The 576,716-nt window shown below is 46.3% G+C and overlaps 3 protein-coding genes across 7 annotated transcripts; all 3 read right to left on the minus strand.

The window, feature by feature from the left end:
* Positions 1-20,542: 20,542 nt before the first annotated feature.
* LOC141192939 (uncharacterized) lies at positions 20,543-34,155 on the minus strand. Its single transcript, XM_073662070.1, has 2 exons — positions 30,720-34,155; positions 20,543-25,780 (listed from the first exon to the last, which is right to left on the minus strand). Exons 1-2 carry the CDS (start codon positions 31,866-31,868, stop codon positions 25,700-25,702), a joined length of 1,230 nt encoding a protein of 409 aa, XP_073518171.1. The 5' UTR covers positions 31,869-34,155; the 3' UTR covers positions 20,543-25,699.
* A 1,143-nt stretch (positions 34,156-35,298) lies between these two features.
* On the minus strand, positions 35,299-81,932 carry LOC141249482 (zinc finger BED domain-containing protein 5-like). Of its 2 annotated transcripts, none has more exons than XM_073669638.1 (4): positions 81,431-81,932; positions 81,225-81,349; positions 77,232-79,139; positions 35,299-37,365 (listed from the first exon to the last, which is right to left on the minus strand). In XM_073669638.1, exon 3 carries the CDS (start codon positions 79,107-79,109, stop codon positions 77,232-77,234), a length of 1,878 nt encoding a protein of 625 aa, XP_073525739.1. In that variant the 5' UTR covers positions 79,110-79,139; positions 81,225-81,349; positions 81,431-81,932; the 3' UTR covers positions 35,299-37,365. The 2 variants fall into 2 exon arrangements, with proteins under 2 accessions (XP_073525739.1, XP_073525733.1); XM_073669632.1 differs by having other exon boundaries at positions 81,225-81,352.
* A 55-nt stretch (positions 81,933-81,987) lies between these two features.
* Positions 81,988-352,987, minus strand: LOC141192955 (neutral amino acid uniporter 4-like). 4 transcript variants are annotated; one of them, XM_073662071.1, is made up of 12 exons: positions 352,856-352,987; positions 322,750-322,861; positions 319,216-319,306; positions 317,387-317,475; positions 316,530-316,625; positions 311,424-311,508; positions 307,158-307,367; positions 304,990-305,088; positions 264,376-264,545; positions 258,707-258,876; positions 98,370-98,541; positions 81,988-82,190 (listed from the first exon to the last, which is right to left on the minus strand). In XM_073662071.1, exons 1-12 carry the CDS (start codon positions 352,896-352,898, stop codon positions 81,995-81,997), a joined length of 1,533 nt encoding a protein of 510 aa, XP_073518172.1. In that variant the 5' UTR covers positions 352,899-352,987; the 3' UTR covers positions 81,988-81,994. The 4 variants fall into 4 exon arrangements, 3 of the variants coding, with proteins under 3 accessions (XP_073518172.1, XP_073518173.1, XP_073518174.1); XM_073662072.1 differs by lacking the exon at positions 352,856-352,987 and adding an exon at positions 327,003-327,106; XR_012266281.1 differs by lacking the exon at positions 81,988-82,190 and adding an exon at positions 115,380-116,552 and having other exon boundaries at positions 98,471-98,541.
* Positions 352,988-576,716: the final 223,729 nt, after the last annotated feature.

Below are 576,716 nucleotides of genomic sequence, written 5' to 3' on the forward strand. Positions count from 1 at the left end.
TATATATATATCACGGTGGCTGGCCCAGGGCGGACAGTGCACAAAAGGGGTAGCGATTACTAATAGAAGTTCTGAGAATTTTGTGACGCCACCTGTGGTGTCTGGTGAAGGTCACCAGCGCTGCAGCAGTCCACTGAGGCAGGTGACAAGGCAGCTAAAGATGGTACAGCTCCCCACAGGTGGAGCAGGCCTCAGGACAGTGTAGACAGATAGATGGTGGGTGCGCTGGGCGTTGTGGTGCAGGTAGAAATACAATGGCACTGCCAGAGTAACGGACAGAGACAGGGGGTTTTGCTTCGTTACCTTTACTGGTACAGCTGTTAGGTACCGTCCAGGGCGCTCCAGGTGAAGGGCGCACTTTTGGACTTCTCCCCAGGGAGCGGGTATAAGGCCCCCTGATCCGTGTCTGCCTCTGTGTAAGCTCCTGACCTGCCTGGAGCTAGGCCTGGCTTCTATGCTAGATCTCTCCTTCACCTGCTGACTTGGTAGTAGGACTTTCTTTTGGCAATCACTCTCCCTGGATGCTGGGACCTTCGTGATTCCTAGTTCTGCATACGAGTTCAGCTTGGTCAACCTGGGACCTGTAGTTCTCCAGGGATTCTGGTTGTTCCTACTGGGTAAAGGGTCCCTGTAGGCTCGGACCCGGTGTCCGGTATATGTAGCGGAGTGAGCTTTCTATGCTCCTCTGCCCCCCTTTATCACTCCTTCCTTACTCTCGCCTTCGGCCACGCTCGGGGCCCTAACTAGGCTTCAGGGCTGCTGGAGCCCTAGCTTGCCTCACACAGCAGCCTGCGTGCTGCTACATCCTGAGCACACTCTAAACTGAAACTATTCTGAGCTTCCTGGCTCCACCTTCCCTTTATATATCCCTAACAGGGCTCCCTCTGCTGGTATGAGGTGGAAGGTGGAGGTGTTTGCATGTAGTGAGGGCCTCATGTGGAGAAATCCGTCCGTACACCCTTCTGGGTTCTGTGGCACCATGCGCAGCAGGGCGCCACATATACGCCGTACACACAACACACACCGTATACGCCGTACGCACCACACACACACACTGCATGTGCCGTATGCACTACACACACACTGTATACACCGTACACACCACACACACTGTATACGCCGTACGCATCACACAGACTGTATTAGCCGTACGCACCACCACACACACACACTCTGTATATGCCGTATGCCTCATACACACACTGTATACGCCGTACACACCATCACACACACGCACACTGTAAACGCCATATGCACTACACACACATTGTATACGCCGTACGCACCACACACACGCACACTGTATATGCCGTACGCACCACACACACAGTGTATACGCCGTACGCACCACACACACACTCTGTATACACCGTACATACCACACACACTGTATACGCCGTACGCACCATCACACACTCCGTATACGTCGTACGCACCAAACACACACTGTATATGCCGTACACACCACACACACACACTGTATACGCCGTACGCACCACACACACTGTATACGCCATACGCACCACAAACACACACTGTATATGCCGTATGCACCACCACACACACACACTGTATATGCCGTACGCACCACCACACACACTGTATACGCCGTACGCACCACCACACACACACACTCTGTATATGCCGTATACACCACACACACACTGTATATGCAGTACTCCCCACACACACACTGTATACGCCGTACGCACCACACACACACTGTATACGCCGTACGCACCACACACACACTGTATACGCCATACTCACCACACACACACTCTATCCGCCGTACGCACCACACACACACACTGTATACGCCATACACACCACCGCACACACACACTCTGTATATGCCGTATACACCACACACACTATATACGCAGTACTCACCACACACACACACTCTGTATACGCCGTACACACCACACACACACACACCGTATACGCCGTACGCACCCCCCTCACACACACTGTATGTGCCGTATGCACCACACACACACTGTATACGCCGTACGCACCACACACACACTGTATACGCCGTACGCACCACACACACTGTATGCGCCATACGCACCACCACGCACACACACACACTCGGTATACGCCATACACACCATCACACACACACACACTGTATACGCTATATGCACTACACACACACACTGTATACGCCGTACATACCACACACACACTGTATACGCCGTACGCACCACACACACACACTGTATACGCTGTACGCAACACACACTGTATACATCGTATGCACCACACGCACACACTCTTTATACGCCGTATGCACCACACACACACAGTGTATACGCCGTACGCACCACACACACACACACTGTACACGCCATACTCACCACCACACACACACACACTCTTTATATGCCGTGAGCACCACACACGGTATATGCCATGCGCTCCAACACACACACACGCACCCTCTGTATACGCCGTACGAACCACACACACTGTATATGCCATACGCACCACCACACACATACACACACACTCTGTATATGCCGTACACACCACACACACACTGTATACACCGTACGCACTACTCACACACACTCTGTATGTGCCATACGCACCACACATACACATTGTGTACGCCATACGCACCACATACACACACTGTATACGCCGTACGGACCACACACTGTATACGCCGTACGCACCACACACACACACATACTGTATATGCCGTATGCACCACACACATACACTGTATACGCCGTACGCACCACACACATACACTGTATACGCCGTACGCACCACACACACACACACACACACTGTATATGCCGTACACAACACACACACACTCTGTATACGCCGTACGCACCACACTCACACTGTATACGCCATTCGCACGACCACACACACACTGTATACGCCGTACGCACCACACACACACACACACACTGTATACGCTGAACGCACCACACACACAAACTCTGTATACGCCGTACGCACCACACACACACGTATACACCACACACATACATACTGTATACGCCGTACGCACCACCTCACACACACTGTATACGCCGTACATACCACACACACACTGTATACTCCGTACGCACCCCACTCACACTGTATATACCGTGTGCACCTAACACACTGTATATGCCGTACGCACCACACACACACACTGTATACGGCATACGCACCACACACACACACACGGTATACTCCGTATACATCACACACATACACACTGTATACGCCATACGCACCACATACACACAAACACTGTATACGCTGTACGCACCACCACACACACACTGTATACCCCGTATGCACCACACACACTCTATACGCCGTACGTACCACCACACACACACTGTGTACCGCCGCTATCTGCCTGTGACTCGCCCTCCCTGAGCGGTGGGGTACTCGGAGCCGGGCCTTGCAGATGTCGCGGGGATGCAGTGGTGGCTTGACCCGTTCCGTGCCCAGGGCTGTCACCTGAAAATTGGGCTTTTTGGGGATGAGTGGTTGTTCGACTATGCCACCTGTGGTTTCTGGTGAAGGCCACCAGCGCTGCAACAGTCCTCTGAGGCTGGTGTTCAGCCAGCTTGGTTGGTACTACTCCCCACAGGTGGAGTAGGCCTCAGGGCAGTGTTCGATGACCTGTATGAAGGTATGGTGGGTGCAGTGCCGCGCAGGAATAAATAAGCGGAGGCGGTGAATGAAGTCATCCGGGTCTTTACTCACTTTAGATGCACTTTCAGCCGCAAAGCTTCTCTCTGCTACACACGGCGTACTGCGGTCACCGGGTAGGGGGTTCAACACTTCCCAGGTAGATCAGGAGCACCTGTCAAGACCCCGCTGGTGTGTTCCTCTCCTTCTTATCTCCTCCCGCTTGTGTTCCTCCCTGGGATCCACTAAGCAGCCAGGCTTTTCCAACAGTGACATGAAGTACACAGTTAGATATCGGGGGCCGGTCACCCCTCTTGCAGCAGGAATCCCTCTGGCTAAGCCAGAGTGAAGAATACAGGTGGCGACTCCGCTCCATCCGTGTCCCCCTGGGATCCTTTTGCCTGTGGAGCCTATCTCCTCAGCTCCCCTCCAAGGCCTTCTTAGAACAGGACCCTGACCTGGCAGAGACACTTTTTAACTCTGTCCCGCTCCTCGTCTCAAGGCCAGAGAACGAGGACCGCGAATCTTCAGCCAGCTGCAGACTCTTGCTGGACCCTGTCAGAAGACCCACAATCAAAGACCTTGAACTAAAGGTGGCCATGAATTTTATATGATTCTATAAGTGTTTCCTGTAAGTGTTCCCTCCACCCTCACCCACTACTTGGTTCCCCCTATCTTTGGTTCCCCCCCATCTCCTCTATCCCGGGCCGGGGCAGCACCCTGGTGCATTTGTGGCGCCCTGCTGCGCATTGGTGCCACAGATCATAGAGGGGTGCATGGACGGATTCCTCCACAAGAGGCCCTCACAGCATAACAACAAGGCCCGGGCGCCGAGTCGTCCCCATCCCCTGGGCGCGTCATCTCTTCTTGGCGTCACGAACAGGATCCCATGCCCGCTGCAATGATGGAGTGCTGTGGCCGTTGCCACCGGGTACTGTGCGCCTTTAATCTGAACTGTGTATTTAACTGTGGCGAAGATTACCGCCATTGTTGGGCCGCCGAGCGGGAAGGAGGGCATAACCGCGGGAAACTGAGAGGTGTGCCTGCTAAAGCGCGCGAAGCCCTGGACACGCCCCAAGCCTCGACTTCAAACCAGGAAGCGCCAGGTCCTGGAAGGAGCGCCACTGAACGCTCTGACATAGGACGCAAGCGACGCAAGGTCCTGAAGAAGACCGTCACCTGCGGAGCTGCGGCCTACCGGAAGAAAAGAAGAGAAGGTAGGCCACGGTTCGCTAGGGGGGCGCCAGAATGTCCGAAGAACAGCACAACGCCGGAGTACCGGTTACCGGCTCTGATAATCAACCCGCAATCGGCGCCGAGCAGGCCGAAGCAGCCGCTCCACCAACAGGACTTGTAACCCCTGTCATACCCATGGCCCTACCATACATCCCTGGAGCGAAGTGGCTCCCCCAGTACAGCGGCAAACCAAATACCCTGTCTGGATTTAAACGGAAAATATGGGGTATACTGGACATATACTCTATGACAGGCAAGCAAAGAGCCGCTGTTGTATTAGGACAATTGACTGGTGCTGCGGAGCGAGAAGTAGAAACCTGGTCGGCCGCAGACCAAGAGTCAGTGTCCGCAATCTTTAAAAAGTTACAGACTGTCTTTGAAAATCGTACTGAGACAGACCTCCGGATGAGGTTCTACAACTGCTCTCAGCAACTGGAAGACAGTGTTCCGGACTATGCCTGGCGTTTACAAGGGAACCTCACCAGAAGAGACTTGAATTCTGAGGTTGCTTACTGTATATATGTATATATTTGTTATTTATAATGTTTTATTATGTAAGGTTCAAGCAAGTGCCTCCCATAAAGGGAAGAGTTATTGTTATTGTTGTTATAAAAAGTACTTCAGTCCGGGAGTACTGAGCTTTGCTAGGGGGGAATGTGGCGCCCTGCTGCACATTGGTGCCACAGATCCTAGAGGGGTGCATGGACGGATTTCTCCACAAGAGGCCCTCACAGCATACACACACCTCCACCTTCCACCTCAGACCACCAGAGGGAGCCCGTTAGGGATATAAAAAGGGAAGGTGGAGCTAGGCCGTTCAGTCTAAGTCTGGAGTCCACAGAAAGTCAGTCCAGTACAGACTCCGGGAGCTCAGGTTAGTGAGCCTAAGGCGTGCCGACGCCATAAGAGCGGTGAAGAGTAGCAAGGCCTACTGCCAGTGTGAAGCCTACTAGGGCCCCGAGCGCAGTCAAAGGCAAGTGGAGTAAGCGAGTTACATAGGGGGTAGAGGAGCTTTACCAGCTCACCTCACAAGCATTTACCGGACACCGGGTCCGCGTCTGCAAGGATCTCTAAGACCAGCAGAAACAACCAGAATCCCTGGCGAACTACATGTCCCAGGAACACCAAAAGCTGACTGATATACAAGGGTCAGGAATCACTGAGGCCCAAGAGACCAGGGAGTGTGATCTCCAACAGAAGGCCCTACCACCAGGTCAGCCGGTGCAAGACAGAGACCAAGTTAGGCCTAGCTCCAGGCAGGTCATAAACTTAACAGGAAAAGGCAAGAAACAGGAGGCCCCACACCCGCTCACTGGGGAGAGTCCTGAAACGCACCCTTCACCCTACAGTGCCCTGGATCGTGCCTGAAACACCACCAGTAAAGGTACTGAAGTGAACTGTCGTGTGTGTGCCTATTCTTCCTCCGACCCGGCTGGGTCCCCTCTGTCCTGCATCCCTTCTCCTACGCTGCGCTGAGGCCCCGCTCCACTTGTGGGGAGCAGAACCAACTAAGCTGCCCGACCAATGGCCTCAGAGGACTGTAGCAGCGCTGGTGATCCTCACCAAACACCACGGGTGGCGTCACGAACTTTCCTTATCCCATATAACTTTCCCCATTCCTTGTTTTTTAAGAGTGACCCCAGGGTACGGGCCCGGGAGCCGACCACCGCGACATCCCCCAAGGTCAGGCAACAACAAGGCCCGGGCACTGAGTCGTGCCCATCCCCTGGGCGCGTCACATTTAGGCCGCCTACAGGACAGGGGTGGTGTAGTGTTGAGTGTGAAGTGGGGTCCTGAGTGATGCTCCATCCTTACCTGGAAGAGGAGATACCACACCTCTATCTGAGGTGCAGTACCCCTGTGGCGACTGAACCCTCAGGGGCGCCACACCTGCACAAAGTTGGCGGGGCTCTGATTTACTGCGCGGGGAGACAGCTCAAACGAGAGAACACATGAGGGAAGAAGACAGCACAGGGGTGGAGAGAGAGAGCAGACAAGGGGGAGAGCACATGGGGTAGACAGGTCAAAGAAGAGATCACATGAGAGGAGAAGACAGCAGATGGGGAGAGAGAAAGCGCACAGGGGGGAGAGAGAAAGAGCACGGGGGGGAGGCAGCTCAAACGGGACAGCACATGAGGGGAGAACACAGCACAGGAAGGAGAGAGACAGCAGACAAGGGGGAGAGCACATGGGGTAAACAGGTCAAAGAAGAGAGCACAGACGGGAGAAGTCAGCACATGGGGAAAGAGAGAGTGCATAGGTGGGTGAGCACATGGGGGGAGAGATTCTCAATGCTGCAAAGTCTGCCCCCATCGTGACATTACCGCCCTCCTGATGCGATAGCATCGGGCCTCCATCTAGTGTTGAGATAAATGACTAAAGGCCAGAATGGAAAAAAATATGATTTGGGGATATTCTGAAAGATGTTTCTACTATATGTGTCTACAGGGTGGGCCATTTATATTGATACTCCTAAATTAAATGGGAATGGTTGGTGATATCAACTTCCTGTTTGTGGCACATTAGTATATGGGAGGGAGTAAACTTTTCCAGATGGGTGGTGACCATGGCAGCCATTTTTAAGTCTGCCATTTTGGATCCAACTTTATTTTTTTCAATGGGAAGAGGGTCATGTGACACATCAAACTCATTGAGAATTTCACAAGAAAAGCAATGGTGTGCTTGGTTTTAACGTAACTTTATTCTTTCATGAGTTTTTTACAAGTTTATGACCACTTATAAAATGTGTTCAAAGTGCTGCCCATTGTGTTGGATTGTCAATGCAACCCTCTTCTCCCACTCTTGACACACTGATAACAACACCGCAGAAGAAATGCTAGCACAGGCTTCCAGTATCCGTTGTTTCAGATGCTGCACATCTCGTATCTTGATGGTATGGTGTGGTAAATGGAGTACAAAGACAGTGGGGCCATTCTTCATCAATGGAAACCTCAATGCCACTGGATATCTGAAATTGCTACATGATGATGTGTTGCCCTTTTTATGCACTGAAGATGGCACATTCCCTGAGTTTTTCCAACAAGATGGTGCACCACCACATTATGGGTGTTAGGTCCGAGCATTCCTACATGAACACTTTCCTGGAAAGTGGATTGGGCCAGTTGACTTTTTTCTTTGGGGTCATCTGAAGGCAATTGTCTATGCTGTGTAGATACCAGATGTGCAGCATATGAAACAATGGATACTGGAAGCCTGTGCTAGCATTTCTGATGTATTTTGGAAAAAAGTCCTGTGGACTGATAGGATAAAAAATATAACACTTTGGTCACAATGATCAAAGATTTGTGTGGAGAAAAAAGGGCACAGAATTTCAGGAAAAGAACATCACGCCAACCATTAAGCATGGGGGTGGATCAATCATGCTTTTGGGTTGTGTTGCAGCCAATGGCACGGGGAATATTTCACGGGTAGAGGGAAGAATGTATTCAATGAAATTTTAACAAATTCTTGATGCAAACTGAACACCATCTATAAAAAAGCTGAAGTTGAAAAAAGGATGGCTTCTACAAATGGATAATGATCCTAAACACACGTCAAAATCCACAATAGACGACAGCTGAAGGTTTTACAATGGCCCTGACAGTCCCCTGATCATTCAAAATTTGTGGCTAGACCTAAAAATAGCAGTGCATGCAAAACAATCCAGGAATCTCAGAGAACTGGAAACATTTGCCAAGGAAGAATGGAAGAAAATCCCACAAACAAGAATTGAAAGACTTGTCTGGGTACAAAAAACGGTTTTAAGCTGTGATACTCTCAAAAGCAGGTGCTACTAGGTACTAACCATGCAGGATGCCCAAACTTTTGTATCGGCCCATTTTCCTTTTTGTAATTTTTAAAATATAAAAAATGAAAATATATATCATTTTTTTTGCTTAAAACACAAAGGAAACGTGCCATCTTTAACTTAAGGTCTTTTAGAGATCATTTCATCTTCAACTTGCTTAACTGTTCACAATAACAGTAATTTTGACCAGGGGTGTTCAAACTTTTACATGCCACTGTATATTCTATGATGGGATGTTTATGCTATGTGTTTCTATATATTCTGTCTGGAGATGTTTATGCTATATGTGTCCATTTTTTTTTTCAGAGGGATGTTTGTGCTATATGTGTCTAGATATATTCAGTTGGGCGGTGTTTATGCTATATGTGTCTATCTCTGGCCCATAGATCTCAACAATCCATTTGCATAAAAGAAATGCATGGATTTCTCTGGAATAAGACATCGTATCACAGATATCAAGGTATCATTTTATTCAACTTCCTATGACCTGCATGCCCATATACATTGGGGAAAATAAGTATTTGATACACTGACGATTTTGCAAGTTTTCCCACCTACAAAGAATGGAGAGGTTTGCAAATTTTTATCATAGGTACACTTCAACTGTGAGAGACAGATATGATGATTTTTAAATAATTAAATTGCATTTGATTGCATGAAATAAGTATTTGATCACCTACCAACCAGCAAGAATTCTGGTTCTCATTGACCTGTAAGATTTCCTTTAAGAAGCCCTCCTACTCTGCACTCATTACCTGTATTAATTGCACCTGTTTGAACTCATTACCTGTATAAAAGACACCTGTCCACACACCCAATCAATCACACTCCAAGCTCTCCACCATGGCCAAGACCAAAGAGCTGTCTAAGGACACCAGGAAAAAAAATGTAGACCTGCACAAGGCTGGGATGAGCTACAGGACAATAGGCAAGCAGCTTAGCTTTCTAATTATTAGAAAATGGAAGAAACACAAGATGACTGACAATCTTCCTCAGTTTGGGGCTCCATGCAAGATTTTGCCTCTTGGATTAAGGATGATTCCGATAAAAGTCATCAATCAGCCCAGAACTACACAGGAGGACCTGGCCAATGACCTGAAGAGAGCTGGGATCACAGTCTCAAACATTACTATTAGTAATACACTATGCCGTCATGGATTAAAATCCTGCAGGGCATGCAAGGTCCCCCTGCTCACGCCAGCATGTGTCAAGGCTCGTTTGAAGTTTGCCAATGACTATCTGAGGCATGAGAGAAGGTCATGTGGTCTGTTGAGACCAAAATAGAACGTATTGGTATCAACTCCACTTGCCTGATATGCACTTTGTAGAGGGATCCAGCAAGACTGGCACCAAACCAGCAAAGGCACAGTCACAGATGCACTTGGCACAAGCTGCCCAGCAAGGTGAGCCCTTGAGGGCTGGGAATACTCTTCATCCAGCTCCCATTAAATAGAAAGGGGACTTTGGCAGAGCCCTTCCCAAGCCCACTGTTGCCGGACAGCTAGTGTCTGGTGACGTAGTTGGTGTCTAGTCAAGAACCATGTGAGTATCTCTGCAAGAACATCATGAAGTGAAACCAGAAGAGAAAAGGAGAAAACCCCTGAAAAGATAGCAACACTAATGCCAGCCCCACTCACCAACACAACACATAGGAACTGCAATAAAAAGCAAAGCACTGAGCAGGGAGCAGGATTAAATAGCCTGCCTAACAATTAGATGTTGAATACCTCCCAATCATCCCCAGACAGCCACTCCCTGCTAGCTTGCACACCAGAATGAACATAACTTCACCACTGCTTAGTGCCAGACAAAACAGTGTCCTGCGTTGCCTGGCAACCGGGGATTATCAGTGAGAGACACGGTGTCCCGCATCCTCACACATCCTACAACACAAGAACGCGATGATCCATAAGATTGAGACAGTCTCCGTGCACGTGTAGTAGTTCCGCCTCTGAGGTCAGGACAATGGCTGCGCCTGTGACCGGAGTAGCTTAGCACCAAACCTGCTCCATTCCCAGGTGGGAGAACTAAATCATGATTCCTAACAGTACCCCCCTCCCTATGAGAGACCTCCGGGCTCTCATTTACCACCTTGTCCGGAAACCTCTTATGGAACTCAGCGATGAGACGATTGGCATGTATATTACCTCTCAAGACCCAGGACCTCTCCTCAGGACCGTACGCCTTTCAATTAATCAAATACTGAATGGAGTTCCGAACTCTACGAGAGTCCACAATACTTTCTATCTCAAATTCCTCACTATTATCTACCAGAATAGGAGGAGGAGGATCCTGGGTCACAAGTGGGGCAACCACCTTCTTTAATAATGTCTTGTGAAAAACATTGAACCCGCATAGAGGAAGGCCGGCCTACTTGAAAAGCCTCCTTATTGACAACCTCGATAATGGGAAATGGCCCTATAAATCTGGGTGCGAGCTTAGGAGATGGTACCTTAATCTTAAGATTCTTAGTAGACACCCAAACTCTGTCGCCCACTCTGAGTTTGCAACCTTGCTGACGGAGTTTAACAGCCTGCCTCTTCATGCTCTCCCCTGCTTTCTTGAGATGGATGCAGGCTTCCCCCCCAAACCTTCCGGAGGCGGTTGATGGTAGCAGAGACTGCCAGAAGTACATTATCCTCTCCATCAAAACAAGGAGACCTAGGATACAATCTTAGATTACAGAAGAAGGGAGACATTCCCAAGTGGTGTCTATTGTTTAGAGCTAACTCTGCCAAGGCTAAATATGATCCCCGATCATGCGGAGTATGGGAGCAAAAACATCTTAGATAGGACTCAAGACACTGGTTGGTTGGCTCCGTTTGCCCATTAGTTTGAGGATGGTATGTAGATGAAAATGAGAGTTCCGACCCGATACGTTTACAGAAAGCCCTCCAAAATCTGGAGACAAACTGGGACCCACGATCGGAGACAATATTCATAGGAACCCCATGTAATCTTACCACCAAACAAGGAACAAATCTAACAAGTCCCGTGCTCTAGGCAATTGAGCTAAAGGAGTCAAAAGGCATTGTTTAGAAAATTGGACCACAACAACCCACACCGTAGTCATACCCTTGGAGTCAGGGAGATCCGTAATGATGTCCATGGATATGTGGGACCAAGGACTTACAGTTTTGGCAAAGGGAGTAGTTTCCCTGCTGGGGCGACGAGAGTCACCTTGTTCATGGCACAGATCTCATATGCCTTAACATAAGCTTCAACATCCTTACCTAAGGACAGCCACCAATACTTTTTTCTCAACAGGTGACAAGTCCCCTTAATACCCAGTTGTCCCACTGTAACTGAGTCATGACACATCCTACACCAGAATTCGATGCTCCATAAGATTGGAACAGTCTCTGTGCACGCATAGTAGTCCGCCTCCAGGGTCAGGACAATGGCGGCACCTGCGACTGAAGTAGCATAGCACCAGACCTGCTCCATTCCCAGGTAGGAGCACAGAGTCACAATTTCTAACATCGCCGTGTTTGGAGGAAGAAGAAGGATGAGTACAACCCAAAAAACACCATCCCAACCATGAAGCATGGTGGGGGAAACACCATACTTTGGGGGTGCTTTTCTGAAAAGGGGACATGACGACAGCACAGTATTGAAGGGAGGATGGATGGGGTCATGTATAATGAGATTTTGGCCAACAACAATCTTCCCTCAGTAAGAGCATTGAAGATGGGTCATGGCTGGGTCTTTCAGCATGACAATGACCCAAAACATGCAGCTAGAGCAACTAAGGAGTGGCTCCGTAAGAAGCATTTCAAGGTCTTTGAGTGGCCTAGCCAGTCTCCAGACCTGAACCCAATAGAAAATGCTTGGAGGGAGACGAAACTCAATGTTGCCCAGCGACAGCCCCAAAACCTGATAGATCTGGAGAAGATCTGTATGGAGGAGTGGGCCAAAATCCCTGCTGCAGGAAACTTCTGACTTCTGTAATTGCAAACAAAGGTTTCTGTACCAAATATTAAGCTCTGTTTTTCTATTGTATCAAATACTTAATAAAATGAAACTTAACTATGTAAAAATTATAAAATCATACAAATTGTTTTTTTAAGATTCTGTCTCTCACAGGTGAAGTGTGCCTACGATAAAAATGACTGACCTTTCCATTCTTTGCAGGTAGGAAAACTTGCAAAATTGGCAGTGTATGACTTATTTTCTCCACTGTAGATGGCTTAAAAGGGTTGACCCTACTGACAGATGCCCTTTAACTTAGAAACAGTATGAAATCCATGAAGTGAGCCATGAAGACCAAACTTATGCATTTTGCCAGCATGGCGTGAAGATAATGTATTAAATGTTACAGTAAAAAATTGTAGTCTGTAAAAAGGAATAAGGGGCTTCACGTGTGTTACCGCAATAACAAGTGAAAAGGCAACTGGAGATTACTGCTTACCTTAGTGGATTGTGCCTCTGAAAAAAGGATCAGTTGGATCCCGACACCACCAAGAAGGGTCGGAGACTAAACGCGTAACAAGGTAAAAGACTTATTCATACAACGCATTTCAGAGTTGGTTCAACTCCTTCCTCAGGTACCTGTCTTGATGCACGTTCAGTCTCCGAACCTCCTGGGCAGCACCCAAATCCAACCACTCATTTTTCCAGTTCTTCCAGTAAATAAATTAAAGGAAAGGTAACGATGGACTCATTTGTACAGGAGAGGAGGCTACACATGCATGTCACTAAGTAGGTAACAACTGAGAAAGTGACCTCCTAAGACTTCAATGGAAAGAGTCTTATCCATGCATCTCCATTTCTTCATCATTAGAGAGGATTGTCAAATGGGCATCTGTGGAAATCATTATCCTCAACTTCATCGTCTGATCATGTTCTCAGACTACTTCTGGACTGGCACCGGACCACTAGGAAGATTCCACTTTTGAGGTCGTTTTCTTTCTTGGCTGAGAGATATTTGCCTATTTTTCCCAGGGTGCATTTTGTCTTCTTACGGACTCTCCCTAATTAGGATCATTATTCCAGTAAAGACATATTTTATAGGATAGTCATCATCAAGTTTGATATTTTACTTTGTGACAAAAAAACATAAAGTTCTTTAAAACGTAGCAATGCTGTTCTTCGCCACCTACAGCAGAAAGTTTTCTGAGCTAGAACCTTTCTTTGAGTTTTACAAAACTTCTTTTTGACTCATTGTCATTAGGTAACACTCTTTAAGTGGTGCCTTAAGAGCTTTCTTGTGAAATAAGCAATTACCTAGACAGGGTGTGCTTTTTTATACATTAAACTGCTGATGTTACTTTTCCCCAGGCTGTGCTGAACACAAACATATGAACATATAGTGCTGAAGATGGTGAAACAGGAGCTCAAACCGAATAGGAAATAGATGTATATGTGAAAGGACAAAGGAAAAAAAATCTTAATAAGAAGGTCCCTTCTTCATCTTATACAGAGCAGAGCAATAATCAGTCTTCCCTCCGGTGATACATTGAGTAAGTAACACGTTTTTTCTTTCTACTGTAATCAGTAACAAGCCAGATCTCACAACACTATAGGACGGATTTATGGCGCAGCATTTCCATTGTCCTACTTTTCCAAGGTGCTAATGACAAGGAGAAGGACAATCAGATGTCTGAATGAAAGGATATCAGCGAATTACACTCCTCAACATTGAAATTGGAAGAGCAAAAAGGAAAAGTGGAATGGTGGAAATCAGAGAATGGATAGACATGTTACTGATCTGAAAATGGAGGAAAAATGGAAACAAAATCTTCAGTCTTGAGTATGAGAGTCAAGTGCAGAAATCCCCCAAATCAATGAGGTTATTAATGGTCATCTGAGGGATGTTCTGCTGAATGCATTTGGACAAATCATCAAGATACGCTGCTGGCAGCTCCTGTGTAATCACCAACCAATGACATCCTAGATGTGCTTGATGGTAGACAAGTATGGAGACACTGCAGGCCATGGTAGCAGGTTTAGGCCACCAGGCTGCTTACAGTAGCACAAGCAACATGCGGCCTGGTGTTGTCACGTAGAAAAAACGCTCATGGAACAATCTAAAGAAATGACATTTTGATCACTTCTTATTCAATTTTTGCAAAGTTGTCGCAACCGAAAAAACCTTATTCTGGCATTTAGATTTTTTTTCTGTTTACAGTGTATATCAATCGGGTTCATTAATTTCATGTGTTGATAAACTGGACTTTTACGGACATAGCGATACCACATATGTGTATTTTTAAATTTTTCAATTTCTTTACTTTTAATGGGGGAAAAGGGGACAATTCAAATTTTTATATTTCTTCACTTCTTTATATTTTTAAAAAGCATTTTTATTTTACTGTATTTTATTGCCATTCCACAGTATTGCAGGATATAGAAAAATCACAGTCTCCTATGAAACAAGCCCAGCAACAGGATGGTCTCCACAGAAGCATCACCATGGCAAACCCATTGGCACCTCACTATCGCATTGTAGATGGGAAGAGGGTGATGGACACATAGAATGGCGTGACCCCATTTATATGCCAATGTCAGAGATTGAATAACAGCAGCGGTCAGAGATCAGCAGATGCTGGCATCATCTGCCTAGGAATGATGCAGGCTCAGCTCCTGAGCCCACATCAAAAACAGGGACCCAACAGATGACATTCTGTATAGATTAATATTTTAATATATCTTTATAGCAATGAGAGATTCATTTTTCCAATACTATTCCTCCTAATATCCAAATTAGGAAAATCATAAAATTTAAGATACCTGCTGCCACCAGAAGTTTGCAGTAAACTCCTAAGCTCTCCCTAGTGGTGGCACGAGTCAGCTAGAGTTGTAACATTTAAAGGGGTTGTCCACTACTAGGACAACCCCTTCTTGATCTAAATGTTTGGCGTCGATAAAATAAAAAATCTTATACTCACCTCCCGTGTCGGCGTCGTTCCAGCGGTGTCGGCACTCGCGGTCCCGGGGCTCATGTGAGGTTGTTGTGACACGTGAGCCTGGCACCCAATCAGCGCTGGTGTCACTGTCTCCGCCTTCGGACAAATTGAAATCAAGAGGAAGTGACAGAGCAGCACCAGTCCTGACTTCCTCTTGACGTTTGATTTGTCCAAATCACGGGGCCAGTGATGCCAATGCTGATTTGGTGCTGGGCTAGCATGTGATAACAACCACGTGACCGCTGACACCGCTGGAACGACGTCAGCACAGGAGGTAAGTATAAGCTTTTTTATTTTATCAGGGCCAAGCTTGGGGTATGACTGAGAAGGGGTTGTCCAAGTAGTGGACAACTTCATTAACTATGTTTCTATGTAGTGCTTTTGGATCTAGGTTTGGATGTGTCTATGTAGGGATTTTGGACATCCATAACCAATGAATTAAGAAATTTAGGATGATTAAAATCACTTTAAATTTGCATAATAGCGAGAATGAAAAATGTCTAATGGAAGAAAAAAACATTAAAACAAACAATGAACGGTTACCTGATCCAATTTTAACATCCGATTAGTTCTACATAAGGTTGTGAAAGGTTAGCGCCATCAGTGGAGAAACGTAGGTTGATCAATAGATCATTAGTTTAGGTCTGGACTTCTGGCAGATCCCTATGTTGGAGAAGATCCTAGAGAAGGGTAATGAAGCACATTATTGTTCTTCTGGTGACAGCTGGTGGAGAATCAGCCGGAAAGGTACGCTCGTTCAGAATATATTCTGGTAAGAAATGACTTTTTTTTATTTATTTGAGCTTCAGATTTTTCCTTTAAAAGGTGTCCCAAAAATATCAAGTCACGTCTCCAAGTCTTATTTTGCATGACTTGTTGTTTCACATCCCGTATAGCACATGTTCTGTTGAATTGTATTATATGAGTTTATGGGCCCAAGTTATTAGTGCACTTGTGTGCTTTTTTTCTAGTTTTTCTAGTTTTTATCCGTTTTTCATTTGCACCGTATAATTTTTTAAAATTTTTAATTTGAGCCTTTTTTTTTTAAGTGTATTTTATACGTGCTTGTTTGTTCTTTTTTTATGGGCATCATTGTGGACGGGGTTTGGATTTTCCAGATTTTTTTTGGCAGGCTCATCAATTGCGACTTTTTAAAAGGCAAAAATATAGAATATTTTGATTTTGCGTAAAATTTATAAACCACATACAGCATTTTGAAGAATTTGGAGAAAAAACATCAATGAAGACCACAAGCCAAAAATGAAGAAAAATAACTGAAAATAAGACAAGAGAATGATTCCCTAGTGTTTATATCACTAGTGGTCAACTAGAGTTTGTATCACTCTTTGTGCAGCCCTCATATAACAAAGGAACCAACAACTACCTGCAGTGAGATTATAAGGGCTCAGTAAGTATTTTAATGAAAACTCAGCTAAAATGTTCAAACTCTTCTGTGGACACACGCTAAAATCTAGTTCCTCCAATCATGTAGGCACAATACATGAGGTTGTGGTTGCTTGTGCGACCTGAAGCCTGAGTGTGGGAATGCTGGTAGACCTATATTACAAATAACATGTCCTATCAGGCCCTGTTTCATATTTTGTATTGAGACTCAAAAGATTCATAATACTCCTCTGATTCTGAATTTTCTTTCTGTCCTCTAGTTTCCTCAAGTTTCCGGTGTTCATCGGCTTTGACCAGTATTGGGATTATTCACTGTATGGTATATTCGATAATGTGACTTCTGGTGACATTTCTTGGCTCGTTGCTGTCACTTTCTCCAGCAGTTATTTCTCTATGGAGATCTCCCTGTACTCACTGCTTTTATCCTTTCTTCCATCCTGTAGATATTGGCCTTTGAGTCATCAGAGTCCCTCAGGATGTACAGCTTCTTCGGGGTTGTCATCCACTCCAGGGACATGTGGCTCACACGCAATTGATAAGGGTTACTTTTTGCTACAGGAGGATAATTATTCACCTAAATCTCCAATACTAAGCTATATATTAAAGGGATTGTTCAGTGAATACAAGTTACCCCCTATCTATAGCATAGGTGATAATTTGCTAATCGGTGGATATTCCACCTCCGGGACTTTCACTGATCACTGGAATGAGGAATGTTAATCCCAGAAGGAGAACTTTCATCCTCGTTACAAAATATTGTGGCAGGTCGAATGTCCAACTTGAGCTCCATTCTTTCCCTATAGGCCTGCTGAAAAATGTGAGTGCAGCGCTCAGCGGCCCCATAGCGAATGAATTGAGCGGAGATTGGGTATGCCATTCTTACAGGGATAAAAGTTCCCAGTTCTGCTGATCAGTTTTTGTCCCAATGGTCAGATCACCTGTGGATAGGTAATATCTTGCTTTCACTGGCCAACCTTTTCATTATTTGTGGTCATGTAGACTAGTGCAATATCAAACAGGAGATCTGTTTAACCTAGGACTTGGTGATCACAGTAGACCATGCTAAATGGCACAAGACAACTTTTTCTAACGTAGAGCAAGAAAAAATTTCCAATTTTTTAACAAAGCCAAGAATTTACATTTTTGCCACTTTCTTAGTGTGATTTTTGTACAAAAAAAACTGGGGCTATTCCCGTTAACCCATTGGCAATGGCCGGGATTGGAGAGCATTTTGATCCTAGTCGTTGACTTTTGTGATACCAATATCGGAATCGGAGTTCTCTGCCTCCCTAATCATCATTCCTAGGAGCAACGGCTCCTAGGGGTGTCCTTTTCTGTGATGTCAGAAGTCTATGCTCTGAGTTAACCAGATGTCTTATCCTAATGCTGCTCCCTTCTCCCTCTCACAGCATTAGTCTCAAAGAGATACAGTAGCTGCATTGCCTTCTTCTTAGAAAATGCTCATTCTTTGAGGATTTTTTGAGGAATTTTTCATCTCCTGATGCGCTCCTAGATCAGTTATTAAGTGTTTTTTGGCGCTACACACATGGAGTCTTTTTGCTGAGTTTTCGGAGCAGAAACTGAGCAAAAACTCAAAGCTTTTGAAGAGTTTTGAGATTTGGTGAATGATTTGGAGAGTTTTCACCTAGTTTTTGCTTCCTAAAACGACTCAAAAAACTCAGTGTGTACATAGCCTTGCAGAATTTTTTGTTCCTGAAGGGCATTTTTTTAGCAGTTTGATTGGGCAGAGCCTAGTTTGGTTAGCTCCCTTTGGGACGGTTTCCGGGGTACATAGAAATTGTGTACTATGACAGTTTGTCAACCCCGAGTTGGAGTAGTGCCACTGAGAAGCGCTGTAGTTTGTACTGCCTAGTGTTTGGTGGGCCATGCAGTCCGATTATTTTGATCAGACTTTGATCAAAGTTTTTCTCATACATAGAGAGGAAAAAAAACCTCCACCTTGTCCTTTATGTCAGTCCGTGAAAATCACACTTGTATTTTTTTTCACAGATCTTTGCACAGCCAAATTTGATCCGATCTCTAGGATCAAAATCAGACATGTCTCCGACTTTTTCCGTTGACCACTCGGTCCAAGGAAGATATCGGACATGAGCACGGCCCCATAGAATATCATAGCTCCGAGTGCTATCCGGTAACCATGGATAGCACTCATCCGAGAAAATCGGTAGTGTGCACTAGCCCTAATTGTAAGATTTAGCAGGCCTGAAGACATTAACCCCTTTCTTACATTTCCGTGTCCTGGGCAGCTTGAATGTCATATTGCTGGAGACCAGCGAGACACAACCTTTGATGCACCTAGTCTTCCCAGCCAATACAACCACAGTACTATCATATACCATTTCTAAGGCACATGGAAGGTGTTTTCTTTAGCATCCTGTAAGAGTATATACAAGCTATCAGAAAGTCTCTGCCCGTGAATCAGTGTTTCGATCTACTGATATACCGTCCCCTATAATCAGATTAGATATTAATAAAACTGTCATCCTCGTGGAACAAATGTAAGACATAGAGTGAGCAATGTTCCTGTATCTTAATGTGAGTGGACTGTCCATTAGCAGGACACGGGCTCGGTGTAATCAGATGAAAGTATTTGTAATTTGCATCATTATGGGGTGCTGCACTTAGAGGGTGTCTTTGTCATCGAATGGTGCCTAAATACACCAAGCTGTTAATTACATTTTCTATATTATAACATATGAGTTTTTCCAAGAAGCAATTTATCACATCGTGTACCATAGATCACTTTAGACCCGAGATTCACTGAATAAAATAGGAAGCCGGACGACAGATGACATGCTTCAATTAAATGTCCCTTTTATCTCGCCTACATGTAATAGTTACATGGTGTGATTCTTCATTAAAATACAGAATGGGAGAGAGGGCGCTCCGCGTGAGTCTCCGAAAAGACGGATGAACTTAGACCATCCAGATTGTTTCAAAAACAATGAGATGAGGCTCATTTCTATCTCATTGTACAGACATATAAAAAAAACAAAGCAATACCAGCTAAGCATTACCTGCTAGGATATCCTTTACTAGAATTAAAAACAAAGTTGTTAAAGGGAAACATGAGGCCCTCAAGATATTTGTCTTTCCATGATAGAGAGAGAAAAGCCACTACATAGATTTATTAAAATAGTTGATGTCAAAATGTATAAAACACAAGATGAAAAAGCAAAATTTGTATATACCCTGTAGTAAGTAAAAAGTAAAAGTACATATAAATAACATAGGGTACTTAGTTAACATTGTTTTGATCAAAAAAGAGTGAAAGCAATCACACCGGTGTACCCAATCGGTAGGTGTGCCCAATCGGTAGCTGTGCCCAATCAGGATGGTCCTATCTCTAGTATTAAAACCTCACCTTGTGTCAGCCTACCTCAATAAAGATAAGGGCACAGCGGAACCTGGAGACAATTGTTTTTAAATCAAATTTTTTTTTATTGATTTTTAAAAAGATTTACACAAAGGAAAAAAAAAAAAAGGAAAAAGCAACAACAACCAGACAAACATTGGACAAACACAGTTCTCCACCCCCCAACCTTAAGTAGCATTAAATGAGCTATTTATACATCAAAAACCAGCATAATTAGATGAACAAATATTTGAACATAGTAACAATAGTCAATCCAATTACATATAACTTGTGGATGTACTAATAACATTTTAATTAATTTTCAAAGAAGTTTAATTTGAGGAATCATATAAACGTAACTCAAAGCAAGCCGTGTTCGCCTAGATGTCAAACCAGAGCCATCAATCCATAGACCCCATATCTTGTCAAATTTAGAGATAGCATCTTTTTTTAGGTATATGCCTTTTTCCAAATTTACTAGCCAGTTAACTTTATCAATAAATTCTGATATCATAGGCTCCTGATCTGCTATCTATTTTTGGGCTATCAATTTTCTTGCCATATATAACATACGTGCTGCCGCAATTTTGCCGTACTCATCAATAGTCAGATCTTCAACATATTCCAGTATACATACTAATGGTGAAAGCTCTACATCAATTGAATTAAACCTGTTAATCATTGCTACAACACTCTTCAAAAAGGACACCAAGTTAAGACAGTTCCACATCATATGAATCATATCTGCTATGTTAGTTTTGCATCTAGGACAGTGGGGACTTGAACGAAATCCTCTGTTAATTAAGAATTGAGGTGTCCTGTATACCTGGTGTATCACATATATATGGGACAGTCTATGGGATTCACTTAAAGACAGCTGTGGAACTCTTTCCAGTATATCTGACCAGTGATTTTCCTCTATGGGTCCCATTACATTCTCCCATTTCTCTTTTGATCTCATCGGCTGGTTTGTCAATATAATGTCTAAGAGAATGTTATAAAGTAATGAGATCAGTCCACGAGAACTGTGCAGATTAGCTATTCTCTGTATTATTGAGTTTCGGGGTACCCCTCCTTCCAGAACAATGCCTTCCGCCCGATATGCGTGCCTAAATTGTAAATATTTGTAGAATTCAGAGTGAGGTAACCCATATTTGTTTTGCAGCTGTGAGAATTCCTTAATCACATCACCGATCAGCACTTGATTAAGTCTGTTTAAACCCTTGGCACTTCAGGAGCCAAATCCCACCAGTTGGTATAGATTTGGAAGCCATGGAGTGTTCCATAATGAAGTAAATTGTGAAACACCTTCTATTGCTTGTAATTTTTTCACCGTCCCCCAAAGTTTGTGACATAACAGCATAGTCGTTATTTTGCCTCCAAGTGTCCCAAACTTATGCGCCTCCAATGCCTCAAAGAGTTTATCTGATTAGAAATAATGCTGTAGCAACATAGGTTGAGCTCCCCCTCCCCCAGGGTCGTCCCATCCCCGAATATGTTGAAGCTGAGATGCCACATAATATACCCATGGGAGGGCTTGCGGTTCCTAACCCATGGGTATATTATGTGGCATCTCAGCTTCAACATATTCGGTTTTTTCTATCGTTTCCATTGCTATAGGAAGGGACTCAGAAGTTTTAGCCAGAAATAATAAAGTGTCATCAGCGTATAACGCGACCTTCTCTTCACTATTCCCTCTACGAAACCCAACTATTCCTGGATGCTCCCTGATAACCGATGCCAGGGGTTCAATGGCCAGTGCAAAGAGCAGGGGGGACAACGGGCACCCCTGCCTCATACCTCTACTCAGTCCAAAACTGGGGAGAGGTGTCCATTTAACCGTATTCTACCATACAGCAATTTAACCCATGAAATAAAATTAGGTCCTATACCAAACTTTTCCAACACCGCCCATAAATATTCCCACTCAACAGAATCGAACGCCTTAGCAGCGTCCAGAGAACACCCAGCTCTATCCCCATTACCATCCACCGGCAATTGAAGATTAAGAAACACTCTCCGGATATTAACAGCTATGGATCTAGCAGGCATGAAGCCTGACTGGTCAGTATGGATAACTGTAGAAATTACTGTATTCAATCTAGACGCCAGAACCTTCACTATAATTTTAACATCAGTTGACAATAAAGATATGGGCCTGTTTGAGTCAGAGATTGAAGGGTCTTTACCTGGCTGCTATCACTGCCTCTTGCATTGAATGAGCTGGGGTTCCCCCCTCACCACCTCCTCGAAGGTAGCCAGTAAGTGGGGAAGTAGAATATTTCCAAATTTCTTCGGTGCCAACTGTTCAACCATCTGTCCATGGGGAGCTATATAGATAAAGTACTTAGCTCAAATAGGGGGACCATGCCCTGTTACAAGAAACTACAGCAAAAACAAACAAATGAGCCGGAAAACAAAAATTGGTATACAAGTAATGTGTAGTAGCTAGAGATGAGCGAATCTGAACTTAAACTTCTCCCAGAAGTCTGTTTTAATTTTCGGAGTTCCGGGGGAAGGCCGGGAGGAAAGAGAGAGACTTACACTGTAGTAAGTGAATGGTAACAGTACATGTAAATAACATAGGGTACATAGTTAACACTATTTTGATCAAAAAAACGTAAAAGCCATCCCACCACAACAAGGTGTACCCTAATCGGGACGAGCCAATCTCTTAGTATTAAAACCTCAACTTGTATCAGCCGACCTCAATATAAATAAGGGCAAAGCAGGACAGGGGCCCGACTGTTCAGATATCTGCCCATGGGAACTTATGTAGATAAATGCCTAGCTCAAGGCAGGTGTCACACATTGTCTAGTGCTGTGTATCTGCGGTCTATTTTAGATGCCGCTGTAACTTAAACTGTGAAATTCAGTCTTGTATTGCATGTGTTAATGCCAGTTCTATTGCCGTGTCCTGGTGGAGTTTCTGTGTGAGTCTCCTCCCCCTAGCTTTAAGTAGCCTCTCCTTCCACCAGGTGGTGCTGCTAATAGAGTTTCATACCTGGAAGCCCTGCTGTGCAGTCCTGTTCGTTTGTGCCACTGAAGTCCTTTCCTTTGAGATTGCTGTACCTTTGTTCTGTGGAGGAATGTGAGGGGGATTAGCGCAGGGCTTGTGTAGGGGTTAGGGCTTAGGGTGGAGACCCGAACCTTCTCACCATCAGAGATACTTTTGGGGTCAGGGCTATTCAGGGTTTCCAGTCTAGGGAAAGACTAGTTTTCCCTGCTCACCCTGCCCGTATCTGCAATTTCCTCACCAGCATTCCCACTACACTGTGAGTCTATGTCTCAGACTGCCTCAGCTGATGCATTTTCTCGCCTGATGTAGACCATCTCTGAAGAGGTAGCTGGTCTGCGAACTCAGGTAGTGCAACAGCTGCAGCAAGTTGTGGGTTACCTGGCCTCGGCTCATGCTCAGGCCATGGCAGAACCCAAGGTCTCTCTTCCAGATAGGTTTTCTGGGGGACGTGACAAAAATTTTTTTACGTGAAGTCTGCAAGCTTTATTTCAGGCTCTGGCCCCGTTCATCTGGAAGTGAGGAACAGCGGGTGGGGATTATTGTCTCTCTTTTTAACGGGGACCCCCAGGCCTGGGCCTTCTCTCTCCCGAGCGACTCACCATTGCTGCGGTCGGTGGACAGGTTTTTTGTTGCTCTGGCTTAGGTGTATGTTGAACCTGATAGGGTGACCTTTGCCGAGTCTAATCTCCGTAAACTCAAGCAGTGAACATGGGCAGTGGAGGAGTACTGCTCGGAGTTTCGGAGATGGGCGACTGACACCCAGTGGAACGACCCAGCCCTCTGGAGTCTGTTCAGCTTGGGTTTGTCTGCTAGACTGCAAGACACCGTGGTTCAGTACACTGCACCTGAGTCATTAGAGGCTGCTGTGTCTCTAGCCATACGGGTTGACAGACGCCTGAGGGAGAGACCGAGACCTACTTTGTCTCCTGTTCCTATCCCTGCTGAGAAGACTATACCCGATGAACCCATGCAGTTGGGGGTAGTAGGTTCTCGTGTTAAACCTCCTGTGGCTACTGTTCCTCAAGTGAGTGGAGCTTTTTTTTTTCTGTGGAAAATCTGACCATTTTATTAAGGTTTGTCCACTTCGCTCCAAGACAACCATGCAGTCTCAGAAGCAGCCAACCTCGGGTCGTTCGGAAGGCGACGACCGGAAGGTTTATATTTCCTGCCTCCCTAGGTCTCCATTCACACTGTCTGCCAAGGTTGTCGTAGATGGTAAAATCGAGACTGTACCTGTACTGGTCGATAGTGGAGTGGGTGTCAATTTGATGGATTCTCGCTTTGCTCGGGCTCATGGTCTCGCCAGCAGTGCTTTAGTGAGACCCATTCCTATCGCCTCGATTGACTCAGTTCCACTCAGCCAGAAGGTCCGTTCCCAAGTGGTGCGTAATGTGAATCTGAGCATAGGAACTCTCCACCAGGAGGTCCTGTCCTGTCACCTCTTGGAGAACCTGCCCACTCCCATTGTATTTGGCTTCCCAGGCTGGAGAAACATAACCCAGTGGTTGACTGGCGGGCCAGAAAAGTTGTAAGTTGGGGGGCTTTCTGTGTGAGTAATTGCCCAGGTACAACTATTTCTACCATGCTGGTTGCACCAACTCCTACCCCAGTACCAGAAGTGATTGGGAGTGAGCTTGGAAAAGGGGGTGGAGTCCGGACTGCGCCTAAGATTAAAGGTGGGTCTAGGCGTCGTTCCAGGAGGAGGGGCCGGGGAAGGATGGAGCTTCCTACTGCACTCTCCAGGGGAGGGAGCACTGGGCCCCGGGGGGACACTGCTGCCGTTTGCCATTCTGAGTGTGTGCCCTCTGACTGTGACTGCAGATGTAGAAATAAACGTGCAGGTCCAGACCTGATAGTGAATGAGTATGTGTGGGTGTTGTCCAAGCACATCAGGTGGAGGCGTGCTGCTGGGGGTCCTAGTTCCGGGGTTATTGGTCCATTTAGGATATCGACCATTTACAACCCTGTGTTATACCAACTCGAACTGCCCCCAGTGTTGGAAACTCGTAACGTTTTTCATATCTCATCACTCAGGAAATGTGGACCTTTTCCAGTTTAGAGTCCGGAGGCCTCTCTTAAAAGAGGGGGTATTATCACGCGCTGTCTATCGCTGTGTATCTGCAGTCTATTCTAGATGCCGCTGTAACTTAAACTGTGAAATTCCCTCTTGTATTGCATGGGTTAATGCCAGTTCTATTGCCGTGTCCTGGTGGAGTTTCTGTGTGAGTCTCCTCCCCCTAGCCTTTAAGTAGTCTCTCCTTCCACCAGGTGGTGCTGCTGATAGTTTCACTCTATACCTGGAAGCCGTGCTGTGCAGTCTTGCTTGTTTGTGCCGCTGAAGTCCTTTCCTTTGAGATTGCTGTACCTTTGTTCTGTGGAGAGAGGTGAGGGGGGTTAGCACAGGGCTTATGGAGGAGTTAGGGCTTAAGGTGGAGACCCGAACCATCTCACCATCAGAGATACCTTCGGGGTCAGGGCTATTCAGGGTTCCCAGTCTAGGGACAGACTAGTTTTCCCTGCTTACCCTGCCCGTATTTGCAATTTCCTCACCAGCATTCCCACTCACCGTGACAGCAGGTTTTGTCAAAATGTATATGGAGAGGATCAAGTCAATGTTTACCGAGAGCGGGTATTTAGGGGGTAGTCTGAGGAGTCAAGGATACTGTCCACAGTCTACTGTTGGGATATCGTGGATTTCTATCTAAAGTGGCTTGCAAAAGTATTCACCCCCCTTGGCTTTTTACCTATTTTGTTACATTACAACCTGTGTGTAAATATTTTTGTAATCCGATTTGTGTGTGATGCATCAGTATTAAATAGTCTAAGTTGGTGAAGTGAAGTGAGAACGTGAGAAAAATATAGGCATAAATAAAATTTATGGGATCAAATAACTAAAAATTGGCATGTGCATATGTATTCACCCCTTTTGCAATGAAGCCCCTAAAAATTTCTTGTGCAAGCAATTACCTTCAAAAGTCACACGCTTAGTGACAGGACGTCCACCTGTGTGCAATGGAAGTGTCACATGGTCTGTCAGTATATACGAACACTTTACCTTTTCTAAAAGGCCACAGAGGCTGCAACACCATTAAGCAAGAGGCTCCACTAAGCAAACACCATGGAGACCAAGGAGATCTCCAAACAAGTCAGGGACAAAGTTGTTGAGAAGTACAAGTCAGGGTTGGGTTATAAGAATGTCCCTATCTCTGATGATCCCCGGAGCACCATCAAATTCATTATCATCAAATGGAAAGAACATAGGAACACAACAAGCCTGCCAAGAGAGGACCGCCCACCAAAACTCTCAGCCCGGGCAAGGAGGGCATTAATCAGAGAGGCAGCCCAGAGACCAAAGGTAACCCTGAAGGAGCTGCAGAGTTCCCGAGCCGAGACTGGAGTATCTGTCCATACAGCCACAATAAGCCATACACTCCATAGAGGTGGCCTTTATGGAAGAGTTTGAAGTAAAAAGTCTTTACTTACACACAAAAATTGTAAGGCTCGTTTTGAGTTTGCCAAAAGAAACTTGGGAGACTCCCCAAATATATAGAGAAGGTGCTGTGGTCAGATGAGCTAAAATTGAACTTTTTAGCCACCAAAGTAAACACTATGTCTTGCGACAAACCAACACAGCTAATCAACCAAAGAACACCATCCCCACAGCATGATGCTGCCACCAGCATGTTTCACTGTGGGGATATTTTTCAGTACCAGGGACAGATAAAATGGTCCGAAATACAGGCATATTCTTGAGCAAAACCTGTTTTAGTCTGGTAGTGATTTGAGACTGGGACGGAGCATCACCTTCCAACAAGACAATGACCCAAAGCATACTGCTGAAGCAACACTCAGGTGGTTTAAGGGGAAAAGTGTAAATGTTTTGGAGTGGCCTAGTCAAAGCCCAGAACTTAATCCAATTGAGAATCTGTGGTCAGACTTGAAGATTGCTGTTTACCAGAGGAAACCATCTAACTTGAAGGAGCTGGAGCAGCTTTGAGGAATGGGCAAAATCCAAGTGGCAAGATGTGGAAAGCTCATAGAGACTTACCCAAAGTGTCTTGCAGCTGTAACTGCCGCAAAAGGAGGCCTTCAAAGTACTAAATTTAATGGGGGTGAATGCACACTGAAGTTTTCAGGTATTTTGTCGTATTTGTTGTTTGCTTTACAATAAAATGAAAACCAAATGTTCACAGTTGTAGGCATGTTTTTTACATGAACTGATGGAAACCCTAAAAAAAGTGAAATTCCAGGTTAAAAAACTGCTTTAAAGGGGTTGTCCACATTTGGAAGGATTTTTTTTTACCTACAAGCATGTATTTGGGGCTAAAAATTATTTTAGCATTAGGGTTTCATTAAAAATTTTGTAACATTTGGCTGTTACAGGGTCTTAGTTTCCTTGCACATTCAACGTGCAATGTGACACAGACATGTGTTCTGTGGCCATAAATCAGCGTAGAGGAGCTCAGAAAAAGACAAAAGAGGTAGAAACTCTCATCTCAGACAGTCAGAATGAGATAGATTCTCAGCTAACTCATTCTGTAGCAGGCGATAGACCGTGCCACACAGAGGCTATAAAAGGCAAACAGTGTAAATTCAAAAAAAAAAAAAACAATTGAAAACATATATATATTTTTAGCCCCACTTACATGCATTTACTTAGAAAAAAATAAAATTGTCCCCAGAAGGTAAAATGTAGATTTATTGTCAACGCGTTTCAGAGTCCACCGACTCTTTCTTCAGGACAATCATACATGGTACATTGATTATTTATTTATGGTTGTACTGAAGAAGGAGTCGATGGACTCTGAAACGCGTTAACAATAAACCTACATTTTCATTTTACCTTACTACTGGATTGTCGTGACTCCAGAGAACGCAGAAATACTTCCATTCCTAATACTTTATTCTGACATTTTATGGAAGCTGCTGCATCTGGATTCTAGGCTTTTTAGGTGTTTTATCTCACACAATCAAACAAGGTGGGTGGTTCTACTCATTTTTTATAAATTTGTTACCTGGATAAGACCTTATTGCGCTCTTGCATTATTCTGATCATTCGATCGGCAGCTAACTTGCCAGATTCTCCCATATACAGGAGCACTCAGTCTGCCAAGCACTCCTCTGTTCTCTATTAAATAAACACTATCAGACATCTGTGGTGGTGACTTATCACTTAAAAAACAAAAGGATCTTAAGTCCAAAATCAAACCTGCTAGATCCTTATCTCCATGATAATCATCAGTTGGAGGCACCCATACTGTCACAGGAATAACAGACAGAGAGGGGCCAGAAGACCACTGGGTCTGGTTTCACAAACTCCTGCACTGGTTAGAAGTATGTCACCCTCTTATTAAACAGTGCAGGTTTATTCCTTGCTAGCAGCGCAAGGGATAATCTGTTCAGTTGAAGCTCCTGGATCTTTCCTACCTGGATTAACTCAGCTGTTCAGTGTTGGCCACTCCCCTCTGCTATATATTCTCGCCTCTGGCACTTAGGGATTGCCAGTGTTAGTTCTTACTGCCTGGTGGGGAGTGGGTGTAGTTCTTAGTTGGAGTTGGCATTCTGGAGATTTGTCAGGAGATTGTTGCTTGGAGTTTTGTTTGTCTGCACATCCTCATCCTATCCTATTTGGTTTCTCCTTCCTTTAACTCCCCTGTGTCCCACTCTGTTGTTTGGTGAGTGAATTTTGTATGGTTGATATTTTAATTTATCCCTGTCCATCTTACCTTGTTTGCCTGGTGTGACAGAGTCACTGGTCTGATATATGATGGGATGTATGTGTCACTCAGGATGCTCTCCTGTGTGAATTGAAACCTACTGAATTTCTGCCAGCATGTTATATGCTGGGGGGTTAACTCTCTTAAAAGTGTGTGGTTTTATGGGAATGGCAAAGAGGGTGGAAGGCCATTCCCCTACCTCCTCTCAGGGTGTGGCTGAGCAGGGTTAAATGCTCAGTCAGCTTAATCATAGAATAGAATCATAGAATGGTAGAGTTGGAAGGGACCTCCTGGGTCATCTGGTCCAACCCCCTGCTCAAAGCAGGATTCACTAAATCATCTCAGACAGATGTCTGTCCAGCCTCTGTTTGAAGACGTCCATTGAAGGGGAACTCACCACCTCTCGTGGCAGCCTGTTCCACTCATTAATCACCCTAACTGTCAAAAAGTTTTTTCTAATATCTAATCTGTGTCTCCTCCCATTTAGTTTCATCCCATTGCTTCTAGTCTTTCCTTGTGCAAATGAGAATAAAGATGATCCTTCTACAATGTGACAGCCCTTGACATATTTGTAGACAGCTATTAAGTCTCCTCTCAGTCTTCTTTTTTGCAAGCTAAACATTCCCAAATCCTGCAACCGTTCCTCATAGGACATAGTTTGCAGACCAGTCACCATTCTGGTCGCTCTTCTCTGAACTTGCTCCAGTTTGTCTATGTCTTTTTTAAAATGTGGTGCCCAAAACTGTACACAGTATTCCAGATGAGGTCTGACCAAAGAGCAGTAAAGACCGATAATGACTTCACGTGATCTAGACTGTATGCTTCTGTTAATACATCCCAGAATTGTATTTGCCTTTTTTGCTGCTGCATCACACTGTTGACTCATGTTCAGTCTATGATCTATTAGTATACCTAAGTCTTTTTCACATGTACTGTTGCTTAGCTCTATTCCTCCCATTCTGTATATGCTTTTTTCATTTTTATTGCCCAGATGTAGTACTTTGCATTTTTCCCTGTTAAAAACCATTCTGTTGTTTGCTGCCCACTGCTCCAGTTTATTTAGGTCTTTTTGAATCCTCTCTCTCTCTTCTCTAGTATTAGCTATCCCTCCTAGCTTTGTGTCATCAGCAAATTTAATCAGTTTACCCTCAATTCCTTCATCTAAATCATTGATAAAGATGTTGAACAATACAGGTCCCAGGACGGAGCCCTGTGGTACCCCACTTGAGACATTCATCCAGCTGGATGTGAAGCCATTTACAACCACCCTTTGAGTCCGATCACTAAGCCAGTTATGAATCCACCTAACAGTTGCCTGGTCCATTGCATACTTGGTCATTTTTTCAATAAGGATGGTGTGAGATACTTTGTCAAATGCTTTGCTGAAGTCAAGATATACTATATCTACAGCATTTCCCTGATCCACCCAGTCAGTGATTCTGTCATAGAAGGAAATTAAGTTAGTCTGACATGACTTGTTAGTTACAAACCCATGCTGACTCTGGTTAATCACTTCATTCTTATCCATGTACTTACATACATGTTGTTTAATAATTTGTTCAAAGATCTTTCCTGGTATAGAAGTCAGACTCACCGGCCTATAGTTCCCTGGGTCCACCTTCTTCCCCTTTTTGAAGATAGGAACAACATTTGCTCTTCTCCAGTCTTCTGGGACTTCTCCTGTTCTCCAAGAATTTTCAAAGATTATGGAGAGTGGTTCTAAAATTTCTTCTACGATCTCCTTCAGTACTCTGGGGTGTAATTCATCTGGACCTGGAGACTTGAACTCATTTATGTTAGCTAAATATTCCCTCACAATCTTTCTGTTTACAGATAACTTGGATTCTTCTATTCCTTTGAAAGGACAGTGAAGATCAGTTGATGTTACATTTTCTTTCTGAGAGAAAACAGATGCAAAATAGGAATTAAAAAGTTCGGCCTTCTCAACATCCTCTCTTACCATTTCTCCATTTTCATCCTGTAAAAATCCTATAGCATCTTTGACTTTTCTTTTACTTTTGACATACCCCCAAAATTCTTTTTTATTGCTTTTGACATATCTTGCAAGCCTTAATTCATTGTCAGCTTTAGCTAACCTGATACGTGCCCTGCAGGATCTGCAGACTGCATTATAATCTTCTTTAGATATGCCTCCCTCTTTCCATTTAATAAACATATCTTTCTTTCTTTTTAGCATGTATTTAAGTTCTGTGTTCATCCATCCTGGTTTCCTTAAATGCTTCCCATTCTTCCTACTTTTCGGGATTGTTAACGATTGTGCTTTGAGAATCTCATTTTTAAAAATTTCCCATCCTTCCTGGACATTTTTGTCCTTAAGGACATCCAGCCATTGGATCCCTCCTATTCTCTTTCTGAGTCTCTTAAAATCTGCCTTTCTAAAATCTAACCTTGAAGTTTGAGTCTTCACATGTCTTCCTCCTCTAGTTATCCAAAATTCTATAATAGCATGATCGCTGCCTCCTAGGGTCCCAGCCACCTTTACCTCCTCAACCATTTCCTCCCTGTTTATAAGGATTAGATCCAAAGTAGCAGATCCCCTTGTTTTCTCCCCTACCTTTTGGAAGATAAAGTTGTCAGCAAGAGAGGATAAGAATTTGCTTGACCTGTTAGTTTTACTTGAGAGAGATTCCCAACAAATGTCTGGATAGTTGAAATCTCCCATGACCACTACGTCATATTTTTTGGAGAACTTGGTCATCTGATACATAAAGAGTTCATCCATATCTTCAGCTTGCCCAGGTGGCCTGTAGTAAATGCCTACAATGGTGTCCTTTCCGTTGTTCTCTCCTTTTATTCTTACCCAAACAGTTTCCACAGAACTCCCAGTCTCTGAAGCTTCAATCTCTGTGCAGATATACGCTTTTCTAACATACAATGCGACACCTTAGCTTAGCTTCTCTGGAGTGTGTGGACTGGAGAGTGAAGTCTCCAGGCTGTGTTGGGTAAAACCAGAGAGCAACACCGGAGGACTGGTGTTGCTGTAGACTTAACTGTGTTACCTGCAGCGGGCAGAGCCTTGCTTACTATTGGACTCTGTCATACCTTATCTTTTTTTGTTTTTCCCGTTAACCCCGAGAGGTTCTATTTATTTTTATGGGACACTGCTGGAGTTTATGCCACAGAATAAACCAGCAAGAAGTTAACCCAAATCGTGTGTCCTGTGTCTGCCTCTGGAGAGCTGAGCAAGTCGCTTTACCACACTGGTTAATGTGCTCCTATACACTCAAGTTTCCTACTACCCTGGGTGGGGGAGGGAACAGATGGGGGTTGATATAGGAACATAGCAAGGCACATGAATCCAGTGTCTCCACCTTCAGGAGTAATCCGGGGGCAGGGATAGACTAGGGCGCCCTTAGTTCTAGGGACCTGGTTAACGTCCATAATTCCAACACCATCGTCACACATGCATATTAGACTGTTGGCCGAACATGTTGAAAGTTGATTTGGCCAACTTTAGTCTAATGTGTATGAAGGTCTTAATTACTATTTAAAGGGCATGAACGGTATGAATGGTAGGACACAGCAACATCAAATGCAATATGCTACAATCGGAGGCTATAGTAGGGACCTATAAAAGTGTATGGCTCATGGGCGTACCCAGGATCAAAACTAGGTGGGGGCAAGCCATGGTCACAGATACCGAAGAGAAATATATATATAGTACAATGCAAAGATTTCACTTCTTACATTACATGAGTGATATCTATTGTAAATTCCACAATAGCTCAGAAACCAGCGAATCACTCCACACAGTATACTGGCCCCCATAAAATGCTCCATACAGGATACTGGTCCCCGTATAACGCTCCATACAGGATACTGGCCCCCATATAAAGCTCCATACAGAATACTGGCCCCCATATAACGCTCCATACAGAATACTGGCTCCCATATAACGCTCCATACAGGATACTGGCCCCCATATAATGCTCCATACAGAATACTGGCCCCCATATAACGCTCCATACAGAATACTGGCCCCCATAAAATGCTCCATACAGAATACTGGCCCCCATATAACGCTCCATACGGAATACGGGCCCCCATATAATGCTCCATACAGGATACTGGCCTCCATATAACACTCCATACAGAATACTGGCCCCCATGTAACGCTCCATGCAGGATACTGGCCCCCATATAATGCTCCATGCAGGATACTGGCCCCCATATAACGCTCCATACAGAATACTGGCCCCCATATAACGCTCCATTTAGGCTGTTCTCCACACACAATGCCTCATGCAGGCTGTTCTCTCCACATAATGCCCCATGCAGGCTGTTCCCCCCCATATAATGCCCCATGTAGGATGTCACCTCCCCTTATAATGCCCCATGCAGGATGACACCCCCCCTCTCTTATAATGCCCCATGCAGGATGTCACACACACCCCCTCCCTTATAATGCCCCATGCAGGATGTCACACATCCTCCCTCCCTTATAATGCCCCATGCAGGATGTCACATACACCCCCCTCCCTTATAATGACCCATGCAGGATGTCACATACACCCCCTCCCTTATAATGCCCCATGCAGGATGTCACACAACCACCCCATATAATGCCCCATGCAGGATGTCACACACCCCCACTTCACCCCCCTTCCTTATACTGCCACAGGCCTCCATACAATAAAAAAAAATCAAATACTCACCTCACGTCTCACCTGCTGCCGCTGCTCCGGACTCCAGCGTCGCCGGCCTCATCCCGCTCTGCGCTGTGACTGCTCAGGAGAGAGCGCGGTGTAAAGACGTCACCGTGCTCTCTGACCTGAGACGTCACAGTGCAGCAGCCGCGGAGGATGCAGGAGCTGCTGTGGAGGCACGAGGAGGGGTAAGTATTGTGCCGGGGCCCTGAGCAAGCGGGGGGGTGCGGGCGCTGACACCGCTCTCCTCCGCTCACGGATCCCATAGCGCGTGGGGCGCCCGACGGTGAGGGGCCCCCCGCCTGCTCAGGGCTCCGGCATTTGCCCGGGTGCTGACGCCGGCCCTGGGGTGCGGCGTGTGTCCCTGCTTCTGGGGGGGGGGGGGGCAGCTGCCCCCCCCTGCCCCACGGTGGGTACGCCCATGGTATGGCTGCCCAATTATAGTCATGGATAGTGAATCAACTAAGACCATTCAAGCAGCATTACAGCCCTTTATCAGTAGCTTAGTAATGGGGGAGCAAAAGTGGCAATCTAAGCCCTGGTGCTAGGGAAAACCCAATGATTGTTTTATCATAGGTGGCACATAAAAAGTATGTGGGGGGGGTATTGGTACAAACTTTTGCATTTGGTTATGGACATACAAGCGAATGCTGTGTACATAAATGCCTATTATAATAATTTGCACTAAGGACATAATTTATTAATATCTGTCGATAAGCAGAGAATAGGACTTAAGGCTAAAACTTACACCAGGCAGAGAGTAGCAGAGAACAGGAGCTGATCAGATAAAATGATGAATCGTACATTTGCTGCCGACTTAATAAGGCCATTAAATTCTTTTGAATCATTTTGGGCAGGGGGCCGGTAAAAACTAACAGGCAAAAAGCAAAATCCGATACAAGTGATATAATCAGAGATTCCATTATCCCCAAGCGCAGAAATCCTTAATGCCCTACATCCAAAAATATGCTAATATTCAATAAAGGAGTAATGGGAGAATTATCAGGAAGCGGTACATGAAGCTGTGATGTTAATTATTGAGGAACGCAATGTACAAAATTACAATAACAAGCTGCCAAACTACAAAAAGACGTAATGTTATGTAAAATAGAGAAGTAGGAAAAGATGATATAAACCATGTAAATGTGTACATGGAACCAGTCTTACACATAACATTTGACTATTTTTTACAGAGGCAGCAGAACTGGGTGTCATTTGGGCCCAGATCACAACATTTTTTTTTCCTCCTTCAACATATAGGTCAGGACATGAACATATACAGTGGCATCTGTCACTCATAGACAAACTGCTAGTTCACTGAGGGATCAGATTACAGTTGCCTATAGAAGTCTATGGATATGGAAGAAGGAAGGAGGGACCAGCAGAATGAGAATCAGGGAGGTACAAACAGAAATGTGTGACAGCTTTCTGGTAAGTGTTTAATGTCACCACAGAGCTAGTTTCACAAGTACACTGCTTAGTACTGCTGTATAATGTCCTCTGTAATGCTAATGCTAGCGCCTCTGCATGGTTCCCTTTCTCCTCCATGCAGGAAGGCCGACACACTCATTGTCGCGACTGTGTGACCACTTCTTTGTCTCCGACACATTTTCCCGCGCGTTGACTTCTGGTGGTGCTCCTACTGCTAGCGCGCACTCCACTACTCTTAAAGGAGCAGCACACACACATTGTAAATGCCCCCAGCCAATAGCTGGGAGGTAGCTAAGTATAAAAAGCACACTTCCCATTAGGAAGGTGCATGAGCAACCACTATAGTTCCTGAGTAGTGTATGTGTGCAATGTTATGTTGCCAGGTGCCTCTTCCTGAAAGTTGAGAGTTAGTCCTGAATCCCTGGTCCTTGTGTGACCAGGGCCTGAACCCAAAACCACACCTGGGACCCTGAAGTCACACCAGCAGTACCTGAACCCTGAGAAGATGCACCAGCGGTACCCGGACCCTTAGAAGACACACTGGCGGTACCTGAACCCTGAAGCCGCATGGGTGGTACCTAAATGCTGAAACTGCTCTGACAGTACTAGGACCTGCTCCTGAGTTAATCCTGGTTAGTGTTCTTGTGTCCATACTGGAAGAGCCTGTTCCAGTATCTGAGTTCAGCCCTGTCTGTAGCTCCATGTCAGTATCCGTACTGCTTGAGGAACCAAAACCTGTTCAGTCTGAACAGAGTCCTTATCCTGTCGTGCTAGGTTACTCCGAATCCAGTCCGTGTCAGCATATCTGACTCTTGGGGTCAGCAGCTGCAGTACCGGGGACTGCCTAGGAGTGGTACCTGGTGGCTACCTGCAGCTCAAGCTTAACTGCCCCATCAGGGGCTCCAGTGAACACCAGGTAGCTGCTTAGCTATGCCCTTCCTAGGCTAGCCCAGCCTCGTAGCATAGAGAGTCCACGAACCACGTGCGTCACCTGGGTACATGACGTCCTCCATGTTGCTGTTGCAGCTTCTGGACATGTGCTATATAGAGCGGAGAGCAGGAGTCCCTCATGTCCTTGTGTGTTGTGTGTAAGAGATATCATAGCAGATTTTCTACACCTACTGGCTACTACTTTTCTCAGACACAACTGACAATTAGAGGTAAAGACTGCAGGGAAAACTGGTGAAAAAATGTTATGTGACTTCCAATATGCAAAAAAAAATGTCAGGGATGACAATGAACATGAGAGAAAGCTGGTCTGAAGGTAAAAAAAATAAACTGTATGGAAGAAAAGTATTTCCAATGTATCCCATTCTATATCCAAAGATATTAATATGGAGTCAGCCCATCTACAGATATAACAGCTCCCGCTCTTCTGGGAAGGTTTTCTACAAGATTTTGGAGGCGTCTGAGGGAATTTAGACTTTAATCCAGAAGAGCATTTGTGAGGTCAGACGCTGATGATGGCAGTGGCTCACAATCTCTGTTCTAGATGTTGGATGGGGTTGGGGTCCGGGATCTGGGCATCCGGTCATGTTCTTGCCACCTATCTCCTCCAACCATGCCTTTACAGAACTTGTGCACTGAGCACAGTCATGGGGAACAGAAAAGGGCCTTCTCCAAACTGTTCCCACAGAGCCGGAATCTACCAGGTGCATGTTGAAGCATTAAGATTTTCATTCACTGGATCTAAGTGATCGAGGCCAACCCCTGGATTACAAGCCCATCAATATCCCTCCTCCACCAAAATGTACAGCGGGCACAATGCAGTCAGGGGGTAACGTTCTCCTGAAATCACCAAACCCAGACTCGTCCATCAGATGCAGATAGAGAAGTGTGATCCGTCACTGCACAGAACACGTCTCCTCCAGAGCCCAGTGGTGACAGCCTTACACAACTTCATCCGACGCTCATCATTGTGCTTGGTGATATAAGGCAGCATGCAGCTGATTGGCCATAAAAACTCATTCCATTAGGCTCCCAGCACATCGTTTTGTTGCTGATGTTAATACCAGAAGAGGTTTGGAACTCTGCAGGTATGGAATTCAAAGAGCATTGGTGACCCTGCTTCTGACACTGGTGCAGGTCCTTATAATGGGATCAGTGTCAGACCGTTGTAACACACTTCTGGATATCTTGTGTCTGAAATAGAAAAAAAAAACATTTACTCTGCATGTCTTAACTATTCATGTATTTCTAGTCTAAGGTAGGTAAAGGAGTATTCTTACTTCCTCCTTACACATTTTAGCACGGCTTGCCAGGGAAGACGAGGTTAACCAGGTAGGCATTTTACATCTATTGAATTGAGATGGAAATGTAAAATACAGAATAACAAGTCAATTCAAGAAATGAACATAAAAGCAAATGACAAACAGAAATCTGAGTATCTGGGACACAATGTAACAATGCAGACTTTATAAAGTTTGCAAAGAAACAATTAAAGTTTGCAAAGAAACAATTAGCTCCAGGAGATAAACAAGAGAGAATCACGTGTCAGACGTTTCGCCAATAATAAACTGCGCTGATTTTATATTATTTGGGTACAGGCATGTCATTGTGAGGCTTTCCTAGTGGGATTTTCACTAAACTCCAATGATGATTCTGTCCCGGGAACACATTAAGATTCATATTCCATAAATCAACCTGCAACAGCCTGGAAGGTTGAAATGATGAGGCATTAAGCAAGCAGCATTCATCTACCAGCTATTATTAAGCCATAAATTAAAGATTATTTTATTTGTGATGTTGGGGAATGTAGCGTGAAAATGTTATTCTTGTACCAAGGAGGATTTGCATTTATGATAAGAAATTTTTAATTCATACGTTGAGTTAATGTGACATAGACTAATGGAATGTCGTCGATGTAACGAAACGAAGTGTATGTTCATCAGAACTCTACCGATTGCATCTAGAAATTAATAATGTTACCTAAGGACCGTCTCGTGCTAGTACGGCTCTGATGGCTCATAAAACATAAGGGACGGTAAACAAATTTGAAGTTGTAATGAAAAAGCTTTATACAAATTAGGAACTTTTAGAACTACACTTACTAATGTCTTGCATGCCTCAGGCTATATTCTTACTTTACTTGCAGTATAAGCAGTGGTGTAAAGTCTGATGGGCCTTGATGAAAAATTTAGACCTGGGCCCCCACCTGCATGTTGGTCAGATGTATGCCCCATTGTAGAGTTCTAGACCCTATAAAGACATGCCGTTTGCCCCCTTTGTAAGAATGTCTCCCGACCTAGCCCCTTCCTGTAATAATCTAACCTATTATGGATCTCTTCCAGGAATAATGTCCCTCATCCTGGGCCACTTCCAGTAATAATGTCCCCCATCCTACGTCCCTTCCTGGTATAATGTCCCCCCATCCTAGGTCCCTTCCTGGTATAATATTCCCCCATCTTTGGCCCCTTCCGTTAGTCTCCAGCACATTTTAAAAAGAAACAAATGATTATTCTCACTTTGCCCTACTCCTATGACGTGCATCCTCCTCCTCTATAACTGAAGCAGAGGCCGGCAGCTGACTTCGGAGTTCCGGAACAAGCAGTTCATGACGTCAATGCCATACTCTGCCCATCACAGGAAAATACAACATCGTACTCACAAGGATTTCCAGAATGTCATATTAAACTCCACATATTAGACTAAATCAAAAAAGAGAGAGAGCCCCACAGATAAGAGAGCTCAAGTGACCAGAGTTTTTTAAACAAAAAATGATTACTTTATTTAGATATTTATTACATAATTAAACATCATAGTGCTACACAGGGAGGACACTGCTAACTCCAATGTTCTTTTAGTCACAGTCGGACATGATTAGGGTACATGCAAAGAGTCGAGGGTACATAATTAGGGTACATTTAATATATATACTGTTTTTTGTAAATAATTGCCTCAAACTACTGCTGCTCAGTCCTATTTAAATTAAAGTGACAAGTGCATGGTGCAAGACGTTTTTTTTTGTCAATTCCTTGTTGGATCCATAGAATATCCGTCCATCTATAAGGAATATTTGTATATTTATATGGCTAATATAAAGCCTAACTAACCAATAGAATGGCCCTAAAAAGGTAAGTCCCCTCTTGATATCTGTCCCTATGCAGCCCATACACATAGATTCTTTTAATAAATAATTGTCCGTACTTACTTATAGGAGTATAGGAGTAATGCCCGTGTCCTCGCGCCCCTACGCGCGTTTCGCCATCGCTTCGTCGGGGGGGCGTGTTTTAGGGTGAGCAGACATTACCTTATATAAGGAAATGTTGTCCGGTCTCATATCCGGCCCGGTATGTGGGATTACTTCCGGGTTGTGATGGCAGCGCAAGCCCTTGTCGGCGCATGCGTCCCACACGTCACATCCTGTGGGACACTTCCGCCCGCCGACAGTGGAACACAAGCGTGCCACCGATGCAGACGCTGGCGTGCCCTGCGTCAGCGGGCGAAAGGTCCGGAGTGACAGTGGCACGCATGCGCACTAGGGAGCGAAGGAGAGGAATTATAGAAATGGATGGTGAGTATAATGAAAAAAGTTCTACAATATTCAGATACAGAATAATTATGATAGCGGGTCCAACTAAAGGGAATCAAGTAGGGTTACTACTATTTCTGTTTTCCTTCATCAATTGTCCCTAATACCAAGTAATGTCAAACAGGTACACAATAGGGAAGGAAGGGACATACATTCCACCCCTTATGGGGTGGCTATACATATTATAGAGGATTTTAACTATAATCCAGCGGCAGCATGCATCCACATGCCGGGTGGACATATGTATGCATGATGCCGTCAAGGACTCGAAACAGCCCAGATTTAATATACATATCTCCCAGGCACATAGTACGTAGGAGGCAACCTACATGACTAAAAATCTTGCATAAAAATCTAATGGATATCCCAAGCCCAAAATTTAGCACCCATCCCACCCAAATCAAGCTGCCACATAATAGTTTCTCTTTTCCTTCACATTATAGACAGGAGTCAGTGCCAGTCGTTGATCCACCCGTTGCTAGAAAACTGTATGGCATCAAATCATGCAATTGGGGGGATCCGTCCTAAGTAGGTCGAATAGGAGTTTCCAAAGTGTCATGCGTGCCACAAATCCACCCGCATACCGGACCATATCAAGATTTGGACCTCACAGTAGAAAGACAATTAAAATCAAATTAAACATTAAAATTGCACCCAAAGCAAAAAGAAGAAAAGGGGAACCATAAAAGAAAATAGGGAGGGACCTCCCCTGGGGTCACAAAAAGGAGCTGAACCCAAAATTCTCGCTTAGCCCAAACGGAGTTACAGTTTTGAGCCTGTAAATCCAGCGGATCTCCACCTGTGACAAGATTTTAAATAAGTCCCCTCCTCTAGGGCCTAGTAGTACCTGGTCAATTGCTATAATCCTTAAGAGCCTTGCATCACTATTGTGAAAAACGTTGAAGTGTCTCGGTAGGGTTTTCAGTTCGCTCACATCTTCTGTGCACTTCGATTTTTCAATGTCCCTTATGTGCTCACGTATAGTGTTGAGCCACCCCCGTAGTGTTCGAGTTCGGTTCGGTTCGTCGTACACCCGTGTGTTCGTCGAACTGTTCGTCGAACACCTTCGAACACCGTTAAAACCAATGGCAGGCAAACAAAAACACATAGAAACACATAGAAAACACCTTCAAATGTGTCCAAAAGCTGACAAACTGCTCAGAAGACACAACTAACACATGGAAAAGTGACAAGTACATATAGTCATGCGAAAAGAAAAGAGGTGGAGGAGTAAAAGGAGGGGGAGACACAGATATAGGCATGTCATGCCCTTCTAAAATCCAAAAAGTGAGAAGCCGACACGTTCAGTCCGCTTCTGCCCGTGCCACCTCCGTGTCGCCGGGTTTGTGCCAGAGCCGCGGTGAACCCTGACGGCCAGCCCCCCTCTCCCAATACTGGTGCCTGTCCGCTGGTGGGTCGAGCGAGCCCCCCTGTGGTGGAGGCAGCTCTAAGCTTTTTAATTTAAATTGTCTCTCTAATTTGAATGAATACACTTTAAATCCATTTACAAGGATCTATTGGAGGGCAAGTCTCATGAGAGCAGCCGCGTAATTCCAGCTCCAGTAGCGTCCACTAAAGCTGCTGCAGTTAAAAAGCTTTTATAAGGATCGAGCTCGGCTGTCCACCGCAAGGCATCCTACTGCCAGTCCCAGCCCCTATGCCTTGGGGTGCCTCCTGATGCTCTTCACTGAGTATCCCGTGGTCCCGAAGCATTTCCTTTGAAAAAATTAAGTGTCCAAACTACAGGTGGTGTAGCTTGCTTAACAGCCGGGATAATCCGCTGACTAGCAGACACTGCTACTAGGCACAAAGTATTTCCTGGGCTAGATGCAGTTAAAAATTTGTAATTAGATACTCTCGTTGGATGCTGAAAAAGCATTCCATAGAGTCTCCTGGCACGCCATATATGATTCTCTTAAAAAGCTTGGGGTAGGGGTCTAGGGGACCCTTTTATAGCCAAAATCACGGCCCTGTATCACAATACGTCACCTAGGCTGAAGATAAATGGAACTGTAGCACCCTGAGGGCTCGGTTGCTACAGAGGTATTGCACCTCACCCAGAGGTGTGATATCTCACTCTCAGGTAAGGATGGAGTGTGGATCAGGACCCGACACCTGCATGCATTACACCACATTGCCGTGGGGCAGGGCGACCAATATGCCTCTGAGATGGGCACGACAGTCCCTGTCCCTGGCTGGAGTGGGGGGAGGGAACACTGAGGAAGGGGAACCCTGTAGTGCAGGAGCAGGGAGGAAGCAGTTCCTGGGTGCATTGAGAAGGGAGTATAAAAGGTGGGCACCATCTTAGTTCAGTGCAGAGAAGTCTGAGCAGAAGTGGCAGGGAGCAGGGGCTCTGCATGAGCTCTGCTCCGGAGGCGGGTCTAGTAACAGAGGCCCAGGCCTGGAAGAGGGAGAAGGAAGGAAGAGGAGCGGAGAAGGCTCCAGGAACGAGGAATGAAGGGATCCCAGGGGTGCGGACGGGCGAGTCGCCACCGCACGCCCGAATCCACCTGCGTGGAGGAGTCAGGCCAAAGGGGGAGAACGGTCCCCGAAACTAGTGGAGGCAGGAAACGACCCTCAGCTAGAAACCGGAGGCTGTGACATTTTATGTGGCGCAGCCCCTCGCTACACCCGCTAGGAAGGCACCACATAGGGTCAGGGAAACTGGCGCCAAGTTTACCAAGAGGAGGCCCGAGGCAGCCGGACAGAAGGGTTGGTAAGAAAGGCCAGACAAAGGACACACAAAGGGGGTCCTGTGAAGCGCTCCAAAGTTATCTGGGAGTTGTCTGAGCCCCTCACCTGGTGAGCACAGTACGACGTGGGCAGCCGTTACCTGCAGACGTGGTCTGGATAATAAGAACTGTGAGTAAAGGCCCCGGACTGCATCACTGACTCCGTGTCGTTACTGCTGCTGCCCTGCACCATCACCCCCATCCTCCGCATACACTGCCCTGAGGCTATACTCCTCCCGTGGGGAGTTATGCTACGCTCTGCTGCACCCACAACACCAGACTCAGCGGTCTGCCCTGCAGCGGCGGTTCACTCTGACCGCAATCCACAGGTGGCGTAGTCGGACATTTAAACATCAAAACCACATAAATAGTTCCGCCACTGGTTTGACCACCCTGAGCCACGGAACCGGGTCGCCGCCACGAAGACTACAACCACCAGCATCCACCAAAAAGGGTCCGGCTCCGGGTGTCCCAAGGCCCAGGGGGTGCATCAGAACATTTTCATCACCTTTCACAATCACCAATGGGACAAGGCAGGGATGTCCTCTGTCCCCTCTCTTATACATCCTAGTGACGGAGCACCTGCTCTCATCAATTCGCCATAACCGCAATATTAGGTGGATTGAGGTGGGAGGCACCAAGTACAAGTGCTCTCTATTTGCTGATGATGTCCTAGTATATATCACTCAATCACATATATCCATCCATGCTGTTATGGCTGAAATAGATCACTTTGTTACATGGTCAAATTTTAAAATCAATGCAGCGAAGTCTGAGGCCCTCGATGTCTCCCTCCCCAAATCCATATAGGAGTCCATCCAGTCCAACTTTCCCTTTGCCTGGCCCTCACAGGGTATTAAATACTTAGGAATTCCTATTCATAGAGACCTCTCCCATCTATGTTATCTTAATTTTGGGCCCTTTATTGAACAACTCCATACAGACCACGGTTGGCAAGTTAGAACTGTAAGATTCACTACGTGAACCACTGGTGTTTTGTGGAAAAGCACATGTACACTGTGTTCCAAATTATTATGCAAAAAGTGTTTAGGAGTGATAAGGGAAGAATTTGTTTGTCAGTTAAACTCATTGATGGTGATGTGTGTCAGGGATCTTTATATCACTGTAAGCAATTGCAGACACCTGTGCTAATTAGTTTGGCAGGTGTGTCCAATGAAAGGCAAGACTACTTAAGAAGGCTGTCTCACATTATTAAGCAGCCTACATTTTCTGCCAAAATGGGAAAGAAAAAGGATGTATCAGCTGCTGAGAAGCAACAAATTGTGGAGTGTTTAGGTCAAGGCATGACTACAATCAACATTGTGCGATGATCAGGATGAAGTGTCTTGGCAATCAAGAAGTATGTAGCTGATTCACAGTACACACGTGTGCGTGCTGATAAGGGCAAATTGAGGACTCTTTCCTACAGGCAATTACGTCAGGTTGAAAGAGCAGCGGCAAAAAAGCCTTGTCATAGCAGCAGACAAGTTTTTGAAGCTGCTGGTGCCTCCAACGTCCCCCGAACAACAAGATGCAGGGTCCTTCAGAGGTCTGCAGCTGTGCATACGCCATCCTGTCGACCTCCTCTATCCACTTCACACAAGCAGAAACGGCTCCAGTGGGCCAAACATTACATGAAGTCTGATTTCAAAACTGTTTTGTTCACGGATGAGTGCCGTGCAGCGCTCGATGGTCCAGATGGATGGAGTGGAGGATGGCTGGTTGATGGACACCCCACGCAAACACGGCTACAGCGCCAACAAGGAGGAGGTGGAGTAATGTTTTGGGCTGGAATCATGGGGAGAGAGATTGTCGGCCCCTTTAGGATCCCTGAAGGCGCTAAAGATGAACTCCATAATGTATGTGGATTTTCTCAAACAGCACTTCCTGCCATGGTTCAAGAAGAAGAACCGTGTATTTCACAGCAAGATCATTTTTTTGCATGATAATGCACCATCTCATGCTGCACATAAAACATCTGCATCTCTGGCTGATATGGGCATAAAAGGGGACAAACTTATGGTGTGACCCCCATGCTCCCCTGACCTCTACCCCATTCAGAACCTCTGGAGCATCATCAAAAGGAGTGTCTATTATGGCGGGAGGCAGTTCACATCTAAGCAAGAGCTCTGGGAGGGTATTCTGTCCTCATGCAAAACAATTGAAGCAGAAACCATCCAAAACCTGACAAATTCAATGGACGAGAGAGTTCAGAAGCTCCTTTCGAACAAGGGGTCCTATGTGAAAATGTAACATCACCTAGAATAAAGTTTTGAGTTGAAAACTGTTTGATTTCAGTTTCTAATAACCTGCTAATGCTTATAATTTCAAAAATGACCATTTTTTTGGTCTTTATTAAAATGAAAAGGTTGATCGAAAAGTTTGGGGGATCTAAGAGTGTGGCAACCCAGTAGTCATGATTACTTCGAATTCTGACAATATGAGGGTCATGTTGCAGGTAGTGCAGCAAGAAGGCACTTATGTGTCTTGCGCATCTCGGAGCCCCAAAATTATTTTCCGGGCTAGATGCAGCTAAAAATTATTATTAATTTTAAATCTGGTGGAGCTTAGTATAGATGGCCTAATAGGATCAGTGCTGCACACTGCTACAAAGCCCAAATTATTTTCCAGTCAAGATACAGATAAACATGATTAGTAATTTTAAATCTGGTGGAGCTTATTATAGATGGCCTAATAGAATCAGTGCTGCACACTGCTACAAAGCCCAAATTATTTTCCAGCCAAGATACAGATAAACATGATTAGTAATTTGAAAGCTTAAAACGGTTGGTAGGGTGATTTTAACCAATCATCAAGCTTTTACTCTCCCCAGGATGACACAGGGGTAGAAAAGTCGTTTCGGATCCATGATTTGTTCATCTTTATGAACGTGAGTCTGTCTACATTATCAGTGGAGAGCCGCGTGCGCTTATCTGTCAGCACACCACCAGCAGCGCTGAACACACGTTCAGACAGAACGCTGGCTGCGGGGCATGACAAGATCTCCAAGGCGTAAATGGCTAGCTCCGGCCATTTATCCAGATTGGAAGCCCAAAAAGAGCAAGGGTCCAGTGACACAGTCATGGCTTCAATGTTTACTTGGAGATACTCCTGTACCATCGTCTCTAGGCGTTGACTATGTGTCAGACTTCTTGTCTCTTGTGGCCTTGCAAAGGATGGGCTAAAAAAGTGGTGAAATGATTCCGCAAAATTGATGTTACCAGCAGATACTGTGGTGCTGTTACGGTTTGAGTGCTGAACACTTGACGGTCCCACGGTTGGCAAGTTGGAACTGTGAGATTCACTACGTGCACCACTGGTGTTTTGTGGAAAAGCACATGTAAGATTCTGCAACAGTCTCTGCTGATACTCCTGCATGCATGCATCCCTTTCTATGGCAGGAATAATTTCTGCAAATTTACTTTTGTACCGGGGATCTAACAGTGTGGCAACCCAGTAGTCAGGATTATTTCTAATTCTCACAATTCGAGGGTCATGTTGCAGGTAGTGCAGCAAGAAGGCACTCGTGTGTTGCGCATCCAGGAGCACCAAGTCCCTGTTGTGTTGGTGGCGAGGTAACAATCATGCTTCCTTCCTCTGTCCTCTCCCCCCAACCTCGCACAAGAGAAATGTGATCAAGGTCTCCCTCATCTGATGAGTCTTCCATCAGTTCGTCCTCCACTTCTTCCTGGGCTCCTGCACCTTCCTCACTAGTTTGGCTGCTACCATGCGCCCTGGTAAAACCATCTCCCCCACCCTCACATGCCTGCCGCCTTGGTGCTGCCGACCGTCTGGACCTTGCAGATGTTAGCCCTTCCGCATACAACTCCTCCTCCTCTACTTCCTCCACCTCCTCTTGTGCCACCACCTGACTCCGAATTCTGTTTAACATGTGCTCCAGCATGTAAATCACCGGAATAGTCATGCTGATAATGGCATCGTCAGCACTAAACATCTTCGTCGCCATTTCAAAACTGTGCAGAAGGGTGCATAGGTCCCTGATCTGAGACCACTCCTCCAGCGTGATTTGCCCCACCTCTGGATCTCGTTGGCCCAGGCTATACGTCAGAACGTATTGCACCAGGACTTGTCGGTGCTGCCACAGTCGCTGCAACATGTGCAGAGTTGAATTCCACCGGGTAGGCACATCGCATTTTAGCCGGTGAAGTGGCAGGCCCAACGACTTCTGTAGAGATGTAAGTCGCTGAACTGCGGGATGCGAACGGCGGAAGTGAGCACACAGCGACCGTGCCCTCTGCAGAAGGCCATCTAGTCTGGGATAGTGGGCTAAAAATTGCTGGACAACCAGGTTCAACACGTGAGCCATACAAGGCACGTGTGTGACATTGCCCCGGCGAAGGGCCGCACCCAGGTTTGCAGCATTGTCGCACACGGCTTTCCCTGGTTTCAGGTCCAGTGGAGACAACCATTCATGAAATTGGTTCTCCAGAGCTGACCACAACTCCTCAGCTGTGTGACTCACATTTCCCAGACATTTCAAAGTAAAAACCGCCTGATGACGTTGAGCCCTACTGCCAGCATAGTAAGGAGGTGTGCAGGATCGCTTCTGCGCAGTTAGAAAGCTTGTGGCATGACCAGACAGGCTTTGGGTGCAGGTGGAAGACCGAGAGGAGGTTGAGGAGGCAGAAGCAGTGGAGGAACTTTGACATAAAGAGGATTGACGCACAACTCGTGGGGACGGCAAGACTTGGACAGCAGCCCCTTGTCCTGCTGTCACCATAGTTACCCAGTGCCCAGTCAGCGACATGTAACGCCCCTGTCCATGCCTACTCGTCCAAGTGTCTGTGGTGAAATGCACCCTGTCACACACAGAGTTTCTCAAAGAAGCGGTGATGTTGTGTGCGACATGCTGGTGGAGCGCAGGCACACCTTTCTTTGAGAAGTAGTGCCGACTGGGCATCTGGTACTGGGGCACTGCGACGGACATAAGGTCTCGAAAATCCTCTGTGTCCACCAGGCGGAAAGGCAGCATTTCTGTAGCCAAGAGCTTGCAGATGGTGAAATTCAACCTCTTAGCTTTCTCATGGCTAGGAGGAAATGGTCTTTTACTTGTCCACATCTGAGGGACCGAGGGCTGGCTATTGTGCTTAGACGGGGTTGATAAGGGTGTCCCCGGCAAACTGCCGGTCTGTGAGGAAGATGCAGGCGGACATGTTAGGTTGCCTTGATCCAAAGGTGGTGCTATCGATGTCGGACAGCGCTCAACACCAGCTGGTGTTACCACCTCCAAAGAAAATGATGACCTGCCAATCACGCTGGCTGTTGCGGGTAAAGAGGTGGCAGGTCTGCGCCCCAAAACAGGTGTGACTGCTGTCCCCCCAGTCACAGAGGATGAAGAGGCCGCGGATGCACAAGATATGGCAGACGGTGGTTGGCCCGGCCGGCTAGGCCGCATTGTAGCACACTGAGCTTCCCACTGCAACTTATGCTTCATGTCCATGTGCCGGTTCATGCATGAAGTACTCAAACTATGTATTTTTTGGCCTCTACTTAGCTTTTGCTGACAAATGTTACAGATAACACGAGTTGGGTCATCTTTATCGATCTGAAAAAATGCCCAGGCTATGCAAGGCTTAGCACCCATGCGACCTGAAGAGCCACCACGACTTGTGGTGAGAGGCAGAGTTGTGTTTGAGGATGCAGTTGTTGACGTGCTTCCAGTACTACGTCTCTGTCCAGGAAGGCGCAACCTGACCTCGTCGTCACTAGCATCTTCCTCCACCTCCTCTGATGACCTCATCTCTTGGCTGACTGTGGGTTGACAGTAAGTGGGATCTCCAACCTCATCATCATCACCCTGTGCGTTATCACACCCGTCGTCCTCAGAGCCAACCTGTTCCTGCCCTGACAAAAAACTAAAGTTGTCGCTCCAATCAGGTATTTGAGTCTCATCATCGTCTTCCTCATTGTCTCCACCAACAGGAGTTACAGTTTGGGAATGAGGGTCTACATTATGGTCAGAACCTTCTGCGTCTGGTCCTGGATCCGACTCATAAAGATTCTGGGCATCAGTGCAGATCATTTCTTCGTCTGGATTCACAGAAGCGCTGGAGTCGACCTCTGATTCCCAGGCTATAGTATGAGTAAACAGCTCTGCAGACTCAACCATCAGTTCTACCTCATACTCAGACGGGCAGCTGGAGATTTGGGAGCTGTGAGGAAGCAAGTGCGATTGGGGTGACACCTTTGAGGACTGGAGTATTTGTGATGTTGAAGTTGATGTGGAGGAGAGCCCACTTAAAGGAGCACTTGATATCCGTTGAAGCACCTGCTGTTTTTGTGCCTCGTCTGGAATTTGTAGCAATTGGCGTGGCCGTAAGAAAGGGATCTTATCACATTGTCCGCTAAAAGAAGTAGACATTTTAGTTTGGCTGGAAGATGGTCTTTCTTCTGCAGATGTTACTGTTGCTTTAACACCTACCCCACGGACACAACCTTTTTTCCCCTTCCCAACACGCCTATTCCCCTTTCCACCAGCAGCAGGCCTTTTTCCACTCATTTTGGTGGTTAACTAATTCACAACTCTGGAGTTGTTTGCACAAAAAAACAATGGATGGGAACCGAGCAGAGCTGAGTGGCCAAACTGTGGTATTAGGCCAAAACTATTGGCTGGGTTAGATGCAGAAAAAAATTATAATCAATTTGCAACCTGATGGAGGTCAGTATAGATGGACTAATAGAGAAATTCCCACACACAGCTAGAAGCCCAAATATTTTTTCAGAGGTAGATGCAGAAAAAAATTGTATTCAGTTTGCAACCTGATGGAGGTCAGTATAGATGGACTAATAGAACAAGTCCCACACACTGCTAGAAGGCCAAATATTTTTTCAGAGCTAGATGCAGATATAAATTATTTTTAATTTGCAACCTGATGGAGGTCAGTATAGATGGACTAATAGAGAAAGTCCCACACACTGCTAGAAGGCCAAATATTTTTTCAGAGCTAGATGCAGAAAAAAATTATATTCAATTTGCAACCTGATGGAGGTCAGTATAGATGGACTAATAGAACAAGTCCCACACACAGCTAGAAGGCCAAATATTTTTTCAGAGCTAGATGCAGACAAAATATTATTTTGCATTTGCAACCTGATGGAGGTCAGTATAGATAGACTAATAGAGAAAGTCCCACACACTGCTAGAAGGCCAAATATTTTTTCAGAGCTAGATGCAGATATAAATTATTTTTAATTTGCAACCTGATGGAGGTCAGTATAGATGGACTAATAGAGAAAGTCCCACACACTGCTAGAAGGCCAACTGTTTTTTCAGAGCTAGATGCAGAAAAAAATTATATTCAGTTTGCAACCTGATGGAGGTCAGTATAGATGGACTAATAGAACAAGTCCCACACACAGCTAGAAGGCCAAATATTTTTTCAGAGCTAGATGCAGAAAAAAAATTATATTCAGTTTGCAACCTGATGGAGGTCAGCATAGATGGACTAATAGAAAAAGTCCCACACACAGCTAGAAGCCCAATATTTTTTCAGAGGTAGATGCAGAAAAAAAATATATTCAGTTTGCAACCTGATGGAGGTCAGTATAGATGGACTAATAGAGAAAGTCCCACACACTGCTAGAAGGCCAAATATTTTTTCAGAGCTAGATGCAGACAAAAAATTATTTTTAATTTGCAACCTGATGGAGGTCAGTATAGATGGACTAATAGAGAAAGTCCCACACACTGCTAGAAGGCCAAATATTTTTTCAGAGCTAGATGTAGATATAAATTATTTTTAATTTGCAACCTGATGGAGGTCAGTATAGATGGACTAATAGAGAAAGTCCCACACACTGCTAGAAGGGCAAATATTTTTTCAGAGCTAGATGCAGAAAAAAATTATATTCAGCTTGCAACCTGATGGAGGTCAGTATAGATGGACTAATAGAACAAGTCCCACACACAGCTAGAAGGCCAAATATTTTTTCAGAGGTAGATGCAGATAAAAATTATTTTTAATTTGCAGCCTGATGGAGGTCAGTATAGATGGACTAATAGAGAAAGTCCCACACACTGCTAGAAGGCCAAATAATTTTTCAGAGCTAGATGCAGACAAAAAATTATTTTGAATTTGCAACCTGATGGAGGTCAGTATAGATGGACTAATAGAGAAAGTCCCACACACTGCTAGAAGGCCAAATATTTTTTCAGAGCTAGATGCAGACAAAAAATTATTTTTAATTTGCAACCTGATGGAGGTCAGTATAGGTGGACTAATAGAACAAGTCCCACACACAGCTAGAAGCCCAAATATTTTTTCAGAGGTAGATGCAGAAAAAAATTATATTCAGTTTGCAACCTGATGGAGGTCTGTATAGATGGATTAATAGAACAAGTCCCACACACAGCTAGAAGCCCAATATTTTTTCAGAGGTAGATGCAGAAAAAAAATATATTCAGTTTGCAACCTGATGGAGGTCAGTACAGATGGACTAATAGAGAAAGTCCCACACACTGCTAGAAGGCCAAATATTTTTTGAGAGCTAGATGCAGACAAAAAATTATTTTTAATTTGCAACCTGATGGAGGTCAGTATAGATGGACTAATAGAGAAAGTCCCACACACTGCTAGAAGGCCAAATATTTTTTCAGAGCTAGATGCAGATATAAATTATTTTTAATTTGCAACCTGATGGAGGTCAGTATAGATGGACTAATAGAGAAAGTCCCACACACTGCTAGAAGGCCAAATATTTTTTCAGAGCTAGATGCAGATATAAATTATTTTTAATTTGCAACCTGATGGAGGTCAGTATAGATGGACTAATAGAGAAAGTCCCACACACTGCTAGAAGGCCAAATATTTTTTCAGAGCTAGATGCAGAAAAAAAATATATTCAGTTTGCAACCTGATGGAGGTCAGTATAGGTGGACTAATAGAACAAGTCCCACACACAGCTAGAAGGCCAAATTTTTTTTCAGAGGTAGATGCAGATAAAAATTATTTTTAATTTGCAGCCTGATGGAGGTCAGTATAGATGGACTAATAGAGAAAGTCCCACACACTGCTAGAAGGCCAAATATTTTTTCAGAGCTAGATGCAGACAAAAAATTATTTTGAATTTGCAACCTGATGGAGGTCAGTATAGATGGACTAATAGAGAAAGTCCCACACACTGCTAGAAGGCCAAATATTTTTTCTGAGCTAGATGCAGAAAAAAATTATATTCAGTTTGCAACCTGATGGAGGTCAGTATAGATGGACTAATAGAACAAGTCCCACACACAGCTAGAAGCCCAAATATTTTTTCAGAGGTAGATGCAGATAAAAATTATTTTTAATTTGCAACCTGATGGAGGTCAGTATAGATGGACTAATAGAGAAAGTCCCACACACTGCTAGAAGGCCAAATATTTTTTCAGAGCTAGATGCCGAAAAAAATTATATTCAGTTTGCAACCTGATGGAGGTCAGTATAGATGGACTAATACAACAAGTCCCACACACAGCTAGAAGGCCAAATATTTTTTCAGAGCTAGATGCAGAAAAAAATTATATTCAGTTTGCAACCTGATGGAGGTCTGTATAGATGGACTAATAGAACAAGTCCCACACACAGCTAGAAGGCCAAATATTTTTTCAGAGGTAGATGCAGATAAAAATTATTTTTAATTTGCAGCCTGATGGAGGTCAGTATAGATGGACTAATAGAGAAAGTCCCACACACTGCTAGAAGGCCAAATATTTTTTCAGAGCTAGATGCAGACAAAAAATTATTTTGAATTTGCAACCTGATGGAGGTCAGTATAGATGGACTAATAGAGAAAGTCCCACACACTGCTAGAAGGCCAAATATTTTTTCAGAGCTAGATGAAGACAAAAAATTATTTTTAATTTGCAACCTGATGGAGGTCAGTATAGATGGACTAATAGAGAAAGTCCCACACACTGCTAGAAGGCTAAATATTTTTTCAGAGCTAGATGCAGATAAAAATTATTTTTAATTTGCAACCTGATGGAGGTCAGTATAGATGGACTAATAGAGAAAGTCCCACACACTGCTAGAAGGCCAAATATTTTTTCAGAGCTAGATGCAGAAAAAAATTATATTCAGTTTGCAACCTGATGGAGGTCAGTATAGATGGACTAATAGACCAAGTCCCACACACTGCTAGAAGCCCAAATATTTTTTCAGAGCTAGATGCAGAAAAAAATTATATTCAATTTGCAACCTGATGGAGGTCAGTATAGATGGACTAATAGAATGATGCTATGCCCAAAAGATTTTACTTCACTAGGTGCAGTAAAAAAATTGGTATTCTATACACAGGTGGTATATCTTGCAACACAGATAGGCTACTCCACTGACTAACACACTCTGCAATAGGCCAAAAAGGATTAGCTTTGCTAGATTCAGCCAAATGCTGTGAAAAAAACTTGCACAGCACTGGCACAGACCTGCCTGGCAAAAACTGATAGGAACTGATGTAACCTAGTCCTGAAAAGGACTGCAATTACAATTAGTCTTTACTCCCACAATCTATCTATTTAAGAGCACAGACCTGCCTGATAAAAGTCATAGGAAATGCTGTAACCTAGTCCTTAAAAGGACTGCAATCACAACTATTCCCTACTCCCAAGCTATCTGTATATTTGTGCGAAAATTGGCTTGAAATTAACAAGGTATAGCGCACACAGCAACAGCGGTGCCGTCTAACACGCAGCTGCAGCAGTGAGAAAATGGTGGCGACGGGGAAAATGGCTTGGTCTTATAGGGCAAGGACATGTGACATACACTGCCAATGACACATGCCCTTGCTTGTGTGAAAAAAAGCACTTCGCTCCGTGTGTGCGCTGCTGATAGGCTGACAGATTGCACCTCCCCACTGTAAATGCGGGAAAGAGAAAAAAAAATGGAGATCTTCATTATTCCTGCAGAGATCCATCCCCTGCCCCTCCCCCCACCCCGCTGTACACTCAAACTGCGTATTAACATTAATTTTCATCATTACTGAGAAAAAATCCAGTTATGATTTTGGTGCACGAACAGTTATCGAACATAACCTCGAACAGCCGAATTTTTCTCAAATCGTTCGTGTTCGCCGAACGGCTCGAACACAGCCCAAAACAGCTCGAATTTGAGATTGGCGAACAGTTCGAGTCGAACAACGCTCATCTCTACTCACGTACTCTAATTCTGAGTTCTCGAGTAGTCATGCCGACATATAGTTTTTGGCAAGGGCATTCTGCCAGATAGATCACTCCTCTGGAGGAGCATGTCAAAAAGCTATTAACTGTAAATTCTCTGGTTTTCTCCGAATTAAAAAAAGGTTTTATTTTTGACCAGGTTAGAGCATGCCTTGCAATGTCCGCAAGGGCAAAAACCTTTAATATGGTTTCTGAAAGAGTCTTTCCTCATTTTTTCTTTTGAGTAATGACTCCAAACAAGCAAGTCTTTTACGTTTTTAGATCTTTTAACCGTGATGCTGGGTTTATCCCCAATTACTCGTCCCAAAATCGGGTCCATTTGAAGAACTCTCCAGTGCCCATCACAGGAAAGCTGACTTGTGCCTCTAATTGGTCAGCAACGGGTATTGCGGTGCAGGGAGTCGGAGGATCTCTGCTCCGCAATACATTTCAGATGCATATGCGTCTGAGGGCGCACATCCAGGTGAAATTGGCGGTGGCGTCATCGGGTCCCCTCCTGCATGGGTCTGGTCACAGTCACACCCTCTGCAACCAAGATCATAATGCCCCTGAGTATGAGTTGCAAGTAAACATCAGGAGAATTTTGCAATATATGTCACTGTATAAAGTCAAATGAACTTATGCAAACTCTGTGAATGCAGCTTTAAAGGGGTTGTCCATTTTATTTTAACAGATGTGTTTGGAATATGACCTTGTGGCACTTACTAATATATAAATATTGCAGGTTCTCCGTCTACTTTCTCAAGGACTGCACAGCTCTGTTGTTTTCCTGTCTACTGATGAAGGAGCATGAGACCAAACCTGCTCATCGGCCTATACCATGTAAAAAGAAGCTTTCCCATTTGCAGTGTTTTCCAGTTGGAGGAGGCCAATTGACAGATGTACACTGAGGTGACATGGTCGGATCATAGTGCAGCATGAGATTGGCGTTGGAATACCTTTCCAAGCTCGTGTAGAGTCCCGAGAGAATACAGTATAAGCCAGGACAAGCTATGCAACGCAGAAAAATGGCTCCACCATATCTAGCAAGTGAGCCTAGCACTTACTATTAGGCAGTCCTTCTCCATTGCTTAGTGGTGGCCACAGTGGAGCATGAAAAAGAGCTCCAGCCCAAGCAGCATATAGCGGTGCCATTTGTCCTATTTGGAAAGTAGTCTACTTGCATGACAGTACTACCATTAGAGTGATGAAGGATGCCACAGCATAGAAGATTATAACGGCATGTGAACAGTGCATACGCATGTGAGGAATTATCTTCCAGGAGAGTAAAGGAGTTTTCCACACCTGAGAGAGTTTGTACGCTGATGCCTTAGTCTAAGTAGGAGTGTCGTCCTAGAGAAGTCAAGGAGACTGATGCCTCTGAGTGAGAGACTGGGACGCTGAAACAGTGAAGGAGAAGCCGAAAGAGTGTCCAGAGTGCTAGATAAGCTACTGCAAGACACTGCTATCAAAAGAGGTAACCATGACTTGTCACCAGCATTATGAGTCTGTCCAGGAGAAATGTACAGCAAATTGTCAAAGGTGAAAACCATCAAGCTTGTTGACTCATGAAAGACTTTGTAACCATCAAGCTTGTTGACTCATGAAAGACTTTGTAACCATCAAGCTTGTTGACTCATTAAAAACTTTGTAACCATCAAGTTTGTTGCCTCTTTGTGAATAAAAGTTGTTGAACAGACAACTGTCAACACATGCATCCTTCTGTCATCCCTGAGTGGGGAACCAGTCTACTACCAAAGGCCACTGCATCCTATTCTCTTCAAAGAGACATACCATCCTACATTTTTTATAGAGGTGTTCACCCGATTCACAACACAATAGAGAGGCTGTCAAAGAAAGGAAAAATGCAGTCCATGACTTGCTGCACTGAATACTCTGATAGCAGAGCAGGGGAGCCTGCAGGCTGCTACTGAAGTGTCAAGGGGAGATACAGGGAGTGAAGCCTAAATGGGGTCTAAGAATGAGGTGAGCGATGTTGGTGTATCGTACTGTATACTAATCAGACATGCTGGAGATGACAAATGGAGACGTGTTTGGAACCAAAATTTGGAGGAATGCCATGATGAAGAGTAGTTATTGGAGGGAAAGGCATGCTGGGGACCAGAGGAGTCATGTGGGGGAGCAGGAACGAGAGGGAAGCCATGTTGTGACAACGAAGGGTGGAACTATCTTCAACTGTGAAAGGAAGGGTTTTTTATTATTTGCTGATGTGATGTCAACATCTGCTGACATCAAAATCCGAAAAAGATGCACTTGTTCCAATACAGGTTACAGTGTTGGAGAAACTACATTCTGTACTGCCAGAGAAATCTCTGGACTACACTGTTGGAGATCAACAATACTGTATGGTACTGATGGAGAGCTACTGCTGGGTAGGCACATTGGGGCATCGGTCAGTGTGATGCCAGACTATTTTGGAGTTTTGAATTCGTATTCGAGATTTTGATATTTTTCATCATGATTTGTGTTTATTTGAATAGGAGTTCAAAGTCGAGTACTCCCTGAAAGGATAAACATTTGCAAAAAGTGTTTATATTTTTTTTTAGTCCCTTTTAATTGCCTGTCAATTGGCGGGGATCTGGTACATGAGACCCCCTCTGACAGTTGAAAAGACTCCTGATAAGTGGGCAGCTTGGGAAGTAGGAGAAGGGCATAGACTTTCTATTGAATCCATACTCTGCTCTTTATGGCAACTCAGGTAGGAGCTGTGCACTTCTTAATGGTCTTTTGAGCAACTGGTCGGAGTCTCAGGACCCCATCCATCCCCTGATCTGCAGGCTATTCAAGGAACAAATAAATTGGAAGTTTTTTCCAAACATTTATTTACTCTTTAAATATATTTTTTTGGTTGATGACTGAATATCTTTTCTCACCTGAAACATCATGTGTGGAGTATGCTGAGATCATCAGACTTGTTTTATTTAACAGAGAAGAGTTCTAAAATATCAAAGACTTGTTTTTGAGGATGTCTGAGTTTTTCATACTAAGTTCTACTCTTCCCTCCATCTGCTTAAATTCAGGACCAACACCTTCTTATGCGTCACCACGCAAGTGGCGCACACAGTTTGTGGACCCACTGTGCCACGGGGCGGAATTACCTAGGAAGGGCATAGCTAAGCGGCTACCTGGTGTTCACTGGAGCTCCTGAAGGTGGAGTCAGGCTTGAGCTGCAGGTAGCCGCCAGGTAACACTCCTTGGTACTGCAGTTGCTGACCCTATGGCTCAGATACGCAGACACAGATAGGACTCGGGCTCAATTCAGATTACTCCTGGAGAAGGATGGATCACAGACTTGACTGGATTCAGAGACTGCTATAATAGTCTGGATACACGCAGTACACGTTCAGACACACAGGTCTCGGGAACTGATTAATGCGCTGGCCACACACAGGCCAGGGGTTTGGGTTCAGGCACTGGCCACACACAGACCAGGGGAGCAGGTTCAGGCACTGTCCGCACAAGGACTAGGGGACCAGGTTCTAACTTCGGGAGAGAAGTACACAGTACGATATGGCAACATACAGTACGATATGGCAACATACAGTTGCCCACACTACCAACTACGAGGAAACAATAGGGGTTGCTCAGGCACCTCTCTAATGGGAATCTTTCCTTTTATACTCAGATGCCTCCCAGCTATTGGATGGGGACATTTTATCATGTACGTACGCTGCCCCTTTAAGAGAAGGGGAGCGTGTGCACTTCTGGGAAGTGTGTTGTGCACAGACACAGAAAGCAGGGAGCACGCCGTGCGGCAGGGGCAGTGAGTATGCCGGCATCTCTGCATGGAGCGGGTTGGGGAACCATGCAGGGGTGCCGGCATTAGTGTCACAGTATGGAGATGGATTAGCAGGTTGTTCTTTTTTTTTTTAAATATCACATGCAGTGATAAGGCAAATGAACTAGGGAGCTACAAATTGAGGAGGAACAAGAAGAGCAGAGATCATGCATTTCTAGAAAGCCTGGTGGACTCTGTGACAAACACTCCATACCAAAATGATGGCTGGTGCAATGTCGCTTCTTCTTGAACTAAACTAAAAGAAAATTAAAAGCTCTCACAAGAGCCAAGTTTAGATTTCTTTGGTTTATTAGCTTCGAAGTTATGACACAAAATCGCGCCTGCTGTCAAACCTTATCTCCGACAGAGGTTAAAAATGTGGCTCCACTAATATATAAAGAAAATTCCTGGGAAGAAAGGGGGGGGGGGGGAAGGGAGCGCTATCGAAGCGTAATATTAAAAGTCTAACATCAAAGTATGGTATGAGCGATTAAAGTCACCTCATGGAGTTGTACAAACAGGCGCAACTCTGAAAAGTACGTGTCTCCAATATGGATCCCTGATGGTGGTTTGTTGCCAGTGAGGAGGCCGTGGACGATTCCTGAGAATTGTTCCAACGTGAGGGGTATAACAAAGAAAAAGATGACCAGGCTATAAGGCGCTTCCACTCAGATGCATCGAGGATCCAGAGGTATAGATGGATTGAGGTTTTTAATTTAAAAACCTAGCAAAAAGTTGATAGATAATGTGACAAATTTAAAAAATCGAATAAAACAAACACAACGCGTTTCAGCAGTCTAGCCTTCATTAGGTGTATATCTGTTATTATCCAAACAGCAAATTTATACCTTTTCATTAGTATTGGTGGGAGCGGTGTGGGGGCGGATGTGTGTATCTAATAGCACATTGAACTTCCACCATTACCTATCCCCCTAAAGGTGATGTCAATAAATAGAAATGAACCTTTCTAGTTACAAAAAGTGCTCTGAACTGTCTGGAGTCATCAACTAAAAGGCAACTTGAGTACTTGCATATGATGTTCTCAACAACAGAAGCACAAAGCCCCGCAAGTTCAAGTACAGTGTATCGACAAAATGTTAAAATATTAAAATGATCGGAATAAATAAACACTAATAAAGAAAATACATTTTGCTATATCTATACCATGCTTGTTTCATTGTCTCTACTATTAAGTTAGCATATCTTTATTTCATTTTTTTTTTTTTTTCTCGAGATTTTAGCTATTTTGAGTTTTTATATTTTTCTTGTTTTTATTTCTAATATATTTGAATGTATATTTTCCAGGAATATTATATTTATAAAATTCCCCGTTCTCCTCCCTATATGCTCATTTAAAACAATAAAAATAACGATTCTAGAAATTGGAAAAACGAACATCTGAAAACAAAGGACATGCCGTATTTTTCGGACTATAAGACGCACTGGACCATAAGAAGCACCTAGGTTTTAAGGAAGGAAAATTGACATTTTCTTTTTAGCAAAAAATGTGGTCATGATGCACTGTTAAGGGGGAGGGGGTCTGCTGCTCACACTGTTATAGGGGTAATGTCCCCCAATTCTGTTAATATCCCCCATCCTGGTATATATGGCCCCCTCCTTCCTGTTATACGTGGCCCCCATCCCCATCCTGGGATGCATGTCACCCCTCATCCAAGTATGCATGGCCCCCCTCATCTTGGTATACATGGCACCACTCAGCCCTCTTCCTGGTTGTGTATGGCCCCCTCATCCCTCTTCCTGGTATGTATGGCCCCCTCATCCCTCTTCCTGGTATGCTTGGCACCCCCCATGTTGGTATGCACGGCACCTTTATCCCCACCATTATGCTGCACACAAAAAATAAACAATAATACTCACCTCCTCTCTCCTCCAGCGCTGCGTCCTGCTCTGCTGCCGACACTGATCTCACTGTGTAAGCCACGCATGGCATCACTGCCATGCGCACTCACACTGTGAGATGCTGTGCCGGAATAGTCACTGCTCCCCATGCCGGGACTATGGATGTGGGGAGCAGTGACCATTCACACACTTTAATAGCGTGTACACTGTACCCGCAGCGCGGCTTCTACTGCGGCTCTGCAGTCATGTGTGCGCGCTATTAAAGACCATGAATATTCACTACTCCCCACGCCCATGGGAGTGGGTTGTAGTGAATATTCATGGTCTTTAATAGCGGGCACACATGACCGCAGAGCCGCAGTAGGAGCCGCGCTGCGGGTACAGTGTGAGCGCTATTAAGGAAAATGAATATTCACTGCTCCTCATGCCCATGGGTGTGGGGAGCAGTGAATTTTCATTTTCTTTAGCAGCTGGCACAGTGTAGGATGCAGCAGTCGGCTACTGCCTTCTGTGCCCCGCTCCTCCACCGCTGTCACTCCCCCCACATCCCTCACCACCCACAGACACAGTATATACGGTATATATATTCAGACTATAAGACGCACCCCCACTTTCCTCCAAAATTTTGGAGGAAAAAATGTGTCTTATAGTCTGAAAAATACGGTATAATGATAGCTGCACATATGGTTGAAAAAAGCTTGGATACAATCATATTGTTCTTTATAGGTTCACTTATATTCATGCTTGATTTTCTCCAAGTATGAACTGTAAATTCCTTTTTTACATATTTACTTTGTTTTAATTGATAAAATATTATGAATTTTCCATGAGTTCCTCATCACATTGAATATTACTATGACCTTCAGCTACGTTTCTCTGACCATATCGGCTTCCTGCCAGGATCAAACCTACTGGTCCCTTATGGGGAATCTCTCTGGGGATATGTGTAGGAACTCAAAGGTGGATTAGCCGTCAGGACCATGAGGTTGTGAAGTTCGTACTCAATCTCAGGGTTACTGTAGAAAGAGCTCCCAGACCTAGCTGGTTAATGAGAGGATCTGAGCTTAGGCAGCTAGGGTGATCAACAGAAGGGGCCGTCATGTATATGATCCCGTCGACCGGATGACGTTCCCTCACATGTGTGGTGAAGGGTCCACCCGGCACCCAACTGGGCAACAAAACTCAAACTTCACCACCATCTCTGAGAAGGAATGGCAGCTGGACGTGAGTTTTGGGGAGGACACAAGGTAAACCCCTGGAAACGACCATCGTCCCACGACAGGCCTGGATCAACCGCTCGGACAAGGATGTGGAGGTGTATTGGAAGGAGATGGGAAAGGAATGGAACAGGGAGAATTACACTTGCTTTAACATTTTGTTCAGTCCATCTGGGGATAGAATGTGTATATCCAAAAAGTCTCTTTTAAATTGAGGACCAACACCTTCATATGGAGATGGAGTAGCAGGTTGTTCTTTATTTAATATCACATGCATTGATAGGGCAAATTAATTAAGAAGCTACAAATTGAGGAGAAACAAGAAGAGATCATGCATTTCTAGAAAACATGGTTGACTCTGCGACAAACACTCCATACCTCTTAAAATGATGGCTGGTGCAACGTCGCTCTTTCTTGGACCAAACTAAAAGAAAATTAAGAGCTCAGCAGCATAACTAGTTGGCATAAGAAGAAAGCAGCTGAGCAAGTTCTGACAACAGCCATGTTTAGATTTCTTTGGTTTATTAGCTTCCAAGTTATGACATAAAATCACGCCTGCTGTCAAACCTTATCTCTGACAGCTCTGTTAAAAATGTGACTCCTCTAATATATAACATTCTAGATACGATCTGTGCGCTGTTTTCAGGTGTCCGACTGCCAGGAACACATCAGCATAATTTGACTTGCTATCTATCTCCTTTTTTCTTATATTAACCATATTAAACATACACATTTTTGATGGAAATGTATCCATTTATTTATTATTTTTAATCCTGAGACTAAGGACTAGTGATGAGCGAGTATGTTCTATTAACCCTTTCGCCGAGTATGCTCGGACCGAGCACCGAGTATTTACAGCTGCTCGGTGATATGGTTGAATCGCTCCCGTGTGCATGATTTGCATACTCGGACAGAACATACTCGCTCAACCCTACTAAGGACCCATTTAGATAAGCAGATAATTGTCCCCTGTGAACAAACCAGCCATCACCTGAACAAAAGAGCAAAAAGCTCAATCGTTGGGTGATCGTCGTTGGGTGATCGTGTAAATGGGGAATTTCCTGCCGACCATGCGATACTGTAAGAGGACAGATTATGGAGGTGCATTTATGAGCGTTGTGTTCCCATAAGTTTTTGTTGGCTCGTGTAAACAGGCCAGTAAGCAAACACCGATCAACTTACTTATAATGGGTCGACTAGGACCAATGGCTTGAAACACACTTTTTCAAATGTGTTTTTATTTTTATTTGTTATGGATCAGACTCTTTGAATTTCATAGTTTTATACTGTATGTAAGGAAGTAAAAAAAAATCTGGTCCTTAGAAAGTCTTAAAGGGAAGCAGTCACCAGGTTTTTCCTATATAAAGTATGGCCACCACCATTCAGGCCTCTTGTACAGCATACTAGTATGCTGTAAAAAGGTCCACGATCCCCTTGTAATTATCCAAAGAAAGACCTTTTATTATACTCACAGAAAGCGCAGCCTGGTCCAATGGGCATCTCTCGTCTTGATCCGGTGCCTCCTCTTCCTACAATCACCTTCCTCCTTCCCTACTTCTTGTAGATGAAGCGTCCTACATCATCCACACAGTGTCAACCAATCATGCCCCTGAGCAAGAGCATTCCTCTCTGCCCTGCCGAGGGCAGAAGAAAGCATTGTAGTGCACATGTGCCGGGTCATTGGGCGCTCTTTGGCCTTTCTTGAGCATACGCATTACAGTACTGCTATCGGCAGGGCAGAGGGAAGTGCGCTTGCACAGGAGCAAGATTGGGGACACTGTGTGGATGACGTAGGACGCACCTTCCACATGAAGAATGGAAGGAGGACGGTGATTCAAGGAAGAGAGGCGGCGCAGGATCAAGACCAACGACGACCATCGGACTGGACCATCTATGCGTATAATAAAAGGTTAGGATCTGCAGAGAGGATTAAGGACATTTTTACAGCCTACTAGAATGCTGTCAAAGAGGCCTTAATGGTGGTGGCCATACTTTATATAGGGAAAACCTGGTGACAGGTTCCCTTTAACATTAGGTAAATCCAACCGTCCGATAAACAACACATGGCAAACTATACCTAGTCAAAAACACAGCCAAAATAAAGAAGCATTGGGTAAAATATTAATTACACCCCATGAATCAATAGCTTTTAGAACCACCTTTAACAGCAGTAACTTACAGTAATGGTTTTCTGTATGACTTGATCAGTCTCTCATATCGTTCTGGAGGAATTTTGGCCACTCTTCTTTACAGCATTGCTTAAGTTCAGTGATGTTTGTGGACATTCATTTCAACTCTCTAAGGTCTGTCACAGCATTTTTATTGGTTTGAGGTCTGGACTGTGAATGGGGCATTGTAATACCATGATTCTTTCATTTTTCAGCCATTCGTTAGATATGCTGGGGTGCAGGAGATCACTGTCCCATTGAATGACTCAGTTTTAGCCTGTCTCTAGCTTTGGGTAGATGGTCTTACATATGACTCTAAGATAATATGGTATACAGAATAATTAACTCAATGATTGTAATGTCCTGAGGCTGCAAAACAAACCCCAAATCATCACCCCTCCACCATGCTGGACTGTTAGTATGAAGTGTTTGTTCTGATATGCTGGGTTTGGTTTTTGCCAAGAGTGGTGCAGTTTGGTCTTATCTGTCCAAGGGACATTTTTCCACAAGTCTTGAGGCATGGTCAGATGTAACTTTGCAAACTATAGTGTAATACCATGCTCTTTTTAGAAAGATGAGATTTCCTAATGCCAACTCTTCCAAACAAGCCATACTTGTTCAGTCTTTTTTTCTAATTGTATTTTCATGAGCAATAAACATGCTGAGGGCCTTTAGGGTCTGAGCTGTAGCTCTTGGGCTTTATACAGTTTTTCTGTGCATTTTATGATCTGACCTTGGAGTAAATTTGATGGGACACCAATCTTGGGAAGGTTGTTAACAACATTGAATGTTCTTCACTTGTTAATAATCTTTCTCACTGTAAAATGATGGCCTCCAAATTGTTTTAAAATGGCCTTATAACTTCTCCAATTGATAGGCAGCATCAATTTCTTCTCTAAGATAATTGCTGATGTCTTTCCTACTTGGCAATGTGTCCTGAATGCTCAAGAGCAGCAAACTGTCAAAACTTCTGCTTTTATAAAGGTGGTCACACATGCTGATAAACATTTCATCAGAGGCATTTGATTATCAGCACCTGGCTGCTACTTACCTCCGTAACTCCTATGGAAGCAGTGAGGGTGCACTTAAAATTTCATATGCTGCTTGTTAAATAAACAATGACAATAAGGTTGTCATATAACGACTATCTAAGGACCAGATTTGTTTTCTTGTGTTCTGATACGTTATAATTACAGAATTCAAAGAGGGTGTACTTAGTTTTCTTATTTTTATTGTTATTATATAGCTACAAAAGCGTCAATATACTCAGAGACTGAAGCAATTGGCCTCCATTTAATTCTTCCTGCTGGAGAGATAGACAGTGCACAATATATTACTTAGCTTTCAAGGTTAAGAAGTTTTTGCAATGTTGTTAACTATTTTTTATAGCAATAAAAATGGCTGTAAACAGATGCAAAAAGGGGCGACATACAATGGTGTGAAGAACTGTTTGCCCCCTTCCTGATTTCTTATTCTTTTACAAGTTTGTCACACTTAAATGTTTCATATTACAAAACAAATTTAAATATTAGACAAAGATAACACAAGTAACCACAAAATGCAGTTTTTAAATGAAAGTCTTTATTATTAACCCCTTAAGGACGGAGCCAATTACCATATTTTTCGGACCATAAGGCGCACTTTTTCCTCCAAAGTGTTGGAGGAAAATGGGGGGTGCGTCTTATAGTCCGAATGTTGTATATGGGTGTATATTTATGTGGGGTGTGAGGGGAGCGGTATCGGTGGAGGAGCGGGGCACAGGAGGCAGAAGCTGCCTGCTGCAGCCTACACTGTCCCCGCTGCTGAAGAAAATGAATATTCACTGCTCCCCAAGCCCATGAGGCGTCTCCCTCCTGTGACATGTATATCATGTCAGAGGAGAGAGAAATGAATGTAAACCACGGGCACACTTTTTTTTTTGTGTGATCACCGCTATTCGGTGAATAGTGGCGATCACGTGACAGGGGACTGAAAAAACCGTCCCTGATCATATTCTCCAGGGTCTCAGCTACCCCTGGTCGCAAATGCTTGAATGCAGTTATTGCTGTTAAGGGTAGTGTTGAGTAGTGTTGAGCCACCCCCGTAGTGTTCGAGTTCGGTTCGGTTCGTCGAACACCCGTATGTTCGTCGAACTGTTCGTCGAACACCTTCGAACACCGTTAAAACCAATGGCAGGCAAACAAAAACACATAGAAACACATAGAAAACACCTTCAAAGGTGTCCAAAAGCTGACAAACTGCTCAGAAGACACAACTAACACATGGAAAAGTGACAAGTACATATAGTCATGCGAAAAGAAAAGAGGTGGAGGAGTAAAAGGAGGGGGAGACACAGATATAGGCATGTCATGCCCTTCTAAAATCCAAAAAGTGAGAAGCCGACACGGCCAGTCCGCTCCTGCCCGTGCCACCTCCGTGTCGCCGGGTTTGTGCCAGAGCCGCGGTGAACCCTGATGGCCAGCCCCCCTCTCCCAATACTGGTGCCTGTCCGCTGGTGGGTCGAGAGAGCCCCCCTGTGGTGGAGGCAGCTCTAAGCTTTTTAATTTAAATTGTCTCTCTAATTTGAATGAATACACTTTGAATCCATTTACAAGGATCTATTGGAGGGCAAGTCTCATGCCAGCAGCCGCGTAATTCCAGCTCCAGTAGCGTCCACTAAAGCTGCTGCAGTTAAAAAGCTTTTATAAGGATCGAGCACGGCTGTCCACCGCAAGGCATCCTACTGCCAGTCCCAGCCCCTATGCCTTGGGGTGCCTCCTGATGCTCTTCACTGAGTATCCCGTGGTCCCGAAGCATTTCCTTTGAAAAAATTAAGTGTCCAAACTACAGGTGGTGTAGCTTGCTTAACAGCCGGGATAATCCGCTGACTAGCAGACACTGCTACTAGGCACAAAGTATTTCCTGGGCTAGATGCAGTTAAAAATTTGTAAGTAGATACTCTCGTTGGATGCTGAGAAAGCATTCCATAGAGTCTCCTGGCACGCCATATATGATTCTCTTAAAAAGCTTGGGGTAGGGGTCTAGGGGACCCTTTTATAGCCAAAATCACGGCCCTGCATCACAATACGTCACCTAGGCTGAAGATAAATGGAACTGTAGCACCCTGAGGGCTCGGTTGCTACAGAGGTATTGCACCTCACCCAGAGGTGTGATATCTCACTCTCCGGTAAGGATGGAGTGTGGATCAGGACCCGACACCTGCATGCATTACACCACATTGCCGTGGGGCAGGGCGACCAATATGCCTCTGAGATGGGCACGACAGTCCCTGTCCCTGGCTGGAGTGGGGGGAGGGAACACTGAGGAAGGGGAACCCTGTAGTGCAGGAGCAGGGAGGAAGCAGTTCCTGGGTGCATTGAGAAGGGAGTATAAAAGGTGGGCACCATCTTAGTTCAGTGCAGAGAAGTCTGAGCAGAAGTGGCAGGGAGCAGGGGCTCTGCATGAGCTCTGCTCCGGAGGCGGGCCTAGTAACAGAGGCCCAGGCCTGGAAGAGGGAGAAGGAAGGAAGAGGAGCGGAGAAGGCTCCAGGAACGAGGAATGAAGGGATCCCAGGGGTGCGGACGGGCGAGTCGCCACCGCACGCCCGAATCCACCTGCGTGGAGCGGTCAGGCCAAAGGGGGAGACCGGTCCCCGAAACTAGTGGAGGCAGGAAACGACCCTCAGCTAGAAACCGGAGGCTGTGACATTTTATGTGGTGCAGCCCCTCGCTACACCCGCTAGGAAGGCACCACATAGGGTCAGGGAAACTGGTGCCAAGTTTACCAAGAGGAGGCCCGAGGCAGCCGGACAGAAGGGTTGGTAAGAACGGCCAGACAAAGGACACACAAAGGGGGTCCTGTGAAGCGCTCCAAAGTTATCTGGGAGTTGTCTGAGCCCCTCACCTGGTGAGCACAGTACGACGTGGGCAGCCGTTACCTGCAGACGTGGTCTGGATAATAAGAACTGTGAGTAAAGGCCCTGGACTGCATCACTGACTCCGTGTCGTTACTGTTGCTGCCCTGCACCATCACCCCCATCCTCCGCATACACTGCCCTGAGGCTATACTCCTCCCGTGGGGAGTTATGCAACGCTCTGCTGCACCCACAACACCAGCCTCAGCGGTCTGCCCTGCAGCGACGGTTCACTCTGACCGCAATCCACGGGTGGCGTAGTCGGACATTTAAACATCAAAACCACATAAATAGTTCCGCCACTGGTTTGACCACCCTGAGCCACGGAACCGGGTCGCCGCCACGAAGACTACAACCACCAGCATCCACCAAAAAGGGTTCGGCTCCGGGTGTCCCAAGGCCCAGGGGGTGCATCAGAACATTTTCATCACCTTTCACAATCACCAATGGGACAAGGCAGGGATGTCCTCTGTCCCCTCTCTTATACATCCTATTGACGGAGCACCTGCTCTCATCAATTCGCCATAACCCCAATATTAGGTGGATTGAGGTGGGAGGCACCGAGTACAAGTGCTCTCTATTTGCTGATGATGTCCTAGTATATATCACTCAATCACATATATCCATCCATGCTGTTATGGCTGAAATAGATCACTTTGTTACATGGTCAAATTTTAAAATCAATGCAGCGAAGTCTGAGGCCCTCGATGTCTCCCTCCCCAAATCCATATAGGATTCCATCCAGTCCAACTTTCCCTTTGCCTGGCCCTCACAGGGTATCAAATACTTAGGAATTCCTATTCATAGAGACCTCTCCCATCTATGTTATCTTAATTTTGGGCCCTTTACTGAACAACTCCATACAGACCACGGTTGGCAAGTTAGAACTGTAAGATTCACTACGTGAACCACTGGTGTTTTGTGGAAAAGCACATGTACACTGTGTTCCAAATTATTATGCAAAAAGTGTTTAGGAGTGATAAGGGAAGAATTTGTTTGTTTGTCAGTTAAACTCATTGATGGTGATGTGTGTCAGGGCTCTTTATATCACTGTAAGCAATTGCAGACACCTGTGCTAATTAGTTTGGCAGGTGTGTCCAATGAAAGGCAAGACTACTTAAGAAGGCTGTCTCACATTATTAAGCAGCCTACATTTTCTGCCAAAATGGGAAAGAAAAAGGATGTATCGGCTGCTGAGAAGCAACAAATTGTGGAGTGTTTAGGTCAAGGCATGACTACAATCAACATTGTGCGATGATCAGGATGAAGTGTCTTGGCAATCAAGAAGTATGTAGCTGATTCACAGTACACACGTGTGCGTGCTGATAAGGGCAAATTGAGGACTCTTTCCTACAGGCAATTACGTCAGGTTAAAAGAGCAGCGGCAAAAAAGCCTTGTCATAGCAGCAGACAAGTTTTTGAAGCTGCTGGTGCCTCCAACGTCCCCCGAACAACAAGATGCAGGGTCCTTCAGAGGTTTGCAGCTGTGCATACGCCATCCTGTCGACCTCCTCTATCCACTTCACACAAGCAGAAACGGCTCCAGTGGGCCAAACATTACATGAAGACTGATTTCAAAACAGTTTTGTTCACGGATGAGTGCCGTGCAGCGCTCGATGGTCCAGATGGATGGAGTGGAGGATGGCTGGTTGATGGACACCCCACGCAAACACGGCTACAGCGCCAACAAGGAGGAGGTGGAGTAATGTTTTGGGCTGGAATCATGGGGAGAGAGATTGTCGGCCCCTTTAGGATCCCTGAAGGCGCTAAAGATGAACTCCATAATGTATGTGGATTTTCTCAAACAGCACTTCCTGCCATGGTTCAAGAAGAAGAACCGTGTATTTCACAGCAAGATCATTTTTTTGCATGATAATGCACCATCTCATGCTGCACATAAAACATCTGCATCTCTGGCTGATATGGGCATAAAAGGGGACAAACTTATGGTGTGACCCCCATGCTTCCCTGACCTCTACCCCATTCAGAACCTCTGGAGCATCATCAAAAGGAGTGTCTATGATGGCGGGAGGCAGTTCACATCAAAGCAACAGCTCTGGGAGGGTATTCTGTCCTCATGCAAAACAATTGAAGCAGAAACCATCCAAAACCTGACAAATTCAATGGACGAGAGAGTTCAGAAGCTCCTTTCGAACAAGGGGTCCTATGTGAAAATGTAACATCACCTAGAATAAAGTTTTGAGTTGAAAACTGTTTGATTTCAGTTTCTAATAACCTGCTAATGCTTATAATTTCAAAAATGACCATTTTTTTGGTCTTTATTAAAATGAAAAGGTTGATCGAAAAGTTTGGGGGATCTAAGAGTGTGGCAACCCAGTAGTCATGATTACTTCGAATTCTGACAATATGAGGGTCATGTTGCAGGTAGTGCAGCAAGAAGGCACTTATGTGTCTTGCGCATCTCGGAGCCCCAAAATTATTTTCCAGGCTAGATGCAGCTAAAAATTATTATTAATTTTAAATCTGGTGGAGCTTAGTATAGATGGCCTAATAGGATCAGTGCTGCACACTGCTACAAAGCCCAAATTATTTTCCAGTCAAGATACAGATAAACATGATTAGTAATTTTAAATCTGGTGGAGCTTATTATAGATGGCCTAATAGAATCAGTGCTGCACACTGCTACAAAGCCCAAATTATTTTCCAGCCAAGATACAGATAAACATGATTAGTAATTTGAAAGCTTAAAACGGTTGGTAGGGTGATTTTAACCACTCATCAAGCTTTTACTCTCCCCAGGATGACACAGGGGTAGAAAAGTCGTTTCGGATCCATGATTTGTTCATCTTTATGAACGTGAGTCTGTCTACATTATCAGTGGAGAGCCGCGTGCGCTTATCTGTCAGCACACCACCAGCAGCACTGAAAACACGTTCAGACAGAACGCTGGCTGCGGGGCATGACAAGATCTCCAAGGCGTAAGTGGCTAGCTCCGGCCATTTATCCAGATTGGAAGCCCAAAAAGAGCAAGGGTCCAGTGACACAGTCATGGCTTCAATGTTTACTTGGAGATACTCCTGTACCATCGTCTCTAGGCGTTGACTATGTGTCAGACTTCTTGTCTCCTGTGGCCTTGCAAAGGATGGGCTAAAAAAGTGGTGAAATGATTCCGCAAAATTGATGTTACCAGCAGATACTGTGGTTCTGTTACGGTTTGAGTGCTGAACACTTGACGGTCCCACGGTTGGCAAGTTGGAACTGTGAGATTCACTATGTGCACCACTGGTGTTTTGTGGAAAAGCACATGTAAGATTCTGCAACAGTCTCTGCTGATACTCCTGCATGCGTGCATCCCTTTCTATGGCAGGAATAATTTCTGCAAATTTACTTTTGTACCGGGGATCTAACAGTGTGGCAACCCAGTAGTCAGGATTATTTCTAATTCTCACAATTCGAGGGTCATGTTGCAGGTAGTGCAGCAAGAAGGCACTCATATGTGTTGCGCATCCAGGAGCACCAAGTCCCTGTTGTGTTGGTGGCGAGGTAACAATCATGCTTCCTTCCTCTGTCCTCTCCCCCCAACCTCGCACAAGAGAAATGTGATCAAGGTCTCCCTCATCTGATGAGTCTTCCATCAGTTCGTCCTCCACTTCTTCCTGGGCTCCTGCACCTTCCTCACTAGTTTGGCTGCTACCATGCGCCCTGGTAAAACCATCTCCCCCACCCTCACATGCCTGCCGCCTTGGTGCTGCCGACCGTCTGGACCTTGCAGATGTTAGCCCTTCCGCATACAACTCCTCCTCCTCTACTTCCTCCACCTCCTCTTGTGCCACCACCTGACTCCGAATTCTGTTTAACATGTGCTCCAGCATGTAAATCACCGGAATAGTCATGCTGATAATGGCATCGTCAGCACTAAACATCTTCGTCGCCATTTCAAAACTGTGCAGAAGGGTGCATAGGTCCCTGATCTGAGACCACTCCTCCAGCGTGATTTGCCGCACCTCTGGATCTCGTTGGCCCAGGCTACACGTCAGAACGTATTGCACCAGGGCTTGTCGGTGCTGCCACAGTCGCTGCAACATGTGCAGAGTTGAATTCCACCGGGTAGGCACATCGCATTTTAGCCGGTGAAGTGGCAGGCCCAACGACTTCTGTAGAGATGTAAGTCGCTGAGCTGCAGGATGCGAACGGCGGAAGTGAGCACACAGCGACCGTGCCCTCTGCAGAAGGCCATCTAGTCTGGGATAGTGGGCTAAAAATTGCTGGACAACCAGGTTCAACACGTGAGCCATACAAGGCACGTGTGTGACATTGCCCCGGCGAAGGGCCGCACCCAGGTTTGCAGCATTGTCGCACACGGCCTTCCCTGGTTTCAGGTCCAGTGGAGACAACCATTCATGAAATTGGTTCTCCAGAGCTGACCACAACTCCTCAGCTGTGTGACTCACATTTCCCAGACATTTCAAAGTAAAAACCGCCTGATGACGTTGAGCCCTACTGCCAGCATAGTAAGGAGGTGTGCAGGATCCCTTCTGCGCAGTTAGAAAGCTTGTGGCATGACCAGACAGGCTTTGGGTGCAGGTGGAAGACCGAGAGGAGGTTGAGGAGGCAGAAGCAGTGGAGGAACTTTGACATAAAGAGGATTGACGCACAACTCGTGGGGACGGCAAGACTTGGACAGCAGCCCCTTGTCCTGCTGTCACCATAGTTACCCAGTGCCCAGTCAGCGACATGTAATGCCCCTGTCCATGCCTACTCGTCCAAGTGTCTGTGGTGAAATGCACCCTGTCACACACAGAGTTTCTCAAAGAAGCGGTGATGTTGTGTGTGACATGCTGGTGGAGCGCAGGCACACCTTTCTTTGAGAAGTAGTGCCGACTGGGCATCTGGTACTGGGGCACTGCGACGGACATAAGGTCTCGAAAATCCTCTGTGTCCACCAGGCGGAAAGGCAGCATTTCTGTAGCCAAGAGCTTGCAGATGGTGAAATTCAACCTCTTAGCTTTCTCATGGCTAGGAGGAAATGGTCTTTTACTTGTCCACATCTGAGGGACCGAGGGCTGGCTATTGTGCTTAGACGGGGTTGATAAGGGTGTCCCCGGCAAACTGCCGGTCTGTGAGGAAGATGCAGGCGGACATGTTAGGTTGCCTTGATCCAAAGGTGGTGCTATCGATGTCGGACAGCGCTCAACACCAGCTGGTGTTACCACCTCCAAAGAAAATGATGACCTGCCAATCACGCTGGCTGTTGCGGGTAAAGAGGTGGCAGGTCTGCGCCCCAAAACAGGTGTGACTGCTGTCCCCCCAGTCACAGAGGATGAAGAGGCCGCGGATGCACAAGATATGGCAGACGGTGGTTGGCCCGGCCGGCTAGGCCGCATTGTAGCACACTGAGCTTCCCACTGCAACTTATGCTTCATGTCCATGTGCCGGTTCATGCATGAAGTACTCAAACTATGTATTTTTTGGCCTCTACTTAGCTTTTGCTGACAAATGTTACAGATAACACGAGTTGGGTCATCTTTATCGATCTGAAAAAATGCCCAGGCTATGCAAGGCTTAGCACCCATGCGACCTGAAGAGCCACCACGACTTGTGGTGAGAGGCAGAGTTGTGTTTGAGGATGCAGTTGTTGACGTGCTTCCAGTACTACGTCTCTGTCCAGGAAGGCACAACCTGACCTCGTCGTCACTAGCATCTTCCTCCACCTCCTCTGCTGACCTCATCTCTTGGCTGACTGTGGGTTGACAGTAAGTGGGATCTCCAACCTCATCATCATCACCCTGTGCGTTATCACACCCGTCGTCCTCAGAGCCAACCTGTTCCTGCCCTGACAAAAAACTAAAGTTGTCGCTCCAATCAGGTATTTGAGTCTCATCATCGTCTTCCTCATTGTCTCCTCCAACAGGAGTTACAGTTTGGGAATGAGGGTCTACATTATGGTCAGAACCTTCTGCGTCTGGTCCTGGATCCGACTCATAAAGATTCTGGGCATCAGTGCAGATCATTTCCTCGTCTGGATTCACAGAAGCGCTGGAGTCGACCTCTGATTCCCAGGCTATAGTATGAGTAAACAGCTCTGCAGACTCAACCATCTGTTCTACCTCATACTCAGACGGGCAGCTGGAGATTTGGGAGCTGTGAGGAAGCAAGTGCGATTGGGGTGACACCTTTGAGGACTGGAGTATTTGTGATGTTGAAGTTGATGTGGAGGAGAGCCCACTTAAAGGAGCACTTGATATCCGTTGAAGCACCTGCTGTTTTTGTGCCTCATCTGGAATTTGTAGCGATTGGCGTGGCCGTAAGAAAGGGATCTTATCACATTGTTCGCTAAAAGAAGTAGACATTTTAGTTTGGCTGGAAGATGGTCTTTCTTCTGCAGATGTTACTGTTGCTTTAACACCTACCCCACGGACACAACCTTTTTTCCCCTTCCCAACACGCCTATTCCCCTTTCCACCAGCAGCAGGCCTTTTTCCACTCATTTTGGTGGTTAACTAATTCACAACTCTGGAGTTGTTTGCACAAAAAAACAATGGATGGGAACCGAGCAGAGCTGAGTGGCCAAACTGTGGTATTAGGCCAAAACTATTGGCTGGGTTAGATGCAGAAAAAAATTATATTCAATTTGCAACCTGATGGAGGTCAGTATAGATGGACTAATAGAACAAGTCCCACACACAGCTAGAAGCCCAAATATTTTTTCAGAGGTAGATGCAGAAAAAAATTGTATTCAGTTTGCAACCTGATGGAGGTCAGTATAGATGGACTAATAGAACAAGTCCTACACACATCTAGAAGCCCAAATATTTTTTCAGAGGTAGATGCAGAAAAAAAATATATTCAGTTTGCAACCTGATCGAGGTCAGTATAGATGGACTAATAGAACAAGTCCCACACACAGCTAGAAGCCCAAATATTTTTTCAGAGCTAGATGCAGACAAAAAATTATTTTGAATTTGCAACCTGATGGAGGTCAGTATAGATGGACTAATTGAACAAGTCCCACACACTGCTAGAAGGCCAAATATTTTTTCAGAGCTAGATGCAGACAAAAAATTATTTTGAATTTGCAACCTGATGGAGGTCAGTATAGATGGACTAATAGAACAAGTTCCACACACTGCTAGAAGCCCAAATATTTTTTCAGAGCTAGATGCAGACAAAAAATTATTTTTAATTTGCAACTTGATGGAGGTCAGTATAGATGGACTAATAGAGAAAGTCCCACACACTGCTAGAAGGCCAAATATTTTTTCAGAGCTAGATGCAGATAAAAATTAATTTTAATTTGCAACCTGATGGAGGTCAGTATAGATGGACTAATACAACAAGTCCCACACACAGCTAGAAGCCCAAATATTTTTTAAGAGGTAGATGCAGAAAAAAATTATATTCAGTTTGCAACCTGATGGAGGTCAGTATAGATGGACTAATAGAACAAGTCCCACACACAGCTAGAAGCCCAAATATTTTTTCAGAGGTAGATGCAGAAAAAAATTATATTCAGTTTGCAACCTGATGAAGGTCAGTATAGATGGACTAATAGAGAAAGTCCCACACACTGCTAGAAGGCCAAATATTTTTTCAGAGCTAGATGCAGACAAAAAATTATTTTTAATTTGCAACCTGATGGAGGTCAGTATAGATGGACTAATAGAGAAAGTCCCACACACTGCTAGAAGGCCAAATATTTTTTCAGAGCTAGATGCAGATATAAATAATTTTTAATTTGCAACCTGATGGAGGTCAGTATAGATGGACTAATAGAGAAAGTCCCACACACTGCTAGAAGGCCAAATATTTTTTCAGAGCTAGATGCAGAAAAAAATTATATTCAGTTTGCAACCTGATGGAGGTCAGTATAGATGGACTAATAGAACAAGTCCCACACACTGCTAGAAGGCCAAATATTTTTTCAGAGCTAGATGCAGAAAAAAATTATATTCAGTTTGCAACCTGATGGAGGTCAGTATAGATGGACTAATAGAATGATGCTATGCCCAAAAGATTTTACTTCACTAGGTGCAGTAAAAAAATTGGTATTCTATACACAGGTGGTATATCTTGCAACACAGATAGGCTACTCCACTGACTAACACACTCTGCAATAGGCCAAAAAGGATTAGCTTTGCTAGATTCAGCCAAATGCTGTGAAAAAAACTTGCACAGCACTGGCACAGACCTGCCTGGCAAAAACTGATAGGAACTGATGTAACCTAGTCCTGAAAAGGACTGCAATTACAATTAGTCTTTACTCCCACAATCTATCTATTTAAGAGCACAGACCTGCCTGATAAAAGTCGTAGGAAATGCTGTAACCTAGTCCTTAAAAGGACTGCAATCACAACTATTCCCTACTCCCAAGCTATCTGTAGATTTGTGCGAAAATTGGCTTGAAATTAACAAGGTATAGCGCACACAGCAACAGCGGTGCCGTCTAACACGCAGCTGCAGCAGTGAGAAAATGGTGGCGACGGGGAAAATGGCTTGGTCTTATAGGGCAAGGACATGTGACATACACTGCCAATGACACATGCCCTTGCTTGTGTGAAAAAAAGCACTTCGCTCCGTGTGTGCACTGCTGATAGGCTGACAGATTGCACCTCCCCACTGTAAATGCGGGAAAGAGAAAAAAAAATGGAGATCTTCATTATTTTTGCAGAGATCCATCCCCTGCCCCTCCCCCCACCCCGCTGTACACTCAAACTGCGTATTAACATTAATTTTCATCATTACTGAGAAAAAATCCAGTTATGATTTTGGTGCACGAACAGTTATCGAACATAACCTCGAACAGCCGAATTTTTCTCAAATCGTTCGTGTTCGCCGAACGGCTCGAACACCGCCCAAAACAGCTCGAATTTGAGATTGGCGAACAGTTCGAGTCGAACAACGCTCATCTCTAGTTAAGGGCAGCCCAATTAGGTTTAGGGGCAATCACTTTTTCACACAGGGCCCTGTAGGTTTGGATTTCTTTTTCCCGTAATAATAAAGACCTTCATTTAAAAGCTGCATTTTGTGGTTACTTGTGTTATCTTTGTCTAATATTTAAATTTGTTTTGTGATCTGAAACATATAAGTGTGACAAACAAGCAAAAGAATAATAAATCAGGAAGGGTGAAAATACTTTTTCACACCACTGTATGTATCTGCAATTTATAATAGTAAAGGGGATGCAGTTAGTGTAAGGGTGTCGACAGTGACTTTTGTGTTCCTGCCCCTGAAGACAACAATCTCGTAAAGTGAATAGTGTCATGCGTTTATGTACATGTATTGTGATATGTGAAGTGTGAACCATGTCATGCGGTTTTAACAAGGTAATGTGTAGTAATGCATAGTGTTTTAGGTAATGCTGCCGATGTAAAAGTACTGTAAAGGTAATACCTAGTGTGAGTAATATACAGTGACGAGTAAGTATAGGTAGAACAAAGTAAAACTTAGGACATAAGATGGTAACTGCAGTTAGATGATGATGACAAGGGAGTAAGGTATAGTATAAGTATTGCTAATGTAGTGTTAATGTAGGAAAGTAATGCAAGCTGTGTGCTAGAATGTAGGTGAAAGGTTAGATCTGCCCAGCAATAGGCTGCAGGTACAGATATAGTTGAGTGTTTGGTCTAGTCCACAGTGGGAGGGGTTAGGGCCAGTATAGCTCATTTGCTAAGTGAAAAGGTGAAGTGGGCTGATAGCAGAAGCGAATACAAACTGTTCTGGGCGGTACGAGACCTTACAAGACTCCCTGCGAACATTCCTGCAACGTCCAGAGCCTAAGGCTTGAAACAGGTGCTATGGAGAGCACCTTAACCCCTTCCGTAGAGAGGAAGATGAACATGGAACCGCGTGTGGGAAACGTAGTGGATCTCGACAATACTCTCAAAAGGAAAATCTGTGGGGCTGAAGGAACCAGAAAGCGTAGGGATAGTCAAGGTGGAACTGAAAGTAAAACGGAAAATGTACTTGTGAGGAGCTGCCCACTTACTAAAGACTACGATACTTTTCCAGCAACGGACAACCATTTTTGTTAATATTATTATTGTGCATTATTAGTGATTTACTTGATATGTTTTATATAGTTCTGCTTACTTGTCAGTATGTAAGATTCACTTGTAAAATGTCCAGCATTCCACTAATCTCATCTTTATCTCATGAGTCCATTGTTTCAACAGCCAATAATCTCATTAGGTGAGTGTAGATTGAGACACATTGGAGCCATCACCACAGGGGGTCTTACAGGCAGTCTCAGATGAAGGCTTCTAGAATATTCTTCATTGTTTTAGCAAACAGAAAATGCTTAAGGGGAAGGGTGTCAGCACTTCTGACCTGGGAGGGGACTGATCCCAGCAAAAGAAAGGACAGACATGTTTTTAGTGGAGCAGTTGCGTCGAAGGATTGAAGGAAGAGGATGGAGACCGTGGACTTGGAAGGAAGGATTGATAAACATGTTACCATTATGGATTATGTCATTTGGATTTAAACTTTCTTAAAAGTTTCTTGCTACTGGATACCTGTGCTTTCATTGTTTTATCTGCCGTCTAGAGCAGTGATTTTCAACCTTTTTTGAGCCGCGGCACACTTTTTATACTTAGAAAATCCTGGGGCACAACACCAACTAAAATAGCACAAAATGACACTAAAACAGTCATATTATACATATAGTTAATAATATAGATTCTAAATTTATTTTACTCACTCAGTGTGAAACCTGGGCCTGTTTCGATAAACACAAAAGGGATATCCTGGCAGGAATGGTGGAAAGACACACACGAAGCTCTTCCTCAACAGTTCTCAGTTTCTCCCTGTTTTTAGTTTTTATCGCAGTCAAGCTTGAGAAGCCCAGCTCACATAGATATGTGGTTGAAAATGGGAGCAATGTCAAAATAGCTTTGTTGGCCAGAATGGGGAACTCCTTGGCAACAGATAACCAAAAACTGTCCAAAGGAAGATCAGCAAACTTTAGCTTTAAACCGCGATCTTGCTTCAGTTCAACGAGTTCCTCTTGCTCCTTTAAAGTCATGTCCTTTCCAGCAACGGATAATGAGCTGTATGGGTCCCTAACCCAGTCAAGGCATTCTGTGAAGGCTGAAGAGAAATAGAACGATAACTTCTCCTCAAGAGTTTTCAAATGTCTGCCAATCGCTTCGCACATTGCAGCAGTATTGTCATCATGCAGTTTCTCGGTGAGTGGGAACATCTGAAGGTTGCCACCCTGCACATGTTGTTGCCAGAGCTGCACCTTTAAACGGAATCCGTTCATTTTATCAGTGCTTGTAAGCAGGTTTTCATTTCGACCTTGCATCCGTGTGTTTAGTTCATTCAGATATTGAAATATATCAGCCAGGTATGCCGGCTTTGCACACCACTCATCACTTGCAAGCAGCTTTGAATAATCGGACCTCTCGTTTGTAAGAAATATTTTAAGTTCCTCTCGCAACTCATACACACGGGCCAGCACTTTGCCGCGTGACAGCCACCTGACCTCCGTGTGGAGCAATAAGATTTTATGTTCCGCTCCCATTTCTGTACACAAAGACGCAAATAAGCGACATCTCAAAGGTTGCGTCTTCACAAAGTTCACTATGCGCACAACATCATCCAACACAGGAGCTAGATCTGCTGGTAAGGTCTTTGCAACGAGGGCCTCACGGTGCAAGAAACAGTGGGTAGCAAGAACATCTGGGTTTCTTTCTTTAACCCTACTTACAAAGCCTTTGATGCGCCCGACCATGGCTGCGGCTCCATCAGTGCAGACACCTGTGCAGTTTTCCCATGTAAGTCCACTTTTATCAAGATATTCCGATGTGACTTGGAATATTGCCTCTCCTGTTGATTTTTCTGTCAGTGCCTTGCAAAATAGGACGTTTTCTCTAATGGCTTCACCATCCACAAAACGCACATTGGCCAACAACTGACAATGTCCACTGATATCCGTCGACTCATCAAGTTGCAAGGCAAATTTTTTACTGATGCGCACCTTTTCCAAAACAACTGTTTCAATGTCCACAGACAAGTCATCAATCCGTCTGGCAATTGTGTTATCAGAGAGAGGCACTTTAGCTATCTCTTTAGCTGCTTCAGGGCCAAGCATCTCATTTACAACAGCTTTACAAGCTGGTAGTATTAATGTTTCTGCCACAGTGTGGGACTTTTTTGATTTAGCTATGAGTTCAGCAACAAGGTAGCTAGCTTTGAGGGCTCTCTCATTTACCGTTGTGCTTTTTCTCAAAAAAGTTGCCCCTTTCTCATTGTTTGTACGTAAGCGTACAAAATACTCCATCGGTTTATTTTGAACGGAAGGGTGTTTCGTTTGGAGATGGTGTTTAAGTTTGCTTGGCACCATAGCGCTATTGGAAAGCTTCTCACCACACACCAAGCACAGTGGTGTTGGTGCTGTCGCATCCCCAGTGGAAGTAAATCCAAATGAAAGATAGCTTTCACTGTATTGCCTTGAGCTCACCGTCTTGTCTTTTTTCTTTTGTAGAACTCTCATACTAGGGCCTTCATTTGGGTTAGAATTGTGTCCAGGGTCCTGTTCGGCATTTGCCTTTTCCATTCTCAAATACTTCTCCATCACTGCTGAGATAGTGTGCGCAGCCACACACTAAAATAGAAGAGTATTACATTATCTGCCACACTTAAAGGACCTCTGCTAGGCATATTTCATTCCTGAGGGCTTAAAAAGCAGCTCTCGTGGTGACAAGAAGCTGATTTAAACCCCCCAAGAGTGAACTTCGCGAGAGCTGTATGTGTGTGATAATAACTTCTATTACTACGGTCTGCATTTCCTGCTTGAATTGACACTAGTGACGTAGCACTCAGCTTTCTCTATAAGTAGAATAGAGCCGGCTGCCAAGTGCTACGCCACTAGAGTCAATTCAAGCAGGACATGACTGCTGAAGAACGGTACTAATATCATTTATTATTCCATACATACAACTCTCACGGAGTTCACTCTTGGGGGTTTTAAATCAGCTTCTTACCACCACAAGAGCTACTTTTTTAGCCCTCAAGAGTGAAATATGCCTGGCAGAGGTCCTTTCAATAAATTATTTATTTTAAAAAAGTGAAATAAAAAAGGATAACCCCCTCATATATTCAATCCCATGTAACCTCATAAATACAGTCCCACGTATATGAGCACATGATTATCAGCATCATATACTGTGGTGATGTGCACTGTACAGCGCCACAGTATATGGTGCTGATTATTATGTGACTCATATACTGCAATATAAAGGGGTACAATGAGAAGTACTATGGCCATGAGGCCAGAGTACAAGTGCCAGCTCATATACTGCAATATAAAGGGGTACAATGAGAAGTACTATGGCCATGAGGCCAGAGTACAAGTGCCAGCTCATATACTCAGCATATGAGCTGGTACTTGTAGTACTCCAGCCTCATGACTATAGTATTTATCATTTTACATTTCTCATTGTTATATGCAGTATACTGCTGGAGTACTAAAAGTACCAGCTCATATGCTGAGTATTCTGCCAACAGTTCATATACTCAGGCAAAAGCTCATATAGTCAGCATTATTGGCGGGCATTACCTTGGCGGCGGGCAAATGCGAGAGTCTCTCCGCTCTCAGGATGACTCGTCGGCCTCGGTGACGTCATTAAGTCGCGCGAGGTTCAAAGCTTGCGCATGTGTTATTGTACACGTCTCCTACATTGTAAGAAGGCGTGACTGCGCATCGAGCGCATTGCCGGGAAACAAAACACAGGGGGCACCATAGTTTGGGGAACTTTCCCCGCGGCACACCCGACCATGTGTCGCGGCACACTAGTGTGCCGTGGAACACTGGTTGAAAATCACTGGTCTAGAGGACCTGCAACAAAACAGCCCTGCCACCCACGCATGCGCAGTAGCATCTCTGGGTTGCTGAGAGATGCTACTGCACATGCAAGGCCGCGGTGCCATATTACTGCAGGCAAATTTCTTTTTCCTCCAGCAAAATGGCGCCCCGCTAGAGGCGCTTGCACAGTAGCATCTATCGGCAATCGAAGCACGAGCATATCATTATCTCAGAAATGAAAATAAAGATTATAAAAGAACCACAGCACGGATTTCATCAAACAAGGTATAATATTGATCAGAGTAATGAAGCCCACCTGACAGTGTATGTGGTTTACTGAGCACAATCCTGCTGACAGGTGCACTTTAACCCCTTTAAAGCCCAAGACATATTAATACGTATCTGTGCCCTGGGACTTAGGAGCCTGACACGTATTAATACGTCATATCTTTAATGCACCACTGCGACCGAAGTCGCGGTGATCGCATTGAATTTCTGGCGCCATCTTACCTCTGGATCGCTGTGATTGGCTGTTCAAATCTGAACAGCCAATCACAGCATTTCTCACTGTTTCCAGCAATGTGGTTGCCGGAAACAGTGATCTGCAGCCTAGGTGACACCTCCCTGTGACCGCCCCGTCACATATATTCAGGTACTCTGATTGGAGCGATCAATGTCATCATCAATCACTCCAATCAGATTACCTGACCGGGAGGTGGCTGGGTGGTGACCTCCACCTGTCACCACCCTATCAACCCCTGTGACCGCCCTGCAGACCTTCACACTTGGTGAGGATTTCTGCAGAGTGGTCACATCTGATGTGTCTGTCGCTGGGCCTTGAAGTGCCGCAGAATATTCTGTGACACCACAAGACCATCTTCTCACCTGCTCCAGTCGCTGCTGCTGCTCCTGGATCTTCTACTCCAGTGTCCTGGGTCTCCTGCTCCTGACCTGCTGTGGTTCCTGCTCCAGATCCTGCTCCAGAGCCTGCTACTGATCCTTCGTTGATTCTGCTGAAGAACAGAGAAGACTTTGGTAAGTCTGTTCTCCCCTCATCCATCCCAATCCCCCCTCTTTTTTACCCCCTTTACCACCATTTTTTTTGTGCGTCCTGCAGCAGTCTCCAGCTCCAGTCCTGGTCTCCACCTCCGCTCCCGGTCACCAGCGTCGGGCTCCCGCTCTGGGCTCCCGGTCTAACGCTCCGGGCTCCTGGTCACCAGCGCCGTGCTCCCAGTCTCCTGCTCTGGGCTCCCGGTCACCAGTGCCGGTCTCCTGCTCTGAGCTCTGTCTCCTGTCTGGGTCTTCTGTTCTGGTCCTGCTGCTGATCCTGCTGATACTTTGGTAAGTCCATCTCTGATCTCACCTCATCCACCCCAATCCCCCACTCTCCTGTCTTTTTACCCCCCTTCCCACCCCAATTTCCCTCACCCCAGTGTCCCTGTTAATCCTCTCGGTTCTGGTCTCCTACTCCAGTACCGGTCTCCTGCTCTGGGCTCCCGGTCTCCTGCTACGGGTCTTCTGTTCCGGTCCTGCTGCTGATCCTGCTGACCCTTTGGTAAGTCCATCTCTGATCTCCCCTCATCCACCCCAATCCCCCTCTCCCCTGTTTTTTTACCCCCCTTCCCACCCCAATCCCCCTCACCCCAGTGTCCCTGTTAATTCTCTTGGTTCTGATCTCCAGCTCCAGTACCGATCTCCTGCTCCGGGCTCTCGGTCTCCTGCTCCGGGCTCCGTCTTCTGGTCTCCGTCTCCTGTTCCTGCTCCAGGGCTCCTGCTCCAGGCTCCCGCTCTGGGCTTCCGGGCTCCCTGTCTCCTGCTCCGGGCTCCTGGTCTCCTGCGCCGGTCCTGCTGCTGAAAGAAGAACATAGAAGACTTTGGTAAGTTCATCTCTGATCTCCCCTCATCCACCCCAATTCCCCTCTTCCCACTCCCCACACATCCGTGCACACATCCAGCAGCCGCCGAGTGTTGATCGGTGACATAGTTCACCAATCCACACTCATGCTCGCTGTTTGCACCACATACAGTATTTCCTTTTTCCACACATTCTAAATAAAGTACTGACACACACACACCACATACATAATAAAAAATGTCCCGCTCATCCCAAACTCGCTATTCAGCGGAGGAGGCATACGCTTTTCTTGCCTCCGACACCGACAGCGAGGGCGAGGATCCCACATTTCTTTATTTTTCCGACTCCTCGGCGTCTTCCTCCTTATCTTCCTCCCCTTCCTCCTCAGGTGCTACTGGACCGCCCGCAGTCGTCGCAGGAGAGAAGATGATCCAGCACTCCCCACTACTGATCCCATATGGACCTCGCCCCCCGAAAATTATGAGCCACTGATTCCTGATTTTGTGGTGGAATCAGGAATCAAGTTTGACACCACCAGCCTCACGGAACTAGACTTTTACAAAGTCTTTTTCTCTGACGATTTTGTAAACCTCATGCTGGGCCAAACTAATTTATACGCTCATCAATTTTTGGAACAAAACCCCTCTTCATCATTTTCTAACTGGTCTCCTTTAGAACCACTCTCCATAATCTTTGAAAATTCTTGGAGAACAGGAGAAGTCCCAGAAGATTGGAGAAGAGCAAATATTGTTCCTATGTTCAAAAAGGGGAAGAAGGTGGACCCAGGGAACTATAGGCCGGTGTGTCTGACTTCTATACCAGGAAAGATCTTTGAAAAAATTATTAAACAACATGTATGTAAGTACCTGGATAAGAATGAAGTGATTAACCAGAGTCAGCATGGGTTTGTAACTAACAAGTCATGTCAGACTAACTTAATTTCCTTCTATGACAGAATCACTGACTGGGTGGATCAGGGAAATGCTGTATAGCATATCTTGACTTCAGCAAAGCATTTGACAAAGTATCTCACACCATCCTTATTGAAAAAATGACCAAGTATGAAATGGACAAGGTAACTGTTAGGTGGATTCATAACTGGCTTAGTGATCGGACTCAAAGAGTAGTCGTAAATGGCTTCACATCCAGTTGGATGAACGTCTCAAGTGGGGTACCACAGGGCTCTGTCCTGGGACCTGTATTGTTCAACATCTTCATCAATGACTTAGATGAAGGAATTGAGGGTAAACTGATTAAATTTTCTGATGACACAAAGCTAGGAGGGTTAGCTAACACTAGAGAAGAGAGAGAGAGGATTCAAAAAGACCTAAATAAACTGGAGCAGTGGGTAGCAGCTAATAGAATGGTTTTTAACAGGGAAAAATGCAAAGTACTACATCTGGGCAATAAAAATGAAAAAAGCATATACAGAATGGGAGGAATAGAGCTAAGCAACAGTACATGTGAAAAAGACTTAAGTATACTAATAGATCATAGACTGAACATGAGTCAACAGTGTGATGCAGCAGCAAAAAAAGGCAAATACAATTCTGGGATGTATTAACAGAAGCATACAGTCTAGATCACGTGAAGTCATTATCGGACTTTACTCCTCTTTGGTCAGACCTCATCTGGAATACTGTGTCCAGTTTTGGGCACCACATTTTAAAAAAGACATTGACAAACTGGAGCAAGTTCAGAGAAGAGCGACCAGAAAGGTGACCGGTCTGCAAACCATATCCTATGAGGAATGGTTACAGGATTTGGGAATGTTTAGCTTGCAAAAAAGAAGACTGAGAGGAGACTTAATAGCTGTCTACAAATATCTCAAGGGCTGTCACATTGTAGAAGGATCATCTTTATTCTCATTTGCACAAGGAAAGACTAGAAGCAATGGGATGAAACTGAATGGGAGGAGACACAGATTAGATATTAGAAAAAACTTTTTGACAGTTAGGGTGATCAATGAGTGGAACAGGCTGCCACGAGAGGTGGTGAGTTCTCCTTCAATGGATGTCTTCAAACAGAGGCTGGACAGACATCTGTCTGAGATGATTTAGTGAATCCTGCTTTGAGCAGGGGGTTGGACCAGATGACCCAGGAGGTCCCTTCCAACTCTACCATTCTATGATTAAGTTTTGGGTCCTGGTCCTTCATATGAGGATCGTGAAGAAGCCAGAGGTTCGGCAATACTGGAGTGCTGACATTTTGTATAACACTCCAGTGTTCCGAATGGTCATGACCCGGACACGTTTTGAGGCCATCCACAAGTTCTTGCATTACCAAGATAATGCAAGGTGTCCTGCACGCGATGACCCGAACTTAGATAGTCTTTTCAAAGTTTGGCCAGTCATCGAACACTTCAACAACAAGTTTTCTGAAGTGTACGTGCCCCAAAGGGACATCTGTGTGAATGAGTCCTTAATCTCTTTTAAGGGGTGGCTTGGATTCCGGCAGTATCTGCCCAGTAAGAGGGCAAGGTATGGGATCAAGCTGTATAAACCTTGTGAGAGTACCTCAGGGTACACTCACAAGTTTAGAGTTTACAAAGGGAAGGATTCCCGGATTGAACCCCCTAAATGCCTCCCTGTTCTGGGAGTGAGTGGGAAAATTGTGTGGGACTTGGTGCACCCGCTGCTTGATAAAGGTTATCACCTGTACGTGGATAACTTTTATACAAGTATCCCGCTCTTCAAGTTCCTCTCTGTGCGAGGTACCGCAGCCTGCGGTACGATCCGCAAAAATCAGAGAGGCCTCCCAAAGACGCTAATTGGGCAGCTGCTCAGAAGGGGTGAGAGCAGAGCCCAATGTAGCGACCACCTGCTGATGGTCAAGTACAGGGACAAGAGGGATGTCCTTTTCTTGACCTCCATACATGGTGATGGCAGCACCCTCAGCACTGTACGAGGTTCCACTACACAAGTCGCCAAACCAGACTGTGTAGTGGGGTACAACAAGTACATGGGGGGAGTTGATCTCTCTGATCAAGTCCTCCAGCCGTACAGTGCTTTAACAAAGGCCAAGGTATGGTATAAGAAGCTGGCCGTGAACATTGTACAGATGGCAATGCACAACGCTTTCCTTCTGTCATAATGTGCAGGCCAGACTTCTGCGTCGTATCTTCACTTCCAGGAGACAGTTATCAAGGCCCTTTTTGGCAGCGGTGACGGAGCGGGCCCCAGTACTTCCGCAACTGAAGGACCTCGAATTGTACCAGGCCAGCATTTCCCGGGGCAGATCCCTCACAGCGGAAAAAAAGGTAAGTCACAAAAGAGGTGCCGAGTGTGTTATAAAAGGGGAATACGCAAGGACACCATTTATCAATGTGACACCTGCCCCAACAAACCTGGCCTGTGCATGAAAAACTGCTTCAAAAGATACCATACTTCCATGGACTATTAAATTAATTTCTGACGTATGACAACCTGACGAACACTAGACACCTGACGTAGTGTTCGTCAGGTTGTCATACGTCAGTTGTGTAGTGTTCGTCAGGTTGTCCTACACAATTGACATATATGACACTACATTATAATATTCAAAAATCAGCTACCACTTCCAAAAAGGGGGCACTTGTTGGGCATTTCCACTGTTTAGGCACATCAGGGGCTCTGAGAACGTGACATGACGCCCGCAGACCGTTCCATCAAAGTCTGCATTCAAAAGCGTCACTCCATCCCTTCCAAGCCCTGACATGCCCCCAAATAGTAATTTTCTCCAACACATGGGATATCAGCGTACTCAGGAGAAATTGCACAACAACTTATGGGGTGCAATTTCTCCTGGTACCCTCGTGAAAATATTTTTTTTGCATTTTTGTGGAAATAATGTTTTTTTTTTATTTTCACAAGTCAACATTATAATTTTCTGTGAAGCACCTGGGGGTTCAATGGGCTCACCACACATCTAGATAAATTCATTGGGGGTCTAGCTTCCAAAAAGGGGGCACTTATTGGGCATTTCCACTGTTTAGGCACATCAGGGGCTCTGAGAACTTGACATGACGCCAGCAGACCGTTCCATCAAAGCCTGCATTCGATAGCATCACCCCTTCCCTTCCGAGCCCTGATATGCGCCCAAACAGTAGTTTTCTTCAACACATGGGGTATCTGCGTACTCCAACAACTTTTGGAGTCCAATTTCTCCTAGTACCCTCGTGAAAATAATAATATTCCGGCTAAAAGATCGTTTTTGTGGGGAAAAAATGATTTTTTTTTTCACGGCTCTAAGTCATAAACATTTCCAAACATTTGGGGGTTCAAAGTGCTCACCACACATCTAAATAAGTTCCCTGAAGAGTCTAGTTTCCAAAATGGGGTCACTTGTGGGGGGTTTCCACTGTTTAGGCACATCAGGGGCTCTCCAAACGCGACATGGGGTCCGCTGTCAATTCCAGCGAGTTTTGCATTGAAAACGTCAAATGGCGCTCCATGCCTTCTGAGCCCTGCCGTGCACCCAAACAATGGCTTTCCCCCACATATGGGGTATCAGCATACTCTGTAGAAATTGCAGAACAACTTTTGGTGTCCAATTTCTCCTAGTACCCTCGTGAAAATAAAAATATTGCGGCTAAAAGATCGTTTTTGTGTAAAAAAAATGATTTTGGCTCTAGGTCATAAACTTTTGCAAAACATTTGGGGGTTCAAAGTGCTCACCACACATCTAAATAAGTTCCTTAAGGGGTCTAGTTTCCAAAATGGGGGCACTTGTGGGGGGTTTCCACTGTTTAGGCACATCAGGGGCTCTCCAGACACGACATGGGGTCCGCTGTCAATTCCAGCGAGTTTTCCATTGAAAACGTCAATTGGCGCTCCTTCCCTTCCGAGCCCTGCCGTGCGCCCAAACAATGGCTTACCCCCACATATGAGGTATCAGAGTACTCAGTAGAAATTGCACAACAACTTTTGGAGTCCAATTTCTCCTAGTACCCTCGTGAAAATAAAAATATTGCGGCTAAAAGATAGTTTTTGTGGGAAATTTTTTTTTTTTTTTTCACGGCTCTACTTCATAAACCTTTGCAAAACACTTGGGGGTTCAAAGTGCTCACCACATATCTAAATAAGTTCCTTAAGGGGTCTAGTTTCCAAAATGGGATCACTTGTGGGGGGTTTCCACTGTTTAGGCACATCAGGGGCTCTCCAAACGCGACATGGGGTCCGCTGTCAATTCCGAGCCCTGCTGTGCGCCCAAACAATGGCTTTCCCCCACATATGAGATATCGGCGTACTTAGTAGAAATTGCACAACAACTTTTTTGGTCCAATCTATCCTGGTACCCTTGTGAAAATAAAAAAATTGGGGACTAAAATAAAATTTTTGTGAAAAAAGGTAAATGTTCATTCTTTCCTTTCACGTTCAATTAATTGGTGTGAAGCACGTGAAGGGTTAATAAACTTCTTGAATGTGGTTTTGAGCACCTTGAAGGGTGCAGTTTTTAGAATGGTGTCACTTTTGGGTATTTTCTGTCATATAAACCCCTCAAAGTGACTTCAAATATGATGTGGTCCCTAAAAAAATGTTTTTGTAAATTATGTTGGAAAAATTAGAAATCGCTGGTCAACTTTTAACCCTTATAGCTTCCTAATAAAAAAAAAATTTTGGTTCCAAAATTGTGCTGATGTAAAGTAGACATGTGAGAAATGTTATTTATTAACTATTTTGTGTGACATATCTCTCTGATTTGACATAAAAATTCAAATTTTGAAAATTGCAACATTTTCAAAATTTTTGCCAAATTTCCGTTTTTTTCACAAATAAACGCAAGTGATATCATTTTTTTTTTACCACAATCATGAAGTACAATATGTCACGAAAAAACAGTCTCAGAATCAGGGGGATCCTTGAAGCGTTCCAGAGTAATTACTTCATAAAGTGACAGTGGTCAGAATTGTAAAAATTGGCCTGGTCATTAACGTGCAAACCACCCTCGGGGGTAAAGGGGTTAAGGAGTGAAAGAAAATGCATAAGACACAATAAATGTTGGGGAAGTTAAAAGGATTATGGAGGTGGAAGGATTACTGATTTGTTCTCGACTTTGGAATAATTTGCACTTAGCATTAATACGAGATTAATCCTCTGTTTTTCCAGAATATTTTAACAAAATCTTACAATTAGCGGAAGGGGATCATTTTGAAGTAATTTATTTTAAAGTGGAATATTATATGTCTGCTAATGTCTTATTTAGGTATTTACAACTGAGAAAGGGGTGTATTTTAAAAGTGGGGATAAAAAAAAATAATTTATTGGGGGTTACAAAAGAATGCAAAAATAAAATAAATCTAAAGGGATGATATGCAAAATAAATGGGATGTTGTTAAATGGTTCCTCGACTTTTGGAGATCTTCATCTCATTTGAAAGATATTCTGATAAATAGAGAAACTGTAAATCAGTATAGCAATAAATTATATTATCTTACACCCCCAAAATCACTCCAAAGTGTCAGCCACTGGGTGTCTCACATTTTTCTCTAGCAAGAGACCCTGAAACTGATTACACTAAGTGGGGCGGGGCTTTGTCTGCAGGAAATTGAGGTGGGGCTATTTCTCTCTGCAGGAAGTGGCAGTGTGGCTTTGGTTCTCTGCAGGAAGTGGAGGTGTGGCTTGGTCTCTATACAGGAAGTGGAGGTGTGGCTTTGTTTCTCTGCAGGAAGTGGAGGTGTGGCCTGGTCTCTATACAGGAAGTGGAGGTATGGCTTAGTCTCTATACAGGAAGTGGAGGTATGGCTTGGTCTCTATACAGGAAGTGTGGCTTGGTCTCTATACAGGAAGTGGAGGTGGTGCTTTGTTTATACAAGTGGAGGTGTGGCTTGCTCTTTATACAGGAAATGGAGGCGTGGCTTTGTCTCTACACAGGAAGTGGAGGCGTGGCTTAGTCTCTATACAGGAAGTAGAGGTGTGGCTTGGTCTCTATACAGGAAGTGGAGGCGGTGCTTTGTTTATACAGGAAGTGGAGGTGTGACTTAATCTCTATACAGGAAGTGGAGGTATTGCTTGGTCTCTATACAGGAAGTGGAGGTGAGGCTTTATCTTTATAAAGGAACTTGAGGTGGAGCAGTGTCTCTATGCAGGAAGTGGAGGTGGGGCTTTGTATATAGGATGTGGAGTCTTTGTCTCTATACAGGAAGTGTGAGCAGAGTTTTCTTTCTCTGCCTGTCAAAGTTCATACAGATGCATGAGAATGGTGAACTTTCACGTTAGGGCAAGGAAGCTATTGGATAGTGGCAAGAGAAATCCATGCTCGGAAGGGAGAGAAAGGAAGTTTGTGCACGTATAGTGTTGGCAGAATGCTAATGATTATAAATAATTTGTCGTGCAGGAACAGTTCTAGGAGATTTTTCTATAGAAGTAGTGTTACATTACAAGTAGTTTTTCATGATATTGAAAACACCAAAAAAAAGCCATAAAACATTTCAGTAAGGCAGGCCTAGATAAATGTCTACAGTGTGAATGTGGGTTCATGAAATACAATCACATCAACGTAACTCATGGCTGGTGAAGTCAATTTGCAAGCTCAAGATGAAACAATCCACCATGTTCTCAACAGATCCTCCGGTGGGAACACAGTATTTTGACATTGTGCGGGACCCAGAAGGTTAAGCAGAAGACAACAATAGGGTCTATTTCTTATGGGATGAGTCACAAATAACCTGCCAGACCTTATTGATAACGTGTGCAGTACATTGGTTTCAGTAGATTGATAAATCCTCAGAATGATCTTCTCTGCTGGACTCAAGTACCCAAGACTGATGTAGATTATGTAAGTGTCAGATACAAAATTCTTTATGTTGCTACCGATGACTATTCAGTGAGTGGATCCACAGAAAAGCAAAAATGAAAAGCAGAAATTTATTAAAAAAAAATAAAAAAAATTCTTTGTCTATTGTCGCCAAGTAACGACATGATAATTCAGTAGAACAAAAATAAAGAACATTTATTCTCTGTTTGCGAATTCTCTTTAATTTCAATAAATTGGATGTAGGATTCTGTAACGACGGCAAAGAACCTGGAAGCTTCTCTTATGTAGACAGATATTAATGTTCTCCGAGATATAATGCTTCAGATTTAAAATCTCTAACGGTGTTTTTCTCAAACATAATGGGAGAATGAATAGATTATCTGAAAAAAGTCATTTTGCCGGCACATTCTGAGTGCTCTCGAGTAGACTCTACCAGAAAAATGTCACTTTGAATATCAAATAGTTTATTGTTCTGATGTTACACAGTAAAAGATGCACTGGAAGATTTCAATAAAAAGTAGACAAAAATCTCAAAAAGGCTATTGACATGGCTGACCTGAGATGCATGGGAGCATTTGTAAAAATACTTACATATAAGTATAATCTTTTATGTGCAGAGTCCTCTCTCCTGTAGAGTGTCAGCACTTATGTGCAGTGAGCTCTCTCCTGTAGAGTGTCAGTTCTTATGTGCACGGTTCTCTCTCCTTTAGAGTATCTGCTCTTATGGGAAGGGTCCTCTCTCCTGTAGAGTGTCAGCTCTTTTATGTGCAGGGTCCTCTCTCCTGTAGAGTGTCAGCTCTTATAGGCAGGGACCTCTCTCCTGTAGAGTGTCAGCTCTTATGTGCACGGTTCTCTCTCCTTTAGAGTATCTGCTCTTATGGGAAGGGTCCTCTCTCCTGTAGAGTGTCAGCTCTTTTATGTGCAGGGTCCTCTCTCCTGTAGAGTGTCAGCTCTTATAGGCAGGGACCTCTCTCCTGTAGAGTGTCAGCTCTTATGTGCACGGTTCTCTCTCCTTTAGAGTATCTGCTCTTATGGGAAGGGTCCTCTCTCCTGTAGAGTGTCAGCTCTTTTATGTGCAGGGTCCTCTCTCCTGTAGAGTGTCAGCTCTTATAGGCAGGGACCTCTCTCCTGTAGAGTGTCAGTTCTTATGGGCAGGGTCCTCTCTCCTGTAGAGTGTCAGTTCTTATGGGCAGGGTCCTCTCTCCTGTAGTGTGTCAGTTGTTATGGGCAGGGTCCTCCATCCTGTAGAGTGTCAGTTCTTATGGGCAGGGTCCTCTCTTCTGTAGAGTGTCAGCTCTTATAGACAGGGACCTCTCCTGTAGAGTGTCAGCTCTTATGGGCAGGGTCCTCTCTTCTGTAGAGTGTCAGCTCTTATAGACAGGGACCTCTCCTGTAGAGTGTCAGCTCTTATGGGCAGGGTCCTCCATCCTGTAGAGTGTCAGTTCTTATGGGCAGGGTCCTCTCTCCTTTAGAGTATCAGCTCTTATGGACAGGGTCCTCTCTCCTTTAGAGTATCAGCTCTTATGGACAGGGTCCTCTCTCCTGTAGAGTGTCAGTTCTTATGGGCAGGGTCCTCTCTCCTGTAGAGTGTCAGTTCTTATGGGCAGGGTTCTCTCTCCTGTAGTGTGTCAGTTGTTATGGGCAGGGTCCTCTCTTCTGTAGCGTGTCAGCTCTTATGGGCAGGGTCCTCCATCCTGTAGAGTATCAGCTCTTATGAGCAGGGTCCATTCTCCTGTAGAGTGTCAGCTCTTATGCGAAGGGACCTCTCTCCCGTAGAGCGTGATCTTGCCTTTGATAATTACTCATGTATGTGCGAACAGCTTTATCCATCCCTCTGTTATTCCTCCTGGCAATGTATTTATAAAGACACTGTCAGTACTGATTGGTCAGTTCCATAGAGTGAAGGGAAACGGCACACTGACAATGGTGATGGCAACATCCGGTTGTCAATATATTCATACAAGGAACAGCACAACATAATTTTTGATTACATTTTCCCATAAGAGTAAATGTCATGTCCTCTTTGACAACCTGTAGCCTGAGGAAGGACCTGGATATGAAGATCTCAGGCAAAGGAGGAAAAACAGAAGAAATTATCTGAAACAAGAACAGACGGAGACTGGTAGAAGATGGGAAAAATTATCAATATTTTAATTCCTAATACAAGTGAAAAATTCTAATATATAAACTCCAAAATAAATACAAAATGTTCTGACAAATAGCAAAACATCTCATGTAATGGAAAAGCTGAAAGGAAATAACTTCCTACAATATCACTCGTGTGCCATGTATACACAGATACAGGACCAGGCTCATTATTGCATTTGCACTTTTTTTGGTCTAGTTTTTGAGTTTTTCATTTGTGCTTTATTTTAATTTTCACCTTTTTAAAACTGATTTCATGTGAGCTTGTCTTTTATCTTATGCCCTTTGCTGCAGGAGAGGTTTGGCGTTTCCGAAGGTTTTTCGGCTGATTCATTAACCGACTTAAAAAAAAAAAAAATGTCAATGAAGTTTTACGAAAATGTACGCCGATCCCATCATGGAGTGATTTTATGTAGACCTGAAATTTGTGGGCAAAATTTGCAACATTTAGCTGCACAGGCGCCTTTTTGTACACAAAAAAAGTTGTGAAAAAACTCATAGAATAATGCAAGACACTTAAAACTGCGACTTTCAGTTTCAGATCACAAAACAAATGTAAATAATAGATAAAGATAACACAAGTAACCACAAAATGCAGTTTTTAAATGAAGGTCTTTATTATTAATGGAAAAAGAAATCCAAACCTACAGGGCCCTGTGTAAAAAAGCGATTGCCCCCTTAACCTAATAAATAACTGGTTGGGCAGCCCTTAGCAGTAAAACTGCAATGAAGCGTTTGCTATAACTGTCAATGAGTCTTTTACAATGCTCTGGAGGAATTTTGGCCACTCACCTTTGCAAAGTTGTTGTAATTCAGCCACATTGGAGGTTTTCCGAGCATGAACCACCTTTTTATGGTCATGCCACAGCATCTCAATCGGATTAAGGTCAGGACTTTGACTAGGCCACTCCAAAGTCTTAATTTTGTTTTTCTTAAGCCATACAGAGGTGGACTTGCTGGTGTGTTTTGGATCATTGTCCTGCTGCATAACCCAAGGGCGCTTCAGCTTGAGGTCACGGACAGATGGCCGGACATTCTCCTTCAGGATTTTTTGGTAGACAGCAGAATTCATGGTTCCATTTACCACAGAAAGTCTTCCAGGTCCTGAAGCAGCAAAACAGCCCCAGACCATCACACTACCACCACATTTTACTGTTTGTATGATGTTCCTTTTCTGAAATGCTGTGTTACTTCTAGGCCAGATGTAATGGGACATACACATTCCAAAAAGTTCAACTTTTGTCTCATCAGTCCACAGAGTATTTTCCTAAATGTCTTGGCGATCATCAATATATTTTCTGGCAAAAATGAATCGAGCCTTTATGTTCTTTTTGCTCATCAGTGGTTTTCATCTTGGAACTCTGCCATGCTGCCATTTTTACCCAGTCTCTTTCTTATGGTGGAGTTATGAACACTAACCTTACGTGAGGCAAGTGAGGCTTGCAGTTCTTTGGATGTTGTTGTGGGGTCTTTTGTGACCTCTTGGATGAGTCGTCGTTGCACTCTTGGGGTAATTTTGGTCGGCTGGCCACTCCTGGGAAGGTTCACCACATGTTTTTGCCACTTGTGGATAATTGCTCACTGTGGTTCACTGGAGTCCCAAAGCTTTAGAAATGGCTTTATAACCTTTTCCATACAGATAGTTCTCAATTACTTCGATTCTCATTTGTTCTGGAAGTTCTTTGGTTTTCAGAATGATGTCTAGCTTTTGAGGATCTTTTGGTCTACTTCACTTTGTCAGGCAGGTCTTATTTAAGTGATTTCTTGATTGAGAACAGGTGTGGCAGTAATCAGGCCTGTGTATGGCTAGGGAAATTGAACTCAGCTTCCCAAAGATGTGATAAACCACAGTTAATTCATGTTTTGGGGGTGGGGCAATCACTTTTTCACACAGGGCCCTGTAGGTTTGGATTTCTTTTTCCCTTAATAATAAAGACCTTCAATTAAAAACTGCATTTTATGGTTACTTGCGTTATATTTGTCTATTTAAATTTGTTTTGTGATATGAAACATTCAAGTGCAACAAACATGAAAAGAAAAAGAAATCAGGAAGGGGGCAAACAGTTTTTCACACTACAGTATTTATCCTTATCCCAAGGATTAATGATAATTGGTGGTCCCCGCAATTCTGAGGAAGTTGGGGTCCAAAAGTCTTGTTTGAATGGAGCGTATGACCTATGAATATCCTGAAAAAAATAATTAGTCGGACAAACTTTTTAAATGGTTTCAAGGACATTGACACCTTTCGGGGCATTTTTTTTTTTACTTAATTGCAGGTATTTTGCATTAGAAATAATTTTTGCAATTGGGTTTCATTAAAAATTTTGCAGAATGAGCCAACTAAGGATATGCCAGTGAGCTTTTTTTGACAAAGTTTGTAACTATTCTCTCTTTCGAAGAGTTTCTCTCAGCTGATTTATGATCACATGAAAGTTCAGCTCTTTTTTGATGTGGTCTGTGGTCATAAGTCAGCTTATAGACTTTCAGAAAAAGAGGGATTAGGAATGACAAACTCTCACTGACGAGATTCTCATCTATCTCATTCAATGTGTAGGAGAGAAAAAAAAGAGCTGTAAAAGCGAAACGATGGCACGTTTCTAAATAAACCTAATAGCAAAAATTATTTTTAACTTCATATACCAGCATTTAAGTAAAAAAAAATAATAATGCACCTTTGAAGGATTTATTTCTGACAATACCCTTATGTTATTTAATTGCTATTTGGGGATTACTAATATATTATTCAGGTGTCTCAATAAAAAATGCAGCAAACTGATTCAACACTTCCTTTTATTTGATGGAAATTATCTCCCTGGTAACAGACTACAAACCTCTGCGTAGTCAGAGCCTGCAGTCAGTAATCGGTTTCCTACTTTTTGCATATAAACAAAATATAAGAAATAGGGGATAGATGATCACTTTTGGATCAATCTTGCAAGTAATCTGTTATTATGACACATTAGTCTGCATGTGAGCTGTATACAAGAAAAAGGCAAGGAGTTAGTAACCACGACAAATTGCAAAGTATCATCAGTTCTCGTTTAAGATGCACAGGAGCAGAAAAAACATAGGTTAGGAAGGTGAATACAGGATTTAAGTGCAAATGTAGCAGAGCTGAATTGGTCATTTAATAGTCAGGTACGGAGAAAATACAAAGAAATACTTAGAAAAAAAATCTATGTATAAAATCTTGAAAGTCAAGTATTTCAGGTTTTCAGTATTGCCGCGTTATTTGCGGAGATACAAGAGTTCAGTGGGGCTGGCTGGTCGTTGTACATTGTGTGAATAATCCACATTATTTTGGAAGCACAGAATGTACCCGGCTAATAAAGGGAAAAGCAGCAAAATTCTATTCTAAGTACCGTCCTCTAATGATTACCTGCCATATTTCAGCATCCTCCTGGCGCTATATGTGGAAGATCTGCAGCGCGACATTATTGTATAGTACCGAAAGCTAGATTGTGCATTAGCTGTGCAACTACAAGTCCCAGATCTAATTGCCATTTAAAGGGAACCTGTCACCAGGTGTCTCGGGTGTGTCAGATGTAGCAGTCAGTCCTTCTGCGGCTGGTTGCAGAAGGTCACTTCTTTTGGCATTACATACACCTTCTTAGCTGTCTCACTCTAGGACACAACGGCTACCTCCCTCCTGCTCTGATTGAAACCCTGGTCTGGGTGTTTAAATACTTTCAGTTAGCTACAGGGAGGCGCCGGTGATATTCACATGTTCCCTTGTGAAGGCTTGGAGCTATTGCAGTCTGCTTACTTCCTCTTTGGTGCTCTGGAGGTCATTTGGTGAAATCTCTATGAAGTCTGCGCAAGCTAAGTTTCTTCCCCCAGTGTTTGTCTCTCGTGTCGTCTTTAGTTTATAGCGGGGACTAATCAGTGCTCACCCCCCCTTCCCTATCCAGGGCCTAGCTCCAGGCATATACAGGGCTTAGGTTTCCTGGAGATCGGTGAGGAACCAATATAGGGAAGGTAGGAGAGACAGGGTGATATTAGATCAGCCTAGGAGGTCTCCACTCCCCCTTTCCCCAGTGTCTGGGCTCCCTTCCCCTGATCCCTTCGTGTTGTACTTTGCCTTTCCTACACTGTGCGTGACACCAGGTTTTCACAATATAAACCACCAGGGCTGTGGAGTCGAAGTCGCGGTCGGAGTCAGAGCCCATTTTGGTGGAGTCGAACTCGGTATAAAATGGACCAACTCCTAAAATATATAATAAATTGGGTACAGTAGTTCAATGCAGTTTGTGGGGAATATTTTTTCATAAGAACTTGGGAAAGTTATGAAATATCCTATAAATGTCTGTCCTATTCCTGATGTAAGGGTCTAGACTTTTAGCTGAGATGAATCTGTGCTTCAGTAAATTTATCACTTAAACATGAGCCATGTATGAGGGAGTCCGAGTCGTGGAGTCGGTGCCATGGAAATTGAGGAGTCGGAGTCGAAGGTTTGGCTTACCGACTCCACAGCCCTGTAAACCACAGCCACCAACTTTAACGCCTCTTTTACAGCAGTCCAGCAACCTGTATGCAAGTACTCAATCTCCTCTGCATATCCAAAAAATAATACCTGTTATAATCCCCCCTGAATGGCGAGGTCCGATGGGCGTCACTGGTCTTGCTTCGGCACCACCTCTCTTCTCACAATCATCGTCCTCTCGTTGCTTCATGTAGATGACGCATCCTACATCCTCCACACAGCGCAGCCAATATTGCTCCTACACAGGCGTACTTCACTCTGCTCAAAGTACTGTATTGCTCATGCGCCGGGAGAAGACACAATGAGTTGGCGCATGAGCAATATAGTACTTTAGGTAGAGCAAAGTATGCTTGGGCAGGAGCAATATTGGCTGCACTGTGTGGAGGATGCAGGATGCGTCATCTACATGAAGCAAGTGGGAGGACGTTGATTGCGAGGAAAGGGGCGGCACTGAAGCAAGACCGGTGACGCCCATCAGATCAGACAGCGCCGTATCGGGGGATTAGAAAATATATTTTTTGGATACACAGAGAGGCTTTGGACTCATATACAGGTTGCTAGACTGGAGTAAAAGAAGCATTAAAGCTGTCTTCCATAGTTTTTTTATTGGGAAAACCCAGTGACAGGTTCCCTTTAAAGGTTTGCAATGGCCTATTGTAGAATACACTCCTGTCTACATGGACTTTAAAAGTGAATTTCTATTTCTTAACACCATTCAGCGCTGATTTATTTCTTTACACATATTTGTAACAGTCAGGTCTCAGTTTTACTAGTACAGAGCTCCAAAGACGCTGCACAGACATAGAGCTGACTAATAAAATTATAGATACCTTCAACCCCCACTAGAGGGAGCTTATGTATACATTGCATTCAAGTAATAAAAACATACCCTCTAGTGGTGGCTGCAGATATCTAGAATTATATTATGCAGTTTTATGTCTTTCTAGGGATCTTTATCAGAAAATTAAGCTCTGTTATAAATAAGTCGTACATTAATTAAAAAATTACTTTTGATTACCTCCTATCTGTCCCCAGGATGCAGTTTGTTTTAAAAAAAACAACAACAAAAAAAACACATGTTCTTTACTCACCTTCCCCGGGTCCAATGCAAAGTCTCCACTACTCCTCCTGGGGTCTTGTATTGTCTGCAGCTCTGACTTCACATTAATAGCGCTGCAGCCAATCAGTGAGTTCAGCGGCTATAAGCAGCTTGTGGTGTTGAGCTGCTGAGCTCCCTTATTGGCTGCAGTGCTGTCGACATGAAATCAGCGCTGCAGACAATAACAAATACGGGGAGCAGCAGTAGAGACTCGGCACCGGACCTGGGGATGGTGAGTAAGGCAACGTTTGTTTGTTCTTATAACAAACTCCAACCGGGGGACAGGGGTTTTCCAAAACCAAAAAATCCCAATCTATATTATATCTATCTATCTATCTATATTATATATATATATATATATATATATATATATATATATATATATATATATATATATATATATATATAAATAACCTACCTTCAAGCCAAAGACCACCTAATATAAAAAAGCATAAAATCTGTAAGAAACCCCATATCAAAGTATTGCTTTTAATAAATAGAGTCTACAGTTCAGCGTCGCTCCCACCTTCTTCCCAATTTAAAAGGCACAGTAACATGAATGTTCTTCCAGACAGTTGCTCTCAAGGAAATCCCAAGGTAGTGCTGTTGGTCTCTTTCAGCGGACTCTCTGTGACATTGGCCGCTAACAATAAATGAGTGGGATAAATTATTTCTTCAACCGTTACATATGTTCCCATGACGAATCCTACAAACCCAATGGCCGCGATGGAAAGGTCCTTCATTACGGTCAGAGGGTGGAGGTCTTCTTTCCAGAAGGTGATAATTTCCACCAGTGGAGGTAGGATCAGGGCTAACGAACTGCTGCACACGGCACCCACAAAGGAGATCACCAGGTCAAGTCGAGGGATGGAAACGGCCATGGCACCTGGAGAGAGACAGGAGAGCGGGATGGATTGGTGCTTTTTATCACATCTAATGTGAGAAATGTAATATATCTGGTTCGGAAACGATGGCGGAAAACCAATATGACTCTGGTATTACACAAATCTACCTGGTCACATTACTGTGGAGGATGCAATGAAGACCACACTGGTTATGCCACCAAACATTCCCCCCAAAAAACAGACTAACCAACGATGGTAAAATGGAGGGGTTTTCTCAGGACAGATATTGATGGCTAGTTCTAGTATAAACCATCAGTCTCCAATTGGTGGGAGTCTGACCACCTTGATGATTGGGTGGTCTTCAAAAGAGTTAGGTAAGCGTAGTGGACTTGTTGACTCCACTCAGTCTTCTTCATAGGACGCCATAGAAAGCTGTGTGGAGCCAACATGGTGCAATGCTTCCTACGCTGCCGCAATGTTACAATTTGAGGGGGTCATATCGGACATTGGGGGCATATCCATAGGTCAGTTCTTAATCAACTCCTTTAACGTTACAGAAGAGGACAACTTTGCTGAATTAAGCCATTTGCCCTGTAAAAGAAATGTCATAGCTGTCGATTACAGATGTTGCATGGCTGGACTTGACAATGACCTGTTTCTTTATGTCCTACCCCCTCCCATCTACACCAACAAGACTGACAACAGAGTTTATTAGAGAGTCTTACGAGAACTGATGACATCACAATTATGACCAATGATGTCATATGTATTCACTGTCCGTTATAAAAGGGGGTCCTGTACACTGTCAGGTGCCTCCACTGTCAATTATATACGGGGTCCTAACGCTGTCAATAATAGTCGGGTTCCTGCTCCCTGTCACGTGCCTCTACAGTCAGTAATACACGAGGGTCCTGACGCTGTGACTAATAGTCGGGTGGGGGCAGGGATGGTCCTGCGCGCTGTCATGTGGCTCCATAGTCAGAAATAGTCGGGGGTCCTGACGCTGTCATGATTAGTGGAGGGGGTCCTGTACGCTGTCTCTATTAGTTGGGGTCCTGCGCTCTGTCACATGCCTCCAGTCAGAAATATTCGAGGGTCCTGACACTGACACAATTAGTTGGGGGTACTGCTCACTGACAGGTGGCTCCACAGTCAGTAATAGTCGGGGGTCCTGAGGCTGTCACTATTAGTCAGGGTCTTGTGTGCTGTCAGGTGGCTCCACAGTCCGTAATAGTCGGCGGTCTGGAATAGTCGGGGGTCCTGAACCTGTCACTATATCGGGGTCCTGCACGCTGTCAGGTGGCTCCACAGTCAGTAATAGTCGGGGGTCCTGCACGGTGTCAGGTGGCTCCACAGTCAGTAATAGTCGGGGGTCCTAAGGCTGTCACTATTAGTCGGGGTCCTGTGTGCTGTCAGGTGGCTCCACAGTCAGTAATAGTCGGGGGTCCTGCACGGTGTCAGGTGGCTCCACAGTCAGTAATAGTGGGGGGTCCTGCACGGTGTCAGGTGGCTCCACAGTCAGTAATAGTCGGGGGTCTTGACGCTGTAACTATTAGTCGGGGTGCTGTCAGGTGCCTCTACAGTCAGTAATAGTTGGGGGTCCTGAACATGTCACTATTAGTTGGGGTCCTGCTCGCTGATAGGTGGCTCCACAGTCAGTAATAGTCGGGGGTCCTGCACGGTGTCAGGTGGCTCCACAGTCAGTAATAGTTGGGGGTCCTGCACGCTGTCAGGTGGCTCCACAGTCCATAATAGTCGGGGGTCCTGCACGCTGTCAGGTGGCTCCACAGTCAGTAATAGTCGGGGGTCCTGCATGGTGTCAGGTGGCTCCACAGTCAGTAATAGTCGGGGGTCCTGCACCCTGTCAGGTGGCTGCACAGTCAGTAATAGTTGGGGGTCCTGCACGGTGTTAGGTGGCTCCACAGTCAGTAATAGTCGGGGGTCTTGAAGCTGTAACTATTAGTCGGGGTCTTGTGTGCTGTCAGGTGCCTCTACAGTCAGTAATAGTTGGGGGTCCTGAACCTGTCACTATTAGTTGGGGTCCTGCGCGCTGATAGGTGGCTCTACAGTCAGTAATAGTCAGGGGTCCTGAGGCTGTGACTATTAGTCGGGGTCCTGTGTGCTGTCAGGTGCCTCTACAGTCAGTACTAGTTGGGGGTCCTGAACCTGTCACTATTAGTTGGGGTTCTGTTCGCTGATAGGTGGCTCCACAGTCAGTAATAGTCAGGGGTCCTGAGGCTGTGACTATTAGTCGGGGTCCGGTGTGCTGTCAGATACCTCTATAGTCAGTAATAGTCAGGGGTCCTGAGGCTGTCACTATTAGTTGGGGTCCTGTGTGCTGTCAGGTGGCTCCACAGTCAGTAATAGTCGGGAGTCCTGACACTGTCTGGTGGCTCCACAGTCAGTAATAGTCGGGGGTCCTGACACTGACAGGTAGCTCCACAGTCAGTAATAGTTGGGGGTCCTGACGCTGTCAGGTGGCTCAACCATTAACTATAGGGCTGTGCTTGCTCAGGGTAACTTTCCTTGGCTCTCGTTCACCCCCAGTGTGCTCATGTGTCCTCCCGGTGGCGGATTATTGCACTTCTGGCTGCAGGTACCAGGAAGTGAACATCTGTCCTTAATGTACATGAGATTATGGCCATATTGTGCCATGACATTATGAACATGAGATTATGATTTGCTTCTACAATTAAACATCTTACAATCCCTTTAATGGCGGCGAAGACACAGCGCCAGGGAGGCACCGAGGAGTTAATAACACTGTTTGTCAGCAATCCCAATAGCTTTTTAACGTCTGACTTCTAAAAACACAGCGGTCCTGGCGTAGAAGGGAGATAGCGCGCGATGCCAGCTCTGCACAACATAAGCATTCACCGCATCATCTCTCCTCTAACGGCCACGGCAGCGGCCGGACGCCATAGAGCAGAGCGAGGAGCAGAGATAACGAGCTGTCAGCGAGCGCGCACCTCCGGAGGAAGAGCGGACGTCAGAGGGGCGGAAGGATGACAACTCTCCAGCACAGGAAAAAATATAGATATACAGAACTGGGCAAAAGTTTTAGACAAGTGTAGAAGAAAGTGAACAAGAGTTTGTTTTGTACGGGAAAAACAAATTCTGAACTTTGTAAAAAAATAAAAAATAAATAAGAAGTTGTGCCTCCATTTTCCGAGACCCATAACTTTTTTTTAATTTTTCATCAGTGGTGCGGGGTGCTGGCTTGTGTTTTTTAAGAGGTGCAGCTACAAAAACGGGAATTTTGGAATTTAGATTTTTTTTTTCTTTCCATTTACCGTATGGATTAAACAATTTTATATTTTTCACAGATTGGATTTTTATATGCCCTAATACCAAATATATACCGTATCCACTGTTTTTATTTTTTTTTACATTTCTTTATCACTGTGGACAAGGGGTGTGATTTGAATTTTTATGCTTTTGGTTTTTTTTTTTATATTTTTAAAAACTTTTATTTTTGATTTTTTTTCACATTTTACTTCTATTTTCAGTCCCCATAGGGGACTTGAACCTTTGTCTTATCGTTTCTACTACATGCAGCAATGCGGTCAATAGCTTGACATCACAGGCAAAATAATGGTGGCTCCCCGCGAATGCATGGCGGGTATCAGAACAAACTGCGTGAGCCACATTGTGGTACTTAAGTGATTGACAGCAGCATTTACCAGGTTAACAGCAGCAATTGGCAGTAGTGCTGAGTGATGACTGCTGTTAAAGTTAAAAGCAGGTGCTGAATATATTACACACAGCCCACTCCAAACACTCGGACAAGGTTTATCAGTAAAGTAGCGATAAAGGGTTAACAAAATGTAAAGCCAAAACTCTAAATCAAAATTTGCTGTAACCAACCATTTCCTTCAAAAAGTTTCCATTCTTCTAGGTACTTGTAATTACACTCAGTTTTTGAAGGAACTCAGCAGGGAGGTTGTTCCAAACATCTTGGAGAACTGACCACAGATCTTCTGCTAGTGCAAAAGCTGGCAAAGAAACCAAACCTAGACCTGAGGCTGGTTTCCCTTAATGTACTTTGCCCTGGCGTTCCACACACTGCTCTTAAAGGGATAGGCCACTATCCTTAGCATAGGTCATCAATATTGGACTGGTGGCTCCCCGATGACTGGCACTTCACTGATCGGACGTTTGCAGTGACGACGGCCGAATGTACATAGTATACAGAGCTGGACTATCACAGATCCATACACTGTGTAGTGGCTGTTCAAATCTGAGCTGTAGTACCGGAGAACGGCTGTAACATACCTGGCGGCGTCCTTGCATGGTGGTCCATCTCCCACTGTGCAAGAGGGCGCACTTGATCTCCTGTCCAGAATGTCTCTCTGGCTTCCCTCCATGCTGTCTGTTTGTGTCTGTTTCTGCTGCTTAAGGGCGGCGCCCGATCACTTCCTGCCTTTTGTACCTGCTGTGGGTCACACCCCTTGTGCGTCCTCAGCCTATTGCTGTCTGTCACTTGGTATATAGCTCTGCAGCTCCCTTCTATCCCTGCCTGTGCATAGTGTTTCCTTCAGTGTGTGCTTGCACTCTGAAGGTGCCAGGTCCCGTCTCTTGTCTCCTGCTTTTTGTATCAGTTCCCGTGTCTGAACTGAGTCCTGTATGTCTCCTGCTTTGCGGTATCAGCTCCCGTGTCTGAACTGAGTCCTGTATGTCTCCTGCTTTGCGGTATCAGCTCCCGTGTCTGAACTGAGTCCTGTATGTCTCCTGCTTTGCGGTTTCAGCTCCCGTGTCTGAACTGACTCCTTTCTGTGTTCTCTTGTCTGTCCTGTCTGAACACGCTCCTAGCCTGTTCCTCTCGCCTTCTAGTGGCCGATTTCCTAGACCCGCTCCTGTGTCTGGTCTGTCCTGTCTGAACACGCTCCTTGCCTGTTCGTTCCGCCTTCTAGTGGCCGATTTCCTAGACCCGCTCCTGCGTCTGGTCTGTCCTGTCTGAACACGCTCCTTGCCTGTTCGTTCCGCCTCTCTGGGGGCCGTATTCCCAGACCCGCTCCTGTATCCCTCTGCAGTGTCGGTCTCCTCCGTACACTCAGTTCCAGTCTGAACTCTCTCCTGTCCTTTACCTGTTTTGCCTCTATGTCCGTTCCCTTCCTTTTTCTGCAGAGTCTGAACTCGTACCTAACTCCTGCTTATTGTCTCTGCAAGTACTGTGTGAGTATCTGGCTCTGTCTTTCCCTTCCTGTCTGTTCCGTGTGAACAGAGCCCTGTCCTCCCTGCTCAGCCTTGTCGGCACTCTAGCTGTGCTTGCCTGTAACCCTCTGCCTGTATTGTTCCTGAGTCCCGGTGTGTACTGGGTCCTATCCCGCCTGTGTTCCTACCTGCTAGTGCCTCCCTGTCTGCACTCTAGCTGTGCTTGCCTTTACCCCCCTGCCTGCATACCCGCCTGCCTGCATACCAGTCTGTGTGCCAGCCTACCAGCCTGTTCCTGTATTCCCCTGTGTGGGTCAACAGCCGTGTCCGGGGTCTGTCCTGGAGTAGCACCTGGTCCCTCTGCTCGGTTCCTCCTTGGTGCACTGGCGTCGTATGCCGTCGTGCGACCCTGGTCGGATCGGGTGAATACTTAGTCACGCCCCTCCAGGCATTCACTCTCCGGCACGGTCCAGTGGAATCACTACAATCACACGCACACGCCGCTTAGCCCGGGCGTGTGCATAACAGCATGCTCAGGCCATGGTTCCCGTTGAGCCCCACGGCCTTCGCTCTTTGAGAAGTTTTTCCAGCGAATACATGCATTAAAATAAAATAAATAAATTTTTTTCCCCCTTTAGCTGAGTTCCAGGCGAATTACGCACCCGTCCAGATGGATCTATCAGCCCTCGTTCCTGCGGATCCGCCACGTTACTATGGGGATCCAAGACAGTGTCGTGCATTTGTGGAGCAATGCATGCTACACTTTAAGGCCTACCCTCTCTATTTTCCTTCCGATTGGGCTAAAGTGGCCTTTATGATTGACTACCTAGCGGGTGATGCCTTGAAATGGGTCACCCCCCTATGGGAAGCATGGGATCCTGTCATCCTTGACCTGCAGGCCTTCCTGGTGGCCTTTCGTATGGTCTTCGAGGACCCTAACTCTGAAGCCCCTGCTGAAGCTTCACTTCCCAATATCCCGGAGCAGCCCCGACGGGTAATGTGTGTGGGTAGCGCAATAGTCCTCCAGCCCAATGAGACTACTGCCCACCCAGAATCCTCACAGGGTGACTACGCTTTCCGGAATACTTCTCTCAACCTCAAGAGGCAGTCCAGACGTGCTAGACTTAGAGGCAAGCCGTCACGCCAGGGTCTGTCCTCCCTGAGACCTCCTGACCCCAACCTTGAAGTCCCTACTGAAGCTTCATCTCCCTGTATCCCGGAGAAACCCCAATGGGTAATGTGCGTGGGTAGTGCACCAGTTCTCCTGGCCGAAGAGACTTCTGCCCATCCAGACTCCACACAGGAGAACTTCCTGCACCCGGCATCAGATGCTTCTTTCTCTTTAACCGGTGTGCATGTCCAAGGATGCTCCAAAGCTGTGGTTACCTCAGAGTCTGTGCACCTCTACTACCTGGCGGAGGATCCCCTGTTGCCTCCTGAACCCTCCGGGATACCACTCGATGACAAATGGAGAGAGACTTCTCTACACCCGGTACTCAATACTTTGTCCGCTTCGTCCTGTGAGCCTGACAATGGGTACCCCAAAGTGGTAGTTACCTCCGAGTCTCTACACCCCTCCGACCAGGCGGAGGATCTCCGGTTGTCTCCTGAACCCTTCGGGGTGCTACCTGGTAGCGAAAGGACAGAGACTCTCCTATACTCTGTACCTGATACCTCGCTCGCTTCGTCCAGTGAGTCCAACTTAGTGTACTCCGAAGCAGAGGTTACTCCTGAGTCTCTACACCCCTCCGACCAGGCGGAGGACCTCCAGTTGTGTTCAGAATCCTTCGGGGTGCCACCTGGTGGTGAATGGACAGAGACTTTCCTATATCCTGGATCTGATACCTCGCTTGCTTCGTCCAGTGAGTCCGACCTAGTGTACTCTGAAGCAGAGGTTACCCGTGAGTCTCTACACCCCTCTGACCAGGCGGAGGACCGCCAGCTGTCTCCAGAACCCTTCGGGGTGCCACCTGGTGGTGAATGGACAGAGACTTTCCTATACTCGGTACCCGATACCTCGCCTGCTTCCTCCAGTGAGTCCGACCTAGTGTACTCTGAAGCAGAGGTTACCCGTGAGTCTCTACACCCCTCTGACCAGGCGGAGGACCGCCAGCTGTCTCCAGAACCCTTCGGGGTGCCACCTGGTGGTGAATGGACAGAGACTTTCCTATACTCGGTACCCGATACCTCGCCTGCTTCCTCCAGTGAGTCCGACCTAGTGTACTCTGAAGCAGTTGTTTTCTCTGAGCCTCTGCACTCTTCTGACCCGGCGGAGGACCTCCAGTTGTTTCCTGAATCCTCCGGGATACCACCAGATAACAAAGAGACAGTGACTTTTCCTCATTATGTACCTGATAACCCGTCTATTTCTTCCTGTGAGCTTGACAAGATGTACCTCGAAGCAGAGATTACCCTTAAGTCTCTGTCCCCCTCCAACCCAGTGAACGACTGGCCCTCGAATTCCCTGCGGAAGATTCTGGCAGGCCTGAAGAAGAGGGGGCGTAAGGGGGGAGGTACTGTAACATACCTGGCGGCGTCCTTGCATGGTGGTCCATCTCCCACTGTGCAAGAGGGCGCACTTGATCTCCTGTCCAGAATGTCTCTCTGGCTTCCCTCCATGCTGTCTGTTTGTGTCTGTTTCTGCTGCTTAAGGGCGGCGCCCGATCACTTCCTGCCTTTTGTACCTGCTGTGGGTCACACCCCTTGTGCGTCCTCAGCCTATTGCTGTCTGTCACTTGGTATATAGCTCTGCAGCTCCCTTCTATCCCTGCCTGTGCATAGTGTTTCCTTCAGTGTGTGCTTGCACTCTGAAGGTGCCAGGTCCCGTCTCTTGTCTCCTGCTTTTTGTATCAGTTCCCGTGTCTGAACTGAGTCCTGTATGTCTCCTGCTTTGCGGTATCAGCTCCCGTGTCTGAACTGAGTCCTGTATGTCTCCTGCTTTGCGGTATCAGCTCCCGTGTCTGAACTGAGTCCTGTATGTCTCCTGCTTTGCGGTTTCAGCTCCCGTGTCTGAACTGACTCCTTTCTGTGTTCTCTTGTCTGTCCTGTCTGAACACGCTCCTAGCCTGTTCCTCTCGCCTTCTAGTGGCCGATTTCCTAGACCCGCTCCTGTGTCTGGTCTGTCCTGTCTGAACACGCTCCTTGCCTGTTCGTTCCGCCTTCTAGTGGCCGATTTCCTAGACCCGCTCCTGCGTCTGGTCTGTCCTGTCTGAACACGCTCCTTGCCTGTTCGTTCCGCCTCTCTGGGGGCCGTATTCCCAGACCCGCTCCTGTATCCCTCTGCAGTGTCGGTCTCCTCCGTACACTCAGTTCCAGTCTGAACTCTCTCCTGTCCTTTACCTGTTTTGCCTCTATGTCCGTTCCCTTCCTTTTTCTGCAGAGTCTGAACTCGTACCTAACTCCTGCTTATTGTCTCTGCAAGTACTGTGTGAGTATCTGGCTCTGTCTTTCCCTTCCTGTCTGTTCCGTGTGAACAGAGCCCTGTCCTCCCTGCTCAGCCTTGTCGGCACTCTAGCTGTGCTTGCCTGTAACCCTCTGCCTGTATTGTTCCTGAGTCCCGGTGTGTACTGGGTCCTATCCCGCCTGTGTTCCTACCTGCTAGTGCCTCCCTGTCTGCACTCTAGCTGTGCTTGCCTTTACCCCCCTGCCTGCATACCCGCCTGCCTGCATACCAGTCTGTGTGCCAGCCTGTTCCTGTATTCCCCTGTGTGGGTCAACAGCCGTGTCCGGGGTCTGTCCTGGAGTAGCACCTGGTCCCTCTGCTCGGTTCCTCCTTGGTGCACTGGCGTCGTATGCCGTCGTGCGACCCTGGTCGGATCGGGTGAATACTTAGTCACGCCCCTCCAGGCATTCACTCTCCGGCACGGTCCAGTGGAATCACTACAATCACACGCACACGCCGCTTAGCCCGGGCGTGTGCATAACAGCGGCCACTTCATAGTATATGGCGCTGTGCTGTCCTGCTGCACATCCGGCTTCTCTGGGAGCTGTAAACAGCGGATTGGTGGGGGTGCGGGGTGAACGAGCCCCATCGATTAGTCATTGATGATCTATCCTAATGATAGGCCAGCAGTATCTAAGTTCTGGGCAACCCCTTTAATTAGACAGTAAATATACAATGCTACGATAAGATGCCGATAAGACGAGTCATTTTAAGAACTTCTCTTGAAGTAGAAGAAACCTTCCGCGGTGACGTCTTGAGAGTCCCGGAGTCGGAAGCTTACAGCCGCTATGGTTTGATAATTGGATTTCCATTTAACCTCTGAATGACATTCTCCGCGCTTGGCTGTGATAACACAGGAGCAGACGGCAGGACACCGGCCTGCCAAGGCTTCCACGGTGCAGAAAGCGAGCCACCATCACAGGGATGGGACGTGTGAATTATTGCAGCTAATCGTGTAGTGGTGGTGGAGCGGCTGAGTGATCTGACACCGCGGTGTGCAGCGTGATCCTGACAGCCAGCAGTGTCCGTGCGCACACACATCTGGCATCACTGATTGCTGCCCCGTTATATAACCAGCCTGGAGCATCCTGCTCAGAGATCACTGCGCCGCTCTACTCCTCCTGGTCATGAAAGAATACACTGTGTTCCGAATTATTAGGCAAATGAGTATTTTGATCACATGATACTTTTTATACATGTCGTCCTACTCCAAGCTGCATAGGCTTGAGAGCCAACTACCAATTAAGTAAATCTGGTGATGTGCATCTCTGTAATGAGGAGAGGTGTTGACTAATGACATCAACACCCTATATAAGGTGTGCTTAATTATTAGGCAACTTCCTTTCCTTTGGCAAAATGGGTCAGAAGAGAGATTTGACGAGCTCTGAAAAGTCCAAAATTGTGAGATGTCTTGCAGAGGGATGCAGCAGTCTTGAAATTTCCAAACTTTTGAAGCGTGATCACCGAACAATCAAGCGTTTCATGGCAAATAGCCAACAGGGTCGCAAGAAGCATGTTGGCCAAAAAAGGCGCAAAATAACTGCCCATGAATTGAGGAAAATCAAGCGTGAAGCTGCCAAGATGCCATTCGCCACCAGTTTTGTCATATTTCAGAGCTGCAACGTTACTGGAGTATCAAAAAGCACAAGGTGTGCGATACTCAGGGACATGGCCAAGGTAAGGAAGGCTGAAAAACGACCACCTTTGAACAAGAAACAAAAGATAAAACGTCAAGAATGGGCCAAGAGATATCTTAAGACTGATTTTTCAAAGGTTTTATGGATTTATGAAATGAGAGTCACTATTGATGGGCCAGATGGATGGGCCAGAGGCTGGATCAGTAAAGGACAGAGAGCTCCGCTCCGACTCAGACGCCAGTAAGGTGGAGGTGGGGTACTGGTATGGGCTGGTATCATCAAAGATGAACTTGTGGGAACTTTTCGGGTTGAGGATGGAGTGAAGTTCAACTCCCAGACCTACTGCCAGTTTCTGGAAGACAACTTCTTCAAGCAGTGGTACAGGAAGAAGTCGGTATCGTTCAAGAAAAACATGATTTTCATGCAGGACAATGCGCCATCACATGCATCCAACTACTCCACAGCGTGGCTGGCCAGTAAAGGTCTAAAAGAAGAAAAAATAATGACATGGCCCCCTTGTTCACCTGATCGGAACCCCATAGAGAACCTGTGGTCCATCATAAAATGTGAGATCTACAGGGAGGCAAAACAGTACACCTCTCGGAACAGTGTCTGGGAGGCTGTGGTGGCTGCTGCACGCAATGTTGATCGAAAACAGATCAAGCAACTGACAGAATCTATGGATGGAAGACTGTTGAGTGTCATCATAAAGAAAGGTGGCTATACTGATCACTAATTTTTTTGGTTTTTGTTTTTGCATGTCAGAAATGTTTATTTCTAAATTTTGTGCACTGATATTGGTTTACCTGGTGAAAATAAACAAGTGAGATGGGATTATATTTGGTTTTTATTAAGTTGCCTAATAATTCTGCACAGTAATAGTTACCTGCACAAACAGATATCCTCCTAAGATAGCCAAATCTAAAAAAAAAACACTCCAACTTCCAAAAATATTAAGCTTGGATATTTGAGTATTTTGGGTTGATTGAGAACATAGTTGTTGATAAATAATAAAAATAATCCTCTAAAATACAACTTGCCTAATAATTCTGCACACAGTGTAAACTCACAAGGTCAAGTATGTAAAAACCATTCAAATCAGGAGAGAGGTCAGGTCCTATAACAGGCCGCAGTTCACATTGTGGTGGTGGTCAGTACTAATAACGTACAGCCAGGATCCTGCACAGATCAGTGACAACTCCCAACCACACAGTGTAAACCCTTAGATGCTGCGGTCACTGGGAACTACAGCTCCTACAGTGGTTATACAGAGGGAGAAGGCAGAATAGTGAGTACAGCTCTGGAGTATAATACAGGATGTAACTCAGGGTCAGTACAGGATAAGGCTATGTGCCCACGGTGCAGAAATGCTCAGGATTTTTTGCTGAGCGTTTCTGCATCTCCCTGGCAGAAAAAAAACGCATGCGGATTGTACATGCGTTTTCCTGCCAGGGACATGCGGATGTGAAGCGTTCTTCACTTTCATTTCCGCATGCGGGTTGACAAGCGCTTTCCAAGCAATTTTAGCATCACTTGGTAAGTGCTTGACAACTTGGTCACACTATATAAATCCATGCAAACAGCATGGATTTATATAGTGTGACCAAAAGAATGGTAAAAAATAAAAAATAAATCTATACTTACCTTCCGATGGCCCCCGGTGTCTTGCTTCCCTCCGTTCTCCCTTGCCGGCAGCAGTACACTGAAGGACCTACCGACGTCAGCGTCGCTTGACCCGTCACATGACGTCAGCGCAGGTCCTTCATTCCATCGCGATCTGCCGGCATGTGAGGAGGAGCGCACCGTGGGCCGCCAGAAGGTAAGTATATATTTATTTTATTCTTTTTTTTTTTTTTACAGGTTCTATGGTACCCAGGTCCGGAGGAGAGTCTCCTGTCCTCCACACCCGGGTACCATCCGCATATTAGAAAGCATGGAATGCGCACCTACATATACAGTGATGCGTAATCCATGCGATCTAATGTAAGCCAATGGCGGAGAAAACGTAGCACTTCCGCAAAAAATGTGTTTTTTTCCGCAATGATAATCCGCAGCGGAAATTTCCGCAGCATGTGCACAGCACATGCGGGTTATCATTGGGGAACATGGCAGGCCTTCTACCAAGCGTTTTTTTAAGCGTTTCTGCAGTGTTTTTGCCGCTGCGGAAACGCTTAAAAAATACATCGTGGGCACACAGCCTAAGTAATGTAATGTATGTACACAGTGACTGCACCAGCAGAATAGTGAGTGCAGCTCTGGAGTATAATACAGGATGGAACTCAGGATCAGTACAGGATCAGTAATGTAATGTATGTACACAGTGACTGCACCAGCAGAATAGTGACTGCAGCTCTGGAGTATAATACAGGATGTAACTCAGGATCAGTAATGTAATGTATGTACACAGTGACTGCACCAGCAGAATAGTGAGTGCAGCTCTGGAGTATAATACAGGATGTAACTCAGGATCAGTAATGTAATGTATATACACAGTGACTGCACCAGCAGAATAGTGAGTGCAGCTCTGGAGTATAATACAGGATGTAACTCAGGATCAGTAATGTAATGTATATACACAGTGACTGCACCAGCAGAATAGTGAGTGCAGCTCTGGAGTATAATACAGGATGTAACTCAGGATCAGTAATGTAATGTATGTACACAGTGACTGCACCAGCAGAATAGTGAGTGCAGCTCTGGAGTATAATACAGGATATAACTCAGGATCAGTAATGTAATGTATGTACACAGTGACTGCACCAGCAGAATAGTGAGTGCAGCTCTGGAGTATAATACAGGATGTAACTCAGGATCAGTAATGTAATGTATATACACAGTGACTGCACCAGCAGAATAGTGAGTGCAGCTCTGGAGTATAATACAGGATGTAACTCAGGATCAGTAATGTAATGTATGTACACAGTGACTGCACCAGCAGAATAGTGAGTGCAGCTCTGGAGTATAATACAGGATGTAACTCAGGATCAGTAATGTAATGTATGTACACAGTGACTCCACCAGCAGAATAGTGAATGCAGCTCTGGAGTATAATACAGGATGTAACTCAGGATCAGTACAGGATCAGTAATGTAATGTATGTACACAGTGACTGCACCAGCAGAATAGTGAGTGCAGCTCTGGAGTATAATACAGGATGTAACTCAGGATCAGTAATGTAATATATGTACACAGTGACTGCACCAGCAGAATAGTGAGTGCAGCTCTGGAGTATAATACAGGATGTAACTCAGGATCAGTACAGGATCAGTAATGTAATGTATGTACACAGTGACTGCACCAGCAGAATAGTGAGTGCAGCTCTGGAGTATAATACAGGATATAACTCAGGATCAGTAATGTAATGTATGTACACAGTGACTGCACCAGCAGAATAGTGAGTGCAGCTCTGGAGTATAATACAGGATGTAACTCAGGATCAGTAATGTAATGTATATACACAGTGACTGCACCAGCAGAATAGTGAGTGCAGCTCTGGAGTATAATACAGGATGTAACTCAGGATCAGTAATGTAATGTATGTACACAGTGACTGCACCAGCAGAATAGTGAGTGCAGCTCTGGAGTATAATACAGGATGTAACTCAGGATCAGTAATGTATGTACACAGTGACTGCACCAGCAGAATAGTGAGTGCAGCTCTGGAGTATAATACAGGATGTAACTCAGGATCAGTAATGTAATGTATGTACACAGTGACTGCACCAGCAGAATAGTGAGTGCAGCTCTGGAGTATAATACAGGATGTAACTCAGGATCAGTAATGTAATGTATGTACACAGTGACTGCACCAGCTGAATAGTGAGTGCAGCCTGGAGTATAATACAGGATGTATCTCAGGATCAGTATAGGATCAGTAATGTAATATATGTACACAGTGACTGCACCAGCAGAATAGTGAGTGCAGCTCTGGAGTATAATACAGGATGTAACTCAGGATCAGTAATGTAAAGTATGTACACAGTGACTGCACCAGCAGAATAGTGAGTGCAGCTCTAGAGTATAATACAGGATGTAACTCAGGATCAGTACAGGATCAGTAATGTAATGTATGTACACAGTGACTCCACCAGCAGAATAGTGAGTGCAGCTCTGGAGTATAATACAGGATGTAACTCAGGATCAGTACAGGATCAGTAATGTAATGTATGTACACAGTGACTGCACCAGCAGAATAGTGAGTGCAGCTCTGGAGTATAATACAGGATGTAACTCAGGATCAGTACAGGATCAGTAGTGTAATGTATGTACAGTGACTGCACAAGCAGAATAGTGAGTGCAGCTCTGGGGTATAATACAGGATGTAACTCAGGATCAGTAATGTAATGTATGTGCACAATGACTGCACCAGCAGAATAGTGAGTGTAGCTCTGGAGTATAATACAGGATGTAACTCAGGATCAGTACAGGATCAGTAATGTAATGTATGTACACAGTGACTGCACCAGCAGACTAGTGAGTGCAGCTCTGGAGTATAATACAGGATGTAACTCAGGATCAGTACAGGATCAGTAATGTAATGTATGTACACAGTGACTGCACCAGCAGAATAGTGAGGGCAGCTCTGGAGTATAATACAGGAGGTAACTCAGGATCAGTACAGGATCAGTAATGTAATGTATGTACACAGTGACTGCACCAGCAGAATAGTGAGTGCAGCTCTGGAGTATAATACAGGATGTAACTCAGGATCAGTAATGTAATGTATGTACACAGTGACTCCACCAGCAGAATAGTGAATGCAGCTCTGGAGTATAATACAGGATGTAACTCAGGATCAGTACAGGATCAGTAATGTAATGTATGTACACAGTGACTGCACCAGCAGAATAGTGAGTGCAGCTCTGGAGTATAATACAGGATGTAACTCAGGATCAGTAATGTAATATATGTACACAGTGACTGCACCAGCAGAATAGTGAGTGCAGCTCTGGAGTATAATACAGGATGTAACTCAGGATCAGTACAGGATCAGTAATGTAATGTATGTACACAGTGACTGCACCAGCAGAATAGTGAGTGCAGCTCTGGAGTATAATACAGGATATAACTCAGGATCAGTAATGTAATGTATGTACACAGTGACTGCACCAGCAGAATAGTGAGTGCAGCTCTGGAGTATAATACAGGATGTAACTCAGGATCAGTAATGTAATGTATATACACAGTGACTGCACCAGCAGAATAGTGAGTGCAGCTCTGGAGTATAATACAGGATGTAACTCAGGATCAGTAATGTAATGTATGTACACAGTGACTGCACCAGCAGAATAGTGAGTGCAGCTCTGGAGTATAATACAGGATGTAACTCAGGATCAGTAATGTATGTACACAGTGACTGCACCAGCAGAATAGTGAGTGCAGCTCTGGAGTATAATACAGGATGTAACTCAGGATCAGTAATGTAATGTATGTACACAGTGACTGCACCAGCAGAATAGTGAGTGCAGCTCTGGAGTATAATACAGGATGTAACTCAGGATCAGTAATGTAATGTATGTACACAGTGACTGCACCAGCTGAATAGTGAGTGCAGCCTGGAGTATAATACAGGATGTATCTCAGGATCAGTATAGGATCAGTAATGTAATATATGTACACAGTGACTGCACCAGCAGAATAGTGAGTGCAGCTCTGGAGTATAATACAGGATGTAACTCAGGATCAGTAATGTAAAGTATGTACACAGTGACTGCACCAGCAGAATAGTGAGTGCAGCTCTAGAGTATAATACAGGATGTAACTCAGGATCAGTACAGGATCAGTAATGTAATGTATGTACACAGTGACTCCACCAGCAGAATAGTGAGTGCAGCTCTGGAGTATAATACAGGATGTAACTCAGGATCAGTACAGGATCAGTAATGTAATGTATGTACACAGTGACTGCACCAGCAGAATAGTGAGTGCAGCTCTGGAGTATAATACAGGATGTAACTCAGGATCAGTACAGGATCAGTAGTGTAATGTATGTACAGTGACTGCACAAGCAGAATAGTGAGTGCAGCTCTGGGGTATAATACAGGATGTAACTCAGGATCAGTAATGTAATGTATGTGCACAATGACTGCACCAGCAGAATAGTGAGTGTAGCTCTGGAGTATAATACAGGATGTAACTCAGGATCAGTACAGGATCAGTAATGTAATGTATGTACACAGTGACTGCACCAGCAGACTAGTGAGTGCAGCTCTGGAGTATAATACAGGATGTAACTCAGGATCAGTACAGGATCAGTAATGTAATGTATGTACACAGTGACTGCACCAGCAGAATAGTGAGGGCAGCTCTGGAGTATAATACAGGAGGTAACTCAGGATCAGTACAGGATCAGTAATGTAATGTATGTACACAGTGACTGCACCAGCAGAATAGTGAGTGCAGCTCTGGAGTATAATACAGGAGGTAACTCAGGATCAATATTTACAAATCATCTCACACTCACATATTTGTTAATTATTTCTATATGTAAACTGTAGAATTGTCTGTAAAGCGCTGTGGAATTAACAGCACTATATAAGTGAGTAAAATAAATAAATTGTGTTTAAGCGCAGACAAAGTATTTATCAGCTAAGACACGTATGTGAGATTTAAATTCTCGGTAACTTGTTTGTTGTCCTGAAATCACCTGTTTTTCTGCTTAGGCTCCTGCTATGGACTAAATGACTCTTCTTAGCGTCTTGCATTACTGTCCAATATGCATATTGATGGAAAATAAGGGGAAAAAAATTGAAAAATAATTGGAGGTTGCTTTTCCAAACTAATTACCACTGTGTTTTATTCCCTGACTTGTAAATGTAAAACTAAGACAATGAGCTTGGATATTTGCATTTTGCTATTAGCACTCGTGCCTGGCACTGAGCGCCGCTAATGTGTATGTGCAGACATGAAATGAGTAATGTAATTATGGTAATAGAGTATGTCGGAGAATATTGACTTCTTCATTCCCACTCTTCATTGTGGGAGGGCAGGGGGACATTTTGGCAGATAGGGACTGGAAACTTAAAGTGGCCAAAAAGTTGTAATGAAAGCTGAATCCTCTAATGTGTATTCATTAAGGAAAATATTCTCATTTCTATGTAAGTGGCTGAGAGCAGAAAACATTCCCACAAATAAACTAAGAAGCCAACAAAAAATGTATGCAGCCAAATCCCGGCATACGAAGATTGTAAAATCCAACTAACAAAGTACAAAAAAATATCCCCGAGTCACTTGGTGGTCTGGATCTCTACAACAAAAGCAGGGGTAGAGTTGTATTAATAGCCCCTAATATGGCACGTGGACATCATAAAGGGGACGACCCCTACTAGACTGAGCAGCGAGCCACTAACAAGAAGTGGCTCAGTTTTGACAGATCCAGCCCATGAATGTATTACAGGATCAGCCATTAATTTGAAAAAACTAGCATGTAATACCACTTTTCACCTGCAGAGGCAGTGATGGGAGAAACGTAGTGCCAGTCCCAGGACTTAACGTGCTGCCGTAATCTGACCAAGCATGCAAATAAGATGGACAGAAGGGAGGAGGCTTTTGATGAGAACCTTCCCAGTTAGCTGGGGGAGTAAAACTAGGAGAGTCACTTGTAGAGAAGGATCTGGGTGTGTTTGTAAATAATTCACAATGTAAATAATAGCATGAAATGTCAAGCAGCGGTTTCTAAGGCCAGCAGGATATTGTCATGTAATAAAAGAGGAATGGACTCGTGGGGAGGGACGTAACACGATCACTTTACAAAGCTTTATTGCATCCCCATCTGGAAAATGCAGTTCAGTTCTGGGCACCAGTTCACAGAAGAGATGACCTGGAGTTTGAAAAAGCACAAAGAAGAGACAAAAAACTGATCAGAGGCATGGAGGATCTTGGTTAGGATGAAAAACAAAAGATTAAAATATTTACTTTAATTCAGTCTTGAGAAGAAATGTCTAACGGGGACATGATGAACTTCTACACGTACATAAATAGCCCATACAAAAAGTATGGTGAGAAGCTCGATCATGTGAAACCCTATCAAAAGACAAGGAGAACTCCTTTCGTCTGGAGACAGAAAGGCTCAATCTGCAGAGGAGACAGAAAGGCTCAATCTGCAGAGGAGACAGAAAGGCTCAATCTGCAGAGGAGACAGAAAGGCTCAATCTGCAGAGGAGACAGAAAGGCTCAATCTGCAGAGGAGACAGAAAGGCTCAATCTGCAGAGGAGACAGAAAGGCTCAATCTGCAGAGGAGACAGAAAGGCTCAATCTGCAGAGGAGACAGAAAGGCTCAATCTGCAGAGGAGACAGAAAGGCTCAATCTGCAGAGGAGACAGAAAGGCTCAATCTGCAGAGGAGACAGAAAGGCTCAATCTGCAGAGGAGACAGAAAGGCTCAATCTGCAGAGGAGACAGAAAGGCTCAATCTGCAGAGGAGACAGAAAGGCTCAATCTGCAGAGGAGACAGAAAGGCTCAATCTCCAGAGGAGACAGAAAGGCTCAATCTCCAGAGGAGACAGAAAGGCTCAATCTCCAGAGGAGACAGAAAGGCTCAATCTCCAGAGGAGACAAGTTTTCTTCACCACTATATATTTGCGGAATAATCTACCTCAAGAGCCAGTCACAGTGGGGACAGGTGATGTTTTCCAAAAAGGCTTAGATGCTTTTTAAAGAGGTTGTCCACTACTTTTACATTGAAGGCCTATCCTTTGGATAGATCATCAATGTCTGATCGGCTGGGGTCCCACACCCGCCACCCACGCCGATCAGCTGTTACCGGTGGTGGCGGCCGCCACCAGGAAGTACTCACTTGCCAAGATGCTCCATCTACTTGTAGTGGCCGAGGCGTGTTACTTCACATCCGCCTCCTGTTCAAATCAATAGGAGGCAGATATGCAGTAACAAGCCCTGGCCACCACAAGAAGACTGCCAGCTCCGCAAGCAAGTACTTCCGGCCGCCACCACCGATAACAGCTCATTTGTGGTGTCGGACCCGGGCCGATCAGACATTGATGACCTATCCTAGGAATAGGCCATGAATGTAAAAGTAGTGGACAACCTCTTTACAAATAAATTAAGCAATTATGTAAATGTTTAAAGATCTTTTATTGGTCCAGTATACGGGGAATTGGGATCAGGAGGGAAATACTAGCTCTTTTGGGCAGCTTGGATCATACATTGTAGCTGTACATATACTCCGTTCTCTGTATCATTTCCCATCCATTGCTTGAGCTTGATGAATATTTGTCTTTTTTTTTCTACCGTTTTAACTATGTAATTAAATATGTCAATTAACTGATATTTTTGGAGAGATGCAGAATGGAAAAAGATGACAATTGGTCACTCAACATTAGGTACTGTACACAGTGCACATTATTTGGATATGTGAATACCAGCCACTGAACAAGAACAGGAATGAAAAAGTGTTGACTTGAGCTGTCTCTTCTTTTGATAGGCACCATACAACGGTGCCCTCGATACCAGCAGTTTTAAAAGTTGAATTAGGTTGACACAAACCAGGAGTCTGGAAAAAAAAAGATTTACCGACTAACGTCCATTTTTCCTTTCTCTGGGTGTAGACATGTTAGATGACATTACCAGCCTCATTTGTTGCATTTTCTGCACCAGTGGAAGAGATAAAAGCCGTAAGATTAATTCACAGCTGCTAATTTTCTACGAGAGGACAATGACTTAATAAACGAAGGTGTTATGCCACCTTCACAGCATTGCATCATAAGATTAATAATAGTGTCCTCTTCCAATACTAAACATTAAGATACAAAAAAAAATAAGAGGTGGCACTGAAAGCTAAACACTAACCCAAAGTCGAATTAACTCTTAACACTTTCTCAAGTAACATAAGCCGATCTTATATACAATGAACAAAAATAACTTAAGATCAAAGGTGGTACCAAGTTATTAAATGATTACTCACCAATGGGACCCCCCACTGATTCTAACAATGGGGCTCCACTGAATGGAGTGGCGGTCAAGCATAAGCACCAATGCTGCACTCATTCTCTATAGGGATGGTGGAGCAAGCAGGGTCCTTTCCATGCTCGACCACCGATCCACTGGTCCAACTCGACCACACTGATCAGCAAGTTATGACTTATCTTTAAGATACGGGTTGACTTACTGACTTGGTATAAGCCCTTCAAGATGTCTAAACATCATCAATCAGTATCATCCATGCATCTTGGAATAATATCATAGCATTAACTCATCACTCCAGATGTATACAGCTCAGCCTTGTTCTTTTAGCCACATTTCAAACCCACTTTCATCAATGCCCATCATGTTTGGGGAAGGTTCTCGACCAATAGCCTTGTACTATAACAGCATTTCTGCACTGCTCAGACAACGCTCTAGTCTTTACCATTGTAAACAGGGAATAAAATTGCCCTTTCTAAAAGGTTGATTTACAATGAACGAATTGTTTCTAGGAACAAAAATCCTGCAGTCTAAAACAGCTTACCGATCACCCAAGGAATGAGCAAATAGATCGATCGTTGGGTGAAATTATCTATTTGGTTTGCACAAAAGATCATCGTTTTCAGCAGTGCATCGTCCTGTGAAAATCGGACTTGCGCAACCGAGAAACAAAACTTGAAGCTTGGTCTGCCTGTGTAAACAGGCTATTTAGCGATCATCGAGCGGCAAGCATGTTGCTGGTCAGTAGTTGTTGCTTGGATGATCTCAGCTGTTCAGTATTGGCCACTCCCCTGTCCTATATACACTTGACTCTGGCAATCTGGATTGCCAGAGTTAGTCTTGTAATGCCTGGTGTGGAGTGGAGGTGTCGGTTGTTTTTGGTAGAGGCGTTTTGAGTGTTAATCTGTGACTGTTGCTTGGTGTTTCGGCTCTGTGCAAATCCTTATCCTCTCCTATTTGGTTTTCCTTCCTTTTCTCCCCGGTGTTCCTCGGTGTTGTCTGTGAGTGCATTTATCACTGTACGTCCTTCCTTGTTAGTCTAGTTTGTGCATACACAGTACAGACCAAAAGTTTGGACACACCTTCTCATTTAAAGATTTTTCTGTATTTTCATGACTATGAAAATTGTACATTCACACTGAAGGCATCAAAACTATGAAATAACACATGTGGAATTATATACTTAACAAAAAAGTGTGAAACAACTGAAAATATGTCTTATATTCTAGGTTCTTCAAAGTAGCCACCTTTTGCTTTGATGACTGCTTTGCACACTCTTGGCATTTTCTCTTGATGAGCTTCAAGAAGAAGAACCTAGTTTGAAGAACCTAGAATATAAGACATATTTTCAGTTGTTTCACACTTTTTTGTTAAGTATATAATTCCACATGTGTTAATTCATAGTTTTGATGCCTTCAGTGTGAATGTACAATTTTCATAGTCAAGAAAATACAGAAAAATCTTTAAATGAGAAGGTGTGTCCAAACTTTTGGTCTGTACTGTACATACACTATTACTCCCCACTTTCCTGGGTGGGGGAGAGGGACAGCTATAGGGTTGATTCAGGAGTTCAGCAAGATACGGGACCCCGGCATCTTCACCATCAGAAGTAATCAGGGGAGCAGGGATAGCTAGGGTGCCCCTAGCATTAGGGACGGGGAAGGAGCACCTTGCCCTGGGTAATCCGACAACAGTTGTGACATTTTCTAATGGATAAATAAGTAAATTATAACTTTTATTATATCAATTGGTGGAAGCGAGGTGTTATCTGTCCAATCTGTAAATAATGTTTGTGTTACAAACACAATTTTCCGCTACGAAGATGATGCCAAAAAAATTCTCATCGGAAAATCTATGAAAAAGGTGTTCCTTTAGATATCTGTTAATTCCTCCTGGACTAGGTTTCCTTATAATTTTCATCTACTTATCTGCTTGCACATGGGGCTTGGCAGCAATATAGTCCAATATTTCCAGCATCTGAGATGTAGCCGATAAAAGGTTTTAAGCCGATTTTCAGAAGCAGAAACCCAAAAGTGTAAAATAACTCAAATATGGAAAGCAAATCCTCAGCTGAAAGTTTGACATTGGAATATTGTCCAAAGTAGTAACAAGTAACAAGAATCTAAAAGTATGAAAGTGCTTAAAAAGGACCTACCACCAGGTCAAAAGTGGCCACATTTTGCTCTTATTTTATTCCTGCTGCTCCCTGAATATTTTCAATTTTGCTTTTCTTAAATCCGCCATACAGTTCCAGAGATATAAGCTTCTTTATTTAGTGCTAATTTTTCTGGTTGTTACAAAGTGGGCAAGGCTCATAGGAACCTCTGGGGCGTGGCTCATAGGAACCTCTGGGGCGTGGCTCATAGGAAGCTCTGGGGCGTGGCTCACAGGAAGCTCTGGGGCGTGGCTCACAGGATCCTCTAGGGCGTGGCATTAGGTTGCTCTGCATAAATACCTTTTGAACAAAGAAAGAGCAGGCAATGTGGTCAACGGTAAATCACACTATGGCAAATAATCAATGACAAGTATAATTAACTGACAGTGAAACAGTGGGGGCTATAGCACTATGCAAACAAATAACCAAAAATCAATCCAGGAACCAAAAACATGATTACAAGAAAGATAACATTATAAAAATTCTAAGGAATCTCAATTCTAAAAATGACCATTTAGGTAAACTTGCCTCAATTATGAGGAGGACCCCAACTGCACAGGCCATCATCAATGAACCAAAAAGCAGACTACACCGTCCAGTAGAGTGACACGCGTTTCGCATATAGCTTCATCAGGGCCCATATCTCTAGAACCGAATGGCAGATTAAAAAAAAAAGGCATACGTAGAGGAGCAGTGGGAATGAAATAAGCAAAAATGGACCACTTTTGACCTGATGACAAGTCCTCAAATATTAACTCACAAATTGCCACATCCATTTTAAGTTATTCCACACTTACTTCTATTCATACCAAACTGTATCCTATCAGTTTACACTGAGTCATAAATGTCACTTTATACAGCAAGAAAAATTAAAGAGGTCATCCAGGACATAGATATTTATAACCTATCCTTAGGATGGGTCATCAATGTCAGATTAATGGAGGTCCGACACCTGGTACACCGGCCAATCATCTGTTAGCATGTCTCACAGTGACCAGACGTACACCACAGCTCCATACACTGTGTGGTGGCCATTGTGTGGTACTGCAAATCAGCTTCCAAGCACTTCAATGCGAGTTGAGCTGCAGTACCTGAGAACATCCACTGCATAATGTCCAAAGCTGTGGTGTCCCGGCTCATAGAACTTTATTAAGAAACTGGAGTGCTGCCATTCTATAAGCTATAAAATGATAGATGGACAGAACAAACAAAGTTCTGTTTTTGTCTGTAGACAGAATTCATTCATTAATAAAGTCCTGTGATTACAGCAGCCTCTGCACTACATAATAGTCTCTGTTGCTTAATAGGATGTGACCGTAGAAGTATATCAACTGGGGGAAAGGAAGGAAGGTAGGACTGACATGTTTAAAGAGGTTGTCCACCAGTTTTATATTGATGGCCTATCCTTAGGATAGGTCATCAATGTCTGATCGGTGGGGGTCGGACACCCGGTACCCTCGCCGATCAGCTGTTATCGATGGTGGCGGCCCCCAGCAGGAAGTACTCACTTGCCCAGGTGCTCAGTCTACTTGTAGCGACCGGGCTTGTTACTGCACATCTGCCTCTTATTCAAATCAATAGGAGGCAGATGTGTAGTACCAAGCCCCGGCTACTACAAGTAGACGGCCTGCTCCTGAAGTAAATACTTCTGGCCAGCCGCCACCGCCAACACCAATAACAGCTGATAGGTGGGGGTGCAGGGTGTCGGACCCCGGCCGATCAGACATTGATGACCTATCCTAAGGATAGGTGTCATGGGGTTACCGCAACAGTTTAGAGCCAGACGACCTCAGCCTCGGATGGCTCCTACTCCAGCTCCGAGAAGAAGTACTTCTCCGTCTCTTGCAGCAAAACAGGGGTTAAGCGGCCATGTTGGAATTCCCTGTGCTCACAGCTGAGCTTGGTTAGGCACTCTTTTTCCCTTTATAATCTGGGCTCTGATACTAATCCTTGTCAGAGCTAGCTTTTTCTGCATGGCTAACGGAGGGAGAGTAGTTCTTATAAGAAGGAGAGTTGGAGGAATTATTTGAGACTGTTGTCTGGTTTGTACGCGTGGTAATTCCTTATCCTTCTCCATTTTTGGTTTATTCCCATACCTTTCCTCTATTATATGTGAGTGAATATTTTGTGTGCCTCGAGTTTTCTGTTTACCCCTGTCTGTGTAACCCTGTCTGTCGGGTTGGTGTACTACGGTGCACAGTAGCGCCCCCATCTCTGGGTGGGTGGGTTAACAGAAGGAGGGCTTACTCAGGAGTTAGGGTGAGGGTGGAGGCCCCGGCATCCTCATCTTCTGAGGTATCCCGGGGAATAGGGCAAGCTAAGGCGCCCCCTAGTGTTAGGGACAGGTTAGGAACCCCTGGTCACCCGACAGCTGTGTCGTGACAATAGGCCATCAATGTAAAAGTAGTGGACAACCTCTTTAATGTGATCTAGCTGGTCTTTAGAAAAAAATGACCGGTGAACATGCTGTAACTCATCTGTAACATGGCAGACAATAAGAACAACTAGCCATTCATGAATTCAGAAGAAAGAGCGGTCTGCAGGAAAAAAAACAACAACTCCTGATACTGAAATAGGAAGAAAGAACGGTCTGCAGAAAAAAAACACCTGGCGCACTAAAGAAATGTTCCTTAAAAGAGTTTAATAGTCAGAAATTCACTTTAAACATTTGAAGAGCTTTTTCCATGAACAGTGAACAGAAGAACTAGAGAACCCCTCTGACAAGTAAAGCCATAAATTAAAAATTTGAGCCCGAAAGAAAAACGTCTGCACCAAAACAGATCACCAGGAGATGCAGCATGCAGAGTTTCCGAGACTAGTTAGAATTTCATGAAATATAAACTCCTCTCACAATGCTCCACAGCAAATCCAGCACACTGTAAAGCTTCTTTGCTTCTACTATCCAATGACATTTCTTCCATGGAAGATGTGTGGAGCGCTCTCAGCATGAAAGCAAGACTTCATAGAATAACATAATAGCTGCAGAAAAGTCTTTGCTGCCCAACTCATCATCATTCTGAGTAATGTCATACATATTTAGAAAACTCCGAAAACTAGGTCAGAAGTAATTGCTTCATAAGTGAACAGAAGAGAGTACAGGTGTTTTACTACAATGCTGCTATTTGGTGAATCTCAATGAATTCTGTGCAAAAGATATCGAAATAAGCTATATTTCTTATGTACGCTGTAATTAGCCTTTTATCCAGTGTTTGTGAATATACTGGTGGTGCTTGCCGAAGCTTAGAAAACTTCAGGCAGAAGAAAGGTTCAAGAGACGAATAACTGGCGGTGACCTCATTATAGCTCAGATGTATACTGTTGTGTTTATTCTTTTTTTACTCCAATTATATGCTATTTATGGTTAAAGACAACCAGTCTCTTGCATTTTGCAGCCCTGTATCCTGGAACTACAATAGCAGCTAGTGCCAGGCAGCTGCTGCTAAGCCATCCAAAAATATTAGGATGTTTGAAAAGCACATAGATGCACATGCTGAGAACTGAGCGAACCTGTCAGCTGTATCACTCTTTCCAAACTGGGGGTAGCTTGAATCATATTCTGTCTGCATGATTGAAGCCATATATGTATTTCATGTACTTTAAGGATCTGGCTGTGGCGCTGGGAAGAGCCGGCCAAGGAAGGAGCCGGACGAGTTGTTACCAGCTCAGTCCCCGGCCGACTCTTCCCAGTGCCGCTGCAGGTTACTGACAGGTCTCTCCCTTGTGTTTACATAGGGAGAGATCTATTAATCACTTGAAGCAGTGCTGGGAAGAGCCGGCCAAGGGCAGAGCAGGACTTGTTTCCAGCCAGATCTGTAAACTACATTTTATCTGAAAAAAAATACCTGGCTGCAGTTGTTCAGCTATGATCTGATTCATGTGGCTTCGAAACAGATGAATCAGGTGACAAGTTCCCTTTAGTCTTTAATAAATCACTAGTTATACCACTGCATGGTAGTGCAATACCTTTCAGAAATGCAATCTTGCTAAAAGGGGTTGTCAGCTGAAAAGAAGTTATCACCTGTCCACAAGATTGGAGATAATTTGTAGATTGATGGGGGGGGGGGGGCTACCGCAGGGATCCCCAACAATCAAGCAGAAGGGAACACTATTGTGCATGCTTGACCATCCTGCTATTCATTCTCCAATTGTCCATAGGTCCACAGAGTGCTGCACGCAACCTTTTTTTGCAGTCTCCATAAAGAATGAATAGACTGGTGGTCGATCATGGGTACCAAAGATTCCAGTACTGAAATCATTCTACAGGAATATTGTCCAATGCGGACAGGATTTTACATTGTAAGGAAAACTTGCTGTTATGTTCCTGGAAATAATCCATGACTATAGGACTCTTGCAAATATCAAAAGACTGACCGTCACTTCCAAACAGAAAACAGGTGTGTACAGGTGCTTACTAAGAGTAGCCATCTCCATATATAACTAACAAAGTAGAACTCTGTAGCGCTATAGCATGCAAACATGAAATATATGAAATTTTAATTGCATTACGGCTCTAGAAAATAGGAAAAATTCACACTAGGTAGGTTCCCAGCAAAGAGAATCGCCTTATCGTGGCTACCGGGTACACATGAATTGGCCAATTTATGCACTAAGTAGTCTCAATTTTTCCTGTTTTCTAGAGCAGTAATGCTATTCAAATTTCCTATGTTTCATGTTTGTGTTTGCAAACTATAGTGTTACAGTGTGCTACTTTATTTGTTAGTTATAGGACTCTTGCAGCATAATCCATTGTCCTTTTTCCATGAAGGGATAAACTAGGGATAAACCAGGTTGGCCATAAAGCTCTACTGTCCAAAGCTTTATACACTGGTAGCAGATATAAATTAGTCTACAAATGTTCTGCAATCACAGGTACATTACGGTTCACATCAATCTGCTGGGGGGTTTCTGTGCATTTAAATAAATCAAAATTTCGAGAGTCGCATCACATATGGGAACTCAAAAGCCTCCCGCTGTTCAGAAGCCTGGCCGCATGCTGACATATTAACATATCTTACTATCAAGTTGGTTAAAATGTGCTTGGGATGGCAGAACGTTCATCAAACATCGGGGGTTAAATAAAGGACCTTGAGATAATTTTTCGACACATCAACAATGCAGGAAAGGAACACTGTCATCACTACTAAACCCACTGACATAATGGGACCTGTCACTCGCTATACATATGTAATTTTTCCCCCTGGTGTAAATGCTGCTGTTCTTCTAAATCCAGTGTTTTTATTTCGTTCCTGCGCCTCCTTGTTCCTGACATATAGCCTCATCTAGGGCGTGGTCTTAAAGGGGTTGTCCACTACTAGGACAACCCCTTCTTGATCTAAATGTTTGGCGCTGATGAAATAAAAAAGCTTATACTCACCTCCCATTCCGGCGCCGTTCCAGCGGTGCCAGCACTCGTGCTCCCGGGGCTCTCATGCGGTTGTTGTGACATGTGAGCCTGGCGCCCAATCAGAGCTGGAGTCACTGGCCCCGCCTTTGGATAAATTGATCATCAAGAGGAAGCGACAGATCAGCTGAAGCCCAGACTTCCTCTTGATGTTCGATTTGTGTGAAGGAGGGGACAGTGACGCCAGAGCTGATTGGGCGCCAGACTCGCATGTCATAACCGCATGGGAAGCCCGGGAATGTGAGTGCCGACACCACTGGAATGGCGCCGGCACGGGAGGGGAGTATAAGCTTTTTTTTATTTTATTGGGGCCCAGCATGGACAACTTCTTTAAACTCTTCTCTGTGGGCGGCATCTAGATGACCACGCCCAGTTGGCTAAAAATATTAGATTTATATATAAGGAAAGAGGCCAAATTTCAGGTGCAGGAACAAAAGAAAAACAAGGCCGGATTCAGGAGAACATCGGCATTCACATTGAATATAAAAAATACATATTTAAGGCAGGTGACCAGTCATCTTTAGTTGTCAAATTATTTTCCTTTTTACTTTTAAGGGTAACAGGAAAAGAATCCCCTCTATCTCAATAATTCAGATACAGGCCGATTGGCAATTGTTATTGTAAAATGTCAAAAAATGAGTAATTTTTTATTGATTTGTATGTTAATGTGCAGAGCTCACTTCAGTGCTCCTGCCTGTTCTGTTCCTGATTTTAGGAACAGATTCTCCTTCATGGAAGCAAACAGTAGTGACAGATATTGTCTTTCGTTAATCATTCGGTGGCGTCAAGTGTTTCCCCGTCGTCGCTGCCAGGGGTTTGTGGACATTTTGAATCTCGAGTATAAATTATATCTGAATTATGAAATAAAAAGGAAAACCAGGGACCTTGTCAAAATGTCATCTGACAATGTATGATTTCCATCACGCAATTTTAAATCAAAATGTAAATTAAATTGTCTGTCATTTTAGCAAACTTTACATAAATAGTACAAGCAAATATAGAAAACTTTCTAATTTATAACAGAGAAATTTGCTTCTTTCTTCACTTATGAGACACCTTTTTTCCTCCCAGACTCCTGAATAGACCATTCACTCGGAAATATAGCTAAAATATATCTAGTTTGTCAGAGCCTGTCCAATCAGTGAGGGATCAGGTTACAGATGCCTACTGAAGTCAATGGAGAGGAGAGAGGAACAGAGTGGCAGACAGAAAAAGTATGCGGCTGCCTAGAAGTGGTTGTCTCACCTCAGTGTTTGATTCACAGCTACACTGCTCAGTATTACTGTACATGCACTCCATGCTTCTGCTGGTCCTTCTGAACGTATTCTGCATAGAGACAGGAGAGCAGAAATCTCTCATGTCTGTGCTATGTATGGGAAACATTATGGTAGCTAGTCACTAAGCACCATTTCACAGACCAATGAAAATTAGAGATAAGCGGCTGAAACTGGTTAAAAATGCAGGATACAAGTCATATAATGGCCAGAAATAGTGTAATTCCTAATGTACACACACATCACTGCTTATTCTGAAAAGTCACATGAAAAATACAGGTGCTTTGAAAGAAGTATTCATGGTTTTAGGTGCAAAAAAACTTGCATAAAGTAGTAATATAAAATGAGAAAGCCATATAAAATACGCCAAAGAAGGATCCAGGAAGTAGAGATCAGCAAGGACTGATTAAGCATCTGAAAAGGAGGTGGATTAGTGAGAGCGAGTGTTACTTTTTTTTATTTTTTAACAGTCAAAATCCCTTTAAAAACCTTTTATATCCACCGGACTACCCCTTTCATACCACTATAACAACTACTGCTGCAAATAACTAAGTTATACATCAGGAGTCTACCAAAAGCTTCATCCTATTCCTGTTTCCTGTGAATAGCTTCACATAACAGACTTCCAGCTCTGCAGCTATTGGCCATAGCTTCACATTACAGACTTCCAGCTCTGCAGCTATTGGCCGTAGCTTCACATTACAGACTTCCAGCTCTGCAGCTATTGGCCGTAGCTTCACATTACAGACTTCCAGCTCTGCAGCTATTGGCCGTAGCTTCACATTACAGACTTCCAGCTCTGCAGCTATTGGCCGTAGCTTCACATAACAGACTTCCAGCTCTGCAGCTATTGGCCGTAGCTTCACATTACAGACTTCCTGCTCTGCAGCTATTGGCCGTAGCTTCACATTACAGACTTCCAGCTCTGCAGCTATTGGCCGTAGCTTCACATTACAGACTTCCAGCTCTGCAGCTATTGGCCGTAGCTTCACATAACAGACTTCCAGCTCTGCAGCTATTGGCCGTAGCTTCACATAACAGACTTCCAGCTCTGCAGCTATTGGCCGTAGCTTCACATTACAGACTTCCAGCTCTGCAGCTATTGGCCGTAGCTTCACATTACAGACTTCCTGCTCTGCAGCTATTGGCCGTAGCTTCACATTACAGACTTCCTGCTCAGCAGCTATTGGCCGTAGCTTCACATTACAGACTTCCTGCTCAGCAGCTATTGGCCGTAGCTTCACATTACAGACTTCCTGCTCTGAAGCTATTGGCCGTAGCTTCACATTACAGACTTCCTGCTCTGCAGCTATTGGCCGTAGCTTCACATTACAGACTTCCTGCTCTGAAGCTATTGCCCGTAGTTTCACATTACAGACTTCCTGCTCTGCAGCTATTGGCCGTAGCTTCACATTACAGACTTCCTGCTCTGAAGCTATTGCCCGTAGTTTCACATTACAGACTTCCTGCTCTGCAGCTATTGGCCATAGCTTCACATTACAGACTTCCTGCTCTGCAGCTATTGGCCGTAGCTTCACATTACAGACTTCCTGCTCTGCAGCTATTGGCCGTAGCTTCACATTACAGACTTCCTGCTCTGCATCTATTGGCCGTAGCTTCACATTACAGACTTCCTGCTCTGAAGCTATTGCCCGTAGTTTCACATTACAGATTTCCTGCTCTGCAGCTATTGGCCGTAGCTTCACATTACAGACTTCCTGCTCTGCAGCTATTGGCCATAGCTTCACATTACAGACTTCCTGCTCTGCAGCTATTGGCCGTAGCTTCACATTACAGACTTCCAGCTCTGCAGCTATTGGCCGTAGCTTCACATTACAGACTTCCTGCTCTGCAGCTATTGGCCGTAGCTTCACATTACAGACTTCCTGCTCTGCAGCTATTGGCCGTAGCTTCAAATTACAGACTTCCAGCTCTGCAGCTATTGGCCGTAGCTTCACATTACAGACTTCCTGCACTGCAGCTATTGGCCGTAGCTTCACATTACAGACTTCCTGCTCTGAAGCTATTGCCCGGAGTTTCACATTACAGACTTCCTGCTCTGCAGCTATTGGCCGTAGCTTCACATTACAGACTTCCTGCTCTGCAGCTATTGGCCGTAGCTTCACATTACAGACTTCCAGCTCTGGAGCTATTGGCCATAGCTCCACATTACAGACTTCCAGCTCTGCAGCTATTGGCTGTAGCTTCACATTACAGACTTTCTACTCTGCAGCTACTGGTCAGACTCTTATATCATTTACAAGCAATGCAACTCAATGCAGCCTGTGTAGCCCCCCCATGTTATCTAGGTCATGACGACTTTATTTACCCTGTCCCCATAACATGGTTTTTGCAGAAATTAGCAGAACATTGCATATGAGATAAGAAGCATAAAATTCTTGTATGCGGAGACTATGAGGCTGGATAATTCTAAACAAAGTATAAAACAGAGAACAGACAGAAATCTAGAGAATGTAGAGAAATATAGAGCAGAGAGGAAAAAAACATTAACCTTTCTATATCCGCTACATGCCACAGACTTCCCACTCTGCAGCAAATAGCTGATGCGGCACATCTCACACCTCCTGCTTTGCCTGCCCATGCATAAACTCTACTCATCATGATAGTATTATGCACAAAGTGCAATAATAGTTACATCTTTGCTTCATACAGCATTTGGACTAAAAGGCTAAGGGAAGAAGCAGAAATCTTGCCCTGTGGCTAAAGAGATTCCTAACAATGTTTGCAACCAACTAATTTCAACCAAATCCTACACCTTTAAGGCCATATACTGACCATATGCTGCATGCCTGAGTTTTGGAAAACGGTATAGCTTTTGCACCAATTTTACACCTTTGATCACACATTTTAAAGGGCTGTCCTCCCAAGTTTATTTTAAATAAACAGTCCATAATGCCTCCCCCCAATAAAAAAAAACCTGTGATGTATGTGTGGGAGTGGTGGAGGTGATGTTCCACTCTCTGACACCCCAAGTGGTTAAATGTCTTTTATATTAATGGTTGTTTCTGAAAATAAAACCTTCTAGAGCTACAGTTTAGCCTAGACAGGGTTCACAGTAACGGCCAGCCCAGATTAGGGAGGGGAAACTGAGGGTTAATGTCAAGTTCAGGCAGGAGAAGTGACAATAGTGATCATACACAGTGGGCTGCTAGGGTCAACATGAGCGTGTTACTCAGGGAAGTGGATTGCCATAGAACCCTTGAGTGCGAATCTGTCTGTCAGCCTGGGGACCTTGAGATGGACATCGGAGCCTTTGGGCGCACTAAAGGCACCGTCACACTTAGCGACGCTGCAACGATCCCGATAACGATACGACCTGTCAGGGATCGTTGCTGCGTCGCTATGTGGTTGCTGGTGAGCTGTCAAACAGGCAGGCTCACCAGCGATCAGCGACATCGTGGAAAGAATCTTTCCACGATGTCCTGCTCCTGGTTACCAGCCTGCTGAAGCAGGAGCAGGCTGGTAACCATGACAAACATCGGGTTACTAGGGGCACACGCGCACCTAGTAACCCGTTGTTTATCATGGTTACCACTCTGCTACGGTGAGCGGGAGGTTACCACTCACTTTAGCAGGCTCGTAACCATGATAAACAGCGGGTTACTAAGTGCGCGTGTGCCCCTAGTAACCCGATGTTTATCATGGTTACCAGCCTGATCGCTGCTCCCGCTGGTCACACACAGCGATGTGTGCTGACCAGCGGGAGAGCAACGACCAAAAAATGGTCCAGGACACTTTGCAGCGATCAGCGACCTCACAGCAGGGGCCTGATCGCTACAAAGTGTCACACATAGCGACATCGCTGGTGAGGTCGCTGTTGCGTCACCAAAACTGTGACACAGCAGCGATCTCGCTAGCGATCTCGCTATGTGAGACGCGGGCTTTAGCCTGCGGTGCTGCAGAAGATGGACTCACTCTGAAAGCCGCGAGGTAATGGAATCCAGGTGCACTGCTAGTGTTGGAGAATTCCTTGTGCTAGAAGAGTTAGCAAGAGGGATGCTCTACCCAGACCCAGTGCTAAGGCTGAAGTTATGTCCGGTACCTGTGGGTAAAACTGTAACCTTATCCTACATTCTCCTTCGTAATGGCCGTAAACTGCTTAGTAAAAGTTTGATTGTATTAACATATGCTGTGTCCCCTGGATTGTGTGCTGTGAAGGTTCTGGAAGATGAAAGCCTGGAGCAAGTGGAGGCCTGTGAGCCACAAGTAAGTGTGATGCACCCCACACACTGCAGCACATCGGCACACGATTTTCCTGTAAGGCGCCAGAGAGTGCAGCAGCTCGCCCACGACTACCTCACTCAGGCACCTTACATACACTGTGTGCAGAATTATTAGGCAAATGAGTATTTTGATCACATGATACTTTTTATACATGTTGTCCTACTCCAAGCTGCATAGGCTTGAGAGCCAACTACCAATTAAGTAAATCTGGTGATGTGCATCTCTGTAATGAGGAGGGGTGTTGACTAATGACATCAACACCCTATATAAGGTGCGCTTAATTATTAGGCAACTTCCTTTCCTTTGGCAAAATGGGTCAGAAGAGAGATTTGACGGGCTCTGAAAATCCAAAATTGTGAGATGTCTTGCAGAGGGATGCAGCCGTCTAGAAATTTCCAAACTTTTGAAGCGTGATCACCGAACAATCAAGCGTTTCATGGCAAATAGCCAACAGGGTCGCAAGAAGCGTGTTGGCCAAAAAAGGCGCAAAATAATTGCCCATGAATTGAGGAAAATCAAGCGTGAAGGTGCCAAGATGCTATTTGCCACCAGTTTTGCCATATTTCAGAGCTGCAACATTACTGGAGTATCAAAAAGCACAAGGTGTGCGATACTCAGGGACATGGCCAAGGTAAGGAAGGCTGAAAAATGACCACCTTTGAACAAGAAACATAAGATAAAACATCAAGAATGGGCCAAGAAATATCTTAAGACTGATTTTTCAAAGGTTTTATGGACTGATGAAATGAGAGTGACTCTTGATGGGCCAGATGGATGGGCCAGAGGCTGGATCAATAAAGGGCAGAGAGCTCCACTCCGACTCAGACGCCAGCAAGGTGGAGGTGGGGTACTGGTATGGGCTGGTATCATCAAAGATGAACTTGGGGGACCTTTTCGGGTTGAGGATGGAGTGAAGCTCAACTCCCAGACCTACTGCCAGTTTCTGGAAGACAACTTCTGCAAGCAGTGGTACAGGAAGAAGTTGGTATCGTTCAAGAAAAACATGATTTTCATGCAGGACAATGCTCCATCACATGCATCCAACTACTCCACAGCATGGCTGGCCAGTAAAGGTCTAAAAGAAGAAAAAATAATGACATGGGCCCCTTGTTCACCTGATCTGAACCCCATAGAGAACCTGTGGTCCATCACAAAATGTGAGATCTACAGGGAGGGAAAACAGTACACCTCTGGGAACAGTGTCTGGGAGGCTGTGGTGGCTGCTGCACGCAATGTTGATCGAAAATAGATCAAGCAACTGACAGACTCTATGGATGGAAGGCTGTTGAGTGTCATCGTAAAGAAAGGTGGCTATAGTCATCACTAATTTTTTTGTTTTTTGCATGTCAGAAATGTTTATTTCGAAATTTTGTGCACTGATATTGGTTTACCTGGTGAAAATAAACAAGTGAGATGGGATTATATTTGGTTTTTATTAAGTTGACTAATAATTCTGCACAGTAATAGTTACCTGCACAAACAGATATCCTCCTAAGATAGACAAAGCTAAAAAAAAAAACACTCCAACTTCCAAAAATATTAAGCTTGAATATTTATGAGTCTTTTGGGTTGATTGAGAACATAGTTGTTGATCAATAATAAAAATAATCCTCTAAAATACAACTTGCCTAATAATTCTGCGCACAGTGTATGCTCACCATATTGATCTTCCAATGCTCCTCTTCTGGGTATGCATGAGTAACCCGCTGGTCTTTGTGCTTCCCGGTCCAGCTGGATGAACATGTGACCACTGCAATGTCAACAGTGATTTGTCACGTCTTTACAACAGGAACATGATGTAGAGCTGATCTTTATATATCCTGTTCTGACTGTATGCATATGTGACCACTACAGTCAATCACTGTTCAAAGGGATTTTGAGATGGGTCACTGCTGCAGCGATCACATGTCCTTCCATCCGGAAAAGGGACTAAGCGAGTGCTTAAAGGAGAACAATGGGGAACTGATAACACAAGGATACATTTTTTTTTAAGAACTTTTTTTCTTTTTAAATCAGGAGACAATGCACTTTCTATCAACGCATTTAAAAATGTTACTAATCTAGTTGATTGAGATCACCAAAACTTTCTGCTAACGGGGAAAATAGCAATAACATAAGATAAACCAAAGTAGTGGGGATGGTTTTATCTTACATCAGTATAAGGAATATAATGTGATCTACCAGCATGGCGGTATGGAGGAAGAACAAAAGCATCTGACCCCAGGCATTTTACAGCCAATTGAAGCTGATTACCTGAGGAATAATTACTTTTTGAACACATATGAATACTAGCTACAATAACAATGCAATTGAAGTCAATATTCGGCGCACTGATCAAGGCCCGATGGTGCACGGAATAGAAGCATCATTAACTCAAGAGGATTATTTCTGGCACAACTCTCCCTGAGAATTGCCTATACTTTAAAACAAAGGACGTCTTTTTCTTTCAATTCCATTAAAGAGGGTGGAAAATAAGGCAGGAAGAAGATTATGATGTGTCACATTTTTGAACTGACGGAGACATGAAATTCTGAATGATTAAACGAAGTACGTCTCGCAGCCTCCGGAGACAAGTTGTATGCATTTCTTAAACCTAGAGGTGTGAATAATTTCAGAAATAATGCATACAACATACTCAGCAGGTGCCGATTTCACGTAGGCATTAGTAGAGCTATTCGACGAGGCGTGTGTTTCAAAGCAAAGGATACAGCTTTTACTATTGGTGCCACCAGATGGCACCACTCTGTTGGAGTTTAGAGCCATCTGGTGAGTCGTTGGCAGATTGCCGATGGAGAGAGAAGGATTACCTTCTGAGCTGAAATCTGATTTGCCATGTAAAAAAAGTTAACATGGCCATATAGATACACTTGCTTACTTGTGGTTTTGGTCACCCCTACATAAAATTAAGAATAATGTTGGGCAATCTCCATAAACAACTAGGAGTTGCAAAATGGGTCATACTAAAGAGTTGAGTAATTTTCAACTTGGAACGACCATCGAATGGCACTTTTCTAGCACATCCCGTCAAATATGAAGCAAATCAGCATCTAGATCTACATGAAACACCAGTAGGTTTTGTTTGTCAAAATATTCCACCCTTAAAATGAACAACTAGGGAGAGAGATCATGCTAAGTCTGCTCTGATCTACGGTTCACTTCAAGTCCTCGTCTAGTTTTGGTGAAGGGAATTATCTAGCCACTGCTTATATTATGAGCTGCAACAAGTACTAAGGAAAGAAAGGGGAAAGCTATCCCTACAGTAAGACTAAGCTGAATCCCTACGATGTAGCGGGCTGCCTGTTTCTAGCGAACAGACCCGCCTTAGTCCTCGGCTAGTCTGAACGAAGACCTATAGCATAAAGGAAGGGGTCCCTAAAAGAACTAAGGACTGGAACAAAAATGGGACACCTCCTGAACAGAGAAGGTTGTTGCAGAACACAAAAGATAAACTGACAAAAAGGTACTAGAGGTCCCAGAAGGACCAAGCAAACAGAGAGATAGGCACAGAAGCACCTGGCTAGCAAAACAGTCAAACAACACTGAAGTCCAACACAGCCAAAAGGGCGGAGCTGGAATATATAAGCAGATGGTCACGTGACCACAAAACACAAGATGGAAAAAACAAACAGGAGGGTTCTAACAGTACCCCCTCTTTTATGAGGATCTTCCGGATCCTCCAGGCCCAGGCCTATCCGGAAACCTCTTGTGGAAAGCTCTAACAAGCCTAGGAGCAGAGACATCATCCGTCCTTACCCAGGAGTTGTCTTCGGGACCAAAACCCTTCCAGGAGACGAGATACTGTAATCTCCCTCTATGCCATCTAGAATTCAAGATACGAGAAATTTCATATTCGCCGTCTTCCACCACAGGAGGAACTGTGACAGTGGCATCCCTATCTGATACATCAGCCTTTTTCAACAAGGAAACATGAAACACAGGATTAATCTTCCAAGACGTAGGGACATCCAACCTAACTGCAGACGGGTTAACAACCTGAAGCACTTTAAAAGGACCCACAAACTTAGGACCCAGTTTTTTAGAGGGAATCCTCAACCACAAGTTTTTTGAGGACAACCAAACCATGTCACCCACAGTAAACAAAACCTCCTTACGTTTCCTGTCAAAATACTTCTTGGACTTCTTGTTAGCCTCTTGAAGGTTGCAACGTACATTAGTCCAAACTCTCTCCAAATCACTGGAAAAACTCTCCTCATACGGCACCGCCGACCCCAATTTGGAGAACGAACCAAAAGACGGATGTCTCCCAGTACAACAAAAAAAAGGAGAACACCCAGCAGAGGAGGATGTATGATTGTTAAGAGCAAATTCTGCGAGAGGCAGAAACTCAGACCACACCTCAATTGTCCACCACAAAACAAAGCAAAAACTGTTCTACATCCTGGTTCTTTCTTTCAGTCTGTCCATTAGACTCAGGATGATACCCAGACGAAAATGACAAATGAACTCCCAACCTGTCACAAAAAGCACGCCAAAAGACAGCCACAAACTGAGGTCCTCTATCAGAAACAATATCCGTGGGAACACCATGAAGCTTGACAATCTCCTTAACAAACGCCTTAGCGAGTGTCTTGGCGCAGGGCAACTTAATGAATGGAACCAAATGACACATCTAACTAAAACGGTCCACGACCACCCAGATGACAGTAAAACCCTCGGACACAAGCAGATCAGTAATAAAATCCATTGTGAGATGCATCCAAGGAGCACTAGGAACCTCTAGAGGGCAAAGCAACCCCGCAGCAGGAGTATGTGAAGCCTTTGACCTAGCACACACAGTACACTGACGCACCCACTTGACGACTTCCTTCTGCCATCCAGGCCACCAAAGACTGCGACTGATAAGTCTCTTAGTCTCAGGAATTCCTGGATGACCTGCCAACTGAGACTCATGACACTCCACAAACAAATCTCTCCTAAAGGTTCTAGGCACGAACAACCTCCCATGGGGAGTGTTAGATGGAGCATCATCTTGAGCTTTCAGAATCCCATTCTCCAAAACGGAGTCCAATACCGCCACCACAACTCCTTTCTGTAAAATGCTCTCCTCCTCCTCGGCACCGACTGTAGTAGAGAAGCTGCAAGATAAAGCATCGGCTTTAACATTCTTAGTACCAGGGATATAGGTAACAGAAAAATGAAACCAAGAAAAAAAAAGTTGCCACCTAGCTTGACGGGCATTCAAGCGCTTGGCAGCATCCAGATAGATCAAATTCTTATTATCTGTGAAAACCTGGATAGGAAGGAAATCTAGCGCCTTCCAAAAAATGACGCCAATGTTCAAACACAAGTTTAATAGCCAGCAACTCCCGATTTCCAACATCATAATTCAGTTCGATTTCTGAAAATTTTTTCGAAAAGAAAGCACAAGGATGTACTCCATCCCTGTTCTCCTGAGACAAAACTGCTCCGACCCCCACCGATGAAGCATCGACTTCGACCAAAAAAGGCTTGGTCTCATCAGGCTGCATAAGGATAGGGGTAGAACTGAACCTCTCTTTGAGATACTTAAATGCTTCAATGGCCTCAGTAGTCCACTGGACCGTATTCGCACCTTTCCTGGTGAGATTGGTTAGAGACTTAACAATTACAGAAAAATTCTTAATGAATTTCCTGTAATAATTGGCAAAACCCCAAAATCTCTGTATAGATTTCAAACCAATAGGCCTAGGCCATTCCTGCACAGCCTGAACCTTCACCGGGTCCATCTCAAAGCCCTCGCTGGAGACAAAGTAGCCAAAAAAACGAATTTTCTGCACAGCGAACTCACATTTCTCCAGCTTAGCAAAGAGTGAATTATCACTCAATAACTGCAAAACTTCACGTACACGCCAATGGGACTCCAGATCTGGCGAATAAGTCAAAATGTCATCTAAATACACAACCACATTCTTACCAATCAAAGGTCTCAGGATGTCATTAATAAGGTTCTGAAAAAATGCAGGTGCATTGGTAAGACCGAAAGGCATCACCAGATTCTCAAAATGACCTACCGGAGTGTTAAAGGCAGTTTTCCATTCATCACCCTCCTTTACTCGTAACAAATTGTATGTCCCCCGGAGTTCAATCTTAGAGAACCACTTGGCCCCCACTAACTGGTTAAACAAGTCAGGAATTAACGGCAATGGCTAGGAATTGCATACGGTAATCTTATTAATTTCACGAAAATCAAGACATGGACGTAAACCCCCGTCCTTTTTTTTAACAAAAAAAAATCCAACTGCCACAGGTGACTTAGAAGGTCTAATGTGACCAGCAGCCAGGCTAGTCTGTATGTATTCCTCCAAGGCCTTTCTTTCAGGGATAGTCAGATTAAACAAGCCACTCTTGGGAAGAGTAGCTCCCGGAACAAACTCAATGGTGCAATCATAATCCCTATGAGGAGGTAAAACTTGCGACTCCTAATCTGAAAAAACCCTCCAAAAATCTTGAATAGGTACAGGTAATTCCCCTTTTTCCACAGCCGCAATGCGACCATTACAACATTTATCATAGCACTTCGGACTCCAAGACTTTATCATATTAGTAGATCAGTCCAACAAAGGATTGTGCAGTTTTAACCAAGGCAATCCTAGAACGACCGGAGAGGGTAAATTATTTAATACAACCAAGTCCAAATTTTCTTGGTGAACTCCATTGATAGTGAGGGGAAATGCAGCAACCTTGTGAGTAATACATTTCAAGGGAGTGTTATCAATTGCAATCACAGAAATAGGTGATGACAAAGGTTTGGATTTCAATTTAAGTTTTTCCAAAAACCCTTTATCAATCACATTAAGTGTTGAACCACAATCCACAAATACCTGAAATTCAATCAAATTTTCCTGCAAAGTAGTACTCCCTGAAAGAAATACTCCTGCAGAGCGTAAACAAGCTATACGGGCGTAACTGACCTTTTTTTTTTCTTTACTTAAACGAAGCTCACAAAACTTAATCAAATGGTCAGCTTTACCACAATAAAGACAATCCCTCGGCGAACCTCCGGTCTCTTTCCTGAGAGCGGAGCGACATCGCCCCAACCTCCATCGGTTCTCCGCCGTCTGAGCAGATTTTCTGGGAACTAGGACCTGGCATTACAGGATTCTTTACCTCATTCTGCCTAGATCTCAGCCTCCTATCCACACGAACAGCTAATTGCATGCCATCCTGCAGAGTCTCAGGTGCGGGGAATGCAATTAGCAAATCCTTAACCCTTTCACTCAGACCAGCAAGAAATAGACATTTCAGAGCAGGATCATTCCAGTTGACTTCTGAAGCCAATCTTCTAAAGTGTGCGCAATAATTTTCAACATCACCTGACCCCTGATTCAAACGCCTGAGTTCTGCCTCAGATGAGATTCGATCAGGATCGTCATATAATAGACCCATAGCAGAAAAAAATTCTTCTACCGACCTTAAGCATGGATCATTAGGTTGGAGAGAAAAGGCCCACCCTTGTGGTTCATTGCGCAAAAGTGACATAAAACCAATGCGCTGTGATTCATTCCCAGAGGACATTGGTCTCGAACGAAAATATAATAAACAAGCAGTTTTAAAGGAAAAAAAATCTTGCTGTTTACCATAAAAAAACATCAGGCAGTCCTACCTTGGGTTCCACAAAATGCGCTCCAGAACAGCTACTCATGTGTTGCTGTAGCTCGGCCACCTCCAGAGACCTGGATGGAAGCCATACTGATCCCTGAATTTCTTTCCTTTTAGTTTTTGCGCTGGACTTACTGTTATGATCTGCAACAAGTACTAAGAAAAGAAAGGGGAAAGCTATCCCTACAGTAAGACTAAGCTGAATCCCTACGATGTAGCGGGCTGCCTGTTCCTTGCAAACAGACCCGCCTTAGTCCTCGGCTAGTCTGAACGAAGACCTATAGCATAAAGGTAGGGGTCCCTAAAAGAACTAAGGACTGGAACAAAAATGGGACACATCCTAAACAGAGAAGGTTGTTGCAGAACACAAAAGATAAACTGACAAAAAGGTACTAGAGATCCCAGAAAAACCAAGCAAACAGAGATAGGCACAGAAGCACCTGGCTAGCAAAACAGTCAAACAACACTGAAGTCCAGCACAGCCAAAAGGGCGGAGCTGGAATATATAGGCAGATGTTCACGTGACCGCAAAACACAAGATGGAAAAAACAAACAGGAGGGTTTTAACAGCTTAGGCACAACAGGCTTTAATGAGTGAGTCGGAGCAGAATCTAAATGGTACAGATTTTATTTTCTAAGTAATCACTAAAGGGACAGGCTGGATCACTGGACAGACCTGGAGACGTTCATTAGTCCACTACCTCTGAAGAGCAGCAGTCAGTCACAGCCATTCTCCCATGGTTGGATACATCAACAAAGTTGTTGACAACTGCATATTTCTACAAAATGATGAATTGCTCTCTCTTGCCCCTAAGTTTCAGAAATAGGGGTTGAGACTAGGGTTATGTGACATCATCTAGGAGTCAAGGGAAAAATCAATTTCACTATTTTTCAATGGTGTGAGAAGAAAAAAAAAGTGACCATGAGTAGGTTTTAAGGTCGAGACTGATTTTGAGCTTTATTTCAGAATTGACTGATGAAGCCAAATACATATGACAATTTCTTTTTAGCTTTAAATATTTTTTTTTTTTATGTGTTAAGTTTTGGATGGAAATACACTATTAGGAGCAGAGAATAAGTTATTTTTAACAGCCTTTTTATTAGTCACCTGTTATGGTGTCGAAAACAGAAAAAAAAAAGTAAAAAAAGAAAAACCTTGTTAAAATATTTACACTGAAAATGGGAATAAATTCTGGGCTGTCTTAGAAGAATTAAGAAAAAATATATATACCGTAGCTTCGACATGTCAAGAAAATGTCACATTTATGTTTCTATTTGTGTACCTTTTGGCAAAAGTGCTGAATGGACGCATCCTACAGAAATAACCCTGAACTCGAGGTAGAAAGCAGCGCACCGGGCTACAGAGGAGATAAACACCGATTTCCATATTTCCGATGACTTTGAAATTCAATGTGCATTGCGGAATATAACTGACCCTGTCCAATGTACTCCATGTACTCAATGTACTCCAATGTACCATCGTATCAGCATCTTAACATATAGAAGGTCAGAAGAATGGAGCAGAATTGGATTAAACTCTTATGTCGTTTAACAACTAAACAAAAAGACTTGGAAACTGAATGTAATGTTTTGCTTTTTATTTTCAAAGTTTTCTTTTAATATTTTTTTTTTATAATGCATAAAAACCATTATGTGGACAAGAAAATTTTGACTCCTCAAGTTACCCTACCGTAGCTTTTTTTGACCTCCTATTCTAAATAAGTAGTTGGCCCCTTTGCAGAAATAACAGCTTCCACTCTATTGGGAAGATTATTCAACAAGATTTTGGAGGTGTCAGTAGGCATTTTTGCCCCTTCAATCAGAAGAGCATTTGTGAGGCCAGATACTAACGTTGGACCAGAGTTTCTGGCTGCCAATCTTCGTTCTAGTTCTCCCCAAAGCTGTTGAATGGAGTGCAGGTTGGGGTTCTGTGTGGGCCTGTAAAGTTTTCTATTACTTGACCCTTTCCAGTCACCTGACGGCTACAGCCAGTCATAAGCCTCACAGATCAAGTGACTAAAGAATGGGACGCCATCCCTTCCTGTTCCGGCAGAGACCACAGGGCACTTTATGTTGAGTTTACATTATTTATTATTTTTAAAACAATTCTTGACTTTTTTAAAAAATTGAGAGTCCGACAACCGCCTTTTAAAGGAATTGTGTAAGTTGAGAGATTACCGTATTTTTCGGACCATAAGACGCACTTTTTTTACCCCAAATTATGGGGGAAAATGGGGGTGCGCCTTATGGTCCGAATGTACCGTTTTGTGATGTGGGGGCGGCTGGGGCTGCGGCGATGGAACAGTGTTACCCAGTAACGAGCGGCGGCAGCAGCATGTTTGTGGTTGCAGCCATGAATTCACTATGGCCGCGCTAGACATCAGGAGGTGGGCGGTCCCTGGTCCAGATCGCGCGCTGCAGTGACGTTACTTAGGAGGCAGGGTCGGGGCAACGCAGAACAGTACAGCGCACAGTCATCACTGGCCCTGCCTCTTTGTAACATCACTGCAGCGCGCAATCTGGACCAGGGACCGCCCACCTCCTGATGTCTAGCGCGGCCATAGTGAATTCATGGCTGCAACCACAAACATGCTGCTGCCGCCGCTCGTTACTGGGTAACACAGTTCCATCGCCGCCCCAGCTGCCACAGCCCCCTCCGCTTCCGTAGCCCCCTGCAGCCACAGCCCCCTGCTGCCGCAGCCCCCTGCAGCCACAGCCCCCTCCCGCTGCCTCAGCCCCTGCCGCCTCCGCAGCCCCCAGCCAGTGTGACCCCAGAATAAGAGGCAAGCAAGTTTTCTTTTCACTATTTCCCACCTCTAAAACTTGGGTGCGTCTTATGGTCCTGTGTGTCTTATAGTCCGAAAAATACGGTACTTTTTGAAATCAAACCAGTTTAGTCCATTGGCTTTGTCTGTTATTCCATATCTGACCCATTCAAAGTGCAATAGATGCAATACCAAACACAGCCCACAGGCCAGCATGGCGTGGGTATTTTTTCTTTATAACTTCAAAGCCCGTTAAAGGGGTTGTCCACTACTAGGACAACCCCTTCTCATACCCCACGCTTGGCCCTGATAAAATAAAAAAGCTTATTCTCCCCTCCTGTGCTGGTGCCATTCCCGCGGTGTTGGCACTTGCTCTCCCCGGTACTCTTGTGTGGTGTTGTGACACAACGCCGGTGCCCAATCAGCGTCACTGTCCGCAATCTCCTGTCAAATTGAACATGAACAGGAAGTCCGGGCTGTGTCGGCTTTCTGACTTCCTCTTCATGTTCAATTCGTACCAAGGCAGTTATATATTCTATATGCTTTGTTATCCTTTGCTTACATTTGCACATCAATTGTAACTGCTTGTTGTTTTGTACTGAATTGTATAGGATAATGAAATGTGTTGCTTCCGTATAAATCATTAATAATAGTGCTAGCAAATTCAGCATTGGAAAGTGTTGAATAGTGGTGGCCCTGGCTCCATTACATCATGCCCAGCTTGCTCCGATAACAATCGTTGCATTGAAAGCTATGCCCACGGATCATACCGCACTGAAAGCTTCTATTTACTCTAAAGACTAATCAAGATACGCTCAATTTACCCCGTATTGAATAAAAATTATTATAAGATCCGAACTTTGTAGAGCTGCAGTGCTGTCATTGCCACACAATCGCTTTGCAAACTCATGTCAAATCTATTTTATCGATAAAAGGGTGAGCATGTCTAATGTACTGATGGTAATTGTTATATGAAGGTCGACAGAGCTAAACCTTTCCAAGCTACGGAATGTATGTAGCCGGAATACACAATATCAAAGCAGTCTCCCACCATTATTGAGTAACTAGATGGTGGCCCGATTCTAACGCATCGGGTATTCTAGCATATGTCTCCCGACCCTCCTTTATAATGCCCCATGCAGGATGTCACATCCCCCCCTCCCTTATAATGCCCCATGCAGGATGTCACATCCCCCGTATATAATACCCCATGCAGGATGTCACATCCCCACTATATAATGCCCCATGCAGGATGTCACATCCCCACTATATAATGCCCCATGCAGGATGTCACATCCCCACTATATAATGCCCCATGCAGGAAGTCACATCCCCCCTATATAATACCCCATGCAGGATGTCACATCTCTCCATAGTGCCCCATGCAGGCTGTCACATCTCTCCATAGTGCCCCAGGCAGGATGTCACATCTCTCCATAGTGCCCCATGCAGGATGTCACATCCCCCTATAGTGCCCCATGCAGGATGTCACATCCCCCCTATATAATACCCCATGCAGGATGTCACATCTCTCCATAGTGCCCCATGCAGGCTGTCACATCTCTCCATAGTGCCCCAGGCAGGATGTCACATCTCTCCATAGTGCCCCATGCAGGATGTCACATCTCTCCATAGTGCCCCATGCAGGATGTCACATCCCCCCTATATAATACCCCATGCAGGATGTCACATCCCCCTATAGTGCCCCATGCAGGATGTCACATCCCCCCTATATAATACCCCATGCAGGATGTCACATCTCTCCATAGTGCCCCATGCAGGCTGGCACATCCCCCCTATATAATACCCCATGCAGGATGTCACATCCCCACTATATAATGCCCCATGCAGGATGTCACATCCCCACTATATAATGCCCCATGCAGGAAGTCACATCCCCCCTATATAATACCCCATGCAGGATGTCACATCTCTCCATAGTGCCCCATGCAGGCTGTCACATCTCTCCATAGTGCCCCATGCAGGATGTCACATCTCTCCATAGTGCCCCATGCAGGATGTCACATCCCCCCTATATAATACCCCATGCAGGATGTCACACCTCTCCATAGTGCCCCATGCAGGCTGTCACATCCCCCTATATAATACCCCATGCAGGATGTCACATCCCCCCATAGTGCCCCATGCAGGTCCCCTATGGCCCCATACAAAAAAAAAAAATCCAATACTCCCTTCACTGCTTCTCTGGACTCCAGCGTAGCCGGCATCATCCTGCTGTGCGCTGTGCCCGCTCAGGACAGAGCGCGGTGTAAAGACGTCACCGCGCCCTCTGACCTGAGACGTCACAGAGCATCAGCGGAAGACACAGGAGCTGCTGCGCAGGCACAGGGAGGGGTAAGTATGACGCCGGGTGCCGGGTTCCTGATCGAGCGGGGGGAGGGACGGGAGGAGAGGAGAGGGGAGGGGAGAGGAGGGGAGGGGAGAGGAGGGGAGGGGCGTGACAATTGTCCTCGGGAGATAAGCGGCCGTAGCAGCTGATTTTCCGACGATAGCCGCATGTAGGTCAGCGGCGCCTGCGGTCGGGGGACTTATGCTGCGAACAGCTGGCTGCATCTCCCGGCTGCATCGCTGCTGACCTCCGTGCCGCACATGAGCCGCTAATGGCCGCCATGTTTTTCTGAAATGCCGGGTCGCTGACTGGCCGCGGCCTGACCAATCAGCGACCCGGGATTTCCTGGACAGACAGACAGACGGGATAAGACAATTATATAGATAGATAAGGCCTATAACAAGGGTTAATGAGGTGACAACGAAGAATAGAAAAATGGAGATGACTAATCATTGTTACCCTCTCATGTACCATCTGGATTTGACGTAAATGGAACAAAGAGGTGGCCGGTGTTGCTTTCTTTCGTTCACCTCCCTTTCGAAGAAGTCTCTGCCCACCTGCTCATCAATGACATTTGTGGCTTTCATCTGTAGTTGTGTTCCCTGAAGTGGGTTCATTTGCTTGTAATTGTACTTATTAACAGTGTGAATGAAAGTAATCTGATGGAAGACGAAAAGAACAACAGACATAACTTGAAATGTTAAGCTGCTTGGCCAACAGTTACTCCTTCTTCATACACATGAAAACTCGGTTTAACCACTCCTAAAGGTGATTGGGTAGTAAGCGGCTGCCCGTAGTGGTGTCTTATGTACCGTAAGAAGAAAGGATGAGGAAAGTTTAAATTCAAAATCCTAAATCCTTCTTTCCCCTCAACATCATATTCAATGGTTGGCCTGGGTTGATGAAATGGTCAGGTTTGGAAAACCATTTATTTGATGTACAGTACAGACCAAAAGTTTGGACACACCTTCTCATTTAAAGATTTTTCTGTATTTTCATGACTATGAAAATTGTACATTCACACTGAAGGCATCAAAACTATGAATTAACACATGTGGAATTATATACTTAACAAAAAAGTGTGAAACAACTGAAAATATGTCTTATATTCTAGGCTCTTCAAAGTAGCCACCTTTTGCTTTGATGACTGCTTTGCACACTCTTGGCATTCTCTTGATGAGCTTCAAGAGGTAGTCACCGGAAATGGTTTTCACTTCACAGGTGTGCCCTGTCAGGTTTAATAAGTGGGATTTCTTGCCTTATAAATGGGGTTGGGACCATCAGTTGTGTTGTGCAGAAGTCTGGTGGATACACAGCTAATAGTCCTACTGAATAGACTGTTAGAATTTGTATTATGGCAAGTAAAAAGCAGCTAAGTAAAGAAAAACGAGTGGCCATCATTACTTTAAGAAATGAAGGTCAGTCAGTCCGAAAAATTGGGAAACTTTGAAAGTGTCCCCAAGTGCAGTTGCAAAAACCATCAAGTGCTACAAAGAAACTGGCTCACATGAGGACCGCCCCAGGAAAGGAAGACCAAGAGTCACCTCTGCTTCTGAGGATAAGTTTATCCGAGTCACCAGCCTCAGAAATCGCAGGTTAACAGCAGCTCAGATTAGAGACCAGGTCAATGCCACACAGAGTTCTAGCGGCAGACACATGTCTACAACAACTGTTAAGAGGAGACTTTGTGCAGCAGGCCTTCATGGTAAAATAGCTGCTAGGAAACCACTGCTAAGGACAGGCAACAAGCAGAAGAGACTTGTTTGGGCTAAAGAACACAAGGAATGGACATTAGACCAGTGGAAATCTGTGCTTTGGTCTGATGAGTCCAAATTTGAGATCTTTGGTTCCAACCACCGTGTCTTTGTGCGACGCAGAAAAGGTGAACGGATGGACTCTACATGCCTGGTTCCCACCATGAAGCATGGAGGAGGAGGTGTGATGGTGTGGGGGTGCTTTGCTGGTGACTCTGTTGGGGATTTATTCAAAATTGAAGGCATACTGAACCAGCATGACTACCACAGCATCTTGCAGCGGCATGCTATTCCATCCGGTTTGCGTTTAGTTGGACCATCATTTATTTTTCAACAGGACAATGAACTCAAACACACCTCCAGGCTGTGTAAGGGGAATTTGAGCAAGGAGGAGAGTGATGGGGTGCTACGCCAGATGACCTGGCCTCCACAGTCACCAGACCTGAACCATATCGAGATGGTTTGGGGTGAGCTGGACCGCAGAGTGACGGCAAAAGGGCCAACAAGTGCTAAGCATCTCTGGGAACTCCTTCAAGATGGTGGAAGACCATTTCCTGTGACTACCTCTTGAAGCTCATCAAGAGAATGCCAAGAGTGTGCAAAGCAGTCATCAAAGCAAAAGGTGGCTACTTTGCAGAACATAGAATATAAGACATTTTCAGTTGTTTCACACTTTTTTGTTAAGTATATAATTCCACATGTGTTAATTCATAGTTTTGATACCTTCAGTGTGAATGTACAATTTTCATAGTCATGAAAATACTGAAAAATCTTTAAATGAGAAGGTGTGTCCAAACTTTTGGTCTGTACTGTATATGGCTATCTAGTGGCTCTGTTGACACCAATGTCATACTTCCAGTGATAATGAAGCCATGACTGATGGGATGTGTGCCTCTCGAGCTCATATTATTTTTTAATAGGGAAGGAGGAGTAAGCTATTGCCAGAACAAATGATCGGGTAAGTCAAAATTTAACAGGCAAGATCCTTTCTTTTTATTCCAAGATCATCTGTCAGAAGAGAGCTTGGAGGGCCCAATACACTTCGATGGTTGGCTGGTCCCACTGAAGAGCCACTTTAACGCATCATGGTTTCCAATGATAACGGAGTCATGTCTGCTGTGATGATTTTATTATTTTTTTTTTACTAGTTCTTGACCACATTGAATGACTGGATTCCAATATTTTTAACCACAATTAACACATGAAGAATACATGTTCTTGGAGTGAAAAGTACTGAAATCCCTGATGAAGAGCAAATTATCTAGATGAGAACACTTAAAGCAAACCAACAGTATTTGCAGCACTGATGGGAGTCAGTAGTGTTAACGACTATTACTATCAATTACTAGAATCAGTCAATAGGTGAGTAAGTAGTAGAAAAACAGACCATATATCAGCAATGCAGGCTCAAGTGCAGGAGAAACATTACAGAAACAGCAGGAATCAACATACAGAAGCTAAACCCTTCATAAACAGGATGGTTCCCTCAAAGGTCTGGGTGCCTGATGAACCTCAGTCAAGACCATCTCACAGGATCACTCTCTTCTCTTAAATTAGTGATTCCCAAACCTGTTACCGCAGGAAAACACCTGAGAATACATCCTCTCCTGAGGGAACCCTAATTCTACACCTGCCTCATGGAAGTTCATGGCAGAGCCACTGGCCTAGCAGAAATTCATAGGAAACACAGGAAAACAGAAGTTCTGCCCTTAAAAACTAATATACCAGCTTTATGATCAATTTTGGTAGTTTTTAGGAGGTAGTTTTACTTGGATATGTTTCCTGATCAATTACATTTGGATTTCTGCAAGTTGAACATATACAGTGGTGGCCAAAAGTATTGGCACCCCTGCAATTCTGTCAGATAATACTCAGTTTCTTCCTGAAAATGATTGCAATCACAAATTCTTTGGTATTATCTTCATTTAATTTGTCTTCAATGAAAAAACACAAAAAGAATTGTCCTAAAGCCAAATTGGATATAATTCCACACCAAACCTAAAAAAGGGGGTGGACAAAAGTATTGGCACTGTTTGAAAAATCATGTGATGCTTCTCTAATTCGTGTAATTAACAGCACCTGTAACTTACCTGTGGCACCTAACAGGTGTTGGTAATAACTAAATCACACTTGCAGCCAGTTAACATGGATTAAAGTTGACTCAACCTCTGTCCTGTGTCCTTGTGTGTACCACATTGAGCATGGAGAAAAGAAAGAAGACCAAAGAACTGTCTGAGGACTTGAGAAACCAAATTGTGAGGAAGCATGAGCAATCTCAAGGCTACAAGTCCATCTCCAAAGACCTGAATGTTCCTGTGTCTTCCGTGCGCAGTGTCATCAAGAAGTGTAAAGCCCATGGCACTGTGGCTAACCTCCCTAGATGTGGACGGAAAAGAAAAATTGACGAGAGATTTCAACGTAAGATTGTGCGGATGGTGGATAAAGAACCTCGACTAACATCCAAACAAGTTCAAGCTGCCCTGCAGTCCGAGGGTACAACAGTGTCAACCCTTACTATCCGTCGGTGTCTGAATGAAAAGGGATTGTATGGTAGGATACCCAGGAAGACCCCACTTCTTACCCCGAGACATAAAAAAGCCAGGCTGAAGTTTGCCAAAACTTACCTGAGAAAGCCTAAAACGTTTTGGAAGAATGTTCTCTGGTCAGATGAAACAAAAGTAGAGCTTTTAGGGAAAAAGCATCAACATAGAGTGTACAGGAAAAAAAAAGAGGCATTCAAAGAAAAGAACACGGTCCCTACAGTCAAACATGGCGGAGGTTCCCTGATGTTTTGGGGTTGCTTTGCTGGCTCTGGCACTGGACTGCTTGACCGTGTGCATGGCATTATGAAGTCTGAAGACTACCAACAAATTTTGCAGCATAATGTAGGGCCCAGTGTGAGAAAGCTGGGTCTCCCTCAGAGGTCATGGGTCTTCCAGCAGGACAATGACCCAAAAGACACTTCCAAAAGCACTATAAAATGGTTTGAGAGAAAGCACTGGGGACTTCTAAGGTGGCCAGCAATGAGTCCAGACCTGAATCCCATAGAACACCTGTGAAGAGATCTCAAAATGGCAGTTTGGAGAAGGCACCCTTCAAATATCAGGGACCTGGAGCAGTTTGCCAAAGAAGAATGGTCTACAATTCCAGCAGAGCATTGTAAGAAACTCATTGATGGTTACCGGAAGTGGTTGTTCGCAGTTATTTTGGCGAAAGGTTGTGCAACCAAGTATTAGGCTGCGGGTGCCAATACTTTTGTCTGGCCCATTTTTGGAGTTTAGTGTGAAATGATCAATGATTTGATTTTTGCTTCATTCTCTTTTGTGTTTTTTCCTTGCAAGCAAATTAAATGAAGATAATAATACCAAAGAATTTGTGATTGCAATCATTTTCAGGAAGAAACTGAGTATTATCTGACAGAATTGCAGGGGTGCCAATACTTTTGGCCACCACTGTATGATTGTCAATAAGATCAACTCCACCCCCATTCAATGCGACTTAAGAAGTTTCCAAGTGAACACACACCATTGACTTTGTATTGAGATCACGGAGTCATAACTAATGACTATCCCAGATAGTCTCTCCATCTATTTGACCTTTTTTTTTTTTTTTTTTAATTCAAGGTTCAGGACAAAAATTTGAAGCTCTTTTTACCCTTGGGAAAACTGTGTGTGTTCATCGCCAAGCCACATTTCCTCCAAGTTTGGAGCTAGAATTTCAAGTTAATTCTACTCTAAAAGCAGCTTTTGCACGTGTAAATTAAGGCAGTTGAGTATTACTTTTTAAGAGGCAGATACCAACTACTCTGACAAAAACTTCTGGCTCTCATTTTTTCCGTCACTGTCCGGGCAACCTACATAAGTAAAAAAAATTTTTTAAAAAGACCAGCTGTAGTAACTATGTTACTGCCCTTTATGGATCAAAATATTCATTTGAATAGGTACAAGAGCTTTCTAATGTGACAGAAATTCCAAAAACTGGAACTACTTTATTAGAAGAGAGAATGATGTGACAGTAACACTTATGAGTTAAAATGTTGGCTATACAATGAACACACATTTTGGGTGGAACTGTTCTTTACTCATTATCTAAAACATTTTCAGAGGAAAGATACTTTTCAATGTCCTATATGACAATGGTTAATGCAGAGATACTTAGAAGATGCTCAAGACTTTCTCAGCACTATTCCTATCTCCTTGGTGATGTCATTGTGAGGAGTACCACTCTACAGAGTCTCTACAGAGAGTAGAAACCCTTAGGAAAGCCAACAAAGAATGTAATCATCCCACTGTATCAGAAAACAAGCTCTTCTAAAGAACTGCTCAAAGTCCTACAATCTTTCGAGAAGGACTTCTTCTTGTGGAGTGTTTTCAGATGTCACAGTTCTTCATCAGCCATTTCTTCCGCAAGTGTGGAACTAGGATTTCAAGTTCATTTTATCCTTATGGGAGCTTCATCGTGCTCATCGTCAAGTCAGCTGAGAAGTACTTTTGAAAGGAGGCATATAGCAAGTGATCGGACAAATCTTCCGGCTGTTACTTTTTCCATCACTGTCTTGGGAACCCACAGTAAATTCAATTTCTTTGCTAGACCAGCAGTAGCAACTATATTACTGCCCTCTACGGATCAAAGCATGGATCTTAACAGGTATAACAGCTTTCCAATAAGATGGAAATTCCAAAAACAAGAACAATTTTATTAGAAGAGAGAATAACGTGACCGTTCACTTTTTTGAGCTAGCTATACAAATTGGCTACAAATGGCTATATAATTAGCACACATTTTGATTGGAATTTCACTTTAGTCCTCATCATCAAAAACAGTGGCAGAAGAAAGATACTTCCCAATGTCCCATATGAAAATGGTTAATGCAGAGATGCTTAGAAGTGTAAAATATTAGTATACTAATGAAAAGTATATACATTACTCACAAAAAGTTAGGGATATTTGGCTTTTGGTTGAAATTTCAGGATGAACCTAAAATGCACTCTTACCTTGTAAAACAGTTGTTTTATCCATGAATTGGTCAATAAATTTCAGGGTTCAATTAGAATTGGTATGAAAACAGTCCTCCTCATCATGTTGTTCACATTTTGACATCAGGAGACCAAGATGACATCTAACAATTGATCACCAGTAACTCGCCATTGCGGGGGTTCAAGCAGGATCTTCTCAGACTGAAGCGTCCACTGAGCTTAGAGTATCACAGAGTGTCATCAGTAGGTTGCAATGGAGATACAAAGAGACTGGAAGAGTCACAGAAAGGTAGAGAAGTGGCCACATCTGATCACCGCTTCATTGTGGACAATGCACTTTGGAACCAGATAATGAATGCCACACAACTCCAGGCACATTTAAGAGAGGTGAGAGGCACCTAAGTGTCAGGTCAGACCATTCAAAACCACTTACATCAGTGTGGTCTGAATGCTAGACGACCTGCCAGGGTACCTGAACACACCATTAGGCACAGGTGTCATCGTCTTGCATGGGCCAGGGAGCATCTACACTGGACGAGGGTTCAGTGGGCCTCAGTGCTGTTCACTGATGAAAGTCGATGAGCAGAAATGATGGCCGCCAATGATGTTGGAGACGTCAAAAAGAGCGTTGTGCATCAGCCACTGTTGTCACCAGAGGAGCCTTTGGTAGTGCTGGTGTTACAGTGTGGGCAGGTGTGCCTAGTCAATTCAGAACTGCCCTACACTTTGAATGGTACAGTGACAAGCTCCTACCTCTTAAATAACATCATTAATCCAGTCAGTGTGCCTCTGCACGAATAACACAGGCCTAATTTCATCTTCATGGACAACAATGCTCCCGCTCATTAAGGTCGCATCATTAGGGAATGGCTGCTGGAGACTGAGGTACCCTCAAATGCAGTGCACTTTCTCCCCACCTGAATCCCATAGAAAACCTACGGGATCAGCTGAGTAGTCGTGTAGAGGCTTGTAACTCTGCACCCCAGAACCTCAATGACCTGAGGGACGCCCTTCAAGAGGAGTGGGATAACATGCCTCAGCAAACAATAACTCAACTTGTGAACAGCATGAGACGTTCTTGTCAAGCTGTAATTGATGCTCAAGGCCACATGCCAAGTTATTGAGACAGTGACCTTGTTTTGTTGGGGTATACCCACCACTGTTGTTGGCTTTTGTTTCAATAAATTGTTTAAGATGAAGAAATCCCCATTGTATGCTTTTACTTAAATGCCCTACTTTCATGATAAAATATCACTGTGGCGTGAACTTTTTACATTTTCCATCAATTTCACCCGAAAGCCAAATATCCATAAATTTTTGTGAGTAGTGCATATATTATAAAATCTAACATGCTTAGGGTCTCAAGCAAATACTTTTGGTTTAGTTATTCTGAGTATCTTGGCAGAGACATTCGTTCTGTTTGTCAGAACTATAAAACTCAAATGTCAAAATGGCAATTTGGGGACAACAAATACAGTACTCAAATGTCATAGCTATAGGTTTTAAGTATCCCAAAATCAGGTAATATGCAAATAACTAAAATGCATATTCCACAAGTCAGTGGAGTTCTTCTAATATGGTAGAAGCTACCAGGACAAAAGCATGCCACATTATGAGGCAACGAAACAGGAAAAATAGCAACTAATGTAAGTCTATGGGAGGAAATGATATGTAAGCCAGCCTAAAAATTGCTGGAGGAGAGACCTCTTATTCTTTGGGAATCTCCACCACGGATCAGATTAAGCTTCAAGGCTTATGTAGTGCCGGCGTCCCTGCCCTCTGCTAGGCAGGGACGCTGCTCCTCTCACCGCTCTGCTCCGTGCCCGGCTTCTTCCCCCCGCTCTGCTGTCAGCGCGCGCTCCGTCCCGGCGTCCTCCTCCTGCTCTGCTCTCAGCGCGCGCTCCTTCCCGGCCCCTGTGCTTAGGGCGCGCGCGCGCTCCCCTCCTCTTAAAGGGGCCGCGCGCGCCGCCCTAAAGAGTCCCCGGCCAATGGCCGGAGGACTTCATCATATATAAGGCACCTCCTCCAAAATGGAGGTGCCCGAGCAATGTTGTTTGCACCTGTGTCTCACCTGTGCTTCAGCCCTCAGGTCCCGTTGCCAGTTTCCTGCCAGTTTCCTGCCAGTTTCCTGCTAGTTACCTGCCAGTACCTGCCAGTTACCTGCCTGATTCCTGCCTGAATACTTGTTACCTGTCTGCCAGTCTGAGGTCCGACGGTCTGCCTTACAACTCCGGTCAGTCTGTCTAAGGACCAACTTGCCCGCTCACCTGGGAGCGCACATCAGCTACCTGCCTGCTTGCCTGAGGTCCGACGGTCTGCCTTACTACTCCGGTCAGTCTGTCTATGGACCAGCTTGCCCGCTCACCTGGGAGCGCTTCTCCGTTATCTGCCTGCTTGCCAGCCCGGAGGCTCCGTTGTCACGTGCTGTGACCACCAGCTACTCCAGACTCTTGCCCGCTCACCTGGGAGCGCATCTCCGTTACCTGCCTGCTTGCCAGCCCGGAGGTCCCGTTGTCACGTGCGGTGACCATCAGCTATTCCAGAGACTCTTGCCCGCTCACCTGGGAGCGCTTCTCCGTTACCTACCTGCCTGCCAGCCCGGAGGTTCCGCCGTCACGTGCCGTGACCACCTGCTATTCCAGAGACTCTCGCTTGCTCACCTGGGAGCACACATCTACCACCTGCCTGCTAGCCTACCCGGAGGCTCTGCCATCACAGGTCGTACCTACCCCTTACCCAGAGACTGCCCTGATCACTTGCCGTAACTCCCTGTCCGTTCACCCAGAGACTGCCACCCGCTCCCTTACAAGGGCCGCCCCCTTGTATAGTAGCTCAGAGGTTCCGCCTCCCGGACCCGTTACAGTCCGCCTCCCGGACCCGTTACAGTTTGCTCGGGCCATGGAACCCGGTGGCACCCAAGCTCCCTCGCTCTCGGACCTCGCTCTTGAACTGTCCCGTCAGAGGTCCCAACAGGAGGCCATCCTGGGTCACCTGCGGAATGTTAATACTCGCCTGAACACTCTGTCTGATCCACCAACAACCTCCGCCAGTGCCATATCTTGCAATCCGGCGGCTCCGCTGCTCACTAATACTATGGTATCCTACCCCGGACCCCGGCTTTCTGCACCTCCTCGCTTCGGAGGCGACCCCGTCCAGGCTCGGGGCTTCTTGAATCAGTGCACCCTGCATTTTGAACTTTTGTCCTACCAGTTTAACTCCGACCGGGCCAAAATTGCCTTCATCATGTCCCATCTCACCGGGGAGGCCCTGGCCTGGCTGAATCCTCTATGGGAGAGAGGAGACCCCCTGGTGTCCAACTTGCCTGCTTTTCTCACGGCTTTCCGGAAAGTCTTCGACGAACCCGGACGGAAGACCTCATCTGCATCATCGTTGCTACGCCTCCGTCAGGGGAGTCTCACCGTGGGCCAATATGCCATACGGTTCCGTACCCTTGCCTCGGAGCTGGCCTGGGATAACGACGCTCTGGTTTCCGTCTTCTGGGAGGGTCTGTCCGGCCGTATTAAAGATGAACTTGCCGGTCGGGACATTCCTACCACTCTCGATGACTTAATAACTCTTGCCACCCGAATTGACCTACGGTTTCAGGAGCGTGCCAAAGAGGTCACCCGTGAGAGAAGGATTCCACGTTTAGCTCCTACTTTCCAGAAACCCGTCATTCCCTCCATCTCTCCCCAGGTACACTCTCCTGAGCCTATGCAGGTCGACCAGACCAAGATGGTCAAAACCCGTCAGGACTCACGCCGTGCCGAGGGGAGCTGCTTCTACTGTGGCAGTAAGGAGCACCGGATCCGTGCCTGCCCGGAGAGGTCGGGAAACGCCTGTGTCTAGGTTCGCTCAGAGAGGTCCACCTAGACAAGAATAAATCCTCTCCATCCCTGCTGTTGTCAGTTTCGATCATCTACGGGGAGAACCGTTATTTCGAACTAGCCCAACTTGACTCTGGAGCAGCCGGGAACCTTATTTCACAGTCCCTGGTTGAGAAATACCGCATCCCCACCAAACCTCTGGCTGTACCCTTGTCTGTCGCTGCCGTGGATGGGGGCCTCTTACCTCGCCCCATTCAACTCATCACCGAATCCATTACCCTGCAGGTGGGAATGCTGCATTCTGAAAGTATCTCCTTTCATGTTCTGCCTGGACTCTCTCACGCCCTCTTCCTAGGTCTGCCCTGGCTCCAGAGACATGCACCCGTGCTAGACTGGCAAACCGGAGAGGTCCTTCGCTGGGGACAAGACTGTCATAAAACCTGCCTGGTTCCCGTCCATCCCGTCCGTCCCTCTCCTACCCCAGCTAATCTACCTGGACTTCCGATTCCTTATTGGTCTTATGCAGATGTCTTTAATAAAAAGGAGGCAGAGACATTACCACCACATAGACCATACGACTGTCCCATCGATCTGCTACCCGGTACTACTCCTCCCCGTGGGCGTATCTATCCTTTATCCGCTGCTGAGACCCGGTCAATGTCCGAATATATTGAGGAGAATCTGGCCAGAGGATTCATCCGGAAATCTACCTCCCCGGCGGGAGCAGGCTTCTTTTTCTTCAAAAAGAAGGACGGCTCTCTCCGTCCCTGTATAGACTATAGAGGCCTAAACCTGATCACGGTGAAGAATAAGTACCCCCTTCCGCTCATTCCAGAATTATTTGATCGTCTGAGGGGGGCTAGGATCTTCACCAAACTGGACCTTCGTGGGGCGTACAACCTGGTTCGTATTCGTCAGGGGGATGAATGGAAGACGGCATTCAACACCCGGGACGGCCACTATGAATACCTGGTAATGCCCTTTGGTCTCTGTAACGCTCCTGCCGTCTTTCAAGAGTTGGTCAATGACATCTTCCGGGACCTTCTCTACTCCTGCGTAGTGGTGTACCTGGACGACATCTTGGTCTTCTCTCCGGATCTCCAGACTCACCGGAGGGACGTTCGTCAGGTCCTGCTCAGGCTAAGGCAGAACCATCTCTACGCTAAATTTGAGAAGTGCCCCTTTGAGCAGACCTCGCTTCCGTTTCTGGGCTACATTATCTCTCAGACCGGCCTTCAAATGGATCCTGAGAAACTGTCTGCCATCGAGAAATGGCCCCGACCGGAGGGGTTGAAGGCCATTCAGCGTTTCCTGGGCTTCGCCAACTACTACCGCCTCTTCATACCACACTTCTCTTCCCGGACGGCCCCAATTTCTGCGCTCACCCGTAAAGGTACTAATCCCAAAGAGTGGCCACCCGAAGCAGAGGAGGCCTTTCTTTCCCTTAAACAGGCCTTCTCTTCCGCCCCGGTGCTGCATCGCCCAGATGGCAACAAGCAGTTCTTCCTGGAAGTTGACGCCTCCTCCTCTGGAGCCGGAGCGGTACTTACTCAAAAATCATCTTCCGGGAGGATGGTAACTTGTGGCTTCTTCTCTAAACTCTTCTCCTCCTCTGAGCGCAACTATTCCATAGGAGACCGAGAGTTATTGGCCATCAAACTGGCATTGGAGGAGTGGCGTTACCTGCTCGAGGGGGCTCTTCACCCGGTAATAATTTACACTGACCACAAGAACTTGGCTTACCTCCAGCATGCCCAGAGACTTAACCCGCGCCAAGCCCGGTGGTCCTTGTTTTTTGCTCGTTTTGATTTTGTCCTTCATTTTCGCCCGGCTGACAAAAACGTCAAGGCGGATGCCTTGTCTCGATCCTTTCTGGTGTCTGATCTCGAGGAGGATCCGAAACATATCATCGATCCCGCCAGAGTAATGCAGGTGGCTCCCGTGAGTCTAAATCGTCTTCCTCCTGGTAAGACGTTCGTACCAGTACCTGATCGGGAGAAGATCCTACACTGGGGTCATTCGTCTAAACTAGCTGGCCACGCCGGTCAGAAAAAGACCCTCCAGCTTATTACCCGGCACTACTGGTGGCCTAACCTGCACAAGGATGTAATAGACTTTGTTTCTGCCTGTGTGTCCTGCGCCCGCAACAAAGTTCCGAGACACCTGCCGGCCGGCCGCCTCCTACCTCTGCCAGTACCTGCTGCCCCCTGGCAGCATATAGCGATGGACTTCATTACTGATCTGCCCGTCTCTGCCGGTTGTACGGTCATTTGGGTGGTCGCTGACCGCTTCTCCAAGATGGCTCACTTCATTCCACTGCCAGGTCTTCCGTCTGCACCCGAGCTGGCTAAAGACTTTATCCGCCACATCTTCCGTCTTCATGGCCTGCCCCGTCACATCGTGTCGGATCGTGGGGTACAGTTCACTTCCCGTTTCTGGAGAGCCACTTGTAAATTGCTGGACGTCACCCTGGACTTCTCCTCCGCTTACCACCCACAGTCTAATGGTCAAGTGGAGCGGATCAATCAGAACCTGACCAGTTACCTTCGGCACTTCGTTAATGCCCACCATTCTGACTGGGTGGATCTCCTGCCATGGGCCGAATTCTCGTACAACAATCACGAGAGCGAGTCTTCCTCCAAATCCCCGTTTTTTGTAGTCTACGGTCAGCATCCTCGGATCCCGTTTCCCGTCTCCACCTCGGCGGACAATCCGGCTGCGGAATCTCTTGTTAACAAATTTTCCTCCATATGGGAGAGTACCCGGTCCGCACTCCTTCTGTCATCCGAGCGTATGAAAAGACACGCTGACAAAAAACGTCTGGACCCTCCTCAATTCCGCCCTGGGGATAAAGTCTGGCTCTCGTCCAAATATGTCCGGCTCAAGATCCCTTCCTATAAGTTAGGGCCTCGGTTCATCGGCCCACTGGAGGTCATCAGTCAGATCAACCCGGTGGCCTATAAATTGAAACTCCCGGCCAACTTACGGATCCCTAACTCCTTCCATGTGTCTCTCCTCAAACCTGTGGTACTTAACTCTTTTTCCAAGTCTACAGGTACGCCTCCTGCTCCGGTTTATGCTGAGGACGAGTTTGAGGTAGAGAACATTCTTCCCACCAAAAGGGTAAGAGGAAAGACCTTTTTCCTGGTAGATTGGAAGGGGTTTGGTCCTGAGGAGAGAACGTGGGAGCCCCGGGAGAACATCCATGCCCCTCTCATCCTAGCTAAATTTCTGTCTGGCCTAAAAAAGGGGGGGCCTAAAGGGGGGGGTACTGTAGTGCCGGCGTCCCTGCCCTCTGCTAGGCAGGGACGTTGCTCCTCTCACCGCTCTGCTCCGTGCCCGGCTTCCTCCCCCCGCTCTGCTGTCAGCGCGCGCTCCGTCCCGGCGTCCTCCTCCTGCTCTGCTCTCAGCGCGCGCTCCTTCCCGGCCCCTGTGCTTAGGGCGCGCGCGCTCCCCTCCTCTTAAAGGGGCCGCGCGCGCCGCCCTAAAGAGTCCCCGGCCAATGGCCGGAGGACTTCATCATATATAAGGCACCTCCTCCAAAATGGAGGTGCCCGAGCAATGTTGTTTGCACCTGTGTCTCACCTGTGCTTCAGCCCTCAGGTCCCGTTGCCAGTTTCCTGCCAGTTTCCTGCCAGTTTCCTGCTAGTTACCTGCCAGTACCTGCCAGTTACCTGCCTGATTCCTGCCTGAATACTTGTTACCTGTCTGCCAGTCTGAGGTCCGACGGTCTGCCTTACAACTCCGGTCAGTCTGTCTAAGGACCAACTTGCCCGCTCACCTGGGAGCGCACATCAGCTACCTGCCTGCTTGCCTGAGGTCCGACGGTCTGCCTTACTACTCCGGTCAGTCTGTCTATGGACCAGCTTGCCCGCTCACCTGGGAGCGCTTCTCCGTTATCTGCCTGCTTGCCAGCCCGGAGGCTCCGTTGTCACGTGCTGTGACCACCAGCTACTCCAGACTCTTGCCCGCTCACCTGGGAGCGCATCTCCGTTACCTGCCTGCTTGCCAGCCCGGAGGTCCCGTTGTCACGTGCGGTGACCATCAGCTATTCCAGAGACTCTTGCCCGCTCACCTGGGAGCGCTTCTCCGTTACCTACCTGCCTGCCAGCCCGGAGGTTCCGCCGTCACGTGCCGTGACCACCTGCTATTCCAGAGACTCTCGCTTGCTCACCTGGGAGCACACATCTACCACCTGCCTGCTAGCCTACCCGGAGGCTCTGCCATCACAGGTCGTACCTACCCCTTACCCAGAGACTGCCCTGATCACTTGCCGTAACTCCCTGTCCGTTCACCCAGAGACTGCCACCCGCTCCCTTACAAGGGCCGCCCCCTTGTATAGTAGCTCAGAGGTTCCGCCTCCCGGACCCGTTACAGTCCGCCTCCCGGACCCGTTACAGCTTATAGACCAAATGTAAGAGCTAAGGTTTTCTCTTTCGTAATTTAATACTTATTTTTGTGTGCTGTGAACTTATTTTTCTTCATTTTTGTAACCACTTTTGAATGAACATTAAACCAATTTGTTTTATCCACAAAATTCTATACTGAACGTCCTTTCAATCCTCACCGTGCTCTTACTTGAAGAAAGTAAGAAAGTGTTATTTTTTCTAACAAGAAGGTACTCAAGACTCTCTTATCCCTACTTCCAAATCCTTGGTGATGCAATTGTGATGAGTAGCACACTACAGATATTAGAAACCCTTACCGAAGACAAAGATTGAACGCAATTATTCCACTGTATCAGAAAACAAGCGCTTCTAATAAGCTACTCAAAGTCCTAAACTCCTCAGAGAAGGATGTGTTCTTCTGGAGTGTTTTCATATGTAATGTCACAGTTCGTCATCAGCCGTTTTCTCCTCAAAGCTATCACAAAATGCAGGAACTGACTGCATTTTATTCATGGCTGGTACCAACGAAGAACTTCAAATACTTTCCTGGGACTGAGATTTTAGGAAATGTGACTAAATATTGGACAGCGCTGCAGGCATCTGCTGGTAATAGATTATCAATGTAGAGGCAGAAGGCGGACGGGATTATGGCTGCAGGAATTAACATGTTTTTCTTTATTATTTGCATATGACCGAGAGGAATATTTTGTCTACGTACTTGTGGGGCAGAGGTCGGTTAGCTTCTGTGTCTTCTAAGTACGCATTGGTTAAATATGCCTCTGCAATGTGCTGCATGTCCATCAAAGGACCGATGTGAAAGGTTTCAACATTATCAGTGGTGGTACAGACATTCACGCCCATTCAATCATTTATCTTACAGCGCAAAGGAGGAGAAACATTGTTCTCTTAGCACTTCATTAAACATTAAATAAAATGTCTAAAATAATAATAATAAAGCAAGAAAGTTTGTATTTCAAGGGAAGTAGATTGCATAAGTTTGAAAGTCAGGGAATGTTCTGAGACAGGGTGGAGAACCTAAGGCCCGTGGGCTATTTATGGCCTGTGATGACCTATTCTCCAGCCCCTGGACAGATTCCTGGGAAAAGCAGTGGACGGGTTGGCAGCTGTGTTTTGAAGGCTGACGGCCTTTTAATTTCTTCTTGCTCCGTGAGCGTGAGCACTCACTTCTGAACACTGCAGCACGTGCAATGAAAGATTGCATCCTGGCCAGTGCCAGCATCAGGACGTACTTCATGGGTGGAGTTAGAGCGTGATGCAAACCATAGAAGACTGCAGCAGAAGCCCCTGTCTCCCCTCCTGTGATGTAGAGTATATACTGCAGCCCCGTGTCTCCTCTTGCGATGTTCATACCGCAGCCCTGTGTCTCCTCTTGTGATGTCCATACCGGAGCCCTGGTGTCTCCTTTTGTGATGTCCATACCGGAGCCCTGGTGTCTCCTCTTGTGATATGCATACCGCAGCCCTGGTGTCTCCTCTTGTGATGTCCATACCGGAGCCCTGGTGTCTCCTCTTGTGATGTCCATACCAGAGCCCTGGTGTCTCCTCTTGCGATGTTCATACCGCAGCCCTGTGTCTCCTCTTGTGATGTTCATACCGGAGCCCTGGTGTCTCCTTTTGTGATGTCCATACCGGAGCCCTGGTGTCTCCTCTTGTGATATGCATACCGCAGCCCTGGTGTCTCCTCTTGTGATGTCCATACCGGAGCCCTGGTGTCTCCTCTTGTGATGTCCATACCGGAGCCCTGGTGTCTCCTCTTGTGATGTCCATACCAGAGCCCTGGTGTCTCCTCTTGTGATGTCCATACCGGAGCCCTGGTGTCTCCTCTTGTGATGTCCTTACCAGAGCCCTGGTGTCTCCTCTTGTGATATGCATACCAGAGCCCTGGTGTCTCCTCTTGTGATGTCCATACCGGAGCCCTGGTGTCTCCTCTTGTGATGTCCATACCAGAGCCCTGGTGTCTCCTCTTGTGATGTCCATACCGGAGCCCTGGTGTCTCCTCTTGTGATGTCCATACCAGAGCCCTGGCGTCTCCTCTTGTGATATGCATACCGCAGCCCTGGTGTCTCCTCTTATGATGCGTATAGCGCAGCCCCAGTGTCTCCTCCTGTGATGTGGATAGTGTTGCCCTCGGTGTCTCCTCCTGTGATGTATAAAAATGTTCCCCACCCCTGTTCTAAGATACTGAAAAAGAAATCTATATTTCACCTGCTCAATTTCCTGACAAAAACATGGTTTCAATAGCGCTGGAGGTGCTGACCTTCCGTTCTTCAGTTATTTGATCGTTGAGTCCTGTGAATGCTTGAAGAGGTCAGGTGACTAATCTGAATTGTATGATGCCCTATTACATTCACCTGACTGCTACAGTCAATCACAGAGGACTTGTAAAGATTTCCATTTGTTTGATGGTAGTAACTGCACTAAAGGATGCACTATTCTTGCTTTTCAATGTCAAGAAAACCTTGATGGAGCACCATATGGATAAGCCAAATGCAGATTTGAACAGAGATTACTTCCCCTAAGCCTTATTTTCTTCAAAATAAAAAGCAAATATATGGCATATTGGGTGTCCTATGCTCTGGACCCCCCCTATGAGATAAAGTGGAGTACTGCTTCCTCACATATTGGTTCTCCACAACCACCCATAAAGGACATACCGTAGGACCTCATCTCTGTTCCATATCTAACCTTATCTCTTTTTTCAACTGGTCATCGCCAACTTACATGCTCATCACTGTCCTCTTTAATTGCCTCCCAAGATAAGCAATTAGCATATCGTTACAGAAATCTCTCAAACCTAGACATCCACACACACACTCTGACTCTTGCACTGCTGCCCACCATATTTTCATTTTATGGCATGGACACAGCCTTTTTCAACATCACAATCACATCAGCTATTGGCTCAATTGCCCCTCTTGTACATGGCAGAAAGCGACAAATTAATAGATAACCCTGGCACACCAACTTTGCATAAAAGCTGCACCAAGCATACAGGAAGAAAATGCTTGGTGTTTTCACTTTCAAGTCAGCCCACACCTGTGCTAAAAAGCAATACTTCACAATTGTAAGGTCAGCTTCAGGGCTGTGGAGTCGGTAAGCCAAACCTCCGACTCCCTCATACATGGCTCATGTTTAAGTGATAAATTTACTGTAGCACAGATTCATGTCAGCTAAAAGTCTAGACCCTTAGATCAGGAATAGGACATTTAAAGGGGTTGTCCACTACTTTTACATTGATGCCCTATTAGTAGGATAGGGCATCAATGCATGATCAGCTGGGGTCCAGCACGCGGCACCTCCACCGATCAGCTGTTATCGGTGCCGCCGGCCGGAAGTGCTCACCGGCGGGGCTCCGCTGTCAAGTGGTAGTGGCCGCCGCAGTGTACTGCACATTCGCCCCCTATTCAACTGAATGGGAGACGGATGTGCAGTACACCGCGGCGGACACTACAGTACTCCGCAGGTGAGCACTTCCGGCTGCCACCGCCGGCACCGATAACAGCTGATCGGCGGGGGTGCAGTGTGCAGGACCCCGGCCGATCATACATTGATGCCCTATCCTATATATAGGGCATCAATGTAAAAGTAGTGGACAACTTCTTTAACTTTCCAAAATTCTTATGAAAAAAATATTCCCCACAAACTGCATTGAACTACTGTACCCAATTTATTATATATTTTAGGAGTTGGAGTCAGTCCATTTTATACCGACTCCACAGCCCTGGTCAGCTCTATCCCATAACCCAAGCTGTTCAAGATTTTTAACTCCTTTCCGACCTGGTCAGTAATAGTACGCACCAGGTCGGAAAGGCCGGTTCAGCGGGGGCGCTGAGCCCGCACTGAACCGGGCACGTCAGCTGATTCTTCTCATCGCCTGTATGCAGTAGAAGCAATCAGAAAACTGCTGCTTCTAGTCTCCTATGGAGACTATTGAAGCATGCAGAAAGTGTAAAAAAAATGTTTTTAAAAATATTAAAAAAATAAAAAAAAAATAACAGTTTAAATCACCCCCCTTTTGCCCCATTCAAAATCAAATAATTTAAAAAAAAAACCACACACGCATATTTGGTATCGCCGTGTTCAGAATCGCCCGATCTATCAATATAAAAAAATAATTAATAAGATCGGTAAACGACGTAACGAGAAAAAAAAATGTAAACACCAGAATTACGTTTTTTTGGTTGCCGCAACATTGCAATAAAATGCAATAACAGGCGATCAAAACATCACATCTACCCCAAAATGGTATTAGTAAAATCGTCAGCTCGGCGCACAAAAAATAAGCCTTCACCCGGCCCCAGATCATGAAAAATGGAGACGCTACGGGTCTCGGAAAATGGCGCCATTTTTTTTAATTTTTTTTTTTTTTTTTTAGCAAACTTTGGATTTTTTTTCACCACTTAAATAAAAAAGAACCTATAGATGTTTGGTGTCTACAAACTTGGAATGACCTGGAGAATAATAATAATAATGGCAGGTCAGTTTTAGCAATCAGTGAACGTGGTAAAAAAAAAGGACCCAAAAAACAACTGTGAAATTGCATTTTTTTTGCAATTTCACAGCACTTGGAATTTTTTTCCCGTTTTCCAGCTCACGATATGGTAAAACCAGTGATGTCATTCAAAAGTACAACTCGTCCCGCAAAAAATAAGCCCTCACATGGCCATATTGACAAAAAAATAAAAACGCTATGGCTCTGGGAAGAAGGGGAGCAAAAAATGAAAACTCAAAAATAGAAAAACCAAGGTCGTTAAGGGGTTAAATACACTACTCTGCCAACCACTGCCCCCTTCAACCTCACTCATTTCTGCCAAAGACTAAGCCTCACAATTCAAAAACAAGATCGACCATATCAGACAAACCTTTGATATTCAACCAACCTACCCTCACAGGCATGCTTATCCCAGCCCTAACCCATCTCTTCAACCTATCATTAACCACTGGTGTCTTCCCTTATCTTTTTAAAACATGCAATAATCACACCTACCCTGAATAAATCACTCCTTGACCCAACCTCTATATCCAGCTCTCTCACCACATCACTACTCCAGTTTGCCTCCAAATTAATCAAATACCATGTCCACAATGAACTTTCCTCTCGCCTCTCATCTACCTCACTCTTCGGCAACCTACAATCCGTCTTGTGTCTGCATCAGTCCACTGTAAATGCTCTAACCAAAATTACTAACGACTTACTAACCGCCAAACATAATAGACACTATTCAATACTTCTCCTTCCAGACGTGTCTTCTGCCTTCGACACAGTCGACCACTCCCTCCTACAACAGATCCTCTCTTCTCTTGGCGTGAAAGCCCTTTGCCCTCTCCTGGACCTCCTCATAACTCACGAACCGCACATTTAGCGTCTCTCATTCCAATACTTACGCCACACCACACCCTCTCTATGTTGGTGTCCCTCAAGGCTGTGTCCTGAGACCCCTACTCTTCTCCATCTGTATCTTTAACCTGGGCTAACACAAAGTCCCATGGCCTCCTGTACCATCTATATGCTGATGATACTCAAATCTACCTCTCCAGCACAAATGTCAACTCTCTGCAGTCCAGAATTCCAGAGAATATCAGCCATATCCTCCTTCTTCTCCACTTGCTTTATAAAGCTCAATTTGGCCAAAACTGAATCTCACTCAACCCCCAACCTGATCTATCACTATAAATAACATTTTATTTATTTTACTCACTTATATAGCGCTATTAATTCTACAGCGCTTTACAAACATTATCGGCACTGTCCCCATTGGGGCTCACAATCTAGATTCCCTATAAGTAGGATTTCACAATATCCCCTGTAGCAAAAGTCTGCTGTCATGGTGTAACCCTTAACTCTGCCCTGTCCTTCAAACCACACATCCTGCCTCCGCCAACTCAAAAATATTTCCATTAATCATCCTTTTCTCAATTTCGACTCTACTAAAATATTAGTGCAAGCCCTAATTATCTCCTGCCTTGAGTATTGTAATATCCTCCTCTCTGGCCTCCCTGCTAACACTCTCGCAACTTTCCAGTCTATCCTTAACCCTGCTGCCTGATTAATCCACCTCTCTGCTCACTACTAGCGATGGACGAACCCGTGACTGTTCGGGTTCGGCTAACTGAGCCGAACGCCGAACAGTTTATTAAAAGTTCGAGTTAGGGGCAAAAATGATGATCCCATGAACAGAGCGGGTACATTGTAAAAATAATAAACCAACCTCATCCTCGCCTGTCCGCCGCAGTCCAAATATCGAGGGTCCCACGATGATCCCATGAACAGAACGATCACATTGTAAAATGTGACCGCTCTGTACATTTGCCGGCAATACACTGACGCTCAGTGCCGGCAAATGAGGTCAGCGCATCCACGGTGAGTATTTTCCCACACTTGCGTCAATGAGATGAACTCAGTTCAACTCATTGACGTCAGCGCAAGCGTGGGAAATACTCACCGCGCATGCGCTGACCTCATTTGCCGGCACTGAGCGTCAGTGTTTGTTTAAAAAATAAATAAATAATTAAACTGGTAAGAGTAGCGTTTGCTTTGACAGTCCAAGTAATCTGACTATCACATGGATGCCTGAGCAAAATGATAAGTGCAATAAACAAAGAGGCTATATTTTCATTATTTAAAAGGGTATTTCTATTCTGTCATGTTATCACTATCCTAGTGTCTTTAAAATTATTGTTAGCAGCCTGAACCAGCATCAAACAAACTTACCAACTTCGTTCGCCCTTTGCATCTGTTTTGGTCCCCCCTCAATCCCTCTGTGCATCCTCCTTCACAGAGCTGAATAGGTGGCCTTTCTCATTATTTGGAAAAATCACTTTTCCCAGTAGTACAATTTATCTCCTGTGTTGCAGGCACCGCTCTTGTACATTAGTTAAGGCAGATTTTCAGCCGAAGCATGCTTAGCACCGAGATAGAGTTGTACTCTGCACATACTCCTCGGAAGGGGAATCTTTTTTTGGAGAGATAGAGCCAAGGACAGTTAAACCATGCATGCTCAGTTTCTAGTCATAACCAAAACAGAGGCAGTAAAAGGCATCAGTTAGTGACAGAACTATGTTCGACCACCACAGTAAGGACTACGAGAGGCGCCTCCACTGGTAACAAAACGTAAATATAGCCTCGGGGGTGAGAACTATTAGGTGCTTCGTTCCGTAGGCACCAACCCCTTCGCTCCTGTGCACTACCTAGAGCAGATCTGTGCTTAGCAAAGAGACAGAAGCATAATCTGAACATGATCCACAAACGAAGAATCTCGCAGAGACTGAATGAACCAATCTGGCAGACAAGGAGCTACTCATGCTCGGCTAAAAACAAGAATGGTAAACTTCACGTGCATGAATTTGGGACGAGCCATATAGAAGCAGTGAGGTGCAGAAGTTAGAGACAGAAGTGTGAATACTCAACAAGGACAGTAAGAACTACCAGAGGATGACTCCATTAGTAAGAAAATGTAATTAGAGCCTTGGGAGGCGAATATGGGGGGGGGGTGATTGTGGAGAAATGGTACACTTTGGATTAGGTGGATTTGCAAAGATGGATGAATCAAAGTTTGCAACACTCTGAGTCACAATTGTGATTTTGGAATATAATTTTTTTTATACATATAATTTTTTGTTTTTCAAATAAACTCATGGATGGTTTGTGTCTCATGGTCTTTGGATCACTGAAATCAAACACCTGTGATAGTTAGCTTGCCAGATGAGCCCAATTAAATGAAAACTCCTTTAGAAGAATGGCCACATTGTTAAGCAGGCCACAGGTTTCAAGCAATGTGGGAAAGAAAAAGGATCTCTCTGCTTGACGAAAAACGTCAAATCGTCCAAGGCATTGCACTAGGTATGAAAACATTAGATATTTCACAAAGACTTATGCGTGATCATCGTATTGTGAAGAGACTTGTGGCTGATTCACAGCACATACGGGTGCGTGCAGATAAAGGCATAATGAAGAAGGTTTCTGCCAGATAAATTCATCGGATTAAGAGAGCAGCTGCTAAAATACCATTACAAATCAGCAAACAGGTATTTGAAGCTGCTAGAGCCTCTGGAGTCATGTGAACCTCAAGGTATAGGGGTCTACAGAGGCTAGCAGTTGTGCATAAACCTTCTATTTGGCCACCACTAAACAGTGCTCACAAGTAGAAACAGTTGCAGTGGGCCCAGACATACATGAAGACTAATTTTAAAACAGTCTGGTTTACTGATGATGCTGTGCAACCCTGGATTGTCAAGATAGAGGGAGTGGTATGTGGTTGGTTGATGGCCATCATGCCCCATCAAGCCTGTGACATCAGCAATGAGGTGACAGTCATTTTTTGGGCCAAAATCATTGCGAGAGTGCTGGAAGGCAACTTTAGGGTGCCTGAAGGTGTAAAAACGATCTCAACAAAGTATATAGAGTATCTGACTGACCACTTTCTTCCAATGTACAAAAAGAAGAATCGTGCCATCTGCAGCAAAATCAACTTCATTCATGACAATGCGACATCTCATGATGCAACAAATTTTTGAGTTATTGGCTACTAAGGGGAAAAAAGGAGAGAAACTCATGGTGTGGCCACCATCCTACTCTGTCCTCAACCCTAATGAGAGCCTTTGAAATATCCCAAAGCAAAAATTCCATGAGGCCGGGAGGCCGTTCACATCAAAACAGCTCTGGGAGGTGATTCTCACATCCTGCAAAAAAAATCCAAGCAGAAACTATCCAAAAAAACCTCAATGGATGCGGAAATAGTAAAGGTGACATTGAAGAATGGGTCCTATGTTAACATGTAGCTTGGCCTATTAAGATGTTTTAGATTGAAAAAAGCTTTTGATTTCAGTAAATGTGACCTCTTAATGCTGCAAAGTCAACAAATGACCATATTTAGTTCTTTACAACCTATAAAATGTTTGGAAACGCTGTCGTGCATAATGATTTGGAACAGCGCATTTAAAAGTCTTTTTTTTTTTTTTTTTTTACATTTTAAAGAAAATCCTGTTATCATCGGGAGATTTATCCAATAAAATTTGAGTTATACTCAAACGGTTGATTATTTAAAAATTATACTGACTCATTTGCATTGACCATTTAGGAAAATCAGAGAAGAATAGCCCCTTGTGTAATAATTTGGAACACAATGCAAATACAGAGCTTTCCTTCAAGGAACGCTAAATGCATGGATAAGATGAGGCATAGCGGAAAGCTCCTAGTGGGTTCTGGCCGTGCTAAGAAATAGATGCTTACTGCTTCTCTGCTATGCAAATGTCTTTATAAAACTTGGCAATCTTATTCCTTGCTTCCGGTGATTACGCAGTGCCAGGACCTGATAATCCCAACCAGAAGTTTAAGCTCACGACCTACTTTATCAAAGGTTATGTCACTGACCTGGTGGAAAAAATATATATATAACGCCACTATAATATCACAGTATGTGTCTTATGTCTGCAGTCTTCAGATAGACTTATTTGTCCTAAAATGGAGCTCCGCAATTCGGACGGATTAGGCAATAAATTCTCTGACTGTACTGATATGCCTCCATCACTGCGCTAAAGCCTTGTTGCACAGTTTGCATTATTACTTATTATCGTATAAAATGTCTGTCTTTTAAGAAGGAAATTTGTGATGACTCACAGAGTGTCTGCGCGGACAAAATGATTCAGGATTGGACTTATTTCCAAAGAAACTTTACTAAGTAAAATAACCACAGCATGGCCTAAATGTAAATGGCTTTCCAAGACTTTAACACTGATTGACAATCCTTAGGAAAAGTTATTAATATTTTACTGCTCAGGGTCAGATCAAGTGACTGTGCTTTGTCTGTATAAACTATATACAAAGTACCTTTATTGGGCTGACCTATGAGAGTGTCCAAAATCAGATCATCACAGTTTATTGATGGCTTGTCCTAAGAAAAGTTTTAACCCTATAAAAACCTCTTTACCTACAGAAACAACCTAAATAGTAAATAAGCACCTTGATCATTGGACATTGACTTATATTTCATAGTGTCTAATTGTCGCAAATTCCAAATATGCATACTAGTAGTATCTCTGATCGCTTAGCTTGAAAGCCTGAACCCGGTTGGGCATGGAATAAACGAGTTCTGCTATCTTGACCTGTGGAACGTTGATCTACTCGACACAAACAATCTCAAAAGATCTCCATAAGAAGGTTTTCCTGAATGTTATCTCACAATCCCGATCAAGCATGGACCAGAATTATTTGGAATGCATGTCAGGCGATGGACTGGCCCATAGAAACTTCCAGATGCCTTTTTTTCGTCAGCCAATCTTCATTTTTTAGGAGCTAAATCTTCCATGAACAAAGTGGACGTTTTCTTCAGCAGCCCACCCAAGAATATTGGAATACTCATGGGAAGAAGGAGATCATGCAAGTGTGACACCCCAGGGGTCTGCTTGCCACAGTGATAGAGATATTACGTCTGAGAGCAGGTGGGAGGTCTCTTGGTCAGGGATCCTATGCATGCCACACCTATATACAAACGAGGACGGACGACCCATCTGCCGCCGCTGTAATCAACCCGGACATATGGCAAGGTACTGTCCTTTAAACTGGCACAACCTAGGGTAGAGGGCCAACCCCTAGGAAAAAGATCATCAGGCCCATCAAACTGGCGCGACAAATATGTGGGAGGACGTCCAGTCTTGCCTGTGGTACTGGATGGCATTCCTATGAGTGCCCTACTGGACACCGGATCACAGGTCACCACCATCCCGTACGTGCTCTTCAAGCAGTACTGGAATGACTCGGATATTACCCGCTACCCTGACGACGATTTGAGTATCATCGCCAGCAATGGTCAGCCCGTGCCACAGATCGGATTTAAAGAGGTGACCATTAAAATTGGTAGAGTTGAACTAGCAGCACAGGGACTGATCATTGTAGACATTGACAAACACGAGAGTCACCCAAAGATAACTCTAGGAACTAATGTAATTGAAAATTGTCTTGCAGAGGTGATTTTCCTTGTACAGCAGGTTGCCAAGAACGCCAGCTCCGGCGAGCAGCGAGTGCTCCAAAAAGAGATCCGGGCACTGATGCGACGGCAACAGGTGGAACTCTCCGGCGGTGAGATTGGTAGCGTGAGAATGTGTGACCCTTTCCCTATTGCCATGCCCCCAAAAAGTGAAATGATGATTTGGTGCCGGGCAGCTATTGGTCTGAGAGGTAGAGATTACCAGGCAATGGTAGAACCAGTTTACTCAGACAGTAGGCCCACCATCTTGACAGCACGGGGGGTGGTTAATGTACGCCATGGGAGGGTGCCCGTTCGCATAATCAATATCGGGAAGAGGGAAGTGTACCTGCCCCGGTACGCCACGCTAGCCAAATTATATACCATTAACCAAAATGCTATACAATCTGTGGAACCCTTGCCTCCATCTCACCCGGAGGAAGGTAACGGCTCTAAGAAAACAATGGAGGACTGGTGTCAGCAACTACATTTGGGTACTGACTCCACTCCCTCACACCAGAAACAGGGAGTCTATCGGGTGGTTCAAGAGTACGAGAGAGTGTTTAGTAAACACCCGTTAGACTTCGGGCGAGTCAAGGGGGTAGAACACCACATCCCCACGGGAGACCATCCTCCCATAAAAGAGAGGTATCGACCCGTACCCCCTGCACACTACCAACACGCCAAGGGGATGCTTAGAGACATGAAGGAGGCTGGGGTGATCAGGGATAGCTGTAGCCCCTGGGCAGCTCCACTAGTCTTAGTCAAAAAGAAAGACAACACCATGAGGATGTGTGTAGATTACCGGAAAATCAACCGTATCACACACAAGGATGCGTACCCCTTACCAAGGATAGAGGAGTCTTTGGCTGCTTTAAGATCTGCTAACTTCTTCTCTACCTTGGATCTCACTAGTGGGTACTGGCAGGTTCCTGTAGCAGAGGCGGACCGGGAGAAGACCGCATTCACCACCCCGATGGGACTTAGCGAATTTACCTGTATGCCGTTCGGACTCTGCAACGCACCAGGAACCTTCCAACGATTAATGGAGTGCTGTCTGGGCCACAGAAACTTCGAGACGGTCCTGTTGTACCTGGACGATGTCATCGTATATTCTAAGACTTATGAGGACCACCTGAAACACCTGGCGGAAGTGTTCGAAGCTCTGGCAAGTTACGGCCTAAAGGTGAAACCCTCCAAGTGTCACCTCCTGAAACCAAAGGTGCAGTACCTGGGACACGTGGTGAGCGCTGACGGAGTGGCTCCCGACCCTGATAAGATCACCGCAATTAAGGAATGGCCAAGTCCCTCCAGTGTAAAGGAAGTGCGGCAGTTCCTCGGGTTGGTAGGCTACTACCGCAGGTTCATCCCCGGTTTCACCAAAAAGGCAGCTCCTATGCAAGACCTCCTGATAGGCCAGTCCCGGAAGGCCAAGAACCAGAAGCCGCCCTTCAAATGGGAGAAGTTGGAAGAAGAGTCCTTCCGCCAGCTGAAGATGGCCCTCACGGGGGATGAAATCCTGGCGTACCCGGATTACAGCCAGCCCTTTATCCTCTACACCGACGCAAGTAACATCGGGCTAGGAGCCGTGCTGTCCCAGATCCAGCAGGGGAAAGAGCGAGTAATCGCTTACGCCAGCCGAAAACTGCGACCCACCGAAAGAAACCCTGAGAATTACAGCTCATTTAAGCTAGAGTTCCTGGCATTGGTGTGGGCAGTCACCGAACGCTTTAAGCACTACCTCGCTTCTTCCCGGTTCGTCGTGTACACGGATAACAACCCGTTGACACACCTGGACACGGCAAGACTCGGTGCCCTAGAGCAGAGATGGATGGCCCGCCTGTCCAACTACGAGTTCACCATCAAATACCGGGCAGGACGCTCCAATACCAACGCGGACGCCCTGTCCAGGATGCCAAACCTACCGGACGTAGGAGAAGATCCAGAGGGGCTGGAAGAAGTCGAACTCCCCGCGTTTCACCGTCATGGGACTATCCAGTATTCCCATCGGGTAAGGAGTAAGCAAGGCGCTACGCTTAACCCCTTACCTCACTACAACTGGGCGGAAACGCAGGACAGTGACCCTGCCGTCCGGCTGGTGAAGGAGATGCTGACTCGGCCAGAGGCTCGCCTTGACCCAGACGCTCCGGAGTAAGCCAAGCAACTGTGGGCAGAAAAGAGTAGACTGTTCCTTTACAAGGGGAAGTTGTGCCGCAGAATGGTTAACTCCCAGACGCATGAACTAATCTGGCAAGTAGTGGTGCCACGAAGAGACGCAGCCATGGTGATGGAGGCATACCACGACGGGGCTGGACACTTCGGATGGAAGAAGCTGGAGTTCCTGCTGCACGAGCGGTTCCACTGGGTAGGCATGAGGGGAACCATCGAGAGGTGGTGCAGAGACTGTGGCCCGTGCAACCTAAGAAGGAAGGACCGTGCCAGCCAGAAGACTCCCCTGCAGTCCATCGTCACCCGGCAGCCGTTGGAACTGGTAGCCTTGGATCATGTAAAACTGACCCCAAGCAGAAGTGGCTACGTCTACGCACTAACCATCGTGGATCACTACTCCCGGTTCTTGGTTGTCGTCCCTGTCAAGGACTTAACAGCTCGAACAGCAGCTAGAGTCTTCCAGCAGCATTTCTGCCGTCCACACGGGTACCCGGACCAAGTGTTGACAGACCAGGGACCTGCCTTTGAAGCGGAGGTCTTCCAAGAATTCTGCACTCTGTATGGCTGCCGGAAGATAAGGACGACACCCTATCATCCGCAAACTAATGGACTTTGTGAGAAAATGAACCAGGTGGTAATGGATCTTCTGAAAACGTTGCCCCTGGAAGAACGCGGTCTGTGGCCTGAGAAGCTGCCCGATCTGGTGGACCTATACAACCACATTCCGGTAGGTTCCACCAACTGTACCCCGGCTTACCTAATGAGGGCGAGACCTGGTAAGTTACCTGTTGACCTGGAAATGGGAGTCCTGACACCCGAGGACACTTCACCAGAAGCAGACTGGGACACAGAGAGGCAGCAGCAGTACCGGAGAGTACAGGAGAGCGTGGAGCGAAGTCTCTGTCAGGCTAGGGAAAGACAAGAGAAAACTTACAACCAGTATGCTCCCGCTGTTCCCCTGGTACCCGGAGAGCAGGTCTTGAAGAGAAAAAGACGGCTCCACAAGTTGGACGACCAGTGGGAGAAGGACCCGTACACCGTACTGCCCTCAAGCCACGACAACCCAAAGGTCTGTACCATCAGTAAAGACGGAGGTGAAACCACAACCATTGTATCCCGGGTACACCTGAAGAAGTGTCCCGAACAGCTACGGAACCCTGAAGAGGAACAAGAAGACCCTCGACCCGTAGAGGAAAGGGAAGACATGGTTAGTACTGTGCTCGGAGACTTCCCTCGGTCTTGGACTCAAGTCAATGGCGCAGTTGTGGTACCCGTACTCACCTTCCTCCAACCAGCATCCCAAGCACCTACGGAGCGACAGGTAGAGCTGGAAGAGCAGCCGGTCCAGGAGGCAGAAGACTCCACACAAGCAGAACAGGAGGATCAACCCTCTGCTTATAGTGAGCCTGCCGTACCCCTAGTGAGCCAAGGAGCCGGTAGACAGCTGCCCAGTTTACCCTTGACAGCTCCTACACCCTGTAGTTCAGGGCTAGACAGTCAGCTCCGTAGGTCCACTAGGGCCACTAGAGGCCAGTTACCCGCACGTTGGAGGATTTGAAATGTATAAATTGTTTTATTTGTGGTTACCTGTTTTTCTTGTTGCTTGTGTATAATTATGTGTTTCTAGTTGTTTATAGGAGTCTTTGGTGGATTTACCGGGAATCCTGTGTACATAGTTGGAGCGTAACCCAGGACGGACTAAAGACTGTTAAGGACTCGGGGCAGGACAGACCCCTACCTGGTTACGTCTCCCTGTTTTGGTGAAATGGACACCTTGCTTTCTTCAAAGACTGCACCCGGTTACGGACATGCCGTGACCACCTTTATGTGTTTCTTTATTGTATTGTTATACCTTGTTATGTTTTTCCAAAAATATGTTTAGTCCCGGAGTACTAAATTTCACTAGGGGGGAATGTGACACCCCAGGGGTCTGGTTGCCACAGTGATAGAGATATTACGTCTGAGAGCAGGTGGGAGGTCTCTTGGTCAGGGATCCTATGCATGCCACACCTCCTGCCCAGTCCTGGGAGGGGAAGAACTTCCCCTATATAAACCTAGGGCTGAGGCATGGTTAGTGAGTAGAGAAGAAGTAGAGACAGAGAAAAGAAGCAAATATAGGAACAGAACATCAGGAGCTCTGTGGGAGCAGTGTTACAAGGAGTCAGGGGCTGGCAGCTGCAGAGCTCGCCTGACTGAGAAGATTTCTTACCGGACCCGGAGTCCGAGGCTGTGGGGACTAATCTCTACCCAGCAGCAGAAACCGACCGGCAGGGGATTGCAGGTCCTCTGGCCCAGAAACCCGAAGGCACGGTCACACGTGTGGGACCAGCACCGCCATCGTGGAGCGGAAGCCATTAGAAGGCCCTGAGTCACCGGCCATACGGGTGAGCACCACACGGTACACTCAGGGACGTGGGCTACTTTTACCCGCCTCTAGCAAGGTAGCCAGAAGAGTACAGTTAGTTGGGAAGGCCTACAACTCCGCCTGGCCAGGGGAGATCCCATCTGCTCAAGGACTGACCAGGCCCCGATTGCTAGCAAGTACTCCGGGAGGGTCTATCTTTGTCACCAGTAAAGACCCTGAACTACACCGCATCGTCTCTGAGTGGTTCCTGCTACCCCCATCATCCACGTCGGCTGCCCTGAGGCCATACCCCTCCCGTTGGGGGTTATACCATCCACGCTGCACCATCCTTCCACCGGCCTCAGCGGTCTGCCCTGCAGCGGCAGCTCCATAGCTGCATTCAACGGGTGGCGTAGTCATCCACCATCTACTGCTAATAGACTGCCACTTAGTCTGACTCCCTGGGCACGGACCGGGTCATCGCCACGAGACTACTACCCCCATCTGATCCGGCTCCGGGTAGGCTCCCGCGTGCGCAACGCAGCGCGACTCAGGCCCAGGGGCGCGTCACAAGATGAACCTTGCCACAGACCGCTCCTCTTCTTTCCACCGCTCCATCTCCAGCACCGTGGCAACAAAAAGAAGAGGACTAGACAGTGGGCACTGAAGTCGCAGGCGAGATAACCAAAGAGGTGTGTATTGGGAAAAAAAAATAGTTCTCACATCTCCGTTCGCCGTCCGGTACTCTTCTTTCTGCCATTGCAAGCCACAAGTTTGGTCTCTTCCCTATAGGCCAGCGCTATCTTCCTTGTCTAGGCCTCAGAAATTACTTCAGATCATAAGGTCGTAGCGCACATCTTGATGTCTCTAGATCATGACCTTACAACGGGCAGTACCCTCGAAGGCCTTGACGAGGCCGGAAGTCCTAGCCTATAGTCAAGAGGCCGGAGACCAAGCGAACAATGACAGAAAAAAAAAAAAAAAAGAGGACGGGCAGCTGGAGAGGTTAGCCATGAGAAGAGTATTGGGTTTTTATTAAAGGCGATGTTCAAACTTGCATACAAATTTGGGTTATTAATAAACCTACAGAGCCTATCGTAATTTCGCAACCCAGGGACTGTCTTTACATATTCATGAGGCTAGAAAATCAAAGTTCCTCTGAGAAGTGCAATTCATAGTGGTGCCCATTGTCTGCACAACTTTGCCAGGTAAAAGTAAACCTATGTGTCATTGCAATTGATGTCCATATGTATTTATCAGAGCCTAATACAGTGAGATTGTGCCCAAACTATGCGTTTTGGGTCGTTTTGGGCTATGAAAAACATATCCTTTTGCCTTCTTCTCTAGACAGTAAATGAAGGAAACGGGAATCCCCAATGTGACCATCTCAAGGAAAAAGAACATTTAAGCCACGTACTTTAAAAACTCTCCACCTCTAAAAACAAAAAACATTTTTCAAAGTAATTTTGGGTGGTCCCTTTAAATCTCTATGTGGCAGATACACTGAACTGGTATTTTATTTGTAGGTTGGCTGTTATAACTGTTTTTTTAACTGCAGTGTGTGGTTTTTTTTCAACATTTTGTTGAATTGTTGACCTAAACGTTGAAATGCTAGACTGTGTGCAGGTTAAGCTATTTTTCCTTTTCATCCTTGGTCTCAATTTTGTACATTGCTTTATTGATTTTGCTGGCTGGTGAACAATTCTTACAGGTAAAATATGACTCATTCTTTTATGATTAATATATCCTTTTTTCAGTTTTCTTTTCACTCATCTTAGTGGTACTCAAAAAAAAATAGTAATAGGGAATCGGCCAATGTTGTTATTTTTTCTGGGATATCGGTAGGACATGATGGTCCGACGGGAAATTTCACTCCCCAACTTTAAATTAAAATTGTTGGACGGCAAATAACTTCTCGAGCAGTCCCTTCTCCTCCACGTTCCTTGTTCCTTCTCTACATAGTACAAAAGAGCAGAATGTGTCTTACAATCAGTCGATAATTATAATACTCATTGCCTTTGTTCACACACAAGACCAAAAACTTAGACCGTCTGGACAAGATGGATGGTCAACCAAAATTTGCCAGGCATCTTGTCCATGTGGAGGAGTGAGGATGAATTGCTGGAGCTGGAGTATTCAGCGGAAGAAGTAACAGTTGTGAGAACAAACACTGGCTATGATATCAAACTCTTAACCTTTTCATGACAAAGGGGTATTTTGGGACTTGAGATCCAGAGCAAAATTTCATCTTTTGGAATTCTGCATTTTAAAGGAAATCTGTCAGCATGATTTCACCTCCCAAATTATTTATATGTGCATGTAGCTCTTTCAAAGACAAGTCCAGCAATATCTTTACGTGGCCAGTCCATTCCGCCGTTATGGGGAAATCAGCATTTGAAAAGATATGCAAATGAGGGGGAAGGACTATGATAGATCTGAAGCCTCTGTCACACCAGCTCTATTCACTCCACAGTGCCACCTCCTCTTGCTTGACTGGCAGACAGCCTCTATGTTATGTTACTTCAGGCAAAGGAGCTGTCGGTCAAGCAGAGGAATAAAGCTGGAGTGACAGAAGCTTCGGATCTACCATAGCTCTTCAGCCTAATTTGCATATCCATTCAAATGCTGATTTCTCAATAACAGAGGAACGGAATGGCCATTTAAAGGTATTGCTGCACTTGTCTTTGAAAGAACTACATGCACATATAAATAGTTTAGAGGGTGAAATCCTGCTGACAGATTCCCTTTAAATTAGTTTGGTGGGGTTTTTATTTGCATTTCTTAGCTTTTTCTAAGTTTTTTTTTTTTGCTAGACACATAAGACCAATTCATTAAGACTGGCATCTTGCATACAAGTCTTAATGAAAGGTGCACTAGTATAAGGTTTGCTTTCAAGGAATTTGGCACACTTTCCAATTGGCGCCCAAAAATGTAACTCCAGCTGAGGGCTAGTGTCCATTTCTGGTGTAATTTACGCCACTTTTGTGCCACAAATTATAATGAATTTGACTGATGGGCTTTGCAACTGTCTGCTGGGACTGACGTAAAAAATGCCAAAAGTCGCAATTTTTTTTGCACAACTTCCGAGTTGCTCAAAAATTTGGCAACATTTCAAGGCGAAAACATTATGACGAATCAGGGCCATTGAGCATTTTTTTCAGTTTCCTTTTGGAGCCGAATATAATATATAACATTTTTATGGTGCCATGCACTACAATAACCCAACACACTTCCAGGCTAATTTTTATGTCGTTCAAATCTCGATTTCTCAGCCCTGGACCATCGGATTACTATAAGACAGGTACAATTTTTATTGTTGTACCAGGACCTATACAGCCAAACCACTAACTCCCGTAGCAAAATTGCTTCCAGGGCTTCCACATAGAGATCCCAAACCATAAGTTTTCGTGTAGTAGGAAGGATTTATTTCTGTATTTATATTTTTCTGAATTCCCAACAGCTCAATGTTCCCTGAGAAATGATTCCGTCTCTCCCCGTCTGACAGATGATAAATGAAATTAATATGCACAGCGAGTTAAGAACTTCTATTAGCTCTGACCTAGTTGCAAGGTGAACATCATTAAACTTTGTCTTTTAAGCGTTTGAAAGTCAAAGGGAAATTTAATTGTGTCCGCACAGAAATAAAAGGCTCTGAATCACATTAATAGAGATTTCGGCAGGAGCACATATGTTTGCTTATAATTAGTCTTTGCATTGTATCCTAATCTCCGACACACACTCCTCTCCGATCCTTCTCCATTTACCTTCTTTCCTTTTCTAGAAATAGAACTGTACTAAAATAGATCATTTCTCTCTGCGGGGAAACAGACGTTAAAGTGAAAGAAAATAACTAATGTCAATGGGTTAATGGATTGTCTACACGGGCACAAACACACGTTGTAGAGCGGAGATGAGGAAAGGGAAAAGAAAATTGAATGTTCAAATAAAAAATATGGCCTCCTTCTTCCAGAAACAGTGCAACATCTGTCCATGTGTTCTGCCTTGTATTGAAGCTCAACACTCTTTAAAAGTATTGTCCCACAGGAAGGCAGGGCCGCCATCAGGGCATTACTGCCCTCACTGGCATATGGGGCCCAGTAAACAGGGGGGCCCCCCCTCTGCTCACTGGGCCCCAGCGGTCTGAATTTGCGTCCTCGGATGCAGGTTCACTTTAAATCTATTACCGTGCGGGAAGCTCCCGCACAGCAATAGTTAACAGCACTCAGACAATCACAGCCTGTGACTGGCTGGCGTCTGCGCCTCAGATGAGGAGGAGAGTCGGCAAGGTAAGGAGAACTTTTTATTTTTTTTTATTTTGTAAAGCGGAGACACACGAGGGCAGAACGCTGAGGAGGAGACCCACGAGGGCAGAACGCTGAGGAGGAGACCCACGAGGGCAGAACGCTGAGGAGGAGACCCACGAGGGCAGAACGCTGAGGAGGAGACCCACGAGGGCAGAACGCTGAGGAGGAGACCCACGAGGGCAGAACGCTGAGGAGGAGACCCACGAGGGCAGAACGCTGAGGAGGAGACCCACGAGGGCAGAACGCTGAGGAGGAGACCCACGAGGGCAGAACGCTGAGGAGGAGACCCACGAGGGCAGAACGCTGAGGAGGAGACCCACGAGGGCAGAACGCTGAGGAGGAGACCCACGAGGGCAGAACGCTGAGGAGGAGACACACGAGGGCAGAACGCTGAGGAGGAGACACACGAGGGCAGAACGCTGAGGAGGAGACACACGAGGGCAGAACGCTGAGGAGGAGACACACGAGGGCAGAACGCTGAGGAGGAGACACACGGGGGCAGAACGCTGAGGAGGAGACACACGGGGCAGAACGCTGAGGAGGAGACACACGGGGGCAGAACGCTGAGGAGGAGACACACGGGGGCAGAACGCTGAGGAGGAGACACACGGGGGCAGAAAACTGAGGAGACACACGGGGGCAGAAAACTGAGGAGACACACGAGGGCAGAAAGCTGAGGAGGAGACACACGAGGGCAGAACACTGAGGAGGAGACACGAGGGCAGAAAGCTGAGGAGGAGACACGAGGGCAGAACACTGAGGAGGAGACACACGAGGGCAGAACGCTGAGGAGGAGACACACGAGGGCAGAACGCTGAGGAGGAGACACACGAGGGCAGAACGCTGAGGAGACACACGAGGGCAGAACGCTGAGGAGGAGACACACGAGGGCAGAACGCTGAGGAGGAGACACACGAGGGCAGAACGCTGAGGAGGAGACACACGAGGGCAGAACGCTGAGGAGGAGACACACGAGGGCAGAACGCTGAGGAGGAGACACACGGGGGCAGAACGCTGAGGAGGAGACACACGGGAGCAGAACGCTGAGGAGGAGACACACGGGGGCAGAACGCTGAGGAGGAGACACACGGGGGCAGAGCGCTGAGGAGGAGACACGGGGGCAGAACGCTGAGGAGGAGACACACGGGGGCAGAAAACTGAGGAGACACACGAGGGCAGAACGCTGAGGAGGAGACACACGGGGGCAGAACGCTGAGGAGGAGACACACGGGGCAGGATGGTGATGAGGATGAGACACACGGGGGCAGGATGGAGATGATGATGAGACACATGGGGGCCGGATGGTGATGAGGATGAGACACATGAGTGCAGGATGGGGATGAGACACATGGGGGCAGGATGGTGATGAGGATGAAACACATGGGGGCAGGATGGTGATGAGGATGAGACACATGGGGGCAGGATGGTGATGAGGATGAGACACATGGGGGCAGGATGGTGATGAGGATGAGACACATGGGGACAGGATGGTGATGAGGATGAGACACATGGGGGCAGGATGGTGATGAGGATGAGACACACGGGGGCAGGATGGAGATGATGATGAGACACATGGGGGCAGGTTGGTGATGAGGATGAGACACATGGGGACAGGATGGTGATGAGGATGAGACACATGGGGGCAGGATGTATCTTATTTTTGAGGAAAGTTTTCAGTGAGAGGAGGTCCGGTTACTGTGCAGGGCGGCACTGTGTCACTTTTTTTTTCTTCATCTGGTGCAGTGTAAAAGTTGGGGAAAAATTGGGGAATGTGCTCAGCAAACTGCTCTAGATAACTGCTATTTTCTGCAGAGACCAGTCCTGCCTGGAAGAAGTGATGGCGGTCTGTGCTGGATGAAGGAGAAAAGCGAAGATGAAGGACTTCACCTAGAGATGTCACTGGTGAGTCGCTGTGTTACCTGTACACTATACACTACACTACACACGGGGATCCAGTGTATAATGTCACTGATGATCCCTGTATTACCAGTACACTAACACTATATACAGAGCTCCTGTGTATAATGTCACTGGTGATCCCTGTATTACCTGAACACTTACACTATACATTGTATACTATGTACTGAGCTCCTGTATTAATGATCAGTATTGTAGTATTCAGTCACTATGTGGTGGTAATATTTGGTCTGGTCATGGTGTGACGGTATTGTTCCTTGTATGTGGTATTATCCGGTCACTATGTGGTGGTAATATGTGATATGGTCATAGGGGGGTGGTATTTGTCCCTTGTATGTGGTATTATTTTTAAAAAAATGTATGCGAAACATTCCCATAAAGAAAAATATATCAAAAAGAGTATTGGGTATTATAAGAAATATTTAATAGGTTGGAGTAGAGTAGGGCCTGGCCAGAAGAGTCTACCTTGTTGTGGTAGCGGTTTAAAATATCTTTTGAAACAAAAGCTGCTGGCTATGTATGTGATATGGTGTTTGATGGGAACTGTGAATGTGTGATTGGTGAGGACCTGGTGCGGAAGTGGAGTTTTTCCAAGAGTTCGGGGTGGGACTGTGGAAGGTTCAAGGGGTGGAAGCAGAGCTGGGGTGGAGCCTGGGTGGAGTCTCAAGGGGGCCCAAAAATTTTGCCAGTATGGGGTACTGAAATTCCTGGTGGCAGCCCTACAGGCAGGTACTGTTTTAAAATACTAAACTAATCATTACTTACTTGTGGAAGCCCCTGCGTCATCTCCTTGCTGCTCCCCCAGTCTTTCTGCACAGACATCCCATCAACTACACCACTGTAGCCAAAAACTGGTCTCTGCAGTCTTCTGCTATACCGTGACATGATTTCTAAGCACAGCGATATGCTGCATTGGTCATATTTTGTTGACCGGACATCAGTCTTGTAAAGAAGGCACTGGAGCAACAGGCATTCCAACACTTAAGTAATGCTTACTGTGTTAATTATAGTCCTGGAAAAGTTGGAGATGATTGCGGCAGCGCTGCTGGCGATTGAGATACTTAATGTTACGCCAGCCACTCACACACCACTCACCGCGTGTTTCGCTCGGATCCACCCAGCACCTATCCATCACTTTGAGCTGCCTTGCGCTATCTTTCAGTTCGGCCAGTTTTGAGTCATATAGTGAAGGAAATAATTATTTGATCCCTTGCTGTTTTTGTAAGTTTGCCCACTGACCAAGACATGAACATTCTATAATTTTAAGGGTAGGTTAATTATAACATTGAGAGATAGAATATCCCAAAAAAAAAAAATCAACAAAATCACATTGCATAAATTAGATACATTTATTCGCATTTTGCAGTGAGAAATAAGTATTTCATCCCCTACAAACCATTATGATTTCTGGCTCCTACAGACCAGTTAGACGCTCCTAATCAACTCATTACCTGCATTAAAGACAGCTGTCTTACATATTCACCTGTAAAAAAGACTCCTGTCCACAGACTCAATTAATCAGTCAGACTCTAACCTCTACAACATGGGCAAGACCAAAGAGCTTTTTAAGGATGTCAGGAACAAGATCATAGCCCTGCACAAAGCTGGAATGGGCTACAAAACCATAAGTAAGACGCTGGGTGAGAAGGAGACAACTGTTGGTGCAATAGTAAGAAAATGGAAGAAATACAAAATGACTGTCAATCGACATCGATATGGGGCACCATGCAAAATCTCACCTTGTGGGGTATCCTTGATTATGAGGAAGGTGAGCGATCAGCCTAAAACTACACGGGGGCAACTTGTTAATGATCTCAAGGCAGCTGGGACCACAGTCACCAAGAAAACCATTGGTAACACATTACGCCTTAAAGGTTTAAAATCCTGCAGTGCCCGCAAGGTCCCCCTTCTCAAGAAAGCACATGTGCAGGCCCATCTGGAGTCTGCCAATGAACAGCTGGATGATTCTGTGAGTTATTGGGAGAAGGTGCTGTGGTCTGATGAGACAAAAATGTAACTCTTTGGCATTAACTCAACTCGCCGTGTTTAGAGGAAGAGAAATGCTGCCTATGACCCAAAGAACACCGTCCCCACTGTCAAGCATGGAGGTGGAAACATTATGTTTTGGGGAAGTTTCTCTGCTAAGGGCACAGGACTACTTCACCGCATCAATGGGAGAATGGATGGAGCCATGTAACGTAAAATCCTGAGTGACAACCTCCTTCCCTCCGCCAGGACATTAAAAATGGGTCGTGGCTTGGTCTTCCAGCAAGACAATGACCCAAAACATACAGCCAAGGCAACAAAGGAGTGGCTCAAAAAGAAGCACAGTAAGGTCATGGAGTGGCCTAGTCAGTCTCCAGACCTTAATCCCATAGAAAACTTCTGAAGGGAGTAGAAGCTCCGAGTTGCCAAGCGACTGATTTAGAGATATGCAAAGAGGAGTGGACCAAAATTCCTCCTGACATGTGCGCAAACCTCATCATTAACAACAAACAACGTCTGACTGCTGTGCTTGCCAACAAGGGTTTTGCCACCAAGTATTAAGTGTTGTTTGCCAGAGGGATCAAATACTTATTTCTCACTGCAAAATACAAAAAAAATTATCTAATTTATACAATGTGATTTACTTGATTTTTTTTGGATATTCTATCTCTCAATGTTAAAATTAACCTACTCTTAAAATTATAGACTGTTCACGTCTTTGTCAGTGGGCAAACTTACAAAAACAGCAAGAGATCAAATAATTATTTCCTTCACTGTAGGTGGGTGCAGCTGAACTCTGCAGGAATTCGTATCCACCCTGTCCTGCAGAGATTTGCTTCCCCGGCCTATCACCTGTGTGTTCCTGTATTGGCTTATTCCTGTTTTGTCTCACCTGTTATTGACCCAGCTTGCTTTCTCGTTTATCCCGATCTCTCCGCTCCCGACTTCGGCTACGAATTCTGAACCTGTGCTGTCTGCCCCGACCTCAGACTGTCTGACCTCGCTTTTGTCTCGCCCATTTGTACCCCGTTCCTGAGTCTCTGACCCTCCGGTCAGCTGCTGCAGTCCTAGGGGCTGCCCTGGAGTGGTACCTGGTGCCTACCGGCAGCTCAGCCTATCCTGACCATCAGAGACTCTAGTGAATATCCAGTAGACACTTAATCACGCTCCTCCAGGGTAAGACTGGCCTGTGGTGCAGTGGGTCCACACCCACCAGCTTTACACTCAAAGGATGGAAATAGTTTAAAAAGTTTTATTGGACAGCGGGTTTCAAGGTCGGACAGACCCCTTTGTCAGGTCAAATACATCTCTAACCCTAACAGTATTTGACCTGACAAAGGGGTATGTCCAACCTTGAAATGCGTTGTTCAATAAAACTGATTTAACGATCTCCATCCTCTAAGTACCTCCATCACTAGCAGCTCATTTTATTTGGAATATAAATGTTCATTTCTGGTGTAGATGGTGATCTACACGAAGTTCTAAGGCTTCATGGACAAGAGATTCGAAGATTGTTACAGGACAAAGGAGAAAGTAGTGGTTGTCTCAACAAGACCATCTCTTTCTATATTGAAGCCGGTTATCAGTGGATCATCAACGGTATGTCTTAACCCTCTGACGATCAGCTGTTATTTTCAAGAAATTGGTGGTCTTTCAGAAATTTATAATAAATGTCCATCCTTTTAAAAGAGAAAAGAAAGAGACAAGACAACCCCCTTTAAAGTAGATAAATACAAGTCATGTCAGTGAGGTCTGAGAAACATTATCCCTTATGCCCCCTGTCACAGGTTTCTCACCCAGCCAGATCAGATCGCTTGCTTTGTACTGATGAAGGGCAAACCACCCAAAATAGGTCTCTGCAAATGAAGTTTCTGATTTTCCTTCTTATCCTAGTCATATGGCAAGGATCCTTAAAAGGTCAAAATTCACTTTTAGGATTGCTGCTTCCAATAGGAGGCACTAGAATTCTTGCCTCTTCTTCTTTGAAGAGGCTGTTTGCATATAGGGAGGTTTATGATGGCGATCAAATGACAGACGAGTCAAAGTTATTTTAACAGGAACCAAATCAATCATCCTAAAGCCACGGAAATGGAAAACTTGAGACAAGGAAGTGTTGTGTCTCAATTTACAATTTAGCACTGTCTTAGTACGTGTAACGACAATTGGTCTCTAGCCTCAGTCCGAGCCAAGACATTCACTTACTGTCCATTGTCAGCCACACAGTTTGCAGGACTTTGCAATTCCAATACCAATTGAACAATTATTGGGGTGAAAAGTTACTGGAGTGACATCTGCAATGATTTAAAGAGAGGTGGACAATCTTTTTTTTGGTCCAAGTGCCAAATTTTTTGATTGTGCCGTTCCCAAAGGCCACATAAAACTAGAAGGGGTGCTCTAATACGAGATATAGGTTGACCGTACTATATATGCCATGATCTAATAAGTGTTGGTTCCATTTCTGGAGCTGCCACTATTGTAGACAAAGATGGTCCTCTGCTCCCCTATTTAGTAATTTAGAAAAAAAGTCAAGAAGGCCATACAATGAGTGCAGCTATCCTCATAGTTTATGACTTACTGAAGACAGAGGAATCAGAGATGACTGAGGGCCAGACAGAATGGCTTAGCAGGCCACATGCAGTTCCCAAGCCACAGGTTGTGCACCGGGGTTAATAAGAACCTGAAAGGTGGATTTAGGAACCAAACTGCTGCAAATCTCATATCCAAGTCAATAACAGGCTTATCAATTATGTCCTTTTATATTTCAGCAAAACATAAAAAGTACTAATAAAATGTGTGCTATATTCTTATGATCTGGAAGGAGTCATGTAGGTGGAGCTGCTTCTGTACAGAGTCACACTGGTCTGTCCTCAACCTGCTTGACTGATGTCCTGAAGACCAAATATGTCATTACAAGAACCCTTCAGAGGCACCTGCTGCATGTGCAGATGACGCCAAGTCAAGGCTTCCCTGGGCATGCGCTGGGTGGTGGTTTTGAGGACATACACAGGCTATGGGATGTAAATCAAGAAAAGAGAAGGACAGACCAGTGTGACTATTTAGGAGACTTACTCCGCCCTTCTGACTCCTTAAGGCTCATTAAAATATAGCGCTGGCTGTTTTTAAAATATTTTGTTATTCTAAAGGCCAGAATATAGAAGGACATTAATGTCAACCTGTTACAACTGCGTTTCTCTGAAAATAAGAAATTTTTTTGCTCTGAAAGAAGGTTTAGGGTTTATTTTCAGGGGATGTTTTATTTTTTTTTTTTCCATGAACAACAATTCAAATTTATTCTTGTACAAAAAAAAAATCAACATTTATTCAAATATAATCATCTCATCACACACACTGCACATACACATGTATATACACACACACACTGAACATGTAGTACGTACTAGCCTGTTCTGTTCCTCTGGACTCATGTAGTTAAAGGACCTTTGGTGACATCATGGTCACATGACTGTGATGTCACCAAAGGTCCTTAAGAAGTCTGAACCTCGGAATATGCAAATTGTCTCTTTAGAGAGGAAGAAGACTAGAACTCTAGTGCCACCTACAGGAAGTAGCGATCCTAAAAGTCAATAGTGACCCTTTAACAAGCCTTATCACATGACTTAGGATAAAAAACCAAGACCAGAAACTCAATTAACCTCGGAATAGAAATGCTGGGGGCCCTAAGAAATTTCCCTGTTTGCCCTCCTTCCCCCTAACGCCATCACTGCATACTAGCCAGTCTCTTCTTTAGTTCCTCTGGACTCCTGCAGTTAAATGACTTTTGGCGACACCATGGTCATAGGACCTTATTGTCACCAAAGGTCCTTAAGGAATTTTAACCTCTGAATAAAAATGCTGGAGGCCCCTAAGAGAGTAGGGGCCCTGGACAATTCACCAGTTTGCCCCCACCCCACTCTAAAAGTTGGTCCTGTAACTAGGGATTATTTTTGGAGCAAGGCTTATATTTCAAGCATTCTCTAGAAATCCAGCAAAATTATGCTAGGGCTTATTTTTGGGGAAACATCCTGGATAAGTAGCTGGTGGCATTTTTTTGGACATGTAACCTACTGACAGGTTCTCATTGAAGAGGTAGTCCCAATGATTTCTGACCATCTCTAACACAATGGAAGCAGCAATAATGTGTATTACAATAAAGATATATACTTTCTAAAATGCATATTTTGGTAAAATACAGTGCTATAAAATAAGATATGACAGTCCATTAAACCTGAAAACAACATTGATATAGGATGTGGTGGCAATAGCTCACTAACGCAGCATGCATCCTCTTTTTCATCTTGCAGCACTTAGACAAAGTCATCTCCTTGAGACAGCCATCACATCTATAAACGAATGATGTTTATTCATAGGGTTGGTACCAGAGACCTTTAGAAAGACTCACCAGGCAGAGATGCCAGAACTAGATGTTGGGGCACATGTACAGACTTATGCAAATTCGATAGTTTGTAATCTAAGTAAACCGAGAGGTGAAACCATGTTGAAAAATTCCCAATATCACTAAGTAAATGACATTTCATAGAAACAAAACACAAAAGTAAAAAACAAAAGTACGAAACAAAACACTCATGAATATAAAATAGAGCGCGCGATTGGAAGAACTGAAACTGTAGCACAAAAACAAATTAGAGAAGAGAATGTATTTCAACTCCATCAATCTTGTGATTTTAGTCTTTACGGAACAATTGTGGGCACCAGATGGGATTGAGGAGATGGGTTTATGAGGAGCGGCGCCGGTCTAGAAATCGATCCCATTTCATCTATGTAGTAAATGTAAGGTTTGGATTTTCTTATTCAGTTTATGCCCCCGGTTTACTCAGTAGAGTGAGGGTGTAGAATTGCCTCAGAATAATGAAAAGGGGGTATTTTTATTATGGAGTGTTATGTCATATCGTTGGCATCTATCAAAAAAACCTCCAGATCTGATGGAGTTTGTCCTCCTTTACGACATCTCGCCGTGTAGAAAACTGGGATATAAATGGAGTGGTACCAATAAGGCAAATTTGCAATGCTAACATATTATCACACTCAAGAACAGATGAACATTGTTGCGTATTTGTTTCATCCAGAAGTCAGTTAGTTTTTTTTTTAACCTTACATATCCTTTTTGGGGTAATGTACTGAAACGTCCCCTTTCTCTGAAGACAATAAAAACCTTCTGCACATTCTGTAGGACGAGACAGGCTTTGTACACAAACTGCTGTGTATGCTTTTGTCTGCAATCGATTCCCGTGATGGTTTGACCAACACCAACAACGTGTCAGACCCCTTGTGTCTCCACTAAAGCTCTCCCTATTAGTGATGAGCGAGCATGCTCGTTAGTCGAGACTTACGAGCATGCTCGGGTGTTTTCTGAGTATCTTCGGCGTGTTGGAATGTTATGTTTGAGTCACTCCGTGTGCATGATTTGCGACTGTTTGACAGCTTTAATACATGTGAGGAATACCTGTTTGTTAGTCACACAGTGACTAACATAACATTCAAGCACGCCGCAAATACTCGGCGAGCACCAGAACATGCTCGCTGAAAAGGTTAACAGAACACACTCACTCATCACTACTCTCTATACTTCCACGATACCTTCAATATAACAATGAAGTGCGGTTGTCTTGCATGCATAGCATCTGTATCTGTGTGGCACACACCTTGACAGTAATGATTGAGCAGAATTAAAGGTCAGCCTATTGGTCTGGCCCTCCAAAATAGTTCCAATTTCTCATGTGGCCCCCCGAGAAATTGGATTGCCAACTCCACCATAAACCTGATTTTTATTAAAAAGATTAAAATCTCTGGATCATTTAACAACCTCAACTAAACGGCAAGCTAAGGAACGCATTTTTCTTCCGGAACACTATCAAGTTCTTCCTTGTCGGTAGGTGAGGAAACCCTACTACGATGAATCAGGCACACTTCTGAAAATGGAACCACCAAGAAGTCACAAATAGTTTTCATAGACCCTCTTAAATTACAGAATAACTAACAATATTACTATTTTTTCAGTTTGATCAGACATAATCAATGTGGGGGCAGAGGAAGCACTCCACGCTAAGTAACTTTGAATGAGCAGAAAGTCAACCCATCACACGCTGTACTAGAAGTTAAGCTTCCCACCTGGGAACCCTTTATAGGGCTTCAAGGAAACTTTTGGTTACGCAGGAACGTAGATAAAAAATATTGGTCTAGATCAGAGTTCCCCATCTCCAGTCCTCAATAGCCACCAACAGGTCGTGTTTTCGGGATTTCCTTAGTATCGCCCAGGTGATAATTGCATCACCTGGGCAATATTAAGGAAATCCTGAAAACATGACCTGGTGGTGGCTTTTGAGGACCGGAGTTGGGGAACACTGGTCTAGAGGCTTAGATTAGTTGTCTTACTAAATAAAGATCAAGCATGGTCCACCAGAAATCAGACCACATCAGTTATAACAGCTCACAAACTGCAGCACTAGAACAGTTTTGACATCCAGCTTTGGAAACCTATCCATATACCAGATAATGAAATCATGCAAATATCTATCACACATGCTTGAAAAAGTCTCTGCTACTGTTATGGGCTGTTGCTATTAGATAGGTAGCAGATATCGAACATGTATGCCATGGTCTACAAGTTTGACTCCCGAGAATGAGGTCCATTGGGTTCGACAGTCAGAACAGCTTGGGCTAAGAAATCAGTAGTCAATCCCTTTGGGAAATCTTAGAAGCCATGCTATAAAAGCCTCTACTGTACAGCTTTTCTAATAAAAGTCAAATGGTGGATCAGTTAAGCTCTGTCTGACCGGCTCCATGTACCCCGATAATCTGCTATTACTGAGGGAAAGGTTAAGCAGGCACACAAAGTATAGTATTGCATATCAACCATGTCATACGCCAGCGGTTTGGACTACGGCCTCTTATCTCCACTTTGCTTTTGACCTTGCTTCCCCTTTTAATACGTTCCCTCCGAGAAGCGGTCAACTATGAACCGTGCACTCAGTATTAAATACACTCTTTAATCTTCCAATTTGAAGTTAGATGGAAGGCTATTATTCCATTATTCTAGACGGGAAACACCTGAATATGGGACACTGTAATAATTAGCAGCAAATTTAAGATTAGGACTTGTAATCTCCAACCCCAGATAGAGAATATTAAACTCCTTACTAAATCAGCCGCTGCATCTTTTCGCTGTAATTGGTTCCTAAATTAAAAACTTAATCCATTTTTTTCTGTCTTTCATGACCACTTGTGTGTTACTGGTAGAGAACTACTTGTTTCTTTGCAAATCCGTCCTCATTAAAGTGATTTTTTTCCCCTTCATGCTGTGACCATGATACTGCAAAAGGTGACAATTCTCAAAAGCCATTTCATCCTGTTCTCGATGATCAAAACACTGCCGAGTATTTAACAGCCTTAGAGCAAAAATAGGGCGAGCTCCCATTTACTCTTCTACGCCTTTAATTGTTCTTTCTTATGGTTTAACCCTTTCCTGAAGCAGCTATTTAAGTTATTTTCAATTTTTTGCTTTTTCATCCTCGCCTTCTGAAAGCCATAGGTTTCTTATATTTTTCCATATATAGCAGTAGGAGGGCTACTGTAGTTTTTAATGGCTCTTTTAATTTACCATATAATTCGAGTTGAGCAAAAATATTTACAGGACCCAGGTCCGGAGTCCACAACGGTACCCTATGCTAGTGAGAGAACAGCAGTGCGACCATCCTCAGCCGCCACTCGAATGCCAACATCCTGGGCACTTGATGTGATTACTAGAGGAGGTTCCTATCAAGATAAAAATGGGGTTCGCTGTGCCGAGCTGCTGCCACGTACGTGTAGCTGGATGAATGGATACTACAACATCTTTTGCAGTTAGTGCCTAAAGAAAGGATTTGTTCGGTTCATCCAGAAACGCGTCAACTTGTCTTTTATACAAAAAGTATGGACCACCTCTGTGAAACGGACCATAGTGAATCCGGACAAGGGTCATTGCAGCAGCTTCTTGGCTCATCTTCTAGGCGAATGTATAGATGTTGTGTTCTTAACACAACTCAGCAAGGCGAAGTCACCAAAAAGACAGCTATTATCTTCACAAAATGGATGCTTGCCCTATGAAGCGCTTTTCTTATCTTTTGCTCATTTTGATGTGATTACCAGGCCCGTGTGAGGTCATGATGTGCTCTTCTACGTAGCCCTCAATGTATCCTTCTACGTAATCTATATTTATATAAATCTACTTTCTACATAACTATCGATATATTCTACATAACCATCAAGATATTCTTTTCTACTATGTAGCCAGCAATGTATTCTTCTACGTAGCCAGCAATGTATTCTTCTACGTAGCCAGCAATGTATTCTTCTACGTAGCCAGCAATGTATTCTTCTACAAGGCCATCAATGTATTCTTCTACAAGGCCATCAATGTATTCTTCTACAAGGCCATCAATGTATTCTTCTACAAGGCCATCAATGTATTCTTCTACAAGGCCATCAATGTATTCTTCTACAAGGCCATCAATGTATTCTTCTACAAGGCCATCAATGTATTCTACGTAGCCAGCAATGTATTCTTCTACAAGGCCAGCAATGTATTCTTCTACGTAGCCAGCAATGTATTCTTCTACAAGGCCATCAATGTATTCTTCTACAAGGCCATCAATGTATTCTTCTACAAGGCCATCAATGTATTCTTCAACGTAGCCAGCAATGTATTCTTCTACAAGGCCATCAATGTATTCTTCTACGTAGCCAGCAATGTATTCTTCTACAAGGCCATCAATGTATTCTTCTACAAGGCCATCAATATACCCTTCTACAAAACCATTGTAACGGGTCTGGGAGGTGGAACCTCAGAGCAACTACACAAAGGGCAGTCCTTGTAAGGAAGCGGGTGGCTCCCAGGGAAGGCGGGCAGGTAGTCATGGCAAGTGACAGGGACAGTCTCTGGGTAGAAGAGCAGGAGGTCACGGCAAGTGACGGGGACAGTCTCTGGGTAGAAGGGCAGGAGGTCACGGCAAGTGACGGGGACAGTCTCTTGACAAGCGGATGGTCACGGCAAGTGACAGCAGGGAAAGAGTCTCTAGATAGGCTAGCAGGCAGGTAGCAGGTGAGCGCTCCCAGGTGAGCGGGCAAGAGTCTCTGGACAGGCAGGTGGTCACGGCAAGTGACGGCAGAGCCTCCAGGTAGGCTAACAGGCAGGTAGCAGGTGAGCGCTCCCAAGTGAGCGGGCAGGAGTCTCTGGACAGGCAGGTGGTCACGGCAAGTGACGGCAGAGCCTCCAGGTAGGCTAGCAGGCAGGTAGCAGGTGAGCGCTCCCAGGTGAGCGGGCGGGCAGATCCATAGACAGACTGACAGGTGTTGGAAGGCAGACTGTCGGACCGCAGGAATGTAAGGAGATAGACAGGAATCAGGTAAGTATCAAGCAGAGATCTGGCAGGTATCTGGTAACGGGACCTGAGGGCTGAAGCAGAGTTGAAAGGCTTTGCAACAACATTGCTCGGGCACCTCCATTTTGGAGGAGGTGCCTTATACATGGTGAGGTCCTCCGGCCATTGGCCGGGGACTCCTTAGGACGGCGCGCGCGGCCCCTTTAAGAGAGGGGGAGCGCGCGCGCCCTAAGCACAGAGGCCGGGAAGCAGCGCGCGCTGCCAGCAGAGCGGGAAGAAGCTGCCGGGCACGGAGCGGAGAGGTGAGGGGAACGGCGTCCCTGCCTAGCAGGAGGCAGGGACGCCGACGCTACAACCATTTATATATTTTTCTACATAGTCATCAATATACCATTCTTCCTAACCAGCTAGTTTTTACATACAGTAACTATATATATATATATATATTCTTCTACATAGCCATCAATGTACCCTGATACGAAACCATTTGTATCAATATACCATTCTTCCTAACCATCTACCTTCAACATAACCATGTATATATTCTTCTACACAGCCATCAATGTTACCTTCGACCTAACCATCCATAAATTCTTCTACACTGCCATCAATGTACATTTCTAAATTACCATCCACATACATTCTTCTTCATAGCCATCAATGTACCCGTCTGTTTTGCGATTAATATAAACTTCTACAAAGCCATCTCTATATACCTCTGCAAAGCCATCCTGCTACCATCTATATACTCTACACTAGCTATTGAACCCGTTCTACGCCCGGGTGGCGAGCATTTTTATTGGTATATGGTCTCCCATGCTGGTACGTGCTGCCCCCCTCCTTGTATTTGTGCTGCCACCATCCTGTCCCCACCATCCAATCCTGGTATGCGTGGTACCCCTCACCCCCAATCCTGGTATGCGTGGCACCCCTCACCCCCAATCCTGGTATGCGCGGCACCCCTCACCCCCAATCCTGGTATGCGCGGCACCCCTCACCCCCAACCCTGGTATACGTGGCACCCCTCATCCCTATCCTGGTGTGTATGGTATCCCTCATCCTGGTATGCATGGACCCTATCCCTCACTCCCAATCCCGGTATGCGTGGCAGCCCTCACCCCCAATCCCGGCATGCGTGGCAGCCCTCACCCCGGCATGCGTGGCACCCCTCATCCCGGCATGCGTGGCACCCCTCATCCTGGCATGCGTGGCACCCCTCATCCCGGCATGCGTGGCACCCCTCATCCCGGCATGCGTGGCACCCCTCATCCCGGCATGCGTGGCACCCCTCATCCCCAATCCCGGCATGCGTGGCACCCCTCAATCCCGGCATGCGTGGCACCCCTCAATCCCGGCATGCGTGGCACCCCTCATCCCCAATCCCGGCATGCGTGGCACCCCTCATCCCCAATCCTGGCATGCGTGGCACCCCTCATCCCCAATCCCGGCATGCGTGGCTCCCCTCATCCCCAATCCCGGCATGCGTGGCACCCCTCATCCCCAATCCCGGCATGCGTTGCACCCCTCATCCCCAATCCCGGCATGCGTGGCACCCCTCACTCCCCAATCCTGGTATGCGTGGCACCCCTCACCCCCCAATCATGGTATGCGTGGCACCCCTCATCCCCAATCATGGTATGCGTGGCACCCCTCACCGCCCAATCCTGGTATGCGTGGCACCCCTCACCGCCCAATCCTGGTATGCGTGGCACCCCTCACCGCCCAATCCTGGTATGCGTGGCACCCCTCACCCCCCAATCATGGTATGCGTGGTACCCCTCACCGCCCAATCCTGGTATGCGTGGCACCCCTCACCCCCCAATCCTGGTATGTGTGGTACCCCTCACCCCCAATCGTGGCTACATAGCCACCAATGTACTTTTCTTCGCAGCCATCAATGTATTCTTCTATATAACCATAAATGTGTTTTTTTTATGTAGCCATCAAAATTCTAAGTAACAATGAGTACCTTATTGTCTAAGTATTTAGTATAACCTCCAGTAGATCAACGTACTCTTCTACGCAACCATAAAAGTGTTTTTCTTCATGGCCATCAATGCATTCTTCCATGTAGTCATCAATGTATTCCATTTAGTCATCAACAGTATGTATTCTTCTACATAGCTATCAATGTATTCTTTTATGTAGCCATATATGTGTTTTTCTAAACAGCCTTGTACATATTCTTCTATGTTGCCATTAATGTATTCTTGATCAGTGTCCCAGATATGGAAACCGCATCCGTCATATGTGGACATGCCATAAATGTCTGAGACAGGAATACCACTATTATACGAACATGCGCTGCTTCTCAAGTCAGTGTGAAAAAATAGGTGGATGACCTCTTGCGTTCTTCATCCTCATTTTAGGACCCAAAGGACTTTTAACCAATTTTCGGTCAGATTTCTTAACAATGAACATCACTCAATTTTACTCCAAGCACGTAAATCAGCAAAAGTAAGTGCAAAATGTAATCTTACAATCCCGAAACCAATTAACTTCAAATTAACAATGTTAAAAGGTCATTTTCTTCTGTAAACAGATTTTAAATTATAATCAAAATGGTTTCAGCCCAAGCGAAGGTTAAAAAGAAGACAGAAAATTTCAATTTGCAGAAAGATAATTTTGCTCATGCTTTTAAGGATTTTTCTGAAACTGGAATGAAGAAGCAGCTTTACCTCCATTTCACATTGATTTAGGAGGTTTACACTCCGTACAGAAATGTGTGTAAATTTAAAGTTTTTAGATTTTTCTTCACTTTTCTTTCCCATTTTGCCTCTCCTGGGTCAAATTTAATGTCATTGCTGTGAAGCTGATAAAAAGTTTGGGAACTGGTGCATAAGTTTTATCGCCTACTGCGCGCTTGCAAGACACTGAATACTTTGGAGAAAGGTAATTCGATGCGTCAAGCAAAATGTCATATTAGAGTCATTTGAGCTGTGACTCTTAGGCAAGCATTATCAGCATCAAAACTTCTAGTGTTATGGACAGTGCAGCAAATATAATGGAGCATTCTGTAGATATATTCTAAAAGCATTAAGTGTCCAGCTGTAGTATGCTCGATTGATAGCTCTCCAAACAATAAAGTGTCCGGGGCTCCCATATACATACAATATACGTTGATTTCGGCAGGTTCATCAGTTTAATGCGTATGGAGAACGTTAGAACTGATGAAGTTGGTGTCAGAAAGATCATATAATCCTAAATCTTAAACTCAGGGTCTGCCCACCTAGCCTTATGAACAACTCCTCAGTGTACCTCCTCCTCTGCTGCAGCTGAAATCCCGCGCATGTAAATTGATCGACAGTTCCTCAGTGTCCCTCCTCCCTGCTCCTGGTGAATCTCTGCCTACCTATCCTGTGCAGCTCAGTGTCTCTTCTCCCTGCCGTTGCCAAGATCTCACATTGCCCACTTCCAAACCTCGATCCAATTAGTGAAACTCAAAAATGTTAAACTGAGAAATGAATCAGAAATTTTCTTTTTGAACAAATGTGTTCTTGTTTGTCTATTTTTCTGTCCATTCATGTTTAAAGGCTGAATGTTTTATTGTCACCAGTTGGCAGAAGCCTTACGCCCGGATTGCGAGCCAATAAGAAGTAAAGATCGGCACAGAGCGAAGAGAGGTGGAGGGTTTATATTGGATATGTTGGTGATGTCATAGATATACAGCAAGCCTAGCTATCTAGGGAGGGTTGGTGATGTCATTGTCCATATGAAGAGCAAAGCCTGACTGTAAAGCATTGCTCTCCTGCTGTAAAGAGAGGATACTGCACTAGGTCTATTGAGATCACCAGGGATGGTGGCATTAACTACTCAGACAACCAGAGATAGCAATATTAACCTATCCATGGTCCAACCAGGGATACAGACTTTAATGGGGATGTGTCCGGTTTGAAAGCTATCCCCTAACTTCTTAATCATTGGGACCCCCCACCAGTCCTTAGCATGGGGTTAGGAAGAGCCCTGTCTGCATGGAGCGAAGGACAAGCATGTGTACCTCTACTCCATTCATTCTCAATGGGACTGCCGGAGATTACAGAGCCATGTACTCACTTATTTCTGGAAGTCCCATAGAGAATTAATGGAGTGGAGGTAGGCATGCTCATCCTTCGTTCCATTCAGATGGGGCTTTTCTTAGCTCCGTTCTAGGGATTGGTGGGGTCACAGTGATAAGGAAGGGATCATCAAAGCCCCATTCTCGGGATTCTAGAGCTTGGATCACCTGTGATCGGGACGTTATCCCTCATCTATTGAGGATAACTTACAAACTTGAAACAAAACACCTACAAGTCTGCAGTCAATCTTCGTGGCTGCAGACTTGTGACTCCTCACATTGCGTGCACTGTGAGGACTCTCCGGTGCCAGCAATGGCGGCCATGTGATCGTAAGTATGCGATATGCATACTCCCAGTCACATTCCGACTAGACTGTTTCCAGCCTCGCTCATTACACTTGCATGGAGTTGTCCAGGTTTGACACAAAATTCTGCAGTAGCAGTATGTGACTACAGCCTTGTGCACAGCACGCGCGATCGGGATTCTCAAGTGTCGGCACATTCCGACTAGACATGCGCGGCCTCACACAAATCATAAGACTGCTCGGTCTCACTGCCAGGACTGGAGAATCCTGACAGTGTGCACTGCGAGTGATGTGAGAATTCACATGTCTGCAGTCACAGAGTGACAGCAGACTTTCGTGCCAAACCCTGACAGCTCCTTTTAGTAAAAAATGAGAAGTCTTCCACTACCCTAGACCACAAGGAAAGTAAGAAATTAACTAATGATATTTGACTTTTATGATGTCTAAACTTGGGTTCTTTAACCAGTTATGTAATCAACGCCGGCCTTTACTCCTCTACTATGCCGGACCATTTAAGAAGCAAATGAGAAGCCCTCCACTACCGTAGACCTGAAAGGAAGTAAGAAATTAACTAATTCTACTTTACTTCTCTTCTTTTGTATAAACTTGGTTCTCTTACTTGAAAAAAAAAAAAAATATTAATAGAACTACGTATATCATTTGCATCCTGTGGCGCAAATGTCCATCTAGTTTAACACTAGTACGCTGAATGTGTTTTTCAATCTGTTTTAGACATGAACCAACAATAGGAATTTACATTTACAATTTACATACTTTGCCAAAGTGTTCACAAAAACTAATTGGATGAAGAAAAATATGCTGATGTGGGAATCCATGACCAAAATGTATTTAACGTAACGTTTTACCTGACTGTGCAATTACAACTTTCAAAGCGGAAAATGTCCTGCAGAGCGCAGCAGGGAATAAATAAAAAAACGTCAGGGTCGCACACTTCCAATTATTTTGGTACTTGGATCCTTTTGGAATAAGTCATGAGTGAAAAAAAAAAATAAAGTTTTCAGATAAACAAGTCAAATATACTGTACAAAACTTATATGCAAGGACTGACCTGAATACAGTTTAACAAAAAATTTTGATAGTTTACAACATGTGATGCCCTAATACACTATTCAAGCAGACGACCTACTAGACTTTTTGCGTTCACGACATTTTCCCTAAAGAGTAAAAACAAACATAACAGTACACAAAAATATGTTACAATACTGTATATAAATACGTGGACAAAATTGTTGGTACCCTTATGTTAACGTTAGGAAAACCCGCAATTATCAATTAAATAACTTGAAAGTGACAAAGAAATTTTCAATTCAAATTTACAGAATATCAACTTATGACAAACGGTCATTGCTTTTAAATTGTGGTTCAACGGAAAGATAAAAAAAAAAAAATAATGAAAATGGCCTGGACAAAAATGAAGGTATTACTAGAAAAGATTGACCATAGGAACATGTGTAACTAAGGTGTGTTCTGTAATTAGCATCACAGGTGTCTGCAAACTTGTAATCAGTCAGTTTGCCTATTTAAAGAGTGAAAAGTAGTCATTGTGCTGTTTGGTATCATGGTCTGTACCACACCGAGAATGGACCAAAGAAAGTTAAAGAGAGAGTTGTTTCAGGAAATTAGAAAGAAGATTATAGACCAACATGTTAAAGACTATAAGACATCTCCAAACAGCTTTATGCTCCTGTTACCACAGCTGTACCTATTATTCAGAAGTTTATGGTCTATGGCACTGTAGCCGACTTCTCTGAATGTGGCCACAAGATGAAAACTTACGGAAGAGACAGATAATACGTATGGGAACCAAAGAGCCTAAAATAACTTTCAAAGAGATTAGAACTCCAAGGTCAAAGTACATAAATGTCAAATCGCACCGACCGTAGTGGTCTTGGCCAAAGTAGACTTTATGGAAGACGATGGAGGAGGAAACGACTGTTGAAATCAAATCGTAAAAAAGAGAGACTGGAATTTTCCAAACTGCGTATTGAAAAGACACAAAGCTTCTGGGAAAACGTCCTTTGGATAGAAGAGACAAAACTAGAGATTTTTGGAGTCACATCAGCTCCATGTTCACAGATGCAAAAATGAAGCCTATAAAGAAAAGTACATTGTACCTACTGTGACACATGGAGGAGGCTGGGTTATGTTTCATCTAGCACAGGGGGTCTTGAAGCTGTGCGGTGTACAATAAATTCTGAAGGCCATCAAGGCATTCTGGAGAGAAATGTGCTGCGCAGTGTCAGAAAGCTTGGTCTGGGGTGCAGATCATGGGTCCTCCAACAGGATAATGACCCAAAACACACAGCTAAAAACATTCAAGAATGGCTAAGAATCCCTTCTATGAGCCCTGATCTAAATCCTAAAGAACATCTATGGAAGGAATTGGAACATGCATTTTGGAGAAAGCGCCTTCACACCTGAGACGCAAGGACCAGTTTAGTCACTAGCAGTGGCCAAAATACCTGTTGTCAGGTGCAGACGTGTCACTTCTTTACATTTTTGTATTGAACCAAAATAGCAAAGTCTGATTCTCATTAGTAGATATTCAGTAAATTTAAATTGAAAATTACTTTTGTCAGTTTCAAGTTATTTCAGGGACCATTAAGTGTTCTTCTGACATTAACAGAAGGGTCTTGTTCACGTCTGTATTACCGTAATTGGGTAAAGTGACAAGTCCCTCACCTTTCAGCCACCTGAAACCAGTTTCCCACCTTCAAAGTCTTTGTATATATTCAAAATCCTCCTTAGTTCTTACAGATTCCATGCCCAGTAATAGAGTAAATAGTAGACAGGAAGGAGGGGAGAGGAGGGAGATGCAGCTGCACACTTTACTCTGATGTTTCCAAAAGTCCCATAGAAGAGAACAGAGAGAGCCATGCATGCAAACTTTTCCATTCATTATCTGACTGAATACAGAGACTATTAGCAACCTCACTGGATGGGAAAGTCTGGATGTTAATGCTGGTCCCAGAGGTGCACCCTGCTTTTTATAACATACCAAAAACATATTATAAGAATAATCCTCTAAAAGTGGCAAACATTATCTCTAGTTATTCTGAAAGAGAGGTTCTCATAGACGAAGACCCATACCCAAAAAGATATGATTTGACGCAAGACCAAAAAAAATACAGCTAACATTGATATTTTAGTATTTGGACCCAATCTGCTGTCTAACTATTTAAGCATACGTCCAGAAAAATCCAATAAAATCCATACAGTGCTGGCCTCTCAAACAGTTCTTCTAAGGCAGGGATGTCAAACTCAATCACGCAGAGGGCCAAAATTAAAAAATTGGACAAAGTCGCGGGCCAACCAGTATACAGTATACTGGGCCCCACACAGTCCTCCATACAGTATAATGGCCCCCACATAGTCCTCCATACAGTATACTGGGCCCCACAGTCCTCCATACAGTATAATGGCCCCCACATAGTCCTCCATACAGTATAATGGGCCCCATATAGTCTGCCATACAGAATAATGGCCCAACATAGTCCTCCATACAGTATAATGGGCCCCACATAGTCCGCCATACAGTATAATGGGCCCCACATAGTCCACCATACAGAATAATGGGCCCCATATAGTCCTCCATACAGTATAATGGGCCCCACATTGCCCTCCATACAGTATAAAGGGCCCCACATACTGTAGTCCTCCATACAGAATAATGGGCCCCATATAGTCCTCCATACAGAATAATGGGCCCCACATAGTCCTCCTTATAGTATAGGCCCCACATTGCCTTCTATACAGTATAATGGGTCCACAGTCCTCCATACAGTATAATGGGCCCCACAAAGGGGTGGTGGTTCTGGCGTCATGAGCCAAATATAATCATCATGTGGGCCAGATTATGACATGTATGTTCTAAGAGGTTTTCCACTTAAAACCTCAGCTCTTTGTCCTGCACATTGCTATTTTTCCTAATTTGCAAACAAAGTTTTTCAGAAATCTTTCTGCCATGTTTACAGGTACAGCGGAGTTGCAGCTCGGTCACCAGTCACTGTTTCTCCATATCACATTTGCCACTCTTGCTCTTACGCCCATGCCCTTACCATGCTTCAAGCAATGCAGAGGCTGCTTTAATCACAGGACTTTATTAATGAATCGGAGCGCTGTCATTCTTTGAATAATAAACAGATAGAACCAACAACTTATAATGCTTTGTTTGATTGATAAATAAAAGATATTTTATTTAAAGGAACACTCCAGCATTTTTTTCCATTACCCCCTCTGTTAGCCATCATCAATGAGTGTACTTTTTGTGTAGTAAAATACATGACCTCGCTGTCTTGTGCCGTTTCCAGCGCTGCTCCGGTCCCCTCCTGCACCTTGTGACCGCAGCATCATCTGCGTGGACCATGAATCAATTTCTCAATGTCAGTCTATAAAACTCAAAACAAGGCTCTCCTAGGCTTACATTACGAAAGGAAGTAATGGTTCTCTGACGGACCCCAAGCGAAAAGTGTGTTATCCCCTAACCTATGGAATAGCTTCCAATCACTCTCTTGGGCGACATAGCCCATCTCGAGCAGTGAAATGCTGTCTGAAATACTCTATTCAGGGAGTTGGTGCCCTGCAACTTGTTAAAGGGGTTGTCCGGCCCTAGGCCACAAGTCTTCAGACACTCTATGAGACTGCAGACTTGTGAACCCTCACATCACTCGTACTGCACAATGTGAGGATTCTCCGATGCCGGGTGCATGACCGCTATATGTGATTTGCATACATACAGTCAAGTGCCGACTACATGGGCGCAGCCTCGCTTAATGCAAGTGTATTGAGCAAGGCCGGACATAGTTTACTAGAAATGTGGCCGAACGTACTTGCAGTCACATGGCCACCATCTCCCGGGACTGGAACAGATCTAAAAACTAACAGGCAGGTAGTTACTACCTATTCTATCTGGCGCTGGTCAATGATTGTTCCTGAAGGTGATTCAGCTGCTCAACGTCAACAGAGAAGCTCTTCTTTGGGTTTGCTCTGTCGTCAGGGTGTGACTGCTGAGGTCATGTTGATTGACAGCCAGCTCCCTACAGTTAGGCTGCAGAGAACAAGCTGTCAACCAGCATGAGGTCGGCAGTGACAGCCTGTCAGCAAAGCAGTTGAGCAGCCGCTACTGACGTGACGTCAGTGTTAGCCACTATATCGTTGGTAGGAGCAGTCTGTGACTGCTCTGTGCCGGCAGAGATCACTGCCGAGCACAACATGCAGGTAGCCAGCAACTACCTGCCTGTTAGTTTTAAGGCCCATAGTCCTGAATAACCCCTTTAAAGGGTCCTTCTTCTCCAGGAGAGCCATAACAGGAATGCTACGAGTTGCAAAACCGAACAAATGGTTCGACACACCGGTTGGTATAAGTGCAATGTGTAGGTGCACATTCACACTGTGCCCATTAACAGACAAAACCATGGATAATAACAATGGGCAAATACCCTGCAGTAAGTAAATAAATTATAGTAGTAAATGTAAATAATGTAGCTACATGGGTCACCTTGTCGTGGTGGGATGGCTTTTACGCTTTTTTTATTACAATAGTGTCCACTAAGTCCCCTATATTTTTTCCATGTACTATTACTACTTATTTACTTACTGCACGGTATTTGCTCATTGTTTTTATCCTAAGTTATAATGTGAGTTTTAGTAAAACAGCAGCCTGCAGAAACAGATTGGAGGCTGCTGCGCTGCAGTATGTGTATGCCAAGGTGAACCTGCACAAGAAAAAGTTGAAAGCATCATGGCAAACTTATCCGTCGGAAGAATCTAATTACTATTCTATATGAACAATCTATGGTTTTATCTCCATGATTCACAAGGGGGTGACATTTTTAATGTTCTACCAAAAAGAAAAAGTAAAAAAATGCACAACTGAAATGTACAGAATGATGCAGACCACAGTTTACCGGCTACGTGAGTGAATGCAAATCTATCCCTTTGTGGTTCAGCGCATTCAGCATCCTCCTTGATATTGCAGACATGCTCCACTGCAAATGGCAAATTCATTTCTGGTAGAGAGAGATATTGATGTAGTGTAATGGTAACCGCTCTGAAATATAAGGCTTGCTTTATATGTAAATGTTGACAAATTGTTTGCGGAACTGCTCACTTAGGCCCAGGCGCAGTGTCATTTGTAGCATTGTGCATTGTATTCCATTGTTATCCCCCTGCACACAAACAATGAGTTATATTCTGCGGAGGAGTCGATATAAACACAAGGAACAAGTGTTACAATAACAGGCATTGTAGTTATAGGGGTCTTCTGGGAAATTCATAATTATGGATAGAAATTCCTGTCTATTCCCATACAGACACTAACTGCTGCCAATCAAAGTGGTAATGTGCCATTTATAGTGAAAGCATCATGGCAGGTGATGATTGGATGCTGTGATCATGTGACATACGATAACGCAGAAGTGTGAACGCAATATATTTTTTCTATTTTGTGCCTATATTTGTCACGGGTGTGACAGGTGTAATAGAGTGTCACTCTGGATCTGGCTGTAGAAGGTCATTGCGCTTAGCATTGCAGACACCTTCTTAATCCTTCTCCCTTTAGGACCCAGCAGCGACCTCCCTCCTGCTGCTGATTGACACACCCTTGCCTGGGAGTTAAAAACACTCAGTTTGCTCCAGGGAATCGCCAATGATACTTCTATGTACCTTTGTGCAAGCTTGGAGCACTAGCAGTCGACTAGCTTCTTCTCTGGTGCCCTTGGAGGACAGTTGGCATTACTCCTCTCTGGTGTCTGCTCAAGCTAAGTTTATCCCCTTTATATGTCTACCTTGTGGTCTTTAGTTTGTAGTGGGGCCTGACCAGTGCTCACCTCTCCCCCTCTATCTAGGGCCAAGCTCTAGGGACATCCAGGGCGTAGGGTCCTGCTCGGCGATAGGTGTGGAACCTATTTAGGGATGGAAGGGTAGGCAGGGTGATATTAGATCTGCCTAGGGGTCATCACTCCCCCTTTCCCTAGTGTTTGGGCTTCCTTCCCCTCTTCCCTTCGTGTTCGTCTTTACAACACCTTGCGTGACAATATTGCTGCAACCGTGTTTTTAAAAGCTAGGACCATTGCTCTTATCCTCCCTTTCGTTTGCACAATCGTAACAGCTAACTTCTCCCTATGTGTAACACCTTTGAGTGATACACTACCAAATTATTAAAATACCTGTTCATTTGGCTTTTTTTTGTTAAACTGATAAATAAAATCAAATAGCAAAACAATGAGATCTGGAAAAACTACAAAATTAGACACTTATAGGGGCTGCAAGGATCAACAAACTACGGCTTGCCTACTCCGGACACATCATACGAAGAGAACAATCAGTGGAGAAGGACATCATGGTCGGAAGAATAGAAGGAACAAGGCGAAGAGGAGGACCAGCAACCCAATGGCTTGATACTATCAAGGTAACAGTGGAGAACACCCTGGTGGACCTATCTAGGCTTGTACAAGATCGATCTTCCTACACATCGTTTTTCTATCAAGTAGTCATGGCTCGGAACCAAGCCAAAGGCCGGTAAAAAGAAAAAAAAGGGGGTGGGCACTACATGTTTAAGAACACCACAAAATCAATATTAAAATTTTGATGTGTCCATGGAGAGTCAATATCATATTACTAATCCTTAGTGTTAGAACCTTGCTGTTAGGTTTTTTTTCCTTTGCTGGTCACATGACTTTGTTGGCCTATTTAATCCTGCTCCGCCCTTCTGGCTTTGCTGGACTTCATTGTATATCTACTTTCTAGCTAGCCTGTGCTCTGTATCTACCACTGTTAGTTTGCTTGGTCTACGGACCTCTATGTTCTATTTTGTTTGTTCGTCTGTCTGCTACTATTTCTGTTAGGAGGTGTCCCATATTCCTCCCAGTCCTTAGTACTTGTAGGGATTCCCTCCCCACATCTATAGGTCTTCGTACAGACTAGATTAGGACTTTAGCAGGTCTGATCGCAGGATCAGGTTCCCTGTTACATCGTAGGGATTCAGCTGAGTCTTATAGTAGGGACAGATCTCCTCTCTTTCCTTAGCTTTAGTAGCAGAACATAACAGTAAGTCCAGCCTGCAAATTCTCTAAGGAAAGATTTTTCTGTTCCATCATGGTGTCGGTTCAGGATTTGGCTCATCGCCTGCAGGGACTCTCTCTGGAGGTGGCCGAACTCCGTCAGCACGTGAGTAACTGTCCTGGAGCACATTTCTTGGAGCCTAAGGTATGTTTGCCGGATTTATTTTTTGGTGAACACCGAGAATTTTTTTCATTTAAAAATGCTTGCTTATTGTATTTTCGTTTGAGACCTAAGTCCTCTGGGGATGAATCCCAGCGCGCAGGGTTCATAATGTCACTTTTGCGCAAAGAGCCTCAGGAGTGGGCCTTTTCTTTGCAACCTAGTGATTCATGCTTCAGATCAGTGGATAGTTTTTTTTCTGCTTTGGGACTATTATATGATGATCCTGACCGTGTCGCATCAGCTGAGACTGAGTTGAGACGTCTAAAACAAGGATCGGGTAATGTGGAAAAATATTGTACACATTTTCGTCGTTGGTCCACTCAAACAGGGTGGAACGATTCTGCTCTGAAAAGTCTATTTCTTGCTGGGCTCAGTGAAAGGGTTAAAGACCTGCTAATTGCTTATCCTACACCTGAGGATTTGCAACAGGCTATGCAATTAGCTATACGGGTGGATAGAAGACTGCGTGCTAGGGTTAATGAGAGCAAATCCTCTGCTATGTCAGTTTCTGGTTATGATAATGTGTGTACTAACAGTGGTGAACCGATGGAGATTGGATCGGTGGCACCTCGCTCTCAAGAAAAAGACCGTCGTTTTTCGGAAGGCTTGTGCTTCTATTGTGGAAAATCTGGTCATTTGATTAAAGGCTGTGAGCTTCGGATGAAGAAAGAAAAAAAAATGGTCAGTCACGCCCGTATTGCCTGTTTAAATTCCAAGGGTATATTTTTAGCTGCTTCCACGATTGCTCAGAAAAAATTAATGGAATTTCGGGTGTTTGTTGATTGCGGGTCTACACTGAATGTAATTGATGGGGGATTCGTGGAAAAACTCAATTTAAAACCTGAACCTTTATCATCCCCCATTGCTGTGGTTTCTGTGGATGGCTCCCCTTTGAAGAATATTACTCTCAAGGTCAGTGAATTTCCTCTCACTATTAATGGTGTTCACCATGAGAAATTGGATTTGGTAGTGTTGAATAACTTGCCTTCTCCTGTAATATTGGGTTTGCCCTGGTTAAAATTTCACAATCCTGTACTGGATTGGTCTACCAGTGAAATTAAATCCTGGAGCCATAAATGTTATGACAAGTGTTGTAATGGGCGTATTGCAGCTTTGGATAGGGGAGAATTGCCTGTTCCTATTCAGGATTTTTGGAGAGTTTTTTCTGAGAAGGAATCGCAGGTTTTGCCTCCCCATAGAGACTATGATTGTTCTATTGAATTTGTCCCTGGAGCGACTCTTCCTAAAAGTCGTTTATTTAACCTTACTATTCCTGAGAGGAAGGCTTTGGAGGAATACATACAGACAAGTTTGGCCGCCGGTCACATTAGGCCCTCTAAGTCTCCTGTGGCGGTTGGATTTTTTTTTTGTAAAAAAAAAGGACGGCGGTTTACGTCCTTGTCTGGATTTTCGTGAGATTAACAAAATTACGGTACGCAATCCTTACCCACTGCCATTGATTCCTGATCTGTTTAACCAGTTAATGGGGGCCAAGTGGTTCTCTAAAATTGACCTTAAGGGGGCATACAATCTGTTGCGCATGAAGGAGGGTGATGAATGGAAGACTGCTTTTAACACTCCTGTGGGTCATTTTGAGAATCTGGTTATGCCTTTTGGTCTTACTAATGCTCCTGCATTTTTTCAGAATCTGATTAATGACATCCTTAGACCTTTGATCGGTAAAAATGTGGTTGTGTATTTGGATGACATTTTGATTTATTCGCCAGATCTGGAGTCTCATTGGCGGAGCGTGCGTGAGGTATTACAGTTATTAATGGACAATTCGCTTTTTGCTAAGCTGGAGAAATGTGAGTTCGCTGTACAGAGAATTAGTTTTTTGGGCTACATTATCTCCAGCAAAGGTTTTGAGATGGATCCGGTTAAGGTTCAGGCTGTGCAGGAATGGCCTAGGCCTATTGGTTTGAAATCGATACAGAGGTTTTTGGGTTTCGCCAATTACTACAGAAAATTCATAAAAAATTTTTCTAGTATTGTCAAACCTCTGACTGATCTCACCAGGAAAGGTGCTGATGCGGTTCAGTGGTCTTCTGAGGCCATTGAAGCTTTTGTGTATCTCAAGGAGAGGTTCACCTCTGCTCCCATCCTTATGCAGCCTGATGTTACTAGGCCGTTTTTGGTTGAGGTTGATGCTTCCTCTGTGGGGGTTGGCGCAGTATTGTCTCAGGATAACGGGGATGGATTACATCCCTGTGCCTTTTTTTCAAAAAAATTTTCGGAGACTGAACTGAATTACGATATTGGTAATCGGGAATTATTGGCTATTAAACTCGCATTTGAACACTGTCGCCACTTCTTGGAAGGTGCGGAATTTCCCGTTCAGGTTCTTACGGATCATAAAAATCTGATATATCTTGATGCTGCCAAGCGCCTGAATGCCCGTCAGGCTAGGTGGGCACTGTTTTTCTCGCGGTTTAATTTCTCCGTTACTTACATCCCTGGTACTAAGAATGTTAAGGCGGATGCCTTATCTCGCAGTTTTTCTCCCATAGTCGGTGCTGAGAAAGAGGAAAACATTTTACAAGAAGGTGTTGTGATAGCTGCTTTAGACTCCGTTTTGGAAGATGAGATTCTTAAAGCTCAGGAGAATGCCCCATCTAACACTCCTCATGGGAGGTTGTTTGTGCCTGGGACCTTTAGGAGAGATTTGTTTGTTGAGTGTCACGAATCTCGGTTGGCAGGTCATCCCGGAATCTCTGAGACCAAGAGACTGGTGGGTCGCAGTTTTTGGTGGCCTGGATGGCAGAAGGAAGTCATTAAGTGGGTGCGCCAATGTACTATATGTGCTAGATCTAAGTCCTCACATACTCCTGCTGCGGGGTTGCTTTGTCCTTTGGAGGTCCCCAGTGCTCCTTGGACACATTTGGCTATGGACTTTATAACTGACCTTCCCCCCTCTGAGGGTTTTACTGTCATCTGGGTGGTCGTGGACCGTTTTAGCAAGATGTGTCACTTGGTTCCCTTCGTCAAACTGCCCTGCGCTAAAACTCTCGCTAAGGCCTTTGTCAAGGAAATTGTCAGACTTCATGGCGTTCCTACTGACATTGTTTCTGATAGGGGTCCTCAGTTCGTGGCTCGTTTTTGGCGTGCCTTTTGTGACAGGTTGGGAATTCATTTGTCGTTTTCGTCCGGATATCATCCTGAGTCTAATGGCCAGACAGAAAGGAAAAACCAGGATGTTGAGCAGTTCTTGCGTTGTTTTGTGGCAGACAATCAAGAGGGGTGGTCTGAGTTTCTGCCACTTGCCGAATTTGCTCTGAACAATCATACATCTTCTTCTGCTGGTTGTTCGCCTTTTTTTTGTTGTTCTGGGAGACATCCGTCGTTTGGGTCGTTCTCCAAGTTGGGATCTGCCGTGCCTGAGGAGGAGAATTTTTCCGGTGATTTGGAAAGAGTTTGGACGGATGTGCGTGGTAATCTTCAGGAGGCCAACAGAAAATCTAAAGACTACTTTGATAGGAAACGACAGGAGGTTTTGTTCGCTGTTGGTGACATGGTTTGGTTGTCCTCTAGGAATCTGCGGTTGAGGATTCCTTCTAAGAAATTGGGTCCCAAGTTTGTAGGGCCCTTTAAGGTGCTTCAGGTTGTCAACCAATCTGCTGTTAGGTTGGAGGTTCCTACCTCCTGGAGAATTAATCCGGTCTTTCATGTCTCTCTGTTAAAAAAAGCTGTTGTGTCGGATGGTGACGCCTCTGCCTCTGTTCCTCCGGTGGTGGAGGACGGGGAATATGAAATTTCTCGCATCCTTGACTCTAGACGGTATAGAGGTAGTTTGCAGTATCTTGTGGCCTGGAAAGGTTTCGGACCCGAGGATAACTCTTGGGTGAGGTCTGATGATGTTTCCGCGTCCAGACTTATCAGAGCGTTTCACAGGAGATTTCCTGATAAGCCTGGTCCTAGGGGATCCGGAGGATCCTCTTAGAAGGGGGGGTACTGTTAGAACCTTGCTGTTAGGTTTTTTTTCCTTTGCTGGTCACATGACTTTGTTGGCCTATTTAATCCTGCTCCGCCCTTCTGGCTTTGCTGGACTTCATTGTATATCTACTTTCTAGCTAGCCTGTGCTCTGTATCTACCTCTGTTAGTTTGCTTGGTCTACGGACCTCTATGTTCTATCTATTTTGTTTGTTCGTCTGTCTGCTACTATTTCTGTTAGGAGGTGTCCCATATTCCTCCCAGTCCTTAGTACTTGTAGGGATTCCCTCCCCACATCTATAGGTCTTCGTACAGACTAGATTAGGACTTTAGCAGGTCTGATCGCAGGATCAGGTTCCCTGTTACATCGTAGGGATTCAGCTGAGTCTTATAGTAGGGACAGATCTCCTCTCTTTCCTTAGCTTTAGTAGCAGAACATAACACTTAGAAAGTAGTAGAAGGTATCAAATTAGTCAAACCAACAATCAAGGGTTTAATATCTACGATATAAAGTGCTAGGGTATAGTTGGAAATGACCTGATCCCTCAGCACCTAAGTCCTTAATTTTCCCATGCAGTGTTTACATGCTACAATGGGGTTGGGATTTCAGGCGCTAACCAGGTTCCTAGAACTAGGGACCTATCCCTGGCCCCTGGATTACTCCTGAAGGTGGAGACACTGGGTTCTCGTTCCTTGCTATGCGCCTGTATCTACCCTGATCTGTCCCCTCCCCCACCCAGGGTAGCAAGAAGCTGAAGTGTATAAGAACACAGTAACCAGACAAACAAGGAAAGATCAACAGGGATAAATGAAAATACCAACCCTACAAAATACACACACAAAACAACAGAGTGGAACGCAGAGGAGTTAAAGGAAGGAGAAACCAAATAGAGGATGAGGATGTGCACACAGACAAAACGCCAAGCAACAATCTCCCAATGCCAACTCCAACCACGAACTACACCTCCAACTCCAGAACCAGGCAGTAAAAACTAACACTGCAATCCCTAAAGTGCCAGAGGCCAGCATATATAGCAGAGGGGAGTGGCCAACACTGAACAGCTGAGACAATCCATGTAGGAAAGCTCCAGGCGCTTATACTTAACAGATTAACCCTTGCACTGCTAGCAAGGAAAAAATCTGCTCTGTTTAATATGATGATGAATTACTTCTAACCAGTGAAGGAGTGCGAGAAACCAGATACCGCAATCTTCTGGCCCCTCTCTGTCGCGGTATCCCCTTGGCATTACCCATGTTTAGGGGAAGTGCCAAGCCTGGGTGTCCGCCCCTATGGGCATTTCGCATCTAGCTTCCTCAGGGGATTAGTTCGGGACTATCTCGCTACTTCTTTAATACCACCAAAAATTCCTCCAGTGAAATATGAACTCTTCACACAGCTCTTGTACCTAGATGTACAGAAACTTTGGGAAGTCTTTTCGCTCATCATCCTAATTCACTAACAGGAAGTTATCAGTGTTTTCTATATAACAGATATAGGTGGAGCTGCAGTCAGTATACTTGGCAGTTTCCTAAAGTCTATAGGTTCGCCTGAGACTCACCATTTCTTCCCTCTCCCTTGCTAACACACAGCTACAAAATACTTGAGCCAATGCAGAGGCTGCTGTAATCACAGAACTTGCAAGTTAGACACATGTAGCTGGTAATTCCCTTTTTCGGTAAGACGTTCAAACTATTTTAGCTATATCTGACTCTCTCTATTGCTTTGTTCAGCTGACACAAGAAGGTAGAATGTAAAAAAAATGCATTTATTCAATTCTCCTCTTTTCTGATCTATATTGAAGTGAATAAAGTGAGTGTCCTTGAAGTTGGCAAAGCTAACAACACAAAGCAGTGATTTTTTTAAAAGTTTAGATTGGAAATGTATAAATCCTGATACTATAAAGTTTATGGTGTCAGCAAAAACAACCAAGTGCTTTACTCAGCTGTTTGCTAGAGCAAAGCAAAAAGATTTGCGGTACCTAGTTCTGACCTCTGGTCCAGTCCTTCGTTACCAAAGGACTTCATTTCTGTGGCTGACATCCTAAGCCTGGTATCTCTGTCATTTCCAAGGCCCAGAAATGTCATGAAGAATATCGCAGTACGTAGGAAGCCACAGTGGGTGCAGACCACAGAAGGAAAGTCCAGCTGCAAAAAAAGATCGAACCGAAGGTCAGAACTAGGCACCACGAATCTTTTTCCTCATCTATATTGTTTTCACTTGTCCCAGAGACATTTATTAGAGCGGCAGGGCATATAAATGACCCCCACTGCATTCAATCTCTTCTTCACTGAAAATAAGCAGTGAGGAAGAACATGGACCTTACAACCCCTGTTCTAAAGATCTTCAAGGGGCCCAACCGTGGGACAAACAGTAATCAGACGTTGGATATGTGAAAATCATCTTCATCTAATATAATCAACAAACTAATATACTTAAGAAAGCAGCTGTCACGACAGGTGTGGGAAATACTTAGTGCAACACAGAAAGAAGAGGGAAAGGGAGCCCAGACACTAGGGAAAGGGGGGGGAGTGGAGACCTCCTAGTTTGGTCTAGTGTCACCCTGTCTTAACTACCGTCCCTATATTGCCTCTTCTTCAATCGCCACACGTGTGCCTCGCCCTGACTTTCCCTGGCGTATGGATAAGGCTAGGGATGGGAGGAGATGAGCACTAGTCAATCTCCACTAAACTCTATAGACAATAAGGGTAGACAAACAGGGTGAAATTGCTTAGCTTTAGACGACTCCAAATGTGCACAAGGCCTCAAGCTCCATAGACGACGAAGTACTGCTCTTGCTAAGCCTCACAAGTAGAAATGAATATAGCCGGCGACTCCCTCTCAGACACACCAGGTATTTATACACCCAGGCCAGGGAGCTAATTAGCCAGAGGGAGGTAGCTGCTAGGTCGGAAAGACAGCCTTTCATCTAAGATGTCTGTAATGCCAAACGTAGAGATCTCCTGCAACCAACTGCAGAGCGACTGTCTGTCACCTCTGACATACCCGTAATAGCAGCACGGTGACTCAATGGTTAGAACTGTTGCTTTCCAGCACTGGCGACCTGAGTTAAAATCCCAGCAGGTAAAACATCTGCAAGAAGTTTCCATGTTCTCCCTTTGTGTGTGTGGGTTTCCTCCCAAAAAAACAAAGACATTAATAGGGTATTCAGATTGTGAGCCCCTATGGGGTCAGTGAGGACAATATCTATATAGCTTTGCGGAATATTTTGGCACTACATACACTCCCTAACAGAAGTTATGTCGCTTATCCATGTTATGTAAATAAAAGCTTATAACCTGATGTTAAATTCATCCATTGGTTTTATAAATTACTCTTTTGAAAGCAGAAACCCTCCCAAATTAGGTTTAGGTTAAGAAAATAAATTGGCATCAATGCTGAAATATTGATCATTTAATGAATACCGAATGGTCAGATTTTGGCAAGACAAAAGTTTTGTCGCCTGGTCATATAATGCACCCAATCCTAGTTTACATCCTCACCAGTGCTCAGTAAATGATCGGTTAATTAGTGGGTGTGTACAAAAAGAAACCCAGCACCCCAGACCTTCACTTGAACTGCAACTTGAGCTTTGACAACATGCCAAAAATCCACCCTGCGACCAAAGCCTTGATTATCAAGAGGCTGAAGACCAGATCCACTGCAGAGGTGGCTGGCACCTTTAATGTGTCTCAGTGTCAAGTACAAAGAATTAAAAAAAGATTTGAAGAGACTGGAGATGTGTTTGACAAGCCCAGGTCCGGCAGACCTCGCAAGACAACTGCTCAGGAGGAACGTTTGTTGGTTAGAAAATCCAAAGCAAGCCCCTCTTCCACTGCAGCAGAGCTCCAACAGGCTTGGTCAACTCAAGTCCCTGTGTCAACTAGAACAGTTTGTAGGATTCTGTCTCGAAACGACCTCCATGGTCGAATCAGTGCCCAGAAGCCAGCACTAAACAAAAGGCAAATAAAAAACCGTGTGGCATTTGCGAAGTCCCACAGCCTGCTGAACAGATGGATGCTGGAAAAGTGGCAGAAGGTGGATTTCTATGATGAATATTCAGTCGAATTACACCACAGCCGCCGCAAATACTGCAGGAGACCTACTGGAGCCCGTATGGATCCAAAATACACCCAGAAAACCGTTACATTTGGTGGTGGAAAGATCATGGTCTGGGGTTACATTCAGTATGGGGGTGTGCGAAACATTTGCAAGGTGAAAGGCAATATCAATAGCCTAAAATATCAATAAGTATTAGCTACCTCTTACATTCCAAATCATAAAAGGGGTCAAATTCTGCAGCAGGATGGTGCTCCATCTCATACATCCATCTCTACAACAAAGTTCCTCCAGGCAAAAAAGATGAAGGTGCTCAAGGACTGGCCAGCCCAGTCACAAGACATGAACATCATTGAGCATGTTTGGCGTAGGATGAAAGAGGAAGCTTGGAAGACAACCCCAAAGAATCTAGATGACCTCTGGGAGGCATGTAAGACTGCATTCTTTGCTATTCCTGATGACTTCATTAATAAATTGTATGAATCATTGTTGAACAGCATGGATGCAGTCCTTCAAGCTCATGGAAGTCACACAAAATATTAAATATGATTCTAATAGCACCACAACTTCATTCACCAATGTTATGCCACATATATTTGTATTTTAAGATAATTATTTGTTTGAATATCACATTACTTTCTGCGGGCGACAAAACTTTTGTCTTGCCAAAATCGGACCATTCTGTGTCCATTAAATGATCAATATTTCAGCATTGATGCCAATTTATTTTCTTAACCTAAACCAAATTTGGGAGGGTTTCAGCTTTCAAAAGAATAATTTATAAAACCAATGGATGAATTTATCGTCGGGTTATAAGCTTTCATTTATATAACATGGATAAGCGACATAACTTCTGTCAGGGAGTGTAAGCAAGACTTAAAAATGAAGCTGAGAGAAGACAACTAGGTAGAGCAAGAACAAATATTTAGAAAAGGCCAATAACGGAGATAAAAAAAAAAAAGTACTAAAATGATTGAACTTTAGAGTTGCCAAAATATTTGAGAATGCAGTGGACAACAAGGAGATCTACCACTGAATTAGCAATAATAGTACCATCAAGGAAGGTAACAAGGGAATTCTGGCTGAGGATCAGAGACTTTGTCTTAAAACACCTGACTACCTCCCTGCCCTTTAATATATTCTGGGGCTAGTTTGGCTGGGTAGATCTCAGTAAATACAGATGAAACACAAACTCTAAAAAATTTTTACATTTAGTATCAGCAGCAGCAAAAAAAAGTGATCATCCAAACTTTGATTTCCCCCCAAGGTTCCACCACACAAACTAATTCTAGAAAAATTAACCTTTCTACTTCGTATGGATTGGGTGGCAGCATCTATCTTTAAAGAAGTTGTACACTGCTATATATTACCCCCCCAATGTATCCCCCCGGGGCTCCTAAGACTTTTTGCAAATACCTTATGTTGCTGATGAAGCCTGTGAGTGGCGCTATCGGTGGCCGCTCACAGGCAGCACGTGACCCCGCTCTGACGTCACGACAAGTGAGGCGTGACTCAGCGCTGGGGTCCCCGCAGTGAATGCTGGGTTGTGGGCGGGGTTACCCCCCGCGTCACACCCAGCATCCACCACGCGTTTTCCCAATGAATGGGGAGAGGCAGAGCGCGTGGTGGATGCCTGGTGTGACGCGGGGGTGGGGGGGGGGTAACCCCGCCCACAGCCTGGCATCCAACTGGAACGCGGAAGACAAAGACCCCCGGCTGCTGCCAGCACTTGTCATGACATCAGCGGATGTCGGAGCCGGCAGCAGCCGGGGGTCATGTGATGCCTGTAAGCGGCCAGTGATAGCGCTGCTCACAGGCAGTAACTGCAACGTAAGGAAATTACAAAAATCCTTAGGGGCCCCGATGGGATACATTGGGGGGGGGTAATATAAAGTACTGGACAACCCCTTTAAAGAACTAAGAGTTGGGTGGAAGCATCTATCTTTAAAGAACCAACAGTTGGGTGGAAGAATCTATCTTTAGGCTATGTGCACACGATGCAGAAATGAAGCAGAAAATTTCTGCATCATTTCTGCATCTCCCTGGCAGAAAAAACGCATGCAGATTGTGCATGCGTTTTTCCTACAGAATACATGCGGATCCACATGCAGATTCACATGCGTTTCCGCATGCAGATTGACAAGCGCTTTCCAGGCGATTTTAGCATCACCTGGAAAGTGCTTGACAACTAGGTCACACTGTATAAATCCATGCAAACAGCATGGATTTATACAGTGTGACCCGAGAGAGTGTATATACTTACCTCCGATGGCCCGCGCTGTCCTGCTTTACAAAGTTCCCGGCTGCCGGCAACTTTGAATTGAAAGACCTGCCGACGTCAGCGTCACGTGACCCGTCACATGACTCTGACGTCAGCGCAGGTCCTACAACTCACTGCAAGTGCCGGGAACCAAGCGGGAGCGCTGTGCGGGCCGACAGAAGGTAAGAATACATTTATTTTTTATTTTATTCTTTTTTTACAGCTTTTTTTAATGGTACCTGGGTGTGGATGAGACTCTCCTCTCCTCCACACCCGGGTACCATCCGCATATTAGAACGCGCCAATAGCGCAAGTACAGATGCTGTCTTGCGGAATTGGCGCGTTCTAATGCAAGTCAATGGCGGCGAAATCGCCGCGTTTCCGCAAAATTAATTGACATGCTGCGGATTTTTGACCGCAGCGTTCACGCTGCAGAAAAATCCGCATCATGGGCACAGCACATGCGGATTTCCATTGGGGAACATTGCTTCCCTTCTACCATGCGTTTTTCATGCATTTCCGCGGTGTTTACGCAACTGCAAAAACGCCGCGGAAACGCATGAAATACGCATCGTGTGAACTCAGCCTTAAAGAACCAAGAGTTGGGTTGAAGCATCTATCTTTAAAGAACCAAGAGTTGGGTGGAACCATCTCTTTTTATAGAACCAAGAGTAAAAAAGTTCCTAGAAAAGGAGCTACTTGTAGAGCCATCCATAAAACTACCCAAAGCATCTTGAAATACTGGAGCAAGCATGGAGCCACAGACCAACCCCACCTCCTCCCTTCTTCATCCCTCCATTGGTTTTCTACTTACCATTTCTTCTTCTTAGTTGTTTTTTTTTTACTTATCTGTTTATATTTTCAAAAAAAGCCATTTACAATAGTTTTATAGTTTATAAGGCCGAAAAAAGACAAGCGTCCATCCAGTTCAGCCTATTTCTTGTGCACTGCAGCTATTCCGCAGCGTTGATCCAGGGGAACGCAAAAAAAAACAAAACAAACAAAAAAAAAAAACATGCGGTATAGGCCAATTGACATCATTGAGGAAAAAATTCACTTCCCGACACCAATCTGGATTAATTAACTATCACTAAGCATAAGATGTAATTTTATTGTTCTCAAGAAAGGCGTCCAGGCCTCTCTTGAACTCATTAAGTGAGTTGGACATCACCACTTCCTCTCCCAGAGAGTTCCAGAGTCTCATGGCTCTGACCGTAAAGAATCCCCTTCTATGCTGGTGCAGGAACCTCCTTTCCTCCAGACGCATAGTGTGCCCCCTCGTCTTAGTCACCATCCTTGGTATAAACAGGTCATGGGAGAGATCTCTGTACTGCCCCCTGATGTATTTATACATGTTTATGAGGTCTCCCCTAAGCCTTCTCTTTTCCAACGTAAATAGGCCTAATTTTGACAACCTCTCTGGGTATTCTAGTCCCTCCATTCCCTTTATTACCATAGTCGCCCTCCTTTGTACCCTCTCTAGCTCCAATATGTCTTTCCTGAGCACCGGAGCACAGAACTGTGCACAATATTCTAAGTGCGGCCTTACCAGCGCTTTATACAGAGGAAGAACAATGTTCTCATCATATGCCCCTATTCCTCTTCTGACGCATGCCATGACTCTATTTGCCTTCGCAGCTGCTGCCTGACACTGGGCACTCCAATTTAATTTGCTATTAACCAAGACGCCCAGGTCCTTCTCCATGTCAGATTTCCCCAACGTTTTCCCATTTAATATGTATGGGTGACTGCTGTTTTTCTTTCCCATGTGCATGACCTTACATTTATCGGCATTGAACCCCATTTGCCATTTTTTGGCCCAACTCCCCAATTTATCTAAATCCTCCTGTAGCTGTGCCCTATCCTCATCTGTATTAACTACTTTACAAAGTTTAGTATCATCTGCAAATATTGCTATTTTACTATGCAACCCTTCCACTAGATCATTAATAAATATATTAAATAATATAGGGCCCAAGACAGACCCTTGAGGCCCCCCGCTAGTAACCCTGACACCCCCTGAGCTTACTCCATTGATAACCACCCTCTGCTTTCTATCACTCAGCCAGCTATTTACCCACTTGCACACATTATCCCCCAGACCAAGCATTCTCATTTTATATACCAACCTTTTGTGTGGCACGGTATCAAACGCTTTGGAGAAGTCAAGGTATACAACATCCACTGACTCTCCCCGGTCCAGCTGTGAGCTCACCTCCTCGTAGAAGGCCATCAGGTTTGTTTGGCAGGAGCGATCTCTCATGAATCCATGTTAATATGGAGTTAGACAGTTATTATCATTAAGATATTCTACAATAGCATCTCTAAGAAATCCTTCAAACAATTTACCCACAACAGACGTTAAGCTGACTGGTCTATAGTTCCCAGGGTCACTTTTAGACCCCTTTTTGAATATTGGTACCACATTTGCTTCTCGCCAGTCTAGTGGGGCAGTCCCTGTCCATAAAGAGTGCTTGAATATAAGATACAGCGGCCTGTCTATCACATTACTTAATTCTTTTAGTACCCGGGGGTGTATGCCATCTGGGCCTGGTGACTTGTCTATTTTGATATTATTTAGGCGTTTCTGAACTTCCTCCTGGGTTTGGTGGGTGATATTTAGCGGAGGGTTTACTTTATCACTTTGCATTTCCTCCGATAAATTGTTTTCTTTTGTGAAAACAGTGGAGAAGAAGCTATTGAGTAGGTTTGCTTTACCCTCATCGCCCTCTATGATTTTACCCAGGTTATTTTTCAATGGGCCAACTCCATCAGTTTTAATCCTTTTACTGTTTATATAGTTAAAGAACAGTTTGGGATTCGTTTTACTTTCTTTGGCAATTAGTCTCTCTGTCTCCTCTTTTGCTATTCTTATTTGTTTCTTACAGATTTTGTTTTTTTCCCTATAAGTTATTAGCGCTTCCTCGCTGCCTTCTTGTTTAAGTTTACCGAAAGCCCTTTTTTTGTTTTTCATTGCCCTCTTGACCTCCTTATTTAGCCACATTGGCTTCCTCCTATTCCTAGCCCTTTTATTCCCATAAGGTATGTACCTTCTACAGTGACTATGTAGGACTGTTTTGAAAATTTCCCATTTTCTATCCGTGCTCCTATTACTGAAGATACTATCCCAGTCTATAAGGTGAAGGGCATCTCTTAGCTGATCAAACTTTGCCCTCCTGAAGTTCAGTGTTTTTGTGACTCCCTTGCTGGGCACCCTACTGAAGCACATGTGGAATTGTATAATGTTGTGGTCACTATTTCCCAGGTGCCCCCCAACCTGCACCTCAGTTATTCTGTCTGGCCTGTTAGTTAATATTAAGTCTAAAAGGGCCGTCCCTCTAGTTGGTTCCTGCACAAGTTGTGACAAATAATTGTCTTTGATAATTGACAGAAACCTGTTTCCTTTCTGAGATCTACAGCTTTCGGTTTCCCAGTCTATATCGGGGTAGTTGAAGTCCCCCATAATAATCACCTCGTTATTTTTTGCTACTTCGTCTATTTGTCTCATTAATAGACTTTCCGTGGCTTCTGCTATATTTGGTGGTTTATAACAGACTCCTATGATAATTTTATCATTGTTTTTTGCCCCATGTATCTCCACCCATAAGGACTCGACCTCCTCATTTCCCTCCCATACATCCTCCCGTATTGTAGGCTTTAGACACGTCTTTACATATAGACAGACTCCACCCCCTTTCCGATTTCTTCGATCCCTTCTAAACAGACTGTAACCCTGTAAGTTAACTGCCCAGTCATAGCTTTCATCCAACCATGTCTCGGTTATTCCCACTATGTCATAGTTACCTGTAGATATTTCTGCTTCCAGTTCATCCATCTTGTTTGTCAGGCTCCTGGCATTTGCTAGCACGCAGTTTACACGATTTTGTTTTGTTCCAATCTTCTCCCTGTGGATTGTATTAGAAATTTTCTTACCTCCCTTCCAAGTATCTTGTCTTGGACCTTCTTTGTCGCACTTCATATCTTTCATTAGTATGTCCTCTGGTTGCATGTTCGTGTCCGGCGTTTTTCTTCCCATCCCCTCTTCTAGTTTAACGCCCTCCTGATGAGTGTTGCGAGTCTCCTGGCGAATGTGTGTTTCCCGGGTTTGTTGAGGTGTAGTCCGTCTCTGGCAAGGAGTCCATCATAGAGGTAATTCACACCGTGGTCCAGGAATCCAAATCCTTGTTGTCTGCACCATCGTCTCAGCCAGCTGTTCACATCAAGGATCCTGTTCCATCTCCTGACGCCATGCCCGTCTACTGGAAGGATAGAAGAAAAAACTACCTGCGCATCCAGTTCTTTTACTTTCTTCCCCAATGCTTCAAAGTCCTTGCAGATTGTCGGTAGGTCCTTCTTTGCCGTGTCATTGGTGCCAACATGTATCAGAAGAAATGGGTGGACATCCTTGGGACTGATGAGCTTTGGTATCCTATCGGTAACATCCTTGATCTTCGCCCCTGGGAGGCAGCATACTTCTCTTGCGGTTATGTCCGGTCTGCAGATAGCTGCTTCTGTTCCTCTCAGTAGTGAGTCTCCCACCACCACCACTCTTCTTGGCTGTCCTTTTTCTTGTCGCTTCTGGGTGTTTCTGGGTACTCTTTTCTTTTTTGCTTGCTGGTAGTTCCTCATCCTTAGGTGTGCCATCTTCGTCCTCCACAAGTCCTTGGAATCTGTTTCTCAGTTGTGTGGTTGGTGGTGTCTCCATGGTCTTCTTGCTTCTTTTGGTCACTTGCCTCCACTTGTCTGCCTCTGGAGGTTCTCTGACGCTTCCTTCACTTTCCGTGACCAGTAGTGACGCTTCTGTTCTGTCCAGGAAGTCTTCATTTTCCTTGATGAGTTTTAATGTCGCAATTCTTTCTTCCAGTCCCCGCACCTTTTCTTCTAAAAGAGCCAGTAGTCTACACTTCTGGCAGGTGAAGTTGGTTTCAGCTTCTGGTCGATCTGTGAACATGTAGCACATGTTGCAGCTCACCATGTAGGTTGTCACATCTGCCATGCTGCTCCTTGTCCCTGCTGACTTGATGTCTGTCTTCTTTCTTGTGATACCCTAGGATAAACAAATGAAACAAATTCGCGCGCCGTTTGGCGATGCTTTCCAAGCAGATGGTCCCGGCTGTACCCAACGATCTTTTAGCTGAAGGAGACTCTTCGCTTTTCCCAGAAGGCACCTGGAATATGCAAATTGCCCTCTTCAAGCTTCAATCCCTGGTTTGGCGATGCTTTCCAAGCAGCTGGTCCCGGCTGTACCCAACGATCTTCTAGCTGAAGGAGACTCTTCGCTTTTCCCAGAAGGCACCTGGAATATGGAAATTGCCCTCTTCAAGCTTCAATCCCTGGTTTTAGAGATTGTTCACGAACATTTAGCATGTATTGCGTTAGCGTTTTATGTAATTCTCTGAACATTTCAACCTTGCCAGGTTGTTTTTCTTTTGTTGTCTACAACTTCAATAAAATCAAGTTTTGTACAAAGCAAATAGAACCACAATCGTGTCTGGAAAAAGTGGAAATAGACAAAGATGACCGGCAACTGTATGAATTGAGAGAATTTAAGGAACCATAACCATAATGTAGAATAGACAGAAACTCCCAAAAATAACGATCCCTTTTAAAATGCCTTAAAAGGGGTCCACCCTTTTTTCACTTTTTTAGCCTCCCTGAAGTCTCTGCAGTCCTTATGGTGTTTTACTGTTTAGTAAATAACATAGCAGCGTAGGTTGAATAAAGACCTAGGTCCATCAAGTTCAACCTCCAACCTGAACTTCCTTCTAGTTCTCCTTCTTTGTCTTTTGACCACATTTTCCATGATGTTGTGCTGTATCTGTCTCAAAGCTCACACACTTCTAATCTTAGTGCCGGTCCACTCCACCTACAAACACCAAACCTGAAAATCCCGTACCATCTCAAGATTGATAAACCACTGTCCATTGTTTTTCCGTACTAATAATCCTCCCTCTTCACTTAGCTATCCTGAAACTCTTCTACAGTCAAAAGGCTTCATACAGGCACTGGACACTGTAGACGAGCAAAAACTCTTCACATATTTATTTATTCTAATGTAATTATGACTTTGGAACACACATGACCATCCTTTCTGGCTAAGTTTATAAAATTACTTTGTTCTCTGTGGATTCTCCATGCTTCTATGCTCTCCCGGTTTTCTTCACTGTGCACATTTCCAGTCACGCACAACTTGCTGAGGATCACAGACCACGCCCCCCATTACATCACACATCATGGCACACCAATCTGAGACCTGCTGCCTGAAGCCCCGCCTCTTGGACTATAGCAGGTGGTTAAATTACTAAATGGCACAGCTCGGAAACAGGACAGAATCTTAACAGCAAGTAAATTATGACATTTCTCAATTTCTCATAAGCTTCACAAAACTTAAATAATCTTTTTACCCAGAAAAAACCTTCCAAGAGGTCTACTTGGAAGATGAATGTATTACTAGATGGTAGTCATTCATAAGGCCGTAGTTCTCGAAACACAATCCCTAAACAAACTTGAAAAAGTAATAAATCTAAAAAAAAAAGAAAGAAAAATATTAACAACATAAAGACTATGAGCGAGCTTTAAGCGAGCAAGAGCTAATTAAAATTACACTGGTAAATTAACTAAATGAACACGTAATATAATTTCCGACGTGCTTCCAAAGACATGAATAAAACTAGAACTCACAAAAGCAATCAAAATATTTCAAAGCCCAAATAAATCAGAGTCGATATGGAGGCTGCATTAATGACTTGTCCTACAAAATGCTTTTCTATTTAATACAAGCCAAGTTTTTTTTTCTCTTATAAATGACGACTTTCAATTTATTTTGGAGACTGCTGTTTATATGCGGCTCCTCGAATCGGGTAAAAATGAAACGGAGAAATGTTCAAACAGTTAATTAACTTACATTCACATCTTGATGTTTATCTCATTATCTTGTATAGTTCTCTGTGTATTCATTTCTTAGGTCTCACCTGTCAGCCAGGATTCAGCACTCACACACCGCTGGTCCCACCCAAACTGCAAATCTGATGAACATCACATGCACAAATGCAATGTGCAAAGTATGGAAAGTGGGGGGTCTGGCCTTTGGGATCCACACCACTGCTACAAATGTGGGGGGGGGGGGACATGGCGCACGCACGACTGGCTTACAACAGACTCTGGGACCCTCATTTTCTGCAACAGTGTGGGTCCCAGTGGTCAGACCAACACCCAGATTACCACTGCTAGATTCAAACACCGATTAGTCATTTGGGCTAACAGACATTAAACAGTATCAACTCTTCCCAATTGGTTATAGAAATTTTATCCATGGGAAAAACTCCAAAATATTAGTACCTACAGGTGAGCAGAGTCATAAAGACCACATGGGCGTGGGGAGCAGTGAATATTCATTTTCTTTAGCAGTGGGGACAGTGTAGGCTGCAGCAGGCGGCTGCTGCCTCCTGTGCCCCGCTCCTCCGCCATCGCTCCCCCCACACAGTATATACATATACCATCCTCAACATTCGGACTATAAGACGCACCCCCCATTTTCCTCCAAAATTTTGGAGGAAAAAAGTGAGTCTTATAGTCCGAAAAATACAATATATATATATATAGATAGATAGATAGATGGATAGATGGATAGATAGATAGATAGATAGATAGATAGATAGATAGATAGATAGATAGATAGATAGATATGAATAATAGTGAGAAGGACAAGTTGTAGTCTTGAACAACACCATTCACTTTACCATACAAGGTGTTGAAAAATGGAAATAAAATTCCAAATGAGGCAGAACAGTAGAAAAAGCTGTTGCACCATTGAGTTTTGGGTTATGTTATAACAGCATTGACTGCCCACTGGATTTTCTAGGTCAGTACGATTATGGCGATAACAAACCTGTATGTTGGAGCTGTGTTAGAACTTGTTTTTTTGTGTATCGAGCAGTACTTGTTATTGTTATCATCTTGGGGTACATGCAACGCTTTGTTCGTTTTGTATTGGATTTTTGGGTGAAGAGGTGCCGATCGAAAAAAAGCAATCCTGGCAGCTTGATATTCTATTTTCTTTATAGCTCTCACCGTATGGGTTAACAAATTTTATATATATTGATTGACTTGACTATACTTGAATCAGACAGACCCTGAATATGCATTTTTCTTTTTTTTTTTCTTTTGGATGGTTAAAAGGGCAGTGATAAACACAAAAGAGCAAATAATAAACAATAATTTAAAACAAAACACAATGGGAGGGAAAACAGAAAAACCTAAGGCTTGCTGTGTCACTGGTATTGGCGCCCTTTACATTAATTTAGCATGGAAACACATTTTGACGCATCTGTGGTAAATCATAAAAGAGATTCACCAGAGATTAATTGTCGGTGCTCATGTGACATGAATTAGCCAATGAATGATGACTTCAGTGTTTTAAAAAGCCAAATGGTAGGCCATGTTCCCTTGTCACAATGGTGAAGACAAAGGAGCTGTCTGTGGACATCAGATCTGCTATTATTAGCAAACACAAGACTTCCAAATGGTATAAGGTCATCTCCAAAGACCTTGGTATCCCAGTTTCAACAGTGCACAATGTTATTAAGAAGTTTGCCAAGCATGGAACTGTCAAGAACCTCCCTGGACGTGGGGGAAAAAGGAAAATTGACAAGAGAGGTCTTCGTAGGTTGGTGCAAATGGTGAAGAAAACAACACATCAAACATCCAAAGACCTGAAGGCCAACCTGGAACAGTCTGGGGTCATGGTTTCAACAAATACCATATGCCACACACTAAACCAAGTAGAGCTTTATGGGCGAAGGCCAAGGAAGAAACCACTGCTGAAGAAAATACATAAAAAGGAAAGACTTATCTTTGTCAAAGAGTACCTTGACAAACCACAATCCTTCTGGGAAAATGTTCTGTGGATAGATTAAACAAAAATAGAGCTTTTTGGCAATGCAAAGCAAGAGTTTGTTTACAGACGGCGCAATGAAGCTTATAAGGAAAAGAATACCTTACCAATAGTTAAGCATGGTGGAGGATCCATAATGCTGTGGGGTTGCTTTGCTGCTCTGGTACTGGAGGTCTTGAACGTATCACAGGAATCATGAAATCCGAGAATTATCAAGAGATTTTAGAGCGAAATATCTTACCTAGTGTAAGAAAACTTGGTTTAAGTCGAAGATCATGGGTCCTCCAGCAAGATAATGACCCAAAGCACACATCCAAAAGTTCACAGGAATGGTTGAATAAATGGACTGTTTTAAAATGGCCAGTAAAGAGTCCTGACCTCAGTATCCCATTGAAAATCTTTAGGGTGAGCTGAAAACAGCCATTAGGAAAAAGAACCCTGCAAACATTCAAGAGCTTGAACAAACTGCAAAAGAAGAGTGGGAGGAAATTCCAGCACAGAAGTGCGAAAAGCTTATAGATGGCTGCAAGAAATGATTGGAGGCTGTCAGCAATGCCAAAGGGTGTGCAACCAAGTATTATGGGTGCCTTTATTGCTGCACATACTGTTTATTCTGTTTCTTCTTTGAAATTGCAACAGGCAAGTTGAAAAACAATGTTTTATTGTTGTATTACTTTGGGCCACTAATTAAAAAATCCTGGGGACATAACTTTGGTACATTTCCATTTCTTTCTAAAGATATTATACAGTCTATGAAAAAAATGAAGGGGTTCCATAAATGGTGAGCAGCACTGTATGACTTCAAAAAGATACTTTCAATTAAATAATTTAAATGAAAATGATCTTCTTTTCTTTCTGACCTGGAATGTGAGGCAACAAAAGAACACAAAGGGCAATACAATTCTATTTATCTACCATAAAAAAAGAAACATTCTAAATTATCCAGTGGTGATAGAAAAGTTTCGACTATTTCCCAGTAATAGTTAGAGAATGTCAGCAAAGAATATCTTACTATTATATTGGCTCCTATTAAAAACGCAGCATGTCCATTCTTTCAGTGTTTTTGCTGCACTTCTTACATTGAGATCTAAATGGCTTAGCACTATAATAACGCATTAACCAAAAACACACAAAAATTGCATAAAAATTGGGGTAATTTATGCTGCCCTTGATTGGCCATAGCCTTTTTTTGTAGTATAGGAAAAAAACACACAAAAAAGTTCTATATGAACAAGCTCTAAGGGTAATGAATATATATAAAAAAGATGATATAAAAAAATTGGTCTCGATCAGTCTCTGACCGCTATCCTGTACAATGCTGAGGTCAGTAATTGGCTGCAGAAGACCAGACTACCTGATTTTTTTTTTTTTTTTTCAGTAATGACCACCGTGCGGCAGATGAGCCGCTAACGGCCGCCATCTTTTTCTGAAATCCCGCGTCGCCGATTGGCCGCGGCCAGACCAATCAGCGACGCGGGATTTCCTGGACAGAAGGACAGAGACGGGATAAGACGATTGTATATATTAGATTTTTCTCTATTTTTCTTTTAGAAGAGAAATTTGGCTTAAAGAAGCACTCCTCCTCCTACATTGCAGTCATCATGTTATATAGCACTGTGCACTTACAATTGGTCATTTTGCCTTTCTACTCAGCTAATTCTTCTCTTTACCATTAGGTCTATGACATCATGTGATTAAAAACTAACTAGCTGAATCCTTCTAAACTATGTAGAAACAGGAGGTCAATTTTCCCTGTAGGAGTCATCAGTCACTGCAAAAGTCCCTGGGGGAGGAGGAGAGAGCAGCTGGGTCAGGAGTTATACAGTGGAATGATAAACGCAGGGACAAGAGAATTCTTGTTTACATATAGAGCAGAGAAAAGAGAATAATTAACTGGGTAGAAAGGCAAAATGAGCAATTGTAAGTGCACAGTGCTAAATCATGTGATGATTGCAATATATTAAGAGGAAAAAAACTTTGCTGGGAGGAGGCCTTCTTTAAAGTGCCCTACAGTGTATAGTGATAAGGCAGCTAGCCCTTTGTGAAAAGGGTTTTCCCACCAACTACATCCATTCTAGTGGTTAAAACCCAACTAATTACTAGAATGGCAGAGCCCTATATTCCATATACAGTCATATGAAAAAGTTTGGGCACCCCTATTAATCTTAAGCTTAATGTTTTATAAAAATTGGTGTTTTTGCAACAGCTATTTCAGTTTGATCTATGTAATAACTGTTGGACACAGTAATGTTTCTGCCTTGAAATGAGGTTTATTGTACTAACAGAAAATGTGCAATCTGCATTCAAACAAAATTTGAAAGGTGCATAAGTATGGGCACCCTTTTCATTTTCTTGTTTTAAATACTCCTACCTACTTTTTACTGACTTACTTAAGCACTTTTTTTGGTTTTGTAACCTCATGGAGCTTTGAACTTTATAGCCAGGTGTATGCAATCATGAGAAAAGCTACTTAAAGTGGCCACTTGCAAGTTGTTCTCCTGTTTGAATCTCCTCTGAAGAGTGGCATCATGTGCTCCTCAAAACAACTGTCAAATGATCTGAAAACAAAGATTATTCAACATAGTTGTTCAGGGGAAGCATACAAAAAGCTGTCTCAGAGATTTAACCTGTCAGTTTCCACTGTGAGGAACATAGTAAGGAAATGGAAGAACACAGGGACAGTTCTGGTTAAGGCCAGAAGTGGCAGGCCAAGAAAAACATCAGAAAGGCAGAGAAGAAGAATGGTGAGATCAGTCAAGGACAATCCTCAGACCACCTCCAGAGAGCTGCAGCATCAACTTGCTGCAGATGGTGTCACTGTGCATCGGTCAACTATACAAGGCACTTTGCACAAGGAGAAGCTGTATGGGAGAGTGATGCGAAAGAAGACGTTTCTGCAAGCACGCCACAAACAGAGTCGGCTGAGGTATGCAAAAGCACATTTGGAGAAGCCAATTTCTTTTTGGAAGAAGGTCCTGTGGACTGATGAAATCAAGATTGAGTTATTTGGTCATACAAAAAGGCGTTCTGCATGGTGGCAAAAAAACACAGCATTCCAAGAAAAACACTTGCTACCCACAGTAAAATTTGGTGGAGGTTCCATCATGCTTTGGGGCTGTGTGGTCAATGCTGGCACTGGGAATCTTGTTAAAGTTGAGGGACGCATGGATTCCACTCAGTATCAGCAGATTCTTGACAATAGTGTTCAAGAATCAGTGATAAATATGAAGTTACAAAGTGGATGGATCTTTCAGCAAGACAATGATCCAAAACACCGCTCCAAATCTACTCAGGCATTCATGCAGAGGAACAACTACAATGTTCTGGAATGGCCATCCCAGTCCCCAGACCTGAATATCATTGAACATCTGTGGGATCATTTGAAGAGGGCTGTCCATGCTCGGCGACCATCAAACTTAACTGAACTGGAATTGTTTTGTAAAGAGGAATGGTCAAAAATACCTTCATCCAGGATCCAGGAACTCATTAAAAGCTACAGGAAGCGACTAGAGGCTGTTATTTTTGCAAAAGGAGGATCTACTAACTATTAATGTCACTTTTCTGGTGAGGTGCCCATACTTATGCACCTGTCAAATTTTGTTTGAATCCAGATTGCACATTTTCTGTTAGTACAATGAACCTCATTTCAAGGCAGAAACATTACTGTATCCAACAGTTATTACATATATCAAACTGAAATAGCTGTTGCAAAAACACCAATTTTTATAGAACATTAAGCTTAAGATTAATAGGGGTGCCCAAACTTTTTCATATGACTGTATCTGCTATAACCGTATGGAGAATCAGCAATCACACTCAGTTGGAGTGGCTACCGCTCTTGCACACAGATCTGTCTTCTCTTATCTTTGCTTGAATTTAGTTACCAAATTTCTACTATAACAAGTTCAATACATTAACACCACATCCAATCACAACTTTATTCAAGATGCAATTCACATTACATGCACTAGGTGGCCACACATGTACACATATAGCATAAACATCACCCAACAGAGTATCGCAAAATCATATTTGTCTTTTTTTTTTTCTACAAACCTGATGATCTCACTGCAAAAATTTTGAATATATCAAGATATGAAGAAATATAAAGGAAAAAATCACAACTGTACAGTGGTGGTCCTAGTGATAGAATCTCCGTTGATCTGATGAACAGGTAATACAGCAGTGTTCAAAAATAATAGCAGTGTGTTCAAAAACATGAGATAAGCACAAAATCTTAATACTAGTTTTCCTTTCCATGCATTGGGAACATTGTACACTGTTTTCTAAATCAAAACATGGAGAAATGTATAGAATTTTTAACTACTTTACAGAAAACAAAAAATTAACATTAGACTGTTCTCAAAAATAGCAGTGTCTGCATTTGTCTTTACAAACTCACAATATGTACTCTCTCTTTTTTTTGAGGATTTAGCATTCCTGTGAATCACTAACCTAATATTAAGTTGTATAACCACAGTTTTTTAGAACTGCTTCACATCTTTGTTGCATAGAGTCAACCAACTTCTGGCACCTGTCAGCTGTTATTCCAGCCCAGGATGCTTTGACTACATCCCACAATTTTTGGTGGATTTGTTGGCTTTGTCTCAGAAACGTCATTTTTGATGTCACCCCACAAGTGTTCTATCGGATTAAGGTCCGGGAATTGGGCTGGTCACTCCATAACCTCAATTTTGTTGGACTGGAACCAAGAAACCATTGGAGATCATTTTAGCTAAACAGCCTATCATTGTCTGCACTTCTTTAAAAAGTTGATTGGAGAGGGTAAAACTTATAATCAAAGTACGCTGTTCTACTGAACAATGTCTCGAACGACCCATTTTTCTCAGTCTTCCAAGGAAAAATGCATGTACAACATGTGCTGGCTTCACGCTTCGGGTATGTGCACACGATCAGTGTTCGCTGTGGATTGGACGCAGTGCAAGTGCGCTGCGTGCAATCCGCAGCCGCCAGATATTACAGCATAGTGGATGGGATTTATACAAATCTCATGCCCACTAAGTGTCTGCGGCACACCCGGGGAAACAGACATGCGGTGTGTCTTTCCAGACCGCAGCATGTCTATTTCCTCCTGCTGGTCAGCATGCGGGCTTTCCCCATAGATATAACTTCTATGGGCAAAGCCCACCTGTGAGAAAAAAAAACCCCGGCGGCCGCTCATTTGCATAATGAGCTGAAGCCGGAGGTGGCTTTTCCGCAGCCTGGGGGCCGCAACTGGCTCCGGATCGTCTGCACATACCCTTAAAGCGCACCCACGCCATATTGCAGCACCCAAATAAATTTTTCAAAAGCAAAATGGCGCCTGCGCATGTGCAGTAGCATCTCTCGGCAAACGTGAGATGCTAATGCTCATGCGCTGGCCACGGCCATTTTGGGGGGGGAATGTAAATTTCACTTTGTGACACAAATTACAGAGTCAGTATGTAAAATGGTATGCAGGTCACTGAAAGCACACTGACCTGTCACATGGCAGAGATAGGCATACATGAATACATAATGAGAGCACATGCATATCATTATGTCAGAAATTAAAGTAAAGATTATAAAAGAACCGCTGGACGGATTTCATCAACAAAGGTATCATTTTACTCAGTGTAACGGCTCCCACCTGACAGTGTATGTGGTTTACTAAGCACAATCCTGCTGACAGGTGCACTTTAAATAAGGGCCACCTGATTCACACCTGTTTCTTGACAGAATGATTGACCTCACTAATTGAACTCCTATTATTTTGAACACATCCCCTTTCAATTAATTCAAATAAACAGACTCAAAAACCTGCAGATCATGAATGCTGAGTCTGGTGGTTTTCTTAGAATCTACTGCACCAGCTGGTAAATTGTTTTGACATGTGGTAATATAATTTATACCAAAAACAGTGAATTATCAGGTTAGTCATATTGGACTGCTATTATTTTGAACACTACTGTATATGTATTGGTTGGAAACTGTCTAATTGAAATAGTTTTATCTACTTTACAAGGTCTTTCCTGCAAGCCACGTCCTTCCTAATGGCTCCATCAACAATGGGGGGGGAGACTATTGGACACCTTCATGAACGGTTTAGAATTTAGAGCCATTTTCATTACAGATGGTTATCATTGTTGGAACCTTCTAATGAACCAATCACAGGGAGTCCTGCTGAAGGGCCCTCATAGCATACGCTGTTAAAAAAGTTAAAGGGATTTTCCGGTTTCAGAAAACCCCCATTTTTTGGCTGCAGTTTTTTTTTAATAAAAAGAAACTGAAACTGTGCATTATTGACCCTCGCCGGGTCTAGCGCTGAGTCTCTGCCACTGCTTCTGGTGTCCGTTATTGTCTGCAATGCTTCTCTCACGCTGACAGCACTGCAACCAATCCATGAGATTGGCGGCTCTGAGCAGCTTGTGCCACCAACTCGGGCAGAGCCACTGAGCTCAGTTATTGACTGCAGCGCTCTCAACGTGACATCAACAGACACTGTTAGTATCACCAGAGACTCAGTGCTGGAGTTTGAGGGGTTTTTTTTACAACAAACTGTAGCTGTGTTAGAGAGGGATTTTACAAAACCGGAAATCATTCCATAACAATGAAAATTAGCGCCTGTCCAACAATAAAAAACAAGCCTTTATGAAAGGAATCATAAGGATCTACATAAGCTTGAACAATGGGTAGCGACTAAGAGAATGGTATTTAACAGGAAGAAATGCAAGATTCTACGATCTAGGCAAGAAAAACGAAAATGACATCTACAGAATGGGAGGAATAGAACTAAGCAACAGCACGTGTGAAAAAGACTTGGGTATACTAATAGATCACAGACTGCACATGAGTCAACAGTGTGATGCAGTAGCAAAAAAGGTAAACAAAAACACAGTTCTGGGATGTATTAAGAGAAGCATAGAGTCTAGATCACAGGAAGTAATTATCCCCTCCTCTACTCCTCCTGGAGTACTGTGTCCAGTTCTGGGCACCACATTTTAAAGAAGACATTGAAAAACTGGAGCAAGTTCAGAGAAGAGCTACCAGGATGGTGAGCGGACTGCAAACTATGTCCTATGAGGAACGGTTAGAGGATCTGGGAATTAGCTTGCAAAAAACAAGTCTAAGAGGAGACTTAATAGCTGTCTACAAATATCTGAAGGGCTGTCACAATGTAGAGGGATCATCCTTATTCTCATTTGTACATGGAAATATGAAAAGCAATGGGATGAAACTGAAAGGGAGAAGACACAGATTAGTTATTAGAAAAAACTTTTTGACAGTGAGGGTGATGAATGAGTGGAACAGGCGGCCACGAGAGGTGATGAGTTCACCTTCAATGGAAGTCCCAAAGACTTTTATAAAATGAACGGGGCACACAGACAAAAAGACCAATCTGAATGAAACAAAAGTTACTATAATGTACCCCAGAAAACAAGAGTATAACGTAACTGACGTCCATGCCTGTTCATAAAAGGCGTACACTACATTTTATGGACCACGGGTAGTCCAAAAATGCACCAAATTTATTAAGAGGCCTGCACACCTCACTTAGGCAGGTTTTGGGAAAATGATAAATTCCTGACTTTAAAGCTATCTTACCCCTTCCCGACTAAAAAACTCAACAATGGCTACGTCAACAGAGAAATTAAAGTGAACCAGTCAAAAGTCCCCAAATCCTCCCAAGACACCGCTACTACAATAGAGTCCCATTCTAGCTTCCCAAGCAGGTCCTCGGTTTCCAAGACAAGTGTAAAATTAACTTATGTCAATTATGGTTCATAGGCATACGCAAATGATCTAAAATAATTTTATTTTTTGGAGGAGGGTACTTCAACTCGATACAGTCTGGCCTCAGACATTGTAATCACTTCTCCTCCCAGATGATGATGCAATGAAGCAGAGTTTACCCCACCCCTTCCTGGGAATCCTCGGAGCGCTGATGATGCCAGAAAGAGTATGCCCAAGCTCAAGAAGAAAGCAAGTGGCACGCATGCGCAAGATTCCAAGCGCTCCCGTGACGTCGTTCCAAGTGGAAGGGACATCAGTCATGTCCAGGGGGATGGACTAATCTGGTGTAAGTGACGCCCCTCCTCCCGGACTTGTGCTAGGTAATCTGCACATGCCTGGAGACCACAATATGAATTGGTTTTGCAGAGATAACAGCACTTCTTTTAGCGATAAAGGTCATGCTTGGAATGTCAAGGTTCTATATTTTAATGGTGGCACTTTGGGTGACCTGAACTGTTCCGCTTAAAAAGCAGTTTTTGAACGTAGTGATGAAAAAGCCAATAAAAATTATTGGGTCTCCAAAGGGTTAAAGCTACACATGTTTAATGAAAAGACCGATAACTATATTGTGGTCTTACAGCGAGAAGGCCAATAGGACTGCAACCAATAAAGAGCAAAACTTGGGTGGAGGATTTACAAAGGAATGCCGAGATTCCACAGAGATGAATTTCCTAGAAAGTCTCTACCTAAAGAGAAGGACACACGACCAGGAATAGACATATTGGTCCTTCTGCTCACACATCCACAGTTTTTAATTGATTGTCTGCAGCGTGCAGTGTTATTTTAACAAAGAAGGTCACATTTGCATAGTGAACCCGCGCACGAGCCCTGGTAATGCGTATTCCTTGGCACAATCCATCCAAAAACAAACAAAGGCGAAATTACACAGATCTGCTTTCAAGAAATTGCAAACCCTTCAGGTTACAATAATCTCTAACGCCGCGTAAACCCTGTGCGATCTGTCATATCCTCCAGCATCGACTAGATGGAAATTCTCCCTATTCGTCCTTGTCAAACACAAAAAAGTACAAGTATGAGAAATGATAAAACTCCGATCCCTCTCCGCCTTTCACACATTCGTCCGCTTGACAACCTGATCAGGTCTTCAATTTCATCAAGCCGAGTCGCCTAGAACACAATGTACACAGACCCGAGTCATTTCCAGTAAAGTACAGCTGAAGAAAATTAATTACATTTCATATTCATCAGGAATATTAAAAATTTCGAGTAACTACAGCCTTAACGGGGTTCAACCAAAATAGGGGCAGGGGCGTACCGCTAATAGCAGTAGACCACATGACGGCACTGATGCTCGGGAGTCGAGGGTGGGGGGCTGTGCTAAACAGCCATACCGGCCTGGTGTCATAATTTCAACAGGGGTGCAGATACAGTTAAAGACAATGGTGGAACAGTGAGCCTGCAGCTCCCGACGCCACCGTTCAGCCTGCGTGTCTGAGCCTCAGAGCAGCAGGCACAATGACATCATGGCACTGCGCCTTCTAGCTGGAGTCTCAGTTTGAATGCAGAATAAACCAAAGCAGTGCATCAGGAGAACAAAGCTAGGGAAGTAGTTAATATTTTATTAAATGTTGTCAGTACTTCTAGGAGCATCATACATTCTATAGGGAGGAAGTGGATTCCATAATACTCAGTGTGGGAGGCTTTGAGGGCCATAATTCGGTGTGCAGGCATCATACTGTATGTGGGGGGCTAAGAGGGCCGTCATATGGTGAGGGGGAACCTGTTAGGGCCATTGTAATGTTTGCGGAGCTGTAGGTGATCATACTGTGTGTGGGTGTTGAGGAGGGACTCCGTGTGTGGGCGAGTCTGTGGGGGCTTCATAGTAAGAGACAAAAGACTGTGGAGACATCACACCGTGTTGGTGTAACTGTAGTGGAATCGTACTATATTGAAGGCACTATGGGGTCAACATAATGTATTGGGGGCACTCTGGTGTCATCATACTATGTTGGGGAGACACTGTGGGGTCATCATACTGTGTTGTAGGTACTGTAGGATGATCATAGGATGATCATACTGTGTTAGGGAGCTATAGGTTTATGCTGTGTGTGGGGCAAAGGGGACCGTCATACGGTGAAGCGAAGACATTTAGGGCCATTATAATGTTTGTGGGCTATAATACTTAGTATGATGCCTCTACAGCCCCCCCACAATATGTGGGCGTTGCGGATGGAATCAGTGTGTGAGTGAGGATGTGGGGGCATCAAACTAAAGGAGGGATGACTGTGGAGACATACTGTGTTGGTTGAACTGTGGTGCAATCATATTGTATTGAGGCACTGTGGGGTCATCATACTGTGTTGGGGAATTGTGGGGTCATGATACTGTGTTGTTGGCACTGTAGGATAATTATACTGTGTTGGGCCACTGTGGGACAGGGAAGGGGCATGGCTCAGCCGATCCACGGACAGGGAAGGGACCTGGCTCAGCCGATCCACGGACAGGGAAGGGGCCTGGCTCAGCCGATCCACGGACAGGGAAGGGACCTGGCTCAGCTCATCCACGGACAGGGAAGGGGCCTGGCTCAGCCGATCCACGGACAGGGAAGGGGCCTGGCTCAGCCGATCCAAGGACAGGGAAGGGACCTGGCTCAGCTGATCCATCGACAGGGAAGGGGCCTGGCTCAGCCGATCCATGGACAGGGAAGGGACCTGGCTCAGCCGATCCACGGACAGGGAAGGGGCCTGGCTTAGCTATTAAAATGAGCCAGTCAGTCCACTTCATACACAGCACTGATTACATGCTGACACACGTTTGCTACGTTGGTTGGAGTACAGAAGTGGAGCTGTCAGAACCGGCGCAGACGTTGGAAATTTGTTGAAGCTTTAATATTGAAAGTATATTAATCAATTGTAGATTTTTTTTATTTTTGTTTTAATCAAAATAATTTTCTCCTAGATAGACGACCCCTTTAAATTTTTATACTTATCACATTCAGAATTTTTTTTTTTTTTTTTTTAAATCGACTAAGAATCAAAAGCAGCCGGTACACAAAGCGGAGATTGAAGTATGCAACACGCAAAACGTATGATCACGCGTGACCCCGCGGATTGTGAAGGGACGACAGGACGCAACTAAGCGACACAAATAAATAGGCTTGTGATGTTGAAGAGCCGAGGAAAACACTTAAGAACAAAGGACTGTGGAGATCTTGGCACCTGAAGGGTAAGACGACGTACAATAAGCTCATTACTTCATCTTGTACAGCTGCCCAGATGCCAATTCACTTGTCATAGGAGGCAACAAGAGCAATACCTGCGATCCTGTGATCAAGGGAATGGCGGCCGACAGGTCTTAATGGATTGCCAGGGTTTGTGCGCATCCTTTATCCATCAGCAATTCATCTGTTGTTGTTCTGAGCTTTCAAGCTTTGTGCAACAGCTTAACTTGTTATGATGGCAGCGCGTCTTTCAACCCGAACTGTGGCACAAGATGCAAGGCGAGGGGGGAAGGGAGCGGCACACTCTCCTGATTAAAATGCACTCGGATGCTCCGCGCTTTCATCCAAAATGAAATTAGAATCTGTCTGTTCTGAGTTCAGCGGCAAAGGTTTGAGGAGAAGAAGATAGCAATGAAGAAAAAACACAAGGAGGCCCGAAGTATTCTAAATATGACAGCTGCTAGCTATACCAATACTGTACAGAAAGGAAGGGATTGGAGGGAAATGAAAGAGAGAAAGAAAGAAAAAGAAAGAGAAAAAAGAGAAAGAATGAAAGAGAAAGAGAGAAGAAAGAAAGAAAGGGAGAAAAGGAGTGAGAAAAATGAAAAAAATGAAAGAATGAAAGAAAGATAGAGGGAGAGGCGGAAAAAGAGGGAGAGGCGGAAAAAGAAGGAGAGGCGGAAAAAGAAGGAGAGACGGAAAAAGAAGGAGAGACGGAAAAAGAAGGAGAGACGGAAAAAGAAGGAGAGACGGAAAAAGAAGGAGAGACGGAAAAAGAAGGAGAGACGGAAAAAGAGGGAGAGGCGGAAAAAGAGGGAGAGGCGGAAAAAGAGGGAGAGGCGGAAAAAGAGGGAGAGGCGGAAAAAGAGGGAGAGGCGGAAAAAGAGGGAGAGGCGGAAAAAGAGGGAGAGGCGGAAAAAGAGGGAGAGACGGAAAAAGAGGGAGAGACGGAAAAAGAGGGAAAAAGAAAAAAGTGAAAGAAATAGAAAGAATAAAGGGATGAAAGAATGAGAAAGAAAAAAAAAGAGAAAGAAAGGGAGAATGAATGAAAGACAGAAAGAGGTAGAGATAAAGAAAGAAAGAGAAAGGAAGAAAGAGAAAGGAAGAAAGAGAAAGGAAGAAAGAGAAAGGAAGAAAGAGAAAGGAAGAAAGAGAAAGGAAGAAAGAGAAAGAAAGAGAAAAAAGAAAGCAAAGAAAGAAAAAAAAAGTGTGAAAGAGTAAAAGAAGAGAGGAAAAGAGAAAGGGGGTGAGATCGGGTGAAAAAAAAGAAGAGAGACAGAAAAGAGAAAGAAAGAGGTAGAGAAAATGGAGGAAAAAAAAAGAGAAAGAGTGAAAGTAGTTTCTTTAAAGTGAACTCAAGCTCGGCGGTCTGTCTTAACATCTGGGGCTAGTACTCACATCTAGTGAGTGGCCGACCTGTAGCACCAAGATCTTTTCTTATCTTCTAACTTCCCCCAACTGCCCCAAGTAGTTGGGGGAAGGGTAATCTTATATGTAAATGGCATATACAAAAAGACCAGATATTTTGCTATCACCTTAGACCCTGCTGCTCCCTCCTCTTGGAGGCGCCATTACAATACACCCTGAAGCTGCTCAGTGCCATTTCTTTGTCTGCGACAGTGCCAGGGAGTGGACAGAGGTGCAGGAATGCAAAAAGGCACAGTATGTCAGCGTCCTGGAAATTTGTCTAATTTTAAGGAAATGCCGGAGAACTGAAGTTTCCTGATTGGTCTATATGAACAACCTCGTTGTATTCCCAGATGCCCATGAGGAGTAGCCGGTTATAGGGGGCGCCCAGCAGTGGTTATCGATGAGGTTACGGGGCCCCTGCAGGTGAAGTCAAGCATTACACAAAGCCCAATAAAACAATGGTTTCCCGTGCACAGACGCGCTCCAGCGTACGGACAGCGGACGGTAGTTTCTCTTTGCTAAAGCTGATAAGTTGGGGGGGGTGTCTCAAATAAAAGACATTAAGAGTCTGGAGACGCTGTGGAGAGCGATCTGCTGCCTGCAGCATCCTTCAGCATGACCGGTTTGGCAGTGGGTCAGTAATGGTGTGGGGTGGCATTTCTTTGGAGGGCCGCACAGCCCTCCATGTGCTCACCAGAGGTAGCCTGACTGCCATTAGGTACCGAGATGAGATCCTCAGACCCCTTGTGAGACCATATGCTGGTGCGGTTGGCCCTGGGTTCATCCTAATGCAGGACAATGCCAGACCTCATGTGGCTGGAGTGTGTCAGCAGTTCCTGCAAGATGAAGGCATTGAAGCTATGGACTGGCCCGCCCGTTCCCCAGACCTGAATCCGATTGAGCACATCTGGGACATCATGTCTCGCTCCATCCACCACAGACTGTCCAGGAGTTGGCTGATGCTTTAGTCCAGGTCTGGGAGGAGATCCCATAGGAGACCATCCACAACCTCATCAGGAGCATGCCCAGGCGTTGTAGGGAGGTCATACAGGCACGTGGAGGCCACACACAATACTGAGCCTCATCAGGAGCATGCCCAGGCGTTGTAGGGAGGTCATACAGGCACGTGGAGGCCACACACAATACTGAGCCTCATCAGGAGCATGCCCAGGCGTTGTAGGGAGGTCATACAGGCACGTGGAGGCCACACACAATACTGAGCCTCATCAGGAGCATGCCCAGGCGTTGTAGGGAGGTCATACAGGCACGTGGAGGCCACACACAATACTGAGCCTCATTTTGACTTTTTTAAGGACATTACATCAAAGTTGGATCAGCCTGTAGTGTGTTTTTCCACTTTAATTTTGGGGGTGACTCCAAATCCAGGCCTCCATTGGTTAATAAATGTGATTTCCATTGATGATTTTTGTGTGATTTTGTCAGCACATTCAACTTTGTACAGAACAAAGTATTCAATGAGAATATTTCATTCATTCAGATCTAGGATGTGGTATTTGAGTGTTCCCTTCATTTTTTTGAGCAGTGGATATATACACACACATTGTTTTAAAAAAATCTGGGCACATCACACTTTATTATGAGGCCAACTAAGCTTCAAGGATTTCACTCTGTCCAGTAAATGTAACGCCAGACAGGAGAGGTATGTTAATCAACCAAAAGCGCGCCAATAACCACGCAATTGTGAAACAAAATTATGGGCATTTGGCAATTGTGGTGGGTGGACTATCAGCCACATGGGGCAAGACAGATCATCTTGACTTACTCTTTATCCATGTAACCTGATTTGGTGCAAATTTAAGTAACAAAAATGTGCTGGAGACAAACAGCAAGACAACCCCCAACCCCAATTGCAGGTTGCAATCACAGAATTTCTCTCCCCTTATCCTTTCTGATTCTTTTCTAGTTTTGCATGAGTCCTCGTCACTACTGGTAGCATGAGGTGATACCGGCAGCCCATTCCGGATGCAAAGTGTAGCATCGGCGTCTCAGCCTCCTGCCGGGCAGAGACGCCGTTCCCCTCATCGCCGCGGTCCCGATCCGGCGTCCTCCAGCTCCCCTGCTGCTGTTGCGCGCAGCTTCCTGGGCACTGTGCTTCGGGCGCGCATGCACGTGCTCCCTCCCTCTTAAAGGGGCCGCGCGCCGTCCTAATAAGTCCCCGGCCAATGGCCGGAGGACTTCTCCTATTTAAAGCACCTCCTCCAAAAAGGAGGCGCCTGTGCAAGGTTGCTGTTTGTGTGTTAACACTCTCCTCAGCCCTCAAGTTCCAGTGCCCGCCAGTCTGTCTTTCAGCCATGCCTGCCTGCCTGCCTGCCTATTATACGTGCCGGCCTGCCTGTCTATTAGACGTGACCGTCAGCCTGTCTACCAGCCGTGCAAGCCAGCTTGCCTTCCTGGATCACCTGTCAGGTTAGCTGCTGTGCCCGCCTGTTTGCCTACCCGGATCACCCGTCAGGCTACCTGCCGTGCTCATCCGCTGTACCTGTCAGCCTCAGCCATCTGACCGGTGGGAGTCGCCTGTTCTCAAACAGTTCGGTCCCAGAGTGGCATCTGGTTCACCTGCCCGCTCCCTCCTTGGTTCACGGAGTCGACTAAGCCGCCGTGTGACCAGGGTCGGTTCGAGTTGGCACTTAGTTACGCCCCTCTGGTCCCTCCTTGCATCTCAGCACAGAGGTTCCACCACCCGGATCCGTAACAGTTTGCACAGGCCATGGAACCAGGTGGCTCCCAGGCTCCTTCGCTCTCAGACCTGTACCAAGAGGTCTTTTGTGACGCCTCTTCTCGGAAGCCCTTTTCTTTACCCTGGGAGATGGGGAACTCGGAGTCGGGTCCTGTGATGGAGAGATGGGGTGCAGCCGTGGCCCGGACCCGACCCGTGCTCAGGGCTGTCACAATTTAAAAGGATGGTGTGGGCTTATCCGGTTTGAGTGGCTGATTTACGACTACGCCACCTGTGGCACCTGGTGAAGGCCACCAGCGCCGCTGCAGTCAGCTGAGGCATGGTGTTATGGCGGCCAAAGTTATTACTACTCCCCACAGGCGGAGCGAGGCCTCAGGGCAGAGGGACAGGATGGAGAGGGTAGTAGTAGAGGAGTACGGGTACCGCGTCGTGCGGTGTAGCGCAGAATAAACAGTCCGGAGGCCATAGGGGTGAACTTCCAAGGCTTTACTCACATTAGAGATGGCAGAAGGAAGGCGACTCCTTGCTCCCCGCGGAGTCCTGCGGTCACCAGGGACGGGGGTCCGACAACCTCCGAGTAAGTCCAGCATTCGATCGGGACCCTACACCAGAGTGTTCCTGAACTACAGACCGATTCCTTTCCTGTCTGTGTAGATAGGCCGGGTCTCCCTCTGAATATATCAGGTAGCGAGGACAGGTGGCGTACACCGCTCCGTCTGCATCCTCCCCGGGATCCATTTGCTGTGGAGCTACACTCTTAAGCTCCGGGCCTTCTTGGTCATGGTCTTTGTCCGGGTTGAGACATTCCTCGTCTGCAACCTGCCCCTCGTCCCAAGGCCGGGGTACGAGGGCTGTGTCCCCATCCGATGCAGGCCCACACAGGATCCACGCTCAGGGAGGGAGATCACAATACAAAGACCAAAACCAAAGATGGCTTTTTATTAAATATGAAATTTAAAGTGTCACTAAATTGTGAGTCCTCCACCCTCACCCACTAACAGGTTCCCCTAACTCTTGGTTCCCCAGTCTCCCTGTAACCAGGAGGACAGCACCTAGTGCATTCTAGCCCCCTCAGGTGGAGAAATGTGGTGTTGGATGCAAAGGTTGGGTCCCGACCATCACACTGTTCTTACCTCAGAGGAGGAACACTACACTCCATTAAAGAAGTGCAGCATCCCTGTGGCGGTCGAACCCTCAGGGGCGCCACACTATCGCCAGAGATCCCAACAGGATACTATCCTGTCTTATCTGCGGACAGTCAACTACAGACAGTACCCACTCGGCGGCACCTCAACCCAGTGGCGCTGTGGCACAAGGCTTTGGACCCCGGCTTTCTGCGCCTTCACGTTTTGGTGGTGAACTGTCCTATGTCAGGGCTTCAAAAATCAGTGCACGCTGCACTTTGAACTCCTGGCACACCAGTTCACCTCCGACAGGGCCAAGGTGGCATTCATCATGTCTCACCTCACCGGAGAGGCGGTGGCGTGGCTTAACCCTCTGTGGGAAAGAGGGGATCCACTGGTGTCCGATCTCCAGGCTTTCCTTGCGGCTTTCCGGAAGGTGTTCGATGAGCCTGGACAAAAATCTTCTACTGCCTCCTCACTTCTCCGACTCCGCCAAGGGAGTCTCTCTGTGGGCCAGTACGCCGTGCATTTCCGAACCCTCGCATCTGAACTTGCCTGGAACAATGAGGCCCTGGAGTCCACCTTTTGGGAGGGCCTTTCCGGACAGATCAAGGATGAGCTAGCCGGTCGTGACATACCTTCCTCCCTGGATGACCTGGTGTCTTTAGCTACCCGGATTGACATCCATTTTCAGGAACGCGCTAAGGAGATAACCCATGAGAGGAAACCTCATCGCCTCGCTCCCGTCCTCCAAAGTCCAGTCTCGCAACCTGCACTGCCCTGGGTGTCTTCTCCAGCGCCTATGCAAATTGATCAAGTTAAGATGGTCAAGTCTCTCCAGGAAACCCATCGTGCCGAGGGGAGCTGCTTCTATTGTGGCAATATAGAGCATCTGATCCGCTCTTGCCCGGTGAGACCGGGAAACTGCAGTATCTAGGACCGCTCGGAAAGGTCGTCCTAGGTAAGAGTTCCTCCTCTCCGCCCTGGACTCTGTCCGTTTCCGTTACCAGTGGTGAGCCCCGCTTGAAGAAAATCTTGCTAGGGAATTTATCCAGAAATCCACCTCTCCGGCTGGAGCAGGATTCTTCTTCATCAAAAAGAGACGGCTCTCTTTGTCCTTGTATTGACTATAGGGTCCTAAACCAGATTACGATCAAGAATAAGTACCCCTGCCTCTCATCTAGGAGCTGTTTGACTGCCTAAAAGTAGCAAAGATCTTCACTAAGCTCGACCTGCGTGGGGCGTACAATCTGGTCCGGATTCGCCAGGGAGACGGCATTCAACACTCGGGATGGTCACTACGAGTACCGTGTGATGCCCTTCAGCCTCTGTAATGCTCCAGCAGTCTTCCAGGAGTTAGTAAACGATATCTTTAGAGATCTCCTGTATTCCTGTGTGGTGGTGTACCTGCACGATATCTTGGTCTTCTCTCCTGATCTGCCCTCTCATCAGAGGGATGTTTGTCAGGTCCTGCTGAGGCTCCGGAAGAATCGCCTGTATGCTAAGTTCGAGAAATGCCTCTATGAGCAGACCTCCCTGCCGTTTCTGGGGTATATCATCTCTGAGACCGGACTGCGGATGGATCCCGAGAAGGTGTCTGCCGTCTTAAAGTGACCCCGACCAGAGGGATTTAAGGCTATTCAGCGGTTTCTGGGATTCACTAACTATTACCGCCTCTTCATTCCTCATTTCTCCTCGCGGACAGCTCGCATCTCTGCTCTTACCCATAAGGGAGCAAATCCCTGAGAGTGGCCTTCTGAGGCAGAGAATGCCTTTATCTCTCAAACAAGCCTTCTCCTCCGCTCCTGTGCTACACCATCCGGATTGCAATAAACAGTTCTTCCTGGAGGTTGATGCCTCTTCCTCTGGAGCCGGAGCTTAACCAGAAATCCTCGTCCGGGCGGATGGTGACCTGCGGCTTCTTTTCCAAACTCTTCTCTCAGTCTGAGCACAATTACTCCATAGGAGATCGAGAACTGCTGGCCATCAAATTAGCGCTGGAGGAGTGGCGCTACTTGTTTGAGGGAGCTCTGCACCTGGTGGTCATCTACACTGGCCATAAAAACCTCGCTTACCTGCAGACCGTCCAAAGACTAAACCCGCGTCAGGCCAGATGGTCTTTGTTCTTTGCTCGATTCTGCTTCACTCTCCATTACCGCCCGGCAGACAAGAACATTAAAGCCGCCGCTCTATCCCACTCTTTTCTGTCTTCCGACCTAGAGGAGAAGCCTCTACACATCATTGACCCCTCCAGAATTATGACTATTGCTCCATTTGACCTGTCTCATCTACCTCCTGGTAAGACCTTAGTTGCGGCTCAGGATCGGAAGAGGGTATTACTCTGGGGCCATTCGTCCAAACTGGAAAGCCATGTCGGCCAGAGGAAGATGCTTCTGCTCATTGCCTGGCATTATTGGTGGCCCACCCTGCACAAGGATGTTGTGGATTTTGTGGCGGCTTGTTCCTCTTGTGACCGTAACAAGATAGCTAGGCATCTTCCAGCCGGTCATCCCCTTCCTCTTCCCGTGCCTTCCGCTCCATGGCAACATAATGCAATGGATTTCATCATGGATCTTCCTGTATCAGCCGGTTGTACTGTCATTTGGGTGGTCGCCGACCGCTTCTCCAATATGGCTCACTTCATCCCTCTGCCTGGTCTTCTGTCTGCACCTGTGCTGGCTAAGGACTTCATCTGTCACATCTTGAGTCTTCATGGCTTACCCCTCCACATTGTCTCAGACCGAGGAGTTCAGTTCACTTCTCGCTTTTGGAGAGCCACGTGCAAGCTGCGGGATGTCTCTTTGGATTTTTCTTCGGCCGATCATCCTCATTCCAATGGTCAAGTGGAATGTATCAATCAGATCCTTACCAGTTTTCTTCGACACTTTGTCAACGCTCACCATAGCGATTGGGTTGAGCTCCTGCCCTGGGCCAAGTTTTCCTACAACAACCATGTGAGTGAGTCTTCTGCTAAGTCTCCGTTTTTTGTGGTCTACGGTTGACACCCCCGGATTCCGTTTCTCGTCTCCTCTTCAGTGGACAATCCTGCTGCAGAGTCTCTCGTCAGTGAATTTTCTGCGATTTGGGAAGACACTAGATCTGCGCTTCTTCAGTCCTCCGAGCGGATAAAGAAGCACGCTGATAAGAGATGTCTGGATCCGCCTCAATTTCGTCCGAAAGACAAGGTCTCAAGATACCATCATACAAGTTGGGTCCGCGGTTCATCGGTCCGTTCGAGATTCTGAACCAAATAAATCCAGTGGCTTACAAGCTGAAACTCCCGGCCTCCTTACGGATCCCCAACTCCTTTCACGTGTCTCTCCTCAAACCGGTTGTCCTTAATTCTTTGTCTGACAATCCAGGTACCACTCCAGCTCCAGTCTCCGCTGAGGACGTTTTTGAGGTAGAAAACATTTTGGCCATCAAGAGGGTAAGAGGAAAGATTTTCTTTCTTGTGGATTGGAAGGGGTTTGGTCCTGAGGAGAGATCTTGGGAGCCCAGGGAGAACATTCATGGCCCTCGTCTTCTAGAAAAATGTCTTGCAGGCCTAAAAAGGAGGGGGCATAAAGGGGGGGGTACTGTAGCATCGGCGTCTCTGCCTCATGCCCGGCAGAGACGCCGTTCCCCTCACCGTCGCGGTCCTGGTCCGGCGTCCTCCAGCTCCACTGCTGCTGTTGCGCGCAGCTTCCTGGGCACTGTGCTTAGGGCAGGCACGCGCTCCCTCCCTCTTAAAGGGGCCGCGCAAACAATCCTAAAGAGTCCCCGGCCAATAGCCAGACGACCAATCCTATTTAAAGCACCTCCTCCAAAATGGAGGTGCCTGTGCAAGGCTCAGGTTCCAGTGCCCGCCAGTCTGTCTATCAGCCATGCCCGCCAGCCTATCAGCCGTGCCCGCCTGCCTGTCTATCAGCCATGCCCGCTGGCTTGCCTACCCGGATCACCTGTCTGGCTACCTGCCGTGCCCACCTGTTTGCCTACTCGGATCACCCGTCAGGTTAGCTGCCGTGCTCATCTGCTGTACCTGTCAGCCTGAGCCACCTGACCCTTGGGAGTCGCCTTCTCCCACACAAGGTCGGTCCCAGAGTGGCACCTGTTCACCTGCCCGGTCACTCCTTGGTTCACGGAGTCGGCTAAGCCACGGTGTGACCAGGGTTGGTTTAAGTTGGCACTTAGTTACGCCCCTCTGGTCCCTCATTGAATCTCAGCTCAGAGGTTCCACCACACGGGTCCGTAACGCAAAGGTAGTCCAGCTCCTCTACTATGGCATATCTTTATGTCATTCAGAATGACCGACTTGGCAGCGGGTCAGTGATGGTCTAGGCAGGTGAACATTTAGAGAATCATTCAAACTTCCACATCATAGCCAATGGCTTCAGAGCCATTGTCAGGCCTTATATTAGTGCAGTGTCCACGGGATCCTCCTCGTGCAGGACAATGCCAGGTTTGATGTTGCCGCAATTCCCATATGACAAAGGCACTGACTCCACTGACTGTTTCCCAGACCAGAGCCCAACTGAGAACCTCTGGGATATTTTGTATCAGTGCATCTGCCACAGCCAAATATCGCTACAGACTGTCCAGGAGATTACTGATGCCCTCATCCAAGTCTGGGAGGTGATCTTCCAGGACAACATGCACTGTGTCATCAAGAGCATGGCCAGATGTTGCGAGGAGGCCACACAGGCACCTATGCCCTATGGACACTACTGAGCCATATTATGGGTTGCTGTGAAATTCAAGCAAATTGAATCAGTCTGTGATTTAAATTTTTACTTTGATTTCTGGAGTGATTTGGTATTGAGCTCTCAGTTAGTAGAGGAGTTTGGTTTCCCTTAACTTTTGATAACGAATTTCACAATTTTTATCACTAAAGAAAATCTATTCGAATCCTTCATTCATCTGTTACACACCTTTCCCTGGCTCTGCTCCATCTGCCCTGGTCCATTGAACTTTCTTGTGCTCCACGTCAGGCTTTGCAGGTGGTCCGGCGTGCTTCCATGTGATGACCTATTTAAGGGCTTTTAAGACACAGACTCGGGCCTTTGTATTGAATGTGTGACTGACTTGTAGTTTGTGTGTGCACAACAACCTGACTGCAGGCCGCAGGACACCTCCTGTAGACCAAGGGCTTCTAATGCCTCTTCTTACTTGTCTGCGTCTTTTAGTGACTCTGGAGTTCTGTCGGCTACCAGTCTACAGGTCTCCTGGACGTCTCCTATGTGTCCGCCAGCGTTTTTCAGAATGTCTTCCTGGCTGTGCGCGGCCTCTTTGGCTGCTTACTTTCCCGTTCCTTGAGTGTTATCTGCTACCTGCGTATGGTTTGTTGGATTCCACCTGCTTGCAGTTTCCTGACATCCTCCGCCTGCCTGCAGTTTCCAGCATTGCACCTGTCTACCTATGGTTTCCAGTCCCTCTATTCACCAACCTGCTGCACCGACACCCAAGGCCCAAGTGCCCACCTGGACCTTGAGATTAGAGGAGCCACCTCACCCAGTGAGCCCCTTGAACTTCTAGAACATCGAGCTCAGATATGTGATTTCTACGTTCCCTTCATGATCTTTGAGCACTTTTTAGCACCAAGTCAACTTACAGATCACAAGGCATATATTTTGGGAGTGGAGAGGCTGCCTTTTGGAAAGTTAGTTTTATGGCGAGAGGCTGCGGTACGGCTTAGTCAACTGTTTATGTAAATAATTTATTCTTCTCGCAACCTTTTTAACATTTTTTTTTTTTGCAATTTTGTAAAATATGCATCACAAGTCATTAACAAGCTCATTTGGCCATTAGTGCTCTGAGGGTTTTGCGTCTGACTGAAAGTTACAAAATCATCCATAATTGCAGTGTATTTTGTCGACTGCGGATCCTAAATGGCCGGGTCTAAGAGATTTACATCATTTTCCATTCAGTCTCGACATTTGACAAGATGTTCGAGAAATACATAAAGTAGGTAAAATCATTCCACAGTCGCTTATAAAGATTAGATGTCGCGGTGAGGACTCCGGCACCTGCATTGCATAAACACCTCTGTAACCCGTACACAATGATTACTTTATTGTGCCTTGATCTACATTGGACATAATAAAACAAAGTGCAGACAAAGATTTTAACTGTTGGGTTATTTAACTGTAATTCCAATGCACCTATGGACATCCACGTGGGCAGAACCATGAAGAGACCCTTCATGAGGGGACATCACACCAGTCCTACTTCCGGGATTATGGTGTGGGTGGTATGATGTAAGGTGACTGGACCAATCTAGTCTTCATTCCAGGCACACTAACAGCTTGGCATCACATTGGTGGTGGAACTAGTGGTACAGCCATTTCTCTAAAGTGTCCCAGCAACTGTCTGTCAACACAATAACACCAGGCTGCATGTTGCTGGTGCAAGTGTGAGCAATCTGTGTGACCTAGAAGTACTACCATGGCCCGCAGAGCCTGCGGACTGGTCTCCCATCCAGCACATCTGGGACGTCATTGGTCAGCAATTACACAGGAGCTGCCGGCAGCGGATCTTGATGATTTTCCCAAGTGCATTCAGTGCAGCAAGTCTGAGAGGTGTTTGATGCCTGGTGCTGAGAGACCAGTGATGTCAAACTGCAAATGCAGCGGTGTTGATGCATATGGCAGAAGATAATCCTCAGTCACTCAGATCCAATGACAACTGAAGGGTAAACTGAGCCTGTAGAGGCATCGATTGGGGAGGGTGGGGGAAATGGGGCAGATTTAACAAGGAGTTATATTGGCACAAATTAATAAATATGTGTGGTCATTATTATAACATCACATTGTGATTTTGGGAATATCCCTTTCATTTTTCCAATGATGGAGCTATCTAAGGGCTTGTTTGTTTTTTATTTTTGTGGTGATCTGTAGTTTATATTGGTCCAATTGGAGGGGACAACCAACATATTCATCATTTTTAACTATGTATTAAGCCATTTTTTTTGCTTTATTGTGTCTGCCACAGCGGTTAAATAACCTAATATCTTGACAGATTGGAATTTTACGGATGTGGTGATCCCAAAAATGTTTGTTTTTCATTCCCTTATTAAAGGGAGAGGGGGGGTATTTGAAATGTTATGATTTTCTTTGTTTATAGATTATATATCAGGATCCGGCTGTAGAAGGTCGCTGCACTTGGCCTTGCAGACACGTTCTTGATCCTTTCATCATCCCTCACTGTCTAGGACCCAGCATTGATCTGCACCTTCTGCTGTTAATTGACACACTTTTGCTGGTTCTTTAAATACACTCAGTTTCTCCCGAGACTTGCTGGTGATGGAGTAAATTCCTCTGTTCAGGTATGAAGTCTAGTAGTCGGCTAGATTCTCCTTGGAGTTGCTTTGTGGATTGTAGGTAGTCATCTCTCTGGTGTCATCTCAAAGCTAAGTGTACCCCCTTGTCTGTGTCCCTTGTTTGTCTTTAGTTGCAGTGGAGCTGACTAGTGCTCACCACTCCCCCTCCCAACTTAGGGCCTAGCTCTAGGGACAGCCAGGGCTAGGGTGTCCTGTTCGGCGATAGGTGCAGAACCTATTTAGGGACGATAGTGGAGTCAGGGAGCTGTTAAATCTGCTTAGGGGTCTTCACTCACCCTTTCCCTAGTTGCTGGACTTTCCTCCTTTTTCATCGTCGTAGCTGGGTTGTTCCCATACCTAGAATGACAACAGGCGGCTTTAACCTGCGATAATCTGATCACCTGTTCTAGATGCTGCAATAGTATATAGGGAAACTGATGAGATTTCTAGAAAACTCATCTCTCCATGTTGGGCGCCAATGAGCTTATGAAATGGTGCTCCTTAGATGTCAGAGATTAACAGTGCCATTTAAAGGGGGTTAACAGCAGCCATCGAAGCTAAACTCCAATTGCTGTTATTAACGGCGGATGCCAGCTGTATAACACAGCCGCCACCTGGCCGGTGTGGAGTATGTCTTATTTCAGGAAGAGGTTAAACTCCGCTCATGAATATGCCAGCATGAAATAAGAATAAAGAGCTATGTATGGGAAGAAGAGATAAGTATGGGAAGAGAAGTCAGAGTGCAGGGAGAAGAGTCCACTGGGCGGTTCCCACTGACTTCTCCCCGCCCTGGCTTGATTGGCAGGTCTCGCTATACGTAAATTGGTAGAGACCAGCCACTTAAGCTGAGCCAAGAGGAAACTAGAGGAAAACACTCAATGGACCAGTTTTACCATGTCCATGCCCAGCTTGTCTTTTGAAGCTAGGATTTCATTGAAAAGCCGCAGCGCCTCTTCTGTAATGTGGGCGCACTCCTTTCAGTGCAGGTGTTTCTGTTTGTTGAACTGTCAAGTATCTTACCCAAACCACAATAGTGGCCCGATAGCAATCCCATCATTTAAGTGTCAAAAAACAGCAAAAGCCGGGAATGAATTGCAGTTATGACTGTGTTTGGACAACAATTCACCTTGAACGATCAGCGTAGAGTTTTCTGCTTTGTGTATGTTTCAAAGAACAAAAATTACATAAAAACACCAGGAAAAAATCACAAAAGAACTAATAACAAAACTGTATGTTATGTATGACGGGAAGAAAGAGTGAGGGCTTTTGTTATGTAAATCAATAGGACCTTCTGACATAAGAGATCTTATAGTCTGCAATAGTGTGGATAACGACTTAAAATGGTAAAATGGTACTAAAAAGGATTTGATGGGGTGGAATAATTATATTGTTCTAAAAATCCAACGTAGAATGCAAAGCCATATCTAATCTGAACACTGCATACATGGACACATATACATACTAATATATATGCATATATAGGCACCCCCCATCCCAAATCCTGGTATGCATGGCACTCCTCATTTCAAATCTGGTACACACAGTACCCCTCATTTCAATCCTGGTATGCATGGCACCCCATCTCTCATCCTGGTATGCAAAGCCCCCTCATCCCAAATTTGATATTCATAGCACCCCTCATCCCAATCCTGGTATGTATGGTACACCTCATCCCCAATCCTGGTATGCATGGTACCCCTCATCTCTATTCTGGTATGCATGGTACCCCTCATCCTTAATCCCGGTATGAATGGCACCCCTCACCCCCCAATCCTGGCATGGTCCTCTCACCCCCCAATCCTGATATGCATGGTCCCCCTAACCCCCAATCTTGATATGTATGGCACCCCTCACCCCCCAATCCTGGTATGCATGGTACCCCTCACTCCCAATTCTGGTATGCATGGTCCCCTCAGCCCCAATCCTGGTATGCATGGTACCCCTCACCGCCCAATCCTTGTATGCATGGTACCCCTCATCCCCCAATCCTGGTATGCATGGTACCCCTCACCCCCCAATCCCGGTATGCATGGTACCCCTCACCCCCCAATCCTGGTATGCATGGTACCCCTCATCCCCCAATCCTGGTATGCAAGGTACCCCTCATCCCACAATCCTGGTATGCATGGCACCACATATTCCGATTCTGGTATGCATGGTACCCCATCCCTCATCCTGGTCTGCATGGTACCCCGCATTCCTATCCTGGTATGCATAGTACTCCTCATCCCTATTCTGGTATGCATGGTACCCCTCATCCCCCAATCCTGGTATGCATGGTCCTCCTCACCCCCAATCCTGGTATGCATGGTCCTTCTCGCCCCCAATCCTGGTATGCATGGTCCTTCTCGCCCCCAATCCTGGTATGTATGGAACCCCTCACCCCCCAATCCTGGTATGCATGGTACCCCTCATCCCCAATATCCTCGTATGCATGGTGCTCCAGTGTACATCATTTGGCCCCCCCGGTGTACAACATTCGGCCCATGCCCCCCCCCGGTGTACAACATCCGGCCCCTCGCCCCCACGGTATACAACATCCGGCCCCTCGCCCCCCCGGTGTACAACATCCGGCCCCTCGGTGTACAACATCCGGCCCCTCGCCCCCCCCGGTGTACAAGATCCTGCCCCTCGTACCCCCCCCCCCCGGTGTACAACATCCGGCCCCTCGTACCTCCCCCGGTGTACAACATCCGGCCCCTCGCCCCCCGCCAAGTGTACATCAATTGGCCCCCCGGTGTACAACATCCGGCCCCTCGCCAGGTGTACAACATCCGGCCCCTCGTATCCCCCCACCCGGTGTAAAACATCCGGCCCCTCGTATCCCCCCCCCCCCCGGTGTACAACATCCGGCCCCTCGTATCCCCCCCCCCCCGGTGTACAACATCCGGCCCCTCGTACCCACCCCGGTGTACAACATCCGGCCCCTCGTACCCCCCCCGGTGTACAACATCTGGCCCCTCGTATCCCCCCCCCCCCCCCCGTGTACAGCATCTGGCCCCTCGTATCCCCCCCCCCCCGGTGTACAACATCCGGCCCCTTGTATTCCCCCCCCCCCCGGTGTACAACATCCGGCCCCTCGTATCCCCCCCCGGTGTACAACATCCGGCCCCTCGTACCCACCCCGGTGTACAACATCCGGCCCCTCGTACCCCCCCCCCGGTGTACAACATCCGGCCCCTTGTATTCCCCCCCCCCCCCCCCCGGTGTACAACATCCGTCCCCTCGTATCCCCCCCCCGGTGTACAACATCCGGCCCCTCGTACCCACCCCGGTGTACAACATCCGGCCCCTCGTACCCCCCCCCGGTGTACAACATCCGGCCCCTCGTATCCCCCCCCCGGTGTACAACATCCGGCCCCTCGTATCCCCCCACCCGGTGTACATCAATTGGCCCCCCGGTGTACAACATCCGGCCCCTCGTACCCCCCCCCGGTGTACAACATCTGGCCCCTCGTACCCCCCGCCCCGGTGTACAACATCTGGCCCCTCGCCCGCCATCTGCCTGTACTAACGTGACAGAACGGCTGGTGGTGCAGAGCTCACTGATTCCAGCACAGTCCTGTACTAGGAGCCACCGGGGTAACTAGTCCGTTCATGACATTTCTTCCCCCCTAAATCTTCCCCATCACCTGTGAGTGATATTATTGAGAAGTGGAAGGAACTGCAGCAACTCAGCCACAAAGTGGAGACCCCCTAACATTACAGAGCGGGGGGCTGAATGCTGAGGAGGAGAGGGCAGAAAGGGCACCACCGCTCTGCTGACCCCATAACTGCAGAGTCCAGACCTCCTCCGGTATCAGCACAAACACTGCGCCCCCGCCAGGAGCTTCATGGTCAGGTAGGTGGGAAGGGGGTGAGGAGGCAGGACTCAAAAGTACTTTACTATATGTGGGCAGGGGAAACAGGACAGTAATAAAAAAAATATATTAAAAGATATTTCAAAAAGAGAATTTGAAAGAAACATTTAGTATCAATCAGTAAAATTACAATCTATGAAAACATAAAATGATTTAACCTACTAGTTAAACACCATAAAGAAAAAAAAATGCAAAAATTGTTGGTTTTAGTTACAGCACTTTCCACCAAAAAAAATGAAATTAACCAACCAAAATGTTAAAGGTGTTCCAAAATGGTATTAATAAAAACTACAGCTCAGAACGCAAAAAAATAGGCTCTAATACAGCTTCCACTGAAATAATACTACGGGTACTGGAAAACGGTGACAAAACAAAAAAGTTTTGTTTTTGTTTTTATAAGCCGAATAAATTTCAATAACAACAACAACAACAACATTGGTATTGCCATAATCCAACCTGGAGATTCTTGTTACCGGGTCATTCTTATCAAACAATGATTGCTATTAAAACAAAACACCAAGGTGGAATAGTAGGAGTTTTTATTTCACCATTTCTCCCAATTTTGGATTTTTTTCTTTCCCGTTTTCCAGTACATTACAGAAACCCCAATACAGCCATGTTGACGAAAATTATGGTTATGGATCTTAGAGGAAGGGGGAATAGTAAAACTTAACATAAAAATTAAAATGGTCTGTGTCCTTAAGGGGTTAAATGATCAATTATACTTATACAGTAATAAAGCTAATGACATTTATAGAACGGATGGTGAGGATGATATCAGTCAGTCCTATGTATAAAAAAAAAAAAGCAAAGCAGAGTGTCATTTGGCGCCCTCTAGTGTTCTACTAACAATAGGACATAAAACTTTCACATTTTGGTCTGTAATCATTGGAGCAAGAGTGAAGAAAAATTGTACAATTTTCCGTTTTTAAAAGATCTTTTCATGCTGTGAGTGAATGGAAACAATCCTGCACTGATACACTGTAACAAACTGTCAGATCAGGAGGGAGATCTGCTGCACATGTATTTACATCACAGGTTACTGCCTGGGTAGAGGATTTCATTATGGAGAGATAAATGGGAAACATGACATTTCTGATGAAACGGACAATGAGTTTTTGCATTAGCATCGGAACCAGCAAAAACATCACAGCTACTGCAGAAAGGAAGGCAAATGTGTGGAGCCCTATAGTGTCAGAACTTGTTCTAGTAACCAGCAGAATAGTGAGTGCAGCTCTGGAGTATAATGCAGGATGTAACTCAGGATCAGTAATGTAATGTATGTACACAGTGACTGCACCAGCAGAATAGTGAGTGCAGCTCTGGAGTATAATACAGGATGTAACTCAGGATCTGTACAGGATCAGTAATGTAATGTATGTACAGAGTGACTGCACCAGCAGAATAGTGAGTCCAGCTCTGGAGTATAATACAGGATGTAACTCAGGATCAGTACAGGATCAGTAATGTAATGTATGTACACAGTGACTGCACCAGCAGAATAGTGAGTGCAGCTCTGGAGTATAATACAGGAGGTAACTCAGGATCAGTAATGTAATGTATGTACACAGTGACTGCACCAGCAGAATAGTGAGTGCAGCTCTGGAGTATAATACAGGAGGTAACTCAGGATCAGTAATGTATGTACACAGTGACTGCACCAGCAGAATAGTGAGTGCAGCTCTGGAGTATAATACAGGAGGTAACTCAGGATCAGTAATGTATGTACACAGTGACTGCACCAGCAGAATAGTGAGTGCAGCTCTGGAGTATAATACAGGATGTAACTCAGGATCAGTAATGTAATGTATGTACACAGTGACTGCACCAGCAGAATAGTGAGTGCAGCTCTTGAGTATAATACAGGATGTAACTCAGGATCAGTAATGTAATGTATGTACACAGTGACTGCACCAGCAGAATAGTGAGTGCAGCTCTGGAGTATAATACAGGATGTAACTCAGGATCAGTAATGTAATGTATGTACACAGTGACTGCACCAGCAGAATAGTGAGTGCAGCTCTGGAGTATAATACAGGATGTAACTCAGGATCAGTAATGTAATGTATGTACACAGTGACTGCACCAGCAGAATAGTGAGTGCAGCTCTGGAGTATAATACAGGATGTAACTCAGGATCAGTAATGTAATGTATGTACACAGTGACTGCACCAGCAGAATAGTGAGTGCAGCTCTGGAGTATAATACAGGATGTCACTCAGGATCAGTAAAGGATCAGTAATGTATGTACACAGTGACTGCACCAGCAGAATAGTGAGTGCAGCTCTGGAGTATAATACAGGATGTAACTCAGGATCAGTACAGGATCAGTAATGTAATGTATGTACACAGTGACTGTACCAGCAGAATAGTGAGTGCAGCTCTGGAGTATAATACAGGATGTAACTCAGGATCAGTAATGTAATGTATGTACACAGTGACTGCACCAGCAGAATAGTGAGTGCAGCTCTGGAGTATAATACAGGATGTAACTCAGGATCAGTAATGTAATGTATGTACACAGTGACTGCACCAGCAGAATAGTGAGTGCAGCTCTGGAGTATAATACAGGATGTAACTCAGGATCAGTAATGTAATGTATGTACACAGTGACTGCACCAGCAGAATAGTGAGTGCAGCTCTGGAGTATAATACAGGATGTAACTCAGGATCAGTAATGTAATGTATGTACACAGTGACTGCACCAGCAGAATAGTGAGTGCAGCTCTGGAGTATAATACAGGATGTAACTCAGGATCAGTAATGTAATGTATGTACACAGTGACTGCACCAGCAGAATAGGGAGTGCAGCTCTGGAGTATAATACAGGATGTAACTCAGGATCAGTAATGTAATGTATGTACACAGTGACTGCACCAGCAGAATAGTGAGTGCAGCTCTGGAGTATAATACAGGATGTCACTCAGGATCAGTAAAGGATCAGTAATGTATGTACACAGTGACTGCACCAGCAGAATAGTGAGTGCAGCTCTGGAGTATAATACAGGATGTAACTCAGGATCAGTACAGGATCAGTAATGTAATGTATGTACACAGTGACTGTACCAGCAGAATAGTGAGTGCAGCTCTGGAGTATAATACAGGATGTAACTCAGGATCAGTAATGTATGTACACAGTGACTGCACCAGCAGAATAGTGAGTGCAGCTCTGGAGTATAATACAGGATGTAACTCAGGATCAGTAATGTATGTACACAGTGACTGCACCAGCAGAATAGTGAGTGCAGCTCTGGAGTATAATACAGGATGTAACTCAGGATCAGTAATGTATGTACACAGTGACTGCACCAGCAGAATAGTGAGTGCAGCTCTGGAGTATAATACAGGATGTAACTCAGGGTCAGTACAGGATCAGTAATGTAATGTATGTACACAGTGACTGCACCAGCAGAATAGTGAGTGCAGCTCTGGAGTATAATACAGAATGTAATTCAGGATAACTGTCACGGGTGAGTCAGAGGTGACAGACAGTCGCCCTGCAGTTGGCTGCAGGAGATCTCTACATTTGGCATTACAGACACATTCTTAGAGGCTATCTCTAGGATCCAGCGGCTACCTTCCTCTGGCTAATTAACACCCTGCCTGAATGTAGAAATACCTGCTGTGTTCCAGAGGAAGGTGCCGGTGTTATTCATTACTCCTTGTGAAGGCTTTAGCAAGAACAGTACTTCTTCCTCTCTGGCGCTGAAGACATGTGCGCATTTGTCTGGAGTCGTCTAAAGCTAAGCAATCTCCCCCAGTTTGTCCTTCCTTTTTGTCTTTAGAGTTCAGTGGAGATCGACTAGTGCTCATCTCCTCCCTTCGCTAGCCTTAGCTAAAAGCCAGGGAAAGACAGGGCAAGGAAAGCGTGTGACGATCGGTGAAGAGACAATATAGGGACGTTAGAGGAGACAGGGTGATAGTCTATCAGCCAGGAGGTCTCCACGTCCCCCTTTCCCTAGAGTCTGGGCTCCCTTTCCCTCTTCCCTTTGTGCTGGACTAAGTCTTTCCCACACCTGGAGTAACAAACTTTTTTTTTTTTTTCTTAACATACACTATAACCTTTCATGAACTGTGCAGCAATGATCAAATATTTGAATACAATAAGTACAATTTGTAAATGTATACTATAAAACGATGTTCCAAAGTAACGGCAGCCATCACATATATAAATAGTTGTAGAATAAATCACATCTAGGAATTACATCTGCATTCTGGGACCGGAATGCCAACCCTTTACAGCACCTGTCTGGCACAGAGATTCATTTCACCTTTTCAATGGATTCAAATGATAAGAATTGTACAATGTTAAACACAGCTGCTAAAATTGGTATCAGAAATCAGCCCGAGTCCCCGTGCCTGCGGCTTTTATTTTTCTGCAACGGAGAAAAGGGATATCCATGTTTTGAAATGACTTCGCGCAACACATTTTGTTAAGCCGCCTATCGGATGAATGAGACAGAATGGGGTCATTTCACAAGACCGATTTCAGAAGTAGTAAAAAATAAAAAAAAATAAAAAAGTAGCTTTCCCGTTCATGTATCTTTGCTGCAAATAATTGAATCTATATTGCACACAGTTTAAAAGCTTCGCAGGAAAAAAAAAGATGATAAAAAATCCCTGACTTTGAATGGTAGGATACAGTGAGAGCCGGTCCTATAATTCATGCTGGAGAGCAACAGAATGAAAATTGTCAAAAGCAAAAACTTCAGACGTTAATGGACTTGTTTAGTAAAATAAAATTATAAAAACATATTGTTCAACGGTAAATAAAAAAAATTAGCATAATAAAATTCCATGTGAAGATTTATTATCTTCACATCCCACATAAAATATGGAAAAAAAAAGAATTAATGGGGAATTTAAGAATGGATTTAGATTATACAGAATATACAGTTGAAACCAGAAGTTTACATACACTATATAAAAAGACACATCTGCATGTTTTTCTCAATATCTGACATGAAATCAGAATAAACCTTTCCCGTTTTAGGTCAATTAGGATTACCATCACTTTTAATATTTGCCAAATGCCAGAATAATGAGAGAGAGAGAATGGTTTAAGGCATTTTTATTACTTACTGCAAAGTCAAAAGTTTACATACACTAAGATTACTATGCCTTTAAACAATTCTGGGCTGCCCATATGATGATGTCATGTGTTTAGAAGCTTTTGGCAACATCTGAGTTAATTAGAGAAACACCTGTGGATGTATTTTAATGCACACCTGAAACACACTGCTTCTTTGTGTAGCATCATGGGAAAGTCTAAAGAAATCAGCCAAGATATCAGGAAGAGAATTGTGGACTTGACCAAGTCTAGCTCATCCTTGGGTACAATTTCAAAATACCTGAAGGTGCCGCGTTCATCTGTACAAACAATTATACTCAAGTACGAACAAGATGGGAATGTCCAGCCATCATAGCACTCAGGAAGGAGACGGGTTCTGTGTCCCAGAGATGAACGTGCTTTGGTCTGACATGTGCATAACAAGCCAAGGACAAAAGCAAAAGACCTTGTGAAGATGATGGCGGAAGCTGGTAAGATTGTGTCAATATCCACAGTGAAACGAGTACTGTATCAACATGGGCTGAAAGGCCACTCTGCGAAGAAGCCATTACTCCAAAAGAAACATAAAAAAGCCAGCTTAATGTTTGCAAATGCACACAAGAACAAAGACCTTAATTTTTGGAGACATGTCCTGTGGTCTGATTAAAGTAAAATGTAACTTTTTGGGAATCATGCCCATCGTTATGTTTGGGGGAAAAAAAGAAGAAGCTTGGAAACCTAAAAACACCATCCCAACTGTGAAACACGGGGGTGGCAGTATCATGTTGTGGGGTTGTTTTACTGCAGGAGGGACTGGTGCACTTCACAAAATAGATGGCATCATGAGAAAAGAAGGTTATGTGGCAATACTGAAGCAACATCTCAAGACATCAGCCAGAAAGTTTAAAGCTTGGGCGGAAATGGGTCTTCTAAATGGGCAATGACCCGAAGCATACTGCCAAAATGGTGACAAAGTGGCTTAAGGATAACAAAGTCATTGTTTTGGAGTGGCCATCACAAAGCCCTGATCTCAATCCTACTGAAAATTTATGGCTGCGAGCAAGACGACCTACAAACCTGGATCAGTTACACCAGTTTTGTCAGGAGGAATCGGCCCAAATTCCGACCAACTATTGTGAGAAGCTTCTGGAAGGATATCCCAAACGTTTGACCCAAGTCATTCAGTTTAAGGGCAATGGTACCAAATAGTAATGAAATGTATGGAAACTTTTGACTTTCTCTCTCTCTCATTATTCTGGCATTTGGCAAATATTAAAAATTATAGTAATCCTAATTGACCTAAAACGGGAAAGGTTTATTCTGATTTCATGTCAGATATTGAGAAAAACATGAATATGTGTCTTTTTATATACTGTATGGAAGTGTCATATTACTGAGAGAGATACGCAGACCTTACATCCAGCCTATATTACTGGGAGAGATACTCTCAAAAGAGAAAAATCTGAAACTTGGATTAGACTGCAAAATACAAATCAGGAGTTCTGAAAATAAACAAAGGGATGAAGATTACAGACTGCAATATTATCGAAAAGGCTATAACTAATATATATAAAAATCTTTTCCATGTCAAAAGGTGTCTGTAGCCTTTTAAGTCCCAGCAACATCACCCAGACCGAACAATGTCAAAGTCTTCCATCAATTATATAGAAAAATGATGGTGGTGCCGCACATTTGCACATTAATCTGGATATCAGTTTCTTCCTCTAAATAGCAGCATGGACCGGCAGCCGCTCACTTCTATGTGCTAAAAGACAAAGCGTCCCACCTGGTCTGCTCATCTCCTGTAAGCAGCATGCCGGCCAGTGCTGTAGACTTACATTACATCCAGCCCTCAGAAGCCCCATGTGGCTTGCAACCCCAAAGTGTTACGACTCTCCTTAGCGGCACTTTGGTTTGTCCATGTGCACTGGTTGGCGTACATAATCAATAATAAAAGATATGTCATACCTCCTGAACCCTGCCTGCGAGGATGGTACAATACGCTATATATGATGTCCTGGTAGGTGGAATGGTCATGAGACCATCCCTTTAAATGTAGCCCTTTCCCAAACTGTAAGATGTCATCATTAAAGGGGTGATTGTACTCACAGGTTGCACAGACCAGTAACGACCTCACGGTGAGCTCACAGGGCAGCTTCCAATTCTTGGACACCCTCGAGGTAACCAGCGGCAGGATAATCTCAGCGGGAACGTAATACTGAATGGCATAGGTCACAAAAATCCCAAAGCAGTAGAGAGCCTTTACCAGCTGATAGAGCCTGGAAGAGAGGAGAGGATAGTCAGAACTACGGCGGGTGGTTCCTAACGCATCCTGCAAAATTCTATACTTTTTGTACTCAGCCTGAAGAATTTAGGCCTCTGTAAATCCCATTAGGCCAGCTGACCCCGGCAGGGAATCTGACATCCTATGGCTGTCGCCAGGTCAACAGTGGCTAGATTTGCTCTTTTTTATACCCCCTTCTCCCCTTAGTATTACCTTTTTTTGGCTCACAGGCTCCTCTGGGGCGGGTCTTCAGGATGCTTAGCATAATTACCCTACGAGCCACACCCCCACAGAAAAAATAGCCCTAAATAAAGAAGCCATATCTCAGTAGATTTTAACAAAGTATTCAGTCAAACATCAAGAATAAAATAAAGAGCAAAAACAGGACACTTTTGACTTGGTGACAGGTCCCCTATACATTGGATAGCTTTGGCTCTTTAAGACTAAGTCTGATTTTTGCAGCAAATTTTTTTTTTTTCTGTCGCAATTCATCAAACTTTTTCAGAATGAAAAATGTCCTATCGCCTCAACGCAGATCTGTGCATCTCTATGGTAAGAGACGACAAACTATCTTTATGCTTACATATATTTAGTAGGCTGCCAAATGGAAGAAATCTAAGGGGGGAAAGTATGGCTGTAGGATCGGACCACACTGGATATGTTTTGTTGTATGGTACCATAGAGACACATAGGTCTGCAAAGGAGCTGTATACACAAATAGCAAATTTACAATCGTGGCCATTTGCAAAGTTACCTTTTTTTAAGTTTAAATGATTAGATGATTACTTTTTATTTATTATTAATCATGACTTTTATTATATAAAATTATTAATTATTGAATATAATTTTAATATTTTTGTTAATATTAATATACAATATTGTTTTATTACAATTATTAATCGTTTATTAATAATTAATATAGGAATATGTTGGTGCTATAGAAAAAAAATATTATTATTATTAATTATTAATCATTACTGGCACAGTAAAAACAAAGATCCCATAAATATCTATAATATATTGTTTTATTACAATTATTAATTGTTTATTTATTAATAATTAATATAGGAATATGTCGGTGCTATAGAACTAAAAATTATTATTATTATTATTATTATTATTATTAATCATTACTGGCACAGTAAAAACAAAGATCCCATAAATATCTATAATATACAATATATTGTTTTATTACAATTATTATTTGTTTATTATTTATTAATAATTAATATAGGAATATATCGGTGCTATAGAAATAAAAATTATTATTAATTATTATTAGTAATCATTTATTACTGGCACAGTAAAGATCCCATAAATATTTATAATATATTGTTTTATTACAATTATTGTTTACTTATTAATAATTAATTTAGGTATATTTTGGCGCTATCGAAATAAAAAATATTGTTATTCATTATTAAGCATTTATTACTGGTACAGTAAACACAAAGATCCCATGAATATCTATCACCTATCCAGATGATAAGTAATAAATAAATACTTGATGGTGATCAATAAGACCCCCATGGACTACATATCCCCTTGTGAATGGAATGGAAGTGGGCCTGTGTGATTTCCACTCCATTTACTGTCTATGGGAGTGGTGATCATACATGAGAACGACCACTTCATCCTACATACCACCTTCAATCATACATACAAGTTCACTTTTTCATACCCCCTTAGATGCCACGGTTAAAACGGTCTCCCGCAGGCAAGTCGTTACATGGCCGGGATCAGGGTCATCTCTGATCCTGTTGCAGTAGAATGACAGATGGAAGATGATACCGAATATATGGCCATTGCCGTAACTCCTTTTTAAGCCCATTTACACCTTTTATCCGACCCCTCCAAGCCTCCACCCTTGCCTCACTGAGACATCGGTGCGCAAGAAACTTTACAAAAATTGCTGGATCCCGAGGGTTTTCAGCCGCCCTCTTTTCTAGGAGCCTTTCGGAGGTTGAGGAGTGTCAGCAGAATGACTGCATGTCGTGGTGGAGCAAAGAGTTAAGGAACGTGGTGCTAAGAAGCAGCGGCCGTAACCCTTTACATTATTTATACATATTAATCCAACGGCAGCCTACTTTTTGGCTCCAGCTTGACACCGGCGGCATTTCAGGGGAACATGGTGAACAGTCTGTGGCTCCCTGGAGAGGCGAAAATGCTTTTTAAATAGTTCTTGATGAAAGGGGCGATTCATAGAATGGTTTCCTCATTTTATGGGTTTTAAAACCCACATGGAGTTCTAATCTTTTACGTTGGCATTCACTTTTATTTAAAGTCTAGTTAATCCCAGAATAAAAGAAGCAGCTGTATTAATACCAAAGAGCAAGTTACTTTTTTATTTTATTCTGGAGTTAGAATCTGCCCAGTGACAATCCACAGAAATAAGAATATTGAGTGAAATTCAGATCGTCTGTCGGGAAAATGATCAGGCTGCTGGAATTTTGGATTCACCCCCATCCGGCTAATCCAGCTATAAACTATTTCTACAGCAAATGTGACTTGCAGGAGCTTTTCTGACCTCCTGATCTACATCCATTAATATGGAGTCGGCCCTGGTACAGATGTAAAGGATCCCTGTCTTCTGAGAAGAATTTTATAAGATTTTGGAGGTCTCTGTCGGAATTTTTGCCCACTCATCCAGAAGATCATTTGCGAGGTCAGACCCTGATGTTGGGGAGAGGCCGGGATCACAATCTCTAATATAGTTCATGCCAAAGGTGTTAGATGAGGCCCGAGGTCGGGGCTCTGTGTGGTTGGTCATATTCCCCCAACCATGTCTTATGGACCCTGCACAATGGGCACAGTCATAGGGAACAGAAAAGAAGGACAATGGGGCCGGACGTTATACGCCGGGGGAGCAACGGGACAGGACGTTAGACGCCGGGGGAGCAACGGGACCGGACGTTAGACGCCGGGGGAGCAACGGGACCGGACGTTAGACGCCGGGGGAGCAACGGGACCGGACGTTAGACGCCGGGGGAGCAACGGGACCGGACGTTAGACGCCGGGGGAGCAACGGGACCGGACGTTAGACGCCGGGGGAGCAACGGGACAGGACGTTATACGCCGGGGGAGCAACGGGACAGGACGTTATACGCCGGGGGAGCAACGGGACAGGACGTTATACGCCGGGGGAGCAACGGGACCGGACGTTATACGCCGGGGGAGCAACGGGACCGGACGTTATACGCCGGGGGAGCAACGGGACCGGACGTTATACGCCGGGGGAGCAACGGGACCGGACGTTACGCGCCGGGGGAGCAACGGGACCGGACGTTATGCGCCGGGGGAGCAACGGGACCGGACGTTATGCGCCGGGGGAGCAACGGGACCGGACGTTATGCGCCGGGGGAGCAACGGGACCGGACGTTATGCGCCGGGGGAGCAACGGGACCGGACGTTATGCGCCGGGGGAGCAACGGGACCGGACGTTATGCGCCGGGGGAGCAACGGGACCGGACGTTATGCGCCGGGGGAGCAACGGGACCGGACGTTATGCGCCGGGGGAGCAACGGGACCGGACGTTATGCGCCGGGGGAGCAACGGGACCGGACGTTATGCGCCGGGGGAGCAACGGGACCGGACGTTATGCGCCGGGGGAGCAACGGGACCGGACGTTATGCGCCGGGGGAGCAACGGGACCGGACGTTATGCGCCGGGGGAGCAACGGGACCGGACGTTATGCGCCGGGGGAGCAACGGGACCGGACGTTATGCGCCGGGGGAGCAACGGGACCGGACGTTATGCGCCGGGGGAGCAACGGGACCGGACGTTATACGCCGGGGGAGCAACGGGACCGGACGTTATACGCCGGGGGAGCAACGGGACCGGACGTTATACGCCGGGGGAGCAACGGGACCGGACGTTATACGCCGGGGGAGCAACGGGACCGGACGTTATACGCCGGGGGAGCAACGGGACCGGACGTTATACGACGGGGGAGCAACGGGACCGGACGTTATACGACGGGGGAGCAACGGGACCGGATGTTATACGCCGGGGGAGCAACGGGACCGGACGTTATACGCCGGGGGAGCAACGGGACCGGACGTTATACGCCGGGGAGGCAACGGGACCGGACGTTATACGCCGGGGAGGCAACGGGACCGGACGTTATACGCCGGGGAGGCAACGGGACCGGACGTTATACGCCGGGGAGGCAACGGGACCGGACGTTATACGCCGGGGAGGCAACAAGTTGACACAAGTTGACTCCGAGCTAGTGGGTGGAGATTAGCCGCTATAACATCTCCCATACACGGCACACACAGACTTGAGGGATTCCTGCTCTCCCTTCTCTATGTAGCACGTCAGTAGAAGCACTGAAGACATTTTACAGCAGTACTAAGCAGTGTAGATGTGAATTCAATTTTGGGGTTAAATAAATATTTATGGGGTAGCAACACAGCCTGTGTCTCGCTTACTCTTCTTCTCCCCCTCCTCTCTATAGTCTTTAAGAGGCAGGTATGAAGGGCTATATCAGTGAGCTGGCAGACCCTCTTGTCTTGTACAAAACAGATTTTAGCAGTTTTTCAGAAGGAATAATGAGTTCAAGAAGAGAAGTGTCTCATAAGTGGAGAAAGAAGCAGATTTCTCATATATTTTACAGAAGTTTTTTTTATATTTGCTTGTACTAGTGTTTTTTGCAACATTTTTAACACAGGAACCAGTCGTCACAGAGCTGGTGGGTGGAGACTAGCAAAAATAATGTCTCCAATATACAGCACACCCAGACATGAAGGATTCCTGCTCTCCTTCCTCAATGTCAAAAAGCAGCAGCACCACTGAGGAGATTTTACAGCAGTACTGAGCAGTATAGATGTGTATCCAATTCTAGGGTGAAATCAACACTTACTGGTAAGCAGCAACACAATCTGTCTGTGTCTCTCTCACTCAGCTTCTCACCCTCCTCTCTGTAGTATTTAAGAGGCAGGTATAAATCGGATATATCAGTGAGCTGGCAGACCCTCTTGTCTTGTACAAGACAGATTTTAGCAGTTTTTCACTGTGAATGAGGAGTTCAGCAAGGAGAGAGGAGGAGAAGTGTCTCCTAAGTGGAGAAAGTAGCAGATTTCTCACATATTTTACAGAATTTTTTTTATATTTAATGTAGCAAATGTCAAGAAGCAGCAGCAGCAACACTGAGGACATTTTACAGCAGTACTGAGCAGTGCAGATGTGAATCCAATTCTGGGGTGAAATAAAGTAATCAGCAACACAATCTGTCTGTGTCTCTCGCTTTACATTCACTTGTACTGGTGATTTATGCAAGGGACCATTTGAGTCTAGGAAAACCCCATTGAAGGTTCTAACCCCCCCCCCCCAAAGAATGAGCCTTTTCTACTGTTTGCAGCTCCAATTTTATAACAAAAAAAATCTGAGGACATTATTATCTTAGCAACAGATACTGCTCCTCCTTGACTGTTCTCTATAGATAACTTCCACAAGGATTTATTTCTTAGAGATAAGATGCAGAGACACTCACCAGGAATCCTGAGGAAGGTTTAGCGTAATGCTGCCTTTGATTTTATCTCCGAAACTCAGGTACCCCACTGTGGCCAAGGAGATATACAAAACCGTCACTATTGCCATGCCAATGTTCAAGGCGCGGGTGAATTCTCGCTTTTCTTTCATTTGGTTTTCCAGGGGGAGAACCTGTAACAGAAAGCATCAAGAAAGTAAGAACTTGTCATGTTTAGAGTCACGGCTCATGTCAATGACAGTCTCTGCGAGCGTTACTCATTCATTTATTATTTATATACTGCTAATGTGTACAGCAACAGCATACACCAGGGTCAGACTGGCCCAACAGTCATTAAAGGGTTACTCCCATTTTCACATATACGGATACGGTCTCATAGAGCTTGTAAAAACAAACATTTTTGCAATTTGTAGCTTTTTAAAACTCGCAGCCGTTCTTGAGATATTGACACTTTTGTTTTGTTTACAGCTAGTTACCTAGGAGACCGACCACCGCTGCTGTCTAACTTATAAGCACTTGCGCTGAAGCTGGCAGGGATTGGAAGGTAAAAGTGCCCACCAATTATTGAGGCCAGCTTATAAGCACAATAAATAAAAAAGAGCTTGCAAGCATTACACATTCTGTTGTCTAGCAGTGGTGGTCGGTCTCCAAGACAACGAGCTGTAAACAAAAGAAAAAAAGTGTTAATATCTCATGAACGGCTGAAAATTTTAATAAGCAGTAAATTGCAAAATTGTTTGTATTTACAAGTTCTATCTGACAATATAATTTATGAAGATGGGAATAATAGTTTAATAGAAGGTAGTGTTGAGCCACCCCCGTAGTGTTCGAGTTCGGTTCGGTTCGTCGAATACCCGTGTGTTCGCCGAACTGTTCGTCGAACTGTTCGTCGAACACCTTCGAACACCGTTAAAACCAATGGCAGGCAAACAAAAACACATAGAAACACATAGAAAACACCTTCAAAGGTGTCCAAAAGCTGACAAACTGCTCAGAAGACACAACTAACACATGGAAAAGTGACAAGTACATATAGTCATGCGAAAATAAAAGAGGTGGAGGAGTAAAAGGAGGGGGAGACACAGATATAGGCATGTCATGCCCTTCTAAAATCCAAAAAGTGAGAAGCCGACACGGCCAGTCCGCTCCTGCCCGTGCCACCTCCGTGTCGCTGGGTTTGTGCCAGAGCCGCGGTGAACCCTGACGGCCAGCCCCCCTCTCCCAATACTGGTGCCTGTCCGCTGGTGGGTCGAGCGAGCCCCCCTGTGGTGGAGGCAGCTCTAAGCTTTTTAATTTAAATTGTCTCTCTAATTTGAATGAATACACTTTAAATCCATTTACAAGGATCTATTGGAGGGCAAGTCTCATGCCAGCAGCCGCGGTAATTCCAGCTCCAGTAGCGTCCACTAAAGCTGCTGCAGTTAAAAAGCTTTTATAAGGATCGAGCTCGACTGTCCACCGCAAGGCATCCTACTGCCAGTCCCAGCCCCTATGCCTTGGGGTGCCTCCTGATGCTCTTCACTAAGTATCCCATGGTCCCGAAGCATTTCCTTTGAAAAAATTAAGTGTCTAAACTACAGGTGGTGTAGCTTGCTTAACAGCCGGGATAATCCGCTGACTAGCAGACACTGCTACTAGGCACAAAGTATTTCCTGGGCTAGATGCAGTTAAAAATTTGTAATTAGATACTCTCGTTGGATGCTGAGAAAGCATTCCATAGAGTCTCCTGGCACGCCATATATGATTCTCTTAAAGAGCTTGGGGTAGGGGTCTAGGGGACCCTTTTATAGCCAAAATCACGGCCCTGTATCGCAATACGTCACCTAGGCTGAAGATAAATGGAACTGTAGCACCCTGAGGGCTCGGTTGCTACAGACGTATTGCACCTCACCCAGAGGTGTGATATCTCACTCTCAGGTAAGGATGGAGTGTGGATCAGGACCCGACACCTGCATGCATTACACCACATTGCCGTGGGGCAGGGCGACCAATATGCCCCTGAGATGGGCACGACAGTCCCTGTCCCTGGCTGGAGTGGGGGGAGGGAACACTGAGGAAGGGGAACCCTGTAGTGCAGGAGCAGGGAGGAAGCAGTTCCTGGGTGCATTGAGAAGGGAGTATAAAAGGTGGGCACCATCTTAGTTCAGTGCAGAGAAGTCTGAGCAGAAGTGGCAGGGAGCAGGGGCTCTGCATGAGCTCTGCTCCGGAGGCGGGCCTAGTAACAGAGGCCCAGGCCTGCAAGAGGGAGAAGGAAGGAAGAGGAGCGGAGAAGGCTCCAGGAACGAGGAATGAAGGGATCCCAGGGGTGCGGACGGGCGAGTCGCCACCGCACGCCCGAATCCACCTGCGTGGAGGGGTCAGGCCAAAGGGGGAGACCGGTCCCCGAACTAGTGGAGGCAGGAAACGACCCTCAGCTAGAAACCGGAGGCTCTGACATTTTATGTGGCGCAGCCCCTTGCTCCACCCGCTAGGAAGGCACCACATAGGGTCAGGGAAACTGGCGCCAAGTTTACCAAGAGGAGGCCCGAGGCAGCCGGACAGAAGTGTTGGTAAGAAAGGCCAGACAAAGGACACACAAAGGGGGTCCTGTGAAGCGCTCCAAAGTTATCTGGGAGTTGTCTGAGCCCCTCACCTGGTGAGCACAGTACGACGTGGGCAGCCGTTACCTGCAGACGTGGTCTGGATAATAAGAACTGTGAGTAAAAGCCCTGAACTGCATCACTGACTCCGTGTCGTTACTGCTGCTGCCCTGCACCATCACCCCCATCCTCCGCATACACTGCCCTGAGGCTATACTCCTCCCGTGGGGAGTTATGCTACGCTCTGCTGCACCCACAACACCAGCCTTAGCGGTCTGCCCTGTAGCGGCGGTTCACTCTGACCGCAATCCACGGGTGGCGTAGTCGGACATTTAAACATCAAAACCACATAAATAGTTCCGCCACTGGTTTGACCGCCCTGAGCCACGGAACTGGGTCGCCGCCACGAAGACTACAACCACCAGCATCCACCAAAAAGGGTCCGGCTCCGGGTGTCCCAAGGCCCAGGGGGTGCGTCAGAACATTTTCATCACCTTTCACAATCACCAATGGGACAAGGCAGGGATGTCCTCTGTCCTCTCTCTTATACATCCTATTGACGGAGCACCTGCTCTCATCAATTCGCCATAACCCCAATATTAGGTGGATTGAGGTGGGAGGCACCGAGTACAAGTGCTCTCTATTTGCTGATGATGTCCTAGTATATATCACTCAATCACATATATCCATCCATGCTGTTATGGCTGAAATAGATCACTTTGTTACATGGTCAAATTTTAAAATCAATGCAGCGAAGTCTGAGGCCCTCGATGTCTCCCTCCCCAAATCCATATAGGATTCCATCCAGTCCAACTTTCCCTTTGCCTGGCCCTCACAGGGTATCAAATACTTAGGAATTCCTATTCATAGAGACCTCTCCCATCTATGTTATCTTAATTTTGGGCCCTTTATTGAACAATTCCATACAGACCACGGTTGGCAAGCTAGAACTGTAAGATTCACTACGTGAACCACTGGTGTTTTGTGGAAAAGCACATGTACACCGCGTTCCAAATTATTATGCAAAAAGTGTTTAGGAGTGATAAGGGAAGAATTTGTTTGTTTGTCAGTTAAACTCATTGATGGTGATGTGTGTCAGGGCTCTTTATATCACTGTAAGCAATTGCAGACACCTGTGCTAATTAGTTTGGCAGGTGTGTCCAATGAAAGGCAAGACTACTTAAGAAGGCTCTCTCACATTATTAAGCAGCCTACATTTTCTGCCAAAATGGGAAAGAAAAAGGATGTGTCGGCTGCTGAGAAGCAACAAATTGTGGAGTGTTTAGGTCAAGGCATGACTACAATCAACATTGTGCGATGATCAGGATGAAGTGTCTTGGCAATCAAGAAGTATGTAGCTGATTCACAGTACACACGTGTGCGTGCTGATAAGGGGAAATTGAGGACTCTTTCCTACAGGCAATTACGTCAGGTTGAAAGAGCAGCGGCAAAAAAGCCTTGTCATAGCAGCAGACAAGTTTTTGAAGCTGCTTGTGCCTCCAACGTCCCCCGAACAACAAGATGCAGGGTCCTTCAGAGGTTTGCAGCTGTGCATACGCCATCCTGTCGACCTCCTCTATCCACTTCACACAAGCAGAAACGGCTCCAGTGGGCCAAACATTACATGAAGACTGATTTCAAAACTGTTTTGTTCACGGATGAGTGCCGTGCAGCGCTCGATGGTCCAGATGAATGGAGTGGAGGATGGCTGGTTGATGGACACCCCACGCAAACACGGCTACAGCGCCAACAAGGAGGAGGTGGAGTAATGTTTTGGGCTGGAATCATGGGGAGAGAGATTGTCGGCCCCTTTAGGATCCCTGAAGGCGCTAAAGATGAACTCCATAATGTATGTGGATTTTCTCAAACAGCACTTCCTGCCATGGTTCAAGAAGAAGAACCGTGTATTTCACAGCAAGATCATTTTTCTGCATGATAATGCACCATCTCATGCTGCACATAAAACATCTGCATCTCTGGCTGATATGGGCATAAAAGGGGACAAACTTATGGTGTGACCCCCATGCTCCCCTGACCTCTACCCCATTCAGAACCTTTGGAGCATCATTAAAAGGAGTGTCTATGATGGTGGGAGGCAGTTCACATCTAAGCAACAGCTCTGGGAGGGTATTCTGTCCTCATGCAAAACAATTGAAGCAGAAACCATCCAAAACCTGACAAATTCAATGGACGAGAGAGTTCAGAAGCTCCTTTCGAACAAGGGGTCCTATGTGAAAATGTAACATCACCTAGAATAAAGTTTTGAGTTGAAAACTGTTTGATTTCAGTTTCTAACAACCTGCTAATGCTTATAATTTCAAAAATGACCATTTTTTTGGTCTTTATTAAAATGAAAAGGTTGATCGAAAAGTTTGGGGGATCTAAGAGTGTGGCAACCCAGTAGTCATGATTACTTCGAATTCTGACAATATGAGGGTCATGCTGCAGGTAGTGCAGCAAGAAGGCACTTATGTGTCTTGCGCATCTCGGAGCCCCAAAATTATTTTCCGGGCTAGATGCAGCTAAAAATTATTTTTAATTTTAAATCTGGTGGAGCTTATTATAGATGGCCTAATAGGATCAGTGCTGCACACTGCTACAAAGCCCAAATTATTTTCCAGTCAAGATACAGATAAACATGATTAGTAATTTGAAAGCTTAAAACGGTTGGTAGGGTGATTTTAACCAATCATCAAGCTTTTACTCTCCCCAGGATGACACAGGGGTAGAAAAGTCGTTTCGGATCCATGATTTGTTCATCTTTATGAACGTGAGTCTGTCTACATTATCAGTGGAGAGCCGCGTGCGCTTATCTGTCAGCACACCACCAGCAGCGCTGAACACACGTTCAGACAGAACGCTGGCTGCGGGGCATGACAAGATATCCAAGGCGTAAGTGGCTAGCTCCGGCCATTTATCCAGATTGGAAGCCCAAAAAGAGCAAGGGTCCAGTGACACAGTCGTGGCTTCAATGTTTACTTGGAGATACTCCTGTACCATCGTCTCTAGGCGTTGACTATGTGTCAGACTTCTTGTCTCCTGTGGCCTTGCAAAGGATGGGCTAAAAAAGTGGTGAAATGATTCCGCAAAATTGATGTTACCAGCAGATACTGTGGTTCTGTTACGGTTTGAGTGCTGAACACTTGACGGTCCCACGGTTGGCAAGTTGGAACTGTGAGATTCACTACGTGCACCACTGGTATTTTGTGGAAAAGCACATGTAAGATTCTGCAACAGTCTCTGCTGATACTCCTGCATGCGTGCATCCCTTTCTATGGCAGGAATAATTTCTGCAAATTTACTTTTGTACCGGGGATCTAACAGTGTGGCAACCCAGTAGTCAGGATTATTTCTAATTCTCACAATTCGAGGGTCATGTTGCAGGTAGTGCAGCAAGAAGGCACTCATGTGTGTTGCGCATCCAGGAGCACCAAGTCCCTGTTGTGTTGGTGGCGAGGTAACAATCATGCTTCCTTCCTCTGTCCTCTCCCCCCAACCTCGCACAACAGAAATGTGATCAAGGTCTCCCTCATCTGATGAGTCTTCCATCAGTTCGTCCTCCACTTCTTCCTGGGCTCCTGCACCTTCCTCACTAGTTTGGCTGCTACCATGCGCCCTGGTAAAATCATCTCCCCCACCCTCACATGCCTGCCGCCCTGGTGCTGCCGACCGTCTGGACCTTGCAGATGTTAGCCCTTCCGCATACAACTCCTCCTCCTCTACTTCCTCCACCTCCTCTTGTGCCACCACCTGACTCCGAATTCTGTTTAACATGTGCTCCAGCATGTAAATCACCGGAATAGTCATGCTGATAATGGCATCGTCAGCACTAAACATCTTCGTCGCCATTTCAAAACTGTGCAGAAGGGTGCATAGGTCCCTGATCTGAGACCACTCCTCCAGCGTGATTTGCCCCACCTCTGAATCTCGTTGGCCCAGGCTATACGTCAGAACGTATTGCACCAGGGCTTGTCGGTGCTGCCACAGTCGCTGCAACATGTGCAGAGTTGAATTCCACCGGGTAGGCACATCGCATTTTAGCCGGTGAAGTGGCAGGCCCAACGACTTCTGTAGAGATGTAAGTCGCTGAGCTGCGGGATGCGAACGGCGGAAGTGAGCACACAGCGACCGTGCCCTCTGCAGAAGGCCATCTAGTCTGGGATAGTGGGCTAAAAATTGCTGGACAACCAGGTTCAACACGTGAGCCATACAAGGCACGTGTGTGACATTGCCCCGGCGAAGGGCCGCACCCAGGTTTGCAGCATTGTCGCACACGGCCTTCCCTGGTTTCAGGTCCAGTGGAGACAACCATTCATGAAATTGGTTCTCCAGAGCTGACCACAACTCCTCAGCTGTGTGACTCACATTTCCCAGACATTTCAATGTAAAAACCGCCTGATGACGTTGAGCCCTACTGCCAGCATAGTAAGGAGGTGTGCAGGATCCCTTCTGCGCAGTTAGAAAGCTTGTGGCATGACCAGACAGGCTTTGGGTGCAGGTGGAAGACCGAGAGGAGGTTGAGGAGGCAGAAGCAGTGGAGGAAAAATGACATAAAGAGGATTGACGCACAACTCGTGGGGACGGCAAGACTTGGACAGCAGCCCCTTGTCCTGCTGTCACCATAGTTACCCAGTGCCCAGTCAGCGACATGTAACGCCCCTGTCCATGCCTACTCGTCCAAGTGTCTGTGGTGAAATGCACCCTGTCACACACAGAGTTTCTCAAAGAAGCGGTGATGTTGTGTGCGACATGCTGGTGGAGCGCAGGCACACCTTTCTTTGAGAAGTAGTGCCGACTGGGCATCTGGTACTGGGGCACTGCGACGGACATAAGGTCTCGAAAATCCTCTGTGTCCACCAGGCGGAAAGGCAGCATTTCTGTAGCCAAGAGCTTGCAGATGGTGAAATTCAACCTCTTAGCTTTCTCATGGCTAGGAGGAAATGGTCTTTTACTTGTCCACATCTGAGGGACCGAGGGCTGGCTATTGTGCTTAGACGGGGTTGATAAGGGTGTCCCCGGCAAACTGCCGGTCTGTGAGGAAGATGCAGGCGGACATGTTAGGTTGCCTTGATCCAAAGGTGGTGCTATCGATGTCGGACAGCGCTCAAGACCAGCTGGTGTTACCACCTCCAAAGAAAATGATGACCTGCCAATCACGCTGGCTGTTGCGGGTAAAGAGGTGGCAGGTCTGCGCCCCAAAACAGGTGTGACTGCTGTTCCCCCAGTCACAGAGGATGAAGAGGCCGCGGATGCACAAGATATGGCAGACGGTGGTTGGCCCGGCCGGCTAGACCGCATTGTAGCACACTGAGCTTCCCACTGCAACTTATGCTTCATGTCCATGTGCCGGTTCATGCATGAAGTACTCAAACTATGTATTTTTTGGCCTCTACTTAGCTTTTGCTGACAAATGTTACAGATAACACGAGTTGGGTCATCTTTATCGATCTGAAAAAATGCCCAGGCTATGCAAGGCTTAGCACCCATGCGACCTGAAGAGCCACCACGACTTGTGGTGAGAGGCAGAGTTGTGTTTGAGGATGCAGTTGTTGACGTGCTTCCAGTACTACGTCTCTGTCCAGGAAGGCGCAACCTGACCTCGTCGTCACTAGCATCTTCCTCCACCTCCTCTGCTGACCTCATCTCTTGGCTGACTGTGGGTTGACAGTAAGTGGGATCTCCGACCTCATCATCATCACCCTGTGCGTTATCACACCCGTCGTCCTCAGAGCCAACCTGTTCCTGCCCTGACAAAAAACTAAAGTTGTCGCTCCAATCAGGTATTTGAGTCTTATCATCGTCTTCCTCATTGTCTCCACCAACAGGAGTTACAGTTTGGGAATGAGGGTCTACATTATGGTCAGAACCTTCTGCGTCTGGTCCTGGATCCGACTCATAAAGATTCTGGGCATCAGTGCAGATCATTTCCTCGTCTGGATTCACAGAAGCGCTGGAGTCGACCTCTGATTCCCAGGCTATAGTATGAGTAAACAGCTCTGCAGACTCAACCATCTGTTCTACCTCATACTCAGACGGGCAGCTGGAGATTTGGGAGCTGTGAGGAAGCAAGTGCGATTTGGGTGACACCTTTGAGGACTGGAGTATTTGTGATGTTGAAGTTGATGTGGAGGAAAGCCCACTTAAAGGAGCACTTGATATCCGTTGAAGCACCTGCTGTTTTTGTGCCTCATCTGGAATTTGTAGCGATTGGCGTGGCCGTAAGAAAGGGATCTTATCACATTGTCCGCTAAAAGAAGTAGACATTTTAGTTTGGCTGGAAGATGGTCTTTCTTCTGCACCTACCCCACGGACACAACCTTTTTTCCCCTTCCCAACACGCCTATTCCCCTTTCCACCAGCAGCAGGCCTTTTTCCACTCATTTTGGTGGTTAACTAATTCACAACTCTGGAGTTGTTTGCACAAAAAAACAATGGATGGTAACCGAGCAGAGCTGAGTGGCCAAACTGTGGTATTAGGCCAAAACTATTGGCTGGGTTAGATGCAGAAAAAAATTATTTTGAATTTGCAACCTGATGGAGGTCAGTATAGATGGACTAATAGACCAAGTCCCACACACCGCTAGAAGCCCAAATATTTTTTCAGAGCTAGATGCAGAAAATTTTTTTATTCAATTTGCAACCTGATGGAGGTCAGTATAGATGGACTAATAGACCAAGTCCCACACACTGCTAGAAGCCCAAATATTTTTTCAGAGCTAGATGCAGAAAATTTTTTTATTCAATTTGCAACCTGATGGAGGTCAGTATAGATGGACTAATAGACCAAGTCCCACACACCGCTAGAAGCCCAAATATTTTTTCAGAGCTAGATGCAGAAAAAAATTATATTCAATTTGCAACCTGCTGGAGGTCAGTATAGAAGGACTAATAGAACAAGTCCCACACACTGCTAGAAGCCCAAATATTTTTTCAGAGCTAAATGAAGAAAAAAATTATTTTTAATTTGCAACCTGATGGAGGTCAGTATAGATGGACTAATAGACCAAGTCCCACACACTGCTAGAAGCCCAAATATTTTTTCAGAGGTAGATGCAGAAAAAAATTATATTGAATTTGCAACCTGATGGAGGTCAGTATAGATGGACTAATAGACCAAGTCCCACACACTGCTAGAAGCCCAAATATTTTTTCAGAGCTAGATGCAGAAAAAAATTATTTTTAATTTGCAACCTGATGGAGGTCAGTATAGATGGACTAATAGAACAAGTCCCACACGCTGCTAGAAGCCCAAATATTTTTTCAGAGATAAATGAAGAAAAAAATTATTTTTAATTTGCAACCTGATGGAGGTCAGTATAGATGGACTAATAGACCAAGTCCCACACACTGCTAGAAGCCCAAATATTTTTTCAGAGCTAGATGCAGAAAAAAATTATTTTTAATTTGCAACCTGATGGAGGTCAGTATAGATGGACTAATAGACCAAGTCCCACACACCGCTAGAAGCCCAAATATTTTTTCAGAGCTAGATGCACAAAAAAATTATATTCAATTTGCAACCTGCTGGAGGTCAGTATAGATGGACTAATAGAACAAGTCCCACACACTGCTAGAAGCCCAAATATTTTTTCAGAGCTAAATGAAGAAAAAAATTATTTTTAATTTGCAACCTGATGGAGGTCAGTATAGATGGACTAATAGACCAAGTCCCACACACTGCTAGAAGCCCAAATATTTTTTCAGAGCTAGATGCAGAAAAAAAATATATTCAGTTTGCAACCTGATGGAGGTCAGTATAGATGGACTAATAGAATGATGCTATGCCCAAAAGATTTTACTTCACTAGGTGCAGTAAAAAAATTGGTATTCTATACACAGGTGGTATATCTTGCAACACAGATAGGCTACTCCACTGACTAACACACTCTGCAATAGGCCAAAAAGGATTAGCTTTGCTAGATTCAGCCAAATGCTGTGAAAAAAACTTGCACAGCACTGGCACAGACCTGCCTGGCAAAAACTGATAGGAACTGATGTAACCTAGTCCTGAAAAGGACTCCAATTACAATTAGTCTTTACTCCCACAATCTATCTATTTAAGAGCACAGACCTCCCTGATAAAAGTCGTAGGAAATGCTGTAACCTAGTCCTTAAAAGGACTGCAATCACAACTATTCCCTACTCCCAAGCTATCTGTAGATTTGTGCGAAAATTGGCTTGAAATTAACAAGGTATAGCGCACACAGCAACAGCGGTGCCGTCTAACACGCAGCTGCAGCAGTGAGAAAATGGTGGCGACGGGGAAAATGGCTTGGTCTTATAGGGCAAGGACATGTGACATACACTGCCAATGACACATGCCCTTGCTTGTGTGAAAAAAAGCACTTCGCTCCGTGTGTGCGCTGCTGATAGGCTGACAGATTGCACCTCCCCACTGCAAATGCGGGAAAGAGAAAAAAAAATGGAGATCTTCATTGTTCCTGCAGAGATCCATCCCCTGCCCCTCCCCCCACCCCGCTGTACACTCAAACTGCGTATTAACATTAATTTTCATCATTACTGAGAAAAAATCCAGTTATGATTTTGGTGCACGAACAGTTATCGAACATAACCTCGAACAGCCGAATTTTTCTCAAATTGTTCGTGTTCGCCGACCGGCTCGAACACCGCCCAAAACAGCTCGAATTTGAGATTGGCGAACAGTTCGAGTAGAACAACGCTCATCTCTAATAGAAGGACCTTCAGGTCGGCCCAGGCTCTGAATCAATAAAGAGCACCAAAACCGAAGTAAGAAAGAAAACCAAAATGTAAAACAGTGTTCCATGTTTTTCCCTCTATACATGTTACTAGTCAAGCTAAACTTAGAAAACCTGAGGTCCGGTATGTAAGAAAGACACAGCTGGACTAGAGCGGGTTTAGGAAAAAGCGATCAATGTTATTTAAGAGAATTAGAAAAGTGACCTATTCACATCAGGTTATTATGTTAAATAGATTTGTTTTTTTAAATTGGAGGATTTTTTTTTTTCATATCTTTATTGAAATAAATGCAATTTTTCCACTAGACCTAATATTAGACTCCTACTTGTTTCTCACATAGACAATAGCAACAACAGTTCAGCTCAGACCCTATTGGTTTGTATAGAAGTGTTATCTGGGCACGCTCTAATCTGGGAAAAGGTCATCAAGAAGGAGACGGGGAGGAGGTGAGCTGTGATATCACCTATTGTGAATGGAGGATCCTGTGCTATCTACTGTATATAGAGGTGTTATCAGTCATTGTACAGGAGGAGGAGGTGAGCTGTGACATCACCTATTGTGAATGGTGGATCCTGTGTTATCTACTGTATATAGAGGTGTTATCAGTCATTGTACAGAAGGAGGAGGTGATCTGTGACATCAGCTATTGTGAATGGTGGATCCTATGTTATCTACTGTATATAGAGGTGTTATCAGTCATTGTGCAGGAGGAGGAGGAGGTGAGCTGTGATATCACCTATTGTGAATGGAGGATCCTGTGTTATCTACTGTATATAGAGGCGTTATCAGTCATTGTACAGAAGGAGGTGATCTGTGACATCAGCTATTGTGAATGGTGGATCCTATGTTATCTACTGTATATAGAGGTGTTATCAGTCATTGTACAGGAGGAGGAGGTGAGCTGTGACATTACCTATTGTGAATGGTGGATCCTGTGTTAAAACCTATGCCCCGACATTTTAAAGTGCATCATGACTGGGACCTCAAATCTTTTAAGGTAAGGGGTATGGGCCTCATTCACACTGGTATATGGGGAGATGTAGGGAAGAGCTTGGCACAATGTGAGGCCAGGTGGATTGTCACCTTGGGGACATTACCTCTATCTGGTCTCAATGAAACACTTAGTTTTTCATCCTTTTTGTAGTTGGACAATTGCCACCACTCCCGCATGCGTCGTTAGATTCTTGTTTTTTTATATTTTTTCTTTATTTCACTTATGTCTTACGTTTTATTAATTCGTGCTTTTTGTGGATTGATCTGCAGTTTCACCTTTTGATAAATCGCTCAATTGTTGAGATCAGGATTGGTTTCCCATATGTCTGTAACGGCTACCAGATCTGGAGGATGGCTATAATATACATACATCTATCATAACTATTGGAGGATCGGTTGGGATCAAATAATGATATATGGCATATGATGTTTTATCGGAGAATAACTAAGAATTAAACAATGTATTTCATTATGACATATTGTAATTGTAATATTGTAATACCTTAAATGATTACATTGCCTATATAACCTGTATAAGATTGTCACTGTTGGCTGCATCATACTTTTCTCATTTTTTTCTTTTCTTCTCTGTCCCTTCCTCCTTTTCTTTCACCTTGCACTGATCTCCATAGTGGGACCTAATTAGGGACCTATCCTGCTGTATGTGACCTCATTTTATACTCACGGCTGTAACTGATGTGTGCGTGCCCTTTTCCCCGCGCCGAGCTCCGGCGTCTCCATGCTGACCCCTCGGCTAGCTCGGGATGGCTTGACAGCCGGGGGCGGGTGCGGCGATCTGCACACGCGCCGAGCCCTCACCCACCGTGGTGGTTTGGTGATCATGTGATGAGATCACACGTTTAAGGCTATGTGCACACTGTGCGTTTTTGATGCGTTTTCACAGAGTTTTTTCCGCGTGGAAATGCACCAAAAAAGCTAGGTAATCCATCTGGGAGCTAATGCAATGACAATCCTGATGTGCTGTGCACATGATCCGAAATTTTCTGCTCAGGATTGTCATTGCGTGTAAATGCGCAGCATATCCATTCTTTGTGAGTTTTTGCAGCTGCAGAAACGCTACAAAGAATGGTACCTGGGCCGGGGAAGAAGACTACTTCTCCCATCATCCGACCGCCGCTCCCGATGATGACAGCGACAGCGGCAAGGCTGTGGGGAGAAGTAGTCTCCTCAGCCGAGCCGGCGTCTGTGCGCGGTGAGTAAAAAAAAAAAAAAAAAAAAAAAAAAATTAAAATTTATGTTAAAATAAAAAAACCTCTTTATTCTCACCTGTCCGATGTCCTCCCGATGTCCCTCGGCGACCCGATCACCCGGCGGTACACTGACGGGAGTCCGCTCGCTCCCAGCAGTGTACAGCGCTGCTGGATGAGTTCACCGGAGTTCATCAGCTGGAAGCTCCGGAACCTCACTTTACGGCACCGGTGCTGGGTGGGAATATTCCCATGCATTACTGATGCAGTAAATGAGGTCACCAGAGCTGATCAGCTGATCTTCAGAGGATGAACTCAGGTGAACTCAGCAGCGCAGTAACTGACAGGAGTGATTACACTCCTGTCAGTGTATAGTGCTGCCTACTACAGCAGTCACATCAGTGATTGATGTGGCTGCTGTAGAAGTGACCCAGATCGCCGTGGGACACTCGGATTTCGTCACAACGATGGACAGGTGAAGGATATGGTTGTTCTTTATTTATTTATTTTTCACAGGAGACGAGGGATTCGGGGATTAGGAGAATAATAACAAAATTATTAAAACCGGGTGTCATTTTATTTCAATAAAATACTTTATTCTGTCTGTGTCTTTATTGAAAAAGCGTTGAAAACCTTTACTACGGGATTAGTAATGGGGGCATCTTATAGACGCCCTCCATTACTAACCTGGGCTTCATGTCAGCCGCCAATACAAGGCTGACATGAACCCCAACCCCACTCGCCACTGCTACACGGCAGTGGGAAGAGCGGAGGGCAAGTGCCAGATTTGGCGCATCTTATGGATGCACCATATCTGGGACTGCTGAGAGCTGATATTATTAGCCATGGAGGGGGCTAGTATCCATGGCCCCTTCTCTGGTTCTGAATATCAGACCGCAGCTGTCTGTATAGCCTTTTCTGGTTAGATTTTATAGGGGGACCCTACGTCAATTTTTTCCTTGGGTCCCCCTGTGATCTAGCCAGTCAACACTAAGCAAACAGCTGTGGGCAGTTATTAATAGCCATGGAATATGGTTGGCTAATGGCACCTTCCCTGGCTAGTAATATCAGTTCCCAGTGGTCGGCTTTCCATCTGCTGGTTATGAAATTGACGCGGGAGTCCACGCCATTTTTTTTTTATATTAGGCTATGTGCCCACGATCCAGATGTAGCAGCGATTTGGACGCAGCATATTTTTATTCTATTCTATTTTATGCAGTTAAATCCACGTGTTCACTGACCCATTCCGCATTCAATATATTCTAGTGGTAAAATTTATGTAATGAAGATTAGCAACTGAAAGAGAAACTGGCATGCTGCGGTCCTGAAAGACGCGCCGCATGTCAGTATCCACGGGTGATCCGCAGCCTCAGATGAACGCATAGTGGACATGGGATTTCTAGAAATACCATCCACTATGCTGTAACATCTGGATGCTGCGGGTTTGGCACTGCATAAATAAGCAGCTTCAAACCTGCAGAGGCTCCTGATCATGGGCATGTACCCAAACTCACACGCAGCATGTGAATTTCTATAGCAGAGACACAGATTTTGACTGACTGAAATGTCATTATATGCGGTGTGGATCCACATGTATTGACAACATGCGGCCAAGGTGTTGCTGGTTGCTGATTGTGGGGACGTAGCGGCTAAAGAAACAGCTTTGAGCTGTTATTAATAGCCAGGGAACATGTTTGACTAATGGGACCTTTCTAGGCTAAAAATAGCAGCTCTCATTTGTCCCAGAAATGACATGAATGGAAATGCTAATGAGACTGGGTTTATTGGATTAGCTGACACCTAGCCCTTTTGTTTACTGATGACAAGGTGTCAATCCGACTCTTTCATTACTACACCTAAGTAAACTAAATAGTTAAATAAGCGCACACACACACACAGAGTAAAACACTTTATTTGAAATACAACAGACACATTTTTTAATCATTTTAATTAACCAATATACTCACCACAGGTCTGATGGAAATCCAAGGGTTAATGCAATGTCCCACGTTTCTTTTTGCAAATATCTTTATTTAGCTACAAAAAGAATTCATTGATGTACAAAAACACATGAAAAAATGCATTAAAAAACAAGTAAAAAGTGTCAAAATGTGCGTTATTTTTCTGCAGCGTTTTTCATGCCAAGAGATGCAGAAACGCTGCAGAAATTTATGCAATCAAATCCTGAACATGCGCACATAGCCTAAAAGGTCCTGCAGGAAATATCACTGTACTTCCCCTTGACAAAGCGAGGAGACTGGTACGCGAAATGCACGTCAGGGATTCACGTTATCCAACTGCATGAGCACGAGGGGCTCTCCCCTGCAATATGATTAAGAGTTATATGTAGATTGGCATGCTTATTGGTGGGATTATTGGTAAGCAGTATTTACAGTCTGACTTGAAATGATTTGACAATGACTATCCGGTCCTGCTAGCTCCAAATATTGTTACATGTAAATATTCCCCATAGCATTGGATGTAACCCCTCTTTTGTGTGTTACCACTTTGATGTCCATGTTTTAACTCCGTTTGGAGTCTTTTAATTGAAAATGAAATAAAGGTGATATTTTAAGTTAAAAACACTTCTGTTTTTCTCTTTAAATTATTTGTATATAGAGGTGTTATCAGTCATTGTACAGGAGGAGGAGGTGAGCTGTGACATCACCTATTGTGAATGGTGGATCCTGTGTTATCTTCTGTATATAGAGGTGTTATCAGTCATTGTACAGGAGGAGGAGGAGGTGAGCTGTGACATCACCTATTGTGAATGGTGGATCCTGTGTTATCTATTGTATATAGAGGTGTTATCAGTCATTGTACAGGAGGGGGAGGTGAGCTGTAACATCACCTATGGTGGATCCTGTGTTATCTATTGTATATAGAGGTGTTATCAGTCATTGTACAGGAGGAGGAGGTGAGCTGTGACATCATCTATTGTGAATGGTGGATCCTGTGTTATCTACTGTACATAGAGGTGTTATCAGTCATTGTACAGGAGGAGGAGGTGAGCTGTGACATCATCTATTGTGAATGGTGGATCCTGTGTTATCTACTGTACATAGAGGTGTTATCAGTCATTGTACAGGAGGAGGAGGTGAGCTGTGACATCACCTATTGTGAATGGTGGATCCTGTGTTATCTTCTGTATATAGAGGTGTTATCAGTCATTGTACAGGAGGAGGAGGAGGTGAGCTGTGACATCACCTATTGTGAATGGTGGATCCTGTGTTATCTATTGTATATAGAGGTGTTATCAGTCATTGTACAGGAGGGGGAGGTGAGCTGTAACATCACCTATGGTGGATCCTGTGTTATCTATTGTATATAGAGGTGTTATCAGTCATTGTACAGGAGGAGGAGGTGAGCTGTGACATCATCTATTGTGAATGGTGGATCCTGTGTTATCTACTGTACATAGAGGTGTTATCAGTCATTGTACAGGAGGAGGAGGTGAGCTGTGACATCACCTATTGCGAACGGCGGATCCTGTGTTATCTATTGTATAAGTTATGGGTCATTTTCATCCTGTTTGAGATGATAAAAAGACTGGTGAAAAGTCATCTTTACAGGACAAGAAAGAGGAGTTCAAGGCCCAGTGGCCTTTTTGAAAAAGATATGTTTTCAGATTTTTTTTTTTTTTATGTAGACAGTGATATGGAAAATTGAAAAAAAAAACATTTTACATAAAAACTTGATTTTAACAATAGCTCATTTTATGTTGACGCATTTCCTTTAAAGCAGGGGTGTCCAAACTTTTTTCTAAGAGTGCCAAATTTGATGAAGTGAACATGTGCGAGGGCCGATCATTTTGCTTGACATTCTTTGGACCATTAAAATGAATGCAAATAAACTTTTTTTGCAAAGTTTATTGAAAACGGCATACTTTTTATTTTGTGACTTGGATGACAAATCTAAACAGGTGTTTAATCAATCTGCCTTAAAGGGGTTAACCCAGACATACCCCCATTCTCACCCAGGAAGCCCCTCCCCGACTTGAGCATCGAAGCAGTTTATGCTCCAATGTCCTACTTTTGCCCTGCACTAAATTGCGCAGAGGAAAGGCATTTTCTGGAGTTCTAGTGACATACCCGGCTCTCCACGGGGCTGGCAGAAAGCCCAGTGACGTCACCGGCACTGATGGGCGGGCTTTATCACCAGTAAACCAGCTAGAGCAGCGCTAAAGCCTGCACATTAGAGCCGGTGAAGCCTCCTACCGGCAGTGTGTCATTGTAAATAGCACAGGGCAAGGGAGCACATCGGAGCATGAGATGCTTTGATGCCCATGGCAGGGGGGCTGCCTGGGTGAAAAAGGGGGTATGTCTGGGTTCTGAACTTGGACAACCCCTTTAATATAATAAAAACAGGAAACTGAGATATCTCAGGAACATTTTAAAGTACATTACACAAAGTAATGTAAGGTTGTCTGTCAACTTATAAGTTCAAAAAATGTGAACAGGAACATAACAGCAAGTATACATGTGTTCAAATATATAACTGTCTATCCAACTGACATTAATTGAGATTTTACAACATATTAATCTCAATTAAAAAAAAGAAACTAGCCTGCACTAATGTGAAGGGTGAAACTGGGATCTGGACTGCAGCACATAGACTAGGTCTGGTTCAATGGCCGTGGTTTTGATGCGCAAAATGTCACGCAGGTGAGAGTCACTTAGTCTTGTCCTCACGCGGTTCTTGTTAAAGTTCATAACAGAGAATGTCTTCTCACACAAATATGTTGAGCCAAACAAGCTCAGGGTTTTCTTAGCCAATGTTCGAATCTCTTGAAACCGGCTCTTATCCAGTTGGCGGTAAAAGTTAACAAGAGAGAGCTGTTGATGACGACTGCGTAACTCGCTGTCACAATGTAGCTCAATGAGCTCGAGCTGCAACTGATCAGGAGCATTGTCGGGGTCAACAGAGAATGGAGAGGAGAAAATGCTGATCTCCTTTTCAATAGCTGCAAAATCTTGAAAGCGCCGTTGAAACTCCCCAGCCAGAGATGTGATGTCTGCTGCATACCTGCTTATTTGCGCATGGATATCATCCTGTGGAAAACTGTTAATTATTTCCTGTAGCGCTGAAAAATGGATGGTATTGGGCGGTGTTTGTGACAACTGCCTTAGGAAAAGTTGCAGCTTTGTTCCAAAGGCTTTGAGGTGTGAATAAAGTTGGTTCACCGCTGCATCTTTGCCCTGAAGATTCATGTTCAGTACATTCAGATGCTTTGTTAGGTCGACTAGAAACCCCAAATCAGCCAGCCAAATTGGATCAGATAGTTCTCGCATCGTTTGTCCCTTTGTTTCCAAGAATTCTCCTATTTCCTTTCTGAGAGAGTAGAAACGTTGCAGTGCAGACCCCCGACTGAGCCATCTTACATCGTTATGATATGAAACATCTTCATATTCAGCCTGGATATCCAGTAGAAACTGTTTAAACTGGCGGTGGCACAGGGCTTTAGAGCGGATAAAATTAATGGTCTTTAGTACCGGTTTCATAACATGATCATATTGGAGATGTTTAGCACAGAGAACTTGTTGATGAATGATGCAATGAAGTTTAATAGCTTTGCCTCCTTCTTCGCTCACCTTGTTACAGATTAGGGTTGATAATCCACTTCGTTCACCAGTCATGGCAGGTGCCCCATCAGTAATAATCCCAGTAATTTTGTTCCAAGGCAGTTTCATGTCATCTATGGCAGAACTAACAGAATCAAATAAATCTTTCCCTCTTGTTTGATCCTTGAGGCTCTGGAGGTCAAGTAGCTCTTCAGTCACATTCATTTCATCGTCCACCCCTCTTAAAAAAATCAGCAACTGAGCCGTGTCAGATAGGTCCGTGCTTTCATCACAGGCTATTGAAAAGAAGTCAAAATCAGCTCCTTTTGACATTAACTGTCTCTTAATATCCGATGAAATTTCTTCAATTCTCCGTGCTACAGTGTTACGAGCCAGGCAAATGTTGGAAAACTCTTGCTTCTTCTCGGGACAGACATTCTCTACCATTTTCATAACACATTCTTTGATAAAGTCACCCTCTGCAAAAGATTTGCAATTTTTAGCAATTAACGCTGCCACCTCATAGCTCGCCTTTGTGGCATTTTCATTTGACTCACGGGCTCTTGTAAAAAATCGCTATTGTGACAATAAAACAGCTTCAAGTTGCTTATACTTTTCACTTCGGTCGTGCCCTGTTAGCTTGTCGTATGTGCTATGTCTCGTCTGATAGTGTCGCTTGACATTAAATTCTTTATAAACAGCAACGGTCTCTTGGCATATCAGACAAACACAGTGATTCTTTATTTCAGTGAAAAAATATTCTACTTTCCACTTGTCCTGGAAGCGGCGGCCCTCACTGTCAACTTTTCGTTTCTTATTTGTAGTTGCCATTATAAAAATTGGCCAGAAGGGGAGAGATTAAAAGGCGCAGAGGGTGGAACAGCAAAAATAAGATACTGCTATATGCTTTATAACACAGGCAGAGAATAGCAAGCTGTGCAACAGTCGCACATCAGATAATGGAATTATAGCACAGTGACAGGCAGTCAGGGGTTAATGAAGGGTATGACAGCTTGCTACCACAAGCTTGTGTGAGAGCCCTGCTGGCCTAACCTTTCTGGAGGTGTAAGGTGGCGCAGGGACTTATATATAACTTAATATATATATTATTTATATAATTTTACACAACTAAGCTGAGGTCTTCAGCCTATCTGACCTCTGAACATCTTACAACCCCTGGGGGCTGGAGATCTCGCACGTCGCGAGATCTTGGCTGGCCGGTTGCCGCCGCTCAGTACTCCGGCGCAGGGAGAAGGAAAGCCGAAATCTCGCGATGTCCGAGATTTCGGCTCTTCTCCCTGCGCCGGAGTACTGAGCGGCGGTGGCGACGAGAGCGGCGGTGGCGACGAGAGCGGCAGCGGCCGCAAGGTACATGCTGCTGGATACCTGGGGGCCTTATTAGTCCGGACCGCGGGCCGCAAATGGCCCGCGGGCCGGACTTTGGACATGCCTGCTTTAAAGGAAACCTATCAGCGGGATTACACCCCCTCCCCCGCAAACTATATTCGCATGTAGCTCATTCAAAGACAAGTCCAGCAATAGCTTTACATGACCAGTTTGTTCCTCTGTTACTGAGCATCAGTGTTTGAATTGATATTCAAATGAGTCTGAAGAGCCATGGTAGATCTGAAGCCTCTGTCACTCCAGCTCTATTCACTACCCAGCGCCTCCTCCTCTTGCTTTACTGACGACTCTTTTGCCTGAAGTCACAGAGCATAGAGGCTGTCAGTTAAGCAGCTGCTTAAAGGGGTTTCCCAGCCTTAGGATACAAGTCTACAGTCACTATGTAACTGCAGACTTGTAAGTCCTAACATCGCACGTGCTGCGAAGATTCTCTGGTGCCCATACTTCCGGCCACATTCCAACTAGACTTGTTCAGCCTTGCTCAATTCACTTGCATTGAGCGAGGCCGTGCACGACTAGTCGGTATATGACCACGTGTGCAAATTGTATACCTGCAGTCCCGTTGGTTCCAGTGCAGACACAGGAGAAACCGAAACAGAGCGCAGTGCGCACTACATGAGGATTCACAAGTCTAAGTCCAGACAACGCCTTTAAGATCTGCTCATCTGGACCATGTGAGAAATAAAAGTTCTTATGAAAGGAATAAATTAAGTGATCACTGAATATTTCATAAATATATTTTCATCACGTCCAATAATGTAATTATTATTTTAGCCAAATGTTTCATACTAATAGAGGAATAGCAGCTACTTTACTGCCTCTCCAAAAAGTTAGCAGATGAATAAAACTTTCACCGTGTTCTGCAGATAGCACGGGCGCGCTGCAAAACTATCAGACGATATCGGTATTAATGGCCAAAGGCACCATTTAGCCCATTTCAAAACTCCCTCAATTAATATCCCTCCATTCTTCTCCACTATATTCGGATAGAAAGGCTAAATGTGTATTATCCCCTGAGGCTGATCATCTATCAAATGGCACAGTGCTGTAATATTAGGAGGTTAAAGAGGACTGTGTCGAGATGAGCGTGCAGGGCTAGGGGTCAGCAGGAAAAAGTGGCCCGATTTACGAATGATAAATGGAATGTCATACTACTAAGCAATACACATCAGATACAAATATTTTCTTCTTTCTTGTTGCTTTAGTAGTCTAACAAACTTTCTATAATCTGGCACCTGTACATTTTATGGATTATAGGTATCACGGATGTGTCAGGTGTAATAGACAGTCGCTCTGGATCTGGCTGTAGAAGGTCACTGTGCTTGGTATTACAGAAGCCTTCTTAATCCATCTTCCTTTAGGACCCAGCGGCGACCTCCCTCTTCCTGCTGTTTGACACACGCTTGCCTGGGAGTTAAAAACACTCAGTTTGCTCCAGGAAATCGCCGGTGATACTTCTATGTACCTTTGTGCAGGCTTGGAGAACTAGCAGTCGGCTAGCTTCTTCTCTGGTGCCCTTGAAGGACAGTTGGTGTTACTCCTTTGGTGTCTGCTCAAGCTAAGTTTATCCCCTTTGTTTGTCAACCTTGTTGTCTTTAGTTTGTAGTGCTCAGTGCTCACCCCTCCCCCTCCCTATCTAGGGCCAAGCTCTAGGGACATCCAGGGCTTAGATTCCTGCTCAGCGTTAGGCGTGGAACCTATATAGGGACGGTAGGGTAGGCAGGGTGATATTACATCTGCCTGGGGGTCTTGACACCCCCTTTCCCCAGTGTTTGGGCTTCCTCCCCCTCTTCCCTTTGTGTTGCACTTAGTCTTTTCCACACCTTACATGACAATAGGATTGAGATAAAACTCTGCATGTTTTTTTTTTTTTTTGTTTGTTTGTTTTTTTTTAACTCGGTCCATTACGTGGTACACTACTATGGTGCAATGATGGCAACAGCAAAAGTGTTTTACAGTTGGCACTCTGGCTCTAATGACCAGGATCACAGGTAACGCCGATCTTGGACGTTCAACTCCTTATATGCTGTAGTATATGCTGACTCAGGCATCTAAATGGTTAGAAAGAGTAATTCATTAACCCTGTGGTCCTAATTATCCACCTGCGATGCAGTAGTTAACAGGGGGCACTGTCTGGGTGCACGGCAAATTACTCCAGTAATAGCAAGAGCAACAGTCCAAATGATAGCCGGCACTCACATCTTCTTAAAAGAATTGCTTTATTCATACAGTAGTATAAAAAGGCACAAAAATGGTTGCTTGAACACAACAGCACAAAAATTAGAAAGGCAGAAAAATATCCGCTGCGATCACAGGCAACAGGTTTCAGACCAGTATTGTCCAAATCCTGAAGCATGTAACCTGGACCTTGAAAGTCCCCAACAGAAACAGGGCATTGGTAAACATGTGCAAGTTACTGTACTTCCTGCATCCCCTCTTGCATTCAGGTGAATGCTTTTTCCAGGTTAAATATGAGGGAGATGACATCTTTGATTCCACAGTTGTACTTACTGACAAATTTGGTCGCCTATTCGAAGGGCTTCAGTAGGAAACACATGTTCCTCATGGGTTGCCAATGACAGATCTCAAAGCAATGCTCCAGTTTGGCTGCTGCATGATATAGTCAGTAACCTTTTTACGCTGCTCATACAGATGCTCCAACATACGTAGTGTCAAACACCAGCGGGTTGCGATGTTGCAAATTAGAGGGTGCTTTGGCAAACCTTTCTGTTGTTGCAAAACCAAGAGGTCGTGCAGACGTATGGCAAGGACTGCACTACCAGCAACTTGACCAGGTGAGAGTTTAGTTGGTACACTAGCAAATGACTGGGATCATACGCGTGTTTTCTTGACACACAATTAAGGATGAATATCTGCTGATGCTATACGACAAGTATTAGTAGAAGATAACAATTGTGAGGAGCTGGTCTTGTTCTAAAACTACTGGACCAATGGACGTAGAGTGGAATCCACGCCTCTAAGGGATGCAGACTTTTTCCAGCATGGAGCACCGGTTCCATTGATTTTATTATTGTGTTTTATTAGTGATTTACTTGTTATAATTTATTAGAGATTTGCTTGCTGTGTTTTATTAGTGATTTGTTTGCTCATCAGTTCAGCCTCCGGAATCAATGCTTCCATTCAGTGACAGTAAGCATTCCTAAGGCCAGACCCAAGATTGGTGATCAAGGAAAGCAATCATTCTATTAATCTCATTATTATTTCAGGGGGCCTCAAGCTATTGTTCTAACAGCCACTAGTTCCATTGTGCGGATGGGGATAGTAGAGCCGTCACCACAAGGGGTTTCACATGCAGTCCCAGGTAAAGGGCTCCTGAAATATTCTTCATTCTTTTGGCTAAAAGCAAATGCTTAAGCGGGAGGGTGTGAATGCTTTTGACTATTCAGGGGGCCGATCCCAAGGAGGGAGAAAAGAGAGAGAAGCCACATGATTAAATCAGGGAGTTGGTGGAGTGACGTTGAGGGGTGTAGCTTTATGGCGGAGGTCCTGAAGCCCGTGGATGGACGGCCTTTGGAGTTTTGGTGATTGGTTGCCGGCTGGCCTGGATAAACGTGCTACAGTTGTGGCATCTGTCGTCAGGATGTGATGAACTTTCTTAAGTACTGCTGCTACTGGATACCTGTATAACATTGTTTTATCTGTCGTCTGGTTGAGCGTGCACTGTGGCTACAGACTATACTGGCTGGAGATACGAAATCTATGGGCCAACCAAAAGTTGGGAGACTGCGTATCGCCTGGTACAAAGGCAGTGGAACTATAGCCCCTGGGGAGGGGATTTTATGGACTGAGGGCAATGTATTTTGGCCATTTCCCTGGAGTTGTTGTAAAACCTTGGATGTAAGGAATAAAATATTGTTGCATTGTTAATCTGCCTAGGTGGTTATTAGAACCCACAACTTCAGATCTTCACAACAATGATGGTGATAATGAGACCGACCAAGTACTACTTGAAGGTATGGACTTGCAGACAGAAATAAGAGCATGAGAAGAGAGAGGAGGATAAATTGAGGCTTGCTCTGATGGGTCATCTACTTGCTTTTCCTAAATTAGCAGGTAGTGTTGATACATGCGTCGATGAAGAGCCATAGTTACTACTCTTCACGAGCCGGTATATTCACATATTGTTTTTCGCTCTGCTGAGCCAGAGAATCTGCAGCCTGCCAAAAATCTTTCCCGGGCTCTGCAAGAGAACTCCTACTCTGTTGAGTCACCTCCAACCGCAGCAGAACCTGTGGCATCACCTGCTCCAGTGTGGACTGCAGAACAGTCATATTTTGTCCAAGTGGATCCTTAAGCTGAAGTCTCTTGCACTGTGCATATATTTAGTTTCACTGATGTCACCTCCTTGGCACCCATGTCTGGTTCTCAGGTCTTCACCACAGAATCATCATCAGTGTCATCCTTGATTTGGTAGACAGTTGCCAGGGTGTAGCGAATTGCTCGAGTTCCTTCACACCCTGCCCGATTCCCATCTCAAGGTTTATCCAGGCTCAGAGTGGTACTACCACCAATAGCTCCCAAACCACAAGAGTTCACACAGCCAGTAACACAACTTGGCATTAAAATCAGGTCCTCCGTCTCCTCTGGCCCCATGTAATCTAGCACAATGGCGGATAGTTCATCTCTTCTAATAAATCAACTGGAAGAAGTTCTTTTAGTGTAGTATCCTGCTTAGCCCCCCGGTTTAGGGGACTATGGGGCGGAACAGAAACAGTTGTCTTTGACAGAATGGAAATTCCACTATGCTTAGCATTAACTATTGGAAGTGGACTGAGCAGAACACTGACATAACAAGCTGATGGTGTTGCTGTCAGAGGTTACATCATCCTGCTGTGACAGATATTCTATCACGTCCTCTGCTTCCTCATCACTGATATGCTTGCCAGGATGCAAAAGTGAAGTGAGCCTGGCGATTGTTGCAACTACTGCCGGGACGGTTGCTGTCAATGCTAGTGGTGTTGTTGCTTGCGGCTCCCACGTTTTTTTGCCTTAGTATGTTTTTTTTTTTTTTTTTTTTTTTTTCAAGCTACTACGTCCATCGCCTGTTTCACTTTTTTGCTTAACACATTTTGAACACAAGTATAACATTCACAAACATTTTTTTATCACTATAAAGGTATGGCCATAATTGCGCTATTACACTGATTAAATTGATACCTTTGTTAGAGGAATCTAAATCAGTGGCTCTTTTTTAATCATGGTTTTAAGTTTTCTTCTGATGAGGTCTTCTGGGCCTCGGGGCGGACCTGGATAATTGGGTCACCTTCTTCATTGGCCCCGCCTCCTGCCTCCTGTGATTCTACACGTAGTAACCAGCCTCAGTTTTGAAATTTTGTGCAACTATCATAGGGTGGGCATCACATGCACAGATTGGGATTCCACATCTGAGTAGGTGCACAGTTTGAGTATTTTCAGGAAACTTTATTATCTGCAAAACTCAGAATGTTTGCAGGTTCAACTTAGCACAAAAATAAACGCTTTTTTTTATTAGATTTACTTGAGTTTTTTTCCCCCATTCATTTAAATGGATGGAAAAAACACTACAAAAACGCTGAAAGTATTGACAGATTTGTAAAAACCAAAACGTTTTGATGTTTCATTTCTACGAGGAAAAAATAAGCAGCATGTTCATGAGATTATAGAAATTCCATTCACTTTGTACTGTAAAAAGCTGCATTTTTTTCCGCATCAAAAACGCAATGTGTGAACAAGCGCTTTGTCAGTGTTTGGATAAGATTTGCATCAGTGTTTTGCCCAGTGTGTCCGTTTTTACGACCAGTGATTTTCCGTGTGAAAAAAAAAAATTGCTAAGATTCTGGTACCTGTTTCAGTGATTAAGACGGATGCCATGTTTGTGATTTTCACAGACCCATAGACTTGTATGGGTAATTTTCATCCATGACTCAGATTAAAACAAAAAGATATCTCTGATTTTTTGCAAGTGTCATATGGTCTGCAAACAAAACTTGTGAAAAGTTTCATAGACTAAACAGGGTATTTATTCTATCCATAAAAAAAATGATTTAAACCGTATATGAAAGACTGATGTCTGAATGAGGACTTAGGGTGTGCCAAAGTCACAGTCTAAGGGTTAATCCACACGTCTGAGGTTCTTGTATGAATGGTAAATGTGGTTTTCATGGATAGCATTCATACCTGTGATAGTCTATGTGGCCATTCACAGGTGAAAAATCGAGACGGTGAAAAATCGCAGAGACATGAGTGATTTTGATCCGAGTGTCGGATGAAAATCTGCAATGCAAGTCTGCGGGTCCATGAAAAAGGGTCACTCGGATCAAACTCTGACAGACATTAGTTTTTCTCATACGTGGAAACCAAGGGGAAAAAAATTCTCTATTCTCTCTGTGAGGAGCTGGCCTTGTTTTAAAGACTATTGGACTAACAGACGTAGAGCGGAACTGGATCTTATGCATACGCAAGGCCAGACCCAAGATTGGTAATCAAGGAAAGCAATCATTCCATTACTTTCGTTAGTGTCCATGGTCTTCAATCCATTGTTCTCACAGTCACTAGTCACATTGTGTAGATGGGGATAGTAGACCCAGCGGAGCAGTCACCACAGGGGGCTTCACATGCAGTCCCAGGTGATGCCTGAGGAAAATACCTCCACTAATACACAGTTAGCTTTTGGGGGGGGGGTGGCGTGAACACTTCTGCCTATTCAGGTGGCTGATCCCAAGGAAGATGGACAATAAGCCATGTGTTTAGTGAGGAGTTGGTAAAGTGACGTCGTGGTGTAAGGATGTATTGCTGAGGTCCTGGTGCCCATGTATGGGTGTCCTATGGAGTTTGGAGATCTGTTGCTGGCTGGGCTGGGCACACGTGCTATGGTTGAGGGATCTATTGTCAAGATTTGAGTAACTTTCTTAAGGACTGTTGTTGCTGGATACATATGCTTCGGTCATGTTATCTGTCGTCTGGAGGAATGTGAACTGTGACTACAGACACGAAATCTGTGGGCCACCCAAAAGGTGGGAGACCGTAAGTATCGCTTGGTATGGGGGAGGTCAGACTACCGGCCTCGGGGAGGGGATCTTGTGGACTGGGGGCAATGTATATGGCCATCTACCTGGAGTTGTTGTAAAACCATGGACATAAGGAATAAAAAATAGTTGCATGGTTAACCTGCCTAGGTGATTATTACAACCCAGAACCTCAGATTTTCACACCCTCCTTTCTGATAGTCCGTAAAAATTGGACCACACTCGAATGTCAACCAAGTGCGGTCCCATTTTTACATGGACCCATACACTTGCATTGCAAAGTTTGATCCGACGCTCGGATCAAAATCAGACATGCCGCTTTGATTTTGTGCGGACTACTGGGCGAAAAATCGCGGACATGCGAATGGCTCCATAGATTATTACAAGTATGGGTGATATCCAGGAAAATCACGAATAGCACTCATACGAGAACATCGGACATGTAAACAAGGCCAAAGTCTGATCAAAATAAATCTGTCCGTTTTTCTCGCACGTGAGAAAAACTGACGTCTGAATGAGGCCTTAAAGATGGACTGCTAGAACGTAAAAAACTACAGCGGAGTTTCTATTTTCCTTTTTCCCTTCTGGGAAAGCGTCTTGTGGACAGATGAGGCCAAGACAGAACTTTTTGGTAAAGAACATCATTCTACTGTTTACAGAAAATGGAATGAGGGCTACAAAGAAAAGAACACAGTACCTACAGTCAAATATGGTGAAGGATCAAAGATGTTTTGGGGTTGTTTTGCTGCCTCAGTGTATAAAAAAAAAAAAACACGTGTAATTGCAATAATTTTCTAGGAGAAATACTTCACTTTCTGGAACAATTTCAAGGGTTCAAACACTTTCAGCCATGATTGTATGTGTACGGCAAAATGATGAAACTGAAAAAAAAAAAAACTCATCCTGAGAAAAACAAGGTCAAAATTAGAAAGTTGCTGCTGTTTGAATGTGGCAACGCAAAACCGAAAAAATTGCATTAAAATAGGTTCGGCAAAGAAAGGTGGGAAAATCCTCTGGTACAGAAGTGGTTAAATAAGCCACAAAAAACGCGGAAAAACATCAACAGCACGATGTTCAGATACGACTAAGAAATCATCGACAGCATGAAAAATAAAAATCGATGCCTGTGTTAGGAGAGGCTCTCCGCACCGGAGCGAAATCTGAGAAATGATTCACTTTAAGCTCCACGACATTCCCGTAAGGATCAATAAAGCCATACATGAGAACTTCTCCCGGTTAGAGATTATCGAAGGGAGAGCAAGAAGCGACACATATATATCTGATCCCATCTCTGCCCGTCCAGAATGACAAGTGACAGCGCAATCTGCTGACGTGCGTTACAATGTAACAGGGTGAGACATGGCCCCACTGCGGTCACTTCATAGGGACGAGGGTCGACGGAGGAAGAAGTCCGGCTGTAGAACCAGTTCATCAATTTTAAGTGACTTGTAAAATCAAAGAAAACAAAATAAATTAAATAAACAATAAAAACTTGCCGCTATTCCACATGATGCACATGTAACGTTTAACTACTTCTTGCAAACGGATGGGGAAATACATGTCCTGTTTGCACGTGGCGTGTATCCAACGAGCGCAGGAGGGCGCTGGCTGTGTTATACAGAGGTCTGTCTCCATCAGTCGCGGTAGTTTAACCCCTTAGACACCGGGCCAATAGCAACTGCAGCATATAAAAGGTATGTTTCATCAAAAAATTACTCAAAAAGCTGGCACTTGTTTTTTTTTTTTATCATATCACAATCTATTTTTTAAAAAAACAAAAGTAATCCTGCAAATTTTCACCGTGGCTACTTATTGCTGCTAATGTACATGTGTTGTTTCCTTAAACATCAGGAAGTTAGAGTCTAGAAAAGCCGCAGAGGCCGGAGTGAAAATAGCAAGATTTCTCATGTTTATTTATAGTAAAGATTGTGATATGGGTAAAAAAAAAAAAGAATAGTCAAAAAAAAAAATGGCGCCAATACAGGGCATTTATTGGAACTTCCTGATCCCAGCCCTACTCCTGTGCTGCTTTACTGGATATCTTACATCTAATTTCCTACAGATGTGATTTTTGCTATTTATACCACCTCTTATCAAGGACTAGCACTTTACCCCTGAGGAAGCCATGTGGATGTGGGTAACACGTAGGGTCTGTCACCCGCATATACTGGCGGTTTGTATGGATTTTCTTGTGTCTAACATTATTTCTATGGGGTTGTTTTCAAGGGCTTATTGAATGGATTTGCTGCATGGGTCACTGCTTTTAGTTTTGACATGTATTTAATAACAACCTTGGTATAGACATTTTTGTATGTAAATCACTTTACTTGGTAGTGATAAACACATTATCCACATATATAGAATTATCCTTTATATATGTCATATTTCTACCCTTATACCACATAGTATACATCAAATAATTGTGGGAGTTGGTCTCGGTGCTTGAATTTTGTATATTGACGTATACAAGTGCTTCTCACTAAATTAGAATATCATCAAAAAGTTAATTTATTTTAGTTCTTCAATACAAAAAGTGAAACTCATTATATAGAGTCATTACAAGCAGAGTGTTTATAAGTGTTTATTTCTGTTAATGTTGATGATTATGGCTTACAGCCAATGAAAACACAAAAGGCATCTCAGTCAATTAGAATAATTAACAAAAAAAAACGGCAAAGGCTTCCTAAGCGTTTAGAAAGGTCCCTTAGTCTGTTTCAGTAGGCTCCACAATCATGGGGAAGACTGCTGACATGACAGATGTCCAGAAGACAGTCACTGACACACTCCACAAGGAGGGTAAGCCACAAAAGGTCATTACTAAAGAAGCTGGCTGTTCACAGAGTGCTGTATCCAAGCATAGTAATGGAGAGTTCAGTGGATGGAAAAAAGTGTGGAAGAAAAAGGTGCACAAGCAACCGGGATAAAAGCAGCCTTGAAAAGGATTGATAAGAAAAGACCATTCAAAAATTTGGGGGAGATTCACAAGGAGTGGACTGCTGCTGGACTGTTGCTCAGTGATCCAATGTGTTCTTTTTGTTGGCATATGCAACAGATTAGGACTTATTATAAATGAAAGGAGGACTTTATACTAACCAGACAGCAGATGGCGATAGTGTGTAAAGTTATATGCTTGCTGTAATGTGGGGAGGGAAGCTCTCAATTGTTGGTTGTTCTTACTTCCTGTGTTTCCTTTCTTTCCTGTATGTGTTATGTCAGCAGCACACGGACTGTGTGACACTGAATTGTATCTCATGTTTATCCAGTATGAAGTAAATACTGTTTACTCAAGATATCTTGCTGATTGAAGCTCTCGTAAGTACAGTGGTGACAGTAAGAAGATGCACTCTGCGACAGGTTATGGGCCCAGACACTACAGGCCCACACTACAAGCCCAGGCAGCAGGATCCCCAGATAATGGAGCACACAGATAAGCTCTGTAAACAGAAGGAAATAAATCCAGATACAGAGTGACAAAAGAATTCATGATCCCAGGAGCTGGATATAATTACAGAGAATTCAACACAGGCAGGACATACAGGAACTATCAGCAAGAAGAAAAAACAGGAGAATATCTTCAGTACAACTCTCTAAACAAGTAAGACTATATAAAGATGATGAGTAACACAGAACTGAAATGCACAGTAGCTAAACTGAATAGTGAAAATTATCAGTTATGGAAATTCAAAGAGATGTTATCTAAGGATGATTTATGGGAAGTAATTGTTACAGAAAGACCAGATCAAGATAATCAGACATGGGATAAGAAGAATAGACAAGCGAGAGCCACCATTAGCTTATTAGTGGATGATGCTCAATTAATACATATAAGAAATGAAGAAACAGCTAAAGGAATGTGGGAAGAATTAAGAAAACTGTATGAAAGACCTAGTTTGAATCACAAGTTATTTTTATTAAGAAAGCTTTACAGTATGAGATTGAGTGCAAATGACGACATGCAGAAGCACATATTCTCAATGATGGAAGTGATATCACAGCTAAGATCTATTGGTGAAGACATTAAAGAAAGTCATGTAGCAGCTATATTATTGTGCAGTTTACCAGATTCGTATACAGCCTTGATAAATGCCCTAGAGACGAGACGAGAAACTGACATTACATTAGATTTTGTGAAAACAAGACTAATAGATGAATATCAGAGAAGAAAAGAACAAAGAAATGATTCTTCTACTGAAAAGGACAGTGAAAACGCTCTTAAAGCTACAGAATTTAAAAAACCCTATAATAAAGAGACAAGAGAATGCTTCAGATGTAAGAAAAAAGGTTATTTAAAGAAAGACTGTACCATATGGAAAGCAGAACAACAAAAATTACAACATAAAAAGCATACACAGAAAGTAAAAAACACAATTTCCGATTCATGTGAGAATAATTGGAATGGCACATTTAAAGTAACAGACAAGAAATCATCACTTGGTTGGTTTATTGATTCAGGAGCAACGAGTCATATGACAAGTGACAAGAATTTCTTTACTGATCTTGATTTAGATCAGAAAGAAGCCATTTAGCTTGCAGATGGAAGCAAAATAACCGCAGAAGGTATCGGACAAGGTATGCTAAATTGTTCAAACAAGTTCGGACAAGATTTAAAGATACTTGTACATGATGTGTTGTATGTTCCAAAATTGGAAGGCGGATTATTATCTGTGAAACGTTTAACAGCAAAAGGACTTACAGTAAAATTCAAAGACAATGAGTGTGCAATTATTGCAGGAAACAAGGTGATCACCAAAGTCCAGGCAGATGAACAATTATATCATTTTGACACACCAAAGGAACAGATAAAGGTATGTACACATCACAAAAACTGTATTCACATGTGGCATAGACGTCTAGGACATAGACACCCTGACAGTATAAGGGAACTACAGAGAAAAGAATTGACAAAAGATTTAAAGATATCAGATTGCTCAATTACCGTAAGATGTGAATGTTGTATAAAATCCAAAGCCACAAGGATATCTATTCCAAAAGAAAGTGAGATGAAAAGCAAAAGACCACTTGATTTGGAGCATACTGACGTATGTGGACCCATGAAAGTGACTACATCAGGAGGCAATAGATACATGCTGACTTTTATAGACGACTGCTCAAGATACACAGTCACATACTTAATTAAGAACAAAAGTGAAGTTTTTGATAAACTTGTAGACTATGTAACAAGATCAAGTAACAAATTTCAAAGGAAGCCAATTGTCATCAGAAGTGATAATGGAGGTGAAATTACAGGTCACAGAATAGAAGACTACTTAAGACAAAATGGAATAGAACACCAGAAAACTGTTCCATACACACCTGAACAAAATAGAGTAGCAGAAAGGAAAAACAGAACTCTAACAGAAATGATAAGATGTATGCTGATGGATTCCAAACTACCAGAGAAATATTGGTGTGAGGCAGCAATGACAGCTACATATCTACAGAACCGACTTTTTTCTAGAAAACTGACGAAAACTCCATATGAACTGTGGCAAGGTATGAAACCAAGTGTCAATCATTTAAAAGTTTTTGGATGTAAAGTTTTTATATTCATTCCAACAGAAAAACGTTCCAAACTTCAAAACAGATCCATGGAAGGAATATTCGTTGGATATAGTGAAAATTGTAAAGGATATAGAATCCTAGATCCCAAAACAGACAGAATTATGGTGAGTAACAGTGTGACATTCATTGAAGATTTAAATGAAGACATTATGATTTCAGTTGAAACAAAAAATGAGAAAAACAATAGTGACATAACTGAAGAAATATCTGATGAGAAAGAAGTAGAAATTAATGAAGAACAAAATACTGAAAGTAAAGAATCACAACTACAAACAGACACAGAACCAAGACGTTCAATGAGAGAGAACAAAGAAAAACCACCAAAACGTCTCTCATACAAGACAAGCATAAGAAAAATCTATGAGCCTACCTCTTGGGAAGACATATCTAAACTTCCTGAAGAAGAAGCTAATAAATGGATAGATGCAACAGAAACAAATTAAATCCATGCATGATTCAAATATATGGACACTAACAGAGTTGCCAGAAGGAAGAAAAGCCATAGGATGTAAATGGATTTTTAAAGTAAAATACCAAACAGATGGCACAGCTGAAAGATACCGAGCAAGACTCGTAGCTAAAGGGTATTCTCAAAAATATGGAGAAGACCATGATGAGACATTTGCTCCAGTTGTCAAACACACTACAATAAGAACTTTACTTACAGTTGCAGCAATGAAACAGATGGAACTGAGACATCTGGATGTAAAGACAGTTTTTTAGAATGGAGATTTAACAGAAGACATTTACATGGAACAACCTCCAGGATTCAAAGATGAAAGAAATCCAAGCAAAGTTTGCAAACTACAGAAAAGCATATATGGTTTAAAGGAAGCAGCTAAAGCGTGGAATGACAAAATCACGGAAGTACTTACAAATGAAAAATTTCAAAGAAGCAAAGCTGATCCATGCTTGTACACAAAAAGGCTGATTAATAGATGGATCTACCAGTGGACATAATTTTTTTCTCTCAGGTGGACCAATAAGTTGGACAAGTAAGAAACAGTCAATTGTGACACTGTCTTCAACAGAAGCAGAATATGTTGCTGCAGCACATGCGAGTCAAGAAGTACTGTGGTAAAGACAATTGTTGACAGAATTAGGACGACCACAGTTGGAACCAACAAAACTGAAAGAGGACAATCAAGGATGTCTTGTTCTTGCTCAGATGGAAAGAGTCAATCCAAGAACCAAGCATATTGATGTGAAATATCATTTCTTGAGAGATCATCAGGAACAAGGAGTCTTGAAGTTGGAGTATTGTCCTACTGAAGAAATGACAGCAGACATCTTCACGAAGGCGTTGAATGCTGATAAACACCAGAGGCTAATAAAAAAGTTGGGTTTGATTGAATAAGTCCTTACTGTTGAGAAAGGGTGTTGGCATATGCAACAGTTTAGGACTTATTATAAGTGAAAGGAGGACTTTATACTAACCAGACAGCAGATGGCGATAGTGTGTAAAGTTATATGCTTACTGTAATGTGGGGAGGGAGCTCTCAATTGTTGGTTGTTTTTACTTCCTGTGTGTTTTTTTTCCTGCATGTGTTATGTCAGCAGCACACGAACTGTGTGACACTGAATTGTATCTCATGTTTATCCAGTATGAAGTAAATACTGTTTACTCAAGATATCTTGCTGACTGAAGCTCTCGTAAGTACAGTGGTGACTGTAAGAAGATGCACTCTGCGACAGTTTTAAGATGAAAGTAAATTTTGTATTTCATTTGGAAATTAAGGTCCCAGAGTCTGGAGGAAGAGTGGAGAGGCCACAATCCAAGCTGCTTGAGGTCTAGTGTGAAGCTTCCACAATCAGTGATGGTTTGGGGAGCCATAACATCTGCTGGTGTAGGTCCACTGGGTTTTATCAAGACCAAAGTCAGCACAGTCGTCTACCAGGAAATTTTACAGCACTTCATGCTTCCCTCTGCCGACAAGCTTTTTGGAGATGGAAATGTCATTCTGCAGCAGGACTTGGCCCCTGTCCACACGGCCAAAAGTACCAATACCTGGTTTACACACAACAGTATCACTGTGCTTGATTGGCAGCAAGCTCGCCTGACCTTAACCCCATAGAGAATCTATTATAGAGAATCTATGGGGTATTGTCAAGAGGAAGATGAGAGACACCAGACCCAACAATGCAGACGAGCTGAAGGCTGCTATCAAAGCCACCTGGGCTTCCATAACACCTCAGCAGTGCCACAGGCTGATCGCCTCCATGCCACATTGCCGCATTGATGCAGGAATTGATGCAAAAGGAGCCCCGACCAAGTATTGAGGGCATTTATTGAATACTAGTGTTGAGCGAGTATGTTCTGCTAACCCTTTCGGCGAGTATGCTCTGGCTGTGCTCCGAGTATTTACAGCTGCTCGGTGTTATGTTTGAATGGCTCCCATGTACATGATTTGCGACTGTTTGACAGCTTTAATACATGTGAGGTGTCCATTTCTTACACATTCCTCACATGTATTAAAGCTGTCAAACAGTCGCAAATCATGTACATGGGAGCCATTCAAACATAACACCGAGCAGCTGTAAATACTCGGAGCACAGCCCGAGCATACTCGCCGAAAGGGTTAGCAGAACATACTCGCACAACACTACTGAATACATTTCAGTAGGACAACATTTCGATTTTAAAAATATTTTTCAAGCTGTTGTTATAAAGTATTCTAATTTACTGAGATAATGACTTTTCTGTTTTCATTGGCTGTAAGCCATAATCATCAACATTAACAGAAATAAACACTGGAAATCGATCACTCTGTGTGTAATGACTCTATATAATATATGAGTTTCACTTTTTGTATTGAAGAACTGAAATAAATTAATTTTTTAAGGATATTCTAATTTTGTGAGAAGCACCTGTATATCTATGCCTTATTATAAGGGGATAATTCTTTGTATCTTCTATCTTAATTACCGTATGTTTTAATAGATTAGTGTTTGTTTGTGGTATCAATAAAATGTGTCTGTTATATAAACATTCGCTCATATTGGTATTTATCTGGTTATCTTGGATGCTTGGTGCCTGCTATATACCTTGTTTCTTTTTACATAATTGGTTTTCCTTTGGTGTTCGGCACAACATTTTTGTGGTGCCTGTTCACTAGAGTTTATCCAGCTCTGCTACACCATCCCACTCTCCTGCACGAAGGAGCCTCATGACTTATCCAGCTCTGCTACACCAAGGTGCCTCCTGACTTATCCAGCTCTGCTGCACCGTCCCACTCTCCTGCACCAAGGTGCCTCCTGACTTATCCAGCTCTGCTACATAAAGGTGCCTCCTGACTTATCCAGCTCAGCTACACCATCCCACTCTCCTGCACCAAGGTGCCTCCTGACTTATCCAGCTCTGCTACATAAAGGTGCCTCCTGACTTATCCAGCTCAGCTACACCATCCCACTCTCCTGCACCAAGGTGCCTCCTGACTTATCCAGCTCTGCTACATAAAGGTGCCTCCTGACTTATCCAGCTCAGCTACACCATCCCACTCTCCTGCACCAAGGTGCCTCCTGACTTATCCAGCTGTGCTACACCATCCCACTCTCCTGCACGAAGGAGCCTCATGACTTATCCAGCTCTGCTACACCAAAGTGCCTCCTGACTTATCCAGCTCTGCTGCACCGTCCCACTCTCCTGCACCAAGGTGCCTCCTGACTTATCCAGCTGTGCTACACCATCCCACTCTCCTGCACCAAGGTGCCTCCTGACTTATCCAGCTCTGCTACACCATCCCACTCTGCTGCACTAAGGAGCCTCATGACTTATCCAGCTCTGCTGCACCATCCCACTCTCCTGCACCAAGGTGCCTCCTGACTTATCCAGCTCTGCTGCACCGTCCCACTCTCCTGCACGAAGGAGCCTCATGAATTATCCAGCTCTGCTACACCAAGGTGCCTCCTGACTTATCCAGCTCTGCTACACCATCCCACTCTCCTGCACCAAGGTGCCTCCTGACTTATCCAGCTGTGCTACACCATCCCACTCTCCTGCACCAAGGTGCCTCCTGACTTATCCAGCTCTGCTACACCATCCCACTCTGCTGCACTAAGGAGCCTCATGACTTATCCAGCTCTGCTGCACCATCCCACTCTCCTGCACCAAGGTGCCTCCTGACTTATCCAGCTCTGCTGCACCGTCCCACTCTCCTGCACGAAGGAGCCTCATGAATTATCCAGCTCTGCTACACCAAGGTGCCTCCTGACTTATCCAGCTCTGCTACACCATCCCACTCTCCTGCACCAAGGTGCCTCCTGACTTATCCAGCTGTGCTACACCATCCCCCTCTCCTGCACCAAGGTGCCTCCTGACTTATCCAGCTGTGCTACACCATCCCCCTCTCCTGCACCAAGGTGCCTCCTGACTTATCCAGCTCTGCTACACCATCCCACTCTGCTGCACTAAGGAGCCTCATGACTTATCCAGCTCTGCTGCACCATCCCACTCTCCTGCACCAAGGTGCCTCCTGACTTATCCAGCTCTGCTGCACCGTCCCACTCTCCTGCACGAAGGAGCCTCATGAATTATCCAGCTCTGCTACACCAAGGTGCCTCCTGACTTATCCAGCTCTGCTGCACCGTCCCACTCTCCTGCACGAAGGAGCCTCATGACTTATCCAGCTCTGCTACACCAAGGTGCCTCCTGACTTATCCAGCTCTGCTGCACCGTCCCACTCTCCTGCACGAAGGAGCCTCATGACTTATCCAGCTCTGCTACACCAAGGTGCCTCCTGACTTATCCAGCTCTGCTACATAAAGGTGCCTCCTGACTTATCCAGCTCTGCTACACCATCCCACTCTGCTGCACTAAGGAGCCTCATGACTTATCCAGCTTTGCTACATCATCCCACTCTCCTGCACCAAGGTGCCTCCTGACTTATCCAGCTCTGCTACACCATCCTGACACTCTGACACTTCCAAGGTGTCATCTGGTGTCTACAGCTTCTTTGGTTACTACTGACTTGTCCCACTGCCCCAACATCATCTGTCCGTGCTGCACTACAACGGCTCCTCCAGACCGAGAGATTAGAGACTCCACCTCACCAGGTGAGGCAGAACAGCCAGAATCTTACCTATTGTGTAAATCTGTTTTTATGTTAAACTTATTTTTTTCTTTTTTTAATATCACAATTCGTATTCTAAAATATTTATAGTCCAATTTTCAAGTTTTACACAGTTTGCCTTTTAGAGCCTCTGTAATGCTGTACCTACTGCTGGCTGCACAATGAGTTAACTGGAAATCCATCAGTGAACTCATTACAACGTGCTACTTTCAGCCAATTTCTAACCAAAAGAAGCACATTGCTCAAACATTTGTGACTTTCCAGTGTTCTAACAAAAATTTTGTTTATATGCTTATAGAATTTTTCATGTTTAAATGGTTTACGCACTTTTTGGGAAAATATTATTTTTTTTTTACTTAAATGCATTTATTTCGGGCTAAATAAAAAAAACAAAATAACAATGATGCAATTGGGTTGTATTCACAATGTTGCACCACTTGCCTTTTATAGCATTGTCTAATGCCAGCTGTAACCTGCAAGGGTGAAATTAACTGAGAAACCATCAGTGAACTTGTTCTCAAGCGTTTGTACATCTGTTTTTTATTTTTTTCTGAGCTCCTCGCGGCTGATTTATGACCACAGATCACATCAAAGTAAAAATGTACAAACAAAGTGGCTTTAAAAAATAAAAAAATAAATAAAAAAGGTGCAAACTTTTAATGAAACAAAAATTTTAAAAATAATTTTTAGACCATAATAGATGAATTTAAATACATAAAAAAATTCTAAAAATTATCCCCAAAAAGGTAAACAATAATTTTGACAGTTGTAAGAATATGCTAAATCTAAATGATTGGTGGAATAACTGTCTACCAATCTCAAGAACCATTTTAATGGGAAGGTTGTCAGAGAAACCACAATGCAGAAGACAGACGCACTGTAAAAAGAGCAAAATCTACTGACCAATAGGGGCGGGAGGAGAAAATTCAACATTTTTCTTTCCTTCTTACAAATGGCCGAGGTAGTCTGTGCTGAGATTTCACTGTTCCTTGAAGAGACTTCTGAAAATCACGAGTGCGGAGGAGCCGGAAATGTGTTTTTTTTATCAATTGAAAAGGAAAAAGCATCAATTTATCATGGTGGCGAGTGGTGCAGGAGCCCGTGGCTGTTGTTCAATTGCATTTTTTAATGGCAGATTTTTGAAAAAGGGCAAGAAAAAGAATATATTTATTTATTTTCTGGCCTCGTTTGAAGTTTGAAGCAAATATCCAAGTAATTCCAGACTCTACAGACTGTGCCCGTAGGCACAGATATTCCCAGGATCTTTCTATGTGACAGTAGGCGACCTCCGCTGTTTCATTAAAAAAACATCGCCCCCACTGGACCACAGGTTGTTTCTGGTATTGCAGCTCCTCCTGACTGTCAAAAGGCTCTGTGGACAGGAGTGGCGATAAAAATAATTTCCTTATACATTTTTGCACCATTTCCCTTCTTGCTAACTGCAGAATGAGTTAACTGAGTATCCATCAGTGAGCTTGTTTTGCTGAGTAAGATTGAAACCCTTATTTATTGATTTTACTCTCTTCTATAGCGCCATGAATTCCACAACGCTTTACAGACATTATCATTGCTGTCCCCATTGGGGCTCACAATCTAAATTCCCTATCAGTATGTGTCTGGAGTGTGGAAGGAAACCGGAAAACCCGGAGGAAACCCACAGAAACACGGGGAGAACATACATACTCCTTGCAGATGTTGTCCGTGGTGGGATTTGAATTAGGATCCCATTGGGCTCCACTCATCAGATTTCCAACCACATAAAAGTTCAGCTCTCCTTTTATGTGGTTTGGGGTCATAAATCAGCTGAAAATGTGCAGTAATTAACTGCTCAAAGAGCTGCAAGATCTGTTAGATCGAGCTCACTGGAGGACCCCCTAGTTAACTCATTTTGCAGTCAACAATGAGAAGGGAAACAGACAGCCTTAAAAACCAAACCGTGCAATTTTTTTTAAATGACACTCAATTGCAATAATTATTTTCATCCCAAAATTCATGCATTTACATTTAAAAAATAACACAAAAAGGTATCTATACCCTGTAACTCCTTAAAGATGTATTTAATCGTTTGGCTCTTTATTTCAGCAGCTATAACTTTTTAGTCTTTTTATGAAGCCTTTTTTAATGCATGACAAACTTTTAAGGTCGTTGTGAAAATTCTAGAATTCCTTTTATGCAATGAGGATACATTCAAAAAATATTTTTGAATTTTTTTTTTCATTTTTGCATTTTTTGAAATCCCCATCAAACTAGAAATGTTTTACATATTTAAAAAAAAAAAATCTATTAGCATGCTTCTGTTCTCATTATGACACAGCGCTGAAGTTTTTGGTTTTATTTTTCCTGCAGAGCTTCACTCCCGGCCACTCGTGGTGCAAGGAACTTCAACATAGATGAATTCCTGTGGGCAGGGATCTGCACGAGTGCCCCTATAATCGTTTCCTGGCTGTAGGCCAAAACATTCTAAGATGGGAAACCCCTATAATAAGGTACAAACTCACCACTCCAATTCCTTCAAAGGCAAATATGGCCGTTCCAAAAAAGAGCGGATATTTCTTCCAATTTGACGACAAAGGGAGCGTCCGAGGATCTGAAATATTCTGAGGAAAGAAATGGTTGTAAAGGTTAATCTCGATTGTAGAGATGCAGCGGCGGCACGGATTAAAACGTCCCAACTTCAAAATGACAGAGCTACATCGCTGCGTGCTGCGGTTCTGTGACGGATTTAGTAAAGAAGACGGTAAGAACCTCACTAATCAGGATGGTGGGGGAAAACTACCAATGGTGGGGGGAAAACTACCGATGGTGGGGGGAAAACTACCGATGGTGGGGGGAAAACTACCGATGGTGGGGGGAAAACTACCGATGGTGGGGGGAAAACTACCGATGGTGGGGGAAAACTACCAATGGTGGGGAAAATTATCTAGGGCCTGTGCACACGTTGCAGAATTGTTTTTCTCAGTTTTTTTTCAGTGTACATTTGTCACAAAACCTGAATGGTTACCTGATGCCAGCAAAGCAAATGAAAATCCTACAGTCTTATACAAACGCTAATTTTTATCTTGCAGAGTTAAATCTGCAGCATGTCAATTCTTTCAGCGTTTTTGCTGCAGATTTCACTTATACTAATGAGCGGGGAAAAACCTGCACCAAAAAGCATGTAAAAGACGCATCAAAAACACGTCTATTTTACACAGTTTTTTTTTCCAGCCAAGAGATGCTGAAATGGTGCAGACATTTCAGCACCAAATATTTAATGTGTGCACATACCCTAAGTCTATGGTCATCTTTGGCATTAAAATCTGCAGCATGTTAATTCTATTAATGTTTTTACTGCAGATCTCACCTATACTAATGAGTGGGGGGAAATTTCCATCAAAAACGATAAAAAAAAGCATCAAAAATCAACCAAAAACGTGTCTATTTTACGGAGCGTTTTTCTGCCAAGAGATGCAAAAATGTAATGTGTGCACATACCCCAAGGTCATGGACATGAAAATGAAACACTATGGGCCAGATTCATCAAGACCAGTGGTGAGGGGGGTCCTGAAGACAGGTACTCCTGATTCAGTAATCAGTAATGTATGTACACAGTGACTGCATCAGCAGAATAGCGAGTGCAGCTCTGGAGGATAATACAGGGTGTAACTCAGGATCAGTAATGTAATGTATATACACAGTGACTGCACCAGCAGAATAGTGAGTGCAGGTTTGGAGTATAATACAGGATGTAACTCAGGATCAGTACAGGATCAGTAATGTAATGTATGTACACAGTGACTGCACCAGCAGAATAGTGAGTGCAGCTCTGGAGTATAATACAGGGTGTAACTCAGGATCAGTAATGTAATGTATGTACACAGTGACTGCACCAGCAGAATAGTGAGTGCAGCTCTGGAGGATAATACAGGATGTAACTCAGGATCAGTAATGTAATGTATGTACACAGTGACTGCACCAGCAGAATAGTGAGTGCAGCTCTGGAGTATAATACAGGATGTAACTCAGGAACAGTATAGGATCAGTAATGTAATGTATGTACACAGAGACTGCAGCTCTGGAGTATAATACAGGATGTAACTCAGGATTAGTAACGTAATGTATGTACACAGTGACTGCACCAGCAGAATAGTGAGTGCAGCTCTGCAGTATAATACAGGATGTAACTCAGGATCAGTAATGTAATGTATGTACACAGAGACTGCACCAGCAGAATAGTGAGTGCAGCTCTGGAGTATAATGCAGGATGTAACGCAGGATCAGTAATGTAATGTATGTACACAGTGACTGCACCAGCAGAATAGTGAGTGCAGCTCTGGAGTATAATACAGGATGTAACTCAGGATCAGTAATGTAATGTATGTACACAGTGACTGCACCAGCAGAATAGTGAGTGCAGCTCTGAGGGATCTGCTCTTATGTAAGCCATAAATTGTCACTCCATAAATGTTTAATGGCAAAAAATGGCGCTGCACATATCATATTGTCCTTGTGTACACCTCAGGGGAATCATATTATACATCAACAGGGTTTACTGGGTGGCCGTGGTGTTCGCCTTTAGAGGTTTTCCGATAAATCCACTTATTTACCAGGTGTCTCTTCTGTTGCCTAGTGGATAATCTAAGGAACAGAGTCATTAATATAATAAGGCAGGAGCGGTGTCACTTACCCGCATGACGTACTGATAAATGATAACAAGACTGACTGCCATGGACACGTTGGCTGTGAAGGCGCACACCGACAGGCTCTTCAAGTCTCTTATAAATACTAATGGTATGATGAGGGGAAGGAATAACAACATGTAGAGCCGCAGATCCAGATCCCATCTCCCTGCGGATCCTGTGTACTGAGGATAGTGCTCAAAGGAAGCTTCAAACACCTGCAAGAACACGAAGAGTCGCCGAGGTCACAAGTGGTTACTGCGGCTTTTTTATGGGCTGTAACATTTTAGTCTGAAACTAATTGGAAACTCAAAATATAATGGCATCACTGATGGAAAACTTGATCCTTAGAGCCACCTACTAGATAAAAATGTAGCACATGTGCTGAATGAGGGTATGCAGCAGTGGTCTCCAAACACTGGGAGTGAGCCACATGTATATATACACACACTGCTCAAAAAATTAAGTGAACACTTAATGCAATGTAACAAGTAAATCACTTCTGTGAAATCAAAATGTCCAGTTATGAAGTAACACTGATTGTGAATCATTTCTCCTGCTGTTGTGCAGCACAACCCACAGAAGTTGCTCAGGTAGGGCGGCTCATCCCGGATGGCACTCCCTGAAGAAGCCCTTGTGAAACGCGCGTTGGAGTGGGGGACGGCACGGACACATCCTCAGCATGGCTCATGGTTAGTTACTCTTTATTTATACCTATGTGCTGTATTTATTTGTATCTCATGGGCACTCTCCTATATTTATTTATTATTCAAGCATTTTATTTAGGTATTTATTAGCACTATGCACTTTTTATAACTGGATAGAGACTATTAGGTTATACTATTCATAATTGTGTCCATTTACACATTTTTTTGTATACATTTAAATTGATTTTTACAATATTGGCACTGTGCACTTTATTTAGATTTTGGTTGTTCTCTGTGTACATGCTGCTGATGGTTCCTTGCCCTCCCTGTTTTTCATTTTAATTGCTATATGTATTTTTTAATAGTCATTGTCATCGGGTGTCTTTTCAATCAATAAAAATATTATTATATTTGAATTGTGTAATAATTTATTCCCTGATAGCAAAAAAGCACAAGATTGGAAGAAAACTATTTGGGTAATGGTATGTATAGTGTTGGCATGTTTACAATAAATTTTCTCCTGCTATAGGTCTAACACTAACATCCATGGGTCTGCTCAAACTGTCAGAAACAGACTCCATGAGGGTAGTATGAGGGCCCGAAGTCCACAAGGGCATGTTGTGCTTACAGCCCAACACCGTGCAGGGCGATTGGCATTTGCAGATTACACCAAGATTGGCAGATTTGACATTGGCGTCCTGTGCTCTTCATGGATGAGAGCAGGTTCACACTGAGCACATGTGACAGAGTCTGGAGACGCCGTTGAGAATGTTCTGCTGTCTGCAACATCCTTCAGCATGACCGGTTTGGCAGTGGGTCAGTAATGGTGTGGGGTGGCACTTCTTTGGAGGGCTGCACCGCCCTCCATGTGATCGCCAGAGGTAGCCTGACTGCCATTAGGAACCGGGATGAGATCATCAGACCCATTGTGAGACCATATACTGGTGCGGTTGGCCCTGGGTTCCTCCTAATGCAGGACAATGCCGGACCTCATGTGGCTGAAGTGTGTCAGCAGTTCCTGCAAGATGAAGGCATTGATGCTTTGGACTGACCTGAATCCAATCAAGAACATCAGGTCTCGTTCCATCCACCATAGCACCACAGACTGTCCAGGAGTTGGCGGATGCTTTAGTCCAGGTCTGGGAGGAGATCCCACAGGAGACCATCCGCAACCTCATCAGGAGCATGCCCAGGCGTTGTAGGAAGGTCATACAGGCACGTGGAGGCCACACACAATACTGAGCCTCATTTCCTTGTCTTGAGGTATTTCCACTGAAGTTGGATCAGCCTGTAATTTGATTTGCCCCTTTGATTTTGAGTATCATTCCAAATCCAGACCTCCATGGGGTATTCATTTTGATTTACATTGATCATTTATGGTTTTATTCTTCTCAACACATTCCATTATGTAATGAATAAAGATTTGCAACTGGAATATTTCATTCAGTGATATCTAGATTGTGGTATTTAAGTCTTCCCTTTATTTTTTTGAGCAGTGTATATAGCCTGTACAGAGAGGAAGAGGACAGGGACTCTCCTTACCACATGACTTAGGATAAGAAGTTAAACCAGAGACTATTTGCAGACCCATGTTTTGGGACGTTTGCCCCTCATCATTACAAAGCAGGAGATCTGATTTGGCTTCCTCTGACAGGGGATCTAATGGGGAACGTTTCTCCTTGTGATGAGTGTCAGGAGCGTAAGGAGCCTGATAGGCCATGCAATGCTTCTCTGGGGATTTAAATATGAGCATTGCATGGCTTATCAGTCTCCTTACACCATTTTGGCCCTTTCCACAAATTTCCAGAGAAGAAATGCATGGCCTAAATGTCTCCTTACGCCGGTTTAGCCTTTTCCACAAATTACCAGAAAAGCACTGCATATCCTTTAAGTCTCCTTACACCAGTTTGAGACACTCTCCACTAGGAAAAACATTTTTCCCCTAGACATCAGTCAGAGGCCTCTCATCCAGACAAATCAGTCCTCCTGCTTTGCACTGATGAGAAGTATACATACCGAACTGTGTGACTGTACGTAGAGTGTCTGGTTTGGCTTCTTATCCTAAATTAAGTTGCAAGGTTCATTAAAGTATAGATATGGACTTCTATAATTGCTACAACCAATAAGTTGGGCCAGAGTTCCAGTCCTCTACCATAACTATATCACGCTAGCCTACTTAGAATTAGGGCACTTATCAGAGGCTAAAATTTGAGGTGGGTTGTTATCTCTCAGCAGGAAGTCGGGGCAGGCCTTTATCACTGGACAGGAAGTCGGGGCATGCCTTTATCACTGGACAGGAAGTCGGGGCAGGCCTTTATCACTGAACAGGAAGTTGGGGAGGGGCTTTATCATTGGAAAGGAAGTCGGGGCAGCTTTCATCATTGACAGGAAGTTGGGGTGGACCTTCATCATTGGACAGGAAGTCGGGGAGGGTCTTTGTCACTGGACAGGAAGTTGGGGTGGGATTATAACGGTCTACAGGAAATTGGGGCGGGTTTTTATCTGTCTACAGCTGTGGTTCTTAACTTCAGTCCTCAAGACGCACCAACAGATCATGTTTTCAGGATTTCCTTAGTATTGCCCAAGTGATGGAATTATTACCTGTGTAATGCTAATGAAATGCTGAAAACATGATCTGTTGGGTCTTGAGGACTGGAGTTGAGAATCACTGGTCTACAGGAAGTCAGGGTGGGCCTTTATCTGTCTACGGGTATAGAGGGGCAGGCTATTCATTAAAAAATGAAAGGAAGATCTTGCACCTATAGTGCAGGCATAATGCTGATAATATAGAACCTACCACAAAGCATGAGAATCAGGTCAGTTCCTAGACATGTTAGACTAGTATGTTCACCAAAACCAGGTTTATATTCTTATGCTGAATGAGGGCAACAAGACCAAGCTAAGCTAACATTCACACCTAATATTTACAAACCAGAGATCGAAGCAGCGTCTTTATAGGCAAAGATGTGCAAACATCGAATATGTGAAATATAAGCTGCATTACTGTCGTATAGACTGAAGTTATAAAATTAAGGTACTTAGCGCACAAATTGGCCAATTCATGTGTGCCCACTAGCCACAACAAGGCGCCCTCTCACTGGAGGGGCCTTAATCATTTATATCAGATATGCCTCTCCTGGGCAAATAGTAAACAAGTTTAAAGGGCAGGTAGGATCCAATGCTAATGAAAAACAGCTTCGGACTGATGAGAGGACCGCTATGCCAATGGCATATCTGATAGAAATGGTTAGGGTCCTTCTAGATAGAGGTCACCTTGTTGTGGCTGGTGGGCACACACAAATTGGCCAACTTGGGCATTAAGTATCTTAATTTTTGTAAGTGTAGTCTATATGGCAGAAACACAGTATACATTTCATATATTCAATACCTGCATACATTCTAGTGCACACAGTGCCTGTTACAGACTTTGCTACATATATAATATCTAGCACCTGTTCACACTTGTGTCATTCTTTTAGGAAGTGCTGGTCAGTTTTTTGTCTCGCCTAACATTTGCACCTTAATATGGTTATACAAACAACCAGCGATGACGGATCTAAAGTCACATAAATTGAATTTCAATTATTACAAAAGTGATGAACAGCGGCCGCAGCGCTGGATACTCACTTGCTTCACGTTCTCAGCCAGGAAGACAAAGTAAACGCTGCAGAACCCCAGCTGTGTGGCCACCAGAGCAAAATCTATAATATTCCTGTGGGGATAAAAAAGAAAACAAGGGATCAAGTGAGGACAGAAATTAATAGAAGCTACAACTTCAGAAAGCAGATGATTTATTTATCCTGCAGCCTGGAGAGCCTCCGTTATCGACATACACGGCATCTCCCTGTAACAACGGCCTAGAGTGCAGCTCCGGCTTCCAGCAACATTGTGCAGTTTATACAGTCAGGTCTTCAATGGTAAACATTTGCCTTTACTCTTCTTATAGTGATCTTGTGTTACTATTATATTCTAGTCGTGTCCAAAGCTGCATTAAAAGTTTTATCCGTCTCCAACATTTCTTACTGCTGCAGCCAAAGGTGAACGGTCAGTAAAGTGTAGATCAACTGATGATCGTGTGTGAATGCTGCACAATAAATGAAATGGTCCCCATTTAAGAGCCAAAGTGGGGTGCCTTTAATTAAAAGCACTACTGAAGGCTGCCCTAGCTGCCATCTTGGTCCTGTGTCTGGCCTTCATAGGAGATTGTCAGTTTCACTATATACTGCTATACTGTAGCACAGCAGCATGTAGCACAAGTGATCAAATGATCGCAGGTTCAAGTCCCCTATGGGGACTAAAAAAAATAAAAAAAATGTAGTATAAATTAAAAAATGTTTTAAAAAAATATAAAAAAAATTATATGTTTTCATCGTAAACAAACCCTCCCCACCTAAAAAAAAAACAATACGGGATTTTGTTTTTCTCCCATTTCAACTCCGTATAAAAAAAAATTTCAGTACATTACAACTCATTTTACACAAAAAAACAAGCTGTTCTACAGGTAGATCAATGAAAAACTGTAAAAAAAAAATTAAAAAAAAAGTTAAAGGGGCATTCTTATCGCAATATGTTGTATATGTAATAATAATAGTAATATTAGCAAATACATTCAATTAGAAATGTAGTACAGTTCTTCTGATTCGCTATGTTGCTTACCCGAGGTGCAGGGCATTGCTTAGGTATCCATGGTTATGAACACGCTTATAGTGACAGTTAGTTAGTTGTTAGTGGCCATAACCATGGATACTTAAGCTACTGCAATTCCCTGCACATGGAGTAAGTGACATAGCAAAGCAGAAGAACTATACTACATTTCTAATTGGAGGTATTTGCTAATATTATTATAATTGCATTTACTACAAATTGGTTAAGGATCTTGGAGATAGGAATACCCAGCAATTTTGCATGATCATTTGAACATTTTGGACCTTACTAAGCAATATTATTATGCATCATCGTCTCCCTTTACAGCAAACGTTACAAGTACAAATGCAATAGATGGAAACAAGAAGACAAGAGTTTCTTCCAGACGTCTGCTGCTGCAGTCAGGCAATACATGGGGGGGTAAATGGTTAAAGTGTGAGCGGCGCAGCCTTCTACAATCTGTAGTATTGTCTGAAATAGCCCCCGAGTTTTATCAGTGCGGAGGCTAATCAGTGAGACACAGAGCGCCGGGCTGGAGCAAGGAGATACGGTATCTACTCCGCTCATAACAAAGGATGCGGGACAAGAAAAATAAGTAAAACATCCTAGAAAACAAAGTGATAAAGTCTGGGGAGGGCGCCGCAAGAAAAGGAGCAAGAGATAAACGACTGATCGCGAGAGGTGCAGGCGAGAAATAAATGGAAGTCAGCGGGAGCACAAGAAACACAAGTATTCCGAGCTGATAAATAAGATGCAAACATTCCGCTTTCTGTCCGCTGCGTTTTGTGCACCCGTGCCAGAGGAAATCTCCATCGTCTGTAATTTAAGTGTTTTTTCAACAATTTTTTATTGCTACGATGCATTAAAAATAAAAAAGAAAGCAAGTCATAATATCTCGTGCGGTATAAGTGATGAGATTACTTTATTCTTTGGGTCGGTGCGATTACAGAGATACCAGATTTATATCGGGTTTTTATGACTGACAGCTGTCACACACTAAGAGACGCTTTTTTTGCAAAGACTAGCTTTTGCAGCGCCATATTTTGAGAGCTATAATTTTTCCATATTTCGGCAGACAGTCATGTGACGGCTTGTTTTTTGCGGGACGAGTTGACATTTTTTGATCGCTTTCTATTCAGATTTTTGTGAGGCAGAATAAACAAAAACCAACAAGTCAGGAAATGTTTTTATGCTTTTTTTTTTTTTAATGTCATTAGGCGTGTGGTAAAATTGATAAGGCAGCTTTATTCTTCGGATCAGTACGTTTACAGCGGTACCGCATTTATATTGTTTTTTTATTAGTGAGGCTCGGAGCTCGCCGAGTACTTTCGAGATGCTCGGGCGGATGCTCGGGTCCCCGTCCTGCATGTCTGGCGCTATTTAGAGCACCAAATATGCAGGGATTGTCTGTCACTCACTGTAATGCCGCAGCCATGGTGGTTGTAGCATTACAGTGGTTGCCCAAATCGATGGGAACAGTGCCAACAGTGAAACATGAAAAGCCGGCAATTCAGCAGCGGCATACACCGGTACCCGACAACTAAGAACAGAATACAATAGATTAGATAGATAGAAACATGTCAGTCACATATATATGAAGTACAGTGACAGTGTTGGTTACTGTACTTGTCATTTAGTGTTAAAATAAAGGATTTATTAAAAAAAAAAATTGGCGTGGGGTTCCCCGTAATTTTAGTCTCTAGCGGAGGTTAAGCAGACAGCTGGGGCAGATGTTTGAAGCCTGGGAAGGGGGTAATACCCACGGAGCTTCCCAGGCTACTAATATCAGCCCCCAGCTGAATACCTAGCCTTTACCAGCTATTAAAATGGGGGACCCCCCCCAAAAAAATGACGTGGGGTCCCCCCTATTTTAATAGCTAGCTAAGGCTAGGCAGACAGCTGGGGGCTGATATTAATAGCCCAGGAAGGGAGCCATGAATATTGGCCCCCTCCCAGGCTAGAAACACCAGCCGTCAGCCGCCCCAGAAATGGCGCATCCATAGGATGCGCCAATTCTGGCACTTAGCCTCGCTCTTCCCACTGCCCTGTAGCGGTGGCAGTGGGGTAATAGGGCTGGGGTTGATGTAAGCTTATAATGCCAGCTGACATCAAGCCCAGGTTAGTAATGGAGAGGAGTCTATAAGACACCCCCATTACTAACCCCATAGTGAAAGTTAAAAAAAACACAAAACACCCAGAATAAAGTCCTTTAATTGAAATAAAGACACAATTCTTTATTGTTCTAAATTAAACCATACCTACCATCACGCCCATTCCAGAAGAAGCCAACGATCTCCTGCAATAAAAGTAAAATAATAAACCAACCTCATCCTTACCTTTCCATGGTTCCCAGGACGGCTCCAGCTCTGCTACATTCACATGACAGGCTGGATCACAGCCAAAAGCTGCCATCCAGCTTGCCATGCCGCAGACACTGAGAAGCGCAGGCATGCTTGTGCTCCTCAGTGTCTGGCTGTGACGGCATCCAGATGAGCCGAGTTCATGTCCAATGAACTCAGCTCACCTCATGCACGTCACTGACAGCGTGGGAAAATTCTCCTGCGCTTGCCGTGAGCGTAGGAGAATTCTCTCACGCTCCCCGCAAGCGCAGGAGAATTTTCCCACGCTGTCAGTGACGTGCATGAGGTGAGCTGAGTTCATTGGACATGAACTCGGCTCATCTGGATGCCGTCACAGCCAAGGGGTTAACTAGCGGGACAGTTTTATAGGTCAGGTCGTTCTGGACGCAGCAATACTAAATATTGTACTTTTATTGTTTTTTTGTTTTTTTTCATAATAAATAAATATTATGGGTGCAATTTATTTTTATTTTTTGGGGATTATTATTTTCTTTTTTAAATATGTTTACAATATTTTTTATTTTTTTTTCACTTTCCTACCCTTTTTTTTTTACTCTTACACTTTGTCCCACTATGGGACTTTCACTTTTTGCAGCCTGATCGTCTGTATAGAATAGAGAGCAGCAGCTCCCTAAGCTATGCAGCCTGTCAGCGCTGCACACAGGGAGACATTACTTTGGTCGTGCACTGCGCATGACCAAAGTAATGTCCTGCCTCCTGGAGACCCGGATGTTGTCATAACGACATCGGGTCGTCATGACTATAACCGAAAGCCGCCGAAGACATCGCTGGACGCCGGCAAGAGAGGCGAGTACAGCGATCACCTCCCCCCTTGCCCCCGCAATGCTGCGATCGACTTCGAGTTGACTCAAGCTAAGCTACTTCCCCCGTATCTGTCTCCCCTTGTTGTCTTTAGTTGTCAGTGGGGATCGACTAGCGCTCATCCACCCCCTTCCCTATCAAGGGCCAAGTACTAAGAAAATACAGGGATAGGTTCATGTGCGGCGATTGGTGAGGAACCAATATAGGAACAGTAGGGTAAGACAGGGAGATTGTAGATCAGCCAGCAGGTCTCCACTTTCCCCTTTCCCTAGTGTCTGGGCTCCCTTCCCCTCATCCCTTCGTGTCGAACTTTGTCTTTCCTACACTGTGCATGACAGGCAGCCATGCTGGAGTGTCGGGGATCAAACAGGTGAGTACTGGTCATTTTTTTTTTTTTTTTTTTTTTATCACAATTCCTGATGTTACACGATCACTCATTATCGTACAATGAAGAAAATCCTGGTTAAATCTTAAGGATCGGCCATCAGACGTTAATTATCAAAGATTCGACATCTGGGCCCCAGTTGATCAGTAGACTGAAGAAGTCACTGTGCTCAGGAGCTCAGACTCCACCTATTGTTTAGGCATAGCTCCATCATATGGCTGTACCTAGTACTGCAGTTCAGTCCCATTCAGAAAGACAATATTGACGGTTCTCTATGACTAAGCAGAGCAATTCACTCTGCCCAATCACTGAATGGAAGTGGAGGAAAACTGATGACAAAATGAAAAGATGGGTTATATGAATGGGAACCAAAGAGCCAAGAGATTAGAGGTGATCTTCAAGGTCAAGGTCCATCAGTGTCAGATCGCACCGACCGTCATAGTCTTGGCCAAAGTGGACTTCATGGAAGACGACCCAGGAGGGAACCACTGTCCTGCTATGCTTGTTGTACCACAGACTTACTTTCCAGACGTGGCATGTTGCTGGAGGAATTTCACAGGTCCCACTTCCAAGGCTAGCCCGACTGTTTCGCTGTAGCCTAAATTTGCCTTTTTGTACCTAAAATGACACGAACAAACATAAAAGTAATAACAACTATATAAAATAGTGACCGGCAAGAAAAAATAAATGTTCCTTAATTTTGTATTTAACCATTTTAGTGACTTTTTAGTGCAAAAAAATAAGTTGCATATTGCGCTAACATGTAACTAAATTTGCGCTAAAATTTTCAGACATACACAAAATTACCGCAGAGGAGAGGAGCACATTTATGGAAAAGCAAAACAATCTTTTTAAAAATAAAAATAAAAATTGCAATTGATGAATCAGCTGAAAATATCTGGAAACCCCAAACCCTCGAAACAAACAAGCAAACACATAAAATACACTTTAAAAACAAAAATTTAATGGCCGAATAAGACGCAAATGAAAGAGAGAGCGAAAAACACCAAAAACGAAGACAAAACGGGCACAAATGCAATAATGAATCAGGGCCCTATGAGTTTTATTTAGGAAAAACTGACAGAATCAGTGTGTAGGGTCTCACTCCAGTGTGACATTTTTCACGTTTCCAGGAGGAACAAGAGAGGAATATTACAACACAGAGCACAGAGTTCTCAGAAAAAAAGCTCAATGGTTATTTCATGGGAACTTCGAGTATTTCAGAGAAGGTAAATGCTTTTAAAGGTGCAGCTTAGGTCAAATGCATCATAGGAAGCGGATTTTCAACCCCTTTTGGGCTGTGATTGAGGTTCTGCCCTCATCTGTATAATGGACTAAAAAAAAAAATTAAAGCACAATAACCATCCGACGCCTCTTACCTTTGGCATAAAAAATGGCTGCAACGAACCAATATGTTCATACAATGAATGGAGACGATGCCAAAAAATAACAGGCTCAATGGTCCCAACTGGAAGGAGAAAAATGAAACACCGGTCAATGTATATATGAGCAATGTATAGCAAAATCAACATGGTTGTGTGCAAACCCTACAGACTTCCTGCTGTTTGCAATTATAAAGAAAAACAATTTTAAATAATTAGCACCATTGTCCTGTTGGAAGGTCTAAAACGGGCCGAGCTTCAGCTTCCCCACAGAAGACGCGATGTTGTCTCCTAAGAATTCCTGATACTTTATTAAATCAATCTTTTCCTCCACTGTAGACCTCACCGAGCCACCACCATGCTTCACTGTAGGTATCACCGAGCCACAGTCATGCTTCACTGTAGGCATCACCAAGTCACCACCATGTTTCACTACAGGCATTATCGAGCCACCGCCAAGCTTCACTGAAAGTATCACAGAGCCACCGCCATGCTTCACTGTAAGCATCATCGAGTCACCTCCATGTTTCATTATAGGCATCACAGAGCCACCACCATGCTTCACTGTAAGAATCACCGAGACCAAAACCAAGCCATGCTTCACTATAAGCATCACCGAGCCCATGCCATGCTTTAGTACAGGCATCACTTAGACCGAGCCATCAACTTTCTTCAGTACAGGCATCGAGGAAACGTCAAAACCACTTGTTACATGAGTTGTGTTCAAAAATTTTAATTTTTCTTTTCTCATTGTTTAATTGCAAACAAAGTCTGTAAATTTTGCTTATAAACTGCATTTGTAAAGTAGGTTGCATGGAATGATAAAGCAACCCTTTGGCTTTATCCCCACCAATCACATAGTTATCAACTATCCAGTGGGTAAGTATTAATATTGGGCTAATAAAGTGAATATCACATCGTTTTTAACTTTTTGGAACCAATAAAACAAACTATCCTATATAAGGGGACTTTTTTTTTTTTTTTTTTTTTTTTACTTAAATGCATGTAATAGCGGCTAAAAATAATTTTAGCAATTGGGATTCGGTAAAAGTTTTTGCCCCGTTTTGCTTTTACAGGATTTTTGTTTTGTCTGTGGCCATAAATCAGCTGAAAGGAGCTAAGAAAAAGACAGCCAACAATAGATAGTCCAACACACAGGCTATAGAAGGCAAATAATGCAAAATTTTAAATTGCAAAAATTATTTTTAGCCCCAATGACGTGCATTTCAGTGAAAAAAAAACATTGTCCTCCCCCAGGTGTAAAAGCCCTTTAATATATATTTATAGCATTAGCTTTATTTTTTCTGATACAGAGCCCAAACTCCCCTTCAATGACATACAACTAAAACAAAACACACTGCTTACCTGCAGCCACCACTAGGGGGAGCTCAGGAGCTCACTGCATACAGTGCTACTATTGAGTTCAATAGTAACACTGTATGCAGTAAGCTCCATCTAGTGGTAGCTGCAGGGAATTAAAATGCTATTAAATCTATGTCTATAAAAAAAAAAATGGCACTGCGGCAGCTATAAACATATATTAAGAAATAAATAATGTATAGAGATTGCCTAAATACGACACAGGGCTAAAATGTGGACTTTAAATTTATAGCAGAGAGATTTTTAGGCAGCAGCATTAGGAACGTAACACCTGGAGGAATTCTTAAATTCATTGTTAGGGTCACAATGAAAAATCAAGAGAGAAGAAGCAGATGATACACGGTATAGAAAGGGATGAATAGGAGATGACAGGCTCCGTACATGACAATGGAGCACTATCTGCTGCTGATTGTCAGCTTTATTACAGGGAGGGAAGGAGGACTTACCAAAATTCCTGCATTTTTCATGGCAAGAGGCAGCCCGAGAAGACCGGTCCCGATGTTCCCTTTTAAAACATGTATTAGTGTCTGAACGAACCTGCGAAGGAAAATCAGAAAGCTGTGACTTCACCCCATATTCTAGGTCCGATGGTGCAGGACTCATTTAAAGTCAGGGAACAATGGGGAAAGTTTTCCTTCAAGGTTCTATGTGAGTAAGGAAGAGAGGAAGCTATAATGACTTATGGCCGTCTAGCCTTCTGTGACCCCAGGAGGATACAGGACCTTTTCTTCATGTCATCACCCCTCCCATCAACCACATCCTACTACAGTCATCTTATCCCTGTACAAAATCCAATGACCTCAAAGCAACAATGGATTCACGTCATTGCCCCTTATACTAGCTACAGCCTGACACTGCCATCTCCCCCTATACAGCATCCAGAGACCCCAGAGGATACAGGAACGTTTCTTCATGTTATCCCCCTCTTCGCCAATCAGAGAAAATCTGTGTTATGGAGAGGGGTGGGGGAGGGGGAGTAGCAGACGACGCACCCATGTGCGTGGGGTAGGGGTGGAAGCAGCAAGCGACGCACCCTTGTGGGTGGGGGAGGGGGGAAGCAGCAGGCGACGCACCTTTGCATGGAGGGGGGAAAGCAGCAGGCGACGCACCTTTGGGTGGAGGGGGGAAGCAGCAGGCGACGCACCCTTATGGGGGGGGAAGCAGCAGACGCACCCTTGTGTGGAGGGGGAGCAGCAGACGACACACCCTTATGGGGGGGGGGAAGCAGCAGAAGACACACCCTTGTGGGTGAGGGGGGGGAGCAGCAGGCGACGCACCCTTATGGGGGGGGAAGCAGCAGACGCACCCTTGTGTGGAGGGGGAGCAGCAGACGACACACCCTTATGGGGGGGGGGGAAGCAGCAGAAGACACACCCTTGTGGGTGAGGGGGGGGGAGCAGCAGGCGACGCACCCTTATGGGGGGGGAAGCAGCAGACGCACCCTTGTGTGGAGGGGGAGCAGCAGACGACACACCCTTATGGGGGGGGAAGCAGCAGACGCACCCTTGTGTGGAGGGGGAGCAGCAGACGACACACCCTTATGGGGGGGGAGAAGCAGCAGAAGACACACCCTTGTGGGTGAGGGGGGGGAGCAGCAGGCGACGCACCTTTCTGGGGGATGACTGGGGGCATTAAAAAGAGCTGTGAAAATATTTTGGGGTATCTGGGACCTAACTTTTACTCCACTGAAACCTTTTGGAGAGTATAAATTACTGGAGTGTATAACACATGCCCCAAAACAAAGGTTAAATCTTTCTCCACCAGTTCAGTCTTATTCATGCACAGAACAAATGCAAAGAAAAAAATATGAAACTGAAAATACAAGTGCAGAAGCCATTACCATTAATAATGCAATACCCGGGGCAGAACACCTTCAACAGCACAAGTCATTTCCCCCACCGAATTATAAAAGGAATAATAAAATCTGCGCAGTGCAACGTTCTGGTGTAAACAGGGCGCAGCGAGACGGGATATACTGCTGCTGCGCGCGGCTGATTGAGTGGATGTAGTGCAGACAATCGGAGAAAGAAGTGAGAATCCATGTATACCGCGTGCAATTTATGAGCTTTTGCTCCATGTGAACACAACCATTAATGCTTATAGAGGGATAAACTGGGATTAAAGCTCCAGAGGACACAGATTGCAGGAATTTAACACATTCGGGTGTAATCCAAAATAATCCAAGCTACTGACCCCGGAGTATAATACACCACATCATACTCTGTACATGAAGCACTACAACCCCCAACAAGACCCAACCTCAATAGTGATCTATTGCTCTCTACTAGTGCAGTCCTGGACCAGGGTAGTCATCATTTCTGTGCCCCACATACTGGACGCCTCCGACGTTTACTAGGCCCCATGACGTTATGTCCGAATTTGAGAGTTTTTCCTTTTTACCCTTGGATATGATGTGTGGATCGCTTTGGTGGACGAGGGGTGCCTACTGTGCGGGGATACAAAGCTTTGACCATTTACGTAGTATGTGGACTGCTGTGACTACTGGGGGAGTTGGACGGCCCTGCTGTGACTGGTGACGGGCGAGAAGCAGAAAGTGCTAGTAAATAGGGGGCAAGCACTGAGGAATTGGATACGAGCCTTATTTTTCAGATTCTAGAATTCACTGTTACAATTGTCATAAAGGGGGGCTCAATACTAACTGATAGGGGGAGCAAAGCTCACAGATCACCGATGTAATGCAGCCGTGTGGTGTGGACACGACTTAACTGCGTGCCATTGTTGGCTTCTAAATGGTACTGAACACTCTTTGCAATTCTTACTTACCCCCATACACATGCACGTTCAGTTCAGCCAGGCACCCAGGTGTTTTCAATGGGGAGAGTGGAGTACTCCGCTGCCAGAAAGCTCTGACATTGGCTTATCTCCCATGAAAGCAAAAGTATCGGCCACTGAAATTCAACATCATCTATAGGGGAAGAGTCAGAAGGCAGACCCCCATAAGGATTAGGTCAAATCGTGGAAGGTTTTGCTGACGCCAATTAACTATGTATTGGGGCCTTAAAGGGGAATACCGGTCAACAAAAATGATCACCTATCCTCTGGATCAGTGCTAATTGTTAAATCTGTTTGGGGGTCTGCTACAGGGGTTCTTAATCCTCGATCATCAGAATGAAGAAATTGTATCTTCCAGTCTCCCCTGGTCACAAGACTTCTCCTACGGCCAGGACGAGCTGAATGCTGCATCTGGTTGCATATACATCCTGCAGCCCCATTTCAACAGGACCTGTCACTTGCCTTAAATATGTAACTTCTTTATCTGGTGTAATTGCCGCTGTTTTCCTGAATCCGGCGCGGTTTTTCTTTTTTTCGTGCTCCTTTCCATTCCAGAGATATGACTCTCTTTTCCCCATATATAAATCCAGTCTTTTTGGCCAACTAGGCGTGGTCCTCATGAGCACGCCCACAGAGAAGAGTTGAGGACCATGCCTAGTTGGCCAAAAAGACTGGATTTATATATGGGGAAAAAAAAAAGAGTCATATCTCAGGAATGGAAAGGAGCACGAAAAAAAGAAAAACAGCGCCGGATTCAAGCAAACAGCGGCACTTACACCAGGTTAAAAAAAAATACATATTTATAAGTGACACGTTCCCTCTAAAGACTATGGTACTGAAAAAAAACAGCCCTGCACTCCGTTATCTTTGCAGTGCACAAGCGCAACCACCCGCTCCAATCAAATCTTCCTGGTGCAGCCAAGGAATATCGCTCTGGTCACCCGCATTGATCAATTATCGCCTATGAAGTGAATTAGTGATTATTTATGTAGACTGGAATTCTTCTTTAACTTCTGTAGATGCCTACGGTCTATATTCTCAACACTGCACTCATAAACATGTCCATAATACAACCTCCCATCACAATCCGACCACTGGACGTGGCCATGATACAACCCCCAACTGGGCATAAAATTCATTATACTACTGGAAGTCTGGTATGGACACCGGTCAGTCACTATACATACGTCAGGCCGTCCTCGTTGCTCGGGCGGTAGTCTCTCCGAGCGGACCGATCTTCATCCGAGTTCTCATCACAACTTCCTTCATCTCCGATTAGAGGCTTCATTACTTCCATGTCTATGGAACGAATCACAAGTAGAAGAGCGGTTGATTGAGAATGAAGTCCCCCTCCTCACACATATGGAAATACATCTCAACTAATACCATATAGAAAATCCTCACCCTCTCCACCTATTGACTGCACGGTCGGCCATTACCGTGGCAGAACCGGAAAAACTAGAATCTGAGAATTCCATTTTATATGTATAGGAAGATTCAAATATTACTTTACATAGACATAGATTAGTAAAATTAAGATTATAAAGGAGTCAGGGGCCTTTCCTGATTACAGAAGGCTTAGATATACTTTAGTAAAAAGTTTCTAAATTTGGTTTGTATTGATCAGGCTAACCCGTTGGAGGTACTTGAGGGCCCAGTTTTTCTAAAATGGGTGAAAATTTTGTATAATCACTAATAGTCACATTTCCCCTAAATTCTCCCTGAGTAGAAGAACCTGTCAGAGGTCCCCTGTTTCTCCAGAATTGTTTGCCATTGTTATTGAGCTGCCGGCGATTTAGGTTTGCTCCTGCTGGACTCTTGCAAGATCCAGACACATCTTTAGATAATGTCCATACCGTTTTCAATGAATTTGGAAAGTAGTCAGAGTTGGGCGGATCGAGTTGCCAGATTACAGTCCATCGGCCAGATCAGTAGTCTTTGCTTGCTGGACAGGAGGCTTGTGGAGTGAATTCTCCATCTTTCGGGACTCCCTTGTGATTAGGAGGACTGACGAGACATTAGCTGTGCGTCACGTCACAATGATAACGTTGCACCATTCCGGCTATTTAAAAACCACGCCAGGGATCCCGGAAGGCAAGAGATATTGGAGATTACTGAGCTGGTCAGTGGATCAGAGTCCTGCAAACCGATCCACCCATTGGTAGTGTTCAGGCATTAATGTCAATTGGGACAAAACCCATCTGCTGGCTCTAGATGTGGCAGTAGAGACTTTGCTGGCACCTGTCCCTAGTGTCAAACTGGGGTGTCAAGAGCCCACCAGTAACAAACTCCAGGACACCACTTTTCGGCTACATGCAAATTTGACTTTAATCTCATTCACAAATTTCTATAGCAATAAAATGGGTTGAATGTTGAATAAAAAAAGATGCTGCCTTTGTCTGTACATAGTGTATCAAATGCATTGTGCCAAGTACTGCTCCTGCAGAGGAGCCCACCGGAGGATTCTCCTGTTCTCCTGTGGGCCAGTCCGAGCCTGCCTGTTCCATTACAGTAGGTTAATAAAACTATGTACTGGATCTTAAATTAAGCAGCCAGATAGACCATTTTTTTAGGGTGATGACACTAGTTAAGGCCGGTTTCACATGTCTGCATACCTCCGGTACCGGAAAAACTGGTAGCGGAGATATCCATGCCCGTGTGTGTTTTACGTGTGGCATCCGTGTGCGGGCATCAGGATCATACGGACGGGCGCCTGGGAATCAGTGCTACAGGTAGCGCTGTTCCCAGGCGCCGGTGCTGAAGGCTGCCCTCATCATAGTTCCCTACCGGCGCTGTGATCAGCACCAGCAGTGACAATGATTAGGGTAGTGGTAGTCTGCTCCCGGTATCCCCACCTGTTAAAATAAGAAAATAATAAAACCCATGTACTCACCTCTCCTAGGTGTCCCCCTCTGAATAAGTGGCTCTGGAGCTGCGCTCAATGAGTAACGGGACACCGCTGATGAGCTGCAGCTCCGAAGCCACTCATTCTCCCCGGCTCCTCTACAGCAGCAGTCGCATGGATTACAGCGGACACCTAGGAGCGGTGAGTAGATGGATTTTATTATTTTATTCTTATTTTTACAGGTGGAGACACCGGGATCAGACTACCACTACCCTCATCATGGTCCCTGCTGGTGCTGATCGCAGCGCTGGCAGGGAACCATGATGAGGGCAGTGTTCAGCACCGGCGCTTGGGAACAGCGCCATTCCACGCTGGTACGTGTCACACAGATGACACATGGATCTCATCCGTGTGGTACATTTTGCGGTCAGTGAAAACACACTGAGATGTGCGCAGACCCATAGATTTGAATGGGTCTGCGTGTGTCAGTGTCTCCGGTACGTGTGGAAACAGTCACCACTCGTACCGGAGATACTGACGTGTGAAAGAGCCCTAAAGAGTCTGCTGTGTGTTCGGCCTTGCTTCCTCTAACGCTGGTTGGATGGGTCAACTTTCTCAAAATGAAATTGCTACCTAAAATTTTTCTACATTTTCATTAATTCCCCTATAAGGGTCCCCAAGAGATTCTTCACCACCCTTCAAAGGGAACTCCTCCCAGAATAATTGTGGGGGGACGAGCTGTACTTTTGAATTACATCATTCATGTCATCATGCCATGTACTAGAAAGTGGGGGAAAAAAAACAAAGCGTGTTGAAATGGCAAAAAAAAGAGTGCAACTTCACAATTTTTTTCGGGGGAGGGGGGGGGGGTTATTTACCATGTTCACTATATGGCAAAACTTACCGGGCAATATGATTCCCCAGGTCAGTTTGATTATAGAAGTGTCAAACATGTATAATTTAATTTTTTTTATTATTATTATTTAAGTGGTGAAAAAAAAAAAAAAAAAAAAAAACATCAGAAATTCCTTTTTTTGGCCATTTTACAAAACCCATTACGTTTTCACGTTTTGGGATTTGGTGCTGTGTGACGGCTTATTTTTTGTGAACTGAGCAGATGTTTTTACTGGGGTAAAACAATGTTTTTATCGCCTCTTTTCGTATTTTATTTCAATGTTGCGACAGACAAAAAAAAAAAAAAAAAAACACGTTATTCTGGCGCATTGATTTTATCATCGTTCTGCTGTTTACCAATTGGATTCATTTGCTTTAAATTTTGAAAGCTCGGGCTTTTACGAATGCAGCGATACCAAATATGTGTATTACTTTTTTTTTTTTTTTAATTATTATTTTTTTAATTGTCTTATTTTTAACGGGGCAAAAGGGGGGGGTTCATATTTAAATTTTTTTTTTTTTTTTTTTTTTTTTTTTATTGTATTTAATAGTTCCCTTAGGGGACTTGAAGCTGCGATCGTCTGATAGCTTGCGCTAGAAATGGCATCAGCACTGCTCTGTATAGCTAAAATCTCCATCTCCTATGAAAGCCATCTACAACTGGCATTAGATCCTGGGACGATGGGTAGATGACTCTTATTACATATAGGACTGTCGGAAAGGTAATAACCCCGGAGATCGCCGGCTCCCCCTACCGAATATTTTGTTGACCCCGGTTGGGGTAGTTCGACACAAGTGTTGTAAATAGTATTCACTTTCTTATCAGTATAAGAAATTTGTGCGGTTGTGGCCATTCATAATACATGCTTATAAGTTGACCACACACACTAGTTTGCTGTCGGCCAAACGATCCTTCGGCTGGCAGCCATCTTGGCTGTCTTTCGGCAAAATGAGCGCTAGTCTGCTCGATGAGAAAGACACTGTCAGACATGTCTGGAGGTGTCTTATCTTGTGGAGACTATACAACTGCTAGTCTGCAATAGGACATGTCGGATTGATATTTCCCGATTGTCCAGAGCTCCCAAACACATTAGACTGTCGGCCGAAGCTGTCGCACGAGGAGACCGTTCTTTGGTGGAGGTCTCACAAAATCGGAAAGTGACGGTTTCAAACCATTTTTGGGCCTCATTTATCAAGGAAAACAGTCTTTGTTGCCCATAGCAACCAATTACAGTACAGCTTTCATTTCATAAACTGCTGTGGTAAAATGAAGGCTGCACTGTGATTGGTTGCTGTGGGCAATAAAGATTGTTTTTTTTTTGTTTTTGTTTTTTTTTAGACACTTTAGATAAATTTGCCACCTTTGGTTATTTTTTCACCCCTTTCTTCCTAGAGCCATAACTTTTCTATTTTTAATCTGACATAGCTTATTTTTGGAGAGATGGGTTTTGTTTTGCACTTGGGGACACTTTCAAAGTTTTCCCAATTTTTCAGACTGACTGACTTTCATTTCCTAAAGTAATGATGGCCACTCGTTTTTCTTTACTTAGCTGCTTTTTTCTTGCCATAATACAAATTCTAACAGTGTATTCAGTAGGACGATCAGCTGTGTATCCACCAGACTTCTGCACAACACAACTGATGGTCCCAACCCCATTTATAAGGCAAGAAATCCCACTTATTAAACCTGACAGGGCACACCTGTGAAGTGAAGACCATTTCTGGTGACTACCTCTTGAAGCTCATCAAGAGAATGCCAAGAGTGTGCAAAGCAGTCATCAAAGCAAAAGGTGGCTACTTTGAAGAACCTAGAATATAAGACATATTTTCAGTTGTTTCACACTTTTTTGTTAAGTATATAATTCCACATGTGTTAATTCATAGTTTTGATGCCTTCAGTGTGAATGTACAATTTTCATAGTCAAGAAAATACAGAAAAATCTTTAAATGAGAAGGCGTGTCCAAACTTTTGGTCTGTACTGTATATTGTATGAGACGATTTACCTTGGGAACACGATACCAAACTTAAATAACAATTGCAAAAACGATATAATTAGTAAAAAAAAAAATATATTTTTCTGTTGATGGAGCCGTGCGCTAGCCTGATTTTTGAGCGGACAGCTTCTATTTTTATTGATACCAATTTGGGGTACATAAGGCATTTTTATTGTTTTCTATTGCAGTTTTTTTTCTCTTTTTTTTAGGTGTCTGCCATTTGAGTTAATTTATTTTCTATTTTGATAGATTGGACTATTACAGCAAAACCAAATATGCTTATTTTTAATTGTGTCAGGCTAAGTGCCCACGATCCAGAAATGCTGCATATTTTTTCCGCTTCTCTCTGGCAGGAAAAACGCGTGCGGATTTTACATGCGTTTTTCCCGCCAGGTTGAAGCGTTTGTCAAGCGTTCTTCACATGCATTTCCGCATGCGGGTTATCAAGCGCTTTTACAAGCTTGTTCACACTACATAAATCCATGTAACCGGCATGGATTTATAGTAGTGTGACCAAGTTAGTTTTAAAAAAAAAAAAAAAAAAGAATAAGAATGGTGAAAAATAAAAAATAAAGATTATACTCGCCTTCCGATGTCCTCCCGGTGTTTACTCTGCTGCGTCCGGAGTCTTGGGCGGCTCGCGGTGTTGTGAAGGACCTGCGGTGAAGTCATTGAGTCATGTGACAGGTCACATGACTCAATGACGTCATGGCAGGTCCATCACAACACCGCGACCCATACAGCAGACAAGACGGAGGGGAGAAAACACCGGTAGGACATCGGAACTTAAGTATAATTTTTTATTTTAAATTCTTTTTTTTTACAGTTTCTATGGTACCCAGGTCTGGATAGGAGTCTCCTCTCCTCCAGACCCGGGTACCATCCGCACATTGAGCCGTGTGATATCCGCATGTGCAGATGTAGTGATGCGGATATCAAGCGTTTCAATGCAAGTCAATGGCGGCAATTACGCTGCATGTCCGCAAAATTAATGGACATGCTGCGGATTTTTCCGCAATGATAATCTGCAGCGGAAATTTCCGCAGCTTGTGCACAGCCCATGCGGATTATTATTGGGGACCATGGGGCACGTATTACCAAGCGTTTTTTAACCGTTTTCGCTGCGGAAATTCCACGGTAAAAACGCATAGTGGGCACACAGCCTTAAAGGGGAGTTGATTCAATTGTTTTGTATATTCTACATTAAAAACTTTATTTTATGTTTACTTTATTTTTTTATTTTTTTTAAGTGCCCTTAGGAATCTTGAACCGCTTATATATACACACCTCACTGCTATCAAAGGCAAGGGGACACGACCTTTGACGTACCTATTTGTCAAAGGTAGTGAAGTGGTTAAAAGGGGTTGTCCAGGTTTGGGGCTCAATTCTGCAGTCACTCTATATGAATCCTCACAGCGCGCACAGTGTACACTGTCAGGATTCTCTGGTGCCGGTTGGAGGGGCGGACATGTAACCGCAAGCATGAGATTTTAATACTCCAACGCCAGAATTACAGTTTTTTGGTCACCCCAACAACTGCAATAAAATGCAATAACAAGCGATCAAAGGATCATATCTAACCCAAAATGGTATCAATAAAATCGTCAGCTCGGTGCACAAAAAATAAGCCCTCACCCGATCCCAGATCCCGAAAAATGGAGACACCACAGGTCTCGGAAAATGGCTACTTTTTTTTTTGCAAACTTTGGCTTTTTTCTTCACCACTTAAATAAAAAAAGAACCTATACATGTTTGGCATCTAACTGTGGAATTGAACTTTTTTGCAATTTCACCACACACATTACTCTTCTATTTCAAGTAGCCAAAAGCTGTGAAATATCCAAATTGGCCCAGGATAAGTGTCTAATCATTTCAACACTAGACAATGTGCACAATACTTATTACTAATAAAAGATTTTGAGAAGTTTTGCTGAGCTATATGCGCCAGAACTTTGCCTTAACTTGTTCCAAAAACTGGAGTTCATGTCTTGCATCAGATTTATTTTGTGTTTTAGACACTTTTTGATAGTTCTGTAAAAAGTTCATAGCTTAAAAAAATAAATAAACAAAAAAGGCTGAAAAAATATTTTAGTGCAAAATAATGATATTGGACACCAAAGAGCAAGTGGCGTCTCCGGCATCAGATGGTGTCCTCCAGCTCATCCGCTGCACTCTTATGTCAGAAGCGCTCTCTGCTAATATGGCAAAAGGTCTTTATCGCTGTCAATTCAAAGACTTCAGTACTTGAAATAAAGCTCTACAGAGGAGGTAAAAAAATAATTGTACTATGATCTCTCATAAAGTCATAAGTTACTTACCGGTAACGGGATTTCTCGGAGACCATGGCAGCACCACGAGAGAGGGAATCCGCCCACCAAAGACAGGAAACCTAGACTTAAAAGGGGGCAGCCCTCCCTCTCGCCTCAGTTTGGATTACAGAGCATTGAGAGGACCGCCCGGTTAGTAGACATAGCAACATAATCATGAAAAAAACAGTATATACAGTTTCTTACAACACCAATATGTGAGAATAAATAGATGAGAAGTGCTCCCAGAAAGGTGAAGGGAGGGAATATAAGGGTGCTATCATGGTCTCCGAGAAATCCCGTTACCGGTAAGTAACTTATGACTTTATCGGTCGACCATGACAGCACCACGAGAGAATTGCAGAGATGAAGATTCTAGGGAGGGACCACCGCCTGGAGCACCCTTCTCCCAAATGTGAGGTCAGACGAAGCACCCAAATCCAATCTATAGTGCTTATAGAAGGTAGATGGAGAAGACCAGGTAGCTGCCTTACATATATCCTCCATCGAGATGCCAGACTTCTCCGCCCATGAGGTTGCCACCACCCGGGTAGAGTGAGCTTTCAAGCCCTGCGGCGCTTCCTCTCCGCTGGATACATAGGCTAGCGTAATGGCCTCCCTAATCCATCTAGCTATGGTGGATTTAGAGACCTTGATCCCTTTCCTAACCCCCTGATAGTTCCTTGTTCGTTTCCTATCTCTCCTGAAAGGCTGGGTGACTGAAAGATACCTAATCATACATCTTCTCACATCTAAAGTATGGAACTCTGCTTCTCTTTGATTACTAGGATTCGGGCAAAATGAGGGTAACGTTACTTCCTGGAGTCTGTGAAAACGGGAAGCTACTTTAGGGAGGTATGCTGGATCCGCTCTAAGAATTATTCTGTCGTCCAGGACCTGAGTGAAGGGAGGGCCCGAGGACAGAGCCTGAATATCACCAATCCTCCTAGCTGATGTTAGGGCTACTAGAAGCGCTGTTTTGAGGGAAATAGATTTAAGGGACGCTGAATCTATCGGCTCAAAGGGTGACCCAGATAATGCTTTTAGAACCAGGTTTAGGTCCAGGGAACAAAATTAGTTTTGGTAACTGGCCTGGATCTACCTACCGCTTTTATAAAGCGAGAAACCCAATAATTTCCTGCCAGGTCACAGTTATAGAGAGCGCCTAACGCCGATACTTGGACCTTAAGGGTGCTTGTTGCCAACCCCAGCTCCAAGCCCTTCTGTAAGAACTCTAAAATTTTCCCAACTGGTGCTCCCTCACCCACTGTAGACTTAGAGGAAGATAGAAATTTTTTCCAAATTCTAGCATAAATCCTGGTGGTGACAGGTTTTCTACTACGCAATCGAGTAGATACTAGACTTTGGGAGAATCCTTTTTGTTCTAAGAGGGACCTCTCAAATTCCACGTCGTCAAGTGGAGGCCAGGAGCTTGCGGATGGAGTACCGGACCCTGGCTGAGGAGATCCGAAACTTCGGGTAGGACCCAAGGATCTGAGATGGACATGTTCCTCAGGCATGAGAACCAGGGTCTTTTGGGCCAAAAAGGGGCGATCAAGAGGACCCTCGCTTTGTCCTCCCTGATCTTCCTTAGAACCATAGGAAGAAGATTTAACGGTGGGAAGGCGTAGGCCAGACTGAAGTTCCAAGGGATCTGGAGAGCGTCCACTATCAGGGGCCCTTCTCTCGGATCTAGGGAGCAAAAGACCTTTGTCTTCCGATTCCGCTTTGTGGCGAAGAGATCTACCACCGGGAGACCCCACTTTCGGACTATTAGGGAAAAAATGTCTTGTTTTAGCTCCCATTCGCCCTGTCTTAAAGAATGACGGCTTAAGAAGTCTGCCTTTATATTTTCTCTCCCTTTGATGTAGAGGGCTGTTAAGGAGAGGAGATGGCATTCCGAGATCTGAAAGAGATGGTCCGCCACTTACATTAGTGATCCAGCACGTGTGCCCCCTGATGGTTAATGTAAGCCACCGCTATGTTATTATCGGACAGTATCCTAACGTTCTTATTGTGAAGGAACGGTAAGAAATGACCAACTGCTCTATCTACTGCCAGTAGTTCCTTAGCATTGGAGGAAAGAGTCCTCTCAGCGACCGACCAGGACCCCTGGGCAACCATGTGAGCTCCCCATCCATGTATGCTCGCATCAGTTGTTATTATATTAGATATTTTGAACACCCAGGGGACTCCCCGAGACAGGTTTTCCAAGTTCACCCACCACTGTAAAGAGTCAATAGAACGAGGAGATAAGTGGGCGCCTGGAGGGACAGAGGTCCTTAACAAGACCTCATTATGCAGGACATCCCACTGAAAAACCCTGGAGTGGTATTGTGCCCACATAACCCCCGGAAGACAAGATGATAGGGTACCCAGTAAGGACACTGCAGCCCTAAGGGACATGACCGGATTCGCAAGAGCTCTTTCCACTAGCATTTTGACTCTCTGCTTTTTGGCTTCTGGAAGAAAACACATCTGGAGGTCTGAATCTAGCATAATACCTAAGAACTGCTGTATTTTCGAAGGGACTACCCTGGACTTCTCCAGATTTAGGATCCAGCCCAGACCTTCCAAAATAGAGGATACCAACTTAAGATGGCTGTCACATTGAGAGGCTGAGTCTCCAACAATCAAAAAATCGTCCAAGTAAGGGATAATCAACACATTATGCTCCCGTAAATGAGCCATCACCTCCGCTATCACCTTCGTAAATACCCTAGGGGCTATAGCTAGACCGAATGGTAAGGCCGCAAACTGAAAATGTTTGATTTCATCTCCCATGATCAAGGCCACTCTAAGGTATTTCTGGAAGTCTCTATGTATAGGTATGTGGTAATATGCGTCCTTTAGGTCTAACACTACCATGTGACAGCCTGAAAACAGCAATTTTATTGTAGACTTAATTGATTCCATTTTAAAGGTGGGAATTAACAGAAACTTATTTAGGGCCTTAAGGTTAATAATACACCTAAAGGACCCATCAGGCTTAGTGACCAGAAATAGCGGTGAGTAGAACCCCAGTCCCTTCTCTGCTGTCGGGACTTCTACTAGGACAGCCTTATGCACCAAGTTCAGGACCTCAACGTGTAGGGCCATTTGCTCCCGTGTTGAGGCCCGGTTTGGGGTCAGGATGAACCTCCCACGAGGAATTCGTTGAAAGTCAAGTCTCAGACCGGAACCTACCAGAGCAAGGATCCAATTACAAGAAGAAATATTTGTCCAGGCAGGTAAGAAGCCTAACAGCCTCCCCCCTACCTGAGCCGCGAGTCATTGACTTGGTTTCCGGGGGCCATGGCTAGCGGAAGAGGAACCGAACAGGAGCCCTTTACCTTTCGGCCTACGATCTTCCCATTTCTCTTGACCCTTCTGGCGCGCCTATTACGTAGAAACCTTCTCTTCTGAAAGGAGCGTTTGTACGTGGGAGTAGATAGGCTAGGGAAACCCCTTTTTTTGTCACTTGCTCTATCCAACAGTTCATCCAGGACTGACCCAAAAAGATGTTCCCCTTCACAAGGGATAGCGCAGAGTCTTGTTCTCGCTTGAATGTCTCCCGGCCAACACTTTAGCCACAAAGTTCACCGGGCTGAGTTAGACATGGCGGCTGACCTTGCTGCCAATCTGACAGAATCTGCCGATGCGTCTGCCAGAAAAGCCGCTGCCCCCTGAAGTAGTGACATGTCCGCTAAGATTTCCTTCCTGGGGGTATTGTTCTTAAGATGGGCTTCAAGCTGGTCCAGCCAGATCATTAGGGACCTGGCGGTACATGTAGCTGCCACCGTGGGTTTTAAGGCTCCCGCAGAAGTCTCCCAGGTCCCCCTGAGGAAAGCATCAGCCTTCCTGTCCAAGGGGTCTTTAAGAGCCCCCATATCGTCAAAAGGAAGGGAGAAACTCTTGGACGCTTTAGAAATAGCCACGTCTATCCTGGGGGCTTGTTCCCAGAAGGAAGAAGCTGATTCATCAAAGGGGTACTTCCTTTTGAAGAATGGAGGTAGAGTACCCTTTCTTTCCGGTCTCTTCCACTCACTATGGATCAAGTCCTGAATCTTTTCATTCAAGGGAAAGCTCCTTCTCTTCCTTTGTCCCAGCCCCCTGAACATAACGTCCTGGACTGACTTCTCCTGTCTGGCCTCTGTGATACCCATAGTAGACTGAACCATTTTAATTAACCCGTCGACCTCACCAACCGGAAAGCAATTCTGCCCCACACCACTATCTGAGGAGGAGGCAGAGGAAGATACTGCATCATCCGAATCCGACTCATAAGGTGAGGACAGGGGTTCATCCGGGACTAGAGGGATTTCACAGTCCGAGTCCGCTCTCCCTTTAGCTCTTTTGGAGAGGATCTTGTGAATCTCAGTCTTAACTAGGGTTTTTAAACCTGATGTTAGAGTAGGGCCCTCTTCTGCCAGTGTCTGGCTTATGCATGACTGACATAACTTTTTAGGGTATCCGTCAGGAAGAAGGGACTTGCATAACGCACACTGTATATGCCTTGCCTTGGAGGTACATTTCTTCCCCTGTTAAAATTTACAAGGGGAGAAGGGATACCCTTATTACTAAGTGAACTTTCTCGAAGATCACTTACCCAGGCGGCTCAAGAAGAAAAAACGGCTGGTACCGGTTTGGAGGAAGGACCCTTCTCAGCCGGGGGATCATCCCTGGAGGCTGCAGATTCGTCCGTTCTGCCAGAGGTGTGGTGACCGGACCTAGACACCGAACTCCGTTTTCCCAAGGATCGGCTACCAGAACCACTTGCATGATGCGTTTTTTGGGGCTCCCCAAACAGCCCCTGAGATGGTGAAGATGGCGGCTGCTCCACATGCTGCTGCTGCAACTGAACGCCTTCAGACTCCATAACTAGAGAATGAAGCTTTGGGAAGCTCTGAGCCATGTTACCTGACTGGTTAAACAGGTTTTGGCCCCTTCCCCTCAGTAGCGCACCACCTCACTTTCCAAGCCCTTTTTTTTTTCTGAATGTCGCGCGCTTTCCGGGCTCCGGTCACATGATTGCTGAGTCGCGGTGACGTCCTCGGGCCGCGACTTCCGGAAACCGGAAGTACACGCCGCGCGAGGACGCACGCTGTCAGAGCTACAGGTAAGCCGCGCTTTAGCGATACTCCGCGCTGCATTCTCCCAGGACGGGACGAGGGGACACAATCATCTTGGCCCCCGTGCCCCCCTTCCCCATACTCACGTAGGGTGATGGTGGGCTGTCACCCCTACCAGGAGCGCAGTCCCCACCGCACTTTGGGTCTCAGCCAGGGCAGACACTCCCACGGAAGGTGCACCTGGCTGAGGCAGAAAAAAAAAAAAAGGGCTGCCACCCCAGACAGGGGCGCAGTACCTCTGCAGATAAGCCCCCAGTGCATTAGGATGCTGTGCCTCTCCCATATAGGGGCGCACGAGCATAGGCCAAACGCTGGAGCTGCCGACCCCAGACAGGGGCGCAGCTTCGACAGCCGTCGCCATCCACGTACTCCACGCCTGCGATAGGCTTCCTCCATCAAGGACAGGAAACCAAACTGAGGCGAGAGGGAGGGCCGTCCCCTTTAAAGCCTGTAGGTTTCCTGTCCTTGGTGGGCGGATTCCCTCTCTCGTGGTGCTGTCGTGGTCGACCAATAAAATAAGGTCAACTCCGTATCTGAAGAGCAGAGATTCCTACAACGCTTTTGAATTGTTCCCAATGTTTACACGGCTGAGAAGGTGGTCTCAAGTCCTTGTTGTGCCACAGTCATCTCGTCGGGAGATTACGCAGCAAGAGTCATCTTAGAGCAGGGGTCTCAAACTCTTGGCCCGAGGGCTGCATGAAACCCCTGAGGTCGCTCATGTAGCATGCAGGAACCAGAGCTCCCGTGATGATCAGGGCAGAATTGAGGAAATTACTACAAGATGAGGACCAGGATGGGGACATTACTACAAGATAGGGACCAGGATGGGGACATTACTACAATATGGGGACATTGCTACAAGATGGGGATCAGGATAGGATATTACTACAAGATGGGGATCAGGATAGGACATTACTACAATATGGGGACATTGCTACAAGATGGGGATCGGGATAGGATATTACTACAAGATGGGGATCAGGATAGGACATTCCTACAAGATGGGGACATTGCTACAAGATGGGGATCAAGATAGACATTGCTACAAGATGGCGACATTACTACAAGATGGGAACCAGGATGGGGACATTACTACAAGATGGGGACACTACTATAAGATGTTGGTCAGAATTATTATATGGTGCTACTTTTAAGACAAAATTACTGTTTGTGGCCAATTAGAGGACACAAAAAAAGAAATAATTGTAAAAATGTAAAAAAAAAATAAAAAAAGTATGAAAATTTTTTGGACACTAAAAATGCTGCTTTATGTATAAACTACAGTAAATTTAAAAAATTGCACATTTGCTATCGCCACACCCATAATGACTCAAGCTATAAAACTGTACCATAACCCATAAGATGAATGCCATTTAAGAAAATAAAATAAAAAACAAGCCAAAAATGTTTTAAAAAATTATCAATAGGTGTATAGAAAAAATAATATGGCATCACTAAAAATGTCATCTTGTCCTGTAAAGAACGAGGCCCTTCACATTCACTTTTTTTTCTATGTGCGGACCATATACCCAGCTGAGTCTGAGACCTTAGCCTTAGAGTATACCTGTCGACTCAGGTGACTGTTCTTGCTAAAACGGCAGTGACCATCTAAGACATAAATTACACGCATTTTTAGAGCTTTTCCATAGTGATTGTATATATTCATATATTTAAAAAAAAAAAAAAAAAAGTGAGAAAGTTGTCTCAAGTAGCAAGCTATAGGATGCTGCAACATTTAGAAAAAGAAAGAGAGAGGGGGGAAAAAATTCAGAAGAAACCTGTTGCCATATTAGCAGCAGAAACACAGACGGATTATAGAAAGTGGGGTCTTTGCCCCGCCACAGGAAGTGGGGGGGCGGGTCTTTGCCCAGCCACAGGAAGTGGGGGGGGCAGGTCTTTGCCCCACCACAGGAAGTGGGGGGGCGGGTCTTTGCCCCGCCACAGGAAGTGGGGGGGCAGGTCTTTGCCCCACCACAGGAAGTGGGGGGGCGGGTCTTTGCCCCGCCACAGGAAGTGGGGGGGCGGGTCTTTGCCCGCCACAGGAAGTGGGGGGCGGGTCTTTGCCCCGTCACAGGAAGTTGGGGGGCGGGTCTTTGCCCCACCACAGGAAGTGGGGGGCGGGTCTTTGCTCTATTTTTTAACCATTTCATCTTACTTGGATTTTTTCCCCCACTTTTTATGATAAAGTAAATGTCGTAATTTAAAACTTCATCTTGTCCCGTGAAAAACAAGTTCTCATACTGTATGCTTGTGTTGATTTAAAAAAAAAAATTTAAAAAAAAATTACATCTCTTGGAAAAAGGGGAAGAAAAAACAAAAAGAGTAAAACTGAAAAATTACAATTATGAAGAGTTCAACAAGAAGTAGGACCAGCGGTGTGATGTTCTAGTATGGAAATACACACAAAGGAACATCTAGTAAAGCTTTGGATCTGACTAGTGCCGTCGAGCAGCTAATGTTAATGTACAGGACGGCACAATGGGCCATTATTACAGATTTTGATAACCTTTTCTATTTAGATTCTCAGGAAAATAACTTCTAATAATTTACCCTAAGTAAATTTCAACTAAACCCATAATCGGCAGATTATGATGGTCAGGACACATTCACATCACAAACCTCCACTTCCCATTTACGAATTCTCAAAAGATCCATTTGTCATCCAAGTCTCAAAATCAGTATTCTGTTGCCTTAAAGTTTTCAAGCAGAAACGTTCATCTGTCACCAACAGGTAACGATAACTATGCATTCACCTATCTATATCTCTGCCCAGATCAAATTAAAAAGAGTATGTGCACCTACAAGTGTGTCTCACTAAATTAGAATATCATCAAAAAGTTACATTTATTAAAGTTCAATACAAGAAGTGAAACTCATATTATATAGTGTCATTACACACAGAGAGATCTATTCCAAGTGTTTATTTCTGTTTATGTTGAGGATTATGGCTTACAGCCAATGAAAACACAAAAGTCATTATCTCAGTCAATTAGAATAATTAACAAAAATACCTGCAAAGGCTTCCCAAGCGTTTAAAAAGTCCCTTTGTTTCAGTAGGCTCCACAATCATGGGAAAGACAGCTGACTTGACAGATGTCCAGAAGGCAGTCATTGACACACTCCATAAGAAGGGTAATTCACAAAAGGTCGTTACTAAAGAAGCTGGCTGTTCACAGAGTGCTGTATCCAAGCATATTAATGGAAAGTTGAGTGGAAGGAAAAAGTGTGGTAGAAAAAGGTGCACAAGCAACCGGGATAACCGCAGCCTTGAAAAGGATTGATAAGAAAAGGCCATTCAAAAATTTGGGGGAGATTCACAAGGAGTGGACTGCTGCTGGAGTCATTGCTTCAAGAGCCACCACACACAGACGTATCCAGGACATGGGCTACAAGTGTCGCATTCCTTGTGTCAAGCCACTCATGACCAATAGACAAGGCCAGAAGCGTCTTACCTGGACCTAGGAGAAAAAGACCTGGACTGTTCTCAGTGTTTTCTGATGAAAGTAAATTTTGCATTTCATTTGGAAATCAAGGTCCCAGAGTCTGGAGGAAGAGTGGAGAGGCCACAATCCAAGCTGCTTGAGGTCTAGTGTGAAGTTTTCACAATCAGTGATGGTTTGGGGAGCCATGTCATCTGCTGGTGTAGGTCCACTGTGTTTTATCAAGACCAAAGTCAGTGCAGCCGTCTACCAGGACATTTTAGAGCACTTCATGCTTCCCTCTGCCGACAAGCTTTTTGGAGATGGAAATGTCCTTCTCCAGCAGGACTTGGCCCCTGTCCACACTGCCAAAAGTACCAATACCTGGTTTACACACAACAGTGTCACTGTGCTTGATTGGCAGCAAACTCGCCTGACCTTAACCCCATAGAGAATCTATTATAGAGAATCTATGGGGTATTGTCAAGAGGAAGATGAGATACACCCGACCCAACAATGCAGACGAGCTGAAGGCTGCTATCAAAGCAACCTGGGCTTCCATAACACCTCAGCAGGGCCACAGGCTGATCCCTCCATGCCACATTGCCGCATTGATGCAGTAATTGATGCAAAAGGAGCCCGGACCAAGTATTGAGGGCATTTACTGAACATACATTTCAGTAGGACAACATTTCGGATTTTACAAACATTTTTTCAAGCTGTTGCTATGAAGTATTCTAATTTACTGAGATAATGACTTTTGTGTTTTCATTGGCTGTAAGCCATAATCATCAACATTAACAGAAATAAATGTGAAATAGATCACTCTGTTTGTAATGACTCTATATAAAATGAGTTTTATCTTTTGTACTAAAGAACTGAAATAAATTAACTTTTTGATGATATTCTAATTTTGTGAGAAGCACCCGTGCGTGCGTGCGTGCGTGCGTATGTATATACATACACACACACACACACACACACACACACACACACACACAGTACAGACCAAAAGTTTGGACACACCTTCTCATTTAAAGAAATTTCTGTATTTTCATGACTATGAAAATTGTACATTGACACTGAAGGCATCAAAACTATGAATTACCACATGTGGAATTATATACTTCACAAAAAAGTGTGAAACAACTGAAAATGTCATATTCTAGGTTCTTCAAAGTAGCCACCTTTTGCTTTGATGACTGCTTTGCACACTCTTGGCATTCTCTTCATGAGCTTCAAGAGGTAGTCACCGGAAATGGTCTTCCAACAATCTTGAAGAAGTTACCAGAGATGCTTGGCACTTGTTGGCCCTTTTGCCTTCACTCTGCGGTCCAGCTCACCCCAAACCATCTCGATTGGGTTCAGGTCTGGTGACTGTGGAGGCCAGCTCATCTGGCGTAGCACCCCATCACTCTCCTTCTTGGTCAAATAGCCCTTACACAGCCTGGAGGTGTTTGGGGTCATTGTCCTGTTGAAAAATAAATGATGGTCCAACTAAATGCAAACCGGATGGAATAGCATGCCGCTGCAAGATGCTGTGGTAGCCATGCTGGTTCAGTATGCCTTCAATTTTGAATAAATCCCCAACAGTGTCACCAGCAAAGCACCCCCACACCATCACACCTCCTCCTCCATGCTTCACGGTGGGAACCAGGCATGTAGAGTCCATCCGTTCACCTTTGCTGCGTCGCACAAAGACACGGTGGTTGGAACCAAAGATCTCAAATTTGGACTCATCAAACCAAAGCTCAGATTTCCACTGGTCTAATGTCCATCCCTTGTGTTCTTTAGCCCAAACAAGTCTCTTCTGCTTGTTGCCTGTCCTTAGCAGTGGTTTCCTAGCAGCTATTTTACCATGAAAGCCTCCTGCACAAAGTCTCCTCTTAACAGTCGTTAAAGAAATGTGTCTGCTGCTAGAACTCTGTGTGGCATTGACCTGGTCTCTAATCTGAGCTGCTGTTAACCTGCAATTTCTGAGGCTGGTGACTCGGATAAACTTATCCTCAGAAGCAGAGGTGACTCTTGGTCTTCCTTTCCCAGGGCGGTCCTCATGTGAGCCACTTTCTTTGTAGCGCTTGATGGTTTTTGCAACTGCCCTTGGGGACACTTTCAAAGTTTGCCAAATTTTTCGGACTGACTGACCTTCATTTCTTAAAGTAATGATGGCCACTCGTTTTTCTTTACTTAGAATTTGTATTATGGCAAGAAAAAAGCAGCTAACAGTCTATTCAGTAGGACTATCAGCTGTGTATCCACCTGACTTCTGAACAACACAATTGATGGTCCCAACCCCATTTATAAGGCAAGAAATCCTACTTATTAAACCTGACAGGACACACCTGTGAAGTGAAAACCATTTCCGGTGACTACCTCTTGAAGCTCATCAAGAGAATGCCAAGAGTGTGCAAAGCAGTCATCAAAGCAAAAGGTGGCTACTTTGAAGAACCTAGAATATAAGACATATTTTCAGTTGTTTCACACTTTTTTGTTAAGTATATAATTCCACATGTGTTAATTCATAGTTTTGATGCCTTCAGTGTGAATGTACAATTTTAATAGTCATGAAGATACAGAAAAATCTTTAAATGAGAAGGTGTGTCCAAACTTTTGGTCTGTACTGTACATATATACATATGTGTCACCCCAGGCCTGGATGCCACAAATAATAAAGGCTGTGTCTGAGAGCAGGAGGGAGGTTCCCTGGTTAGGGACAATTAGCATGCAGCACCTCCTGTCCCAGGCCAGTAGGGGGAGCTGGCTGCCCCTATAAAAGCTGGAACTGGGGGCAGGGTTAGAGAGAACTGGACAACCTAGCTCAGGACTGCGACTGGTCCCAGAGAAGGAGGGACAGGTCAGCAGCAGCTGAGGAGTCCGTGAGGCAGAGGAGAAACTGCAAGCCAGGGACAGAGGCGACGAGAGCCAGTCCTGGCAGAGAACCAATCTAATCGGACATTGGGGTCCGAGGCTGTAAAGACTCTAAGTCCCACAGCAGAGAACCAATCCGCGAGGGATTTCATGTCCTTTGGCCTAAGAAGCCCGGAGGCTCCGCCACAACAGAAGGGACCAGCAAGGCCAAGAGAGGCCAAAGGTAAAAGGAACCCAAGTTGCAAGCCATATGGGCGAGAAGTACACGGCCAGCTCAGGGTCGTGGGCTATTACACCACGAAAAGGGGGATAGTCAGAAAGAGCATAGAGAGCACGGTAGGCCTACACACTCACCCTGACCAGTGGGGCTCGCCCGAATGCTCTCAGACACCCAGGCTCATTCCTAACCGGTACCACTGTTGGGTCATTAATAATACCTACAATAAAGACCCTGGACTGTTTGAAGTGGACTCTGAACTCTTACTATTGCGGCCTGCACTATCACCCCCAGCATCCACCTACACTGCCCTGAGGCTACACTCTTCCCGTGGGGAGTTATCCTACCCCTGTGCTGCACACCAACACCAGCCTCAGCGGTCTGCCTTGCAGCGGCGGTTATCCCTGACCCCAATCCACGGGTGGCGTAGTCGGACATTCAAAACACTGATAAATAGACTGCCACAATTTGGTCTGACCACCCTGAGCCACGGGATCGGGTTGCCACTACTACCCCCAGCATCGTACAGAAGCCCGGTTCCGGGTACCACACGGCCCAGGGGGCGAGTCACATATAGATTTCTTTACTTAAAAGGTCTTATGTTTTGTCCTACGGCCCAATGCGATAGATTTACGGCCATTAAGGACTTACATTTATTTGCGAGAAATCTCATATTTAAACGTTATTTTCATGATGTGAATACCCTTCAATTGTTTCCTACAGAGATGGAACAGGAGGCACTAACCATCCTGGAGGGACTGGAGGAACATAATTGCCCCATTGGAGGAAGATGAGAGACACCAGACCCAACAATGCAGACGAGCTGAAGGCTGCTATCAAAGCAACCTGGGCTTCCATAACCCCTCAGCAGTGCCACAGGCTGATCCCTTCATGCCACATTGCCGCATTGATGCAGTAATTGATGCAAAAGGAGCTCCGACCAAGTATTGAGTGCATTTACTGAGCATACTTTCAGATTTTAAAAATGTTTTTCAAGCTGTTATTATAAAGTATTCTAATTTACTGAGATAATGACTTTTGTGTTTTCATTGGCTGTGTAACATCGGCGTCTCTGCACCCTGACAGGCAGAAACGTCGTCCCCCTTACCGCCGCGCTCCCGGCCCGGCGTCTTCCGGCTCTCCTGCTGCTGCTGCCAGCACGCGCAGCTTCCCGGGCACTGTGCTGAGGGCGCGCGCGCGCTCTCTCCCTCCTAAAGGGGCCGCGCACACCGTCCTAAGGAGTCCCCGGGCCAATGGCCAGAGGCCTTCTCATATAAAAGGCACCTCCTCCAAAATGGAGGTGCACGTGCAAGGTTGTAGCTTTGTGTTCTAAACTCTGCTTCAGCCCTCTGGTCTCTCTGCCAGCCTGACTACCAGTCCAGTCCGCCAGCCTGACTACCAGTTCAGTCCGCCAGCCTGACTACCAGTCCAGTCCGCCAGCCAAGTGTACTCTCCAGCCCGACGGTCTGCCTACGATCCAAACAAGCCAGTCTGTCTATGGGCCAGGCTTGCCTGCCTACCAGGAGAACATACTAGTTACCTGCCATGCCTACCAGCCAGCCTACCCGGAGGCTCCTGCCAGTTACCCGTGGGAGTCACAAGCTCTCATACAAGGACAGGCCCAGAGTAGCACCTGGTCCCTCTGCTCGGTCCTTCCCTGGCTCACGGAGTAGATTGAGCCACCGTGCGACCTTGGTCAGTCCGAGTTGATACCTAGTTACGCCCCTCTGGTCCTTCCTTGCACCGCAGCACAGAGGTTCCACCACACGGATCCGTAACAGGCTGTAAGCCATAATCATCAACATTAACAGAAATAAACACATGAAATAGATCACTCTGTCTGTAATGACTCTATATAATAGACAAGTTTCACTTTTTGTATTGAAGAACTGAAATAAATTAACTTTTTGATGATATTCTAATTTAGTGAGATGTACCTGTACATAGAGTTGATCTACATGAAAAGAGAAGTTAAGTTTTACTGATCCTGAGTTACATCTTGTATTATACTCCAGAGCTGCATTCACTATTCTGCTGGTGCAGTCACTGTCATACTTTATAACAACAGCTGGAAAAATGTTTTAAAAATCCGAAATGTTGGCTACTGAAATGCTCGTCGGCATTGTTGGGTCTGGTGTCTCATCTTCCTCTTGACAATACCCCATAGATTCTCTATAATAGATTCTCTATGGGGTTAAGGTCAGAAAAAGTTTGCTGCCAATCAAGCACAGTGATACTGTTGTGTGTAAACCAGGTATTGGTACTTTTGGCAGTGTGGACAGGGGCCAAGTCCTGCTGGAGAAGGACATTTCCATCTCCAAAAAGCTTGTCGGCAGAGGGAAGCATTTAGTGCTCTAAAATTTCCTGGTATACGGCTGCGCTGACTGTGGTCTTGATAAAACACAGTGGACCTGCACCAGCAGATGACATGGCTCCCCAAACCATCACTGATTGGGGAAATTTCACACTAGACCTCAAGCAGCTTGGATTGTGGCCTCTCCACTCTTCCTCCAGACTCTGGGACCTTGATTTCCAAATGAAAATTGGAACTCTGGGACCTTGTACAGTGTGTCAATGACTGCTTTCTGGACATCTGTCAAGTCAGCAGTTTTCCCTAATTGTGGAGCCTACTGAAACAGACTAAGGGACCTTTTTAAACACTTATTCGCCACTGCTTGGTACTCGCCTGAGCATCACTGTGCTCGACGAGCTCGCCGCTCGGCGAGTATTTCCAGGTTGCTCGGGCGGGAACTCGGGTCCCCTCCCTGCATGTTTGGCGCTCTTTAGAGAGCCAATGAACATGCAGGAATTGCCTGACACGCACTGTAATGCCGTAGCCATGTTGGTTGTGGGCATTACAGTCCAGGCGCCGCCATGCTCGTCACAGCCTACCCTGGAATCAGGCAGAGTAGGGAGAGGTGCTGCTGCGTCAGGGAGAGATTTGCTTGTTTAGAGTTAGTATAGGTATTCCACAACATATATCTATTTCCATCTTAACTAACAGTCCTTCTGAGGACTAATCCAGCTGCATATAATCCGTGCTAGGCAGGCAGGCAGGCAGTGTATGATACAACACAAGAGGGTCCACTGAACGTCCTGTCTGCTGCTGCAGTAATAATTACAGATATTTCTAGACATAGGCCCAGATAACAGGGGCCAGGCCAAATTTTTTTTTTCTCTTAATCCTGGTTATTTGCTTAAAAAGAAATCCATAGTACACCATTTTTCTGCTCACTGTAGAATAAAGCCAGATCTGTTCCATATTTCAGCAATAAAAATCCAGAAATTTGAACTGAACGTGGAAAATATTGGCCTCCTTTTCCATTCTGTTGCAGTGTGTGGGTGAAGCTATTCACACTAGGTCTCCGTGTAGAATAATATTAGTAAATCACAGGCCTATAATTTAAAGCCGTGGTTCTCTATCAGACGTATCACATATAACTGCTTTCCACAATCAGCCATTTCTCGTGAACGTGAAAAATATTGTCCTCCATTTCAAATGGGCAAGGCACGTGGCAAGGGACGGGGAAGTAGACGTGATGGTGAATGCAGAGGCCGAGGACATGGCCAAGCTGAAATTGTGCCACAACAAACACCCACATCTTGTCGCTCGACCTTCCTGTACCAATTACTAAGGGACGGCAGAACATCACTATTGAATATAGAGCAGTGTGAAAATTGGCTACAAAGCAGATAATGCTTTCAGTCACTTCGCCACCACCACCTCCACCCTGTCTTCCACACGGTCAAGTCTCAGTAGCCATGAGTCTGGACTGCAAATTCCTCACCCTGATCCTCCTTCCTCCCACCATGCCGAGAGCCCAAAGACAACTGATCCCACACTTGGACACTCAGAGATGTTCACTTTTTCATTTGTAGATCCGGGCCCCTCTCCCGGCCAGCTTCAAGCAAGTCAAGAGGAGAACACATGTAGCGATGCCCAGATATTGGAGCAGCAACGGTCACACAAAAGGTGACGGTGGGAAAGTGCAATTGGAGGAGGAGGAGGAGGAGGAGGAGGAGGAGGAGGAGGAGGAGGAGGATCAATTGCCAGAAAGTCAGGAGGAGGACCAGGAGCGGAAGTGGAAGACGAGGTGGTGAATTATATAGCAACTGACCCAACCTGGCAGGGGGACACACAGAGCGAGGACAGCAGCACACAGGGGGAGGGAGGCGTAGCGCCACAACAGACAGGAAAAAGCAGTGTGGTGGCGGCAGACACAAGGCGGGAAAGCGATCCTCGTGACGCCAACATGATGGAAGTTGCCAGTACAACTGTCAGGTTTTCCAGAGTCTGGTTATTTTTTAAAGACTCTGCAGATAACCCCAAAAAGGCCATTTGTACCACCTGCCATGCCAGCATCAGCAGGGGTAGCAAAACTAGCAGCCTGACCACCACCAGCATGATCAGGCACATGGAAGCAAAGCACCCGACTAAGTGGGCCGAACCCCAGGGTCCAGCAACAGTGTCTGCGGGTGACACCACTGCTTGTTCCGCTGTTGTGCGTGCACGCCAATCTCCTGTCCATGGCGCATGCCAAGGTGCCTCCCGCCCTCGACCTGAAGTTGAACACTCAACTAGCACCATCAGCAAGCACGTCCTTGTCCCAGCGCAGCGCTCAGTTGTCCATACCCCAGTCCTTGAAACGCAATCGCAAATAAGCAGCCAACGCCCCACAGGCCACACTACTAAATTCACACATTTCGCGAATGCTTGAGCTCGAAATTTTGCATTTTAGTCTCATGGAGACGGAAGCTTTCCGCAACCTGATGGCGATGGCCGTCCCTCGGTGCTCGGTCCCCAGCCGCCACTATTTCTCCCGATGTGCTGTCCCTGCATTACACTAGCACGTGTCTCACAATATTAGACGTGCCCTAAACAAGGCAGTTACTGGGAAAGTCCACCTAACCACAGACACGGGGACAAGTGCTTGTGGGCAGGGACGGTACATCTCGCTGACGACACACTGGGTTAATATTGTGGAAGCCGGGACCCAGTTGGACCTTGGGACGGAACACGTCCTCCCGAAGCCAAGAATTGTGGGGTCCCACATTATACAGCTCCTGCACCTCCTCCTCCTTCGCCTCTTCAGCATCCATCTTCAAAATTACCTCCAAGCTGGAAGCACTGCGTCGGCTAAGCGGCAACAGGCTGTGCTGAAGCTAATATTCTTAGGTGACAAACCACACAACGCTGAAGAGTTGTGGACAGCTCTGAAAGAGCAGGCAGATCTGTCTGACACCGCTGACCCTACAGCCAGGCATGGTCGTGTGTGACAATGGCTGGAATCTGGTGGCGGCTCTGAGCTCACACACGTACCATGCCTGGCCCATGTGCTTAACCTTGTGGTTCAGCGATTTCTCAAAACCTACCCTGATCTGTCGGATCTGCTTGTCAAAGTACGCCGCCTGTGTGCCCATTTTGGAAAGTCAGCTACAGCTTCCGCCGCCCTTGCCGTGCTTCAGCAGCTTCGAACTCACTGACTGATCTGCGATGTCTCCACGCATTGGAACTCTACACTGCAGATGTTGGGAAGGATTTGTGAGCAGAAGAGGGCAGTTGTTGACTACCAGAATCAACAAGGCCGTCGGTATTAAGGTCAGACTCCACACATAAAACCTCAGGAGTGGACATGGATGTCAGACATCTGTACCATCGTCCAAAACTTTGAAGACTTCACCAAGATGGTGAGCAGCGTTGATGCCATAATAAGCATTACTATCCCGCTTCTCTGTCTTCTGAAACGTTCTCTGCTCACAATCCAAGAGGATGCATTGCAGGCAGAGCAAGATGAGATGGAGCAAGGAAGCTGTAGATCTCACATTTTATGATGCACCACAGGTTCTCTATGTGGTTCAGATCAGGTGAACAAGAGGGCCATGTCATTATTTTTTCTTCTTTTAGACCTTTACTGGCCAGCCACGCTGTGGAGTAGTTGGATGCATGTGGTGGAGCATTATCCTGCATGAAAATCATGTTTTTCTTGAACGATACCGACTTCTTCCTGTACCACTGCTTGAAGAAGTTGTCTTCCAGAAACTGGCAGGTCTGGGAGTTGAGCTTCACTCCATCCTCAACCCGAAAAGGTCCCATAAGTTCATCTTTGATGATACCAACCCATACCAGTACCCCACCTCCACCTTGCTGGCGTCTGAGTCGGAGCGGAGCTCTCTGCCCTTTACAGATCCAGCCTCTGGCCCATCCGTCTGGCCCATCAAGAGTCACTCTCATTTCATCAGTCCATAAAACCTTTGAAAAATCAGTCTTAAGATATTTCTTGGCCCATTCTTGCCGTTTTATCTTATGTTTCTTGTTCAAAGGTGGTCGTTTTTCAGCCTTCCCTACCTTGGCCATGTCCCTGAGTATCGCACACCTTGTGCTTTTTGATACTCTAGTAACGTTGCAGCTCTGAAATATGGCAAAACTGGTGGCGAATGGCATCTTGGCAGCTTCACGCTTGATTTTCCTCAATTCATGGGCAGTTATTTTGCGCCTTTTTTGGCCAACACGCTTTTTGCGACCCTGTTGGCTATTTGCCATGAAACGCTTGATTGTTCGGTGATCACGCTTAAAAAGTTTGGAAATTTCAAGACTGCTGCATCCCTCTGCAAGACATCTCACAATTTTGGACTTTTCAGAGCCCGTCAAATCTCTCTTCTGACCCATTTTGCCAAAGAAAAGGAAGTTGCCTAATAATTAAGCACACCTTATATAGGGTGTTGATGTCATTAGTCAACACCACTCCTCATTACAGAGATGCACATCACCAGATTTACTTAATTGGTAGTTGGCTCTCAAGCCTATGCAGCTTGGAGTAGGACAACATGTATAAAAAGTATCATGTGATCAAAATACGCATTTGCCTAATAATTCTGAACGCGGTGTACATGCCTGGTTCCCACCGTGAAGCATGGAGGAGGAGGTGTGATGGTGTGGGGGTGCTTTGCTGGTGACACTGTTGGAGATTTATTCAAAATTGAAGGCATACTGAACAGCATGGCTACCACAGCATCTTGCAGCGGCATGCTATTCCATCCGGTTTGCATTTAGTTGGACCATCATTTATTTTTCAACAGGACAATGACCCCAAACACACCTCCAGGCTGTGTAAGGGCTATTTGACCAAGAAGGAGAGTGATGGGGTGCTACGCCAGATGACCTGGCCTCCACAGTCACCAGACCTGAACCCAATCGAGATGGTTTGGGGTGAGCTGGACCGCAGAGTGAAGGCATAAGGGCCAACAAGTGCTAAACATCTCTGGGAACTCCTTCAAAATTGTTGGAAGACCATTTCCGGTGACTACCTCTTGAAGCTCATCAAGAGAATGCCAAGAGTGTGCAAAGCAGTCATCAAAGCAAAAGGTGGCTACTTTGAAGAACCTAGAATATAAGACATATTTTCAGTTGTTTCACACTTTTTTGTTAAGTATATAATTCCACATGTGTTAATTCATAGTTTTGATGCCTTCAGTGTGAATGTACAATTTTAATAGTCATGAAAATACAGAAAAATCTTTAAATGAGAAGGTGTGTCCAAACTTTTGGTCTGTACTGTATCTACGTCTCTTGCAAGGGGCATTGGAGGTTCCTCCAAATTTTTGGCAGCCGTTGCTTCACTGAATAGGCAAACAGTATGGGAGACACACTTCCTAATAATGGGAACAACAAAGCATAGCCAGCTGATGGCTCTCTAACAATAGAGAGGGCCGACTGCTGGCCCTTTAAGAATAGTAAGGGCCGTCTGATGGCCCTATGAAAATAGGCTTTATGACTTTCAGAGTCCCTCCATCATAAATGAAACAGGATGTGTCTGATGATGTGTCACACACCACATGGCCAGATAAGGTTGTAAAATGTTAAAATGACATTTCCCAGTGAATGCATTTGTCTTGGCTGAAAGCAATGCAAAAGTGCAAAAACGCATCAAAAACGCTAAGTGTGAACACAGCCCAAGGTGTGGAGGAGTATTTTTGTTTTTAGTTATTTATGTTGCTTTATATACAAAGTCATTACCCTGGAAAGGATGTTCCTTAACATAATTCCCAAGAAAATCCATTTTAGTTTAGTTTTTGTATGTTTTATTGTGAGTCCGTAAAAGTGGCGTAATACTCTGACAACATAGTTGACAGCAGTGATCTCGGAGTCAGAAATGCTTCCAGCGGTCTTCCCCATGCAGTCCCCATGTCATTTGAGCACTGTTCCCATTGATTTGGGCAATTGTTAGGCCCTCTGCAGACCGCCGGGGGGCGCCGCCTGAAAAATGCTCGGGTCTCCCATAGACTTACTTTGGGCTCGTTGCTCGGGTCGAGCACCCAAGTATTCCAATGTGCTTGACCTGAGCAACGAGTACCCGAGCATTTTAGTGCTCGCTCATCACTAGCGGTAAGCCATAATCATCAACATTAACAGAAATAAACACATGAAATAGATCACTCAGTTTGTAATGACTCTATAGAGATGCACCTGTAGATACTGTAACACTTCTGGGTAGGGGAGTAGAGTCATTGACGGCCCAGTTGAAGGTTCTTGGACTCAGGCATTGGGAAGGACAGGTAAATTTTCTCGGACAATGGGCCTCCAGATTGGAAAAAAAGAGATATGGGTAAAAGGCTGCAGGACTAGCTGGACTGCCTGGCACAATGCACCTAATGTGTGTAACCCCACCCCCACCACTGATTGGCAGCTTACTGTGTACACTGTCCAATCAGAGGGGTGGGCGGGGTTATACACAGCTCTGCATTTGAGCTCTGCTACATCTATAGCAGAGAAAACAGGGATTCTATCAAAACTACAGCAAGCAGCCCTGTAAGTAACACATCGCTGGATTTTTTTTAATTTAGTTCTCTAGAACAACATTTTTCCTGGCATTTTTATTATTTTGATTTTTATTATTATTATTATTATTTTTTTATTATTTACTGTAGTTGTGTAACAATTTTCCTGGTATTTTTTTTTCAGTTTTCTATAACATTTTTCCTGATATTTTTATATTTTCTTTTTTTTTTTTCCATTTAAAAGTAGTTCCGTAGAACATTTTTCCTGGTATTTTTAGATTTCTATTACTTTCACAGTTTTTTTTTTATTTCGTTCTTTACAACATTTTTTCCTGTTTTTTCTATTTTATTATTTTTTTATATTCTTTTTATTTACTTCTCTATAACATTTTCCTGGTATTTTTATATTTTCATTATTTTTGTATTTACTGCCCATTTACATTGATATTGCATTCTTTTTTTTATTCCTCCGTTTTGAACACAAGTTTTCTTGTTTTCACATTTTCTTAATTTATTCTCCATGAATACTTTACGCCATTCTCATATTTATTCCCTTTACGCCTTTGTTCTTTCTTTTCCCCTCCACCTATTTCTACAGCGAGATCCATTCATCCCTCTTCAGAAGCTGTAAACATCTGTGCGTCTATTTTCAGCCCCGGACGCCACATTGTGTTTTTTCCCATCAAAAAGAAAGTCGTGGGGGTTTTTGTTTTTTCTTACTTTCTCATTAAAACACAGAAATGCTGAATTAGAAGTAAAAATAAAACTGCAGGAAAAAAAAAGGAAGAATTTCATTAAGGAGTTTTCAGGCAAACTTTTAATTTCTTTCTTTGCAGATAAGACTACAAATACAAATTACATTGGCAGGAAAAGTCTTACCGAAAAGATACTGTGAGAATTCTGTTTACAGACCGTTAAAAAATGATAGTTCTGGATTAGCCAAAAAAAAAAACAATGGCTACTTCCCTCCCAAAACAGCGCCACCACTCTCCAAAGGTGGCATGTGGTATTGCAGCTTAGCTCTATTTATTTCTACGAAGTTGATTTCCAATACTTTCCACAATTCATGTTCACATATTACAGATTTGGGGTGGCAAAAAGTCCGTAGCATAATATAAATAAGATTTCGATGATCAAAAAACTTTGTCCAGATTCAACACAGATTTTAGGGTATGAGTTTTTGGAGCAGAAACAGTGCTAAAAAATTAAAAGGACTCAAAAATTTGGAAAATTCTGCCAGAACACTCAGTGTGAACATGCCCTAAAGGGCTTGTGCACATGTTACCTATTTATACAGTTTATTTCAGTGCGTAAAAACTTCAGCTTTTTACACTACCTGCAAAATAATGAGATTTCTGATGATACTTTTTATTCCTTGTGTATTTTAACCATTGATGTGAGGGGCAAGAGTGGGCGGGGGCGACAGGCCACGGGACGGCGGGGGCCGAGTGTGGGGGGCGGCGACAGGCCACGGGACGGCAGGGGCCGAGTGTGGGGGGCGGCGACAGGCCACGGGACGGCAGGGGCCGAGTGTGGGGGGCGGCGACAGGCCACGGGACGGCAGGGGCCGAGTGTGGGGGGCGGCGACAGGCCACGGGACGGCAGGGGCCGAGTGTGGGGGGCGGCGACAGGCCACGGGACGGCAGGGGCCGAGTGTGGGGGGCGGCGACAGGCCACGGGACGGCAGGGGCCGAGTGTGGGGGGCGGCGACAGGCCACGGGACGGCAGGGGCCGAGTGTGGGGAGCGGCGACAGGCCGGCAGGGGCCGAGTGTGGGGAGCGGCGACAGGCCGGCAGGGGCCGAGTGTGGGGAGCGGCGACAGGCCACGGGACGGCAGGGGCCGAGTGTGGGGAGCGGCGACAGGCCACGGGACGGCAGGGGCCGAGTGTGGGGAGCGGCGACAGGCCACGGGACGGCAGGGGCCGAGTGTGGGGAGCGGCGACAGGCCACGGGACGGCAGGGGCCGAGTGTGGGGAGCGGCGACAGGCCACGGGACGGCAGGGGCCGAGTGTGGGGAGCGGCGACAGGCCACGGGACGGCAGGGGCCGAGTGTGGGGAGCGGCGACAGGCCACGGGACGGCAGGGGCCGAGTGTGGGGAGCGGCGACAGGCCACGGGACGGCAGGGGCCGAGTGTGGGGAGCGGCGACAGGCCACGGGACGGCAGGGGCCGAGTGTGGGGAGCGGCGACAGGCCACGGGACGGCAGGGGCCGAGTGTGGGGAGCGGCGACAGGCCACGGGACGGCAGGGGCCGAGTGTGGGGAGCGGCGACAGGCCACGGGACGGCAGGGGCCGAGTGTGGGGAGCGGCGACAGGCCACGGGACGGCAGGGGCCGAGTGTGGGGAGCGGCGACAGGCCACGGGACGGCAGGGGCCGAGTGTGGGGAGCGGCGACAGGCCACGGGACGGCAGGGGCCGAGTGTGGGGAGCGGCGACAGGCCACGGGACGGCAGGGGCGAGTGTGGGGAGCGGCGACAGGTCACGGGACGGCAGGGGCGAGTGTGGGGAGCGGCGACAGGTCACGGGACGGCAGGGGCGAGTGTGGGGAGAGGCGACAGGTCACGGGACGGCAGGGGCCGAGTGTGGGGAGCGGCGACAGGCCACGGGACGTCAGGGGTCGAGTGTGGGGAGCGGCGACAGGTCACAGGACGGCACCGGCGAGTGTGGGGAGCGGGGACATCAGAGAATAGTGACAGCTTCAAGGAAGTAGCACAGAGAACAGTAGGGAGCAGTGACAGCAGATGACAAACAATAGTGACAGCTGACAGCAGGGGCACAGCGATCATTAAGGAGCCGTGTAGTACAGTGCAGAGACGCAGCCACTTCTCTTGTCAGTACAGTGCGGTTCTCATGCGTCTTCCTACCTATGTCCTCCCCCTGCTGCAAGTCGCCGGTTTCTGTCCTCATCTTTCCGACTCCGGAAACTCCGCCACATCCTCCGATTCCTTACTACATTCCTACCAGAGCTCAGTGCGCAGCCGCCGACTCTGTACCCCGCCCACCCCCACGTGTGTAGCGACAACAACCACGCCCACTGACACCTCGTACCTGTGATGGTAAAGAAGAAGCGGGACCGTGGCTCCACCCACTCACTGACATCATCGGCTCTCACCGGAATTCCCACGTGCTGTTGTTTCCCTGTGCGGTGACGTCATGGAGTCATGTGACTAATTCCATCAGCGAATCTTTTGCCCTCGGATAAGACGCTTAGAAACCGCTCAGTGTGGGCGGATAGTGCAGCGTTATCACTCTGAGAGGAAATTGCACATAAAATCAGTTACTGCGAGAAAAAAGTTTTTAACCCTTTAAAAAAAAATGGCAGCTTTTGCACTTTTTCAGAACTTTTTCATTTTCCATCCGGCTCGGTGCGATTACAGCGGCACTAAACTTCTCTCATTGTTTTTGTATATATATCTGTGACTTAAATGAAAAAAATTTACTTTTTAAAATAAAAAAAAAACCTCCTGTGTCGCCATTTTCCGAGCTCCATGGCGGTTTTATTCTTCCGTGGACGCGGCTTTATTGGTTTTTTTGAGTCTGGAGCTGATTTTTTTCTGACATTTATGGGGTTCTGATGGCGTTTTGGTTTTGTTAGTTTTTCATTGCACTTTTTTTCTGGGGGCGACTCGCCCCAAATTAGCAATTTTTGGCATTACACTTTCTTCACTGTATTAACCATGTGGGTAAAATCATTTTATATTTTGACCTTTACAGAAACCGCTTTGTCTTTTTTTTTTGTTTGAACTTAGAAAAGTGACTCAAACTTCTATGTTTTTTATTTATTTTATTTTTTTATTTTATTCACTTTTTTATCATTTTTTTTTCCCTTTTCTCTATTATTTTAGCCATTTCAGCGACTGCGATATACTGCAATATATAGGAGACCTGATTATCCGGACTGCTTCTATTTTACTAGATTCTTTTGAGGGCTGAGAATTGGTTAAAAAATAATAAAAGTTGATACTCATCTGCCCTCGGCCGGCGCCTCACCTGTCCTGTCCTCACAGCTACTTGCCCGGTCTTCAGATCAATTCGTATTGGACTTCTGTTCAGTTTTTCGGTCTGGATTTTCAAGCTCTATGGCCACTTGAGGCTCGACTCATCTCCGTCTGTTCCAGATGTAATGATGACTCTTCACATCCATAACTCATCCCTGCAGAATGTAACACAGAGATATCCTTGATTCACTGATTTTCCAGGACCTCATCCCATCCTACCACCTCTACACAAACCATATAGTTATATAACCAGTACCCTAGACAGTAATAACCCCCCTCTGTGCCCTAGACAGTAATAATGCCCCTCTGTGCCCCACACAGTAATAATGCTCCTCTGTGCCCCTATACAGTAATAGTGCCCCTCTGTGCCCTAGACAGTAATAACGCCCCTCTGTGCCCTACACAGTAATAATGCCCTTCTGTGCCCTACACGGTAATAATGTCCCTCTGTGCCCCACACAGTAATAATGCCCCTCTGTGCCCTATACAGTAATAATGCCCTTCTGTGCCTCACACAGTATTAATGCCCCTCTGTGCCCCTGTACAGTAATAATGTCCCTCTGTGCCCTACACAGTAATAATGTCCCTCTGTACCCTACACAGTAATAATGCCCCTCTGTGCCCCACACAGTAATAATGCCCCTCTGTGCCCTACACAGTAATAATGTCCCTCTGTGCCCTATACAGTAATAATGTCCCTCTGTGCCCCTACACAGTAACAATGCCCCTCTGTGCCCTACACAGCAATAATGCCCTTTTGTGCCCTACACAGCAATAATGTCCCTCTACACCTCTACACAGTAATAAGCCCCTCTGTGCCCTGTACAGTAATAATGCCTTTCTGTGCCCCTACACAGTAATAATGCCCCTCTGTGCCCCACACAGTAATAATGTCCCTCTGTTCCCTACACAGTAATAATGCCCCTCTTTGCCTCATATAGTAATAATGCCCCTCTGTGCCCCATACAGTAATAATGCCCCTCTGTTCCCTACACAGTAATAACGCCCCTCTGTGCCCTACACAGTAATAATGCCCCTCTGTGCCCTACACAGTAATAACACCCCTCTGTGCCCCTGCACAGTAATAATGCCCCTCTGTGCCCCTACACAGTAATAATGCCCCTCTGTGCCCCTACATAGTAATAATGCCCCCCCCATGACCTACACAGTAATAATGCCTCTCTGTGCCCCTACACATTAATAATGACCCTCTGTGCCCCTACACAGTAATAATGCCCCTCTGTGCCCCTACACAGTAATAATGCCCCTCTGTGCCCCTACACAGTAATAATGCCCCTCTGTGCCCCTACACAGTAATAATGCCCCTCTGTGCCCCTACACAGTAATAATGCCCCTCTGTGCCCCTACACAGTAATAATGTCCCGCTGTACTTCCTCCTAGTAATAATTTCCCTTTGTGCCTCCTTGTAATAATAATCCCCAATGTGCCTCGTTTATTAATACTCCCCCTTGATCCCTTATATTAAAAGTGACGCCATACCTCACTATAATAATAAAAACATTCCCTTCCTGTGTTTCCCCTATAACAGTTCCCCATTGTGTCTCCTTATAATAGTAACAATCAGTCCCCACACAGCCTCCCATAACATATGATAGTCCCCACACATCCTCCCATATAATCTGCTAGTCCCCACAAAGCCCCATATAACGAATGATGGTCTCCACACAGCCTGCCATAGAGTATGCTAGTCCACACACAACCCTCATAGCATATGCTGGTCGCTACACAGACCCCCATAACTTATTCTGGTCCTCACACAGCCACCCCATACAGAATGTTGGTCCCCTCCCAGCCCCCCTGTAGCATCGGCGTCTCTGCCCCCTTACAGGCAGAGACGCCGCCCCCCTTACCGCCGTGCTCCTGGCCCGGAGTCTTCCGGCCCTCCTGCTGCTGCTGCTTCCCGAGCACTGTGCTTAGGGCGCGCGCTCCCTCCCTCTTAAAGGGGCCGCGGGCCGTCCTAAGGAGTCCCCGGCCAATGGCCGGAGGACCTCTCATATAAAAGGCACCTCCTCCAAAATGGAGGTGCCCGTGCAAGGTTGTAGCTTTGTGTTCTAACTCTGCTTCAGCCCTCAGGTCCCGCTGCTAGTCTGACTACCAGTCCAGTCTGCCAGCCTGACTACCAGTACAGTCCGCCAGCCTGACTACCAGTCCAGTCCGCCAGCCTGACTACCAGTCCGCCAGCCTGTCTACCTGTGTCCGCCAGCCAAGTACACTCTCCAGCCCGACGGTCTGCCTACGGTCCTAACCCGCTAGTCTGTCTATGGGCCAGGCTTGCCTGCCTACCCGGAGAACGTACCAGTTACCTGCCGTGCCTACCTGCCAGCCTACCTGGAGGCTCCTGCCAGTTACCCGTGGTGTCTGCTAGTCTGTCTTACCGGATCACCCGTCAGCCTGCCTGCCTTGCTCATCTGCTGTACCAGTCAGTCCTTGCCTTCTGACCCGTGGGAGTCACCTGCTCTCATACAAGGACTAGTCCAGAGTAGCACCTGGTCCCTCTGCTCGGTCCTTCCCTGGTTCACGGAGTCGATTGAGCCGCCGTGCGACCTTGGTCAGTCCAAGTTAATACCTAGTTACGCCCCTCTGGTCCCTCCTTGCACCGCAGCACAGAGGTTCCACCACCCGGATCCGTAACACCCCCCATACCATATATTGGACCCCACACAGCCCCTTATAATGTATGATGGTCCACACACAGCCTTCCATAACGTATGCTGGTCTCCAAACAACCCCTTATAATGTATGCTGGTCCCCACATAGCCCCCCATAGAGTATCCTGGTCCCTATGTGTCACCCTGGCCTGGATGCCACAAAATGTAATAAAGCTGTGTCTGAGAGCAAGGGGGAGGTTCCCTAGTCAGGGGAATATTAGCATGCAGTACCTCCTGTCTCAGGCCAGTAGGGGGAGCAAGCTGCCCCTATAAAAGCTGGTACTGGGGGCAGGGTTAGAGAGAGCTGGACGACGTGTCTCAGGATTCAGGTCCCAGAGCAGAGCAGGGACAGAAAGTTGTATTGCACCTAAGAGGAAGTGTGGCAGTAGGAGAGCCACAAGCCAGAGACAAGAGGCGAAGTGAGCCTGTCTTGGCAGAAAGAGGACTTAATTTATCAGACTTTGGTGTCTGAGGCTGGGAGGATTCCACATTCTCCAGCAGATAACCAGTCCGCAGGGGACTGTATATTCCTTGGCCTAAGAAGCCTGAAGGCTCTGCCACAACAGAAGGGACCAGCAAAGCCGTACAAGGCTGGGAGCAGAAAGGAACCCACGTCGCAGTCCATACAGGCGAGAATACACGGAGAGCTCGGAAACGTGGGCTGTTACCCTATAACGAGGAGATAGCCAGAAGGAGCACAGAAAGCATGGTAGGCCTACACCCTCACCCTGACCAGGGCCAATTTCCCCGTTGCTCTCAGACATCCAGGTCCCCTCCTAGCTGGGACTGTTTGTGGGTCAGTTTACCTGTTTTAGTAAAGACCCTGGACTGCAACCTGTTGTCTGCGTGCTCCTTGCTCCTCCAGCACTATCAGCACTGGGTCTCTCACTACCATCACTCCCAACATCCACTACACTGCTCTGGGGCCGCACTCTTCCCGTGGGGAGTCACACCATCCCAGCTGCATACATCATCAGCCCCAGCGGTCTGCCTTGCAGCGGCGGTTCCTAATGACCGCAAATCCACGGGTGGCGTAGTCGGACATAATCAATAGCACATAACGGACTACCACCGGCCTGACCACCCTGAGCCACGGAACCGGGTTGCCACTACTACTCCCATCGTTCCCTATTGCCCGGATCCGAGTGCCCCATGGCCCAGGGGGCGAGTCACCTACACACCCTTATAATGCATGATGGCCCCCACACAGCCCTCCATAACATATGCTGGTCCTCACACAGCCAGTCAGAGTATGAGGGTCCCCACACAGCCCCCCAAAAAATAAAACTTATACTCACCCAATCCAGGCTCCCCATCCACTGCAGCCGCCATCTCCTCTTCCAAAATACAGTGGTGTAATTGCACCGCCTGATGCCCACAGAGTGGCGCCGACCTCGAGAAGGCTGCAGGCTGGAAGTAGTTTGCAACGTGCTGGAGAAAGTGACGGAGCCCGGAGCCAATGGCTCTGTGCTCCGCCACAGCTGGTAAAGATTGTCAGTATTTGCCAGATTTGCCTGATGACCAGTCCGGCCCTGCTCTACACCATCTACCTTTATGAAGCGTAAAACACCATCACCCCTTATGATCTCTAACCTCCAAACCATCCACCCTTATGAACTATGACCCCCACACAATCTGTCCTTACGAACTATAACCTCTGCATTGTACATTGTCCCCTCTTATGAAATATAGCCTGCATGTTTTATTATAACATTGCCACCCTTGTACCTCCTTATAATGATAATAATCCCCCATTATGCCTCATAATAATTATGACCCACAGCCCCATACGTAGTATGATGCCCCCATTCACAGAATGTTGACCCCACAGCCCCCCCACACAGACACAGTATGATATTGACAATAGCCATACTTTTCAGATTATGATGGCACAGAGTTTCCTTTTCCCAGTATAATGCCCCATAGACCTCTATATGCAATATGATGCCTCTCACATCTCCCCATGAACAGAATGTTGACTCCATGCACAGATTGATGCTCCATATACCCTTGTAGGGCCGGACTGGCCATCTGGCAATTCTGGCAAATGCCAGAAGGGCCTGTGTGGTCGTGGGCCGCCTTGCCTGCTACATTGTTATCTGTATCTGTATCCTCAAGACTCCCATACTGTTAACAGTTGTGATGGAGCACAAAGTCGCTGGTTCCATGATTTACCCCAGCAGGCAGCGGGTGTCCCTTCTGTCTGCGACCTGCTGTAAGCCAGCACCAAGCAGGGGACGTCGGCAGTGCAATGACGTCACTGCATCGCACCACCAGCATCCACTGCGAGAATGGATAGAAGAGGAGACAGACACTGCGGAGGATGAGGTGTCTGGATTAGGTGAGTATAGGAAATTATTTATATTTTTGGGTGACTGTGGGGGACCATCAAACTAAATTTGTTGCTGTCAGATGGACCATCATAGTATATAAAGGGCTGTGAGGTGGACCACCATACTATATATTGCACTGTTCGGGGACCATCTGTTACGGGTCCGGGTGGTGGAAACTCTGTGCTTCGGTGCAAGGAGGGACCAGAGGGGCGTAACTAAGTGCCAACTCGGCCTGACCAAAGTCGCACAGCGCCTCAATCGACTCTGTGAACCAGGGAGTGACCAAGCAGGGTGACCAGGTGCCACTCTGGGATCGACCTTTTGTGAGAGCAGGTGACTCTCATGGGTCTCATGGAACTGACCGGTTCAGTGGATGAGCATGGCTGGAAGGCTGACGGGTGGTCTGGGTAGGCAACCTAGCAGGCACGACAGGTAACAGGCAGATGCTCCAGGTAGGCAGGCAGTGTGTCCGTACGGGTTAAACGAAAACATCAGTTATGTTCCATTCCTGTGATCCACATAGTCCCTGAACCAATGTCGTGCTCATGTTTTTATTTTATTTGATTTTAATTGGTTTTAATTTTCTCCTTATATCTCTTTACAGTTTCTAGTGATGTGATCCTTGTTGTCATCGCCTGACTGGGACTTCGCGTCTTGGGGTGGACCTGAACTGAAGACTCATTCTACCATTGCGTTCCAATTATATCTTCTCTCCCTTTTCCTTTCCCCTCTCTGGCCTCCACCTTTTGTCCCCTCTTCCTCTCTTCCCCCCCTCCCCCTCCCTCCCTTTTCTTTTTCCTCTCTCTCTGTCCTTTTTCATGACATTGTTATCTTTTGGTCACTTTATATGGTTCACTTTTATATGCTCTGATTCATTGTCATAGTGTAAAAATGTGAAATATTTCTTAATCTTTTATGACCCTAACGCAATATATGCACTTATTTATTGTTACATTGATATATTATATTCATATATCTAATCCTGTGGCTTACATTTTTTCTCACGTCACATGATTCCACTCTTTTGAGTGGTCCTTTTCTTATACTCACACATTTAATTTATACGTGTACGACGCTTACTATTTATATCATTACCTGTCTTGTTATTCACATTCTCCCCTCCCCCCCCCTCTTCCCCCCTTTCCCCCTCCCCTCCCCCCCCTTTTTTTCTCCTTCCTTTCTTCTTTCTTTCCTGTCTTTTGTTTTTCCCATACGTGATTATTATTTTTGCACATATGCACATATCACTATTCATTATTTATTTTTCACTAGTATTGCACTGCCCCCCCTTTTTTCCACTTTTTCACCACTTTCCCCCCCCCCTTTTTTTCCCCTTCTTCTTTTTCCTTTTTTCTTTCTTTTTTTCCCCTTTTTTCTTCTTACACCTTGATATATTCTGACTACTCAGTCCACGACACACTTTCACTCACTTTCTCTCATCATTCCACTTTTCTCTTCACCTTTTTCGTCCATCCCCACGTCTGCTCATATTATTGTGACTATCTACTCTTCTCCATATTTGCTTGCGAGCATCTTACTCACATTGTGACATATGTGACGCGCCCCCTGGGCCAGTGCTGTTTGGGGATTACCCGGAGCCGGATCAGATGGGGGTTGTAGTCTCCGAGTGGCGGTGACCCGGTCCGTGCCCAGGGTGTCAAGCTCAGTGTGTGGCAGTCCTTATAGATGTTACTAGATGTTCTTTTATGTCGACTACGCCACCCGTTGAATTGCGGTCAATACGGCCGCCGCTGCAGCAGGGTCCACTGAGGCTGGTGATGTGTGTGCAGCTTAGGTAGTATAACCCCCAACTGGAGGGGTATAGCCTCAGGGGGTCAGGTGTAGAGGATGGTGGTTGTGGAGGTGCAGGGAGGATAGTAATGAGACTCAGAGTCGGGCTGTGCAGTTCAGGGTCTTTACTTACTGCTGTTGTTCTGGTCACTCCGGCCTTGAGTGACCGCCCGAGCCGTGCTGCGTCCACCAGGTCCTGGACTCGGCCAAGTCCCAAGTAATTCTGGAGCGTGATCCTGAGCTCCCTTTCTGACGTTCCTTCTCTCTGGCCTTCCCCACCAGGGATCCACCTAAGTCCGGCTCCCTCGGGCCTCTTGTTGGTAAACCCTTGTCTCTGGGTTCCCTGACCCTATTCCTGGTCTGCCTTCCGGGTGGATTTAGTGGGTGGTCGTGGCAGATCCTGCCCACGACCTCCGGTCTCTGGCTGAGGATTAGTGCCCTCCACCAGCTTGGGATCCGGTACCCTTGTGCCAACTCTTCACCCTCTGATCTAATCTTGGGTTCTTGGAGTTCTCTCTTCTCCCCCTCTGGGTCCTTCTTTCTCCTCTCTCTCTCTCTTGGCCTTGGAGCTGCTCTTCTGCTCTGCTCTCTTCCTCTGACTCTGCACAAAGACTTCTCTACAAAAGACCCTGATCTAAGATGGTTCCCACCTTATATACTCCCTCTATGTGTGAGCTCAGGTGACCAGCACCCAATGAGCTCCTAGCTTTACCCAGACTGCTCCCCCTATCTGCCCCTACACTACTGGGATGTTCCACCCCCCTCCCACTCCAGCCAAGGACAGACACTGTCGTACCTGCACATTTCTCTAGTGGGAGTACCATTGGTCTGTCCCCCGGAAATGGGATGTGTGTAGTGCATGCAGCCTACTGAGCTCAGTTCCACACTCCATCCTTACCCGGGAGTGGAATATCACACCTCTGGCTGAGGTGCAATACCCCTGTAGCAGCCGAATCCTCAGGGTGCTACATTCCCCCCTGGTAAATCACAGCACGTCCTCGGGCTGTAAGATACAAAAACATCCAAAACATACAATTATTTTTCATAAACATAAACATATAAACATATAAAACATCATATATATCATCAGCAGCAATAAACTCTTCATATAAAACTTTTCATATATAACATTCTTGTAAACACTCTTGCTCCTCCGGCCACGGTGCAACTTGTGACCGGGTAAAGCGCGACAGTCTCTTAAAGAAAATGGTTTCCTATAAAACCGGTAGGGGGCGCCTTAGGAAGCGCAACTATATACAAGGGGAGGTATGGCCGCTCTCAGTCCTCGGCCAGGTAATGGGAATAGGGACACACGGGTAACAGTTCACACTTTTGTCCCAACGGGGACATATTTAAATCAGCAACAGTTCTTGGTACCCCGACGGGCAACTTTATACAGTCTCTCTCTACCGTACTTCAACGACGGCGTCCTCCTGCTCTTTCTTGTTGGTTAGTTTCAGTTTCAGACCCGTCCGGGTCCTCTTGCTCCTCCTCACACCGCAGCTCCTCCTCCGTCAGGCGATGCACATGGAGGGCGTAGGGTCCTTTGGCACACTTGTGCCGGGTGAAGGTGACCTCGTCCCCTACATACAGGTCACGACCTCTGTGTCCCTCTGGCAGATGGCTTTCTACGTGTCTGCGGGTCACAAAGACGTCGCCGGGGGTATGATGGTCTCTAATGAAGCCCCACCCATGCTGCATGTTGAATTTTATCACAGTCCCGGTGGTACGGGGACCATGAGCTGCACGGGGGTTCCTCCTGGTCCGGCTCTTCTGCTCCGCACTCCTTATCTGTGCTTGCTGTTCCCGGACCCGCCTCTCTCTCCGCTCCTTCTCGAAGACCTCGAGCTGCTGGCGGCAGCACTCTGCACGCTCCGCTGCGGCCGCCCGAGTCTCCTGAGTGGACCCCATGAGGTCTCCTCCGGTGGGGTCCCACTCAAACTGTGCCTCCTCCAGCGGGGGCGAGGTCCTCTTTACAGGCTTCGGAGCCGGAATCAGGGGCTCGCACATGGGCCTTGCTCTCTGGAGTTCCAGCTGAATGTACTCCTGGGGCCATACAAAGGGCTGCCCATCCGGGCACGTATGCTGGGCGAATAGATCTTCACCCAGGTGCGGCACTCGAGATGTTGAGGGCGCGTTGATGGTAGCGGCGCCTGGGTTGACCAGGCCTTGCGACCAGGCTTGGGGCACCCTAAAGGCAAAGGGCACCGTAAGAACGGCGGCGCCCTGGGTTACTCGGCCCTGCGACCAGGCCGGTGGCTCCGCGGAGGTAGGGGGCGCTGTTGGAATGGCGGCGCCCGGGTGTACTAGGCCTTGCGACCAGGCCGATGGTATTTCCTGCTTGGCCACGCTCGAGGTCGAGGCGTGTGACGTCACAGGGGTCGCGGCCGCGGTTTCCGGTTGAGGCCTAGTCTGCGGCGGTGACGATGCAGCGACGGGCACGGCAGGGGGAATTTCGGGCTCTGCGACGGGGAGCTGGGGCAGGTACACGGTTTCCCGGCTCGGGGTAGAGACGTCTCCTTTACCTGCCTCCGTCCGTTCAGCTCCCTTCTCGGCGCCGTCTCCGGCCTTCAGTCCTCCTGCACCATCCTCAGAGGCGGTCTGTCTCCTCGTCTCGGGTGGCGTGCTCCGCTGACGGGTTTCGGTCCGCTGGGCCATCTCTCGGCTCCACTCCGCCAACGTCTCTCGCTGTACCCGGGCCATCCTCCGTGCGAGGCCCTCCAGCGCAGTCTGTGCACACTCCCAGTCTCGGGGGAGCTGTGCCAGGACCTCCACTAGGCCTAGTGGGGTTGTAGCTTGTAGCAGGCTCCTGACCACTGGGTCGGTGCTGCCTGACTCTCCCTCCATCTCCGGGTAGGCTTTCTCTGGACTCCTCTCCAGACTTCTTGTCTCCGGGTGCGCTCTCTCCAGACTGCTCCAGGCGACACCCATCTTTGCTCTCTTGTTCTGTCTCCGCCCACATTGAGGGTGGTCCCGGGGCAACTTAGTGATTGTCAGTTCCAGGGGCAGTTCTCTCACGCTGATGGACACTTCCAGCATCACAGTCTCGGTTGGTAGGCGCGGTTTCCGCTTTTGGCGCCATTCTTCGACCTGGCCCACGATGGGAGGTGGCCTTTTGCCACCCTCTGGCACGCCCATAATGGCGTCCGCTCTTCCAAGGCGGGAAAAAGCTGCAAATGGCGGACAACCGGCGGGAAACGACCTGTGATGGGGTCCGTTGGCGGGGACCCTCCGGAACCGGCGGGATACTTCTTTTTAAGGTAACGGTGAACTTTTCTTCAGGCACGCAGTACCCGGTTGTTGCGGGCACGTTATCCTGCCGACTACGCCAAAGTTGACGCGCCCCCTGGGCCAGTGCTGTTTGGGGATTACCCGGAGCCGGATCAGATGGGGGTTGTAGTCTCCGAGTGGCGGTGACCCGGTCCGTGCCCAGGGTGTCAAGCTCAGTGTGTGGCAGTCCTTATAGATGTTACTAGATGTTCTTTTATGTCGACTACGCCACCCGTTGAATTGCGGTCAATACGGCCGCCGCTGCAGCAGGGTCCACTGAGGCTGGTGATGTGTGTGCAGCTTAGGTAGTATAACCCCCAACGGGAGGGGTATAGCCTCAGGGGGTCAGGTGTAGAGGATGGTGGTTGTGGAGGTGCAGGGAGGATAGTAATGAGACTCAGAGTTGGGCTGTGCAGTTCAGGGTCTTTACTTACTGCTGTTGTTCTGGTCACTCCGGCCTTGAGTGACCGTCCGAGCCGTGCTGCGTCCACCAGGTCCTGGACTCGGCCAACTCCCAAGTAATTCTGGAGCGTGATCCTGAGCTCCCTTTCTGACGTTCCTTCTCTCTGGCCTTCCCCACCAGGGATCCACCTAAGTCCAGCTCCCTCGGGCCTCTTGTTGGTAAACCCTTGTCTCTGGGTTCCCTGACCCTATTCCTGGTCTGCCTTCCGGGTGGATTTAGTGGGTGGTCGTGGCAGATCCTGTCCACGACCTCCGGTCTCTGGCTGAGGATTAGTGCCCTCCACCAGCTTGGGATCCGGTACCCTTGTGCCAACTCTTCACCCTCTGATCTAATCTTGGGTTCTTGGAGTTCTCTCTTCTCCCCCTCTGGGTCCTTCTTTCTCCTCTCTCTCTCTCTTGGCCTTGGAGCTGCTCTTCTGCTCTGCTCTCTTCCTCTGACTCTGCACAAAGACTTCTCTACAAAAGACCCTGATCTAAGATGGTTCCCACCTTATATACTCCCTCTATGTGTGAGCTCAGGTGACCAGCACCCAATGAGCTCCTAGCTTTACCCAGACTGCTCCCCCTATCTGCCCCTACACTACTGGGATGTTCCACCCCCCTCCCACTCCAGCCAAGGACAGACACTGTCGTACCTGCACATTTCTCTAGTGGGAGTACCATTGGTCTGTCCCCCGGAAATGGGATGTGTGTAGTGCATGCAGCCTACTGAGCTCAGTTCCACACTCCATCCTTACCCGGGAGTGGAATATCACACCTCTGGCTGAGGTGCAATACCCCTGTAGCAGCCGAATCCTCAAGGTGCTACATATGCATCTCACACTTCTACTATTTTCTTCATATATTGTTTCACATATCACATCATCTTTCATTCCTTCTGCTCATTGTTCTATATATCTGTCTCGTCTTATCATTCCCTACTTACTTTCCTTTCTTCTGTTTGGTCGATTTTCTGTATTATATCCTATGTTGGTCTGGTACGTCTCCAGTTACTGTGTATACATGGCAGCTCCCTTTCGTAGCGTGTCAGTTGCCATGGGGATCTGGCTGGCGTTGCGCGCATGCCCTGTCTGTGTTCCGGGTAGCTGTGATGCGTGCTCTCTATGTGTCATGTGACTCGGGTCTTTCCTGACCCGGTGTCAGCTGATGCTTGACGCGGCGCTCGCGGCTTCCGGTTCCTCCTGACGGCGCATGCGCGCACCACTAACGCCTCCTGCCCCCATCCACCGGCATACAGCTGGGCGCACGTGTCCCCATGTGATTCCGATTACGGGTCACATTAACTAAGCTTGTCATGGCTTATAATTGGTCACATTACCCTTTATATACACGGTGGTTCATATAGACGGTACCCCCTGACGAAGGACGTGTTGTCCGAAACGCGCGTCAGGGTTTGCCGCGGAGTGCCACTCACACCAGCTGCTGTACTGACAGGTACGCTATATATTTTTCTCCAATTGACTGTATGTTGCCCCTTTGGTACTGCCTGTACATATATATCTGATTTAGATATGGCTAGTATTTTAGTACACATAGTACTCCTATATATGTTGGTTGATCATATTACCTGCTCTTTTTCCTAGATTCTTAGGGGTTTCTCAGGGGATTCACTCTATATGTTAATTAGATTCCTAGCAAATACGATCTAATACCTGTACCTGTTGTATTACCATCATGTTTTGTATTATGCAGCTTATCATGTAAATTTTACTGTGTGATCTTTTTCTGTGTTTTGGACTCTACAATGCGGCTTTCTCTTTGCATGTAGTGCCACTTGTTACCTCTACATAATAAAAGTGATTTATATAATCCTTTGCATGATTGGACCTATCATTCGGTGGTTCTCTTTTCTCCATAAGTACCTACTCGGCCTGACCAAAGTCGCACAGCGCCTCAATCGACTCTGTGAACCAGGGAGTGACCAAGCAGGGTGACCAGGTGCCACTCTGGGATCGACCTTTTGTGAGAGCAGGTGACTCCCATGGGTCAGATGGCAGGAACTGACCGGTGCAGCGGATGAGCATGGCTGGAAGGCTGACGGGTGGTCTGGGTAGGCAACCTAGCAGGCACGACAGGTAACAGGCAGATGCTCCAGGTAGGCAGGCAGGTGGGCACAAAAGGTAACAGACAGGTGCTTCCAGGTAAGCAGGGTGGCGGGCACAACAGGTAACAGGCCGGTGCTTCCAGGTAAGCAAGCTGGTGAGTACGGCACGTAACTGACAGGCAGACTGGCGAGCAAGACTGACAGGCAGACAGGCGGGCAGGACCTGAGGGCTGAAGAAAGTGTTAGCACAAGGAACAACAACCATTGCACAGGGACCTCCATATTGGAGGAGGTGCTTTAAATAGGGGAAGTCCTCCGGCCATTGGCCGGGGACTTTTTAGGACGGCGCATGCGGCCCCTTTAAGAGGGAGGGAGCGCGCGCCCTGAGCACAGTGCGTGGAAAGCTGCGCGCAATGCGCGCCACAGTAGCCTCAGGACGGAAGCCGGAAGACCAGGGCCGTGGCGGTGAGGGGAACGGTGTCTCTGCCCAGCAGGAGGCAGAAACGCTTATGCTACAGTACCCCCACTTTATGTCCCCCCTTCTTTAAGCACGAGAGAAATTTTTTAAGAAGATGAGGGGCATGAATGTTCTCCCTGGGTTCCCAAGACCTCTCCTCAGGGCCAAACCCCTTCCAATCTACAAGAAAGAAAGTCTTTCCTCTTACCCTCTTGGTGGCCAAAATGTTTTCAACCTCAAAGACATCCTCAGCGGAGACTGGAGCTGGAGAGGTACCTGGCTCGTCAGAGAAGGAATTAAGGACAACAGGTTTGAGGAGGGACACATGAAAGGAGTTGGGAATCCATAAGGTGATTGGGAGTTTCAGCTTGTAGGCCACGGGATTGATTTGGTTCAGAACCTCGAACGGACCGATGAATCGTGGACCCAACTTATAGGAAGGTATCTTGAGACGGACATATTTGGAGGAAAGCCAGACCTTATCTCCTAGACGGAATTGAGGAGGATCCAGACGTCTCTTATCAGCATGTCTCTTCATCCGCTCGGAGGACTAAAGAAGTGCAGATCTAGTGTCTTCCCATATTGCCAAAAATTTGCTGACAAGAGACTCCGTGGCAGGATTGTCCACAGAAGAGTAGACGGGAAACGGAATCCGGGGGTGTTGACCGTAGACCACAAAGAACGGGGATTTAGTAGAAGACTCGCTCTCATGGTTGTTATAGGAGAACTCGGCCCAGGGCAGGAGCTCAACCCAATCGTTATGGTGAGCATTGACGAAGTGCCTGAGAAAACTGGTAAGGACCTGGTTGACCATTGGATTGAGGGTGATAAGCAGAGGAAAAATCCAAGGAGACGTCCAGCAGCTTGCACATAGCTCTCCAGAAGCGCGAAGTGAACTGAACACAATGTGGAGGGGTAGGCCGTGAAGACGGAAGATGTGATGAATGAAGTCCTTGGCCAGCACAGATGCAGGTGGAAGACCAGGCAGAGGGATGAAGTGGGCCATTTTAGAGAAGCGGTCAGCGACCACCCAAATGACTGTACAACCAGCAGAGACAGGGAGATCCGTAATGAAGTCAATAGCTATGTGTTACCACGGAGCGGAAGGCACGGGAAGAGGAAGGGGATGGCCGGATGCAAGGTGCCGGGGAACCTTGTTACAGGCACAGGAGGAACAAGCCGCAACGAAGTCCCCAACATCCTTGCGCAGAGAAGGCCACCTGTAATGTCGGGCGATGAGCAGAAAGGTCTTCCTCTGACCAGCATGACCGGCTAGTTTGGATGAATGGCCCCAGAGTAGAACCTTCTTACGATCTGGAACCGCCACAAAAGTCTTACTGGGTGGAAGAAGAGACAGATCAAACGGAGCCACAGTCATTACTTTGGAGGGGTCGATGATATGTAGAGGCTCCTCCTCTTGGTCAGTGGACAGGAACGAGCGGGAAAAAGCATCAGCCTTAATGTTCTTGTCTTCCGGGTTGTAATGCAGAGTGAAGCAGAATTGGGCAAAGAATAGAGACTACCTGGCCTGACGCGGATTAAGTCTTTGGGCGTTTTGTAAATAGGCCAGGTTTTTGTGGTCAGTGTAGATGACCACCGGGTGCAGAGCCCCCTCCAGTAGGTAACGCCACTCCTCCAGCACCAATTTTATGGCTAGCAGCTCATGATCTCCTATGGAATAGTTGCGCTCGGATGAGGAGAAGAGCTTGGAGAAGAAGCCGCAGGTTACCATTCTCCCGGACGGGGATTTTTGGATCAGCACCTCTCCGGCTCTGGAGGAGGATGCATCAACCTCCAGGAAGAACTGCTTGTTGCAATCCAGACGGTGCAGCACTGGGGCAGAGGAGAAGGCTTGTTTTAGGGAGACGAAGGCCTTCTGCTTCGGAAGTCCATTCCCTGGGATTTGCTCCCTTATGGGTGAGCGCGGAGATGGGAGCGTTCCGGGAGGAGAAATGAGGGATGAAGAGGCGGTAATAATTGGCGAAGCCCAGGAATCGCTGAATCGCCTTCAATCCCTCCGGTCAGGGCCACTTTAAGATGGCAGAAACCTTCTCGGGATCCATCCGCAGACCAGTCTCGGAGATAATATAGCCCAGGAATGGAAGGGAGGTCTGCTCGAAGAGGCATTTCTCAAATTTTGCGTATAGGCGATTCTGCCGGAGCCTTAGCAGAACCTGATGAACATCCCTCCAGTGTGTGGGCAGGTCCGGAGAGAAGACCAAGATATCGTCCAAGTACACCATGCAAGAATACAGGAGATCATGGAAGATGTCGTTAACCAGCTCCTGGAAAACGGCTGGGGCATTACAGAGACCAATGGGCATCACACGATATTCACAGTGACCGTCCTGGGTGTTGAATGCCTTCTTCCACTCGTCTCCCTGGCAGATCCGGACCAAATTGGACGCCCTACGAAGATCGAGCTTGGTGAAGATCTTCGCGCCTTTAAGGCGGTCGAACAGCTCCGAGATGAGAGGCAGGGGGTACTTATTCTTGATGGTAATCTGGTTAAGACCCCTATAATCGATACAGGGATGTAGTGAGCCGTCTTTCTTCTTAACGAAGAAGAATCCTGCTCCAGCCGGGGAGTTAGATTTCTGGATGAATCCCCTAGCAAGATTCTCTTCCATGTACTCAGACATGGCCCGGGTCTCAGCCAGCGACAAGGGGTAGATATGCCCGCAGGGAGAAGTAACCAGGTACCAGGTAGATTGGGCAATCATATGGCCTATGAGGTGGAAGTGTCTCTGCCTCCTTTTTGTCGAAGACGTCCGCATTGGACCAGTAGGGTACCTGCAGACCAGGTAAATTAGCCGGAGTAGAAGAAGGTCGAGCTGGACAAACAGGAACCAGGCAGGACTCGTAGCATTCCTGCCCCCAACGGAGCACTTCACCAGACCTCCAATTCAGGAAAGGTTCATGTCTCTGTAACCAGGGTAGACCAAGCAAGAGGGAGTGAGAGAGACTGGACAGCACATGAAAGGAGATCTTTTCCGAGTGCAGCATTCACACCTGAAGGGTTACAGGCTCTGTGACGAGCAAGATGATCTCCAGAAGAAGTCTCCCATCAACGGAAGTGACCGCCAATGGTTTAGCCAGACATATAGTAAGAATCTGATGCCGCTCCACAAGAGCCTGAGAAATGAGATTCCCAGCGGCTCCGGAATCCAGGAGGGTGGTCTCAAAGAAGCGGATCTCACCACTGGAAATGGAAACAGATAGAGTCAAGGACGGAGAGGATTTACTCTTGCCTAGGACGACCTCTCCGAGCGGTCCTAGGCACTGGAGTTTCCTGGCTTCACCGGGCAGGAACGGATCTGATGCTCTTTACTGCCACAGTAGAAGTAACTCCCCTCGGCTCGGCGCGTCTCCTGGCGAGATTTGACCATCTTGGTTTGGTCAATTTGCATGGGTTCAGGTGAGCATGCCCAGGGAATTGCTGGTTGGGAGGCAGGCTTTTGGAATACAGGAGCGAGACGCGGAAATCTTCTCTCCCGGGTAGTCTCTGTTACGCTCACGCCCGGACTGACTGGCGTGAGCGTGGTTAGTGGTCCCACTGGGACTCGAACCGAGGAGTGCCTGGAGGGGCATGACTAGAGGCCTCGCCAGATCTGACCACGAACACACGGCGGCTTAATCGACTCTGTGGTCAGAGAAGGGGCGTGGGAGGTGGCCCAGGTGCTACTCCAGGTCAGACCCCGGTTACAGCTGTTGACCCACAGCGGGGAATGCAGGAATGGGCAGGTTAGGCTGGTATTCAGACAGGTGAGTACTGGCAGGCACGGCTGGTATGCAGACAGGTGGGTACTGGCAGGCACGGCTGGCATGCAGACAGGCGGGCACTGGCAGGTATGCAGACAGGCGGGTACTGGCAGGCATGGCAGGTAAGCAGACAGGCGGTTACTGGCAGGCACGGCAGGTATGCAAACAGGCGGGTACTGGCAGGTAGGAAAGTAGGCTGGATAGGGACCAGTACAGACAGAGCAGAACCGCAGGCGCAGAGGACAAGTGGAGCAGAGCAGAGCAGAACCACAGGTGCGGAGGACAAGCAGAGCAGAACCTCAGGCGCGGAGCGCAAGCAGAGCAGAACCGCAGGCGCGGACGACAAGCAGAACAGAGCAGAACCGCAGGCGCGGAGGACAAACAGAGAAGAGCAGAATCGCAGGTGCGGAGGACAAGCGGAGCAGAGCAGAGTGGAACCGCAGGCACGGAGGACAAGCAGAGCAGAGCAGAACCACAGGTGCGGAGGACAAGCGGAGCAAAGCAGAGCGGAACCTCAGGTGCTGAGGACAAGAGGAGCAGAGCGGATCCGCAGGTGCAGGCAGACAGGCCAGGGCTCTGTTCACATGGAACAGACTGGGAAACACAGGAAGATAGCTAGAACACAGGAGGTAGATACAGAGGCAGGGAAACGGGACAAGCAGAACCAGATACACACAAGGTACTTGCAATGAAGTAGCGAGTGGACACCAAACTCACAAACAGAAGTACAGAGACAACGAGTTGGAGTTAGGTGCAGGTTCAGACACTGCAGGAAAAGGAAAGGATCGGGCATAGAGACAAACAGGTAACGGGCTAGGACACAGTTCAGACAGGAACTGAACCTGGAACAAGATACAGGAACGAGCCTGGGTACTCAGCCCCCAGGGTGGCGGAAACAGACTAAAAGTCACAGATACAGGTAACGGATCTGGGTACTCAGCCCCCAGGGTGGTGTAAACAGACTAGAAGTCTCAGATACAGGTAACGGAGCTGGGTACTCAGCCCCCAGGGTGGTGGAAACAGACTAGAAGTCTCATATATAGGTAATGGGCCTGGATACTCAGCCCCCAGGGTGGCGGAAACAGACTAGAAGTCTCAGATACAGGTAACGGGCCTGGGTAATCAGCCCCCAGGGTGGCGGAAACAGACAAGATACAGGACAGGACCTGGCAACTCAGTTGCACAGAACACACTGAAAGAAAATGTGGCTCAGGCACCTCCTACTGGGTGGAGGGGGTTTAAGTATCCAGTGACTCACAGCTATAGGCTTGGGACGCATTAGGACTGCACACACTGTAACTTTAAGAATCAGGAAGTAACAGGGCCGCCGCAATCAGACAAGAGACATGCACACAGCAAGTAATAGAGCAAAGTGTGCAGCCTGGACTGATAGGTAAGTTGGCGGTCTTGCATGGTGGGAGATTGTAAGCCATGCCAGCACGCCACCAGGGATGTTATAGTCTCCTTAGCTCGTTTCAAAAAACGGATGTCAATCCGGGTAGCTAATGACACCAGGTCGTCCAGGGTGGAAGGGATGTTACGACCGGCTAGCTCATCCTTGATCCGTCCGGAAAGGCCCTCCCAGAAGGTGGACACCAGGGCCTCGTTGTTCCAGGCAAGCTCTGATGCGAATTTACGGACATGTATGGCATATTGACCCACAGTGAGACTGCCTTGGCGGAGATGGAGAAGTGAGGAGGCAGTAGAAGTTTTTCGTCCGGGCTCATCGAAGACCTTCCGGAAGGCAGTGAGGAAAGCCGGAAGATTGGACACCAGTGGATCCCCTCTATCCCACAGAGGGTTTAGCCATGCCAATGCCTCCCCGGTGAGGTGAGACATGATGAACACCACCTTGGTCCGGTCGGCGGGGAACTGATGTGCCAGGAGTTCAAAGTGCAGCGTGCACTGATATAGGAAGCCTCAACATAAGACTGGGTCACCACCAAAACGTGGAGGCGCAGAGAGCCGGGGTCCTGAGCAGGGTGCCATAGCGCCAGTAGGTTGAGGTGCCGCCGGAGCAGGTGCCGCTCGGCTAGAGACGGACACAGACGGGGTGGACAGCGTGTCCAGGTGAGAGTTGACTGACCGCAGATAGGACAGGATAGTCTCCTTTTGGGATCTCTGACATGAGACCTCCTGGTACAGGTCAGAGAGCGAAGGAGCCTGGGAGTCACCGGGTTCCATGGCCTGTGCAAACTGTTATGGGTTCGAGTGGTGGAAACTCTGTGCTTCGGTGCAAGGAGGGACCAGAGGGGCATGACTAAGTACCTACTCGGCCTGACCAAGGTCCCACGGTGGCTCAATCGACTCTGTGAACCAGGGAGGGACCAAGCAGGGGGTCCAGGTGCCACTCTGGGACCGACCTTGTGTGAGAGCAGGTGACTCCCACAGGTCAGATGGCAGGATCTGACCGGTTCAGTGGATGAGCACGGCTGGAAGGCTGACGGGTGGTGCTCCAGGTAGGCAGGCAGGTGGGCACAACAGGTAACAGACAGGTGCTTCCAGGTAAGCAGGCTGGAGGGCACAACAGGTAACAGGCAGGTGCTTTCAGGTAATCAAGCTGGTGAGCACGGCAGGACTGACAGGCAGACAGGCGGGCAGGACTGACAGGCAGACAGGCGGGCAGGACTGACAGGCAGACAGGCGGGCAGGACTGACAGGCAGACTGGCGGGCAGGACTGAAGCTAGTGTTAGCACATGGAACAGCAACCATTGCACAGGCACCTCCATATTGGAGGAGGTGCTTTAAATAGAGGAAGTCCTCCGGCCATTGGCTGGGGACTTTTTAGGACGGCGCGCACAGCCCCTTTAAGAGGGAGCGCACGTTCCCTAAGCACAGTGCCCAGGAAGCTGCGCGCAGTGCGCGCCACAGTAGCTGCAGGATGGGAGCCGGAAGAAGTCGGACCAGGGCCGTGGCAGTGAGGGGAACGGCGTCTCTGCCCGGCAGGAGGCACAGACGCCGATGCTACACCATCATACTACATAGGGGGCTATTGGGGGTGCCATCATACTATATAAGGGCCTGTGAGGTGGACTATCATACTATAGAGGGGGCTATGATGTGGACCATCATACTATATAGGGGCTGTGAGGTGAAACATCATAATATATAAGGAGCTGTGTGGTTTACCATCATACTATATGGAGGGAGTGTTGAGTGGACCATCATACTATATAGGGGACTGTTGGAGGGACCATCATACTATATTGGGGCCTGTGAGGTGGACCATCATACTATAGAGGGGGCTATGAGGTGGTGAAGTATCATAATATATGGGAGGCTGTTGTGGGTTCTATCATACTATATAGGGGCTGTGAGGTGTACCATCATAATATAGAAGGAGCTGTGAGGTGTACCATCATACTATATAGGGGGTGTTGAGGGACCATCATACTATATAGTAGGCTGTTGGAGGGACTATCATACTATATGGGGGACTGTGATGTGGACCAACATACTATATAGGGGCTGAGGGGAGACCATCATACAGTATTTGGGCTATGGGGATCTTCATAGTATATGGGGGAGCTATCATACTGTGTGAGGTGGATGTGGGGGGATCATCTTACTGTGTAGGGTGGTTGTAGTGGACATCATACTGTGTGGGGTGGCTGTGGTGGACATTATACTGTGTGGAAGTCTATGGAGTACATTATACTATGTTGGTGACTGTGGTGACCATCATACTGTATGGGATGGTTATGGGGGACATCAAACTGTATTGGGGCTGTGGGGTCCTCCTACTGTACAGGGGGCTTTGGTGGACATCACACTGTGTGGGAGTCTGTAGTGCCTCATATTGTATATTGTGGGCTGTGGTGGATGCCATATTGTATGGGAGGCTGTGCTGACAATCTTAACGTGCAGGATGCTGTGGGACATCATACTTTGTGTAAGGTTTGTGGTCAATCATTCTGTGTGGGGGCATAATACTCTACGGGGGTCATGAAAGGGTTATCATAGTGAGTGAGACCACTTAGGGGCTTCAGTAGGGGTAAAATAACTGTCTAAGTGCTGAAATACATTTCTTTCTCCGTTTCTTAAAATGTTGGGAGATATGTTCTTTGACTGTGACATGATAGGACTTTTTCTATGGGGCATCTGTTATTTCTATGTACGCTGCTGCTCAGAAGTCTTATTACAAAAAAAGAGGCACTTAGGATCATTATTATAAGGAGGAACAATGAGGGGATTGTTATCATTTTAGGGGAAGCTATGAGGCATTATTATTAATATAAGAAAGCACAGGGGACATTTTTTATTATTATAAGGAGGTACAGGGTCATTATTATAAGAAGTCAAGGGGGGGGCACAGGGAATTCTTATAAGGTGTTGTGGCACCCTGCTACCACAGGTACCACAGGACCCAAAAGGGTGCATGGACGGACTTCTCTACAAGAGGCCCTCATTACATAACAGACACCTCCACCCTTCCACCTCATACCACCAGAGGGAGCCATGTTAGGGATATATATACTGGAGGATGGAGTTAGGTAGGCGGAGTGTGCTGGCACTAGAGATCAGTGAAGAGGCAGCACCTGCTGTGCTGAGGGCAAGCCAGGGCCCAAAGCACGTGCTGAAACCTGAGGGCCTAGTGTGTGGCTGGAGGCAAGGAGAGGAGAGAGGAGTTAAGGGGGCAAAGGAGCACCTTAAGCTCACCCCAGGACACAAACCAGATACCGGGTCCGCGCCTACAGGGTCCTCTACACCCAGTAGGGATAACCGGCATACCAGGAGGATTACAGACCCCTAGTAATCATTTACAGAACTAGGAACCACGAAGGCCCCAGCGTCCAGGGATAGTGGTTGCCAGAGAAAAGTTCTACTACCAAGCTGACAGGTGAGAGAGTGAAACAGCACAGAAGCTAGGCCTAGTTCCAGGCTGGCCAGGAGCTTTAGAGAGAGGAAGAAACGGATCAGGAGGCCTACTACCCGCTCACGGGGGAGAGTCCAGAAGTGCACCCTTCCTACTGAGTACCCTGGACCATACCTGCCGTTACACCAGTAAAGGTACTGAAGCGAATCCACTGTGTGCGTGTCCATCATTCCCCCTGACCCGACCGGGCCACCTCTCACCTGCATCCCTTCCATCAACCCTGCACCGGGGGCCCGCTCCGCCTGTGGGGAGCCGAAGCATCCCATCTGCCATCCCAATGTGGCACCCTGCTATTACAGGTACCACAGGACCCAAAAGGGTGCATGGACGGACTTCTCCACAAGAGGCCTTCATTACATAACAGACACCTCCACCCTTCCACCTCATACCACCAGAGGGAGCCCTATTAGGGATATATATACTGGAGGGTGGAGTTAGGTAGTGAGAGTGTGCTGACGCTTTAGAGCAGTGAAGAAGCAGCACGTCTGCTGCTGTGTTGTGTGGCCGAGGCAAGGAGAGAGGAGAGAGGAGTTAAGGGGGCAGAGGAGCATCTGAAGCTCACCCCAGGACACAAGCCAGACACCAGGTCCGCGCCTATAGGGTCCTCTATACCCAGTAGGGACAACCAGCATACCAGGGGGATTCCAAACCCCTGGTTCACCTGAAGCTACCATCATTTTACAGAACTAGGAACCACAAAGGCCCCAGCGTCCAGGGATAGTGGTAGCCAAAGAAAAGTTCTACTACAAGCAGACAGGTGAGAGAGTGAAACAGCATAAAAGCTAGGCCTAGTTCAAGGCTGGCCAGAAGCTTTAGAGAAAGTAAGAAACGGATCAGGAGGCCTTATACCTGCTCACTGGGGAGAGTCCAGAAGTGCACCCTTCCTATCAAGTACCCTGGACTGTACCTGCCGTCTACACCAGTAAAGGTACTGAAGCGAACCCCCTGTGTGCGTGTCCGTCATTTCCCCTGACCCGACCGGGCCACCTCTCACCTGCATCCCTTTCATCAATCCTGCCCTGGGGGCCCGCTCCATCTGTGGGGAGCAGAAACATCCCAGCTGCCATCCCATCACCCCCGGAGATCCGCAGCAGCGCCAGTACTCATTACCGGGAACCACAGATGGTGTCACGAGACAAAACTGTTAACAAAAAAAACCTTTTTAAAGAGTCACCCCAGGGTACGGGCCTGGGAGCCGACTGCCGTGACATCCCACAGAAGGTCAAGGCCCGGGTACCGAGTCTCTCCCGTATCCCCCTGGGCGAGTCACCATTACCCCTGGAGGTCTGCAGCAGCGCTGGTACCCATTGCCAGGAACCACAGGTGGGGTCACGAGACAAAACTGTTATTCATCCCTTCAAGTAACAAGCCCCTTTTAAAGAGTGACCCCAGAGTACGGGCCCGGGAGCCGACTGCCTTGACCTCCCAAGAAGGTAAAGGCCCAGGTACCGAGTCCCCCCATATCCCCCTCGGCAAGTCAGTGTCACAAGTTGTGTTTTTTGTAGAGGTGATGGAATGTGAGGAGGATCCTGGAAAATCAGTAAAGTGAAGATGTCTGTGTGTTACATTTTGTAGGGACGAGTTATGGATGGAAGTAGAGGTCATGGTGGTCCAGACCAAATGCAAAGGAAAAGGGAAAATGAATGACAACAATCAGCGAGAGCGTCACTGGTAAGAACCTGCTCAATATACCACTGCAGAGCACTGGTGTAAAACTCATATTACCATTATATGGTCACTGTGTGGTGGTAATATCAGTCTTAGTACAGTGTTTTTGGTTAAAGTAGTTGTCCATGGTTGAAGTTGAAGTCTGCAGTGACTCTGTGACTGCGGACTTCAGAATCCTCACAGAGCCTGCACGCTGTGAGGATTCTCCAGTGCTGGCTTTGGGAGTTTTATTGCAAGTCTTTAATAGCATTGGTCTTTTCATATCGGCCAAAGGGACTTTTGGGCTCTGTAGGCTCCTGGGCCCAGGTGTGATTGCAACCCCTGCACCTACTATAGTTACGCCCCTGATCATGTGACCGCGATTTGCATACATGCGGTCACTTGCTAACTAGATGTGCACGGCCTGGCTCAATACAAGTGAAATTAGCAAAGCCGAGTACAATTAGTCGGAATGTGGCTGGAGGTGTGAAAATTGCATACATCCGGTCACACGACGGCCGCTCCTAATGAGAGAATCCTCAAAGTGTGCGCTATGAGCATTCAGAAGTCGGAAGTTACATAGAGTTTCTGTTATGTTCTGCTACCAGAGCTAAGGAAAGAGAGGAGATCTGTCCCTACGATAGAACTCAGCTGAATCCCTACGATGTAACAGGGAACCTGATCCTGCGATCAGACCTGCTAAAGTCCTAAGCTAGTCTGTACGGAGACCTATAGATATGGGGAAGGAATCCCTACAAGTACTAAGGACTGGGAGGAAAATGGGACACCTCCTAACAGAAATAGTAGCAGACAGACGAACAAACAAAATATATAGAACATAGAGGTCCGTAGACCAAGCAAACTAACAGAGTAGATACAGAGCACAGGCTAGCTAGAAAGTAGTTATACAATGAAGTCCAGCAAAGCCAGAAGGGCGGAGCAGGATAAAATAGGCCAACAAGGTCATGTGACCAGCAAAGGAAAAAACCTAAGAGCAAGGTTCTAACAGTACCCCCCCTTCTAAGAGGATCCTCCGGATCCCCTAGGACCAGGCTTATCAGGAAATCTCCTGTGAAACGCTCTGATAAGTCTGGACGCGGAAACATCATCCGACCTCACCCACGAGTTATCCTCGGGTCCGAAAACTTTCCAGGCCACAAGATACTGCAAACTACCTCTATACCGTCTAGAGTTAAGGATGCGAGAAATTTCATATTCCCCGTCCTCCACCACCGGAGGAACAGAGGCAGAGGCGTCACAATCCGATACAACAGCTTTTTTCAACAGAGAGACATGAAATACCGGATTAATTCTCCAGGAGGTAGGAACCTCCAACCTAACAGCAGATTGGTTGACAACCTGAAGCACCTTAAAGGGCCCTACAAACTTGGGACCCAATTTCTTAGAAGGAATCCTCAACCGCAGATTCCTAGAGGACAACCAAACCATGTCACCAACAGCGAACAAAACCTCCTGTCGTTTCCTATCAAAGTAGTCTTTAGATTTTCTGTTGGCCTCCTGAAGATTACCACGCACATCCGTCCAAACTCTCTCCAAATCACCGGAAAAATTCTCCTCCTCAGGCACGGCAGATCCCAACTTGGAGAACGACCCAAACGACGGATGTCTCCCAGAACAACAAAAAAAAGGCGAACAACCAGCAGAAGAAGATGTATAATTGTTCAGAGCAAATTCAGCAAGTGGCAGAAACTCAGACCACCCCTCTTGATTGTCTGCCACAAAACAACGCAAGAACTGCTCAACATCCTGGTTTTTCCTTTCTGTCTGGCCATTAGATTCAGGATGATATCCGGACGAGAACGACAAATGAACTCCCAACCTGTCACAAAAGGCACGCCAAAAACGAGCCACGAACTGAGGACCCCTATCAGAAACAATGTCAGTAGGAACGCCATGAAGTCTGACAATTTCCTTGACAAAGGCCTTAGCGAGAGTTTTAGCGCAGGGCAGTTTGATGAAGGGAACCAAGTGACACATCTTGCTAAAACGGTCCACGACCACCCAGATGACAGTAAAACCCTCAGAGGGGGGAAGGTCAGTTATAAAGTCCATAGCCAAATGTGTCCAAGGAGCACTGGGAACCTCCAAAGGACAAAGCAACCCCGCAGCAGGAGTATGTGAGGACTTAGATCTAGCACATATAGTACATTGACGCACCCACTTAATGACTTCCTTCTGCCATCCAGGCCACCAAAAACTGCGACCCACCAGTCTCTTGGTCTCAGAGATTCTGGGATGACCTGCCAACCGAGATTCGTGACACTCAACAAACAAATGTCTCCTAAAGGTCCCAGGCACAAACAACCTCCCATGAGGAGTGTTAGATGGGGCATTCTCCTGTGCTTTAAGAATCTCATCTTCCAAAACGGAGTCCAAAGCAGCTATCACAACACCTTCTTGTAAAATGTTCTCCTCTTTCTCAGCACCGACTATGGGAGAAAAACTGCGAGACAAGGCATCCGCCTTAACATTCTTAGTACCAGGGATGTAAGTAACGGAGAAATTAAACCGCGAGAAAAACAGTGCCCACCTAGCCTGACGGGCATTCAGGCGCTTGGCAGCATCAAGATATATCAGATTTTTATGATCTGTAAGAACCTGAACGGGAAATTCCGCACATTCCAAGAAGTGGCGCCAGTGTTCAAATGCGAGTTTAATAGCCAATAATTCCCGATTACCAATATCGTAATTCAGTTCAGTCTCCGAAAATTTTTTTGAAAAAAAGGCACAGGGATGTAATCCATCCCCGTTATCCTGAGACAATACTGCGCCAACCCCCACAGAGGAAGCATCAACCTCAACCAAAAACGGCCTAGTAACATCAGGCTGCATAAGGATGGGAGCAGAGGTGAACCTCTCCTTGAGATACACAAAAGCTTCAATAGCCTCAGAAGACCACTGAACCGCATCAGCACCTTTCCTGGTGAGATCGGTCAGAGGTTTGACAATACTAGAAAATTTTTTATGAATTTTCTGTAATAATTGGCGAAACCTAAAAACCTCTGTATCGATTTCAAACCAATAGGCCTAGGCCATTCCTGCACAGCTTGAACTTTAACCGGGTCCATCTCAAAACCTTCGCTGGAGATAATGTAACCCAAAAAACTAATTCTCTGTACAGCGAACTCACATTTCTCCAGCTTAGCAAAAAGCGAATTGTCCATTAATAACTGTAATACCTCACGTACGCTCCGCCAATGAGACTCCAGATCCGGCGAATAAATCAAAATGTCATCCAAATACACAACCACATTTTTGCCGATCAAAGGTCTAAGGATGTCATTAATAAGATTCTGAAAAAATGCAGGAGCATTAGTAAGACCAAAAGGCATAACCAGATTCTCAAAATGACCCACAGGAGTGTTAAAAGCAGTCTTCCATTCGTCACCCTCCTTCATGCGCAACAGATTGTATGCCCCCTTAAGGTCAATTTTAGAGAACCACTTGGCCCCCATTAACTGGTTAAACAGATCAGGAATCAATGGCAGTGGGTAAGGATTGCGTACAGTAATTTTGTTAATCTCCCGAAAATCCAGACAAGGACGTAAACCGCCGTCCTTTTTTTTTTACAAAAAAAAATCCAACCGCCACAGGAGACTTAGAGGGCCTAATGTGACCGGCGGCCAAACTTGTCTGTATGTATTCCTCCAAAGCCTTCCTCTCAGGAATAGTAAGGTTAAATAAACGACTTTTAGGAAGAGTCGCTCCAGGGACAAATTCAATAGAACAATCATAGTCTCTATGGGGAGGCAAAACCTGCGATTCCTTCTCAGAAAAAACTCTCCAAAAATCCTGAATAGGAACAGGCAATTCTCCCCTATCCAAAGCTGCAATACGCCCGTTACAACACTTGTCATAACATTTATGGCTCCAGGATTTAATTTCACTGTTAGACCAATCCAGTACAGGATTGTGAAATTTTAACCAGGGCAATCCCAATATTACTGGAGAAGGCAAGTTATTCAAAACTACCAAATCTAATTTCTCATGGTGAACACCATTAATAGTGAGAGGAAATTCACAGACCTTGAGAGTAATATTCTTCAAAGGGGAACCATCCACAGAAACCACAGCAATGGGGGATGATAAAGGTTCGGGTTTTAAATTGAGTCTTTCCAAGAATCCCCCATCAATAACATTCAGAGTAGACCCACAATCAACAAACACCCGAAATTCCATTAATTTTTCCTGAGCAATCGTGGAAGCAGCTAAAAATACACCCTTGGAATTTAAACAGGCAATACGGGCATGACTGACCATTTTTTTTTCTTTCTTCATACGAAGCTCACAGCCTTTAATCAAATGACCAGATTTTCCGCAATAGAAACACAAGCCTTCAGAAAATCTACGGTCTTTTTCTTGAGAGCGAGGTGCCACCGATCCAATCTCCATCGGTTCACCACTGTTAGTACACACATTCTCATAACCAGAAACTGACATAGCAGAGGATTTGCTCTCATTAACCCTTGCACGCAGTCTCCTATCCACCCGTATAGCTAATTGCATAGCCTGTTGCAAATCTTCAGGTGTAGGATAAGCAATTAGCAGGTCTTTAACCCTTTCATTGAGCCCAGCAAGAAATAGACTTTTCAGAGCAGAATCGTTCCACCCTGTTTGAGTAGACCAACGACGGAAATGAGTACAATATTTTTCCACATTACCTGATCCCTGTTTCAAACGTCTCAACTCAGTCTCAGCTAATGAGACACGGTCAGGATCATCATATAATAGTCCCAAAGCAGAAAAAAAACTATCCACTGATCTGAAGCATATATCACTAGGTTGCAAAGAAAAGGCCCACTCCTGAGGCTCTTTGCGCAAAAGTGACATTATGAACCCTATGCGCTGGGATTCATCCCCAGAGGACTTGGGTCTCAAACGAAAATACAATAAGCAAGCATTTTTAAATGAAAAAAATTCTCGGTGTTCACCAAAAAATAAATCCGGCAAACATACCTTAGGCTCCAAGAAATGTGCTCCAGGACAGTTACTCACGTGCTGACGGAGCTCGGCCACCTCCAGAGAGAGTCCCTGCAGGCGATGAGCCAAATCCTGAACCGACACCATGATGGAACAGAAAAATCTTTCCTTAGAGAATTTGCAGGCTGGACTTACTGTTATGTTCTGCTACCAGAGCTAAGGAAAGAGAGGAGATCTGTCCCTACGATAGAACTCAGCTAAATCCCTACGATGTAACAGGGGACCTGATCCTGCGATCAGACCTGCTAAAGTCCTAAGCTAGTCTGTACGGAGACCTATAGATATGGGGAAGGAATCCCTACAAGTACTAAGGACTGGGAGGAAAATGGGACACCTCCTAACAGAAATAGTAGCAGACAGACGAACAAACAAAATATATAGAACATAGAGGTCCATAGACCAAGCAAACTAACAGAGTAGATACAGAGCACAGGCTAGCTAGAAAGTAGTTATACAATGAAGTCCAGCAAAGCCAGAAGGGCGGAGCAGGATAAAATAGGCCAACAAGGTCATATGACCAGCAAAGGAAAAAAAACCTAAGAGCAAGGTTCTAACAGTTTCACCTCAACCCCTTTAACAATTAGTATGGTGGTATTATCAATACTGTATATGCTGGTAATATTTGTTTATGGCCTGTTGGTATTTGTCTGCAATATTGCAATATTATTTTGATATTATAATTATTTAATCTTATATAGCAAGATTATTGGTATTATTAGAAATATTGGTCTTATAGTAAAGCTTGATTTCCTCCAGGCACAGTAATATTAGTAATATTTCCCCATCTGGTGCTCGGGGGCCGGGGATAGCATGGGCCTTTGTGATTTCAAATGCCAGGGATGAATTTCAGTCTCATTCCGTCGCTGTACCCCTGTATACAGTATGATGGCCCCCACAGTTCCCTATACACAGTATGGTGCTCCATAAGCCCTATAAACCGTATGATTCCCCATAGCCTACCGTACACATTATCGTGTACCACAGCCCCCGTATACACAGTATGATGGCCCATAGCTCCACTATACACAGTATGATGGCCCATAGCCCCACTATACACAGTATGATGCCCACAACCCTCCATACACAATATGATGGCCCCACAGCCCACACACACAGTATGATGGTATGATGGACCATAGCCACACTTTACTGAGTATGATGGCCCATAGTCCCTTATACACAGTATGATGCCCCATAGACTCTTATATATAATATAATGGCCCCACAGATCTTCATAAACAGAATGATTCCCCTTACAGCTCCCATACACAGTATGATACCCCATAGCCCCCTATACAAATTATAATGGTCCCATAGACTATCACAGGTACAAGTGCTATCCATGACAACGTGTAAATGAGCCCCTGATGAAAAAACTGTGCAAGTTTGCTATTGCCGCAATTGTAAAAACAAAACCCCAAAAAACAAGGCAAAATTGCATTTTTTTTACATTCTCACAGCATTCCGAATTTTCGTTTCTCATTTTCAAGTACATTATATGGTAAAATGGATGGTGTCATTCAAAATTACAACATATCTCACAAAACAAAAAGCTATCATAAGGCTATTTTGATGGAAAAATAAATAAAAATTGATGGCACTTGGAAGAAGGGGGAGGAAAAAACGAAAGGGTAAAAAAGAAAATTGGCTGCACAGGGAAGGAGTTAAAAACATTTTTAAACTGTTCTATGGGAGCCTGAAAAGAAAAAAAAAACGCTTGTAAAATACTCAGTTGTATTTTTGCATGCAGAATTCCTGTGTTTCTGCACTAAAAAAAACATTGCTTCAAATCTGCACCAAAAAAAGGGGAAAATGCAGCAAAAATGAAGTGCAATAATGAAATAATTTAGTATAGACTTTTGCAAAAAAAAAATAACACACAGCAGAATAAAAGCAACAATGTTTTTACGACATTTGTGCACCTGAGAATATGATTCTCCAGTTGGGTATGATTACAGAGACACCAAGCTTGTATAGTTTTTTTTTTTTTTTTTATTTTAGTGGAGAAAAAAAATTGAAAATGTATAAAAAAAAATATTTAGTTTGTGTCACAGTGATCTAGGAACTGGAAGGAGCTGTGTGAGGGCTAGTTTTTTTTACCATTTTGGGGTAGATATGACATTTTGCTCACTTCTTTTTATATTTTTTGCAGTGTTATTGCAGCAACTGAAAAACTGCAATTCTCGCATTTTGATTTTTTTTTCTCTTGATGGCATTTACAGATCGAGTTAATTCATTTTATGTTTTGATAGAGCGGACTTTTATGGACTCAGCGATGCTAAATATATTTAATTTGTTTTATTTCAATATTTGAAATGAGGAAAAAGGTCAGTGATTCAATTTTTTATCTATTTTATTAATTTTTTTTTACTTTGTTATTTAGTGCTCCTAGGGGTCTTGAACCTGTGATTGTCTGATCATCACTTATCCTAAATAACACAATACCACAATATATACAGTCATGGCTGAGTGTTGACATCCTTGAAATTGTTCCAGAAAATGAAGTATTTCTCCCAGAAAATTATTGCAATTACACACGTTTTGTTATACACATATTTATTTCATTTTTGTGTATTGGAACAACACAAAAAAACTCAGGAGAAAAAGGCAAATGGACATAATTTCACACAAAACCTCCAAAATGGGTCAGACAAAATTGTTGGCATCTTTCCAAAATTGTGGGTAAACAACTTTGTTTCAAGCATGTGATGCTCGTTCAAACTCACCTGTTGCAAGTAAGAAGTGTGGGCAACATGAAAATCACACCTGAAACCAGATAAAAAGAGGAGAAGTTGACTCAATCTTTGCATTGTTTATCTGTGTGTGCCAAACTAAGCATGGAGAACAGAAAGAGGAGAAGAGAACTGTTTGAGAGACGAACAAATCCATCCCATATCAGGAAGGGGATAAAACTTCAAATATAATCTTCAGAGGGTGATTTTTTTTGTTACGGGTCCGGGTGGTGGAACCTCTGTACTTCGGTGCAAGGAGGGACCAGAGGGGCGTGACTAAGTACCTACTCGGCCCGACCAAGGTCGCACGGCGGCTCAATCGACTCCGTGAACCAGGGAGGGACCGAGCAGGGGGACCAGGTGCCACTCTGGGACCGACCTTGTATGAGAGCAGGTGACACCCACGGGTCAGATGGCAGGAACTGACCGGTACAGCGGATGAGCACGGCTGGAAGGCAGATGGGTGGTCCGGGTAGACAACCTAGCGGGCACGACAAGTAACAGACAAGTGCTTCCGGGTAAGCAGGCTGGTGGGCACGGCAGGTAACTGGCAGGTGCTTCCAGGTAAGCAGGCTGGCGGGCACGGCAGGTAACTGACAGGCAGACTGAACCTGAGGGCTGAAGCAAGTGTTAGCACACGGATCAACAACCTTGCACAGGCACCTCCATATTGGAGGAGGTGCTTTAAATAGGGGAAGCCCTCCGCCCATTGGCCGGGGACTTTTTAGGACGGCGCGCTCAGCCTCTTTAAGAGGGAGGGAGCCCGCGAGCGCGCGCCCTAAGCACAGTGCCCGGGAAGCTGCGCGCAGTGTGCGCCACAGTAGCTGCGGGACGTGAGCCGGGAGACACCGGACCAGGGCCGTGGCGGTGAGGGGAACGGCGTCTCTGCCCGGTTGGAGGCAGAGACGCCGATGCTACATTTTTCCATCCACCCTTCCCTTACATATTTACCCAGTTGCTGAGGAAAGAGGCTGAAAATTGGTCGTAGTCCAAAAACTGCGAAAATGTTCACGCCTGTTCCCCTCCTCGCTGCCAGGGGAACTGGATGGCTGAATGTACTTTGCTGTATATACAGGTTTCCATAATGATATATTCACCTGTGTATATTCTAACGTCTGCACAGCATCATAATTCAATAAATTTTGGAAATATTGAGCTTATCACCTCGCTGTATGCAAACAGTAATTCTTATGTGTCTAATGTATGCCCTTCGAGTAACCCAGGGTCATACACCGGTCTCCGCTAATTCCCACCATAACAAATGACATGACCCCTTTATGACCACATATCCGCACCCACGCCATTCTCCATAAAAGCACGTCACGTATTGACTTATTGAACAAAATATTCCCATCATTCCTACCACCACATCATTTAGACTAAGAGAAGCAGTTTGTTTTATAGTTCAAAGGTTTTTTCTTTAACCCATTAAACACAGGTCCAATTTTGGCATTCAGTAGTTATTGTTGTATGTACAGTATATGCCGATAACTGCAGTAAAGACATATATACTATATACAGCCCTGATTGTGACCATTTCACATCATCTGGGCTGCTTTTCTCTATTAGGATATGTTCACACGGCGTCTTTAAGACACTGGCGAAACTGACGAGTTTCTCATGGTGAAACCGCTCCAATCTAAGGAGCTGTTGCTATGCAAATAGCAGTACAGGCCAGAGGTCGCAAACTCCTTACCATATGAATGTAGCCCCTAGTAGAACAGGCCTGTGATGAGTAGACACCTGGCTAAAGAGGAAACTGCTCATTAAGCTCCAAAGAAATTCTATCACACTCTGTACAATCCCTCATTCTCATTTGCAAACTCCTTTTGCTCACCAGTCTTGTAGGCACCGACACAAAATATGGAATATCAGAAGTTCTATAATTTCGTTCATGATGTGACACATATTTTAAGCAGAGAGGTTATCTAAGGAACGATACGCATATTTTTCCTTATCTGAGACCCCTACGGGTGAGCTGTAACACCAGAGGGCAGAGATAACCAACGGCAGTTATGTCATGTCTAGTCTCTAGAGAAAGGTAAATTCATAATAAAAAATATGGTATTACTTGCGAACTTCTGCAATCAACCAGCGAGAAGATATCGCAGAAGTTAGAGATTTTAATAAAAACATGAAGCGTGGAGCCCAGCCCATGTGAGGTCATTACAGGGGAGTGTGTGGGCAGGGGCCCCCTTCGGCATAAAATATCCAGCTGAAGATGGGTCCATACTCATGCCGGGAGATACATATTTATGTGTAAGCAGGGGTCCTGTTCCATAATGGCCATAAGTGGAGTGTTTCCCTCCACCTAAACTGAATCGTTTCTGCGATCGATCTAGTAAGTCTTCTATTAATCCCTTTTATTTTGTGTAACTGTATATTCTGTATTGTATTGTCCCCCTTTGTAAAATCTTTGTTTATTTTTCATTTTGAATTAAATATACAATTTAATAGTTCTGCTTCTTGTGCTCTGTAATTGTTCCCCCCCCCCCCCAAGCCATACACTACCAGAAAGCAGGCGTCCGATCAGGCCTGTATTTTTTTTTAAAACTGATCGGTGGTGGCAGCGAATAATTTTAATTGGGCTATCGTGAAGCTAGCAGTGATCATACAGGGGCATATACACATATTCCATGCGTTGAAATTCAGAGGTGTGTACGCCATACGCTACCTGCTCGCTTGCCGATAGCTACGTAGTGAGTAAACGGGATCGTCTGTGTGTCGAATCCCTGACAAATTGGTGGCAGCGGTGGGATATTGTATGATCCCGCAGGTGTCGTTCCAGACAAACCTGACACAAACACATATATAAATCTCATCTCATTTAAGGATTCATTAATGTGATAAACGATAATTTTTCTGAATCTCATCATCATCTAGAATGTAAAAAAAGATCCAAAAATTCACTCAATAGCACAAAATGCAAAAAAAATAGAAAAGTTATACAATTTAAGCAGTAGAAAAAAGCCAAAAGTCATCTGGTAAGGAACAGCCAGAAGCATGTGTGGAATAAGGAGTTAAATCGCGGAAAAACTAGCTAAAAGGATAAAATAAACTTTTGGTTATTTATGAATCTACAGTCGCTTTTATACATACATTGAAGCTGTAGAATTTCACACTTTTATATTCTATGTATCTACATGTATCAGGACTATTCAATCCCTTCTTCTATTATATCATGTGTGACAAACTTATATATTGTATTCTGTTACACATCAGTGTGAAAAGGAATAAAACCTGGCATGTGATGTTACATCTCCTTAATCACAGCATGAAATGTAACTAATGTAAATCATACTGAAAAGAAACTCCAGTCCAGATACTGTATAACCCAAGGTATAATACTTCACTTTGTTTCCTACAGTCTGCTGTGAAACCTACCTAATGGTATGAAAAAAAATATCCGCATGTGCAAACAGGAGAGGTATATACTGAATTTCGAGAGAGACGATCACGCCATGATCTCAATACATTAAATTTATCATAAAAAAAAAGATATATTTAGCTGTTTTTCTTGTAAGCAAAATTTTAAATAGTTTTTATCGTAATATCATGCAAGAAATTCCTGAACTATTTTCTAGGATTTTTTGTAGCTTTGTGGTGTAGACTAGGTCAGAGTCAGCAGAGTCATCTCATTATCATTAAAGGAGCTAGCATGACATTTTAGAGTAAGAGTGGGGAACCTCAGGCCCGCGGGCCATTCACGGTCCACGATGACCTTTCCTCTAGCTCCCAGGCAGATTCCTAGGGACTACAATGCTTGGGCCGGCAGCTGTGCTTTGATAGCCACCGGCCTTTTAATTTCTTCTTGCTTTGTGAGAACACGTACACAGTGTTCAATACTGAATGCTGAGGCACAAGTCATGAAGGATTACGTCCTGATACCAGTGCCAGTGTCAAGACTTACTTTGTGGACGGAGTTTGGCCACAATTTGTACCGCCCCCGAAAGATGGTTTAAATATCCACATGGCCCTTGGCAGCAAAAAGGTTCCCCATCCCTGTTTTAGAAGGTTATTATCAAAATCATTAGTTCTCCCTTATCCATAAGTTAGAGGATAAATTACTGATCGCATGGGGTCAGAGAATCAGAATCTCCAGCTGTCCCGAGAACAGGACTTTAGATCCTGGGCTTTACAGAACCTCATATTGAATGGAGTGGAAGAGCTCATTCTCAACCTCAGCTCCATTCACTATCTATAAGACTGCCGGAGAAATCCAACGATCTGACCCCAACGATCAATAAATTATTCCATACTTTGAGGATAGGGGATAACTGACAATTATTAGTCACATCCACAGTGCCTCTCCTATAACAGACACATTCAAAGTGCCTCTCCTATCACAGTCACAGCCACAGTGCCCCTCCTATAACAGCCACAGTGCCTCTCCTATAACAGTCACAGCCACAGTGCCTCTCCTACAACAGTCACTTTCACAGTGCCCCTCCTATAACAGACACATTCAAAGTACCCCTCCTATCACAGTCACAGCCACTCCTATAACAGCCACAGCCACAGTGCCCCTCCTATAACAGTCACTTTCACAGTGCCCCTCCTATAACAGACACATTCAAAGTGCCCCTCCTATGACACCCACAGCCACAGTGCCCCTCTTATAATAGTTACAACAATAGAAACCTTCCATAACAGTCGCAGTCACAGTGCCCCTCCTATTGTAAGGGTGTGACCGGGGCTGTCATATGCCTCTCCCTCTCTAAACAGTGTTTGTACCAAGTGTGTGGTTTTATTAGTGTAACGGGTCTGGGAGGCGGAACCTCTGAGCTACTATACAAGGGGGCGGTCCTTGTAAGGGAGCGGGTGGCGACCAGGGTAGACGGGCAGGCAGTCACAGCAGGTGACCGGGACAGTCTCTGAATGAACGGACAGGAGGTCACAGCAAGTGACCGGGGCAGTCTCTGAATGAACGGACAGGAGGTCACAGCAAGTGACCGGGGCAGTCTCTGGATGAACGGGCAGGAGGTCACGGCAAGTGACCGAGGCAGTCTCTGGATGAACGGGCAGGAGGTCACGGCAAGTGACCGGGGCAGTCTCTGGATGAGCGGGCAGGAGGTCACGGCAAGTGACCGGGGCAGTCTCTGGGTAAAGGATTGGTACGACCTGTGGCGGCAGATGATAGACTTGAGCTCCCAGGTGAGCAGGCGAGAGTCTCTGGATAAACGGGTGGTCACAGCATGTGACGGCGGAGCCTCCAGGAAGACCAACAGACAGGTAGCAGATGAGCGCTCCCAGGTGAGTGGGCAGGAGACTCTGGACAGGCGGGTGGTCACAGCACGTGACGGCGGAGCCTCCAGGAAGACCAACAGACAGGTAGCAGATGAGCGCTCCCAGGTGAGCGGGCAGGAAACTCTGGACAGGCGGGTGGTCACAGCACGTGACGGCGGAGCCTCCAGGTAGGCGAGCAGGCAGGTAGCAGATGTGCGCTCCCAGGTGAGCGGGCAAGCTGGTCCTTAGACAGACTGATAGGAGTTGGAAGGCAGACCGTCGGACCTCAGGCTAGCAGGCAGGTAGCAGGATATCAGGCAGGAATTAGACAGCAGACTGGCAGGTATCTGGCAGGTAACTGGCAACGGGACCTGAGGGCTGAAGCAGAGTAGTGAACAGTGCTACAACATTGCTCGGGCACCTCCATTTTGGAGGAGGTGCCTTTTATATGGGAGGTCCTCCGGCAATTGGCCGGGGACTCCTTAGGACGGCGCGCGCGGTCCTTTTAAGAGAGGGGGAGCGCGCCCTAAGCACACTGCCGGGGAAGGAGCGCGTGCCGGAAGCAGCGGGGAGAGAAGCGCTGGAGGACGCCGCGCCAGGAGCGGGGAGGTGAGAGGGACGGCGTCTCTGCCTAGAACGGGGCAGAGATGCCGATGCTACAGTACCCCCCCCTTTAGGCCCCCTCTTTTTTTGGCCAGAAAGAAATTTCTCAAGGAGAAGCGGGGCGTTGATGTTCTCCCTGGGTTACCAAGTTCTCTCCTCAGGACCAAACCCCTTCCAATCTACCAGAAAAAAGGTTTTTCCTCTTACCCTCTTGGAGGCCAGAATACTCTCTACCTCAAAGATGTCATCAGCGGAAACCGGAGCAGGAGGGGCACCTGGATTTTGGGAAAAAAAGTTAAAGACAACGGGTTTGAGGAGAGATACGTGGAAGGAGTTGGGGATCCGTAGGGTGGCCGGGAGTTTTAATTTGTAGGCCACAGGGTTAATTTGCCTGAGGACTTCGAAGGGGCCGATGAATCGAGGACCCAACTTGTAGGAGGGTACTTTGAGCCGCACATGTTTGGATGAGAGCCAAACCTTGTCTCCCGGACGGAATTGGGGCGGATCCAGACATCTCTTATCAGCATATCTCTTCATCCGCTCAGAGGAGAGAAGAAGAGCGGACCTGGTGCTCTCCCAAATAGTAGAAAATTCGCTGACAAGAGACTCCGCAGCAGGGTTGTCCACAGAAACGGAGACAGGAAGTGGAATCCGGGGATGTTGGCCACCGACTATAAAGAACGGGGATTTGGAAGAGGACTCGCTCTCATGGTTGTTATAAGAGAACTCGGCCCATGGTAGGAGATCCACCCAGTCCGAGTGGTGAGCATCAACGAAGTGCAGGAGGTAGCTGGTCAAGATCTGATTGATCCGCTCCACTTGACCATTGGACTGAGGGTGGTAAGCGGAGGAGAAATCCAGGGTAATGTCCAGCAGCTTACATGTGGCTCTCCAGAAGCGAGAGGTGAACTGAACCCCACGATCCGACACGATGTGGAGGGGCAGACCATGGAGACGGAAGATGTGGCGGATAAAGTCTTTAGCCAGCTCGGGTGCAGACGGAAGACCAGGCAGGGGAATGAAATGGGCCATCTTAGAAAAACGGTCAGCGACAACCCAAATGACAGTACAACCGGCAGAAACTGGAAGGTCGGTGATAAAGTCCATAGCGATGTGTTGCCAAGGAGCAGCAGGTATGGGAAGGGGCAGGAGATGGCCGGCAGGTAGATGTCGGGGAACTTTGTTACGGGCACAGGATGAACAAGCCGCGACGAAGTCTACCACGTCCTTACGCAGGGTAGGCCACCAGTAATGCCGAGTAATGAGTTGGAAGGTCTTCTTTTGGCCAGCATGGCCAGCTAGTTTAGAAGAATGTCCCCAGCGAAGAACCCTCTCTCGATCTGGCACAGCTACGAACGTCTTACCTTGTGGAAGACGAGTCAGATCCAAGGGGGCCACATTCATCACCTTGGAGGAGTCGATGATGTGCGTAGGTTCCTCCTCTTGATCGGAGGACAGGAAGGACCGGGACAAGGCATCAGCTTTGACGTTCTTGTCCGCCGGACGGAAATGAAGAATGAAGTCGAAGCGGGCAAAAAACAACAACCACCGGGCCTGGCGAGGATTGAGTCTCTGGGCATTTTGGAGATATGCCAGGTTTTTGTGATCCGTGTAGATAATTACCGGGTAGAGAGCCCCTTCAAGCAGATAGCGCCACTCTCCCAGTGCCAATTTGATGGCTAGCAATTCACGGTCTCCTATGGAGTAGTTGCGCTCCGACGAGGAGAAGATTTTGGAGAAGAAGCCGCACGTTACCATTCTCCCGGTAGAAGACTTCTGGGTGAGCACCGCTCCGGCTCCGGAGGAGGAGGCATCAACCTCCAGGTAGAATTGTTTATTACAGTCCGGACGGTGCAGGACGGGAGCAGAGGCGAAGGCTTTCTTTAGGGAAAGGAAGGCCTCCTCGGCTTCAGGCGACCATGTCCTGGGGTTAGCCCCCTTACGGGTAAGTGCAGATATGGGAGCAGTCCGAGACGAGAAGTGTGGGATGAAAAGACGATAATAATTAGCGAAGCCCAGGAATCGCTGTATCGCCTTCAAACCTTCAGGACGAGGCCATTTTAGAACGGAAGAGAGCTTCTCGGGATCCATTTGCAGACCTGTTTGGGAGATGACATAGCCCAAGAACGGAAGGGAGGTCTGATCGAAGAGGCACTTCTCGTATTTGGCATAAAGGTGGTTCTGCCGAAGCCTAAGCAGGACCTGACGAACATCCCTCCGGTGTGTGGGGAGATCCGGAGAGAAGACCAAGATATCGTCCAGGTATACCACTACGCAGGAGTACAGGAGGTCACGGAAGATGTCGCTGACTAGTTCCTGAAAGACTGCGGGAGCATTACAGAGACCGAAGGGCATCACAAGGTACTCGTAGTGACCGTCCCGGGTATTGAATGCCGTCTTCCACTCGTCTCCTTGACGGATACGGACCAGATTATACGCTCCTCGTAGATCCAGCTTGGAGAAGATCCTGGCGCCCTTGAGACGGTCAAACAATTCGGAGATGAGTGGCAGGGGATATTTGTTTTTTACCGTGATGAGATTGAGTCCTCTGTAGTCAATACAGGGACGTAGCGAGCCGTCTTTCTTTTTGACAAAGAAGAATCCGGCTCCAGCCGGGGAGGTAGATTTTCGGATAAATCCCCTAGCCAGATTCTCTTCAATGTACTCAGACATGGCTCGGGTCTCGGCTGCAGACAACGGGTAGATACGCCCACGGGGAGGAGTGGTACCAGGTACCAGGTCGATCGGGCAATCGTATGGCCTATGGGGTGGCAACGTCTCAGCTTCCTTCTTACCGAAGACGTCCGCATAGGGCCAGTAGGGAGCCGGTAGACCAGGTAAGTTAGCTGGAGTAGGCTGAGGGCGAAGTGGACGGACCGGGACCAGGCAGGTCCTATGACAGTCAGGACCCCATCGGAGTACTTCACCGGACCGCCAGTTCAATACGGGTTCATGTGTCTGGAGCCAAGGTAGACCTAGCAACAGGGAGTGAGAAAGTCCGGACAGCACATGGAATGAGATCTCCTCAGAGTGCAGCATTCCCACCTGCAGGGTTATGGGTTCAGTGACGAGCAGGATGGTCTCCGAGAGAAGTCTTCCATCCACGGAGGCGACTGACAATGGTTCAGCCAGGGACTTGGTGGGAATATGGTATCTCTCTACCAGAGACTGGGAGATGAGGTTTCCAGCAGCTCCAGAATCCAGATGGGCGAGTTCAAAGAGACGGTTCTCTCCCCAAGCAATAGAGACAGGTAAGGTCAGAGACGGAGAGGGCTTACTTTTGTCTAGGACGACCTCTCCGAGTGGTCCTAGACACTGGCGTTTCCCGGCTTTTCCGGGCAGGAACGGATGAAGTGCTTCATACTGCCACAATAGAAACAGCTTCCCTCGGCTCGGCGAGATTCTCGGCGAGAACCGACCATCTTGGTCTGGTCGACCTGCATAGGCTCAGGAGGGTGTACCTGAGGAGAGACGGAGGGAGTGACGGGTTTCTGAAAAGTAGGAGCTAGACGTGGAAACCTCCTCTCACGGGTGACCTCTTTGGCACGCTCCTGGAACCGCAGGTCAATCCGGGTGGCAAGAGTTATTAGGTCATCGAGAGTGGTAGGAATGTCCCGACCGGCAAGTTCATCTTTAATACGGCCGGACAGACCTTCCCAGAAGACGGAAACCAGAGCGTCATTATCCCAGGCCAGCTCCGAGGCAAGGGTACGGAACCGTATGGCATATTGGCCCACGGTGAGACTTCCCTGACGGAGGCGTAGCAGAGATGATGCGGATGAGGTCTTCCGTCCGGGTTCGTCAAAGACTTTCCGGAAAGCCGTGAGAAAGGCAGGCAAGTCGGACACCAGGGGGTCTCCTCTCTCCCATAGAGGATTTAGCCAGGCCAGGGCCTCCCCGGTGAGATGGGACATGATGAAGGCAATTTTGGCCCGGTCGGAGTTAAACTGGTGAGACAGGAGTTCAAAGTGCAGGGTGCACTGATTTATGAAGCCCCGAGCCTGGGCGGAGTCGCCTCCGAAACGAGGAGGTGCAGAAAGCCGGGGTCCGGGGTAGGATACCATGTTATTAGTGGGCAGTGGAGCTGCCGGATTGCGAGTCATGGCACTGGCGGTGGTTGCAGGCAGAGCAGTCAGAGTGTCCAGGCGAGAATTGACATTCCGCAGGTGACCCAGGATGGACTCCTGTTGGGACCTCTGACGGGACAGTTCATGACACAGGTCCGAGAGCGAGGGAGCTTGGGTGCCACCGGGTTCCAGGGCCCGAGCAAACTGTAACGGGTCTGGGAGGCGGAACCTCTGAGCTACTATACAAGGGGGCGGTCCTTGTAAGGGAGCGGGTGGCGACCAGGGTAGACGGGCAGGCAGTCACAGCAGGTGACCGGGACAGTCTCTGAATGAACGGACAGGAGGTCACAGCAAGTGACCGGGGCAGTCTCTGAATGAACGGACAGGAGGTCACAGCAAGTGACCGGGGCAGTCTCTGGATGAACGGGCAGGAGGTCACGGCAAGTGACCGGGCAGTCTCTGGATGAACGGGCAGGAGGTCACGGCAAGTGACCGGGGCAGTCTCTGGATGAGCGGGCAGGAGGTCACGGCAAGTGACCGGGGCAGTCTCTGGGTAAAGGATTGGTACGACCTGTGGCGGCAGATGATAGACTTGAGCTCCCAGGTGAGCAGGCGAGAGTCTCTGGATAAACGGGTGGTCACAGCATGTGACGGCGGAGCCTCCAGGAAGACCAACAGACAGGTAGCAGATGAGCGCTCCCAGGTGAGCGGGCAGGAGACTCTGGACAGGCGGGTGGTCACAGCACGTGACGGCGGAGCCTCCAGGAAGACCAACAGACAGGTAGCAGATGAGCGCTCCCAGGTGAGCGGGCAGGAGACTCTGGACAGGCGGGTGGTCACAGCACGTGACGGCGGAGCCTCCAGGTAGGCTAGCAGGCAGGTAGCAGATGTGTGCTCCCAGGTGAGCGGGCAAGCTGGTCCTTAGACAGACTGACAGGAGTTGGAAGGCAGACCGTCGGACCTCAGGCTAGCAGGCAGGTAGCAGGATATCAGGCAGGAATTAGACAGCAGACTGGCAGGTATCTGGCAGGTAACTGGCAACGGGACCTGAGGGCTGAAGCAGAGTAGTGAACAGTGCTACAACATTGCTCGGGCACCTCCATTTTGGAGGAGGTGCCTTTTATATGGGAGGTCCTCCGGCAATTGGCCGGGGACTCCTTAGGACGGCGCGCGCGGTCCCTTTAAGAGAGGGGGAGCGCGCGCGCGCCCTAAGCACACTGCCGGGGAAGGAGCGCGTGCCGGAAGCAGCGGGGAGAGAAGCGCTGGAGGACGCCGCGCCAGGAGCGGGGAGGTGAGAGAGACGGCGTCTCTGCCTAGAACGGGGCAGAGACGCCGATGCTACAATTAGATTTTGGTGACTATATTAATATATGAATCTGAATTGTTTTATAGGCATTAATGTACATGGTTACAGTGTACGTTATTAGTGGGTGAATACGGCAGTTCATTGGTGAAGGGAGAAGTTTGCCCAGCGACCTGCTGAGATGGTTGCTGTTTGGTCCAGTTAAAAATGGGGAGTAGTTTGGGCCAGAGGAGATCAATGGTTATTCCCGTCAGGAATCAGTTCAGTCAGAGTTGTAGTTGCTGTTGGTAACGTTTAAGTCTGTGCTGGAGGAAGACTGAGGAGAAGATCAGGGCCCTGGGGGCTGAAGGTCAATAGAGATACAGACGGATGATGGAAAGAGAGTTAGGCAGCTTGAGGAACGATAAAGTCTACAACTCTGAGGAAAATTCCCTAAACGCCCGAGGCCTGTAGAAGGACTGATGGAGCCAGTCTTCACTACTCCCAAGGTGGGGAGAATGGACGGGGACATACCTGAGGAGGGTAGGACTATGTACTGGAAAGCTGCGGTACCGGGGAATCTAACTCTGAGGATAGGACAGGAAATGACAGAAGAAAGAATGAAAACTGTAACGGTGTTGCTTAAAGAAACTGCATCTGTGACCAAAACTGAACCAAAGAAGTCAAGTAAAGTTATTTCTTATAAAAAAGAGACTGTGTGTGACAGTGATTGCTTGCATTCAGCTACTGGACTCCTAAAGAAGACGGAGGGACAACAAGCGATTGTGAGTGTTGTGCACTACATGCAAATCACAATACAACACGGACATTATCTTTTATTTGTGGGCAGTCAGGGTGAGAATATACCACAACAGCAGTCCCTCGCCACTACTATCACCCTGCACCTCTCACAGTATAACAGTCACATTCACAGTGCCGCTCCTATAACAGTCACATTCACAGTGCTCCTTCAATTACAGTAACAGTCACAGTGCTCCTCCTATAACAGACACAACCACAGTGCCCCTCCTATAACAGACACAATCACAGTGCCTTTCCTATAATAGTCACAGCTACAGTGCCTCTTCTATAACAGTCACAGTCTCAGTACCTCTCCTATAACAGTCACAGCCAGTGCCCCTCCTATAGCAGTCACAGCCACAATGCCCCTCCTGTAACAGTCACAGCCATAGTGCCTTTCCTATAATAGTCACAGCCACAATGCCTCTCCTATAACAGTCACAGCCACAGTACCCCTCCTATAACAGTCACAGCCACAGTACCCCTCCTATAACAGTCACAGCCACAATGCCCCTCCTATAACAGTCACAGCCACAGTTCCTCTCCTATTACAGTCAAAGCCACAGTGCCTCCTCCTATAAGAGTGACATCCACAGTGCCCCTCCTATAACATCCACAGCGTCTCTCCTATAACAGTCACATCCACAGAGCCTCTCCTATAGCAGTCACGTTCACAGTGCCCCTCCTATAACAGTCACAGCCACAGTGCCCCTCCTATAAAAGTTACAGCCACAGTGCCTCTCCCATAAAGGTCATAGCCACAGTGCCGCTCCTATAACAGTCACAGACAGCGCCCCAACTTTAACAGTCACAGCCACAATGCCCCTGCTATAAAAGCCACAGCCATAGTGCCTTTCCTATAATAGTCACAGCCACAGTGCCTCTCCTATAACAGTCACAGTCACAGTACCCCTCCTATAACTGTCACAGCCACAGTGCTCATCCTATAGCAGTCACAGCTACAGTTCATCTCCTATAACAGTCACAGTCACAGTACCCCTCCTATAAGTCACATACACAGTGCCTCTCCTATAACAGTCAAAGCCACAGTGCCTCTGTGTCACCCTGGCCTGGATGCCACAAGTATAATAAAGCTGTGTCTGAGAGCAAGGGGGAGGTTCTCTAGTCAGGGGAACATTAGCATGCAGTACCTCCTGTCTCAGGCCAGTAGGGGGAGCAGGCTGCCCCTATAAAAGCTGTAACTGGGGGCAGGGTTAGAGAGAACTGGACGACCTGTCTCAGGACTGAGACTTGTCCCAGAGCAGAGCAGGGACAGAAAGTTGTATTGCACCTAAGCGGAAGTGTGGCAGGAGGAGAGCCACAAGCCAGAGACAAGAGGCGAAGTGAGCCTGTCTTGGCAGATAAAGGACTTAATTTACCAGACTTTGGTGTCTGAGGCTGGGAGGATTCCACATCCTACAGCAGATAACCAGTCCGCAGGGGACTGTATATTCCTTGGCCTAAGAAGCCTGGAGGCTCTGCCACAACAGAAGGGACCAGCAAAGCCATACCAGGCTGGGAGCAGAAAGGAACCAACGTCACAGGCCATACAGGCGAGAATACACAGAGAGCTCGGAAATGTGGGCTGTTACCCTATAAGGAGGAGATAGCCAGAAGGAGCGCAGAAAGCATGGTAGGCCTACACCCTCACCCTGACCAGGGCCAATTTCCCCATAGCTCTCAGACATCCAGGTCCCCTCCTAGCCGGGACTGTTTGTGGGTCAGTTTACCTGTTCTAGTAAAGACCCTGGACTGCAACCTGTTGTCTGCGTGCTCCTTGCTCCTCCAGCACTAACGGTACTGAGACACCCTACACCATCACTCCCACCATCCACTACACTGCCCTGGGGCTGCACTCTTCCCGTGGGGAGTCACACCACCTCAGCTGCATACACCATCAGCCCCAGCGGTCTGCCCAGCAGCGGCGGTTCCTAATGACCGCAAATCCACGGGTGGCATAGTCGGACGTTATCAACAGCACATAGCAGACTACCACTGGCCTGACCACCCTGAGCCACGGAACCGGATTGCCACTACTACCCCCATCGTTCCCCTATTGCCCGGATCCGAGTGCCCCACGGCCCAGGGGGCGAGTCACCTCCTCCTATAAGAGTGACATCCACAGTGTACCTCCTATAACAGTCACATCCACAGGGCCCCTCAGATAACAGTCACAGCCACAGTGCCCCTCCTATAGCAGTCACAGCCACACTTTCTCTCCTATATTAGTCAAAGCCACAGTGCCTCCTCCTATAAAAGTGAAATCCACAGTGCCCCTCCTATAACAGTCACAGTGTCTCTCCTATAACAGTCACAGCTACAGTGTCCCTCCTATAACAGTCACAGCCACAGTGCCCCTCATAGAACAGTCACAGCCACAATGTCCCTCCTATAACAGTCACATTCACAGTGCCCCTCCTATAACAGTCACAGCCACAGTGCCCCTCCTATAACAGTAACATCCACAGTACCCCTCCTATAACAGTCACAGCCACAATGCCTCTCCTATAATGGTCACAACTACAGTGCCCCTCCTATAACTGTCATATCCACAGAGCCCCTCCTATAACAGTCACAGCCACAATGTCCCTCCTATAACAGTCACATTCACAGTGCCCCTCCTATAACAGGCACCTTCACAGTGCTCCTCATATAACAGACACATTCTCAGTGCCCCTCCTATGTTGGCATATGCAACAGATCAGGACTTATTATAAGTGAAAGGAGGACTTTATACTAACCAGACAGCAGATGGCGATAGTGTGTAAAGTTATATGCTTGCTGTAATGAGGGGAGGCAAGCTCTCAATTGTTGGTTGTTTTTACTTCCTGTGTTTTCTTTCTCTTTCCTGAATGTGTTATGTCAGCAGCACACAGACTGTGTGACACTGAATTGTATCTCATGTTTAACCAGTATGAAGTAAATACTGTTTACTCAAGATATCTTGCTGATTGAAGCTCTCATAAGTACAGTGGTGACTGTAAGAAGATGCACTCTGCGACAGGTTATGGGCCCAGGCCGGAACCCAGACACTAAAGCCCAGACACTACAGGCCCGCACTACAAGAGGATCCTGGTTTATAACCCCAGATAACGGAGCACACAGATAAGCTCTGTAAACAGAAGGAAATAAATCCAGATACAGAGTGACAGAGGAATTCATGATCCCAGGAGCTGGATATAATTACAGAGAATTCAAGACATACAGGAAGTATCAAGAAAAAAGAGGAGAATATCTTCAGTACAACTCTCTAAACAAGTAAGACTATATAAAGATGATGAGTAACACAGAACTGAAATTCACAGTAGCTAAACTGAATAGTGAAAATTATCAGTTATGGAAATTCAAAGTAGAGATGTTGTTTTCTAAGGATGATTTATGGGAAGTAATTGTTACAGAAAGACCAGATCAAGATAATCAGACATGGGATAAGAAGAATAGACAAGCGAGAGCCACCATTAGCTTATTAGTGGATGATGCTCAATTAATACATATAAGAAATGAAGAAACAGCTAAAGGAATGTGGGAAGAATTAAGAAAACTGTATGAAAGACCTAGTTTGAATCACAAGTTATTTTTATTAAGAAAGCTTTACAGTATGAGATTGAGTGCAAATGACGACATGCAGAAGCACATATTCTCAATGATGGAAGTGATATCACAGCTAAGATCTATTGGTGAAGACATTAAAGAAAGTCATGTAGCAGCTATATTATTGTGCAGTTTACCAGATTCGTATACAGCCTTGATAAATGCCCTAGAGACGAGACGAGAAACTGACATTACATTAGATTTTGTGAAAACAAGACTAATAGATGAATATCAGAGAAGAAAAGAACAAAGAAATGATTCTTCTACTGAAAAGGACAGTGAAAACGCTCTTAAAACTACAGAATTTAAAAAACCCTATAATAAAGAGACAAGAGAATGCTTCAGATGTAAGAAAAAAGGTTATTTAAAGAAAGACTGTACCATATGGAAAGCAGAACAACAAAAATTACAACATAAAAAGCATACACAGAAAGTAAAAAACACAATTTCCGATTCATGTGAGAATAATTGGAATGGCACACTTAAAGTAACATCATCACTTGGTTGGTTTATTGATTCAGGAGCAACGAGTCATATGACAAGTGACAAGAATTTCTTTACTGATCTTGATTTAAATAAGAAAGAAGCCATTTATCTTGCAGATGGAAGCAAAATAACCGCAGAAGGTATCGGACAAGGTATGCTAAATTGTTCAAACAAGTTCGGACAAGATTCAAAGATACTTGTACAGGATGTGTTGTATGTTCCAAAATTGGAAGCCGGATTATTATCTGTGAAACGTTTAACAGCAAAAGGACTTACAGTAAAATTCAAAGACAATGAGTGTTCAATTATTGCAGGAAACAAAGTGATTACCAAAGTCAAGGCAGATGAACAATTATATCATTTTGACACACCAAAGGAACAGATGAAGGTATGTACACATGATCACAAAAACTGTATTCACATGTGGCATAGATATCTAGGACATAGACACCCTGACAGTATAAGGGAACTACAGAGAAAAGAATTGCCAAAAGATTTAAAGATATCAGATTGCTCAATTACCATAAAATGTGAATGTTGTATAAAATCCAAAGCCACAAGGATATCTATTCCAAAAGAAAGTGAGATGAAAAGCGAAAGACCACTTGATTTGGTGCATACTGACGTATGTGGACCCATGAAAGTGACTACATCAGGAGGCAATAGATACATGTTGACTTTTATAGACGACTACTCAAGATACACAGTCACATACTTAATTAAAAACAAAAGTGAAGTTTTTGATAAACTTGTAAACTATGTAACAAGATCAAGTAACAAATTTCAAAGGAAGCCAATTGTCATCAGAAGTGATAATGGAGGTGAATTTACAGGTCACAGAATAGAAGACTACTTAAGACAAAATGGAATAGAACACCAGAAAACTGTTCCATACACACCTGAACAAAATAGAGTAGCAGAAAGGAAAAACAGAACTCTAACAGAAATGATAAGATGTATGCTGATGGATTCCAAACTACCAGAGAAATATTGGTGTGAGGCAGCAATGACAGCTACATATCTACAGAACCGACTTTTTTCTAGAAAACTGACGAAAACTCCATATGAACTGTGACAAGGTATGAAACCAAGTGTCAATCATTAAAAAAAGTTTTTGGATGTAAAGTTTTTATATTCATTCCAACAGAAAAACGTTCCAAACTTCAAAACAGATCCATGGAAGGAATATTCGTTGGATATAGTGAAAATTGCAAAGAATATAGAATCCTAGATCCCAAAACAGACAGAGTTACGGTGAGTAACAGTGTGACATTCATTGAAGATTTAAATGAAGACATTATGATTTCAGTTGAAACAAAAAATGAGAAAAACAATAGTGACATAACTGAAGAAATATCTGATGAGAAAGAAGTAGAAATTAATGAAGAACAAAATACTGAAAGTGAAGAATCACAACTACAAACAGACACAGAACCAAGACGTTCAATGAGAGAGAACAAAGGAAAACCACCAAAACGTCTCTCATACAAGACAAGCATAAGAAAAATCTATGAGCCTACCTCTTGGGAAGACATATCCAAACTTCCTGAAGAAGAAGCTAATAAATGGATAGAAGCAACAGAAACAGAAATTAAATCCATGCATGATTCCAATACATGGACACTAACAAATTTACCAGAAGGAAGAAAAGCCATAGGATGTAAATGGATTTTTAAAGTAAAATACCAAACAGATGGCACAGCTGAAAGATACTGAGCAAGACTCGTAGCTAAAGGGTATTCTCAAAAGTATGGAGAAGACTATGATGAGACATTTGCTCCAGTTGTCAAACACACTACAATAAGAACTTTACTTACAGTTGCAGCAATGAAACAGATGGAACTGAGACATCTGGATGTAAAGACAGCTTTTTTGAATGGAGATTTAACAGAAGACATTTACATGGAGCAACCTCAAGGATTCAAAGATGAAAGAAATCCAAACAAAGTTTGCAAACTACAGAAAAGCATATATGGTTTAAAGCAAGCAGCTAAAGGGTGGAATGACAAAATCACGGAAGTACTTACAAATGAAAAATTTCAAAGAAGCAAAGCTGATCCATGCTTGTACACAAAAAGGCTGATTAATGGATGGATTTATGTACTTATATATGTAGACAACATTTTGATTTGTTTTAAACAAGAAAGGGATAAAGAAAACATTCTAAAAATCCTGAAGCAACATTTCGAAATCAAAGACTTGGGAAATGTAAAACAGTACCTAGGAATACAGGTAGAAAGAGAAGAAGACGGAAGTTTCCTACTGAATCAAAATCACATGATTCAAGACATAACAGAAAAATTTGGATTAAAGGATGCAAAAACAGTAAAGTCTCCAATGGAAACTAATTATCTCAAAGAGATGAACAGTGAAAAAAATATGCTACCAAATAATGAAGAATACAGAACAGCAGTAGGAAAACTACTGTATCTAGCGACTGTTACAAGACCAGACATCGCAGCAGCAGTAGGAATCCTGAGTAGAAAGGTATCAAAACCAAATAAAGCTGATTGGAATGCTGTTAAGAGAGTAATGCGTTATTTGAAAGGAACTAGCAATGTTAAGCTGAAATTACCCACAAGTGATAATTGCATTTTAACAGGATATGTTGATGCAGATTGGGCTGGAGATCCAACTGACAGAAGATCTACCAGTGGACATATTTTTTTTCTCTCAGGTGGACCAATAACTTGGACAAGTAAGAAACAATCAATTGTGACACTGTCATCAACAGAAGCAGAATATGTTGCCGCAGCACATGCGAGTCAAGAAGTACTGTGGTTAAGACAATTGCTGACAGAATTAGGACGACCACAGTTGGAACCAACAAAACTGAAAGAGGACAATCAAGGATATCTTGTTCTTGCTCAGATGGAAAGAGTCAATCCAAGAACCACGCATATTGATGTGAAATATCATTTCTTGAGAGATCATCAGGAACAAGGAGTCTTGAAGTTAGAGTATTGTCCTACGGCAGAAATGACAGCAGACATCTTCACGAAAGCGTTGAATGCTGATAAACACCAGAGACTAATAAAAAAAAGTTGGGTTTGATTGAATAAGTCCTTACTGTTGAGAAAGGGTGTTGGCATATGCAACAGAACAGGACTTATTATAAGTGAAAGGAGGACTTTATACTAACCAGACAGCAGATGGCGATAGTGTGTAAAGTTATATGCTTGCTGTAATAGGGGAGAAAAGCTCTCAATTGTTGATTGTTTTTACTTCCTATTTTTCTCTCTTTCCTGAATGTGTTAAGTCAGCAGCACACGGACTGTGTGACACTGAATTGTATCTCATGTTTAACCAGTATGAAGTAAATACTGTTTACTCAAGATATCTTGCTGATTGAAGCTCTCCTAAGTAAAGTGGTGACTGTAAGAAGATGCACTCTGCGACATCCTATAACAAACACATTCACAGTGCCCCTCCTATAACAGTCACATTCACAGTGCCCCTCCTATAAGTCACAGCCACAGTGCTTTTCCTATAACAGTTACAGCCACAGTTCCCCTCCTATAACAGTCACAGCCACAATGCCTCTCCTATAATGGTCACAGCCACAGTGCCCCTCCTATAATGGTCATATCCACAGAGCCCCTCCTATAACAGTCACAGCCACAATGTCCCTCCTATAACAGACACATTCTCAGTGCCCCTCCTATAACAAACACATTCACAGTGCCCCTCCTATAACAGTCACATTCACAGTGCCCCTCCTATAACAGTCACAGCCACAGTGCTTTTCTTATAACAGTTACAGCCACAGTGCCCCTCCTATAACAGTCAAAGCCACAGTGCCTATCCCGTAACAGACATATCCACAAGCCCTCCTGTGGTGAGGCCAGGGACTGGAAATTCATATTCCCAGTTATTTCATATTCCCAGTTATGAAGGTCTAAGCAGGAATGCTAGTCTGTCTGACTTCAAAGGACCCCAGAAGACAAAGTATTTACATCAGCATTTGTTTCCCTTCCATACATCAACCCCTGGGAGCCTCTGTTCACACCAGGGTGACAAGCCAGGAGAGAATTGAATACAGGTCAGCTAGGATATATACCTTTGTAGTGCAAATGCATATTCCTGACAAGAGTATGGGGGAGCTAATTGAATCATGGCAATGAAGAATAGCTAATTGAATACCTCTGAAGTCAGGGGAAGCCCCTGTGTTAGATCAATTAACATGCGCACCTTACAATGAGTATATTGCTGGGAAATGGATTATGAAATGTCTGATAGAAGGGAAGAGGAGATTACATGTAAATCGCCTATTTTCTGCCCTGCCCAAGTTACGAATAAATGTGTCCCTCTGAGAGAGAGGAGGTTTCTTCTCTTGAGGGTCACCTGTCGCTACAGATGTGCAGAAAGACCAAGGAACCACTCTGGACCCATGACAGCAACCCTCCTGCCGTATCCAGAGACCTTTGATGAAAGTGTGGTATATTCACTTTTATTCCTTTTAATTTTAATGTATCGTATTACTGCTTCCTTACTGTATTTGTCTGACTACTGTATACATATATATCTTGTAACCGCTTCTATATACTGTACCTAGCATCGCTCTTCTGAGTAAATAAATATATAAAATTTATAAGCTCGCTTCACATTATCCTAAACCCGGAACTCACAGAAGTTGTGAGGAAGGATCAGGGGCACGTGGCTCCGATCCGGTTTTGTGACACCTCCTATAAGAGACACAGTACCCCTCCTATAATAAACACATTCACAGATCCCCTCCTATAACAGTCACAGCCACAATGTCCCTCCTATAACAGCCACAGCCACAGTACCTCTCCTATAACAGTCATAGCCACAATGCCTCTCCTATAAAAGTCACAGCCACTGTGCCTCTCCTATAACAGTCACAGCCACTGTACCTCTCCTATAATAGTCACAGCCACAGTACCCCTCCTATAAGTCACAGCCACAGTGCCCCTCCTATAACAATCACAGCCACTGTACCTCTCCTATAACAGTCATAGCCACAGTGCCCCTCCTATAACAGACACAACCACAGGGCCCGTCCTATAACAGTCACAGCCACCGTGCCCCTCCTATAACAGTCATAGGCACAGTGCCCCTCCTGTAACAGTCACAGCCATAGTGCCTTTCCTATAATAGTCACAGCCACAATGCCTCTCCTATAACAGTCACAGCCACGATGCCCCTTCTATAACAGTCACATTCACAGTGCCCCTCCTACAACAGTCACAGCCACAGAGACCCTCCTATAACAGTCACAGCCACAGTTCCTCTCCTATTACAGTCAAAGCCACAGTGCCTCCTCCTATAAGAGTGACATCCACAGTGCCTCTCCTATAACATCCACAGCGTCTCTCCTATAACAGTCACATTCACAGCATCTCTCCTATAACAGTCACATCCACAGAGCCGCTCCTATAACAGTCACGTCCACAGTGCCCCTCCTATAACAGTCACAGCCACAGTGCCCCTCCTATAAAAGTCACAGCCACAGTGCCTCTCCTATAAAAGTCACAGCCAAAGTGCCCCTCCTTTAACAGTCATATTCACAGTGTCCCTGCTTTAACAGTCACAGCCACAGTACCTCTCCTATAACAGTCGCAGCCAGTGCCCCAACTTTAACAGTCACAGCCACAATGCCCCTGCTATAAAAGCAACAGCCATAGTGCCTTTCCTATAATAGTCACAGCCACAGTGCCTCTCCTATAACAGTCACAGCCACTGTACCCCTCCTATAACAGTCACAGCCACAGTGCTCATCCTATAGCAGTCACAGCCACAGTTCATCTCCTATAACAGTCACAGCCACAGTACCCCTCCTATAAGTCACATACACAGTGCCTCTCCTATAACAGTCAAAGCCACAGTGCCTCCTCCTATAAGAGTGACATCCACAGTGTACCTCCTATAGCAGTCATAGTGTCTCTCCTATAACAGTCACATCTACAGGGCCCCTCAGATAACAGTCACAGCCACAGTGCCCCTCCTATAGCAGTCACAGCCACACTTCCTCTCCTATACCAGTCAAAGCCACAGTGCCTCCTCCTATAAGAGTGAAATCCACAGTGCCCCTCCTATAACAGTCACAGTGTCTCTCCTATAACAGTCACAGCTACAGTGTCCCTCCGATAACAGTGACAGCCACAGTCCCCTCCTATAACAGTCACAGCCACAGTGCCCCTTCTATAACAGTCACAGCCACAGTGCCCCTCCTATAACAGTGATGACTCGCCCAGGGGGATGGGGACAACTCGGTACCCGGGCCTTTGCCTGGCCTTGGGGTAGTCACGGTGGTCGGCTCCCATCCCGGGGTCAGCTTTTAAAAGGGGATTGTTTGGTAATTTTATGGAAGTTCATGACGCCACCTGTGGTTTCTGGTAAAAATCACCAGCGCTGCGGCTGTCCACTGAGGCCGGTAATAAGGCAGCTCGATGGTGTAGCTCCCCACAGGTGGAGCTAGGCCTCAGGGCAGCGTACGGAGAGGGGGATGCAGGACTGGCGAGACCCAGCCGGGTCAGAGCAAGAACGGAGACGGACACGGTAGTCACTTCAGTACCTTTTACTGGTGGTAGTTCAGGCACATCCCGGAGCACTGTAGGGTGAAGGGTGCATATCAGGATCCTCCCCAATGAGCGGGTGTAGGGCCTCCTGTTTCTTGCCTCTGCTTAGTAAGTTTCTGACCTGCCTGAAGCTAGGCCTAACTTTATCTCTGTCCTGCACCGGCTGACGTTGTGGTAGGGCCTTCTCTTTGAGTGCACGCTCCCAGTCTACGGGGCCTATGTGTCTCCTGGCTCTGTTACGTATCAGCTCTCTGGTGAACCTGGGACATGTAGTTCTCCAGGGATTCCGGTTATGCCTTACTGGGTCGTAGAGATCCCGGTAAGCTCGGACCCGGTGTCCGGTATAAGCTTCGGGGTGAGCTGGGTAAGCTCCTCTGCCCCCACTGCTACTCACTTTCCACTCACCTTCGGCCACGCTCGGGCCCTCACTAGGCTACTCACACTAACGGCAGCTTGCCGCACTTCACCGATCTTATGGCACTGGCAAACCTTGAGCTCTAACTGAGCTACAACTGCGTCTGGAGTAGGCCCCAAAGCACGCCGACCTCTTTGTAGATTCCAGACTAGACTGAGCTCCACTGCAGACTGACCTGTTTCTGTGTCTCACTCTGCAGGAACTGAACTGTCTAGCTCCACCTTCCCTATTTATATCCCTAACGGGCTCCCTCTACTGGTCTGAGGTGGAAGGTGAAGATGTGTGAATGATTATGGGGGCCTCTTGTGGAGGATTCCATTAATACACCCTTCTAGGATCTATGGTACCAAGCGCAGCTGGGCGCCACAGTAACATCCACAGTAAGCCCTCCTATAACAGTCACAGCCACAATGCCTCTCCTATAATGGTCACAACCACAGTGCCCCTCCTATAATAGTCATATCCACAGAGCCACTCCTATAACAGTCACAGCCACAATGTCCCTCCTATAACAGACACATTCTCAGTGCCCCTCCTATAACAAACACATTCACAGTGCCCCTCCTATAACAGTCACATTCACAGTGCCCCTCCTATAACAGTCACAGACACAGTGCTTTTCCTATAACAGTTACAGCCACAGTGCCCCTCCTATAACAGTCAAAGCCACAGTGCCTATCCCATAACAGACATATCCACAAGCCCTCCTATAAGAGACACAGTGCCCCTCCTATAATAAACGCATTCACAAATCCCCTCCTTTAACAGTCACTGCCACAATGTCCCTCCTATAACAGCCACAGAAACAGTACCTCTCCTATAACAGTCATAGCCACAATGCCTCTCCTATAAAAGTCACAGCCACTGTGCCTCTCCTATAACTGTCACAGCCATTGTACCTATCCTATAATAGTCACAGCCACAGTACCCCTCCTATAAGTCACAGCCACAGTGCCCCTCCTATAACAATCACAGCCACTGTACCTCTCCTATAACAGTCACATCCACTGTGCCTCTCTTATAACAGTCATAGCCACAGTGCCCCTCCTATAACAGACACAACCACAGTGACCCTCCTATAACAGTGACAGCCACCGTGTCCCTCCTATAACAGTCATAGGCACAGTGCCTTTCCTATAATAGTCACAGCTACAGTGTCTCTTCTATAGCAGTCACAGTCACAGTACCTCTTCTATAACAGTCACAGCAACAGTACCCATATTATAATTCACATCCACAGTGCCTCTCCTATAAAAGTCATATCCACAGTGCCTCTCTTTAACAGTCACAGCCTGTCACACAAGGTATGGGAAAGACTTAGTGAAACACAAAGAGAAGAGGGAAAGGGAGCCCAGACGCTATGGAAAGCGAGGAGGTGGAGATTCCTAGGATGATCTAGCATCACCCAGTATCCCCTACACATCTATGTATTGGCTCTTCACCAATCACCGCATGCGTGCCTCGCCCTGTCTTTCCCTGGCGTATGGCTGTGGCAAGGGAAGGGAGGAGACGAGCACTAGTTGATCTCCACTAAACACTATAGATAACAAGGGTACACAAACAAGGGGAAATTGCTTAGCTTTAGATGACTCCAGACAAATGCGCATACATCTTCAAGCTCCAGAGAGGACAAAGTGCTGCCCTTGCTAAGCCTTCACAAGTAGTAATGAATATTGCCGGCAACTCCCTCTGAAACACAGCAGGTATTTATACACCCAGGCAGGGTGTTAATTGGCCAGAGGGAGGTAGCCACTGGGTCCTAGAGACAGCCTCTAAGAAGATGTCTGTAATGCCAAACGTAGAGATCTCCTGCAACCAACTGCAGGGCGACTATCTGTCACTTCTGACACACCCGTGACACAGGTACACTGCTCCTCCTATAACAGTTACAGCCAGTAGCGTAGCTACCGGGGGGGCAGAGGGTGCGGTCGCCCCAGGCCCTGTGCTCAGGGGGGGCCCACCTCGGGGCGACCACTCGTAGCTACGCTACCCTTAGCTACATCGGAGTGCACAGCGCTCTGATATGGTTAAATCAGGGCTGCACAGCACACTGCTCGCTGCTGGCTTCATTTTCCATGGCCTGTGCTCAGCTGTACTCACATCTCTTAGAAGTGAATACATCTGAGCAACACTGCAGCGCTGGGAGGAGGGGAGCACTCCTTATCTCCTCACTCCGATGTGCAGTGGAGTGAAGAGGTCGCACACTGCTGACCTCATCACTCTGCTGCTGTCAGTTCAGAGTGAGCTGCAGAGCGGCAAGGATGCGTCGTTGGTGCTTGTTACTATGGAGCATATGGGAACATTGTGCGAGGAAGCAGCATGGGGGTGGGTGGACAATATGGAGACATTTTGGGACAGTATGTAGAGGAGGGAGAATAGGGGAACATATGGAGAAATGAGTGCTCAATATGAAGGAGTGGGGGGACACTATGGAGAGGTGGGAGCGTAGGGGACACTATGGGGGAGCAGGATGGAGAATTAGTAGCATCTGAGGACCATCTGGAGAATTGGGAGTGTGGGGGGATTGTATGGAAAAGTGGGGGACAATATGGAGAAGTGAGGTATATTATGGAGAGGTGGTGGGACTGTAGGGAGAAATGGGAGAGTGGGTGGATCGTATGGAGAAGTGGGTGTACAATATGAAGAAGTGTCTTGACAGTATAGAGAAGTGGGAGCATAGGGGATAAAATGGAGAAATAGAGGTAAAGGATGGACAACTGGGAGCGTGTGGGGACCATATGGAGAAGTGGGAGTATGAGGGGATTGTACGGAGAAGTGGGGGCACAGTATGTAGAGATGGGAGTGTGGCAGGACAGTATGGAGAGGTGAGAGCATGGGGGACAATATGGACAAATGGGGGCACAGTATGGAAAAGTGGGGGAACAGTATGGAGAGGTGAGAGTTTTGGGGACAATACAGAGAATCTGGGGCATAGTATGTAGAGATGGGACTGTGGGGGGACAGTATGGAGAGGTGAGAGCGTGGGGGACTGTATGGAGAATTGGTGGCACAATATGTAGAGATGGGAGTGTGGTGGGACAGTATGGAGAGGTGAGAGCTTTGGGGACAATATGGAGAACTAGGGGCACAGTATGGAGAAGTTGGATTTATGTACTGACAATGGATTTGGTAATGGATTCATGTACTGACTGTGGTCCTGATCATGAACAAATGTACCAATCCGTAACTGATCAAAGGTCGTCACCCGGCTGAGGCAGTCACCTTTCTGCCACTGGTTCCCTACTGTGGCTGTCACCCTGCTGCCTCCGTCATCCTGCTGCCTCCGTCAACCTGCTGCCGAAATGGGAAAGGTAAAAGTGCCTTATAGAGATGAAGTGTTTAGGGACTTTTATTGTATATGAGGGATGTTAATGTGAAGGCACAGTATCTTGTGGGCAGTATGCAGAGGAGGAAAAATGTGGCTGTAGTGCTGTATTCATCTACTGACGGTGGTTCTGTGTATAGGGTGCTTTGGGCCCATCATACTGTATATGTGGGAGCTCTATATTGGGGACCCAGTGGACACTATTATATGTCTAGTGGGCACTTTTATATGTCTATTGCTATAGAGGCACTCAGAGTATTGTAACCAACAAAGGAGCAAAATATGGACACTTTTCTAGGGTATTAGCACAGGGCATTAATCTTTTCAAGGGAGCAATTTTACAATTTACAGGGCACAAATGAGGCATTATTACTTTTAAGGGACACAGTGGTGGATATTATTATGTGGGGAACTAAGAGGAGTTCTGGTTTTGAACTACACAGCAGGTGCAGTAATAGGGACACATACGGCAGCAGCGGCTCAGTATTGGGGTATCAGCAGGATGAGGAGTTTGTGCAAGTTGGGAATAGATGGGGACAATGCCTGAAATGTGAGAAGTAAAATGTGTCTGTGCTGTAATCTCTGAAGACGAGTCCTGGCTGGAAGAAGTTGTCAAGTCGGTCTGGGCCAGATGGGAAAGACAGGAAAATGAACTACTCCACCAGAAAGAACGTCAGCTGTAAGTTACTATATATACCTGTACTGTTATTACTTGTATGGTCTGCAGGACTGGTATCTACCACTGCTGGTCTTTGTGTAGAGATTTATTTTCAGTAACAGGGCAGTCATCTGCTGAGGTTCCTCTATATCCATGATCAGGGTTCACCACCATAGTTGTATACACGGTGTAGGGATTTGTACTCATTGAGCCGCGTTGGAGGTAGGCACAGGTTAACACAGTGATGCAGTCCGCAGGTTCAAACAAACTGGTTCTTTATTTAGTGTCCATACACCAGTGAGGAAACAAAAGTAACAGCCTTTTTCCTGGCACAAAAAATAATAACAGAACAAAGCTCAAAATAACAAGTCCATGCAGCACGGCCTCAGCCGTTTAAACAAAGTGCCTTCCTCTGCCTCCTGCAGAGTCTAAGGAGCACATGAAAGGTCTGCTCACCTTGCCCAACACACACAGACAGACAGAGAAAGGCGCAGCTGTCTTAAATCAGCCTTCCAAGACCTGGACTGGAGGTAAGTGAGCAGCGGTTCCCCCCCAACTCTTTCAGCTGCTTGTAAAACTCGGCCCTGTAATCCGGGCCCATTAAATTCCTCTCAGCACTATGTGTGCTGGAGCCTGCGTCTCAGGGTCCTACATCACCAAAGCTTGGCACTTCGGGCACACGTACCTCCCGTCCATGACCTATCTGGCAGCCACCTTACATACCCCCCCTCTGTCCAAAGCCAGGGGGCTTGGTACCTTCTGTCGCCATATAATAAACCCTTGACAAGGCATCAGCATTCCCATGTTGTTTCCTAGGCCTATGCTCTACCCGGAAACTAAAATCTTGTAGAGCCAGGAACCACCTAGTCACTCTGGCATTTTTCCCCTTCTTTTCTCGCATCCACCTCAGTGGGGCATGGTCTGACACTAACCTGAACCTTCTACCTAACAGGTAATACCTCAGAGTGTCTAACGCCCACTTAAAGGCCAAACATTCATTTTCTACAATGGAGTGTAGCGCCGGCGTCCCTGCCCTCTGCTAGGCAGGGACGCTGCTCCCCTCACCGCTCTGCTCCGTGCCCGGCGTCCTCTCCCCGCTCTGCTGTCAGCGCGCGCTCCTTCCCGGTGTCCTCCTCCCGCTCTGCTCTCAGCGCGCGCTCCTTCCCGGCCCCTGTGCTTAGGGCGCGCGCGCGCGCGCTCCCCTCCTCTTAAAGGGGCCGCGTGCGCCGCCCTAAAGAGTCCCCGGCCAATGGCCGGAGGACTTCATCATATATAAGGCACCTCCTCCAAAATGGAGGTGCCCGAGCAATGTTGTTTGCACCTGTGTCTCACCTGTGCTTCAGCCCTCAGGTCCCGTTGCCAGTTACCTGCCAGTTTCCTGCTAGTTACCTGCCAGTTACCTGCCTGATTCCTGCCTGAATACTTGTTACCTGTCTGCCAGTCTGAGGTCCGACGGTCTGCCTTACTACTCCTGTCAGTCTGTCTAAAGGACCAGCCTGCCCGCTCACCTGGGAGCGCATATCAGCTACCTGCCTGCTTGCCTGAGGTCCGACGGTCTGCCTTACTACTCCGGTCAGTCTGTCTATGGACCAGCTTGCCCGCTCACCTGGGAGCGCTTCTCCGTTATCTGCCTGCTTGCCAGCCCAGAGGCTCCGTTGTCACGTGCTGTGACCACCAGCTATCTCAGAGACTCTTGCCCGCTCACCTGGGAGCGCATCTCCGTTACCTGCCTGCTTGCCAGCCCGGAGGTCCCGTTGTCACGTGCGGTGACCACCAGCTATTCCAGAGACTCTTGCCCGCTCACCTGGGAGCGCTTCTCCGTTACCTACCTGCCTGCCAGCCCGGAGGTTCCGCCGTCACGTGCCGTGACCACCTGCTATTCCAGAGACTCTCGCTTGCTCACCTGGGAGCACACATCTACCATCTGCCTGCTAGCCTACCCGGAGGCTCTGCCATCACAGGTCGTACCTACCCCTTACCCAGAGACTGCCCTGATCACTTGCCGTAACTCCCTGTCCGTTCACCCAGAGACTGCCACCCGCTCCCTTACAAGGGCCGCCCCCTTGTATAGTAACTCAGAGGTTCCGCCTCCCGGACCCGTTACAGTCCGCCTCCCGGACCCGTTACAGTTTGCTCGGGCCATGGAACCCGGTGGCACCCAAGCTCCCTCGCTCACGGACCTGTGTCATGAACTGTCCCGTCAAAGGTCCCAACAGGAGTCCATCCTGGGTCACCTGCGGAATGTCAATACTCGCCTGGACACTCTGACTGCACCACCTGCAGCCACTGCCAGTACCATGACTCGCAACCCGGCAGCTCCGCTACCCACTAATACCATGGTAACCTATCCCGGTCCCCGGCTGTCTGCACCTCCTCGCTTCGGAGGCGACTCCGTCCAGGCTCGGGGCTTCATAAATCAGTGCACCCTGCACTTTGAACTTTTGTCCCTTCAGTTTAATTCCGACCGGGCCAAAATTGCCTTTATCATGTCCCATCTCACCGGGGAGGCCCTGGCCTGGCTAAATCCTCTATGGGAGAGAGGAGACCCCCTGGTGTCCAACTTGCCTGCTTTTCTCTCGGCTTTCCGGAAAGTCTTCGACGAACCCGGACGGAAGACCTCATCCGCATCCTCTCTGCTACGCCTCCGTCAGGAGGGTCTCACCGTGGGCCAATATGCCATACGGTTCCGCACCCTTGCCTCGGAGCTGGCTTGGGATAACGACGCTCTGGTATCCGTCTTCTGGGAGGGTCTGTCCGGTCGTATTAAAGATCAACTTGCTGGTCGGGACATTCCTACCTCTCTCGATGATCTAATAACCCTTGCCACCCGGATTGACCTACGGTTCCAGGAGCGTGCCAAAGAGGTCACCCGTGAGAGAAGGATTCCACGTTTAGCTCCTACTTTCCAGAAACCCGTCATTCCCTCCATCTCTCCCCAGGTACACTCTCCTGAGCCTATGCAGGTCGACCAGACCAAGATGGTCAAAACCCGTCAGGACTCACGCCGTGCCGAGGGGAGCTGCTTCTACTGTGGCAGTAAGGAGCACCGGATCCGTGCCTGCCCGGAGAGGTCGGGAAACGCCTGTGTCTAGGTTCGCTCAGAGAGGTCCACCTAGACAAGAATAAATCCTCTCCATCCCTGCTGTTGTCAGTTTCGATCATCTACGGGGAGAACCGTTATTTCGAACTAGCCCAACTTGACTCTGGAGCAGCCGGGAACCTTATTTCACAGTCCCTGGTTGAGAAATACCGCATCCCCACCAAACCTCTGGCTGTACCCTTGTCTGTCGCTGCCGTGGATGGGGGCCTCTTACCTCGCCCCATTCAACTCATCACCGAATCCATTACCCTGCAGGTGGGAATGCTGCATTCTGAAAGTATCTCCTTTCATGTTCTGCCTGGACTCTCTCACGCCCTCTTGCTAGGTCTGCCCTGGCTCCAGAGACATGCACCCGTGCTAGACTGGCAAACCGGAGAGGTCCTTCGCTGGGGACAAGACTGTCATAAAACCTGCCTGGTTCCCGTCCATCCCGTCCGTCCCTCTCCTACCCCAGCTAATCTACCTGGACTTCCGATTCCTTATTGGTCTTATGCAGATGTCTTTAATAAAAAGGAGGCAGAGACATTACCACCACATAGACCATACGACTGTCCCATCGATCTACTACCCGGTACTACTCCTCCCCGTGGGCGTATCTATCCTTTATCCGCTGCTGAGACCCGGTCAATGTCCGAATATATTGAGGAGAATCTGGCCAGAGGATTCATCCGGAAATCTACCTCCCCGGCGGGAGCAGGCTTCTTTTTCGTCAAAAAGAAGGACGGCTCTCTCCGTCCCTGTATAGACTATAGAGGCCTAAACCTGATCACGGTGAAGAATAAGTACCCCCTTCCGCTCATTCCAGAATTATTTGATCGTCTGAGGGGGGCTAGGATCTTCACCAAACTGGACCTTCGTGGGGCGTACAACCTGGTTCGTATTCGTCAGGGGGATGAATGGAAGACGGCATTCAACACCCGGGACGGCCACTATGAATACCTGGTAATGCCCTTTGGTCTCTGTAACGCTCCTGCCGTCTTTCAAGAGTTGGTCAATGACATCTTCCGGGACCTTCTCTACTCCTGCGTAGTGGTGTACCTGGACGACATCTTGGTCTTCTCTCCGGATCTCCAGACTCACCGGAGGGACGTTCGTCAGGTCCTGCTCAGGCTAAGGCAGAACCATCTCTACGCTAAATTTGAGAAGTGCCTCTTTGAGCAGACCTCGCTTCCGTTTCTGGGCTACATTATCTCTCAGACCGGCCTACAAATGGATCCTGAGAAACTGTCTGCCATCGAGAAATGGCCCCGACCGGAGGGGTTGAAGGCCATTCAGCGATTCCTGGGCTTCGCCAACTACTACCGCCTCTTCATACCACACTTCTCTTCCCGGACGGCCCCAATTTCTGCGCTCACCCGTAAAGGTACTAATCCCAAAGAGTGGCCACCCGAAGCAGAGGAGGCCTTTCTTTCCCTTAAACAGGCCTTCTCTTCCGCCCCGGTGCTGCATCGCCCAGATGGCAACAAGCAGTTCTTCCTGGAAGTTGACGCCTCCTCCTCTGGAGCCGGAGCGGTACTTACTCAAAAATCATCTTCCGGGAGGATGGTAACTTGTGGCTTCTTCTCTAAACTCTTCTCCTCCTCTGAGCGCAACTATTCCATAGGAGACCGAGAGTTATTGGCCATCAAACTGGCATTGGAGGAGTGGCGTTACCTGCTCGAGGGGGCTCTTCACCCGGTAATAATTTACACTGACCACAAGAACTTGGCTTACCTCCAGCATGCCCAGAGACTTAACCCGCGCCAAGCCCGGTGGTCCTTGTTTTTTGCTCGTTTTGATTTTGTCCTTCATTTTCGCCCGGCTGACAAAAACGTCAAGGCGGACGCCTTGTCTCGGTCCTTTCTGGTGTCTGATCTCGAGGAGGATCCGAAACATATCATCGATCCCGCCAGAGTAATGCAGGTGGCTCCCGTGAGTCTAAATCGTCTTCCTCCTGGTAAGACGTTCGTACCAGTACCTGATCGGGAGAAGATCCTACACTGGGGTCATTCGTCTAAACTAGCTGGCCACGCCGGTCAGAAAAAGACCCTCCAGCTTATTACCCGGCACTACTGGTGGCCTAACCTGCACAAGGATGTAATAGACTTTGTTTCTGCCTGTGTGTCCTGCGCCCGCAACAAAGTTCCGAGACACCTGCCGGCCGGCCGCCTCCTACCTCTGCCAGTACCTGCTGCCCCCTGGCAGCATATAGCGATGGACTTCATTACTGATCTGCCCGTCTCTGCCGGTTGTACGGTCATTTGGGTGGTCGCTGACCGCTTCTCCAAGATGGCTCACTTCATTCCACTGCCAGGTCTTCCGTCTGCACCCGAGCTGGCTAAAGACTTTATCCGCCACATCTTCCGTCTTCATGGCCTGCCCCGTCACATCGTGTCGGATCGTGGGGTACAGTTCACTTCCCGTTTCTGGAGAGCCACTTGTAAATTGCTGGACGTCACCCTGGACTTCTCCTCCGCTTACCACCCACAGTCTAATGGTCAAGTGGAGCGGATCAATCAGAACCTGACCAGTTACCTTCGGCACTTCGTTAATGCCCACCATTCTGACTGGGTGGATCTCCTGCCATGGGCCGAATTCTCGTACAACAATCACGAGAGCGAGTCTTCCTCCAAATCCCCGTTTTTTGTAGTCTACGGTCAGCATCCTCGGATCCCGTTTCCCGTCTCCACCTCGGCGGACAATCCGGCTGCGGAATCTCTTGTTAACAAATTTTCCTCCATATGGGAGAGTACCCGGTCCGCACTCCTTCTGTCATCCGAGCGTATGAAAAGACACGCTGACAAAAAACGTCTGGACCCTCCTCAATTCCGCCCTGGGGATAAAGTCTGGCTCTCGTCCAAATATGTCCGGCTCAAGATCCCTTCCTATAAGTTAGGGCCTCGGTTCATCGGCCCACTGGAGGTCATCAGTCAGATCAACCCGGTGGCCTATAAATTGAAACTCCCGGCCAACTTACGGATCCCTAACTCCTTCCATGTGTCTCTCCTCAAACCTGTGGTGCTTAACTCTTTTTCCAAGTCTACAGGTACGCCTCCTGCTCCGGTTTCTGCTGAGGACGAGTTTGAGGTAGAGAACATTCTTGCCACCAAAAGGGTAAGAGGAAAGACCTTTTTCCTGGTAGATTGGAAGGGGTTTGGTCCTGAGGAGAGAACGTGGGAGCCCCGGGAGAACATCCATGCCCCTCTCATCCTAGCTAAATTTCTGTCTGGCCTAAAAAAGGGGGGGCCTAAAGGGGGGGGTACTGTAGCGCCGGCGTCCCTGCCCTCTGCTAGGCAGGGACGCTGCTCCCCTCACCGCTCTGCTCCGTGCCCGGCGTCCTCTCCCCGCTCTGCTGTCAGCGCGCGCTCCTTCCCGGCGTCCTCCTCCCGCTCTGCTCTCAGCGCGCGCTCCTTCCCGGCCCCTGTGCTTAGGGCGCGCGCGCGCGCGCTCCCCTCCTCTTAAAGGGGCCGCGCGCGCCGCCCTAAAGAGTCCCCGGCCAATGGCCGGAGGACTTCATCATATATAAGGCACCTCCTCCAAAATGGAGGTGCCCGAGCAATGTTGTTTGCACCTGTGTCTCACCTGTGCTTCAGCCCTCAGGTCCCGTTGCCAGTTACCTGCCAGTTTCCTGCTAGTTACCTGCCAGTTACCTGCCTGATTCCTGCCTGAATACTTGTTACCTGTCTGCCAGTCTGAGGTCCGACGGTCTGCCTTACTACTCCTGTCAGTCTGTCTAAAGGACCAGCCTGCCCGCTCACCTGGGAGCGCATATCAGCTACCTGCCTGCTTGCCTGAGGTCCGACGGTCTGCCTTACTACTCCGGTCAGTCTGTCTATGGACCAGCTTGCCCGCTCACCTGGGAGCGCTTCTCCGTTATCTGCCTGCTTGCCAGCCCAGAGGCTCCGTTGTCACGTGCTGTGACCACCAGCTATCTCAGAGACTCTTGCCCGCTCACCTGGGAGCGCATCTCCGTTACCTGCCTGCTTGCCAGCCCGGAGGTCCCGTTGTCACGTGCGGTGACCACCAGCTATTCCAGAGACTCTTGCTCGCTCACCTGGGAGCGCTTCTCCGTTACCTACCTGCCTGCCAGCCCGGAGGTTCCGCCGTCACGTGCCGTGACCACCTGCTATTCCAGAGACTCTCGCTTGCTCACCTGGGAGCACACATCTACCATCTGCCTGCTAGCCTACCCGGAGGCTCTGCCATCACAGGTCGCACCTACCCCTTACCCAGAGACTGCCCTGATCACTTGCCGTAACTCCCTGTCCGTTCACCCAGAGACTGCCACCCGCTCCCTTACAAGGGCCGCCCCCTTGTATAGTAGCTCAGAAGTTCCGCCTCCCGGACCCGTTACAGTCCGCCTCCCGGACCCGTTACATGGAGTAGTTGTTCTCACAAGTGGAGAGCTTCCGACTGAGGTATATTACAGGGTGTTCTTCTCCGTTAATCTCCTGGGACAAGACTGCTCACAGTCCGACATCTGATACATCCGTCTGGACCACAAACTCCTCGGAGAAGTTGGGTGCCACCAAGACTGGCTGTTTACAGAGGACCAGTTTCAATTCCTGGAAGGCTGCTTCAGCTTCCAGGGACCACTTGGCCATAGCCGACTTCGTCCCTTTCAGAAGATCCGTCAGCGGGGCTGCTATCGGGTTAAGTTAGGGACAAATCTTCGATAGTAGCCCACAATGCCTATAAACGCCCTGACCTGCTTCTTCGAGAGGGGCTGTGGACAGTTCAAGATCGCCTTAACCTTATTTATTTGTGGTTTTATTTCCCCTCTACCAACCACGTACCCAAGGGGCTTGGCTTCCTCCATCCCCATGGCACATTTCTTCGGATTGAAAGTAAAGGGTATCAATTATGGATTGAACTTTGTCCAGATGACTTTCCCAGTCCTGGCTGAATATGACGATGTCATCTAAGTAGGCTGCTGCATACTTTTTGTGAGGTGCTAAGATCCGGTCCATGGCTCTCTGGAAGGTGGCCGGAGTTCCCTGCAACCCAAACGGCATCCTGACGTATTGATAACATCCGTCTGGCGTCTAGAAGGCTGTCTTCTCCTTGGCCTCTTTGGACAGGGGAATTTTCCAATATCCTTTGGTGAGGTCCAGAGTGGTGATGTACCGAGCGGGTCCTAGCCTTTCGATAAGCTCATCTACCCTAGGCATTGGATAGGTGTCGAACTTCGAGACCTCGTTCAGCTTCCTATAGTCGTTGCAAAACCGCCATTCCCCATCTGGTTTCAGCACTAAGACTATAGGACTGGACCATCCACTTTTGGACTCTTCAATGACTCCCAGGTTAAGCATCCACCTCACTTCTTTTGAGATCATCTCTCTGCGGGCCTCGGGGATCTGGTATGGTCTTAGATTGACGCGAACATGAGGCTCGGTGAGAACCTCATGCTCTATGACCTGAGTGAGTCCTGGCAACTCCAAAAACAGGTCTTTATTTCGCTGTAGCAACTCTTTGTACTGTTGCTTTTGGGCACGTGACAGTGACTCTGCCACCTTGACCTCTTTCACATCGGCCTCAGCCTCAGACACTAAACAGGGAGCTTCCACAGGCTCTCTATCTTGCCATGGCTTAATCAAGTTAACATGGTAAATTTGGTAGGGCTTCCTCTTCCCTGGTTGGTGGATTTTATAGTTGACTTCCCCCACTTTCTCTACCACCTCATAGGGGCCCTGCCACTTGGCCATGAACTTGCTCTCCACTGTGGGCACTAGCACAAGCACTCGATCTCCTGGGTTGAACAATCTCACCCTGGCCAACCTATTATACACCCTGGACTGTGCCGCTTGTGCCTTGAGGAGGTGCTCCCTCACAATGGGCATCACGTGGGCAATCATCTCTTGCATCTGGGCAATGTGCTCCACCACGCTCCTATAGGGAGTGGTCTCAGCTTCCCAGGACTCTTTCGCCACATCCAGGAGTCCTCGAGGGTGTCGTCCATAGAGTAGTTCAAACGGGGAGAAACCTTTGGAAGATTGGGGAACCTCCCTGATGGCGAATAACAAATAGGGAAGAAGACAGTCCCAGTCTCGGTCATCCTTTTCCACTGCTTTCCTCAACATTGCTTTCAAGGTTTTGTTAAACCTCTCGACCAGTCCGTCCATCTGGAGATGGTACACGGAGGTTCTCAGTTGTGTAATCTGCAATGTCTTGCACAATTCCCTCATAACCTTCGACATAAATGGAGTTCCTTGGTCTGTTAGGATCTCCTTAGGCAACCTAGTTCTTGAAAACATGTGGACTAACTCCCGGGCTATACATCTGCCAGAGGAGTTTTGTAATAGTACGGCCTCCGGATACTGTGTAGCATAATCTAATACCACCAGGATATACTGATGCCCTCGGGCAGACTTGACCAGAGGCCCCACTAGATCCATTGCTATGCATTTGAACAGAACCTCGATGACGGGTAGGTGCACTAGGGGACTGCGGAAGTGGGCCACTGGGGAGGTTATCTGGCATGTGGAGCCGGAACGACAATAACTTTTTATTTTTCTATAGTAGCAACCTGGCCAGTAGAATCTCTGGAGGATCCATTCCTGAGTTTTGTCTTCAGCCAGGTGACCACCCAGCACCTGAGAATGAGCCATGTCTAACACCCTGCGTCTATAGGGCTCTGGCACCAGCAACTGTTCTATTACCTCACCCCGTGGCTTGGTTACTCTGTACAGCAAATCCCCATTCATAGCAAAATGAGGGAACCGAGTGTCAGCCCCTGGTTCCTGAGGCACCCCATTTAACACAGTAACATTTTCAAAGGCCCCTTTCAGAGTTAAATCCCTGAGTTGGGCAGTTCCAAAGTTTCCCTCCGACACCTCCAGCTCAGGGATATTGGCCTCAGGGGATGTTGCCTCATCCTCATCGCCCACAAACACACACATGGGAAATTCATCTATCATGCTCTGTGGGTAAGTTTCCTTAGGGGCGATCTGGCTGTCGTCCGCGCAACCAGGTGTCCCCACTTTCCCCCACATTTCCCAGAATAATGCAAAGTAACGTCCAATTATTATGGGATGTAATAGGTCCTTAACGACCGCCACTTCATGAGATGTGGTGCCACAGTCCATGTTTACATCCACCTGGGCCACAGGATAGTTCTTAGCGTCCCCATGGATACACCAGACACCCACCGCCTTCCCAAGAACCAGTCAATGAGGGAGTGTGGCCCTTATCAGGGTCACCAAACTTCCTAAGTCCAATAGTCCAGAAACTTGTACCCCGTTTACTGACACTGAGCATGCCTGAGGGCCCTCGCCATGTTGAGGAACCGCGCTGCAGGCGGGGTAGGCAAAATAGGAGCAACGCCGGCCCATGTTGCAGTCCATTGGCTCAGAGTTTATGGGAGACCGGGCGGCAATATGGCCAGGGGTATGACATCTCCAACACACTATATTATGGAGTGGGACTTTGAGCAGCAACTCAGACCCCTCCTGAACTCTAGGACGCCCCCCAGGTGTGGCTGTAGCTCCCTTCTTTTGGGTGTCTGCCTCCTTTTGGGAACCCCAGCATTAAGAGGCTATGACCCCTTGTTTTCCCAACGAACTCTTAACCGCCTGGTATCTTTCCACCAACCCCACCAAGTCATTGACATTATGGGGATCTCCCTGGGCAACCAAGGATTGCACCGACTTCGGGAGAGAGTGTATAAACCTGTCTAACGATGATCTCCACGATTTGTGCTGGGGAGGAAGATTCAGGTTGTAACCACTTTTGGACCAGGTGTAGGAGGTCGTACATCTGGGACCCCGGAGGTTTGTCACTGCAATAGGCCCAGTGGTTGTTCCCTGACAGTCAGAGTCACTCCCAAGCGTGCCAAAATCTCAGTTTTCAACTTAGCGTACTCTTTCGTGTCCTGCAAGGCAAAGTCATAATAGGCCTTCTGCGGCTCGCCTGTCAAATATGGCACCAGTATCACCGCCCACTGCTCTGAAGGCAATTTCTCCCGCTCTTCCACCCTCTCAAACGTCATCACCCGGGGTCATCTTTTGTAATACTCTTCTTACCGTCTTCCTGACGTGTGAGTCATCACCTGGATATGAGGATGTGGCGGTCGTCCTGCCACGGATCTGCTCTGCCAAGATTTCCATTTGTCTTTGCTGCTGTTGGATCTGCTGCATCAGAAGTTTATTTGTTTCCTGCTGCTGCTCCTGTTGCTTCTGCCTGCTTTGCTGGCTCTGCAGGTATTGCTGCTGGAACTGCGCTTGCTGAACCTGCGGTTGCTGAAGTTGCTGCTCGTGCAGCGCTTGTTGCGCCTGCTGTGCCTGCAACAGATGTTTAAGTAGGTCCTTCATTTTGTCCGGCGACACTTGCTGGCTTATGGCCGACTTCACCCAGGACATATACTTCTTCTTGTAGCAGTCACACTGCCGCTTGGGATCTGTGCCCGTGCTTCTAGCACCAATTGTAAGGATTTGTTCTCACTGGGCGGCATTGTAGGTAGGCACAGGTTCACACAGTGATGCAGTCCATGGGTTCAAACAAACTGGTGGTTTATTTAGTGTCCATACACCAGTGAGGAAACAAAAGTAAAAGCCTTTTCCTGGCACAAAAAAAGGAATAACAGAATAAAGCTCAAAATAACAAGTCCATGCAGCACGGCCTCAGCCGTTTAAACAAAGTGCCTTCCTCTGCCTCCTGCAGAGTCTAAGCAGCACATGCAAGGTCTGCTCACCTTGCCCAACACACACAGACAGACTGAGACAGGCGCAGCTGTCTTAAATCAGCCTTCCAAGACCTGGACTGGAAGTAAGTGAGCAGTTGTTCCCCCCCAGCTCTTTCAGCTGCTCGTAAAACCCGGCCCTGTAATCCGGGCCCATTAAATTCCTCTCAGCACTTTGTGTGCTGGAGCCTACTTCTCCGGGTCCTACATCACCAAAGCTTGGCACTTCGGGCACACATACCTCCCGTCCACGACCTATCCGGCAGCCACCTTACAACGGTTACCTGGTTAGGGGGCCACTCAGATATTTTGCCCCCCCTGAGCTGACCCCTAGCTACATCTCTGGATACAGCCACAGTGCCTCTCCTATAACAGTCAAAGCCACAGTGCTCCTCCTATATCAGTCACAGCCACAGTGCCCCTCCTATAACAGTCACATCCACAGTGCTCCTCCTATAAGTCACATCCACAGTGCTCCTTCTATAAGTCACAGCCACAGTGCCCCTCCTATAACAGTCACAGCCACAGTGCTCCTCCTATAACAGTCACAGCCACAGTGCCCCTCCTATAACAGTCACATCCACAGTGCTAGTCCTATAAGTCACATCCACAGTGCTCCTTCTATAAGGCACAGCCATAGTGCCTCTCCTATAACAGTCACAGCCACAGTGCTCCTCCTATAACAGTCACAGCCACAGTGCCCCTCCTATAACAGTCACATCCACAGTGCTCCTCCTATAAGTCACATCCACAGTGCTCCTTCTATAAGTCACATACACAGTGCCTCTTCTATATCAGTCACATCCACAGTGCCTCTCCTATAGCAGTCACAGCCACAGTGCCCTCCCATCTCAGTGACAGCTACAATACCTGCATGACAGTCACATGCTCCTAAATCAAGAACCACTTTAGTGCCGCCAGAGCTCATGCAGTGACCATGACTTGGGGGACACACTGGACATCAAGAGAGCTTCTTTCATCCCAAGTAATTTTATACAGGGAACTCTCTGCCACATGATGTTTAGATGGTCAAGTTACTAAATAAATTCAAAGAGGGCCTGGACACTTCTTATAAAATCTATTATCACAAGTTAGCATTTGCCCCATGGGGTTTTAGCCTACCTCTGGATTAACATATTAGATTTTAGGTTGAATTTCATGGACTTTTGCTTTATTTCACACTTAAAAACTATGAAACTATATTTAGACCAGGACAAAGTGTTACTGGGAACGGAGGGTTATGTGCCAACTGAAATGTCCATTTCTAGATATATACCTGAGTCATCTGTTTTTCTTTTTTTTCTATTTTATCTAATTCACACCTCATAACGTTCATATTATATTCAGATCTAGATGTTATTTATTCTGGTCTAATTATAAAAAAAAAAGTTAATCTATTAATGTATGCTTAAAGTTTGCCTCACACATGTAATTGCGAAATGTCTTTTTTTTCCTATTTTTTTCCAGAGAATGGTCAATATTAGAAATAGAAAGCTTATTATTTTAGGTCACAGTAATGCAGCGGTAATTAGTATAATTTATATCTGGGACTTGTTAATATCTCATCATCTACCGTTGATGGAAGGATATTTGTTTCCACTATTGTATCAAATATACTCAGAGAGAAAAAGGGGGGAAAACACAACAGCGGGACAGAAAGTCGTCTCTTATTATAATTCTTTATATTCAGGTAGAAGAGCGGTACAAAGACAATAGACATTGTCAGGTACATAGATGACTGTTATATATTGGAAGGGCAGGTGCAGACGAATCGCAATCGGACCAATGTTAGTCTATGGGGCTGTGCACGTCTGATTTTTTACCTTGGACAGAGCCGGTCCACGTCACTACTGTAGATTGCTTCATTGTTCTTGGATTCCTACAACTCCATTAAAAATCCAGTTAAGCTACATTACTGAGTAACACTGCTATACTGCTAGCCACTTTTGTCTTCGACCTCGTGACAAATCCAGCTTAGTTACATTGCAGGGTAACTTCGCTATCCCACTGGCTATTCCTGCTTTGGACTCTGTGACAAACCCAGAGTACACAATTAAAGTTCTTTTTAATATAATGAAAATACAAAATCTGTACAGGGATATGGTATGAATAAAGCTCTCCTTATACACCCATTTTTGTGGGCAAAAAAGTCGCAAAATTTGGTGCAAGCAGCATTAGCACAAAAATGTTGCACCTTTTTGCCCTTTAGTGGCAATCCTATCACCTATCTTAAAAGTGGATGGGGCTTAGTAAAAGGAACTTGGCCAACAACCATGTCATACATTGACTATAAGTAGACATGTTACCCCTTATACCCCAGTGAGAGGCCTCTCATACTGCCAAATCAGATCTCATACTTTGCAATGATGAGGGGCAACACTCCGAAACACAGTGCCTACAAAATTGAGATTCTGGTTTGGCTTTTATCCTAAGTCATATTGCAAGGCTCGTTAAAGGGTCAATATTGACTTTTAGGATTGCTACTTCCAATAGGCGGCTCTAGAGAGAGACTTCTCATCTAGCCAAACCAGATCTCATACTTTGCACTGGTGAGATGCAACACCACAAAAAAGCGAGTCTACAAATTGAAATTGGCTTTTATCGTAAGGCATATGGCAAGGCTCGTTAAAGATGACTTTTAGGATTGCCACTTCCAATAGGTGGCACTAGAGTTTAAGTTATCTTCCTCTCTGAAGAGGCAATTTGTGTGACGCAAGTCACAACTGACGGACAAGCCAAAAGGCTGGGTAATCAAAAGATTTGAGGTCAGAAGCCAGGAGGGTACGTTAAAGATCGGCAATACAAAAGAATAGTCAGGTCACGATCCAGGAGTCAAATGCCAGGAGGGTACGTCATAGACAGAGGATAAAACAAAATAGTCAGGTCACGGTTCAGGGGTCAAAATATCAGGAGGTAGCGGATCAAGCAAAGGGTCAAAGCAAATGGTGGTCAGATCGAGGTCCAAGGTCAGGCAGCAGTAGATCAGAGCACAGAGCAACTAGGCAAACAAACACCAGCGAGCAGAAGCTACAATTGGCACAAGTCTGAAGCAGAGAGCTGGCTCTATAGCCAGGTAATTATCTGATTAGGAAACACATGGATGAAGCTCAAGCAATACCCTACTCCGATTGAATGGCTAAACTGTCAATCAAGACACTAACAGCTCAGCACGCGCCAGCATCCGATTGGGCAGTTGAGCTGTCCATCAAATACTGACAGCTCAGCATGCCCCAGCTCTAGATTGAACAGCCGACAGTTAATTCACTGCATCCAGACACACAGAAAGGTGGAATCGTGACAATTTGCAATTTGACTATAATGCATGGCTACTGCCAATAGGTGGCTCTGGAGTTCTAGTCCTCTTCCTCTCTGAAGAGACAATTTGAATACCTTATCCTTTAAATTCGCATTAAAAGTTTGGTTTCAGGACTTTTAAGGACGAGCACACTTTTATGAAAACTTTAAGAAACTCTGTATAAGTAATAGAAAAAGAAAATCAAATGTATTATTCGTGCTAAAGCAACACAAAAAAAATAATAGAGTGAAATGCAATGAATAAAGCTTCAATTATAACAACACAAGAGGCAATCAAACAAAGCCATGCAAAAGCAAAACCTTCCATGTCACGAAACGACACCGTACACAAGCAAAGGCACTAATAGTTTAAGTGATTCAATACTTTCTGACGTATATTATCAAGGTAAAAGCAATTTTGAAGGTAGAAACTATTTTAAAGTGATATCATATAGTACAATACCTGTTCGTGACATATAATAATATAAAGATTATAATAGTACAAACGGTAAGTAACACTTTTAAGTACAGAGGATCAGCCAGGTCAACGGCAGTTAAAAAGAAACGCAATTAGAGGGAAAGGCAATATATATACAGTACAGACCAAAAGTTTGGACACATATTCTCATTTAAAGATTTTTCTGTATTTTCATGACTATGAAAATTGTACATTCACACTGAAGGCATCAAAACTATGAATTAACACATGTGGAATTATATACTTAACAAAAAAGTGTGAAACAACTGAAAATATGTCTTATATTCTAGGTTCTTCAAAGTAGCCACCTTTTGCTTTGATGACTGCTTTGCACACTCTTGGCATTCTCTTGATGAGCTTCAAGAGGTAGTCACCGGAAATTGTCTTCCAACAATCGTGAAGGAGTTCCCAGAGATGCTTAGCACTTGTTGGCCCTTTTGCCTTCACTCTGCGGTCCAGCTCACCCCAAACCATCTCGATTGGGTTCAGGTCTGGTGACTGTGGAGGCCAGGTCATCTGGCGTAGCACCTCATCACTCTCCTTCTTGGTCAAATAGCCCTTACACAGCCTGGAGGTGTGTAACAGCCTGGAGGTGTGTTTGAGGTCATTGTCCTGTTGAAAAATAAATGATGGTGCAACTAAACACAAAACAGATGGAATAGCATGCCGCTGCAAGATGCTGTGGTAGCCATGCTGGTTCAGAATGCCTCAATTTTGAATAAATCTCCAACAGTGTCATCAGCAAAGCACCCCCACACCATCAAACCTCCTCCTCGATGCTTCACGGTGGGAACCAGGCATGTAGAGTCCATCCGTTCACCTTTTCTGCGTCGCAAAAAGACACGGTGGTTGGAACCAAAGATCTCAAATTTGGACTCATCAGACCAAAGTACAAATTTCCACTGGTCTAATGTCCATTCCTTGTGTTCTTTAGCCCAATCAAGTCTCTTCTGCTTGTTGCCTGTACTTAGCAGTGGTTTCCTAGCCGCTATTTTACCATGAAGGCCTGATGCACAAAGTCTCCTCTTAACAGTTGTTGAAGAGATGTGTCTGCTGCTAGAACTCTGTGTGGCATTGACCTGGTCTCTAATCTGAGCTGCTGTTAACCTGCGATTTCTGAGGCTGGTGACTCGGATAAACTTATCCTCAGAAGCAGAGGTGACTCTTGGTCTTCCTTTTATGGGGCAGTCCTCATGTGAGCCAGTTTCTTTCTAGCGCTTGATGGTTTTTGCAACTGCACTTGGGGACACTTTCAAAGTTTTCCCAATTTTTCGCACTGACTGACCTTCATTTCTTAAAGTAATGATGGCCACTCGTTTTTCTTTACTTAGAATTTGTATTATGGCAAGAAAAAAGCAGCTAACAGTCTATTCAGTAGGACTATCAGCTGTGCATCCACCAGACTTCTGCACAACACAACTGATGGTCCCAACCCCATTTATAAGGCAAGAAATCCCACTTATTAAGCCTGACAGAGCACACCTGTGAAGTGAAAACCATTTCCGGTGACTACCTCTTGAAGCTCATGAAGAGAATGTCAAGAGTGTGCAAAGCAGTCATCAAAGCAAAGGGTGGCTACTTTGAAGAACCTAGAATATAAGACATATTTTCAGTTGTTTCACACTTTTTTGTTCAGCATATAATTCCACATGCGTTAATTCATAGTTTTGATGCCTTCAGTATGAATATACAATTTTCATAGTCATGAAAATACAGAAAAATCTTTATATGAGAAGGTGTGTCCAAACTTTTGGTCTGTACTGTATGTATATACACTGCTCAAAAAATAAAGGGAACACTTAAACAACACAATGTAACTCCAAGTCAATAACACTTCTGTGAAATCTACCTGTCCAGTTATGAAGCAGCACTGATTGTGAATCAATTTCTCCTGCTGTTGTGCAAATGGAACAGACAACTGGTAGAAATGATCGGCAATTAGCAAGATACCCCCAATAAAGGAGGGTTCTGCAGGTGGTGACCACAGACCATTTCTCTGTTCTCGTCCTTTTTGGCTGTTGTTTTTGTCACTTTTTCATTTTGCCATTGCTCTCACCCCTAGAGGTACAGTAGCATGAGGCGGTGTCTACAGTACAACCCACAGAAGTTGCTCAGGTAGTGCAGTTCATCCAGGATGACACATCAGTGCGAGCTGTGGCAAGAAGGGTAGCTGTGTCTGTCAGCACAGTGTCCAGAGCATGGAGCAGATACCAGGAGATGTGGAGGGAGCCATAGGAGGGCAACAACCCAGCAGCAGGACCGTTACCTCCTCCTTTATGCAAGGAGGAACAGGAGGAGTGACGCGCCCCCTGGGCCGTGGGAGTACTCGGCAGCCGGGCCTCTGCGTATGCCGGTGGGGGATATCACGGTGGCTGGCCCAGTCCGTGACCCTGGGCGGTCAGTAAAAAGGGGAATTTATAGGGGATTTGGAAAGTTCGTGACGCCATCTGTGGAATGCGGCTAAGGAGCCGCCGCTGTGTAGCAGTTCTCTGGAGCTGGTGTTACGGCAGCAGGGATGGTGTGGCTCTCCACAGGTAGAGCTAGCTCAAGGGCAGTGTGGGGTGTAATGGAGGATGCTGGGGAGAGACAGTAGGAGGGTCCTGGAGGAAAGACGGACACTCACACGGGGGTAAGCTTCAGTACCTTTACTGGTGATGGTGCAGGCATGGTCCAGGATACTCCGGGCGAAGGGTGCACTTTTGGACTCTCCCCAGTGAGCGGTTATAGGGCCTCCTGGTCCGTGGCTTTTCTCGCTAAGCTTCTGGCCTGCCTGGAACTAGGCCTAGCTTGGTTACTGTCTCTCTCTCCCTTGCACCTGCTGACCTGGTGGTAGGGCCTTCTCTTTGGAGATCACTCTCCCTGGACGCTGGGGCCTCCGTGACTCCTAGCCCTGGTACTGTAGTCAGCGTTCGGCAAACCTGGAACCTGTAGTCCTCCAGGGGTTCCGGTAGTCCCTACTGGGTGTAAAGAGTCCCTGTAGGCGCGGACCCGGTGTCCGGTATATATCTCGGGGTGAGCCTGGTGTGCTCCTCTGCCCCCCTTGCTACTTCTTCCTTCTCCTCTCACCTTCGGCCCACTCAAGGCCCTCACTAGGCCTTCACACGTGCTGTAGGCCTTGGCTCTCTGAGCGTCAGCCTGCTCTCAGCTCACTCTGAGCTCTGTTCCTCTCTGTTTCTAAACACTAAACTGAACTGAGCTGCATGGCTCCACCCTCCATATATATATCTCCCTCTGCTGGTCTGAGGTGGTAGGGTGGAGGTGTGTGAATGTGTGAGGGCCTTTTGTGGAGAAGTCCATCCATGCACCCTTCTGGGTTCTGTGGCACCAATGCGCAACAGGGCGCCACAGGAGCACTGCTAGAGCCCTGCAAAATGACCTCCAGCAGGCCACAAATGTTCAGGTGTGTGTACAAACGGTTAGAAACCGACTCCATGAGGGTGGTATGAGGACCCGACGTCCACAGATGGGTGTTGTGCTCACAGCCCAACACCGTGCAGGACGCTTGGCATTTGCCACAGAACACCAGGATTGGTAAAGTCGCCACTGGCGCCCTGTGCTCTTCACAAATAAAAGCAAGTTCACATTGAGCACATGTGACAGACATGACAGAGTCTGGAGACGCCGTGGAGAGTGATCTGCTGCCTGCAACATCCTTCAGCATGACCGGTTTGGCAGTGGGTCAGTAATGGTGTGGGATGGCATTTCTTTGGAGGGCCGCACAGCCCTCCATGTGCTCGCCAGAGGTAGCCTGACTGCCATTAGGTGCCGAGATGAGATCCTCAGACCCCTTGTGAGACCATATGCTGGTGCGGTTGGCCCTGGGTTCCTCCTAATGCAGGACAATGCCAGACCTCATGTGGCTGGAGTATGTCAGTAGTTCCTGCAAGATGAAGGCATTGAAGCTATGGACTGGCCTGCCCGTTCCCCAGACCTGAATCCGATTGAGCACATCTGGGACATCATGTCTCGCTCCATCCACCACAGACTGTCCAGGAGTTGGCGGATGCTTTAGTCCAGGTCTGGGAGGAGATCCCACAGGAGACCATCCGCAACCTCATCAGGAGCATGCCCAGGCATTGTACGGAGGTCATACAGGCACGTGGAGGCCACACACAATACTGAGCCTCATTTTGACTTGTTTTAAGGACATTACATCAAAGTTGGATCAGCCTGTAGTGAGTTTTTCCACTTTAATTTTGGGGGTGACTCCAAATCCAGGCCTCCATTGGTTAATAAATTTGATTTCCATTGATGATTTTTGTGTGATTTTGTTGTCAGCACATTCAACTTTGTACAGAACAAAGTATTCAATGAGAATATTTAATTCATTCAGATCTAGGATGTGTTATTTGAGTGTTCCCTTTATTTTTTTGAGCAGTGTATATTTGTTTCCACAAGACCTCATTGCTCCACTTTAGTTGTGGAAATCATAACTTTGTGTCATTATTGTATTATTTGTATCATTATTATTAGTATTTCTATGTTCTACAGTTACCTTTATATTTGTATTCATACTGCTGTATCTTAGAGTATACTTTCAATAGTTTTCTAACTAGTGCAGGAGTTGCAGTCGCACCCGGACTCTGGAGCATAAGGGGCCCAAATGTTCCCTTTGACCCATATTAAAAGACAAATACTATTACAGCCTCATGATAGTTGGGGGCCCTTTTGGAAATTTTTAATGGGACCCAGAAGCTTCAAGTTACGCCATTGTGTCACCTGGGATGTGAAGTTTCATTTACGGTATATCAATCTCAATGTGCGCCACCTCGTTGGATGTGACGACTCCGGGCAATGATACTGACTCCTGTGCAGAATCTCAGGAAGGGGAAGAGAGATGAGTGACCTGTCAGTCAAAGACCCAAGGCCGACAGTGGGTGGGGAAATAAGGAGACAGGCATGAGAGCTGGAAGTGCAGTGTCCGGCCACTGCACTTGAGATTAAAACTTCAGAGATAGATTGCTCTACAATTTCCAAACTAAATGCTACAAGAAAGTTGTCACGGAGATACTGCGATAGAGGTGAGCCAGAAGATCGCAGCGTCCGTTCACACGAAATCCTGCACTGATTAGAACTGCTTCACTATCCTATTAAATAGTGCAGGTTTCTTCCTAGCTCTGTCATTGAAAGGGTTAATCAGTTCAGCTGATCTACTGGAGCTCTCCATCCTGAATTGCCTAAGCTGTTCAGTGTTGGCCTCTCCCCTCTAGTATATATGCTTGCCACTGACACTTGAGAATTGCCAGTGATAATTCTTATTGCCTGGTTAGGAGTTAGAGGAGAAATTCAGTGTTTGGAGTTGGTGGTTGGAGAATTGTTCAGAAGATTTCTGCGTGGAGTTTGTTTGTGTGTTCATCCTCATCCTCTCCTATTTGGTTTCCCCTACCTTACCCCCCCCCTGTGTCCCACTCTGTTGTTTGGTGAGTGTATTTGTATGATTTTAGTTTTCTTTTATCCCTATCTGCCTTCCCTTGTCTGTCTAGTTAGTGTAATCCTATACACTTCAGCCTCACACCTCCCTGGGTGGAGGAGGGAATGAAAAGGGTAAGTCAGAAGCATAACAAGGCATGTGACCCCGGCATCTCCACCTTTTAGGGTAATCTAGGGACAGGGATAGACTAGGACCCCCCCTATTTCAAGGGATCAGGTAGGCACCCAGCGTCCCTAGTCATTACGTGACAAAAGGTATCTATTTAATAAGCATTAAAGGGGCTTTACAAACATGCCTTTATTTAGGGGTCTAATTTCCTGATGATAGGTTCCCTTTATAGTGTAACCATCGTTAAAGCTTTTTGTTTCCTAAATCAATAGTACACATAAAATATAATCAACTCTGTAATGTTTCTTATCAGAGAAATCTGCTTCTTTTCCTTCCTGAACTGATCTTGCATTCTCAATTCACAGCTAAAATCTGTAATAATCTGATTTCAGTGCAGACAGATTTTCCCATTTACTGAGATAGGATATGACAGTTGGTGCTTAAAATTCTATGGAAAGTGGAGGATCAAGAGGCAGAAACAGACATCCTGCTGCTAGTTGTCCTGAATTTTTATTTTCTTTTTTTCTATTTTGTCCTTTTTTTATATTTTTCTTTTTTCTTAATTTCTTATATATTTTTCTCTTTTTTGTTTTTTTCCTTTTTTTGATTTTTTTCTATTCTTTTCTTTTTTTCTTATTTTTCCTATTTTTTGTTTTTTTCCTTTTTTTCTAAATTTTTTTCTATTCTTTTCTTTTTTTCCTAATTTTTTCTTTTTTTTAATTTTATCTTTTTTTCTTTATTTTTTAATTGCCTCCCTTTTTTACTTCTTTCTATTCTTTTTTTAATTTCTGTTTTTTCCCCTTTTTTCATTTTTTCCTTATTTTTTTATTTTTTACATTTTTTTTTTTTGTAGTTCTCCTGAAAGAATAGTAACAGTTCTTCATAGAACTTTTTGAGCACCAACTGTCATCTCCTATAATGGGAAAGTCTTAATTTACAAAAGACAGATTTTTACCCCTGAACTGAAAATTTGGAGAAAGAAAGATCAGTCAAGGAGAAGAAATAAGCAGATTTCTCTAATAAGATATATTAAAAAGTTTCTTATTTTCACGTGTGTTATTGATTTATGGAGGAAAAAAAAAATGACAGTAACAAAACTTACAATATTTTTTTTCATAATTGTTTCCAGCATCGAAAGTTATGGTACTTTGCAATTTTATTATTTTATTAGACAATATGGTTTAATTTTTGTAAAAATCATATCAATGTGGCTTCCAAACAATTTCTGTTCCCCGACGTATTTGAAGCCAAAACGCTTAATGAAGTGCATTGAAAAGTGTCATAACTTTCAATGTAGAAAACAATTCAGAAAAAAAAGTAAGTTTAGTTACGCTTTAACCCCTTCAGCCTCGAGCAGTTTTCCGTTTTCGTTTTTCCTTCCTCCAAGAGCCATAACTTTTTTTTATTCTTCCTGTCCCCATAGCCGTAGGAGGGCTTGTTTATTGCGGGACGAGTTGCACTTTTGAATGACACCATTCGTTTTGTCCTATGATGTACTGGAAAGTGGGAACAAAATTCAAAGTGAATTGAAATTGCAAAAAAAAAAGCTCAAATTCACAGTTGTTTTTTGGATTTTTTATTTACCATCTTCACTACACGATAAAACTGACCTGGTAATACGATTCTCTAGGTCAGTACAAGTACGCAGATACCAAACATGCATAGTTGTTTTTTTTTTTAATTTAATTAGTGAAAAAAAATTCAGAAATGTATAAAAAAAAAAAATAAAAAAAAGGACTTTGCTTGTGTTGCCATTTTCCGAGACCTGTATCGCTTTCAATTTTTTCGGGATCTGGGGCCAGGTGAGGGCTAATTTTTTTGCGCTCTGAGCAGACTTTTTTATTGAAACCTTTTTGGAATAGATATGATGTTTTTATCGCCTCCTATTACATTTTATTGCAGTGTTGCAGTGGCCAAAAAAAGTAATTCTGGAGTTATGATTTTTTTTTCGTTATTCCGTTTACCAATCGGATTATTTTACTTTATATTTTGATAGATCGTACTTTTATGAATGCAACGATATCAAATATGTGTATTTTTTTTAATTGTTGTATTTTTAATGGGGCAAAGGGAGGAGATTTGAACTTTTGTGGTTTTTTTTTATTTTTTTCATATTTTTTTTAAACTTTTTTTTTAAGTTTATACTGCAGTTAATAGTCTTCTTTGGGGACTTGTACTTGTGATTGTTTGATCGCTTGTTCAATATATAGCAGGACATCAGCACTGCTATGTATAGCAAAAATCACATTCTCCTATGAACGACAGTCACAGGTTTGCTTTCACAGGAGGATCGGAATGACAAGCACTGTCATGGCAAACCACATCACAGGAGTGCTGATGGGCGAGCGGAATGATGCGCCCGCCTGCCAGAGCTCCGCTCTGCCTGCAGCTGTCAAAGGCACATGATGGCTAATTAAATGAGCCATCATCTGCCAGGGAAAATGCGGGCTCATCGTGTGAGCTCACATCAAAGTCAGGAACGCAATATATGACGTAAATGTACATTATATATCATGAAGTATTGCAGTGAATGGTATAAACAATCAAATGATCAATTCCCCTAAGGTAACAAAACAAAAAATGTAAAAAATAAAAAAAAAATGTTAAAAAAAACTAGCTAAAAATTTAACAATAAAGAAATGGAAAAATAAACATATTGGGTATCCTTAAAAATATTAAAGTTTTATATAAAAGTTTGAATCACCTCTTTTCCCAGTTCAAAAAGTAAGGAATAAAAAAAAACTAAACAAATAAACATATTTGGTATCAACATTCCGATAAAAGTTTGAATTATGAAAATATTAAATTATTTTAACCATAAATTAAACGCTGAAAAAAAAAAAAAAACATCAGGCCATAGTTACCTCTTTTTGATTGTTGAATTGCCCCAAAAACCTGCAAAAAATGGACAAACGAAACATCAAATGTATTTCAAAATGATAACAATAAAATCTACAGCTCAACGTAAAAAAAAAACAACTAAGCATCATACAGCTCCATCGAGTTACGGATTTCATGAAATGGAGATAAGAACCAAGTTTTATTTTGAAAGTTTTTTTTAACCACTAAAATATTTAAAAAATCCTCATGCTGTAATCAAACTTACCTGAAGTAACATATCACCAGGTCATTTTTACAGCACAATGGATTCTGTAATAATAAAAAGCCCAGAAAAACAATGGCAAAATTGTGTTTCTGTAAGAAGGTGCGACACAAGATAAAAGAATTCCCAGCGCTGTGCAGCATTTGCGCAAGAAGACTGCTATCTACTGTCCAAAAGAGACCATGTGGAACCAAAAAAGGAGAGAGAGTTTCAGGGAGGAAGAGTTTGAATGTAGCACCGGGTCAGGTAATCTTGATGACGCAGTTCCCTGATATAAAATGCTGACTCGCCAAAACGGGAGGAGATTTGGCGCCAAGTAAAGGAGCAGGCAGGACGTGTATCAAGGAAGATGCTGAGGCCGAGGTGACAGGCAGAAGGCCCGAGGCAGTGACTGTGACGCTTCTGTAAGCAGAATTCAGGCGGCGTCAAGTGAGTTCCGGAATCCAGATACCGCTGGTCGAGACCCGAAAACCGGATCCACACCAGACAAATTCAGGAGCTCAGACGACTCCGGTCAAGAACCCGACCTTCGCTGGTCAAGATCCAGAGTTCAGACTACGCCAGTCAAGAGCCGAGTCCCAACCCTCATCCCACTGTGTTCCAGAGACATACGCTGTTGGTCAAGCACCAAAGATCTGTGAGAAGGCTCCGCTCGAGGGAGGACGCCCATGGTGACGAAATGGAGTCAGGCCATTGCTTCCAGCACTGACGTACAGTACAGGGGTTGGCCCGGGCTAGTGAAGCAGACAGGGCGGGGGCCGGTTGAAGCGAAGGTAGCCCAGCGAGCCTTATTAGACTTTGTCAGGAGAACTTGCTGCCTAGAGGCAAGAACTGGAGACCCTCGCTAGGGCCTGTGTTAGAAGAAGAGATAATACAGTGACTTTTCCTAGTACCAGTATCATCCCCTTTGTCCGAGATTTTAAGAACGTTCCCACTTGGAATTTTTTTCCTGTTTTTCAGAAACATTGTATGGAAAAATGAATGGTGTCATTCAAAATTACAAGTTAAAGAAAAGGTCTCATACGGCTTTATACAGCGAAAAATGAAAAAAAGTTATGGAACAAGGAGGAAGAGAAAAACAAAAGCGCAAAAACTGAAAATCGACAACTGTCTAGTCTACGTTTTTTGCAGTCTAACTTTAGACAGTAACAGTAATTTTGCCTAAATATTGAAGTTTTTTACTCCTTTGAGCGATTTAAATAGTTTTTAGTATTCCTAAACCATCTTATGTACCGCCATCCAACATATAAATATGTTCTCTTATCAAAATAAAAGGAGTATAAGATAAAAGAATAGATTTTATGGCTGCCTAGGTATCAGCTGTGTGGGTGATGATTATTTAAGTGTTTATTGTAATCACACGGTTCATACATATGAAATAAAAATTCATCCGATATCCAGAGAAATGATTGTTTTCACCGGTATGTTGTCTCTGTTTTGTGTTCGGTCGTGTCATTGAGCAGCTCTCGAAAAAACCTTAATATTTATTCTACATTCTCAAAGTTGAGCCTTGACGAAACGTTCTGAAATCTAGGCGTCCTCGCCTCAACTGCTTCATTCATGCTTGGAAGAATTGTAATTTGTTCTTTCTGAAGTTGTTGCCTGCGGGCCGTGAGTCAATTCTTGCAATACGTATTGATTTAATTCCTCGCTGTTCTAAAAATTATTCCTTGTAAATTTCTCTGCAGGTGGCTAAAATTTGAGACAATTTGTGGGATTTTGCAAGTAGCGCAGGTGGTTCTGTGCTGGATTTTTATGCATCAACTGTTCTGATGAGGAAAGCTTTTATTTGCTTTTTAATCTTATGGGAACATCAAAAACAAGAAAATTATATTTACTCCTCTACTGATAGAGATCCCTAAAGCGAATCCGTCATTTCATATGACTGTCATGTGTGTGTGCACATGAGGAATAACAGTATTTCTGGCCATTATATGACTTGTATCCTGCATTTGTCACCAGTTTTCTCTTCTTCAGGCTCAATCCCTAATTTTTAGCTGTCTCTGAGCTAGTGAGTGGAGACTAGCTGCTATGATATCTCCCATACACAACACACACAGCCATGAGGGATCCCTTCTTCCGTGTAACACAAGTTCAGAAGCAGTACAAACATGGAGGACATTATATAGCAGTATTGAGCAGTGCAGCTGTGAAACCAGGTTAGGGGTGAGATAAAACACTTACTGAAAAGCAGAAGTGTTTCTTTCTACCTCTTTATCTCTCACTCAGCTCCTTCCTCCTCTAGTTTCTCCATAGATTTAAATAGACAGCTGTAATCTGATCCCTCAGTAAAGTTAGAAGTTCCTCTTATCTTGATCAAGATAATGTTTGAACATGCCTTATTGCCTCTGCCCCTATCACTGCCTCTTGCACTGTCGACAGCACTGAGCGATTCAAGGATGATCCAGTTAAATATTAGAATAGTTGGGACTTGTGGTGCGGCCCAGCTGAGGAGCCTGTGTGTTAATGCAGAGAACTGACCATCAGTAGTAATTAGTTCTTTGCTGTGAGCCTTGGTCAGGAACACACACTATTTAAACCCAGAGGTGTGCACTGCTCGCTGCCAGTTATAAGAGTGTTCTTATCCTGGTCTGCTGCTTAGTGCATTCTTATTCTACCATTATTTCTGGTCACTGATTTTGGACGCTTTTGACTTCCTTTCTGACTTAAGATTTTGACTCTGACCTTGTCCCTCTGGTTTTGATCTGCCTCCTGAGCACCTTGCTGAATTCAGATTCTGTCCTGTCTCAGACCTCTCTGTTATGTTGACTATCCTCTATCAGCTTGCTCCACCAGCCAGTAATCATGATCCAGTTCAACATTAGGATAGTTGTGACTTGTGGTGCCGCCAAACCGAATAGTCTTTGTGTTAATGCAGACTACTGATCATCAGTAGTAAATAGTTTTTTTGCTCTGAGCATTAGGCAGGACCACACAGTATTGAAACCCAGAGGCATGCACTGCTAGCTGACAGTTATAAGAGTGTTCTGCCCCAGGTCTGCTGCCTAGTGCATCCCTGTTGATTGTACCATCATTTCTGGTTACTGACTTAGAACGGTTTTGACTTCCTGTCTTCTTAGGATTCTGACACTTAGGCCATGGCCCCACTATCAGTATTTGGTCAGTATTCGGTCAGTATTTTGTCTCAGGAGTGGGAGCCAAAATCAGGTGAGGAACAATCAGAGAAAAGGTATAATAGAAACAAGTCACCAATTCTGCATTTATCACCTACTCCTGGTTTTCGCTCCCACTCTTGAGAAAAAATACTGACGAATACTGACCAAATACTGATAGTGAGGCCATGGCCTAACTCCTATACAGGGACATGGAATTACAGAGAGCCCACAAGGTTATATGGTTGGTGGAGAAAACTGATAGAGGGTAGTTGACATGCTGAGTCAAAACCAGAGATGGCTGAGTCAGTACAGAATCTGAAGTGAGCAACATGGTCAGGAGGTAGTGGGAGGAGTACAAGATAAGGCCACGGCCCCACTATCAGTATTTGCTCAGTATTTGGTCAGCATTTTTTTCTCAGGAGTGGGAGCTAAAACCAGGAGTGGGTGTTAAATACAGAATCGGTGACTTGTTTCTATTATACCTTTTCTCTGATTGTTCCTCACCTGGTTTTGGCTCCCACTCCTGAGAAAAAATACTTACCGAATACTGACCAAACACTGATAGTGGGGCCGTGGCCTTAAAGAGTGAAGGTCAGGGTTTCTTTGGGACCTGTTAAATGTAGTAGCTTTATCCAAAGCTTGCCCATGAAAGCTCTGTTAAGATGACCTGTCAGGCTTCGGGGTCGTGCACATGGCCACATTTTCAATCCAAGTGTGATCCCACAAAACATTGGATCACACTCGGACCAATGTTAGTCTATGGGGCCATGCACATGTCATATTTTTTCCGTGGACCGCGTCGACCCGAGAAAAAAAATTGCTGCATGCCTGAGTTTAATCCAGTATTCGGATCGCACTCAAACATGCAAGTCAATGAGTCTGTAGAAAACATTGGACTGCACTCGAGTCTAAGTGCAGTCCAATTTCCATGGACTGAGAAAGTGGAAAAACATTTTTTCTCCATCTTCTCCTCATCCAAGAGAATCAGAACACACTATGCTCACACTCTGATTAGTGTGCGCTGATTCTCTTGGATGAGGAGAAGATGGAGAAAAAATGTTTTTCCACTTTCTCAGTCCATGGAAATTGGACTGCACTTAGACTCGAGTGCACTCCAATGTTTTCTAAGGACTCATTGGCCCAATTCTCTCAGATGAGAGAATATACGCTTGTGTGTCCCCGGCCTTTCACATACAGCTTTACATTATACATTTGAGCTGCACTGTATTTCAGAGTAAATGATGAGTTCAGGAGATGGAGAAAAAAAAACAAGTGGCTCATAAGTAGTGTTGATTGAGCACTAAAATGCTCGAGTGCTCGGTACTCGAATCGAGCAGGTCGGACGCTTGGATGGGACGAACCCCCTGGGCCGTGGGGAACTTGGTGACGGGCTGGTTGTTGCTAGGGGAGATGTCACAGTGGCGGTGACCCCATCCGTGACCCAGGGCGGTCAACAAAAGGGGATATTTACAGGGGATTGATAGTTCTTGTATAGAGTTTGTGACGCCACCTGTGGTATGCGGCTAAAGGGAGCCGCCGCTGCGGAACAGGTCCTATGGAACTGTTGTTAATGCAGCAGAGTTGGTTTAGCTCTCCACAGGTAGAGCTTAGCTCCAGGACAGTGTAGATGTTGCTGTTATGGAAGTAGCACTCGTGGTGCCATGTAGTGCAGGGGGTGATGGCGCAGCAGTAATAATTGACAGAGACAGTGGGGTGCAGTCTTCAGAGTTTACTCACAGTTGTTAAGTTCCAGCACTGCCCTTACCCCTGGGATCCCTTCTTCATTCATGGAGCCTTTCTCCTGCTCCTCTCGCTCTCTCTTCAGTCTTGGGCCTCTCTGGTTAGGCCCCCCTCCTGAGCAGAGCTCCTACAGAGCTCCTGCTCCTAACTCTATCTCTCACTGAAGAACCCTTCTAGATTGTTACACCCTCTTTTTATATCACTTCTTACTGAGCTCCCCTGATTTACTTCCTCCACCCACACCCACTACATGGTTCCCCCTACTTTGGTTCCCCCCACTCCAGCCAGGGACAGAGCTCAGCAGGGAAGTGACTCATCTTGCCCCTCCTGCTGGTTTGGAGTAGTGTAGTGTTGGATGCAGGTGTTAGGGTCCCGGGCAGCACTCCCTCCTTACCTGAGAGTGAGATAGCACACCTCTGGGTGAGATGCAGTACCTCTGTGGCGACTGAACCCGCAGGAGCGCCACAGATGGGTTCGACTCGAGTAGCAAGCGTAATGAAAGTTAATGGCAAACGTGAGCATTTTTCTGGAGGATGAAAAAATACTCTCTCTCTCTTTCTCTCTCTCTCTCTGCAGCCGGCTCAGATTATTCACTTACGGGCAATCCGAGCACTCGAGCACTACGTGATACTCGGCACTGGTCACTACTCGAACGACCACCCCGATTTCTCAATCCAAAGTAGAGCAGTGCCGAGTACGCTCACCCATCACTACTCATAAGTGAAGAAACAAGCATATTTATCTGATAAGATATACTATAAAGTTTATTATATTTGCTGTACTATTGATTTAGGCATGTAGTGTAGGTTAAAGACCAAAAAACGAAAAAGTATTATAGAAAAAAATATTGCATAAATTATGTTTTTGTGGTGCCCCTGCGGGTTCAGTCGCCACAGAGGTACTGCATCTCACCCAGAGGTGTGGTATCCCACCCTCAGGTAAGGAGGGAGTGCTGCCCGGGACCCAAACACCCACATCCAATACATTCCATTTCAGTAGGGAAGGGCGAGATTGCTCCTAAGGGAGAGTACAGTCCCTGGTCCCTAGCTGGAGGGTGGAACTAGGTAGAGGAGGTGAGTGGAGGAATAAGTTCAGTGGAGCACAGAGGGTAGGAGTATAAGAAGAAGGGGAACCATCTAGAAGCAGTCAGTTGTGAGGAGACAGCACAGAGGAGACAGAGCTGCGAGCAGGAGCTCAGGAGGAGTGGAGAAAGGAGCAGGGCCCAGTCAGAGAGGCCCAGGAGAAGGGAATAAAGAAGAGAGGAGCAGTGAGGAGGGCTCCAGGAGGAATAGAGGGGATCCCAGGGGCACAGTGAGTGCAGGAAGCCACCTGTGCGCCCGAATCTACACGGACGTGGAGGGATCAGGCTGCAGAGGGGACCGGCCCCTAAACTAGTGGAGAATAATCAGGCTCAGCTAGATAACCGGAGGCTGCTGTACTTGCAAGGTACAGTAGCCAACCACCACAATTACATCGCCGAAAAAGTGGCCGCATAGGGTCCAGGGGATTGCAAGTCACCCCACAATACCCGAGGCTACCGGCTGGGGACACTGATTGTGAGGTTTAGGGCAGGAGGGTGAGAGCCAGCGCAGGAAGACGACCGAGGAAGGAACATAGAACGGGGTCCCGTTTAAGTACTCCTGAGAGACTTGAGAGTTACTGAACCCCTTCCCTGGTGAACACAGGACGACGTGGAAGGTTACACACTGGCGCTGGTAACCTGGAGTCTTGAACAACTGTGAGTAAACCTGAAGACGACACCCCACTGTGTCCTGGAATTATTGCTGCGCCATCACCAGCCCTGCACAACACAGAACCAACAATATCTACCTCATAACATCATCATACACTTCCCTGGAGCCAAGCTCTGCCTGTGGAGAGCTGAACCAACTCTGCTGCGTCATCATCAGCTTCAGAGGATCTGCACCGCAGCGGCAGCCCCATATAGCCGCATACCACAGGTGGCATCACGAATATCATTATCTACAAAAACTTTATTCCCCTTTTACTTTTCCCCTTTTAATTGACCGCCCTGGGTCACGGACCGGGTCACTGCCACTGTGATATCCCCCAGCACCGACCGGCTCGGCTACCGAGTACCCCACGGCCCAGGGGGCGCATCATTTTTAATTCTATTTTAGTTGTTTTTTTTTGTTGGGTGGAGTTTCTTTTCATTTTTAACTCACAATCTATTTAAAAAAAAAAGATCTTAAAATAAGTTTCACATTTCTGGTTCTATGCAGTTCTGTTGGAATAATACATATTAATCTGTATGTGTATTGCAACAACTACTGTGCTGTTTCATATGTTGTGCATATTGTGAGGTTGTTAACAAAGTTTAGTTAAAAAAAACAAAAAACTCCCACAGACAGGATGCCCCCTCCTTCTCTTCCTGTGTTGTTGTTATATGTCTTTGATTTCCTCATGCTGCAGTAACACCAGACTCCATGCTGTGCCTATGCTGGATATGAATAAACCTACATTCTGTGTTCTAAACTCTGGATGTCACGCGGATTAATCCTCTGCTAACAGGTTATGGGCCCAGATGTACCAGAGTCCCAGAGTCACAGATCCCCAGAACACAGAGGAAAGAAAAGAAAGAAAGACAGCAAACTGAGAAGAAGCAAAGATGGCCACCAGCAGCAGCTCCTTGAAATTTACAGTGCCAAGTCTCACTAACCAGAATTATCAATCCTGGAAATTCAAAGTGAAAATGCTGCTGATAAGAGAAGGTACGTGGAAATACACACAGGAGCCTAAACCTGACCCAGTGCGACAGGAGTGGACAGAGATGGATCAGAAAGCACAAAGTACCATATCACTCAGTATAGATGATGACCAGATTGTGCATGTGTGTAAATGTAATACTGCAAAGGAAATGTGGGAGCAGTTGCAAAAGGTACATGAGAGGATAAATATAAGCAATAATCTCTATCTCATGAGAAAGCTGTACCAGTCTAAGCTACAGAAAGGTCAGGATATGCAGGATTACATAAGAAGTGTTCTGGAAGTTGTAGAACGCCTGAGAGGCATTGGGGAAGATCTAAAGGACTTTCACGTGGCCACATTACTGCTTAGTGGCCTTCCAGAGAGCTATGATACGCTTGTAACCGCACTAGATGCGCGTCCAGATGATGAGCTTACACTGGAGTATGTCAGGGGGAAGCTCATAGATGAATATAAGCGAAAGGCAGAAGGTGTAAACAGTAGGACATGCAACACAGAATCTGCTTTACAGACACAAAACCTAACTGATAACAGGAAGCACATAAAAGAAACAGGTGAATGTTTTGTTTGCAAGAAATCAGGACATTTGAAAGCTGACTGCAGAGTCTGGAAAGCTAGAATGAATCAGCTGAAAAAGCAAAGCAGTCATCAAAGGGTTAAAAGTGCTGTATCTGGAGAAAATGATTCTGTGAATACTGAAACTGCATTTACTGTCAGTGCAAATACATCAAAGCATGCATGGTGTATAGACTCTGGAGCAACTAGTCACATGACTAATAACAGAGACTTCTTTTCTAAGCTTGACCAAAGTAAATCAGAGAAAGTGATTATGGCTAATGGTCAGTACATGACTTCAGAAGGCATAGGAGATGGTTATATTGATTGTCAAATCTCACCAAAACAAAGCAGGAGGATCCCAGTAAAGGATGTGCTGTATGTGCCTAGTCTTGAAAGTAATCTACTATCTGTGAAGAAACTCACAAAACAAGGAAATGAAGTTACATTTAAGCATGATAGTTGCATCATCTCAAAGGAAGGTCACACACTAGCAGAGGGAAACATCACAGATGAACTTTATCAGCTGAAATGCAAAGAGTGTGTGTATACAGCGCAACAAGAAGAGCATAAAAACTGTATTCATGTGTGGCATAGGCGTCTGGCACACAGAGACCCAGAAGCAATAAGAAAGTTAGTCCAAAAGCAACTAGCTGAGGATATTACAATTGATCTATGTAACCAGACAATGAAGTGTACTAGCTGCATCAAAGGGAAAATGTCTAGGAAAGCTTTTCCTAAGAGAATTAGTACAACAACAGCACAGCCACTAGATTTAATACACACAGATGTCTGTGGTCCAATGAGCACTCTGACTCCAGGGAAGAAGAGATATTTTCTCACATTTATTGATGATCATTCAAGATATACAGTTGTCCACCTGCTTCACAGCAAGAAGGAAGTTCCAGAGAAACTTAAAATATACCTAGCTGAAGTATATAATAAATTTGGAAGAATGCCAAAGATTCTACGTGCAGATAATGGGACTGAATATACAAGTAATGAGACACAGAGCATTTTAAAGAAAAATGGAATCCTATTTCAGACCACTGTACCGTACAACCCAGAGCAAAATGGTGTCGCGGAAAGAAGGAACCGAACACTATGTGAAAGTGGAAGAAGCATGTTATTTGATGCAAATCTGCCCACAGCATATTGGGGTGAAGCAATCATGACAGCTTGCCATCTTCAGAACAGACTATCAGGTAAAGCTACAGAGAAAACTCCATTTGAGCAATGAAATAGCAGAAAGCCAAAACTACATCACATAAGAATATTCGGAAGTAAAGCATTTGTACATGTTCCCAAAGAAAAGCGAACTAAGTGGGAATCTCACGCTAAGGAAGGTATCCTGGTAGGCTACAGCGAAACCCAGAAAGGTTATAGGATTCTACACCCAGAAACAAACAAGATCACAATAAGTAGAGATGTAGTGATTGATGAGAACTTTGTATCACCCAAGTTTTGTGACATCACGCCAGTAGTCCAGCTGAAGTCACAATTACAAGACAGCAACAAGGAGGATGTAGAGGTCTGGCTGGATTCTTCAACTAATGAAGGAACAACAGAAAAATCAGGTGAATCTGAAATCAGGAGATCGTCAAGATCAAACAAAGGTATACCAGCTAAACGTCTATCCTACATTGTCAAGACACTACCTGAGTCAGAGCCGCAGTCATGGGATGAAATGCAAGCACTACCTGTCCATGAAAGAACAAAGTGGATCGATGCCGCTAATGAGGAAATCAAATCGCTTCATCAACTCCAAACTTGGAAACTCACTAAGCTACCACAGGGCAAAAAGGCAATCAAGTGCAAGTGGGTCTTCAAAACCAAATATGACTCTGAAGGTAAAGTCCACAGATTCAAAGCAAGGTTGGTCGCAAAAGGATATTCTCAAAAGTATGGCGAAGATTACGATGTTACATTTGCTCCAGTCGCTAAACAGTCCACGTTCAGAGCTTTGTTAGCTGTAGCTGCTGTACAAAAGATGTATGTCAGACATTTGGATATGAAAACTGCCTTTTTAAATGGTGACATTGAGGAGGACTTATACATGACTCAACCTGAAGGTTATGTAAAAGGAGGTGAAGAGAATCTTGCTTGCAAACTACAAAAATCTCTCTATGGTCTTAAGCAATCAGCAAGAGCATGGAACACAAAGATGAATAAAGTCTTGTTGGAAGAAGGATTTAAAAGAGGTCAAGCAGATCCGTGCTTATACACAAAATATACAGATGGAAAGTGGATGTATATTCTCTTATATGTGGACGACGTGATTGTTGTTCATCAAGACGACGCAGAAATTGGAAAAATGACTGAAATCCTGAATCAGCACTTCGAAACAAAAGACCTTGGAAGTGTGACATATTATCTAGGAAACCAAATCCAGAGAGAGGAAGATGGAAGTTTTCTTCTAAACCAAAGTGCAAAAATTAATTTGATTCTGAATCAGTTTAAAATGTCAGAGGCCAAAGGTATATCAACCCTAATGGAACCATCCTACCTGAAGCTGGAAGGAGAAGATGAGCTGCTGCCTAACAATGAGAAATATCGTCAGGCAGTGGGGGCACTTCTATACATATCAACTATGACTCGACCGGATATCACAACAACAGTTGGAATCCTTTGCAGATATGTGGAAAAACCGCGCCAAAGAGACTGGAATGCCGTTAAGAGACTTCTCCGATATTTGAAAGAAACGCAAGATGTAAATTTAAAACTATCTGCAGCAGGAGATCTAGAACTTACCAGCTATGTAGATGCGGATTGGGCTGGGGATTCACGTGATCGTAAATCCACAAGTGGATACTTGTTTAAAGTTGGAGAAAGTTCAATCTCCTGGTCTAGTAGGAAACAAGTGTCTGTTGCCTTGTCATCTACAGAAGCGGAGTATGTGTCCGCAGCCTATGCAAGCCAGGAGGTTGTTTGGCTAAGACAATTGATGGACGATCTTGGCAAACCGACAACTCAGCCGACGGTGATTTATGAGGACAACCAAGGATGCATTAAACTTGCATGCAGTGAAAAGATCAGTGCTAGAACCAAGCACATTGACTTCAGACATCATCATCTACGTGATTTGATAGATCGTGGCATAATTCAGTTTGTCTATTGTGAAACTGATAAGATGGTAGCTGACATTATGACAAAGCCATTGCCACGAGCTAGGTTCCAAGAATTGAGAACCACAATGGGACTAAGAGGATAAGTAGTTGTTGAGTGGGGGTGTTGGAATAATACATATTAATCTGTATGTGTATAGCAACAACTACTGTGCTGTTTCATATGTTGTGCATATTGTGAGGTTGTTAACAAAGTTTAGTTAAAAAAAAAAAAAAACTCACACAGACAGGATGCCCCCTCCTTCTCTTCCTGTGTTGTTGTTATATGTCTTTGATTTCCTCATGCTGCAGTAACACCAGACTTCATGCTGTGCCTATGCTGGATATGAATAAACCTACATTCTGTGTTCTAAACTCTGGATGTCACGTGGATTAATCCTCTGCTAACAAGTTCACTGTCCATCAGTAGAGGGAAGGGATTTAATGACTGCTCTATGGTACTGCTACAGCTCTACAGGCACAATATGGACAAAAGTATGTAGATTGTTAAGTTCAGGTGTTTCAGTCATAGCCATTGCGAACAGATGATTAAGTCATGTAAAAAGTCATGCAATCTTCATGGGCAAACATTCAAAATCCATGGGTAAACCCTTTTAGAAACCATTGTCAAGCAAAACCGTCGGAAAAACGCTTAGGAACCGACCAGGGGCGTAACAGTCACAGAAGCTGTGACTGCAACCGGGCTTGTGCGGGTGAGGGGCCTACCGACACCAGCGCAAACTCCAAATAGATGTGTGTCTCTCTGATGCACATTCAGCTGAAGTGTATTGCGGCGCAGAGACTCGCTGTGTCTGTGCGCTGGAATTCACACTGTGTCACGGGTGTGTCAGGTGTGACAGACAGTCATTCTGGATCCAGCTGTAGAAGGTCATTGTGCTTGGCTCTGTAGGCACCTTCTTGACCTTTTCATCTCTGTAGCGTAGTGATATCCTTCTCCCTCTAGGACCTAGCAGTGACCTCCACCTTCTACTGCTAATTGACACACCCTTGCTGGATGTTTAAATACCTTCAGTCTCTCCAGAGAGTCACCGGTGATTGCTCTATTTTCCTCTGTCCAGGCTTGAAGTACTAGTAGTCAGCTAGTGTCTTCTTGGAGTTCCCTTGGAGGATAGTTTGCGTGATCTCTCTGGTGTCTTTTCAAGCTAAGTGTATTCCCTTGTCTATTTACCTGTTTGTCTTTAGTTGCAGTGGGGGCTGACTAGTGCTCACCCCATCCTCCCTATCTAGGGCCGATCGCTAGGGGCAGTCAGGGATTAGGTTTTCTGCTCAGCGATAGGTGAGGAACCTATTTAGGGACGTTAGGTGAGTCAGGGTGACTGTCATATCTGCCTAGGGGTCTCCACTCTCCCTTTCCCTAGTGTTTTGGCTTCCTCCCCCTCTTCCCATCGTTGTGCACTTAGTCTTTCATTCACCTTACGTGACACGCTGCCAGACAGTCAGACGCCAGCAGCTGACGTCATCAATGATAAAGTAGTGGACAACCTCTTTAACTGTGCAGAAATGACATTATATTTTATGCTTCATTTTCCAGTATTCATTGTGCTTTAAAAATAATACGTTAAATAGGTTGTCCGGTACCACCACCGATAGGCTGTTTTCAGCTCCAGCACCAGGCAGATGTAAAGAGTGATTGGAAGTGAACAGCTCAGCTCCATTGACTGTGTAGGGGCCGATGCTGCTCGTCTCCTATTCAGTTCAATAGGACCTGAAGAACAGGTGATAAGTGAGGGTGCCAGGCGTTGGACTATCCATGGATAGGTCATCAATATCATAAGACCGGAAATCCTCTTTAACATTATGCTATGGCCCTCAAGGTTGCGATAATTTAATTTAAAATGTAATTATTGAATTTTTGTTTATTTTTTAAATAAAAACACTTTTATTTACATATTAACGTTTTTTGCGACCTATAACATATTCCATTAAAGGAACGAGGGTTTTTTTTTATGTGACACTTTTAAGTTTCAGTTTCATAGGACTTTTTTATCCTTTTGTTACGGCCTTTGGTAGAGAATCTCACAAAGAGGAATCATTTTTGCCTCCTAAAATCGCTACCAGCACCTGTTAGAATTACCTGCTGGGCTTTGTAAAGATTTTCCAATTGGCCAAGGCAGAATGAGGTTTTTGTTATAAAAAAAGAACTTTAATGGGGTTGGCAATATTATTATTTATTATTATAGTGCCATTTATTCCATGGCGCTTTACATGTGAAAAGAGGGGTATACATACAAAAGCAATTGCAATGATCTTTAACAAAACGTAACGGCGACTGGTACAGGAGGAGCGAGGACCCTGCCCGCGAGGGCTCACAATCTACAAGGGATGGGTGAGGATACAGTAGGTGAGGGTGGAGCTGGTCGTGCAGCAGTATGGTGGCGCGATGATTACTGCAGGTTGTAGGCTTGTCAGAAGAGATGGGTCTTCAGGTTCCTTTTGAAGGTTTCCACGGTAGGCTAGAGTCTGATGTGTTGGGGTAGAGAGTTCCAGAGTAGGGAGGAAGCACGGGAGAAATCTTGTATGCGATTGTGGGAGGAGGAAATAAGAGAGGAGTAGAGAAGGAGATCTTGTGAGGATCGGAGGTTGCGTGCAGGTAAGTACCGGGAGACTAGATCACAGATATATGGAGGAGATAGGTTGTAAATGGCTTTGTATGCCATGGTTAGGGTTTTGATCTGGAGTCTCTGGGCAATGGAGAGCCAGTGAAGGGATTGACAGAGAGGAGAGGCCGGGGAAAAGTGGTGGGATAGGTGGATTAGTCGGGCAGCAGAGTTTAGGATAGATTGGAGGGGTGCAAGAGTGTTAGAGGGGAGACCACAGAGCAGGAGGTTGAAGTAGTCGAGGCGGGAGATGATGAGGGCGTGCACTAGTGTTTTTGCAGATTCATGGTTTAGGAATGTGCGGATATTTTTGAGTTGGAGTCGGCAGGGAGTGGAAAGGGCTTGGATATGTGGCTTGAAGGAGAGATCAGAGTCCAGGGTTACCCCAAGGCAGCGAGCTTGCGGGACTGGGGAGAGTGAACAGCCATTGATATTGATAGATAGGTCAGGTGGGGGGATGAATGAGATGGTGGAAAGACAATGAATTCTGTTTTTTCCATGTTAAGTTTTAGAAATCTAGCAGAGAAGAAGGATAAAATAGCAAACAAAGATTGTGGGATTGTGGTTAGTAGGGAGGAGATATCGGGTCCAGAGAGGAAGATCTGTGTGTCATCAGTATAGAGGTGGTACTGAAAGTCGTGAGATTCTATGAGCTGTCCCAGGCCTAAGGTGTAGATGGAGATAAGCAGGGGTCCTAGAACTGAACCTTGGGGAACACCAACAGATAGGGGGCGAAATGAGGTGGTGTGTGAGTGGGAGACGCTGAATGTCCTGTCTGTTAGGTATGAGGAGATCCAAGATAGGGCAAAGTCTTTGATGCCAAGAGATGAGAGAATCTGTAGTAAGAGGGAATGGTCCACTGTGTCGAAGGCAGATGCCAGGTCTAGGAGGAGGAGGACAGAGTAGTGTCGCTTGGATTTGGCGATTAGTAGGTCATTGGTGACTTTAGCCAGGGCAGTTTCAGTAGAATGGTGCGGTCGGAAGCCAGATTGGAGGATTAACCCTTACCACCATCACGAGAATGGACATGTGTTCGGGCAGTCGAGCATGTGCGCAGCCGCTCAATTTATACACCAATTGATAGGAAAAAGAAAAAAGAGTTGGTTTTGGGCAAATCCCGTTAATAATTTAATTATTTAAGGGTAAAATCTGCAATAAAAATCCACTGCACCTTCACAACATAATGAACATACTGCAAATTGAAAAAGTGAATTGGGTTTTCAAAAATTTACTGATCAGCAACAAATTTTAGTTTTTGTTTTCCTGCATGTCAGGCTTTATTTTTTATTTTTTTACATGGCTGTATAAGGCTTTGCTTTACATGGGTACATTGTATTATTTTTGGTGCAGTTTGGGGCGGCATATAAATTCTTTGTAATTAGTTAAAAAGTATTTGGTGGGATGAATACAGATAAAAAAGTCTGTATGGTTCTTTTTCTTAATTATTTATATTGTTCGCATTTCATACTTATTAGTCAGTTAAACTTATTTTTAAGCTTATTATGGTCAGATCGATACCTTACATGTGTAGATTTTTTGTCTTTTTGTGTCATGTTTGCTCCAAAAAAATTGATGTTTTTGTATTTTTTGCAGACTTTTTAATATTTTCGATACATTTCTTTAATACATTTTTTAATTCTATCAAGGGATTACTCTTTTACGTTTTTGTTTTCAACTTATAATATATCAGGTTACTTATACAATATGCAATTATTTGGTGTTCCCCTTCAGCAGGCTTACTGAACAGACATACCTTGGGTCCTTGTGGATTTGACTGCAGAAAGTGACCTGATCGTTGGACAGTGGCTATCAAAGGATTTGGAACCTGGATCGGAGCTTCCTCTGATCCCAGCTGTAGAGCAGGAGCCGATTGTATGAATGGGATCTGCTAGTTTCAGCTCAGAGAACTGTTAAACACTCTATTTCAGCAACGCCAAAAGACAATGTTGTTTTGAGGGTTCCCCAAGGTCTTCTTCTTAGGGAGGTCTAGGAGAGGTGTTCAAAATATGTCCGAGTTCCCCTTGTTAGGGAAGCCAAAACCTAGCCTTTGAGCTCAGAGTGATGCTTAGCCATCAAGCTTGGGATGGATGGGACAAACGCGCATAGACAGAGCAGCACGTTAAGGAACAAGATGAGGATGAAAGTAGCGTTCACCTGTAAGGATTGTGTAAGGACACACCACCTTTAGAAGCCTGATGTGCCATAGCTGCAACCCTGTAACTGGAGGAGAGTATTGTCCACATAGCACTTTGGCAAAGCAGAGATTCTCACGATGTGTGCCGGCTGCACTCACAGAAAGGAAGAGACCCTAAGAGTATAAGCAAGGTTTTTTATTCACACCAAAAAAATGCCGAAACGCATTGGTGGGAATTTAAAATCTTGCTTATACTGTCCGTATCTCCTCCTTTCCGTGAACTCTCTGCTTTGCCAAATTGCCACCAAACTAGCCAGATGGGTTGTCCAAGTTCCCAAGTTCAGTCTTGCTCAATTGGTTGGATAAAATGATCAGGACCATTGTCTTTTTGGAGAAGTATTGCGATGGATTGCATCCATATGGTTTGGTTCTGGGTTGAGTGAAAGCCTAAGTCAGATTGATTTTACCTCTTCATTAGACGTTGACTTGAGCTTGAGAACATCCAGATGACATTTGTGCATATTCTTTCTCCGTATTTGTAAAATGTCACGTCTTGTGAAATAAAAGTTACAATAATTATTTCCAATATACCAAGACTCTTTCCTGACCTATATTGGAAATCACACAAGAATCTTACGCACCGCACATACAAAACTTCCAGCAAACAATGTAAAAAGCGCTTTAAGCAGAGTCACGATTTCCACCACCGTCGCTGCTCTTGACATTTCATTTTCAAGGACATTCGAGATTCCATTTGCCTAGAATCCAACTTTCTATAGAAAACATCAGTAAAGTTTAACTTCATGAAGCGCAATTATAAACCACATTGATAGAAAATGTAAAGATTCTTGATTTTCATAATATACGATTTGCTGGTAACTTAATCCTGTGGAGGAAAAGTACAAGGTCATTTGGGCTGTAAGAGCTTCTAAGAATTTCCAAGGGGAGTATTAAGTAAAGTTGTAGTTTAGAGGTGTTTGGTCAGTTTTTTTTCTCATAGATTGGCCCCTAAAAAATAAGTTGATCACACGAAAATTCTTTTGCAGGAAACGCTAGTGATCAACTACTAATCTACAGTTGGGTCCATATATATTTGGACAGAGACAACATTTTTCTAATTTTGGTTCTAGACATTACCACAATGAATTTTAAACAAAACAATTCAGATACAGTTGAAGTTCAGACTTTCAGCTTTCATTTGAGGGTATCCACATTATAATTGGATGAAGGATTTAGGAGTTTCAGCTCCTAAACCCTTCATGTTACTGATCTGCAAATAATAGAAATATAGGAACAAAATTTTAAAAACATCTCGATTTATTAATTCTTGAGTATGAGGGCCACGTGCAGAAACCCCAGCACTTACAGCCTTGGCTGCTATCAGTGAGATTATTAATGGTTGACTGATGAATGTTCTGCTGTGCTGAATGCATTTGGGCAAATCATCAAAATTCACTTGATGGAAGACAAATTGGAGATGCTGCAGCCCACACCATAATTCTGGCAGTAGGACCGGTGTGACGTTCCCTCGAGAAGGCCTTTCATGGCATTGCCCCCATGGTCTCTAGACCAATCTCCAGATATCAATGGGTCCAAGACAAAATCAGGACTCCTCGTTAAAGAGGACAGATCTACATTCCAGCCTCCATAGCCGTCTTCCTCTGCACGATGATAGCCTTTGAGAGCGGTGGCGGGAGGTCAAAGCAGTAGTTGTAGGACATGTATGCCCAATTAATCAATTAATTGGGCATACATGTGGTTAGCACTGCAGCTTTGCAGCGCTGGGGTCCCGGGTTCAAATCCCACCAAGGACAACATCTGCAAGGATTTTGTATGTTCTCCCCGGTCCTACTGCCAGAATTATGGTGAGGGGTGTAGGAGAAAATGCAAACTCCTTGTAGATGTTGTCCTTGATGGGATGTGAACCCAGGACCCCAGCGCTGCAAGGCTGCAGTGCTAACCACATGCAGGGTCGGACTGAGACACCGGCACACCAGAGAATTCTCCGGTGGGCCCGGGTCCTCAGCTGGCCCCTGAGCAGGGGCCCCTGGTTAACATGTAGGGTCAGGAGGACCCTTGCAGTGTGGCTGATGAGGGAAATCTGGCCTGCTTCTCGGACCCCCAGGCTCCAGGGGGCCCATGGCAGATTGCCCTCATCCTGTGCGACGGGCAGGGAGCGATCCCTTCAGCTCAGCTGCTGACAGGAGTAAAATGGCAGCGAAGCTGGAGGGATCCGTCCTCACCTCTGCTTCCTGCCTGGCGCTTCCTCCTTCACACCAGGCTCTCGCTGCTTGATGACATCAGGCAGCGTGAGTCTTTGTCAAGGAGAAAGATGCCGGGCAGGAAGCAGAGGACGATGCTGCGGGGGAGCGTGCTGAGAGGTAAGTGTTTTTTTTTAACTAATACACTGGACTGGAAATGGGGACAGCAATGGTGATGGAGGAGGTGGGGGGAGATGAGCAAGAGCAATGGTGATGGTGGGGGGCGATGAGGGAGAGCAATGGTGATGGAGGAGGCAGGGGGGAAGAAGAGGGAGAGCAATCGTGATGGAGGAGGTGGGGGGGAGATGAGGGAGAGCAATGGTAGTGGAAGAGGTGGGGGGACATATGGCAAGGCAATGGGGGAGGTGGGGGGAATATGGCATGGTGATGGAGGAGGTGGGGGGAGATATGGCAATGGTGATGGAGGATTTGGGGGAGATATGGCATGGTGATGTAAGAGGTGGGGGGATATATGGCATGGAAATGATGATGGAGGAGGTGGGGGAAGATATGGCATGGCAATAGGGGGGGTGGGGGGAGATATACCTGGCATGGTGATGGAGGAGGTGGGGGAAGATATGGATGGCATGGTGATGGAGGAGGTGGGGGGAGATATGCATGGCATGGTGATGGAGGAGGTGGGGGAAGATATGTGTGGCACCCCCAGGGCTCGGCCGCTACAGGGGTATTGCACCTCTGCCAGAGGTGTGATATTCCACTCCCGGGTAAGGATGGAGTATGGACCAGGGCTCAGGTAGCTGCATACATCACACACACCCCATTTCCGAGGGACAGCTCAACGGTGCTCCCACTAGACAGAAGTGCAGGCACGACAGCATCTGTCCCTGGCTGGAGTGGGGAGGGGGGAGGAAAACCCGGTGATGTAGGAGCAGGAGGGGACGGTTCCTGAGCGTAGGTAGGAGCCCATTGGTTGCTGGTCACCTGGGCTCATGTTCTAGAGGGAAGTATAAGAGGTGGGCACCATCTTAGTTCTGGGTGAAGTCCAGTCAGAGAAGACAGGGAGCAGAGGCTCTGTAGGAGCTCTGCTCAGAGGCAGGCCTAGAGAAAAGGCCGGGGCCTGAGAGAAAGAAGGAACAGGAGAAGAAGGAACAGAAAAGGAGGAGGAGAGATAGAGAAACAGAAGGGCTCAGGAACAAGAAGGTGGAAGGGACCCTAAGAACCCATGAGAATACCGGGTGAAGGGTCAGGCAGATTAAAGGTACCGGATCCCAAGTTGGTGGAGGAGAAACTACCCTCAGCCAAAGACCGGAGGTCGTGATCATTTAGTGGTGCGACACCTCATCAAACCTGCTAGGAAGGCACCATATATTACAGCGAGGAACGGGGCCCACGTTTACCCGCGCAGATCCGCGGCAGCTGGACAAAAGTGGGTCACTGGTGAGGCAGGCCAGAGAAAGGACAAAAGGGGGTCCTGAGCCAGACTTCTGAACTGCCCGGGAGTTGACCGAGCCCCACACTTGGTGGACGCAGCACGGCTCGGGCGGTTACTACCTGTACAGAAGTGACCCGGAGCACAAGAACTGTGAGTAAAAGACATTGGATTGCAGTACGTTGTCTGTGTACTTTCTCGCTTCTCCAGCACTATCGGTACTGGGACTCCCTGCAGCATCACCCCCATCATCCATTGCACAACCCTGGGGCTACACTCTTCCCGTGGGGAGTTAAACAACCTCAGCTGCGTACACCATCAGCCTCAGGGGATTACCTTGCAGCGGCGGTTCATAATAACCGCAATCCACGGGTGGCGTAGTCGGACAACATGAACAGCACATAGCAGACTACCATTGGTCTGACCACCCTGAGCCACGGAACCGGGTTGCCACCACTACCCCCATCGTTCCCCTATTGCCCGGATCCGAGTGCCCCACCGCCCAGGGGGCGAGTCATATGCATGGCATGGTGTTGGAGGAGGTGGGGGTAGATATGCATGGCATGGTGGTGGAGGAGGTAGGGAGAGATATGCATGCTATGGTGATGGAGGAGGTGGAGGGAGATATACATGGCATGGTGATGGAGGAGGTAGTGGGAGATATGTATGGCATGGTGATGTAGGAGGTGGGGGGAAATATGACATGGCACTGGTGATTGAGGAGGTGGGGAGATATGGCAATGATGATGGAGCAGGTGGGGGAGATAAGGCAATGATGATGGAGCAAGTGGGGGAGATATGGAAATGAAGATGGAGCAGGTGGGGGAGATATGGCAATGATGAAGGAGCAGGTGGGCGAGATAAGGCAATGATGATGGAGCAGGTGGGGGAGATATGGCAATGATGACAGAGGAGGTAGGGGGAGATATGGCAATGATGATGGAGGAGGTGGTGGAGGGAGATATGGCAATGATGGAGGAGGTGGTGGAGGAGATATGGCAATGATGATGGAGGAGGTGAGGGAGATATGGCAATGATGATGGAGGAGGTGGGGGAGATATGGCAATGATGATGGAGGAGGTGGGGGAGATATGGCAATGATTATGGAGGAGGTGGGGGAGATATGGCAATGATGGAGGAGATATGACAATGATAGAGGAGGTGGGGGAGATATGACAATGATGGAGAAGGTGGGGGAGATATGACAATGTTGGAGAAGGTGGGGGAGAGCAATGATGGGGATTTTGAGGGAACAATGATGGAGGAGGTGGGGGAGAGCAATGATGGGGATGGGGGAGAGCAATGATGGGGTGGGGGAGAGAAATTATGGGGAATTATTTGGATGCTATATGCTGTTAATATCTGGTGTGGTTACGGTGTAGTGGTATTTCTCCCTTGTATGTGATATTATTCGGTCACTATGTTGTGGTAATATGTGGTCTGGTCATGGTGTGGTGGTATTTCTTCCTTGTATGTGGTATTATTCAGTCACTATGTGGTGGTAATATGTGGTCTGGTCATGGTGTGGTGGTATTTCTCCCTTGTATGTAGTATTCGGTCACTATGTGGTGGTAATATGTGGTTTGGTCACGGTGTGGTGGTATTTCTCCCTTGTATGTGGTATTATTCAGTCACTATGTGGTGGTAATATGTGGTCTGGTCATGGTGTGGTGGTATTTCTCCTTTGCATGTAGTATTATTCAGTCACTATGTGGTGGTAATATGTGGTCTGGTCATGGTGTTGTGGTATTTCTCCCTTGTATGTAGTATTCGGTCACTATGTTGTGGTAATATGTGGTTTGGTCACGGTGTGGTGGTATTTCTCCCTTGTATGTGGTATTATTCAGTCACTATGTGGTGGTAATATGTGGTCTGGTCATGGTGTGGTGGTATTTCTCCCTTGTATGTAGTATTATTCAGTCACTATGTGGTGGTAATATGTGGTCTGGTCAAGGTATGGTGGTATTTTTCTCTTGTATGTAGTATTATTCGGTCACTATGTGGTGGTAATATGTGGTCTGGTCATAGTGTGGTGGTATTTCTCCCTTGTAAGTAGTATTATTCGGTCACTATGTGGTGGTAATATGTGGCCTGGTCATGGTGTGGCAGTGTTTCTCCCTTGTATGTGGTACTATTGGTGTTGGTATAGTGGATTGTGGTGTGTATGATGCGCCCCTGGGGCAATGGGATACTCGGCAGCCGGGCCTATGGATGCTGGTGGGGGATATCACGGTGGCTGGCCCGGTCCGTGGCCCAGGGCGGTCAACCAAAAAGGGAATTTGTAATTTGGATAGGAAAAATAAAATAAATAGTTTGTGACGCCACCTGTGGTACCTGGTAAGGTTTACCAGCGCTGCTGCAGACCTCCAGGGGGTGATGGGATGGCAGCTGAGGTGTTTCTGCTCCCCACAGGTGGAGCGGGCCCCCGGGGCAGGGATGGTGTTTGATGGTGGTGATGCTGGGACTTGTAGTGCAGGAGGATGGCGCAGCAGGAGTAACTGACAGAGACAGGGGATTCGCTTCAATACCTTTACTGGTGCGGATGTCAGGTACGGTCCAGGGTACTCAGTAGGATGGATGCACTTCAGGACTTCTCCCCAGTGAGCGGGTATAAGGCCTCCTGGTCCGTGTCTGCCTCTCTGTATGCTCCTGGCCAGCCTGCAACTGGGCCTAGCTTATGTGTCGTGCTGTTCCTTCACCTGTCGATCTGTAGTAGGACCTTCTGCTGGTAACCACTCTCCCTGGACGCTGGGGCCTTGTGGTTCCTGGTCCTGTAATGGGTCTAGCTTCAGGTCGTCCAGGGACTTGTAGTCCTCCTGGAATGCCGGTGATCCCTACTGGGTATAAAGGACCCTGTAGGCGCGGACCCGGTGTCCCGTTTGTATACTAAGGTGAGCCTATGATGCTCCTCTGCCCCCTCAACTCCTCTCTCCTTTCTCCTCTTGCCTTCGGCCACACTCGGGGCCCTCAGAACTCAGCAGCAGACGCGCTGCTTCTTCGCTGCTCTCAGCGTCAGCACGCTCTCAGACTCTCTGGCTAAAACTCAGCTGCCTGGCTCCACCCTCCATATATATATCCCTAACAGGCTCCCTCTGGTGGTGTGAGGTGGAAGGGTGGAGGTGTTTGTATGTAATGAGGCCCTCTTGTGGAGAAGTCCGTCCATGCACCCTGGGTCCTGTGGTACCTGTGCGCAGCAGGGTGCCACATGTATGGCTCCTGATAATAATTAGGAGAAAATTCTTAATTTCCATTAGTGATTAAATACTTGGAACAAGATGCACTTACAGGGGTTCTCTGGGGAAACAAGTAATCACCTCTCCACATGATAAGTGATAAATTATTGATTAGTGGGGGTCTGACTGCTGGGACCCGCACAGATTGGTAGAATGTGGAGCTTTTATCCCCTTTAGACTGGAGCTCATGTGCGACTTGACCACTGATCCATTCATTCCCTGAGCTGTTCTTGTTTTTTTTCTGGAAGCCCCAAAGAGAATGAATGGAGCTGAGGTCAGATGTCCCACCTGCTGCTGCATTTTAAAATAGGGATAAGTGTCCTGTCAGGGATAAAATGTCCCCATTCTTCCGATAGGTGCGTTTTCCAATGTTTTGGACCCAAAAATCAATCAGTGACCACCGATCCTGTGGATCCCATGGATAGATGATAACTTGTTTTAACCAAAGAGCCCCTTTAATGCAAATGACTCGCCCAGGGGAATGGGGATGACTCGGTACCCGGGCCTTCAGCCTGGCCTTTTAGGGATGTCGCGGTGGTCGGCTCCCGGGCCCGTACCCTGGGGTCCCTCCTTAAAAAAAGGTGAATAGTTTGTTTATTTAGTTTATAAAAGTTCGTGACGCCACCGGTGGCTTCTGGTGAGGATCACCAGCGCTGCGCAGTCCACTGAGGCCGATGATAAGGCAGCTCGATGGTATAGCTCCCCACAGGTGGAGCTAGGCCTCAGGGCAGTATATGAAGAGGGAATGCAGGACAGACGAGACCCAGCCGTGTCAGAGCAAGAACAGGGACAGACACGATAGTCACTTCAGTACCTTTTACTGATGGAAATTCAGGCACGTCCCGGAGCACTGTAGGGTGACCGGTGCATGTCAGGATCCTCCCCAATGAGCGGGTTTTTGGGCCTCCTGCTTCTTGCTTCTGCGTAGTAAGTTTCTGACCTGCCTGGAGCTAGGCCTAACTTTGTCTCTGTACTGCGCTGGCTGACCTTGTGGTAGGGCCTTTCCTTGGAGTACACGCACCTTAGCTGCGGGCCTATGTGTCTCCTGGCTCTGTTACTTATCAGCACTTTAGTGATCCTGGGACTTGTAGTTCTCCAGGGATTCCGGTTATACCTCACTGGGTCATAGAGATCCCGGTAAACATCGGACCCGGTGTCCAGTAAATGCTTCTTCGGGGTGAGCTAGTTAAGCTCCTCTGCCCCCCTATGTACTAACTCTCCACTCACCTTCGGCCTACTCGGGCCCTCACTAGGCTACTCACACTAACGGCAACTTGCCGTGCTTCACCGATCTTATGGCGCCGGCACACCTAAAGCTCACTGCTCTGAGCTACAACTGAGTCTGGACTGTGCTCTACTGCAGACTGACCTCTCTCAGGCTTCTTGACTGCAGGAACTCTCTCAACAGGTTTGGCTCTCTGTCGACTCCAGTCTAGACTCGACTGACTGCTGCCTGGCTCCACCTTCCCTATTTATCTATCCCTAACGGGCTCCCTCTGGTGGTCTGAGGTGGAAGGTGGAGATGTGTGAATGGTTATGGGGGCCTCTTGTGGAGGAATCCATCAATACACCCTTCTAGGATCTGTGATACCAAGCACAGCTGGGCATCACATTCCCCCCTAGTTAAACTCAGCACTCCCGGGCTGAAGTACATTTTATAAAACAATAACAATAGGAAACATAAGCAATACAAGAACAATCTTCCCTTTATGGGAGGCACCAATCTTAAACGTTACATAACAATTGAAAAGCGTCCTCAGAATCCAAGTCTCTTGTGGTGAGGTTCCCAAGAAGGATGTCCATCTCACTGGGCAGAGTACTTTGGTGATTTTGAGGGACCTGTCCTAAACCCTCTACTTAGGCCCTGGGGTGGCTGCAGGGCATGAAGATCCAGAGTTAGACCTCCGAGAGAGCCACTCCAGACAGGTTTTTCTTCTGAGGTCACCTAAAGGGGCACTCCAGGGAGCGCAATTATATACAAAAGCAGTTTTTGGGCTGCACACAGTCCTCAGCCTCGCAGTTCTTAGGTAATTAAGGAAGGAATTAATGAGGTAAAGCACAAATTGATGAACATGCATGAAAATACACAATTAATCCAGTACATTTCAAGTTAATATGCAATACCCCAGGGGTAACTATCTACATTTTCAGCAGTTTGACTACTTACTGAGTGTACCTAGCAGGGGGTTTACCTCTCGTGCTATGTGCTGATCTACGTAGTGCGGTGGTTGGTGGGGTGTCAGTGTCTGTATTCTCAGTTACTCTACCAGCTCTAGGTGTGACCATGTTGTAAAACTGCCTTAACCTCTCTCTTGGGCTGGCAAGTCTACCAATGGCTGGGCCCTCTTGCTCTGCTCCTACCAGGGATCCTTCATCCGGGGATACTTCTCGAGCTGTCTCTTCTGCAGCACTTACAGGTTCAACTTGCTGTGGAGGGTTTTCTGGCTGTTCATAGAATTGGAGTACTGGAATAATTACTGCACCTCCTATTTGAGGCCAATCCGCTGGGAAGTCTCCTAGGTCAGTGTGTATCACCGCTTCTTCAGGTTCTTCCTGTATTGTGAGAGGCACTTTTTCTTGGGGTTTCAGTAATTCTGGACACAACTTTAGGTGATCCCTGGACACTGTTGTAGACGTTTTTCCTCCATCTCGACTGATTAAGCATGTCTTCTTATTGTCAAACCTTGACGGTAACACAGTGTAGGGGTCTTTTTCCCACTGGTCATCAAGTTTGTGGTTTCTTCTTATTCTTTTCAATACTGTTTCACCTGGTATGAAAGGTTCTGCGGGTGCGTTTTTGTTATATTGACTCTCCTGCTTTTCTCTCACCCGAGTAAGACTGTCCTCGACACAAGCTTGTACTCTTCTGTACTGCTCTTGTCTGGTCTTGTCCCAATCTTCAGTGGTCATATCAGCTTCAGGCTCCACAACACCAAGCTCCAGATCCATGGGCAGTTTTCCTTGCCTTGCCCACATGAGATATGCCGGAGTGCAATTGGTGGAACTGACTGGTATATGATTATACAGATCCACTAAGTCAGGTAGTAGGTCTGGCCACTGGTTTCTCTCCTCAAGTGGTATGGTCTTTAGCAGGTCGATGATGATGTTGTTCATCTTTTCGCAGAGACCGTTGGTTTGTGGATGGTACGGTGTAGTTCTGATTTTTTTTACAACCGTAGAGATGGCAGAACTCCTTGAACAACTCAGCCTCAAAGGCCGGGCCTTGGTCCGTCAGCACCTGCTCAGGATAACCATGGGGTCTACAGAAATACGCTTGGAACGTCTTTGCTGCTGTCTCTGCCGTCAGGTCTTTGACGGGGGCGACCACCAGGAAACGTGAGTAGTGATCCACCATGGTCATAGCATAAGAGTATCCTGACCTGCTGAGGGAGAGCTTGACATGGTCCAGGGCCACGATCGCCAGGGGTCGAGTCGTCTTGATGGGTTGCAGGGGTGCCTTCTGGCTGCTGTAGTCTTTCCTTCTTAGGCCACAGGGTCCACAGTCCCGGCACCACCTCTCAATGGAGCTGCGCATTCCTACCCAGTAGAATCGACATTTCAGCAGGGTCTCTAGCTTTTTCCAGCCAAAGTGCCCCACCTGATCGTGGTAAGCTTCTAATACCATCTGGATGTCTGTCTTCGGGACAACTATCTGCCATACCATCTCATGAGTTTTTGGATTGACGTACCTCCGGCACAGCTTCTCACGGTAGATAAACATCCGGCTTCTCTCGTTCCACAGCTGCTTTGCTTGCAGAGACGCATCCTTCTCCAGGGAGGCACCTTCTTGGGTTATCAGCTGTTTGATGCGTCTGACAACCGGATCGCTGTCCTGGGTCTCTATCCAGCTGTGGTGAGGCAGGGGGTTTAACGTCTTTCCACGCTGCTTCCTGGAGGCTCGTTGCTCGTGGACCATCCCACTCCGATGAAAGGCAGGTAGCTCTATCTCTTCCAGGTCATCCACTTCTTCCTCTGTGTCTGACTGGTGAGGCATCCTAGACAGGGCATCGGCGTTGGCGTTCTTGCGGCCCGCCCGGTATTTAATTGTAAATTAGTAGTTTGACAGCCGAGCCATTCATCGTTGTTCCAGTGCCCCGAGCTTAGCTGTTTCAAGATGGGTCAAGGGGTTGTTATCAGTAAAGGCAGTAAACTTGCTGGAGGCCAGGTAGTGCTTGAACCTTTCAGTGATGGCCCAGACCAAGGCCAGGAACTCCAACTTGAAGCTGCTGTAGTTCTCTGGGTTCCTCTCAGTCGGGCGGAGCTTCCTGCTTGCGTATGCGATCACCTTCTCTTGGCCATTCTGCTTCTGACTTAGAACAGCGCCCAGCCCTTCGTTGCTGGCATCTGTATACAGCAGGTACGGTTGGCTGTAGTCAGGGTAGGCTAGGATCTCATCACCTGTCAGGATCTCCTTCATCTCCTGAAACGACTCAGCTTGCTCCTTACCCCAGTGGAATGGGGGATTTCTGCCTTTGGGGGACTGCCCTACCAGGAGGTCTTGCAGAGGAGCGGACTTCTTAGTGTAGTCCTTTACGAACCTCCGGTAGTATCCTACTAGTCCCAAGAACTGACGCACCTCCTTGAAGTTCTTCGGCTCCGGCCACTTCTGGATGGCTGTGACTTTCTCCGGGTCTGGGGCTACCCCTTCAGAACTGACAATGTGCCCCAGGTACTGTACCTTTCTCTTGAGCAGGTGGCACTTTGAGGGTTTCAACTTCATCCCGTACCGGGACAGCGACTCAAATACCTCTGCCAGGTGTTTCAAGTGGTCCTCGTACGTTCTGGAATACACTATTACGTCATCCAGGTAAAGTAACACAGTCTCGAAGTTGCGGTGTCCCAGGCAGCACTCTATCAATCTCTGGAACGTTCCGGGGGCATTGCAGAGTCCAAACGGCATACTGTTGAACTCACAGAGTCCCATCGGGGTGGTAAAGGCCGTCTTCTCCCGATCATCCTCAGCCACAGCTACTTGCCAGTACCCACTAGTGAGGTCTAGGGTGGAAAAGTAATTTGCAGACTTTAAGGCAGCTAGGGACTCCTCTATGCATGGTAAAGGGTATGCATCTTTATGTGTAATGCGATTTACTTGACGGTAATCTACACACATTCTCATGCTCCCGTCCTTTTTCCTAACCAGCACTAGGGGAGCCGCCCAGGGACTACAGCTATCCCTTATCACTCCCGCCTTCCTCATGTCATGCAGCATTTCTTTTGCCTTCTGGTAGTGAGCTGGGGGTATAGGCCTATAACGTTCTTTGAATGGGGAATGGTTGCCTGTGGGGATATGATGTTGAACCCCCTTAACCCTCCCGAAGTCAAGTGGATGTTTACTGAACACCTGCGAGTATTCTTGAACCACCCGGTGTACACCCTGTTTTTGATGGGCAGGAGTGATGTCTGTCCCAACATGGAGCTGTTGACACCAATCCTCCACCTGGGTTGCAGGGTCATTATCCTCTACTTCATCTGGTGAGGTTAAGGACTCCGCCTCATGGATGCAGTTGTTATTGACAGCATGTAATTTGGCAACAGTGGTATAACGTGGCAATTTGACCTCGTCTTCCCCTAAGTTGAGAAGACGAACGGGCACCCTCCCATTACGTACATCTACCACTCCCCTGGTGGTTAAGAGCGTTGGTCTATGCTCGGAGCAGAGGGGTTCTACTACTGCCTGGTAGCTCTGTCCTCTAAGACCTATGGCAGCTCTACACCAGATGAGCATTTCACTCATTGGGGGGATGACAATGGGTATGGGGTCTGTTACCCTCACGTTACCGATTTCACCGTCTGTTAACCTTACTTGCTGTTGATACATCAGGACTCGGATCTCCCTTTGCAGTGCCCTCCGCTGACTCGGCCTGGCAGTGTCGGCGATCTGTTGGAGCAAGAACACAACCTCTCCCAAACAGTTACCAACAATGTTAGTGCCAAGTACCATATACGGGTTGGTGTCATCAGGATTTGTCTCTACTACAATTAGCCCCTGGTCCTTTAGCTCCACTCTCCCCACCTTCACAGTCACATTCTTAACCATAATTAGGTTAAGGGGGAGTCCATTTGAGGCATATACTGATAGATTTGGAGCTGGCGGACGTAGGTCGTCCATGGACCAGAACCTCTCGTAGAGGACATCAGGCATGATCGTTACCTGAGATCCTATGTCCAGCAGAGCATGCGTCGGGATCCCATCCAACACAATGGACAGGAAAGGTCTTCCTCCGACGAACCTGTTGTACCAGTCTGATGGGCCTGGTGAGTTTACTCCTTGGTGTCGGCCCTCGGACCCAGGGTTTTCTCATTTAAAGGACAATTCTGGGCGATGTGTCCGGTCTTGCGGCAGCGGTACCAGGCAGGGTCCTTCTGTGGACGGCGCTGGTCACTGGTCCTTGGCGAGGGCGGTGTTGGCCTCCTCCTCCTTCGCATCCAGGGGACATCCTCAGGGCTATTGTAACGGGTCCGGGAGGCGAACTGTAACGGGTCCGGGAGGCGGAACCTCTGAGCTACTATACAAGGGGGCGGCCCTTGTAAGGGAGCGGGTGGCAGTCTCTGGGTGAACGGACAGGGAGTTACGGCAAGTGATCAGGGCAGTCTCTGGGTAAGGGGTAGGTACGACCTGTGATGGCAGAGCCTCCGGGTAGGCTAGCAGGCAGGTGGTAGATGTGTGCTCCCAGGTGAGCAAGCGAGAGTCTCTGGAATAGCTGATGGTCACCGCACGTGACAACGGGACCTCCGGGCTGGCAAGCAGGCAGGTAACGGAGATGCGCTCCCAGGTGAGCGGGCAAGAGTCTCTGGAATAGCTGATGGTCACCGCACGTGACAACGGGACCTCCGGGCTGGCAAGCAGGCAGGTAACGGAGATGCGCTCCCAGGTGAGCGGGCAAGAGTCTCTGAGATAGCTGGTGGTCACAGCACGTGACAACGGAGCCTCCGGGCTGGCAAGCAGGCAGATAACGGAGAAGCGCTCCCAGGTGAGCGGGCAAGCTGGTCCATAGACAGACTGACCGGAGTAGTAAGGCAGACCGTCGGACCTCAGGCAAGCAGGCAGGTAGCTGACATGCGCTCCCAGGTGAGCGGGCAGGCTGGTCCTTAGACAGACTGACAGGAGAAGTAAGGCAGACCGTCGGACCTCAGACTGGCAGACAGGTAACAAGTATTCAGGCAGGAATCAGGCAGGTAACTGGCAGGTACTGGCAGGTAACTAGCAGGAAACTGGCAGGTAACTGGCAACGGGACCTGAGGGCTGAAGCACAGGTGAGACACAGGTGCAAACAACATTGCTCGGGCACCTCCAATTTGGAGGAGGTGCCTTATATATGATGAAGTCCTCCGGCCATTGGCCGGGGACTCCTTAGGACGGCGCGCGCGGCCCCTTTAAGAGGAGGGGAGCGCGCGCGCGCGCGCCCTAAGCACAGGGGCCGGGAAGGAGCGCGCGCTGAGAGCAGAGCGGGAGGAGGACGCCGGGAAGGAGCGCGCGCTGACAGCAGAGCGGGGAGAGGACGCCGGGCACGGAGCAGAGCAGGAGGAGGACGCCGGGACGGAGCGCGCGCTGCCAGCAGAGCGAGAAGAGGACGCCGGGACGGAGCGCGCGCTGACAGCAGAGCGGTGAGGGGAGCAGCGTCCCTGCCTAGCAGAGGGCAGGGACGCCAGCGCTACAGCTATCGGCTAGCAGGATCTTCCCTCCTTCCTCGGGCTCCGTCCGCAGCTGCAGAGCACTCAGCACGGTGGTCAGAGTTTTGCTCAACTGACGCACTTCAGAGAGCAAACTGTCCAGTTCTTTAGGGGACGTCGCTGGGACTTTAGCTTCAGCAGCCACTGGGGAAAAGGTGGGCGTTGCAGGCTCTGGGGTAGCCCCACCCTGGTAAAGTTGGATGGCATTTGTTTCCAGGGGCTGCAGTCCTTTTATAGCCATGTCCTTAAGATTATCAAAAGTAGCATCTGGATGATCCAGGGACCACCAACGCACAGTCCTGCTCTCCTCTGGAGACCTCAGTCCCCAGACAAACGGTTCCTTCAGCATTTTGTTCTCATTTTCGACGCTGGCTTGACTAACCTGGTTCAGAGCCCGCAGGGCACCTTGAAGACGCCAAGCTTAGTCCCGAACATTGTCCTCTGGTTGTTGGGAACAGCTGTAGAACCTCATCCGGAGGTCCGCCTCAGTAAGGCCTCAAATACAGTCTGTAGTTTTTGAAAGATTGTGGACACTGACTCCTGGTCTGCGGCCGACCATGTTTCCACTTCCCGTTCCGCAGCACCGGTCAGTTGTGCTAATACTACGGCAGCTCTTTGTTTGCCGGTCATAGAGTACATGTCCAAGATACCAATTATCTTCAGTTTGAATCCAGACATGGTATCTGGTTTGCCGTTGTACTGGGGGAGCCACTTTGTTCCAGGAATGTACGGTAAAGTCATAGGAATGACGGGTGTTACCGGCGCTGCTGGTGGAGCGGCGGCTTCGGCCTGCTCATCATCGGGCGCGGGCTGAACTTCAGGGACGTTAGCCGGCAAGTCGGCGTTCTGCTGTTCGTCGGACATCTTGGCGCCCCCTTAGTTAACGGTGGCCTACCTTCTGTTTTTTTTTCCCGTAGGCCGCAGCTCCGCAGGTGACGGTCGTCTTCAGGACCTTGCGTCGCTTGCGTCCTACGTCAGAGCGTTTGGCGACGCTCCTTACAGGACCTGGCGCTTCTCAATTTGACGTCGAGGCGTGGGGCGTGTCCGGGACTTCGCGCTCTTTTGCAGGTATTCCCCTAATTTTCCCGCGGTTACGCCCTTCTTCTCGCTCAGTGACCCTACAATGGCGGCAACCTTCACCACAACTTTATGTATACAGTTCTGAATAAAGGCATACAGTACCCGTTGGCAACGGGCACAACACTTCGTCGTTGCAGCGGGCACGCGATCCTGTTCGTGACGCCAAGTTGGAGATGACTCGCCCAGGGGAATGAGGATGACTTGGTACCCGGGCCTTTAGCCTGGCCTTTTAGGGATGTCGCGGTGGTCGGCTCCCAGGCCCATACCCTGGGGTCCCTCCTTAAAAAAAAGGTGAATAGTTTGTTTATTTAGTTTATAAAAGTTCGTGACGCCACCCGTGGCTTCTGGTGAGGATAACCAGCGCTGCGCAGTCCACTGAGGCCGATGATAAGGCAGCTCGATGGTATAGCTCCCCACAGGTGGAGCTAGGCCTCAGGGCAGTATATGAAGAGGGAATGCAGGACAGACGAGACCCAGCCGTGTCAGAGCAAGAACAGGGACAGACACGATAGTCACTTCAGTACCTTTTACTGATGGAAATTCAGGCACGTCCCGGAGCACAGTAGGGTGAAGGGTGCATGTCAGGATCCTCCCCAATGAGCGGGTTTTTGGGCCTCCTGCTTCTTGCTTCTGCGTAGTAAGTTTCTGACCTGCCTGGAGCTAGGCCTAACTTTGTCTCTGTCCTGCGCTGGCTGACCTTGTGGTAGGGCCTTTCCTTGGAGTACACACACCTTAGCTGCGGGCCTATGTGTCTCCTGGCTCTGTTACGTATCAGCACTTTAGCGATCCTGGGACTTGTAGTTCTCCAGGGATTCCGGTTATACCTTACTGGGTCATAGAGATCCCGGTAAACTTCGGACCCGGTGTCCGGTAAATGCTTCTTCGGAGTGAGCTAGTTAAGCTCCTCTGCCCCCCTATGTACTAACTCTCCACTCGCCTTCGGCCTACTCGGGCCCTCACTAGGCTACTCACACTAACGGCAACTTGCCGTGCTTCACCGATCTTGTGGCGCTGGCACACCTAAAGCTCACTGCTCTGAGCTACAACTGAGTCTGGACTGTGCTCTACTGCAGACTGACCTCTCTCAGGCTTCTTGACTGCAGGAACTCTCTCAACAGGTTTGGCTCTCTGTTGACTCCAGTCTAGACTCGACTGACTGTTGCCTGGCTCCACCTTCCCTATTTATCTATCCCTAATGGGCTCCCTCTGGTGGTCTGAGGTGGAAGGTGGAGATGTGTGAATGGTTATGGGGGCCTCTTGTGGAGGAATCCATCAATACACCCTTCTAGGATCTGTGATACCAAGCACAGCTGGGCGTCACACAAACTACCATAATTCTACATCCCAGTTATAGTGGTGCACAGTAGGTGTGCAGGAGCCGCCTGTGATATATCGGCTAACAGTTATTTGCATATTGCTGTAGGGTGGGCCCTGAGGATCAATTCCTCCTGTGGGACCCAGATACCCCAGTCTGACACTGACCACATATATGCCCAATTACTTAAGAAACATTATTTCTGAAAAAAAATGAGTGAAACTATAACATAAAAAACATCCATTAATCTAAAATTTACCTTCAGTTAAAAAATACTTTAATTTAGCAGACCAACTTTAATATGTAAACAAGTCTCTACGAGTGGTGACAGTTTCCACACGTACTGGAGACACTGACACACAGACCCATTCAAATCTATGGGTCTCTGCACATCTCAGTGTGTTTCCATGGACAACGTGTCCGTGTGCTCCACACGGAGACATGTCCGTTCTTATGCAGACAGACGGTCCACAAAACTGTCTCACACTGACACGTACTGGCGCCTGGGAATCAGCGGTACAGTTAGCGCTGTCCCCAAGCGCCGGAGGCTGAACACTGCCCTCATCATGGATCCCTGCCTGCGCTGCGATCAGCACGAACAGGGACAATAGCGAGAGTAATAGTCTGCTTCCGTAGGGTCCACCTGCAAAAATAAGATTAAAATAATAAAATCCATGTACTCACCTCTCCTAGGTGTTTCCCGCTGTAATCCATGCGACCTCTGCTGCCGAGGAGCCGGAGAGAATGAGCCGCTCATAGCTGCGCTCTGTGAGTGACAGAACACTGCTCCTGAGCGCAGCTCTGGAGCTGCTCACTGGAGCGGCTCATTTTCCCCGGCTCCTCTGTCAGCGATCAGAGGATTACCGCGTGGGACACTTAGGAAAGGTGAATATATGGATTTTATTATTTTAATCTTATTTATACACAGGGACACTGCGGGAGAAACTATTACTACCCTCATCATTGTCCCTTGCTCGCACTGATCGCAGCGCTGGCAGGGAACCGTGATGAGGGTAGTGTTCGGCACCCACACTTGGGAACAGCACTAACTGTACCGCTGATTCCTAGCCGCCGGTCCTGATGCGGCAAACAGTTGCCACACGGGACACGGATATCTCCGGTACCGTTTTTTCCAGTACCAAAAATAGCCATACGTGTGAAACCAGCCTAATGCTACGTAATCTCACCCGTGGTGTAGGTTTACAACACGCAGCATGGGTGCATGTAGCGCCGGCGTCCCTGCCCTCTGCTAGGCAGGGACGCTGTTCCCCTCACCCCTCTGCTCCGAGCCCGGCGTCCTCCTCCCGCTCTGCTGGCAGCGCGCACTCCTTCCCGGACACTGTGCTTAGGGCGCGCGCTCCCTCCCTCTTAAAGGGGCCACGCGCGCCGTCCTAAGGAGTCCCCGGCCAATGGCCGGAGGACTTCACCATATATAAGGCACCTCCTCCAAAATGGAGGTGCCCGAGCAATGTTGTTGCACTGTTCACTACTCTGCTTCAGCCCTCAGGTCCCGTTGCCAGTTACCTGCCAGTTACCTGACAGATTCCTGCCAGTCTGCTGTCTGATTCCTGCCTGATTTTCTGCTTACCTGCCTGCTAGCCTGAGGTCCGACGGTCTGCCCTCCAACTCCTGTCAGTCTGTCTATGGACCAGCTTGCCCGCTCACCTGGGAGCGCACATCTGCTACCTGCCTGCTAGCCTACCTGGAGGCTCCGCCGTCACGTGCTGTGACCACCTGCCATTCCAGAGACTCCTGCCCGCTCACCTGGGAGCGCACACCTGTTACCTGCCTGCTAGCCTACCTGGAGGCTCCGCCGTCACGTGCTGTGACCACCTGCCATTCCAGAGACTCTCGCTTGCTCACCTGGGAGCACACATCAACCATCTGCCTGCTAGCCTACCTGGAGGCTCAGCCATCACAGGTCGTACCTACCCTTTACCCAGAGACTGCCCCGGTCACTTGCCGTGACCTCCTGCCCGTTCATCCAGAGACTGCCCCGGTCACTTGCCATGACCTCCTGCCCGTTCATCCAGAGATTGCCCCGGTCACTTGCCGTGACCTCCTGCCCGTTCATCCAGAGACTGCCCCGGTCACTTGCCGTGACCTTGTCACGGGTGTGTTGCCACGAAGATCGTCACGAGTACACAGCCTGACTTCTCGCAGCTGACTTGTTGGTGCTTTGTGTTTCTCGGCAGTGAGGGAGTTAATTCTCTCTCTCTCTCTGGGCTAGATGAGGTCCAGCCTCGCCCAGCTGCAATCAATACTTCTGTAGTGAGACTCCTTCATATACCTGCTGGTCTGTTTGGGAGGTGTCGGTGAAAGCATTTCATTCAGACTGACAGAGCGGATCGTGGTGTTTGGAGTTGCTGAGATAAGTGTACTTGGAAGTGTTTTTTCCCTTTCCTCGCTTTATCATTTATCTCCTTTCCCGTTGGTTTTCCCTCTGTTGTAGTTGAGAAGTTGTTTGTATGCAAGGTGGTTTTGGTTTTTCCCTTGTACTGTCTCGTTCGTCTAAATACTGTGTTTGGGCATATTATTTCTTGTTCCCTTTGGTTGTGATCGGGGTCCTTCTCAGGACTAGATTACTGAGGTGCAGGGATCTTCAGGAGGTAGGGGTTACGCTGGCGGCCTGGACCTCTGTACCTTTAACAGTACCTCCAGGTTGAGGGATTAGTCAGGGCCCCAGCTTAGGGTCAGCTTAGGCCCCCTACCTCCAGTATACAGAGACAGCGTGACATTTTCACCGACCCACTTAGTTTTTCTCCAGCTACTATGGATCCAGTAGCCGGTCTAGCTCGGCAATTGCAGAGTTTGTCCATGGAGCTGGCGGACGTTAGGTCCAAGGTTTGGCATCCTCAGGAGCAAGCCGGACCAGAACCTAAAGTAGCTCTCCCTGATAGGTTCACTGGGGGGCGGGACAAGTTTTTTGTTTTCCGGGAGGCATGTAAATTGTACTTTCGGCTGCGGCCTCGGTCATCGGGGAGTGAAGAACAAAGGGTGGGAATTGTCATCTCGCTCCTACAAGGGGACCCACAATCTTGGGCGTTCTCTCTTCCCCCGGGTTCCCCGGCTCTCCAGACAGTGGATAGGTTTTTCGCTGCCCTGGGACTCGTATATGATGACCCAGATCGGATCTCCCTTGCTGAGTCTAAGTTACGTAGGATCCAGCAGGGAGATCGTCCGGCGGAGGAATTCTGTTCGGAGTTCCGTAGGTGGGCCACGGACACCCAGTGGAATGACCCGGCTCTTAGGAGCCAGTTTTGTCATGGTTTATCCGACAAATTACAGGATGTGTTGGCACAGTATGACTCTCCTGTGTCTCTGGAAGCCGCTATGGCCCTCGCTATTCGCGTGGACAGACGGCTTCGGGAGAGGTGCGGGATAACTCTACCCCCTGTGATGACTCCACCTCCTACAAGGTCCCCTCATATGGTGGTTCCCCTGGTCAGTCCAGAGGAGCCTATGCAATTAGGAGGGACATCATTTCGGGGGAGGGGACCGGTGGTGCGCCATAAGGCAGGAAGGTGTTTCTTCTGCGGGAGAAAGGGACATTTTATTGGGGGGTGTCCATCCCGTCCCTTGCAGAGTGAAGAGTCGTCGGAAAACTGTTGATCCCAGGTTGTGTGGTGGACGGCAATCTGGGAGTAGGTATTTCGTCCCTAGGTTCGTCTCAGTTTCTCGTACCGGCGGAGGTGGTGGTGGGTACGAGAACTGAGAGGATATCTGTTCTTCTGGATAGTGGGGCCGGGGCTAATCTGGTTGATGCTCGGTTTGCCCGGGTTCAAGGTATGCGGTTGAGTGAGTTGGCTAAACCCATCCCCATATTCTCGATCGATGCCAGGCCTCTCGGGCAGGGAAGTTTTTTGCAAGTTGTGCATGACGTAAAACTTCAAGTGGGGGCAATACATAAAGAACTGTTGTCTTGCTACGTGTTGGAGGGTCTTCCCACTCCTATTGTGTTGGGCCTTCCTTGGTTAGCTAAGCATAACCCGGTTATTAATTGGCAAACCAGGGAGATAAGCCAATGGAGTAAATTCTGTAATAAAAACTGCATGAACACGGTCATTGGTGCGGTTACTCCTTGGGTCTTACCTCCATTTCTGGCGGACTTTGAGGATGTATTCTCGGAGAAAGGGTGTCAGGAACTACCTCCTCATCGCGTGTATGACTGTTCTGTAAAACTGCTCCCTGAGGCCAAGTTACCTAAAGCTAGGTTGTATAACCTTTCTGGTCCTGAGAGGCAGGCCATGAAGGATTATATCTCAGAAAGTCTGGCTAAGGGGCATATTAGACCTTCATCTTCACCGGTGGCTGCGGGGTTCTTCTTTGTTAAGAAGAAAGATGGAGGCCTACGCCCTTGCCTGGATTTCCGTGAACTTAATCGGATTACGGTCCGAGATCCGTATCCGCTCCCACTTATTCCCGATCTCTTTAATCAGATCGTGGGCGCCAAATGGTTTTCTAAGTTGGATCTCAGGGGGGCGTACAATCTGATTAGGATGAAGGAGGGGGATGAGTGGAAGACGGCGTTTAACACTCCGGAGGGGCATTATGAGAACCTTGTCATGCCATTCAGTCTGACTAATGCCCCGGCGGTGTTCCAACACTTTGTTAATGACATTTTTCGCCGCTTGGTGGGACAGTTTGTTGTCATATATCTGGATGATATCCTAATTTACTCGCCGGATCTGGTGTCTCATCAGGAGCACGTTAGGCAGGTGTTACAGATCTTGCGGGATAATAAACTGTATGCCAAGTGGGAAAAGTGTGTGTTCGCCGTACAGGAACTCCAGTTTTTAGGCTTCCTGGTTTCAGCGTCCGGTTTTCGTATGGACCCTGGGAAAGTGCGGGCAGTTCTTGAGTGGGATCGGCCAGAGAATCTTAAGGCACTACAACGTTTCCTGGGGTTTGCTAATTATTACCGGAAGTTCATTCGTAATTTCTCGTCCATGGTTAAGCCTCTCACTGACATGACTAAAAAGGGGACGGATTTTTCTAGGTGGTCTGACAAGGCTTGTCAAGCATTCTCCTCTTTGAAAAAATGTTTTGCCTCGGCGCCCATACTCATTCAACCTGATGCATCTCAGCCATTCATTGTAGAGGTAGACGCTTCCGAGGTAGGGGTGGGAGCAGTATTGTCACAGGGTTCGTCCCCTGGTAAGTGGCATCCGTGCGCCTTTTTCTCTAAAAAATTGTCGTCCGCTGAGAGGAATTACGATGTCGGCAATAGGGAACTCTTGGCCATTAAGTTAGCTTTTGAGGAGTGGCGCCATTTTCTGGAGGGGGCTGTTCATCCGGTCACCGTCATCACCGATCACAAGAACCTGCTATATCTGGAGTCCGCGAAACGTCTGAATCCCAGACAAGCTAGGTGGTCATTGTTTTTTACCAGGTTTAATTTTGTCGTTACATATCGTCCTGGGTCAAAAAATGTAAAGGCGGATGCCTTATCTCGTAGTTTCCCGGGGGCCGGGAATACGGACGACCCGATTCCTATCCTTCAGGAGGGGGTGGTGGTTTCGGCAGTATGCTCTGAGCTGGAGGAGGAGGTATTGGAGGCTCAGGGGGACGCCCCTGTTGGACCTCCAGGGAGATTGTTTGTTCCAGATCAGTTGCGACAAAAGGTGATCGAGGCACACCATAACTCAGTTTTTGCAGGACACCCGGGGAGTAAAGCTACTGTGGATCTCCTCTCGCGTCGGTTTTGGTGGCCTAATTTACATAAGGAGGTGGTAACTTTTGTTGCGTCCTGTGGGGTTTGTGCGCGCTCTAAGACCTCACATACCCGTCCGTCTGGGGCCCTCTTACCTTTGAAGATCCCGGAGCGTCCTTGGACTCATCTGTCTATGGACTTTATTACGGACCTCCCTCCGTCTTCGGGTAAAACGGTCATACTCGTTGTAGTGGACAGGTTCAGCAAGATGGCACATTTTATCGCTCTTCCGGCTCTCCCTAATGCTAAAACTCTTGCGCAGGTGTTCATTGGGGAGATTGTGAGGCTTCACGGGGTACCCTCCGAGGTGGTGTCTGATCGGGGGTCTCAGTTTGTGTCTAAGTTCTGGAAGGCGTTTTGTGCACGGCGGGGGATGCAGTTGTCATTCTCATCGGCTTTTCATCCTCAGACCAATGGTCAGACGGAACGTATGAACCAGAGCTTGGAGACATATCTCCGGTGTTTTGTGTCAGAGAACCAGGAGGACTGGGCTTCTTTCTTACCTCTGGCAGAGTTTGCTCTTAATAATAGGCGGAGCGAGTCCACTGGTAAGTCCCCGTTTTTTGGGGCATATGGTTTTCACCCCCAGTTTTGTACTTTCAGTGGGGGGGGCTCTTCGGGGGTTCCTGAGGAGGAACGATTTTCCTCATCACTCGCTTCAGTATGGAGAGGGGTGCTGAAGAATCTGAATACTATGGGGAACCGATACAAACGTATGGCTGATAGGAGGAGAGTGTCTGGTCCGGACCTAAGTGTGAACGATCGGGTATGGTTGTCTACCAGGAATATAAAACTTAAGGTTCCCTCCTGGAAACTGGGTCCCAGGTTCATCGGGCCGTACAGAATCAGTTCTATTATTAATCCGGTGGCATTCCGTCTTGACCTCCCCCCTACGTTTAAAATTCACAACGTGTTTCACAGATCATTGCTTAAGAGGTATGTGGCGCCGGTGGTACCGTCACTTTTACCTCCCCCTCCAGTGGTTGTCAATGGTAACTTGGAGTTCCAGGTATCGAGGGTCATTGATTCACGCTTTAATCGCCGGTCCCTTCAGTACCTGGTTCATTGGAAGGGGTATGGTCCTGAGGAGAGGATGTGGGTTCCTGCGTCGGATATTAACGCAGACCGATTAGTTCGGGCCTTCCACACGACTCACCCGGATAAACCTGGCCCTGAGGGTCCGGAGGCCCCTCGTAGAAGGGGGGGTACTGTCACGGGTGTGTTGCCACGAAGATCGTCACGAGTACACAGCCTGACTTCTCGCAGCTGACTTGTTGGTGCTTTGTGTTTCTCGGCAGTGAGGGAGTTAATTCTCTCTCTCTCTCTGGGCTAGATGAGGTCCAGCCTCGCCCAGCTGCAATCAATACTTCTGTAGTGAGACTCCTTCATATACCTGCTGGTCTGTTTGGGAGGTGTCGGTGAAAGCATTTCATTCAGACTGACAGAGAGGATCGTGGTGTTTGGAGTTGCTGAGATAAGTGTACTTGGAAGTGTTTTTTCCCTTTCCTCGCTTTATCATTTATCTCCTTTCCCGTTGGTTTTCCCTCTGTTGTAGTTGAGAAGTTGTTTGTATGCAAGGTGGTTTTGGTTTTTCCCTTGTACTGTCTCGTTCGTCTAAATACTGTGTTTGGGCATATTATTTCTTGTTCCCTTTGGTTGTGATCGGGGTCCTTCTCAGGACTAGATTACTGAGGTGCAGGGATCTTCAGGAGGTAGGGGTTACGCTGGCGGCCTGGACCTCTGTACCTTTAACAGTACCTCCAGGTTGAGGGATTAGTCAGGGCCCCAGCTTAGGGTCAGCTTAGGCCCCCTACCTCCAGTATACAGAGACAGCGTGACAGACCTCCTGCCCGTTCATCCAGAGACTGCCCCGGTCACTTGCCGTGACCTCCAGCCCGTTCACTCAGAGACTGTCCCGGTCACCTGCTGTGACTGCCTGCCCGTCTTCCCTGGTCGCCACCCGCTCCCTTACAAGGACCGCCCCCTTGTATAGTAGCTCAGAGGTTCCGCCTCCCAGACCCGTTACAGTGCATATGAATTTCTGTAGCAAAGACCAGTGTCTTCAGTGTATGACCAATAGCATGTCATTAGATGCAGTAAATCTGCATGTAACTAAACACAAGTGCGGTAATTACAATGCAGCATTTTGGATGCAGCGAAAATATGCTGCATCCAAAACGCTACCATTCCTGATCATGGGTATCTACAAGCAGAATTTGCAGTGGTGCTCTGTATCTAAGGGCAAAGAGCCTTTTATTGTGTAAAAAATGTGGGGGATGGTAGTGGACTGAAACTAAATGGGACAAATGCCCCGGTACATTATGTGCCCCTCCACCTTGGAAATTTTGCTTGCATTGCATGATATATTTATACAAAATGCTAATTTATGCAAAATTTCTAAGATGATGGGGGGAGGGAGTGCACAGTGTGCAGGGGCATTTGTTTTTATGTAGTTTCAGTCCACTCCTCTCCCATTCCCAACATTATGTACAAATTTTAAAAATGACAGTGATCCCCTGCCCTTTCATACAAAGTGCTGCTGGCTGCCTACAAGTTCCACTGGCACACACACTGAGACACATGATGATTTAAGCTAATGTTTGTCTATGGCAAGTGTCAGTGGAACACTAGAAGGCAGCCAGCAAGCATAAAATGGCAGGGGACCGTTATTGATTGATATACACAAAAAACATACTATTTAGACAGAATACACAATTTGAGACTGGAGTAGCAGGGCTCAGCAGGAGACCAGGCAGCAGTCAAACTCTGGGTCATGGTGCGTGGGGTGGGAGCAGGCAGCTCCTCTTCAGCCGAGCAGAATGACACTGGCTCATGTGAGTAATTTCATCTTTTAAATAGACCCCCACCCGCGCTGTGTATGCTGGGCTGTCCCTGACGTTATATGGCAGGGCGGTCCCAGCATCATTAAAACTGCCCGCGCTGTTGGATATGCAGCCGGTAGGATGGGAGTGGCTGCGTGATGCAACGTGTCTGTGAGTGGCTGCTTTGAAATTTGGGTCCTGCCCTGCCTGACGTCATGTGGCACTGGCAGGGCGGACACAGCATGATTCAAACCTCCTGTGGTTGTGGGCCCGCAGCGGTGATGATCTGAACCTTCGGCCAGAGCGGCGGTGACAAAAAAAAAAAATATTGCGCATTATAATGGGAGCAATACATGCGCCCCCCCCCGGAGCCACGGGCCCCGGGCGGTAGCCCAGATTGCCCTCATTATAATCCGCCTATGATCACGTGGCACGTGGCCCCATCATCTTCACCATCAGAAGTAATCTGGGGAGCAGGGAGAGACTAGGGCGCCCCCTAGCTTGAGGATATTCTGCTACAGTGCCGTGACACTGGTGCTGTCATGTTTCAGGAGTGCAGTACTGGGTTCCATTCCAATCAACAACTACATGGAGCTTTTCAGCCCCATTAGGGGCAGAGACCAATGTGAATTGGGCCAATTTCTGGCAACACTTTGGAAAATGTCATCACAATTTAAGGCAGGTGATTTTTCATCAGATTTTACAATACAAACTGCATACATTATAAAATTAGATTTATTTTATGTGTATTTACTGTACTTTACTAGGAGGTGCCCACTCATGTTAATTGACAGCTCCGCAATGTCCCCTCTCTCTGCTGCTAAATCTCTGCCAAAATAGCCTAATTGACAGTGTGGCACCCTGCTACACACAGGTACCAAAGGACCCAAAAGGGTGCATGTACGGACTTCTCCACAAGAGGCCCTTAGTACACACAGACACCTCCACCCTTCCACCCCATACCACCAGAGGGAGCCTGTTAGGGATATATATACAGGAGGGTGGAGTTAGGTAGGGAGAGTGTGCTTGCACTTGAGATCAGTGAAGAGGCAGCACCTGTTGAGCTGCTGTGCTGAGGGCAAGCCAAGGCCTAAAGCACGTGCTGAAGCCTTTGGGCCTAGAGCGTGGCCAGAGGCAAGGAGAGGAGAGAGGAGTTAAGGGGGCAGAGGAGCATCTTAAGCTCACCCCAGAACACAAGCCGAACACCGGGTCCGTGCCTACAGGGTCCTCTATGCCCAGTAGGAATAACCGGTATACCAGGAGGATTCCAGACCCCTGGTCAACCTGAAGCTACAATAACCTACAGAACTAGGAACCACGAAGGCCTCAGCATCCAGGGATAGTGGTAGCCAGAGAAAAGTTCTTACTACCAAGCAGGCAGGTGAGAGAGCGAAACAGTACGGAAGCTAGGCCTAGTTCCAGGCTGGTCAGGAGCTTCAGAGAGAGAGAGAGGAAGAAACGGATCAGGAGGCCTACTACCCACTCACTGGGGAGCGTCCAGAAGTGCACCCTTCCTACTAAGTACCCTGGACCATACCTGCCGTTTACACCAGTAAAGGTACTGAAGCGAATCACCTGTGACCCGACCGGGCCACCTCTCACCTGCATCCCTTCCATCAACCCTGCCCCAGGGGCCCGCTCCGCCTGTGGGGAGCAGAAACATCTCAGCTGTCACCCCATCACCCCCGGAGGTCTGCAGCAGCGCGGGTACCCATTACCAGGAACCACAGGTGGCGTCACGAGACAAAACTATTATTTATCCCTTCAAGCAACAACCCCCTTTTAAGAGTGATCCCAGGGTACGGGCCCGGGAGCCGACCGCCGTGAAATCCCAAGAAGGTAAAGGCCCGGGTACCGAGTCCCCCATATCCCCTTGGGTGAGTCATCTCTTCCTGGCGTCATGAATAGGATTTCGTGCCCGTTGCCACCGGGTACTGTGTGACGTATTTGAACTGTGTTTGAACTGTGGTGAACATCGCCGCCATTACCGCGTCGCCTGCACGGGAAGAAGGGGAGCGTAACCGCGGGAACCAGAGAGGCATGACCGTTGGTAGCGCGCGACGCCCAAGCCCCGCCTCGCGCTCTGACGCCGCACCAGGAAGCGTCAGGTCCTGGAAGGAGACCATGATCTGCGGAGCTGTGGCCTACCCGATAAAAGCAAAGATACCAGTAATACCCATGGCCCTGCCGTACGTCCCCAGAGCGAAATGGCTTCCCCAGTATGACGGCGAACCAGACACCCTGTCTGGGTTCAAAAGGAAACTATGCGGTGTATTGGACATGTATTCAATGACTGGTAAACAGAGAGCCGCTGTTGGGCTGGCACAATTGGCTGGTGCCGCAGAGCTGGAAGTTGAAACCTGGCCAGCCGCAGACCAGGAATCAATATCTATTATATTTAAGAGACTGCAAACTGTCTTTGAAAACCACACTGAGACAGATCTTAGGATGAGGTTCTACCACTGTACCCGGAAACCTGAGGACAGTATCCGGGACTATGCCTGGCATTTACAAGAGGCCCTGTGGGCCCTGAAACAGGTTAGTCCAGCCAGCATACATGATGAGGACAAAATGCATCAGATACTGCTACCCAGCGTTACCAGGGTGGGGCCACCCCAATGCTCACAGCACTCACTGCCCCTTCATTAGCGGCTGAGGCAAAAGTGCAAACAGCGTCCCCTAGCGAGCTGGACAGCCTGCGCTCTGAAGTGCGTCAGCTAAGTAAAACCCTGACCACTGTCCTGAGCGTCCTGCAGCTACAGACGGAGCCAAAACTGGATGGAAGGATCCTACTCACTGACAGTCCTGAGGATGTCCCCTGGATGAGGAGAAGGAGGACAACGCCACCCCGTGGGAGGACCAACGACCGACCTCGCCCTCCAGGTGAACTCATTTGCTACCGTTGCCACAAGGCAGGCCACACCACACGGACCTGTCCTATAAACGGGCAAACCCTGGGGCCAAGGGCCGACACCCAGGAGTAGATCAACCAGGCCCATCGAGCTGGTACAACTGGTTCTTAGGAGGAAGGCCTTTCCTGTCCATCGTGCTGGACGGCATAGCAACACCTGCACTACTGGACACCGGGTCACAGGTAACCATCATACCGGATGTCCTCTACAAAATGTACTGGTCCATAGATGAACTCCACCCGCCAGACCCAAACCTCTCTGTGTATGCCTCCAATTGCCTTCCTCTTAACCTAGTCGGGGTTAAAGACATGACAGTGAAGGTGGGAAGAGTGGAACTAAAGGACGAAGGACTGATTGGAATAGAGTCTAACCCTGGTGATACAAACCCATATATGATACTTGGTACAAATGTTGTTGGTAACTGTTTGGGAGAAGTGTTGTTCTTACTCCAACAGATTGCTGACACTGCCAGACCAGGGCAGAGGAAGGTGCTCCAGAAGGAAATTTGCGCCCTCCTGTACCAGCAACAGGTAAAACTAACAGGTGGTGAGATTGGTAATGTACGGGTGACAGACCCGATACCCATTGTGATTCCCCCACTAAGCGAAATGCTGATTTGGTGTAGGGCAGCAATAGGTCTCAAGGGACAGAACTACCAGGCGGTAGTGGAGCCCGTTAACTCAGAGCACAGACCTACACTCCTAACTGCTAGAGGGGTAGTTGATGTACGCAATGGGAGGGTACCTGTACGCCTCCTAAATTGTGGGGAGGAGGAAGTCAAATTGCCAAGACACGCCACTGTTGCCAGACTGTATACTATGAATAATAATGCCATACACACAGTGGAACCCTTAACCCCACCAGACACGGTGGAGGACAATGACTCCATAGCCCAGCTGGAGGAATGGTGTCAACAGCTCCATGTTGGAACTGACGCCACTCCTGTCCATCAAAAACACGGTGTTTACAGAGTGGTTTAGGAATATGAGCAGGTGTTTAGTAAACACTCACTTGATTTTGGAAGGGTCAAAGGGATACAACACCACATACCCACAGGTAACCATCCACCCATTAAGGAGCGTTACAGACCCATACCACCAGCACATTACCAAAAATCAAAAGAAATGTTGCATGACATGAAAAAGGCAGGGGTAGTAAGGGATAGCTGTAGCCCCTGGGCAGATCCCCTGGTCCTGGTCAGAAAGAAGGACGGTAGCATGAGGATGTGTGTAGATTACAGACAAATTAATCGAATAACACATAAAGATGCAGACCCTTTGCCCCGTATAGAGGAATCCCTGGCTGCACTAAAATCTGCCAATTATTTCTCCACATTGGATCTCACTAGCGGGTACTGGCAAGTCTCTGTTGCTGAGGAAAACCGGGAGAAGACAGCCTTCACCACCCCGATGGGATTATGCGAATTCAACAGCATGCCATTTGGACTCTGCAAAGCACCCGGAACGTTCCAGAGGTTGATGGAGTGTTGCTTGGGACACCGGAACTTTGAGACAGTGCTACTATACCTGGATGACGTTATCGTGTACTCGAGGACTTATGAAGACCATGTAAAGCACCTGGCGGAGGTATTTGAGGCATTGTCCCGGTATGGGATGAAACTGAAACCTTCCAAATGCCATCTGCTCAAACGGAAGGTTCAGTACCTGGGGCACGTAGTCAGTTCAGAGGGGGTAGCACTAGACCCGGAGAAGGTCACTGCCATCCAGAAGTGGCCTGAACCAAGGAACATCAAAGAGGTACGTCAATTTCTGGGACTGGTCGGGTACTACAGGAGGTTCATTAAGGACTACACCAAAAAGGCAGCACCTTTACAAGACCTCCTAGTAGGACAGTCCACAAAAGGTAAAAGTCCCCCATTCCAGTGGGGCAAAGAACAGACTGAGTCCTTTGCATTAATGAAGGAAGCCCTAACTGGTGAGGAAATCCTGGCTTACCCCGACTACAGCCAACCTTTCCTGTTATACACAGATGCCAGCAATGAGGGACTGGGAGCTGTGTTGTCCCAGAAGCAAAACGGCAGCGAAAAGGTAATTGCCTATGCCAATAGGAAGCTTCGCCCTACTGAGAGGAACCCGGAGAATTACAGTTCCTTCAAGCTGGAGTTCCTGGCCTTGGTTTGGGCTATCATCGAAATATTCAAACATTACCTAGCCTAAACTAAATTTACAGCCTTTACCGACAATAACCCCTTGACACACCTGGAGACAGCCAGGTTGGGAGCCATGGAACAGCGTTGGGTGGCCAGATTGTCGAATTACCAGTTCACAATCAAGTACCGGGCAGGTCACAAGAACATCAATGCTGATGCCCTGTCAAGAATGCCCCACCAGTCGGACACCGAGGATGAAGTGGATGACCTAGAAGAAATTGAATTACCTGTTTTCCACAGAAATGGAATGGTCCATGAGCAACACACCTCCAGAAGACGTCATGGTAAGACGCTAAACCCTTTACCTCATCACAGCTGGAAGGAGACCCAGGACAGTGACCCAGTTGTCAGCCTCATCAAAGGACTGATAACCCAAGAAGGTTCTCACCTGGAGAAGGATGATCCTCCACAAGCCAAACACCTGTGGAATGAGAGAAGCCGGCTGTTCATCTACAGAGAAAAGCTATGCAGGAGGTATGTCAACCCTAGAACCCATGAAATCGTGTGGCAGATTGTAGTGCCCAGGACGGATATCCAGATGGTGCTAGAGGCCTACCATGACCAAGCAGGTCATTTTGGCTGGAAGAAGCTGGAAACCCTGCTGAAGGACCGGTTCTATTGGGTTGGAATGCAGAGTTCCATAGAAAGGTGGTGCCGGAATTGTGGGCCCTGTAGCCTCAGAAGGAAAGACTACGGAAGTCAGAAAGCACCCTTGCAGTCCATCAAAACAACCCAACCCCTGGAGATTGTCGCTCTGGATCACGTCAAACTGTCGCCCAGCAGATCAGGCTATTCCTATGCCCTGACCATGGTGGATCACTATTCCCGGTTCCTGGTGGTGGCCCTTGTCAAGGATCTGACAGCAGAAACTGCAGCAAGAACATTTCAAACCTACTTCTGCAGACCCCATGGATACCCGGACAAGGTGCTAACAGATCAAGGCCCTGCCTTTGAAGCTGAGCTGTTTAAAGAATTCTGTCACCTGTATGGATGTAAGAAGATCCAGACTACACCATATCATCCTGAAACCAATGGTATGTGCGAGAAAATGAATAACATCGGCATTGACCTGTTAAAGACCCTACCTTTGGAAGAGAGGAACCAGTGGCCAGACAAACTACCTGACCTGGTGGACCTGTATAACCACATACCTGTGAGTTCTACTAACTGTACCCAAGCATACCTTATGAGAGCAAGCCCCGAAAAATTGCCCATGGACCTGGAACTCGGAGTGGTAGAACCGCTGCAGATATGTCCACTGAAGATTGGGACACAAATCGGCAAGAGCAGTACAGGGAAGTACAGGCCTGTGTTGAAGACAGCCTAAACAAACTAAGGGAAAGACAAGAAGACCAATATAACAAGCATGCACCAGCAGAACCCTTGGCACCCGGAGAAATAGTGCTAAAGAAGGGGTCACAAGCTCGATGACCAGTGGGAAAGAGAGCCCTACGCAGTGTTAAATTCTGGATTTGACAACACCAAAACCGGCCTGATCAGCAAGGATGGAGGTAGGGCAACCACAACAGTCTCAAGAGACCACTTGAAATTGTGCCCAGGTCTACTGAAGACACAGGAGGAAGAAGTACCTCTTATAATACCGGAAAAACCCAAAGAAGATGTATTTCATACAGTTCTAGGAGACTTCCCCGCGGACTGGCCTCAACTCGATGGAGCAGTTATCATACCAGTGATACACTTCTGTCAGCCACCAGAAGAACCTCCACCACAAGAAGAACCTGTGAGCGCCCTGGAAGAACCTGCTCAGGAATAGGAAGAGTCCCCAGTAAGAGAAGCATCACCAGTTGAAGTAGAACCTGAGGGTCCAGTAAACAGTACACTTGCCAGTCCTATAGAGATGTTGAGGCAGTTCTATAACTTACCCGCACGTAGACCTGATAGGTTAGCGGATAGTGCATGTACAGACACCAGTATCACCCCAGTGCTACGTAGATCCACACGCAGCACACAAGGCCAAATCCCTACCAGGTATAGGGAATAAGGTACAAAATGCCTACAGTGTAAATAGCTACCCGGAAGGGTATAGCATTGTTTGTGTGAACTGAAAAAGATATACAGTACAGACCAAAAGTTTGGACACACCTTCTCATTTAAAGATTTTTCAGTATTTTCATGACTATGAAAATTTTACATTCACACTGAAGGCATCAAAACTATGTGGGAATAAGTGGGATTTCTTGCCTTATAAATGGGGTTGGGACCTTCAGTTGTGTGGTGCAGAAGTCAGGTGGATACACAGCTGATAGTCCTACTGAATAGACTGTTAGAATTTTTATTATGGCAAGAAAAAAGCAGCTAAGTAAAGAAAAACGAGTGGCCATCATTACTTTAAAAAATGAAGGTCAGTCAGTCCGAAAAATTGGGCAAACTTTGAAAGTGTCCCCAAGTGCAGTTGCAAAAACCATCAAGCGCTACAAAGAAACTGGCTCACATGAGGACCACACCAGGAAAGGAAGACCAAGAGTCACCAGCCTCAGAAATCGCAGGTTAACAGCAGCTCAGATTAGAGACCAGGTCAATGCCACACAGAGTTCTAGCAGCAGACACATCTCTACAACAACTGTTAAGAGGAGACTTTGTGCAGCAGGCCTTCATGGTAAAATAACTGCTAGGAAACCACTGCTAAGGACAGACAACAAGCAGAAGAGACTTGTTTGGGCTAAAGAACACAAGGAATGGACATTAGACCAGTGGAAATCTGTGCTTTGGTCTGATGAGTCCAAATTTGAGATCTTTGGTTCCAACCACCGTGTCTTTGTGCGACGCAGAAAAGGTGAACGGATGGACTCTATATGCCTAGTTCCCACGGTGAAGCATGGAGGAGGGGGTGTGATGGTGTGGGGGTGCTTTGCTGGTGACACTGTTGAAGATTTATTCAAAATTGAAGGCATACTGAACCAGCATGGCTACCACAGCATCTTGCAGCGGCATGCTACTCCATCCGGTTTGCGTTTAGTTGGACCATCATTTATTTTTCAACAGGACAATGACCCCAAACACACCTCCAGGCTGTGTAAGGGCTATTTGACCAAGAAGGAGAGTGATGGGGTGCTACACCAGATTACCTGGCCTCCACAGTCACCAGACCTGAACCCAATCGAGATGGTTTGGGGTGAGCTGGACCGCAGAGTGAAGGCAAAAGGGCCAACAAGTGCTAAGCATCTCTGGGAACTCCTTCAAGATTGTTGTAAGACCATTTCCGGTGACTACCACTTGAAGCTCATCAAGAGAATGCCAAGAGTGTGCAAAGCAGTCATCAAAGCAAAAGGTGGCTACTTTGAAGAACCTAGAATATAAGACATATTTTCAGTTGTTTCACACTTTTTTGTTAAGTATATAATTCCACATGTGTTAATTTATAGTTTTGATGCCTTCAGTGTGAATGTGCAATTTTCAAAGTCATGAAAATACAGAAAAATCTTTAAATGAGAAGGTGTGTCCAAACTTTTGGTCTGTACAATATGTGTGCATTTAGTTACCCGTAAAGGGTATAAAGACTTGCAGGCTGAGGACTGTGAGCAGCCAAAAACTGTCCATTGTAAATAGTTGCACTTGTTAAAGTGCCCCATATTGGTTTTATATTAAGAGACCACTGAACAAGAACCCGTTTGGCGTGGCCGAAGATGTGGTCCAACACCTGGATCACTTATACCCTGCAGCCACGCCCAGGGCCTACGTTGAGGGTTTTCGGACGGGTCCCTCATGCTACTCATGTTGCACCTTCACCAGTGAGATGAACACCTGGTTATGGGACTCACTGTAACTCTGATATGTATTATCATTATTGTAATTGTTGTTGTGACCTGTTTACAAAAAAAAAATGCTTCAGTCCAGGAGTACTGAGTTGTATTAGGGGGGAATGTGGCACCCTGCTACACACAGGTACTACAGGACCCAAAAGGGTGCATGGACGGACTTCTCCACAAGAGGCCCTTAGTACACACAGACACCTCCACCCTTCCACCCCATACCACCAGAGGGAGCCTGTTAGGGATATATATACAGGAGGGTGGAGTTAGGTAGGGAGAGAGTGCTGGCACTTGAGATCAGTGAAGAGGCAGCCCCTATTAAGCTGCTGTGCTGAGGGCAAGCCAAGGCCTAAAGCATGTGCTGTAACCTTTGGGCCTGGAGCGTGGCCAGAAGCAAGGAGAGGAGAGAGGAGTTAAGGGGGCAGAGGAGCATCTTAAGCTCACCCCAGAACACAAGCCGGACACCGGGTCTGTGCCTACAGGGTCCTCTATGCCCAGTAGGAATAACCGGTATACCAGGAGGATTCCAGACTCCTGGTCAACCTGAAGCTACAATCATCTACAGAACTAGGAACCACGAAGGCCCCAGCGTCCAGGGATAGTGGTAGCCAGAGAAAAGTTCTTACTACCAAGCAGACAGGTGAGAGAGCGAAACAGTACGGAAGCTAGACCTAGTTCCAGGCTGGTCAGGAGCTTCAGAGAGAGAGAGAGGAAGAAACGGATCAGGAGGCCTACTACCCGCTCACTTGGGAGAGTCCAGAAGTGCAACCTTCCTACCAAGTACCCTGGACCATACCTGCCGTTTACACCAGTAAAGGTACTGAAGCGAATCCCCTGTGTGCGTGTCCGTTATTCCCCTGACCCGACCGGGCCACCGCTCACCTGCATCCCTTTCATCAACCCTGCCCCGGGGGCCCGCTCCGCCTGTGGGGAGCAGAAACATCTCAGCTGCCACCCCATCACCCTCGGAGGTCTGCAGCAGCGCTGGTACCCATTACCGGGAACCACAGGTGGCGTCACGAGACAAAACTATTATTTATCCCTTCAAGCAACAACCACCTTTTAAGAGTGACCCCAGGGTACGGGCCGGGAGCCGACCGCCGTGACATCCCAAGAAGGTAAAGGCCCGGGTACCGAGTTCCCCATATCCCCCTGGGTGAGTCAACAGCTCCTCAGTTTAACTCCTCCTTCTTGTTGCTGCTGAATCTTTGCTCAACTCTTCTGACAGCTCTTCTTCATTATTCTTCCCTCCTGCTGCTGCTGAGATGTTACACTGCTCAGTACAAGCTGCAGCTGTCCAAGCTAGCTGGGTGAGTGACTAAAAACACTTGGAGTCAAAAAGTGCTTATTTTAAAATCAGGATTTTACAGTTATTCTGACATGGATTTTCATAGTAAGTACACCGGCCTTCTGTCAGGTCTAAAAAGGCAGTTTGAATTGCAAAATCTGCTTACAGATCTGAGTTATGGTATTAATATGGTTGCAGGAACTCTGGGACACTCAACACAACTCCGAGAAGAGGTCCTAAAATTAAGGTAGCAACTCTTTTTACAGCTAAATTGGTTCAACTGGTCCAAATGATTTTTAAATATCAGCTGGCAAAAAAACAATATTGGTCAATATAGTCTGTGAAGTAGTGTTTTTTTTTTAAGCCATCAATCAATGATCGTTCATCAGCCCCTTTTCATCTATTGTGTATGGAGACATTATGGCCTGGAACAAGGGACCATATGGCAACTCCACCCCTGACCTGTTTTATTGGTTTACCATAAATGGGTTGTTGGTGAAAATAACTTATCACTTATCTACAGGATAGGTGAGAACTAATATACTGCTGGGGGTCTGACCACTGGGACCCCCATTGATTGGCAGAACGGGACACTTATGTCCCACGCAGCGCACATGCTCAACCATTCATTTCCAATGGGGATGGTAAATGTTGTGCTCGGCTAGAAAATGAATGGAGCTGCGGTGGGGTATGTGCATTGTTGTTCCAACCTAACGGGGATAAAAATGCCCCATTTTGCTAATCAGTGCAGATCCCAGTGGCCGGACCCCCGCCGATCTACAGTACAAGTGTCTTTCTATGCATAATGAGTCTGTAGATATCATTTGGACTGCAATGCAAATAAGTTAATAAATTCTGCGTGGAATTGCTGATTAACTAGTTTAATCATTTTCCCATTTTTTTCCCCCAGCTGAACATAATCATTTCATCACATAAAATAACTTATACGTTTATTGATCTGTCGAGATATGGAAAATTAATCTGCGACAAATTAGCATTTGCAAAGAAGCTAACAATGCCATTAATAGGATATATGTCTGGATATTATCTGTGCATTGCAACATCAAGGTTTGCAGATTAGAGATTTGATTACGGGAAGACGAAGATTATCTGGGCCACATTCATTAAATCCTACAAGCGAGAGCTAAATACATTATCCGTACTGCAAAATGCCTTTAATGTTTCATCTGCTTGTTTTATGGCAGCTGGACTCTGTCATGTATCCGACGACGGTCTGTCTATAAATGCACGGTCAGGGATGAAATGTAAATTATATAGGGTGTAAAACTTAGGGGAAGAACACTGCAGCGTTTAAACGATCCAATAAAGATCATGATACGCAGCAAATATCTCGTAAATCAAAACTTTGCTGTGCCGAGAAACCATATCCCCTCAGTAAAAGGGTGAGTTTTTTCGTGGCGGTCAAAAAAATTTTTCTAGTGGAAACGCTACTTCTTTAGGTTCATGACGCCCTTAAGATTTCGGCACACCTGCCTGGCTCTTCCTTTACGATGACACTTTCAGGAAAAAAATGGAGCAGCTTCGCTGGCGATTTTGCTTCCGCTCCACAAAACCTAGCGATCAGCTTCCTAGTGGAATCCGCCCAAAGGATGAACATGTTACTTCTTTCAATCGCTTCATGGTTCCTGAAACCTAAAGTGTTAAAAGAAATAATAATAAAATGCTGAACACGTGCACAGCAATGTCGTTTTTCCATCGCTGTGTATTATGTTCATTTTTTGCACAGCAATGTTCCGCTTGGCAGCCAACTTCTAAATAAAGATGGATGGGAAGAGGGAAAACTACGGTGAAACCGGCAGCAGAACCACTTCAGGAAAAAGATGACAGCTTTTTACTAAAGTGACTTTTCCTGGGATAACTCAGTGTCTTCACCGGCATCTTAAAAGGCGTATTGTTCACATAGCAAATGAGTCATATTTTGGGGTTTTCTTTTTACTAAAGCAGTTTTTAGCTGTGTGCACAAAAAATCTTTTTGCAGAGTTTTTGGAACAGCAACTCAGCGGAAACTCAAAGTTTTTGAGGAGTTTTGAGATTTGAGATTTGGAGGAATATTTGTAGGGTTTCGGCTCCAAAATCCCCTTGAAAAACTCTGTGTGCACTTAGGCTTTGAGAGTTTTTCTATAGATTTTAAGATTTTCCCTAAAGAGCTTTTTGCAGCCGTCAGATAGAACAGTGCCGAGTTTGGAGGGTTTTCCATCAGGAAAAACTTTTATGGTATCTGCATATGAAATTTTTAAGACATCAGTGGAGCTGACAAGGTTTTCCAGGGCAAAGCAGCTTCAGGAAAATCCCCGCAGCGTTTTTCCTGAAGCAATTTTGCTGGCGGTTTCACCATCGCTTTTTACCGCTGATGTCTTGCCTTTCCTGTACAGTGTCAACTGTAAAGAGCAGACAGTTTCCAAATGGAGCCGCCTAAACAATGAACATGTTACTACTTTTAACCGATTCACAGTTTCCGAACACTGAAGCCGGGTAAAGAAGTAACAAAATAGTGAACATGTGCACAGCAATATCATTTTTACATTGCTGTGCACTATGGTCTTTTTTTTGTCGCACTATTTCCTCCTGGAACCCACCTGAAAAAGATGTCTTGTGCCCATATCCTAAAGAAGCGACATTTGTTTTCTCCCACCAGGCATTTTTCAAACCCTGAAGTTACAAAAAAACACTCGGACGACTGAACATGTGAAAAGTAAATCGTTTTACAGTAGAAATCATTAGGAAGAGTGTTTTACGTGTTTTTGATCAAGGAGCTGCTATGGGGTCCAAGGGTGTGGGAGGCCCAGGACCTACAGTAGGTCCCACCACCATCTTTATCTCAATTCACAGGTCACTCTTTTGCAGACATTTGTGGATATATTTGGAAAAGAAACATGATTTTGCTTTTTTTATATTCAATGTACTTTTTTAACACTTTATCATGGTCTATCACGTATGCAAAAAATTGTGAAAGGAGATGGTGGAAACTAAAAATTCACTGTCTGTCACTCTCTACCTGTCCTCCATGTGTAGTGGGGGGTCTGTCACTCTCTCCCTGTCCTCCATGTGTAGTGGGGGGTCTGTCACTCTCTACCTGTCCTTCATGTGTAGTGTGGGGTCTGTCACTCTCTCCCTGTCCTCCATGTGTAGTGTGGGGTCTGTCACTCTCTACCTGTCCTCCATGTGTAGTGCGGGGTCTGTCACTCTCTACCTGTCCTCCATGTGTAGTGTGGGGTATGTCACTCTCTACCTGTCCTCCATGTGTAGTGTGGGGTCTGTCACTCTCTACCTGTCCTCCATGTGTAGTGTGGGGTCTGTCACTCTCTGCCTGTCCTCCATGTGTAGTGTGGGGTCTGTCACTCCCTACCTGTCCTCCATGTGTAGTGTGGGGTCTGTCACTCTCTAACTGTCCTCCATGTGTAGTGTGGGGTCTGTCACTCTCTACCTGTCCTCCATGTATTGTGTGGGGTCTGTCACTCTCTACCTGTCCTCCATGTGTAGTGTGAAGCCTGTCACTCTCTACCTGTCCTCCATGTGTTGTGCGGGGTCTGTCACTCTCTACCTGTCCTCCATGTCTGGTGTGGGATCTATGACTCTCTACCTGTCCTCCATGTCTAGTGTGGGATCTATCACTCTCTACCTGTCCTCCATGTGTAGTGTGGGGTCTGTCACTCTCTCCCTGTCCTCCATGTCTGGTGTGGGATCTATGACTCTCTACCTGTCCTCCATGTGTAGTGTGGGGTCTGTCACTCTCTACCTGTCCTCCATGTATTGTGTGGGGTCTGTCACTCTCTACCTGTCCTCCATGTGTAGTGTGAGGCCTGTCACTCTCTACCTGTGACGCGCCCCCTGGGACATATTCCTTTTTGAGGGGAATACCCGGCACCGGATCAGATGGGGGGTTGTAGTCTCCGAGCGGCTGTGACCCGGTCCCGTGCCCAGGGCGTCAAGCTCAGTGTGATGTGGCAGTTCTATAGATGTTACTAAAGTTCTTTTGTGTCGACTACGCCACCCGTTGTGATGCGGTCACTGTGGCCGCCGCTGCAGCAGGGTCCGCTGAGGCTGATGGTGGATGCGCAGCTTGGTGGGATAACCCCCAACGGGAGGGGTATAGCCTCAGAGGGGACAGGCGCAGAGGATGGGGGTTGTGGTGGTGCGGTGCAGCCGGCAATGAAGACAGACTCGGGTTGTGCAGTTAATGGTGTTTACTTACTGCAGATGTTGTACTGGTCACTCCAGCTGCTAGTGACCACCCGAGCCGTGCTGCGTCCACCAGGTCCTGGATCCAGCCAACCCCCAAACAAGTCCGGAGCGTGGCCCTGAGCTCTCCCTCTGTCCTTTCTTCAGCCGTCCCCACCAGTGATTCACCTAGGTCCAGCTCCCTCGGGCCTTCTGTTGGGACACCCTTGGCCCTGGGTTCCCTGACCCTTCATGTGGTGTGCCTTCGGGGTGAATGTGATGGGTGACCGTGGCAGACACTGCCCACGGTCTCCGGTCTCTGGCTGGGGAATGTCTTTGCCCCCACCAGCTTGGGTTCCGGTACCCTTTTGCTGACTCCTCACCCGGTGCTCTAATTTGGGTTCTTGGGTCCCTTCTGTTTTCCCCTCTGGGTACTCCTTCTTTGCTCCTCTCTCACTCAGGGTCTCTCTCTTGCTGCAGGCTGACTTCCTCTCTGCTTGCTGTCTGCTCCTCTGCAGCTGTCTTGCTGTCTCCAACTGACTTGTTCTCTGCATCTGACCCTGATCTTAGTTGGTGCCCACCTTATATACACCCTCTATGTGTGAGCTCAGGTGACCAGCACCCAATGAGCTCCTATCACTACCCAGACTGCTCCCCCTATCTGCCCCTACACTACATGGGATGTACCACCCCCCTCCCACTCCAGCCAGGAACAGGCTCGGTTGTACCTGCACATTTCTAAGTGGGAGTACCGTCGGCCTGCTCCTCTGAAATGGGATGTATGTAGTGCATGCAGTCTATCTGAGCTCAGTTCCACACTCCTTCCTTACCCGGGAGTGGAATATCACACCTCTGGGTTGAGGTGCAATACCCCTGTAGCAGCCGAATCCTCAGGGTGCTACATTCCCCCCTGGTAAATCACAGCACGTCCTCGGGCTGTAAAGACATAAATAACACCAAAACATACAAAATTTTTCATATAAACATATAAAACATATAAAACAGTATATATATAAAACTTTTTTTTACATAAAACATTCTCGTAGACTTCTCTTGTCTCCGATTTCTCCTCCGGACACTGGGCAACGTGTGTCCGGGAAAAGTGCGACAGTCTCTTAGAAAAACTGGTTTTCTATAAAACCGGTAGGGGGCGCTTTAGGACGCGCAACTATATACAGGGAAAGTTGGCCGCTCTCAGTCCTCGGCCAGGTAGAGGGAAGGGAATGGCTGCTCACAGTCCTCAGCCTGTAGGATGAAGGGGTTAACGGGTAACAGTTCACTGGTCCCAACGGGGACTATTTTATATGTAGCAACAGTTTCAGTTTCTTTATACCCCGATTGGGTAACTTATTTACAGCACCTGCTCTGCCGCACTCAACGGCGTCTTCCTCCTGCTCTTTGCTTATAGCTGGTTGTTACTTCAGACCCGTCCGGGTCCTCTTGCTCCTCCTCCTCGCACCGCAACTCCTCCTCCGTCAGGCGGTGTACGTGGAGGGCGTAAGGTCCTTTGGCACACTTGTGCCGGGTAAAGGTGACCTCATCTCCGATGTAGAGGTCACGACCTCTGTGCCCCTCCGGCAGATGGGACTCCACGTCTCTGCGCGTGACAAAGACGTCGCCGTGAGTGTTGTTGTCCCGAATGAAGCCCCACCCGTGCTGCTGGTTAAACTTGATGACAGTCCCGGTGGTACGGGGACTGTGCGCTGCATGGGGGTCCCTCCTGGTCCGGCTCTTTTGCTCGGCGCTCCTTATTTGGGCCTGTTGTTCCCGGACCCGCCTCTCTCTCCGCTCCCTCGCGAACTCCTCGAGCTGCTGTCGGCAACACTCGGCGCGGTCTGCTGCAGCTGCCCTAGTTTCCTGAGTGAACCCCATTAGATCTTCTCCAGTGGGGTCCCACTCAAACTGCGCTTCCGCTAGCGGGGGCGAGATCCGTGCCACGGGCTTCGGAGCCGGAATCAGGGGTTCATCCAGGGGTCTTAGTCTCTGCTGCCGTTCCAGCTCATGGTATCCTTCGGGCCAGATGAAGGGCCGCCCGTCCGGCCATGTGAGCTGGCTGAACAGGTCCTCCCCCAGGTGTGGCACCCTTGGTATTGCGGGCGCGGGCGCGGTGGTGGTGGCGCCCGGGTTGCCCAGGCCTTGCGGCCAGGCCTGGGGCACCTGGAAGGTGAAGGGCACCGTTAGGACGGCGGCGCCCTGGGCTACCTGGCCTTGCGGCCAGGCCGGAGGCTCCGCGGAGGTAGGGGGCGCTGTTGGTGATGCGGCGCCCGGGGGTACTAGGCCTTGCGACCAGGCTGGTGGTATTTCCTGCTTTGTCACGCTCCGGGTCGAGGCGCGTGACGTCACAGGGGTCGCTGCGGCGGCTTCCGGTCGGGGCCTAGTCCATAGCGGTGACGTGGCGGCGACGGGCACAGCAGGGGGACTTTCGGGCTCTGCGACGGGGAGCTGGGGCAGGTGAGCGGTGTCACGGCTTGGGGTATAGGCGTCCCTTTTACCTGCCTCCATGCTTTCGGCTCCCTTCTCGGCGCCGTCTCCGGCCTTGGGTCCTCCCGCGCCATCCTCAGAGGCGGTCTGCTTCCTCTTCCAGGGTAGCGTGCTCCGCTGACTGGTCTCTGCATGCTGAGCCATCTCCCGGCTCCACTCCGCCAGTATCTCCCGCTGTACCCGGGCCATCCTCCGTGCGAGGCCCTCCAGGGCAGTCTGTGCACACTCCCGGTCTCGGGGGAGCTGTGCAAGGACCTCCACTAGGCCTAGTGGGGTCGTGGTGTCCAGCAGGCTCCTGACCAACGGGTCGGTGCTACTCTGCTCTTCTTCCAGCAGGCTCCTGGCCAGCGGGCCGGTGCTGCTCTGCTCTCTGGACATCTCCGGGTGAGCTTTTCTGCTGCTCCTTTCCAGGCTTCCTGCCTCCGGGTGCGCTCGCTCCAGACTGCTCCAAGCGACACCCATCTTTTCTCTTCTCTTTCGTCTCCTCCCACTTAGAGGGCGGTCCCGGGGCAACTCGGTGACTGTCAGCTCCAGGGGGAGTTCTTTCACGCTGACAGACACCTCCAGCATCACAGTCTCTGTTGGTGGGGGCGGTTTCCACTTTTGGCGCCATTTTCTGTCCCGGCCCACGATGGGATGTGGCCTCTTGCCCTCCTTTGGCACGCCCATAATGGCGTCTGCTGCTCTTCCAAGGCGGGAAATCTGCGGTTTTGGCGGGAAGCGTCGCCCAGTGGCGGGAAACTCTGCAGATGGCGGGAACAAGCTGGAAATGGCGGACAATCGGCGGGAAACGACTGGTGATGGAGTCCGATGGCGTGGACCCTCCGGAACCGGCGGGAGACTTCTTTCTGAGGTAAACTTGCACTTTTCTTCAGGCACGCAGTACCCGGGTGTTGCGGGCACGTAATCCTGCCGACTACGCCAAAGTTGACGCGCCCCCTGGGACATATTCCTTTTTGAGGGGAATACCCGGCACCGGATCAGATGGGGGGTTGTAGTCTCCGAGCGGCTGTGACCCGGTCCCGTGCCCAGGGCGTCAAGCTCAGTGTGATGTGGCAGTTCTATAGATGTTACTAAAGTTCTTTTGTGTCGACTACGCCACCCGTTGTGATGCGGTCACTGTGGCCGCCGCTGCAGCAGGGTCCGCTGAGGCTGATGGTGGATGCGCAGCTTGGTGGGATAACCCCCAACGGGAGGGGTATAGCCTCAGAGGGGACAGGCGCAGAGGATGGGGGTTGTGGTGGTGCGGTGCAGCCGGCAATGAAGACAGACTCGGGTTGTGCAGTTAAGGGTGTTTACTTACTGCAGATGTTGTACTGGTCACTCCAGCTGCTAGTGACCACCCGAGCCGTGCTGCGTCCACCAGGTCCTGGATCCAGCCAACCCCCAAACAAGTCCGGAGCGTGGCCCTGAGCTCTCCCTCTGTCCTTTCTTCAGCCGTCCCCACCAGTGATTCACCTAGGTCCAGCTCCCTCGGGCCTTCTGTTGGGACACCCTTGGCCCTGGGTTCCCTGACCCTTCATGTGGTGTGCCTTCGGGGTGAATGTGATGGGTGACCGTGGCAGACACTGCCCACGGTCTCCGGTCTCTGACTGAGGAATGTCTTTGCCCCCACCAGCTTGGGTTCCGGTACCCTTTTGCTGACTCCTCACCCGGTGCTCTAATTTGGGTTCTTGGGTCCCTTCTGTTTTCCCCTCTGGGTACTCCTTCTTTGCTCCTCTCTCACTCAGGGTCTCTCTCTTGCTGCAGGCTGACTTCCTCTCTGCTTGCTGTCTGCTCCTCTGCAGCTGTCTTGCTGTCTCCAACTGACTTGTTCTCTGCATCTGACCCTGATCTTAGTTGGTGCCCACCTTATATACACCCTCTATGTGTGAGCTCAGGTGACCAGCACCCAATGAGCTCCTATCACTACCCAGACTGCTCCCCCTATCTGCCCCTACACTACATGGGATGTACCACCCCCCTCCCACTCCAGCCAGGAACAGGCTCGGTTGTACCTGCACATTTCTAAGTGGGAGTACCGTCGGCCTGCTCCTCTGAAATGGGATGTATGTAGTGCATGCAGTCTATCTGAGCTCAGTTCCACACTCCTTCCTTACCCGGGAGTGGAATATCACACCTCTGGGTTGAGGTGCAATACCCCTGTAGCAGCCGAATCCTCAGGGTGCTACACCTGTCCTCCATGTGTTGTGCGGGGTCTGTCACTCTCTACCTGTCCTCCATGTGTAGTGTGGGATCTATCAATCTCTCCCTGTCCTCCATGTCTAGTGTGGGATCTATCACTCTCTACCTGTCCTCCATGTGTAGTGTGGGGTCTGTCACTCTCTACCTGTCCTCCATGTGTAGTGTGGGGTCTGTCACTCTCTGCCTGTCCTCCATGTGTAGTGTGGGGTCTGTCACTCCCTACCTGTCCTCCATGTGTAGTGTGGGGTCTGTCACTCTCTAACTGTCCTCCATGTGTAGTGTGGGGTCTGTCACTCTCTACCTGTCCTCCATGTATTGTGTGGGGTCTGTCACTCTCTACCTGTCCTCCATGTGTAGTGTGAAGCCTGTCACTCTCTACCTGTCCTCCATGTGTTGTGCGGGGTCTGTCACTCTCTACCTGTCCTCCATGTCTGGTGTGGGATCTATGACTCTCTACCTGTCCTCCATGTCTAGTGTGGGATCTATCACTCTCTACCTGTCCTCCATGTGTAGTGTGGGGTCTGTCACTCTCTCCCTGTCCTCCATGTCTGGTGTGGGATCTATGACTCTCTACCTGTCCTCCATGTGTAGTGTGGGGTCTGTCACTCTCTACCTGTCCTCCATGTATTGTGTGGGGTCTGTCACTCTCTACCTGTCCTCCATGTGTAGTGTGAGGCCTGTCACTCTCTACCTGTCCTCCATGTGTTGTGCGGGGTCTGTCACTCTCTACCTGTCCTCCATGTGTAGTGTGGGATCTATCAATCTCTCCCTGTCCTCCATGTCTAGTGTGGGATCTATCACTCTCTACCTGTCCTCCATGTGTAGTGTGGGGTCTGTCACTCTCTCCCTGTCCTCCATGTCTGGTGTGGGATCTATGACTCTCTACCTGTCCTCCATGTGTAGTGTGGGGTCTGTCACTCTCTCCCTGTCCTCCATGTGTAGTGCGGGGTCTGTCACTCTCTACCTGTCCTCTATGTCTAGTGTGGGATCTATCACTCTCTACCTGTCCTCCATGTGTAGTGTGGGGTCTGTCACGCTCTACCTGTCCTCCATGTCTAGTGTGGGATCTGTCACTCTCTACCTGTCCTCCATGTGTAGTGTGGGGTCTGTCACTCTCTCCCTGTCCTCCATGTGTAGTGCGGGGTCTGTCACTCTCTACCTGTCCTCCAAGTGTTGTGCGGGGTCTGTCACTCTCTACCTGTCCTCCATGTGTTGTGCAGGGTCTGTCACTCTCTACCTGTCCTCCATGTGTAGTGTGGGGTCTGTCACTCTCTACCTGTCCTCCATGTGTTGTGCGGGGTCTGTCACTCTCTATCTGTCCTCCATGTGTTGTGCGGGGTCTGTCACTCTCTACCTGTCCCCCATGTGTAGTGTGGGGTCTGTCACTCTCTCCCTGTCCTCCATGTCTAGTGTGGGATCTATCACTCTCTACCTGTCCTCCATGTGTAGTGTGGGGTCTGTCACTCTCTCCCTGTCCTCCATGTGTAGTGCGGGGTCTGTCACTCTCTACCTGTCCTCTATGTCTAGTGTGGGATCTATCACTCTCTACCTGTCCTCCATGTGTAGTGTGGGGTCTGTCACTCTCTACCTGTCCTCCATGTCTAGTGTGGGATTTGTCACTCTCTACCTGTCCTCCCTGTGTAGTGTGGGGTCTGTCACTCTCTCCCTGTCCTCCATGTGTAGTGCGGGGTCTGTCACTCTCTACCTGTCCTCCATGTGTAGTGTGGGGTCTGTCACTCTCTACCTGTCCTCCATGTGATGTGCGGGGTCTGTCACTCTCTACCTGTCCCCCATGTGTCGTGCGGGGTCTGTCACTCTCTATCTGTCCTCCGTGTGTTGTGCGGGGTCTGTCACTCTCTACCTGTCCTCCATGTGTTGTGCGGGGTCTGTCACTCTCTACCTGTCCTCCATGTGTAGTGCGGGGTCTGTCACTCTCTACCTGTCCTCCATGTGTAGTGTGGGGTCTGTCACTCTCTACCTGTCCTCCATGTGTTGTGCGGGGTCTGTCACTCTCTACCTGTCCCCCATGTGTCGTGCGGGGTCTGTCACTCTCTATCTGTCCTCCGTGTGTTGTGCGGGGTCTGTCACTCTCTACCTGTCCTCCATGTGTAGTGTGGGGTCTGTCACTCTCTACCTGCCCTCCATGTGTTGTGTGGGGTCTGTCACTCTCTACCTGTCCTCCATGTGTAGTGTGGGATCTGTCACTCTCTACCTGTCCTCCATGTGTAGTGCGGGGTTGGTCACTCTATACCTGTGCTCCATGTGTTGTGCGGGGTCTGTCACTTTCTACCTGTCCTCCATGTGTAGTGAGGGGTCTGTCACTCTCTACCTGTCCTCCATGTGTAGTGTGGGATCTGTCACTCTCTACCTGTCCTCCATGTGTTGTGTGGGGTCTGTCACTCTCTACCTGTCCTCCATGTGTAGTGTGGGATCTGTCACTCTCTACCTGTCCTCCATGTGTTGTGTGGGGTCTGTCACTCTCTACCTGTCCTCCATGTGTAGTGTGGGATCTGTCACTCTCTACCTGTCCTCCATGTGTAGTGCGGGGTTGGTCACTCTATACCTGTGCTCCATGTGTTGTGCGGGGTCTGTCACTTTCTACCTGTCCTCCATGTGTAGTGTGGGGTCTGTCACTCTCTCCCTGTCCTCCATGTGTTGTGCGGGGTCTGTCACTCTCTACCTGTCCTCCATGTGTCGTGCGGCGTCTGTCACTCTCTATCTGTCCTCCATGTGTTGTGCAGGGTCTGTCACTCTCTACCTGTCCTCCATGTGTAGTGTGGGGTCTGTCACTCTCTACCTGTCATCCATGTGTTGTGCGGGGTCTGTCACTCTCTACCTGTCCTCCATGTGTAGTGCGGGGTCTGTCACTCTCTACCTGTCCTCCATGTGTAGTGTGGGGTCTGTCACTCCCTACCTGTCCTCCATGTGTAATGAGGGGTCTGTCACTCTCTACCTGTCCTCCATGTGTAGTGCGGGTCTGTCACTCCCTACCTGTCTTCCATGTGTAGTGTTGGGTATGTCACTCTCTACCTGTCCTCCATGTGTAGTGTGGGGTCTGTCACTTTCTACCCGTCCTCCATGTGTAGTGTGGGGTCTGTCACTCTCTCCCTGTCCTCCATGTGTTGTGCGGGGTCTGTCACTCTCTACCTGTCCTCCATGTGTCTTGGGGCGTCTGTCACTCTCTATCTGTCCTCCATGTGTTGTGCGGGGTCTGTCACTCTCTACCTGTCCTCCATGTGTTGTGCAGGGTCTGTTACTCTCTACCTGTGCTCCATGTGTAGAGCGGGGTCTGTCACTCTCTACCTGTCATCCATGTGTTGTGCGGGGTCTGTCACTCTCTACCTGTCCTCCATGTGTAGTGCGGGGTCTGTCACTCTCTACCTGTCCTCCATGTGTAGTGTGGGGTCTGTCACTCCCTACCTGTCCTCCATGTGTAGTGCGGGTCTGTCACTCCCTACCTGTCTTCCATGTGTAGTGTTGGGTATGTCACTCTCTACCTGTCCTCCATGTGTAGTGTGGGGTCTGTCACTCTCTGCCTGCCCTCCATGTGTAGTGTGGGGTCTGTCACTCTCTACCTGTCCTCCATGTGTAGTGTGGGGTCTGTCACTCTCTACCTGTCCTCCATGTGTAGTGTGGGGTCTGTCACTCTCTACCTGTCCTCCATGTGTAGTGTGGGGTCTGTCACTCTCTACCTGTCCTCCATGTGTAGTGCAGGTTCTGTCACTCTATACCTGTTCTCCATGTGTAGTGCAGGTTCTGTCACTCTGTACCTGTCCTCCATGTGTACTGCGGGGTCTGTCACTCTCTACCTGTCCTCCATGTGTAGTGCTGGGTCTGTCACTCTCTACCTGTCTTCCATGTGTAGTGTGGGGTCTGTCACTCTCTACTTCTCCTCCATGTGTAGTGTGGGGTCTGTCACTCTCTGCCTGTCCTCCATGTGTAGTGCGGGGTGTGTCACTCTCTATCTGTCCTCCATGTGTAATGTGGGGTCAGTCACTCTCTACCTGTCCTCCATGTGTAGTGTGGGGTCTGTCACTCTCTACCTGTCCTCCATGTGTAGTGAGGGATCTGTCACGCTCTACCTGTCCTCCATGTGTAGTGTGGGGTCTGTCAATCTCTAGTTGTCCTCCATGTGTAGTGCGGGGTCTGTCACTCTCTACCTGTCCTCCATGTGTAGTGTGGGGTCTGTCACTCTCTAACTGTCCTCCATGTGTAGTGTGGGGTCTGTCACTCTCTCCCTGTCCTTCATGTGTAGTGCGGGGTCTGTCACTCTCTACCTGTCTACCTGTCCTCCATGTGTAGTGTGGGGTCTGTCACTCTCTACCTGTCCTCCATGTGTAGTGCGGGGTCTGTCACTCTCTACCTGTCTTCCATGTGTAGTGTGGGGTCTGTCACTCTCTACCTGTCCTCCATGTGTAGTGTGGGGTCTGTCACTCTCTACCTGTCCTCCATGTGTAGTGCGGGGTCTGTCACTCTCTACCTGTCTTCCATGTGTAGTGTGGGGTCTGTCACTCTCTACCTGTCCTCCATGTGTAGTGTGGGGTCTGTCACTCTCTACCTGTCCTCCATGTGTAGTGTGGGGTCTGTCACTCTCTACCTGTCCTCCATGTGTATTGTGGGGTCTGTCACTCTCTACCTGTCCTTCATGTGTAGTGCGGGGTCTGTCACTCTCTACCTCTCCTCCATGTGTAGTGCGGGGTCTGTCACTCTCTACCTGTCTTCCATGTGTAGTGTGGGGTCTGTCACTCTCTACCTGTCCTCCATGTGTAGTGTGGGGTCTGTCACTCTCTACCTGTCCTCCATGTGTATTGTGGGGTCTGTCACTCTCTACCTGTCCTCCATGTGTAGTGCGGGGTCTGTCACTCTCTACCTGTCCTCCATGTGTAGTGCGGGGTCTGTTACTCTCTACCTGTCTTCCATGTGTAGTGTGGGGTCTGTCACTCTCTACCTGTCCTCCATGTGTAGTGTGGGGTCTGTCACTCTCTACCTGTCCTCCATGTGTAGTGTGGGGTCTGTCACTCTCTACCTGTCCTCCATGTGTATTGTGGGGTCTGTCACTCTCTACCTGTCCTTCATGTGTAGTGCGGGGTCTGTCACTCTCTACCTCTCCTCCATGTGTAGTGCGGGGTCTGTCACTCTCTACCTGTCCTCCATGTGTATTGTGGGGTCTGTCATGCTCTACTTGTCCTCCATGTGTATTGTGGGGTCTGTCACTCGCTACTTGCCCTCCATGTGTAGTGTGGGGTCTGTCACTCTCTACCTGTCCTCCATGTGTAGTGCGGGGTCTGTCACTCTCTACCTGTCCTCCATGTGTATTGTGGGGTCTGTCACTCTCTACCTGTCCTCCATGTGTATTGTGGGGTCTGTCACTCTCTACCTGTCCTCCATGTGTATTGTGGAGTCTGTCACTCTCTACCTGTCCTCCATGTGTATTGTGGGGTCTGTCACTCTCTACCTGTCCTCCATGTATAGTGTGGGGTCTGTCACTCTCTACCTGTGCTCCATGTGTAGTGTGGAGTCTGTCACTCGCTACTTGCCCTCCATGTGTAGTGTGGGGTCTGTCACTCTCTACCTGTCCTCCATGTGTAGTGTGGGATCTGTCACTCTCTACCTGTCCTCCATGTGTTGTGTGGGGTCTGTCACTCTCTACCTGTCCTCCATGTGTAGTGTGGGATCTGTCACTCTCTACCTGTCCTCCATGTGTAGTGCGGGATTGGTCACTCTATACCTGTGCTCCATGTGTTGTGCGGGGTCTGTCACTTTCTACCTGTCCTCCATGTGTAGTGTGGGGTCTGTCACTCTCTCCCTGTCCTCCATGTGTTGTGCGGGGTCTGTCACTCTCTACCTGTCCTCCATGTGTCGTGCGGCGTCTGTCACTCTCTATCTGTCCTCCATGTGTTGTGCAGGGTCTGTCACTCTCTACCTGTCCTCCATGTGTAGTGTGGGGTCTGTCACTCTCTACCTGTCATCCATGTGTTGTGCGGGGTCTGTCACTCTCTACCTGTCCTCCATGTGTAGTGCGGCGTCTGTCACTCTCTACCTGTCCTCCATGTGTGGTGTGGGGTCTGTCACTCCCTACCTGTCCTCCATGTGTAATGAGGGGTCTGTCACTCTCTACCTGTCCTCCATGTGTAGTGCGGGTCTGTCACTCCCTACCTGTCTTCCATGTGTAGTGTTGGGTATGTCACTCTCTACCTGTCCTCCATGTGTAGTGTGGGGTCTGTCACTTTCTACCCGTCCTCCATGTGTAGTGTGGGGTCTGTCACTCTCTCGCTGTCCTCCATGTGTTGTGCGGGGTCTGTCACTCTCTACCTGTCCTCCATGTGTCTTGCGGCGTCTGTCACTCTCTATCTGTCCTCCATGTGTTGTGCGGGGTCTGTCACTCTCTACCTGTCCTCCATGTGTTGTGCAGGGTCTGTTACTCTCTACCTGTGCTCCATGTGTAGAGCGGGGTCTGTCACTCTCTACCTGTCATCCATGTGTTGTGCGGGGTCTGTCACTCTCTACCTGTCCTCCATGTGTAGTGCGGGGTCTGTCACTCTCTACCTGTCCTCCATGTGTAGTGTGGGGTCTGTCACTCCCTACCTGTCCTCCATGTGTAGTGCGGGTCTGTCACTCCCTACCTGTCTTCCATGTGTAGTGTTGGGTATGTCACTCTCTACCTGTCCTCCATGTGTAGTGTGGGGTCTGTCACTCTCTGCCTGCCCTCCATGTGTAGTGTGGGGTCTGTCACTCTCTACCTGTCCTCCATGTGTAGTGTGGGGTCTGTCACTCTCTACCTGTCCTCCATGTGTAGTGTGGGGTCTGTCACTCTCTACCTGTCCTCCATGTGTAGTGTGGGGTCTGTCACTCTCTACCTGTCCTCCATGTGTAGTGCAGGTTCTGTCACTCTATACCTGTTCTCCATGTGTAGTGCAGGTTCTGTCACTCTGTACCTGTCCTCCATGTGTACTGCGGGGTCTGTCACTCTCTACCTGTCCTCCATGTGTAGTGCTGGGTCTGTCACTCTCTACCTGTCTTCCATGTGTAGTGTGGGGTCTGTCACTCTCTACTTCTCCTCCATGTGTAGTGTGGGGTCTGTCACTCTCTGCCTGTCCTCCATGTGTAGTGCGGGGTGTGTCACTCTCTATCTGTCCTCCATGTGTAATGTGGGGTCAGTCACTCTCTACCTGTCCTCCATGTGTAGTGTGGGGTCTGTCACTCTCTACCTGTCCTCCATGTGTAGTGAGGGATCTGTCACGCTCTACCTGTCCTCCATGTGTAGTGTGGGGTCTGTCAATCTCTAGTTGTCCTCCATGTGTAGTGAGGGGTCTGTCACTCTCTACCTGTCCTCCATGTGTAGTGTGGGGTCTGTCACTCTCTAACTGTCCTCCATGTGTAGTGTGGGGTCTGTCACTCTCTCCCTGTCCTTCATGTGTAGTGCGGGGTCTGTCACTCTCTACCTGTCTACCTGTCCTCCATGTGTAGTGTGGGGTCTGTCACTCTCTACCTGTCCTCCATGTGTAGTGCGGGGTCTGTCACTCTCTACCTGTCTTCCATGTGTAGTGTGGGGTCTGTCACTCTCTACCTGTCCTCCATGTGTAGTGTGGGGTCTGTCACTCTCTACCTGTCCTCCATGTGTAGTGCGGGGTCTGTCACTCTCTACCTGTCTTCCATGTGTAGTGTGGGGTCTGTCACTCTCTACCTGTCCTCCATGTGTAGTGTGGGGTCTGTCACTCTCTACCTGTCCTCCATGTGTAGTGTGGGGTCTGTCACTCTCTACCTGTCCTCCATGTGTATTGTGGGGTCTGTCACTCTCTACCTGTCCTTCATGTGTAGTGCGGGGTCTGTCACTCTCTACCTCTCCTCCATGTGTAGTGCGGGGTCTGTCACTCTCTACCTGTCTTCCATGTGTAGTGTGGGGTCTGTCACTCTCTACCTGTCCTCCATGTGTAGTGTGGGGTCTGTCACTCTCTACCTGTCCTCCATGTGTATTGTGGGGTCTGTCACTCTCTACCTGTCCTCCATGTGTAGTGCGGGGTCTGTCACTCTCTACCTGTCCTCCATGTGTAGTGCGGGGTCTGTCACTCTCTACCTGTCTTCCATGTGTAGTGTGGGGTCTGTCACTCTCTACCTGTCCTCCATGTGTAGTGTGGGGTCTGTCACTCTCTACCTGTCCTCCATGTGTAGTGTGGGGTCTGTCACTCTCTACCTGTCCTCCATGTGTATTGTGGGGTCTGTCACTCTCTACCTGTCCTTCATGTGTAGTGCGGGGTCTGTCACTCTCTACCTCTCCTCCATGTGTAGTGCGGGGTCTGTCACTCTCTACCTGTCCTCCATGTGTATTGTGGGGTCTGTCATGCTCTACCTGTCCTCCATGTGTATTGTGGGGTCTGTCACTCGCTATTTGCCCTCCATGTGTAGTGTGGGGTCTGTCACTCTCTACCTGTCCTCCATGTGTAGTGCGGGGTCTGTCACTCTCTACCTGTCCTCCATGTGTATTGTGGGGTCTGTCACTCTCTACCTGTCCTCCATGTGTATTGTGGGGTCTGTCACTCTCTACCTGTCCTCCATGTGTATTGTGGAGTCTGTCACTCTCTACCTGTCCTCCATGTGTATTGTGGGGTCTGTCACTCTCTACCTGTCCTCCATGTATAGTGTGGGGTCTGTCACTCTCTACCTGTGCTCCATGTGTAGTGTGGAGTCTGTCACTCGCTACTTGCCCTCCATGTGTAGTGTGGGGTCTGTCACTCTCTACCTGTCCTCCATGTGTAGTGTGGGGTCTGTCGCTCTCTACCTGTCCTCCATGTGTAGTGTGGGGTCTGTCACTCTCTACCTGTCCTCCATGTGTAGTGTGAGGTCTGTCACTCTCTACCTGTCCTCCATGTGTAGTGCGGGGTCTGTCACTCTCTACCTGTCCTCCATGTGTAGTGTGGGGTCTGTCACTCTCTACCTGTCCTCCATGTGTAGTGTGGGGTCTGTCACTCGCTACTTGCCCTCCATGTGTATTGTGGGGTCTGTCACTCTCTACCTGTCCTCCATGTGTAGTGAGGGGTCTGTCACTCTCTGCCTGTCCTCCATGTGTAGTGCGTGGTCTGTCACTCTCTACCTGTGCTCCATGTGTAGTGCAGGGTCTGTCACTCTCTGCCTGTCCTCCATGTGTAGTGCGGGGTCTGTCTCTCTCTACCTGTCCTCCATGTGTAGTGTGGGGTCTGTCACTCTCTACCTGTGCTCCATGTGTAGTGTGGGATCTGTCACTCTCTACCTGTGCTCCATGTGTAGTGTGGGGTCTGTCACTCTCTACCTGTCCTCCATGTGTAGTGTGGGGTCTGTCACTCTCTACCTGTCCTCCATGTGTAGTGTGGGGTCTGTCACTCTCTACCTGTGCTCCATGTGTAGTGTGGGATCTGTCACTCTCTACCTGTGCTCCATGTGTAGTGTGGGGTCTGTCACTCTCTACCTGTCCTCCATGTGTAGTGTGGGGTCTGTCACTCTCTACCTGTCCTCCATGTGTAGTGTGGGGTCTGTCACTCTCTACCTGTGCTCCATGTGTAGTGTGGGGTCTGTCACTCTCTACCTGTCCTCCATGTGTAGTGTGGGGTCTGTCACTCTCTACCTGTCCTCCATGTGTAGTGTGGGGTCTGATAGTCGCTACTTGCCCTCCATTTGTAGTGTGGGGTCTGTCACTCTCTACCTGTCCTCCATGTGTAGTGTGGGGTCTGTCACTCTCTACCTGTGCTCCATGTGTAGTGTGGGGTCTGTCACTCTCTACCTGTGCTCCATGTGTAGTGTGGGGTCTGTCACTCTCTACCAGTCCTCCATATGTCGTGTGGGGTCTGTTAGTCGCTACTTGCCCTCCATTTGTAGTGTGGGGTCTGTCATTCCATATTGTGGAGCTCTTTTTATAAAAAAAAAAAAAAAAAAAGCTGCCATATTTTTCAAATCCCATAAAAACCCTTTTAAAAATCCTACGGGTAAACTAAAAAATAATCTGTCTATCCTGCCCTTGAGAATATAAGAACATATTTTCACATTATCCCTTATGTAATAATTGATGTCATATTTTCCTAATTTCCTCGTATTTCCCTGAACAATATAAGACCAAAATAAATAATAACATTCAATAAATGGAGAATTAAAAAAAAGATGGGCAAACAGAATTTCCTGAAAATAATGAGTTTGTTTATGGAAATTAATGTCACCTATTAGAATAATGAAATGGGAAAGGCGGGCAGTGCGGGGAGGTAATTAATAGATGTGGCACGCGCGTTATCACAAAGATAACATATGTTATTGGAAACCTTCTTATTGTGTGTCATTATTAATGCAAAGCCCAAATGTATGGACTGCGGGAATAATTCATTATCTGCACTCCTTAATCCTCGTTAACACAGCAGCAATTCTCCTTGATAAAACTACGGAATATATGTGTGAGGATAAAAAAGTTACTCCGCAGCCGGTGCTATTATTGGTGCGTATGTCCCCCAGCTCGGCATGGATGTACTAGAAGAAAGTACTCATCACTCCCCGAACCCCAAAACGTCAAAGGTCCTTTCTAATTAGACACTTTTTTTTTAATTATTACTTTGTGTCCCTGTCTGCAAAGATGTAGATAAATTTATTTTTTTGTTAATGTAGCTGAGACATGTGTCCACACTGAGACTGGTGCATAGTTACTGTTCTGTTTGTACTGAAGTTTCCACTCCAAAGTTATAAGCCGGTGGTAAAAAATAAAATGTCTTCTGATTTATAGAACAGTCGTGGCCCAAAGTTTTGAGACTGACACAAATTTTTGATTTTCAAAGTTCACTGCGTCAGTGTTTTTAGATCTTTTGGTCATTTCAAAAGTTTTTCACCATTTGACAAAGTGTCACAGGTGTGTCAGGTGTGACAGACAGTCGCTCTGGAGCCGGCTGCAGAAGGTCACTGCGCTTGACATTGCAGACGCCTTCTTGATCCTCTCATCTCTTTAGTATTGTTATATCCTTCTTCCTTTAGGATCCAGCAGCTACCTCTACCTTCTGCTGCTGATTGACACACCCTTGCTTGGTAGTTAAAAACTTTCAGTTTCTCCAGAGAGGCACCGGTGATAGTTCTATGTACCTTTGTGTTGGCTTGGAGCATCAACGGTTGGCTAGTTTCTTCCGTGGTGCCCTTGGAGGACAGTTGGAGTTATCTCTCTGGTGTCTGCTCAAGCTAAGTGTATCCCCTTTGTTTGTCTTTAGTTTGTAGGGGGGCTTGACTAGTGCTCACCCTGTCCCCTCCCTACTTAGGGCCAAGCTCTAGGGACATTCATGGCTTCAGTTCCTTCTCGGCGATAGGTGTGAAACCCATATAGGGACAATAGGGCAGGCAGGGTGATATTAGATCTGCTAGGGGTCTCAACTCCGCCTTTCCCTAGTGTTTGGACTTCCTTCTCCTCTTCCCTTAGTGTCTTTCCCTCACCTTGCGTGATACAAAGTTTTTGTAAAGACTCATTATTTGCAGTACTGACCCTTATTTTTCAAGACTTCTGCCCTTCGCACCGGCAGCTTAATATCATCTTCAGAGCCAGATCCTGACTGATGACCACCCATTGTTGTCACATAAGTGCTCAGAGTTTATCACAGGTTCTTCTTCGCCCAACCGCTTTTTGAGGACTGACCACATGTTCTCAAAGGGCTTGAGATCTGGGGTATTTTCTGGCCATTGACCCAAAAACCGAACAAATGGTGGTCTACATCATGCTGGAAAAAGAATTGTCCGTCACCACTTTGCTCCTTAATTGTTGGGAGAAATGTTGGAGGATGTTTGGATCTCATTCTTAATTTATGGCAGTGCTCTTAGGCAAAACTGTGAGTGAGCCCACTCCATGGCTGAAAAGTCCACACACATGAATGGTCTCAGGAGGCTTTACTGTTGGAGACACAAGACTCATGGTAGCACAATTGTGACGCCCTGCTGTGCAATAGTGCCACAGATCCTAGAGGGGTGCATTAAAGCATTTCTCCACAAGAGGCAGCTCACAGCATACACACACCTCCACCCTACCTCAGACCACCAGAGGGAGCCCGGATAGGGATATAAATACGGAGGGTGGAGTTAGGCAGTTCAGTTCAGTTTTCAGTTTCAGTTCAGTTCCTGCTGACAGGCAGAGAGGAACAAAGTCTGCTTAGGGAACAGAGCCAGTTCCTGCAGAGTGAGACACAGAAACAGGTCAGCCTGCAGTGGAACTCAGTCTAGTTTCAGTTTGCAGTCTAGAGAACACAGCTAAAGGTTCAGCAGCGGAGCACGAGGCTCCTGTTAGTCTAGACTCAAGCAGCTCAGGTTAGTGAGCCAGGAGCGTTGCCGACGCTCAGAGAGCGGCAGAAGAGGCAGCCAGCTAACTGCCAGTGTGTATAGCCTAGTGAGGGCCCGAGTAGGCCGAAGGCGAGAGGAGTGAATAGCATTGGGGGCAGAGGGGCTTTACCAGCTCACCCCAGAAAGCATCTACCCGACACCAGGTCCGCGTCTACAGGGTTGTATACCGCCCTGTAGAGACAACCGGGGACCCATGGAAGACTTCAAGTCCCAGGATCACCCAAGAGCTGATACGTAACAGAGCCAGGAGTTACGCAGGCCCCGCAAGCTGGGAGAGTGCTCTCCAAAAGAAGGCCCTACCACAAGGTCAGCCAGTGCAGGACAGAAACCAAGTTAAGCCTAGCTCCAGGCAGGTCAGAAACTTACTACAGAGAGGTTAGAAACAGGAGGCAGTACACCCGCTCACTGGGGAGAATCCGAACGTGCACCCCTCACCCTACAGTGCTCTGGGGTGTCCCTGAACTAATTCCAGTAAAGGTACAGAAGTGACTTTCTTGTGTGCTCCCATTCTTGCTCTGACCCGGCTGGGTCCCCTCTGTCCTGCATCCCCCCTCCTACGCTGCCCTGAGGCCCTGCTCCACCTGTGGGGAGCGATACCATCTAAGCTGCCACAACACCGGCCTCAGCGGACTGCCGCAGCGCTGGTGACCCTCACCAGACACCACAGGTGTCGTCACGAACTTTGACATTTAATTTCCCCCTTTTTAAGAGAGACCCCAGGGTATGGGCCCGGGAGCCAACCATCGCGACATCCCCCAAGACCAGGCATCAAGGCCCGGGCACCGAGTAGTCCCCATTCCTTGGGCGCCACACAATCTTCTCCAAGCAATCATTCTTCCAGATGTCCCAACCAGTCTGAAGGGGGCATAAGCAGAGAAAATCACTTTGCAGGAGGGCAGAAGGTGTAAGGACTAGACTACAGATGACAGGGGTAAAGTTATTTTCTCTGATGAAGCCTCCTTGAGAATGTTTGGGACATCTGGTAGAATGATTGTCCGGGAAAGAAAAGGTGAGTGCTAAAAACATAACAAAAATAATTAACCTATGCACAGCAATGTCAAACCAAGTTTGTGTTCATATGTTCAGTCTTTTCTAACTTCTATTAACCACTTCAGGCTTCAAAATCTGTGAATTGGCTAATAGAAGTGACCTGATCGTTCTTCAGGCAGGTTCTACTTGGAAGTCGCCATTATTTAATGTCTAAAATAAAAAAGCATAAATTTAAAAAAAGACACCAGCACTAAAGCTACCACAAAGACGACTAAAGAGAGGAAGAAGAAGACACTTCAGGACAACACCACCGTGCGCACCCACGCTTATAATATCAGGCTCACTCACACTAATTACAGCTTTCTGAATCATTGCATTGTATGGAGCCGCAAAATAGAAGCTATGGAAATCTATGGAGTCTCATTGTACCTCTTTATGCCTCCAATCTCATACAAGGACACATTTTTTATTGATATTTTTCGGATTTTTTATTGATATGGTATATGTTAAAATATTGGATTTTCTTCCTCTGTGGCAGAGGTTTGCCATGTAGGAAGTGGACATGTTTATGTGGGCTGAACCTGCCTGTTGATGGCCGAGATGTAGCATGAACCTGAGGGGTTAGATCAGTAGAATTAGGGAATGAGGGGTAATTTTGCCCAGCTGTGATCCAATCAAGATTGAGGATCGTGAGTTCCAACCTTGCATAGGCTATAGTATTGTAGAAAGGTTGTGAGTCTTCTTTTGGGAATGTAGAGACTGGAGTGAAATCTGCTTTCTTAATAGGTGTGAGACATGGCTTAGATTAAAGATGGTTGAGCCCGCTATTATTGGTGTGATTAGCCAACCATCTGATGTATATCTGATGGGGCTTTTGGATAAGGGTCAGGTAAGCGTTTTGTTCTCATTTTTGGGATCTAAGGTGTAACGTTTCTACTTGTGGAGAGTGACATGTCAAGCCTGGCATGTCAGAGTGATGGTTCATGGCAGAGGTGTTATGCGCTGCCCGAATCGGCATACCGAAGTCAGCTGCCGACTCCTGCATCGGTAACAGAAGAGGATGTCACACAGCGTGGGAGCAAAGGAAGGTGAGTAGAATTGTTTTTCTTTTTAAAATGTGCTGGAGAAGAATGAAAAGGGCCCAGGATGGGGGACATTAGATCAGGATGGGGTGAATTATACCAGAATGGGGACATTATACCAGAATTGGGGATATTGTATTAGGGAATATTATAATTTGGGATATTATACCAGGGAGGGGAACATTATACCAGGGTGGGGACATAATACCAAGATGGGGACATTATACTAGAATGGGGACATTATACCAGGATGGGGAACATTATACCAGGATGGGGGAAGATATACCAGGATGGGGGATGTTATACTAGTATGGGTGATATCATACCAGTATAAGGGAGATTATACCAGTATGAGGGACATCATAAAAGAATGGGGACATTATACCCGAATTGGAGACATTGTCCCAGGGAATATTATAGCTGGGGATATTAAACCAAGATGGTAAACATTATACCAAGATAAGGACATTATACCAGCATGGGGGACATCATACCAGTATGGGGGATATCATACTAGTATAGGGGACATTATACCAGTATGAAATACATTATACCAGAATTGGGGACATTAAACCTAGATTCTGGAGGAAACACTGACACTACTGCTCCTAAAGTGCCCATTCTTGAGGAAAGGACCGCAGTCCTGACTTCATGTAAGCATCACATTTCGGTGCTGAGTTTTTTTGCCTACTTTATAGGATGTAGAAGGCTACAAGGGCATCTGACCAACATGCAGGTCCAAATTTTTCATCGGGGCCCATCGGACTCTAGTTACGCCACTGAACACAAAGTTACGCGTGACCACTGTGACCGGAAAAAAGGCCCGAGCTAGAGAATTGATTGATTCACTGGTTGATTTGGTTGATTTCTGTTCAAGGGGGGAAATATTTGATGAACCCATTTTTTGGGAAGATTTCATCCAATCCCAGAGCTGGACAAACCATAAATCTAAACTCTATGGAGATTACACGGCCATGTGTTTGATTCTATACACCTGTGGTCAACGAATACTTAGGGAATGGTCGTTACTTTTGGATACTTTTCGATATTGGTTCCCCAATAATTTGGCTGTTCCTGCGTCTAAAGTAAAGTAAACTAAGTCTCCTCCACTTTATTTGTGACAAAGGAATCGCTGGCTAATGAGCGCATTACTCCCTTTCAGCCTTCGTACTATATGTACAATTACTGTATCTAATCTGAGAAAAGTGATAATTAAAAGATTTGTAAATGCATCAGGAGCACAAAGACACAATAAGGCGGCATCTTTCCAGTACGTCTAATGGAGAAGAGATAATTATTCCCATCAACCATCCTGTTGTCGTGTTCACAATGTACTCCGCGATCACACACACAAAAAAAACACCTTTTGTATTTGATTTAAAGGAGAAATTTATCATTAAGGAAGCACCTAACAAAAACGGCAGGTCCGACCGTGAAATATCCCACTTTACACCTCTTCCCGGCTGTTACCCATCACTTATTCTCTGTGCTCCGTCTCATTCATTCATTGCTTCCCATTCATTCTCGAAGAGTTTTTTGGTTGCTTCAATACCACAAAATATGCTGTAACAAGTGATCAAAACTTCATATCTACCCAAAAATGGTATCAATAAAAACATTGTCTCGCCCCACAAAAAATAAGCCCTTACTTGGCTCCATTAACTGAAAAATTAAATAGTTACGGGTCTCGGAAAATGGTGACACAACCCAAAATATTTTTTTCACAAACTTCAGATTTTTTTGTCACCATTAAAATAATTTTTTAAAAATTGACATGTTTGGCATCGCTGTAATCGTACTGATGAGCAGAATCCTATTTCGAGGTCATTTTTACAGCAAAATGTACACCGCAAAGAAAATTCCCAAAAAACAATGTCAGAATTGCTATTTTTTTCCACAATTTCACTGCACTTGGAATTTTTTTTCCCATTTTCCAGTATGTTATGTGGTAAAATGAATGGTGTCATTCAAAAGTACAACTCGTTCCGCCAAAAACAAGCTCTCATATGCCCATGTGGATAGAAAAATACAAAAGTTATGGCTCTGGGAAGAAATGGAGGAAACAACAAAACCGGAAAAACGGAAATTGGCCACATCTGAAAGTTGTCTTGGGGGTTGTCCACTACAGAGCACTTTACCAGTGACTTTGTCACATATCCCCCTCCCCTGCCCAAAGTCAGGGGTTTTGGCACCTTCACTAGCTAAACAGGGAAGTCTGGACAGGGCATCTGCGTTTCCATGTAGTTTCCAGGGGCTGTGCTTTACATGAAAATTAAAATATTAAAGCGCTAGAAACCATCTAGTTACCCGGGCATTGTTGCCTTTCTTTTCTCTCACCATCTCAGGGGTGCATGGTCTTACACCAGCCTTAATTTTCGGCCTAACCGGTAGTATCTTAGTGTCTCAATTACCCATTTGATAGCCAAGCACTCCTTCTCTACGATGTCATAGTTCTTTTCACAGGAAGAGAGTTTCCTACTCAGGAATAGGACTGGATGTTCATCTCCATCTATTTCCTAGGACAACACAGCTCCCAAACTGACCTCGGAGACGTCAGTCTAAACCACAAACTCCTTAGTGAAGTCAGGTGCTACTCAGACTGGCTGCTTACATAGGGCGAGCTTCAACTCCTGGAATGCCATCTCCGCTTTAGGGGACCACTTGGCCATCGATGTCTTCGTGCCCTTAAAAAGATTAGTCAGGGGGATGGCTATCATGGCAAAATTTGTGATAAATCATCAATAATACCCCACAATTCCCAGAAATGCACAAGCTTGCTTCTTGGAGTTTGGTTGCGAGCAGTTTTGGATAGCCTCCACCTTCTTTACTTGTGGCTTTATTTCGCCCCTTCCGACAACGTAGCCCAAGTATTTTGCCTCTTCCTTCCCAATGGCGCACTTCTTTGGGTTTATCATAAACCCTGCTTTCTTTAGTGCTTCTGTAGCATCGGCATCTCTACCCCCTGCCAGGCAGAGACGCCGTCCCACTCACCTCCTCGTTCCTCGCGCTCCCCGCTCTGCGTTCACCAGCGCTCCTCTTCCTGCTGCCGGCGTGCGCAGCTCCCCGGGCACTGTGCTTAGGGCGCGCACGCTCCCTCCCTCTTAAAGGGGCCGTGCGCGCAGTCCTAAGGAGTCCCTGGCCAATAGCCGAGGGTCCTCCCATATATAAGGCACCTCCTCCAAAATGGAGGTGCCCGAGCAAAAGTTGTTGCACAGTGTTTCTGACCTCTGCTTCAGCCCTCAGGTCCCGCTGCTAGCCTGACTACCAGTCTTGCCCGCCAGCCTGTTACCTGCCGTGCCTGCCAGCCCGCTCACCTGGGAGCTCTTGCCTGTTGCCTGCCTGTTACCTGCCGTGCCTGCTAGCCCGCTCACCTGGGAGCGCTTGCCTGTGACCTGCCTGTTACCTGCCGTGCCTTCCTAGAGACTCCTGCCGTCACTTGCTGTGACCACCTGCCAGCCCACCTAGAGACTCCTGCCGACACTTGCCGTGTCTGCCTGATAGCCTACCTGGAGGCTTTTGCTCACCAGCCTGCCTGCTGTGCCTACCTGCTATTCCGGTCAGTCCCTGCCATCTGTACCATGGGAGTCACCTGCTCCCTTACAAGGTCGTCCCCTGAGTAGCACCTGGTCCCTCGGCTTGGTCCCTCCCTGGTCACAGAGTCGTTAGCCGCCGTGCGACCAGGGTCGATACGGGTTGATACTTAGTTGCGCCCCTCTGGGTCCCTCCTTGCACCGTAGCACAGAGGTTCCACTCCCCGGACCCGTAACAGTTTGCTCGGGCCATGGAACCCGGTGGCCTCCAAGCCCCCTCGCTTACGGACCTGTACCAGGAGGTTTCTCGTCAGAGATCCCAACAGGAAACCATTCTGAACTACCTGCGGAATGTCAACTCCCGACTGGACACGCTGTCTGTCCCACCTGTATCAACCTCGAGTCGTGTGACTTCCACTCCGGCAGCACCACTGCCCACCAATACCACAGCATCCAGCCCTGGACCCGGCTCTTGGCACCTCCAAGTTTTGCTGGCAAGCCCGCCTTAGCTCGAGGTTTCATAAACCAGTGCACCCTGCACTTCGAACTCTTGGCACATCAGTTCATCTCCGACCAGGCCAAGGTGGCATTCATCATGTCCCATCTCACTGGGGAAGCACTGGCATGGCTAAATCCCCTGTGGGAGAGAGGGGATCCCCTGGTGTCCGACCTATCGTCTTTCCTCGCTGCTTTCCGGAAAGTCTTCGATGAACCAGGACGAAAATCCTCTTCAGCCTCCGCTCTGCTACGTTTCCGCCAAGAGAGTCTCACCGTGGGCCAGTATGCCATAGGGTCCCGTACCCTCGCTTCTGAGCTTGCTGGAACAACAAGGCTCTGGTGTCCGTCTTCTGGGAGGGTCTTTCCGGTCAGATTAAGGACGAGTTAGCCGGTCGGGACATTCCTACCACCCTGGATGACCTAGTGTCACTAGCTGCTCGGATTGACATCCGTTTCCAAGAACGCACCAAAGAGACAACCCAGGAGAGAAAGTTTCCTCGCCTTGCTCCTACTTTCCGGAGACCTGCCTCTCAATCAGTCACTCCCCGGGCGCACTAGCCAGAACCTATGCAGGTCGACCAGACCAAGATGGTCAAATCTCGCCAAGAGTCTTGCCGAGCCGAGGGGAGCTGTTTCTATTGTGGCAGTAAGGAGCACTTCATCTGTTCCTGCCCAGAGAAGCTGGGAAACTCCAGTGTCTAGGACCGCTCGGAGAGGTCGTTCTAGGCAAAAGTAAGCCCTCTCCGTCCCTGACTTTGTCTGTCTCTATCTCCTGGGGAGAGAACTGTCACTTTGAAATTGCTCACCTGGATTCTGGAGCTGCTGGAAACCTCATTTCCCAGTCCCTGGTAGAGAGATACCGGATTCCCACCAAACCTCTGGCTGAACCATTGTCAGTTGCCTCCATGGATGGAAGACTCCTTCTGGTGACCATCCTGCTCGTCACTGAACCCATAACCCTGCAGGTGGGAATGCTGCACTCTGAGAAGATCTCCTTCCATGTGCTGTCCGGACTCTCTTACTCCCTATTGCTAGGTCTACCCTGGCTCCAGACACATGAACCCGTGCTGAACTGGCAATCCGGTGAAGTACTCCGGTGGGGGCAGGACTGCCATAGGACCTGCCTGGTTCCGGTTCGCCCGGCTCGTCCTCCACCTACCCCGGCTAATTTACCCGGTCTTCCGGCACCTTACTGGTCCTATGCAGATGTCTTCGGTAAAAAGGAAGCAGAGACACTGCCACCTCATAGGCCATATGATTGCCCGATCGATCTGGTACCCGGCGCCACTCCACCCCATGGGCGCATTTACCCGTTGTCGTCGGCCGAGACCCGGGCCATGTCGGAGTACATCGAGGAGAATCTGGCCAGGGGATTCATCCGGAAATCTACCTCCCCGGCTGGAGCCGGATTCTTCTTCGTCAAGAAGAAAGATGGTTCATTACGCCCCTGTATTGACTATGGAGGACTCAACCAAATCACGGTAAAGAACAAATACCCCCTGCCGCTCATCTCCGAGTTGTTTGACGGGAGCTAGGATCTTTACCAAGCAAGATCTATGTGGGGCGTATAACCTGGTCCGAATCCGTCAAGGAGATGAGTGGAAGACGGCATTCAATACCCAGGACGGTCACTATGAATACCGTGTGATGCCATTCGGTCTCTGCAATGCTCCTGCCGTCTTCCAAGAATTGGTCAACAACATCTTCCGTGATCTTCTTTACTCTTGCGTGGTGGTGTACCTGGACGATATCTTGGTCTTCTCTCCGGATATTCCCACACATCGGAGGGATGTTCGTCAGGTCCTGCTTAGGCTCAGGCAGAATCACCTCTATGCAAAGTTCGAGAAGTGCCTCTTCGAGCAGACCTCTCTTTCTTTCCTGGGCTATGTTATCTCCCAGACAGGCCTACGAATGGATCCCGAGAAGCTCTCTGCTGTCCTTAAGTGGCCCCGTCCGGAGGGGTTGAAGGCGATTCAGCGATTCCTGGGCTTCGCCAACTACTATCGTCTCTTCATCCCGCACTTCTCTTCCCATATCTGCGCTCACCCGTAAGGGAGCAAATCCCAAGGAATGGTCGCCCGAAGCTGAGGAGGCCTTCCTTTCCTTAAAGCAGGCCTTCTCCTCTGCCCCAGTGCTGCACCGTCCGGACTGCAACAAACAGTTCTACCTGGAGGTTGATGCTTCCTCCTCCCGAGCCGGAGCGGTGCTCACCCAAAAGTCTTCATCCGGGAGAATGGTAACCTGCGGCTTCTTCTCCAAACTCTTCTCCTCATCTGAGCGCAACTACTCCATAGGAGACCGAGAACTCTTAGCCGTTAAATTGGCGCTGGAGGAGTGGCGTTACCTGCTTGAAGGGGTTCTATAGCCAGTGATCATCTATACGGATCACAAAAACCTGGCATATCTCCAGAATGCCCAAAGACTCAATCCGTGTCAGGCCCGGTGGTCTTTGTTCTTCGCCTGCTTCGACTTTGTCCTACATTTCCGCCCAGCGGACAAGAATGTCAAATCTGACGCCTTGTCCCGATCCTTCCTGTCCTCCGATCAAGAGGAGGAGCCTATGCACATCGTCGACCCCTCCAAAGTGATGAATGTGGCCCCCTTGGATCTGACTCGTCTTCCACCCGGTAAGACGTTTGTAGCGGTACCAGATCGTGAGAAGGTTCTTCACTGGGGTCATTCATCTAAACTAGCCGGCCATGCTGGCCAAAAGAAGACCTTCCTACTCATTACCCGGCATTACTGGTGGCCTACCCTGCGCAAGGATGTGGTAGACTTCGTCTCGGCCTGTTCGTCCTGTGCCCGCAACAAAGTTCCCAGACATCTTCCAGCCGGTCGCCTCCTGCCTCTTCCCGTACCTGCTGCCCTGTGGCAGCACATTGCCATGGACTTTATTACTGATCTCCCTGTTTCTGCCGGTTGTACAGTCATTTGGGTGGTCGCCGACCGCTTCTCTAAGATGGCCCACTTCATTCCTCTGCCTGGTCTCCCGTCTGCATCGGAGCTGGCCAAGGATTTTTTCCGTCATATCTTCCGTCTCCATGGCCTACGCCTCCACATTGTGTCGGATCGAGGGGTTCAGTTCACCTCACGTTTCTGGAGAGCTACCTGTAAGCTACTGGATGTCACCCTGGATTTCTCCTCCGCCTACCATCCACAGTCCAATGGCCAAGTGGTGCGTATCAACCAAATCCTTACCAGCTACCTCCGGCACTTTGTTAACGCTCACCATACCGATTGGGTGGAGCTCCTACCATGGGCAGAATTCTCCTACAACAACCATGAGAGCGAATCTACTTCTAAATCCCCGTTCTTCGTGGTCTACGGTCAACATCCCCGGATTCCGTTTCCCATCTCCGCCTCGGTGGACAACCCTGCCGCGGAGGCTCTTGTCAGCGAATTCTCCACCATTTGGGAAAATACTAGGTCCGCACTTCTTCAGTCCTCCGAGTGGATGAAGAAACATGCTGACAAGAGACGTCTGGATCCGCCTCAATTCCGCCCGGGAGATAAAGTCTGGCTCTCTTCCAAACATGTCCGACTCAAAATAACCTCCTATAAGTTGGGTCCTCGGTTTATCGGTCCATTTGAAGATCTCAAACAAATCAACCCAGTGGCCTACAAGTTAAAACTCCCAGCCACCTTACGGATTCCCAACTCCTTCCATGTATCTCTCCTCAAACCAGTTGTGTTTAACTCTTTTTCAAATCTAGGTACTCCCCCTGCTCCGGTTTCCGCTGAGGACGTTTTTGAGGTGGAGAACATTCTGGCCTCTAAGAGGGTAAGAGGAAAGACCCTTTTTCTAGTGGATTGGAAGGGGTTTGGCCCAGAGGAGAGAACTTGGGAATCCAGGGAGAATATTTGACTGGCCCAGGGGATGGGGATAACTCGGTACCCGGGCCTTTGCCTGGCCTTGGGGATGTCGCGGTGGTCGGCTCCCGGGCCCGTACCCTGGGGTCAGCTTTTAAAAGGGGGTTGTTTGTTAATTTTATGAAAGTTCGTGACGCCACCTGTGGTTTCTAGTGAGAATCACCAGCGCTGCGGCAGTCCACTGAGGCCGGTGATAAGGCAGCTCGATGGTATAGCTCCCCACAGATGGAGCTAGGCCTCAGGGTAGCGTACGGAGAGGGGGATGCAGGACAGGCAAGACCCAGCCGGGTCAGAGCAAGAACAGGGACAGACACGATAGTCACTTCAGTACCTTTTACTGGTGGAAAATCAGGCACATCCCGGAGCACTGTAGGGTGAAGGGTGCATATCAGGATCCTCCCCAATGAGCGGGTGTAGGGCCTCCTGTTTCTTGCCTCTGCGTAGTAAGTTTCTGACCTGCCTGAAGCTAGGCCTAACTTTATCTCTGTCCTGCACCGGCTGACGTTGTGGTAGGGCCTTCTCTTGGAGTGCACACTCCCAGCTTACGGGGCCTATGTGTCTCCTGGCTCTGTTACGTATCAGCTCTCTGGTGAACCTGGGACCTGTAGTTCTCCAGGGATTCCGGTTATGCCTTACTGGGTCGTAGAGATCCCGGTAAGCTCGGACCCGGTGTCCGGTATAAGTTTCAGGGTGAGCTGGGTAAGCTCCTCTGCCCCCACTGCTACTCACTTTCCACTCGCCTTCGGCCTACTCGGGCCCTCACTAGGCTACTCACACTAACGGCAGCTTGCCGCGCTTCACCGATCTTATGGCGCCGGCACACCTTAAGCTCTAACTGAGCTACAAATGAGTCTGAACTATGCTCCACTGCAGGCTGACCTCGCTCAGGCTTCTCTACTGCAGGAACTCTCTCAACAGACTAAGCTGCCTAGCTCCACCTTCCCTATTTATATCCCTAACGGGCTCCCTCTGGTAGTCTGAGGTAGAAGGTGGAGGTGCGTGAATGTTTATGGGGGCCTCTTGTGGAGGAATCCGGTAATACACCCCTCTAGGATCTGTGGTAGCAAGCGCAGCTGGGCGCCACACATTCATGCCCTGCTTCTCCTTGAAAAATTCCTTTCTGGCCTAAAAAAGAGGGGGCGTAAAGGGAGGGGTACTGTAGCATCGGCGTCTCTGCCCCCTGCCAGGCAGAGACGGCGTCCCACTCACCTCCTCGCTCTTCGCGATCCCCGCTCTGCGTTCACCAGCGCTCCTCTTCTTGCTGTCGGCGCGCGCAGCTCCCCGGGCACTGTGCTTAGGGCGCGCACGCTCCCTCCCTCTTAAAGAGGCCGCCCGCGCCGTCCTAAGGAGTCCCCAACCAATAGCCGAGGGTCCTCCCATATATAAGGCACCTCCTCCAAAATGGAGGTGCCCGAGCAAAAGTTGTTGCACAGTGTTTCTGACCTCTGCTTCAGCCCTCAGGTCCCGCTGCTAGCCTGACTACCAGTCTTGCCCGCCAGCCTGTTACCTGCCTGTTACCTGCCGTGCCTGCCAGCCCGCTCATCTGGAAGCACTTGCCTGTTGCCTGCCTGTTACCTGCCATGCCTGTCAGTCTGCTCACCTGGGAGCACTTGCCTGTTGCCTGACTGTTACCTGCCGTGCCTGCTAGACAGCTCACCTGGGAGTGCTTGCCTGTGACCTGCCTGTTACCTGCTTGTTACCTGCCGTGCCTTCCTAGAGACTCCTGCCGTCACTTGCTGTGACCACCTGCCAGCCCACCTAGAGACTCCTGCCGTCACTTGCCGTGTCTACCTGATAGCCTACCTGGAGGCTTTTGCTCGCCAGCCTGCCTGCTGTGCCTACCTGCTATTCCGGTCAGTCCCTGCCATCTGTACCGTGGGAGTCACCTGCTCCCTTACAAGGTCGTCCCCAGAGTAGCACCTGGTCCCTCCCTGGTCACGGAGTCGTTAGCCGCCGTGCGACCAGGGTCGGTCCAGGTTGATACTTAGTTATGCCCCTCTGGGTCCCTCCTTGCACCGTAGCACAGAGGTTCCACCCCCCGGACCCATAACAGCTTCCAGTACCACCTGGACCTTCTGTAAATGACTTCCCAAATCCGGGCTGAATATTACAATGTCATCCAGGTAGGCTGCGGGGTTCTTCTTATGAGAGACTAGGATCCGGTCCATGGCCCTCTGGAAGGTAGCTGGGGCTCCCTGCAGACCGATCGGCATCCTGGTGTACTGAAAGCACCAGTGAGGAGTAGAGAAGGCCGTCTTCTCCTTGGCACTTGGGGACAAGAGAATCTGCCAGTACCCTTTTGTTAGGTCCAGGGTGGTGATATATTTGGCTGTCCCTAGCCCCTCAATAAGCTTGTTGACGGGGGGCATCAGATACGTGTCGAACTTTGACACCTCATTCAGCTTTCTGTAGTCATTAGAGTACCGCCATTTTCCATCCGGTGTCAGCACCAGGACTATGGGGCTGGACCAACTGCTCTTTAACTCATCGATGACACCCAGGCTCAACATTCTCCTCACCTCTTTGGAGATCACCTCGCGGCGGACTTCAGGAATCCGATACGGCCTTTGATTCGCCCTCACATGCGCCTTTGTCAGGATTTCATGTTCAACAACCTGCGTACAACCTGGCAGCTCTGAAAACAGGTCCCGGTTCTGCTGGAGCAGCTCTCGGCACTGTTGCTTCTGGGCCGGTGACAGTGTCTCTGCCACTGTGACATCCTCGACTCGGGCTTCCGGATGAGCCCCCAGGCACGTATCTACCACCAGCTCCCTGTCTCGCCAAGGTTTGAACAGGTTAACATGGTACACCTGATACGGCTTCCTTCTTCCTGGTTTTTGGACCCGGTCTCCAGGGCTAAACTGCCTCAGTCTCGCCGACCAACTGTAGACCCTGGCCTGGACCTCTTGTGCTTGAAGGAGGCTTTCTCTTAAAATCGGCATTACCCTTGCAATCCGGCCTTGCATCTAGGCCACATGCTCGATGACGCTTCGGTGGGGTGTTACCTCCACTTCCCAGGTCTCTTTCGCCATGACCAATAGTCCCCGAGGGTGCCGTCCATAAAGCAACTCGAAGGGTGAGAACCCCGTAGAAGCCAGGGAAACTTCCCTAATGGAGAATAGCAGGTAGGGGAGTAGGCAATCCCAGTCTCGGCCACCCTTCTCTGTGACCTTTTTAAGCATAGACTTTAGGGTCTTGTTAAACAGCTAAACCATGCCATCCGCCTGCGGATGGTACACCGACGTCTGGAGTTGGGTACTTTGCAGAGCTTTGCAAAACTCCCTCATCACTCTCGACATGAACTTAGTTCCTTGGTCCATCAGGATCTCCTTTGGCAAGCCCGTTTGGGAGAAAATATGGACTAGTGCACATGCTATACTCCGGGCAGAGGAGTTTCTCAATGGTACCACCTCAGAGTACCGTGTTGCGTAGTCCAGCACCAAGATGTGTTGGTGACCACTGGCAAACTTAACTAAGGGCCCTACCAAGTCTATAGCATTGCAGTCAAACAGAAAATGGGTAATGGGACCAGGGGACTACGGAAATGGGACACGGGAGCAGTTAGTTGGCACGGTGGACAGGACCAACAATAATTAACAACCTCCTGGTGAAACCCAGGCCAGTAAAACTTTTGAAGGACTCACTCTTGGGTTTTGTCTATGCCAAGATGTTCCCCTAAGACATGAGAATGGGCTATGTCTAGCAATCTATGCCTATAGGGTCCTGGTACCAACAGCTGCTCTAACTTTTCCCCTCTCTTTTAAGTGACACAATAAAGCAAATCCTCATTAACTTCAAAATAAGGAAACCTGGTGTCAGCCCCCGGCTCTTGGCGACCCAATTTATCACAACAGTCACATTGTCCCATGCCCCTTTTAACGTAAGTTCCTCCATCTGAGCAGTAACAAAATTCCACCCCCAAAAAAACCCCAGTTCAGGAATCTCGTCCTCCTGGGTCCCTGTCTTTTCCTCGTCGCCAGCAAGGAAACAAAGGGGGAACTCATCCACCTCTGGCTGTAATGGGGATTCTTCATGGATGTGGCATGGTTCTGCCCGACGACCAGTATTCACTCCAGACCTCTACCAGATTATCGTATTTTTCGGACTATACACACTGAACCATAAAACACACCCTAAAATAAGAGGAGGAAAATAGGAAAAAAAATTTTCGTCTTATAGTCCGAATTTAGGTTACCAGGGGGACGGCGGTGGAGCGGGTCACAGGAGGCAGGGTCGCCGCGGCAGGAGTGGGGCAATGCTGAGATCTCAATCTGTGCATGCCCCAACACAGGTGGTCTTCTTCCTGAAGCCCAAAGCCGGGAGATCAATGTGTTGAGCGGGGAATCCGCTCCTGCCTCGGACATTTTCCTGAAGCTTACCACCAGGAGATCAATGGCTTCTGCCTCGCACCCCTGGGACACCCCCTCCTCCCAGCCCAGGGCCCGCAACATTGCCCCAGTCCTGCTGCTGCCGGCTTCCGAAAGCAGCGATCCTGCCTCCCGTGACCCCGCTCCATCGCTGGACTATAAGATGCACCCCCATTTTCCTCCTAAAAGTGCTTCTTTTAGTCCGAAAAATATGGTATATCCCTGTACTGTGACAAGACTGTGTTTGTTATCCCTTAATTGTGACATCACTGTGTTTATTACCACTATATTGTGACATCACTGTGTGTATTATCCCAGTACTGTGACACTATTTTATTAACTCTGTACCGTGACATCACTGTGTTTATTGTCTCTGTACTGTGACATCACTGTGTGTATTATCCCTGTACTGTGACATCACTGTGTGTATTATTTCTGTACTGTGACATCACTGTGTGTATTATCCCTGTACTGTGACATCACTTTGTGTATTATCCCTGTACTGTGACATCACTGTGTGCATTATCCATGTATTGTGACATCACTGTGTGTATTATCCCTGTACTGTGACATCACTGTGTGTATTATCCCTGTACTTTGACATCACTGTGTTTATTATCTCTGCACTGTGACATCACTGTGTTTATTATCTCTGTACTGTGGCATCACTGTGTTTATTATCTCTGTACTGTGACATCACTGTGTGCATTATCCATGTAATGTGACATCACTTTGTGTATTATCCCCGTACTGTGACATCACTGTATGTATTATCCCTGTACTGTGACATCACTTTGTGTATTATCTCTGTACTGTGACATCACTGTGTGTATTATTCCTGTACTGTGACATCACTGTGTTTATTATCCCTGTACTGTGACATCACTGTGTTTATTATCCCTGTACTATGACATCACTGTGTGTATTATCCCTGTACTGTGACATCACTGTGTGTACTATTCCTGTACTGTGACATCACTGTGTGTATTATCCCTTTACTGTGACATCACTGTGTGTATTATTACTGTACTGTGACATCACTGTGTGTACTATCCCTGTACTGTGACATCACTGTGTGTATTATCCCTTTACTGTGACATCACTGTGTTTATTATCCCTGCACTGAGACATCACTGTGTGTATTATTCCTGTACTGTGACATCACTGTGTATTATCTCTGTACTGTGACATCACTGTGTTTATTATCCCTGTACTGTGACATCACTGCGTATATTATCCCTGTACTGTGACATCACTGCGTATATTATCCCTGTACTGTGACATCACTGTGTTTATTATCCCTGTACTGTGACATCACTGCGTATATTATCCATGTACTGTGACATCACTGTGTATATTATCCCTGTACTGTGACATCACTGTGTGTATTATCTCTGTACTGTGACATCACTGTGTGTATTATCTCTGTACTGTGACATCACTGTGTGTACTATCCATGTACTGTGACATCACTGTGTGTATTATCCCTGTACTGTGACATCACTGTGTGTATTATCTCTGTACTGTGACATCACTGTGTGTATTATCCCTGTACTGTAACATCACTGTGTGTATTATCTCTGTACTGTGACATCACTGTGTTTATTATCCCTGTACTGTGACATCACTGTGTGTATTATCCCTGTACTGTGACATCACTGTGTGTATTACCTCTGCACTGTGACATCACTGTGTGTATTATCCATGTACTGTGACATCACTTTGTGTATTATTCCTGTACTGTGACATCACTGTATATATTATCCCTGTACTGTGACATCACTGTGTGTACTATTCCTGTACTGTGACATCACTGTGTTTATTATCCCTGTACTGTGACATCACTGTGTTTATTATCCCTGTACTATGACATCACTGTGTGTATTATCCCTGTACTGTGACGTCACTGTGTATTATTCCTGTACTGTGACATCACTGTGTGTATTATCCCTATACTGTGACATCACTGTGTGTATTATTCCTGTACTGTGACATCACTGTGTATTATCCCTGTATTGTGACATCACTGTGTGTATTATTCCTGTACTGTGATATCACTGTATTTATTATCCCTGTACTGTGACATCACTGTGTGTATTATCCCTGTACTGTGACATCACTGTGTTTATTATCCCTGTACTGAGACATCACTATGTGTATTATTCCTGTACTGTGACATCACTGTGTATTATCTCTGTACTGTGACATCACTGTGTTTATTACACCTTTACTGTGTCATCACTGTGTATATTATCCCTGTACTGTGACATCACTGTGTATTATCTCTGTACTGTGACATCACTAAGTTTATTATCCCTGTACTGTGACATCACCGTGTGTATTATCCATGTACTGTGACATCACTGTGTATATTATCCCTGTACTGTGACATCACTGTGTGTATTATCTCTGTACTGTGACATCACTGTGTGTATTATCTCTGTACTGTGACATCACTGTGTGTATTATCCATGTACTGTGACATCACTGTGTGTATTATCCCTGTACTGAGACATCACTGTGTGTATTATCTCTGTACTGTGACATCACTGTGTGTATTATCCCTGTACTGTGACATCACTGTGTGTATTATCTCTGTACTGTGACATCACTGTGTTTATTATCCCTGTACTGTGACATCACTGTGTGTATTATCCCTGTACTGTGACATCACTGTGTGTATTACCTCTGTACTGTGAAATCACTGTGTGTATTATCCATGTACTGTGACATCACTTTGTGTATTATCCATGTACTGTGACATCACTGTGTGTATTATCCCTGTACTGTGACATCACTTTGTGTATTATCCATGTACTGTGACACCACTTTGTGTATTATCCCTGTACTGTGACGTCACTCTGTGTATTATTCCTGTACTGTGACATCACTGTGTGTATTATCCCTGTACTGTGACATCACTGTGTGTATTACCTCTGTACTGTGACATCACTGTGTGTATTATCCATGTACTGTGACATCACTTTGTGTATTATCCCTGTACTGTGACGTCACTGTGTGTATTATTCCTGTACTGTGACATCACTGTGTGTATTATCCCTGTACTGTGACATCACTGTGTGTATTACCTCTGTACTGTGACATCACTGTGTGTATTATCCATGTACTGTGACATCACTTTGTGTATTATCCATGTACTGTGACATCACTGTGTGTATTATCCCTGTAGTGTGACATCACTGTGTGTATTATCCCTGTACTATGACATCACTGTGTGTATTATCCCTGTACTGTGACGTCACTGTGTGTATTATTCCTGTACTGTGACATCACTGTGTGTATTATCCCTGTACTGTGACATCACTGTGCATTATCTCTGTACTGTGACATCACTGTGTGTATTATCCCTTTACTGTGACATCACTGTGTGTATTATTCCTGTACTGTGACATCACTGTGTGTATTATCCCTGTACTGTGACATCACTGTGTGTATTATCCCTGTACTGTGACATCACTGTGTGTATTATCCCTGTATTGTAATATCACTGTGTGTACTATCTCTGTACTGTGACATCACTGTGTTTATTATCCCTGTACTGAGACATCACCGTGTGTATTATTCCTGTACTGTGACATCACTGTGTATTATCTCTGTACTGTGACATCATTGTGTTTATTATCCCTTTACTGTGACATCACTGTGTGTATTATCCCTGTACTCTGACATCACTGTGTTTATTATCTCTGTACTGTGACATCACTGTGTTTATTATCTCTGTACTGTGACATCACTGTGTATATTATCCCTGTACTGTGACACCACTGTGTGTATTATCCCTGTACTGTGACATCACTGTGTGTATTATCCCTGTATTGTGACATCACTGTGTTTATTATCCCTGTACTGTGACATCACTGTGTGTATTATCCCTGTACTCTGACATCACTGTGTTTATTATCCCTGTACTGAGACATCACCGTGTGTATTATTCCTGTACTGTGACATCACTGTGTATTATCTCTGTACTGTGACATCATTGTGTTTATTATCCCTTTACTGTGACATCACTGTGTGTATTATCCCTGTACTCTGACATCACTGTGTTTATTATCCCTGTACTGTGACATCACTGTGTTTATTATCTCTGTACTGTGACATCACTGTGTTTATTATCCCTGTACTGTGACATCGCTGTGTGTATTATCCCTGTACTGTGACATCACTGTGTGTATTATCCCTGTAGTGTTACATCACTGTGTGTATTATCCCTGTACTGTGACATGACTGTGTGTATTTTCCCTGTAGTGTGATATCACTGTGTATTATCCCTGTACTATGACATCATTGTGTGTATTATCCCTGTACTGTGACGTCACTGTGTGTATTATTCCTGCACTGTGACATCACTGTGTGTATTATCCCTGTACTGTGACATCACTGTGCATTATCTCTGTACTGTGACATCACTGTGTGTATCATCCCTTTACTGTGACATCACTGTGTATATTATTCCTGTACTGTGACATCACAGTGTGTATTATCCCTGTACTGTGACATCACTGTGTGTATTATTCCTGAACTGTGACATCACTGTGTGTATTATCCCTGTAGTGTGACATCACTGTGTATTATCCCTGTACTATGACATCACTGTGTGTATTATCCCTGTACTGTGACGTCACTGTGTGTATTATTCCTGTACTGTTACATCACTCTGTGTATTATCCCTGTACTGTGACATCACTGTGCCTTATCTCTGTACTATGACATCACTGTGTGTATTATCCCTTTACTGTGACATCACTGTGTGTATTATTCCTGTACTGTGACATCACTGTGTGTATTATCCCTGTATTGTGACATCACTGTGTGTACTATCTCTGTACTGTGACATCACTGTGTTTATTATCCCTGTACTGAGACATCACTGTGTGTATTATTCCTGTACTGTGACATCACTGTGTATTATCTCTGTACTGTGACATCACTGTGTTTATTATCCTTTTACTGTGACATCACTGTGTATATTATCCCTGTACTGTGACATCACTGTGTATTATCTCTGTACTGTGACATCACTGTGTATTATCTCTGTACTGTGACATCACTGTGTTTATTATCCCTGTACTGTGACATCACTGTGTGTATTATCATGTACTGTGACATCACTGTGTATATTATCCATGTACTGTAACATCACTGTGTATTATCCCTGTACTGTGACATCACTGTGTGTATTATCTCTGTACTGTGACATCACTGTGTGTATTATCCCTGTACTGTGACATCACTGTGTATATTATCCATGTACTGTGACATCACTGTGTATATTATCCCTGTACTGTGACATCACTGTGTGTATTATCTCTGTAGTGTGACATCACTGTGTGTATTATCTCTGTACTGTGACATCACTGTGTGTATTATCCATGTACTGTGACATCACTCTGTGTATTATCCCTGTAGTGTGACATCACTGTGTGTATTATCCCTGTACTGAGACATCACTGTGTGTATTATCCCTGTACTGTGACATCACTGTGTGTATTATCTCTGTACTGTGACATCACTGTGTTTATTATCCCTGTACTGTGACATCACTGTGTGTATTATCCCTGTACTGTGACATCACTGTATGTATTACCTCTGTACTGTGACATCACTGTGTGTATTATCCATGTACTGTGACATCACTTTGTGTATTATCCATGTACTGTGACATCACTGTGTGTATTATCCCTGTACTGTGACATCACTTTGTGTATTATCCATGTACTGTGACACCACTTTGTGTATTATCCCTGTACTGTGACATCACTGTGTGTATTATCTCTGTACTGTGACATCACTGTGTGTATTATCCCTGTTCTTTGACATCACTGTGTTTATTATCCCTGTACTGTGACATCACTGTGTTTATTATCTCTGTACTGTGACATCACTGTGTATATTATCCCTGTACTGTGACATCACTGTGTGTATTATCCCTGTACTGAGACATCACTGTGTGTATTATCCCTTTACTGTGACATCACTGTGTATTTTATCCCTGTACTGTGACATCTCTGTGTGTATTATGCCTGTACTGTGACATCACTGTGTGTATTATCCCTGTATTGTGACATCACTGTGTTTATTATCCCTGTACTGTGACATCACTGTGTGTATTATCCCTGTACTGTGACATCACTGTGTGTATTATCCCTGTACTGTAACATTACTATGTATATTATCTCTGTACTGTGACATCACTGTGTTATTATCCCTGTACTGTGACATCACTGTGTATTATATCTGTACTGTGACAGCACTGTGTGTATTATCCCTGTAGTGTGACATCACTGTGTGTATTATCCCTGTACTGTGACATCACTGTGTGTATTATCCCTGTAGTGTGACATCACTGTGTGTATTATCCCTGTACTATGACATCACTGTGTGTATTATCCCTGTACTGTGACGTCACTGTGTGTATTATTCCTGTACTGTGACATCACTGTGTGTATTATCCCTGTACTGTGACATCACTGTGCATTATCTCTGTACTGTGACATCACTGTGTGTATTATCCCTTTACTGTGACATCACTGTGTGTATTATTCCTGTACTGTGACATCACTGTGTGTATTATCCCTGTACTGTGACATCACTGTGTGTATTATCCCTGTACTGTGACATCACTGTGTGTATTATCCCTGTATTGTAATATCACTGTGTGTACTATCTCTGTACTGTGACATCACTGTGTTTATTATCCCTGTACTGAGACATCACCGTGTGTATTATTCCTGTACTGTGACATCACTGTGTATTATCTCTGTACTGTGACATCATTGTGTTTATTATCCCTTTACTGTGACATCACTGTGTGTATTATCCCTGTACTCTGACATCACTGTGTTTATTATCCCTGTACTGTGACATCACTGTGTTTATTATCTCTGTACTGTGACATCACTGTGTTTATTATCTCTGTACTGTGACATCACTGTGTATATTATCCCTGTACTGTGACATCACTGTGTGTATTATCCCTGTACTGTGACATCACTGTGTGTATTATCCCTGTACTCTGACATCACTGTGTTTATTATCCCTGTACTGAGACATCACCGTGTGCATTATTCCTGTACTGTGACATCACTGTGTATTATCTCTGTACTGTGACATCATTGTGTTTATTATCCCTTTACTGTGACATCACTGTGTGTATTATCCCTGTACTCTGACATCACTGTGTTTATTATCCCTGTACTGTGACATCACTGTGTTTATTATCTCTGTACTGTGACATCACTGTGTTTATTATCCCTGTACTGTGACATCGCTGTGTGTATTATCCCTGTACTGTGACATCACTGTGTGTATTATCCCTGTAGTGTTACATCACTGTGTGTATTATCCCTGTACTGTGACATGACTGTGTGTATTTTCCCTGTAGTGTGATATCACTGTGTATTATCCCTGTACTATGACATCATTGTGTGTATTATCCCTGTACTGTGACGTCACTGTGTGTATTATTCCTGCACTGTGACATCACTGTGTGTATTATCCCTGTACTGTGACATCACTGTGCATTATCTCTGTACTGTGACATCACTGTGTGTATCATCCCTTTACTGTGACATCACTGTGTATATTATTCCTGTACTGTGACATCACAGTGTGTATTATCCCTGTACTGTGACATCACTGTGTGTATTATTCCTGTACTGTGACATCACTGTGTGTATTATCCCTGTAGTGTGACATCACTGTGTATTATCCCTGTACTATGACATCACTGTGTGTATTATCCCTGTACTGTGACGTCACTGTGTGTATTATTCCTGTACTGTTACATCACTCTGTGTATTATCCCTGTACTGTGACATCACTGTGCCTTATCTCTGTACTATGACATCACTGTGTGTATTATCACTTTACTGTGACATCACTGTGTGTATTATTCCTGTACTGTGACATCACTGTGTGTATTATCCCTGTATTGTGACATCACTGTGTGTACTATCTCTGTACTGTGACATCACTGTGTTTATTATCCCTGTACTGAGACATCACTGTGTGTATTATTCCTGTACTGTGACATCACTGTGTATTATCTCTGTACTGTGACATCACTGTGTTTATTATCCTTTTACTGTGACATCACTGTGTATATTATCCCTGTACTGTGACATCACTGTGTATTATCTCTGTACTGTGACATCACTGTGTTTATTATCCCTGTACTGTGACATCACTGTGTGTATTATCATGTACTGTGACATCATTGTGTATATTATCCATGTACTGTGACATCACTGTGTATTATCCCTGTACTGTGACATCACTGTGTGTATTATCTCTGTACTGTGACATCACTGTGTGTATTATCCCTGTACTGTGACATCACTGTGTATATTATCCATGTACTGTGACATCACTGTGTATATTATCCCTGTACTGTGACATCACTGTGTGTATTATCTCTGTAGTGTGACATCACTGTGTGTATTATCTCTGTACTGTGACATCACTGTGTGTATTATCCATGTACTGTGACATCACTCTGTGTATTATCCCTGTAGTGTGACATCACTGTGTCTATTATCCCTGTACTGAGACATCACTGTGTGTATTATCCCTGTAGTGTGACATCACTGTGTGTATTATCCTTGTACTGTGACATCACTGTGTTTATTATCTCTGTACTGCGACATCACATTGTTTATTATCCCTGTACTGTGACATCACTGTGTTTATTATCCCTGTACTGAGACATCACTCTTTGTATTATCCCTGTACTGTGACATCACTGTGTGTATTATTCCTGTACTGTGACATCACTGTGTGTATTATCCCTGTACTGTGACATCACTGTATGCATTATTCCTGTAATGTGACATCACTGTGTGTATTATTCCTGTACTGTAACATCACTGTGTGTATTATCCCTGTACTATGACATCACTGTGTTTATTATCTCTGTGCTGTGACATCACAGCGAGTATTATCCCTGTACTGTGACATCACTGTGTGTATTATCTCTGTACTGTGACATCACTGTGTGAATTATCTCTGTACTGTGACATCACTGTGTGTATTATCCCTGTACTGTGACATCACTGTGTGTAGTATCCCTGTACTGTGACATCACTGTGTGTATTATCCCTGTACTGTGACATCACTGTGTGTATTATCCCTGCACTGTGACATCACTGTGTGTATTATTCCTGTATTGTGACATCACTGTGTGTATTATCCCTGTACTGTGACATCACTGTGTGTATTATGCCTGTACTGTGACATCACTGTGTTTATTATCCCTGTACTGTGACATCACTGTGTTTATTATCCCTGTACTGTGACATCACTGTGTATATTATCTCTGTACTGTGACATCACTGTGTTTATTATCCCTGTACTGTGACATCACTGTGTTTATTATCCCTGTACTGTGACATCACTGTGTTTATTATCCCTGTACTGAGACATCACTGTGTGTATTATCCCTGTACTGTGACATCACTGTGTGTATTATTCCTGTACTGTGACATCACTGTGCGTATAATCCCTGTACTGTGACATCACTGTATGCATTATTCCTGTAATGTGACATCACTGTGTGTATTATTCCTGTACTGTGACATCACTGTGTGTATTATCCATGTACTGTGACATCACTGTGTGTATTATTCCTGTACTGTGACATCACTGTGTGTATTATCCCTGTACTATGACATCACTGTGTTTATTATCTCTGTGCTGTGACATCACTGCGTGTATTATCCCTGTACTGTGACATCACTGTGTGTATTATCTTTGTACTGTGACATCACTGTGTGTATTATTCCTGTACTGTGACATCACAGTGTGTACTATCTCTGTTCTGTGACATCACTGTGTGTATTATCCCTGTACTGTGACATCACTGTGTGTATTATTCCTGTACTGTGACATCACAGTGTGTATTATCCTTGTACCGTGACATCACTGTGTTTATTATCCCTGTACTGTGACATCACTGTGTGCATTATTCCTGTACTGTGACATCACTGTGTGTATGATCCCTGTACTGTGACATCACTGTGTATATTATCCCTGTACTGTGACATCACTGTGTGTATTATGCCTGTACTGTGACATCACTGTGTGTTTTATTCCTGTACTGTGATATCACTCTGTGTATTATCCCTGTACTGTGACATCACTCTGTGTATTATCCCTGTACTGTGACATCACTTTGTGTATTATCCCTGTACTGTGACATCACAGTGTGTATTATCCCTGTACTGTGACATCACTGTGTTTATTATCCCTGTACTGTGACATCACTGTGTTTATTATCCCTGTACTGTGACATCACTTTGTGTATTATCCCTGTACTGTGACATCACTGTGTGTATTATCCCAGTACTGTGACATCACTTTGTGTATTATTTCTGTAATATTACTGGATATGTTTCTATTATATAACACTATATTTAATAAACTAGGGTTTCTGTATAGTTTGTGTTTATTCCTAAAGTTAAATCCAGATGGCACGTGTGGCCAAAACGTCACCCAGTACGTTGGCCACTTGCCTATAATTTTGTTTCCCATTTTCCGGCCCGCAGCGGGTGGTCTAAGCTTCGCCCATGCTGCAGCCGCACCGCCTCCGCCTCATCGCCTGGTCCTATCCTACGAGTTACCCTTATCTTTATATCTATCACCTGAAATTCTGCACCCTAGTAAAAGGAAACCAGCAGAATTTTCAGCTGAGTTGAAAACTTCATGTAAGTTTAGAAACTTTAGATCAGTACAAGATAATTAAAGCAAAGTACTTACACAATTTTATGTAAATTTAATTATAGAATTTTCTTCATTTTTTTTCATTCGCTGCAGAGTTTTCGGCGATTCTTTCCATACTATTAGTCTCATCGGCTGCGACTGTCATCTGGATGCTTCTCTTTATTGGATATGAAGTTAGATCTTGTTACCGAAATTGCTTTTTGCTCTTTTTTTTTTCCATTCCTATCTCATTCTACATGGACAGTAAATCTTTCTCTGTTCCTTTTTTATCTTCTTTTTTTTTTTTTTGTTTTTCCGGTCGATGAAACTGACATATCTGTCCTGGCAGCACATTTGCCTAGAACGATCATGGTGCCAGCTGTATAAGCAGAAGATTTTTCGGATGGAAACAAAAAGCAATGACATGTCCTTCTCCATCTCCTTCTGTACATAATACAACTCTACCTGTTTTGCAAACAGATAAGTGGCAAAAAAAAGTTGGCAAATGTTTAAAAGTGATGAGATTCCTGCTTTCTGTAGGAGATATGATACCGGCTGATGGGTTTTGATATTGTTGGCAACACGGAGCCTGAATTGTAATAGGAAGATGGCACGGAAATTAAGATTTGTGCACGGAGAGCGTGGCTAATTACTCTGGACCTGGCATAATACTGAATGGGATAGACAACCATCGGTCCTCAGTCTACAGCTTCTATGGATGCTTCTAATGGCCAAGACTTGTTTGATTGTTCAAATAGGTTATTTAGCAATTTTTTTTTTTTTGCTCAGGGCTAACGCTGTGGGCCACTACTGACTTCTCTTTACCCTGAAATTCCTCTTCTAAATGGGAAAAAGACATGTGTTGTGCTGTGGGATGCGTTCTGCACTCACTCATCGTTCAGGAGTAGTGTTGAGCATTCCGATACTGAAATATCGGGTATCGGCCGATATTCGCGGTATAGGAATTCCGATACTTAATTCCGATACTTTTGCAATATCGTATACCGGAATCGGAAGTTCCCATAATGCAATGAGACATTTTCATTTTATTCAGCCAATGAGGATCCTAAGAAGTGTGGGCACATCCTGTTAGGCATGTAGGCATCTTAACTAATGGCATGGCTGTGATTGGCTGCTGAAATGATGTCATGATGCACTATAAAAGCCACCGCCGCCATTTTGAGCTCACTCTGCTGTGAATTCAGTTAGGAATAGGACGCTGTTGTTCTGAGGGACAGTTTTAGCTACCTATTTGCTCTATACTGCTTTACCCAAGCTACTTTCTAAATCACTGTGCCTTGCAGTGCTAGTGCACAGTTCCCTGTGCTGTTCACCGCTGTCTGCAAGGTCTGGTGTGTGAGTGCAGCTCACCCTGTAGTGTGTGCTTCAGCCAAGTCTGGTTGTAGTGCACTCAGTGTGTGTCACTGCCTCATACATTGTCCTTTTTTGCCAATTCATAATTTTTCCTGATATCTCCTATTAGTGTGGTGGTTCCATCTGTATTCAGCTAAATTGGTTCCAAACACACTATATAGGAGTAGATAGAGAAATTTTTTTGGTCTTGCAGTGCTAGTGCACAGTGCTCTGCATCTGTACTGTTCACCGCTGTCTGCAAGGTCTGGTGTGTGAGTGCAGCTCACCCTGTAGTGTGTGCTTCAACCCCGTCTGGTTGTAGTGCACTCAGTGTGTGTCACTGCCTCATACATTGTCCTTTATTGCCAATTCATAATTTTTCCTGATATCTCCTATTAGTGTGGTGGTTCCATCCGTATTCAGCTAAATTGATTCCAAACACACTATATAGGAGTAGATAGAGGAGCCTTTCTGCAGCATTGGGCCCTGCAGCCCCAGCCAGATTAGTATTAGCCTATTTTTTGCAGCCTCATCTATTGCATTGTAGGTTACCTTCCTACATTGTAATAGCTACAAAAAGTTTGTGATACTATCGTTATTACATCTTTAGGCACATCCAGTGTCTTTTTGTGACAAAAAAAAAACCTAAATAAAGTTCACCAAACACTCCACTTTACAGTTGTGTAGGCCACATTAGCTCATATTAAAGTCTAGTCCACACTTTATAAAATTAGTGTTTCTTATACCTGTTAGCAGCTGTTCAGGAATAAGCACACTAAGCCCTTAGTACTTTTCTGCCTATCTTTATCAGTCTACCAAGATGAAGAAGGCAGGGAGTAAGGCATGTGGTCGTGGGCGTGGGCGTGGAGTTTCTGCAGGGAGAGGACGTGAGGATTCTGTGCCTGCAGGGAGAGGACGTGGGGATTCTGTGCCTGCTGCGGGCACCAGTGACTCAGCATCCCCCAGTTTTACCAGGGAACAGTCCTTTATGCGCAGCTTTGTAGGAGCTGGCCGTACCCCACTGCTGCGCGAGGACCAAATTGAAGCCGTTGTCGGATGGATGGCAGCTAACGCATCGACTTCAATTAGTTCCAGATCCTCTCAGGTCCTGAGCACTGAAGAGCACCCATCTGTCTCTTCACCACCTGCCAAATTGCCCAGGCAGTCAGAGAGCCCTGGACAGGAGCCATCTCTACTTCTGTTCTCTGAATCTCTTGGCTTGGAAAGAGGGGGCCAGCCAAGCAGAATTCGAGAATTTGAAGAAGAGGTAGTATGCAGTGATGCGCAACCGTTTTGTCTCTCTGAATCTGAAGAGGCGGGTGGGCCAGTGCCTATGGTCAGCAGCACACCTCAGTACGCATCTGATGATGAGACTCAGGTGCCACTTTCTGGTGCGTACTGTGCTGTCGAGACTACCCAGGAGAAGCAGTTGTTTGAAGAGGGTGGTGTAGATGATGAGGTCCTTGACCCATCATGGCGTGAGGGACAGGAAGGTGGTGGGAGCAGCTCTGAGGAAGAGATTCCCCGAACGGCCCAAAAAGGAGGGAGAGGGAGGGGGCAGACTTGGTTGCCTGTAGCCTCCACTTCGGCACCCATTAGGAGCATGGCTCTTCCAAAATCCAAAGCGGGCGCTCCCAAGACTTGCAGTGCCTGGTCCTTTTTTGACACAGTTGCAGATGACATTTGCTTTGTCAAATGAAAGCTGTGTAATCAGAAGGTGAAAAGAGGGAAAAGTGTCAGCAACCTCAATACCACAAATATGTGGAAACATGTGCGGACCAAGCACGTGGTGGAGTTACACAAACACACTGAAGACCTAGGCCAACCTACAGCGCCACCTACCACCTCTTCAGCTCGTGTTGTAGCCTCTTCCTCCAGCTCACACACAGCTGGTTCGGCTTCCTCACAGGATCGCCATGGAAGAATCTCTGGCACTGTTGTACAGAGACACAGTGTAATTCCACCCACAGCACCACTTTCCCAGTCATCCTCACACTCCCAGGCCAGTCTACAGCCATCGTTAGCACAGGCATGGGAGAAAAGGCGCCCATACTCGGCAAACCACCCCCGAGCACAGGCTCTGAATGCTGGCATTGCTAAACTACTGGCCCTTGAAATGCTATCATTCAGGCTGGTGGAGACTGACACATTCCGTAACTTTATGGCATTGGCAGTCCCACAATACAACGTGCCCAGCCGCTTTTATTTCAGCAGGCAAGCCGTCCCTGCCCTGCAACATCATGTGGAGGGAAAAATTAAACATGCGCTACAAAACGCCGTCAGTAGCAAGGTCCACCTGACCACTGATGCGTGGACCAGTAAGCATGGACAGGGACGATACCTTTCCCTCACTGCCCATTGGGTAAATGTTGTGGAGCCGGGTACAGATCTTGAGAGTGGCGCTGTACGTGTTCTGCCAACTCCAAGGATTGCAGGAATCCAGTCTGTACACATTGACTCCTCCTCATACTCCAGTTCCTCTGAATCAGCGCTGCAGGAGCCGTCACGGTCTACCTCCACATCGACCCGTGAACGGTTACCTGTTATGATGACCGATATGAGCACAGCCGTGGCCAAACGTCAACAGGCCGTATTAAAATTAATTTCTTTGGGGAATCGAAGCCACACAGCGCAGGAGCTCTGGAATGCCATCAAGCAGCAGAGTGACGTGTGGTTTGTGCCAGCGAATCTCCAGCCAGGCATGGTAGTGTGTGACAATGGCCGAAATCTGGTGGCAGCTCTGGGCCTAGGCAACCTCACTCACATCCCATGTCTGGCACATGTGCTCAACTTGGTCGTGCAGAGTTTTTTGAGGGACTATCCGGATCTTGATGCACTGCTTCACAAGGTCCGCATAGAGTGCACTCACTTGCGGCGTTCCAGCAATGCAAGATCACGCATTGCAGCTCTGCAGCGCCGATTATGTCTTCCGGAACATCGCATCATATGTGACCTACCCACCAGGTGGAATTCAACGTTACATATGTTGGAGAGGTTGTGTGAGCAGCAGGCAGCAGTAATGGAGTACCAGCTGCAGCAGGCGCAAACAAGTCGCAGTGCGCGCCGTTCACACTTCACCACCACTGAGTGGGCCTCTATGAAGGACATTTGCCACGTTTTGCGTGCCTTCGATTATTCCACGCGGATGGCGAGTGCAGATGATGCACTAGTCAGCATGACTATCCCCCTTATCTGCCTGCTTGAAAAAACACTGCAAGCACTAAGGGACGAGGTTTTGGAAGAGGTGGAGGATGAGGAGTCACAAATGCCATCTGCTTCTCTACAGTCTGCGCAACGTGGTTCCTCACAAAGGCCTAGGCAGGGGACACTTTGTGAGGAGGATGAGGAGGAGTCAATGGATGAGGAAGACATCTGTCCAGAGGAGGGAGGTACACAATGCTCTAGTAGTCAGTATCTAGAGCGAGGGTGGGGTGATGCAGAGCAGGCAGAGATCACGCCTCAAGCAGGGGACAGCGTTTCTTGGCCAGTAGGCAGTCTGCAGCACATGGTTGATTTCATGCTGCAGTGCCTGAGAAACGACCGCCGCATCGCCCACATTCTCAACACGGCTGATTATTGGGTGTCCACCCTCCTAGATCCTCGCTACCGGGACAACTTACAAAGCCTCATAACACCGTTGAACCGGGAGCGTAAAATGCGGGAGTACCAAGACGCACTGGTGCATTCCATCATGTTTTCCATTCCAACCGAGAGCAGTGCTGCTAGTGCTTTACAAAGCAGCTCAGTGCGTCGAGGCAGTGGAGGAAGCTCTGCACAAAGAGGGAGCAGAAGCAGCGCCTCAGCACAAGGCAAGACCAGTATGGCCGAAATGTGGCAAAGTTTTGTGTCCCCGCCGCCACAAATGTCTACACCATCACAGACGGCTCCAGTCAGCAGGAGGCAACGTTTCCGTCAGATGGTGACAGACTACATGTCTTGCCCTCTTAGTGTACTCCCAGACGGCTCTTCTCCCTTCAAGTTTTGGGTCTGTAAGCTGGATACATGGCCAGAGCTTAGTCAGTATGCATTGGAGGTGCTAGCTTGCCCTGCTGCTAGTGTATTATCGGAACGCGTCTTTAGTGCCGCAGGTGGTGTACTAACAGACCGTCGCATGCGACTATCCTCCGATAACGTTGACCGGCTTACTTTTCTCAAAATGAACAAGGCCTGGATCTCTCATGAATTTGCCAGTCCTCTTCCAGAATAAATAATTGGTTGGCAACAGTATCCAGGTCTCCTGTTCTGTTCATGTTTCTACCACCTGAACTGTAATCCCTGAGCTCCAACACCGCCAGTTGGCGCTCGGAAGTGCCGTCTGCACAGTCAACACTTGCTACCATGTTATTGGGGTTCAGTAACGTCAGCTGTTCCCCTGCTGTGCGGACGGCAATTTCTCCTGCTCTGTCCACATTCTCACTACTACAGATTTTAAAGTTGCTCCAATTACACCTCTGGCTCCTCTGTTTTCAGTATTATCCCTGAGCTCCAACACCGCCAGTTGGCGCTCGGAAGTGCCGTCTGCACAGTCAACACTTGCTACCATGTTATTGGGGTTCAGTAACGTCAGCTGTTCCCCTGCTGTGCGGACGGCAATTTCTCCTGCTCTGTCCACATTCTCACTACTACAGATTTTAAAGTTGCTCCAATTACACCTCTGGCTCCTCTGTTTTCAGTATTATCCCTGAGCTCCAACACCGCCAGTTGGCGCTCGGAAGTGCCGTCTGCACAGTCAACACTTGCTACCATGTTATTGGGGTTCAGTAACGTCAGCTGTTCCCCTGCTGTGCGGACGGCAATTTCTCCTGCTCTGTCCACATTCTCACTACTACAGATTTTAAAGTTGCTCCAATTACACCTCTGGCTCCTCTGTTTTCAGTATTATCCCTGAGCTCCAACACCGCCAGTTGGCGCTCGGAAGTGCCGTCTGCACAGTCAACACTTGCTACCATGTTATTGGGGTTCAGTAACGTCAGCTGTTCCCCTACTGTGCGGACGGCAATTTCTCCTGCTCTGTCCACATTCTCACTACTACAGATTTTAAAGTTGCTCCAATTACACCTCTGGCTCCTCTGTTTTCAGTATTATCCCTGAGCTCCAACACCGCCAGTTGGCGCTCGGAAGTGCCGTCTGCACAGTCAACACTTGCTGCCGTGTTATTAGGGTTCAGTAACGTCAGCTGTTCCCCTGCTGTGCGGACGGCAATTTCTCCTACTCTGTCCACATTCTCACTACTACAGATTTTAAAGTTGCTCCAATTACACCTCTGGCTCCTCTGTTTTCAGTATTATCCCTGAGCTCCAACACCGCCAGTTGGCGCTCGGAAGTGCCGTCTGCACAGTCAACACTTGCTACCATGTTATTGGGGTTCAGTAACGTCAGCTGTTCCCCTGCTGTGCGGACGGCAATTTCTCCTGCTCTGTCCACATTCTCACTACTACAGATTTTAAAGTTGCTCCAATTACACCTCTGGCTCCTCTGTTTTCAGTATTATCCCTGAGCTCCAACACCGCCAGTTGGCGCTCGGAAGTGCCGTCTGCACAGTCAACACTTGCTACCATGTTATTGGGGTTCAGTAACGTCAGCTGTTCCCCTGCTGTGCGGACGGCAATTTCTCCTGCTCTGTCCACATTCTCACTACTACAGATTTTAAAGTTGCTCCAATTACACCTCTGGCTCCTCTGTTTTCAGTATTATCCCTGAGCTCCAACACCGCCAGTTGGCGCTCGGAAGTGCCGTCTGCACAGTCAACACTTGCTACCATGTTATTGGGGTTCAGTAACGTCAGCTGTTCCCCTGCTGTGCGGACGGCAATTTCTCCTGCTCTGTCCACATTCTCACTACTACAGATTTTAAAGTTGCTCCAATTACACCTCTGGCTCCTCTGTTTTCAGTATTATCCCTGAGCTCCAACACCGCCAGTTGGCGCTCGGAAGTGCCGTCTGCACAGTCAACACTTGCTGCCGTGTTATTGGGGTTCAGTAACGTCAGCTGTTCCCCTGCTGTGCGGACGGCAATTTCTCCTGCTCTGTCCACATTCTCACTACTACAGATTTTAAAGTTGCTCCAATTACACCTCTGGCTCCTCTGTTTTCAGTATTATCCCTGAGCTCCAACACCGCCAGTTGGCGCTCGGAAGTGCCGTCTGCACAGTCAACACTTGCTACCATGTTATTGGGGTTCAGTAACGTCAGCTGTTCCCCTGCTGTGCGGACGGCAATTTCTCCTGCTCTGTCCACATTCTCACTACTACAGATTTTAAAGTTGCTCCAATTACACCTCTGGCTCCTCTGTTTTCAGTATTATCCCTGAGCTCCAACACCGCCAGTTGGCGCTCGGAAGTGCCGTCTGCACAGTCAACACTTGCTGCCGTGTTATTGGGGTTCAGTAACGTCAGCTGTTCCCCTGCTGTGCGGACGGCAATTTCTCCTGCTCTGTCCACATTCTCACTACTACAGATTTTAAAGTTGCTCCAATTACACCTCTGGCTCCTCTGTTTTCAGTATTATCCCTGAGCTCCAACACCGCCAGTTGGCGCTCGGAAGTGCCGTCTGCACAGTCAACACTTGCTACCATGTTATTGGGGTTCAGTAACGTCAGCTGTTCCCCTGCTGTGCGGACGGCAATTTCTCCTGCTCTGTCCACATTCTCACTACTACAGATTTTAAAGTTGCTCCAATTACACCTCTGGCTCCTCTGTTTTCAGTATTATCCCTGAGCTCCAACACCGCCAGTTGGCGCTCGGAAGTGCCGTCTGCACAGTCAACACTTGCTACCATGTTATTGGGGTTCAGTAACGTCAGCTGTTCCCCTGCTGTGCGGACGGCAATTTCTCCTGCTCTGTCCACATTCTCACTACTACAGATTTTAAAGTTGCTCCAATTACACCTCTGGCTCCTCTGTTTTCAGTATTATCCCTGAGCTCCAACACCGCCAGTTGGCGCTCGGAAGTGCCGTCTGCACAGTCAACACTTGCTGCCGTGTTATTGGGGTTCAGTAACGTCAGCTGTTCCCCTGCTGTGCGGACGGCAATTTCTCCTGCTTTGTCCACATCCACTGTACTACACATTTTAAAGTTGCTCCAATTACACCTCTGGCTCCTCTGTTTTCATTCCTATCCCTGGGCTCCAGCACCGCCAGTTGGCGCTCGGAAGTGCTGTCTGCACAGTCAACACTTGCTGCGGTGTTATTGGGGTTCGGTAACGTCAGCTGTTCCCCTGCTGTGTTCACGGCAATTTCTCCTGCTCTGTCCATATTCACTGTGCTACTTATTTAAAACTTGCTCCAATTACACCTCTGGCTCCTCTCTATTTTTATTCTTATCCCTGGGCTCCAGCACCGCCAGTTGGCGCTCGGAAGTGCCGTCTGCACAGTCAACACTTGCTGCCGTGTTATTGGGGTTCGGTAACGTCAGCTGTTCCCCTGCTGTGTTCACGGCAATTTCTCCTGCTCTGTCCATATTCACTGTGCTACTTATTTAAAACTTGCTCCAATTACACCTCTGGCTCCTCTCTATTTTTATTCTTATGCCTGGGCTCCAGCACCGCCAGTTGGCGCTCGGAAGTGCTGTCTGCACAGTCAACACTTGCTGCCGTGTTATTGGGGTTCGGTAACGTCAGCTGTTCCCCTGCTGTACGGACGGCAATTTCTCCTGCTTTGTCCACATCCACTGTACTACACATTTTAAAGTTGCTCCAATTACACCTCTGGCTCCTCTGTTTTCATTCTTATCCCTGGGCTCCAGCACCGCCAGTTGGCGCTCGGAAGTGCCGTCTGCACAGTCAACACTTGCTGCCGTGTTATTGGGGTTCGGTAACGTCAGCTGTTCCCCTGCTGTGTTCACGGCAATTTCTCCTGCTCTGTCCATATTCACTGTGCTACTTATTTAAAACTTGCTCCAATTACACCTCTGGCTCCTCCGTTTTTAGTATTTACCCTGGGCTCCAATACCGCTAGTTGCTGCTCAGAAGTGCCGTCTGCACAGTCAACGCTTGCTCCAGTGTTATTGGGGTTCAGTAACGTCAGCTGATCTCCAGCTGTGTGTCCGGCAAATTCTCCTGCTTTGTCCACATCCACTGTACTACGGATTTAAAACCTCCTCCAAATACACCTCTGGCTCCTCTGTTTTTAGTATTTACCCTGGGCTCCAGCACCGCCAGCTGGTTCTCGGCAGTTCCATTGGCTCTTGTACCTTCTGCTACCCATCCGGGTTCCAGTACCGTCAGCTGGTCCTCGGTAGTTCCATTTGCTCTTGTATCTTCTGCTACCCATCCGGGTTCCAGTACCGTCAGCTGGTTCTCGGCAGTGTCTTTGGCACGGGTACTCCCTCCTGCCCAGCCTGGTTCCAGCACGCCAGCTGTTTCCGGGTAGTGTCAACGTCACTTTGCCTCCAATGCGTTGTCCTGTCGTGTTGCGGTCGGGTTAGCCGACTCTATGGTGCCTGCAGTTTAGGTGACTCCTATGTGGGCTGCGGGATCTGGCAATGAAGGCTGGTTCCATAGTGCCAATAGGACAAGCACCCCCTGTAGGACTGTGGGTTTTGGTAACTGCGGCCGGCTCGCGGCCTTGAACTTTTTTTTACATGGGTACCTTCTGCTACCCATCCGGGTTCCAGTACCGTCAGCTGGTTCTCGGCAGTGCCTTTGGATTAGGTGCCTCCTTCTCGGTATCCATGTTCCACCAACGTCTGCTGGTCCTTGGTAGTGCTTTCTGGCACAGGTACCTCCTGCTTAGTAACCGAGTTCCAGTAACATCAGCTGGTCCTCGGTAGTTCCATTGGCTCTTGTACCTTCTGCTACCCATCCGGGTTCCAGTACCGTCAGCTGGTCCTCGGTAGTTCCATTTGCTCTTGTATCTTCTGCTACCCATCCGGGTTCCAGTACCGTCAGCTGGTTCTCGGCAGTGTCTTTGGCACGGGTACTCCCTCCTGCCCAGCCTGGTTCCAGCACGCCAGCTGTTTCCGGGTAGTGTCAACGTCACTTTGCCTCCAATGCGTTGTCCTGTCGTGTTGCGGTCGGGTTAGCCGACTCTATGGTGCCTGCAGTTTAGGTGACTCCTATGTGGGCTGCGGGATCTGGCAATGAAGGCTGGTTCCATAGTGCCAATAGGACAAGCACCCCCTGTAGGACTGTGGGTTTTGGTAACTGCGGCCGGCTCGCGGCCTTGAACTTTTTTTTACATGGGTACCTTCTGCTACCCATCCGGGTTCCAGTACCGTCAGCTGGTTCTCGGCAGTGCCTTTGGATTAGGTGCCTCCTTCTCGGTATCCAAGTTCCACCAACGTCTGCTGGTCCTTGGTAGTGCTTTCTGGCACAGGTACCTCCTGCTTAGTAACCGAGTTCCAGTAACATCAGCTGGTCCTCGGTAGTTCCATTGGCTCTTGTACCTTCTGCTACCCATCCGGGTTCCAGTACCGTCAGCTGGTCCTCGGTAGTTCCATTTGCTCTTGTATCTTCTGCTACCCATCCGGGTTCCAGTACCGTCAGCTGGTTCTCGGCAGTGTCTTTGGCACGGGTACTCCCTCCTGCCCAGCCTGGTTCCAGCACGCCAGCTGTTTCCGGGTAGTGTCAACGTCACTTTGCCTCCAATGCGTTGTCCTGTCGTGTTGCGGTCGGGTTAGCCGACTCTATGGTGCCTGCAGTTTAGGTGACTCCTATGTGGGCTGCGGGATCTGGCAATGAAGGCTGGTTCCATAGTGCCAATAGGACAAGCACCCCCTGTAGGACTGTGGGTTTTGGTAACTGCGGCCGGCTCGCGGCCTTGAACTTTTTTTTACATGGGTACCTTCTGCTACCCATCCGGGTTCCAGTACCGTCAGCTGGTTCTCGGCAGTGCCTTTGGATTAGGTGCCTCCTTCTCGGTATCCAAGTTCCACCAACGTCTGCTGGTCCTTGGTAGTGCTTTCTGGCACAGGTACCTCCTGCTTAGTAACCGAGTTCCAGTAACATCAGCTGGTCCTCGGTAGTTCCATTGGCTCTTGTACCTTCTGCTACCCATCCGGGTTCCAGTACCGTCAGCTGGTCCTCGGTAGTTCCATTTGCTCTTGTATCTTCTGCTACCCATCCGGGTTCCAGTATCGTCAGCTGGTTCTCGGCAGTGTCTTTGGCACGGGTACTCCCTCCTGCCCAGCCTGGTTCCAGCACGCCAGCTGTTTCCGGGTAGTGTCAACGTCACTTTGCCTCCAATGCGTTGTCCTGTCGTGTTGCGGTCGGGTTAGCCGACTCTATGGTGCCTGCAGTTTAGGTGACTCCTATGTGGGCTGCGGGATCTGGCAATGAAGGCTGGTTCCATAGTGCCAATAGGACAAGCACCCCCTGTAGGACTGTGGGTTTTGGTAACTGCGGCCGGCTCGCGGCCTTGAACTTTTTTTTACATGGGTACCTTCTGCTACCCATCCGGGTTCCAGTACCGTCAGCTGGTTCTCGGCAGTGCCTTTGGATTAGGTGCCTCCTTCTCGGTATCCAAGTTCCACCAACGTCTGCTGGTCCTTGGTAGTGCTTTCTGGCACAGGTACCTCCTGCTTAGTAACCGAGTTCCAGTAACATCAGCTGGTCCTCGGTAGTTCCATTGGCTCTTGTACCTTCTGCTACCCATCCGGGTTCCAGTACCGTCAGCTGGTCCTCGGTAGTTCCATTTGCTCTTGTATCTTCTGCTACCCATCCGGGTTCCAGTACCGTCAGCTGGTTCTCGGCAGTGTCTTTGGCACGGGTACTCCCTCCTGCCCAGCCTGGTTCCAGCACGCCAGCTGTTTCCGGGTAGTGTCAACGTCACTTTGCCTCCAATGCGTTGTCCTGTCGTGTTGCGGTCGGGTTAGCCGACTCTATGGTGCCTGCAGTTTAGGTGACTCCTATGTGGGCTGCGGGATCTGGCAATGAAGGCTGGTTCCATAGTGCCAATAGGACAAGCACCCCCTGTAGGACTGTGGGTTTTGGTAACTGCGGCCGGCTCGCGGCCTTGAACTTTTTTTTACATGGGTACCTTCTGCTATCCATCAGGGTTCCAGTACCGTCAGCTGGTTCTCGGCAGTGCCTTTGGATTAGGTGCCTCCTTCTCGGTATCCAAGTTCCACCAACGTCTGCTGGTCCTTGGTAGTGCTTTCTGGCACAGGTACCTCCTGCTTAGTAACTGAGTTCCAGTAACATCAGCTGGTCCTCGATAGTTCCATTGGCTCTTGTACCTTCTGCTACCCATCCGGGTTCCAGTACCGTCAGCTGGTCCTCGGTAGTTCCATTTGCTCTTGTATCTTCTGCTACCCATCCGGGTTCCAGTACCGTCAGCTGGTTCTCGGCAGTGTCTTTGGCACGGGTACTCCCTCCTGCCCAGCCTGGTTCCAGCACGCCAGCTGTTTCCGGGTAGTGTCAACGTCACTTTGCCTCCAATGCGTTGTCCTGTCGTGTTGCGGTCGGGTTAGCCGACTCTATGGTGCCTGCAGTTTAGGTGACTCCTATGTGGGCTGCGGGATCTGGCAATGAAGGCTGGTTCCATAGTGCCAATAGGACAAGCACCCCCTGTAGGACTGTGGGTTTTGGTAACTGCGGCCGGCTCGCGGCCTTGAACTTTTTTTTACATGGGTACCTTCTGCTACCCATCCGGGTTCCAGTACCGTCAGCTGGTTCTCGGCAGTGCCTTTGGATTAGGTGCCTCCTTCTCGGTATCCAAGTTCCACCAACGTCTGCTGGTCCTTGGTAGTGCTTTCTGGCACAGGTACCTCCTGCTTAGTAACCGAGTTCCAGTAACATCAGCTGGTCCTCGGTAGTTCCATTGGCTCTTGTACCTTCTGCTACCCATCCGGGTTCCAGTACCGTCAGCTGGTCCTCGGTAGTTCCATTTGCTCTTGTATCTTCTGCTACCCATCCGGGTTCCAGTACCGTCAGCTGGTTCTCGGCAGTGTCTTTGGCACGGGTACTCCCTCCTGCCCAGCCTGGTTCCAGCACGCCAGCTGTTTCCGGGTAGTGTCAACGTCACTTTGCCTCCAATGCGTTGTCCTGTCGTGTTGCGGTCGGGTTAGCCGACTCTATGGTGCCTGCAGTTTAGGTGACTCCTATGTGGGCTGCGGGATCTGGCAATGAAGGCTGGTTCCATAGTGCCAATAGGACAAGCACCCCCTGTAGGACTGTGGGTTTTGGTAACTGCGGCCGGCTCGCGGCCTTGAACTTTTTTTTACATGGGTACCTTCTGCTACCCATCCGGGTTCCAGTACCGTCAGCTGGTTCTCGGCAGTGCCTTTGGATTAGGTGCCTCCTTCTCGGTATCCAAGTTCCACCAACGTCTGCTGGTCCTTGGTAGTGCTTTCTGGCACAGGTACCTCCTGCTTAGTAACCGAGTTCCAGTAACATCAGCTGGTCCTCGGTAGTTCCATTGGCTCTTGTACCTTCTGCTACCCATCCGGGTTCCAGTACCGTCAGCTGGTCCTCGGTAGTTCCTCAGCTTTCTTGTACCTTCTGCTACATTTCCAAGTTCAAGCTTTTTGAAATGGTTCTTGGTAATCACTCTGGATCTCCCTGACGAGGACCCTGAAGACGAGGACCCTGAAGACCAACACTAAGAAGACGAGGACCCCGAAGACAATGACCCTGAAGACGAGGACCCTGAAGACCACCCCGAAGAAGACGAGGACCCTGAAGACCACCCCGAAGAAGACGAGGACCCTGAAGACCACCCCGAAGAAGACGAGGACCCCGAAGACGAGGACCCAGAAGACCAACCCGAAGAAGACGAGGACCCCGAAGACGAGGGCCCCCGAAGACGACGACCCTGAAGACCACCCCGAAGAAGACCAAGAAGATGACCCTGAAGAAGTTGACCAAGAAGACAAAGAAGAGAAGACAAGCACCAAGATACAGAAGAACAAGAGACAGAAAACCAAGAAGCAGAAATACAAGAAGCTGCAGAACAAAAAGCGGAAGAACATTAAGCATAAGACTAAAAATCAGAGCAAAAGATAATATCTAAATTATAAGCAGAAGATGACTAAGCAGTGTATGGGGGTGAGTCCGTTCCTCCTCGTGGTGCCCCTGGAAAAGACCTGCTGCTGCAGGCCAAACTGAACGCGGACAAATCCTGTTGTAAATCTTTTGTGACGGGCAGAACGAAAGGTGTAATGTCCAACCTTTTATAGATAACAACTACAGGAATGCCTGTCACAAATAAGAATATGATGAAGAAGAAGAATATGAAGAAGATGAAGAAGTAGAATATGAAGAATGTAAAAAAAAGAATAATACGAAGAAGGTGAAGAAGAAGAAGGTGAAGAAGAAGTGGATGAAAAAGATGCTGAGGATGATGAAGGAGAAAGTGTGGGAGAAGTAAAAAAGAAGGTGAAGAGCATGGAAGTAGTGAAACATAAATATCTGACAAAATATAAAAATACTTAACATAGTTAATATTTCCGTAACTCAGAACATAATAAAAAAATAGTAATTCCTGCTATTCCATTTGACTGGGCTAAACCTCTATGCCTTTATTGTCTCCCCCACCTCCCCCAATACATTCTACATTATTCTTAGTTGTTTTCCTTCATGTAGAAATAACCTACAAGGAAAGAAAGGGTTTATTTTAATTCCGATATTTGTGTCCCATTGACTTGCATTGGTTTCCGGTATCGGAATCGGCGATATCCGATACTTTTTCGGTATCGGTCCGATCCAATCCGATCCGATATTTTCCGATATCGGAAGGTATCGCTCAACACTATTCAGGAGTCTATGTTACCTCCCCGTCCTTAGGACCGGAAACTGCCAGCTGCACAGGAGACCATAGGTCCAGTTCAACAGGTTCAATTTTACTGCAAGATTCAGATACATTCGGCTGCGGCACACAGAATAAGACAGAGTCCCCTCTGGTTGGTGTTCCCTTTACCCAGTCCGCTATCAGTTCTTGCTTACATTTTGCCCAAATAGCCCCTATCTCCATCCCCATCCCTATCCGGCATTCCAGCGTCCCTGAGGCCCACCACCTTTTCCTCTCGCTGTGACCCAAATGGCCTCTTCCACTCAGGGGAGACAGAGCCATGGAATCCGATGCCTCTTCTGGGTCCTAGGCCCAAAAACGCCCCGGGATCTGCACGAAACTTCAGATATGCCCTCATACTGTTTTGGAGACTTGAAACTGACAGGACCCTTCACTCTTGCTGCATACACTGAGCTTGAACCTCTCACTCAATGTTACTGCCTGAGACTTCCTCTACTCTCCTTGACTAGAAAGTGCTTCCTGTTTTTATCTGATTTAACTCCTCCCAAGATGTGCGCTATTTCCAAGCTTTTAACTATATCTTACCTGAATACTCCTAAATGTACCCTTATGCCTTCCACTGGTACCCCTATGGACAGCCCTCGCCAATCCCTGGGGACGGCCTTTAAGTAGAACGTCCAGGAAACCGAGACACAAACCGGCCATAAGTATAAAATGCAGATTTATATACAAAACATATGTAGCGCCCCGAGGGTTCGGTTGCTACAGGGGTATTGCACCTCAACCAGAGGTGTGGTATTCCACTCCCAGGTAAGGATGGAGTATGGACCAGGGCTCAGTTAGCTGCATACACCACACACACCCCATTTCCAGGGGACAGCTCTACGGTGCTCCCATTTATATATTTATGCAGGCACACCTGACTATGTCCCTGGCTGGAGTCGGGAGGGGGGAGAAAACCCAGTGATGTAGGAGCAGATAGGGGTTGGTTTCTGGGCATAGGTAGGAGCTCATTGGGTGCTGGTCACCTGGGCTCACACATAGAGGAGGAGGTATATAAGGTGGGCACCATCTTAGTTCAGTGTTCAGTTTGTGAGGAGAAGACAGGGAGCAGAGGCTCTGCAGGAGCTCCGTTCCAGAGCCAGGCCCAGGGACGCGGGCAGGGCGAGAGAGAGGAGAGAGGAACAGAACAGAAAGAGAAGGAACCAAGAAGTAGAGAGGCTCAGAAACACGAAGGTAGAAGGGACCCTAAGGACCCAGGAGATAACGGGTGACGGGTCAGGCAAGAAAAATGTACCGGATCCTAAGTTGGTGGAGGCAAATAATCCTCAGCCAAAAACCGGAGGTCGTGATCATTTATTGGTGCGACCCCCCGCCAAACCTGCTAGGAAGGCACCATATAGGATAGCGGGAAACGTGGCCCACGTTTGCCCGCATAGATCCGCGGCAGCTGGACAGAAGTTTGGTCACTGGTGGGGCATGAGCCAGAGAAAGGATAGAGGGGAATCCTGTGCCATACTCCTGAATTGCCTGAGGGTTGACCGAACCCCTCACCTGGTGGACGCAGCACAGCTTGGGCAGTCACTACCTGTACAGAAGTGGCTTGGAGTATACGAACTATGAGTAAAAGACCCTGGACTGCAACACGTTGTCTTTGTGTTTCTTACCTCGCCAGCACTAATGGTACTGGGACTCCCTGCACCACAACCCTCACCATTTACGCTCACTGGCCTGAGGCTACACTCCTCCCGTGGGGAGTTATACGATTCCCTGCTGCACCCACAACACCAGCCTCAGCGGTCTGCCCTGCAGCGGCGGTTAACCCTGACCGCAATTCTCGGGTGGCGTAGTCGGACATTTAAAACCCTACAAATAGACTGCCACAACGTTTGGTCTGACCACCCTGAGCCACGGACCGGGTTGCCACTACTACCCCCATTATTGCCCTGCTGCCCGGCTCTGAGTGCCCTACGGCCCAGGGGGCGAGTCAGCTTTGGCGTAGTCGGCAGGATTGTGACCAACCCGCCACAAACGGGTATTGTGTGCCTGCAAAGAGACTGTTTCACTGTATTAAAGATGGCGCCCGCCCAAGAAGAACGGACGCCATAATGTGCGCGCCAAAAGACAACAGGAAGCCACCTCCCATCGTGGGCCAGGTCCCAGAATGGCGCCAAAGAAGGAGCCCGCCCCCAACAGCCATGAGTGCGGCTGTAGAGATGTCCATCAAGGTGGGGGAGCAGCCCCTGAAAGTGATTGTCAGCAGATTGCCCCAAGACCACCCCCAATGGGGGCGGAAAGAGAAGAAAACTGTGGGGCCGGGTGTGGTTTGGATCAGTCTCACCAGGCCGCACCCGGAGATGGAGAGAGGAGCCAGCTCCAGCACCTTGGCGAGGGGCCTGCTACAGGCCGAATCCCCATGCAGCTTCACGGAGCTGCTAGCGCAACTCCCCAAGGAGGACCCGGAATACATGCGGGCTGCGCTGGAGGAGCTGGACCGGAGGATGGTCCGAGCGCAGCGGGATGTCATCGCCGGGTGGAAGGAGGAGATTGCTCGGCGGGCCGTGACCCCGCCGCAAGGGATGCCGCAACCACCCAGCAGCACGCCTGCCTCCGAGGGCGGTGAGAACAGATCGGAGGCCGAGAACGACGCCGCGGAGGAGGCCGCAGCAGCGGAAGCAGGTAACGGAGGCGTCCTTACCCCGAGTCATGGGGCCGTCAACCTGCCCCTGCATCCTGTTGCAGAGCCCGAAGCCCAGGGAACCGTCACTGCCACCGCGCCTCCACCGCTACCAATCGGTCCCCAGGCCGCCGACACCACCGACGAGCCCCGCCCTGCGCCGTGCCCTCTGACTCCGGGCGCGATCAGAAGACGTCCACGGCAGGCCTGGTCGCAAGGCCGAGTACCTCCGGGCGCCGCTATCCCGCCCGCGCCCCCGACCTCTACGATACCATCTCTGGGCATGGACCTGTACGCCCAACATACGGGTCCGGATGGAGAACCCTTTATCTGGCCGCCCGGGTGGGTTAATCCTCGGCAAAGGGGAGGCCCGTCCGTGGAGGCCGGAGCCCCGCCTGAGCCCCTCATACCTGCTCCGGAGCCCAGGGAAGTTTCCCAGCCCCCGATGGAGGACGCCCAGTACGAGTGGGACCCGACCGGAGAGGACCTGATCGGGTTCGTACAGGAAACGCGGGCGGCCGCAGCCCGCCGACGGGAGTCCTGCCGCCAGCAGTTGGCGCTGTTCGGGAGGGAGCAGTGAGAGCAGCGCATCAGGCAAGAACAACTACAGGTTCAGAGTGTGGAACAGAAAATGAGAACCCGGCGAGACCCCCGAGCTGCCCGCGGTCCCTGAGCCACCGGGACTGTCGTCAAGTTCCAAATGGAGCACGGCTGGGGTTTCATTAGAGACCCGAACACCATCAGCGACATGTTCGTGACCCGGAGGGATGTCGAGAGCCACCTGCCGGAGGGTCATCAAGGGCGAGACCTGTATCCTGGGGACGTGGTGACTTACACCAGACACCAAGGCATAAAGGGGTGGTACGCCCTCAACGTCCACAGAGTAGCAGAGGAGGAAGAGCAACGCTACTCGGTATCTGATGATCAAGAGGGCCCGGATGGGCCTGAAGATTACCAGGAGCAAGGCGCGTATGGAGGGTATCGCTACCAGTAAACAGTAGCCTACCATTGTACATAGTTACCCGTCAGGGTACAGAGACGGTTTTGGGACTGTTTCCAGATAAGAGCGTGGTCCCCGTTGGGACTGATATAGGACTGTTAAAAGTTGTCCCTTTCCCCAAGTTACCTGGCTGAGGGCTGAAAGCTGCCATTCCCCTTCTCAAACCTGGCTGAGGACTGAGAGCAGCCATCCCCTTCCCAAACTGGCCGAGGACTGAGAACGGCCGTTTCTGTAAATAGTTGCGCTTCCTAAAGCGCCCTCTATTGGTTTTATAAAAAGGACTGCAACGTCTACCTCAGGAGAAGTTTGCTAGACTTTTGCACCTTTAAGAAAAAAATGGACACCTGGTTGCAAGTTGCACCGCAGTCAGAGCACAAGAAAATGTTTTACTTGAAAATGTTTGATATGAAAAGTTTTATATGCTGCTACATGATAATGAGGATGTTTTATATGACAAAAGAGTTCCGATAGTATTAACAACGTCTTAAAAGGAGAAAAGTGTTTCCCATAAAGGGAATTGAGCAATGTTGTCCGTTTTCTAATGTAAAAAGTTATTGAAAAAGTTTTGTATGTCCTGTAATCAAATGTCTTTACTCTTTTCCAGCCCGAGGATGTGCTGTGGTTTACCAGGGGGGAATGTAGCGTGCCGAGGGTTCGGTTGCTACAGGGGTATTGCACCTCAGCCAGAGGTGTGGTATTCCACTCCCAGGTAAGGATGGAGTATGGACCAGGGCTCAGTTAGCTGCATACACCACACACACACCATTTCCAGGGGACAGCTCTACAGTGCTCCCATTTATATATTTATGCAGGCACACCTGACTATGTCCCTGGCTGGAGTGGGGAGGGGGGAGAAAACCCAGTGATGTAGGAGTAGATAGGGGTTGGTTTCTGGGCATAGGTAGGAGCTCATTGGGTGCTGGTCACCTGGGCTCACACATAGAGGAGGAGGTATATAAGGTGGGCACCATCTTAGTTCAGTGTTCAGTCTGTGAGGAGAAGACAGGGAGCAGAGGCACTGCAGGAGCTCTGCTCCAGAGCCAGGCCCAGGGACGCGGGCAGGGCGAGAGAGAGGAGAGAGGAACAGAACAGAAAGAGAAGGACCAAGAAGTAAAGAGGCTCAGAAACACGAAGGTAGAAGGGACCCTAAGGACCCAGGAGATAACGGGTGACGGGTCAGGCAAGAAAAATGTACCGGATCCTAAGTTGGTGGAGGCAAATAATCCTCAGCCAAAAACCGGAGGTCGTGATCATTTATTGGTGCGACCCCCCGTCAAACCTGCTAGGAAGGCACCATATAGGATAGCGGGAAACGGGGCCCACGTTTGCCCGCATAGATCCGCGGCTGCTGGACAGAAGTTTGGTCACTGGTGGGGCATGAGCCAGAGAAAGGATAGAGGGGAATCCTGTGCCATACTCCTGAATTGCCTGAGGGTTGACCGAACCCCTCACCTGGTGGACGCAGCACGGCTTGGGCAGTCACTACCTGTACAGAAGTGGCTTGGAGTATACGAACTGTGAGTAAAAGACCCTGGACTGCAACACGTTGTCTTTGTGTTTCTTACCTCGCCAGCACTAATGGTTCTGGGACTCCCTGCACCACAACCCCCACCATTTACGCTCACTGCCCTGAGGCTACACTCCTCCCGTGGGGAGTTATACGATTCCCTACTGCACCCACAACACCAGCCTCAGCGGTCTGCCCTGCAGCGGCGGTTAACCCTGACCGCAATTCTCGGGTGGCGTAGTCGGACATTTAAAACCCTACAAATAGACTGCCACAACGTTTGGTCTGACCACCCTGAGCCACGGACCGGGTTGCCACTACTACCCCCATTATTGCCCTGTTGCCCGGCTCCAAGTGCCCCACGGCCCAGGGGGCGAGTCACATACAACAAGAAAACATTACTATAAATTACTATAAAATTCGACTCCTTCTCGACACGGCGTCTTCTTCTCACCCCCTTACACAGGAAAACCTGGACGACACCCAAAATGAGGGCCAATACAGCTCCAAGAAATGTGACCACTAGGTGGATACCGTCTGGTCTGTGTCCCGCAGGATTTCTATTTTTTTGCTCTACGTAGGAGGTTGGATCCAGAAAAATGTATACCATGCGCAATAATTTTCTTTAACGTGGGACATTATGGGTGACAAAACCACTTTTTGGCACACACCGCCAGCATCTACTTAACATTTCATGAGTTATGGGCTTATCGGATGCCTTTATAGCCTATGGGTGCCGGATGACACTCATTGATGTCTTTTATACATATGTCCGACTCTTCCTTTGGCGTAAGCCTGATAGAAACCTTGAATGCCGACATAATGTGAAAAAACATTTAACCTATTTGACAGAGGTTTAGAGGAGTTGTTCTGCATTTTTTAGGAACAGCGCCACATCTGTCCATGGATCGTATCTGATATTGCAGTTAAGCTGCTTGGAAATGCGGGGGAATTACGCTACCTTCAGCCATAAACTCTTTGTGCAAGATTTGCAGGGAAACGGCTGTTTCACCTGTAAAGCCACAAAACTGGTACGATCGGCTGCACGGGTTTGCTGTTTCTCTACAAAATTAAGTGATTCTGCATCAGGCTGTTGGAAGTTTTTCGGCCACAAGCCTGTTCGTTGTGTATAAATGCAGGCTAAAGTTCCAATGAAGTGCAATGCTCTGAGTAGCAATACCACATACGACCTGTGGACAGGTGAGGCGCTGATCCTGGATGAAAAAATATTTTTTTTTATTCTGCACAACATCTGTACTGTTCAAATACAGAATACCACATGACTTGTATATCAGATCCTAGCTAGACATTAATATTCTTTACATATACACATTGGGTGTAGCAGATTAATTAAAGGGATATTCTCAAGTAAGAAAGTTATCCCCTATCTATGAGATAGAAAAGACCTTCCTGATCACTGAGGGTCCGCCGGCTGGAATCCCTTCCATGATCTCGAGAATCAGGGCTCTGAAGAGTCCCGTGTGAATGGCGTGGAGGTCAATCATGTGCACTGCCGCCCCATTTATTTTTATGGGAGTGTCGAAGACCAGCACTCGATTATCTCCTGGGGTCCCATCTGAAAAGCCCCAGTTCTCGGGATTGGTGGTGGTCCAAGCAGTTGGAGCCCTAGTGATCGGGAAATTATCGCTTATCCAAGTATAGATAACTTTTAAAGTTGAGACTACCCCTTTAAGGTGAGTTTCAGACCTCAATGGCACAACCGTTTTGCAATTTCCATATTACGTACGCAAGACCCGGACTTCAAAAATGATCCTAGTTTGGTCTAATGGGGGGGAACGGTCATGTCTGGGTCTTGCAGCTGTAATTAAGATTATAGTGGGGCAATTGGGAACCACACAAGATGTTGATGTTCGGGAAGGTTTTCAAAAACTTCATTAAGAAGAATTGAGAGCTTCCTCTGAGCAACTTCCCTTGTAAGTGAGGGGGTGCATGGGCCTACAAGAAAGCCCATTAATGTTGTAGAATTGTAAATCTAATATGACATATTCCCTGTAAATACCAAAGCAGGCGAAATGTCTGCATCCTTAGGCAAAATCAACCAATTGCTGGGAGCTAATGAGCCACAGAATGTCCCGGCTGCTTCAATCTCTTAACCAAAAACCCGTAAAAGGATAATTGTACTTTCAAATAACTTTTCAGAATAAGCCGTCATGTATGTGTACATGAGGAATAAAACTGGCCATTATATGACTTATATCCTGCATTTCACCAGTTTTTCCCGCTACAGGCTTGATCTCTGAAGTTGAAATCCACTCTGAGCTGGTAGGAGGAGATTAGTTACTATGATGTCTCCTATACATTGTAAATGAGCAGGTGGTAAAGCTCTGGATAGGAGATATGTGTCACCAAGGTGGCTAGATATAGATCCTGCCTGGAGATGAAGGTTCCAGCAATGACAGTTTGATGAGAGGTTTTAATTCGCGCCAGATCTTGGGTCCAGGATTTAGGAGCGGCCATAGAGCTTGGGTGGGAATGCCTGCTCCCATTTCTCCAATCCAGGTTTTGCAACTGCAATAAAAGGCTGTTAAATTGGCTCAGCTGGCTGTGGTGTTGGAGAGACAGTTAGTTTGACTGTTGAACCAAGTGAATGAGGTGTGTCGCCGCAAGTATTAGAGACCATTTGATAAACCTGCCTACCCAGAGAAGGGACTATGTTTGTTTTATTTTACCCTTTGTTACTTTCATTTGAATCCGGTGCAGGTTTATGACGCTTAATAAACCTCACCTTGTTTAAAGAACTTGGTGCCTGTGTATACCTCAAGCGCTGTCAAAAAGCGAGTGATCCTTACAGCATATGAAAGCATACAAATGCGGATATCTGCTTTTTATTCCATTTTTAGCATATAAAGAGAGAAGCAGCTGCATGGAAAATAATATACAGCAGTACTGAGCTGTATGGATGTGAATCCATCTCTGGGGTATGGTAAAAGACTTGTTAGAAAGCTCAGCACAATATTTTTTATGTCTCCTCCTGCTCCTCAGAACTCCTTCCTCTCCCTTGGGGTATAATAGGAGTTGTAACCTGATGCTGGCAGTCATTCTTGTCTATGCAAGACTGGAGTTGAGAAGTTTTTGCAGAGTGAATGGTGAGTTCAGGAGGCTGGTCAAAAGAAGTGGTTCATAAGTGGGGAAAAAAGGAGATTTCTTAGATAACATATATTAGAAAGTCTATTATATTTGCCTGTACTATTGATTCATGCAAAGTTTGCTGAAAGTACAGTACCTCTTTAACTACTACAGACCTCATCTGCTTCCCGTCTGGTAACGTAATCATTTTGGCATGGACAATGGTGGTCCTGAAAATACCAGATTATTGAAATGGTAGAATGTGTTTATATTTTTAGTATTTTGGGACATATTTTTTGTGTTTTAAACTTTGTTTTTTATTATTCAGATGAGAATAGACTGTCAATTTCTATTTTTCTTTAACTATAATGGACCAATATAGCAACCTGTGCATAGTTGGGATCCTTTATTGTAATCTGAGGTTCCTTTCCATCTGAATTGACATGAAAGGGGTCCCTTTTTAGTCCATACTTATACAAAGAGTTAATGGTGGGGATCAGCAAGTGTTTGGAAATTTCCATTCAATCACTATGACAAAAATGCCAGTCGTAGTGTGGAAATTCTCTCTCACTCATGACTAAAATTTTATCCTTGGTGGGCAAACGGGTTAAAGTAACTTTGCTGCATTTGCCTTGTACAATTCCTGATTTTTTTCATTTCCCCAGTACATACACCTCATTGCAATCTTTCTTTTAAGACATCCTTGAGTCTGTGCGCTGTGTACAATAAACGGGACATTAACAAGGTATTAAACATCGTTATAAATAATGGAAAAGCATTATAATTATACGGCGGTAGTACATTTGGCGTCAGGCTTAATGATCGCCGAGCATAATTATTGTTATTATTATTATGAGGTTTTCGTGAATTCGTTCACAGAGGCAGAAACAAATGCGTGTCGGGGTAAATCATGAATATTCACGTGCCATAATATCTATCTGGAATCTGAAATATGAAGGAACTGGGCCCCGTGCTTGATCATCTCTCTGTTCGTCAGGAACGATCACATTTATAATCATCTAATAAACTGATATAATTACAGAAATCCAGACTTATAGTGCGTAATGGTTATATCTTAAAGTGATACTAACCGTTGAAAAATACAGCTCTAATTTGCTGCCATTTTTAATGTTAAAGGGGACCCCTGCCAGCACCTAATGTTTCCTCTTTGATCTACAGAGGACCCAGAGTGTTTCTCTAATTTTTTAAAAGCTCAACATGGACACAACCTAATTTATCATCTTTCCCCGGTCCTATTCTAACATTCTATGATTCTATTCAACTGCCTTAGGCCCCCTTCACACATCCGTATTTCCAGTAGTGAAAAAAAATGACTTGGGGTCCCCCCTATTTTTGGTAACCAGCAAAGGTAAAGCAGACAGCTGGGGGCTTGTATTGTTAGGCTGGGAAGGTCCCTGGTTATTGGTCCCTTCCCAGCTGAAAAATAGCAGCCCGCAGCCGCCCCAGAAGTGGCACATCACATTAGAGGCTCCAATTCTGGATCTTCACCTTCACTCTTCCCAATTGCCCTGGTGCGGTGGCAATTGGGGTAATGGTAGTTGGGGTTGATGTCAGCTGTGAATTGTCAAAAAACACAGCTGACATTAAGTCCTGGTGTTAATAATGGAGAGGTGTCTATCAAACACCCACATTACTAAGGAAAAAAAGAAAAAAATACATACACAAAAATATTTTATTTAAAAAACACACCCCAACACTTTCCCTGGTTCATCAATTGATTTAAAAAAAAATCCCACTCAGGTCCAACATTGTCCAGGGAATACAACGTAGTCCACAAATGGAAACCTGAAAAATATAAAAATAGAGAAATAAAAACAAGACACTGTCCCTCGTTCACCAATTTATTCTAAAAAAAAGTTCCCATGAAGGTCTGACGTAGTCCAGTGATTCCCACAAAGTTCCCCAAATTCGTCATCCAAAGCCTATGGAGCCTCGTTCTGAGGCTCCATAGGCTTTAACAGCAGCCACTCCCGGCTTACGCGGCGAATGTGAAGAGCAGTAACGTTACTGACATCACCACTCATTAGAATTGCCGGGTTACGCTGCACTCAGCTATTTGCCAAAACGCGCGTTGGGGTCTGGCACCACAATTTGCAGGAGGTAATTATATATTTCTCTATTGTTTTTCACATTTTTTTTAATATAATGTATACGATTGCTGACAACATGTAACTTTGTAGTACCAGAGCCATACACACTATGCTTTATTTGTCACTTGATTATACGGTATATAACCTATTGTTGTGTAAAGTTCTGACGTGTTTTGTACCAGCTGTTGTGCCTTATTTATTTAGAGATCATGTAATCCCTTCCATACTCATGTGAATTATTGTTATGGTGCCATCTGCTGGTCTCCCACTTTTTAATATTTAATAACATGTATGTCGCTAGTTTCTAATAAACATTTACCTTTTTTCTATGGTTCATTCATTACTAGTGATGAGCGAGCACTAAAATGCTCGGGTGCTTGAAGCTCGGGTCGAGCACATTGGAATACTCGGGTGCTCGACCCGAGCAACGAGCCCAATGTAAGTCTATGGGAAACTCAAGCATTTTTCTGGCGGTCCCCCCCGGCAGTCTGCAGAAGGTCAAAAATTGCCCAAATCGATGAGAACAGTGCTCAATTAAACGTCAGGCAGCTAGAATATATAGGCAGACAGGCAGGCAGGGTATATAGGAGGGTGCATTAACAACATAGCAGGGCACTTGGAATACACTAGTGCCCTCCGATTTCCATGCACTCGTCTCTTTAAAAAAGCCGGCTGGCAATTCATCAGCGGCATACACCGGTACCCGACAATTTAGAACAGAAAGAATAGAGCATCACACATAGATTAGATAGATAGAAACATGTCAGTCACATATATGATAAGTACAGTGATAGTGTTGGTTACTGTACTTGTTATTTAGTGTTAAAATAAAGGATTTATTAAAAAAAAATAATAGTGTTTTTGTCTCTTAAAAAAGCCGGCCGGCAAGTCATCAGCGGCATACATCGGTACCCGACAATTTAGAACAGAAAGAATAGAGCATCACACATAGATTAGATAGATAGAAACATGTCAGTCACATATATAATAAGTACAGTGACAGTGTTGGTTACTGTACTTGTCATTTAGTGTTAAAATAAAGGATTTACTAAAAAAAAAATTGGCGTGGGGTTCCCCTTAATTTTAGTCTCTAGCGGACATTAAGCAGACGGCTGGGGCAGATGTTTGAAGCCTAGGAAGGGGGTAATACCCACGGAGCTTCCCAGGCTACTAATATCAGCCCCAAGCTGAATACCTAGCCTTTACTAGCTATTAAAATGGGGGACCCAAAAAAAAAATTATGTGGCGTCCCCCCTAATTTAATAGCTAGCAAAGGCTAGGCAGACAGCTGGGGGCTGATATTAATAGCCCAGGAAGGGTGCCATGAATATTGGCCCCCTCCCAGGCTAGAAAAACCAGCCGTCAACCGCCACAGAAATGGCGCATCCATAGGATGCGCCAATTCTGGCACTTAGCCTCGCTCTTCCCACTGCCCTGTAGCGGTGGCAGTGGGGTAATAGGGCTGGGGTTGATGTCAGCTTATAATGCCAGCTGACATTAAGCCCAGGTTAGTAATGGAGAGGCGTCTATAAGACACCCCCATTACTAACCCCATAGTGAAAGTAAAAAAAAACAAACACCGAGAATAAAGTCCTTTAATTGAAAGACACAATTCTTTAATGTTCTAAATTATACGCTACTTACCGTCACGCCCATTCCAGCTGAAGCCAACGATCTCCTGCAATAAAAGTAAAATAATAAACCAACCTCATCCTTACCTTTTCATGGTTCCCAGGGCGGCTTCAGCTCTGCTACATTGACATGACAGGCTGGATCGCAGCAGAACGCTGCCATCCAGCTTGCCATGCCACAGACACTGAGAAGCTCCTCAGTGAAGCTCCTCAGTGTCTGGCTGTGACCCCATCCAGATGAGCCGAGTTCATGTCCAATGAACTCAGCTCACCTCATGTACGTCACTGACAGCGTGGGAGAATTCTCCTGCTCATGCGGTGCCGGCAAATGACTTCACCGCTTGAGCAGGAGAATTCTCCCACGCTGGGATGGCATTGAGATGGCAGGCTAGATGGTAGCAGAACGCTGCCATCCAGCTTGTCATCCTTCAGAGACACTGCGGATGGCAAGCTGGATGGCAGCATTCTGCTACCATCCAGCCTGCCATCTCAATGCCATCCCAGCGTGGGAGAATTCTCCTCCTCAAGCGGTGACATCATTTGCCGGCACCGCATGCGCAGGAGAATTCTTCCACGCTGTCAGTGACGTGCATGAGGTGAGCTGAGTTCATTGGACATGAACTTGGCTCATCTAGATGCCGTCACAGTCAGACACTGAGGAGTTTCAATGAGGAACTTCTCAGTGTCTGCGGCATGGCAAGCTGGATAGCAGCGTTCTGCTGCAATCCAGCCTGTCATGTCAATGTAGCAGAGCTGAAACCGTCCTGGGAACCATGGAAAGGTAAGGATGAGGTTGGTTTATTATTTTACTTTTATTGCAGGAGATTGTTGGCTTCAGCTGGAATGGGCGTGACAGTAAGTAGAGTTTAATTTAGAACATTAAAGAATTGTGTCTTTATTTCAATTAAAGGACTTTATTCTGGGTGTTTGTGGTTTTTTTTTATATTTCACTATGGGGTTAGTAATGGGGGTGTCTTATAGACGCCACTCCATTACTAACCTGGGCTTGATGTCAGCTGGCATTATAAGCTGACATCAACCCCAACCCTATTACCCCACCGCCACCACTACAGGGCAGTGGGAAGAGCGAGGCTAAGTGCCAGAATTGGCGCATCCTATGGATGCGCCATTTCTGGGGCGGCTGACGGCTGGTGTTTCTAGCCTGGGAGGGGGCCAATATTCATGGCACCCTTCCTGGGCTATTAATATCAGCCCCCAGCTGTCTGCCTAGCCTTTGCTAGCTATTAAAATAGGGGGGACCCCACATCATTTTTTGAGGGGTCCTCCATTTTAATAGCTAGTAAAGGATAGGTATTCAGCTGGGGGCTGATATTAGTAGCCTGGGAAGCTCTGTGGGTATTACCCCCTTCCCAGGCTTCAAACATCTGCCCCAGCCGTCTGCTTAACCTCCGCTAGAGACTAAAATCAAGGGGAACCCCACGCCAATTTTTGTTTTAGTAAATCCTTTATTTTAACACTAAATGACAAGTACAGTAACCAACACTGTCACTGTACTTATTATATATGTGACTGACATGTTTCTATCTAATCTATGTGTGATGCTCTATTCTTTCTGTTCTAAATTGTCGGGTACCGGTGTATGCCGCAGCAGAATTGCCGGCTTTTCATGTTTCACTGTGAGCACTGTACCCATCGATTTGGGCAACCACTGTAATGCCACAACCACCATGGCTGTGACATTACAGTGAGTGGCAGACAATCCCTGCATGATTGCTGCTCTAAATAGCGCCAAACATGCAGGACGGGAACCCGAGCTCCCGCCCGAGCATCTCGAAAGTACTCAGCGAGCTCCGAGCATCTCGAATACTGAGATGCTCGGTCGAGTATCGAGCAGTGGCAAGCATGCTCGTTCATCACTATTCATTACATAATTTTTTGTAGGACTTGATTGACTATGTGCAGTCATAGGCAGCATCTCATTACTCATTTAACAAACTACAACATTTATTATTATATACATTTGTGATTGAGGGAGATGTAATATTTGTATGCAGGCTCAGACTGGACCACAGGAGAACAGGAGAATCCTCCGGTGGGCCACCACCCTCTTATATGAGCAGTACTTGGCACTATATATTTGAATCACTATGTACAGACAAAGGCTACATCTTATTCATCTAACAATCTACCCAGTTCATTCTTATAGAAATTTGTGATTGAGGATATTGTCACATTTTGCATGTAGTTGAAAAGTGGGGCTGAGCAGTTTGTTACTGTTAGGTCCTTAACACCCCAATCCAACACTGTTTGTATGTAGCTGAACAGTGGACCCCCACAGTCAGGTTACATCACCTACTGCAATCACCAATCTTCAAAAATGGACTCTTTCCTCAACTTTGAGTCAACAGAAGTACTTGTTCTTGTCCTTCTCATTTCCTGCCTGGACAACTGTCTCATCCTCATCTCTGGCCAAGCCAACTAATGTTCTTCTTCCCTTTCAATGTGCTCTCAAATCCACTATCATCCACGTAATCCCAAAATAGAAGTGATATGGAAGACTTTTGACAATGTGCCCCCTCCATACATCTGTGTCCAAACAAATCATCCGATATTACTCACAAGTCTTCTCCAGTTCCCTCCATACATCTCTACCCTAATCTACCAATTCCTCCCCATTGGAATTTAACTGGCCCACTGGAGAGCTGGAGGATCCCCTGGTGGGCCATGCTGCCTGGTTGGTACTGCCGTGTGATGGCAGGTCCTTTCCACTGTCTGTCCTAGCACAGGAATGTACTGATTAGCTGGTCTGTATCTTCAGGGCACACTCCCTCCTTGACCTGCTGTACTACAGCTAGGTATAGAAGTTGGACTGACACCTCTTCAGGCCATGTCATTGGCGCCTCTCGTGCAGAGGTGTTAGTCTGACTCTGGTACCTAGCGCTAGCACAGCAATGGAAGGAGAGCACGTGCCCGGGTGGATGTGGATTAGGTGACCGGTTCCCCTCAGAGAATACAAAAGCGCTGCAATCAGAGAGAGAGGTAAAAAATGCGTATGCGTTGTTAGCGCATTCTCGCTGCGTGTAAACCATACCTCACTGTAACAATAAAGTTTTGTCAAAGCCAAATACCAGGATGTATCAAAAACTAAGCTTTATTTAAAACATGACATATTAAAAAGAGACTAAAACTGCAGCATCAAAAATGTGATTAAAAAATGCAATGAATAAATGCAAGTAACCTCATTTATGGGTGCAGAAAATTTGCAACATCAAAAACTCACCAAATACTCATCGTGGGGACGTAGCTTTATGGTTTGAACGTCACATGACCACTGCAGCCAATCAGTGTCAAAATCATCCCCACTGCACCCGCTGATTGGCTGAAGTGGTCATGTGTCGTCTGACCCAAAAACACAGTCTCTTTGCTCTCTTGATAATTTGGTCACCACTACGGCTACTGGTTGGCTGCAAATCCTGTGATGTCACGGGGACTGACATCAAACAGTTTTTGATTGCCGAGTCCTTGTGTATGGGGAAGTCAGGAGAGACGGCTGACGGCCAAACGATTAGTCGGCCAACAGCTATCTACCGTGTTTCCCCAAAAATAAGCCCTTAAATGATTTTACAGTATCTTTGGAGTAAACTTAAAGGATAAGCCTTACTCCAAAAATAAGCCCTAGTTACAGTCAGGGCCGGCGTTTAATGGAGGCAAACTGGGACATTGTCCAGGGCTCCCACTCTCTTAGGGGCCCCTTTCGAGCTTAAGACTGCTTAAGGATCTTTGGTAACATCACGGTCATGTGACCATTTTGTCACCAAAGGTCCTTTAAAGGGAATCTGTCACCCCCTGGGACCTATCAGACCTCTAATATGGGCATACAGGTGATAGAAATGTGAACCTATACTTACCTGTATGGCCCATATTAGTGGTCTGATTGTGGTGTAATAGCTTTTTATTACATTATTTCTGCTAAGCTTCGCATCTGGGGAAGTCACTCTGCCTTCCAAGCACCTGCGCACAAGTTTCCTGCTTCACAACGCTACAAAGACAGCAGGGAGAAGAGCGCCGTCCGTACAGGGGAAACAGTGGAGGCGCAGGATCCGGCCGGGAACTGCACATCACAGGGCCCTGAGCAGGGGAGGTGGGGTGAGTATGGAAATAGGGCTAGTAGCAGAAATAATTTAATAAAAAGCTATTACACAGAAATCAGACCGCTAATATGGACCATACAGGTAAGTATAGATTCACATTTCTATCACCTGTATGCCCATATTAGTGGTCTGATAGTTCCCAGGGGGGTGACAGATTCCTTTTAATTGCAGAAGTTGAGAGGAACTGAACAGGAGACAGGCTGGTGTGTACTGTATGTGCAATGTGTGCATATACATGTGTATGTGCAGAGCGTGTGTATACATGTGTATTTGCAGTGTGTCTGTGTGTGTATATTGCAGGGATTCCACTCTGGCAGAGGTTGAGGTAGGCACAGGTAGCAAAGTTCTTAGTTAAATAGGAAGATTAATTAAACTTCATAAATCTTCAAATGAAAACAAATGGCCTGTCCCCGGCAAAGCAGTATAACATAAAATAAAACAGTCTGTCAAAGTTACAGACTTCTCCTATTTACACCGGTCTCCATACTTAGCTAATTGTAACTGTAACTGACCAAAACAACAGAGCTGTTTCCACCTCTCATCCTAGCCGATAACTGAGGCAGCTCAGCTGCTTCTTAAATGGGCTGCAGAGCCTAGAAAGGAGAATGGGAACAACCATTCCCGCCCAGCTCTCCCAGCCATTCCTAAATCCTGGACCCAAAATCCGGGCTCATTAAAAAAACTCTTAGCACTATCTGTGTTGGAGCCTTCGTCTCTGGGTCCTACATCATCAAGGCTAGCCACCTCGGTGACAGATACCTCCTATCCAGTACTTGTCTGGCTGCAACCTTACAATATAATTATACATGTGTATGTGCAGTGAGTGTGTGTGTGTAATTGCTTGATTATATTTCAAAAAATGTTGATTTTTTGTTCAAGAATAATTGTGGATTGTTGTTCATGGAAAAAAATAAGACATCCCCTGAAAATAAGCCCTAACCCATCTTTCTGAGCAAAAAATAATATAAGAACATGACTTATATTTGAGGAAACATATGTGGATGGGGGCTCTTACCTAGTGTCTCTTCCCCTTTTCTTTGTAGGTTGCAAGCCGTCGTGGGCAGTGTCTTCTCTCCTGAGTACCAGTCTATAACTCAGTAAGTCTATTGTACTTATACAGTTATATATAAATACATTATATAAGTACATATACTTACCGTATTTTGTGGATTATAAGACGCACTGGATTATAAAATGCCTCTCAAATTTTGGGGTGCAAAATAGGAAAAGAATGATTTTTCAAATAAAATGGTGCGCCTTATAATCCGTTTTAAATGAGGGGGGGGCGGTGGAGGAGCAGGGGTCACAGGAGCCAGGGTCACAGAGGCAGGAGGTTGGCGACGGCTGCAGCAGGAGTGGGGCGATGCTGTGGGCCCCATCCTCTCAGAAGGATCGCTGATTCAGGATGACTTGGGCGATGATGGCTGCGGGAGTGGGGCGATGCTGCGGGCCCCATCCTCAGAAGAAGTCGGCGGTGAGTGTAGGTTCCCTCTCCCGTACATAGCACTGCGGTGGACTTAGGGAAAATGGCCACTGGAGCATGCGGGAATCTGTCACTAGGTTTTTTGCTACCCCATCTAAGAGCTTCATGATGTAGGGGCAGAGACCCTGATTCCAGCGATGTGTCACTTACTGGGCTGCTTGTTGTCATGTTGATAAAATCCCTGTTTTATCTGCTGCAGATCTGCCAGTTCTCTGAATATTGAGCCCCATATAACACCACTCATACATCTAATTAGCAGCTTTCGGTGTATACTGTGCATGGGCAGAAAGCAGCCAATCAGTGGTGGGAATAGAGTTATACAAAACGCACAAATATGGAAGACTACATGGCGGTAGGTTTACTAGTCCTCTAGTGATAATCTCCTGCTGATAAAACAGTGATTTTGTCAAAACTACAGCAAGCAGCCCAGTAAGTGATACATCGCTGGAATCAGGGACTCTGCCTCAAAGCATGCAGCTCTCAGATTAGGGGGCAAAAACCTGCTGACAGATTCCTTTTAACAAAAATGGCCAAGCAGTTGTGTAGCGCTGGGGGAGGGTGTTGGGGAAATAGGGGCGGATTCCCCAGGAGCCAAAGTTTTACGGGGACACAAAATTTGACCCCTCTGCCCCCACTGTTTAATGAGCAGCACCAGCATATGCCGCTACTTCTTAAAGCATTGTAGTGAGTGCCCTGTCTGAGCTTCCTATGCAGAGCGCAGCAGTGGAGTTGAGTTTATGATCGGCTGCTGCGCTCTGCATAGGCAGCAACTAAGATGACCAGACTGTCAGTATATTGAAGTGAGATTTGTAATCTCAGTTGCTCTCCTTGCAAAATATAGCGGCCTATGACAAGCACATCTCATCTACTGCGCTCTGCATAGAAAGAGACCAAGGTGACAGAAGTCCAGCAGATAATAAATGATGACAGTATAGAGTCAAGTGCACATTATTCAATGCTGTGTTCATTCATTAAAAAGAGCTGCTTTCATGTTTTTACACTTTTTGTAATTGTGGCTACGGTTTGTACTAGGGTTAGGTTTAGGACTAGGGAGCTAGGGTTAGGCTTCGTGCTAGCATTACAGTTAGGGTTAGGTTTAGGGTTAGGGAGCTAGGGTTAGGCTTTGTGCTAGCATTACAGTAAAGACCCCGTCACACATAGCGACGCTGCAACGATCCCGACAACGATACGACCTGTCAGGGATCGTTGCTGCGTCGCTATGTGGTCGCTGGTGAGCTGTCAAACAGGCAGGCTCACCAACGATCAGGGGAGCAGCGACATCGTGGAAAGAATCTTTCCACGATGTCCTGCTCCTGGTTACCAGCCTGCTGAAGCAGGAGCAGGCTGGTAACCATGATAAACATCGGGTTACTAGGGGCACACGCGCAGCTAGTAACCCGTTGTTTATCATGGTTACCACTCTGCTACGGTGAGCGGGAGGTTACCGCTCACTGTAGCAGGCTCGTAACCATGATAAACAACGGGTTACTAGGGGCACACGCGCACCTAGTAACCCGTTGTTTATCATGGTTACCACTCTGCTACGGTGAGCGGGAGGTTACCACTCACTTTAGCAGGCTCGTAACCATGATAAACAGTGGGTTACTAAGTGCGCGTGTGCCCCTAGTAACCCGATGTTTATCATGGTTACCAGCCTGATTGCTGCTCCCGCTGGTCACACACAGCGATGTGTGCTGACCAGCGGGAGGGCAACGACCAAAAAATGGTCCAGGACACTTTGCAGCGATCAGCGACCTCACAGCAGGGGCCTGATCACTGCAAAGTGTCACACATAGCGACATCGCTGGTGAGGTCGCTGTTGCGTCACCAAAACCGTGACACAGCAGCGATCTCGCTAGCGATCTCGCTATGTGAGAAAGGGGGCTTTAGGGTTAGGTTTAGGGTTAGGGAGCTAGGGTTAGGCTTTGTGCTAGCATAACAGTTAGGGTTAGGTTTAGGGTTAGGGAGCTAGGGTTAGGCTTCGTACAAGCATTACAGTTAGGGTTAGGTTTAGGGTTAGAGAGCTAGGGTTAGGCTTCGTACAAGCATTACAGTTAGGGTTAGGTTTAGGGTTAGGGAGCTAGGGTTAGGCTTCGTACAAGCATTACAGTTAGGGTTAGGTTTAGGGTTAGGGAGCTAGGGTTAGGCTTCGTACTAGCATTACAGTTAGGGTTAGGTTTAGGGAGCTAGGGTTAGGCTTTGTGCTAGCATTACAGTTAGGGTTAGGTTTAGGGTTAGGGAGCTAGGGTTAGGCTTTGTGCTAGCATTACAGTTAGGGTTAGGTTTAGGGTTAGGGAGCTAGGGTTAGGCTTTGTGCTAGCATTACAGTTAGGGTTAGGTTTAGGGAGCTAGGGTTAGGCTTTGTGCTAGCATTACAGTTAGGGTTAGGTTTAGGGTTAGGGAGCTAGGGTTAGGCTTTGTGCTAGCATTACAGTTAGGGTTAGGTTTAGGGTTAGGGATGGTGTAATAAAATAGTTACATTAAAAAAAATGTAAAAAAAAATATTTTAATAATGTACAACTTTTTTTAACAAAAAGGAAAAAACTAGAGGGTTCAAAGGCAAACAATAATTGCATCAGTTTTTTTTAAAAATATAATAAATGTGCTTAGGGGGGAATAAGGGGTTCAATACTGGACTGGTGGATGGGACTCAGGTAGTGCTGACATATTTTCCTTGCTGCGGCCACCCACACAAGAAATGTTCCTAATACCAGCAAAGGGAATCCATCAGCAGGTTTTTGCTACCGCATCTGAGAGTAGCATGATGTAGGGGCAAAGACCCTGATTCCAGCGATGTGTCACTTAGTTTTAGGACGCAGCAATTTTGATGCAATCATAGTTTTTATATGTAGCAGAGCCCAGGTAGCTGATCCCGCCCACACCCCTGATTAGCAGCTTCATGTGTACACTATGCATTGACAAAAAGTTGCAGATCAGTGCTGGGTGTGTGGTTGGACCAGGTGGCACGAGACACTTACTCCTGTAGTAATAATCTACTGCTGATAAAACACTCATTGTATTGAAACAGCAACACACAGTCTAATAAGTGACACATTGCTGGAATCAGTGTCTCAGTCCCTACAATATACTGCCCTCAGATTACATAGCAAAAACCTGCTGACAGATTCCCTATAAATACGAATGGCAGGACTGGTATTGTTTTTTTTATTTTCCTTTTGCTCAATAATAGCACATTTTGCATGCTGCGCATTGTATAACACTGCTGAAGAAGGCCAAGCTCCAAACTGCTTCATTCCTGGCTGAGGGAGAGTGCAGAAGTCACCACATTCTGGCAATTTTTGGGCAAACAACGATATGTTGGATTGGTAAAACTTTTTTAGGCTGGAAAACCGGTTTAAAAAGTTACAAAAAAAACTTTTAAAACATGAGAAAAAACCCTCAAATCTCTAAGTATTCATTTATGCTCAGTGTGTAAAAAAATAGTCCACGGAGGTAATATATTACAATTTTAATTTTGACGTTTTTACAAGCAGATGATATACTTTATTAGTTGGTGCTTGCCTGCCACCTGGTGGTAACTATGGATAAGTGCAATAATCCTCTATTTTTAGATTCTGTTCTTTGAAATTTCATAGAGCTTCATTCGATTCATAGTGGTGGCAGCTGCCATGCTGATGCACTATAACCTACTTTTTAACTCTTAATGTTGGGACTAACCCTTTATCACCTATCTATTGGATAGGTCCCAGAGGTGAGACCCCCATCACTTGGAACATTATCACTTATCCTGGGGATAGCTGATAACTTTCCATATTGGACATAAGGGCCTCTATACACATTGGATAACTGTCAGCAAGCGATCAGTCGCTGCAATCCAACATGACGGATCGTCTGCCAATGCCGCCATTATTGGTGGGTGTCGATGGCTGTAGTGTAATGTGTTTGGGGAACCATAACTTCCTGACAAGGGACATTTTCGGCTTTTTATATTACATGCTCTTTTAAACAGCTCTAAAAGATTTTCTCATTAGGATATTCAAATTGCTTTTGTCATTTTTAGATTCCTTTTTTTGGGGGGGCGCTGATTTCAGAAAAATAGGAAATGTGTCTATTTTTCACAATTTTTTATGTCACATTATTAATACAACCACAAAGGATTTTTATTTCAATTGGGAAAGATTTGTACTGGCCTTTTTTATCTTCTATTTTTTTATTATTTTCATTTATTTTACACGCGGTTCCCCCCATGAGGCTTGAAAAGACATTTTTTTGGGGGGAGGAGGGGTATTTTACCATAGTAATACATTCTTTCTATTGCTGAATTCCTCTGTAACTGGGGCTGGTTTATTAGCCCCTGTTACAGGGGAATTTTAGCCTCCTGGCTGCATAACAGAGCTGACTGGGTCTCCTAGGACCAAGTGGCTCCTGCTCCTTCCCTACTTCCAGTGATCACATGATCACTGGATCCGGAGGAGGAAGCACTGTCAGTGCTTCATAATCTGTATGCACAGGTGCTGGTTCAGCGCTGTGTTTACAGGAGTTGAGAAGATTAACATAGTAATAAAGCAGGTTTATCTTCTCTCTGAGAAGTCTGGTTGTGTCAGACAGCGGGTTACCCACCCTACAGCTGCACAATCTTGTGCAAGTGGTTACACCGCCTTGACGTTTTAGAGTCAGTCCACACTGCAGCGTAATGTGAAGGCTGACCAGACATATAAAGTCTATGAGCAGTCCAGAAGTATTGTATTTTTCGGATTATAAGACGCACTTTTTTCTCCAAATTTTGGGGGAAAATGGGGATGTATCTTATAATACGAAAGTAGCTTATGGGGGGCCGACTGCAGTGGTGCAGGGTCCCAGGAGGCAGAGTCACTGCTGCAGGAAGCTGGAGGCGGCAGGAATGGGACGATGCTGCAGGCCCCGGGCTGGGAGGAGGGGGTATTCGAGTCTGCGGAGTCCCCGCACCTCCCATCCTTTTCACTGCGGTGAACTTTGGGAAAATGGTCGCCGGAGACGGCACATGCGCAGATTGAGATCTCGACGCCCGAGATCTCAATCTGAGCACACGTCAACTCCGGCAGCCATTTTCCCGAAGTTCACCGCAGTGAAAAGGATTGGAGGTGCGGGGACTTCTGACATTTTCTGAAAGCTCGGAGCCTGCCGCAGCTTCGCACTGTTGTACTCCTCCCAGTCCGGGGCCGGCAGCATCGTCCCACTCCTGCTACTGCACCGCCGCCACCTTCCTACAGCAGCGACCCGGCCTCCTGGGACCCCGCTTCACCACCGCCGCCCTTTCCCAGTAAGTTACTGTAAAAGCAGACTATAAGACACTCCTCCATTTTATTAAAAACATTTTTTTCCTATTTTCTTTCCCAAAATTTATGGTGCTTCTTATAATCCACAAAATATGGTAGTTAAAGGGGTATTCCCATCTCCAAGATTCTATGTCAATATGTAGTAGGTATAATAATAATACTACTAATAATAATAGTATTTGCAAATTCCTCCAATAAGAAATGTTGTATAGTTTTTCTGATTCGCTATGTCTCTTTCCTTATGTGCAGGCATTGCAGGACCTTAGGGATCCATGGTTACGACCACTGATATAGTGACAGTTAGTTAGCTAGTTGCTAATGGTCGTAACCATGGATCCCTAAGGTCCTGCATTGCCTGCACATGAGGAAAGAGACATAAAGAATCAGAAAAACTATACTACGTTTCTAATTGCTAATATTATTATTATTACGCCTACTACATATTGGGATAGGATCTTGGAGATGGGAATACCCCTTTAAAGAGGAACTTTAATTTAAGCTGAATGCCTCCTCCAATTGCTCCTGCTCCACTAATTCTGGAACAAGTTTTCTTTTTCTTCTGAGCCTTAGATTTCCAAACTTATCCCCCTCCCCCTTGGTAATAAAGAGCATCCAATATCTACATTTTCCCTTTAAACAACTGGGCGCGCACCACAAAACTTTCCTGTAGGAGTTTGTTTTTTCTCCTCTGGCCGCATGATAGAGGGGAATAAGCAAACGCTCTCGGACAAGATGACAGCTGCAGCCTGGATCAGAGTGTTCTCTAACAGCTCCGCAGTCGCTGCATCCCATCCTGCTAATGGAGAGCCCGGAACCCCAGAGACCGCCACATCCTGAGCTGGTACAGATTAGACAGATACCATCGAGTACAGGCGGCACAGATGGATAGATAGCCCACAGATTCCCGCCTCCCCATGTATTCTGTATTCTATCGGTACTAGAGCTTAATGTTAAAGGGAATATGTCACCAGGTGCTGTTATCCCTTCTGAGAACAGAATAATATAGGGGCAGAGACCCTGATTCCAGCAATGTGTCACTTACTGGGCTGCTTGCTACAGTTTTGATACAATCCCTATTTACTCTGCTGCAGATCTAACAGTTCTGCTGAGCTCAGTGTAACCCCACCCACACCACTGATTGGCAGCTTTTTGTGTAGACTGTGCATAGGCAGAAAGCTGCCAATCAATTATGGGGGATGGGGTTGGACTAGACAGCAGGCCAAGTAGTCCTCTAGCTATAGTTTCCTTATGAGAAAACAGTGATTTTATCAAAACTATAGCAAGCAGCCCAGTAAGTGACACATCGCTGGAATCAGGCTCTCTGCCCCTACATGATGCTGCTCACAGATGGGATAGCAAAAATCTGGTGAGAGATTCCTTTAATACCGCTGAATGCAAATGAGTTGGAAACAATTCTGATGAAGACGCCTGCAGATTACATTTTACTGCTTCTTTACTGCTGCACATATTCTTTATTACAACTACATGATTACAAAATTAGCAAACCGCAGAGATAATTAGGTTTTGCCTAGAATTTCATTCATTCTGCAATTTGTGTATCAGCAAAAGGATTTCATTTATTATTGAGCTATTTATTATTCTTGAAATGATTAATTTTGTGTAATTTTCAGAAACAGGTGTAACAAATTACGTAAAAACTAGAAGGGAGGGAGGACGGGATGAAAGTGAGAATACAGCAGTGGCGGACCGCCGTCAGACAGGGCTAGGCAGCTTAGGGGTCCACAAGTCACCCCATAAAACGCAGACCCCATTTTCTCGTTAAGATATTCAAATAGTTTTTGTCATTTTTAGATTCCTTTTTTTCTGCTGATTTCAGAAAAATAGGAAATGTGTTTATCACTTTTTTTTTTATTTCATATTTATGCAACCAATATTTATTTTAATGGGGACAGGGCTGGGTTTTAACTGGCAATGTTGAATTTTTTTCTATTTTCTATTCTATTTTTTTTATTATTTTTTTTTATTCATGAGGTCTGAAAATCCTTTTTTTGAGGGGGGAGGGGGTGTGTGGAGATTTTACCATAGTACTACATTCTTTCTATTGCTTATTTCCCCTGTAACTGGGGCTGGTATATTAGCCCCAGTTACAGGGTAATTTCAGGGACATTTTATTGGCTTCATAGTAACCTCCAAACACGGTTGTCTTCTGCTGCAGTTTTGGGACTGTACTGAATTTAGGGGCTGTTACTTTACAAGAGGGTGTGACCCGAAAATTATGGAAACAATAAAGTTGAGGGCACTTAGAGGGTTTCCACATATCCCAATAATTTTATGTCTGCCCCATATAAGGATGTATAACACCCCTCTCACCCAGTAGAGTGGAGATCTCAGCCTTAAAAATAATTCAGGAAGCTTTAGGCCGGATTCAGATTTTGCACTTTTTTGTGGTTTCACTAAGCAGGTCTCCTATCCGAGTAGTATAGGAGAAAAGGGGAGATGCTGAGAAAAGGGAATATAGCTTTCATTAATTTGATAAAGTACTTTCCCCTGCCCACAAATATATGAAGTGTATAAATTCTGCTTTCCTGACCTACTCGCTAAGAAAATCTGTCCCACTTCCCCCTTCCACTCATGAAATGTGAGTCCTACAATCCTCACACACTTAAAGAGAGAGCCTGTGAGTCCTGATTCCCTGCTAACAACTAAAGAAATCTGTGAGTCCTGATGCTGGCACCCATTCTTAGAAAAAGTCTGTGAATCCGACGTTCCTTGCCCACTTAAAGAAAGACTTTTGAGTCCTTCTCTAACAACAAAGGAAAACCTGTGAGTCCTGCGTCCCTCACTCACGTATATAAAAAGCCTGTGAGTCCTGGGTCCCTTGCTCACTTATATAGAAAGCCTGTGAGTCCTGCGTCCCTCGCTCACTTATATAGAAAGCCTGTGAGTCCTGCGTCCCTCGCTCACTTATATAGAAAGCCTGGGAGTCCTGCGTCCCTCACTCACTTATATAGAAAGCCTTTGAGTCCTGCGTCCCTCACTTACTTATATAGAAAGCCTGTGAGTCCTGCGTCCCTTGCTAACTTATAGAAAAAACCTGTGAGTCCTGCATCCCTCGCTCAGTTATAGAGAGAGCCTGTGAGTCCTGCATCCCTCGCTCACTTATAGAGAAAACCTGTGAGTCCTGCATCCCTCGCTCACTTATAGAGAAAACCTGTGAGTCCTGCATCCCTCGCTCAGTTATAGAGAAAGCCTGTGAGCCCTGCGTCCCTCGCTCACTTATATAGAAAGCCTGTGAGTCCTGTATCCCTCGCTCACTGATATAGAAAGCCTGTGAGTCCTGTGTCCCTTGCTCACTAATAGAGAAAGCCTGTGAGTCCAGCATCCCTCGCTCAATTATATAGAAAGCCTGTGAGTCCTGTGTCGCTTGCTCACTTATAGAGAAAGTCTGTGAGTCCTGCGTCCCTTGTTCACGTGTAGGAAGATGGCGAGCTGAGAAGACGCCGTGTCAACAAGGGGTTGATTGAGTTAAATTATTATGTTGAATATGTACAGTATGTTATGTTTTATGTGATAAAGTGGTTTGTTGTGTTTTATCCCTATGGCTGTTATTGTATGGCGGTTCTCCTATAGGCTCTGCCTAAGGCCGTCCCTGGGATGTGGGAGGTCTGTCCAGAGGGGAACCATACAATAGGTAGGGATATAGTTTACATTACATTACTTAGGCATTATATAGTTAAAGTCTAGGATGTAACATCCCTGGCGGCGTGCTTGCATGGTGCACCACCTCCCACCATGCAAGACCGCAATCTTACCTGTCAGTCCATGCTGCACTCTTTGTTTCAGTACCTGCTGTGTCCATGTCTCTTGTCTGATTGCTTAGGCCGTCGGCGCGGCTTTCTGCTTGTTTCTTATATCTACTGTGTGCACAGTCCTAATGCGTCCCCAGCCTATTGCTGTGAGTCACTGGATACTTAAACCCCCTCCACCCAGTAGGAGGTGCCTGAGCAACACCTTCACTCAGTTTGTCCTTTCAACTGAGTTGCCAGGTCTTGTCCTGTATCTAGTCTGTTTCTGCCACCCTGGGGGCTGTATACCCAGGCCTGTTACCTGTACTTGTGACTTTAGTCAGTTTCCGCCACCCTGGGGGCTGAGTTCCCAGGCTCGTTCCTGTATCTTGTTCCTGGTTCAGATCCTGTCTGAACAGTGTCCTAGTCCGTTACCTGTTTGTCTTTATGTCTGTACCTTTCCCTTTTCCTGCAGTATCTGAACCTGCACCTAACTCCAACTTGTTGTCTCTGTACTTCTGTTTGTGAGTTTTGTGTCCACTCGCTACTTCATTGCAAGTACTTTGTGTGTATCTGGTTCTGCTCGTTCTGTTTCCCTGCCTCTGTATCTAACTCCTGTGTTCCAGCTATCTCCTTGTGTTCTCCAGTCTGTTCCATGTGAACAGAGCCCTGTCCTGTCTACCGCATCTGCAGGTTTTGCTTTGCTCTGCTTGCTCACCGCACCTGTGGGTTTTGCTCTGCTTTGCTTGTCTACCGAACCTGCGGTTTTGCTCTGCTTTGCTTGTTCACCGCATCTGCGGGTTTTGCTCTGCTTTGCTTGTCTACCGCATCTGCGGGTTTTGCTCGGCTTTGCTTGTTCACCGCATCTGCGGTTTTGCTCTGCTTTGCTTGTCTACCGCATCTGCGGGTTTTGCTCTGCTTTGCTTGTCTACCGCATCTGCGGGTTTTGCTCCGCTCTGCTCGTTTACCGCACCGGCGGCTCCGTTCCTGTATCCCATTCTGTACTGGTC

This window comes from Phyllobates terribilis, unplaced genomic scaffold (genome assembly GCF_046119375.1).
Source record: "Phyllobates terribilis strain yellow unplaced genomic scaffold, ASM4611937v1 Scaffold_2__4_contigs__length_985480577, whole genome shotgun sequence".
Classification (NCBI taxonomy): domain Eukaryota; kingdom Metazoa; phylum Chordata; class Amphibia; order Anura; family Dendrobatidae; genus Phyllobates; species Phyllobates terribilis.

Excerpts from the sequence above, each read along its gene's own strand:
- LOC141192939 (XM_073662070.1), bottom strand. The coding sequence starts at position 31,868 with ATGGATGAACTCTTTATGTATCAGATGACCAAGTTCTCCAAAAAATAT. Across the intron at positions 25,781-30,719 it reads ACCCAGGGAACTATAGGCCG|AACAAAGGTACAGCAATCTC; the intron begins GTGAGTCTGACT and ends CTCTCTCCACAG.
- LOC141249482 (XM_073669638.1), bottom strand. The coding sequence starts at position 79,109 with ATGGAGAAGTATTTGAGAATGGAAAAGGCAAATGCCGAACAGGACCCT.
- LOC141192955 (XM_073662071.1), bottom strand. The coding sequence starts at position 352,898 with ATGAGGACAGAAACCGGCGACTTGCAGCAGGGGGAGGACATAG. Across the intron at positions 307,368-311,423 it reads TGGCTGAGAACGTGAAGCAA|GTGTTTGAAGCTTCCTTTGA; the intron begins GTGAGTATCCAG and ends GTGTTCTTGCAG. Across the intron at positions 264,546-304,989 it reads CCTTTGAAGGAATTGGAGTG|GTTCTCCCCCTGGAAAACCA; the intron begins GTGAGTTTGTAC and ends TTTCTGTTACAG.